Source organism: Balaenoptera acutorostrata, chromosome 4 (genome assembly GCF_949987535.1).
Source record: "Balaenoptera acutorostrata chromosome 4, mBalAcu1.1, whole genome shotgun sequence".
NCBI lineage: Eukaryota > Metazoa > Chordata > Mammalia > Artiodactyla > Balaenopteridae > Balaenoptera > Balaenoptera acutorostrata.
In genome coordinates, this window is record NC_080067.1 from 46,402,777 (window position 1) to 46,979,492 (window position 576,716).

A 576,716-nucleotide genomic window follows, 5' to 3' on the forward strand; every position below is an offset into this window, starting at 1 on the left:
CTAAAAATAAATAAATAAATAAACAGAGTCAGTGCTAAGCCCAACCTTAGAAGTGAAAGAGGAGCCCTATTCTAGGAACACATAAATTACCTACCAAAGGAGTTGCAGAACTTTGCTAATACAATCAGAAAAGAATGAGGGAAAAGATATGTGAGTGGATCTGGTGGGTGTTATTACCATGGGAATAGGGAGAAAAGGAATTCATTGACATGGAGATACTGATGACTCAGGACTTAATATCTGACAGAGACACTGGAATTGGTTTAAGTGTTTTTTCTGATGGCTCATTGAACCGTAGACATAATGAAAGCTTACAGTAAATGAAGTGGAGTTTCCAGAACTTCGTTGACATAGGAAATGTTAGAATAGATTTATCATGGAAGGCCTAAGGACTCTTAACCTGTGTTATCCAGGAGGGCCAGACATTCCCTTTACTAAGATAATAAGAAATGCATTGGTGAGAAGCCACTGACATTTACTCGAAAAGTTTGGTAATCACAGTTTTCTGCAAGTTGTGTAGTCACTGTCATGAAATGGAACTCGATATCAGTGGAGATGTCGGCATTCTATTAATAGAATGGTAGACGCTAGAAGATAGCACTTAAGTATCAGAGGCAAAATGGTGTAGCTACTGCAGCAAGGCCAGAGTGCTGCAGGGGGCCTTAGCCTACAATATCTACGGCAATGGCTGAAAGATGACGGTGTTCCTACGTGTGAGATGGATGAGTGTCCAAGTGAGGTGTTGCTTAATTTTGTGACATTAGCTTTATCATTTTTGTTAAAATGATACATATTAATTCTAAAAAAATACCATTTGAGAGACCGTTCATCCAGATCTCTCTGCTTTTGTTTTTAATTCTTCATGCATAGGATCTGGCTGTATGTGCTGTTCTGTAACCAACTTTTTTGGATCAATATTCTGTAGGCATCTTTCCTTATCAATGAACATAAACATGCATGAGAATTTTGATGATGTAAAGGCAGCATGACATGGTTTTAAGCACCTAGACATTGGACCAGACTGCCTGAGTTCAAGTGCTAGTTCCACAAATTTCTAGCTTTGTGAGAGTAAACTGAACTCTCTATACCTCGGTTTCCTCATCTCTAAAGCGGTATAATAACACTATCTACTTCTTAAGATTATTGTGAAGATTAAATGAGTTAATATATACTTAGATCAATGCTTGACAAGAGTTACCTATTATTAGCTATTGCTTTACAGTCTCCTAATAATAGACATTTACACTGTTGTTTTTTTTTAGCTTGTGTAATACTGCAGTAAACATCTTTTCCCCTATATTTTCTTATATCTGTGTGATTATTTTCTTAAGAAAGTTCTTAGAAATTGAATTTCTAGAGCAATTGTCATGACCCCTTTCCCGAATGATACTTTTTATATTTTCCAGAATTTACCTAAAGTTTCTAGCGTGAGACTTGTGTCCTCCCTGGACTATACTTATAAATACAGATGTCTCCTATTATCTCTTTTTAATTTTTAAATAGGAATTTAAACTTGGGGGAGAGGAAATTAGGAAACATGGGCTCAGATTACCATTTGGTGCTTTGTGACTTAAATTGCTTCTAATTCCATCATCTGTATGTTTTAGCATGAATACAGCAGCATTGGATCTCGACAAAGGGTCTCATTTTCAGAACAAGTGAGTTAGATCAGCGACCTTGTACGAGTGGCCAGGATCCTTTGGAAAGAGGTTTTTGCAACATGACCCAATAGTTTAATGGATGATATCTGAGTCTTAAGAAATATATTTCATTGATCATCCCACCTTGGCACCCAGATGTGGCATTTAGATGCTTCCATTTTTCCCATTCATAGCTTAACCGATCCTCCTGGCAATAGTTGCTGGCCGGCTACCAATCCCATGGCTCCTTGTCTCTGAGTCTCTGAACTGTTGATTTCCCTCTAGAGCAAAGGATCTTAATCCTTCCACTCTATTCCATCTCTGTTTTCTGCCCCTCTAAGGAAATCTCTACCTTTACTTTCTGCCCTTTTAAAAGTTAACTTATTCTTTTCTTGAATCTTTTTTCCTAACCTAAGCTCTGAGTGCCTTTCTCTAAACCACGTTTCTATGTAATAGCCCTGTTTTAGGGAGAAGCTCATCATTCCTTTTCTTTGCATGTGTTCTAGCAGATAGGAGTATGGGGAGGTGATGAAGTCAAGCATTCAGATTTGTTCAAACTGGTCTCAATTCATGTTTTCATGAACTCATTCTTCATTTATACGTCCATTCATGTTTTCACGTGGGTATCATTCATTTGCTTAGTCATTATGCACTTATTCCTGCATGAAATATTAATATATTCTACATGTCTGTAATCAGTTCTCACACACTCATCCCAGCACTCATTCATTCATTCATTCATGCCTTTATTCATTCAATTTTGAAGTCAGTCATTCATTTACCTAGAATTTATATACTCAAAAATTTATTTATTAATTTCTTTTATATCAGCCAGGGAAGCAGGAAACCAATGGCACATTCAAATCAGGATGATTTAAAGGGATTATTTACCAAGGCATGGGCAGAGTGTAGGAAAACCACAAGGATTAGTGCAGCCCTCTGGAGCTAACAACAGCTGGGCCCAGTTACCACCTCTGGGTCTGGAAGGCCAAGTGGGGGAGAGAAACTGAGACTTTTCATTGTGGGATCCCCTCCTGGATGGGAGAGAATCTGGGCATAAATACCATGATCTAATTCTTCTTCCTTTGGCAGATCTCTTGCCAATGTCTCCTTTCTACCAATATTCTCTGAACGGAACTCTAAGTGAGTATGTGAGAGAGGGGATGGAGGCAGTCCGCACTGGTCAGCCTTCTGGGGACAGAGCAGGATGGAGGTGGGTGGAGGACGTATCTGGAGAAGCAAAGGAAAGGTATTCCACATACTCTCTGAGGTTCTGAAGCTGGTCAGCATTGCATCTTCCCTCTTCTTTTTTTTAAAAAAAAAATTTTTTTTTATTTGTTTATTTAAATTTAAAAAATTCTTTTCCCATTTAGGTTATTACAGAATATTGAGCAGAGTTCCCTGTGCTATACAGTAGGTCCTTGTTGGTTATCTATTTTAAATATAGCAGTGTGTACATGTCAATCCCAAACTCCCAATCTCTCTTCTCCTTTCTTATTACTGGGAAAGAACCAGTAGGAACGGGCAAAAAATTCCTGCGTAGGAAATTACTCTCATAACAGAAAGCTACATAAAATAGAGTCAGCCTGGCTATGCATGCTGGCTATCTTGGATTATGCTTCTTTGGGAAAGTCTTTTGGGTTCCTCCACTTCCCCCACCCAAGAAGGGTGCTCTTTCCTGGGACAATATTTTAACAGTAAATTGTCCCTGGATGACTGCATTCTGCATTCTACATACCTTGATTATCTTATCAGCCAGGGCCTGGCAAAGAGTAAATGTCAAACGCAAGGGTGAACCAGCGCATGAGTGCTTGGAAGCATTGAGGGAGGTAACGATATCTTGAATTTCTTTCTCTGTCCCACAAGGTGGCAGCAATTACCATGGTCCCATTTTCTTACGCGTGGGACTCAGGCACACAACTTCATCGACTGACCTGTGAATAGAATAAATCTATTTTTAAAACCACTATATCAAGGAGAGAATAATACACTGATGGTAAGGAAGAGAAAAAGTACAATTACATATCTACTTTCACTAATATTATTAGATATGGCACTGTAAATTTTGCTTTAAAAAGCATTTGGAAAACATGTGTTTACTAAATTTCTGAAATAAATAAAATTTGCCCTCTATGCAAATGTTAGATTAAACAAATGAATTATCCCTGCCCCATATGGTGCCTAGCTATGTAATTTGTTCACCCAAAGTCACTCCGCTGGGCTTTTCCAGTACACCTGGCCCTGTGTCTTGCCCTCAAAAGTTAGAAAGTCACACAGGTTCTAGGTTCTCAGTGGCTTGCTTCTTTCCCATCTTCTCTCCAGCCACCTCTATCTGTGCAGAAACTATACATTGTGCTTCTTATACTGGCCTGTGGATGCTGGAATTCATCACTGTTTCTGGTCATATTAACTGTTGAAGAAGGGCACCATTTTTAGAAAATTGTTACTAAGTGTTCTTTAATATTGTTACTAAGTGTTCAAGCTCAGGGATGAAGGTGTCTCAGTGAGGTTAAGGGTAACTTACCTAGTTTTTTCAAAAGTACTTACATTTCCTGAGTGTCTTAGAAACCAAGAGCACTGTCCCTGCATTTTTTCTTCTCTTTTTTTTTTTTTAACTTACAGAAACCTTCCTTGGATTTCACGACTTTTGCACTGTGGCAAAGATTGCCAAGACTTGTCTAAAATTTACCAACAGTTCTGGATTTAGCATAAATTTTGCCCTGTAGCTTTAAATAAACTATGTCCAAGAGATTAAGAAAAAGAACGCTAAATAAAAGCAGATTTTTTATAATCAAGGGGTCCCTACAGAAGACTAATAAGAAGCCATAGGGCTGGGTGGCTGGACCATGAGTGAATTCCTGAGGTGGGGAAGCGGGAGCTCAGAGTAGGAGGAAGGAGTAATGTTTACAGATTTCAGCTTCTCAACAGAGAAGACTTAAGAACTTAAAAAATTCTCAGTTAAGGTGTCTGCCTTAATAAAAGACAAGAATAAGATGAGCAGGTAGGAGGAAATAAAGAAAAGAATGAGGCACATACACAATTGCATTGTTGTACACCAGTCCCTGGCATTGGAGAGAGTGCTTAAGAGGTTGCTTCTCCTGAATCTTCCAGGCTTTTCTAAGTTGCTAAGGGAGAGCTCACACTCATTCAACACCTGCTGTGTCCCAAGAACCATATTAATCTTTTCCATATTACACCATTTAGGCTTTATAATAGTTCTACGTGAAAGTACAATTCTCAAAAAGTTAAAAACATGATTTTCACACAAAAATATAATGAATGTATGTCAAAAATATATTCAACTAATTAATAAATGAAGGAACTAGTAAGATGGCAAAGTTGGTTTCCAAGAGCATTTGAGGAAGAGGGGATTATGTAGCATACCAGGAAAGGAATTTTTAAAAGATTGGTTTTTTTTGTTTGTTTTTTTTTTTTTTTTTATAGTTACTTTATTTATTTATTTATTTATTTATTTTGACTGTGTTGGGTCTTCGGTTTGTGCGAGGGCTTTCTCTAGTTGCGGCAAGTGGGGGCCACTCTTCATCGCGGTGCGGGGACCGCTCTTCATCGCGGTGCGCGGGCCTTTCACTATCGCGGCCCCTCCCGTTGCGGGGCACAGGCTCCAGACGCGCAGGCTCAGCAGTTGTGGCTCACGGGCCAAGTCGCTCCGCGGCATGTGGGATCTTCCCAGACCAGGGCTCGAACCCGTGTCCCCTGCATTAGCAGGCAGATTCTCAACCACTGCGCCACCAAGGAAGCCCTAAAAGATTGTTAATGTCTACAGACAATAAAATGGTAACCTTTGCTATTATTATTTTTTTACTGGACAGCAATCTACAAATTAATATGTAACTTCATAATTTGGGGCCTCTAATCAAATAGCAAATTGGAAAGTCAAACAAAGATACATTCTAGGGAATCAGTTATTGGGCAGCCTGATTAAATAATGACCAAGTATGACATTGAAAGGACATGAAGTCTTCCTCTTTATTTCTTATAATTTCTTGTTTAGCCTCCAGCCTTTACCTCTCTGGACCGAAAACTCCATGGAGTCAGGAGCTGGTGTGTCTTGTCTTTTTCACCATTGTAAAAATCATGCAAGCACATAATGTGCAATGACAGGCTTTAAGTATGCAGTGAGTAAATGTTTGGCTGAATTGAACTGAGTTTTAGAAAGGTTAGTAACTTGCATAAAACCAAATAGTAGGTGAGTGGCAGATTACCTGAGACTATAGTAACAAATCGTTACTATAGTAACAAATGATCACAAGCTGGGTACCTTAAAACAACAGAAACTTATTCTTTCCCAGTTCTGGAGGCTAGAAGACTGAAATCAAGGGGTTGGCAGGGCCATGATTCCTCTGAAGGCTCTAGGAAACAATCCTTCCTTGCCTCTTCCTAGTTTCTGGTGGTTGCCAACATCTATGGTGTTTCTTGGCTTTTAGCTGCAATTTCTGCCTGTCTTTACTTGGCTGTCTTCTCTCTATGTGTGTCTGTATCTCTGTGTCTCTTCTTATAAGGACACCAGAGATTGGATCAGGGCCCACCATAATCCAGTAGGATCTCATTTTAATTTATATCTTAATTGAATCTACAAAGACTATTCCCAAATAAGATCGCATTCACAGTTCCATGGGTTAGGACTTGAACATATCTTTATGGGGGACACAATCCAACCCATTACAGAAGGCCTTGGAGTCAGGAGGTCTTAGGTTTGAAGTCCTTTAGACCACTAAGTCAGACGGACATCTCTCAGAATTTTCTGTAGGCTTTCTGCTTTTCCAGTTGCTGGGGGAAAATCCTGTTCTTAACCAGGTGGCCTTTCAGGAGCCCCAGGCATTTATCATGACTATTTTGCATCAAGTCACCTTGATCTTTTATCTCTAGTCCTAATAATAAATCCCTTTCATGTTCTCTGAAATAAAGTCCTTGTCTTTAATTCATATTCTCATAAGTGGGTCCTTATCTTGACCCAGCCATGTCTGAGGTTTTGGTAACTGCCCAAGAGACCAGTTCTTCAGGGACCTAGTCCATGCCCTGCTTTTGCCTGGTACTGCACCAGCTGAGTTACTATAGAACAGGGAGGGAGCAGACGCTCCACTCTGATTGGCAAAGAGAAAAGAGGCTGGAGGTGGCCTGTTCCTTTTTGTGATTGGTCTGGTATTCTAGAGGGGTGATCAACAGGTATCTAATCTGAGGGGTGTTGGGACTTCCCTGTCTGTCCAGTGGTTGAGACTCTGCACTTCCACTGCAGGGAGTGTGGGTTCGATGCCTGGTCGGGGAGCTAAGATCCCACTTGCTGCGGGGCACGGCCAAAAAGAAAAAAAAAAAATTAATCTGAGTGAATGTCAATGGCATCCCATCGAGGTGCCTGTGTGAGAGAGGCCTTATGGGGAACAAAAGCAGTTCTTGGCATTTGTTGGCTGTAGAGAGCAGTAGTCTTTAAGTTTTTAGCTTAAAAAAACCTTCAAAATTAATTTTGAAAAACTATGAATCTCCTTACACATTTTTAAGTTAGCATCTAAAATTTTTCATCGCTAGTTTAAATAATTGCAAAAGATGTAATTTTGGACACTTTGTAGTATGTTAACATTTTAAAATAAAACTGTTCAATCACAGTGGAATCCAAATATTATAATGATTTGATATCCACTACCACGTCTTTACATATTCATGAACAAGTCCTTTTAAAATGGTTGGAAATTTGCACATTTCTTTTTTCTTCCTTGAACTCACATTTCCATTTTAATTATCTCACAGAATTTAACCCTCAACTAATACATTTTTAAGCATGAAAGTCTTATTGTTTGTCCTACTTTTCTGCAAAAAAAAAAATATATACATATATATAATTTTATATTGTCTCCTTGACAATAACTATAAGACTGAGTGTTAACAAATTTTTCTTTTGGCTTGAGTTATTATAACCATTATCAGTACATAATCAAAACAATATAAAGATAATAAATTTTGATAAATAATCAATAAATATAAAGTTTTGTTGGAAATCCAATTCTCAATGAAATAACTGGGTTTTTTCCTCCAATTAGTTCATGAATCTATGAATGATTATTACTTATTGCTGGAATGAGACAGAGTTTGTATTAATTCTATTACTCTTTTCCATTTTTTCAGAAAAATGTGCTAAGAAATATTGTTCTTATAAATAAGTAGCAAAAATGGAAGAAGTTATAACAATGCCACTCAATCCTTTGAGCTCCTTCTGAACTATGTGCCAAATAATAATAATAATAACTAATTATTTTACCTCATCTATTAACTGACAATTTAATTAGATCATCTTTCAAATTGGCAAAAGAAATGAACTGGAAACTACACAACTTGCAAAATGATTGTTGCCCAGCCATCAGAGGCATTCGGTTCCTCAACATTTCTGGGAATTATATTGAAAAGAATTTACCAAAACTTAACAAATGATTATTAATTATATTTGTTACTCTTTTACTTTGAGATAACTGGAAAAATTGAAATGTTGCTTATTTTCTATACCTTTGCCTATACAATATGTTTCATCTTATCACATCATTTAAACATACTTTCATCTAAATACTGGAGCTGAAAAATTTCTTTATTTGGATAGCAGAAGGGTTTTATTGGCAAACCAGTCATCTTTATTAGTCTCATCAGCCCCAATCAGATTACTGTCAATCAGAAAAATTCTGATCTCATTTTTCAGTTTAATTTATATGTTATACATTTGCAAAAATAGCATAAAAACCACTGGGAAAAGGTTATAGAACACATTTTATAAAATAGATTTCTAAGAGCAGTCAAGATTTAAACGATGTAGATCTAACAGTTAATTCATCAATGTTATAACAAGTTATAAAAGGTAGTAAATCAAAATGCTATTTCTCATTACGTAGTTTATAATGGTGAAGTGTAATTTGTAGCTTAAAATATTACTTATTTATGGATAGAGAGTATGATAAAAAGTATGCTCAGATGCTGGTATTCAGCTTCTAGGATTAACTAAATAAGAATCATATATAAAATTAGAACTAACTCCACTAATTTTGTTAGACATCATGATCAAGCTTTCCTATATATTTAAAGAAAAAGAAATATAAATAGTACTATTAAAAATAATCAGTCCATCAGCTTTTATTTTTTCAAAAAGAAAATACTAAACATTTTAAGATAAAATGCAATTGAAGTAAATATTTCATTGATTTGATAAAAATAGATTATAACTCCATATTGAAAATTTTCCAATTCTTTAAAAACTTTGTAAAGTTTTTTTTTTTTAACATCTTTATTGGAGTATAATTGCTTTACAATGGTGTGTTAGTTTCTGCTTTATAACAAAGTGAATCAGCTATACGTATACGTATATCCCCATATCTCCTCCCTATCCCACCCCTCTAGGTGGTCACAAAGCACTGAGCTGATCTCCCTGTGCTATGCAGCTGCTCCCCACTAGCTATCTATTTTACATTTGGTAGTGTATATATGTCCATGCCACTCTCTCACTTTGTCCCAGCTTACCCTTCCCCCTCCCCATGTCCTCAAGTCCATTCTCTAGTAGGTCTGTGTCTTTATTCCCATCCTGCCCCTAGGTTCTTCACGACCATTTTTTTTTAGATTTCATATATATGTGTTAGCATATGGTATTTGTTTTTCTCTTTCTGACTTACTTCACTCTGTATGACAGACTCTAGGTCCATCCACCTCACTACAAATAACTCAATTTCATTTCTTTTTATGGCTGAGTAATATTCCCTTGTATATACGTGCCACATATTCTTTATCCATTCATCTGTCGATGGACCCTTAGGTTGCTTCCATGTCCTGGCTATTGTAAATAGAGCTGCAATGAACATTGTGGTACATGACTCTTTTTGAATTATGGTTTTCTCAGGGTATATGCCCAGTAGTGGGATGGCTGGGTCATTTGGTAGTTCTACTTTTAGTTTTTTAAGGAACCTCCATACTGTTCTCCACAGTGGCTGTATCAATTTACATTCCCACCAACAGTGCAAGAGGGTTCCCTTTTCTCCACACCCTCTCCAGCATTTATTGTTTCTAGATTTTTTGATGATGGCCATTCTGACTGGTTGAGGTGATACCTCATTGTAGAAAAACTTTGTAAAGTTTTATGTGTAATTTTTATCCACTGAGTCTTTAAAATCTTGGTAGTTCAAGAAAACATTTTAGTCACATGAAGAGTCAGTTACTAACTGTGGTAGACAGTGTCTAAGGTGACTCCCCTATGATCCTTGTCATCTGGAATTCATGTGTAATCCCTTCCCTTTGGTTCTAACCAACAGAATATGGCAAAGGTGATGGGAAGTAATTCCTTGACTACGTAAAGTCATATATGACTCTGTGTTGCTAGGAAACACTCTGAGCCTCTCCTTGCTGGTTTGATGAAGGAATTGGTCATATTGAGGAAGATCATGTGGTGAGGAACTGTGGGTGGCTTCTAGAAGTTGACTGTGGTCTCAAGAAGCTGAGGACTGCTGCCAGCAGACAGCCAGAAAGAGGCTGAGGCCCTCAGTCCTACAACTGCAGGAAATGAGTTCTGCCAAGAACCTGAGTGAAACTGGAAGCGGATCCTTCTCCAGTAAAATCTCCAGATGAGAATGCAGCCCAACTAACACCTTGATTGCAACCCTGTGAGACCCCAAGCAGAAGACTCAGATGAACTCTTACCAGACCCCTGACCCACAGAAACTGTGAAATAATAAATGTGTATTGTTTTAGGCTGCTAAATTTGTGGTAATTTGTTGTGTAGCAATAGATAACTAATACATTAATCTATTCAGCTTTGGATGTTTTAAGGTGCTTTTCTTTGTAAATAATTACAAATCCTAGAAGACAATATTAGGATATCTGAAAAGAATGCTTTGTGTTTAAACATGGGGGCAGGGGAACCTTTCTCTTAAGCATTCACTACATCTCATTGTTTCTTTTTTTATAATTTTTTGTATTTATTTATTTTTATTTATTTATTTGGCTGTGTTGGGTCTTAGTTGTGGCACATGGGATCATCATTGCGGCATGTGGGATCCTTTTGTTGCAGTGCACGGGCTCTTCATTGCAGTGTGTGGGCTTCTCTAGTTGTGGCACACTTCTCTAGTTGTGACGCGTGGGCTTCTCTCTAGTTGTGGTGCATGGGCTCCAGAGCTCACGGGCTCAGTAGTTGCGGTGCACGGGCTCTCTACTTGTGGCGCGCAGGCTCTAGAGCGCATGGGCTCAGTAGTTGCGGCATGTGGGCTTAGTTGCCCCGTGGCATGTGGGATCTTAGTTCCCCGACCAGGGATCAAACCTGTGTCCCTTGCATTGGAAGGCGGATTCTTAACCACTGAACCACCAGGGAAGTCCCTCATTGTTTCTTTCTTTGCTTTATTTTCATGGACTGTTCCATAATAATGCTTATTTATTTATTTATTTGCAAGTAGACAGAAAATAGAAAAGGCAAAGTCCTTACATGAGAATTTTTCATATTCCCACTACCTTACTACTACATAGCAGAACCTAAGGCCAAAACTCTGTTTGTAACACAATGCTTTACTCTTAGCAAAAATATAAATAAAGCTGGGAAAGACAAGAAACTCTAAGGGTTTATTATGTCCTGATTAAAGGAGCCTACTCCTTTGTTTAGTCCCCTGGAGGTTTTTACTCTAAGAAATGCTCCACTGTAAGACTTGGGATGGGTGAGAGGTGTGCCTGTATTTAAAAAGTGCCTGAAGGGCTGATGTGAACAGAGGCACATTCTCTGGAACATCAGTTTTGGGAAAGAGTACCTCTGGAGGTTAAGGATCAGGAAATCAATATTCTTTACATTTTCCCTGCTTGCATATCCCTTGGAAAGTTTTAGGACCAGGCAATTAATCAAAGGCATCCCTAACAATTCAAAAACGCAGCCTCCTGATGCTGAGGCTTAGAGCCAGGTTTCAGTTCTCATGGGTAGGATAAAACTGAAGGGAAAAAAAAACCACTCTCCACCCTCTTGAAGCTTACTTTCTAGTGGAGTGAGACATACATTAAACAAAATAAATTATATAGTATGTTAGGAGATTAAGTGTTACAGAAGAAAAGAAAATAAAGGAGTGGGATAGAGATGATGTGAAGATTGCAATGTAAAGAGTTAGAGAATTCCTCACTGAGCTGGTTAAATTTAAACAAAAACTTGAAGGAAGAGAAGGCAGGTTCTATATTGATATCTGGGGGAGAGTTCCATGAAAGGCAAAGTGAATCGAATTGGTATTAGATTTCATATTGGGGGAGGAAAAGGGAACTTTAAAAGTATGCAAGAATTTATATCTCCCTTAAGAAAAGTGTACTTGAGGAAGTTGTTTCAGTCAAATTAGTGTGAGTCAGAGAAAATAATTCAAGGGGGAAAAAAAGGAAAGAAAGAACTGTGGTATACAAGAAATCATGAGCAATAAAACCAGTAAGAATTGTAATTAAATTGAAGTAATTGAATTGTGGTTGTAGAGTTATGTTGTAGTTAAAGAGGATTTTTGAAACAGAAGAAGAATAATGTAAAAGCTTAAAAATAACAGTCTGTAATTTTAGATTTTTAAAAAGAAAATGTGAGAAATGGCACGTTGTAGAAGTAGGGAGAAGCGTAGTAGAAAAGGGGCAAGTAAAAGCATTATAAAATTTTTGTGTTCTTGGGAGAAAGACACAGAAATTTTAAACTGGACTTTTTTTTTCAACATTTAAAGGTTAATACAATTGGGATAAAAATGGAATATAAAGCTTCGTCTTTATAGTGAAGGGCAAAAATGAGTGGTACGGATAAGATTATGGCTTTATCTTGAAGCTGTATTTCTCAATATCAGTAAGCAGTAGGAAGAAAAAAAAAAACTCTAAAAGGAAGAGAGGGAAAATGGAAGAGAATGTGAATACATATTTAAAACAAGGAGCCAACAGTAATGATGAACTAGGTAATAAACTTTGGTATAACCTTGATATAAACTTCTTCCTGAGAACAGCTAGAAAATCTCAATAGAATGTATATATATTCTCTCTCTCTCTCTCTTTCTTCCTCTCTGTTCTTTTGCAGAGGATAGATTAGATGCATAGAGAGAAATGTAAGCCCATTTGGGGCTGCTTTTTCCTGGTGACATCTATCAATTCTAGAAGGGGCAGTCAAAGGACAAGAAACTCAGCAGAACTTCTGAGAGAGTCCTGAGGTTAGAAGGACAAAATTATAGTTCAAATCCCATCAAGCAAGGAAGACTTCGTAAACACCCCAGTCTTTGGACTGTGACCTGGAAGGGCTACACCCTATGAGTAAACCTGAAATAGAGTGATTCTCTAGGGACTGAAGCCCAGCTTTAAATCATCTCAATAAGAATTAAAGGGATCTGGAATTCCTAGTGTCTCCAGCTACCAACCAGAAATAAATGTAAATTCTCCCTACAACTTTTCATATACACTATCTGGTGTTAGTAACAAGGACCTTTAGGATACAAGGCAACATGTTCAAAACCAAGAGAAAAAACACACAGTACAAATGGATTCATGGAGGATCTAGATAATGGAGTTATCACTTGTGGACTTTAGCTACATTAGTATGTTCAAGAAAATAATAGAAGAATGAAAATTTAAGCAGAGAACCGTAAAGTGCACACATGCATACAAAGCAAATGGAAATTCTAGAATTAAAATATATGATAATTGAAATTAGGAACTCATTTTTTAAAAGTCAGGTCAAATAATGCATAGATACTGGAATTGAAGTACATTGATCAGGTATTATCTACTGGTCCAAGTAGACATTGTTGATGGGGAGGTAACAGAATATGTATCACTAGATGGGGTAGGGGGTCAGGGTCCTGGGTCAACCAGGAGCCCAGGAGCAAAAGTGAGAATGTTCAAGGGAAAGGAAGAATGCTTCAATATTACGAAATCAATTATTACATGTCAACAAATTAAAGAAAAAATATTAAATAATTATCACTATATGTGAAAAAAATACATTTGATAAAATTAAATATTAAATTCTGACTCCTAAAATCAACTCTGGGAAATTCCCTGGCGGTTCAGTGGTTAGGACTCGGTACTTTCACTGCGGTGGCCTGAGTTCATTCCTCCGTCTCTGAGAACTAAGATCATGTAAGCAGCATGACATGGCCAAAAAAAAAAAAAGACAATAAAAGAAGCTTAAAATCAGCTCTGTAAACTAGGAGAAAACAACTACATTAATAACATCAAAATTATGTTCCAGAAGTTAACAACACACACTGTACTTGAGTGAAATACTAGACTATATTTATTTCTATTAAGTTTAGAAATTAGACAAAGGTATCTATCATTTTTGTTATTGTTAACATTCTCCTGAATGTTCTAGTCAATATTATAAGAAAAGTAAACAAAAAGCATGCTATCGGAAAGGAAAAGCAAAATTATTTTTTGCAGGGGATATAATCTGGGTATTTACCTAGGAATCAGGACAGTCAACTTAAAAACATATTAGACCTGAATTGCTAAAAGAACTTACAGTTAAAAAAAAAAAAATTAGACCAATAGAAAGATCAGATATCTAGATATGATATAAATATTTTTTTAAAACTCAGGACGTATAGCATGGCCAGATGGACTAAACAAGCATTACAGGTAGGCGAACAGTGATATACATATCTAGCACTAAAGGCTGCCGTAACATTAACCCAAAACTTGATAAAGTTTAGGATAATACCACAAACACACATACACACACACACACACACACACATGCGTGCACGCACAAACCAATATTAGTTATGCAAAAACATTTCATTAGCTATAATTCCTAAGAAACCATGGGAAAAAACCTCTATTCCCAGTAACAACCTATAAAATGTGTAGGAATAAACTTACCAAGGAATATCTAAGACACAAATATATTGAGTTTAAAAGAAGACAAGGGAATTCCCTGGTGGTCCAGTGGTTAGGACTTTACCCTTTCACTGCTGAGGGCTGCATAGCATGGCCAAAAAATAAAAAATAAAAATAATAAATAATTTGAGAAATATATCATATTCCCATATGAGGGGATTCAATATAACTATTCTCCCCAATAAATTCAGTGAAATCTTTGCCCAAACCTCAAAAAGAGTCTGGGGAGACATGAGAAGAGGGATGAAATATGCATTCTAAAATTCCAATGGGAAAATAAATTAATTAATTTATTACACCATGAATATTTTGAAAATAAAGATTAACGATGAGGGACTTGCCCTACACAATATCAAAACCTATTGTTATATTTTAAATTACAGTTATTAAACAGTGTGGTACCAATCCAGGAATCAATAAAGTGAATCCAGAAATTATATTCTAAATATAAGTCATATATATATAATATATACAAATAAATTAAGTATATGATGAAGATATTACATTTTCTATTTCTAGTCAATGGGAGAATACAGATTTTTCAATGTATAGTGCTGTGTAAATTGATTAGCCATTTGAAATATGTATAATATCCATAGAAATATATATATTCCTACTTCATATCATATATTAAATAATTATGAAGAACATGAAATTTTATATATAAAAGTAAAAACATTGAAGTAATAGGAGAAAATCTTAGAAAATATAATCTTTTTTTTTCCCCCCACGGGTTTTTAAAAGTAATTTATTTTTTTTGTTTGTTTGTTTTTGTTTTTTTGTTTTTTTTCACACACACACACTGTATTTTATTTTTACAAGAGATAAATAGACTGACACCAAGCATTGTACATGGATGCCCACAACAAAAGCAACAATGATTGCAATTACCAAACATGAAACACACTCATACTATGTCATAATATTGACATTCAGTCCAGTAATCCTCCACTGTAACAGCTCCTTTACTTTGCAGTGAAAATTGATTTGTATATTCTTTGCCTCTGAGTCCTTGTTGGATTTTTTTTTTTTTTAATTCAGACAGAAAGTCACAAAAATTATACTCATCCTCATCAGTTCACTCAGTCCCATGTAATTAATTTTTTTTTCATCTTGATCTTTTGTTAGCACTTTTATGAGTTCATCAGTTTTTCATTAGAGTTCTGAAAATGCTTATTCATTCAGTTCAGCAGTACAGTCAGTTACCAGAAACCTGTACTTGTCAGAGTCTTTTCCATGAATTTCTTGAAGATGAAACCCTTTTATAGGAACATATTTGCAAAAGCATCAGAGTACACACAGAACTGTCTGTAAATGACAAAAGACTTAAAAATGACCACAGTTAAAAATTTGATGAAAGTTCATAACAATGCAGTTGACAAGAAAATTAGTTATTTCTGAGATATACATTTTAAGGTAATAACTAGGATTATGACTTATAACATTATACCAGAACATATAAGATTTTTAGAAATTTCATGTAATGTCTGAAACATTTATATTAACATATTTCCATACAAATAACCCAATGAAAGTTTAGTATTAGTTGTTTTGTTTGTTTGTTTGTTTTATACTGCAGGTTCTTATTAGGCATCAATTTTATACACATCAGTGTATACATGTCAATCCCAATTGCCCAATTTAGCACACCACCAGAAAATATAATCTTTGAAGCAAAGTTTTTGTTAGCATGTACCGAAACCAGAAATCATAAGGAAAAGATTGACAATTCTGAGTGCATCAAAAGACACCAAAAGCAGCTAAAATGAAAAATTGGGGAAAAAAGTTAAGTTTATATGGCAGAAAAAAAAGTTAATATTCTTAATGCATAAAGAGCTTCTGCAAATAAATTATGAAAAAGGTAACCAACTTGATAGATAAATGAGCAAAGGACATGAAGAGGCAATTCAAAGAAATGCAAATGATCAATAAGCATTTGAAAAGGCCTCAGACTCAGGGAACAATCAAAGGAATGCAAATTAAAGTGAAATGTCTTTTTTTTATGTTAGACTGGGCAGTGTGAGGAAACAAACTTTGGTGGTGACAATGTAAATTTGTACAGCTTTTCTGAAGGTTAGTTAGGTTATATTTATTTAAACAAATTTTTTAGGTTATACAAATGAAAATTTATTTAGATAGAGGAAAAAATCTCAAATATGACAATATTTTAGGACTAAAAATACTATAAATATCATAAAAATCTAGGAAAATGGTATATTATGCATATTAACTAATTGCCTCACTCACCTCTAGGATAACTTTTTCCATATATGTTTTGGCTACAAACACTTTGATCTCCTCTTCACAAGACAACAGTTTTGCAATCATATTTTTCTCTTTCTTTTTTTTTAAATTTATTTTTTATTGAGGTGACATTTGTTTATAACAGTATATGTTTCATATGTACAACATTATATTTCTACTTCTATGTATGTTGCAGTGTGCTCACCACCAAAAATTTAGTTTTCATTTGTCACCATACAGTTGATCCCCTTTACCCATTTCATCTTCCCTCCATACCCCCAACCCACCCAGGCCCTTGCCCCATGGTAACAACTACTCTGTTCTCAGTATGTACATGTTTGTTTTTGTTTGGTTTGGTTTGTTCATTTATTTATTTTTGTTTGCTTTTTATATTGCACATATGAGTAAATCATACAGTATGTCTTTCTTTGTCTGACTTATTTTACTTAGTGTACTACCCTCGAGATCCATCCATGTTGTCACAAATGGCAAGACTTCATTTTTTTATGACTAACATTCCATTTTATGTACACACACACACACACACACACACACACACCCCACATCTTCTTTATCTATTCATCCATTGATGAGCAGTTAGGTTGTTTCCATATCTTGGCTATTATAAATAATACTGCAATGAGCATAAGGGGTGCACATATCTTTTCAAATTAGTGTTTTCATATTCTTTGGATAAACACCCCAAAGTGGGATAGCTGGATCATATGGTAGTTCTGTTTGTAATTTTTTGAGGAACTTCCATACTGTTTTCCATAGTGGCCAAACCAATTTACATTCCCACTAACAGTGTATGAGGGTTCCCTTTTCTCCACATCCTCACAAACACTCTTTTTTTTCTTGCCTTTTTGATAATAGCCATTTTAACAGGCATGAGGTGATATCTCATTGCGGTTTTGAATTGCATTTCCCTAATAATTAGTGATGTTAAACATCTTTTCAAGTCCTTGTTGGCCATCTGTATGTCTTCTTTGGAAAAAGTTGCATATTACCTAAAGCAATCAACAGATTCAATGTAATCCCTATCAAAATGCTGAGGCGATTTTTCTTTTTTGTTTGTTTTTTGCTTTGTTTGTTTGTTTGTTTTTACATGACCTAGCTCTTCTGTTGTTTACTTTTTGCTTTTTTTGAATTATTTTCCTAGATTTTTTTTCTTTTGCTTGTTCCCAGAGCAGTCTCCTTGCCTTTCTTAAATACACCAGGCGTTGACTTTATGGTGGCCAAGGCCATTTTTCACAGAAGTAAAACAAAAAACTCTAAAATCTATATGGTTTATAGACTGCAAAAGGCCCCAAACAGCCAAAGCAACCCTGAGAAAAAAGAACAAAGCTGGAGCTATCACACTCCCTGATTTCAAACTATATTACAAAGCTATGGGAATCAAAACAGCATGGGATTGGCAGAAAAACAGGTACACAGATCAATGGAACAGAATTGAGAGCCAAAAATAAATGCACACATATATGGACAGCTAATTTACAACAAAGGAGCAAAGAACATAAAATGGAGAAAGGGTAGTCTCTTCAATGAATGGTGTTGGGAAAACTGGACAGCCATATGCAAAAAAATGAAACTAGACCACAATCTCACACCACACACAAAAATCAACTCAAAATGGATTTAAAAACTTGAATGTAAACATAAAACTCCTAGAAGAAAATATAGGAAGTATGCTCTTCAGCATCAGTCTTAGCAATATCTTTGTGAGTATGTCTCTTCAGGCAAGGGAAACAAAAGCAAAAATAAACAAATGGGACTACATCAAACTAAGAAGTTTCTGCACAGCAAAATGAAAAGACAACGTACTGAATGGGAGAAGATATTTGCAAATTATATATCCAACAAGAGGTTAATACCAAAATATATAAAGAACTCATACAACTCAACATCAAAACAAAAACAAAAACAAAAAACAAGCAATCCAATTTAAAAACGGGCAGAAGACCTGAATATGAATAGACATTTTTCCAAAGAAGACATATGATGGCCAACAGACATATGAAAAGAAAACATCACTAACCATCAGGGAAATTCAAGTAAAAACCACAATGAGATATTACTTCCCACCTGTCAGAATGGCTATAATCAAAGAAGACAATAAATAACAAGTGTTGGCAAGGATGTGGAGAAAAGGGAATGTAGGGATGTAATCAGTGTAGCCACTATGGAAAACAGTATGGAGGTTTCTCAAAAAAATTAAAAATAGAACTAAATATGATCCAGCAATTCCACTTCTGGGTATTTTTCCAAAGAAAACAAAACCACTAATTTGAAAAATTATATACACGTCTATGTTCACTGCAGCATTATTTACAATGGCCAAGATATGAAAGCAATCTAAGTGTTCACTGATAGATGAATGGATAAAGAAGACGTGGTATATAAAGACAATGGAATATAAAAGAATGAAATCTTGCAATTTGCAACAACATGGATGGTCCTAGAGGATATTACGCTAAGTGAAAGAAGTCAGACAAAGAAAGATGAATACCATATGATTTCACTTACATGTGGAATCTAAAAAACAAAACAAATGAACAAACATAAAATAGAAACAGACTCATAGATACAGAGAACAAACAGGTGGTTGCCAGAAGGGAAGAAGGTTGAGGGATTATTGAAACAGGTGAGGGAAATTAAGAGGTACAAACTTCCAGTTGCAAAATAAATGAGTCATGGTCAAAGGGTACAGACTTCCAGTTATAAGATAAACAAGTACTGGAGATATAATGTACAATATGATTAATATAATGAACACTGCTGTATTTTATATATGAGAGTTGTTAAGAGAGGAAATCCTGAGAGTTCTCATGACAAGGGAAAATATTTTTTCTTTTATTTTGTATCTATATGAGTTGATGAATGTTCATTATATTTACTGTGGTGATCATTTCATGATGTATGTAAATAAAATCATATGCTGTACACCTTAAACTTATACAGTGCTGTATGTCAATTATATCTCCAAAAAACTGGAAGAAAAAATTTTTTTAAATTTAAATGCAAAAATGCTTGCACTGATATATTTCACTTTTCTAATTAACTATAAGATATATACAAGTCTATTCTTTGAAGCATTGCTTTTTTTAAAAAATAGACTTTATTTTTTAGAACCATTTTAGACTTACAGGTAAGTTGAGAAGATAGCATAGAGTTCCCATAACCCTCTCCCCCAGGCTCCCCTATTATTAACATCTTAACATTAGTATGGTACATTTGTTACAATTAATGCACTGATATTTTTACATTATTAGTAGCTAAAGAACATAATGTATTCAGATTAATTGGTTTTTTCCCCCAGTTATATTGAGAAATAATTGGCATGCATCACTGTAGAAGTTTAAGGTACACAGCATGATAGTTTGATTTACATATAGTATTGTGAAATGATTACCATAATAGGTTCAGCTAACATCCATCATCCTATATAGATAATTATTTTTCTTATTTTTTACTGAATGTGTTTTTTTTTTTTTTTTTAATTCTGGGATCCCATCCAAGATACCACATCACACATACTTATCATGTCTCCTTAGGCTCTTCCTGGCTGTGACAGTTTCTCAGACTTTCCTCGTTTTTGATTATTTGATAGTTTTGAGGAGTACTGGTCAAGTATTTTGTAGGATACTCCTGTACTGGAATTTGTCTGATGTTTTTCTCATGATCAGATTGGAGTCATGGGTTTTTGAAGGAAGACCGCAGAGGTAAAGTATCATTTTGAACATATTGTACCAAGTGTGCATACTGTGAACATGATTTATCACTGTTGATGCTGACCTTGATCACCTGGCTGTTGTAGTGGAGGCATTTTTTTTAAGTTGTAAAACACCAGAGTTAACCTAAGATGTCTATCTATGTCGGGGATAATTGTATTTGCATGCAGTGGTATATCATGCAGACATTAAGAATAAAGAGGTAAATCTATATATGATATTATTGCAAGATGAGTATAAAAAATGTTCAAATAGTATGATTCTATTAATGCAAAAAAGAACATACGCATAAACATTTGTAGCTGCAAAAAATTTTTTCTGAAATTATATAAAAAGATATCTTAAAAGATATTGCCTCTGGTGAGTGGAAATGTGAGGTTGGGGAGTACTTTTGCTTTTCAATGTATGTCCGTCTCTCCTGTTTGAATTTCTACCTGGAGGATGTGTTACTTTTATGGTGGAACTTTTAAAATCAAGTATGATCCTATTGTTTTAAAATAAACATGTTATCTGTGCTTTGAAAGAACAAATCTAGAAAGATAGATATCATTGTTATTAGTGGTTAATATCTTAGTGAATGGCAACTCCATTTTAACAGTTGCAAGGGCCAAAAACCTAAGAGTCATACTTGACTTTTCTCTCTCTCTCACTGCACATTTAATCCATCCACACACCCTGTGTGCTCTATCTTCAAACTATGTACAGAATCTGACTGCTTCTGTTACCACCATGGGTCAGTGGATTATTGCAATCCAGACCTCCTAACTGGCCTACTTGATTTCACCTTGTCCATCAGCTGTCCATTCTCAACACAAAAACCAGGAGATGAATCATTTACTCCCTTGCTCAGAGCCTTCCAATGGCTTCCATCTTATTCTGAGTAAAAGCCAAAGTACTTACGGTGGTTTTCAATACACTAAATGTCGTGTCCACATTCCCTTACTTTATTAGCATTCACCCTCCCTCCCCATCCCCCACTCATTCCTCTCCTTTCATACTGGCATCCCTGCTGTTTCTCCAATCTCTGTGCATCTTCCCTTCTCAGGGTCCATGCACCTGCTACTCCCTCTGCCTGGACACGATTCCCCTACTAGATTTCCCACCATCTACTTCACTTGCTCCCTCGCCTCCTCAGGCCTCTGCTCAAATGTTAGGAGCTCAGGGGCAGGAATGGGCAGTAGTAGGGGAACAGTGGATTTACTGGGAGGTCATGGCAATACTCCTGGCAAGGGATGAATGGTGGCTTATTTTGGTAACCATGGAAAGATAGAGAAGTGGATGGATTCAAGAAATATTTAGGAGTTGGCATTGGGGGTGGGTCAAGGAAGAATCCCCCAATGCAATAGGAAATCTTAGAGGAGAATCAGGCTTGGGGGAAGGAATGAAGAGCAGAATTGCAAGAGACTTGTACTTTTTATGTACTATATGTGATGGGTGTCCAAAGATACAGAACTTGAACTTTTTTTTTTTTTTTAAGCTAGGGAATTGGCATTCTTCAAGGGGTTCTTAACCATTTTTGTACAGTGGACATTTTAGACAATCTGGTAAAACCTATGGACACTTTCTCAGAATAACATTTTTAAGAGCATAAAATTAAAATATATACTTTCAAAGAAAACTAATTATAATGAAATAATCTGTGGGCCCCAGATTAGGAATTCCTCTATGGAGTAGCTCTTGTTTGGGTCTTTCCTCCCTGCCTGAATGGCCGTACTTTGTCCCTTGTGTGTCAGGTGAATGTGCACATTGCTGGGGAAGGATACAAGGACCCTGCGGACTTTGTCAAGAGTGTGGATCTTCAAGGGCAGCACACCACTACTCTCTCAGCCATCCTGGGTGGCAGCAACTCGAGAAAATCAGCCAAAAAGCGGTCGGCTATTCACTGGTGACAGTGTCCTGTTTGGAAGCAGCCTGAGTGAGCCCAGGGTTCTTGGACAAATGAGAAGAAGGAGAGGAAGCTTCAGTAAAGAGACACTGGGCTTCCTGCTTATAGGTGCATAGGGGGTGCGAGTGTTTATGGGAAAATGAAAGAGATGTTACTGTAGTTTGTACCTCAAACTGGTGAAGTGGGTCCTATCTATTTCATTCACTTCTGTATTGTTTGATTAAAAAAAAATTTTTTTTACAATAATTGAGAGGAAATTTTGTGACAGAAAAAAGCAGCCTATGTAGAACTTTCATTTCATTAATGATATTGTGTCATTAATGCTGACTGGATTCAAACATCTTAAGCCTTTAGGCAGGTGTTGTGGAATCTGAGAAAGGATTAGCAGACCATGAATCACCTAAACCTAGAGGACATCTCTGCCAAAAGAAAGGGACAGAAGAACTCCACAAATTCTTACCTTCTAGGATATTCCCATGACTCTGATAGTAGTAAATTGGTAATAAATGCTCAGGAGACTTTATTGTTATTGAGCCCTGAATTGAGGGATCAAGAAGAAAAATATGTCCAGAGACAAATGTCTTCACACTATGTGATCTCAGAAGAGTGGGGAGTTGGTGGAGCCCCCTTGGGAGCTGTAGGCAGTGGAGGGGTAAGTTTGGAGCAGGAATGGAGCTAGTTGCTTTATTTGGTTTTTACATGTTATCCTTTGAACAAAGGGATTGGGGCTAAAATAAGTATGAAAACAACAGCACTGAAACCTATTATTTATTAGAGAACTAGATTCAAATTGGGAGAAGTGAAGTTCTGGGTGAATGGAAGAGATGTTACTGACACTCTAACAAGCACACACAGGTCAAATTTGTGGCTGCTCAAAGTCCAGTCAAGCAGAGGGCCAGCAAGGAGCTTCCCAGGTGCCAGAGAACTCCCCAAGGTACTGGATTGTATATACATCTGTGAAAATGTAACACGATGATTTATGAAAACTTCTCTGGGGGAGAGGACTATAGGTAGTTGGAAAGCATTCATTCATTTATTCACTAAAATTCACTGCATGCTTTCTGTGTGCCTAGCATTGTCCTAGAGGCTGGGGATAAGAAGTGAACAAAAAGCCAGAGCCCCAGCTCTTGTGGAGACTACATTCTAGGTGGGGACATAGACAATATAAAATAGATACAGAAGAATTCAGGGAATGACAAGAGCTATGAACAAGAGTGAAGCAGATTAAGGGGATAGAGTGATGGGGAAGAGCATTTTACACAGGGTGGAGAGAGAAGAGTTTTCTGTTAGGGTGACTTTGAGCAGAGTTCTAAAGAGAGCAATGGGGAAGGACACAACAGAATGAGGAAACAAACACAAAGGCTACAAGGCAGGAACATGCAGGATTGTTTGAGGAACAGAAAAGAGGCCAGTGCGGCTGGGGTGGAGGAAGACGGGGAAGGAGATGTATCAGAGCACTTTAAGAAGGTGATGGGTGTGGGATATGAGACCTCCAAGGAGGCTTGCTCAAGGAGCAACAAATCACTGCTAAATTTCTTCTAAGATATGTAGGTCTGTATGGTTCATTTTGTGATGGGGCTTTTGTTTTGCTGAGTGGGTAAGGTGTGTGGATTTAGAGCCTGAGCTGAGCCTCTTCGAGCAGGGAACCTACGTCGAGCACTGACAGCAGGCACCACCCTTCTGGGACCTTCCTACACACAAATTTCAGCCTCTCTAAATACATGGTGAGTCAATCTTAAAAGGACAGAAGATTGAAGGAGTTTGAAATTATTAGCTTGGCTTGTGGCTCTGACTCTTTTGTCCTCCTGTTCCCCGTTTAAGCGCTCTTGTGATTACACTGGGCTCACCTGGATAATCTAGGATAGTCTCCTTATTTTATTTTAAGGTCAGTTAATCTAATTAGCAAATCTAATTCTATCTACAACCTTAATTTCCCACTGCCATGTAACATTACAAATTCACAGCCTCTAGGGATTAGGATGTGAACATCTTTGGGTGACCATTATCCGACCTACTACCATCACACTCCAAAAATGCAATGCACTCTCCCGCTTATGGTCTTGATTTTTTATTTCAATATTGATGTTATTGTATTTATGCTCCTTAATATAAGTGGCCTCAAGCCTGTTTTAAGAAAGAGGCAGTGAAAAATGGACTGTAATGTTGGATGGGCCAAAATGTTCGTTCAGTTTTTTCCATAAGGTGGCTTTAGTAGCACTTAGTTGTCTTTAACTTCATTCGAAACAATTTTGTTAGATTGTATGTGACAGCTGTCATATCAGCATGCATTTAAAAAAGGACTTATCAAAATTGGTGAATTTTTGTGTAGCCATCTTAATATTGGATGGAAGATGGAAGAAAAAAAGCAAGATTTTTGGCATATTATGCTTTATTATTTCAAGAAAGGTAAAAATGCAACTGAAACACACAAAAAGATTTGTGCAGTGTATGGAGAAGGTGCTGTGACTGATCAAACGTGTCAAAAGTAGTTAGCGAAGTTTCGTGCTGGAGATTTCTCGCTGGACAATGCTCCACGGTTGGGTAAACCAGTTGAAGTTGATAGCGATCAAATCGAGATATTAATTGAGAACAATCAACATTATACCACGTGGGAGAGAGCCGACATACTCAAAATATCCAAACCAAGCATTGAAAATCATTTGCACCAGCTTGGTTATGTTCATCACTTTGATGTTTGGGTTCCACATAAGTTAAGCAAAAAAAACCTTCTTGACCATATTTTCACATGTGATTCTCTACTGAAATAATGAAAACGTTCCATTTTTAAAACAAATTGTGACAAGCGATGAAAAGTGGATACTGCACTACAATATGGAACGGAAGAGATCGTGGGGCAAGCGAAATGAACCACCACCAATCACACCAAAGGCCGGTCTTCATCCAAAGAAGATGATGTGTATATGGTGGGATTGGAAGGACATCCTCTAATATGAACTCCTTCCGGAAAAGCAAACGATTAATTCCAACAAGTACTGCTCCCAATTAGACCAACTGAAAGCAGCACTTGCTGAAAAGCATCCAGAATTAGTCAACAGAAAACGCATAATCTTCCATCAGGACAACGCAAGACCTCATATTTCTTTGATGGCCAGGCGAAGACTGTTACAGCTTGGCTGGGAAGTTCTGATTCATCGCCGTATTCACCAGACATAGCACCTTCGGATTTCCATTAATTTCAGTCTTTACAAAATTCTCTCTCTTTTTTTCAAAATTATTTATTTATTTATTTATGGTTGGGTCTTCGTTTCTGTGCGAGGGCTTTCTCTAGTTGCGGCGAGCGGGGGCCACTCTTCATCGCGGTGCACGGGCCTCTCACTATCGCGGCCTCTCTTGTTGCGGAGCACAGGTTCCAGACGCGCAGGCTCAGCAACTGTGGCTCTCGGGCCCAGCTGCTCCACGGCACATGGGATCTTCCCAGACCAGGGCTCGAACCCGTGTCCCCTGCATTGGCAGGCAGATTCTCAACCACTGCGCCACCAGGGAAGCCCAACAAAATTCTCTTAATGAAAAAATTTCCATTCCCTGCAAGACTGTAAAAGGCACCTGGACCAGTTCTTTGCGCAAAAAGATAAAAAGTTTGGGGAAGATGGAATTATGAAGTTGCCTGAAAAAAGGCAAAAGGTAGTGGAACAAAAGTGTGAATATGTTGTTCAATAAAGTTCTTGGTGAAAACGAAGAATGTGTCTTTTATTTTTACTTAAAAAACTGAACGCACTTTTTGGCCCACCCAATACACTTAACAGACACTGATTATGGATGGACTGCAGGGTTGTGAAGTCAGACAGTTATCTTATAGTTTCCCTCCACCCCTAACTCTCCATTAAAATGAAGGGAGTGAGGCTATTTCAAAAAGTAAGTTGGTAATCTTGAACCACTCTCCTTTTTTCAGAGTTGATGGACCATTTCCCAGTATTCTCAATCCAGCCTTTGGGGTAGGTTTGGGAAGGACTGGATTGAACACTATATTAGTTACCTATTCCTGTTAACAAGTTTCCTCAGAACTTAGAGGCTGAAAACACCAAACGTTCATTATCACACATTTCTCTGGGTCAGATATCTGGGTGCAGTTTAGCAGGGTGGCTCTGGCTCAAGTTGCAGTCAGGGTGATATCTAAGGGCTTGATGGGGATAATCCACTTTCAAACTTTCTCATGTGGTCGGTGGCAGTATTCAGTTCCTCATGGGTTGTTGGACTGAGGTGTCTCCCTTACTTGCTGGCTGTGGGCAGGAGCCCTCCCTCAGTTCTTGGCTAAGTAGTCCTCTCCATTGGGTACTCACAACATGGCAGCTGGCTTTCCCAAGAGTCTTTTGTAACCCAGTTTCAGAAACGACATCCCATTACTTTTGCCATATCCTACTCATTAGAAGTGAGTCATTGGGTCCAGCCCACACTCAAAGGGAGGGACTGTACAAGTTCATGAATACCAGGAGGAAGGGATTATTAGGGGCTATTTTAGAAACTATCACAGCCACTACCTCAGATTTTTTCCAGTTGAAGCATCAATGTAAAATGCCATTGAAAAAATTCACCTAAGATTACTACAGCAACAGTTTTGGACCCATCCAGCAGATGTGGACCCTGAGAAATATGTCACAATTTAAGCCCCATCAAAGACAGATAAATGTAGAGGATGTGACACTAGAAGATGATGCATACCAGAAACAACAATTTGCAACATATTGTTATTAAACTTTTGATTAACAAATATAAACTGAATGATATCAAAGAGAAGTCTTAAAACAATTGTTATTACTACATACCATGAAAATTGTAGACAGAATTTCTCTATACTAGACCATTTTTTTCCCTACAGAGTTTGCAATTGACATTATAAACAATGAAACAGTAAAAAAGGCAAGATGTGTATTGAAATAAGTATGGCCTAAGAGCATGTTATTAGCAAAATGAAAGTATTAACTATTAAGCCAAAGTCAAATTCTCCATTACTAGAAACCATTCTGGGGTAGTAGGAAAACTACCATACTAATCAAAATAACAGAACTGATACATCAGAATATTCACAGAAACCAAGAGTATGTTTTTGATTTTTACTAGAGTAATTTAATGCAGAATAAATAAGGAGCCATGGCAAATGTAATTTCTATAATAAAAGATTGTTGGTATTAAAAAACTCAAATAAGTGTTACATGAATAACAGTATCTCTGAAAACATAGATATCACTTATATTTGGGTAAGTATACATAAGTTTTTATGGTAGACATATACAAATTTTGAAAAACAATTATTTTTATTGCTCCCCCTTCCCTATTTCCCTTTTTCTTTAGTTCAATTTCCTTTTCCTTCCCTATCTAATTTTTTCTATTTCTCCTAGTTGTCATTTCTTAAGTTATTGTTGGTTAAACTTTGCTTCAAGTCTTAAGACTACAACTAGGTTTTGCAATACTATATCTTGAATCACAAGTATATGAAACAGATATTTCAGTTACAGTCTGGCTCCCAACTTATTTTCCTTAAGAGAAGATATTGAGAGATATGAACTTCCACATCTGATACACCTTGCTTCCACAACAGGTTAATTCAGCATCCTCTTCTGTTTAATATCTTTGATGTTGAATTCACAAGACCCAGGGATTTTGGGATTAATATTAAAACATGGATCAGGCATGACAGTTATGATATCATTACTAATGATAACTTGAATACTTTAATGACAACTTTATTGTGGTATAATTGACATACAATAAAATGAACATAAAAATTTGAGAGAGGGCAGACAGCAGAAACAAGAAGAACTACAATCCTGCAGCCTGTGGAACAAAAACCACAATCACAGAAAGATAGAAATGTGAAAAGACAGAGAGCTATGTACCACATGAAGGAACAAGATAAAACCCCAGGAAAACAACTAAATGAAACAGATATAGGCAATCTTCCAGAAAAAAGAATTCAGAATAATGATAGTGAAGATGATCCAGGACCTCGGAAAAAGAATGGAGGCAAAGATCGAGAAGATGCAAGAAATATTTAACAAATATCTAGAAGAATTAAAGAACAAACAAACAGAGATGAACAATACAAAACTGAAATGAAAACTACACTAGAAGGAATCAATAGCAGAATAACTGAGGCAGAAGAACGGATAAGTGACCTGGAAGACAGAATGGTGGAATTCACTGCTGCAGAACAGAATAAAGAAAAAAGAATGCAAAGAAATGAAGACAGCCTAAGAGACCCCTGGGACAACATTAAATGCAACAACATTCGCGTTATAGGGGTCCCAGAAGGAGAAAAGAGAGAGAAAGGACCAGAGAAAATATTTGAAGAGATTATAGTCGAAAACTTCCCTAACATGGGAAAGGAAATAGCCACCCAAGTCCAGGAAGCGCAGTGAGTCCCATACAGGATAAACCCAAGGAGAAACACGCTGAGACACATAGTAAACAAATTGGCAAAAATTAAAGACAAAGAAAAATTACTGAAAGCAGCAAGGGAAAAATGACAACTAACATACAAGGGAACTCCCATAAGGTTAACAGCTGATTTCTCAACAGAAACTCTACAAGCCAGAAGGGAGTGGCATGGTATATTTAAAATGATGAATGAGAAGGACCTACAACCAAGATTACTCTACCCAGCAAGGATCTCATTCAGATTTGATGGAGAAATCAAAAGCTTTACAGACAAGTAAAAGCTAAGAGAATTCAGCACCACCAAACCAGCTCTACAACAAATGCTAAAGGAACTTCTCTAAGTGGGAAACACAAGAGAAGAAAAGGACCTACAAAAATAAACCCAAAACAATTAAGAAAATGGTCATAGGAACATACATATCAATAATTACCTTAAACGTGAATGGATTAAATGCTCCAACCAAAAGACACAGGCTTGCTGAATGGATACAAAAACAAGACCCATATATATGCTGTCTACAAGAGACCCACTTCAGACCTAGGGACACGTACGGACTGAAAGTGAGGGGATGGAAAAAGATATTCCATGCAAATGGAAATCTAAAGAAAGCTGAAGTAGCAATACTCATATCAGGTAAAATAGACTTTAAAATAAAGAATGTTGCAAGAGACAAGGAAGGACACTACATAATGATCAAGGGATCAATCCAAGAAGAAGATATAACAATTATAAATATATATGCTCCCAACATAGGAGCACCTCAATACATAAGGCAACTGCTAACAGCTATAAAAGAGGAAATCGACAGTAACACTATAACAATGGGGGACTTTAACACCTCACTTACACCAATAGACAGATCATCCAAACAGAAAATTAATAAGGAAACAGAAGCTTTAAATGACACAATAGACCAGATAGATTTAATTGATATTTATAGGACATTCCATCCAAAAACAGCAGATTACACTTTTTTCTCAAGTGCGCATGGAACATTCTCCAGGATAGATCACATCTTGGGTCACAAATCAAGCCTCAGTAAATTTAAGAAAATTGAAATCATATCAAGCATCTTTTCTGACCACTACGCTATGAGATTAGAAATGAATTACAGGGAAAGAACCATAAAAAACACAAACACATGGAGGTTAAACAATACGTAACTAAATAACCAAGAGATCACTGAAGAAATCAAAGAGGAAATCAAAAAATACTTAGAGACAAATGACAATGAAAACACGACGATCCAAAACCTATGGGATGCAGCAAAAGCAGTTCTAAGAGAAAAGTTTATAGCAATACAATGCTACCTCAAGAAACAACAAACACCTCAAATAAACAACCTAACCTTTCACCTAAAGGAACGAGAGAAAGAAGAACAAACAAAACCCAAAGACAGTAGAAGGAAAGAAATCATAAATATCAGAACAGAAATAAATGAAATGGATCAAAGAAAATAGCAAAGATCAATAAAACTAAAAGCTGGTTCTTTGAAAAGATAAACAAAATTGATAAACCATTAGCCAGACTCATCAAGAAAAAGAGGGAGAGGACTCAAATCAATAAAACTAGAAATGAAAAAGGAGAAGTTACAACAGACATTGCAGAAATACAAAGCATCCTAAGAGACTACTACAAGCAACTCTATGCCAATAAAATGGACAACCTGGAAGAAATGGACACATTCTTAGAAAGGTAGAACCTTCCAAGACTGAACCAGGAAGAAATAGAAAATATGAACAGACAAATTACAAGTAATGAAATTGAAACTGTGATTAAAAATCTTCCAACAAACAAAAGTTCAGGACCAGATGGCTTCACAGGTGAATTCAATCAAACAGAGACGAGCCAACATCCATCCTTCTCAAACTCTTCCAAAAAATTGCAGAGGAAGGAACACTCCCAAACTCATTCTATGAGGCCACCATCACCCTGATACCAAAACCAGACAAAGATACTACAAAAAAAGAAAATTACAGACCAATATCACTCATGAATATAGACGCAAAAATCCTCAAAAAAATACTAGCAAACAGAATCCAACAACACATTAAAAGGATCATACACCATGATCAAGTGCGATTTATCCCAGGGATGCAAGGATTCTTCAGTATACACAAATCAATCAGTGTGATACACCATATTAACAAGTTGAAGAAGAAAAACCAAATGATCATCTCAATAGATGCAGAAAAAGCTTTTGACAAAATTCAACACCCATTTATGATAAAAACTCTCCAGACAGTGGGCATAGAGGGAACCTACCTCAACATAATAAAGGCCATATATGACAAACCCACAGCAAACATCATTCTCAATGGTGAAAAACTGAAAGCATTTCCTCTAAGATCAGGAACAAGACAAGGATGTCCACTCTCAACACTATTATTCAACATAGTCTTGGAAGTCCTAGCCACGGCAATCAGAGAAGAAAAAGAAATAAAAGGAATACAAATTGGAAAAGAAGAAGTAAAACTGTCACTATTTTCAGATGACATGATACTCTACATAGAGAATCCTAAAAATGCCACCAGAAAACTACTAGAGCTAATAAATGAATTTAGTAAAGTTGCAGGATACAGAATTAATGCACAGAAATCTCTTCATTCCTATACACTAATATCTGAAAGAGAAATTAAGGAAACACTCCCATTTACCATTGCAACAAAAAGAATAAAATACCTAGGAATAAACCTACCTAGGGTGACTAAAGACCTGTATGCAGAAAACTATAAGACACTGATGAAAGAAATTAAAGATGATACCAACAGATGGAGAGATATACCATGTTCTTGGATTGGAAGAATCAATAATGTGAAAATGACTATACTACCCAAAGCAATCTACAGATTCAATGCAATCCCTATCAAATTACCAATGGCATTTTTTACAGAACTACAACAAAAAATCTTAAAATTTGTATGGAGACACAAAAGACCCCGAATAGCCAAAGCAGTCTTGAGGGAAAAAAACGGAGCTGGAGGAATCAGACTCCCTGACTTCAGACTATACTACAAAGCTACAGTACTCAAGACAATATGGTACTGGCACAAAAACAGAAACATAGATCAATGGAACAGGATAGAAAGCCCAGAGATAAACCCACCCACTTATGGTCAACTAGTCTATTACAAAGGAGGCAAGGATATACAATGGAGAAAAGACAGTCTCTTCAGTAAATAGTGCTGGGAAAACTGGACAGCTACATTTAAAAGAATGAAATTAGAACACTCCCTAACACCATACACAGAAATAAACTCAAAATGGATTCAAGACCTAAATGTAAGACCGGGCACTATAAAACTGTTAGAGGAAAACATAGGAAGAACACTCTTTGACATAAATCACAGCAATATCTTTTTTGATCTACCTCCTAGAGTAATGGAAATAAAAACAAAAATAAACAAATGGGGCCTAATGAAACTTCAACGCTTTTACACAGCAAAGGAAACCATAAACAAGATGAAAAGACAACCCTCGGAAATTGAGAAAATATTTGCAGACAAATCATCAGACAAAGGATTAATCTCCAAAATATATAAACAGCTCATGCAGCTCAATATTAAAAAAGAAACCCAATCCAAAAATGGGTAGAAGACCTAAATAGACATTTCTCCAAAGAAGTCATACATATGGCCAAGAAGCACATGAAAAACTGCTCAACATCACTAATTATTAGAGAAATGCAAATCAAAACCACAATGACGTATCACCTCACACCGGTTAGAATGGGCAACATCAGAAAATCTACAAACAACAAATGCTGGAGAGGGTGTGGAGAAAAGGGAACCCTCTTGCACTTTTGGTGGGAATGTAAATTGATACAGCCACTATAGAGAACAGTATGGAGGTTCCTTAAAAAACTAAAAATAGAATTACCATATGACCCAGCAATCCCACTACTGGGCATATATCCAGAGAAAACTGTAATTCAAAAAGACACATGCATCCCAATGTTCATTGCAACACTGTTTACAATAGCCAGGTCATGGAAACAACCTAAATGCCCATTGACAGACAAATGGATAAAGAAGATGTGGTACATATATACAGTGGAATGTTACTCAGCCATAAAACAGAACGAAATTGGGTCATTTGTAGAGACTTGGATGGATCTAGAGACTGTCATACAGAGTGAAGTAAGTCAGAAAGAGAAAAACAAATATCGTATATTAACGCATATATGAGGAACCTAGAAAATGGTACAGATGAACCGGTTTGCAGAGCAGAAATTGACACAGAAGTAGAGAACAAATGTATGGACACCAAGGGGGGAAGCGGCGGGGGAGGGGGATGGTGGTGTGATGATTTGGGTGATTGGGATTGACATGTATACACTGATGTGTATAAAATGGATGACTAATAAGAACCTGCTGTATAAAAAAATAAATTAAATTAAATTAAAAAAATTTGAATCTGAATGTCACTTTTCTTTTCACTGTATGAATGCACTTTGAACGTTCTGATAGAAAATTTTTTCTCTAGGTAGAACATAAACATGTTTGTAACACATATTCTGATCATATTCTTGGTGGATATGGCAAATACTTTTAGTTGCCAATGCGGCCTTTTAAGAACCCTAATTTCTTCTCAGATTATCAGCTGGCAATGTACACAGGGAAGGGTGGGATTCCTCCTGAGCCCCAAAATATAAACTATAATTTGCTCAATCTTTTTTATTTCTGTTTTTGTATAGGTTGGTGACCCAGTTCTGGTCAATGACATATGAGGCCAAGTCTGCAGCGCACTTCTGAGAGAAAGCTTTCCTCCTTGTCAGCTATCTTGGGATTATGAGGGACAGAGCCAACCCACTGAGGCTGCGGAATGGAAAGATGAAGGAATCTAGGTCTTTAATGATCTTGTTGAGGTGTTAAATTAATCGACCTTGCATCAGGCCTCCCTCTGAAGTTTTTGTTATGCGATATTGTTACCAAAAGTCGCTCAAAAGCCATTGCAGAGGCAAGGTTGGTGGAAAGGAAAGTTTGCTTTATTTTGGATGCTGGCAACTGGGTGGGGAGGGCGGACTCCTGTCCAAAGGCTGACTCCTCCCTGACAATCAGGGGGCAAGAGCTTTTATAGACAGAGGGAGGGGGGCTACATGCAGAAACAGCACAGTCAGCTCTGACAGACATCTTGAAATTGGTCATCGATGGTCTGACCAACGTCATCTTGATTGTTTTAAGTACAGTTAATCTTCAGTTCCAGGGTCAGTTTGTTTGCATTTCTTTGAGGCCAGTTCTCGGAATTGTGGCAGCTTATGTCATGGCTATGGTCCGGTCACCATGTAGTTACCTTCTTTCACCTGGTGGAGGTTTCAGTATCTTTTAGATGGCTCACAGGATATGGCTCAGAATATTATCTATAGCCCTTGAGGAGGAACTAAAGGTCCTTGAATTTGCTTCATGGCTCAACTATTATTATTTAGCCTTGTTGGACTGTTTTCCTTTGTTTCTGTATTTTCTCATTTCTCTGATTAAACTTATTCTTTGGCTAAAGTTTTTCCACAGACAAAAGGTAAGTGGAGGACCTGGCGGGGAGGATCAGAGGGTCCTGCTCTGTTTCAATATTATAAGTAGCCTTATCAGACTATTATGTTGCATAACTCCAGTGGGAACCATTCACATCGTATAACACCATGGTCCTGGATCTCATTGTTTAAGCCACTTTTAGATAGATTTTCTATGGTTGTAGCCAAAACCATCCTACTTCATAAACTGGGGAAGATAGGGTTCCAGTGTTAAGAAACTGCTTCTGTGTACCATTTTATGCCTTGCAAAAGACTATTTCTAAAAGTATTTTAAATGACAAGTAACAGAAGCCACAACTCACATCTAAATAAGAAAAAGAATTCATTGGCTCATATAAATGAGAAGTCTAGAAGTAGGGCAGGCTTCAGGGGCTTTGATCTAGAAGTTCCTGATGTTTTCAGTAACTTGGCTTTTTTTTGCCTGATGTTCTCAGCTCTGTCCTCCAATTAGTTGGTTTCTTCTTCAGGTTGGTTTTCTTCAAGGTAGCCAGACATCTGCAGTAGTTTCAGGCCTCACATTTCCACAGCCCACAAACTCTGGCTGAGGCATCTGATTGGCCAGAGGGTTGAAATGTTCTGATTGGCTTAGCCTAAGTCACATGCTCAATTTCAGGAGCTGAGGATGGAATCACATTTCCTAGAAGCTCATGGGTCCCTAAGTGGAAACTGGAGATTGGAAAGGAGAAATGAAATGCTGAGACCCAACGATGAAGTGTCCATTCCATGGACTGAGAATTATAATGCAAAGGAACTTTAAAAATGTGTTTGGAATTTATTTATACTCTACCAATAAAGCACAATAGTTGGTGAGCTCTTCGGGAATTTCTCTCAGTTTCTCTGAGAAACTCTGCTAATTTCTGGTTTGAACATTGGTGAGATAGGACTTCTGTTTATTTCCAAAACTAGATGTCAAGGCAAACAAATGTGATTTAAAACAGCTGCCTCAGGAGAAATGTCAAATTCTTTGCTCTTTAAAAATGTTAATGAAAAAATTTTAAATCTATGAACTCTTTTTAACACCTTCGCTTTTCTGAAATCCAAATTACTAGTGTAAAAAAAGAATGCAATGCAATTCAGTCAAATCCACAGACACTTACTAGCACAGCTGTCATTTGCACCAGAAAATGAAGCACAATTAGCAGGATACACAACTAGCTATTTGCAGACACTTGAAATCCACAGCCTAAGTTTGCAAGGGTTCCTGGCACATGATGCTCAGTGGTAAACCATGATCATCTGAGAGCCTGGCTTTACAGGATCATCACCCTGTAACCTTAACTTATTTCACACCTGCTTTTGAAACCTGGAAGTACTGCCAACTTGTTTTCTCAGATGGGTTTGGCAAAAATTCCAACCCACTGTACAAAATTATAGATCAGAGTAAATCTACTCAAATTCATTGGACATCTGGAATTAATTTTTTTTTGAAAAAAAGGGTGATACGTACCTCAGAAAGGAGCCCCATGGGCAGGACCTGATAAGAGGTCCTTATCACTTTGACCAGAGCTGCACAAACTAGAAATGGAGAAGCGGTGGTCTTGGGGTTGGTTTACCCCGGGTTCTACCCTCAGAAACATTCCTAGTCAGGTGAGGTTATTCATGCCTAAAGCTATAAAGACTTTGCTACTTCTTCTTAGAAAGCAATTCTACAAGCTAATTACTTTTATTATGGAAATGTATTCCTGGACTGAACTGCAATAATATTTTGAAAATTCAGTGTAGTGCAATGCGTATATAAATAAGCTGCTTATGATGGGGCGAAAAGAGGTAGCCAATGATAATTCTTTACTAATGCTTTGAGATTGTCTGTGGTTTGAGCAATTAACCTTTTATTTTTATTCGAATTTCTAGAGAAGACAATTTGGGCACTTTAAAAAACCACTGCAGTACTGTATTCTCACTGTAAGTAGGAAGTGCAAGTGATGGAAAACATTGATATTTCCCCAAACATAAACTCCAGCTTTCCTCTTTCATGTACCTAAAAGGCTGTATAAGGTAGTGGTTAAGAGCTTGGATCTAGACCAGACTGCTGAATCCTGGCTCTGCCTTTTGTTAACTGGATAATCTCAGATAGATTATAAACTTTATCTGTGCCTAGGCTTCTTTATCTGTAAAGTGGGGATAATAAGTACCTGTGTCATGGCTGTTAGAGGATTTAATGAACTAACATATATAGAGCATTTGAAGCAGTAAGCACTATTTAGCATTCGCTGTAATTATTTATGAATGTTCAGATACATTTACTGAAGGAAGTTTTATTGGAATCCCAAGATAACTAAATCAATATATACTTCCATACTATATAAATTTGTAGACAAAAGTATCTGCTTTGAAAAGTCATTTAACTATCTTATCAAAAGAGAGAGTGTAATATTCGTTAAAAGTAATTTAGAATGTTGTATTAGAAGTAGTCTTCGTTCTGTACAGACATTCCAAAATGTATATTATGTGAAGGTTCTACCATTTATTTATTTAAAAAATTTTTATTTATTTATTTTTGGCTGTGTTAGGTCTTTGTTGCTGCGCGCGGGCCTTCTCTAGTTGCGGTACGCGGGCTTCTCATTGCGGTGGCTTCTCTTGTTGTGGAGCACAGGCTCTAGGTGCGTGGGCTTCAGTAGTTGTGGCACGTGGGCTCAGTAGTTGTGGCTCGTGGGCTCTAGAGCACAGGCTCAGTAGTTGTGGTGCACGGGCTTAGTTGCTCCGCAGCATGTGGGATCTTCCCGGACCAGGGTTCAAACCCGTTTTCCCCTGCATTGGCAGGCGGATTCTTAACCACTGAGCCACCAGGGAAGTCCTGGTTCTACCATTTATTTAACAAATATTTACTGAGCACCAACCATGTGCAAGGCATTGTTCTAGCATTGGGTTGATGAGTGTGTGTGCGTGCACATGTGTGTGCACGGGTAAAATCCTTGCTTACATGGAGTTTATATCCTTTCAGGAGGACACAGACAGTAGATAAATAGATGATATGTTAGGTGGTGTTAAGTTCTATGAAGAAATATAAAGCAGAGTCAGGGTAGAGAGCGAGGGAGAGGAGGCTCCTCTCTATAAGGTCACATTTGAGAAATGAGTTAAAGAAGTAAGGGAATGAGCCATGGAAGTATTTGAGAGAAGAGGTGTCCAGGAAGAGGGTACAACAAGTGCGAAAGCCCTGATGTGGGAGAGTGCTTGGTATATTTAAGGAATGGCGGTGTGCAATTTAAACCCAGGAAGTCTGTCTCCAGGGCCTGTATTCCATATTCCCACATTATCTTCTGCACTCTCCTCTATAAACTCTGTGCTTCAGACAGGAAGATTTTGTGAAAAAATGATTATTACAGTTAAATTAAGTTATATAGACTTATACTTGTTGACTAACACACAGATTCCATGGAATTAGCGTGGGCAAGTTTGACTTTCTCTTTTCAAAAGCAGCTAAGACTAGGAAGCAAAAAATATTCGTTAAAGGCAGTAACTAGGGGCTTCCCTGGTGGTGCAGTGGTTGAGAATCTGCCTGCTCATGCAGGGGACACGGGTTTGAGCCCTGGTCTGGGAAGATCCCACATGCCGCGGAGCAACTAGGCCCGTGAGCCACAACTACTGAGCCTGCGCGTCTGGAGCCTGTGCTCCGCAACAAGAGAGGCCGCGATGGTGAGAGGCCCGCGCACCGCGATGAAGAGTGGCCCCCGCTCGCTGCAACTAGAGAAAGCCCTCGCACAGAAACGAAGACCCAACACAGCCATAAATTAATTAATTAATTTAAAAAAAGCAGTAACTAGGATATTCTGAAATGCCCCTTAGCCGAGAAAGACACTTAGCTTAGAGTTTTTGTGTAAAATTTTGCCTATGTACGTTTTCCTGGGGCAAGTACTGGATCCCTGAAGGGTCTCTAAACCCAGTAAAAACTGAGAAACACCGCATCAGCGAATAGTGTTTTAGAACCTAGGAGTATTCTTTGTTTTAAAATCTCGGTGAGCAAAAATGTAACAGAGAAAGAAATATGTTTTTGACTGTCTTACTTTTAAAAGGCAAGTGTAGAGGAAACCAAGTGCTTTTTTTCTTCTTTCAGTTTTTGTGACTATGGCACCATTTAGTGAATAATTATTAATCAGTTGAATTGAAGCTGGGGAGGTAAGTCTAGAAGGGCTTATTTTGAGGGCAACTTGTAAAGAGTAGCAGGTAACTTCATGGAAAACCAGCCACTTGGCTAGAGGAATATTCTGAAGAATTCACAACAGAGTATCATAAGCTTTCTATTTCTGAAGCAATGCGAGAAACTCTGGGTAAAGAGAATCTAAATCAGTGGTGATAAACTAGGAAAGTGTGTTATTTTGGGTCCTCCGTGAATCAGCCGCCAAAATGGGATTAGACGCGAAAGGATTTTATTAAGGGAAACATCTGTGTGAGAGAAAATGGGGAGGAAGGCAGATAAGCTGGGAGAGCTGTCAAACTGTGATGTAAGTCAGACTCTGAAGGATGCAGACTCTGAAGGATGCAGGGTAGGTGGAAATGTCCCAGATCACCTACGGTCTAAGGAAGGTTCAGCAAGGCTATCAGGGAATCCTGGAGCTGAAGTCACTGGCTAGGGAAGTCCCATGTCTCCCAGGGCAGGGCCTGTCTTGGTACTTAGTGTCCCTGTAGCACTCAGTCATGGGCTGGGAACAGCTCAAGGGAAGCCTGGCCTCCACACAAGCTCAGCCGTGGACCTCAGCGAGGGGCCCTTGGTCAATTACTGGGTGGTTGGCAGTTGGAGAGGTGTGGTCTCCTGGCCAGAGCGGATATCTGAATCACCTGGGGAGCCGTCTCTCTGCATCTTCCACCACCTCCAGCCCCAGCCCCTCCATCCCAACTCAAGATGCCATTAGCAGCTGTGGGGACCTGCTGCCCAGGGAAGAAGCGCTGCCCAGCTGCCAGAGGCTGGTGGGGTGTGTCGTGGCCCTCACTTGTTCTGAGGTGGGGGAAGGGGCTGAGGACCTGGGAAATAGAAAAATATCTTCTGTAGAAAAGTATCTTCTGTTTTGATGTTTATTTTAGGAGTGCCTTGTTGGGAATGATATTTTATAAATGGCTTACTAAAGATTTGTTACAGAGTTATTCAGTAGCTGATAAATTGCTATGTCTGTATCTGTAATTTGTCCTGAAAATTCAGGGACAAAGCTGTTTGGTAAACAGTTCCTATGGTCATATGGACAGACCCCAGTTCTTGTGGGCCCAAGACCATTTCGGCAAAAGACAAATTGAAATGCCTGCGGGTGAAGTGTAGCTCAATACACTCTGGCTAGCTACATTGCAGGGGGGTTCAGCAATACATCTCACCCCCACACACCTCAGTCACGGCCCCTCTGCTTTCCTCCTCATTGGACACTCTCCTCTCAGGCTGTTCCAGTGAGGCGCGTCCCACCTACAGCAGTGTACAAGGATGTCTCTTTCCATTATGGGATCTGACCTAGAGTAGAGCACTTGATTATATAAATAGGCATCTCCCTCTGAACACGAGTACTCCAATCCTGAAAATCAGATATTATACGCAGCAAACACTAACTGGGGTCCTATTTGCCATTATTTTAAATGGGAAAAACTGTAATGGCTATTGGTCAGTGCTTAAGCATTTCCTAAAATGAACCATTAACACACACCACTGGCTTTCCTCCTGCTTCTCCAGCTTGCAGATGGGAGACCGTGGGACTTCTCTGCCTCCATAACCATGTGAGCCAATTTTTATAACAAATCTCCTGTATATTGTCATATATTGGTTTTGTTAGTTCTATTTCTCTGGAGAACCCTGACTAAGACAGTAGCAGGCACTGTCTGTGATTGCCCATATCTCTCTGGTCTTTCCGGCAGCTAGCTGATTTCCAGCAGCCAGCTGATTTCCAGCAGCCAGCACCTGAGATTATTGCCTGAGGGCTTTCACAGGCTGCTCTAGCTCACTAGGACTTTGTCTTCCAATTAATGCCCTCTGGGAGCAGACCTCACCCAATGACTGATGGGAGTGGGTGGATAAAGACCACTTAATAACCCCCTTAATACACTCCCCCTCCCCCCAGAGTTACTCTGGGGCCTATGCTCTACACTGACTTCCTTACCGGTATTTCGCAGATCATTAGCCAAATAAAGTACCTGCACTTGAATCCTTGTCTTAGGTTTCTGCTTTTGAGGAACTTTTTACCATAAACCTTATGCACCATGGGTGACTATGATGTTTTGCTCCAGCAATATCTCAGCTGGACCTCCCATTCACTGACACTCAGCATGCTTTTCAGAATATCTATGTGTGATTCTGACATTTTACCAATTTTATTTAGAATATAAACCATTACTTTTCTCCTACATCATTTTGTTTAAAATGTTGTATTAAGTTTTGAGGACAGAAATATAAATTTTTCCTTTATAAACATTATTGAAAAACATTATTTCAAGAGATATGACATTGTATGGAGCTTGAGTGTTCAAATCAAGAAGTATCAAAAAGTGGATACAACCAAAATGTCCATCAGCATCGATGAATGGAGGTATACACAAACAATGGAATATTATTCAGTCATAAATAGGAAAGAAGCACTGATGCATGTTGAAACATGGATGGACCTTGAAAATCTGCTAAGTCAAAGAAGCCATTCATAAAAGGCCACATATTGTATAACTCCATTTATACGGAATGTCCACAGCAAGCAAATAAAGAGAGAGAAAATAAACTAGTTGTTGACAAGGGCCTGGAGGAAGGGCAAACGAGAGTGACTGCTAATGCCTGCAAGGTTTCTTTTGTGGTGATAAAAATGTTCTGGAATTAAATAGTGGTGATGGTTGCACAACCTTGTGAGTATAGTAAAGACCGCTGAAATCGAGAGGCATCCTGCTAGGAAAATGCTGACTGGGAAGATGCTTTGTGGCATATACCTATGCTGCCCTGCATTGATCTCTGTTTTCTAGTTGAGTGTGGACTAGACTTAGTTCATGAACCTTCCTAGATGGCTTCTTGCTCAATGCAACTGATGACCCGCTGGGAAGATCATCTGGCATGAAGCACATTCTTATAGGCTGCAAAGAGATTTCACAAAAGGAACTCACCTGGAAAGTTGTGTTGTGGCCTTTCACCAGGTTGGCAGCGGGGTTCTCTGTAGAAGTTCCTCCAGTCCCCTCTGCTCACAGCACAACTCACGAGCACCACACCTCACGCCTCACCCCTCACTCTTCTTATCTGCTCCCCTGGGGCCTCATTGTCACCATGAGGCACAACACGCTGCAGGACCTGCTTAGCCCCCATGACATGTTCTGGTTTGACCATACAACCTGTGAGGCTGTAGGTGGGCAGGCAGAGAGTGTTCCTGGTTCTTGCTGGCTCTCTTTTGCTCTATAACTCACTCAGAGGAAGCCGCCTCCGCTGACATAGGCTTTGGCATGTCCAGTAGCTGCCCAGAGGGCCAGGTAACAACTGGGAAGTAGGGGGGGAGTTCGTGCCCCTTGGGGTGAATTTTGACCAATAAGAAAGAGTAGACGTGAAGAAGCAGGCAAACAAATACTTCTCCATCGCTCCCCCATTCTGCCTGTGCACTGTTCTGAGATGCAGTGTTCCCATATAGTTTCTTGAGAGACGAGCACCCAGCTGTGTTTTGTGGTGTAGTTGTGGCCAGCTTGGTAATGTACCACGTTGTGTTTGCTTTCCCTCTTTTCTGGATTCATTTCCCTTTTCCCCTTGCTCTTGCTTCCTGGTATTGCACCTCCCAAATAAAGTGTTAGCACATCAGTTTTGCCTCAGGCTCTGTTTTCTAGGGGACCTAGGATAAGACAGTATATCATTTTCTCTTACAAAGAAGCGTAACCTGCTGGTGGCAGGGTCTAGCACACACTGGGGGCAAAGTGGAGGAAATGTTGGTGCCTAGTGTAGTAGGCTATCAAGACATCTTAATGGATGTCGTAAATAGATTTGGAGAAATAAGACTACCTAGTTCATGTCCTTGCCATTAGGCAAAGCCACCACTTTGTGGTATGCAAATTTACATTTTGCAAAGAAAATTAAAGCTATGCCACAGCCAGCTTGCTAACTTAAAACATCCTGTTGTAAATCGGCATGTTATCCTATGTGTACCGCAAGAGCACAAGCGATAAGCATAACGCAATAAAATAAAATTAGGCACACTAGCAAACTTTCAGCTAAATGAGTTTTGTCTTTAAAAACATTTACTTTTGGAGGCTAATCACTTCAAAATTTGTGCAGTTTTTTAAAACAGTTTCGGAACTAGTAGCCCCCATTTGGTGCGTGGGCACCTCATATCAGCAGTCACCAATCGCTCTCTTCCTTGTTTGGTGCTGCTAAAGACCCTTGGAACAAGAACTGAGTAGATCAGGGTTTCTCAGACTTTTAAGTCCCAACCCCCTATAGCTATTCTCCTCAGTGTCTGTCTCAGGCATGAATACTTTTATGACACCTGGAGATGAGAAATGCTGCATTTCTTTAATACCCTCAATTAAACCTGATTTGAGCTTTCTACTCAGCAAGGTTGATAATATATGGAATGTGGTCATCCTTCTAGCCCCTTCCCTTTTCCTAGGACACATCCAGGAATATTTTACCCATTAGACCATAGAGTCAGAGTGTTAGGACCCACAGGCTTTTCAGGGGCCTATTTAAGTACTGAAGATGAAAAACGATCACTCGTTTAAAAAAAAAAACTAGCCAAATATATACAGAAAAGATGAAAACTTTAATTCAAAAAGATGCATGCACCCCAACGTTCATAGCAGCACTATGTACAATAGCCAAGACATGGAAGCAACCTAAATGCCCATCAACAGATAAATGGATAAAGAACATGTGGTATGTATTTATACAATGGAATACTACTCAACCATAAAAAAGAATGAAATAATGCCATTTGCAGCAACATGGATGGACCTAGAGATTATCTACTAAGTCAGACAGAGAAAGACAAATATATGATATCACTTATATGTGGAATCTAAAAAAAAAATGATACAAAAGAATTTATTTTCAAAACAGAAATAGAGGGACTTCCCTGGTGGTCCAGTGGCTAAGACTCCATGCTCCCAATGCAGGGGGCTTGGGTTCGATCCCTGGTCAGGGAACTAGATCCCACATGCCACAACTAAGAGTTTGCACACCGCAACTAAAGATCCTGCATGCTGCAACGAAGATCCCACATGCCAAAACTAACACTCGGTGCAGTCAAATAAATAAATAAATAAATAAATATTAAAAAAAAAAGAAATAGACTCACAGACATAGAAAACAAACTTATGGTTACCAAAGGGGAAAGTGGGAGGAGGGATAAATTGGGAGTTTGGGATTAACAGATACACACTGCTATGTATAAAATAGATAAACAATAAGGATTTACTGTATAGCACAAGGAACAATATTCGATATCCTGTAATAACCTATAATGGAAAAGAATTTAGGGAGTTCCCTGGTGATCTAGTGGTTAGGATTTGGCGCTTTCACTGCCATGGCCTGGGTTCAAACTCTGGTTGGGAACTGAGATCCCACAAGCCGTAGCCAAAAAAAAAAAAAAAAAAAAATCTGACAAAGAATATATATAACTGAATCACTTTGTTGTACACCTGAAACTAACACAATATTGTAAATCAACTATACTTCAATAAAGATGTTAAATTTTAAAAAGCCAGCCAAATCAAAATGAATAAATGCTTACTTAAATTTTTGGAAAATGTTCTATTGTTCATATTTATTAATAAGTAAATTTAATATTAAGAAACTGTCACATTTGAAAACAGTTCAAAAAATTTTTTTTACAATATGTATAATATTTCCCTCAGAAATTAAAGCCAGGCATAAATTAAATGAAGTAGGCATACGAAAATAATCTCGGAAGCAAAACAATGAAAACTGAAAAACATTTTTTGGCCAAAGAAATTTCATTACATTTTATATGATGCAAGGTGGGGTCTCCAAAAGTAAGTGCTTGGGGATCATAACATTTGTAAAGCAGCCCCGTAGATCAGAGTCTCAGGGAATCCTGACTGGAAAGGAAGCCTCTCCTTGAAGCCATCCAGTCTTTGCCCATCTGAAGCAGGTCTCCCTGGCCTGGCTTTGTGTCCAGGTCAGCTCGCACCTGGCTGCCCCAGAGGCAGCAGGAGATCTCTCATGACGGCTTCCACTCCTTCTGTCTCAAGGTTGGGCCTCTGAGCCTGACCTGACTCCCAAGGTCATGAACCTGGTGCTCAGTCCTCAGGAGTTCACACAGGCCCCAAGGGTGCTTTGGCCCGGCCCCTTGGTGTTCCTCCTCTCCAGAAGCTCTCCCTCCCATTTCCAGTTCCAGGCTCCTTCTCTCTCACAGGCACAGACCTTCCACACCAACCTGGGTGGTCTGCTGGACAGCCGCCATACCTCTGACTAAGCTGTTAGCGCCTTCCCTGGGTAAGGGAGCCCAGATATCTAGAGCCTGAGGTCTGGAGGTTCTTCCTCACAGAGAGGAACACAGAAACTGCTTCCCCAATTTTTTTTTTTCCTCCCAAGGCAAAAAGAGGAAAACATAAAAAACAAAAAATTTAAAAAAAAAAGATTTCTTTTCAACCCACCCTGTTACATTTGTATTTCTTTAAAAAATAAAAAGGAAGCTTTAAAAATAGGATTTGTCAAACCACATCCTTCCTTCTCTCATCTGCTTGTTATATATGCTCTCTTCTCTCCTCCTCTCTGCTTACTCCCAATGAGAATCATCTGCGTGAATGATGAGGCTTAATTGTTCAGTAACTGTAAATCTTTGGGATGAATCCCAGATAAGAATGTGCTCCCCTCTTAAGCTCCCAAACCTCAGGATACTTCTATTGTCGGATTACAGATATTTCAAAATTAGATTCAAACATATAATCACAGCAATCAGGCCTTCTCTTTGACTTCTGACTGGGTCTCATCTAGCAAGCATGGATTCTTATCAAAAGACATTTTCACTGAGCAGTAAGTGTTTACAATCACAGTGGAGTGATATTTTATACTGACATTATGTCTGCTCACACCTTTCTCTTCCCAAAAGGGTAATCATGATTTCAACATCGATTCTAAATGAAGTCACTTCATGTTTGGATGCCACAACCTTTGAGGTCACTAATGTCTTTCTAGGTACTCTGGTGCTAAAGTCTCATTGGTTTGAGCTTGACTTTCATAGAATTGTAACTGTGGAGGCACTAAGTCCAGATGTGATCAGCCTGTTTTAAAGGAAGACTTTGCATAAAAGATGGACCTGACACCATTCGTACATAAATAAATGTTGATGAGGCTGACTCTTCTTTCAAAAAGGATTCCAAATCAGTTTTCTAGTGGGAAATGCTGAAGTCACCAGGAGCAAGGACTAAGTCTTTTTAAAATTATTGTTGAAAAACACATAACAAAGTTTACCACCTTAACTATTTTTAAGTGTACAGTTCAATAGGTTACGTATGTTCACATTTTTGTGCAACAAATCTCCAGAACTTTTCATCTTGCAAAACTGAAACTCTATACTCATTAAAAAGTAATTCCCCATTATCCACTCCCCACGACCCCTGGCAACCACCTTTCTACTTTATGTTTCTATGAATTTGACTACTCTGGATATCTCAAATAAGTGGAATCATACAGTATTTGTCTTTCTGTGACTGGATTATTTCACTAAGTAATGTCCTAAAGGTTCATCCACTGTGCAGCATTTAACAAAGACATCCTTCCTTCTTAAAGCTGAATAGTATTCCATTGTATGTATAGAACACATTTTATTTGTCCACTTATCCATCAATGGACATTTGGGTTGCTTCCACCTCTTGGCTATCCTGAATAGCGCTGCTCTGAAAATGGGTGTGCAAATGCAAGGTTTAAGTTTTGAGACATCTTTCCCTAATGTGATGATGAATTTGAGTGGATTTAATAATATTCTAGTAACCATAATTCTGATCTTGTTCCTCTTTCAAAAACTGCCAGCTTCTCTGTGTAGCCAATGAAATAATACAAACTTATTATTCAAAGCTCTTCAAAATACAGTGCCAAGTGATCAATGCTGCTTTATCTCCTGTTAGTCTTCTAAGCTTTCTTTTCTTTGAGACTATGTGAATAAACAGAGTGAGTGACATTTTTTCTTTCTGGAACTCTATCCTGCTTATCTTAACCCCCTTTTTCTGTATGTCCAAGTCCTTCTATCCCACATCCTCACATTCCCTCCTTCATGAAGCCTTCCTGATCCCTACTACCAGATATAATTTTGTTCTCCTGAAAATCCCCACAATGTCTTGTGTCAGATAGGGTCTTATCATACCCTGCTCTCTATTTGTAAGAGTTGCCTATAAACTTATTTCATCCCCTTCAACTAAGAATAATTCACATCTATTGGGTGCTTACTATGTGCCAGGCACTGCTCCAAGCATTTCGTGTATATTAGCTCCTATAATCCTTAAACTGACCTATGGAATAGGTATGATAATTATATCTATTTTTTCTGATGAGAAAATTGAGGTGTAAAGGGGTTAAATAACTTGCCCAGCCCCACAGTGTGTTTTTTTTTTTAAACATCTTTATTGAAGTATAATTGCTTTACAATGGTGTGTTAGTTTCTGCTTTATAACAAAGTGAATCAGTTATACATATACATATGTTCCCATATCTCTTCCCTCTTGCATCTCCCTCCCTCCCACCCTCCCCATCCCACCCTTCTAGGTGGTCACAAAGCACCGAGCTGATCTCCCTGTGCTATGCGGCTGCTTCCCACTAGCTATCTATTTTACATTTGGTAGTGTATATATGTCCATGACACTCTCTCACCCTGTCACATCTCACCCCTCCCCCTCCCCATATCCTCAAGTCCATTCTCTAGTAGGTCTGTGTCTTTATTCCCGTCTTGCCACTAGGTTCTTCATGGCCTTTTTTTTTTTCCCTTAGATTCCATATATATGTGTTAGCATACTGTATTTGTTTTTCTCTTTCTGACTTACTTCACTCTGTATGACAGACTCTAACTCCATCCACCTCATTACAAATACCTCCATTTCATTTCTTTTTATGGCTGAGTAATATTCCATTGTATATATGTGCCACATCTTCTTTATCCATTCATCTGTTGATGGACACTTAGGTTGCTTCCATGTCCTGGCTATTGTAAATAGAGCTGCAATGAACATTTTGGTACATGACTCTTTTTGAACTATGCTTTTCTCAGGGTATATGCCCAGTAGTGGGATTGCTGGGTTGTATGGTAGTTCTATTTTTAGTTTTTTAAGGAATCTCCATACTGTTCTCCATAGTGGCTGTATCAATTTACATTCCCACCAACAGTGCAAGAGTGTTCCCTTTCCTCCACACCCTCTCCAGCATTTATTGTTTGTAGATTTTTTGATGATGGCCATTCTGACCGGTGTGAGATGATATCTCATTGTAGTTTTGATTTGCATTTCTCTAATGATTAATGATGTTGAGCATTCTTTCATGTGTCTGTTGGCAATCTGTATATCTTCTTTGGAGAAATGTCTATTTAGGTCTTCTGCCCATTTTTGGATTGGGTTGTTCGTTTTTTTGTTATTGAGCTGCATGAGCTGCTTGTAAATCTTGGAGATTAATCCTTTGTCAGTTGCTTCATTTGCAAATATTTTCTCCCATTCTGATGGTTGTCTTTTGGTCTTGTTTATGGTTTCCTTTGCTGTGCAAAAGCTTTTAAGTTTCATTAGGTCCCATTTGTTTATTTGTATTCTTATTTCCATTTCTCGAGGAGCTGGGTCAAAAAGAATCTTGCTGTGATGTATGTCATAGAGTGTTCTGCCTATGTTTTCCTCTAAGAGTTTGATAGTGTCTGCCCTTACACTTAGGTCTTTAATCCATTTTGAGTTTATTTTCCACAGTGTGTTTTGAGTGGTGGAGATGAGCATGTGATTTGGCGGTGGAAGTGACAAGAGATCAACAAGGTGGAAGTAGTGAAAACCAGCTCAGGGAGAACCAATCCAAGAATGGCAATCTCTTCCATTACAGAAGGGTTGCCAGCTCTGTTGTCTGACTTTACAATTGGCAAGTTCACCACAGGAATTATATACTGCATTCTTATGCTTTTGTTAAGAAACATTTGTCCATCTGTAGTATATTTATGAATGATTGCATGTTAAAGAACTTCTCACGATAAGCTCCATGAAGATAGGAATTGTGTCAGTTTTGCCTAGTTCCTAGTACAGTGCTGAATAAATGATAAAGTTATAAATAGATGAATGAGTAAATGAGTGGTTATACTCTATACTGTCTTGTGGGTAGTAGGAAAAATAGCTGGAGAAATGTACCCTTAGTGCATTGCAGATTCTGGTGTTTATGGAGGAATAAAAAGTTTACTTGCCCATTCTAAGCATTATTTAAATGACACAAATTTTAAGGAAAAGATAAAATTGACTTTATAAAAATAAAATATAAGCTACAAAAACAAAAGTCAAATAAAGTTCTTTATATTTCAAAGCATCATAAACAACTGAAAAGGGCTTCCCTGGTGGCGCAGTGTTTAAGAATCTGCCTGCCAATGCAGGGGACACAGGTTCAAGCCCTGGTCCGGGAAGATCCCACATGCCGCGGAGCAACTAAGCCTGTGCGCCACAACTACTGAGCCTGCGCTCTAGAGCCTGTGAGCCACAACTACTGAGCCCGCGTGCCACAGCTACTGAAGCCTGCATGCCTAGAGCCCTTGCTCTGCAACAAGAGAAGCCACCGCAATGAGAAGCCAGCTTCATTCATGCACTGCAATGAAGAGTAGCCCCTGCTCGCGGCAACTAGAGAAAGCCCATGTGCAGCAGCGAAGGCCCAACACAGGCAAAAACAAACAAACAAATAAATAAATATTTTAAAAAATAAAATAAACAATGGAAAGACAAATGACAAGATGGGAAATATATTTACAACTTGAATGACATAAAAGATCAGCCTTATATATAAAAAACTTTCACACTTCAGAAAAAAAAGACAAATACCCTAGTAGAAAAATGGACAAAGGACATTCATTTTGTAAAGATATTTGTTCTTGCGAAGACTTTCCCTGTGTCTATAATGAAAGTATGATTTTAAGATAAGCAACAATGAAAAAAAAAGTAAAAAAATCTGAATGGGTTTTAATGTTTTCTATCTGTTAGTAAAGTCAGTTTTCAACTATCCATGGGTGAGTTAGTTTTTGACTTTTCTTTTTATTGCTGTCTAGGATTGAAAGGCACATTGATTAGTTTCACCTATTACCAGGGCTAGAATAATGATTTAAAATAACTACCTTTGTTCATTCAGGAACAAATATTTATAGTATGCCTACTGTGTGCCAGGGATCGCGTTAGGTGCTGGAGTTATAATGGAGAACAAAACACAACTCCTGCCCTTGTGGAGCATATAAATTACAATGAGAGTGGGGGGAAACAGACATAGATTTTTTAAAAATTTATTTTATTGAAGTATAGTTGATTTACAATGTTGTATTAATTCCTGCTGTATGGAAAAGTGATTCAGTTAGACATATATATATTCCTTTTCATATTCTTTTCCATTATGGTTTATCACAGGATATTGAATATAGTCTCCTGTGCTATACAGTAGGACCTTGTTGTTTATCCATCCTGTAGTTTGCATCTGCTAATCCCAAATTCCCAGTGTATCCCTCCCCTACCCCTCCCACCTTGGCAACCACATATCTGTTCTTTATGATAAAACAGATGTTAATTTTTAAAAATCACAAAAAATATATATTTACAACTTTGATGAACACTCTGAAGGTGCCATGAGAGTGGGGAAGAGGGACCTCACCTAGACCACAGAGTCGGGAAGGGCTCTTGAGAGAGTGATATATGAGCTGAGATCTGAGGGATAATAGTTAACTAGGAGGAGTGTGGGTGGGAGAGTGGGCTTGGGAAAAGCCAGCATTCCAGCTAAATGAAACTGCATGAATAAAGGACCCCAGTCAAGAGGGAGCTCCATGCTTTATAGGAATTGTAAGAAGGCAAATGTGCCTGAAGTGGATGGGCTGAGGCAGCAGGTGGCATAAGGCTGAGAAGGAGATAGTTAAGACTTTTTTGTCTTTATTCTAAGAGCAGTGAGAAGTCATTTAAGGGTTTTAAGCAGGATTATTCAACTATTCAAATATCTCGCATTTGAATTAGCTAGAGTGTTGATGTGTGCTAATTAGAATAAAAAAATTTAGGTAATGCTTTAGATTAACATTATAATTTAGGAAGCTTCTTTGAAAATTATCATAGAGAAGCCTAGGGCAATTAGATGAAGTATTCTTAGGATAAATGTGGTTTTTGTAAACAGACTTGGTGCAGTGGTACAAAACAAGTATTCAGGAAATAAGTATCCTTAATATATCTCTGTAATTAATACAAAAAATTGGGTTGTAGAAAAGGATGTTGTGCTTTTGGAGAACAGTGAAATAAAACGATATTACACATGACTGGTGTCTGTCACATTAGCTCCATTTGACAGAACACTTAAGGTTAAAATTATAAGTCCAGATTGACATATTATTATACTTATTTAAATGATGGATTTATTTTCTTTGTTGTACTTCTAAAACAGATTCATTTTGTAAAGAGCATTTAAATTTTGCATCTAGAAAGGTTGTTTGAGAAGCGCTGAATATTTAAAATGGTTAATAGTCATGATCATTGTTAACCATTTTCCAAAGGGACCAATCTTGAAAATCACTTTTAAGACAGAATTTATAGTAATGGTCCCTTATATTATATTAAGGAGATTTGATCACACTGTTGGTGGGAATGTGAATGGGAACAATGTATTTTCTTTCTTTCTTTTTTTAAAAAAAATTATTTATTTTATTTTTGGCTGTGTTGGGTCTTTGTTGCTGCACGCGGGGTTTCTCTAGTTGTGGCGAGCGGGGGCTACTCTTTGTTGCGGTGCGTGGGCTTCTCACTGCGGTGGCTTCTCTTGTTGCAGAGCACTGGCTCTAGGCGCGAGGGCTCTAGAGTGTAGGCTCAGTAGTTGTGGTGCACGGGCTTAGTTGCTCCGCGGCATGTGGGATCTTCCCAGACCAGGGCTCAAACCCATGTCCCCTGCATTGGCAGGCGGATTCTTAACCACTGTGCCACCAGGGAAGCCCGGGAACAATGTGTTTTCAAATACAGTTTGGCCCTAAATTGTAGAGTTGAACACTTTCATTCCCAACTATCCATTAATTTAATTCTTGGCTATATACCCTAGAGAAACTTTTGCATATATGCACCAAGAGATAGTATAAAAATAATTCATGAAATCATTGATCATAATAGCAAAAACCTGGAAACTCAAATGACCAGAGAAGATGAATACATAAGTTATAGATCAGTCACAAGGTGGAGTATTATATAGCAGTGAAGTGTTTGAACTATATGGAAGGATCTAGAAATATAACATTGAGTGAAAAAACAAGTACCAGAGGACCACATACAGTAGGATACCCTTTTATAAAGCTCAAAACCAAGCAAAACTAAAAAATATATTAATTATGGATGCAGACATATGTGATGATATTATTTTTAAAAAGACAAAGGGATGATAAAATGCAAAACTCAGGCTAGTAGCTACCTGTGGAGGACAGGTAGGGAGGCGGGATAGGGAAAGAACTCCTAGGTTAGTACAAAGATTGGTCACAGCCCAGTTTTAGGTCAGCTTTATGGGTGTAGTACTCATGGTTGTTGTGCTTCATAACAATACTTTCATGCACTCTTTTGTATGTCTAGCTTAAAAGGTTATACATATATGGATGTATATTGATAGAATAATAGTAAGAGTCCTACTTAATACTCAGTACATATTTATATACAGATGGCAGGAACAATTTAAGAATACAAATCAAACTGGTAATTGGGAAATTTTAAGATGTGCAGAGAATTTCTCTCTATATAAAAGATTCATTTAAAATTTATTTCAGGGAATTTTTATTACATTCATCATTCAGAGGCTCAGCTGACATATTTGATTTTTATAACTTTGCAACAGGTGGCAAAAACAAAAAGAAATGAGGACATCATGGATCAACATCACACTAGAACATAGATTTGTTATCAAACTGTGTTATAAAGATTTCTTAAACCTAAGAGCTACAACTCTGAAATTTTTTCTGAAAATACACCATAGTTTATGTTCTTTATATACTCGCAAGGTTGACATGAGTTAATTGCATAGTTGAAAATGGTAATTACCTGGTAACCATTTATCACTATTATTGTATCTCATGAAAGCCTAGGATTGCAATTAGCTCTCCGTTCATTACCATGTCACTTGTAACAGTAAAGTATTTGCATAATGTACATTCTATGGTACTCTTTTCTTCCCTCTGAAATTCAGATAGCATTTTACTTTAGCAACAAATCTTTTAGACTTCTACGTCAAGATGAAGGACAGTTTACTTGCACTTGTCTTTTGTCCCACAAATATCCTTGATGGGTGAGGTAAATACTCATAGTGCAGTGCTTATCCCAAAGGTTTAAGTCAGAATTGTGGAAAAGGAACCTGTGTATTCTTTTTGAGATTTCTATAACAGAGATCTACTGAAATGTTACTAGAGAAGTATAAAAATTAGACTAATCATCTCGGTGTCATTGAGCAATCAATGGATGTTAGGGTACTGAATTGGTGGTCAGAAGAACTGAGTTTGAGATTCCAACTTTATATTTGCTGAATTATGATAATCACTTAACATCTTTGTGCCTCACTTTCCTTGAATTTATAAACAGAGATAATAGCTCCTCTGTCTTCTTCATAGAATTGTTATTAGAATGGAAATAAGTTGATATACATGAAAAACCTTTACAATCCCTCCCAAGGAATATGCAAATGTTTGTCACTAGAGGAAGGTCTTTTTTATTTCTCATACATATTAAAATTCACAGGGGGAGGAATAAATTGGGAGATTGGGATTGACATATACACAGTACTATATGTAAAATAAGTAACCAATAAGGACCTACTGTATAGCACAGGGAACACTACTCAATACTCTGTAATGACCTATATGGGAAAAGAATCTAAAAAAGAGTGGATATATGTATATGTATAACTGATTCACTTTGCTGTACACCTGAAACTAATACAACATTGTAAATCAACTATACTCCAATAAAAATGAAAAAAAAAGACATAAGGTTAAAATAATAATTATTTCATAAAGGGTCTCAGTTCTGTCATACAGTAAACAATGGATTTATAAAGATTAAAAAAATTCACAGTAAACTATAACAAAAAGCTCATTTAGGGTGTTTAAGAAATCACTATGAAACTAGATTAATTTCTTAATAGAAATAAGAAAATGCCTATAGGGTCTGCTTGAAAAATCATTTTATTGATTTTCACACAAATGAACTATTTAGATGTAAATGTCAAAGCAAATCTCCACAGAATCTGCAGGATATCTAGATTTATTAATCAAGTCAAGCCCTCCTTTTGTTATTTAACCTCCAGAGACCAGTACGGTCCTTTCTCTTCTTTATTTAGGTATGGAAGAAACAGAAGTCATGCGTCTCATGAATATTCGCTGCTATTGTCAATGCAGTAATGTTGTGGACAGGCTGGATTGACCCCTAGGTTTGGAATTTTTCTACCCCAGGGCCTGGTTTCACTTGTAGTTTTGAGGTCTTGATCAGCTTATCTGCAAGTTGCCTTTGCCACAGAGAAACAGATTCATGTACAGAGAGACTGATAATGCACCCTAAATCCATTTGCTAATTTACAGTAAGAAATATCATAAACTTATCTTCATAATAACACTAATGCATCACTTTGCTTTATAGTTCCTAACCTTTGAATTCATTAGCTCATTTTGGAACCTCATCACTTAACGACTTTTGAACAGAATGATCTCATTTATTTTTTTGTTTTGTTTTTTGTTTTTAAACGAAGGGGCAATCTTTTTTTTTTAAATTCATTAATTAATTTTTGGCTGCATTGGGTCTTCGCTGCTGCGTGCTGGCTTTCTCTAGTTGCGGTGAGCGGGGGCTACTCTTCGTTGCGGTGCGCGGGCTTCTCATTGCAGTGGCTTCTCTTGTTGCAGAGCAAGGGCTCTAGGTGCGCGGGCTTCAGTAGTTGCGGCTTGCGGGCTCAGTAGTTGTGGCTCACTGGCTCTAGAGTGCAGGCTCAGTAGTTGTGGCTTAGTTAGCTTAGTTGTGGCTTAGCTGTTCCGCGGCATTGGAATCTTCCAGGACCAGGGGCTCGAACCCGTGTTCCCTGCATTGGCAGGCGGATTCTTAACCACTGCACCACCTGGAAAGTCCCGATCTCATTTATTTCTAAACTGCTTATTTTCTCTATTTATCAGGTGGAAAATACCAAAAAGTGCAAAGTAGAACAGGAGACCATATCTTAGTTGTCAAAAATAACACGCTGTTAACAATTCTTCACATTTCCTTCCTTTTCTATGCTTATGTATATAATTGAGATCATATTGTACATGCCATTTAAATGTCAAAGTTTCCTTTTTTTTCTGGTTAAGATGGCAATCTATGACTTGTAAAAACTTTGGAAAAGTTGTAGAAAACAGATAAAAGCTCAAATCAGAAAATGAAAACCACATACAGTTTATTACTGTAGTTAACCATCGTTAACATCTTCGTGTATTTCCTTCTAGTGTTTTACTCCTCTTAATTTAATTTTTTTTTTTTTTAAACTTAGTCGGGATCACTCCAAAGCACAATGTTTGGGGAGACAGCCTCTGGCTGGGCTGGGAATCAGGCAGCCTCTATTCTCGCTAGCTAACTGGAAGCTGCAGATCAGCACTCTTCTTCCTGGACAGGGGTAGCGAGAGTGAATATTTTCCTTTAAAGTTCACTTGTTTCCGTATTCTAAGCTGATTTATACATTCTTCTCTTTTCCCCCCAGCATCTTCAAGGCCACCGACACCTGCCCCATGCTTCAACAAGTTATCCTTGATGGCTTCTGGAAGCCCATTCACTTCTGCTTAACGAAAGACTCCTGCCCCCATTTCACCTTCTCCTGCGGTGACTGAGGAGGTGGTAGGAGGCCGCTAGTTCGGAGCTTCAAAGGGACCTGCAAACCTGAACAGCGGAGTCGGAGCCCTCGTCCCGCCGCAGGGTCAGGAGCGCCCGGGGGCTCCACTAGGAGGCTCCGTGTCTCTCTATGGAAGGGATGCGACCCGGGAAAGACTTCGTGGCTATGTCCCCGCTCCAGGGGCGTGTAGCTCGCAGAGAGGCCAGCCCAGCCTCATCGCTCCCGAGGTTATCATCAGAGCGCACTTCCACGTGGCTCTGAGTCCTCACATCCCACTGCTCTCGGGAGGTCTTTTCGCGTCGCGAGGTTTTTAGGCCCGACGCTCGCTCTCAGCCTCTCGGGAGATTCCTGCAGGCCTCTGTCCCAGAAAACCAAGGGTCCGAGCTCTCCGCCTCGCTTTGCGAGCCAGGAGAAGTGCGTCCCTTCTCGCTTGCCTTATGCCGGGCGAGGCGGGGACCGCACTACCGTGCCGCCAGCCGGAGGGGGGGACGCTCACGTGCGGCCCTCTGTTTTCCAGCCGGTAGCAGTGGATCCCGCGAAACCACCGTTCAGCCTACCAGGGTCAGTATTATATTGTCCTGAGAGTTCGCACAAGCGGCAGACAAGACCATCCACTCGAGCTCGGCTGCAGACGCGCCCCTTCCCTCCCCCCTCGGTTCGTCCAAACCGCCCGCTGTTGCAAGCGCGCCAGCCGCCGCCGATTTGCCTCGGCCTTTGACAGCTCGGCCCGAGCACCTCCAGGCCTCGAGTCCCGGCTCAAGGGGCGGGGCGAGGCGGGGCGAGCGAGCGCTGGGCGGGGCGAGCGCGAGCGGCGGCGCGAGGAGGGAGCGCCCGAGCCCAGCAGAGCCGAGCGGAGCGGAGCAGTGAGGTGCTGTGGACAGGCAGGCAGAGCCCGGCCGGCCGCCTGCGGCTCCGCGCCGATAGTGCTGCGTCCCCGGGCTCCGCGTACCCCCGCCTCTGCCCAGGCTCCCGCAAAACTTTTATTCTCTGGGGCCCTCTGGGTGTCTGAAGGACTCGGAGGGCTCGGCCCGCTCTGCGCTCCCCTGCGGCGGCGACCAAGGGGACGTGCATCCCTCGCCCGCGGGGCTCTAGCGCCTCGTGCCTCTTCACCTGCCGATCGCTCCCCGGAGCAGCGAGGGGGCACCCGCGGAGGGGCCGCGCGGGCGCCAGCGCCCCGGAACTCTCCCGCCCACCGCGGCAGACCCGCCCGGCGCAACTTTAACTTGATTTCTCTCGTCCAGCCCCGGCACCCGCGACTGCTGCTGCCACCGCCGGCGTCTCGGCAGCCGCCGCCTCACAAAGGGGCGTAGGGAGGGGAGGCGGCGCGGGCGGCGGGCTCAGACGTCGGTGTGCTGGGCGCGGGCCTCCGGGCCGCCGAGGCCGGGAGACAAAAGGGAAACTGCCTCTGTTCACCGTGCGGGCTCGGAGCTGCCTGCTCGTCCGTCTCCCGCCCGGCTCTGTGAGCCTCCTCCCCCTAACCCTCGGCTGCTGCTCCGCCTCCCTCCCCGCGGGCTGTCCCCGCAGTGCTCCGGGACCCGGCGAGCTTTCGGGGCGCGCGTCGCTGCTGGCGGTTGGGGCTCTAGCGATAATAAATGATAGAGGATACAATGACTTTGCTGTCTCTACTGGGTCGCATCATGCGCTACTTCTTGCTGAGACCTGAGACGCTCTTCCTGCTGTGCATCAGCTTGGCGCTGTGGAGTTACTTCTTCCACACGGACGAGGTGAAGACCATCGTCAAGTCCAGCCGGGACGCCGTCAAGATGGTGAAGGGCAAGGTGGCCGAGATCATGCAGAACGACCGACTGGGAGGGCTCGACGTGCTGGAGGCCGAGTTTTCCAAGACCTGGGAGTTCAAGAGCCACAATGTTGCCGTGTATTCCATCCAGGGCCGGAGAGACCACATGGAGGACCGCTTTGAAGTTCTTACGGACCTAGCCAATAAGACGCATCCGTCCATCTTCGGGATCTTCGACGGGCACGGGGGCGAGGTAGGAGTTCTCTGGGGCTTTGTTTGAGTGTGTGTGTGTGTGTTTGTGTATGTGTAAACAACAGGACGTGGTGTGCGTGTCGGGTAGCACCTGAGTGCGAGGGGCGTGGTGATGACCTGGTGTCGGACTGGACAAAGCCACTAGTTCCAAACGTGGCCAAGTTGCCAGAAACACCGCGGGATCCAGACCTCTTGTACTGAGGGTCCAGTGTGGGGGAGGAAGGGTCATCCATAACCTATTTCATGCCTCATAATTTATGAAGTTTCCCAAGGCCAGAGCCCAGCAAATGACTGTTAGTTTTGATGGGAGAGTTAATGGTTTCTACAGTGAACTTTGGCCCAGGGCCTCAGCGCCCCTGTTCTGGGGTTTGAGGCCGAGCTAGGCGCAAAGAAGGAAGAAATCTTTGATTCTCGTTAGGAAAAAGATAAAATCTGCAGAGCCAAATCAGTGAGGACTTAGTGAGGATGAAGGGAGCTCTGACTCCTTTCCAGCTCTTTCGCCCTGAGGAGGAACCCGAGGGGCAGCGCTGCGCTTCTTCCCAATTCCATTAACTTTGCAAGTGCAATCCGGCCACTTGACAGCAGCGCTTCGCTGGCCGCCTGCTTTTAGCTGGATCGAGGCGCGGGACCGAGATGCCTCTGGCCTTTGCAGAGGTGGCAATCCCCGCAGAGGTAGCGGTGCCCAGATCTCGCCCCTGCGCCCTGGCCGGCGTGGGACACAGACGTCTCCCTGCTTCTAAATTCCTTTATTTGGGGTTCATGTGGGAGCAAGAGATAAGGTTAGAGGCCGGTTCAAGTCCCTCTCCCGCATTTCTGCGGCACCCTGATTGCTTGTCGGGGCTCAGATTTCCTGGAGGTCGGGGCGAGAGTTGGCTTTGGTCCTTGGGCATCGGCCCAGGCGAAGTGAGTGGCAAATGTGGCTCCCGAGCGGTGCTCCAAAGAGTAGCAGGCCAGCCACCCCATCTCTCTAAACTTGGCAGTTTGGAAAAGAGTTTCATTGCTGCATACTTTTTTTTTTTTTTTAAAGCATACTTTCTTACTCCCCACACCCCCTCTTCACCACCCCTTCTTCATCATTTCCTCCTTCCCCCGCCCCCTCCTCCCATCCAACTTTCCCCCCTCAATTCTCTTGGCGCTTCTGATCTCTGGGTGGGCTGTAGGGGATATCATTCTCTTTCAAGCTTGTTCTTTGGCCTTTGTTTTGGGTGACCATTGAGAACGCTCTGAACTGGGTATCTTAACTGCATTCTCTCTTTGATACAAGGTCACTTCACCCACCACTCTGCTAATCTTTCCCACATACTGTATGTACCTACCTGGTAGAACCAACTTTGCCAGGAATGACAAACTTGATTGGAAAATTTATTTGGTAGAGCTGAAATCAGTTTTTGCTATCTTCCATCCACCCTAGCCCTTTCTATATTCTGTGTTTCAAAACGAAGGTTTCTCACTGATTGTAAATTTGTAGCCTCTTGTGTAGTATGGGGTTCTTTCCTTTCCCCTTGGGTAGGTGAAAGATGTGAGGTTAATTGAGGGAAGGGACACTGTGTATTTGGGTAAAAAACATATCTGAAAGATAAGGTTGCCAATATAATGGCTGATTTGTTTCCTGCTCTGAGAATGTCTATATTTTCATTTTATGTGCCTCGACAGTTGTAAACCATTTAATAAAGCTTATATTTATTATATACTTAACATTAAAATTGTTGGCAGATGATGATCTGATTCTTGTGTTAGAAAGTACAGTTTTATTCATAACTTAAATGTCTGGATGTGCTATTAATGTTGTGAAACTCTGGGTTGTGCTCGTCTGGGTGTGCTGTATTGGCCTGTTTTGAGCCTGCACATGTAAGTGAATGGGTATTTTTAAATTTTCTTCTAAGTTGATATTCTGAAAAGTGAATATTAAAGACTCCAACAGATTTCAGGTTGAAAAATTTCCAGTATTATCTTCTGGCAAATGTACCATTCAGAAAAGGGACATGCAAAATGCTTTTATTTAACTAGAAACATTTTACATGTATAGGGCTTTTCATTAAAGTTTTAAATAATAAAGGAGATCATCATTGTTAGCTAAACTATGAAATGAGTTTCATTGTGCCTTATATTAAAAAGCTTGCTGTTTGCAAAATAATTAATATTATCAGTACCCTGAAAAACAGAACAATTGTTCTGTCTATAACATCCTACAGTGCATAGCCAGTTCATTCATTTTGGCTTTGTTTTAGGGCAAAATAAGGAGTTATAAAAAAGAGCTATTTATTGCTATTGCGAATGTGATGATAAATAATCTTAGGTATTTCTCTCTTCCTTTTTCTTTCATTCAAAGAAAATCCGACCATCTAATTCTTGTCTTCTGTGTTGTGTAGCTTCTTTAATATTCACCAGAGGAGGGTGCCACTGTTTGATTTTGGTGTAGATGATAGTTATCACCTTTCAGAAAAGAGGAAGCTTTTTCTGAACTCTCTACATACACATATATGTTGTCCGTAGTGTGGTATGGAAGATGATGAGGAATTTAATTTTATTTCTAATAATTCAAACTAATAAGATAGGCTATTAAAAATCAGGACCCATGTACAATGGTAGTGCTTTTAGATACAGAAGGAACCTAAGCCACCTTTTATATCTATTTCATTCTGTTTTATAGATGAGATGTTTATTGATGGCAGGAGAAGTTGTGACCTTCCTTAGACTGCATGGCTTATTCAAGGCCTTCAGTTTGATAAGCTTTATATTAAACCAGTGGACAAATTAGTTTGCATATTTACCTAGGTAAATAGATAGCACACTAGGGATACAGAGGTGAATGAGACATGATTCCCATTCTCAGAAAGTTTCAGTGTGGTGAGAGAGATAGACCTGTATACCAGAAATTATAGTCATTGTGTGTTTAGTGTGTTATTGGAATACTGAAGACGGTCATTTAAATCAAATTGGAAGGTGCGAGGCCCTGGGAAAGACACCTTGAAGGCATCATTTACTGCAAGGTTAAAAGTGTAGGCTTTGAATCTGTGCTCTGCCTTAAACTAGCTGTGACCTTGCGCAAGTTGCTTAAGCAGCTTTATCTGGGAGTTTTTAATCTGAAAAATATGCATAATAATGCATGTGAGGTTCACCGTCATCAGTTGTGTTAATACCCTATCTAGAAAAATACTTGATGGAGAGAAGGATGTGGAAGAAGAAAGCTCAGAGACCAAGAAGTCTGCAGTGTTGGGGCAACAGTATCCAAGGGAAGGAAAGAGACTCTACACATGAAAGCCACAACTTTGATCACTAGAAAGGTGTATGTTGGATACAGATAATTCATTAGGTATCCACCGAACTCTCTATCACTGTTTGTTCTAACTTCCGGTGAACTGATTATTAATTTAGGATTCCAGGTATCCTAGCATTGGGGAAGTAGCATCCTGGCTTCAGGTGCAAATTTTCTGATTAGTGAAAAGGAATATTCTTTATGATTAATTAATGAATTGGTATTCTGACTTGTACTTCAGCCTCTTCTGAGTTGTTAACCTGAGTTAGTTCTCTTGAGTTTGTTCAACTGTGTATTTTTAACAAAGCTATGTCTCCAGACTTGTTATGCTGAGGACCAGACTCTGGATGGCTGTGACTTCCAGATGGATGATATCTTAATGAGCCATGTTTTTTTTTAGAGGTGCTATGGGCTAGCTTCCTTACTTGATTCCCTTGGGCCCTTGGTAACATTCTAACCGCCATACTATGGGTGGTTGGTTGAAAGTGTGTGTGTGTGTGTGTGTATGTGTGTGTGTGTGTGTGTCTAAAGCTATGACAGTGACTCTTTTGCTGTATAATGAAAATTAAAATAACAAAAAGGAAAAAAATAGATTGTATCAACTAATGTGGAAAGGTTATTTTTAAAATTACAAAATACTGTTTATCTAAGAAAATTGTTTTTGGTGCTTATCTATAATTTTTATCCACAGGCAAAATGTGTTTTTTGTTTTAAACTTTTTATATTAGCTAGAAGAAATATCACTGACTGTTTGAGGCACCTTTGTCAATGTTCATGGCTGAAACTTATATAGAAGAATGATTGTTATGTGTTCCATATGCTTATGGACATTACTGTATTAAAGGTCATATATCATTGTATCATAAAATTGATACACAACTTGGCCAACGGTTTAAGCTTAGAGTTCCACACTTCACATCAGAGAGAAGCTATACTTCCGGTGCTTGTCAGGGGCTATAGTCTTGAGGCTTAGCACTTCTCAGAAGCTCAGAAGAAAAACTGCTTATGGAGGGTTGCCTGAAGGATATATACAGTCTAGTTCTTTAGATGAGTGGTTCTTAACTTTTCTTGAGTCATGCTTCTCTTTGAGGATGTTATGAAACTACCGACATATCCCCCAGAAAAATGGACATTAGCATCAAGTTTTGTTTATAATTTCAAAGAGAATTAGATGCCTGAAGCCTCTGGATTTTAGGTTAGTCTAGATAGAATAAAATCTGTCTCTGATAAATCTAGACCTGCAGGGAGCTGTGTACCCGGACCCCACCTTGCCCTGATTGCCTTCATCTTCCTTCCTCTCTGTCATTTTGCATTTATTGACTTGTGTGCTGGCATTTGTTTGTGAGGATTGTTATGAGGGACGGTCTCCCAAAGCTCTCTGACACATCAGCTTTAGGGATGTCCCTGAGGACTTTATTTGTTACAGTATATAATATCCTCTTTATGAGGACCAAGGAAGAGAGAGTTCTCTAAGAGCTTTTTGTTTTTATCTTAAGGATGCTGAATCATGTAACTGATTGGATCATCCTGTGTTTGTTGGCTGCCAGAAGTGTTAGAGCCAAACCTCTGACCTACCTCTAGCAAGTGTGCAGAATTTTATTAATTTGGTACATGAACCTCACTCCCAGGACAGCTTATATTTCCTACATTTAGTTTTCCTTTGTCCCATTTTTCTCTTTCTCCTCTTAGATATGTCATTTTATCTTGTGGTATATGTATTTATGTAAGTTTCATTGGTTCCTCTCTGAAATAAGATGTGCTAGTTCCAAATAAATAAATTATGAGTGGCATAATGAATGATCTGCCTTCCAGACGTTACAACTGACGTTAATAAATGTTGGGCTCCCACATTACTGATGTACAAGAAGCCTGTAGATTTAGTGTGGACAAATGCCTTATGGTTTAAGAGAAAATTCAGGTTATTTTGGTTTAAAATGGCACATTAACATTTCTGCCCCAAAAGGGGGAGGCACTTTCCCTTTTTTTAAAAAATAAATTTATTTATTTTATTTTTATTTATTTTTGGCTGCGTTGGGTCTTTGTTGCTGTGCACAGGCTTTCTCTAGTTGAGATGAGTGGGGGCTACTCTTCACTGCAGTGCGCGGGCTTCTCATTGCGGCGGCTTCTCTTGTTGCGGAGCACGGGCTCTAGGCGCGGGCTTCAGTAGTTGTGGTGCACAGGCTTAGTTGCTCCGCGGCATGTGGGATCTTCCCGGACCAGGGGTCGAACTCGTGTCCCCTGCAGTGGCAGATGGATTCTTAACCACTGCGCCACCAGGGAAGCCCGGTGGTTTCCCTTTAATAACCCATCCCTGTCCTGTGCTTAGCAGCTGTTTGTAGGTGAATGTAGGAACCTGACTGCTGACCATGGTGCATCTTCTGAACAGATTGTTTAGAAATTCAGTTTAATTAAACCAACATTTTCTGTATAGTCTGTGGCATAACAGAGTTATGCTCTCTGTGATGCCCAGAGATGAATCAGTATATTCTCTGTCCTCAGGGAGCATTCCGTCTACTTGAAGAGATGAGTTTTTAAAAAATAGCAGAACTAGGGCTTCCCTGGTGGCGCAGTGGTTGAGAATCCGCCTGCCAAGGCAGGGGACACGGGTTCGAGCCCCGGTCTGGGAAGATCCCACATGCCGCGGAGCAACTAGGCCCGTGAGCCACAATTACTGAGCCTGCGCGTCTGGAGCCTGTGCTCCGCAACAAGAGAGGCCGCGATAGCGAGAGGCCTGCGCACCGCGATGAAGAGTGGCCCCCGCTCGCCAGAACTGGAGAAAGCCCTCGCACAGAAACGAAGACCCACAACAGCCATAAAAAAAAAAAATAGCAGAACTACAAGATGCAGTTGGACCACCTACAAGAGGGTGGTGGCCTGACTGAGGGAGCCTGGGGAGTCTTGGATAATTTTGAAGAGGAACTGACATTTGACTATATCCTAGCATTTCAGTAGACAGAGATTGGGTGGAGGGAGGATGAAAAGATGACATCACAGGTGGAAGAAAAAGTGTGAAAATGGATCAGAGGAAGTAAAATGCAGTCACAGCTGGAAGAAAGGCAGGTAGCTCTATTTGTTTAGAGCAGGCTTTCTCCATATGCTGTAATCTAGAAGCCCACTCATTTTCCTTCCATATTTAAGTACCTTCTGTTTTATGATATACTTCATATTGTTTTTTATTGATTTATTTTTATAAATTTATTTATTTATTCACTTTTGGCTGCGTTGGGTCTTCGTTGCTGCACGCAGGCTTTCTCTAGTTGCGGCGAGCGGGGGCTACTCTTCGTTGCAGTGCGCGGGCTTCTCATCACGGTGGCTTCTCATTGCTGAGCACGGGCTCTAGGTGCGTGGGCTTCAGTAGTTGTGGCACGTGGGCTCAGCAGCTGTGGCTTGCGGGCTCTAGAGCACAGGCTCAGCAGTTGTGGCGCACCGGTTTAGTTGCTCCGTGACATGTGGGATCTTCCCGGACCAGGGCTCGAACCTGTGTCTCCTGCATTGGCAGGCAGACTATCAACCACTGTGCCACCAGGGAAGTCCCATATTGTTTTTTAGATATCTGTTTTTTTAAAGTTAAGTATATTTGTTTAAAAAAGAAACTTCATATCAGCACTGTGAGTAGAAAGTCCATAAAATGAAATTCTTGGCCTCCAACTTGCTAATAATCTATCTCCATCTTGATGGAGTAGAGTGATTCTAAAAAAGTTCTTCTCCTTGTCTCTGGTTGCCTCTAGAGTCCTTCTGTCCCCCTCCCCTGGCTCTTCATGAGCAGAAAGGTGGCTTTTAAAATTTAATTGTTGACCAATTAAATTGAAGTGAGGCAGGTTGCTTGTTCCCTTCGCAGGTGGAAGGTGCCTCTGGTGATGCCACTCTTTGAGTAACCCTGGTTTGGAACAGCTTTCCACTGTGTGGACTCATGTGACAGATAAGATTTCATGTGCTACACACCTCCATGGGGAACCCAGAATGATAGGCAGTTCACAGTGTTCTAGCAGAAATTCCACCCCCATTTCTAACGCAGGTACATGAGAAGACATTATAGGCATAAACCTGAATCCTTTCTAGCTTAGTTTAAAAAGTAAATAATTCGGGCTTCCCTGGTGGCGCAGTGGTTGAGAATCTGCCTGCCAATGCAGGGGACACGGGTTTGAGCCCTGGTCTGGGAAGATCCCACATGCCGCGGAGCAACTGGGCCCGTGAGCCACAATTACTGAGCCTGCGCGTCTGGAGCCTGTGCTTCGCAACAAGAGAGGCCGCGATAGTGAGAGGCCCGCGCACCACGATGAAGAGTGGCCCCCGCTTGCCGCAACTAGAGAAAGCCCTCGCACAGAAACGAAGACCCAACACAGCCATAAATAAATAAATAAATAAATTCAAAAAAAAAAAAAAAGTAAATAATTCATAAGTTTTGGTACTTGAGCTATTATTGGTTACAAACTGTGACTACTTACAATGACAGGATACACAGTGACATGTGTGCTGGGACCCACAGTTGAGGAGGCTTAGCCTGGAGTTTACGGTATACCCAGGTGAGGAGTTGGAGATGCTGCTGGAACGTTTGTCAGCACTGACACTGAAAGCCACACTGAGGAGCCTGGGCCATGTGCTGTAGATATTGGAGAACCATTGGATATTTTTGAGCAAGGGAATGGCTTTTAAATCCATGCTTTAGTAATTCTGTTCCTCTAATGTATATAGAGGATTGATGTGAATGAACAAGATAGAAAGGGTGTGTGTGTGGGGGGTGTCAGTTGGGGAAGCCTGGGCCAGAGCAGTGAAGAGGAAACCCAGGGGTGTGGGCCATTGCTGAAAAGGGGGAAGGGATGAATTGGAGACCCTCTGAAGTAGTAAGACTGCTGTGGGGGTCCCCGGTGTGACAGCATCAACATGATAGAGGGCGGTTGACAGAAGAGCAAATTTGGGCAGTAGTGAGAATAGTGTGAGTTTGGCTGTAAACTTGTTTCCCTTTTTCCCTGTATATTTAGATGTTTGTTGGGATTCATAAAATGTTTGTTGACTGTCTAGCTCCCCAATTTGTAAAACATTATTTCTGTCATACCTTATCTAAATGGATACATTTTAAAACAATGAAAATATACATTATATGTAATATCTGATTTATTCAAATGGAAAGGCATTTATTACTATTTTACTTTGTTACCAGGAATAATTTAGGCTTTGTTACGAGGTATAGTTTTCCCAAGACTAAAAAACAGCACTATATCTTCATATCTCTTAAATGATTTCATTTCCTTGACACTGCTTTTAAAATAAAAAATATGTATATCATTCAGTCTCAGATGAAAATGTTCCCTGGGCTGTGTTCAGCTTAAATGTAAGCACATAATTCGTCAGGGACTCAGATTTTTAAAAAGTGATATTTCAATTTTGAACGTTAATACTTGAAGCATTTGTTTTATTCTTAATTTCTACTTTAATCTTGAACTACTTCAGTAATATAGTTTTGTGGTTTAACTTTTATTACCATTTTAATAATCCTATTTAATAAATATGAAAGTAAATCTGCAGCAAATTAAACATACTTTAAAATAAATTAATTTTAAAATTATAAGAGTAATATGACTACATGATAGATAATATAGAAAAGAAAAAAAATCACTCCAAATTTCATTATCCTGTCACATCCACTATTACGATTTTGGTGTATTACTTGCTCGTCTTTTTTTATATGCATTTAAAATATAATTTTACATTGTTATACATATAGCTTTAAATCTTAGCTTTTTTTCACTTTGTATAATCCTGTAAACCCTTAGTTATTTTGCTCCATAATTCTTTATTATATTTCTAATGTATTTTTTAGTGATGGAGTGATATTTTACTGAATGAATATTTGATAAATTACTCAATTGCTTCCTTATTGGTATACATTTAGGTTCCTCTAACTTTTCACCGTTATAAATAACATTGTAATATGTGTTTTTGTGCTTTTACTGTAGTTTGGATTATTTCTCCAGGGTGGATTTCCAGAAGTGGGATTTCTGGATCAGAAGAGAAGTAAAGAAACCACTATTATTGGTAGTAATGATATTAATAATGGTTGACAATTATTGAATATGTATAATATGCCAGGTAGTGTTTAAAGTACTTTACTTATGTTATCTAATTTTAATTATCATAACAATTTTTGAGGTAGGTACTGTGTTATCCACATTTTACATATGTAGAAATTAAAGCACTGAGAGGTTAAGTAATTTGCCCAAGGACTGTCCACAGTTCATAGATGGTGAAACTAGGATTTGAAACTGGGATTCAAAGTTAGAGCTATTTACCTCCAAAGCCTGTGCTATCAGTTTCTGGTTGGAGTTCTACAAATCTCATAATTTGGGCAATAAAGTGCAGATAGCATTGTTAGGTGGACCCTGCCTGGTCTTCTTGTGTTAGTCAGTAAGACTTGGTGTTTCTTCTTTGACAGTTGTGTCCCCGTGTCCCTGTGACATGTTGCTCTTGAAAACTCTACACTGGAACCTTGGTAGGTAGATCTTATAATTACCTGAGAAAGTCCTGAAGTTAAAAAAATTAGAGGTCAGAAGTCAGAGCAGGTGGTGACTCAACACTTAAACAGCCGTTCTCAGCCACTCCCCTTCTTTGCTGGCAGAATCTCTAACCCACTACAGAGAATCCCTGACGTTTTTGCCTCTTGACTCATGAAAGGCTTGCATAGACGTTATGGTGGCATTAACATAGCCATTCTCAATAAACAATAACGATTTATATTTTATTTTAAAGTACCAAGGGCTTGACTTTAGAATATGTAGGGGTGTGTGTATATTTGCGTAATTTCTCTTTATACTGAAGCACTGTTTCCCCCCCCCCCTTTTTTTTTTGAGGGCCAAAATAATTTCCTAATACATAAATGACTGTAAATTTAAAAGAGCAAAATATTATTGTTTCATTTGTTTATTTATTTATCTATTTATTTATTTATTATTTTTGGCTGTGTCGGATCTTAGTTGTGGCACACAGGATCTTTCGTTGTGGTGCGTGGGCTTCTCCCTAGTTGTGGCATGTGGGTTTTCTCTCTCTAGTTGAGGCACGCAGGCTCAGTAGTTGTGGCCCATGGCTTAGTTGCCCCGCGGCATGTGGGATCTTAATTCCCCGACCAGGGATCGAACCCGAGTCCCCTGCACTGGAAGGTGGATTCTTTACCATTGGACCACCAAGGAAGTCCCTTTTCATTTGTTTATAATACTGAGTTGGTATGTTTAGCTTGAGTAGATGCTACGTCTTGTGTTTCCATTGCAGAAGACTACTTAATACTTTGTTCTCTTAGTCAAGCCCAGTCTTTAGTGATGGCTAGTTATAATCTGTTTTTAATATAAATCTGCAAGTTAGGCATCTCTGGGCCTGTAATCACTTGGAAAGGGTGCCTTTTTATAATTTCTACAAAAGTGTAAGTAAATCACCATAGCAATAGGCTGTATTTCTTTTCTTTTTTTTTTTTTTTTTAAATTTTATTTATTTTTGGCTGCGTTGGGTCTTCCTTGCTGCACGCGGGCTTTCTCTAGTTGTGGTGAGCGGGGGCTACTCTTCACTGTGGTGCGTGGGTTTTTCATTGCGGTGGCTTCTTTTGTTGCAGAGCAAGGGCTCTAGGCGCGCAGGCTTCAGTAGTTGTGGATCACAGTCTCCAGAGCGCAGGCTCAGTAGCTGTGGCACATGGGCTTAGTCGCTCCGCGGCATGTAGGATCTTCCTGGACCAGGGCTTGAACCCATGTCCCCTGCATTGGCAGGTGGATTCTTAATCACTGCGCCACCAGGGAAGCCCAGGCTGTATTTCTGAGACTCACATTCTTTACTATACCATCCATCATTGTTGCCCTCCTTGTTCTGCTTCTGTGTGAGCAGCTGACAGATAATCTGTGTGTATTAGTTGCTAAGCCGAAGACCAGTTATCCACTGCACATTATGCAGCAAACCTTATGACTTCTCTAGAGAAGTCTAGAGAATACTTATTTGCATTTGCTTTTCAACATTGTTGGTCATTATAAATGTGAATGGGGGTTTAATGCCCTGTAGTAATAAATCTTAAATATTTGAAATGGTATTTTTAACAGTGTATATTCAGCACTACTCTTGGGCAGTAAAGTTTTAAACCTAAAAACATTACGAAATTTTTATTCTCTTAGTTATAGAATTGCCATAGGTCAGAAACTGTTTTATTCTGATAAGTATATACCATTTCCTTTTTAATCTAGTAAGTGCTTTCATTTCTCTTTTTAATTAAATAAATTAACTCTTAGTTAAATTAGTCACTGGACATTTTCTGGCCAATAAGCCTCTTAACTGACACTGTCAGGATTTTATAGAAATTGAGGCATAGATTTCGATCATACTGTTCACCTTTTTGATCCTTAGTATAATGAGATGAATTTGCTATAAGAACTGAGTTACACAGGTATGTGATAAATATAACTGTCCCAGAATTTGAGATTAAGAAGTTTTTACTTCGCTTTTAACACTTAGATGTTTTTCTAAATTTCTGTTTAGAAAGAAGATAAATTTTCTCTTTAGATAGGCCTGGCAGGGATCTTGAATTGTCATATAATCCAAATATAGTGCCTAAGGCTTCACAGCTACATGAATAATCTATTTTTAAAGACTTTCATCAAGGAGATTCCACATTGGTCCTGGAGAATTTTTTTCTCTATAATCCTCTCAGGAAAATCGTCTTTATATGTGAACTACATCCCTTTGGTTTAAGCCTATTTCTTTTAGTCTGGCCTCAACAGAGATAATTTAGGATTAAGTTGTTACCATTTGTAAATCAGTAAGATTATGGTAATCAAAAATCTCCTCCCCCCATATTAAATAGATACATCAAATTTATGGGAGAAGTACTCATCTCAGAAAAAGGAGATACAAGATAATTTCAACCGAAGACAGAATGATGTTTCCAGATAATCAATAATGCCTCCTTTTTGTAAAGAGCTAGTTTGGCAATAAAGGAAATGTCCTCTTCCAGTTTTACAGATTGACTGGTTTTGTCTTTTATGTCCATTGTCAGAGACTTAAACGCTTCAGCTGGAGTAAATTTGAGCTGCACATCTAGGTGGTGCATTATTTGAAAGTTTTTGGTTGCAAGTGACAGAATACTCAAGTGGAAGCAGCTTAAACTCTAGGGACATTTATTATCTCACATAACAAATGGCCTGGAAGTATGTGTTTCCAAGGTCGGTTAATTCAGCAGCTCAGTGACTTCAAGTCTTTATATAACTACATCCAGAGACATGAAAAAGAAACTGTACCTGTCCTGCGTTCTTAAAGCCTGAGGAAAACCTTCCTAGAAACTATCCCTCACATCTCCTAGGCCAGAATTGTGTCCGTGTCTAAACCAATGGCTTGGTCATGGGAATACCATCACCATGATGATGAACTCTGACCCAACATAATTCACCCCATGTCTGGGGAGGAGCCCAGCTGCCTCTGGAGGTCATGACAGCCTAGAAAGGTGAACGAAACTAGAGTTTTGTTATCTAGAAGAAAGGGACGTGGGAATGGTTGTTGGTTGGACCCCACAGGTGGGAAGGGGGTTCAGAGAAGGTAGCCTGGAACATTTCTTGTCTACACATTTGCAACCTCGTTGAAGAATGTTGCTGTAAAGTACATAACACTGACATGGTGGGGGGGGGGGGAAATTTAGAAGACTTTAGAAAAGGGTAAACCATCTTATTTTCGAATTGGCTTAGGGATGACTTTGCCTGGAAGCTGAGATATAAATTTGGTATTTTAGGGTTCCAGGAAGTCTTGAAAAACTATGAGGAGGTAGTTTTCTAAATAATTCAAGTTTTCTCTCTGTTCTCTGTAAAGACACAACAAGGAGGGACCTGGGTGTTTGGAGAGTAACAGGTGTTTTTTTTTTCTCTAATATATGACTGTGTGTTCAGTATAGTTAATGCTATTGATAAATGTGGAAGTATCACAGCAGGTTTTTTGTTGGCTATCCCTTTCTATTTTACCATCTTTCTGTTTCAGAAAACGAATTTGGTCAAATTCAGTAGGATTTTTGTCCCTTAATTATTAAATGTCATTAAGTTTTATTATTTTGTTTAAAAATATTTGAATCTACTCCAGGCCAAGGAGAGGAGATTCCTGAGAGGTTCAAAATTTTGTACGCATTTTGGAGCAGGGCATTCTGGCATTGGTCTAGGCTACAGGGAGAAAGGAGGGCATTAAAGTGTTCAGATTTTTCTGTAGGACAAATGAATGCACTTGGAATAAATTCTGTGTGTGCCTCTAGAGTACTCATCCTACTGCTCCTGCTATAAATTGATTACAAGGACATCTTTTTGTTGTTTTCCTGACTGATTATTGCTAGTCAGTAGAAGCACTTACTGACTAAACTTCCCATTTAATTTTAGTAGCTTTTCTGGTGATTCATTCACTACATTTTTTTCCCCCATAAAGATATGCAGTCATATTATCTACAAATAATGTACTTGTGTCTCCTACTTTCTAAATAGTTATACTTTTTGTTTTTGTTTCCTGCCTCAATGGACTAGTTAGAACAGAACAATGTTCTGTAATACTCATGATAATGGGTGTTTTCATGTTTTTGTATTTGAGATGATTTAAAAAGTTTGAGGTGAGGGGAATGTGAAATGGCTTCAGTTTATGGACAATAGGGCTAAAGTTTCTTTACTGATATAAAGAAAGATGAAAACCAATGGTAAAGTAAGAGCCAAAGAAGAAAGGATATTCCAGGGATAGTAATATAGAGAATGAGCAATCATAAGAAAGGACTAGAACTGAGTGTAGATATGATGCTGAAAACCAGAGTGCATTGATTACATGAAGCAAAGAACACTGTCTTTTCTTCTTTGGGGAAAAATTGTCATCACTAGGTCTGTCTCATGAAAATGTCCTAGGAAGCATTAGTAGTCTAAACAATAGGCATAGTATGTGACGTACAGGGTACTGATTCTGCAGGTTGTGGAAGACCTAGCAAGATGAGATGCACGTAGGAATCCCTCCTTCTGGTTCCAGAGGAGTGGAAGGTCTGGAGCCATCTTCCCCTGGCACCTCTGCCGGTTTTGGTGAAGGTTATCCTTTTTTTTCCCCTGGGACTTCAAGAAGATTCTTGCCCTAATTTCTACTACATGTCTTGTAAGAAAACGGCAGCTGATTGTGGAAGAGTCTCATACTGAGGGGGTTAGGTCCTACGTTGGTGTAAAAAAACAAGGTCATGTATAACCAAAATCTCCCTGGAATGTTCCCTCAAATTGACTGTAAAGAACAGTGTATGTGATGTTGTACCTCTTATTCTGTAGGGCAATATGTAGTTATAAATGTGTAATATCCCAAGTAACATATAGTATAGAATAAAATGCAGTATGTGCAGGTAAAATATAGTTTTAAGGTGTTTTAAATGATATAAAAGTATCTTGAATTTGTGTAAATTTGTAAATAGTACCATTTCACTGTACCTTCTGTAAGATAATAGAATAAGAAATTGAAGAATATTTTGAGATTTTTCAGGTGACAACAGGAACTTCTTTTAGAGCATGTTATATATTTCTGTGTGATCACTTTGAGAAAATTTAGTTTCTTAAAGTTTTAAAAGTACAAAGCAGAATAAACATGTGGCTTTTTGGAGTTAGGAGTAAGATTAATTTATCCTGATTATTTTGAAAGTTAATTTTAGAGAGATAATTATAATGCCATATTGAATACTTTATTTTTAATCTAAGTGCCAGCCATATCTTTGACGCTAGATGGGAATACAGAGATGGGCACTCAGCCTGGTAATTTGTATTCATAAATACATAGAAGTAGTTTATACTTGCTATTTCTTTCTTGCCTATGGCTTGAGACCCTGGGGGATTTTATTCTCCAGCGATTTCAGAAGAGAGACCAATCAGGAATTCTGACCTTTCCCACTTTCCTGGTGTCTCTCCTGAGTGTCTGATATGGTACCTCAGGCCTAAACTCTTTTGATAAATGTCTGGTCCTGGGTTTGTCTAAGAGTGAGACTTTTTGAGCAGTAAGGAATTCTTGGAAAGGAAGCTTGTATTTTAAGTATCTATGAGATCCAAGTGGCTGCTGATGAAGAAATCACACGAGTAAAGAACTGGGATCCTGACAGTGGCCAGAGAAGCTCTTTACATTTTCCTGTTAGAGCCATAGACCCTGCTCTGGTCCACAGAGCCACATAGCGATGGAAATTTTTTATCCCCAAAGGATTATGTAACACAAGCAGTTTTAGACATGAAAGAGTACAGGCAGGCATGTATTTTGGAAATATCGCATAAGAGGGAATTATTTGATGGAAAGGACAGCTACTTTTTTTTTTTTTCTCTCTCTCAAAAATAGGATAACAGTGGGAGTGCCCAAGTGATGTTTCCACTTTACCAGAGAGAAGCCCTCATCTCCAGGCTTCATGGTGACTGTCTGTTAATGGAGATTAGGATATCCACTTTCTTCATTTAAAAAAATTTAACATTGGTACGATATTATCTGATACACAGTCCTTATTCCAATTTTGCTGATTGTCCCAACTGTTCTTTTTAAAAACAGCTTTAGATATGATTGACATATAGTAAACTGCACATATTTAATATATACAATTTGATGAGTTTTATATATACCCGTGAAACCATCACCACCGTCAAGATAATGAACATATCCATCACCCTCAAAAGTTTCTTCATGTCCCTTTGTAATACCTTTCTTTCAATGTCCTCCAATCCCTCCATCACTGGGCAACCATTAATATGCTTTCTGTCACTATAGAGGTAGTTTGCATTTTGTAAATGGAATTTATATAAATGGGAATATACAGAATGTACTTCCTTTCCTCCTGGCTTCCCTCCCGGCCCCCCACCCCAGCATAATCATTGAAATTCATCTATGTTGTTGCATCTGTCAATAGTTAATTCATTTTTATTGCTTAGCATTCTGTTGTATGGATATACCAACATTTGAACATCCATTCACATGATGTTGGACAGTTGAATTGGTGCCAGTTTTTGCCTGTGAACATTCATGTACAAGTCTTTGTATTGACTTTTGCTTTCATTGCCCTTGGGTAAATACCTAGGAGTAGAATGGCTGGATCGTATGGTAGGTGTATATTAGCTTTCTTTTTTTAAAAAAAAAATATTTATTTATTTATTTATTTGGCTGTGCTGGGTCTTAGTTGCGGCACGTGGGATCTTTGTTGCGGCAGGCAGGATCTTTTTTTTTTTTTTTTTTTTTTAGTTGTGGCATGCAGGATCTAGTTCCCTGACCAGGGATTCAACCCGGGTCCCCTGCATTGGGAGCGTGGAGTCTTTGCCACGGGACCACCAGGGAAGTCCCGGTAGGTGTATATTTGCTTTTAAAAAAACTGCTAAACTGCTAGTCCAAAGTGGTTGTACTATCTTACAATTTCATCCTCCGTGTATGAGAGTTCTAGTTGCCCCGCATCCTTGCCAGTCTTTTAAATTTTAGTACTTCTAATAGTCATGAAGTGGTTGCTTAATGTGGTTTTAGTTAGCGTTTTCCTAATGACTAATGATGTGGAGTATCTTTTTAATGTACTTTTGGGAAGATGGTCTTCTTTTGAAAGCACAGAAGAGGATGGTTGTAAAATCTGACTTTTATCCTTGTCTCTATGTTGTGAGTGAAAAAAGAGAATAAGAAATGAAAGGGGTAGGAGTGATTAGACATGACTCTCTCTTACTGAGAGAGGCTAGGAGTATAGCCAAAAATAAGAGGCATTGAGAGGTTGCACAGGGTAACCAAGAAATCAGATGAAACAAGGAGAGTTCATGAGAAGACCAGGGCCTGAGACCACTAAGGACAGTTTGTATTATCAGATTCTTTCATGTTCTTAAAACCACATGTTCTTGTATTCCAAAGGAAAAATCTGAAATAGACTTCTCTTAAAAAAGTGCCTTTGAAAACAGAGACTGTAGACACTGCTTCTGCTTTCTTTCTACTTATTTATTTCCTATTATCATCTGACTCTTTTTCAAACCTGGTTTTTTTGCAGGTCTCCAGAGGCCTCATAACTGCCACGTGTGATGGCTTGTTTCCGGCCCTCATCTTCATAGATTTTTCTGTAGGATCTGGCTTTCTTGACCACCTTTGTCTTCTTAAGACTCATCTCCCCAGCCTTGGTGACACACTTATGTTTTTCTTTTCCTCCTCTGACTTCTGTTAGGTTTTCACTTCCTTATGAACCTGGGTTTTGAGGACGGCTATACTCAGTGTGCTGGTGCTATTTAGTTTCTTTGCACCAGAATCTTTGCAGCTTCCATGGATTCAGCCATCCTTTCTGAGCAGAGGGCTCTCCTTCCCATCTAGAGTCCACATCTTTGCATGCTGACTTATTGTTTCCTTTCTTGGTGTCACCTCCATAACAACCTGTCTGAAACCGAACTTGCCTCCTGTGTTCATAGATTAATTTCATCTCCAGACTTGTCTCTTTCTGTCATGGTGCTTTTTCTTAGTCTCCCACTCTTGAAACTAGCATGTCACCTTTGCTTCTTCCCTCTTCATTCAAGTCTGTGAGACTGTGTCATACCTGTCATCTCTGTCTCCATCTTTATAGTCACGCTGCCACCATCCTAATTCAGGCTTTTCATCACGTCCTGCTAGGATTGTGACAGTGGCTTCGTAACTGGTCACTTAGTCTCTGGTCACTCTCCCTTCCAATCCACTCACTGATGTCTCTGATAGATCATTCTTCTAAACTCACTGGGTGTACACTGTTTCTTTTAAAAAGTCTGTGATTTCTACCAACCATGATTTATTTCTCTGAAATTTGTTTGCAGAGTTCTCCTAATGGCATCCCTGACTACTTTACCTTACTCAACCTTATCTTCTGTTGCTCTCCTACACAAAGCTCTGCACTGCAGCAAAATTGGTCTCTTTATTATTTCCCGAATACCTGATGGGTACACATGCCCACTGCTGCTACTTGTTAAAAGCTCTATTCCATTCTCTGAGAGATTTCTCATTCCTCTTCCCCCATAGCTATGTCTTGTCCTTATTCCAAGGCTTCCCTCAATTTCCTGCTCTTCTACGAATTCTTGCTTGGTAAGTCAGCTTTAAGTAATCATTCCCTCCTTTGAACTTATGATCTGTGACAGACAATTGAACATTTTGTGTTATGACTCATTTTTAAGGTACTTTTTCTCTCCAGCCAGAGTTCAACTTCCTTGAGTTTCATGCCTCTGTGAAGTCTCTCCGGTGTGCCTGCACTGTTCCAGACGCTTGCATTCTGATAATAACAATGCCTTACAGTAATTCTAGAAATAATGATGCCTTGAAAATGGAAAGGAAACACCAAGTTGTATGACTGCGTTTGTTATCATGCTATCAGTTGGAAACTACAGGGCCCTGCTCATTCTGACTGTTGAGTGGCTGCAACCTGCCAGGTGCTTTCGCTGATGCTCTCTCACTGATTCCTCATGGGCCTTGGAGGCAGGTGTGGTTATCTTCATTTTACAGTTGGGGAAACTGAAGCTCAGACTACTGTGTGCCCAGGGTTACACAACTGCCAAGTGGCAGAGCTGGGATGAAAATATTTCCCTTGTCTGCCCCGATTCCAAAGCCCTCCTCTTCTCTGTGCCACACCGTCTTTATAGGCAAGGACAAGGTTTGGCAAAGCATTCACATGGGGGTTATTTCTGAGGTACTGTTAGCACTCAGTTTGTAACACTTTAGATTATTTGTAATAAATGTTTCAAGTACATGGGAATGGAATCAAGTTGAGGAGATAAAGTAATTTATTTACACCATTCACTTGTATTTACTCTTTGTTTTTCTCATCAACTCTCGTGGCTTGTGCAATGTATGGTCCATCCAGAAGCCCTTTAAATAATGACCAAAGAAAATGCAGATTAAATATATAGAATTCTGAAGATTAGCCTAGGCAAGTGGTTTTCATCAGTTTGACAGGTGACTCTGTTTCTGGTTGTAAGGCAGGAATTTTGGGAATTGAAGCTGGCTCTTCAGAGGAAACTAGGCAACAGTCTCTGCTTTAACTCAGTCTGCCCTTCCAAAGGCGGTTCAATTATTTGGTTGGGTTGTTATGGATTTTAGGGCATTAGGCATGCCTCAGTTTTCAAAGGTAAGTACAAAAGAACATCCTAGAGCTCAACTGAAAAAAAAGTTCAATCTATAACTTCCCTCCCAAAAGCATCATGCAAAATAAAATTATACGTAGTATTTAGTGAGTATCAAAGAGTAGGGAAATATAAATGAACAATTTCGGCTGCCTGGGGGTAGAAACGGTGATTCATAGACTTGAGATTTGGAACTCAAACATTCTTGGTTTGTACTCAAAGGAGAGACGTGTCAGATAAGTTGCATGACAGAACAGAAAATAGCTTACTGATAGTGTGGGAATACCTTAGAAAGGAATAAATGTCATCAACTTTATCTTATTCTACATAATGTCATCAAAATATATGTCTCCTCTATACTAATTATTGAGTAGAAGGAATGGCATTTTAGGAAACATCCAGCATGAGGAGTTTATAGACTTCTCATGTACAAAATGGACATTTTCTACTTTGGGGAGCTTTTTGAATCATGTTCAAAACCAAAGTAACTCAATTCTTAACAGGTAACTGTTAGCTACGTCCTTCTCAGCTCCTCCAACCATGGGGAAACAGAAGTTGCTTTGTGGTTCTTTTCACCCATGCAGTTATCACTAATCACCATTCCAGAGAAAGATGAGGTCTTAAAGGATGAAAACTTGATATTTCCTCAAGCAGTTGACTAAATTTCCCTTTGGCAGTGTTGAATTTGAGTTGAAAAACATTTTTACCTTGCTGAAATTGGGTAGAAGTTATGGCTGTGAATGTTTGGGTTAGCATTATGACTGTTTTTACCTTTTAGTTATTGTATGTCTCCTTTCAGATATACTGTACTACCTTGGTGCCTTATACAGAGTGGGTACCCCATAAATGTTTATCAGATTAATCTCATCAGGGAATCAGAGAAGATTAGCACTATGAAGGTTCTTTGGTTGCTTTTTTACTTCTTTTAGAATGAGAACTTAATCTAAATAATTTCTAAAATATTTTCTTTTCTTTAAAATATTTTAAAATTGTGATAAAATCATATAACATAAAATTTACCATCTGAAGAACCATTTTTAAGTGTACAGTTCAGTACTCTTAAGTATATTCACGTTGTTATGCAACAGATCTCCAGAACTTTTGCATCTTGAAAAACCGAAACTGTATCTGTTAAACAGTAATTCCCATTTTTGTCTACCTCAATCCTTTTATAACTACCATTCAACTTCCTGTTTCTATGAATGACTACTTTAGATAACGCAGATAAATAGAATCATTCAGTATTTGTCTTTTTGTGGCTGGCTTATTTTACTTAGCAAAATGTCCTCAAGATTCATCTATGTTGTAGAACGTGGATATTTGGGTTGCTTCCACCTCTTGACTATTGTGATAATGTGCCTATGTACATGGGTGTGTAAATATGTCTTTGAGATGCTGCTTTCAATTTTTTTGGATTATATACCTAGAAGTGCGAATGCTGGATCATATGGTAGTTCTGTTTTTAATTTTTTGAGCAACTGCCGTACTATTTTCCATAGTGGTTGCACCATTTTACACTCCTGCCAACAGTACACAAGGGTTCCAACTTCTCCACTTCCTCACCAACACTTCTACTTTTTTAAGTAGTAGCCATCCTAATGGGTGTGAGGTGATAGCTCATATTTTGATTTGCATTTCTCTAATGATTAGTGATCTTGAGTATCTTTTCATATACTTGTTGGCCATTTGTAAATCATCTTTAGAGAAATGTCTGTTCAAGTCTTTTGTCCGTTTTTAAATCAGGTTATATATTTTTGGTTGTTGTTGAGTTTTAGTAGTTCTTTATATTCTAGATATTAACCCCTTATCAGATAAATGATTTGAAATATTTTCTCCCATATTTCTAGTAATGTTTTTGTAACTTTTTATATTGACATAATTTCAAACTTACAGAAAAGTTGCAAGACTAGTACAAGGAACTCCTGCATACTCTTTTTTTTAAAATTTATTTTAAAAATTTATTTATTTATTTTTGGCTTCATTGGGTCTTTGTTGCTGCGCACGGGCTTTCTCCAGCTGCGGAGAGCAGGGGCTACTCGTTGCGGTGCGGGGGCTTCTCACTGCGGTGGCTTCTCTCGCTGCGGAGCATAGGCTCTAGGCACACGGGGTTCAGTAGTTGTGGCTCGCGGGCTCTAGAGCGCAGGCTCAGTAGTTGTGGTGCATGGGCCCAGCCGCTCGCTCCGTGGTAGGCGGGATCTTTCCGGACCAGGGTCCGAACCTGTGTCCCCTGCATTGGCAGGCGGATTCTCAACCACTGCACCACCAGGGGAGCCTCTGCATGCTCTTTATTCAGAATCACTGAGCACCTAGGTTTCTTGACATTTTTGTTGAGCCTTCTAAACAGAATGAATTACTTGTGGCTGTGGGAGATATAAAAATATAAACATGGCCCCTGTCTGAATATGGAAAACAAATAAGAATGTTTATAAAGCAGCAAGTACAGATGAGAATAATATAGATAAGAACACCAGTGAAAGGGGGCCAAAAGTGAGAATAACTTGAGTTATTAGAACTGGAGACCTGTCCCAGTGGTTTTCAACATGGGATGATTTTGTCCCCTTGGGGGCTTATGGCATGTTTAAAGACATGCTGGTTGTCATAACTGCAGGGGGCATGGGAAGAAGTTGTCCTACTGGTGTCTAGTGGGTAGAGACCAGGGATACTGCTAAACATCCTACAATGTTTAGGACAGCCCTACACTATTAAGAAGTATCCAGCCCCAAATGTTAATAGCGCCAAAAGGAGAGAAACCTTGCCCTATCCTCAGGAACCAGACTTTGCAGAAAACCTGTCTAGAGAACTTTAAAGGCTTTGGGCCCAGAGACTCTCTCAAACACATCCAAAGCACTTGGATAACACAGTGAAGCTTATGCTTGGTTAAAGAATAGGCATGAAAAAGAATATTTTCTTTTTTCTGTATAATGCCCAATAAGAGGACTTAGTTGGTCTGCTTACTATAAATTTTTTGCAGTAAACTGTCTAAAAATGCTTTTCCTGGTTTTATTTTGTATTGCAGTCACTTATAGCTCACATGTTCCTGTTACTGTGTTCTCTTTTCTTTGCCACTCTGTGCTGTAGAAAAGCTGTGTAAACTCAGAAAAAAGCAAACATTACTATACAAAAGGTCTTGAAGCTTAGAGGAAGAAAGCAGTGGTGTTGGGGAAAGATGTCTTAGATGGCTTTCTTACCATTCTCGTTCACGGCAGAGGAGCTGGGTGCCAGCTCTATTTTATCACTCGCTCCAGTAGGCTGGGAGGAGAATGGAAATATTGGGTTGGCCAAAAAGTTTGTTCAGGTTTTTTTCCATATCATCTTACGGAAAAGCCCAAACGAACTTTTTGGCCAACCCGATAGCATGAACGTTGACATCCTGTAGACCCGGATTTGATTCCAAGCCCATCCATTACTAGCTGTCTGACCTTGGGCAAATAAATTATATACTCTGAACTCAGTATTGTCTTCTCTGCCAGGGGGATAATATCTGCTTCACTGAGTGATGAGGGGCAGTGGAGTGCAGTGGTTAAGGCTGTGAGCCCGCACACTTAATTGCCTGCCTTCAGATCTTTGCTCTGCTGCTTCTCATTGTGTGTCCTTTGGTAAGTTCCTCAACCTTTCTACGCCTCAGTTTCCTCATTTGAAAAATGAGAAGAAATATAATAGTATTTACCTCATAGGGCTGTTATGACATTAAATGAATTAATACATGTAAAGCACTTAAAGTGGTGCCTGGCACATGGTAGGCACTCAGTAAGTGTTAGCTATTTTGGGGATTAATTTGAGATGAAGGATGTAAAGAACCCTGTAGTGTCTAACAAATAGAAGGTGCTTGAGGACTAGTTTTTAAACATTTAAATTTTAGTAGCAGTGTATTATAATATAATGCCATTATAACAAAATTTCATTAGCTCCTAAAGTTAAATGAGTGGGGATTTGATCTTAAGATGTTTTCAGGATGCAAAAAGGAAACTGGTCATTCTGTTGCTTCCTCCTTGTACCTGGCAAAGACTCCTTTGGATTCTTGTTAAAAAATGTGCTTAAAGAATTGCAGGCCTAGCCAGACTTCTGCCAAATTAGAAGAGGCCAGGATTCTGTGGAATTATAAGAGTGACTGAATGCATGGAGCAGTAAGGGAGGTTTGGATTGGAAACAGTTGTTTTTCTAGTCCAGCTTTCATGAAGTTACCCTCCGTGGAGAGGAAGCGGAGAAACAGCAGGAAGTTTAATTCTTTTCAAACTCTACGTGCATCGTTGGGGTGTGGATGTGTATCCGGGTGGGTGAAGGGGTCCTGTCCTTCTAGACAGTATAGGGGATTTAGACTTACTCAAAGGTAATTTACTGTGAAACAAACTATCGGGTTGTACCAGTTCCTGCCAGGTATTGTGTTTTAGACAGACATATTTATAGGTCATACATGGTGCAGCCCTTTCTTAAAATGCAAGAATATATTATTTCATTATAAGGGAAATTGTAGGTAAAGCGTTTAGCATAGTGCCTGGCATTATAGTGCTTTATTATGAGTTAGCTGAAGTTGTCATTACCATCATCATCATCATCATCGTTACTCTTAAATTTTATGGTTTGGTTTAGTTTAGAAAGGAAGTCTTTACTATTCATTCAGCAACTCGATTTCCCTTTTATTTATTTTATTTTTTATTTTTAACTTTTATGGACATACACACATTAAAAAAAGTGCAACTCATGATTCTATAGCTTGATGAATTTTCACAAACTGAACCCACTCATGCAATCAACACTTAACAGACTTTTACCAGTGCCCCACTCATGTTCCCTTCTGGCCATTATCCTTTAGTTTTTAGCAAAAAAAAAAAGTTTTTCCCTTATGGCTTTATGTAAACTCTTAATAGGTATGACTGACAGTTACAGCCTTAGGGATGGCCTTATTATATGCCTTTATTTTCTTTTGCTTTCAAGAGCACATCTCCTGGAAAGGGATTTCAGTCCTGTGGGTTGTTATATTTGGACATGGATAGACTGAGTGATCTTGTAGCTCTTCCTCTGCAGATAGGTGATGTGTTCTTTGCTTTTATTTGTCCATACTGTAAAAGTCCATTGAAACCAAAAAGGAGTCCATTGTACTAAAAGAAAAGGAGAATGGCTCAGCCACACGGACCTCTTAGATGTCCTCTCTAAAAGCATTCCACATTCAATAGAGCTCAGGGGACATGAAAGAAATCCTGTGATGGAGGAAGGCTGCACAATGCTGGGTGCACTTGTAGGCCCTCATCTCTTGCCATCGAACGACGTGATTAGGCTGAAGGACTGGCCACTTCTGGAAGTAATGGGCTGCAGTGTGTTTACCCTGCTTTTGTCTGGGCACATTCAGAAAACCAATGGTAGTTTTTCAGAAGGCAGCTTCTCAGAAGAAGAATAAAAATTCGGGGGTTGAGTTTGAGGCTCTTTATATATCTTCTTTTTGAAATCAAAGTACAGAACAGATTAACTTTGAAACCACCAGTGTGTTAGCCTTGCTTTGTGTGTCTTGTTTAACTTCCTGGGCCCAGCTAATGGCTCTGCTAAAATATTGTACATGCATTTCAGAACGTCTTTCCTCATATTTGGCTGGTATTTTATTTCTTGAGATTTATTTATTTAGTTAGTTTTCTTTTAAATTGAGATATAATTCACATACCATAAAATTCACCCCTTTAAAGTATACAGTTCAGCAGTTTTTAATATATTCATAAAAGTTGTGCAGCCATCACCCATCTAATTTTAGAGCATTTCTTTACCCCTAGAAGAAACCCTGTGGCCATGAGAAGCCTCATTCTATTTAGTTTTATCAGATAAATGCTGTGTTTATTATCTTTTTTTTTTTTTTTTTTGTATAAGTCTTTCTTCTACAGGGTGTCATGACAGTTGTGTGACATTTCACGTAGAGGTTTGCCCCATCCTAACTTCTGTTCTAAAGTTGATTTGGGACTTCCCTGGTGGTGCAGTGGTTAAAGATCCACCTGCCAGTGCAGGGGACACGGGTTCGAGCCTTGGCCCGGGAAGATCCCACATGCTGTGGAGCAACTAAGCCCGTGCGCCACAACTGCTGAGCCTGTGCTCTAGAGCCCGTGAGCCACAACTACTGAGCCTGTGTGCCACAGTTACTGAAGCCTGTGCGCCTAGAGCCTGTACTTCACGACAAGAGAAGCCACCGCAAGGAGAAGCCCGCGCACCGCAACGAAGAGTAGCCCCCGCTCGCCGCAACTAGAGAAAGCTCACCTGCAGCAACGAAGACCCAACGCGGCCAAAAATAAATAAATAAAATAAAGTTGATTTGGGGGTGCATTTTTCAGCACTACCACAAACAACGTGTTGACTGAAACTGTTATAGGACATAAAATGACTGTATGTTAGTCACAATCACTTATGAAAATTTCAGTGCGTATGAACAACAGAGTGGCTTCTACAAAACTAACTAGCGTGGTGAAGACTTCTGATAATCTGCCAAAGCTGGGCCTGTGCTTTAAGAGTTTAATGGATTGAGAAACCAATTCTTCTGGCCTCTGTGGAAAGGTTTAGGTTTATTTGTTTCTTAGACTAACGTTTTTTTTTGAAAAAAAAAAAAGCGTAAGATGTATTTGTATTAACTCTTAGTTGATTCCTGAAGGCTTAGAATAGACTTTCTAAATGAATGTGATTAACCTATTTTAAAAACCTCATTTAGATTAAAAGTTCTTTTTGAATCTGTATTTTTATGATTTCAAAAGTAATATGTTTTAGTTGAAAACATTTTTTTTTCATGTGTAGAGCTTAGAAGAGTTAAGTGAAAAAAGAGTTGTCATCCTCCCTCTCTATATATAGAGTTTATGCTTCAAGTATTTTTATGTCTAATCATATAACCTGTTTAATTTTTACTTAATTTTTTTTTGCTTTTCAATCATTAACATTTTTATTTTCAAAGATTTTTTCAATATTTTAAAAAATTGAAATATTCGATGTACAATATTATATTAGTTTCAGGTGTACTACATAGTGATTTGACATTTGCATATATTGTGAAATGATCACCACGATAAGTCTAGTAACCATCTGTCCCCATACAAGGTTATTACAATATTATTGATCATATTCCAGTTTTTTCTTAATTTTTAAATATACTGCAGAAGTGCAGTTGTTTATTGAATTGTGTTGTTCTATAATTTAACACTATTTTAAAGTTTCTGGAAGGTTTAAAACTTTTTTTTTTTTAAAGTGGTGATTGCTAAAAAACAAAACAAAACTCTAAGTAATCTTTCTTGAAAATTACTATGACTTGTTCATGGTCCAGTGGAACTTCTGAGCAACTATGGAAATGTACATACTTCCAAAGCTAGGTCTGTTTATCATCAAAGAAGGCTGCATGAGTCCAGAACTCTTAAAGAGGCCTCCTCTCTGAGAACAGCTTTTGTCCAAAGGCTTCAGGACCAAATGACTTCCAAATTCTCACTGCATCTTTTCAGGCACAGATATTTCATCATGGTGATGAAGTTGTACATGCACACGTTTTAGTAATTCTCAGAAAGATAATGGTATTTATCATATACTATGTATAGAAATTAAACAGTTGAGGTGTCAAAATTCCGCAGTTGACTGGATTCACTAGAAACCACCCCCCTCCCGATATTAAATGTCTCTCCTTTTTCACTCGTTTAAAAAAAATCTCTTACATATTTTATTGGACAAAACAGTACACATATTTTTATTGAAATGTTCACTTGAGCGTTTCTCTGTCATATTTCCTTTTTCACTCTTGAATCCTAGTGTTCTGCACTGTCTCCTAGAGTTTCCCAAAGACTGTGTGTAATTGTGTAGGGATGCTTGACTTTAGAACTTCGTTCTTGGGAATCAGGTATTGGACCCAAGAAATACCTTACAGGTAAAGAGATGGCTCTAGCAGTAAGCTTTTTTAAGTACCAAAAAAGGGATTTGGAAGAGAATCCTACACTTATTTTAGGTCAGAAGTATCTAGAAAGAATATATACTGTATGTGAACTACTACTTAAAATAAACAAGTTGGATTCAGCTATTGCCTGAGCAACTACCTAATAATGGATGTAGCATCTTCGAACTTGCAATGTTTTCATTCTACCAGGGTAACTTGTAGCAAATTAATTTTAGGATACTTAATGTATCTGTATCTTCACTGTAGTTTTAAAATAGTTTAATACTGTTTCCTCTGCCATACTGTTTCATTCATATATAGTATCATTTGCTGGAGTTATGTGGCTATTGGAACTTGATACTGATAATGGACTGGAAAAAGTTGTAAAGGGTTAAGCAAACCATCTTCTACTATATGAATGGTTAATCAGGTATAAAGAGTACCTTGCAGAAAAATCTGGAGCCTTAATGGATATTAGATAGCACTCACTACTGAAAGAGAAAATGGGAAAAACAAACACACAAAAAAACACCCACACAGTATAAATGAGGTCAGGTTACACATACTTTGTTTTCCCAATAAAACAGAGACGCGTGTGAAGGCTCTGAAGCTTGCCTTGTGTGTTTAACAGTTCACAAGAAGTTGAACTTAATACTTATTAAATAGTATTTTAAAACATTGTTTTTGTTCCCCCCCCCCCCCGCCCCCACATGCTCTCTCACCCAAAGGCAAATTCATTGCCTTGTGTAATCTCCCTTTCAATCATTAATGTATCTTAACAAATCCTTATTTGTGCTCCTACTATATAGTAAGCACTGAATTTTGGATAGATCAGTCGGTCAGCTGGGTTAGTTGAAAGGAAAGTACTTCTTTTATTTGTCCCAGATAAACCTTACCTAAGGGGAGGCTGAAGAAAAGATGTGCCGATCTTCGATAAGCTTGAGTGGAAAGACAAAAGTGGCAATTGCTTGGGAAAGAGTGTATCATCAAGAAACCACTCTGACCAGTATATCTGGCTCTGTGGTTGTTCTGAGGGTGACTGGAAACTCTCCAAGCCTTTGATATAATCAGAAAGTTACTGCTTATATTTGAAGACTAGTATTGGGGGGTATATTTTGTTTCATCTAGTTTATTTTTTCTTTATCACATCCAACAAGCATTTATAAAGTGTTTGCTTACTCTTTGTTAACTAGTGTGTTATGTATTCAAAACCAGTGGTTAACTCATTAGGATTATGCTTAAGGGTCTAAGGATCCACATTTTTAGAGGAAAGAATTTTAGAAGTTCAGTTTCTGGAACATTTTGAATGTTCTATATAATTTTAAGCTTTGTAAAGGAAATAGTAAATGATTATTTTATTTATTTAAAAAGAAAAAAATTACTGTACAGCAGAAAGTAACACAACATTGTAAATCAACTATACTCCAATAACATTTTTTTAAAAAATCAAAAAAAAGAAAAGTTTTATCTAAAAGCAACATTGGTGAGTGACTTGTAGTACTGTAAGTCTGAAAGTAAAATAAAAGTTATATTATTTTTTTAACTTAAAAATACCCAAGCTGAAACATTCAGTGTAAAAATGTGTTTAATAAAAAATTAAATTTCCTTCTATTCCTGATCTCTAAACTCCCTCCCCAGAAGCAACTATCATTATCAGTTTTTCTTGCATCTTTTGAGTAATATTTTAAGCATGTACAAACATATCTATGTGATTCCAGTCCCCTTTTCATACAAATGGGAGCATATTATATAAACTCTTCTGATCCTTGTGCTTTTCAGATCTACTGCATTTTTTTTAAACTGGCTGCTCAATAGTCTATTGTATGGGTGAACTGTTATTCATTATTTAATCATTCCTTGCTGGTGGACATTTAAGTTTTCCCCAGGTTTCTGCTCTAATAGACTATGCTACACTGGATTTTTTTTTTTTTTTTAAGATATCTCTTTCCCATGTGTGTATCTTTATACATTCCTATAAGTGAATTGTGAATTCTAGGTCAAAGAGTATGTAGCTCAAATTTTTTTTTTTTAAATATTTATTTATTTTTGGCTGCGTTGGGTCTTCGTTGCTGCATGCAGGCTTTCTGTAGTTGCGGTGAGCAGGGGCTACTCTGCATTGCGGTGCGTGGGCTTCTCTTGCTGCGGAGCACGGGCTCTAGGCGTGCAGGCTTCAGTAGTTGTGGCACACGGGCTCAGCAGTTGTGGCTCGCGGGCTCTAGAGCACAGGCTCAGTAGTTGTGGCGCATGGGCTTAGCTGCTCCGCGGCATGTGGGATCTTCCCAGACCAGGGCTCAAACCCATGTCCCCTGCGTTGGCAGGCGGATTCTTAACCACTGCGCCACCAGGGAAGTCCCTGTAGCTCTAATTTTGATATTTATTGTCAAAAGGAGCTCCCTGGGGGCTGACCAATGTATACTTCCATTAGTGCTAGGTAAGAGTTCCTGAATCCCCACGTTCTTACCAGAACAGTGTATTTTTAAACTTTTTGACCTTTGCCTGTTAGGTGAAAATGGTATATCATTATAATTTTCAGTTCTTTAACTATGACTAAAGTTGAGCATTTTTTGGATAAAAGCTGTTTGTTAGTATTTATATTTTGTGAACTTCTGGTTCATGTCCTTTGCCTTTTTACTACTGCATTATAGTCTTCTGACCAAGTTATAAGAGTTCTCTCTATATAAGAAAAATTGCCCTTTGTCATATGTGCTGCCATTATATTTTTGCAGTTTGTTGTTTGCGTTTTGACTCATGGCATTTTTTTCTTTATAGATTAAAACAAATTCTTATGCTGTCAAATTTAGCTATTTTCTTTTATAGTTTTGGAATTTTTGTGTTTCACTTAGAAAGCACATTTACGTTTAGAAGAGATAGAGATTATACATTGTTTTCTTTTTACCTTTGATCAATCAGAAATTGTTATGAGAAGTGACGTAGATAGAAATTTAGTTTTGTTTTCCCAGCCTACTAGAATAATCCATTTTTTTCTCTACTAGTTTGAAGTGCAATTTTATTGTATACTAAGTTTTTAATATACATTGGGTCTATTGCAGGACTTTTTTCTATTTCATTGCTCTTCATGCACCCAGTACAAATTATTTTAATTACTATAGCTTTATAATGTTTTAAAACCTAGAATTTACCCTGGCTACTTTAGTGTGTTTCATTTTACTATCTGACCTTCAGAATCAGCTTATCTGGTTGCAAACAACAATGACAAAAATTCTTCTGGTATTCTTATCAAGATTGCATTACCTTTACAATTTAAATTGAGATAAATCGATAATTTTACAATACCCAGGAACAGGATAATTCTTTATTTGAGACTTCTATTATGGCTTTTTTAGAGTCTTAAAGTTCTTCATATAGATCTTTTACATTTAAGAATAGGTTACTAAATTTATTCTTAGGGATTTTTTGTTTAGTTATTACTCTTATAAGTGAGATCTTTTATGGCATAATGTTTTCTAATTTTTTTCTTATATACAGAAAAGCCACTGTACTGAATTCTCTTATTCTTTGTTATAGTCTTTCTAGTTGATTTTTATAGGTCTTCTTGTTATTTAATTATATTAGCTGTAAATACTGATAATTTTGCTTCTTCCTTTGCTGTTTATAGCTCTCATTTTTTTCCTCTGTTCTAATTGCATTGACTTAGACTTCTAGAATAATGTTAAATAATAATGATGATAGTGTACATCTCTGTTTTGTTCCTGAGTTTAGTAGGATTGTTTCTAGAATTTAATCATTAATCATGATATAAGCTTTGGACTATGTCTATATTTACATATATACATATATAATCATGTTAAGGAACATATATATACTTTTTTGTTTTATTAAGAATTTTTGAAGCTAGGAATTTATGTTGAGTTTTATCAAACATGTTTTCATATTTATAAACATTATCATTTTTTTTTTCCTCCTTTGACCTGCTAATGAGGTAAATAAACTACACTGGTAGATCCCTAATATTGAACTATCTTTGTCTTACTGGTATGAACCTCACATGAGCATGCATGTATTATTCTTTTAAAGTATTGATGGATTCTGTTGATTCATTTTTCATCAGGATTTCTGTACTGATATTTTAATCTGAATAACAGTATGAATCATATGATATCCATAAGTGAGATGGCACTATGGTTTTTTTATCTTTTTTAAAACAGAGTCATTCTGGCATTATACAAAGAATTTGAAATCTCTTTACCTTTTACTTGCAAACATTGGAATTATCCTTTCCTTTGAAGATTTGGTAGAATTCATCTGTATAATTCTATGGGCCTGGTGCTTTGTGAGATAGAGCTTTGATAATATTTCTTAGTTACATGAACTGTTGTTAACCTATTTTGATGAAGTCTAACACTAATTAATGACATGATGTTTGTATATTTGACATTGGTTTGTTTTTGAGAGTTCAGATGATCATCTTTAGCATTTAAAGTTTTGCTAGTATTCTCATTCTTCTGTAGCACCTTAGAAATTAGGTATGCGTCTTGGGCTTCCCTGGTGGCGCAGTGGTTGAGAATCTGCCTGCTAATGCAGGGGACACGGGTTCGAGCCCTGGTCTGGGAAGATCCCACATGCCACGGAGCAGCTGGGCCCGTGAGCCACAATTGCTGAGCCTGCGCATCTGGAGCCTGTGCCCCGTGACGGGAGGGGCCGCGATAGAGAAAGGCCCGCGCACCGCGATGAAGAGCGGTCCCCGCACCGCGATGAAGAGTGGCCCCCGCTTGCCGCAACTGGAGAAAGCCCTCGCACGAACCGAAAGACCCAACACAGCCAAAAATAAACAAATAAATAAATAAATAAATAAATAAGAAAATCCAAAAAAAAAAAAAAAAAAAAGAAATTAGGTATGCTTCTTTAACTATAATGTTTACACATTATAAGAATTATAAGAATTTTTCAGGATAAAAACGTAATGCAGTTTTTTGCAAATATGTTATATGTAAATATATAATAAGATGAAGGTAAGCTGGGGAAGGCAAACTGGCCTGGCAGAGAAGCAGTGAATCCAGAGAGCTGAGTATCTTTTTTTGTGTAGGCTCTGCCTAGTGGAGAGGGTCCCATTTGGGAACATAGATTTTGGAAAGCAGAGGGACATGAGGGAGAGCCTGTGACATGGTGGAAATGCCCTGAGGACAAGATGTATTACTGTCATGAGATCTTGCTGAGGGTTACATTACTTGAGAATGCCCTGTGCAGTTGGATATTCTTTTGGGAGATGGAACAGAGTGACAGAGTCAAGCAAGCTGCAGGGAAATCACTGAGGGATGGCAGAGCCTGCCATAGGAGACCAGCCAAATCTGAGTCATTTAAGGGTTGGCATTTAGATTTACATATGTAACAACTTTTGTATTTTCTCATCCATGATAGTCAAAGTGTGTCTGTTTGACTTGGGAAGGAAATGATTAAGGATTAGGTTAGTCAGAGTGAAGCTGACCTGGTAGAGTTATTTTCAGATTGTACGGTGTTCGTAGAGCATTCTAGGCTCTAGGATGTCATCTTTCAGTTGAATTTGAGCTGAGTGTTTTGGCCAGGAGAGCAATTCAGAAGGTCTTTGACTTGTAAACACCTCACCGGCTCACGGTATTTTCATTTACTGTGCCCAGCTGGATTAGTGCTATTCCGTCTTCTGGTCTCACTCACTAGTTTTATCAGGCTTAAGGTCCCAGTCACTGCAATCAGCATTCCACTAGACTCCTAGTTGTCATGAGACCATTTTTAAAAGAGGGTCATAAAGTGAAGAATTGGGTTGGGTTTATACATTAAAGAATGGAAAGAGCACAGGCTTATCAGTCAGATGTGAAATCATGTCACTTTTGTCACTGAACTGCTTATTAGACTTTTCCTACCCTTCATCTGTGAATAGTAAATAGGGATAATATTACGTACTTTGTAAGATTTTGTAAATATTTAATGAGATAAGGTATCTGAAGAACCTGAAGCATAATTAGCATTTAATAAATTTATTTATTTAATAAAGTTCCTTTCTCTTGATAGCTTCTGATTTAGTTTTATTGCATGATTTTCTTTAAGTCTAGTTCCATTTCATTCATTTGTTCATTCTGAAAACATTCATTGAGAGCCTACTCTGTATCAGGCACTATTCTAGGGGCTGTGATTAGAGATAGATCAAGGTAGGCAAGGTCCCTGTTCTAATGAAACTTGCGTTCTAGGTAGGGAGAAAGAGATAAAAAAAACAAACTAGAAAATATCAGGTGGTGATTAGCAACATGATAAACAATATAAACAAGGAGAAATAGAAATAGTGTTAGAAGTGCTTCTTTAGATTGGATGGACAGGAAAGTCTTCTGAGATTAAGTGACATTTTACTGAGACCTGAATATCAAAAAGGAGCCAGCTATATTAAGATCTAGAGGAAGAACATTCCAGGCAGAGGGACAAGATAGTGCAAACGTGGCAGTGAACTTGTTATGCTCCAGGAAGAGAAGGATGGAGGTGTTCAGACAAGGGCCAGATCGTGAGGGACCTCACAGGCCAGCATCTGGAGTTCAGTGTGAGGGGAGTTCGCAGTTTCTTCTAAGCCTGAGATTGATGGATATGTGTTAATTTTCATGGCTGAACTGTTGTGGTGATAGTCAAATCTCAGCATGCACCCGGATAATATACATAATATTATCCTTTGGGGAGAATGAGAATGAGAGCCTTATCTTAATATAGTGAAGCAAGTGGATTAAAAATCAAAGTGAGGCCTAATACACGTAACTAATTTTTGTGTTAGCTAATGAGAGGTGATTAAAGTAATATGCTCATATAATTAACTTTTAATTATTTTTCTTACTGCCATTTAGTTTATAGTAATTCTTGAGATACTGTGGCATGATATAAAAAGTATGACCACTTAGGTAACAAATTTGTACTGAACATCACTTATATTTGATGGTAGCTTAGAATTAAGATAAAGGTATATTATTAAAAGTAAACTTTAAAGAATAGTTTTAGATTTGCAGAAAAGTTGCAAAGATAGTACAGAGGGTTTCCATATACTCCACATCCAGTTTCTGCTATTATTAACAGTCCTCCACAAGACTCTTCTCATTTCAGACACAGTTGCAAGCTCTGGGGTTTCCAGACCATCTGTGTTTCTGACCAACTAGCTATAAATCCAGGGGTTTCCACTAGATCCTCAGGTTCAATAATTCTCTAGAATGACTCAGAACTTAGGAGAGTGCTGTACCTATGATTACAGCTTTATTATAAAGGATGCAAATCAGGAGTAGCCAATGAAGAGAAGCAGGTCTCTAGGGCGAGGTTTGGGAGTGTCCCAAATGGGGGGCTTCCATAGCCCCAGGATGCATCAGCTTCCAGGCACACTGATAGATGATTACCAGCCAGGAAAACTCATTGTGGAATGTCCCTCCATCTGGGTTTGTCAGATGTTTTTCTCATGATTGATTAAATTGGGGTTATGGTTTTTTTGGGAAGAAGACCACAGAGTTAAAGTGCCATTCTTATCCTATTGTTGACTAAAGGAAAAATGCACAGTGTAAAAGTTGTGAGTTAAATTTTATTTCGGGACCTTACTGAGGACTGTAGCCTGGGAGACAGGCCCACAGATAGCTCTGAGGAACTGCTCTGAAGAGGTGAGGGAGGAGCCAGGGTGAATTTTTTTCTTTTTGCTGGAAAAAAACATATAGTCAAAGAACATCAAAAGATTACTGCTAATCACAAAGAATAGACGTCTCAAGTTAATGATCTTAGTGCTTTTCTATGTATGGGAAGATGCAAGAATCTGGGATCATTCAAACTGGCTAATGGCTTGATCCGTGTAGAACTGGAATGACAGGCAGTAGTTTTTTCTTTATAGTGGCCCTGTTGGTCATAAATTCTACCAATGTCTGGGAGGCATTTCATGACCAGTTTGTCCCACACCACTAGGAACGCTTATTCCCAGTCAGGCGAGGATCTTCCTCGGTGCTTTGTCTGGATTAGGCCCTCTTAATAACCTAAAATTCTCTGGATCATCTGTCTTACTAGTCTGTTATGATCCAGGGGAAATTTTTTCCTGTTGCTTCTTCCCATATCTAGAGTTGCACTATTACAGTTAATTTTATATAGTTATATATGTGATTGATTGCCTCAAGACGTTTAGCTATCATTAATTTTGTCGGAGGTCTGGTTACACATCAGGTAATACAAGAGAGAACAGTCTTATAAAATAGATAGGATATAAGTAATATAGCCAGTAACATTAATAAGGTCATAGTACAGCAGAGAGAGACACAAAGCGTAAGGAGTTTGAAAACAACAAAGAGAGAACAAATTAAACAATTGTTAGTATAGTTGCAGTCTGGATCTTGATAAGCCATCAAGTCTAGAGGGGAGCCAGCTGGAGAAGCCAAATTCTGGAGGGATCAGGTAGAGAGAAAAAGATAAATGTTTCATCTAAATTTACAAAGGTGTACTTTATCAACTTGCTGTAGGTCATAGCGTTAAGAGAAAAGGTTTTCTGGAAAACAAAGATTAAAAGCCAGTAATATTTCAGACAAAATTTATAAAATTATAAATCATATTTATCAGTTTATTCAGTCCCAGGTAATTAATTCTTGTTGATCTGAATGAAGTGAGCAGGTTTTCCAGTAGAGTTTTGTAATTTCTTACCCAGTTTAGTGGTATGATCTAAAAGTCATCAGAAACCTATATTTGTCAAAAAGTTCTTTGTATAAATCTTCTTGAAGATCTTCATTTTGCAAAAGCGTCAGAGAAAACAATGACTGGTCTATATGTGACAAAAGACTTAACACGACATGGTTAAAGATCAGCTTACAGTGCAATTAACAAGGAAATTTGGTTATTTCTATGATACACAACATTTTAAGATAATAACTAGAACTATGACTGATAACATTATACCAGAACATACAGGACACACCATATTTTTAGGAATTCCATATAATTTCTAGAATACCTATATTAATGACATTTACCCATACAATATACCCTAAGAAGGTTTATCACCACTTTGTTGACAATGTTTCCCATGTAATTCACATACCAAATAAATCTAATTAGTTTAATATCTCTCTTTGGGATGTTTCAGGGGCCCTCTGAAGCATCCCAGAGTTAGCTCGAGGTCAAAAGAACTTCATTTAGAATTTGACTTCGGGGAAGTTTGTCAAAGATATCAAAAAGTTTTAAAACACTTGGTCAAATAGGATCATAGGTCACTGTGAAACAATATTTATTTACTTAACCAAGGTGACAATAAAGATTTTTTTTTTTTTTTAAGGATTTTCTTTTTTTTTTTTTTAATTAATTAATTAATTTATTTTTGTCTGTATTCGGTCTTCGGTTCGTGCGAGGGCTTTCTCCAGTTGCAGCAAGCGGGGGCCACTCTTCATCGCGGTGCGGGGACCGCTCTTCATCGCGGTGCGCGGGCCTTTCTCCATCGCGGCCCCTCCCGTTGCGGGGCACAGGCTCCAGACGCGCAGGCTCAGCAGCTGTGGCTCACGGGCCCAGCTGCTCCGTGGCATGTGGGATCTTCCCAGACCAGGGCTCGAACCCGTGTCCCCTGCATTAGCAGGCAGATTCTCAACCACTGCGCCACCAGGGAAGCCCGACAATAAAGATTTTAAAGGCAAATACAGAAAGTTACAACAGATCACTTAAAAGGTAGAGTAACTTTCTAAAAGGTAGAGAAATTTTTTTTTTGTTGGTTATCAAAAGCAGGTCAATAGTCTAAGAAAACAGAGAGAAAACCAAACCCTACTTTTGTATCAGCTTACTTTTAATATTAAAATTTATTTACTCAATTAAGTTTTGTTCTAATCTTAGTGAGTCCTGACTGTGCACAAAACTCTTTTCTCAGAGTTCTTTTCCCACAGACCTTCTATAACTTCCTTTTTTTTTTTTTTTAAATAACTTCCTTTTTTTACCTTCAGGTTTTGCCCTATGCTTTCCCTTTCTTTATTTTATTTTTCTCCAGGACAAAATTACTTTCCTCTGTCTTAACAAAATGCATTTCCTTTCCTTATACTTTTTTGTTTCTTACATACAAAAATGTTTTCCTTACTAATTTAGTAGTTTTAATTACATATATTAATTAGAATTCTTAACCTTTAAAAACCTTAATTTCTGGGCTTCCCTGGTGGCGCAGTGGTTAAGAATCTGCCTGGCAATGTAGAGGACACGGGTTCGAGCCCTGGTCTGGGAAGATCTCACATGCCGCGGAGCAACTAGGCCCATGAGCCACAACTACTGAGCCTGCGCGTCTGGAGCCTGTGCTCCGCAACGGGAGAGGCCGCGATAGTGAGAGGCCCGCGCACCGCGATGAAGAGTGGTCCCCACTTGCCGCAACTAGAGAAAGCCCTCGCACAGAAACGAAGACCCAACACAGCCAAAAATAAAAAATATATAAATAAATAAATTAATTAAAGAAAGGTTAAAAAAAAAAACCTTAATTTCTAATGAAAACTAAAAAGTAAGCAATTATGAACCGTTTTTTACATTAGCATTTTGTAGATTGGTAAACTTATAAATACTATTTATGATTTCTAAAAACGTGTTTTTATTAGAACAATTTTCATTGTGGCACCAAACATATTTATTAATGTTAAACTAAATATCTTCAGTTTCTTTGTAAAAGGAAGCCTCTGTTCCTTAATTAATGTTTCAGTATCTCATTTTATTTGGAAATGATCTAGGTATTTAATAAACTTCCATCATTTAACTTAGCAAATTTCTAAAGTTTCAAGTTACTAAAACTCTGGAGAAACTATTTTTAAGTAGGCATACCATAAAACATAATTATTCTTAAAGAGTTCACCTAAAAGCTCTTACTCCATTTATACTTACTTAATTTACTTGTTCCCAACGATTATGTTTAGATTACCCATGAAAATTTCATGAGGCACTTGACCAAGTCATCATTCATCCCAAGCTATTTTTCTTGCTGGTAAATTTGATAACAGAGATAATATGACCTTATTTGACTTTTAGTAAACCTAGGTGCAGTAAAAGACGTCTGTATTAATTAAACCAACAAATTTAAACTTTAATATTGAATATTTCCCAGATCACATGAACTCAAAATTCATTTGGGTTAGTTTCTATTACATTTAGAAATATTTAATTTATAAGCACTTACCTTTTTTTTTTCAAACAGTTGTTGAATTATTCTTTATTTGGATAGATAGAAATTGAATTAGATCTTAAAGGAATAAACAATTTGAATAGTTTAGAATACATGATTAGGCAAGGACCAGCTGTACTTATTTTGAATAGTGCAAATTGAATGGCATATAATAATTTCAATACTTCCTTCAAGTATAAGCACTTACTTTTAAGTCAATTAAATAGAGCTCTTTTACAAGTTAATTTTGAGAATTACCATCTGGAGCTAGAGACATAATATTGGTATATCTCTAATGGACACACAAACATATAAACAGACATAACCAGAGATTGCATAGCTTCATTTTAAAACTTAGTCATGAGTCAGGTATTTTAATACAAAACTTACTAGTTTGTAAATAACAGCTGGAATAAGTTAAATTTATTTGCTCAAATGACTAAGGCTTTATTACTCTTTGCAGAAGAGACTTACGATTTGTATTTGTTCTTGATGAATCCTTAAGGAGGCTGTGAATTAGATTTTGGGTGAGGGAGCCTTTTCAACACTTTGAGTTTAAAAAGGCCTTTTCCCCCCTTCTTTTTTTTTTTTTTCTTTTTGGTTTCAGGTTCTACCTGATTGAACTAATTAAGCTCAGTCTCAGGTCATTGTGGACTGTATTTACATTTCTGACTTGTAGATAGTTGCAAGTTAAAGACAGGTGCTTTAAATTCCCCAAAGAACTGGGTTATTGCCCAAATGATATCAAAAGATTGATTTGTCTAACCACATTTAAAAAATTTTGTTTCTCTCTATCAGTGAGAAGATTTCCAACCAAACTGGAAATCAAAAGATTTTTATGTTCTAGAACTTCAGGGTTCAATGTATCATGCCTTCAAAAGTTTGTGCAAGGCATTCAACAAAGGCCCTCTTTTTGAGTGTACAAGTCAAACGCAGACCAATTTACCGTAGAGGTTAAAAAAAACCCTCCATTATTGCTCTTATTAGCCCCTGAATATTAGACCCCAGTTTTAACTTCATATTGTGTGGGCTTAGGTAACCCTATTGGTTTCCTTTAGTATGTCTAATACTGTCTGAGGGGCAGATTTATATGCCCTGTCTTATAACAGCAGGCAGGGGACGCATTCCCCAGTGAGATATGTCTGTCCCACAGTATAATCAGGCAAAAGAGACGTAACCATCTTACATAAAGTCCATTCAAATACACCAAGTTTTAATAAACTTTTATCTCAAGTCTATCAACTCTTACACCTTTAACTTTAGCCTCCATTAGGATCCCATCAGCAAGTCTTGGTCTTACAAGGAGTCCCAGAAACTTTCCTTTTATTCCCTGCCATTTTATCTGTTTGTATAAAAGGCTTTGGGGTCCCCAGTGAAGGGTTGAGCCAAGGTACCCAAGCCCTTTGGTCAATCTTTACCTTGATTAATGGTGCAAATCAATTGCGGGTCAGGTATCTCAGTGTAATTTTCTTTTAGCCTTAATAGCCTTAATTTTTTTTAAATAGAGTGAAAAGAGTGGGCTTGTTTGGGGCCCTTTAATGTTAGGAGGACCAACAGCGGGTTCCTGTGGCCCACCCAACCTTCAGTAATATTGTATTAAAACCTTTGTTTTAATGCCATCAACATCTGTTTTATATATCCTATTTCTTAATAAGCATGTAAAGATTTTCATCTTGCTGGGACTTCACCTTCTTGGGAGGAAGTCACTTGACTTTCCTCTCAGCTTCTTCCTGTTCCCTTGCTAACCTAATTAACATTAATTAATCTAATGTTTCAACTGGGGCACTTTGCCTTGGTGTCTTTCAACTGGGTATATCCTCCTCAGTGTCTCTCAACTAAGGAGTCAGTTACCTTTTATCCACCACCAAATAAAACTTAGGATCATCAGCTAATAATGGGAGATCCAAGACCCAGGAGAGGTTCACCCAATCGTCTGGACTCACTGAGGAGGCGGATGGGCACAAGTGGCCCTTGCTGTTAGCAAGGCTCTGGATCCTTGTAGAGTTCAGGTTAAGGAGAGATGTCTGCTCTGGGTCTCTTCGTGGTTGCCAAAACTGCAGACTGAAAGAAAAATGCACAACATAAAAGTTGTGAGTTAAGTTTTATTCAGGGACCTTACTGAGGACTCTAGCCCAGGAGATAGCCTCTCAGCTCTGAGGAACTGCTCCAAAGGAGCCAGGGGATATATATATAATTTTTTTTTTTTTGGCTGAATAAAAAAAGTAGTTGGACATCAAAAGATTACTGCTAATCACAAAGAACAGACATCTGAATTTAATGAATTTAGTGCTTTGCTATGTATGGGAAGGTGCAAGAATCTGGGGTCATTGACATTTTTCCTTAGATATGTATCTTAACTATCTAGGGGCTGGTATATCCAAAGCACAGAATGCATCCTGTTTTTCTTCATCCTATACTCCCCTCAGGGGACACTGTTGGTGGGCAGCTGCAGTGGCTAATGGTCTGATCCTTGTAGAACTGGAATGGCAGGCAACATTTTTTCCTTTGCACCATCATATCAAGGGATCCTGACCTTAATCATCAGGTGAGATAGTGTTTATCAGTTTTCTCCACTGTAATGTTATCCACCACTGCCCCCCCCAACCCCCCCGCCTTCATATTGTACTGTTTGGAAAGTAGTTACTATGTGTAGCCCACACTTAAGGAGTGGGGAGTTATGCTCTATCACCTTGAGTATGGAGTAAGATAATGGTATTTTTGATAGAGAGAAAGAAAAGATTTGAAATTTGTAAGTCTTTAAGAATCTGTTAATTTTTTCAAATGTTAGAAAAATGGAATCCTGGGAGCTGAATGGGATCTTTCTTAAGATAAGCAAACTTGGAGGGGCCATAGAGTTGGAGGCTGATAGATGATAGAGTTCACTGTTGGAGAGAGGGATTTTGATGATTCAAGTGCTGCATTTACAGGTTTCTGCCTGAGGTTGTTATATGTGGGGTGTGAGGTAACCTACGGTAACCCTGCCAAATAAAAAGCTGTCATCATCCCCCTCTTCCCCACCCCTCCCCCCAGCTTTCTCATGGGTTTTGTGATAGAAAATATGGTGAGAGCTGCTTCTTTCCATGTGTAAAGTTGTGTGCCTGTTATTTAATTTCAGCTGAGTAATGTGGTGTGCGCGTTTATGTTTGGGAGGAGATTTTCTTCTGCCTTTCTAGGTTCTTCTGGCTGATCTAAAACTTACATTGACATGAGACAGATTAATAGGAGAAAATTAAACAAAAGGTTAATAACATGTATAACATGGGAAAGACTCAGAAGAACTGAGTAACTCTCCAAAATGGCCAAAGCCCTGATGTAAATACCGTCCTCAGCTAAAGAGGAAAGAGGATGTTGAGGGTGAGGAGAGTGAGTTCTGGGAGGTCTCCAGGAAGAGCTTGGTAATCACAGGTAAGGTTGTGATGCAGATTTAAGTTGTTGCTTTTTCCACTGGTAAATTTCTAGAGATTTGGTCATCCTCCTCTTTATGGTACATTGAGGAAGACACCCTTACCGATGGAGATTTGCCTTACAAATGTAAACATTTCTTAGAAAAGGGTAACTCCTACTTCATTTTCAGAGTTTTCCCCATGTCTGCTGTTTCTTAGAAAAGAACCAGCTTAAAATAATTAATGCACCAAAGAAACACATTTTGAGATGGCAAATTCTGCTCCCCTACGTTTGTTTCCATGAAATTTAATTCTTCCTTGAAAGAACTCCATAGATGTTGAATTTGGAGATTTTTGTTTTTGTTGTTTTTTTCTGGGAAGATTCAACTTTTGGCTTATGGGAGGATTGTCTTAATGTTTTATATATGTTCAGGTTCTGTGGTTTGGCATGTCAAATTACTTGTAGAACTACTAAGAGAAAAGAGGAGCACTGTATTAAATCTGATAGTTGCAGAGTGGGGAAAAGTGCATTCTGAGTTGGCTGAGAGATTTGAGAACCCTACCGTGACTGGTGTCCTTCTGCAAACAGCTCTCCTCATGATAAAACTCTAGCTTTCAGCCGTATGCAAATCATATGAAATTTTAAGTCAGAATATTCACTGAAAAGCATTTGGTCTGGGGGTGGGAAGAGATGTTATTCACCTTGTAGTTTGATTTGCATCTTTTTATTATTTTTCCTTCAAGTGCTCCAAGCAGCGTCATTTGTAACATCTAAAAACACTTAGCCCCTTTTGTTTTCATTATAAAACATGACATTCTTTTTTTTTTTTAAATTTATTTATTTATGGCTGTGGTGGGTCTTCGTTTCTGTGCTAGGGCTTTCTCTAGTTGCGGCAAGTGGGGCCACTCTTCATCGCGGTACACAGACCTCTCATTATCGCGGCCTCTCTTGTTGCGGAGCACAGGCTTCAGACGCGCAGGCTCAGTAATTGTGGCTCACGGGCCCAGTCGCTCCGCGGCATGTGGGATCTTCCCAGACCAGGGCTCGAACCCGTGTCCCCTGCATTGGCAGGCAGACTCTCAACCACTGCGCCACCAGGGAAGCCCAAACATGACATTCTTAAGGGGCTGATTAATCCAAACAACACCCTCTGAAAGCAAGAGTGGTATTTTCACTTTATGGAAAGAAGAAACCCAGGGGATGATTGGTGAAATGATCTGATTTGAGGCAGTGGCTGCACCTGGGAGATTAGCATTGGTTGTCTTGACTGGGTCCATATCTAACTGAAAAGAAAAGCTGCTTCTGCTATAGCTGCTGAACCTCACCAAACTTGCAGGGAATAACACTTCTAGGGAGAAACATCACTTATGGACTGGAAAATGGGAAAGTACCATCTGGATAGCAGACTGTGTAATGTATGGCCATACCTTTCCTTCAAAATTCTGATCCATCAAGAAGTATTTTTTCCCCAGTAATTTTCCCAACTTTGCCTTTTTTTTCCCCCTCAAACAACAGATACTCCCCCTTTCTAATTAACTTTAGACCAGGATTCCTCCACTTGGACACTGTTGACATTTGGGGCTGGATAATCCTTTGCTGTTGTGGGGACTGTCTTGTGCATTGTAGGATGTTTAGCGGCATCCCTGGCTTCTGCTCAACCCTCATACCCCAAGTTGTGACAAACAGAATTGTTTGTGTTCATTGCCAAATATCCTCTGGGGAGCAGAATTGCCCCTAGGTGGGAACCACTGCTCTAAATTTAGAAAAACAGTCTTCAGTCCCCACTTTTGACCATGATGTGCAACTTGGCAGTGCCATGCATCACCACCAGTCTCCTTTCCTCCAGCTGCAAAATGAGAGATGTTACTTGTGCCCATTTGTGGTGTTTCTGGGTTTGGTTTAGAAGATAAAACACTAATGAATAACTTTGTATAGCAAATTTATCGTGACACAATGTTAAACAGTTTTAAAGTAATCCAAATCATATTTACAAGTACATATTTCCCCAGGTGAATTTAAACTGTCTTCAGTCACTGCTTAATTGTATTCTTGTTATCTTTTTACTTTTAGGAAAACTGCAGACTTTCCCCCAGTTACCTCTTTGCAGAGGCTCACAGGGCTCCCCCAGCAGTTTTTGTCTGCAGCTCTTTGATCTCACAGTGGCTTTGCTAACCAGTGCTAGTGATTTCAACTATATGCAAAACATTCCCTAGAGCAATAACTGGTGAGGTCGATCTCAGGGAAATCCCTTTACTACTTTCCCCTAAATCTGAACTTACAGCAGAGAGTGGGAATATTTTCTTTTCAATCAGGGAACCAACCAGCAACCAAAGACTTCCCCCTCTCAGCCTCCTCCTCATTCAAATCTGGGAGCTGAGGAAAATGCTGGTCTGGAAATACTAAAAGGAATAAATTTCTACTACTTTCGTTGAACAGCTTATGTACGTTGTAGACAAAGGTATATGGTGTTTGCATGGGTGCCCTTATGTAAAAATGGAGTAAAGCAAAAGAAAAGCTGTAAGCATCTCTTGCCTCCATCATCTTTTCCTTTTGGGTTTCCATATTTATAACTATCTTTCTGGGAGGTTGCATCTGCCAAGGGGATGGAGGTAGAGGTGGGGCCTGGGAAAGGGGAAGAATGAGCTGCCTAGACTCGGTGACAGGTATTTTTGGGCTGCAACTCTGTTACTTCGATTCCTAATTCATCCTTCATCCTCAGTTTTTGAAGACGTCAATTAGCATGTTATGTGCCTTGTTTTGTGTGATCTGAAGAAATAAACGCTGACAAGAATGTACACATAGAAGTATCGCATGGGTGTCAGCTGTGTAATTTTGCTTTTCCCTTTGTGGGACCTCAGTTAGTTTGAAGATTCTCCCTTTTACAGCTGATACCTTTGGCTGTCTAAAGGAAACAGAGAAGCATAATGATTAAGGACTTCAACTTTAGAGTTGGAAGGATCTGCATTTAAATTAGGTTCTGCCACTTACTAGCTGTCTCCTAACTTCTCTGTGCCTCATTTGTAACAACACCTGTAATAGGAGTGGGTTAAATGAGATAATGTCCTTTATCAGTCACTTAGTAGGAGCTCAATGAAATGTAGTTCCTGTCTTTTCACTCTCACTTCCTGCTTTTCTTACCCTTTACCTTCTGAAGCCAGTTAATTCTAAATGCTTTGGATAATCCAGAATAAACAAAAGGACATCTCCCATTACCACCCCCCCACCCCGTCACCATGCCTACCCTTTCTCTCAACACCCCAAGTATGTTCATGCCCCAGGGCCTTTGCTTCTGCTATTCCCTTTGCCTGGACTGTGCTTCCCAGATATCCACATGGCTTACTCCTTCACTTCCTTCAGGTCTCTATTCATATGTCACCTATCAGAAAAGCCTTCTCTGACCATTATATATAAAATAGGACTTGCCCTCTATTTCCTGGTATTTCCCATCCCCTTTACCCTGTTTATTTTTCTCCATGCCACTCAGCATCTATTGGCACATTTTTGTTTCTGTATTATCTGTCTCCCCCCATTAAAATAAACCTCCTAAGGACAGGGATTCATTGTTAATTGCTCTATGCTCAGTGCCTAGGACAATACTTGGCCTGGATTTGGTTCTCAATGAACATTTATTTATTCAAATTATTTATTGCATGAATAATTGAATATTATTTTTTATGCATGCTAATTTTCCTTCAGTTTTTCAAGAAAAAACATGTGTACTGATTTTAAAAATAGTTAAAATATTTAAATTGTCTCATTGTTATCACCTCAAAATATTATTCAATGTAGAGGTAACCATTTTTAGCCTTCACTGTTTTTATATTAAAATATGATTTCTTCTGAGGCTTTTTCCCTTCATACAGTATTAATTTTAGAGAACTTGTAATTGTATCATTAACATTCCTGTCTGTAGGTCACTGTTGTGTGGTGGATTGGGAAAACAGGGAGAGACCTATGTTCTACTTACATCAATTTTTTGTGACCTTCAGCTGATTGTCAAAATCCCAGTACTTTTTTCTTTTCTGAAAATACATGATCTATTGAGGCAGATTTTCTTAATAACCTAAAGCAGTATCAAGAGATTTTTTTGTGGCCAAAAACCAGTGGGCCATTGTGGGGAAAAAAATCTGCTGAATTAAAAAAAAAATTTTCTCTGTTTACTCCTGAAAGAATAGCATGCAATATTTAAACAACCAGAGTTGTGGTCATTTTTATTTTAGCAATTCTGCTGATAGTTTCACTTGCCAGACGTGTGTTTTGCCATGTATTACAACTCTCACCTAAGATGCTGTTTTATTTCCACCCTATTTGATGCTTCACCTCTGATTCTGCACCTAGACTCTTTTGGGTTAACAAAGTACTCTAAAGACAGGAATATCTTGTATCCTTATCAGTCTATGGCTTTCACATATTTTCTGTATTTTTATTTTGGGTAGGGAAGAGTGATTAGCAGTTTAAACAATTTTTAAAATAAACTTTGATAAGATAGATTTTTTTTAATGAGGTAGTTCACAAGTTCCGTTCTTTTTTTAAATAAGACTGCATACAGTTTTAATTTTCTGTTTATTCTGTGTATCAAGCCCATCCAGTGAGTGTTATACTTTGCTATAAGTCAGTTTTCACAATTTATTTGAGAAAACATGGACCTACAAATAAGTCTTTTCAATGTGGGATTGATGACATTTACTGAATGTTTAGTAATATTCATAAGGCACTTTCTTTTTCCCTTCTAGTAAAGATGAGAGAAAAGGCAAAAATATTTACCAGGTTACTTATCATACCTACCTAGATCATCTCAAACATCGGTGATTTTTATCTAGGAGGTTTATCCATTTTAGGGCCAAATAACCTTTTCTGAATATGAACGTAAAGCCTTTGCTTTGAAGGACATTTTGCACTTGGAGCAAAGCAAAATTTAAGTAAATAGATTTTATATCTTGCAGTGCTGGAGAAGTAATAATACTTAATTTCTGCAACCTGGGTGGAGAGCACCGTCCATTGAAGACTGTCGGTCCCTGGCCATTCGCATGAGGAGGAGTGCTTAAAGCAGAACCATCGACGTTTTCTAAGTTTCCTGTACATCAGCAAATGATCCCTGTGCCAAGGGCTTCTTGTGTTGATGTGATGACACTCGGCACAGCTCCAGCGCAGTGCCTGGCTCTTTGTGCTGAGGTAACTTGTATGCTCCTGCATTTACTCAGGTGACTTCTGCAGTGTTTTTTTGGTTTTTGTTTTTCCCTTCCAAGCGGTGTCCTCTGCCTCTAGTGCACTTCTCTTTTAGTGTTTTCCCTCTTCCACAGTGTCTCAGCCTGAGATAATTTAACTCTCTATAGTGTACAGGATCTTGGGGACTTCTGTGCAAATTAGAATATTATATAGATTCACATTGCTCACTTCTCATTGGCTCCGTGTCACACATGGTTTGAACTTATATAGTCACTTCCAGCTCCCCTTCCAGTTTCTTACTTTCCTCTACTGTCTAATCTGGGCTGGAGCTATTTCTATCCATTGCCTTGGTCACTGGGAAAGCAAGCTCTAGCTCCCCTCCCATCCTTAGCTTCAGAAGTGCTTTCCCTGTCCCTTCACAGAAGGCACCTTGGTGCCTCATCGTGGTCTGCCAGCATCCCCTCCGTAGACGTCCTGTCCTGGGAATTAAGACAGCAGCCTCTACTTAGATGGCACCCCCTAGGATGCCTTGTCCTCCTCCCTGAACTGATTCCGTACGTTGGAAAGGCTCATCTTTGTCTTTTTGGTTCTATAATGTTTTGGAAAGCTGTAGTTTTCTCACAACTCTGCCCTCATGGTTTTGCCCTACTTTCTCTTACCCTGGGTCCCCAAACTCACCCCAGGTGTTACAAACCCAGGCCCTTGGACCCTTTAATCAATAGAAATTGATAAGAGGCCAGGTGAGAAATCCAGATAAGGCTTTATCAGGGCTCATGCTGCAGCATGAGGGAGCGAGAACAAGAAACAGGTGCCCCTGCTTGCTCCCTGAGAGGGGGTGCTTGGGTCCTTAAACGGGGTAACAACAGAGGCCGCTCTATGGGTTGGGCAGGAGGCGTAGCTTAGGTGGTCTCCCCGCCCTCTTGGTGGTGCTGTGTGCAGGGATCATAAGCAGTACCCTGCTTTTGCTAGCAGCACCTCAGAAATGGCAGTTGGTTTGTGGCCTTTTTGCATCTTACTGTTCATAATTGCCCCAGCTGTCCCCGTGTGCAGTTATTTTTAGTCCCTTAAAGTTTCTTTGTATTCTGCTGCTTGAGAAGACATTTGTCCAGGTGCAGTCACTCTGGTAGAGGATCCCAGGTATCAGCCTATCTCACAGGTGTTCTCTGGGGTCTGTTGTAGTGCCTGGTGGTGTGATTAGGAGAGAAGGCTGTGGTGGTCGTGTGGCTAGGCTGTGGTATGCCGTCCGTCTAAGCAAGTGGCTAGAAATCTATGAGCCAGAGTTCAGAAATGAGGTTTAAAGATGCTGACGTGATTCTGTGCAGGTAAGCAATCTTTTTTTTTTTTTTTAATTTTATTTATTTATTTATTTATGGCTGTGTTGGGTCTTCATTTCTGTGCGAGGGCTTTCTCTAGTTGCGGCAAGCGGGGGCCACTCTTCATCGTGGTGCGCGGGCCTCTCACTGTCGCGGCCTCTCTTGTTGCGGAGCACAGGCTCCAGACGCGCAGGCTCAGTAATTGTGGCTCACGGGCCTAGTAGCTTCGCGGCATGTGGGATCGTCCCAGACCAGGGCTCGAACCCGTGTCCCCTGCATTGGCAGGCATATTCTCAACCACTGCGCCACCAGGGAAGCCCAGGGAAGCAGTCTTTCATTAGATTCTTTCATTTTAAAAGGTAGGTGACTAGGTCTTGGGAAGAGCATGAATGTTTATAGAGCCCTGTTCTCATTCAGCCCTCAGTATTCCTGTGGAGGAGCAAGTAAGTGGCAGATGTATTTAGGAAAACATGCATATGGATACAAATATATGCACACATTATTTATATTGTAAATTCTGAATATGCCTAATAAAGTCACACTAGAAGACAGTGTGGTATGATAGAAAGACAGTAATGGTATAATATGGGCTTTGGAAAGTCACAGAGACCTGAGTTTAAATCTCACTTTTGTCTAGGCAAAAGCAATAGTCCTCCTGGGGCAAAGCAGTTTTAGAAAGTTATGTTTTTTAAAGAAACAAATACAGAGTTTTGGTTAAAAAAAACATAATTGAAAAAATCTCTCTACTCATACCACTGGTGTGATTGTACAGGCCCTTTGGAGGTAGAACACTGACTCTATTAAAGAGAATGGCAAAATCCCCTCATGGATTAACTGCAAGATTCCTAGAGTTTTCAGTAAGCCCAAACAGGTGAAAATGGAAGAAACAGTGCTGGCCAGCTGGTCTGGCTGCAGCATTAAAGTGGTAACCCTTGAGTGTAAAATACGCAAAGGGGAAATTTAGGCTGCTCTCAAAAGCTAATCCAGTAGAAAGAGGTATGTTTGTTTGTATGTCCCCCTTCCATCCCCAATAGGCAGTCATATACTCATACAATCCATTTTCCTTCTTCCCTACGTGGTGTCATTAATCTAGGCCCCTCTCCTTGGAAGGACCATCCCTATTTCAGCATCTGATGCTTGGTTAATCAAAGTTACATCCTCTTTGAATAACAACTTCAGAAATTAAGGACTTGTGTCATATTTTAAAGAAACCACTGGTAAAACTTTGCACAAATATTAGTTTCTATATCAAGGAAAAAATTAAAATTGTATGTTGGATGTGTTTAGATAGGACTTAATGAAGTGTTCATGTTATTGATACATTCTAACATATAATACATTCTAATAAATGCTTTATGGGTTCACTAAGGTGACTATTTTCTTGCTGAAAAAAGAAACTCTTCTAATGATTTTACTGCTATGATTTCTTTATTTAGCTGTTTAATTGTGCATGACAATTGATGGATGGAGAACAATTTTCCCCCAAATTAAGTTTTGAGTCTTCATAGTTAAAGGTATTTCCCCTTCTCTGCCTTTAGAGGTCTTTTATGAGTTTATGTAACATTTAATCTTTAAAAAGTGCTTGAGAGACAGTGTAGAGATTGTTAAATGTAATTTAACTTTAAACAGCCTCTTCCTGTGAAAGAAAGGACCATTGTTTTTGCTGAATTATAAATGTTATTATGTAATTTCCAAGCTTTCAGAGAGTCTAATATCTCACAGCTCAGCAACTGCTCTTTGGAAGTCAGAATGCCTGAGAGAATCCCATTTCCATATCTAAAATTAGAAATGACATGCAGAGACTACAGGCATTTTACCAGACATGGTAATGATATGTTTTCTCTTTTTGTTAAAACCTGAAGGAAAAAAATCAAACAGCATTTTACTAGATAAACAGTCTGTCTTTCTTTGGACAGTACTTCTGTCCATTTATTTGATTTGAGAATCACTTGTAGCCATGTGTCTGTGATGTGTTCTTACCACTGCCCAGTTTTTGATTTAGGATTTTTTTTTCCTAAAAATCTATAAGGTCATACAAATGTTCTCACTTCCTAATTTTGTTTATAGACAACTATGTTTGTAAAATATACCTTTGGGACGTTTAAGCCAAGTGCCTTTTTATAGATTTTTTGAGAATCTTCTATGAGTGCTCTGTTTGCTTCGCATGGAGCTTTTGCCTTGTGACTTTAAATGGATACTAAGAGTGTGGAGAATTCCTGTTTGCATTTGGCCCTTACCGTATTTGACAACTGATCACCCTGTGTAAGGGATCTGCCTCTTCGCTTACATTTGCAAAATTGACTTTGGGGAGGAGGTCGAGGTGGTGCCCAAATGAAGGAAGCAAAGTCCTCTCTGGGGACTGGGTGACCTTCTCCTGGCATCTGGGTTTTCCACTCCCTCCTGTCAGGCTGTCCTGCTTGGACAGCTGGCTGTGTTCCCAGCCTACAGAGGATCCCTGCCCGGGACCTAGAGCCCTAGCCCAGTGTGGCAGATCATCTGTGATTTTCGATTACCACCTCTGTACTCCAGCTGCATATGTAATTCAGATCTGACTATAATTTACATTACCTTGAATCCTAATAAGTGTGGTCTTAATATTTACCAGATTTTTTCTCTCTACAGTGAAAAGTAAGAAGGTCCTGTATTGAATCTGAAAAATGAAAAAGTAGGGGGCCTAATTTCAGAACAGTGGCACCTTGACTAGCATTACTGTGGGGTGAAAGCTTTATGCGATTGGACTTATCAGATTGCTATCTGCAACACTGCAGTTCAATTTCACGTTTAAAAATGTATTTGAACCTAAATTGGATACTGCTGGCTTCACCCCTTTAAAATCCTTAAGTCATTTTCCATAATGTAGTGAAAAGGTGTGGCCCATACTTGCAGCTCTGTGAGCAGTATCTGGCCTGCAGACTTGTTTATTTCTCCTGCTCCATGTTTTAAAACCTGCAGATTTCACTTAAGGACCAGATTCTTGGCATCCCTTGAAAATCTGGAAGATGTGTCAATATTAAGCCTTTATTCTCACATTGACTGGAGCTAAGAAGCAGCAACCATTCCTCCCTGCATGCCCCCTTCCCCCCCACCTCCCTGCTCTGCCTTGGGTTGGGCCAGGTGCTACACTAACTGTTGCCTTACACTCAGACTACTTGGTCCATTCACATTACCAGTTGGGGGCCTCTTGGCACCTTGGAAAACCCCTCCGGCCTCATTTCCCTCTTGGTTTCACATCCACCCTCTGCCTCACCTGTAAAGAACCAAATGCAGAGCTCCAAGGAGAGCTTCCGGGTATTTGCACATTCTGGTCGTTCTTCCTGAGATGCCTTTCCACACTTTCTCCTCCTGGCCGACCCAGCCTGATGGTGGTGTTGGAGAAGCTGCCCCCTGACACCACTCCCTCTCTGCCTGGTTGGGTTAGATGCCCTGCTGCTGGGCTCCCTTCACTGCTCTCTGCTCCTTGGTCATAGCACTTAGCACACTCTGCGGTAACTGTTGAGTTACATGTCTTTTTCCCCCTTAAACTGGGGGTCTTGAGGGCAGGGTCTGTCCTACACTTTTCCTTTTACTCAGTAACTCACAATTCTTGGCATACAGTAAGCTTGTAATACATTATTTTTAATTGATATGTTTAATATTGTCTAAGGCAGTGGTTCTCTGCCTTACCCACATATTAGAATCACCTGGAGAGCTCTAAAAAATGTCAGACCAATTACATCAGAATCCCTGAGGGTGGGGCTCAGGCATGAGTAGTTTTTAAAGCTCCTCAGGTGATTCCAGCGTGCAGCCAAGGTTGAGAGAAACTGGTCTAATACATGTGACTAAGAAAAGCAATTTGCCATGATGTTTAGTTTTGGATCAGAACATCTCGTGATGATTTTAGGAAAGTCCACCTGCGATGAACATTTTTATTTAACTGTGGTAGCACATAGGTGTTTAAACAAATTGAGGCCTGTCTTCAAAAAATCAGTTTCTCCTGCAACAGTGAAATAATTCTGCAAGCTGTAATGGTGACAAACAGCTAAGCAGCAACGTTATTGCAGTACATTAACAGTTTTTATAATTTTGGTAGTTTATGTTGTGTAGTCATGTGCCATTTTCCAGCTTACTGCATTTTGATTTAAGATTCAAGTGGATTATTTTTCAGTCACTCTGTAAATTAGCTTAGGCGTTTGTTGAGTTTTCAACACCAACTGCTTCTCTTTTCTGCATATTCTTCCTTGTTTATATTGGGACATCTAGTTGGAAAATAGACAAAAACAAAACATTAACTGGTGTTGCATGGAAAACACACTTGAGATAAAAACCGTTTTAACTTGGTGAAAACTATCACCAGCTGTATTGTCTAATAATTAAATGATCAGTCCTGAGCTCATAATTAGTTTGGAGAGGGTTCAGGAAAAAAAGAAAGAAAGAAAGGAAATAGTGAAAGAATTGAGGAAACATTTATGAATTGGGATGTTTTTATTTTGGAGAAGAATAGACTGAGGTAAAGAAATTTCTGTATGGATACTTTTTTGTGGATAGTATCTTTTGTTTCCACTGAGAGTGAAGTAGTAGGCATTTGGTGTAAAGTTAAAGCAGTTTTAGAGATTTATGTCTAAAGAATCATTTCTTGTTTACAAAGGCTGTTAGATAGTGGTATTAACCTTGTGATTTCTTTTCTAGGAGAGCTTTATGAAGAAGATTGACTACTGCCTGTCTGACCAGATAACTTGTTGAGATTTCTTTTATCTCTATGATCAAAAAAAAAAAACTCTTCCAATTAATCTTTTGTATCTGAAGCAAGTGATCTTTTTCAAAGTGCCCATTTATCTCACTGAGAAAGTTGATTTATCTAGATTGAATCCAGCAATTGCACTTTATTGGTGTAGGATTTTAGATGTTCTAAAGATTTTCTGTTCAATTCTGTTTCCCTCTTTGGGCTGAGGGTAGAGGGGAGGGATCTGGTTGTTCCCCTCTCCCTTCGCTGGGGTTCTCCTCCTTGTGGGAGCAGTGAGTGGGGTGCTGGGCTTCTGGAGAGATGCAGGAATCTATTAGTGGGATAGAGTCAGGTTAGTGGGGCTGCCTGAGGACCTTTGACCTCACCTTCCAGCCCCACCCTTGACCCCGCCTGACTTATTCTCAGGCCTGTGACAGTGGTGTCACTTGACCTGGAGGGAGAGGCAGCCAGCCCAGAAGGGCCAGACCCGAAGCTCTGCCAGGCCTGGCTGTCACCTTCAGGTGCCTGAGGACACCTGGGATGTAATTACAAGTCTTGAGACAGTGGCTTCCGTCACAGAGCAGAGAAGGGGACTGATTAATCATCTAGTCAGCCCAGTGCACTCAGCTGGATCTCTCCTCAGTCATAGCCTAGTGAATCAGGGGTTGAATTTTGAAATCCTGCCCCTTCCTTCCCCCCTGTATTTGTAGAGTAGCTTCTTTCTGGAGAGAAGAGGAAGGTTATTTTACCTTCCTGGACACCTCCCCTTCTGTTCACCACCCCTGCTCCCAGCTTCCTTGCCTTCCACCTCCCACAATTCAGGACTGGCTTTATATGTTTGATTGGATGACTTGGGTAGGAAGTGTGGCAGTAGCCCGCAGAAGGGTGAGAGTGCTGGTAGCAAGGGCCGGGGGGAGGGGATGCTAGCTGCTGATGTTGGTGTGCCTGGCACCAGGGTTCCCTCGGAATCAGCTCCCGAGGCCCAGCTCTGCCAGCACGGGGCTGGTGTTGGGAAATATAAAATTCTGATGTAATTCTGGCAAAATACTTTTTGTTTTTTAGTTTGCTTAGATCATTATTCTGATTCCCTCTGTTTTTTTTTTTTTTTTTTTTTCTTTTTTTGGCTGCGCCGGGAGGCACGCGGGATCTTAGTTCCCCAGCCAGGGATCTAACCTGTGCCCCCTGCAGTGGAAGCGCGGAGTCTTAACCACTGGACCGCCAGGGAAGTCCCCTTCTGTTCTTTTTTTTTTTTTTTTTTTTATTTTATTTTTTTTTAATTTTTATTTATTTATTTATTTATGGCTGTGTTGGGTCTTCGTTTCTGTGTGAGGGCTTTCTCTAGTTGCAGCAAGTGGGGACCACTCTTCATCGCGGTGCGCGGGCCTCTCACTATCGTGGCCTCTCCCGTTGCGGAGCACAGGCTCCAGACGCGCAGGCTCAGCAATTGTGGCTCACGGGCTTAGTCACTCCGCGGCATGTGGGATCTTCCCAGACCAGGGCTCGAACCCGTGTCCCCTGCATTGGCAGGCAGATTCTCAACCACTGCGCCACCAGGGAAGCCCCCCTTCTGTTCTTTTGATTGCAGAGACTTGGCCTTCTGCGAAGGTCCTTGACGTGAAGAAATGAAAGGAAAGTTGATTGTATTTGCCATGGTCCTGAGTTAAAAATTGCCAGTCCTATGTCATAACCCCTGCCCTCTCCCTCTTCCTCTCCGTCTTGAGTTTCTCACCTGAAGGCTCAACGTTAGTTCCCGGACCAACCCGGAGCCAAGACAGACAGTATTTAAACAGCTTCAGCCTCTCGGTTGGTGGGGTCCATGTTACCTTTCCAGACAGGTGACTCCCATGGCGCTGAGTCCCAGCTCTCTGCACTTTCACCTTGGTTTCTAGCTTCATGTTGACAGTGCTGGGTGTTGGGAACTGACTTTGGGAAGACGATTGGTGCCAAGTATGACGTTGTTTGCAGCTATGGCCCTTGCATCCTGGCTTGCTTTTGCCATCTCTCCCATGGAATGGTAGAGTCCTGGCCTGAGCTTGGAGCGCTGCTGCTTACTAATACCACTTGTCTGTATAACTCCTGAATGTTCTCTATTCCATGCTCTGCTTTGTTATTTTTCCTGTGGGAGAACAAGCCTGATGAAATGAAAGGGTGAGTTTGATCCCAGACAGACCCAGTTTGAATCCCTGGCCTGGCCTTCTTACTTGTGTGATCTTGGCTGTGTTTCTTCCAGCCTCAGTTCTTCGTCTGTAAAATGGGGGTGCTATTTCCTATCTTACAAGTTAATGATGATTATACGATATACTGTATGTAAAATGCACACTTCCAAGCCCTTAGGTGCTGGGAGTCTTCATCATGAACGAGGTTGCCATGCGCTTTGTAGACAAGGAAGCACTTTCCTTGTTTCATTGCGCCTTGTAATTAATTGGCTTTTGCAGTTGGTCACTTTTTTCCAGTCTTGTTTTAATCTGTGTTAGTAGGTCTTGGGCCAGGTCTTTTTCCTGTCTGTCCTGGGTTTCATAAGAGGGTATTATGCAATTGGACAAAAGGGGCAAAATTCAAGAAGGGAGCTGCTTTTATTGCTCTCACTTCTGTCCTGGTTTGCTGGCTGTTCCTGTGATCAAAATCGGGCTGTATACATTTACCTGTAGGATAGGCTGTGTGGTTCTACATGCAGACTTATGAAATTAGGCCCTGGCCTTTGGAATCTGGAATCTTCTGGTTACCAACCTGTTTAGCTCAGCAGTGAAAATAACATTTGTTGCTATTGAATTGGTCTCTGGCGGCCATCTTCTGTTTCCACTCTGTAGCTACCAAGCAGCTGGGCATGAATCAGCAGAGTTGAAAATATTTTAACCAGAGACACTTGGACCTGGCACTAAAGTTGTATTGCCCAGACCAAGACAGAGGTCGGCCAGCCAACAACTGACAAGGCACATGGCTAGTGTATGCTTAAGGATGGTCTGAGAGCAAATCCTTGATGCAAGTTTTAGTATCTAACGAGAATATTAAGGAGGTCATAAATTGTAGATTATTTTTGCTTGCATAGTGAAATCTGAATGTCATTTAAAATGCATCTCATTATGTGCTCTAGTGTTGATGAACTGGATCCAGTTTGCAACATCTGTTAGGTTGACTTAATGATTATTGCAAGTTGCAGGGAGTGTTCAAACGCCTGTTTTACAAGTGTCATAAAGTGAATGGAAAATATTTTCTATAATTTCAAATAGCAGAACCCCAGAGAGGTCTTTGATCATACTGAAAGAGCCCATGGTCAACTCGAATCTCCCTAGGTTTCTGTTCATTATGTTATGGCCCTCTGAAATAGTCACTTTTTTTTTTTAAACATTTTTTTTTTAATGTGTTTTAACAAGGCTTCCAGGTGATCTTTTTTTTTTTTTAATTATTATTTATTTATTTTTGGCTGTGTTGGGTCTTCGTTTCTGTGCGAGGGCTTTCTCCAGTTGTGGCAAGCGGGGGCCACTCTTCATCGCGGTGCGTGGGCCTCTCACTATCGTGGCCTCTTTTGTTGCGGAGCACAGGCTCCAGACGCACAGGCTCAGCAGTTGTGGCTCATGGGCCTAGTCGCTCCGCGGCATGTGGGATCTTCCCAGACCAGGGCTCGAACCCGTGTCGCCTGCATCGGCAGGCAGATTCTCAACCACTGCACCACCAGGGAAGCCCCTGAAATAGTCACTTTTAATTAGGCTGCAGAAAGCATTGATTCTCAGTGACAGATTAATGCCTAAGTTGGAATATGCAAAAGCGTGGAAATAGAATGAGGAGATAAATGAAATGAATGCTGGATAGCTTCTAAAACCATTCTAATGAGGGAGTCTATATAAGAGACCGCTATTCCTTACACTTAATAATGGAATGTATAAGAAGTGACTAAATTGAGTACTGATCTTCTTCTAGGCTCCTCTTTTTCTCCCCATTCTGAAGTGAAAAGTGCCTAGGTAAATCAAGAGATTGAGTCAGTGATACAGTTCTCATCCATCAGAATCACTGAGCTTTGCCTGGACCATGTCTTCTAACCCAGGGGTTGGTAAACTGGGCCTATACCAAGTTTTGGCACAGCCTTATGAGCTAAGAATTTTTTTTCTTTTAATGTTTTTGAAGGGTTGTAAGAGAAAACAAAAGTGAGTTTTTTCTATTTGCCAACTCCTGTTTTAATATATCATGAATAAGATATTTCTCTTTATGAGCTTCAGTTGAACGTCCTAACCTGTGTCCTCTGTGAGGTCAGCACAGTGGAAGAGTGGAAAAGGTGTGGGCTTCAGAGCCGGGCAGACCTGGTTCTGAATCCTGGCTGTGTGACTTTCTACCTGAGAACCTCAGGAGAGTTACTTTACTCCTCTAAGCCTCAGCTTCCCCAGGGTGTTGTAACGCCACCCTTGCACTTAGTAGGATCATAGCAAACAGTAATTCTCGACCATCTGTAAAGCCCGTGAAGACCTGTAAAAAGAACGCAGCAGGCTTGTCTACAAATGGGCAAATTGGACGTTCCAGGCACTTGGCGTGGCACTGGGTGGGCATCACCTTATCCCTTCTATCCCAAAGCAGCTTCCCCTGGACTGTGGCATTGCTGTTGCTCCTCCTAAGCTGGTCCCTGCTTCAGACCTTGTGGAGGACACTTTTCTCTCAGCTCACTACTTTGGTGCCTTCCATGCCCTTCAGCTGCCCAGAGATGTTTGTGTCTTTGAGTCTAAGCATTGGGCACTTAGCCAAATACGTGTGAACATTTGAGCCTTTGATGGTGATTTGTGGCCAAGAACTGTTCTTTCTTCCTTCTTCTCTCCTCCTGCTTTTCCTTAAGGACAGTGTGTCCATTAATTGGGTCAAAAAGAATATGATCCTTAACTGTCCCTTTCCTAAGTTGTCACTGTGATTTCCAAGTGATTCCAGGCAGGGGACTCAAACTGTTGTTCCTTTTTCTTTCTTCGTAAAATGAAATAGATGACATCTCTGTTCTATACCAGGAAGACTCAGAAGCATTGCATTCTCGGAAGAGAGTGCCTGGGTACCTTTCCGTGGAGGCTGAAGTCATGGGTGTGGTTTTAGAAAAAGTCTTCTTTATGCTTGCTGTTTTGAAATGATAGGGGCCGAGAGGTTCTCTGATTGTGTAGTTATACATTGCTTGATTTTCCAAGGACAAGTTTAAAAGAATGATTCCTTTGGAGAACTGCACTTAATCTATGAGATTCTGAGCAGTGTAACCAAGAGGGTGTGCAAAGATAAGGCTGTTCTCCTTTTCCTGGAAGGGTGGGGCTGCTTGGCAAGTGTGGCCTTAGAGGTGTGCTTAGTGTGTGACGTCAGTGATGGGGCTGCTGGCCAGGATTTCTAACACTCTGGTTACAGGTAGCAAATGCTAAATTAGGGTTCTGCACCTGTAGGACACAGCTGTGTTTGGTAGGAAGTGAAGAAACGCGAATGTGAGAAAGTCCCTGCCAACCTTAGGAGAAAGTAGATCATGTTTATAATGCCTTTTATTTATGTAGCATTTTTCCTTCAAAGACAGAATGGCTTTATTAAGATGTTACTTAAATATTCTGTAAGGATATCCCTTTTATCCCCTTATGTAGTGTTAATAAATAGCGTTTTGCTGTTGTTTAAGGGCCAAATGGCTTTTTTTTCCTGAAACGGCTTGAGAAACCCAAGTTTTCTGGACATCAAAATCTATTTTATGTACTTAATGCCACTAAACTGTACACTTAAAAATGGTTAAGAGAGTAAATTTCTTGTTATGTGTATTGTACCATAATTTTAAAAGTCTGTTTTAAATTACCAGAATTCAGTTTTAAAGAAATTATTAAGTAGAAGTTATCTCTTGGTAGTTTTAATTTTCTTCTTTGGCTTTTTTACATTTCTAAGTTGTTGTTGCTTGTTTTTTTTTTTTTTTGAATGATAAACAGGCATTGCGTTTATAATCAGATAAAAACAATTTATTTTTGGCACAGTTCTACAAACACTAACAATACTCCCTACCCCCTCACACTTCTGTAGCAGCCCATTGGTTTAGCTTCATGCCTGCATTTAAGCACATATTTTTATTTTTAAATTCAAAAATATTATTCTCTAATGACCCTTGCCTTAGAGAGCCAGAAGTGAAGGGAGTGAGTTTGAGTCAATGGAGCAATCTGCACACACTGTACGTCTACTTTATTCTAGAAAGCAATAATTTTTGACAGCTTGCCATACAGCTCTCTACATCTGAAACAAATAAAACGGGGCAATAGTATAGTTTACACATTTGAGAAATTTTGTTTAGAGATACAAAGGAAAGTAAAGGTTTTTTATTCTCAAGGATTTTATATTTTAAAAACGAACTGGCAAGATATATTAACTTGCTTAGACCAAAAGAGAGTTAAAATAAGGAAATCTTTGGAAGGAGGTCGGGGAGGGATGAGAAGTAAACTCACAACCTTCCACCTTCACATTTCATTGCCTTCCCCTCCTCCTCAGAGCTGGGTCTTCATGCCTGTCTGGGCGTCTGGGGCCTGGTGGGCTCTGAGCAATAGACACTCCCTCAGCCTGGGGCGCGGGACAGGGCAGACTAGCTTCAGCCCAAGCGAAGTGGGTAGATGACCCAAAGGGAGTGACCAGAGGGGCACTGCTCAGGGCTTCCCCGCACTTGGCATCCTATTCCCATTTCTGCGCAGTCACATTTTACCCATCCTTCAGGACCTGGCTCACATGGTCCTCCATGAGGCTATTTCTAAATCTTCTACTCCAGTGTAGATGCTCTCTGTCGTCCCTGAATTCTCCAAGCACAACTTTTCCCAAACCATTTTGCAGAGCTGCAAATAGGTGCTCAATAAAAGTAGTGCTGGTCAGTAAGCCTGGGAGCCCCTGCGTGCCTGAACGGCCTCTTAAAGAGTCCCAGGTGTTCATTAGCATATTAAAGGTTCTGAGAAACCTGCTTAATCCAATGTTAAAAAAAAAAAAAACAACTTTTGATTACAGAACCTTTCTCTCCCAGGAACACTGATTGACATTTTGAGGAAGGTCCAAGTTGTCCATAATGGGTGCTTTTTTTTTTTTTAAATGAAGAGGTGCATAGTTGGAGGGGAGGTTACAGAGCTAAAGAGGCAGGGGTCATTATCAAGTTTTTGGCTTTTTTTTTTTTAATTTTTTTAAATTTTTGGCTGTGTTGGGTCTTCGTTTCTGTGCGAGGGCTTTCTCTAGTTGCGGCAAGCGGGGGCCACTCTTCATCGCGGCGCGCGGGCCTCTCACTATCGCGGCCTCTCTTGTTGCGGAGCACAGGCTCCAGACGCGCAGGCTCAGTAGTTGTGGCTCACGGGCCCAGTTGCTCCGCGGCGTGTGGGATCCTCCCAGACCAGGGCTCGAACCCACGTCCCCGGCGTTGGCAGGCGGACCCCCAACCACTGCACCACCAGGGAAGCCCCATAATGGGTGCTTAATAAACATTTGTTCAATGAATAACTGGCCTTATAACCTCATAATATAATATCTGCCATTTTACCATTAGAAATTATTCCCAGGACCTGTGCAGAAAGCACCAGATTTCTGGGAGATATAGTTATAATCAAAGAGAAAGGGAAGGATGAAGAATGCAGAAAAAAGACATTTGCTAAAACAAACCAAACATTTTACATTTTGCCCAGGGCTGGGCATACACTGAACCCTCTGGACAGATACTGGAGCCGTGAAAGGTTATAATTATTTTGGGCCCTTTTTCCCTAGCAAGGAGAGTGTGTTTAAGTTAAATGCCAAGAACTGAAAGGAAGAGAAATCCTAAATGTAAACACTCCTTTTCTGTTACCTGGACATCATCTTTCATTCCTCCTGTACTCTTTGCATTCTCACAGAAATATGCTGTTGGAATACAAATGACCTTCCCTTTTGCACAGAGCCCCCAGTTTTTCCTTCAGTGAAAGAAGAGACAGAGGAAGGGAGAAGTTTTAAAATACCTAGGTGTCAATGAACTGACTTCTCCTTCTTTAGAGTAAAAAGTATCAGGGACAAGGAGAAAGAATTGTGTGTATATGTGAGTATATCTGCAGTGAACAGCAATTTCATTTTTAGGTGAACCCACAGACTTTTGATTGGGACTTTAAATATTTGTGAGTACAGTGAGAATTGTTGTATTTCTCTTCTGTGAAAAACGGAGCATTTTATAAAGAGGGAAAGAAAATTCACTTTCCTTTGAAGATGTAAATTTGGCCTAAGAAAATGCAGTTAAAATTTGAGATTTAAGAAAGGCAGAGAAGGTATTTTTTTTAACCCAACCCCAACTAATTACAGGCTCTGTAAGGAAAAGATATCCTTGGTTTGATGGGAGAGAGGAAGATAGTATATACATTTCCCAAGATTCCTTAATTTTATATTGAGTTCTTTTCCATATGATATGTATCTATACCAGAGGAAAGCCCAGGGCTCTGTCTAGCTTCTGATGAGAGATAGGGGAAAATCTAGAAAACTATGAGAAGAATTCTGTTCATGCTACTCTGTATTCCTGAATAAAAGGGCAGCAAGCCATACCATTCATCCTCAAAGAGGCCTCCATTGTCAGATCTGAGAGCTTTATGGCCTCACTCCTGACTTTGTTTTAGAATTTCAGTGAGAACCTGGGGGACACAATTATTCCAGAGCTAAGATTTCCTTCCTTCCACTTTCCGTTCTGTTCTGAGTCTTTCTTATTAACTATTGATTAGAACAATTATTGATAATCTTTTTAGTTCTTAGCGTTCCTAGGGATTAGAAATTCCAGTTGGAGCCATCAGCATAGAGAAGGAGGTGAAAAAGAAATTAAGTACAAGACAGTGGTAGAAAAGAAAAGTTGCGAAGAGAAAAATAGGAGAGAAAGAAAATGAAAAGGAAGTTGTAGATGCGAGTTGAATCTACCAGTTATTTCTTGATCTCATACCTGCCTGAGAACTGTGAACTGTGAGGATATATCTGAAGTGGAAGAGCTCCCCGACCCCACCACCAGTAGGGGGATATACAGTTATATGCCAGACTGAGGAGCTTGAGGAGTCGTTGATGGTCTTCGGGTAAATGAATGGCATAATAAATATTAGGCACTGATTGATGCCAGAGGTTGTTGGGCAAAATGGATTGGAAGAGGGGCAAGACTTATTGAGATGGGAGGTCATGAAAGCCTGAACTAGAGCAGTGGCGTTGGTTAGTAATGAGGAAGAGATGGCTGTGAAGACAAGAATTGCTAAAATAGGGGTGACAGTCATTGGACGTGTATGATAACCATACATCGGGATTTTTACATAGCATGTACTTCAGATATTCTGTTCCTCAAGCTGTAGTAATTTGGGGGAAATCCCAATATTTTCATATTCACACTGTTTTTCTTTAATTGCTTTACTTCTGTGGTGGCACTTTTCTTTTTTCTTACTTTTGTAGATCATGTTCTAATTTTGGTTCTGTAAGTAAAGACTTCAGTACCTTAATGGACTGAAGTAGACATAGAGGCAGAGGTGACTCTAAATATCTGTGTCTTAGTAACAGAGAGAGCTGTGGTGCCATTGAGGAAGAAGGGAAGTTGAGAAAGGGAGTTGGTTTGAGTGAGGGAGGGGCATGGTTTGGAAGAGGGAGTTCAGCTTTAGACATAAGTATTTAGGTTGAGGAGACAGTTGGCCAGATGAGTGTCTCTTATTGGCTATAGCCTGGAATGGGTGGTAGAAACAGGAACTGGAACACGAGATTTGAGAACCAACTGTGTGGAGTTGTTGGTTAAAATCATGGAATGCAGTCTGTTCATCAAGGAATAGTCAGCAGATGGAAGGAAAAGGAATATTTAAAGAGAGATGGAATCGTAGTATGAGAAAACCAGAATGTACAAGTCAGGGAAGTTCAAGGAGGAAAGAGTTTGAAGAAAAAGTTTAACATTGCCAGATGCTGCAAAGATGGCAAAGCGAACTGGATTTGTTAGAGTTAGGAAATCTTCAAGAGTAATATGCAACACAAAGGAAAGGTTATGGAGCAAAGACAGATCTGCAGCTTAAGAACGGTTGGTGGTGAAGTTGAAACTATTAAGCTTAAGAAGAAGAATAATCCAGGATATGTTTTGTATAAAATTAGTGGTTCACGCAGACCGCTGGGACAGTATATTTATTTGAAAGCCTTTGTCTACCTACGTAAGCCTTTGCAACATAGGTCTAGTAAACTGAAATGCCTTTGATCTAATGTTCAACTGAGTTATTGAGCTCACTGCCCTACAATTCTTTCAACTCCTTATCCCATTTAGTAGTGTTTCTTGTACATCAAAATACTGACTAAAATAATCAATTGGTAGTTTTTTAAACTCTGAAAATTATAGCCCACAGAGAAATGCAACAGTTTTACTATTAAAAATCTGATTCTCTTTGCCTTTCAGCTTCCACTGGTCTTGTCAGACTGCTTTTCTTCTGCTCACATTTGATGGTATCTTCCGATATGTTTCAGGAGAAGCAAAAACAAGCCTTCCTTTGTCTTACTTATGCACAGTTATAACTTCTGTTCCCCTGTCTCTTTTGGTGAGCTGCCAGAAGTCTTGCCTTGATATTTAGAGTTTGGTCAAAAGTGATAGATATATTGGTGTTTAACAACCTTGGCAAAGTTGAACAGCAGCTGAAAAGAAATGTACCGTAGTATAAACTGAGTACCATAATTGTGGTAGATGGTAGCACTGAGTCTGAAATTATATTCTCTGAGTCCAAGATTCTAAACCAGTCTTTAATAGGTCTGATTTCAGACATATTGCTCAATTTCCATTGGTCTAAATTTATTCTTTTAAATTATAAGAATTTTTAAAAAATGGAACTTTCTAATGTACACTGAGATGTATGGTTTAGTGACATTATATAGAGTCATTTAATATAGCATAAGAAACTGAGTCATAAGACCCACTTGGTGGAGGTAGACTATAGACTTAAGTTTTCATTTGGATTCCAGCGTTGTTGAAGAATTTTGGGAGGGTACAAAATGAATTACGTATTCAATGTGCTTCTTTTAATGGTTACAGTATTGTTATTTATGGAGCCCTTACTAGGTGTCTGGTACTGCACAAAATATATTACCTATGTAATTTTATTTAATTCCCTTGATAGCTTTAGGAGTAAAGAGGCAAAGGTGGAATTAGAACTGCGGTCTTCTGGCTGCAAAGCCTGTATTCATCCCATAGTCTCTGGGCTTTTTTTTTGACATCTTTCTTGAAGTATAATTGCTTTACATTGTCGTGTTAGTTTCTGCTGTATAACAAAGTGAATCAGCCGTACGTATACATATATTCCCATATCCCCTCCCTCTTGCATCTCCCTCCCATCCTCCCTATCCCACTCCTCTAGGTGGTCAAAAAGCGAAAAGCTGATCTCCCTGTGCTGTGTGGCTGCTTCCCACTAGCTATCTGTTTTACTTTTGGTAGTGTATATATGTCCATGCCACTCTCTCACTTCGTCCCAGCTTACCCTTCCCCCTCCCCATGTCCTCAAGTCCATTCTCTACATCTGTGTCTTTATTCCTGTCCAGCCCCTAGGTTCTTCAGAACCATTTTTTTTTTTTTAGGTTCCGTATATATGTGTTAGCATACGGTATTTGTTTTTCTCTTTCTGACTTACTTCACTCTGTATGACAGTCTCTAGGTCCATCCACCTCACTACAAATAACTCAATTTCATTTCTTTTTATGGCTGAGTAATATTCCATTGTATATATGTGCCACATCTTCTTTATCCATTCATCTGTCGATGGACATTTAGGTTGCTTCCATGTCCTGGCTATTGTAAATACAGCTGCAGTGAACATGGTGGTACATGACTCTTTTTGAATTATGCTTTTCTCCGGGTATATACCCCGTAGTGGGATTGCTGGGTCATATGGTAGTTCTATTTTTAGTTTTTTAAGGAACCTCTATACTGTTCTCCTTAGTGGCTGTATCAATTTACATTCCCACCAACAGTGCAAGAGGGTTCCCTTTTCTCCACACCCTGTCCAGCATTTATTGTTTGTAGATTTTTTGACGATGGCCATTCTGACTGGTGTGAGGTGATACCTCATTGTAGCTTTGATTTGCATTTCTCTAATGATAGTGATGTTGAGCATCCTTTCATGTGTTTGTTGGCAATCTGTATATCTTCTTTGGAGAAATGTCTATTTAGGTCTTCTGCCCATTTTTGGATTGGGTTGTTTGTTTTCTTGATAATGAGCTGCATGAGCTGCTTGTATATTTTGGAGATTAATCCTTTGTCAGTTGCTTTGTTTGCAAATATTTTCTCTGATTCTGAGGGTTGTTTTTTCGTCTTGTTTATGTTTTCCTTTGCTGTGCAAAAGCTTTTAAGTTTCATTAGGTCCCATTTGTTTATTTTTGTTTTTATTTCCATTTCTCTAGGAGGTGGGTCAGAAAGGATCTTGCTGTGATTTATGTCATGTAGTGTTCCACCTATGTTTTCCTCTAAGAGTTTGATAGTGTCTGGCCTTACATTTAGGTCTTTAATCCATTTTGAGTTTATTTTTGTGTATGGTGTTAGGGAGTGTTCTAATTTCATTCTTTTACATGTAGTTGTCCAGTTTTCCCAGCACAACTTATTGAAGAGGCTGTCTTTTCTCCATGGTATATTCTTGCCTTCTTTATCAAAGATAAGGTGACCATATGTGCATGGGTTTATCTCTAGGCTTTCTATCCTATTCCATTGATCTATATTTCTGTTTTTGTGCCAGTACCATACTGTCTTGATTACTGTAGCTTTGTAATATAGTCTGAAGTCAGGGAGCCTGATTCCTCCAGCTCCGTTTTTCTTTCTCAAGATTGCTTTGGCTATTCGGGATCTTTTGTGTTTCCATACAAATTGTGAAATTTTTTGTTCTAGTTCTGTGACAAATGCCATTGGTAGTTTGATAGGGATTGCATTGAATCTGTAGATTGCTTTGGGTAGTAGAGTCATTTTCACAATGTTGATTCTTCCAATCCAAGAACATGGTATATCTCTCCATCTGTTTGTATCATCTTTAATTTCTTTCATCAGTGTCTTATAGTTTTCTGCATACAGGTCTTTGTCTCCTTTGGTAGGTTTATTCCTAGGTATTTTATTCTTTTTGTTGCAGTGGTAAATGGGAGTGTTTCCTTAATTTCTCTTTCAGATTTTTCATCATTAGTGTATAGGAATGCAAGAGATTCTGTGCATTAATTTTGTATCCTGCTACTTTACCAAATTCATTGATTAGCTTTAGTAGTTTTCTGGTAGCATCTTTAGGATTCTCTATGTGTAGTATCATGTCATCTGCAAACAGTTTTACTTTTAAAGAAAAGGCAGTTTTACTTCTTTTCTGATTTGTATCCCTTTTATTTCTTTTTCGTCTCTGATTGCCATGGCTAAAACTTCCAAAACTATGTTGAATAGTAGTGGTGAGAGTGGGCAACCTTGTCTTGTTCCTGATCTTAGTGGAAACGGTTTCAGTTTTTCTCCATTAAGAATGATGTTAGCTGTGGGTTTGTCATATATGGCTTTAAATGTTGAGGTAAGTTCCCTCTATGCCTACTTTCTGGAGAGTTTTTGTCATAAATTGGTGTTGAATTTTGTCGAAAGCTTTTTCTGCATCTATTGAGATGATCGTATGGTTTTTATCCTTCAGTCTGTTAATATGGTGTATCACATTGATTGATTTGCGTATATTGAAGAATCCTTGCATTCCTGGGATAAACCCCACTTGATCATGGTGTATGATCCTTTTAATGTGCTGTTGGATTCTGTTTGCTAGTATTTTGTTGAGGATTTTTGCATCTAGGTTCATCAGTGATATTGACCTGTAGTTTTCTTTTTTTGTGACATTTTTGTCTGGTTTTGGTATCAGAGTGATGGTGGCCTTGTAGAATGAGTTTGGGAGTGTTCCTCCCTCTGCTATATTTAGGAAGAGTTTGAGAAGGATAGGTGTTCGCTCTTCTCTAAATGTTTGATAGAATTTGCCTGTGAAGCCATCTGGTGGCGATTTTTAATCACAGTTTCAATTTCAGTGCTTGTGATTGGTCTGTTTATATTTTCTGTTTCTTCCTGGTTCAGTCTTGGAAGGTTGTGCTTTTCTAAGAATTTGTCCATTTCTTCCAGGTTGTCCATTTTATTGGCATATAGTTGCTTGTAGTAATCTCTCATGATCCTTTGTATTTCTGCAGTGACAGTTGTTACTTCTCCTTTTTCATTTCTAATTCTGTTGGTTTGAGACTTCTCCCTTTTTTTCTTGATGAGTCTGGCTAATGGTTTATCAATTTTTTTTATCTTCTCAAAGAACCAGCTTTTAGTTTTATTGATCTTTGCTATTGTTTCCTTTATTTCTTTTTCATTTATTTCTGATCTGATCTTTATGATTTCTTTCCTTCTGCTAACTTTGGGGTTTTTTTGTTCTTCTTTCTCTAATTGCTTTAGGTATAAGGTTAGGTTGTTTATTTGAGATTTTTCTTGTTTCTTGAGGTAGGATTGTATTGCTATAAACTTCCCTCTTAGAACTGCTTTTGCTGCATCCCATAGGTTTTGGGCTGTCATGTTTTCATTGTCATTTGTTTCTAGGTATTTTTTGATTTCCTCTTTGATTTTTTCAGTGATCTCTTGGTTATTTAATAGCATATTGTTTAGCCTCCATGTGTTTGTATTTTTTACAGTTTTTTTCTTTTAATTGATATCTAGTCTCATAGCGTTGTGGTTGGAAAAGATACTTGATACGGTTTCAATTTTCTTAAATTTACCAAGGCTTGATTTGTGACCCAAGATATGCCCTATCCTGGAGAATGTTGCATGAGCACTTGAGAAGAAAGTGTATTCTGTTGTTTTTGGATGGGATGTCCTATAAATATCAATTAAGTCCATCTTGTTTAATGTGTCATTTATAGCTTTTGTTTCCTTATTTATTTTCATTTTGGTTGATCTGTCCATTGATGCATGTGGGGTGTTAAAGTTCTGGGCTTTTTTTAAAAAAAATAAAATTTGAAAGAGATTCATAATATTGTGTGTATATGTTTATTTTTGTACTTTTTGGTAACTGTTAATTATAAGCTATCTAACATTAAGGAGAAATCACCCAACATAATTGTCATTCTTTTGAAATCTTTTAGCTTCTCTTTCTAAAAGCTGGCTTCTTTTAAATGAGATATTCTTTGTATAAAGAAATAAGTATTTTTTTTTATTGAAAATATGAAGTCATCCCTGGATTCTGGTTCTAAAGAAAGGACTCAAGAGCTCTATCATTTGAATAAACCAAAATATTTATCTTTTCTCATTTTTACTTCTTTAGTTATTGCCATTCCTTACAGGACACCTGCCATGATTATAGTCCTCAAAGGAAAAAATTCCTAAGGATATTTTATATGCATTAGAATATATATATATATGTAATTTATATATATATGCTTATATATTACAAGAGTGTTTCTAGGTCCAAAAAAAATTGGTTTGTGCATTTACTTTCTAATGTAACGCCATTATCTTTAGATTCTTTAAAAGTCTCTGTCTTTTAGAGTGGCCCCCGCTCGCTGCAACTAGAGAAAGCCCTCGCACAGAAACGAAGACCCAACACAGCCAAAAATAAATAAATAAAGAAAGAAAGAAAGACTGATATTATAAAAGAAAAAAAAAAGTCTCTGTCTTTTAAAAAAATTGCCTATTGATTCTCCATAATTAGACTTTCTTCCAAACTTTATTGAGCATCATGATAGTAATTATTCATGAGCAGTATAGATTGGAAAACCTATTTCAATTTGAAATGTTGTATAATTGACCTAGAAAATTGTGTTAGTTTCAGGTGCCTAACATAGTGATTTGATATTTTTGTGCATTACAAAATGATCACTATGGTAAGTCTAGTTACTATCTGTCACCATGCAAAATTATCACAAGATTAGTGACTGTATTCCCTCTGCTGTACCTTACATCCCCATGACATTTATTTTATAACTGGAAGCTTGTATCTTTTAATCCCCTCACCTATTTCACTTATCCCCCCCACCCACTCTCCTTTGGTAACCACCAGTTTGTTCACTGTGTCTATGAGTCTGTTTCCATTTTATTTTTGTTTTTTAGATTCCACATGTAAGTGAAATCATACAGTATTTGTTTTTATCTGACTTATTTCACTTGGCATAATACCCTCTAGGTCTATCTATGTTGTCACAAATGGCAAGATTTTATTCTTTTTTTTGGGCTGAGTAATAGTCCATTGTGTGTGTGTGTGTGTGTGTGTATGTATACATACCATATCCTGTTTACCCATTCATCTGTGGATGAACACTTAGGTTGCTTCCATATCTTGGCTGTTGTAAATAATGCTGCATTGAACATAGGGGTGCATATATCTTTTTGAATTAGTGTTTTTATTTTTTTGGAAAAATACCCAGAAGTGGAATTGCTGGATCATATGATAGTTCTATTTTTAAGTTTTGAGGAACCTCCATACTGTTTTCTGTAGTGGCTACACCAATTTACATTCCCACCAACAGTGCACAAAGCTTCCCTTTTCTCCACATCCTTGCCAACACTTGTTATTTGTTGTTGTTTTGATGATAGTCATTCTGATAGGTATGAGGTGGTATCTCATTGTGGCTTTGGTTTGTATTTTCTGATGATTAATGATGTTGAGCATCTTTTCACGTGGCTGTTGGCCACCTGTATGTCTTCTTTGGAAAAATGTCTACTCAGGTCCTCTGTCCATTTTTTAGTTGGGTTGTTTGTTTTTTTGCTGTTGAGTTATATGAGTTCTTTGTATATTTTGGATATTAAGATATTTGCAGATATCTTCTCCCATTCAGTAGGTGGCCTTTTTGTTTTGTTGATAGTTGCCTTTGCTCTGCAAAAGCTTTCGTTTGAGGTAGTTCCATTTGTTTATTTTTGCTTTTCTTTCCCTTGCCTGAGGAGGTGTATCCAAAAATATGTGGCTAAGACTGATGTCAAGGAGCATACTGCCTATGTTTTCTTCTAGGAGTTTCATGGTTTCAGGTCTTACGTTTAAGTCTTTAAAGCATTTTGAGTTTATTTTTGTATATGGTATGAAAGTAGTCCAGTTTGATTCTTTTGCATGTAGCTGTCCCCCAAATGGCATTTTTAATGGTTTAACCTAAAATGCAGGTAACAATAGCAGCTCACTTGTACTGATTACTTGTACTATATGCCTGGACTGCCCTAAGTGCTTTCATGCATTACTGCATCCTCCAACCCAGTGAAACAAGTATTATTTTTCCCCATTTCCCAGACAGAGGACTAGGTTAGAGAAGTTAAGTAACCTTTTCAAAGTCACTGAGAGCAGCACTCTTAGCTGTTTAACCCCCTCATTATTTTGGCTGGCAGTGCTGACTGAGTCAATAGAATTTGACAGGATGAGATGGAAGATGAGAATATCTGACTGTTAAAACAGCTTCGACACTTTTGAGCCAGAATCATTTTTGACGCTTTTTGAGCCATTGGTGTTTTGCAGTAATTTTATCATTAGTTGGAAGAGAAATGCATAAAGGCTCCTGGCTTCTTTTTAGCTCTGGTTGATATTTGTGAAACCTTAACACTCATACCCAGTAACTGCTATAAAACAGGGCAGGATGCAGCCAGCTTCTGCCGTATGAGCAGGGTTTATTATCACTTCTCATTCTGGTTGCTTTTGCCAACCTTTGAATATTCTAGGTGAGAGCTTGCCTTTCTGCTTAGACTTTTTTTTTTTTTTTAAGATTAATTTTATTTATTTTTGGCTGTGTTGGGTCTTCGTTGCTGTGTGTGGGCTTTCTCTAGTTGTGGTGAGCGGGGGTTACTGTTTGTTGCAGTGTGCGAGCTTCTCCTTGCAGTGGCTTCTCTTGTTGTGGAGCACGGGCTTTAGGTGTGCGGGCTTCAGTAGTTGTGGCATGTGGGCTCTAGAGCACAGGCTCAGTAGTTGTGGTGCGCGGGCTTAATTGCTCTGCGGCATGTGGGATCTTCCCGGACCAGGCATCGAACCCGTATCCGCTGCATTGGCAGGCGGACTCTCAATCACTGTGCCACCAGGGAAGTTCCTCTGCTTAGACTTCTGAAACCCAGCTGCTCCTAACTGCCTAGCTGATCTGCATGGATCTGATCACTTTCTGCCTAGTCTTGTGGAATCTGCTGGACCCTGTTCTGCAAGAGGATGCTTAGTGTTGGCCCTCCTGGTTAGCCTGGCTACCCATGCCTTGACTTGACTGTCAGGATTCGTTGTTTTCAGACAGGGTCTCACCATAGGTAAAAGTGTTAGTCTTGCTTCTGAGATGAGTCTTACGATGGACATAGGAGTGCACTGGCATTTAGGTGTTTTAACCTTAATTGTTGAAAGAGTTATGATGAACTGCAACTTGGGCTTTAACGTAGGTTTTGATCCATGGCTCAGAACATGGTTTGGGGCCTTTGTTAGACCCTGGCTTAGTGATACTATATGTTTTAATTTTTTCTTTATGACACTTTTTAATATCATTAGAGGCCATTAGGGCAATTGGTAAGTCAAATATAGTAAATGAAATAAAATGTTTTGTGTAACTAATGACTATGGAAATGTGTTAATAGGAACAACAAAAAAGTCACACTAGAGAACTGAGCATAGATGAGTTTCTTCGGCAGTTTTACATATTAATTGCTAAAAATATATCGGCACATTTTCTGTGATTATACTTACCAGGTATAGATGAATTACCTCCCTGATAGAATCACTTTTCAAAGTCTATTTAGATTTATTCTGTCTTTTTGTCTCTCAAAGTTAATTTTTTAAGATAATGTGATCTTGGAGCAAGGAGTGAAGGAAATTGTGGAAATGTCATCTCCTGATACTACTCAGCCTAGTTTTTCTTATTGGAAAGTACCATCTTTAAAAGAAAATGTATATTTATAACACTCATTGAAACAAATTTTTGGATAGTGGCAACAATCCTTGGGTCAAAAACAGCAATGCAAAATTTGACTTAGTTTTATCACTCTCAGGAATTTTCATTAGATTCTTTGTACAGAATTATCAGCTATAAATAGAGATCAGCTAATTTGATGAAGAGGCTCTAGCTCTACAGATAATTGAACAAATATATCATGGTTTAAAAAAACTCACATAAGATGACAGTTATAGTGAATAGGGCAGAGGAGAGAAAAGAAGGGGGAAAGAAAAGGAAAAGAAAATACAAAGGAACAGTGATGGATTTGTGCGCAACAAAATGCGGTTCCAATACTGACCTACTTAACACGCTTTCTCACCAGGAGGCCATTGTTCTTTCTCAGACTCTTTGCTTGGCTGCTTTCCTTCCCCATTTAGAACGGCGGACAGCCCCCCTCACTCCCCCTCTGGTCCTTTGACCAGAGACTAATGTGGCTAGGTTGTTGAGGAGGTAATGGAATTTTGCATCTGCAAATGTGGTCAGCCTCTGCAAGGGCTGGCCTCCAGCAGAATCCTCTTTTCCTCTGAGATTCTTTTTCACAGGCTGATTTTTTTTTTTCTTTTGAAAATCTTAATGTTTAAAGAGGCTTCGTTAGATGTAACAGGAATATTTCTTCTTGTTACACTCTTCCTTTCCCCCTTTTTAGGAGTATGCATGCCTTCATATACCGAATGCCTACTGGGGAAGAGTTTTGGTATAAGATGTGTGTGTGTGTTAAAATCCAAGGGTAGGAGTGGGAGAATTGGGGAAAATATCTGCATACTGTAGTATCCAGAAAGACTTCTACTTTTAAAGAAGACACTTGGAGAGGTAGCACAGAAAGTATAAATGTGGCCAAATCACAGTGGCTGACGAAGGGCTGGCTTTTAGACTGTGTTTTCAAACAGGCTTCTGCACCTTATCCAATTGACTAATGACTTAATGTGATTAATTAAGTGTAGATTAATGTGTGTAGAAACCATGTGGGTTAGTAGGTTAGTACTTCTTGATGCTATGTAAGGATGATACTTAAGTATCTACAAATAGCAGGTAATAAGATACTTTGAACTATGAATAGCAGATATTAAACTACTTTACCTATACATGTACATATTCCGTGTCTTGCTTGACCATAATTGCCAAACTCTAAATCATGACACATGATGTAAGTAAGGATATGTTTACAGGGACAGTGTGACAAAGTATTTAGAATTGGGGCTATCCCACAGAATTCATACATTCAGTGGGTACTTACTGAATGCCTCCTGTATGCCAGGCACTATTATGGGTGAGAAGGATGCAGTGGTGATAAAATAAAACAAAATCCCTCATCTTCTAAAGGGCGAAATAGACAATAAATAGATAAATAAGTTAAAAAAAAAAGGTAGGATAAGTTGGATAGTGATGGGTACTAGGGAGAAAACTAAGCATATAGAAAGGGGCCAGCAAATGTTGCTGGGGGTGTGTAGGAATTGTAATTTTTGGTAGGGAGTGAGCCATATTCATACCTGGGACACGTGATACCATCTCTGTGCTCTGCCCACCCATAGCTCTTGAGTCTCCTGCACTATTTCCGTAGATTCCATAACCTGCTCTGACCTCAAGAAAAGAAAACCTTTTATAATACAGAGTTAGGTAGAACCACTAAAAACTAAACCGAAGCACAACCCCAAACACCTTTTATTTATAGCCAAGTTGGCTAAAACAACTAAGTAATAAGTATCTAGATACCCTGAGAGAGTTGTGTAATTAAAAAAAAAAAAAGCTCTTAATTCAAGCATTTGAGTCTGAATATTTGTACCTCCAATAGCATTGCCATTCTTACCTTAACAAAGGAGACCAGTGATTAGAAGGAAGTGCCAATTCTAGGGCAGGGATATCACACAGTGAGAACATGGTACATGTTGTCATTTACTGGCCCAACGAAGAGCGAGTAGTAGAAGACTCTGGTCTCCTCAGTCTTCCAGAACATGCTCTGCACTTGCTGCCTACCTCTGCATATCTTTTTTTTCCCTACCAGTTAAGTGTTGCTGTTGTTTTTAAACTTGGAATGCTCTCCTTTCTTGTTTTTGTTTATGAAAACACCCATCTCTTGGAGGATAGGGACCCAGCTCTATTTACTTATGTATTTATTGGCCGCACCACGCAGCCTGTGGGATCTTAGTTCCCTGACCAGGGATTGAACCTGCTCCCCCTGCATTAGGAGCATGGAGTCTTACCCACTGGACCGCCAGGGAAGTCCCGGGACCCAGCTCTTTATCTCTGTGTCCTTGACAGCTTCTGTGGTATCTGGCATCAGTAAGTGGCCAATAAATGTGTGCTACATGAATGAGTGAATGGGATGAGAGAGGGGAGGCCACCTGGCATTTACCCACCTCACTTTCCAGTCCACAAATAGCTGGTAGAAGTGGCATTTCCAGGTTTTGTCCCACCTTTGACTCGTCTTAGACTCTCCTTCCTTTCACATTCCTCTAATTAAAACAAGGCAAGATAAATAAATAAATAAAAAACAACAACCAAAAAAACCCCAACCAAACAACACAAAAAAAAATTAAACAAGGTAAAGCTATGGTTAAGGAGGCTGCCAGACAACTAACTCAACTACCAGAGACGGAGGCTCCTTTGCTTTCATGTTTCTGAAGTGGACGTCAAATACAGTTTACTCTTTTCCATCTACCTTTTAAAAATGGCTTATTTTTCCCTTATTGGGGGCCTTCTGTTCCCTTCTTGCCTCACTAACTCCCTTCGCATCCTGCAGGTAGACAGACTGGAACAGGATTGCATTTGTAGCCTGTCAGCTCTACTCGTCAGCTGGCAGAGATATGGTTGAGCTTTAAGAGGAGTTTGGGAGGTAGAGTTATTACGGGAGCAGTAGCTTTGGTTTATCAGGGGGTGGGAGGTACAGAATGAATATACAGATATTTTCCAGTTCATTAATGAGGGCAGAAATCTCAAGCTTTGGGTCCATCATCTGCACACTTTTTCTGGTCTGTTCCTTAAACACGTTAGGGTGTCCTTTACACATGTTGCACCTCAGCCTGCAAAGGTGCAGCCTGACAGCTGCTTCTCAGCCCTGGGAAACTCAAGTGGATTGACCTGTCACATAAACAGGACTGAAATCCTTTGGGCAGTTGAGAAAACAGGAAGGAATTTCAAAAGCCTGGCGTGATGAATCTTGGCTTTGTGCACTTAGCTTCCTCTCTGTTAGGCGTTTCTCTGGGTACAGTGGTTTTTAGTTTAATTTAAAATGAAACTGAAAGATTTTCTTCTGTTCTCATCATCATTCTCATCCTTGTTATCTTTTTGGTCATTGTCATAAAAGCTGCTATTTATTGAATGTCAACTCTGAGACAGCTGTGGTCCTTATGATGTACATGGATTAGGTCATTTAATCCTTCTATAACCTTCCCAGGAAGGATTGACCCTGAGCTTTAAATCACAATCTGGTACTAGATCAGAAAGAAAAACCATATAGGGACTTCTCCGGTGGCGCAGTGGTTAAGAATCCACCTGCCAATGCAGGGGACACGGGTTTGATCCCTGGTCTGGGAAGATCCCACATGCCCGTGGAGCAACTAAGTCCGTGCGCCGCAACTACTCAGCCTGCGCTGTAGAGCCTGCGTGCTGCAACTGAGCCCGTGTGCTGCAACTACTGAGCCCGTGTGCTGCAACTACTGAAGCCCGCGCACCTAGAGCCTGTGCTCCGCAACAAGAGAAGCCACCACAACGAGAAGCCCATGCATCGCAACAAAGAGTAGCCACTGCTCACCACAACTAGAGAAAGCCCACGCGCAGCAACAAAGACCCAATGCAGCCAAAAAAAAAGAAAAACCATATAAATTTTCCTGTGGAGGCATGAGTTTGAGGTAGGGTAAAGCCACGAAGGGAGGTAATTTATAAACTTTTTCCTGGGAGTGAGAGGATTTTATAGTAATCCCATGCCACCCTGAAAGTTTAGTTTTTTGTTTTCTAAATGGATTAGAGGAGTTTGGACTCATACAGAAGAGAAATAAGTCAAATCATACTTATACTTTGTTGCTCTGGAAATTAGACTCTAAGGTCTTTGCATTTATCGATGAATTTTTTGACCTCAAGATCCATGTGAGATTGATAGGTCAGATTCTATCCTCAATCTACAGTTACACATTCTATAGTGGGGAAAATTAAGACCTAAAAACTATACTCCAGATTTTTTTCTGATGAGTCTTGATGTTATATTTTCTCACACAATTTAAAAACTAGTTTAAGTAGTTTAAAAATAGCCTTAAGTTTGCTACTTGTAAGCATGCTTAAGGTTACAGCAGTAGCAGACCTAAGAGTATTTAAGAACTATTTAAAGAAGCTTTCTAATTGCCCACTTTAGCACAGATTACAAATCAGTAAAACATTTTGCAAATTCCTGTTCCATGCCAGGAACTGTGTTAGGTGTTGGGGATGGAATTTAGTCAAACAGTATCAGCTATAGCCTGCACCTACCTTGGACAGTACCCAAGAGGGTTTAATATTAGATGCATTGGAATGCACTTGTTTAAACATGGTTCATGTGTTGCCAGGAAGAATCTGGGTTTTTCATTAGTGGCCACATGATTAAAAATCAACCTGTGTATGGTCTGAATTAACTTTTTAATAAAAATCAGTGGTGAGTTGGGGGCAAGGGAGTATTAGGTGTGGTTCAAATATGAGTTGATGGCAATGGAGGCTTTGTTTATATATGTTTTCTTTTTGCCAGCAGTCCTTTGGGATACCCCAGTATCGTGATCTAATTTGAGTGGAATTAAGCTTAAAGAGCTCAAAATTATGTAATAAGATGTTTTGTTTAAAATACTATTTCAAGTTAATCTAAGCAAGCTAGGATGACCCCTGCTACACAAAGCTGTGTACAGAAAAGATGAGGGCCAGGTGGCTAAGGCCCTCTGCATTGCTAGTTCATGGGAACTCTTTTGTTTTTTTCCACCAATAATCTGTTAGGCCACCTTCTAGGGTCAGACAGGCTGTTTGTGAGAAGCTTAGAATCTGTGAAGCAGTGAGCAGAGATATAAGAAATCTCAATTTGAGTCCCAGCTCCCTCTTACTTGCCACCTATGTTATCTTAATAAAGCTTAAGCTCTCTGAGGTTTGGTTTTCTTATCAGTAAAATGGATATAGTAGTACTTAAATCTATAGGTTGTTGTGAAGATTAAATCCAAAGCACCTAGCGCAGTGCCTGACATGTTCCAAGCCAGTGTTGGTAGTCTCTCCTTAACTCCTAGTGATCCCTGGCTGGGAAATGATAACCAGGGCTGGGAAGTCTAAGATCAAGGTGTCTGATTGCCAGCAGATTTTGTGTCTGATGAGGACTTTCTTCCTGATTTGCAGATGGCCACCTTCTTGCTGTGTCCTCATTTGGTAGTGAGAGAGAGAAAGATCCAGTCTCCTCCTCTTCCTCTTATAATGGCACTAATCCCATCATAGGGGCTCCACCTCATGACTTCATCTCTAAAACTACCTCCCAAAGGCTTCACCTCCAAATATCATCACATTGGAGGTTAGGGCTTCAGCACTGGAATTTTGGGGGGATACAAACATTCCCTCCGTAGCACTTAAGGTCACATGATTCACCCATGACAGGGCCAGCACTGGAAGTTTAGTGTCATTGTTGCATATAGGTGTCCCTGTAGCATCTGCCTTGTACATGACTAGTAGACTAGCTTAGTGGAGGTTGGACACCTGTGCTTTCTGAATGGACTCCTCTGGTCAGCCCAGCTTTAGTCAATGAAGCACTCTTGGTTATTACCATGTACATTCCAAGCATTTCTAAGGTCCTTAGACTGGTTGGTTTCTTTTTGACCTCTCTGTGGATTTTCACCAGTCTCATTTGATAAGGATTATGGAAACCTCAAATAATGTTCTCTAAATGCAAATTGGTATTCCACTGCTCTTAAGGAGATATCAGCTTCACTGGAGGAAGAAGACACAAATGCTCATTTTATCTTAAGAAACAGAGTTCTCTTGCCCTATAATCTAAGGCAGTATTTTCTACATTTAATTATTTGAGTCCCATCTTGATATTTTTTACTTTCTGAAAAGTATTTTACTTTTACTTTACTTTATTTTCATTAAATTGACTTTATTTTACTTAAATACACTAAAAAGTTTTAATAACTCTATTCACAGGTTGATTTCATTATATTGTTCATTATATTTGTTCAAATTGTTCATTACATATTTGTTTCATTATATTGTTTCCAATTCACTTTAAAGTCATTAACTACATATAAAAATAGGACCCTTATGTCATCTAAAAACATCTCGTGTGTATGTGCTGTGCTTTGGAAAACCTTATGTAAGACCATTTGGGTCTGTTGGTTGAATGGCAAAAGAAGGGAGGAATAAAAAAAGGTAAATAAAAATGATATTGTTATAAGTGTATAAATTATATAGGTGATAAATAAGAACAGAAACATGAGTTTATAAAAGACAAACAAATGAGTTTCCTTGACTTCAAGTCCCTGTTATTGTCAAGGTAAAATTGGGCATGTAAAGAAAGAAGTCTAAGAAAATGACATTTCATTTGGGCCTTAAATGCTTGCCCTCTTTTTTTTTTTTTTTAAATGACTCTTGCTTCATTGAATAGCACTGGGGTCACAGACCATGTGGATGTAAATGCTGTGCTGTACATCTTGTCAAGAAGGCCAGTCTTTTTGCCAGGGAAAGGAATTCTTGTCTTTGTTGCAGGAAGCAGAGTCAGAAGCAAATGAGGTCAGATTCAGATTGCCAAGCCAAGGGCAGGATCCTTGGAGGCCAGAAACAGATTGTAGAGCTTGGTTAGAAGAAAGGAAGAGAGTAGGGCTGGCTTCATGGGCATGTGACCTGTGTGGTTGCCCAGGTTCCCACATTTAGAAGAGCCCTGTACTTGGTTTAATGCTCAGCTGTCTCTATCTTGAAATTTTTAACAATTTGTGAAAAAGGGCCCTGAATTTTCCTTTTGCACTGGGCTCTGCAAATATAGCTAGTTCTTGGGGTAGAGTAGGGAGATATTTACAGAAAGCGTCATAATTTAGGTTCACGGGGTAGAAATGGAAGAGTGAAAACTAGAAATGAGTTGCAAGAAGGAGGTTTCGGGTAGGGACCTACCTACCTACCTGGTAGGTCCCTTCTGATTGACCTTAGCTGATAGATTAAAGGATCCAACACTGGATTCCAGGATTCGTTTTGCCTTAAACTCCTAGGCAGACTGGTTGCCTTTCTGCCTTCCTGCCTTCCTTTCGTGGTTATAGAGTAACAGAGGGAATGGCAAATTATATAAGGAAAACTTGAGCAATGCAGTGAACCCACCCTTAAGAACTTGAAAACATTGTGCAGTAAGATTGGGCTCTGTGAATTAAATTGTGAAATCAACCCATGCTGGATCAAGCAGGCGCTGGCAAGTGTAGATATCCACCAAGAGTGACTGTAAGGCAGCAGGGAGTGGTGGGCAATCAGGCTGAGCACCAGAGGAAGCATGACCCATGTAAAGGAAAAGCTGTGTTCTGCTTCAGCTTGTTGTATTTAGCCGCATCCTTGTCCAATTTGGCTAAAGTCTCCAGGTTTTTTAGGAGGAGAGTTGAAGTCAGAAGCCAGAAGTCTTGATTTGTTCTTGACTGTGACATTTTCCAATTAAAGAAAAATACTGTGTGGACTAAAACATGTCAAATTCATTTGAATCCTTAAATAGACATTAAAAAAAACCCTTGGAATTCCCCGGTGGCTCAGTGGTTAAGAATCTGCCTGCCAATGCAGGGGACACGGGTTCGAACCCTGGTCCAGGAAGATCCCACATGCCGTGGAGCAACTAAGCCCGCGAGCCACAACTACTGAGCCTGTGTGCCACAACTTCCGAAGCCCGTGCGCCTAGAGCCCATACTCCACAACAAGAGAAGCCACCTCAATAAGATGTCCACGCACCACAACGAAGAGTAACACCCGCTTGCCGCAACTAGAGAAAGCCCGTGCAGCCAAAAAAAAAAAAAAAAACCCAAAAACCTTGTTTTCTAAAGGTAAACATGGGAAGTGACCAAATTACTGTTTTAGGGGAGGCAGCCATAGTAATGGACCTAACTTTAATATCTTTGATGAGGCCATCCCTAGTAAGGAGATGGAGTTAGGGCCAGAGTTGCCAATGGATGTTGAGGATTATGATACAGAAGGAGTTCCAGATTTTCTATATTGGAGGGGCTTCGGGGTTAAAAGGGGGCTTGGTTTTAGGAGACCTATTTTGGATCTGTGTTTGCATAGTAAACTCACTGTTTTTACTCAAATTGTATGGCATAGATCATAATTAATTCAGCTTTCTAATGTTTTTCCCTACGCTTTAGAGAAGATTGAAAAGGCAGCAACCGCCCATCTGCAGGAATGGACAGAAGAGCTTTAGGGCTGCTAGAGATTAAGGAGGAGTAAAAGCTTCTTACCCCCAGACCAATCTTTTGCTCATTGCTGTTATGGTTTATTGTTAAAACAAGACATTATGAGATGGGCACATCAGGCTCGCTTTCTTAGTCTGATGCCATTAAAAATGCAGTTCATCTAACCACTTTTTTCCCCTGTTTGTGTGCTCACCATTTTTTTATGACTTGGCTTCCCAAGTGAATCTAACAGAGGGAGGGGATGCATGGGTTCTGCAGGTTAGAATGTAGGTGTTTCTGTGAGTACTTATTGTTAATTGTAATTTAATAAATTGACATTCTAGTTTTGTACTTACGACTGTGGTTACCGTGGATCTGCCAGTGAAGTCTGGAATCTCTGGTGTGCTGATGCATTCAGTTTTGAATTTGCATGGACTCTATACTATGGCAAATTTGCCAAAGTAATGAATGTCACTTTGGGAGGCGCCTTGGCACGCCTTTCCCTAAGTGACACCAAAAATATAACTTGGGACTTGAGGACACGGAGAGGGGGAAGGGGAAGCTGGATAAAGTGAGAGAGTGGCATGGACTTATATACACTACCAAATGTAAAACAGATAGCTAGTGGGAAGCAGCTGCATAGCACAGGGAGATCAGCTCGGTGCTTAGTGACCACCTAGAGGGATGGGATAGGGAGGGTGGGAGGGAGACGCAAGAGGGAGGGCATATGGGGATATATGTATACGTATAGCTGATTCACTTTGTTATACAGCAGAAACTAACACACCATTGTAAAGCAGTTATACTCCAATAAAGATGTTAAAATATATATATATAACTTGAATGTATGCATCTTTCCTATTTGAATTTCTTTAGTAGTAGAGATGAGACATATAGTGCATAAAACCCATGGGGTGAAGCGGGATAGCCCCAGAGAAATATTAGTAGGATTTCAGATAAGCTGGGGAAATGCTGGCTTAAGTGAAGGTAAATTGTTTTCTTTTAAGAGGATTTTTCCCAGAGCATTTCATCTTCTTTGTTTAAAAAATTATTTATTTATTTATTATTGAAGTTTAGTTGGTTTACAATGTTTTGTTAGTTTCAGGTGCACAGCAAAGTGATTCAGAGAGATACATATATTTATTTATTTATTCTTTTTCAGATTCTTCTCCCTTATAGGTTATTACAAAATATGGAGTAGAGTTCTGGTGCTATACAGTATGTCCTTGTTGGTTATCTATTTTATATACAGTAGTGTGTATATGTTAATCCCACACTCCTCATTTACCCACCCCCACCCCCACCCCCCCCGCCCCCCGCCTTTGGTAACTATAAGTTTGCTTTCTATGTCTGTGGGTCTCTTTCTATTTTGTAAATAAGTTCATTTGTATCATTTTTTTTTCGATTCCACATACCATCTTCCTACGAGTGGTCTCCAGTAGGAACATCAACTTCATTTGCTAATGGTACCTTTAAAATGTTTCCTTTGGCAGCGCCTTTGGAAAACACCATGAAATATTTACAAAACATGGTCTTAAGAATGCACTGATATTGAGGTATTTCTGGAATCCTCTTGGGGGGAAAATGTGTGTCTACTCATCTTGGGGACTTTTTGTTGAATCCCAGTTTGCATCGGGTTCCGTAAGGTCTACCTGAGTATTCTGGAATCCATAGGAAGGCCTAGTGTGACCATTTGCTTACAAGGTCTTTGAACCTTATCCCAGTGTGGACCCCGGGCAGAAATGGAATTTGGCAATCTGGTCTTGGGAATTTGGATCTACACTTGTGGGTCAGCGTGGAATTCCCAGAGTCCAAGACTTCCTTTATCTGTATATTTCTTCTCCTGATAGCATACTTCTTAAAAGGGAGCTTGGGAGGTTGCTTATTAAGGCCTATCCCAGAACTCAGCCGTATTCTCACAGGGAGGACTCAGTGAACACGGTGGTTTAACTATTGAGATTATTTTCAGAGGATCAGAGGTCATATTATAAAGTACTGTGGTTTTATAGACACTCATATCATTTTCTTTGATTCTAGAATAAAGAAAATGAATGCAGAACTCTATTTCCATATATGAAATGGTGATTGCAGGTACAACTCAATTGTGTATTCTCAGTGTGTAATGACAACATTGGGAGGAAAATTGATTAGTATTTTTAAAACAGCAGAAAAATTATTTCCTGCCCAAACATTGATTAATCTTTGAATAGGCTCTCTTGTAATCCTTTTCTTCCATAGACTGCAGGGTGCAGCACAGTCATATTTTATGTGGAGTCAAGCAGAGAAACCTACTTGCTGCGATTAAACTTATTGCTGCTTTTTTCAGCTGGTGCAAATAGCTTTGTCTGCAGTAGTTACCCTTTCCTGGCTTGATAACACACTAGGACTTCTTTAGTTTTAGTTTGATTAAAGAAACTATTGTCTTATATTATGAAATGTGGAAACAATGAAATATTGAAATTTTCGGATGATATATATTCCCCTCTTTGGCTTACAAATAACAGTTTGCTTAGCATCCTTGCGTGAATGCTTTAAAATCCTGTTAGCTGGAGCTCATGTAACATTAATTTGTTCCTGGTTAGAGGTAATATAAAATATAGTGATAAAGAAGACTAAAGTTCTTTCCCTCAGGGAACTTAATATCTATTTGAGGAATTAAAACATAGAAATAAGATAAAGAAATATTAGTATGAGAGAGTTTATGATGAGTCCCAAACGAGTGGTTTAGAATATTGCATAACTGGCATAGGATTTCAGAGGGAGAGAGACTTTTTATGCATCCTGGGGTGGCTGGGGATGACTCGTGCAGGAGCTGGACCTTGAGCTGGTCCCTGAGGATGGGAAGGATTCAGCCAGGTGGGGAAGTGTAGGAGGGATGCTGGTGGCATTACCAAAGGCGGCTGGGCTGGAATGTGCCTGCCTTTTCAACAGTGAGTAGACCTGTTTGGCTCTAATAGGGAACTCATGAAGGAGAATAATGGGAAATAAACCTGGAAAGGTAGGTTGAATTCAAGTCAGAAAGGGTTTGAATGCCAGACAAAGGAATTTGGACTTTATTCGGTAGAAAATGTATAAATAGTGAAGGTCGTTGGACAAGAATAAGTAGAAAATGCAAGAAATGGCTTTGTAGTTAGAGCAGCGACAGCACACAGCTAGGAACTGAGGTGTCTTATGATGAAGACAGGGGTGAAAATGTGAGCAAGCTCTGGCTTCGCTGCTGATGGGGATGTAGGTTGGGTTGGCTGCTTAATTGTCATTCTTCTCTCTATTTTTCCTGTTCTCATTTAAGGCTTGTATAAAACGCTTTTTGCAGGCTTAAAATACAGTAATTCAAATTTGACCTTCCTTACTGTATGATAGTTTGAATGCCCAGAGCTATTTTCAGTTGTTCCAGATTGTCATGAGTTTGATGTCCAGGTGCCAACTGGAAGGGCCAGAAGTGGCCTGTGGAGGATTGTTTTTAAAATCCGATTCTAAATTAAGCACTTTGGGACATCAAAATGAGATGTGGCCTAGTTATAACTCACCAGTTAACTAAAAGTATATGTTTTATTCCTTCTCTGCTTAAATATTTGTCTGGCTCTTTCAGACTCAAAAGGCATATAACTCAGAGCCAAGAATATTTAGATTCCTCCGCACTCCATTTTTTTTCCTAGAGTAGTCTTTGACTTCCACTATACTTAAAAAGGTATACTTATAAAAAGCATTTCTCCAAATATTAGGTAACAATTCTTTAAAAAAATTTTATTCCTGGCCCTCCTATTTCATATCTCACAAATTATAGGAATGGAATTTTTTTTGAAGTGTGAGGCATTGATGGAAGTTAGACTTTTAAACATCTAAGTTCTAAAGGACAGTGTCAGTATTAGCAGCAGGAGTTGTGGTGTGGGTATAAGTAGATCATAGTGCAAGCTTTGGAGCCAGAAAAATCCGGTTTCTAATCCTCCCTCTGCCACTCACTGCCTGGGTGACCTGAGCGTATTACTACTACGACACAGCGTTTTTTGAGTTCCATGGGTAGAACGTAAAGCAGGTTCTTTTCTCTCTGTATAAGTGGAATTTATTCCGAGAATCACAGTGGCAGAGTATGGATAAAAACACAAACAGACTTTTAAGGGCGTCTCGGCCTACAATCCTTCTGAGACCTGTTGGGATACAGACTCGAGGAGGTGGAGAGAGTCTCTGGGTAAAAAGGGGGGTTAAGGGTTATGTCTCTTCAGACTCCAAGCCCTTGTTGTCTCTGAGCCTCAGCTTCTTCATCTTTAAAATGGAGAATAATACTTACCTTATAGGGTTATTATGGAGATAAAAATAGATAATTTCGTACAATGCTACGTCTGTTCAGGGCACTCTGTAAAATAGTAGCTGTTATTATAGTGGTTGGTGGGATTTGGGTGGGTTTAATTAATTTTTGATTTTTTAGCTGTGCCACTCTTTTTCCTGTATTTTATTTCCTTTCCTACTACCCTGTAGGATGTGGATGTGTTCAGAGCCTAGGATCTTGAGCTAGAAGAGAGAAAAAACAAACAAAAAGCCTTAGGGATCAGAGTTGTCTTTTAAGGGAGGTGCCAGGAAACTACCACATAATGCACTTCCATCCCATTGGCCAGAACTTCGTCCCGTGGTCATGCCTGGCTGCAGTGGAAGCTGGGAAATGTAGTCTCCTCCCTGCGTAGCCATTACCATGGAAGAGGGAAGATCAGGTTTTGATGGACAGCCAACAGCCTCTGCCAGGGCATTCAATATGCTCCTGTGTCTTAGGCCGGTGTCCCCATGGAAACAGAACCAACTGTGATATTTTTCTCATGGACGTATAATCATCTTAAATATTCTATAAATGTGTTTTCATTTCACTGATATTCTTATGTAGAATATTTTACCCTTAGTTTTTAATCTACTATAAAGCATTTTCACTTTGCAATTAAAGAGATTAAGATTTTGTTTGTAATCATTCAATCTAATATTACCATGATTTCTTTTTACAGTAGTGAAGTCTTAGAATTTGGGGTATGATCTCAACAGCGCCTCACCTCACAGCCTCAACTGACATACACTTAGTGCTAGTTTCTGCTTTGCCATCACGAATACCTGTCCTGGTCATCACCTCTAGAATTCCGAGGGTCAGACCCAGTAAAATATATGCTACATCACAGTAACAACAAATATGTAAAAATGATCACACATCTGAAAATATTCTTTCGTGTACTAAAACGTGCTATTGCAAAAACTCTTGGATTTTTTCTGTTTTTCACCATCCATTTAGGTTTTTCAACTGAATTTTTAAAAGATTTTTATTTCGAGATATTTGTAGATTCACAAGCAGTTGTAGGAAACAATACAGAGATATGCCCTATACTCTTCACCCATTTTCTCCCAAAAGTAACATCTTGAATAACTATAGTATAGTATCACAAAATGTGGAAATTGACTATAATACAATCTACAGTGCTTATTCAGATTTCACTGGCTTTACATGTACCCATTTGTAAGTGAGTGAGTGTGTGTGTATGCATGTGTAATTCTATGCAGTTTTATCACATGTATATGTGATCACACCACTGTTAGGATACAGGACAGTTCCGTCAACACAAGACTGCTTCGTGTTACCCTTTTTAGCCACAGTTACTTCTTTCCTTTCCTCTTCCCTAACTCCTGGCAACCACTTATCTGATCTCCATATTTGCCATTTCAAGAATATTATATAAATTGAACCATGCAGTATGTTATCTTTTTTTTTTTTGGTAAACACTCTGGGCCTAGGAACCTCTTTAAGTCTTAGTCATTCACCACAGAGAGAAGGACAAAGAACAGCTAATCCTCCAGGCTCTAGAGAGCTTCTCTACCTCACAGAGATGTTCATGAAAATACGTAAATCTGGGACTTCCCTGGCGGTCCAGTGGTTAAGACTTCGCTTTCCAATACAGGGGGCTGTGCGGGTTCGATCCCTGGTCGGGGAGCTAAGATCCCACGTGCCTCGCAACCAAAAAACCAAAATATAGAACAGAAGCAATATTGTAACAAATTCAATAATGGCTTTAAAAATGGTCCACATCAAAACAATCTTGAAAAAAAGAAAATACATAAATCTGATATGCATGAATTTTTTATTAATTGCAATTTTTATTGTGATAATTGTATATGTAAGCTTTTGAGACTGACTTTTTTCACTGAGTATAATTCTTTTGAGATACATCCAAGTTGTGTGTATCAATAGTTCATTCCTTTTTATTGCTGAGTAGTATTCCACAGTATGAATATACTGTAGTTTGTTTAGCCAGTCACCCTTTGGAAGGACATTTGGATTGTTTTCAGTTTGTGGCTAATACAAATAAAGCTGGTATGAACATTTGTGTACAGGTTTTTGTGTGAACATAAGTTTCCTTTTCAGTGGGATAAATGTCCAAGATTGTAATTGCTAGGTAGTGTAAGAAGTGTATGTTTACTTTTATAAGAAATTGCCATACTCTTTTCCAGAGTGGCTGTAGCATTTTACATTCCTATAAGCAAAGTAAGACCAGGTTCTTTGCATTCTCTGAGTCCTCACCAGAATTAGTATTTCACTTTTTTTTTTTTTTTAACTTTAGCTAATCTCATGTGTGTAGTGATATCTCATTGAGATATATTTAGATTAACGTTTCCCTAATGAGAATCCCTCTCTCCCTACCCACGCTCCCTGACCCCGATATATATATATATCTCCAATAAGCACATGAAAAGAATATGGTGTCTCTTCTTTGAAGAAATGTCTTTTTAGTTTGTTTGCCCATCTTTTTTTTGAATTTTTGAATTTTATTTTATTTTATTTTGACACAGCAGGTTCTTATTAGTTATCTATTTTATACATATTAGTGTATATATGTCAGTCCCAATTTCCCAATTCATCACACCCCACCCCCCCGCCACTTTCCCCCCTTGGTGTCCATACGTTTGTTCTCTACATCTGTGTCTCTATTTCTGCCCTGCACACTGGTTCATCTGTACCATTTTTTCTAGGTTCCACGTATATGCGTTAATATACGATATTTGTTTTTCTCTTTCTGACTTACTTCACTCTGTATGACAGTCCCTCGGTCCATCCACGTCTCTACAAACGACCCAGTTTTGTTCCTTGTTATGCCTTTGCCCATTTTTAAATTGAGTTATTTATCTTTTTATTGTTGAGTTGCAAGAGTTCCTTATATATTCTGGGTATAATTCTCTTATCAGATATATGATTTGCAAATATTTTCTACCATTCTTTGGGTTGTCTTTCTTTTCACTTTTTGATGGTATCATTTGTAGCACAAAGGTTTTTAATTTCAGTCAAGTCCATTGGGAAAATATATATTTATATATTTGTCTCTTATGTGCTTTTGTTGTTATGTCTAAGATTGCATTGCTTGAGCCAAGTCACAAATTTACGCCAATGTTCTCTCTCTCCTCTTTTTAAAGTAAATTTATTTATTTGTTTATTTATTTTTGGCTGCATTGGGTCTTTGTTGCTGCGCGCGGACTTTCTCTAGTTGTGGTGAGCAGGGCTACTCCTCGTTGTGGTGTGTGGTCTTCTCATTGCAGTGGCTTCTCTTGTTGCAGAGCATGGGCTGTGGCGCGCAGGCTTCAGTAGTTGTGGCATGCAGGCTCAGTAGTTATGGCATGCAGCCTCAGTAGTTGTGGCTCGTGGACTCTAGAGCGCACGCTCAGTAGTTGTGGCACATGGGCTTAGTTGCTCTGCGGCATTTGGGATCTTCCCGGACCAGGGCTCAAACCCGTGTCCCCTGCGTTGGCAGGCAGATTCTTAACCACTGTGCCACCAGGGAAGTCCCTGTGTTCTCTTTTAAGAGTCATATTTTTAACTCTTACATTTAGATTTAGGTTTGTGGTCCATTTTCAATTAGATTTGGGCATGGTATAAATATTTCTAACACTTAAAATTTTTTTCCAGCTTTATTGAGATATAATTGACGTATAACATCGTATAAGTTGAAAGTATACAACATGATGATCTGATATACATATATATTGTGAAATGATTACTGCAGTAAGGTTGGTTAACACCTGTCACCTCACATAATTATCATTTTCCTTTGTAGTGACATTTAAGATATACTCTCTTAGCAACTTTCAAGTAATACAATATTGGTAGCTGTGGTCACCATGCTGTGCATTAGATGCTCAGAATTTACTCATTGTATTTCTTATGCTTTTTATAAAAGTTTTATAAGTTTACATTTTACATTTAAGTCTGTGATCCATTTGAGTTAATTTTTGTAGGTGTGTCCAGTTGTGTCAGGACCATTTGTTGAACTCAAATACAATTCTTAGGTTAAAATTTAACTGCCTCATCTGATAAGATTATCTACCAGTAAAGAAAATGGAAAGGAAGTTTCTCCTTGAAGATGAAACACATATATTATTTTAAAAGTTCTAAAGTCTTCAAGCTAAAATAATGAACCACAATAAAAAAGACTTGGCTTTTCGTATTTCAAGTCTTTTTGTCTGGAACTTTGTTCGTCCATGGCTTTAATTAGGTGGTTTGTGAACAGCTGGTGGACATATGGTGAAGTTACACCTTATTAATAGAATATAAATTTTCCATGTGGTTTTGTTGCCTCTTTCTTTGCAGTTATTTTGCTTTAAGACAAACTTCTGTTATATAAAAGTCTGGCCTTTTTGTCTTGGGAAATCTCTGCAGATACTTTATATTTGTTTTATATTATTCATTGTCTCTTAAGTTTTACAGTCGTGCATTAGATACTTTATACCTCATCCGGTTCCTTTAAAAGTTTGTATCGTTGGGTTGCTCAGTTTGAAAGATATGTTTCAAAAAATGATTATGACATATAAGATAAGCTTTTAAAGGTACAACAACCTCCTGTTAGCTAGGATAGCTGAATAACTGAGAATTACCATATAACTGTATGTGGATTATGAGTGAAATCAGTTGGTTAGTTATAAAGTATATTTGACATTAACTGTGTGCATAGTGCTTTTGCTGTGCTCTTTTTAAAATATTTTATTTATTGGCATATAATTTTATAATTCACATACCATAAAATTTACCCTTTTAAAATGTATCATTTAGTGGTTTTTAGTGTATCCACAAAGTTGTGCAACCATCAGTAGTATCTAATTCTAGAACATCATGATGTTGATTATTTGCCAGTCTCATATGACTTATTTTTTTGCTAATTTTATATGCCTAGTTTACTTCAAAATAGATTTGAGGTGGTTTACAATAACAGACTTATTATAACAGGGTCAGTATGATATAAGAGATCAAAAACATTAGTGGGGAGGGAGGAATAAATAAACCAGAAACTCAGACTGAAGCTAATGTAATGTTGAGCAAAGTATGTAAATTTAAAACTCCTAACCTGAGAGTGTTTCATATTCTATCATGGATCCAGAATTATATTCGTGAAAAGTCACATCACAGTGCTTTCCTCTTTAAAACTCCCTCTTGATTCCCACAGTCAAAAGTCATGTTTGAAGTTAATATATGAGACTCATTCAGGGTCATGTATATTGAAACTGGTGGGTGGGTAGGGGTATGTATGTGAGGGGCGTAAATATGGTGCATCTGCTGTGGCATCAATTTTACCTAAAAATTTTAGAGGAAAACCAATATTTTATATTAATTTAAAAACATTGCTTAATATAGAAAACGAATATGGGGTAGAATGCAGAATTTGCATGAAATACAACGTAAGACTTCAAATAAGCATTGTTCTTGATCTCAGTTATAGGGGGTCTGACCTAGGAACCCTTCTACCCTTCCTAGTACATGTTCTCTCTTTGCCACTGGTGTTTCTGCTTTGGAAATAATGGTGAAGTTCTGGCATACCAAACCAAACAAACACATACAGAAACAAAACAACTCAACAAACCCCAAAATCCTACCCCCAAATTCTTGGGTTGGTATAAAATCCCTTCATGATATGCTAAGTATCTCCCAGATCTGGGCCAATATTCAGTCCTTTCCAGATCCTTTCTGCCTGGAATGCCCCCACTGTCAACCCCACATGACCCTTCCTATTTCCCCCCATCCCCACCCCTTCCTCCATTCCAAGTACATGTGTAACTTCTGTCCTGGTGTCCCCTGTTGCTATGTTCTCCAGGTACTTTCTTCCTGCTCTGTTGCTGTAATTAGCTCTATGTATTGTCATGGAGTCTAGGGCAGTGTGGTTAAGTTGAAAGAGGTGATAATGGATGTGTGTCTCTGTAACTGTAGTCTCCTCAAAGGCGGGGCTCATCTTTTATTCATCTGTATATCCTGGTGCATCATATGGGTTCTGACACATAGTAGATATTTACTAAATGTTTTCTTGAATTAATGAATGAATTCTGGGTGACAGTGATTTGTGGAGTACAGATAATTCTGTTTTGGGGGGCTTGGTAGATTTTTTTTTTTTTTTTTAATTTCAGGATAAATGGAGTTTTTGTACATTTATTCCCTCTTCAGTGCGCTGTCGTTAGGCTTCTAGCACACAACAGAGTACTGAAATTGCTCTTGCCAGGTCAACAGTGACCCACTTTCCAAATCTGGTGTACCTTTCCCCCCCCATTTTATTTTTCTAGAGCTGTCTGCTGCATTTGACACTATTATAACTTCTCCACTTTTGAAGCTCTTAACTCTCTTCTTTCTGGAACAGTGTGTTCTCCCACGTCTCCTGATGTCAACCATCACATCCCCACAGGCTCCTCTTCCTCTGACTGCATCTTAAATTTTTGTTGGTGTCCTCAGGTTATGTCTTGGGCTCCCGCCCTTTTGTGTACACAGAGGGGCATCTCAACCACTCCCTTTGTTTCTGTTCTCTGACCATAATCCCCAGATCGAGGTCTTGAGTGAGCATGCTTCTAATCTTGCCACCTGTCTCCTTGGTACTGCCACCAGGATAGCCCAAAGCTTCACAGATTCTACATGTGTAAAATGAAATTCTCATTCTTTCCTGCTGAATAAATTTTTCTTCTATATCCTCCCCCCCTCATTTGTCGAAACCACCATCTACTCAAGTACTGAAGCTAGAAACCTAGCTGTTCTCCAAGATCCTTCGTCCTCAGTTATCCCCTTCAAATTACCCATGAGGACCTGTCAATTTTATTCCCAGACATTTTACAAATTAATTTCATTATTCCAAAACTACTGCCTTCTCTCTCCAGTACTTCTGCAGAGTGGAGAGTGCATCTGGGGAGTGGAGAAATTGACACCCTACAGCCCAGTGACTTCATTTTTTATGTCAAGTTAGTAATAAAGGACTTATCAGTTATGTGGGCAGTTATTAAGCATAAATATTTGTGCCGTTTTCTGGCCCTAACATTTCTGGAATCACTCTATATTTTTTTTCCTCACCTCTCCATGTACTATTTCTTAATTTCCTGGCTGGCCTGGACTGCCCTAGAATTCTCTGGGCTGCCCTAGACCTAGAAAGTCTCGAGTCTTTTCCAGAGCCGCATGGCATGTCCAGTAGGGAATATTCTCCAAACCTTCTCTCACATTCGGCATTACCCTGTATTTGAGTGGCAGGCAGAGGCCTCTGGTCCAGGAGACCTGCAATTTCTTTTTTTTAAAGATTTAATCTTATTTATTTTTGGCTGCGTTGGGTCTTCGTTGCTATGCGCGGGCTTCCTCTAGTTGCAGCGAGCGGGGGCTACTCTTCTTTGCGGTGTGCGTGCTTCTCATTGCGGTAGCTTCTCTTGTGGAGCATGGGCTCTAGGCCCGCGGGCTTCAGTAGTTGTGGCATGCAGGCTCAGTAGCTGTGGCTCGTGGGCTCTAGAGTGCAGGCTCAGTAGTTGTGGCCACGGGCTTAGTTGCTCCATGGCATGTGGGATCTTCCTGGACCAGGGCTCGAACCCGTGTCCCCTGCACTGGCAGGCGGATTCTTATCCACTGCACCAACAGGGAAGTCCCAACCTGCAATTTCTAGGTTGTCCCAGAGCCTGGGCTGGAATTGGAGACAGCTTCAGTTTTCTCTGGGCTGTGCAGGGAACAGGGCTGCTTAGCCGGCCCTCAGTCTGTAGCTCCATGTCAAGGCTTCACTGCTGAATCCACCAGAGGCGGGAGCTTACTGCACTTTAAGGAAGGTTGCTTTTTTGTCATCATCCTTTCTCTGTCCTTCCCCATACTTGTCAGAGAGTAATTTCTTTCCTAATCATTCCTGCAAGTGTTTCTATATCCCTTCAGTCCCCATTCCTAAGGAGACATCCTTGTAAATATGTTATTTTGCACATTATTTTTATTCTCCTCCTTCTGTCACAAAGGATTTGAAATATTACACAGCTGTAAGTCCTGAGAGATGTTAAATTTCACTTATCTTGTAGGCAGGATTTTTTTTTTTTAAATAGGAGAATGGGATAATGGGATCTTGTTTAGAAAATCAGATGTGTAGCCCCTTCCATCAGAGATGATTAAAAATTAAAGACAGCCAGCCCAGCAATCCCACTACTGAGCATATACCCTGAGAAAACCATAATTCAAAAAGACTCATGTACCACAATGTTCATTGCAGCTCTATTTACAATAGCCAGAACATGGAAGCAACCTAAGTGTCCATCGACAGACGAATGGATAAAGATGTGGCACACATATACAATGGAATATTACTCAGCCATAAAAAGAAGTGAAATTGAGTTATTTGTAGTGAGGTGGATGGACCTAGAGTCTGTCATACAGAGTGAAGTAAGTCAGAAAAAGAAAAACAAATACTGTATGCTAACACATATGTATGGAATCTAAAAAAAAAAAAAGGTTCTGAAGAACCTAAGGGCAGGACAGGAATAAAGATGCCGACGTGGAGAGTGGATTTGAGGACATGGGGAGGGGGAGGGGTGGGCTGGGACGAGGTGAGAGAGTGGCATGGACATATATACACTACCAAATGTAAAATAGATAGCTAGTGGGAAGCAACCGCATAGCATAGGGAGACCAGCTCGGTGCTTTGTGACCACCTAGAGTGGTCAGATAGGGAGGGTGGGAGGGAGACGCAAGAGGGAGGGGATATGTGTATACATATGGCTGATTCACTTTGTTATACAGCAGAAGCTAACACACCATTGTAGAGCAATTATACTCCAATAAAGATGTGGGAAAAAAAAATTAAAGACAGTACCTGCTTCTGATGAATCTGTATTTACCTAAGTAGATGCGTTTTTGATTGTCTATCACCTAGGGTTAAAAAAAGGCATCAAAGCAGTGACTCTTCTTTTCTTCGAAAAGCTTAGGGCTATGTCCAAAGGTAAGCCCAAACTATGTGAAAATCGGCAATTCAAATGCCGTTTTTTTAAAAAAAAATAGAAATAAATTACCTCTGCCAGTGGATTCCATGGCTGCTTGGCAGGGGTAATTTGCTCCAGTCCAGTGCTTTCTAAGTTGAGGTTAATTATTCCTTTTAGGAAGTTAGATATTCCTGGAAGAGGTACATTATCTTTGAGAAAAATAGCTTATTAAAATCATGAAAGCATTTGTTGAACATCTAATATAAAGCTTTTTTAAAACCTTTTTTTATTGAAGTATAGTTGATTTACACTATTGTGTTGGTTTCAGGTGTGCAGCCTACTGATTCAGTTATTTTTTTCTGATTATATTCCATTATAGGTATTATAAGATACTGAGTATAATTCCCTGTGCTATACAGTAAATCCTTGTTGCTTATCTATTTTAGGTATAGTAGTTTGTATCTGTTAATCCCATTCTGCTAATTTGTCCCTCTTCCACTCCCCTTTAGTAACCATAAGTTTGTTTCCTATGTCTGTGAATCAGTTTCTGTTTTGTATATAAATTCATTTGTAGTATATTTTAGATTCCACATGTAAGTGATATCATATGTATTTGTCTTTCTCTGTCTGATTTACTTCACTAAGCATAATATTCTCTAGGTCCATAACATGAAGCTTTGATGGGGGAGGAAAAGAGATAAATTTTAGAGAACAGGACATTTTATAAAGCAGATATCTTGGGTAAAGTGTTTAGTAGGACATTAGTTAGCTAGAGGGAAAGATCAGATATTCGGGGAATGGAGAGAGAGGAAGCCAGGAAAGGGGCAGGAGGGTGGGAAGGACATTATACCATTATTCCTTAGAGTGAGGCTTGCTGGAGCCTGTATTCTCTGAGACAAGACCTTCTGTTCTCTTACAAGTATAAACCCTGGGTTTGTTCTTCATAGAAAGCAATGAGTTCATTGTTGTTTTGACATCATGTCGATTTCTCCCCCTCAAGGGATGGATCATTAGAACTCTCTGATGAAGAAAAGGTCCTATAATCTGTTTTATAGATAATCATTTTCTGAACCATCAAGTGAAATTCAAGCGTTAATCTTGAGGGCAAATAGATAATCATTTTCTGAACCATCAAGTGAAATTCAGCTTTAATCTTCAGGGCAAATGAAGATTAGTTAGGATGTATTAAACTCTGTGAGTTTAATGTTCATGACAAGTGTTTCATAAAGGAAGATGCTGTCTATTATCGCTCCTCAGAAGGAAATTGTTGATAAGAAACCATTTTGAGAAGTAAGATTTATGGCAACATCAGAAGCTAGAGAAGCTGGGGCATCTGAGCATCTAGGACAATCAAGGGCAAATGGGACAACTACATTTTTCTTGTGCAGTCTTCTGTCTTACAAAAAAACCAAACAAACATGTATTTGTATAGTCTTCTTCCGCAAAGCAATTAAGGAAAGTATTTACTCTTTAAAAGCCTACTCTATTTTAATGAAGCATGTTAATTCCTGAAGGAGATAGATCAATGACAAGGGATACCAGTGGGAGAGCTTCCCCCAATTGTTGTCTTATTATTTTTCCCCTCAAATAAAATCTTTACATTTGAGTAATCTATTGATTCAGGATTCAGTGGGTTGGTAATTTTATCTTGACCTTATTCATCCAATGAAGCATGTGACCCAAATGCACAAAGTCAGACCCTTATGCTGCAAAAATCAGCTCATCTCCTTTGAACAAACTAGTTGGAAGGGTCCCAGCTTTTCACTGTCAGTCAGTCAGCAACTATGCTGACTGTACTTAATATTGTACTTTTCCAGTTGTATCCTATGGATACTTAGGTAGGCACTTCAGGTGGTTTATTATAGAATTTATGTTTATAATACAATAGTATCTATTTTCTTTGGGGCTCACCAAAACCAGTGTGTTATTCCCCCAATGAACTAAAAACATATTCTTTAGGGTGTTATATTAGTTTCCTGTGGCTGCTGTTACCAAATTACCATAAAGTTGGTGGCTTAAAACAATGGGAATTCATTCTCTCACAGTTCTGGAGGCCAGATGTCTGAAATAAAGGTGTTGGCAAGGCGGTGCTCCCTGTGAAGGCTCCGGAGGTGCATGCTTTCCTTGCCTTTTCAGCAAGCTCCTGGCATTCCTTGGATTGTGGCCACATCGGTCCAGTCTCTGCCTCCATGGTCATATTGCCTCCTCTGAAAATCCCCTCTGATTGCTTTTAGGGCTCACCCTGATAATCCAAGGTAAACCCCTCTTCTTAAAATCCTTAATCACACCGTTTGCATATACGATAAAAGTCACATGTTCCCAGGTTTAAGACGTGGACGTATCTTTTGGGGGGCCATCATTCAGACAAAGAAAGTACTTTGTTCTTTCTTATTTATTGGTCTGTAAGACTTGGAATGTTCAATCTACCTATTCTACCTACGTTAGGAATATACCATCATAATCTTTCTAAATTTTGAATAGATTTAAATAGAGATGAAAATATGAACTTTTTACCTTTCCCAGTAATCAACCTAGATTTAATTTTTCATGCTATAGGTCACACTAGTGAAATTAAAAATAGAAAATATGAAAAGGAAGATAATCCTAGTACCATTTATATTTGATCTTGGTTAACTATACAAGTATAAAAATACTAAAATCATTAAAATATAAAAAATCATTTTTACCATAATTTATACACCTGGAAAGTATTGAGTGATAACGGGTACATTTGGGTTATGCTGACTAGGTGTTGAAAATAATTTATTTGGGATTGAAATTTTGTCAATGAAATAATCCACAAGGTGCATACATAATGAGCAAGCTAGCAGGAGTATTTTGATACAAAGTATTTGTGAAAGTAAAGGTAGTTTACACTGGATTTGTTTACAGTTTAATTCATTTTTGACAGATGCCAACAAAACGTTTCTCCTTTTCATAGTACTAAGAAAGAAGAGAGCACGTAATGTCAAACCTTTATTAACCTCTCTCTGCCTATACCTGGACTTTCCCTATGCATACAGGTATTTATAATTATGAATCCACATACATCAGTTGCTGACAGCAGTGTCAAGTTAGTGTGTGCCCAACTAGTAAGGTTTACTGAATTTTCAGGTGGTCTTGGCATGCTAGGCAGGCAGTACCAAGTTGTTTAGAGAGACCTCTCTTTCAGACTGTAGAAATATCTGAGACATGTAAACCAGATAGATAGCTTGACCCCCATCATGTGGTTCAGTTAATTTAAAAATGAAGACTGGGGGCTTCCCTGGTGGCGCAGTGGTTAAGAATCCGTCTGTCAATGCAGGGGACACGGGTTTGAGCCCTGGTCCGGGAAGATCCCACATGCCACGGAGCACCTAAGCCCGTGCGCCACAACTACTGAACCTGCGCTCTAGAGCCCGCCAGCCATGACTACTGAAGCCCGCATGCCTAGAGCCCATGCTCCACAGCAAGAGAAGCCACTGCAATGAGAAGCCCGCACACAGCAACGAAGAGTAGCCCCCGCTCGCTGCAACTAGAGGAAGCCCGCGAGCAGCAGCAAAGACCCAACGCAGCCATAAATAAATAAATAAATAAATAAATAAATAAATAAATAAATAAATATTAAATTAAATTAAATTAAATTAAATTAAATTAAAAAAAAATGAAGACTGAGTTCTGGGGAAGAATTGCCCTGTTGCCCATATTTACCTGAAATGCAGGAACTCATTTGAAGGAGCCAGAGCCAGTTGGTATATCTCTGGGGTCTGATCTTAGACTCTTGTTGTCTGGGTGGTGTTTTCCCATTCCTTGTGTATGGGGGTAAATGTACAGGGTAAGGTGTTTTTAGAGTATAGTACCTGTCTGGCTGCCACAGGAGGCATTTGTAGGGAACAGTGAAAGTTAAGGGTGGAACCATTCTTTGAATCCTAATCATGGAAAGCCTTGAATACCGGGCTTAGAAATGTGGATTTTCTTCTTTTTCTGATCCTCTACCTCTTCATGTAATCTATTTCTCCCTATTTATTTCCTCTTAGATAATAGTGGATTTACTTAGATTGTAGTTGCTTTTTCAGTAGTATTTTCCTTTCTATAATTTTAAACAAATTTCTGAAACTCCTTTCCAAAAGTGTATTTTGATGCTTGATTCTAAATATCCAACCTTTTTCTTTTTGCCAAAAGTAACAAAGAAACCCTGAACTTTGAGAGTTTCTACCACTTGAAAAGAAAGAAAGCAAGAAAGAAAGAGGTCAGTATTCTTGATGTTATACTTCTTTTTAAAAAATGCCTTTTGTTTCCAGACAAAATATGGAAATTTTGCTTCCAAAAGGTCATGGTTTCTTCTTTCTAATTACATTCTTTAAAATTCTGACCATGTGGGCCCTGAAAATTGTACTATCATAACTCTTAAATGTACTTTTCATAAAATTCAACACATTTGATCTTTCGCCTTAACAGTCCTTAGGTCTTAAACCATCATTCAGAAAAATCACAAGTTTTGAATTAAAACAAAACAGAACTCCAACTTTGATATATAGCTAACATTGTTTTGGTTCTGTTTCTGGTTGGATCATCAAGGGTAGACTCTGTGAGTGAGTCGTGTAATTAAAGTGCTGCCTTAAAAATGTAATGCCAACACCCAGTCATCTCTTGTCTTTTGTCTTACAACTGAGACCATATTGTTTTCTGTACTTCATATGTATAACAGTCCTTTTTTGTGTGGACTCCATTCATTTATATTCTGTTTATTCATTCATTCTTTCATATTGAGTATCTTTTCTGTGCCAGTCCTGTGAATACAGAAATGCAAGGCATGATCCTTGTTCTTAAAGAGGTTACAGGCTTGTGGGAGAGGCAAGCATATAAACAAATAATTACAGCCTAAAATAATAAATGCTGTTATAGTGGTAAGACAAAGTCCTCCTTGTGGCTTAAACTCTCTAGCCCCCATTCCCCAACTGATTATTTTCTTCTGTGGATCTTTTCTCCTGTCTCTCAGCCCTTTTTTCGGATACACACATATAGATATTGCTTGCTTATTCTTTTCTGCTCCAGGTTTCCTCATTTTAGGTGTGAAAGCCTTTTCCTGTGTCTTCTCCCTTTCCTGACTCTTTAGGTAGCTCTCTCTAATATCCCAGCTTTGCCTTTAAGTGTTAACAGAGAGAAAAATAATGTGTCTCATTATTTTTGAAGCATTTAGGGTATCACAGTTGATATGAAAAATGGCAGAGCCTAGGGTCCTAAAAGGAAAATTATCCATATTATATAATGTGAGCTATTTATAGAATATGGAACCAGATATATATGTAAGTTCACACACACACGTATATGCAGTTAAGTAAAACAGTGCCTCCATTTTAGGACAAATAGCTTTCAAAGCAGCGTTAAGTGTAATGATTCATAGTAGAGTCTTAGCTCTTTATTTTTATGTTTGTTTTTTAAAATGAAAGGGAATAAATTACCCTTAAAGGGAAGTCTCTCCCTTTATTTATATTAGTTATATTTTGAGTAAAAATACAGGCTTAAGAGAGTGTTTGTTAAACAATGCAGAACAGGTAAATAAAATCCAAGATTGTCAGTGTAGGTGGTATTAATTTATCTCTTTAAATTCTGAATGAATTACTGAGTGAAGGATAGTCCTAACCCTCTGACCTTGGGCGCTTCAGTTTCTCCATCTTTAATAAGGGGTCGGTGTGGTAAACATTTGTTTTTTCTGCTCAGCTTCCATTCCTCACTATTCTTAGGGAGTTGCTGCTTTCCCAGATTTGGTCCTCATTGTTCAGATGGTTCCAACCTGGTCCAGTCCCTCTTATCCAGAGATGTGCATGTGACCCAGCCCAGCCAATTAATTGCTACCTCCTCTTCCGCTCACTGTGGATGGGTAGAATCAATAGGCAACCCAGGCTGGATGAATCAGAAGTCAACTTCTGGGCTTTGTCTGGAACTGTTGAGAAGAAACTTACTTTTCAATAAGGTTCCTAAGTTAAGTAGAATGGAATTGTGGAGAAACCTCCACACGAGCAGCAGTAGAGATGGAACCTCTATGGAGGAAAGCAGATCCAGTAGATACCTGGATCTGCTACTGCCTTTTCAGATATTTGACCAATAAAGTCTTTTTGTTGTTGTTTTTTTAAAGTCAGTTTGAGTTGTGCTCTCTTCTGTCACATGCAAATGGCAAGGTCCAGGCTAATTCAGTTGGGTTCGTTAACCACCATAGCCTTTCCATGTCCACATTCTGTGATTCTCTGCCTTCCTGTATCACATGCAAGTTAGATTACTTTGATCGATTGAGGTTAGACAAGTAACAACTGTCTAACAGGAGAAGTAATTTCTCCATCTGAGAAATATCAGTGGAAGGTCAAGAGTAGTTGTTCTACATTTTGATCTCATTTATCTTTATTTTATAGCATACTTCACCTTCTGTGACTCTTATCCACCCTTGGTCCAGTTGTACTCTCTAGGGCCTCTGAAATAAAACAAACAAAAAAGAAAAGCAAAACTCTGCTTGATGTGAGAAATCATCCCTTTCTGAATCACATACACAAATGATCCCTTTCTGAGTCACCCCACCCCTAGCTTAATATGAGCATTTTGGGAAGATGTCTTTTTAAGAATACTGCATGAGAATGGAGAAAAAGAGAACACCTGAAGGATGCGTGAAAAATTATAAGCATTTGTGAGAGGGTTCATGAGGTGGTGAAGTGGAAGAGGGAGAACATGGATGCAGAAGCCCAGGTAATCTTGATCAAGTCTTGTAAACTTCCCTCATCTTTCAGATGTTTGGGTTGTTGTGAGGATGATGTGGTATAATGTGTGTGGAAGCAGTTTGCATATAAAACCTGATGATGGATGAAATCATTTAGGAATGAATGTACCTAGTTTATTCAGTGAGTTTCACTGATGAATTGTGCCACAAGCAACAGATTGGGAAATATAAGGAACTTTATTGAAAAGTAAGCTTCTTCTCAACAGTTCCAGACAAAGCCCAGAAGTTGACTTCTGATTCATCCAGCCTGGGTTGCCTGTCAACTCTAACCAACCACAGTGGCCAGAGGAGGTAGTGCACTGGGTCATATGCACATCTCTGGATAAAAGACACTGGACTGGGTTGGAACCATCGGAACAGTGAAGACCAAATCTGGGAAATATCTAATAAGATTAGATATAAAGTTACTTTCAGATTTTGAAATCCAGCCTGAGGAGTTTAAACTTGTTTAAAGAAGTGAGTGTCAGTTACCACTTCCAGGTATCTTCCCCCAGATCATTTCTTGAACTTTGTTCTTTTCTCTTCATTCCCACAACCAGTACAAACTCCTGACCTACCTTGTGGATGCCAGTCTATTCCATATCCAAATTCCTGTTGCCATATTTATCTTCCTGAAAATAACATACCCTAATTACATGAAGAAGGCAGCTGAATGTGGTGACTGATAGAATACAGGGAATGAAAGATAGGTAAAAATATAGAGTAAAAATATATCTGAGAGACTTGGGACAGTGGTGGTATTATTAACAGGAGGCAGATTGATAAGGGACCCATGATGGGTGATAAGACACCCATCTGGAATCATTGCATCGGAAGTTGCAGATTTAGGCATAGCACTTAGTGGAAGGAATGGAGTCCCTGTGTAGATCTAGAAGTTATGAAGTCATTGAACTTTGTATCTCAAAGCATCTTGTCTTATTCAGTTTGGGCTGCTGTAACAAAATAACCACAGACTTGGATGGCTCAAGCAGTAAACATTTATTTCTCACAGTTCAGGAGGATGGGAAGTCCTGGTGGATTTGATGCTTGATGAGGGCCCTCTTCCTGAAGATAGCTGCCTTCTTGCTGTGGCTTCCCATGGCAGAAAGAGAGAAGAAGCAGGCTGTCTCATGACCCTTTTGAAGGCTCTCATCCCATTCAGGAGACTCCATGCTCATGACCTAATTATCTCGCAAAGGCCCTACCTCCAGATAACATCACAATGGGTATTAGGGCTTCAACATATGAATTTGGGTGGGGGAGCGGTGGACACAAATATTCAGTCAATAGCAGGTCCTTAAGACATCATTTGGCTTTGATTTTTTTCAGATAAGAGGTTGAATCAAAGTGGAAGGTTACATAGTATATTGTCAGTAGCACAGCTAGGAGTAGAATGTTTATTTGCTGACTCCAAGGCCAGTGTTCTTTCTTCTCCATTACAGCCTTCTTGTGCCATCAACCCAAAGATAACAGTGGAAGCTTTAATGATAGAGTAAGGATTTTAACGAGGACCAACTATGTACTAGGCAGAATATAGTGTAATTCCCTACTATTGGATGGATACAACTCTGAAGATACTGGTAGCTTTGACACGGAAAAGCCAAGATGTTGGACCATTTAGATAGGGTAGGTAGTCACCTACCTAAGCTGGCTCATCAAGTGCTTAGTGGCTGATATAAAGAAATGCTAAATCATTCTTTTCTTCATGCCAGCTGGTCTTATAGGCATTATAGTGTAATTATATATGTAGAAGGCGAATTTTGATGCCAAACAGTTCTGTATTCAATTCCTGGCTGTGGTACTTGCTGTCTGAGGTGCCTTTGAGCTTCAGTTTCCTCATCTGTAAAGTGGGGATAATAACACCTACCTTATAGGGTTGATGTACCTATTGATTACATTAGTTTCCTGCTAGTGAAGGAAATTACCAAAATTGTAGTGACTTAAGACCATATAAGTTTATTATTCTAGTTCTGGGGGTCACACTTCTGAAAATGGATCTTATGGGGCTAATAGGTGTTAGCAAGGCTGTATTCCTTTAGAGGCTTTAAGGGGAAATTTGCTTCTTGCCTTTTCCAGCTGCTAAAGACTACCCACATTCCTTCGCTCATGGCCCCCTTCCAGCAGTGGCGTCACTTCAGTTTTTGCTTCTGTCATTAAATTTCCTCTGACTCTGACATTCCTGCTTCCTTCTTAGAAGGACCTTGTGATTATCTTGGGCCCAGTCAGAAGATCCAGGATAATCTTCCCATCTCAAGACCCTTAACATCATCACATCTGCAGAGTCCCATTTGCCATGTGAAGTAACATGCACAGGTGTCAGGGATTAGGATTTAGACATCTTTGGGGACCATTATTCTGCCTACCACACTGATTATGATGATACTAATGAAACTGATGAGGAATAATAGTTACTACTATTAATATTTCAACTGCTCCCAAAATTACTTCTAGTATTTCATCGAAGAAAATAAGCTCTTCTATCCCAAAACATGTAAGAAGAGCACGGATGGCCTGATAAGGGGATTGAACTTCTGATTTGATAAAAGTGTCTTTACCCTGCAGTCAAAAATGTCTTCCTTTACTGGGTTGCCTGGAAACCCATGGAATGTTTACATTAGTCATCCTTTTGATTCAGGCATTGAAAGGCCAGCAAAGTACAATTATGTTTTCTGGAAAGAAACCAACTATCAGTCTAGCACAAGTGACTATTAGGAAAATCAAGTGAGGTGCTGAGGAGATGTGAAACAGGACAGGTGGGTTTTGATTTAGAATGAGATAAAATAATTGTTCATAGCAGAGGGTCAATAATTATATTTGAAATATTGAAATGAGGGGACAGTCTTACACAGAAGATGCACAGAAAGTTTTAGTCTCTATCCTTGTTTCTACACACACACACACACACACACACACACACACACGCGCACGCACGCACAGAATTCTGAAACTGTAATACTGTCAAATTTCCACATGAGTCTTAGTTTTCAGGGAAAACTATGGATAAAAACGAAGAGGTTATATTCGGGAAAGTAGTTAAAAAAAAAAAGCTCGAGTGAAGTGGCAATAGAATAAAATTGATGATTAGCTTTTTAAAAACACTAGTGTAAAGAATACCTCTTGCTTTAATTTTCCTTCTATTTTATTTTAAATTATAGTTCTGCTAAGGAGAAAAATAAAGAACAGACTGTCATTTCCTTTAAAAACACAAATCAGACAAATTGTTATACAGCAGGAGGATACTCTACTAATTTTGACAGTCATTCAATGTGTTCATTTACTAGCCTTTCTCAGACACAGTACCTGCATGGCTTTTATTTTGCCAGACGCTTCCACTAATACATTTTCACATATTGGGTATTTTTGTCAATTTATGACAAGTATAAATTAAAATTTTTTTAACTTCAAATAAAAGACTGCATATTAAAATAGTGATTTTAAGATGAAGTGTGTAGCATTTTACAAATGCAGACTTGGAGAGGAGACCACGTTCAGAGCACTCTATAGCAAACCAGAGGTCCTCAGGTATCTGGTTCTACCTTAGCCTTCCAGCCTTCTTTCTCAGCTCCTGGGATATCCAGTGCTGTCTGCCAGTCAGCTAATTCACTCTTTTCTGCTTGGCACTTGTATATTCCCCTTGCCCTCACTAACCGCCTTTTATTATTAAATTATAGTTTCCTACAGAAATTTAACATCATCCATCATTATTGCCATCTGGAGAAAGCTTTGCTCTCATCAGGCAGTGGTGAAACAGGTTAACATTTCTTCTTAAAGCTCCAACCCCTGGTCCTAGACCTGATTGAGGTCATGTGCTATTGTGAAAAGTGTCCAGTACCTGCATCAAGTGTGACTCTGAAGTTATTAGATTGGGAGGGGCACCGTATAGGTTGGACAGCTATCAAGTATGTTGCTGCAGTTTGAACCTTAACAGTTTATAATCAGTAGTTGGCTTCTTGATCACACAAGCCCTATTCTTCAAGTAAGCGGTTCTTCCTTTTGCCTGAAACCTTATGTCCCCCGGTTCCCCTTGAAAACTCGTCTCTTCCAGGTGTCGAGGGTGCAGTTCTAGGGATTTCATAGTTCCCTGAAAGCTCCTGTGGAGAACTCAGGGTGAGAATGTTCATTCTGTGAGGAAGTTAACTAATCTAATTGGAATATTTGAGTTGGAAAAAGCAGCTGGATGGATGTGAGGAGACGAAGGAAGCCTGAGAAGGTGAGGAAGCTGATTGCAGCAGTGCCTGAAAGTTACCTGACAGACCATCTCAGAGTCTCTACCTCCCTCTCTCAGAATTCTATGAGATTTGCTACCACCCTATATTGAACTATAGCGGTCCAACTGACTCTTTTTTAAAAAAATCATGTTCCAAGGAGATCTTAGAACCTCATTTCCACCCCTGTCTTTCTTGACCCCCATTTGCTACTGCCCCAGAAGGTAGGTGTCAAAGGATATATAAATAAAAATCAGAATTCCAGAATAATCCATTTATTTACACTTCATCATAGTTGATTTCAAATCTTGATCAATTCTTTTAGCAACTGCTGTTGAGCAACTACTATTCGCTGGTGCTGGGCATAAGTGGATCAATAAGACGTGAGTCTTATCCTCCTGGAAACCATCACCACAGACATGGTGCCATTTCCAGAAAAGACCCTTCCTGTCTCCAGGGAAAGGCCTGAGGAAGGCTGCGTCTTCATCAGGGAAACTAGAGCAATTTATTCTCAACAGGAAATTAAAGGTAGCAGATTGCAGAAATTTCTGGATAAACTATTCACCAAGATTGTGTAGGAAGTTTATATCTTATGAGTGGGTAGAAAAATTGGTCATGAATTCAGAGTTGCAAGTTTAAAGAAATGCATATACTGAAAAATCCAAAAAGATGGACTTTAACCTGTCAAGTGTCTAAGCTTCAGGTAAAAGTCTAGCACTTTAATCTACTGTGTGTTGTCTGTAGATGAAGATGACCCATGGTAGATTTATACAGGCTAGTAAAAACCAGCCAAAGAAGGGATTTTGAAAAAAAGAGGAAAAATTTTAAAATTCTAGTATTTTTGTCTTAGCCATGATTTGTTTCTAATGTATCCAGTTCTGATGCCAAATATCGTAAAGCATAGAGCTGAGGTGTTCTGGAAAAGTCAGTAATTGAGGCTTTAAAGTAGCTTCAGTATAATGACTAACCAAGAAGACTGACTTTCCAGAAAGACGAAGTCCCAGAGGAGACATGATCCAGGTTTACAAAATCATGAAGTACGTGAATAGGGCAAATAACAAACTTTCTCCTCAAATCATGAAAACATTTTAAACCTTTGAAAAAGTAATTTTAGGGTCGATGAAAAGTCATGGGGATTGTATTTTTATTGTTGGCTTTAAAGTCTAAGCTGTAAGATTGCCTAAGATGAAACCATTTTAGGATAAATATCTTTTGCTATTGTGGTAATTAGCCCCCCTTGGATTAGTTTCAAAATTGTTCTGCCTTTTTCTGAATTTAATTATAAGGTAAATGGGTCTTTTAGCAGAATTTAAGATACAACTAGGAAATTCTTTATTCCAATGAGTGTGATACGGACTTCTTAAATGAATATCCATTAAGTAGTGGATGGTAGATTCATAGTGGATTATTAAAGAAATAGACAATGTTACATGTGTGTCTCTTAGCATCAGAAGTTGTCATGGAAAGCCAATGTATTTTTTCTTAAAATGCGTTTTTTTGTTTGTTTGTTTGTTTATCTTTATTGGACTATAATTGCTTTACAATGGTGTGTTAGTTTCTGCTTTATAACAAAGTAAATCAGTTATACATACACATATGTTCCCATATCTCTTCCCTCTTGCGTCTCCCTCCCTCCCACCCTCCCTATCCCACCCCTCTAGGTGGTCACAAAGCACAGAGCTGATCTCCCTGTGCTATGCGGCTGCTTCCCACTAGCTATCTATTTTACGTTGCCGACCAGCACTTTAAAATGCATTTTGATATTTCTGTCAGAGACCAAATACCAAGTTGACATTAGTCTCATTCAGTAAGGCATCTCTTATGTTATCCTGAACAATTACAGTTGCTGTGGCTTTTTTCCTCCCCCCATCAGACATAGTCAGGGAATTCTCTCCATGCCCAGAAAGGTACTTGGCTAAAGCTCTTCTGAATATCAAGAGAGTAAAGCCTTCTGTTTACAAAATACCTGCTTTGTATTTAGTGCTATGCAGAATGGTCATGCAGACACACTCTTTGGGATTTTAATATTAATGGGATGATTTAACTTTATTAGTTTTATAAATTACAGAGGCCAGTGGAGTTGTTTGCTAGATTTTATCATAGGCTCAAGCTACTGAAGCCTTAGTTCATATTGTAGATGATGATGTGCTCCTGATGAGAATATTAATACTGAAATAATGATATATATCACCACATAATATAAGCATTGAATGTCTTTAAGATTTTCAGCTTAAAACCACTTTAATAGATCTGTCTTAAAAGTTGGAGGTGATATTCATGGTAAACCATCTGTCCCCAAAGAACTCATTCCCCCTTGTATTTTAGGTGCCTTAGTTTTATTCATCAGGTATTTTGAGCAACTAATAAGACATCTGATTACGTCTCTTTTTCTCATTCATAATCTCTCAGACTAATTTTTAGACTCAAACAAAAGCTTTTTCTCATTGTCTTTTTAGACTCTTAGAATCCATTTATTTTGCAGCTTTTAAAAGAACTGAGAGAAAAGATGATCAGCAAATAATATATTGTTACTGGAAATTACCTGACTGTTCTTGAATTTTTCATGAACTTTTAAAAGTACCTGTTGCCTTAATTGTTTTAGTAGGAATCTGAAAATAAGACTCCTATTTACGTTTTGGCCTAAAATCAGTTCCATATTCTATTTCTTACCGGAGGGCAAACAGGCTCGTTAAGCTGTTTGCATTTCTATCCTTTTATTTCAGATTTTGAGGACATGTATCTAAGCATTACCCTAGGTTCTCTGTCTTCACCCCTCCCTCCCCCAACACACACTTTGCACTGTTATGATGTAACTAGAATTATATTAGTTTCCTTGACACCTCATATTTCCTGGCCTTCTTCCCTCCACTCCCTTTTCCTTAGATGTTTAAATCTAGAAGAAACCTTTGTCCTGCATAAAATATTTTTTAGTCAGTATTGCAAACAGACAATTGTAAGTTACATCTCTGTAGATGAAGTAGTTGAAAATAGGATTCATTTTCTCCTTTGTTATGATGGTTAAAAAATAATGATACTGTTTTGGGACTTCCCTGGTGGCACAGTGGTTAAGAATCTGCCTGCCAGTGCAGGGGACATGAGTTTGGTCCCCAGTCCGGGAAGATCCCACGTGCCGTGGAGCAACTAAGCCCGTGCACCACAACTACTGAGCCTGCGCTCTAGAGCCCGCATGCCACAACTACTGAGCCCGTGCGCCTAGAGCCTGTGCTCCACAACAAGAGAAACCACCTCAAAGAGAAGTCCACGCACTGTAGCAAAGAATACCCCCTGTCACTGCAACTAGAGAAAGCCCGTGCCCGGCAAAGAAGACACAATGCAGCCAAAAATAAATAAATAAATTTATTTTTTAAAAAATAATGATACTGTTTTGATGAATGGATGGTGAAATGTGGCTGACAGTGCAGTTGGTGGCATGCCATCAGTCTAAAGGTTAAGCAGCTGGGCTGAAAAGAGTCATTTTGGTTTATTTGTTTTAACTGGCCACTTTTTTGGAGGCTGAGTTCCAGGACAGAATGTCTATGACACTTTAACATATTTAACATATTCTCAAAAATGATCAGAATTCAGGCTAAATACCCTAAACTATTTGATTTCCTACTGGATTACATTTTGGTTGTCCAGAAAAAAACAGAGTTGGTTTTTAAAGGAGCATGCTGGTCTACAAAAAGGCTATGGAGAAATACCAATCTTTAATGGAAGTTGAGAAGTATTATATAAGCCTTAGGCTGATATTGTAGAATGGCTTCTAAGACTGAGGGAGTGGAGGCATTCTGTTTTAATCCTCTGTAATCCAGTCACATGCATCAAACTGAGCACCCTTAATACCTGATATTTTTTAAAAGGGTAGGAGGCCTATTTTTCTGTGTATAGTGGACAGATTCGCAAGTGACACCTCCTGCCTGTCTCCTCTGTTCTCCTAACTCTGGACTCAGAAGGAAGGTTCTGTCATTTTTCACCTGGCGAGAGAGGTGGCTGGCAGCAGATGCCATATTGGTGACTTCCTGGACCATGGCTTGTCTTCAAGGCACCCTCCTAAGACAAGTGCGGGGGCAGTTGGAGCATTAGGGTCAAGCTTCAGGCCTCACCTGTGCCACATGGCCACAACAGTCACTCGAGGAGTCCTGGCCTGTTTCAGCCCATTCACTAACACTCCTTCCCTCCTGGACACCAGAGCAGGACCTAATTGTCACTGCCCCTCTTCCTTGAATGTGTGTCAATAAAAGTATGTTTTTTTCCCCCCATTGGCTTATTTCCATCTAAAACTAAATGTGAGGAATAGGGATCTAGTAACTGCAACTGCTTTATCTTAACTGATGTGGACAAAGTTTAGTGACACTTAAGAATTGTTTTGTGTTTTTCAAGTCATGGTTTCACTCTTAGTACAAAGTTATCTATATTTTAAATCAAACACACAATCTTTGAATCTAAACATAGTTAGTATGACAATTTCTCCTTTTCTAAAGTGAGAAAATTGCAAACAGGACTTTAAGAAATCTCCTATGTAGCTGGATACGAACATTTCAGATTCATGAAACTTGATGCCTTTGGCCTTAAGTTAGTGCTTTGGGTTTAAAACTCTGAGGTCCAGCCCCTTGTTCTCAGGGTGGGGGAATCGTTTGTCGGAATAGGATTTCTAGAGTTGTGCTGTGAGCAGAAGCTGTATCAGAGCTCTGAACTTGGAATCTGGGCTTTACCACACTTGCTTGGAGAATTTGCTTAAATCATTCAGCTTCTCTAATGCTAGATTTCCTCATCTGTACAATGATATCTAGCTCCCCAGGGTGTTGTGAGGTTTTCATGAACTCATGTTCATGAAGTGTAGTAGTACAGTGCTTGGGACAGAGAAGGTGCTTTCTTTTTTCCCTTTTCTCCAGCTCACATTAATAACTGGATTTTTAGGAGCATTAGGGTGGAGGTAGGGCTTTAAAATGATCTTAACAGTAACACAACTATATATTTAGACATAAAATTTTCTGCCTCTTCTTTTGTGAATTTCCTGTTCATATCCTTTGCCCAATTCCCTGTTGTTTGCTCATCTTTGGTTTGATTTGTAAAAGCTCCTGTGTATTAAGGATATAAACCTTATGTTAGGCATCTTGTAAATATTTTTTCTGTTTTGCTTTTAACGGTATATATGGTGTTTTCTTCCATGTAGAAACTTAAACTTGTGTTTTCATTTCATGAGGTCTGTTGTTTTTCTTCAGATATGAGAACCATGATTATATGACATATATTGCTTTTAGAGATGTGAAAATGTGAAAAAACCAAGTCATATTCAATAAAATAAAATATGAATCTTTTCTTTTATAGTTCCTGCCTTTGGTGTCGGGTGTGTGTGTTTGTGTATACAGATGTTTGTATGGATGTAAATTGGGCTTATTTTCAGTACTCAAAAGAAGGATATTGCGGACATCATTGGGTATGTGAATGTTCTCTCTAGTCAAGAAAATTCTAGAAAGAATGTAGTTGCATAGAGCTCAGAAGCCCTGCATGTACTTCAGGTCTTGCTGTGGGATGCTTTAGTCTTGCCTTGTCCATTGTTGCCAGAATCACATGCTCTTCTTGTCCAGCTGTCGCTGTAACTCGGTCCCTCCTGATAGCTATCTTTGTAGTAGCAACAATTGAGAATCTGCCCCTGAGGATTGGATTAGTATTTCTTGCCAGCTCCTGCCCTGAAGTATAGGAGAAAGAGGGGGAGGAGGGTGACGAACCCTTTAAATCAGGCCACAAAGTAGAAGGCTCAAATACCAGGTAAAGACTCTCAGGGCGGAGTGCTGTAACTACCCCTTCATCACGGTAAGAAGTTGTCCTGCCCTCCTCGCCAAAACTGAGTCAAGCTTGGTCAAAGGCCAACAAGCAACCGTCCTCCTAAAGTAACCCAAGAATATAAGAATATAATACAAGATTGTTTTTTGGGGAGTCAAGATACCACAAGTGTCTAAATAGTTTAAATTCATCATACATTTAAAAAATCATGCCACTGTAATAATTAAGAGCCACAGGCTCTGGTGCAGGGCATAGTAATCACCAGCAAATCATTAGCTGATGACATCACAGTGGCCTAAGGCCCACAATACAGACCAGGTGGTGGACATGCACAGAACACTGGAGTGTCTCCATGGTAACTCATGAACTGTGACGGTTCTTTGTCATTTCTGTATTTGGGCAGGTAATGGTGGCTTTACAGCCATTGATTCTTAAGGCTTAAGATTGTAATTTGTTGTCTGAAGCTGGTAATTAGACTTCCTAAGGTCCTCCCACATAAGATAGGCATTTACACATAGTTTATGAAAACAGAATAATAGAGAATGATTTAAATTTATATTTGTAATATTTCATTTAAAAAGTGTTGTAGCATGGTTTTAGCTCTTGGCAAATTCTGTAATAATAATAATAATAACAATAATAAAAGAGTGAAGGCAGCTGTGTGAAAGAGTAGTTATTTTTAAATCTCGGTAGATGAGTGGGACCCGCCCACTCATGTATTGAGCACACCTTTGTAATTTCTCAGAAATTAAATAGCATTACCCTTTGATTGAATCCAGAGCTGGAAATTTAAATAGATAACTTCAGAGTAATTGGTTTGAAATCCAAGGATCTATTCTGGGATGCTTTAGAAATTTTATTCCTGTTTTACCCCAGCTTTAAAATATATATTTAAAAATATATTGATATATAAATGTCAAGGCTTGAGTTTCAAAGTCTGCTGCTACACTTGTCTAAACTATTTTCTTATAATTGGACTGTTCTAATCCTTTTTGGATTTGAACTTGAGTGGGAAGAGAAGATGGTTTGGAAGAATCAAGAAGTATTTAGCAGTGGGATCTAAAAACCAAAACAAAAAGAGGTTGAAGGGACAGATCTGATTTATTCCAGAGAAGGGAGAGTAGAAAGGTGATATGTTATCGTAAAAGTCTTCATACACATGAAGTGTCTTGATTTTAGCCTTTGGGGATTAGTTGTTCTTCATCTCTGCTAAGGGCAAAATAAAAGGAAATGATTTTAAGACTGAGACATGAAGAGATTAAGCTTAGACAAGGAAATCATTTAGAAATACTTGCTTATTAAATGAAGTACCTCAACCATCTAAAGAAGACTAAGAATACCAATAATTCTACCCTATTAAACTGACTAGGTTGTAGAATATTGAATCTCCCTGGATAGTATTTAAACTGACATGGGATGGTCAGATATGTCTCAAGCTTATCTCTAATCCTAAAATTTAGTGATTTATTTTATTTCAGCAGGCTCTGTAGCTAAATTATGTGCTTATTTCCTTCCCTTCATTCCTCCCCCCACCCCTTTCTTATTCTGTATAATACTGAACAGTATTTTACCTTTAGGTGTCATTTTAAAAATTCATGTTAAAGTGTCCCTTTTTACTATGGTTCATGGGGTATATTTAGATACCATAATTGGAATATTTTTATTGAGCAGGAAATGTCCACTTTTGTGTTCTAATTAAAGCATCCTCTTTTTTTTTTTTTTTTTTTTTTACTGTCTGAAACATTTATATTAACATATTTCCATACATATTTCCATACAAATACAAATATAAGATTTTTAGAAATTTCATGTAATGTCTGAAACATTTATATTAACATATTTCCATACAAATAACCCAATGAAAGTTTAGTATTAGTTGTTTTGTTTGTTTTTTTATACTGCAGGTTCTTATTAGGCATCAGTTTTATACACATCCGTGTATACATGTCAATCCCAATCGCCCAATTCAGCACATCACCATCCCCACCTCATCGCAGTTTTCCCCCCTTGGTGTCCATATGTCCATTCTCTACATCTGTGTCTCAACTTCTGCCCTGCAAACTGGCTCATCTGTACCATTTTTCTACGTTCCACATACATGCATTAACATACGATATTTGTTTTTCTCTTTCTGACTTACTTCACTCTGTATGACAGTCTCTAGATCCATCCACTTCTCAACAAATGACTCAATTTCGTTCCTTTTTATGGCTGAATAATATTCCATCGTATATATGTACCACAACTTCTTTATCCATTCGTCTGTTGATGGGCATTTAGGTTGCTTCCATGACCTGGCTATTGTAAATAGTGCTGCAATGAACATTCGGGTGCACGTGTCTTTTTGAATTACGGTTTTCTCTGGGTATATGCCCAGTAGTGGGATTGCTGGGTCATATGGTAATTCTATTTTTAGTTTTTTAAGGAACCTCCATATTGTTCTCCATAGTGGGTGTATCAATTTACATTCCCACCAACAGTGCAAGAGGGTTCCCTTTTCTCCACACCCTCTCCAGCATTTGTTGTTTGTAGATTTTCTGATGATGCCCATTCTAACAGGAGTGAGGTGATACCTCATTGTAGTTTTGATTTGCATTTCTCTAATAATTAGTGATGTTGAGCATCTTTTCATGTGCTTCGTGGCCGTCTGTATGTCTTCTTTGGAGAAATGTCTATTTAGGTCTTCTGCCCATTTTTGGATTGGGGTGTTTGTTTCTTTGATATTGAGCTGAATGAGCTGTTTATATATTTTGGAGATTAATCCTTTGTCCGTTGATTCATTTGCAAATATTTTCTCCCATTCTGAGGGTTGTCTTTTCGTCTTGTTTATGGTTTCCTTTGCTGTGCAAAAGCTTTGAAGTTTCATTAGGTCCCACTTGTTTATTTTTGTTTTTATTTCCATTACTCTAGGAGGTGGATCGAAAAAGATCTTGCTGTGATTTATGTCAAAGAGTGTTCTTCCTATGTTTTCCTCTAAGAGTTTTATAGTGTCCAGTCTTATATTTAGGTCTCTAATCCATTTTGAGTTTATTTTTGTGTATGGTGTTAGGGAGTATTCTAATTTCATTCTTTTACATGTGGCTGTCCAGTTTTCCCAGCACCACTTATTGAAGAGACTGTCTTTTCTCCATTGTATATCTTTGCCTCCTTTGTCATAGATTAGTTGACCATAGGTGCGTGGGTTAATCTCTGGGCTTTCTATCTTGTTCCATTGATCTATGTTTCTGTTTTTGTGCCAGTACCATATTGTCTTGATTACTGTAGCTTTGTAGTATAGTCTGAAGTCAGGGAGTCTGATTCCTCCAGCTCCATTTTTTTGCCTCAAGACTGCTTTGGCTATTCGGGGTCTTTTGTGTCTCCATACAAATTTTAAGATGATTTGTTCTAGCTCCGTAAAAAATGCCCTTGGTAATTTGATAGGGATTGCATTGAATCTGTAGATTGCTTTGGGTAGTATACTCATTTTCACAATGTTGATTCTTCCAATCCAAGAACATGGTATATCTCTCCATCTGTTGGTATCATCTTTAATTTCTTTCATCAGTGTCTTATAGTTTTCTGCATACAGGTCTTTTGTCTCCCTAGGTAGGTTTATTCCTAGGTATTTTATTCTTTTTGTTGCAATGGTAAATGGGAGTGTTTCCATAATTTCTCTTTCAGATTTTTCATCATTAGTGTATAGGAATGCAAGAGATTTCTGTGCATTAATTTTGTAACCTGCAACTTTACCATATTCATTAATTAGCTCTAGCAGTTTTCTGGTGGCAGTTTTAGGATTCTCTATGTATAGTATCATGTCATCCGCAAACAGTGACAGTTTTACTTCTTCTTTTCCAATTTGTATTCCTTTTATTTCTTTTTCTTCTCTGATTGCCGTGGCTAGGACTTCCAGAACTATGTTGAATAATAGTGGTGAGAGTGGACATCCTTGTCTCGTTCCTGATCTTAGAGGAAATGCTTTCAGTTTTTCACCATTGAGAATGATGTTTGCTGTGGGTTTGTCATATATGGCCTTTATTATGTTGAGGTAGGTTCCCTCTATGCCCACTTTCTGGAGAGTTTTTATCATAAATGGGTGTTGAATTTTGTCAAAAGCTTTTTCTGCATCTATTGAGATGATCATATGGTTTTTATTCTTCAATTTGTTAATATGGTGTATCACATTGATTGATTTGCGTATATTGAAGAATCCTTGCATCCCTGGGATAAATCCCACTTGATCGTGGTGTATGATCCTTTTAATGTGTTGTTGGATTCTGTTTGCTAGTATTTTGTTGAGGATTTTTGCATCTATATTCATCAGTGTTATTGGTCTGTAATTTTCTTTTTTTGTAGTGTCTTTGTCTGGTTTTGGTATCAGGGTGATGGTGGCCTCATAGAATGAGTTTGGGAGAGTTCCTTCCTCTGCAATTTTTTGGAAGAGTTTGAGAAGGATGGGTGTTAGCTCTTCTCTAAATGTTTGATAGAATTCACCTGTGAAGCCATCTGGTCCTGGACTTTTGTTTGTTGGAAGATTTTTAATCACAGTTTCAATTTCATTACTTGTGATTGGTCTGTTGATATTTTCTGTTTCTTCCTGGTTCAGTCTTGGAAGGTTATACCTTTCTAAGAATTTGTCCATTTCTTCCAGGTTGTCCATTTTTTTTTTTTTTTTTTTTTTTTTTTTTTTTTTTTTTTTTTAAAAATTTATTTATTTATTTATTTATGGCTGTGTTGGGTCTTCGTTTCTGTGCAAGGGCTTTCTCTAGTTGCGGCAAGCGGGGACCACTCTTCATCGCGGTGCGCGGGCCTCTCACTATCGTGGCCTCCCTTGTTGCGGGGCACAGGCTCCAGATGCGCAGGCTCAGTAATTGTGGCTCACGGGCCCAGTTGCTCCGCGGCATGTGGGATCTTCCCGGACCAGGGCTCGAACCCGTGTCCCCTGCACTGGCAGGCAGATTCTCAACCACTGCGCCACCAGGGAAGCCCCAGGTTGTCCATTTTATTGGCATAAAGTTGCTTGTAGTAGTCTCTTAGGATGTTTTGTATTTCTGCGGTGTCTGTTGTAACTTCTCCTTTTTCATTTCTGATTTTATTGATTTGAGTCCTCTCCCTCTTTTTCTTGATGAGTCTGGCTAATGGCTTATCAATTTTGTTTATCTTCTCAAAGAACCAACTTTTAGTTTTATTGATCTTTGCTATTGTTTTCTTTGTTTCTATTTCATTTATTTCTGCTCTGATCTTTATGATTTCTTTCCTTCTGCTAACTTTGGGTTTTGTTTGTTCTTCTTTCTCTAGTTTCTTTAGGTGTAAAGTTAGATTGTTTACTTGAGATTTTTCTTGTTTCTTTTTTTTTTTTTTTTTTTTTTTTTTTTTTTTTTTTTTTTTTTTTTTTATTGATTAGTTGATTGATTGCTATGTTGGGTCTTCGTTTCTGTGCTAGGGCTCTCCCCAGTCGTGGCAAGCGGGGGCCACTCTTCATCGCGGTGCGCGGGCCTCTCACCATCGCGGCCTCTCTTGTTGCGGAGCACAGGCTCCAGACGCGCAGGCTCAGTAATTGTGGCTCACGGGCCTAGTTGCTCCGCGGCATGTGGGATCTTCCCAGACCAGGGCTCGAACCCGTGTCCCCTGCATTAGCAGGCAGATTCTCAACCACTGCGCCACCAAGGAAGCCCTCTTGTTTCTTTAGGTAGGCTTGTATAGCTATAAACTTCCCTCTTAGAACCGCTTTTGCTGCATCCCATAGGTTTTGGGTCGTCGTGTTTTCATTGTCATTTGTCTCTAGGTATTTTTTTATTTCCTGTTTGATTTCTTCAGTGATCTCTTGGTTATTTAGTAACGTATTGTTTAGCCTCCATGTGTTTGTCTTTTTTACGTTTTTTTCCCTGTAATTCATTTCTAATCTCATAGCGTTGTGGTCAGAAAAGATGCTTGATATGATTTCAATTTTCTTAAATTTACTGAGGCTTGATTTGTGACCCAAGATGTGATCTATCCTGGAGAATGTTCCGTGTGCACTTGAGAAGAACGTGTAATCTGCCGTTTTTGGATGGAATGTCCTATATATATCAATTAAATCTATCTGGTCTATTGTGTCATTTAAAGCTTCTGTTTCCTTATTTATTTTCATTTTGGATGATCTGTCCATTGGTGTAAGTGAGGTGTTAAAGTCCCCCACTATTATTGTGTTACTGTCGATTTCCTCTTTTATAGCTGTTAGCAGTTGCCTTATGTATTGAGGTGCTCCTATGTTGGGTGCATATATATTTATAATTGTTATATCTTCTTCTTGGATTGATCCCTGGATCATTATGTAGTGTCCTTCCTTGTCTCTTGTAACATTCTTTATTTTAAAGTCTATTTTATCTGATATGAGTATAGCTACTCCAGCTTTCTTTTGATTTCCATTTGCATGGAATATCTTTTTCCATCCCCTCACTTTCAGTCTGTATGTGTCCCTAGGTCTGAAGTGGGTCTCTTGTAGACAGCATATATATGGGTCTTGTTTTTGTATCCATTCAGCCAGTCTATGTCTTTTGGTTGGGGCATTTAATCCATTCACGTTTAAGGTAATTATCGATATGTATGTTCCTATGACCATTTTCTTAATTGTTTGGGGTTTGTTTTTGTAGGTCCTTTTCTTCTCTTGTGTTTCCCACTTAGAGAAGTTCCTTTAGCATTTGTTGTAGAGCTGGTTTGGTGGTGCTGAATTCTCTTAGCTTTTGCTTGTCTGTAAAGCTTTTGATTTCTCCATCAAATCTAAATGAGATCCTTGCTGGGTAGAGTAATCTTGGTTGTAGGTTCTTCCCTTTCATCACTTTAAGTATTTCATGCCACTCCCTTCTGGCTTGCAGAGTTTCTGCTGAGAAATCAGCTGTTAACCTTATGGGGGTTCCCTTGTATGTTATTTGTCGTTTTTCCCTTGCTGCTTTCAATAATTTTTCTTTGTCTTTAATTTTTGCCACTTTGATTACTATGTGTCTCGGCGTGTTTCTCCTTGGGTTTATTCTGTATGGGACTCTCTGCGCTTCCTGGACTTGGGTGGCTATTTCCTTTCCCATGTTAGGGAAGTTTTCGATTATAATCTCTTCAAATATTTTCTCTGGTCCTTTCTCTCTCTCTTCTCCTTCTGGGACCCCTATAATGCGAATGTTGTTGCGTTTAATGTTGTCCCAGAGGTCTCTTAGGCTGTCTTCATTTCTTTTTATTCTTTTTTCTTTAGTCTGTTCCGCAGCAGTGAATTCCACCATTCTGTCTTCCAGGTCACTTATCCGTTTTTCTGCCTCAGTTATTCTGCTATTGATTCCTTCTAGTGTAGTTTTCATTTCAGTTATTGTATTGGTCATCTCTGTTTGTTTGTTCTTTAATTCTTCTAGGTCTTTGTTAATCATTTCTTGCATCTTCTCAATCTTTGCCTCCATTCTTATTCCGAGGTCCTGGATCATCTTCACTATCATTATTCTGAATTCTTTTTCTGGAAGGTTGCCTATCTCCACTTCATTTAGTTGTTTTTCTGGGGTTTTTTCTTGTTCCTTCATCTGGTACATAGCCCTCTGCCTTTTCATCTTCTCTGTCTTTCTGTAACTGTGGTTTTTGGTCCACAGGCTGCAGGATTGTAGTTTTTCTTGCTTCTGTTGTCTGCCCTCTGGTGGTTGAGGCTATCTAAGAGGCTTGATGGGAGGCTCTGGTGGTGGGTAGAGCTGACTGTTGCTGTGGCGGTCAGAGCTCAGTAAAACCTTAATCCAAAGCATCCTCTTAATCTATTATTTATTTTTTCAAGCAGTCCCTGAACACTAAAGTTATGTTATATGTAACACAGATCTTTTCTCCATCTTACTCAGAACAATTTCCAGAGAAATAAGTCTTTACCCAAAGTGAGAATTCCTGTAGTATTGAAAGGCTATACGGGCTTTTAGTATGCACTGAAGCTAACAGCTGGCAGTCACTCGGGTTTAAGAAGTATATGTTGGTCATTTTCTGTCCTTTTGGGGGGCAAAGAGATGAGGCATCTGAATTTTGGAGGAGAATAGTTTAGGGCGTTGTTTATTGCATCCACCTGTCCAGAAGAAATGAATGAACAATCCTTACAGACGATATTGTTGGCCTGAATATCTTTAAAAAAATAATCCATTATTATTATTTCTTCTTTTTTCTGTTATCCTCTCTCTCTTCCATCTCTTTAAAGCTGCAACAACAACTCGGTATTTATTGAGTCCCGCCATATGCTGCATATTAGGAACTGGGCACATAGCAGTGAACAGGACAGACAGGTCAGGTCCTTACCCTCATAGAGGTGATGTTTTCTCCATTATTTTGTGCTCACTTATAGGACAAGGAATAACTAGAATTAGTGCCTGAGACATAGCACACAGTAAATATTTCGACTGTGTTTTAATATAAGAAAACACTAAATATACTACTAGTTTTACATATTCAATAAAGATATTAGCTATAAGTTGTCACTCCAGGTTCCAGGACCCCCACGGATACCAAAATCTGTGGGTGCTGAAGTTCCTTATATAAAATGGCATGGTACAGTTGGCCCTCTGTATCCACAGGTTCCGCAACCGTGGATTCAGAAATTCAGTCCACGGTTGACTGAAACCACGGATGCGGACCCACCGACACAGAGGGTCGACGGTACTGTTTAGGGTTTGGGAGAATCCATTATTTATCAACATTTGCATTCAAAAGTTATTAAGGCTTTCGATAGCTCCTTTATCTTAATATTTAGGTGGTGTTTAACATGATTTTTAAAAAAATCAATGTGCGAAATTTCCTTCCAAAGGAACAGTCACCTTGGCATGGAAAATCTTTTTGTCCTACCATAACAGGGTACGTCCTTTCCTGCTGTTAGTAAAGACGAGGCAAGGAGAGTCTTTCTGTTGCCAAGACTAAGGCAAGGGTGTTCAAGCATGTGGGCATCCCTCCCATGTACAAGCCATGTTCTAAATACTGCTTACATTTTGTAGACAATATTACTGGCTCTAGTCAGCTGCAGACATTTTTAGACTAATTAGATGCTTATGTACCAACCTGGAAATTTAATCATTGTTTGGAAAATTTTGCTTTAAATTCAGAACAGCTGACCTATAGGTAGACTTTGAAATATTACCCACTCTTGCACTGAGTATGTACAAGCCTATCCTCTATGAAGAGAACAGGCACATTTCTATGTGTAGGATATCCATGGTGTTAGAATTCAACCTTGCTCCAGTAGAATTATGATTTTAGTTAACTTAATACAGTTCACTGTGAGGAATTTTCTTATCCTCGTGGATTGCATTGTGGATTGAGGATTTGGCCTTTATTCCAGGTTGAAACCTGGTTATTAACCAGGCTCCATTCTTATTCTTTACTGCCAGAAAATGGCATGATCTCTCAATGCAACGTTTTTTTTTTTCTTTTCTTTTGGCTGTGCCACATAGCTTGTGGGATCTTAGCTCCCCGACCAGGAATTGAACCCTGGCTCTTGGCAGTGAAAGTGTGGAGTCCTAACCACTGGACCACCAGGGAATTCCCTCAATTCAAAGCTGTAGAGGACTGTTAATTTTCTGTGTGTATCAGACATCTGTTGGGATTTTGGCTACCGAACGTCTCTTCTTATTTGGGATGAATTCTTTACTGTACGGGCCCTTGTGGGAGGCAGGATTCCTCCTCCAGAACCAGATCCTCCTTGTGCCTGATGCCAGGTCTCAGGCACGTGACTTAGGCTAAGCCAATCAGAATCACTCAGAATTTTGAATCTTGAGGGTGTGATTCAAAGAATCATAGACAGTTTATTCTTGTTAGTGGTTGTGGTGTTGAGAGCTCACCAACATCACTGTTCAGTCAAGACTGGTGGTGGGAAAGGTGTCTTAGCTGAATTCTTCTGTGGCTCAGACTCCTGTTTCCCAGCCTCCCTTCAGCCTTGCTTGATTCTGACTCATTTCCAGGCCAGGCTTCCAGCTTTTCCTTCAAGTCTTAGAATTCTCAATACCCTTCAGATCAACTCTTCTTTTCTTCTTGAAGTCTGCTAAACTTGGTTTCTGTTGCTTGTAACCAACTACCCTGACTGATTCATTGTGTGAAAGCTAACTGTGGCTGATTACATTTTCCAAAAATGGTCCCACTAATATATATCCTATCCTGTATGCTCTTCTTACAGGAAAGAGCTTACAGAAATACTGTCGTTTCACAGTCCTCCAGTGAGAGGTGGGGGATCTTTGTTCCCACTCCTTAAACCTGGGTGGATCAATAGAATGTGGTGGAATTACTGATGGGTGACTTCCAAGGTGAGGCCATAAGAGATAATACAGTTTTCTCCTGGTTCTCCTCCTTTCTTGTGACCTGTGCCTTGTGATTCCTGAGTCCAGGGTCCCTGAATCTGCCCTGTAGGGGAGATCACATGGAAGACTACACAGAGTTAGAGGGGGAAATGCCAGAGGAGCCCCAGCTGTTCCAGCTCCTAGCTGATTGAGTTTTCCCAGTTTAGTACAGGCATATAAGTGAGTAAGCTTTTCAGAGGATTTCAGCCCCCAGTCTTTGAGCTGGCCCAGCAGATGCTGAGTGGAGCAGAAATAAACTGTCTCTGTTAAGCACTGTACAGATTGCAGATTCATGAACAAAATAAACATTGCTATTGTCTGAAGCCGCTTTGGGTGTATTATACAGCATTATATATCCAGAACTATGGCTATTATAAATATTCAAACTAGAACACCTGAGTTGCAACTCTTAGCATAGAATCATGCTTTCAGGTTCTTAAAAGACAGAGTTATTGATATGGAATGAATTTTTTGATCTAGTTTCCCCCTTTTGCATTTTATAGATTAAGAGAGTGGTACTTGGTTGGTCTTTTGTAGAATTACTTGGCTGGAATAACATTATAGAGCTTTATAAAATATCAAGGCTATCTGCAATATTGAGATGTTAAAAATATTAGTTTTCTGGATATTTGTAGCAGCTTTACATCTGATTCCATTGTGGTCATGATAAAATGTTGCTTGGCAGTGCCCTGCGTATATGTCTCTAAATGTCAATTCATTCCCCCTATTAAGATTCTAACACACCTTTCAAGAAGTAAGATGAAAACTCTTCTTTTGGGTTGGATGCCCACTTAACAGAAGAGGATTTGGAGGGAGTTTTAGAAATTGAATGAAAAGAGGCAAAAGTTACTGAGGATTTACTGTGTGCCAGGCACTATGCTCAGTGCTTCCAGGTCTTCTCACTTAATCATTACAACAATCTTATGAGGTAGATTTTATTCCTCTCACTCCATTTTATAAGTGAGAAAGCACATTTAGGATAAGGAAAACTTGCCCAGGTCATGGAACTAGCAGCTGGAATTTGAACCCAGGGCTGTGTGTATCTCCAGGATCAGTGTATTTGTAACCATCATGCTGTACAGCTAGAATGGCTATGAGTGATGCTTCAGTATCTTAGTTCATTTCTTCCTCTTCCTCTTCCTCGTCCTGGATTACCTTTAAGACCCCTATATTCAATGTCTACACACACAAACTTTAGCCCTTTTTGCGCATTTCCCTTTCAGAATCAAAGATACACTTTTTACACCTTCTCCCATTTGCTCTAAGCCCTGGTCTTGATGTGCTTTAAGAGGCTCCCCGTTTTTAGGAAAAGTGTGAGAACATAAGTTTTATGAGGATCTTGACGACCTCTGTGGCACCTGTGTCCAGCAATTCTCTGAATCAAGTCTGCTTCTTGTAGAAAGTGTACAAGTTGTATACAAATCATGCAAAATAATTTACCCTTCATGATGACACTAATTGTTAAGTATTTCCAGTAGAAGATTTCTACCTCTGATACTTCAAATTTCAGTGACTTGTGACAGTAATTCAAGGGTTTGAAGGCTTCTGAGGGAAGGACGTGGAGACTATTGTTTTGTATGTCTTGCGTGTGTGTGCACTCTCCCTGCCACGCTTGTTACCTGAAATGATGTCAGCAAACTATGCTGACATAGAGTCGAAGGAGAACAAGGAAAATTATATTGATATTGAATGAGATCCTGATTACTTTAGTGTTTTTTTTAATATGTACATCCTGCCTAGCTTCCTCAGCATAGATGATTTATGGGAGAAAATTGGCAAACAAGATGTTAGAAGAAATTCATCTCTGTGCTCCTCACCAAAGCCCAAATCTCCTCTCTGAAATGCTCCTGTATATTACTGCAGACACTATGCTATTACGTATGTCAGCCCCAGTGAATTTTATACTTAGAGGAATTGATTTACTAGCAAACAACAAGCCCCTGGAAGCTCAGTACTTCTAAATACTTAGAATCGAGTTACCAGAAGTCCTTTTAATACAGAGGTTTTGTGAGGGCGTAACTACAGTGGTCGAAGTTGCCTTATTGGGAGATGGGCGTGTCCCATTTTCCCTAATGACAGAGAAGGGAATGAAAAAAGACTTCATGTTGTTTTTGTCTTGCACACAGCAACCTGGACCTAGCATGTGACAAAAAGCTCTTGCTCTTTTTATATTCTTTGAGAATGACTTCTGCACCTAGGTAACCAATCATAGGCTGAAGACCCCTAACTAGAGAGGAAAAGGAAAGTTCTACTAAGTAGCCAAAGAGAAAGGGACATTGCCACATTCTAGAGCATCTAGGTTTGCAAGAATCCAGCCAAGGACAAAGCTTTGCATTACTTTTAAAGTCTAATATTTGCTCTGGTGTTTCACTGCAGAGACCTAGATTTGACATGAATACTCCTCTAAGGGGGCTATTTATTATGAGCCATGTGTGTCATGGGTATAAATCTGTCTTCAAACTCAGGTCAGTTAGACATATTCACCCTTTAAAAATTCTTTTTGGATAGCTTAATTTTCAGCAGAGTACCTTCCCCATTTCCACCAGGGTGGAGAGAAATTTGATCTTTGTCAGTTTTAGAGTTCTTCCCAACTCCAAGTTCCTGGCAAGCTGAGGATGGCAGTCGTTTCTGCTGAGACACCTCTTGCCTCAGTGTACACTTCCTCTTCAGTCTGGCAGCTCTCTGTTGCTTCTGATTATGCCTGACTCATGGAAATTATTTTGTTTTTTGAGTCTAGGCACCCAGTGCCTACCGTCTCCTCTCCAGAGGTCACTGCTCACATTGGTCCAGCTGGACTGCATGCAGATGAGTCAGCTCACACATGCACTGGCATATGCAAACAAAAGGTTTTCCTATCTTTACTAAGGATTTGGGACCAGAGGTCTAGCGAGAAGCCATGAAAGGGAAGTTCACGGTTGGGGTCTATATTAGTCTGCTCAGGATGCTGTAACAGAATACAATGCACTGGGTAGCTTAAACCACAAATATTTATTTCTCACAGTGCTGGGCAGTCCACGATCAAGGTGCTAGCAGATTTGGTTCCCGGTGAAAGCCCTCTTCCGGGTATATAGACAGCTGCCTTCTTGCTTTGTCCTCGCATGGTGGAGGGAGAGAGAGCTTATGTGTGAGTAAACTCTCTGATGTCTTATGGGCACTAATCCCATCAGGAGGGCCCCACCCTCAAGACCTCATCTAAACCTAATTACCTCCCAAAGTCCCCACCTCCAAATACCATGGGGGTTAGAGTTTCAACATGTAAATTTTCAGGGCACACAAACATTTAGTCCAAAAGAGGATACCTACAGATGTATTAATTTGAGAAGTGGAAGAACCTAGGAGAAGCCTTACTTTTAAGTGTGCAGACACTTCTTAAAAATATCAGGTCCATGCTATATAGCACAGGGAACTATATTCAACATCTTGTAATAACCTATAATGGAAAAGAATCTGAAAAAGAATATAAATAAATATAAAAATATATATATATATATATGTAACTGAACCTCTTTGCTGTACACTTGAAACTAACACTATAAATCAACTATACTTCAGTTACAAAAAAAAAGTTGTACAAATCCCCACCCCCACCCCCCAAGAAAAAAAATCAGATCCAGGACAGGGGAGGCACAGGTGATCCTTTCTATCATAATGTGGAACATCTCTGCACATTCAGTTTAATAGGATACATGCTCAAATCTAACAAACACATCTGAACAAATTTCATTTATTCATGTTAGGTGGAGGAATTCCCATGTGGTTAAAGCCTCCCCAGGAACCACCACTAAGCTCCCAATATTTATTAAACTCAGAACCTGAATCATTAGCAAATGAGCCACTAGTTCCACTTTGCTTAGGGATAGCGAGGGTACCCTGTGTGTGAGGGGAACTAATCACCTTTTATGTTTTGGACATATCAAAGAAAGAGCAGGCAAACAGAATAGCATTTTCATATTAAAAGAGTTTGGAAGGTTATATCTAGCCGCAGGGGTAACTAATGAACATTCCCATGTATGTGACCCCTACTGTGTGCTTCTGAAAAAGAAGTGCTACCTCTTCTTTCTTCCCTCGGTATTCAGGGTTGCCAAGCCTTTGGGGGAAATATTTTGTGCAACTTTTAATTTGTTTTTCAGTTGGATTACCCAAATTCTGAGGCTGAGCAGTTCTATCTGTAGAATGAATGAATCCTCTCTAGACTGTATATTGGAGAACTGGGTCCTTTTATTCCTAGATCATAGTTAAGAGAAATAGATCTATCTCAGGTAGATGGGAGTATCATATTCAAAAAGAGAGCTCTCCCCAAGGACCTCTCCCCCGTTCCTGTCATTATGAATGTTCATTATGTTTCCTTTTGCTTACTGGCTCTATGTAAGGTACTGATGGGCGAGGGAAAGCAAAGGGGACAAGGGGAGAGAGACAATTTTTGCCCCAAGGATCGTATAAATTAGTTGGAGAATGTATACACATGAAAATGTTTAGTAACAATTCCAGTCACTTGTGATTAAAAGCCAGAATAAATTGGAAGATAGTAAGTTTCTGTAGGACGTGGTTAATCAAGTCAGAATCCCATGGAATGCTTGTTGAAACAGACTCCTTTGTCCTACCCCCAGAGTTCTGATTCTGTAGGTCTAGGGTGGGGCCCCATAACTTGGATTTCCAATAAGTTCCCAGCTGGTGCTGATGCTGCTGATCTGGAGACCGTGATTGCTAACTGCTGCTCTAGGAGATCAGGGAACAGAGCGGTGATGCCAAAGGTATGATTGATGTGTACTGAGATGGCGCTTCCTGCCCCAAGTGCTGCAGTACCCACGCTTCTCTTTTCTGGCCCCATTTTAAGAGGACAGCTTGTAGCACTCTAAAATATCCACTTTTGATATCATGAGCAGAGAGCCTGCTTTTTCCTATAATTAGGTACTTCTCCACAAGGAGAGGAAATTTATACCGTCTTCTTGGCAACAGTAGAAGGAGAGAAACAGTATTCTTGGTTTTGTTTAGCCATTATTATTTTCTCTTTTACCATTCTCTTACTTCCAGCATTCACCCCTACATTCCCTAAAGTACATTAAGAATTTTTTTCTGCAGCCAAATGCAAATAGGAAACACCGTGTTTTGGGATTCATACCCAATTAAGTTAAAATTAGGAAAATGGAGAGGAGAAAAATTCAGAAGTTATGTAGGGTAAAGAGTTCAGACAACAAGCTTCCTTGCAAGGGCTTATTTGGTGCTTTTGAGAAGAACACTTGCTGATTGTGTCTATACATTCCTGGAGAAGACATGCAATAACAGTTTCCCATCCTCTAGAAGGGGGTTTGCCGTAATGTTTTACTGCAGTGAAGTGGTGGGAGGTTTCATTGCTGTTAAGTTAGTAGCAATTCAAACGATTCTATTCCCAAATATGTATTGCTACTACTTTGTATTACTTGGGAAACAGCATTCTGCAGTTTCTTTCTTCTTCTTTTTTTTTTTTTAAAGCAAGGAATCTTTACTTAAATGCATTTGATGCCTTACTTAAATGCATCTGAAGTTTCTATCAAATACCACTACAAGCAGAATAAAAAGTTTTCCTACAGTATCTCTGTCCTCTGCTAAAACCAGCTCTTAATCTGCCAATAACTTAAGGTTGATCTAATGAAGTTGGTTCTGGGCATTTTGAGCAGGAACACGTTACCACTAGTCCTTGTAGGGTCAGGCCACTCAAGATGGCTGTTCTCTGGCTCTCTACGTCCCCTGCACGACCAGTGTCTGCTTCATGGATACCCTACGCACAAGACTGACTTTGCTATGGACTTGCCCCAGGCCCCAGGTAGTGATCATTCTTATCAAAGGGGCGGTGAGGGGCGTGCCCCTCTACTGGTTCCCCTGGTAACCAATGAGCCCACCTGACGTCAGTTCCCCTATAACTGGTAATTCCTCCTTACCCCTGGGAGTGGGAGCGAAGACTGCTACCATGTCCTGCCCGCCGTTAGCCTCACATGGTGGGGTGTTGCTCCAGGACCTTGCTTCAGATGTGTAAGCTCCCCCATCCGTTAAACCATTGATGTCTCTGTTGCTGACTCCGGGCTCTTTCTTCAGTTTTGAAGCTGGGCAAGCATAGGCCTTGTAGGCCTGCGGGGTGCAGCCCAACAGTCCTACTCACCTCCAACCCAGATTCTGCAGCTTTATCCCTTTCCTCCATTCTCTTCCAGTGATGCACATTCAACTCCCCAAATATAGTGATATTAGGATTTGGGGATATAGTGAAACTTGGTGTGTATTTCATAGGACAGTAGTTCTTTGTTTTCCTTTATGGTAATTTTTCAAATGCCTGCTTGCATGTGATTCTTAATATAGAGAGCAGCTTGTTATTTTTTTTCCTACTTTTTCAGCAGCATTTAAAAAATACCACTCTCTCTCTAAGGTAATGTTATTCTATCTTGAAGCATACCAACGTGTACAAATAATCAGGCCCTAAGGAGGACTGTACTATTTTTTTGCAAAGGTTTTCACTACAGGACAGTAATCTTCTGGATGTGAAGATGCATGTTACATGATGTCCATTACTTTTGCTGTATTTTTACTTCTAAGAAGGTTGAGGACCTGGTTCCAAGAAAGGGCACCATTTCTTTTAAATGTTTTCTTCCAATGTTTTTTTCATGATGAGGAAACGACTGAATTATACTGTCAATTTCTGGAAACTGAGTTACCAATTTTTTCTTAATTTGGCAAGAGCATAGGAACAGAGGGTAGGGGAGGACAGTTGAGCCTGATTTGTACATAATTCTGTTCTTGACCTGTATCTTTTCAGAATAATTTTAAGATGTTCCTCCCCTTCTTTCTTAAGGTAGTAGAATCCTCCAACGTCATATGACTCATTCATCTCCAGTTTTCATTCTCTTAACACTAGAGTTTTAGTGATTTCAGAGTCTGCTTCCATTTTCAACTACTCTCTTGAGTGGTTTTTTGTTTTGTTTTGTTTTTAATATTTATTCTTCCTTTTTCAGAGTTCTTGATAGAGTTTCCATGCCAGGGTACATATCCAATGACCTCACTCTCTTGTAATTTTTGTCTTATCTCCCAAGATGCTTCTTGAACCAGTCAAGTAAATAATATATATTTGATATCATTAATCTTTGAACAGAGGGAAAGAGAAATAGAATCCGTCTCATATACATGGTTGAATAGCACTTGAAAATTTGATCTTAATCTTAATTCCCCAAGATACATGAATAATGCTTTTACTACTAGTTGATATATTTCCTCTATGATTATTTTTAAGAGTAGACATCATCCTAAAGGACAGGACGTATCTGATTTCTGAATTCTCTAGAACCTTTCCCAGGTTACCACATCTGGCCTAAAGTAAGCACTTAGTTGAAGTTTGAGTGAATGAATGAACAAACAACGGAACATCAAAAGCTTTGAGGAAAAGTATGCATATGTTAGTCATGGGTTCAAGATGGTTACTAAACTATAATATCACAAAGGGTAGAACTTTTGGCTTCTTAATAATTAAAACAATTTTTTATTAGACTTTATTTTTTAGAGCAGTTTTACATTTACAGCAGAATTGAGTGGAAAGTACAGAGATTTTCCATATACTCCCTGCTTCTGCATATGCATGGCCTCCCCCATTATCAACACCCCCCCGCTAGAATGGTACATTTGTTACAACTAATGAACCGACCCTGACACATCATCACTCAGAGTCCATAGTTTGCATTAGGGTTTACTCCTCAATGTTGTATATTCTGTGGGTTTGGACAAATGTATAATGACATGCATCCACCATAGTAGTATCATACAAAGCAGTTTCACTGCCCTAAAACCCCTCTGAGCTCTGCCTATTCATCCCTCCCTCCACCCTAACCCCTGACAACCACTGATCTTTTTGCTGTCTTCATAGTTTTACCCTTTCCAGAATGTCATGTGGTTGGAATCATACAGTATATAACTTTTCCAGAATGGCTTCTTTCACTTAATAATATACATTTAAGGTTCCTCTGTGGCTTTTCATGGCTTGATAGCTCATCTCTTTTTAGTGCTGAATAGTATTCCACTGTCTGGATGTACCACAGTTTATTTATTTATTTACCTACTGAAGGACATCCTGGTTGCTTCCAAGTTTTGGTGATTGTGAATAAAGCAACTATAGATATCCACGTGCAGATTTTTGTCTGGACATAATTTTCAACTCCTTTGAGTAAATACAAAGTAGCACGATTGTTGGACTGTGTGGTAAGAGTACATTTAGTTTTGTAAGAAATTGCCTGTCTTCCAACGTGACTGTATGATTTTGCATTCCCACCAGCAATGAAAGAGTTCCTGTTGCTTCACGTCCTCACCAGCATTTATCTGGTGTTGTCAGTGTCCCAGATTATGGCCATTCTAATAGGTGTATAGTGGTATCTCGTTGTTGTTGTTGTTTTTTGTTTCCAAGTTTTTTTTTGTTTTTTTTTTGTTTTTTTAATAGATCTTTATTGGAGTATAATTGCTTCACAATACTGTGTTAGTTTCTGTTGTACAACAAAGTAAATCAGCCATATGCATGCATATGTCCCCATATCCCCTCCCTCTTGAGCCTCCCTCCCACCCTCCCTATTTGCATTTCCCTGAGGACGTATGATGTGGGGCATGTTTTTATATACTTATTTGCCATCTCTATATCTTCTTTGGTGAAGTATCTATTAAGGTCTTTAGCCCGTTTTTAGTAGGATTGTCTATTTTCTTATTGTTCAGTTTTAAGAGTTCTTTGTATATTTTAGTTAAGTCCTTTATCAGGTATATCTTTTGCTATTCTGGCAGTCTGTGGCTTGTGTTTTCATTCCCTTGAGCTTACTTTATCTTAATTTGACTAATTTTTGAATACATGGTATTGTCACTTTGTGTAAAATTTAAAAGGTATTGTATTAGTTTCTTAAGGTTGCCATACAGAGTACCACAAACTGTGGGTGGCTTTAAACAACAGAAATTTATTCTCTCACAGTTATGGAGGCTACCAGTCTGAAATCAAGATGTTGGCAGGGCCTGGTCTCTCTGAAAGCTCTAGGAAAGAATTCTTCCTTGCCCCTTCTAGCTTCTGCTGGTTAGGTGATATCTTTGGTGTTCTTTGGCTTAAAACTGTATCACCTCAGTCTCTGCTTTTGTCATCACATGGGGTTCTCCCTGTGCACCCCTCTGTGTCTGTATCCAATTTTCTCTCTTCTTATAAAGACATTAGTCATTGGATTAGGGCCCACCTGAATCCACTGTGACCTCACTTTCACAGATATCGGGGATATTAATACTTGAACATCTCTCTTTTGGGGGGATACAGTTCTATCCGTACAGATGTAAAAGTGTATAAATGAAAAGTTTCCCTCTCTTGCTGTCCCCAGGTCACCCAGTTGCCCTCCTCAGAGGTTACCAATGTTATTTTAGTTTATTTTAAATAGATGCATCTAGTCTAAAAATGATAACGGGGGAGAAGTCTCATTTGCTCCTTGAAGAGTCAGTCTTTTTCTCATCTGTTACATTCATCAAAACTTCCTGATTTTAGTCATCACATTTGTCCCATGTCCTCGGCTGGGTTCAGCGATGGGGAAGAAAAGATGAAATGTTCAAGTACAAACTAAATACTGTGAGCTTATATTAATCATTGAGTGAAACATATTCTATATCCATGTGACTCCCTCATTAAATGTCAGACATTGTGTGGGTAGCACTTAATCACTCACTTGCTGGCACAAAGTAGATTGTTGCTAGTTTTAAATACTAGTAACATTAAATCCTACAGTATTTGGTTGTGAGATTTCTTATTAAAATATGTTATTAAATGGTTTTGAAATGAATTTGTTGCTATGTATTGTATTTATGTATTGTGAAAATGATGCTGTTAAAATAAGTCACAGCTATATTGAATTAGATGAAATTTATGAAGGATAGTTTTGTTCATTGATACAAAACAAAATATGTGTTAATATCCTGTACCTTCTAAAAATATAAAATATATATACAAAAACTGTGTATATTGCTGCATAGTAGCATATTAAATGATCTGCAGAGTCCTGTAGTAAGCAACCAACATGTCTAACTTTGTTTAGCCTACAGTTTCCCATAAAGCTATTTTTAAAAAAAAAAACCAATTATACCTCTCATTACTATTATTTTCCAGAATATGCTTGGAGAAATAAAGGTTTAAAAGCAGAAGGTAGAGTTAAAACATTGAGTCAGAAGCCAGGCAATGAATTAGGGCAGAAAGGTAGAACTTTTATGCTGCCTGTGTCCAATAGGAGGAGACTTATGTTCTTTTTGTTGCCATAGGAACCACTGCCTTGCTGTCTAAGAGGTGGTAAGGCGACTGGAGGATAGGAGAAAGAGCCTGGATTTTAGGATTAGACAGATCTGGTGTGAATCCCAACACTGCCATGTACTAGTTATGTGACCTTAGACAAATGGCTACATTTTTCTTTACCTATATAGGGGAAAGATGTAGTTCCTATCTCTGAAGAATTTACCATCTAATTCGAGGATGAGATTAGAAGAACTATGGTCATGTAACAAGACTATGATTATTGCTTTAAGAGATATACACAGTGGTTGGGGTTATATTTTAAAGGAGGTAGAAGCCAGCCAGTTGTGGACAATCTGGAAAGGCTTCATGGAGGAGCTAGCATTTAGACAGGCAGGTCTACATGAGTTAGTAAGACTGACATTTGGAGACCTAATAGTGGGGAGCATATTCCAAGCAGAGTAAAAAGCAAGAGCAAAGGTATGGAGATGGGAAAGAAAAGACATTTAAGGAATAGCAAGTGGCCTTAGTTCTCCAGAGTAGCAATTAAGCAGCCATTTTGCTTTGTGGCCTGTGTGTTGTAAGGGACCCAGTGGCACAGATAGTTTTAGCAATGCTGTCGATGGCTTCTGAGTAGACTAATGCGTTTAGTAATCACTGTGGCACCATTACCAAGTAAATAACCTTGTACTTGAATAAAATTTAGTTTTTGCTGGATGTTCTTAAAAATGTGGTCACTCTACTAAAGTGCCCATACACATAATAGAATCTGGCACAGAGCCCCCATACAATGGAATTGGGCCATTTTCATAAATATTTCAGGGTTTCTAAATTATCTTCCCTAATTAGTGTTGAGGGAAAGCTTAATAGATGAATACAGTTTTAACACCACTTAATAAGGTAAAACAGATTTCTTTACTCTTAACCTTGGAAAGTTTACTGCGCCAATATGCAGAGTCCTGTGGAGGGAGATTTAATCTGTAGCATTCCCTGAGCTTATAGGGCCTCAGAACCCTTTGTTCTCCAAGTTTATATTAACATCTCCCCAAGATGTTCTCTTCCAGTCATCAGGGTCAGTATTCTTATTACCTGTGGAGCTTTGTCAAAAGCAGATGCTCTACTTATCCTTTCCCTTACCTGTATCCCCTTCCAGCACATCAGACTTTTGGCAGGGCAGGGGTGAGACAGGCACTCAGAAGGTTAGGAGCATGTGGGCTCTGGCAGTCCTGCTATCTCTGGTCCACGCCTCCAGCCTCCCACTGCCTGTCTCCACCCCTTCTCTGACCAGACCTAAGGTATCATAAATCATTCTGTCAGTTGCATGAACAGTTAAGGCTCACTCTCCTCATCCCTAATTGCTAAACTTTTATAAGAAAAACCTTAGTAAAAAGTTGTGGAGGGACTTCCCTGGTGGCGCAGTGGTTAAGAATCCACCTGCCAATGCAGGGGACACGGGTTCGAGCCCTGGTCCGGGAAGATCCCACATGCCATGGAGCAACTAAGCCCGTGCGCCACAGCTACTGAGCCCAAGCGCCACAACTACTGAACCCCATGTGCCTAGAGCCCGTGCTCCACAACAAGAGAAGCCACGGCAATGAGAAGCCTGTGCACCGCAATGAAGAGTAGCCCCCGCTTGCCGCAACTAGAGAAAGCCTGCGTGCAGCAACGAAGACCCAACACAGCCATAAATAAATAAATAAATAAATTTATTTATTTTTTATAAAAAGTTGTGGGGAATTCCCTGGTGGTCCAGTGGTTAGGATTCGGCACTTTCACTGCCAGGGCCTGGGTTCAATCCCTGGTCGGGGAACTAAGATCCCACAAGCCGCGTGTCCTGCCCACCCACCCACCAAAAAAAAAGTTGTGAAGAAAAATATAAATATAAACATGTAAGCAAAGGCCAAGTAGGTTATTGACCACCTCTAGAATAGCAGCAGATCATTGGAATAGACTGTAACATGCCTGGACTATTATCATGTGAAGGAAATATATTTTAGAATTTACAAGTTTATTTCTAAGCCTAATTAACTTCCCTATGAATATTTTAAACTCACATTAATGTATCTTCAAACCAAACAATGCAAAGTGTAGAAAACTTTCTGCTGCAGATTGAGGTTTGATATTCTGAAATGAATGTCGGTAAAACGAATTTATAATTTGGCTTAGAATTATCAAGGATCTGCTCAACAACTAATATTACTTCTCTTTGAATGTTTCTTTTGTTTCTTAAGTTCTTAGCACTTTTTTTTTTTAATAGGTTTTATTTCTTTATTTATTTATTTATTTTTGGCTGTGTTGGGTCTTCGTTGCTGCACGTGAGCTTTCTCTAGTTGCGGCAAGCGGGGGCTACTCTTTGTTGCAGTGTGCGGATTTCTCATTGTGGTGGCTTCTCTCGTTGTGGAGCACGGGCTCTAGGCACGCGGGCTTCACTAGTTGTAGCACACAGGCTCAGTAGTTGTGGCTCATGGGCTCTAGAGCACAGTCTCAGTAGTTGTGGCGCACGAGCTTAGTTGCTCCTCAGCATGTGGGATCTTCCCAGACCAGGGATTGAACCTGTGTCCCCTGTATTGGCAGGTGAATTCTCAACAACTGCGCCACCAGGGAAGCCCCAAGTTCTTAGCACTTTTTAAAGAGATCAGAAAGAAGACAGAATTCAAGTTTTTACCACATGTCATCATTTCTGGAAGCAGGGGAGATTACAATTAATCATTAGATTCCTAGAATTTATTGATAATAGGATAATAGGTATCAGTCATTTCAGTAGAAATCACTATTCTTTTGGCTGTATAACTGTATTTCTTTTTTAAATCTAAGTGTGTGGTATTTTGAAAAAGATCCCCATGGTAATTTTTCTTAATAGTTTTCAGGTAAAATTGTATAATATACATATAATTTATACATATATAATGTGTAAAACTATAAAAATGTATACATATACATTATGTATATATATAATCAATGCATGTTAAATGTAGTATCACAGAGCAGACCAAAGAAGGCTGTCTTCAGTAATTCTCAGAAGCGAGATATCTTCACTTCCTGACTGAGTACCTCGAAATATACTGAACTTGCTTTCTTATCATCATCAAAATGCATATATTGATACTTTTTGTTGGAAATTATAACATCTCTCCTTTTTGTTATGGATAAAAATTTTCTCTATGTAGAAGGCAGGGAACCAACATAGGGAAATGCCTAAAGGAATGTGTATAAGTTCCCAAAATGTATACTTCCTGGGATGTTTCTAAAAGCATCATAAATAGCATGTAGTGAATGCCTTCCCTCTAGCTGAGGTATTGAAATAGCTCACTCAACATTTTTGTTAAATAAGATCCCTGGGACATGAACCAAATAGCATTTCCTGTTCAGTCTCATCTGTCATTTTCCTGATTCCACAAACCGGTCTCCAGATGTCAAAATATGAAGGTGAAAGTGAATGAAATTGTTTTTATTTACAGAGCTTCCTAAATCAAACCAATAGACCAAGATTATACCCTGCCCTCCATGCCCCAATAGATTGGTCAGTGATCCCAAAGTAAAGGCTTGACCCTATGAGTTTCTAAGTCATCTATAACCTTCATTGTTGTTTAAGACAATATACCATACTTGGAGGACATTTTAGCTGAGTTATGTAACTTGTTTCATAAATTTTGCCAAAGTAAAATTATTATAGGCCTTGGATAATCATTGTAGCAAATACTTCTAGCACCTGTACAAACATTACACTGAAACTCTATTGCCATTTTAATATCTCCAGCATTGCAAGAAAGAGTTAGATTGCTTTCTGTTTCTGTTCCAAGTACTTATAATATGAGTGTGTCTTCAAGGTGTGGGAGGTACATGAAAATGTACTTTGAAACAGCAAAGTTCTATATAAGTATTGGGTGTTATATTGGTTTCATGGAGCTTGACTTACCTGTTCTGTGTGCATTTTAGGTTTTTGCATGTACAAGTTTTATAATATTCTGTTAAGGGAAAATGGCTCATGTAGTCTTTTGAATTCCTTGACATATGTCCAAACGCTTGGTAATTAATAGACTCAATTAGAGAAGAAAGACCCATAAATATCCAGTTGAATCACTTCATTTTTCAGATCAGAAACAAAGACCTAGAGAGGTGAGGTACCTTGCCCAAGATTACAAAGCCAGTTAGTTAGTGGTGGAGCTGAGATAGGAACCATCTAATCCCCAGATCCCTGGCTTATTATTCATTCTTCAGTCCAGTAGATGTGGAATCTTATTTAGCAACAAGGCGAACAACCACAAAGCATGTTGGCTTTGCCCATTTTGTCAGTATACCTTTCTTTTTCCTTTTCTTTCTTTCTTTCTTCTTTTTTTTTTTTTTGCATAAAAAATATACTCAACGAATAACAAATCTGCCTTCAGGAGATTTGCTTTTCCCATAATCAAGCATCATGATCAATTTAGAAGTGTGGATCTAATGATTTTGAAAGTCTAGATTAGTATGGTATTGTAATTCACTTCATAAAACCTTGTTAACTTATTATTTTCTTTTTTAATTCTTTTTGCTAAACTACATGTTTTCAATTTTTTTCTCCTATGTCTTTTATTATACTGTGCCTTGGGGAGGAAAAGGCAATTTTCATAGCTTCTATCTGATGTTACATTCACATTATTGCTTAAGAACAGGGGTTAGATGTATCTTGGGACCTTACTGTGTACAGCCTCACTCTGAACTTTGTCCTCACTTTGGTGAGCCTGGTGGGAAAAGCTCTTTATTCGTCATTTCTGAAGACCTGTCCGAGTTCCTGAAGTGCTACTCTTCACCTCTGGTTTTCATTTGGGTCCTCACTGTGCCTGCTGAATCTGTTTTGTGAAAGACCAATGGGAATAATAGTTATCCATTCTGTATCTCAGAATGGGACACTCATAGCTTTTCTGAGAAATTTATAAAAGAGTGCCTTGTTTTGTTTGGGGCTCTTCATCCTTTGGGTATGTTGTCTTAGTAGGGACATCAAGAGTGTCACCCAACCCCCCAATATCTGTTAAGGAAGAAGAGGGGGAGAAAATGCTTTATATAAATTGACAGTGTAAAGTGGTCTAATATTGTTAGTACGACACCCCTACCCCCCAACCAAAGTTTTTTTTTTTTTTTTAATTTATTTATTTATTTATTTATTTATGGCTGTGTTGGGTCTTCGTTTCTGTGCGAGGGCTTTCTCTAGTTGCAGAGCGGGGGCCACTCTTCATCGCGGTGTGCGGGCCTTTCACTATCGCGGCCTTTCTTGTTGCGGAGCACAGGCTCCAGATGCGCAGGCTCAGTAATTGTGGCTCACGGGCCCAGTTGTTCCGCGGCATGTGGGATCTTCCCAGACCAGGGCTCGAACCCGTGCCCCCTGCATTGGCAGGCAGATTCTCAACCACTGTGCCACCAGGGAAGCCCCCAACCAAAGTTTTTAAATTGCTATGTTAGGACCAAGACATTGCTTCATTCTGCTCTTTGCTGCCCTCTCTTATCTGTCAACATCTTGCCCTCCCCTGAAGTCCCCTCTCCAATGCTGCTGTTTCTTTAAGCTTCTCTGATTCACCTCTCCCCTCCCACATTAGGTTGAGTATCATAGTTATTATTATTATTATTATTTTTAATTTAGTCCAGAACTAGACTGAAAATTCCTTCAGGGACTGATTTCATGAAACATCTAGGAGAAAGTTGCTCAGTCATATTTGTTAGATTGATCTTGGGGGAAAATGCATTTTTTAGCATTGTTTCTGAATCCCTTCCGTATAATGTTACTTTGAATTATTTACCTAGAGTTAAGCAATAGTGTGGGGAAAAATATCTTTAACTTCCAGTGCCTTTCAGTATATTAACTGGAAGTTCAGAGGTTGAAAAAAAAAAGGTGGTATTTTAGAGGATTATAGTTTATTTTATAAATCAATTCAGCTGTACTTTTTAAATTAAAAGCTTAAATTTTTAATCTTATTTTTCCTTCATGGTTTTCTTTTTTCGCTAGTGATCATATTTAAGTTTTCAAAGACATATTTGAATCTTGGGCAAATAATTCCTCAAAAATTATATTTATTTTTTAAAAGGAAGTTTACTTCCATTTACTCATAGGAAATCAATTCTTAGGATAAAAATGTGTTATCCTGAAGATTGATGACATGTTCAAGATGGTAACCTTCCTACCCCCTTTAAAAAGTAAGTATAGGAGCCATTGTGAGCAATGATGCTTCACATTTCATTTTCCACTACCAGAGTGTTTTAAAATGACAAAAATCATTCTTTACAATATTATGGTCAAAAAGAAAAGATATTTATTGGCTGAGAGCCTTGTGTTTCTGATAGCTTTGTCTGGAGTTATAAAGGAAATTTTGACAGAATCATAACTCAAGTCGACATTAATGGGAATCACTTCATTATGGTCTTGTCCAGCCTTATTAGAAGGTCATTTCGAAATTTTAGATAATCAGATGGCTCCATGACCAAGTAGAAATAGTGCTTTATTTTTTGTGTTTTAACCGTTGGGTGCTCACAATGAGTGTAGCTTTATATGCACCCTTTCTTTGACTGTTAACGCCTCTTATACCTGTGATGATTACTAGTCTAGTCACAGTGAATGGCTGACGTTTCTATTTTTATTGACTTTTGTAGAGATTCATTATCAGATGATGCCTCTGAAGTCTCTGACTAGATAGTCCCTTTTTGCTTTTCTTAGTCTTCTGCAATGACCCCACCATGCACCTCTGGAGTGGAGGTAGTCTTTACCTTCATCCTAATGTAAAGGAACGTGGAATAGAGCAAAGAGACCAAGAGAGCTCAATGCTGGCATTGGCTCTGACAGCTAATGAGCTTTAAAGCTTTGAGCAAATGACTTCTCCTCTCCAGACATCATTTTCCTGATTTGGAATATGTGGGTTATATTAGGTGATCTCAAAGATCCCTCTGACTCTAAGATTCTATAATTCATCAAAATACATCTGCTAGAATGGCACTGTGATAATTAGATAGACTGACAGCTGGGTACAGGGAAATGGCAGAGCTAAAAGCTCCAGTCTGCACTATCCCTGGTGAACATTCATCTTTGCATATTTTAATAACAATATTCTCAGCATTCCACCTCCACCCAATCACTCACTTAGCAAGAACCTTTCTCCCCCTTAACATTTTACAACTGTGTAATTTAATGAAATCCATTAGTACCAACAAAACGGAGTAACAATGATATTTTAATACCTTTAATATTTCTAGGATTTGGGAAACCAAGTGAAAGATTTTTTAGCTTTGACTTTTAAGGAAGAAAAAAAATCACCTGTCTTTACTTAATGGAGGAAAAAAGATCTCCAATAAAGAAAATGCCTCAGAATTGTCATTCCCTTCATGCTTGCTCCTCTCTTGGCATGCAGGACCTCAAGTGTAAGCATAATAGGAAGGTGACACATTAAATGAAGAGTCATTCTAGAAAACAAAGTGTAGACAAAATTGCTTTACTCTCAGGGATAGTGGTGAAGTAAAAACCAAAATAATAGCTTATTCATAGCTAATATTTGGAGATATTTCTTAAGTCCAGAAAGGTCAGAGGGAAATCCAGCAAAATGTCAACACTGTTTGTCAGGTGGGAAGACTCAGTGTCTCCTGAGGAATTTAATTTATATTAATGAGGAGTGAGACCTGCCTAGGGCTCTCTCAGAGATTGCTCTGGTGCCAATTTTAATGATCTAACTTCATGAAAAGGATTCCTAACAAATTATTCAGCAAGACAACCTCATCTGAGATTGTTTTTTAATCCTGAGGCCCCAGTTACTCTGACCCCTGTTGAACCACAGTCACATACTGGGGCAGAGTTTTGAGGACTTGCCTCACTAAATTGATAGCTTGCTCTCATTTCTCGTCCTTGTTGGGTTATCAGGGGACCAGGCTAACCCAAGTGAGATTCTGACAGTACAGTTCTAATTCAATTCATCAGACATTGATGAAGACCTATAATTGAGGCAATATGGGAGTGATGACAAGAGCTACTATTTATGTGCACATAATATATGCCAGACTCCTTACTAAGTGTCTTGTATTTCCAGTTTCTAATCTTTACAACAACCGTACAGAATTAGAGATGTGCGGAAGGAGACTCAGAGATGTTAAGTAACTGGCCGAACCAGATTTGATAGGTGTGTTTGGCTCCAGTAGCCATGCTTTTCCACTATTTATCTATCCCTTAGGTTTTTCCTTTATTCATCTAACTTCTCTGTTCCCCGTAGCTTCCCTTTATCTAGCACTGGCTATGTTTCAGATATTGTGCTTGGTGTTTTATTCTGTAAACCTGCTAAATAGATGATACTAGTTCCACTTACTAATGAGAAAAGAGGCCTAGAGGGTTAAGCATGTTGCCCAAGTCATACAGCTAGAAAACAGCAGGGCTAGGATTCTAACCTAGGTCTACCTGACCTTCCAAACCTATGCTCTTGCCATTAGAGACAGTGACTCCAACTGTGCAGTGCCCTGAGTTGGTAGAAGTATGATAAGAGCATGGTCCCTATACTGTAGTAGCAGGAAGTCCACTGGGTTGAGGTGGACATGAACTCAAGTGTCTGTAAAGCCAAGCAGAATGATGTAAATGTGAAATTAAGTGATTTTTTAAAAGGTGCTTGAGAAGTACAGAGTTAGGAAAATTAACGTCAAATAGAAAGTCTAGAACTGTTTTGCTGCTAAACTGGAGGCATTTAATGAATTGGATTTCAAACTACAAAGAATGAAAGGAGACACATTTCAGACCAAGGAATTAGCTTCCCCTTGAGTATAGCTTTGGCTGCTTTCCTTAGATTTGAGAGTATAATGTTTTTATTATTAATTTCAAATAGTTTGAATTAAATCTTTCTCAGTGGCTCATGACTTATTTTCTAGTGTCAAAATCTCTAATTGGTTAGAATTTTTGTTATCTGTTTAGCAGTTTTGATTTGTATTGTCTTTGGGTCAGAGAACATCATTGAATCATTCTTAGTTTAGGAATTTATTAAAGTTTTCTATGTGGCTTATTAAATTATCAACTTTTGGAAATATTCCATGGATATTTGAAAAGAATATTCAAATGTAGATGAATTTTCTAAGGAGTCAAAAGTACAAACTTGTTTATTAATCAGGTTTATTAATTGGATTACTCTGATCCTCACATATTTTTTCTTTGAGGAGCTAACAAATTCTGAGACAAGAATCTCCCATTGGTATTTTGGATTCATGAGATTCTTCTCATATTTCTCAGTTTTTACTTAATATAATTTGATGCTCTGTATTTTGGTATATAAAAGTTTGTGATTATTATATCTTCTTGGATTATACCTGTTATCAAAGTAAAATATCTATCTTTGCTCCACTTAATTTTTTTTTTGCTTTAAATTTACAGTATTATGAATATTGTCATAGTTAATCTGTTTGTATACCAGATACATTGTGGCCACCCTTTTGTGTTATTTGGTTTTAGGGTTGTCTTTTATATTAACAGCTCTCTACTCAGTCAGATGGTCTTTTAAAAAATTTAACCAATTAACATTTGTTTTGATCACTGATATGATAGGTCTAATGCCTGCCATTTTATTTGTGTTTTCTAATACTTTTTTGGTGTGCTTTATTTTAGCTTCCTTTTCTCTTTGACTTTATTAATTTCTTATAAAATGCTTGAAAATTATATATTCTTTTACTTTTCTACTAGTGGTGGGCTTTTAATCAATACATATATACTTTATAAATATCAAAATAAAAAAAGTCTGTAACCTCTAAATGAACATATATTTAGTATGCTTTAATTTATCCTTTCTTCTTGCCCCCTTCCTGCAAAACTTCAAATATTTTATAGAAATAATCTAAAATTTTATTTCCACATCACTACACATACAGGTGTATTTAACCTATATATCTATATGTTTTTTCTTATTTAAAAATATTTTCTTATTTTAAATTATATAAACATTTACAGCTACAGTATAATAATTACATATATTTAACTTTGAGCTTTATTGGATTCATTGCTCACAACTATTTCATACCTGTTATAACATCCATTTCTTGAGTTTTATTTTAAAAAATTAATTAATTAATTAATTAATTTTTGGCTGTGTTGGGTCTTCGTTGCTATGCGTGGGCTTTCTCTAGATGCGGCGAGCGGGGGCTACTCTTCATTGCAGTGCACGGGCTTCTCATTGCGATGGCTTCTCTTGTTGCGGAGCACGGGCTCTAAGCGCAAGGGCTTCAGTAGTTGTGGCACGCGGGCTCAGTAGTTGAGGCTCACAGGCTCTAGAGCGCAGAATCAGTAGTTGTGGCGCACGGGCTTAGTTGCTCCGCGGCATGTGGGATCTTCCCGGACCAGGGCTCAAACCCATGTCCCCAGCATTGGCAGGCAGATTCTTAACCACTGTGCCACCAAGGAAGGCCTCTTGAGTTTTAAATTTGGATTAATTTGTCATTTGGCTGAAGCATTCCCTCAAGTAATTTTTCCAGAAGTGATAAACGAGTAGACAGTATCATTGGTATCACCAGTGACTTTGCTATCGCTATACCTTGCAATTAATTCTTTTTGTGCAGCTTACTTAAGCTCTCTGTAGCAATTGACAAATGATCGCTTTCTCTTGTTTCATTTGGCTTCTAAGATGCATGCCCCTTTCTTTTGATTCTCCTTTGAGCTTACTGGATATTACTTCTTTGCTAGTTTATCTTCATCTCCCCAGTCTCTTTATACTGAGATATATCCCAGGGCTCACTCCTCAACTCTCGTTTTTCTGTTTACTCTCATTCCATAGGTGATCTCATACAGGTTCATGGCTTTCAGTGCCATCCATATAAACCCAAAGTTTACCTCTTTAGCTCAGCCTCTCCTGTGAATGCCCTTCTCCCATTGTATACTTGATATCTCAAACATAACATGCCCCCACACTGAAAACCTGAACTTTCCTAGGTATTACTCATTTTATGAAGTGGCAAATCTAACATTCCAGTGCTCGAGCCAAAAAACATTCGAGTTATCCAGTTCATCAGGCAAAATAAAACCTGAGGTTTTACATTTAGGTCTTTAATCCATTTTGAGTTTATTTTGGTGTATGGTGTTAGGGAGTGTTGTAATTTCATTCTTTTACATGTAGCTGTCCAGTTTTCCCAGCACCACTTATTGAAGACGCTGTCTTTTCTCCATGGTATATTCTTGCCTTCTTTATCAAAGATAAGGTGACCATATGTGCGTGGGTTTGTCTCTGGGCTTTCTATCCTGTTCCATTGATCTATATTTCTGTTTTTGTGCCAGTACCATACTGTCTTGATTACTGTAGCTTTTAGTATAGTCTGAAGTCCGGGAGCCTGATTCCTCCAGCTCCGTTTTTCTTTCTCAAGATAGCTTTGGCTATTCGGGGTCTTTTGTGTTTCCATACAAATTGTGAAATTTTTTGTTCTAGTTCTGTGATAAATGCCATTGGTAGTTTGATAGGGATTGCATTGAATCTGTAGATGGCTCTGGGTAGTATAGTCATTTTCACAATGTTGATTCTTCCAATCCAAGAACATGGTATAAGGCCAGACACTATAAAACTCTTAGAGGAAAACATAGGCAGAACACTCTATGACATAAATCACAGCAAGATCCTTTTTGACTCACCTCCTAGAGAAATGGAAATAAAAACAAAAATAAACAAATGGGACCTAATTAAACTTAAAAGCTTTTGCACAGCAAAGGATACCATAAACAAAATGAAAAGACAACCCTCAGAATGGGAGAAAATATTTGCAAATGAAGCAACGGACAAAGGATTAATCTCCAAGATTTACAAGCAGCTCATGCAGCTCAGTATCAAAAAACCAAACAACCCAACCAAAAATGGGCAGAAGACCTAAATAGACATTTCTCCAAAGAAGACATACAGATTGCCAAAAAACACATGAAAGAATGCTCAGCATCACTAATCATTAGAGAAATGCAAATCAAAACTGCAATGAGGTATCACCTCACACCAGTCAGAATGGCCATTGTCAAAAAATCTACAAACAGTAAATGCTAGAGAGGGTGTGGAGAAAAGGGAACCCTCTTGCACTGTTGGTGGGAATGTAAACTGATACAGCCACTATGGAGAACAGTATGGAGGTTCCTTAGAAAACTAAAAATACAACTACCATACGACCCAGCAATTACACTACTGGGCATATACCCTGAGAAACCATAATTCAAAAAGAGTTATGTACCACAATGTTCATTGCAGCTCTATTTACAATAGCCAGGACATGGAAGCAACCTAAGTGTCCATCGACAGATGAATGGATAAAGAAGATGTGGCACATATATACAGTGGAATATTACTGAGCCATAAAAAAAACGAAATTGAGTTATTTGTAGTGAGGTAGATGGACCTAGAGACTGTCATACAGAGTGAAGTAAGTCAGAAAGAGAAAAACAAATACCGTGTGCTAACACATATATATGGAATCTAAAACAAAAAAAAAATGGTTCTGAAGAACCTAGGAGCAGGACAGGTATAAAGACGCAGATGTAGAGAATGGACTTGAGGACACGAGGAGGGGGAAGGGTAAGCTGGGACGAAGTGAGAGAGTGGCATGGACATATATACAGTACCAAATGTAAAGTAGATAGCTAGTGGGAAGCAGCCGCATAGCACAGGGAGATCAGCTCAGTGCTTTGTGTCTACCTGGAGGAGTGGGATAGGGAGGATGGGAGGGAGATGCAAGAGGGAGTAGATATGGGGATATATGTATATGTATAGCTGATTCACTTTGTTATAAAGCAGAAACTGACACACCATTGTAAAGCAATTATCTCCAATAAAGATATTAAAAAAAAAACCAAAAACCTTGAGGTTATCAAATTCATTGGAAAGTCTTGTAGGCTCTACCTTCCAAAATATATCTATAGTTAGACACCTCCTTGATTACACCGCCTAGTCTAAGCCACTACCATCTATTGCTATTTTTGCATAGCCTCCTAGCTGTTTCTCTTCTTCCGCCTTTGGCCCTCTACAGCCCGTTCTCCACAGCAGCCAGTCAGCATCCATTTCCACTAAAAGTCCACATCCTTGTAATGGACTACAAGATCTGTACCTACCCTACTCTAAACTCATCTTCCCCTAAAAGTCTCCTCCTCACGCAATCTTCTCTAGCCACATTGATCTCCTTGTTCTTCTTTCGCAGCAAGCATATATCAATATTTATTCTCAGGCCTTTGCACTTGCTCTTCCTTCCGCCTGAGTGCTTTCCCCCGGATTTCACTTCCTTCTGGTCTCTGCTCATAGGTCACCTTATTTCCAGTGCTTGGACCGTGTCTCATGAGTTGTAGTTCCTTAATACATATTGCGGATGTCTGTGCATCATTGAAAAGTGATTTTTATCATGACTGGTGTAAAATTTTATGTCCTTTTTTTTCTTAGAACTTTGATCAGACCAATTTTTAAGAATCTTTTGGGGAAAAGTGGTCATCTTATTTCATAGGGTGTGAGGAAACTCTTCTGTGCTTGTTTTGGATAAGTTTGATCTCATTTACTCATATCTTCCAAAAATTTCCTCAGAATTGATTTTTAAATGCTATATTTATGCTTACAATTATTATTTGTCTTATTTTCATAGGATTTCTTAGAAGGATGGGAGGTAAATGTGTAGCTCAATTCTGAATCTTTAAAACAGAAATACATAAAATGAGTTTGGATTTAACCAATTCCAAACATATCTATCCATTTGAAAAATTAAATATTTCTCAGAGTGTGTATGTTTGTTTTAATTTGTTAAGTGTAATGACAATGCTTGGTGGTGTGCATGGATTTTCACAACCTTTTGCAGTAATTCCACAGCCCTGGTATTTGAAACCATTGCTATGAATATATAGCAGAAACACAGTTGTTAGGAATGGTGGAAACATAGTTCCTAGGTGGTATCTCTTAGGAGTAGAGTATTTTAATCTTCTTGTTTCATACTCCAAAACCATCTTAGGTATTTCCCCGATAATATCTTAGAAAATTCAGGGTAAGGAACACAGGTACAGGAAAAAAGAAGGATAGGCAGCTCTTCAAAAATGTTATAAAGATAACATTTTCCTTCATTTTCTGGAGACTATAGAAAAAAATGGTTGATAAGAGAGCTTGAAAGGCACTGTTAGAACAGTTCACATAGTATGTGAACTGTACCTATTTATGACACCTATTTTACTTTTCCATCTTTGTTGTTATTGTGTGTGTGTATATGTGTATGTGTGTATAGATATATATATATGTATATGTATGTATGTGTTTGTGTGTGTGTGTGTATATATATATATATAGCCAGTGTTCTGCATTGGCTAGATTTCTGGAGACAGTTCACATTCAAACCATTTTGTGATGCTGAGAATTTAAATAGTAATTTTTTGCATGCTTTGTGATTTTTCTGAAGATGGAATTAGCATGTCCTAAAAATGAAGTTTGGAAGGAGACAGCTCTTTTTTTTAAAAAAGAATTTTATTGATTTACTTTCTTACACATTTAGTTTCTTTTCCAACATTTTTAGATTCAGTCATCAAACGCAGAAGACATTTTTGTATTTGTGTGGATAACCTTGAGTTGCATCTCTCCTGTGTTACTTGTTGATGCTCCTTCCTCTTCTGCCCTTCGTGTATATGCCATTTAAGGCTTTTATGTCGCTAGGCTAACACTGAATACCAGAGTCTGCAAAGTTAAAGAACTGAGGGGCTTTAGATAACATTTCACTTGCTCTGAAAAGAGAGAAAGCATGAAAGAAGGGCATGGATTCTGGAATCAGATAACTGGAGTTTGGACTCATCCCTGCTACCTGTGAACTCGCTTGTCGGACATTGGACGAGTTAATTAACCTTTCTAAGTCTTACACATCTGTAAAAAGGTGAATAATATACCCACCTTGTTAGACTGTTGTGAAGACTGGAGACAATGTATATGAGATTCATTGCCTAAGGTAAGGTACGAAATAGTAGGCGTGTTGGGTTCTCTAGAGAAACAGAATCAATAGGAGAGTGTGTGTGTGTGTGTGTGTGTGTGTGTGTGTGTGTGTATGTGTGTGTGTATTGAGACTAATTTTAAGGAACTGACTCGTGATTATGGGGGCTGGAAAGTCCAAAATCTGTAGAACAGGCCAGCAGCCTGGAAACTTAAGCAGGATTTCTATGTTGTCTTGGGAAAGAATTCCTTCTTCTCTGGGGAAATTGTTTATGCTCTTTAGGCCTTCAACTGATTAGATGAGGCCCACCACATTATTGAGAGTAATTTTCTTCACTTAAAGTCAACTGATTGTGATGTTAATCACATCTACAAAATATTTTCACAGTGGCATCTAGACTAGCGTTTGACCAGACAACTGAGCACCATAACCTAGTCAAGTTGGCATATAAAATTTAACCATCTTAGTAGATATTTAATAAATGGTAGCTATTTTTTTTTTAATAAATAAATTTATTTATTTATTTTTGGCTGCATTGGGTCTTTGTTGCTGTGCACGGGCTTTTCTCTAGTTGCAGTGGGTGGGGGCTACTCTTTGTTGCGGTGCGCGGGCTTCTCATTGCAGTGGCTTCTCTTGTTGCAGAGCACAGGCTCTAGGCACGTGGGCTTCAGTAGTTGTGGCTCACAGGCTCTAGAGTGCAGGCTCAGTAGTTGTGGTGCATGGGCTTAGTTGCTCTGTGGCATGTGGGATCTTCCCGGACCAGGGCTTGAACCTGTGTCCCTGGCACTGGCAGGTGGATTCTCAACCACTGTGCCACCAGGGAAGCTCCGTAGCTATTGTTTTTAAGGGTGATATTTTCTATTACTTTGATTATCATTTTTTAATTCACTAAACATTTATTAAGCATTTACCATATATCAGGCGCGTGTTAGATATATGGTGGGGGAGGATAAATAAGGATAGGATATGCCACTTGTTCTGTAGGAGTTTATATTTTAATGGGAGAGACAGCAAGTCAAAGAGAAATTATAATATACTAGGAATTATGGATAGATATATAACACTATAAAATATATATGTATGCTATTGGTATATATTTGTATTTATACCTATACTTATGTTTATCTTTATCAAATTCTATATATCCATCCATCCACTCATCCATTCATCCATTTAATTAGCCAGGCCTTGTTTCCATCTTTGCCCTGTTTTGGAGGGAAGAAAAAACTTGTCTTGGATGACCCTACTGTGGATAAGCAATGGTCGATGTCAGTGCAAAAATGAACTCCAACCTTTATTATAGTGTGTCAGGCAGCTATGTGGTTTACAAAGGTATTGCAAAGACCCTCTTCAAAAGCAATGCATGAATAAAACACTTTTCCTGTGTGTACCAAGGCTAAAGCGCTACTTCTCTATGGGTTTTATTGTGTATGGTTAAATTATGGCTCATCCGTATGATAAAATATTACAAAGTTATTAAGTCATTCTAAAAGAATATTTAAAATTCTTACTATTTGTTAGGTAGGCAAAAATTAATATAAAATGTTATTTATATGCATTGAAAATGCCTGGAAGGGAATATATCAAAAAGTTCACAGTAGCTATTTTCAGGTGGAGGGATTATAGTTGGTTTTGACTGACTGTTTTATATGTTTTTGTGTTTCTTAAATTTTTTAATATGAATGTCTATTACTTTATTCCCTTTTCTAAAAAATTGTAGTAAAATCCCTTGTATGTGATAACTTGCTTCTCTCTTGCTTCTTTCAAGATTCTCCTCTTGTCTTTGTCTTACTGAAGTTTGATTAAAATGTGTTTCAGTGTGTGTCTCTTTGATTTCATCTTACTTGGAGTTTCTTGGGTTCCTTGGCTGAGTATATTCATGTCTTTCATCAAATTTGGGAAAATTTGAGCTATTATTTCTTCAAATATTCTCTCTGCCCCTCTTTCTCTCTCTGTTCTACTTCTGAAACTCCCATGATGCATATGTTGTTCCACTTGATGGTATCCTACAGGTCCCTTAGGCTCTGTTCACTTTTCTGTAATCTTTTTTCTTTCTGTTCCTCAGTCTAAATAATTTTCATTGTTCTGTCATCAGGATCAGTAATTCTTTTCTCTGCTTGCTCAAACCTGCCTTTTGAATCCCTCTAGTGAATTTTTCATTTTGATTGTTGTACTTTTTAGCTACTGAATTTCTTTTTGGTTTCTTTTTAGGTTTTCTGTCTCTTTATCAATATTTCCATTTTATTCACACATCCTTTTCTTGACTTTCTTCACATCTTCCTTTAGTTCTTTAAGCATATTTAAGACAGCTGTTTTCAAGTCTTTATCTAGTATATCTTCCATTAGGTCTCTTTCAAGTTCAGTTTCTATTGATTTGTTATTATTTTTTTCCTTTAAATGGGCCATATTTTCCTATTTATTTGAATGCCTTGTGATTTTTGTTGTTTGTTGTTGTTGTTGAACACTGGACATTTGAAACTAATAATGTGGTAACTCAAATCAGATTCTCCCCTTTCCCAAGAGTTTGCTGTTTTTTGTTATTGTTTTCTTTGATAGTTGTAGGCTGTCTCTTTGCCAAGTATCATCAGGAGATATAAACGTAATGTCTTCTTAGGTCTTTTCTGAGCCTCTCCCTGGGCATGTGCAGTCACTTTCTAATTTTCCCTGTGTTTTTTAATGCCCTAGTTCTTAATGTCTGGCTTCCAAAAGAGGAAAAAGTTAAAAATGAAGGGGGGAAAAGGTTGCTAGCCCTTTAAATCCCCCCAAAAGTCACTTCTGCTGGAGGGGGAGTGGCTTACAAGAATGGGGAGAGATGCAACAACAATGGCTGCCCAACTTTTTGTCTGCACCTCTGTGATCTCAAGCAGCAATCAGCAATCAGTCCACAGATCCCCAATATTTGGAAGACAAGGTTCTTTTTTCTCACCCTAACTCCCACAAGCTGTGTGTAAGCTGTTTCAGGAACAGGGGTACAGCTGCCTGCCATGTGACTGGGGTTGAGAGATGGGCAAGTGTTCTATGTTAAGAGCTGATATTGATTCTGCAAGTCTTCCTCTAGAAATTACAATCCTTCAACAGAGTCTAGAGTTCCAAAATAGTTATTATATTAGACAGATTCTGCTGGTGCAATTATTGTCTAGGTGAAGAGACCGATTCCAGTGCTCCCTACTCTGCCATTTTATCAGAATTCTCTCCTATTATATATCAGGAAAAAAAATATGGAATTGAAGGGGAGCAGTTAAGTTTCTTTGATATAATATATGGTTAAGCAAAATACACAAGTTTGTATAAAATAACGTGAAAACTACCCATATTTACAAATTGTCTTGGTATTTAAGTATTGCAGCATTTGGCATTACTAAATTCAGAAAAGGAAAGATAGGCACCATGTATAAATTTTCGTGAGATTTTTGAATTGACAGTAATGGATAAAAGAGAGGCTGCCTACCAAAAGCTAATGAGCTTTATTAGGAAACTTGTTGCTTAGAGTGTATAGGAAAGATGGATAATGAAAGGCTCTATCTTTCACTTTATAATGAAAGGATCTCTCGGGTATTATAAGATTGTTTTGTAGTGAATGAATGAAAGCCAGAGGGAAAGATAACTGGGTATTATGTGAATGGATTAGAATTTGTTTGGTTGTTGGTTATCTACCCCAACTCTCCTGGGTAGGGCGACAGTGGGGATAGTGGATGTGGCTTACCATCCCGAATTCTGAAACAGTGTTTTCAAAGTGTGGTCCCCTGACTAGACACATCAGCATCACCTGGAAATTGTTAGGAGGCAAATTTAACTTGGGGAGGGAGTCTTCCTCCTTCAAGAAGTCCTCCAGGTGATTCTGATGCATGCTAAAATTTGAGAACCACTATTCTGTAGGAAGTGGTCCTTAACCTGAAATTTAATATCTGTAGTATTCCTCTCTGTTTTTTGCTCTGTTTGAAAGTCTTTACTATATATGTATTATAGGAAGGGGATATTTTGTATCTTTTTACTCTGTCTGATTGATCAGAGGTTCAAAGGAATGTGAGGCATAAAACTTAAATAAATGTTTAAAGGCTATGAAGGTAGTGTCAGAAGTAGAATCAGGTCTTCTAGATTCAGAACTCTATCTGCAGGAACAATACGTGCTCAGATTTTCCTGTCAACAAACTGACAAATTGTAAAAATTACTCATGGAAGACTTTTGTTGATGTTTTTGTTCTGTTTTCCTTTTAATTATCCAAAGGTTATTAATATTAATTAGTTAAAATTGTTAATTAGTTAAAAATTGTCTTGTGGTTATTTTGCTCTTTTGTTTATCACACTCCATTGCTATTTATTCTTAGTTCTAGGTACCCTGTACTGGCAAATAAAACCTTTTTGGGGGGCCTTAGAATCAGACTAGGGAACCAAGGTCCTCTAGCAATTACTTTTTACTGAGCCCTGTCTTACCTTCAAAGGTAAGACAAATCAAGATAAGTGTTTAAGACATTTATTTGATTTCATCTTTATTTTCCTTTGAAGTCATATTTATTTTCCAATAGCTGTGGCGAAGTGAAAGTCAACAACAGCAACAAAAATCAAGAACGTGGCGTTTGAGGACAAAAATCCATTGAGATTTAGGGCAGCACAAGCTGTGGATAAAATATACTGAAATACAATGCTACTTAGATGAAATAGTAAGAACAGTGGAAACTCAGAATGTTCCAGAAACTGATATGAATGGAAAACTTATCAGCTAAAGCAATTTATCAGGCAAATGAATCCATTTTCTTATACAAACTGGATATATAGTACATACCATGTAAGAGCAGGGTTTTCTTAGGTTAATATCTATTAGAAGAACAGGCTTTAAAAAAAACTATTCATTTCAATGTCACTAAGTTACATTTTTTGAATTTGAAGTAGTTCTGTGTTTTGGGATTAAATTTCTCTTTGATGGACAGAAGCTAACTAAAATAGACACGCTAATTATGGTTTTTAAAAATCATAATACCTTTTAAATAATTTGTTTTTAATTAACTCTCTTGTATGGCATGTAAATTCTTGTCCTCAACCTTTCTATTAGCAGAATTTTAATTCTAGGTATTTCACCTCTTTTTTCCTCTCCCTTTTAAAATATACCTTTTAAACTTAAGAAAAGAAAAATTGATAAGAGGGGTATGTGTGATTGTTATAGCAGAATAAAATCCCAGATAACCTTCTTTGACTTTTTCTCATACATGCAAATAATCTCAGTTTTAAACAGGTTTTCTACTTCCATTTAAGCACAGACCACTATCCATATTTTGGAAGCCTATCCTAGACTATGAAGCCAGAATAGACATGATACCTTGGACAGGATTTGATTTGGAGAGCTTTGTGGATTGGCACAAGGAGCTAATGAAGCAAGGGTGTTGGTTTGATATCCTAGGAATCACTTGCTTCCCATTCTCCTGTTCTTTAGGTAAGGCCTGGGGCATCATTTTAACCAGACATTTAATACATTTTTATTCCAGTAACAACATCATCATCAATAATAACATTTATTTAGAGTTTACAAGACACTGTAGTAGGTGATTTATATATATTTTCTGGTTTGTCTTCATAGCAATCCTATTGCAAAAGGGATATTATTGTCCCCATTTTAGAAGGGGAAACAGAAGCTCAGAGAGGTTAGCAACCGTGCCCACTGCCACAGTTAGAAAGTGACAGCACTGGGATTTGAACCCAGATTTAAATATTTATTTATTTACTTACTTACTTTTGGCTGTGTTGGGTCCTCGCCTCCGTGCGAGGGCCCTCTCCAGTTGCGGCGAGTGGGGGCCACTCCTCATCGCAGTGCGCGGGCCTCTCACTGTCGCGGCCTCTCCTGTTGCGGAGCACAGGCTCCAGACGCGCAGGCTCAGCAGTTGTGGCTCACGGGCCCAGCCGCTCCGCGGCATGCGGGATCCTCCCAGACCAGGGCTCGAACCCGCGTCCCCTGCATCGGCAGGCAGACCCTCAACCACTGCGCCACCAGGGAAGCCCAGAACCCAGATTTATTGGACTTCAGAGCCCAAGCTCTTAAGCATTAGGCTGTAACACTTCACAAGAGATTCATTATGTACTAGGAAAAAAAAAAAAGATTTCAAAACGTGATATATGGGAAATAAAGACATAATCCAGAGCTGAAAATTACCTTAGAGAGATTATTGTCTAGGATAATATACTTATGTTTCTAAAAAGAGAAAGCTGAGACCAAGAAAAGTCTTGGGACATGTTCCTGTTCACACAACTAGTGTAGGATAGAACCAATCTAGAGCCCAGGTCTCTTGACTTTTAGAGCAGTGTTGATTCCATCCCCTTGGTGTGTCTATCCTCTGCTGTAGGGTACTTAGTATAATCCTAGTGTAGAAGAGGGAAAGATGATAAGGGGAAGACTATGGTCTATTGCATTGGGAAGGTGAGCTCGAGTCATTGGGCCAAAGTCTTAACTGACCTTATCTTTTAAAAGTATCAGTGCTGCATTGCTATCAGCTGCCATTATAACTAGATCTTTTCCACCATGTTCAACTGCAGTAGCTTATTGTCATGTGCACGTGATATTATGGGAGTGGAGAGAGACAGGAAGAAAGGGAGAGAAGGAAATGGAGGGAGGGAGAGGAGAGAGAGAGAGATTGAGATAGAGACAGGAGAGAGAGAGACAGACAGATATCATCTTTCATGATACGAGAGATTCCCCTGTGCTATTCCTGGAGTGCACCTGTGATGTGAGATGTGACCCTGCTGTTCCTTAGTCATCTTGCTTGCCTAATGCCTATTAAGTTGTGAGCCTCTTGCTGTGATGGGTGTGATTTTGGTGTTGAAAGATATGTGATTTTGTGCAACATGCTCCAACTTCTTCATCTTGTTCACAGCAGAAAAATAAAGGTCTGTTCCAGGGCTAGAGGAAAGACTGGCTGAGTTAGACTCACAGAGATGTTACTGTCTGTATTTCCATGACCCTTTCTAAGGATCTTCAGGATAATTTTGACTGTGTGATTTGCTAATCTAACTTCATATAAGGTTACTCTACTGAATTTCTTTTTGCATTTTCCTTCTAGTTCTAATATACAACAATGTCTTTCTGAATAAGTGTTCTCATTGTGGCCCTACCACTCCAACTATAAAGAGCATGACCTGTCTATCGGTCCTTCTCAATCTCATTACACTCCAAACTGAATCCTGTTCACCTTGGACCATTATGTTCTTACAGGCTGACACTGATTCACTGATAAATGTGGAATATTGACCTTCCAGTCACTTGAGTGCCCATTTAATAGTTCCAAGAACTCTATTTTATTTTCCTAGTTTTTTGTGACTCCTCCCCCTTCCCCCATCATTGAAATTAAACTTACAAATCAGTAACTTCTATGATTACCTTCTTTTAATAGTCATACTCAAAACCACAGTCATATTTATAATTTATATACATTACAGATACTTTGTTTTAAACAGTTATGACAAGTGGTCATCAAGAGACTTATGTACCTTCTTTTAGTATCCTAAGAGCAAGTCATCAAATCTACAGATTGGAATCTGTGTAGCTTTTTGTATTATCTTTCATTCTTTCTCTTTCTTAGACCTGGTTCCCTTTAAGAACAGCTTTCTGTTCTTAATATTCTAGTATTGGTTAACCCTATTCCCATTGCTTTTTGATGGGAAAAACAGAACTAGAGAAAACATATTTTTAAATCTTCTTAAACTATCACATTATTTGTAAGACAATTTTCTCTTTATTTGTGTGCTTTACATTTTAATTTCTCATTTAAGCCTTTTAAAATCTTAGTTCTAGTTTTCCTTTATCAATCAGTTTTAGCCTCTCATTTCTCAGGGGGTTCCTATTGGGCTTCTATTCATTGAATAATCCCTAATTTTAGCTAGATTTCTTTCTGTTTCCTGCTGCTTCTTAATATTAATTTTAAGGAAAGACCATATGTTCTGACGTTTTAAAATTTTATATCTTTCCCTTGGTGCTATTAGTTTCTGCAGATTGTATGTCTATAGCGCTATCAATTCAAAAAACAAAAAAGAACTGACTTACATATCTGGTGATATATGTGTATTAGTATTGTGTTATTGCTGCATAACAAATTACCCTAGAAGTTTATAGCTTAACCATTTATAACCATTTATTTTCTCACAGTTTTGGTGGCTTAGGAATCCAGGCACCACTTACCTGGGTGCTTCTGATTTAAGATCTCTCATGTGGTTACAGTCAGAGTGTTGGCTGATGTTGAAGCCTCACCTGAAAGCTTGTCTGGGGGAGGATCCACTTCCAAGCTCACTATGTGGTTGTTGGCAGAATTTAACTCCTTGTGGACTGTTGGACTGAAGGCCTCAGTTACTCACTGCCTGTTGCCTGGAGGCTTCTCACAATTCCTTGCCGTATGGGCCTTCATAGCGCAGATTACAACATGGCACTGGCTTCTTTCAGAGCAAGCAAGCGAGAGAGCAAGACAGAGTACCCAAGATAGACATCATAGTGTTTTTATAACTCCAGAAGCATCACTTTTGCCATATTCTATTCGTTTGAAACAAGTCACTTGGTCCAGCCCACATTCAAGGGGAGGGATTATACAAGGGCATAAATACCAGGAGGCAGAGATTACTGGGAGCACTCTTTGGGGCCACATACGACTCTATGTATGTTGGGAACATAACATAATACATAGTTGGATGCAACAAAAGCATAGCTTCCATAGAACAGAGATGGAAGACAGGTTTGAGATAATATCTTGGGTTACAACACTAGAACAGTAGCAGGGCTTTGTAAAAATATACGTAATGAGAAATAAGTAGTTTAGGATGAAAATTAAAGAAAACTTTCTTATCAACATTAATTCCAGTCTACTTAGAAAAAAATCACATCAAAACTAAGAATAATTAAGCAATAATATTTAGGAGGTTGTCATATCATATATCATATATGTGATATATGAAGTTCTTATAACAGTGTTCTTATAACATAGTAGATACTAAATACGAATGCTTTTATCTTGTCTGTCCCGTAAGGATTAATATGAATATAGAAAAGCTTGTTTGACATTTAGTTTCATTTGATTCATTACAAAAGAATAGACTGAAGTAGTGATTCAGCCAGCGCAGCAGTGATCTGTAATATAGAACTAAGCTAACTGGAACTTAACTTTTCTTTGGCAAGTTTTAATTTTCTCTGTTAACTTTATTAAGTGATAGAATTTAAGAAAATATCTCTTAATGTTATTTAGCAAAAACTTTGAAGATACTGGTTTTAATATTTTTCCCCAAATCTTTTAAATTAATGTAGTGAGCTACAGGGAAGACGAATACTTTGAGAACATAATTCAAAACTTGAAGTTCAGCCAAAATAAACAGCTAAAGAAGCTTCGAGAAAAGGTGGACAAGGATGAGTATGTATATTCCAGTTTTCTAACATGTTCATTCAGAAGAGGGCCTTTGTTGGATTATCATGAAAAGATTTTTTATGATATGAGGTTATCATAAAAATTTTAAAAGTATCTGCATGCTTTCTTCTTTTTCTCTCAAGTTTATAGTTTCATTTGTTCTGTGCTTCTTCATTTTTCTGAGTTGGCAGTGTGGTGTTTTTGCTCTTAGGTATGTGTGTATTATATTTTGTTTTATTGTATTTATTGCTAAGATGCGATTATCTTCTTCGTCATAAACTATCTTGCCAAATTCCTTTCCAAGTATTGTCACTATGTTTAATGGAAGGATCATTTACAAAAGTGTGACAGAGTTAAGAGAAATCAAAAAGGGATGGTGAAGGACTTCTGGGCTAGCGACTGTGGGAGGCTGTTACTACCCCTAAGCCTTAAGGGGAAGAGGTATCATGTTCCTGGAAACCAGCAAGAGCTGAAGATATGAGAGGGGGACTGTTCAACAGGAGCAGGAACAGAGCCACTGCCAGTCTGTGGTCTGGCAGGGGGGTGTCCAAGGAGATAAATGTCTCAACCTAACTGTCCTCTCACCCTCTGATCTCCTACTTCCCATTAGTCAAACTCAGTGAGAGGCCAGGAGGCAGGGAGTCCAGTTGACACTGGCTGTACAGATCAGCATTTCAGGGCAGAGCACTGTAGAAGTTGGAGGATGATTCTGGAGGGGCAAAAGGAGAATATTCAGCAAAGAAGGAAAATCTTTTTATTTCTTTATATTGTCCTTGTTTGAAATATGAACCTATTTGAATGTATCCACTGTTTACCTTAAAAAGTTTTGACTTTTTGCTAGTCTTTAAACTTGAATAACCCTTAATGGTTACAGTCAACTCAAGAAACTTGGGAGAAGCAAGAAAAACTACAATCCTGCAGCCTGTGGACCAAAAACCACAGTTACAGAAAGACAGAGAAGATGAAAAGGCAGAGGGCTATGTACCAGATGAAGGAACAAGAAAAAACCCCAGAAAAACAACTAAATGAAGTGGAGATAGGCAACCTTCCAGAAAAAGAATTCAGAATAATGATAGTGAAGATGATCCAGGACCTCGGAATAAGAATGGAGGCAAAGATTGAGAAGATGCAAGAAATGATTAACAAAGACCTAGAAGAATTAAAGAACAAACAAACAGAGATGACCAATACAATAACTGAAATGAAAACTACACTAGAAGGAATCAATAGCAGAATAACTGAGGCAGAAGAACGGATAAGTGACCTGGAAGACAGAATGGTGGAATTCACTGCTGCGGAACAGACTAAAGAAAAAAGAATAAAAAGAAATGAAGACAGCCTAAGAGACCTCTGGGACAACATTAAACGCAACAACATTCGCATTATAGGGGTCCCAGAAGGAGAAGAGAGAGAGAAAGGACCAGAGAAAATATTTGAAGAGATTATAATCGAAAACTTCCCTAACATGGGAAAGGAAATAGCCACCCAAGTCCAGGAAGCGCAGAGAGTCCCATACAGAATAAACCCAAGGAGAAACACGCCGAGACACATAGTAATCAAAGTGGCAAAAATTAAAGACAAAGAAAAATTATTGAAAGCAGCAAGGGAAAAACGACAAATAACATACAAGGGAACCCCCATAAGGTTAACAGCTGATTTCTCAGCAGAAACTCTGCAAGCCAGAAGGGAGTGGCATGAAATACTTAAAGTGATGAAAGGGAAGAACCTACAACCAAGATTACTCTACCCAGCAAGGATCTCATTTAGATTTGATGGAGAAATCAAAAGCTTTACAGACAAGCAAAAGCTAAGAGAATTCAGCACCACCAAACCAGCTCTACAACAAATGCTAAAGGAACTTCTCTAAGTGGGAAACACAAGAGAAGAAAAGGACCTACAAAAACAAACCCCAAACAATTAAGAAAATGGTCATAGGAACATACATATCGATAATTACCTTAAACGTGAATGGATTAAATGCCCCAACCAAAAGACATAGACTGGCTGAATGGATACAAAAACAAGACCCATATATATGCTGTCTACAAGAGACCCACTTCAGACCTAGGGACACATACAGACTGAAAGTGAGGGGATGGAAAAAGATATTCCATGCAAATGGAAATCAAAAGAAAGCTGGAGTAGCTATACTCATATCAGATAAAATAGACTTTAAAATAAAGAATGTTACAAGAGACAAGGAAGGACACTACATAATGATCCAGGGATCAATCCAAGAAGAAGATATAACAATTATAAATATATATGCACCCAACATAGGAGCACCTCAATACATAAGGCAACTGCTAACAGCTATAAAAGAGGAAATCGACAGTAACACAATAATAGTGGGGGACTTTAACACCTCACTTACACCAATGGACAGATCATCCAAAATGAAAATAAATAAGGAAACAGAAGCTTTAAATGACACAATAGACCAGATAGATTTAATTGATATATATAGGACATTCCATCCAAAAACGGCAGATTACACGTTCTTCTCAAGTGCACACGGAACATTCTCCAGGATAGATCACATCTTGGGTCACAAATCAAGCCTCAGTAAATTTAAGAAAATTGAAATCATATCAAGCATCTTTTCTGACCACAACGCTATGAGATTAGAAATGAATTACAGGGAAAAAAACGTAAAAAAGACAAACACATGGAGGCTAAACAATACGTTACTAAATAACCAAGAGATCACTGAAGAAATCAAACAGGAAATAAAAAAATACCTAGAGACAAATGACAATGAAAACACGACGACCCAAAACCTATGGGATGCAGCAAAAGCGGTTCTAAGAGGGAAGTTTATAGCTATACAAGCCTACCTAAAGAAACAAGAAAAATCTCAAGTAAACAATCTAACTTTACACCTAAAGAAACTAGAGAAAGAAGAACAAACAAAACCCAAAGTTAGCAGAAGGAAAGAAATCATAAAGATCAGAGCAGAAATAAATGAAATAGAAACAAAGAAAACAATAGCAAAGATCAATAAAACTAAAAGTTGGTTCTTTGAGAAGATAAACAAAATTGATAAGCCATTAGCCAGACTCATCAAGAAAAAGAGGGAGAGGACTCAAATCAATAAAATCAGAAATGAAAAAGGAGAAGTTACAACAGACACCGCAGAAATACAAAACATCCTAAGAGACTACTACAAGCAACTTTATGCCAATAAAATGGACAACCTGGAAGAAATGGACAAATTCTTAGAAAGGTATAACCTTCCAAGACTGAACCAGGAAGAAACAGAAAATATCAACAGACCAATCACAAGTAATGAAATTGAAACTGTGATTAAAAATCTTCCAACAAACAAAAGTCCAGGACCAGATGGCTTCACAGGTGAATTCTATCAAACATTTAGAGAAGAGCTAACACCCATCCTTCTCAAACTCTTCCAAAAAATTGCAGAGGAAGGAACTCTCCCAAACTCATTCTATGAGGCCACCATCACCCTGATACCAAAACCAGACAAAGACACTACAAAAAAAGAAAATTACAGACCAATAACACTGATGAATATAGATGCAAAAATCCTCAACAAAATACTAGCAAACAGAATCCAACAACACATTAAAAGGATCATACACCACGATCAAGTGGGATTTATCCCAGGGATGCAAGGATTCTTCAATATACGCAAATCAATCAATGTGATACACCATATTAACAAATTGAAGAATAAAAACCATATGATCATCTCAATAGATGCAGAAAAAGCTTTTGACAAAATTCAACACCCATTTATGATAAAAACTCTCCAGAAAGTGGGCATAGAGGGAACCTACCTCAACATAATAAAGGCCATATATGACAAACCCACAGCAAACATCATTCTCAATGGTGAAAAACTGAAAGCATTTCCTCTAAGATCAGGAACGAGACAAGGATGTCCACTCTCACCACTATTATTCAACATAGTTCTGGAAGTCCTAGCCACGGCAATCAGAGAAGAAAAAGAAATAAAAGGAATACAAATTGGAAAAGAAGAAGTAAAACTGTCACTGTTTGCGGATGACATGATACTATACATAGAGAATCCTAAAACTGCCACCAGAAAACTGCTAGAGCTAATTAATGAATATGGTAAAGTTGCAGGTTACAAAATTAATGCACAGAAATCTCTTGCATTCCTATACACTAATGATGAAAAATCTGAAAGAGAAATTATGGAAACACTCCCATTTACCATTGCAACAAAAAGAATAAAATACCTAGGAATAAACCTACCTAGGGAGACAAAAGACCTGTATGCAGAAAACTATAAGACACTGATGAAAGAAATTAAAGATGATACCAACAGATGGAGAGATATACCATGTTCTTGGATTGGAAGAATCAACATTGTGAAAATGAGTATACTACCCAAAGCAATCTACAGATTCAATGCAATCCCTATCAAATTACCAAGGGCATTTTTTACGGAGCTAGAACAAATCATCTTAAAATTTGTATGGAGACACAAAAGACCCCGAATAGCCAAAGCAGTCTTGAGGCAAAAAAATGGAGCTGGAGGAATCAGACTCCCTGACTTCAGACTATACTACAAAGCTACAGTAATCAAGACAATATGGTACTGGCACAAAAACAGAAACATAGATCAATGGAACAAGATAGAAAGCCCAGAGATTAACCCACGCACCTATGGTCAACTAATCTATGACAAAGGAGGCAAAGATATACAATGGAGAAAAGACAGTCTCTTCAATAAGTGGTGCTGGGAAAACTGGACAGCCACATGTAAAAGAATGAAATTAGAATACTCCCTAACACCATACACAAAAATAAACTCAAAATGGATTAGAGACCTAAATATAAGACTGGACACTATAAAACTCTTAGAGGAAAACATAGGAAGAACACTCTTTGACATAAATCACAGCAAGATCTTTTTCGATCCACCTCCTAGAGTAATGGAAATAAAAACAAAAATAAACAAGTGGGACCTAATGAAACTTCAAAGCTTTTGCACAGCAAAGGAAACCATAAACAAGACGAAAAGACAACCCTCAGAATGGGAGAAAATATTTGCAAATGAATCAACGGACAAAGGATTAATCTCCAAAATATATAAACAGCTCATTCAGCTCAATATCAAAGAAACAAACACCCCAATCCAAAAATGGGCAGAAGACCTAAATAGACATTTCTCCAAAGAAGACATACAGACGGCCACGAAGCACATGAAAAGATGCTCAACATCACTAATTATTAGAGAAATGCAAATCAAAACTACAATGAGGTATCACCTCACTCCTGTTAGAATGGGCATCATCAGAAAATCTACAAACAACAAATGCTGGAGAGGGTGTGGAGAAAAGGGAACCCTCTTGCACTGTTGGTGGGAATGTAAATTGATACAGCCACTATGGAGAACAATATGGAGGTTCCTTAAAAAACTAAAAATAGAATTACCATATGACCCAGCAATCCCACTACTGGGCATATACCCAGAGAAAACCGTAATTCAAAAAGACGCGTGCACCCGAATGTTCATTGCAGCACTATTTACAATAGCCAGGTCATGGAAGCAACCTAAATGCCCATCAACAGACGAATGGATAAAGAAGTTGTGGTACATATATACGATGGAATATTATTCAGCCATAAAAAGGAACGAAATTGAGTCATTTGTTGAGAAGTGGATGGATCTAGAGACTGTCATACAGAGTGAAGTAAGTCAGAAAGAGAAAAACAAATATCGTATGTTAATGCATGTATGTGGAACGTAGAAAAATGGTACAGATGAGCCAGTTTGCAGGGCAGAAGTTGAGACACAGATGTAGAGAATGGACATATGGACACCAAGGGGGGAAAACTGCGATGAGGTGGGGATGGTGATGTGCTGAATTGGGCGATTGGGATTGACATGTATACACTGATGTGTATAAAACTGATGCCTAATAAGAACCTGCAGTATAAAAAAACAAACAAAACAACTAATACTAAACTTTCATTGGGTTATTTGTATGGAAATATGTTAATATAAATGTTTCAGACATTACATGAAATTTCTAAAAATCTTATATTTGTATTTGTATGGAAATATGTATGGAAATATGTTAATATAAATGTTTCAGACATTACATGAAATTTCTAAAAATCTTATATTTGTATTTGTATGGAAATATGTATGGAAATATGTTAATATAAATGTTTCAGACATTACATGAAATTTCTAAAAATCTTATATTTGTATTTGTATGGAAATATGTATGGAAATATGTTAATATAAATGTTTCAGACATTACATGAAATTTCTAAAAATCTTATATTTGTATTTGTATGGAAATATGTATGGAAATATGTTAATATAAATCTTTCAGACATTACATGAAATTTCTAAAAATCTTATATTTGTATTTGTATGGAAATATGTATGGAAATATGTTAATATAAATGTTTCAGACATTACATGAAATTTCTAAAAATCTTATATTTGTATTTGTATGGAAATATGTATGGAAATATGTTAATATAAATCTTTCAGACATTACATGAAATTTCTAAAAATCTTATATTTGTATTTGTATGGAAATATGTATGGAAATATGTTAATATAAATGTTTCAGACATTAAAAAAAAAAAAAAAAGAAACTTGGCCTTAGCTTTTCTTTTCTAAGTATTAGATCATGTTTATATTAGGGTCTATTTATGGTGAAAGTCATGACCTAAGAATTGCTTTTACTGTGGACGTTTGACCTTAAAATGACTTACAAAGAAGAAGTATGGATCCTTGTTACTCTTGCTCTTATTGGAGCAATAAGAAATGGAAGTCATGTTTATACAAACAAATAATTTTTGTTGGATAGTTGTTTATCAGTTTCTTTGAGCGCTATTTTGTAAACACCCATAAACTTGGGGAAGAAAGTCTGCTCGACAGAAGTTGAGACTATATGTAATCCACTTACCACTACTTTCCTTTTTAAAAAGCATACCTTATATTTAGAAACCATAATCATAACAGAGAAGCAAAGAGGATTGATGAAATTTACTCACCAAATATTTATGGAGGCCTGCCTACGTAATGTGAATGCACGGAGATAGTGTAGGAATATGATGATTACCAAGACAGAGTCCTTGCTCTCAAACAGTTCACCACCAAGTAAGGCAGTTAAATGCATGAACAATTAACTGTAGTGATGGGCAGAGTCCCATAAGTACTCTGTTAGAGGTATAGGCTCTCTGCTTTCCTTTACAAGAGTTCAGAGAGTGATCACAAAGGTGTTGGTATTTGAGCTGGGGCTTGAACAGTGAATATGATGTTACAGTGAGGAGAGGGACTTCCTTGTGGGCTCAGGGGATGGCATGAAGGAGGCACAAATGAATAAAAATATAAATGTGAAGGTGGGTGAACCCCTATATGTACAAACAATGACAAGAGTAAAGGGTGCTCAGAAACATTTGATAAAAGATTAGTCTAGCAAGAGCGAATAAGGCTGGATTGTTAAGGTCCTTGAGTGCTTTGCTAAGAACTTTAAATTTTCTAAATAGCCTCTAAGGACTTTTTTTTTTTTTTTGAAAAGGGAGATAAATAGCGGTAAAGTTAAGGGATCAACTTGAGATGTAAGAGAATGGTGCAGAGAGGCTGTTGTTGGCAACAGTGCAGGAAGGATGAGGAGGGATTTGCATGTAGGCCATGGCATGGGAACCACAGATATGACACATCATAGGTGCTGATAATAGATGTGGGGAGGGCTTCTTAATTTTCATTTGAGATGATTGCTATCACCTAACAGGCAATAGAGGACAAAGACCTGGCCCTGGAAGGAAGTTAAGTTCAGTTTTAGACTTCTTGAGTTTGAGGTGTTGGAGCATTGATCTCATATAGATATTCATTAGACCGATTGGAGTTAGGAGCTCAGGAGTTGCCTGGGCTCAGGATAGAAATCTGGGAACATCAGCTTGAAGGTGATTTTTTAAACCATGAGAATAAATGAGTTCTCTCCCATGGAGAGAGTTCAGGGTGAAGAAATGGCTAAAGAGAGAACTGTTTAAAGAGAGGTTGGACCAAAGGCCATAAAGAAGACAGAGAAGGAGAAATTAAAGAGTTCGGAGGAAAATCAGAGAGCTGCAGTTGTCATAGAAGCCAAGGGGAGGGAGTGCTAGAAGTCAACAATGCAACATTAAGAGCTTCGTTTATAACAATTTGCAAATCAGCTCTTTTTTCCCAGGAGCTCTAAATTCTGCCCATAGAGGTAGGTGAGGGGATCTTCAGCATCTGCAGGAGTTTTTAGAGAACCAGTGGTTCTCTAAAAACCATGAAGGGATCCCTGTAGCTGAGGTGGTGCTCTGGCCTAGTTAATACCCCTTAGTCCTGGGAAGAAAGAAGGGCGTGTGGCTGAAGAATCCATTTCTTGTCATGATAGGTCCCATCACGTGGTGTCAAATCTTGTCATGGAAATTAACTATTTTCCCCTTCAAGCCACAAGTAAAAGAAGAATCTGGCTGTTTTGTTAAAACTTTGAACATGTAGGAAGAACAATAATGTTCTCTATTATGGATTCCCAATCTCAAAATATAATCAAAACTTGAAACTTTCCAAGCGTCTTTCAGTTTAATTCCATGGCTTTTCTATCTTTATTTTTTTTAAACTCAGTTGTTTCCTAAATCTAATTTAATTTTTTTATGTATGTGTGTTTAAAAGTTTTCTTAACAACTGCGTGTGCTAAGTGAGCTCTTATGATGTGTTTCTTTTGGTTTTCGTGCTTCTGTTTTTGTTTTTTCAAAGGCATTGAAATAACATTATTTAATGTTGCATCTTGGTTGCAGGCTGCAGCAGGTAACCAAGATGATATACACTATGGTGAGCCATTTCTTATGGTACTCAAAAGGCATTTTTTGAACTCAGGGATTCAGGAGCTGAAATTTGAACTTACTCTATAAAGTGCTTCAACATTATGGTATTTTTATAGAGTTTGAAGGTTAAAGAGATCGACCAAACAGGATAGATTAGCATCCAATCATTTATAATGAGGAAAAAAAAATAGCTGTCATGTGTGATGGTTGAGTATCAGAGTTGTACATCTGTAGCTTCATGGACGACGAGGGTTCTTATTGGTATTTTCCTACCATGACTGTACTGTTCTAATACAAATAACCTCACCCTTTCCCTCTCTGTTAGGTTTGGCAGAATACAAGTAAGGGATCTGAATAAAGATGAATGTCGTTGAGCGTGTTATTAGTAGGAGTATACCTCACTATTAAGGTGATGACATTTAGAGGAAGGTTGTATTGTATGTTTCCAATGGAGAGAGTTGGAGGGGTGGCCAGGAAGGACCCCAGCTGTCAACCCCAGCCATCTAGTACTACCGTCGGTTCTGCAGGGAGCTCTGCAGTGCTGCCCTTCCTAGCAAATGCACATTGTTCATTATTGGTGGGCTTTGATCCCAAAGCCCTCTGTGGAAGGCCTGCCTCTGGTGGGTTGGCCTCTACCGCTTGTGAGTACTCATTTTATCCGTCTCATCTATGACTTCGACTAAAAGAAGGCTCCCTGGGCTCCACTCCTTTCACTAGGTCCAATCCTCTACTTTTTATCCTAGGTTCTTGCCCTGTGGTATGGGAAAACAAACCCCAGGGAAGAGAAAGAAGAGTGCACTAGCATTACTTTCTAGTCTAGGCCTTCACAGGGCAGGGGTCCTACCAAGCAAGAGGCAGCCTTATTACACATGGGAGGAGGCATTTCAAAGGCGGATCGGCAACCTCTATAGACTCTATCTAACAGAAGGATCCAAAAGGGGCATGCAGAGTGGACCAAGAGCTATGATCTGTCCCACTTCCTAACATGCGGACCATTTGGCTTTTTATTTTTTTTATTTTATAGCTACTTTATTTATTTATTAATTATTTATTTTTGGCTGTGTTGGGTCTTCGGTTCGTGCGAGGGCTTTCTCTAGTTGCGGCAAGCAGGGGCCACTCTTCATCGCGGTGCGCGGGCCTTTCACTATCGCGGCCCCTCCCCTTGCGGGGCACAGGCTCCAGACGCGCAGGCTCAGTAGTTGTGGCTCACGGGCCCAGCTGCTCCGTGGCATGTGGGATCTTCCCAGACCAGGGCTCGAACCCGTGTGCCCTGCATTAACAGGCAGATTCTCAACCACTGCGCCATCAGGGAAGCCCGGACCATTTGGCTTTAATCCCATCGCAATACCGATTCTGCTGCTTGTGATGATGGAGGGGGTGTCTAGAACCCCTGAGGGTTGTTTGTATCTCTACATTCAGGAAGGAAAGCAGAGAAGCTGGTAGAAAAGACTTCTCAGTTTATGAGATTAATCTGTGTTAAATCAGGGGCAGTAGTGAGAAGGGATAGTTGGGATTTAAAAAGCTTGGGAAGACCTGGATAATGATGTGTGCAAAGCCATAAGATGTGTGGTTTTATTAAGGCTAGAATCACACACCCTGAAAGTTGAGTGAAATTTAGAGATCACCTGGGGTATCTAGTCTTCAAGCCCCCTCCTGGGCCAAGGACAAACCTCACTTAAGCTTTTCCTAAAGTAGTGCTTCAGTCAGGCAAATTATTATGCAAGGTAGGATCTATTTGCCATTTCTGAGCAAATCCATGCCTCCTCACCTCTTACTTGTTAGGCAATAATCCTTTATAATTGTTGGTATTGCATTTTCAAAGAGCTTTCTCTTATCTTAACTTTTAAGCCTACCCATTAATCACAGAGGGAGAAATTGAGGCACTTAGAGCAAAGCCTTGTTCAGGGTTGGTGCTCTTTATACCACCTCGGAGCTGCCTTCTGTTAACAGGATTCTGCACTAGGAGAACAAACTCTTAAAAGTAGGGAAAAAGATACTAAGAGGCACTTGTCTGCGGGATTGTGAAGGCATTCCCTTTCCTCTACTAAGACCTGAAATTTCACTGATTCTACCAATTTACTTCTCTGAGTCTCCTGTGACCTTCTATAACAATGTGACTATCCATGCTGGAGAGTTATTTGCTCAGATTGAAGTGTGTCAGAAATTGTTGAAGAAGTGTTAATTATAGCAGATTGTTTGATAGCTTGATGTACTAATTGATGCAACAAACAGTTATTAAGAATTTGTGAACTTCAGGGCACTGCTCTAGGTACTGTGAGGGATAAAGTGCAAAATAATAAATGATTCCTTCCCAAAAGATTTTATAATGTAGTATAGGACCCTCCGGTAGAGAGAGGGTGATTTGGAAACAGAATGGCTGTGGGAAATGAAGAATAGTGAGATAGATAACTCTTTCCTTTTGTAAAAGTTGGATTTGATAACCATTTTGAGATGTGTATTTGGCAGCATTATATGCTGTGATGGGGTAACTTGAATATGAGACAGGTTTTCAGGGGACAGATGAGATGTTTAGTGGGATGTCCTGTAGCTAAAATGTTCTGTGGATAACATATGAATATTCCATGCAAACGACTTATGAATTTTTCAAAATAGATGAGATATACCTGGGCTATGTTTAAGAGGAAGAAGATCAGAGGTTCAAATAAGAGTACACAGAGTTCTTGGCCTCTCAACAGCTAGTACAGTTGGATTAATGAGTTTTGAAGGAGGTAATGTACAAAAAGTGAAATTATGAGGTTGCAAAATAGATAAATTCTATATTCCAGGTAAGTGTAGGGACCTAGGCTATCTAGAAGTAGACAGGGAACTGTATTGTGAGAGGTTGAAGAAAATATGATTTCAGTAATACTTTTTAGTTTTGTTAGCATGAAACATATTAAAATCAGCTTTACTGAGGTGCAATTTACCTACAATAAAACAAACCCATTTTAAGTATATTTCAGTGATTTTTGATAAATTTATATAGCTGTGTAATCACCACGACAATCAAGATACAGAACATTTCATCACTCCAAAAAGTTCTGTTGTACCCCTTCTCAGTTATTTCCTACCTTGATTCTTGGCCCCAGGCAACTGCTGATACTTTCTGTCACTGTAGATTAGATTTGTCTTTTCTAGAATTTCATCTGAGTGGAGTTGTACAATGTGTACTCTTTTATGCCTGGCTTGTTTTTGCTCAGCATGTTTCTGAGATTCAGCCATGTTGTTCTGTATATTAGCAATTCATTCCTTTTCATTGCTGCGTAGTATGTATCCATTCAGCTGTTCATGGATATTTGGGTTGTTTCCAATGTTTGACTACCATTAATAAAGCTACTATGGACATACATGTACAAATTTTTTTTATTGAAGTATAGTTGATTTACAATATTGTGTTAGTTTCAGGTGTACAGCAAACTGATTTGGTATATCTATATTCTTTTTTTTTTTTCAATTCTTTTCCATTGTTGTTTATTATAAGATACTGAATATAACTCCCTGTGCTATACAGTAAATCCTGTTGTTTATCTATGTTATATATGGTAGTATGTCTCTGTTAATCCCATACTCCCAATTTATCCCTCTCTCCCCATCCTCTGGTAACCATAAGTTTGTTTTCTATGTCTGTGAGTCTGTTTCTATTTTGTAAATAAGTTCATTTGTCTATTTTTTAGATTCCACAGGTAAGTGATATCATGTCATATTTGTCTTTGTCTGACTTACTTCACTTGTATGATAATCTCTAGGTCCATACATGTTGCTGTAAATGGCATTATTTCATTCTTTTTTATGGCTGAGTAATACTCCATTATATATATATATATATATATATATATATATATATATATATATATATATATATCACATCTTCTTTATCCATTCATCTGTTGATGGACACTTAGGTTGCTTACATGTACAAATGTTTGATCAGAAATATGTTTTCATTTTTCTTGGGTGAATACCTAGTAGTGGAATTACTAGGTTGTATATTTAGTATATGTCTACTTTTATAGGAAACTGACAAACTGCTTTCCAAGATGGTTGTACCATTTTTCATTCTAGCAGTGAATGAGAATTCAAGTTCCTCCACATCTATGCCAACACTTGGCATGGTGATTCTTTTAAAATTTTACCCAGTCTAATAGTTGTGTAGTGGTATATCATTGTGGTTTTAATTTGTATTTCCCTGATGACTAATGATGTGCTTGTTGGCTATTTATATATATCTTTTGTGAAGTGCCCAAGTCTTCGGTCAGTTTTTTTTTTTTTTTATTGTGTTATTTGCCTTCTTCTTATTGAATTGTAATGGTTCTTTATATATTCTGGATATAAATTCTTTATCAGATACCAAGAATACTGAAACTAATTTTTGGCTACTAGAAATTACTGAAAATCTTGCCACAGTAGTGGTTTCAATGCATAATCGAAATAAAAATATTGGTCTGGATGCTAAAGTGTAGCACATTTGCTGTGTTGTAGCTCATTTGAGTATAATAGAAAAATATAGATTAAAAATACTTTTTGTCATCCTCAACTTTCATGATCTCAGATTTCAAACAAGATGTCTGCCTGCGTGTCTCTTTTCAGTACATTCTGGAATCCACCTTTTTTTAAAAAGTATATTTTAGACAGCTGCCAGTTGAGTTCTAATTTCACATTCCAGTTTTTTTCTGGCAACACCTTTGAAAAACATATGCTTCCAACTTCAGCTACTGCTTTTTGCTCCATATGCTTCTTGTTCCATTTCTAGGTATCAGAAAGGCATTTGGGCTGGTTATGTGCATGATTAAGTTCATGGAGCTTATTGGAGGAAGCAGGCCCTCCATATAGGAGGGAAAAGTGAACTTGCCCACTACCAGTTTTTAAAAAGTGACTTAGAAACATAATGCGCCATACCTCTTTCTTTGTGACTTTAATTTTTAAGCTATAGGGACACTTGCTCATCAGCTGTTTCTTGTGCCATCTCTGTGCATGGGTCTAAGCTTAACTTAATGGTGGACAACACAGACATAATTCCCAAGAGTACTTAGAGAACAGATGCTGAGGACAAGAGAAGGAATTAGGATTCTTGAATGCTTCTAATGCCATTCGTTTCTGTTCCTTCTGCAACTTATCCTCATCTGCTCTCGTTGACTTAGAGGCTTACATGACAGTATTTGGTTCAGTGACATTGAGTAGGCATTCTGCAAGTGCATTAGTGGGACACATTTGGTCTCACAGGCCCACAGTTGCTGAAAGGTATTAAAGAAACCTCCCAGTCTACTGACATTATAAATAGTCTGTTCTAGCTGGATTCATCTAAACTTAACATTGTTATGTAAACTATAAAGTGACAGATCAGTGAAAGTGTCTCTTCTTTTAGAAATTGTTGACCTTTCTAGAACTTGCATTTCTGGCCTTGATTACTTTGAATATAAGTAATCAATGGACAGTAAGCAAAGTGATCCCTGGATGACTAAAATAGATATCATTAAAGTCCTTTCCAGCTTCACTCAGAGTTTATGTTTTCTATTAAACATGATTTTCATAAGTCTGGTTCTCTGGTTTCCATGTCCACAGATATTAAAAGCAAAAAGGAAGGTGGGGTGGTGAGGGACTCCTACATTCAGAAACAGTGACAGCAGATCAGAGGAAGAGACCACCATATGAAAAAAGGATTTCAAAGCCAATTTGGGACCCTATAGTATAGGTGTAGCAAGTCCCAACGAACCCCAAGGACATCCCTGTGATATAAGGCATACCAACAACGTGATGGCCCTGAGTTATAAAGAATATATTAAATTATCATCCTTTTGTTCTTTGTAATAAAATTCCAGGTAGATTTCAAACCAAAATCATTAAGTAAAAGTTGTTATACATCAAGATTTAAGGCCTTTGACCCTCAGGTAAACTTTCCCCTGCTCCCTGTCCTAATGCTTCTCTGCCCTCCCTCTGATCCCCTGCACACACACACGCATGCACACTAACTCCTTCTTACCCTCACCTGCTAAGGGCATTTTCCCTAGGAAAAATTGGTTTGCTGCCCCTCCTTTGAGTACCCTATTCTTGTATGTATCCTTATGACATTCACAACACCATATGGTAATTGCCTGTTTACTTGCTCATCTTTCCCACCAGACCAAAAGCTATTCACTGATGTATACGCCCAGCACTTAGCACAGTAGTACCGGCACAGAATAGATGCTTAACAAATAGTTCCTGAATAAATGAATGGCTGAACAGATGTGAATGAGTCCAGAATAACTTCTGGGTAGCCAAGATTTGTCTGTATGGTATCTTGGAAAACCAGCATGCTCAAACCTTTTGAAAATGTGTGTTCTAATCTGTTTGCAAAGCATCACAGCAGATAAGAATTCAGATTAGGGGACTTCCCTGGTGGTCCAGTGGTAGAGAATCTGCCTTACAATGCAGGGGACGCGGGTTCGATCCCTGGTCCAAGAACTAAGATCGCACATGCCGTGGAGCAACTAAGCCTGCATGCCACAGCTACTGAGCTCGCATGCCTCAACTAAAGAGCCTGCATGCTGCAAACTACAGAGCCCATGTGCTCTGGAGCCCATGCCACAACTAGAGAAGAAAAAACCCACACGCCGCAGCTAGAGAGAAGCGATCTAAAAAAAAAAAAAAAAGAATTCAGAGTAGGATCAGGGATGTCTTTCAGATGTGAAAAACAAAACTGAATATAAAAAGCGGTACCATGCGTAAATATTCTAACATAATAGAAAAATTATAGATTAAATGTATCTTTCCTTAACAGTTTTTGTTTGATATTAAAAATGTCCACATCAAAACACACAATTGGATAGATTATATTTCTATAATTAAAAAATATTTTGGAAAATGATACTTTAGGGACTATGAATAGTTCACCATTGACTTGGCTGAAAGAGAATAATAAGAAATATGTTATTTCATAGATCTAGTAACTAATAAACTACTGTTGTTTGGAATAATTTGAATCCAGAAAAGAGACAAAACTTATTCCTAACAAGTTTGCTAATGATCAGAAATTGGATGGCCATAGATAACATTAGGCAATAAGCATTAAATTTCAAAATGCCGTGTTCAAGTCGTTAGACCTGGAAGCACAAAGATACATACCAATGAAGAGGAGACAGGTTTAAAGTACAGTGCCAGGAATAAAACAGAGATTATGGAGAAGGGTTATTATACCCTGGATGGTTAATGAAAAAGATTGTGAAATCTTCTCAGACTAGGATAATGGCTTTGAAATTCCCTTTTTTTGTATGCGTGAGAATCATAACCACTATTCTGTTTAGTTTTAGAATAAAATTGGTGAAACCCACTAAATACAGGAAGAGTTGGATTAGACGGGTTATTTTTAGGGCCAGCTCTGTACACCCTTTGATTCAGCAGGAGGACAGACTGAGAAGCCTTTTCCAAGGGCTTCTTTTCCTCCTTTCTTTTCCCCTCCATCTGGCCTGTGACCACTGTGTTCTTCTGCATTTTCATTTATCTGAGGTTACAATTGAGGCCACTTAAGAACTGGGCTTTCTTCCTAAATAGGATGTTTGGTTGTGACCATTTTGACAGTGTTGTCTTAAAGATAAAAAAATAACCAATGGATATAATAGGTACATCCGGGCTGTATTCTCATGCCGCCTACAGTATGTACCCTCCTAGGCTCAGGCATAGAGAAGGCTCTTAGAAAGGGAGAGGGTGTCTTATACATATTGTTTTACTTGTTATACAAAAGCTAAAAGTTTAATAGTTTGTTTTCAGACTGAAGAAAAATTTTTCCCCTGTCAGAAATAGCTGCAATCCAAATGTCATATGTCTGCTTTTTCCTGTTTTGTGTTAGAAGGTTAATAAGTGAGTAGCTGGTGTGAATTGCTCTATGAAACTTGGGCTCAAGAAAACATTACTTGTCTTTTTTATCATTCAAATTAAATTGAGTTTTGAGCCCTTCTTGTTAGGGTTGTGGAAGAATCTGATGTCAGTTGTTATTGGCGTTCTCCCCCACTCACTGCTGCGTACGGGCACACACACCCATGCACACACACTATATCGTCCAGGGTTTAAATGGTCCTGGGAACACAAGGAGAGGTCTGGCCCTGAGCTGTCGTCATGGTCACCATGGCTTCTTCTGTCTACTTTGCCAAGGCGGAAGTGGCGCTCCACTGCTTGCGTCTCTCACTGTGAGGGTCTCTCTGAAGTGCCTGCCCACGGTCCTTGTCCCTGCAGCCAGGCTCCATGGTGCCAGCCAAGGGCAGCATGTTCCAGAGCCAGAATGCTCATTATGGTCACCCTGCTAAGAGGTCTGAAGGCTTTATGGAAATAAGGGCCAGACCCCGCCCAGACTCGACTTGAGGGACCCACTGCACCCCCCAGCCTGCCCCTCCCCCTTCCCAGGCTCCTGGTACCTCCACTCTGGAAGGACTTTCCTTGGCCTTTTCTTTCACAATGAGGTTTATGACCCATCTGGAAGCTCTAAATGGATAAAACTCTAGGACCACAAAAGCCCATTTACTTTCCGGTACATAAGAAGGTCTTAGTTTTTAGGAATGCAGTATGTGGTCTCCCATCCCCCAAGGATGAACTGCATATTTTGTTGAGACAGCTGAAACCCAGCAGTTGCATTTATGCATTTAGTTTTCATATCCTGCCACATTAAATCCTCAGTCACCCACATCCCACCCGCCCCCGCCCCACCCAAGTTTCTGCAAGGCTAATCATGCATGCTCTACAGCTTAAGAATTTAGGGTCTTATATGCCTTGCAAGTGTGTGACTGTCACATAGTCTTAAAAAAAAGACTGGTGTGCCATTCTCTCTCACACACACACACACACACACACACTCACATACACACAATTTTTAAAGACTGAGAATATTAGTTTTGGACAATCTCTTTTAGCAATCAAAGGGTGGTGGTGAGGGAATCTTTGTCTTGGAATGCTAATCTTATAAACTTATTTTACTCATCCCCCAGACTTTCTTCATACATTAGAAACTGACTATAACACAATCCAAAAGCCTCCATCATCCACCAGGTTCATGGCTTGCATCTTTTTGGTTCCTGTTATGTAAGTGGCTCTTCCGTCTAAGTCTAACGAACTAGATGGGATCTTATATTCTTTCCTATTCTTAGGACCATACAACGCTGACAATACTTAAATGATATAGATTGAATTTGGATATCTCAGTATCTACCTTGAAGTCACCTCTTACGTAGTCATTCCCACAGCAGTAAAAACTGAAAGAATTTATGCATTTTGGGTATTTTCAGATAAGCAAACTTAGATGGTTCTTAAAAAATAAAAGTTATATAGTTTGCTTATATGTCAGGCTCTGTGCTAGGCAAAAGGAATACAATCATAGTTAAGACAGTTGTGGATTCTCTCCTCATAAAGCATGTGATAAAGTGAGGTGGACCATATCCTAGTAGTGAAATTTGGGTAATATAAGGACAGGTATTTGTATATTGGGCCTGATTTGCCAGTAATAAACTGATTGCCAATAAATCGCCAATGAATAAACTACTAAAGGTACTAATTTACCCCTTCTCTGAAGTGAAATTAATGCCTGTCCAACTGGAGTTGCTATAAAATTAACTTTTATATTTATTTATTTATTTTTACTAGCAAAGTAACTACAATTTGTGTCTGGTTATATCCAGAGTAACCTCATGGAACAAAGGAGAAAGTTCACTTCTAAAAGCAATCGATGTATTCCCTATTCACTGATGAGCTTTATTTGAAAATGAAGTCTCTCTGCCTTTTAAGATCTCACTTTAGATGTCACAATAAAGCTTGATCATAAGGAGTTTGGGCAGCTTGCCTTGAAGTCAGTCAGGAAATTGAAATGAGTCACACATTACAGAGGCCAGTTACGCTGATTCCTGCCTTATTTCCACTTGAAGATATTTTTTTGAATGAATACTTTATCGTTCTGGAAGAGCTTCATGAGAACCATGTTGTATTTCCTGATTCTTAAGAAAGGGCTTTAGAAGTTAGTCAGTCAAGATGACTTAGAAAACGTGGCCTTATTTTCGCAAGTTTTAGGTCATTGCATAGTATATGCAACTGGTTTATTAAGTGGGTTTAACTCATGACAACACTTGGGAAATAGCTTTGTTGTCTCACCACTGCTCTCAAATCATGTGACATCAAAGAATATTGACCTGGGTGCTAGAATATTAAATAGAAAACTAGTTAACTGTACTTCAAGAAAAAAAGAAAAGTAGTTAGCCATAAGGAAATATCAGTTTCCTCTTCAGTCATCCTCACTTTTAATTGAATATTGAGGCTGAGTTAGAAATTCAGGCAGTGTAGGGGCTTACCCTTGTTTGATATGATCTAAGAATGATTCTCTGCTGCACAAAATAGTCTTTTTCAACAAAGCTTGTAGGGGTGCATTTGAACCTTTGAGCATGATAAAGTCTCAGGACAATCTTCGTGGATTCTGGGACTCCTGACACCTTCAGAAGATGATTTTTTTTTCTTCTCAGGAGAAGTGGGTGGAATTATCAAACTCTGTTATTCTTAGGCAAGTTAAACCACAATCTGTGTGTCCCTTTCCCAGAGGATGAGCTACTTTAGCAAAGAAGGTATAAATTTTTCTGCAAATGCCTTGTTAAAAGTCTCTCTTTAGAAATTAGATTCACTGTTTCTGTTTATTTTAGAAAAGAAATTAGTTAAGGTTTAACCTCTCTCCTAAATGACAAAAGAGGATGTGATTGGGTGTTGCCATTGAGCCATGATTTCTGCCCTAGGGAAAATCATGATCCTCTTTGGAACAGTCAATTGATGACTCCCACAGTGCTTGGCTATGAGCTATGAGAAAAACCCAGCCATATCAGCTTGAAGCCTAGAAGTTCTGGATACATTGAAGAATCCAATCTTCTGCAGAGGGTTAAAGCAGTGTGGGAAATAGTTAAATATTGTATTTGAGAGGAACATTAAAAACTTTTGGCTGTTCCTCATCTCTTTATATTCTAAAACTTCTAGAATTAAAGGAAGGTCTAGCCCAGAGAGGAAATCATCCTTAGTTTTGGCAAGTTCTATCCTAGGGAGAGAGAGAGAATCAAGTCTAACCAGCCAAATCTACCCTTATAATGAATGGGGCAACTTCTAGATGTGGAAGTCAGTACCTACCTATACATTGTTCTCAAGGACAGAATAAAACAGTTTAATAAGCCATGGGGCTTAAGTGTTAGAAAAATACAGCATCCTCAGCATAGTTGGTGCCTGGAAAACATTTGCTATTTCAAGGCTTGATAGAGGTACTGGCATATGCCCGCCACAATCTAACTGTAATATATAGCACCTTGTGGCATACCGTAAAGCACAGAGCAGTCATATAATAGTTAGGCTGACTTCTCCATATGGGACCAAGATAGGTCAGTTATGACATTTTTTGCAAGGTGACAAGCTAAATTCTGACTCATGTCTGATGCTACGAAATAATTCACATTTAGATTTTCTTTCAGGTCTGCTATCCTCTGTCAGCTGTTTATTGACATAAAACTTCATTGTAGAAGTGCTGGAAGTCCATTTTGACCTGGTTCAGCAAAAGTAGGAAAAATGACTATCTCCTCTTGTTTGTTTTATATTCCCTTTAAGCATAAACTGCATCTGTCCAAACAAACTCAACTTGTAAAATTCAGAAAATCAGGAAGCTACTTCTAATCATTGAAATCAGCTTAGAATTCTCAATGTAGAAACCACACGTTGTTATCAAACAAGGAACATCATGGCCATTTGCAACAGCTGCTGTTCTGCAGATCTGATTTACCAGTTCACTAAAACCCCTATTTGTAAGTGTCACATTTGCATGCATAAAATTGAGTTTCTCATTCCAATTCATGCTGCCAGTGAGTTTTGGAAATAGGAATCATGACATTTTTGAGAGGTTTTTAATTTATTTAGTATGTGTATATTATAGAGCACACAGATGGAAATGCAATACAGTTTTACTTTAAGCTATCCATTTGGTGATCAAAGCAACAATTCAGATGAGTTGGGCATATTATTCGAATTTAGTCATTGTTAACAAAATTTGTGGTCTTCAACTTTTACAGCAATTGTAAAGTGTTTTAGTAAGTGAGTCCTTGTGTTCTCAGGAGACTGTTTTGCTGTAAACTAGTCCGCTGTTACTGGAAGTAAGAATACCAAACTCTTTTACTAATTCATCATCTCAATAAGTCCTCACATCTGTACCATTAATAATAAGGAAAAAATATAACTCCCTTAAGTTTTTAGAGAACCTTAAGGTTTAGTCCTGTCTATCATGTCATGTAGGTTCCTCAAATGAAAGTGGAGATATAACTAAAGCAGATATTCTGAAGGAGGGAATTGAAGTCTAGAGAGGTTAAGTGACTGGTGGTCCAGGGTTGAAGAGTTAGTTAAGCGTAGGGCCAGAGAAGACAGAAATCCCACCTTCTAGTTCTACTCTTCCCACTCTTACAGGGAGCTAGCATTCTTTACAGGATGCTCTTGCCAGGGTTGATGGTCGTAGACGATTAAGCCTACTCAAGCTGTAAGGCAAGCTAACCTCACAGCCATAAACCTCTGGATTCACAAACCTAGCAGCCAGGAATACTATTGATAGCAAAGTGGAGACAGAGGTGAGGGAAGCAGGATGAGAGAGAGAGAGCCTTTGAGACAAGGGTCCTGACTAAGGGTCTCCTTCAGGGACCTAATGCAGATGAAGCCAGAAAGGCTGGCTCTGTAACTAGTGCCCCTTTGCCCTGTTCGTCTGGTTTCTTTTTCTCTGCTAATTCATATCATAACTCAGATGAATCCCTCTCTTTCTAGAGGGCTGCAGTGGCACCTCCCTTTATGACTTCTGAACCGTGATAGGTTGTACCATGCATTTTGATGCTTGATTAGAGTTCTAGAATTTGGGAACTGAAGTTTACAGACCATCTGGCCAGACCCTTTGTTCAAAGGTGAGTGGAGTGAGGAAACTGACATGTTTGACATGAGACAACTAATAAATAGTAGGCCTGGAACCAGAGCTATTTTATATCTCTTTCCACCACATGATTGCTCTCTGTAGTTTCATTTCAATAAGGCCGACTCCACACCAAGAATTTAAGGTCTTTGAGGACAAGGACTTCTTAGATCTCCCCAAGATAGCTACACAAGTGCTGAAAAATTCCAGTCATGGAAGTGCATACTGAGTTGACTTTGGAGCAGAAGAATTCTGCTAGCTGTGCTGGCTGTGGCTTCCTTCAACCAAGTAGGGGGATATTTGTTTCAGTTTGAGAACGCTCTTTTCTGGCTCTGCTATGAATTTGCTGTGGCAATGGTGGCTGTAGGTGATGGGTTAAAAAATCAAATACTATTGTCACAGGCCTGCACTCTGACCCAAATAGATGGGCTTCGTGACGACATTCTCCTGAGCCCTCCTGACTTGTTTTGAATATTGCATGGGTAGAGCATGAACTGATAGAGGCACTTCTTTAAGAGGCGAGTCACTTGTGCTTGTTTTATTTCAAGTATATTCCAAGGAGCTTGTTATAGCCCTATAAATAATCATTGATCCTCCCAGGATGCCTCACAGCAAGTATTTCTGTTCTGCAGGTGAATCAAGAAAGCCAGAGTTGTTAGGTTTCCTACCTGAGGCAAATGGGTTGGTGTCGTGCAAATAGATGCTCTGAAAGATGATGGACCAGGAGGCCTTTTTCTGCATCTTTGCCTTTGCCAGATGTGTGTATAAGGAACGTCCCATGCCTAAAAGTAAAGCTAAAAAAACCCTAACCTGTGTCACTTTAATAAACCAACCTCAGTAAAGGCCCAGAATCAAAGCCAGGCTGTGTTATCTCTTCTAACCAGAAGCTCTCCGGAAAGTACAGTTGGAAAAGCAGAATAACTTCCAGTTGTGTCTTTGAAGATGTCTGGTGTGATATCATAGGTATTTAATACATACTGTGGATATTTTTAAAATAGGGAGAATTATACAGTGATACATAGAGGAACTGTTTGAACAACCACATTTAAGGCCTTAAAAAATAACCTACCTAAAATTTTGTTTTCAGCCTTTACTTTGTAGTTGTGTCTGTGTTCTGATGCTGATGAATTTTCTTTTTAAGTGGGAGACTTACACATGCTGGTGGCAAAACTGTTACACTTTATGTGATTTTTATAGGCTGGTAACAAAGTACCACATACTAGGTGGCTTAAACAGCAGAAACTTGTTTTCTCACAATTCCAGCGACTACAAAGTCAAAATCAAGGTGTTGATAGGACTAGTTTCTTCTGAGGCCTCTCCCCTTGGCTTGCAGATGGCTGGCTGTCTTCTCCCTGTGTCTAAACAGGGTCTTTCTTCTGTGTGAATCTGTGTCCTAATCTCTTCTTATAAGGACCCCAGTCATACTGGATTAGTGCCCACCTTAATGACCTAATTTTAACTTCATTACCTCTTTAAAGGCCTTGTCTCTGAATACAGTCACATTTCTGATGCACTGAGGGTTAGGATTTCAACATACGAGTTTTAGGGGATACAACTGAGTCCATGACAGATATTTTGTTGGGTTTCGGATATGACTTGCTACTGAAAAAGTTTCAGTTAGTCTAGTAACCACAAACAAGGTTCATGGGATCTAATCAGAAAGCATCTTGATTTTTGTTTCTCACTGTCCAATTAGAATGTATTCAGGAGAGGAAGTTCTTCCCCTACCCCAGGATGAAAGCTCGGGCAGTCCTATGACTTTCTGACGATTTGTAAGTAATATACCTGATTACGGGGACTTTTAAGTTGCAAATACAGGCTCAGATCAGAGGGTAAAATGGCCAGTTTGATGAAGTAATTACAACTTCAAACTTGATTTGAAAGTAAATCTTCTTCCTGCTTCCCTCCCCCAGGTAAGACCTTTGCAGTTGGGAACTCTACCTTAAGTTTCTGATCTTGCCAAGGTCTAAGCTGGAAAAGGGAGGAAAAGAAAGAGAGGGGCAGGAAAGTGCTCTTGACTGATGGTGACACAAAATGGCTTCACCCTTTCAGTGCTTCCTCTTTCTCTCCTGGCCACTTTTGTGAATTTTTCAGCCACTCCCCTGCCCCCTACATTTTACTTAGTCGTGCTGTAAGCAGTGCCTTTTCCTTACCTCCTGGTTCTCAGCAATCCATTCCATACAGACTCTGTCTGGAGTCCTTTCACCCCTCCAGGCCATCCTCCAGGGACATATCCAGTGGCTTCTCTGTCACACCAGCCCTCTCCCCGTGTGGCCCACATCTGTCCACAGGAAGTACTCAAGGGGGATCCTGGGGCGCACAAGTGCCGGGGCGCAGGCTCGTCCAGCATGGTCACCTTGTCCTCCCACCTCTCCTTCAGCTCTTGTGCTCTTAGCTCTCCCAGGTGGAAGCCAGTTTGGAGTTCATCCCCTGAACTCCAAACTGAGGGACACATGCTAGGCCTTCCGAATGGTCCTTTTGAAGCCCCTCTTTCCTGACATGAAGTGAAGGGAGATGAATCCACCACCTGCACCCTGCCCTCTGTGTTACGTGTGGGAAGGGACACACAAAACAGCACTCTCCCAAGAAATCTTCCTCGGAAACCCTTAATTGTCATTCTCTTGACCCTTTCATTTTTTTTTTTTTTTTTTGACCCTTTCATTTTGAACCTGGGTTAGGTCTATTTAGAATGGCAAGCGGGTTGTTAAATGTTTCTTTTACAAATTTGCCTGTGGGCCTGGAACTTCAAGTGGGAATTTCACGACCATGGTATCTCAGTTGAAACTTTCAATTTAGCAGACCTTAAAAAAAAGTACTTTGTAAACCATGAAGTGCTATACAAGTGTAGGGAATTGACTCCCTTTGCTCTGAAGAGGTACAGGGACTGAATGAGCCAGAGCAGAGAATAAACTGTCCTTGAAGAGGCAAACATTTCCAACAGATTTATATAGGTTGTTCCGGGGGACTTTGTTTTGTGTCTAGTTAATGCATGCTTTATTATTTAGTTAAGGTGGAATTGTTAATAATACATAGCTTCCAATTTGTGTTGCTCTCCTAACTAAATGTATAAATGGCAGTAATCAAGACAGTGGGGGACAAACATTTAAAATGAAAAATGAGAGTCACCCAGGGAGACAGCATTTCTCTCCCTTTTAATTTCAGCAGCCTGCAGTCTGTACTAATACATGCCATGTCCACACCCTCGGCGTAGGCTTTTGTGGTTGTGGTACTTTGCCAAGGTGCACAGTCTGATTGACCAACCTATATACCTCACTCAGAGAAGAACCTTCTTCATTCAAGGGTTGGAAAAATTGTTATAGAAAAGTAGAGATCCGGTGGGAAGCTGCACTTGCCCCTTGGAATTCACAAGTCCTCCTTCATCTATTAAGTTTATTCAGCAATTATTTTTTTTTTTTTTAATTTTATTTATTTATTTATTTATTTATTTATTTATTTATTTATTTATTTATTTTTGGCTGTGCTGGGTCTTCGGTTCGTGCGAGGGCTTTCTCTAGTTGCGGCAAGTGGGGGCCACTCTTCATCGCGGTGCGGGGACCGCTCTTCATCGCGGTGCGCGGGCCTTTCACTATCGCGGCCCCTCCCGTTGCGGGGCACAGGCTCCAGACGCGCAGGCTCAGCAGCTGTGGCTCACGGGCCCAGCTGCTCCGTGGCATGTGGGATCTTCCCAGACCAGGGCTCGAACCCGTGTCCCCTGCATTAGCAGGCAGATTCTCAACCACTGCGCCACCAGGGAAGCCCTATTCAGCAATTATTTACTGAACACCTACTGTTTTCCCCAGGCACTTACATCAGCCACTAGGTCTATAGGGGTGAGCTAAACAGACAGAGCTTACAATCTAGTAGTGGAAACAAACATCAAACACTTAAGTGTACAATTGCAAATAGGATAAGAAAAATGATAGGATGGGGTTGGGGGAGGCAGGATCACCTACCTTAGTTCGGGGTTGGGGAGGCATTCTTGGCAGAGGGAGTATGAAGGGTAGGTATCACTATTTGTCCAAGTTTGCAGTTCACATGTATCCCTAATTAAATAGCAGTAGTCACTAATGCTAAATGAAGTATTACATTTGGTTAGGACGTAGTGTTTTACAGGAGCACGACTCAAGCCTGTTCTTCCAAAATGTTGTCATCTTCTTCAGATGGTGCTTGACTGTTTTCCCAAGTAGAGCTTAGAATTTGTTTAACAAGACTACTTTGGGAATCATCCATGTTTACTGGAATAGAAGTTTGTGTATAATATTTTCTCTATGTGGTCAGTTCTGCCCTCTCAGAGCTTCTAGTTATCAGAAACCTAAAGAGCTCTCACAGAGGAGTCATTCTTTTGTTTTCTGCTTTCTCATCCTCAGCAGTTAATCCCTCTGTTTATTTATTCTACTTCAAAGCAGGGATCCCAGAGAAATGGAGAGGGTCAGTAGGATGAGTGAGGAAAGCCTTTTTGGCTATGAATAGTTTACTAATAACAATGTTTTCTCCAAGACAAATTACCTGAGGTTTTCTTCAAGAAAGAAAGAAAATGAATATGGTAATGAGTATATTGTGACATAGAACAATTTGGCTAGACAGAAATGGGATGAATTGAGAAACTCCACTGTATTTCCACTGCGATGCAATATCTGCTTAAAGTGTGGACTACTGAGAACGCTTGACACCTGTTCAGGCTATCGGTTGTCAGTTTCATTTTGATAGAAACCATTTCCTGAATGCTGGATGACATAGGAGAAGTAGCGCTGGACACCACATTAAGAAACTTGGTTTCTGGCTTCTGTTTTGCCCCTGACTAATGGTCATTCTTGGGTAGTCACTTGGTGCCCTATTCCTCAGTGTCCCTAGCTACAAGAAGGAGGGTAGCGCTAGTACCTGCCTCACTGCCTCTCAGGAGTGTTGTGGGGATAGGTAAAGAAGCCTTAAAATGTTCTTTGATAATAAAAACCTTCACATTTGATAAATTATTATCATTGCCATTTGTCTGTTTTTGAGTTTTGTGCTTATGACTGATCTTAGCCTAAATTTTCTTCCCAAGTTCATTTATCCTGAGGCCAGAATTCATGACATCTTGCCCGTGTACCTGACTGGGTAAACGTTTTCTGACACGGCTGCTCCTAACGCGGGTGTTCCTGAGGGTCATGTGTGTTAGAAAAGTCTGTCTTTCCAAGCAGAAAAGAACTGGGTGTGAATTTCAACCCCAGCTGTCACTGCTGAATGACCCTAGGGGAATTTACTCTGCCTGTGCTTCAGTTTCATTTGTGAAATGGATTTGAGCATTAAGTGATAAAAATGATGAAAGCACCTAACCCACTGCTGGTTATGATAGGCTTTTAATAAGTGCTAGTGTTCTTCCCCTTAAAAGCAAAACAAAACAAAACAGTATGGATCCCAGTATTTGCAAAACAGATTTTTTTTTCTATAAAAGCATTCATGAGGGGTTATGATAACGCAAATTCAGTGTCATTTAAAATTTTGCAGCAGCTGAGAAAGTGAGGCACATCTGCACTTGTTTTCTTTTTTTAATTAATTATTTTTGGCTGAGTTGGGTCTTCGTTGCAGTGTGTGGGCTTTCTCTACTTGCGGCGAGTGGGGGCTAGCCTTCATTGCGGTGTGCAGGCTTCTCATTGCAGTGGCTTCTCTCATAGCGGAGCACCGGCTCTAGGTGCGCGGGCCTCGGTAGTTGTGGCACATGGGCTCAGCAGTTGTGGCTCGTGGGCTCTAAAGCACAGGCTCAATAGTTGTGGCGCACGGGCTCAGTTGCTCTGCGGCATGTGGGATCTTCCTGGACCAGGGCTCAAACCCATGTCCCCTGCATTGGCAGGCAGATTCCTAACCACTGCGCCACCAGGGAAGTCCTATCTATTTTATATATAGTAGTGTGTATATGTTAATTCCAGCCTCCTAATTTATCCCTCCCCCAACCCCCCTTTCCCCTTTGGTAACCATAAGTTTGTTTTCTGTGTCTGTGAGTCTCTTTCTGTTTTGGAAATAAGTTCACTTGTATCTTTTTTTCTTTCAGATTCCACATATAAGTGATATCATAATGATATGATATTTATCTTTCTCTGTCTGGCTTACTTAGTATGATGTCTGGCTTACTTAGTATGATAATCTCTAGGTCCATCCATGTTGCTGCAAATGGCATTATTTCATTCTTTTTTTATGGCCAAGTAATGTTCCATTGTGTGTATGTGTATATATATATATAAATATATATATATATATATATATATATATACACACACACACACACACACACATACCATATCTTCTTTATCCATTCATCTGTCGACGGACTTTAGGTTGCGTCCATGTCTTGGCTATTGTAAATAGTGCTGCTGTGAACATTGGAGTGCAAGTATCTTTTCAAATTATGGTTTTGTCCTGATATATGCCCAGGAGTGGGATTACTGGATCATATGGTAATTCTGTTTTTAGTTTTTTGAGGAACCTCCATACTGTTTTACATAGTGGCTGCACCAACTTACATTCCCACCAACAGTGTAGGAGGGTTCCCTTTTCTCCACACCCTCTCCAGCATTTATTATTTGTAGACTTTTTAATGATGACCATTCTTACCCTTGTGAGGTGGTACCTCATTATAGTTTTGATTTGCATTTCTCTGATAATTTGTGGTGTTGAGCATCTTTTCATGTGCCTATTAGCCATCTGTATGTCTTCTTTGAGAAATGTCTATTTGGGTCTTTTGTCCATTTTTTGCTTGGGTTGTTTGGTTTTTTTGTTATTGAGTTGTATGAGCTGTTTTATATATTTTGGAAATTAAGCCCTTGTCAGTGGCATCATTTGCAAATATTTTCTCCCAGTCCATAAGTTGTCTTTTTGTTTTGTTTATGTTTTCCTTTTCTGTGCAAAAGCTTATAAGTTTGATTAGGTACCAGTTGTTTATTTTTGTTTTTATTTCTATTGCCTTGGGAGACTGACCTTAGAAAACATTGGTACAATTTATGTCAGAGAATGTTTTGCCTGTGTTCTCTTCTAGGAGTTTTATGGTGTCATGTCTTATGTTTAAGTCTTTAAGCTATTTTGAGTTTATTTTTGTGTATGGTGTGAGGGTGTGTCTAATTTCATTGATTTATCTGTGGCTGTCCAGCTTTCCCAACACCATCTGTTGAAGAGACTGCCTTTTCTCCATACTTTTCTGTGTATTCTTGCCTTCTTAGGTGAAGATTAATTGACCGTAGGTGTGTGGGTTCATTTCTGGGCTCTCTACTTTTTTGGCGGGGGGGCTCTCTATTCTGTTCCGTTGATCCATATGTCTGTTTTTGTTCCTGTACCATGCTGTTTTGATTACTGTAGCTTTGTAGTATTGTCTGAAGTCTGGGAGGGTTATGCCTCCAGCGTTGTTCTTTTTCTTCAGGATTGCTTTGGCAATTCTGGGTCTTTTGTGATTCCCTATAGATTTTAGGATTATTTGTTTAGTTCTGTGAAAAATGTCATGGGTAATTTGATAGGGATCACATTAAATCTGTAGATTGCTTTGGGTAATTTGGCCACTTTAACAATATTAATTTTTCCAATCCGAGGGCATGGGATATCTTTCCATTTCTTTGAATCATTTTCAGTTTCCTTTATCAGCATTTTATAGTTCTCAATATATGTCTTTCACCTCCTCGATCAGGTTTATTCCTAAGTATTTTATTTTATTTTTTGATAGAATTTTAAAAGGGATTCTAATAACATCATATTTTAAAACATTGTAGTCTTTGTATTGTATACTGATTATGAACTGAGTAGAGCTGTTGGATAGAAATATTATAGGAAGCAACTTATTTTTATCTTATTACCATTTGAAATGTTATAACCTGAATAAATGATTTTTATTGTTTATGTGGGGTTTATATCTTACCTATTTTAAGACAAGTTTTAAAATGGTTTACAAAATTAAGTCCAATAGAAAACAAAGCAATTAAAAATGAAGTTGGAACAAAAATAAGAAAAGCAGATAGGTAAATAAATAAATGAAATAAATTTTAAAAAAAGAATAAATTAATTTTAACTATTAGAAAACCAAAAGAAAAGGAGTTAGGTATTTTCAGAAACCTGATGATACGTGGTGCAAAGTACCTCCGAAAGAGGAGAGCAAGGGCTCTACTGTGTTGCATTTCTTGTCATTCGACCATCAGTTTTCCTTGTCCCTCTTTGAGTGTCCTTCCCTCCCTCCCTGCGCAGGCCACTCATCATTTGCAGGAATGGGAGACTCGGGAGCCTGGGAGGTGGTGGCAAATGACCCACAGCTGACCAAGAATTCATAGCACACAGAAAGTGTACCTTCTTTTTGTTGCCTTGACAATTTTTCCTGAATTCAGAGCTTCAGATATTGCATCTGCAAGTCTCTTGCCTGGGCTGTAACCTAACTTTCTCTCTTTATCTGAAATGTTTCTGGGCCAGGAATGGTGGAACAAATGACTTCTGACAATCTGATCACAGAAGAAAAGATTTTGACGCAAAGCCTTCTGTTTATGAATTTAAAATGGCTGAATTTCTCTTTAATAAAAGTGCCTCTTGAGAAATGTGTTTAATGAAGGTTTATGTTGTTATGGATATTTCAACCTAATGGTGTAATTACCATATGTCATTAATCCTATTCCTACAGGGAATTTCTTTTTTTTTTTTCTTCTGAAGCTAGTGGGTAAGAAGAGTAAGTGTTTTCAACTTTAGCACATTATTCATTTTAAATGTAAGTTGGCAAATTGAGGATATGAAAAATAAGAGATCTAGATGATCAATTTTTTAAAAAGCAGAAACCATTAAGCTATGTTCAAAATGCATGCCTCATGGCATTCCCCCTCTGTGCTGTTATACAGTGTACAAGGACTTCTTGCTGCCTCTTCTATTTTTAGACCTTGATTTTCTGTTGGTTACATCTGTGCCTGCTCTGCTTTTCCCCACCCCAAATGCTTTTTTGGTAGGTTTCCTGCTGAGACCAGAGTCAAATGATTGGAAAGGAGGGAAGGTTAACATTTAAGGGGTAAATTTAAGATGTTGCACATTTAGTGTTCCCTTGCTTACTCTTCTCTGGGAGAAAGAGATGGTACCACCTATCCACCTATTGTTTTTTCTTCCTTCTTCCCTTCTTTTCATCCAAGATTTTTTGTTACAAAATTAATATGTATTCATTGTAGAAATCCTTAAAAATACAAAAAACTTAAGGAAGAAAAAAAATCACATGTAATTCCTCCACCAGAGAGAACCACTGTTGATAGTAGTTCTGTGTAGTGATGTACATCCTTATTTTATGTGTGTGTGAGTTCACACCAGAGCGACAATTTGGTAAACTTTTTGTTTTTTCAGTGAGCAATACTGTAAATTTTTCACATTATTAAAACTTCTTTTACATCATCATTTTTGTTGGTTGTATGGTGTTCTCTCTATCATATAAATGTATCCAGACAGGGACAAAATATTTCTTTGAAGACAAAAGCTTCACACCCCAAATCCTGATGGTAAGTCACAATCCGTGTAAGGATCCACGCACAGTCCATGCACCTGTGCGGACCTGGGTGTAGCTCACTGAAGACCAGGCTGCTGGGACGTGCAGGGAACTGAAATGGTAGGACTTTGAGGAAAGTCTGGACTATTCCACCTCTGCTTTTTCATGCCTGGTGCCTTGCTTCCTTGGTGGCTAAAAAAAAAAAAAAAGCCTTGGGAGAGGATTTCTCAGCTATCATTGCTCGAAGTGTACAAGATAACTTATATACAATTTTTTTTTCTTTAAAGTCATGAGAACATGTAGTCTGCAGGACTGTTCAACTCCTTTTAATTATAAATAATGACTCCTATGAACTTTATATTGACAATCACTTAATTCTCTCATCCTGCAGGATGTAGTTTAGATTCTAATCTATTAATCTCATCTCTCCTCAAGCTCCGTCTTTGAATAATGGTGTGATTTGCAACAGCTGGGGTAACCTTTCTGGCAGGGAGGAGGCTAGTGAGTGACTGGCCGCAGACATCTGTATATGCATATAAATGCGTCTTTCTTGTGTTTGGTGTTTCGTGTGTTCGAAAGAATAGCGATCCGTCAGTTACAGTTTGGCCGGCCAGGAATGCTGCACTGCAGCAGAGACGTTGGGAAATGTGCAGATAGTGTATGCTTAGGCAGAGCTGAGGTAGTGTTGCATAAACAGTAGAAGCTGCTGCTCCCCTTTGCTTTTCCCAGCTACTCGTCCTGAGCTCTGCACCTCAGGAACCCCAGCGAAGAAGGAGCCTCAGTGAAGGAGTCTTAATTGCACCAAATCAAAGTTCATTGAGTCAGCCAGGTCATTAACCCCTTGATATTTAATTACTAGCTGCACCACTGCTGTAAAATGTCATCAGACCCTTGTGCTAAATCAGCCCTTAAAGAATGCATTTTCCCTTTGAATGGCTCATGTTTTATTGCCCAGTAGAAAGATCAGAGAAACATGTTAGTAAATGTTTAGTAAACCTGGAGGTGCCAGCTGTTGTGCCCTAGGCCACCGTTGCTCTCCAAGTGCTCGCACCACTGCCAGCAAGGCCTGTAGAAGAAACATATTCGAAGGTTCAGCAATAACCTGAGACTCATCTGGGTCAAATTTGAGGTGGATCCTTGACCTAGGTGTTTTGTTTATCTGTTTCTTTCTCTCCTCTGTTACAACTGTCATGTGTGGGGAATTGAGGGAGAATCTTTCATTGAATTTTTTGACATTGTTTTAATGGCTCAAGATTCATTCAACCCTAAGTATCGTTCTAACAACACGTGAAGAACTTACGCAGTGTCTTCTCTAAACAGCTGTAAGTGAATAGAATTTCTCAGATGTTTAGTATTCCCAATGGTGTGTTTTGTCTTGTGTTTTGAAATATGGTGGCAGCGTTAACAGAATTGTTTCTTTTTTCTTAATAGATTTTATTTATTTATTTATTTATTTATTGGCTGCGTTGAGTCTTCCGTTGCTGTGCGTGGGCTTTCTCTAGTTGCGGCGAGCGGGGGCTACTCTTCGTTGTGGTGCAAGGGCTTCTCATTGTGGTGGCTTCTCTTGTTGTGGACCACAAACTCTAGCCGCGCAGGCTTCAGTAGTTGTGACTCGCGGGCTCTAGAGCACAGGCTCAGTAGTTGTGGAGTACGGGCTTAGTTGCTCTGCGGCATGTGGGATCTTCTCGGATCAGGGGCTTGAACCCATGTCCCCTGCATTGGCAGGCAGATTCTTAACCACTGCACCAACAGGGAAGCCCCAACAGAATTGTTTCTTAACATACAAGGTACTTTGAGCTAATGACAGGTCCATTATAATGCAAAACAACCTAAAATATGAAGCATTAGAAATAGTTTGAGATTTATGTTTCCCAAATGGACTTAATAAGTCCTGCCTAATATTATTTTATTTCCCTTTTAGGAGAATTTAATTTATTGGTCACCATAATTATTTTATTGATCATGACCTTTTAAATTACTTATTTTTTTTATTATTTCACATAGGTGCAATAATATTACTCCCATATGGAGTAATAATTATGCAGTGTTTGATAAAATAACTCTGAAGTGGAATGATTTCACTCAAGAAAGCCAATCTAGTGTAATTTTGGGGCTGGCCAAGTGGATTTTATTTCTTCCCAATTTTTATTTACTTTCATTGTGGGAATACATGTATGGTTCTTAGCTCAGTGCCTGGCCCATAGTAAACGCTCAATAAATGTTTGCGCTTGTGAACATTTTCATTCTGTTTTCCAGAATATTTCAGTTCATTTTTTTAAATCTCTAATAGCAGCTCATATGTTTTTGTTTGAAATAATTAAATCTCCAAGTATTTACAGAGTCTCACAGAATTAAAAGTAAACTCTGAATAAATTTTAATAAAATGTGTTTCCCAGGAGCTAGTAAAATAATTTAAATTCATTTCATAGTCATCTCTGAATTAAAACTCATCTCATTTATCATCCATTTCACTTAATGATAAAAGAATGCAAAACCACATGAGGGAAATATTTGACACAACAGGAATAAAATGCTTATTGTCTGTTTAAAGCACTTCAACACTTTGTACTATTTTTAAAATTCTAGATTCATCCAAATGTTTTATGCTCCAAAGGGCAATGAATTAGCATAAAGAGTCATTGAACTGTAGAAACTGTTATGTCACAAGTTCAGGATACCTTCTGTGTGTATTTCAATATTTAAATTATTGTTGAATATTATTTTTACAGGTATAGATCTACATAAAATAAAGAGTGTGTGGTTTAAGTCTGACGATGTGTCAATCTTTTTTTTTTTTTAAACTGGCATCAAGGGTGCTTGCCCTAAAGTGTTGTGTTTTTAAAATTCTTAACACGTGTTTTCCTACTTGATTCTTAACTCATGACTGCTTATTAACACCATACTCTTGTAGTGTTGAAAATCAGTCACACTAGGTCTCGTTTTTGCTGCCTTCGTTAAGACTCAACAAGAGAATTGCTGTTATTTAATAAATGGATTTGTTCATTGTTGCTAATGTGACAGCAGGAATTTGAAGCCATCTGATTTCTGAGTTGGTTCTGTTAATTCAGTAATGGCTTCACACTGCCAACTGATGGCTGCTAAGTCACTGAAGTTAACATAGAGGTTTTGGAGAAACTTCTGTTCCAGTGATACATGAAAATATAAGCATATTTTTAACCATCTGGATAATCAGTATGCCTTCTGTTCATTAGGCTTATGCAATTTCACTTTGAGAGATTACTACTTAGCATGATACCTGCAAAACAGAAAGTTTGCAAAACAGATATAAGCAACTTGTGAACTATTATTTTTTTCTCTGTGATTAGTCTATCAAGTTATAGTTAATTCTCAGGCTCTACACTTACACAGGTTTTATAGATTTTTTTTGTATCCTGCCTTAAATTACTCATTAGCACCTCCAAAGTAGGATGGTGTGACAGAGGGAAATATTAAATACATACAAACATACAGACAGTTTAAAAATTCATGGAATAAAATTTAAGACAGAAAGGGATTTTTGAAGATCCTCCAACCCAGTATTTTCCTTTCAGCCCACTCCCCTGTCTTACAGATGAGGAGACTGAAGGTCAAGAGGTTAAGGAGTGTGTGCAGGAGCACATAGCCAACAGAGGCGGCAAATTGCAGTGTGACCTGGAACGCATATTTCCTAGTCCTGTTGGGGACTCCTTCCAGAAGAAGCTAGAACAATGGAAAACTTTATTGTCCCACAGTTTACTATGGCATAGAATGACTTGCCCAAGGAAAGCATGCCTAGCCATTTCCAAAGGTTTTGAAAGTAGGTGGGTGGTAGGAGAAACTGTTATTAGAGCCGGTCCACCGTGGGAACCTAAGGACAGACCAATGGCAATGCTCCAACACATTGTTTAGAATGCTGGGAATTAGCTGGGAGATTTATTTTTTAAAGTAACATCTATAAATTGGTTCAGCTGTTCTTTTAAAGTCATAGAGAAAATAACTGCATTTCTTCATACATTCTCAAACTTAGATCCATCTATCACATTTGCTTCACAAATCCATGAGATAGCTCAACAAGAAGGTTATATTTCTTCCTTCTTCCACCAAGTGTATTAGAAAAGTAAATTATAATATAGGTCATTTTATGTCATCCCTTCCCTGATTATTGCCTACTTAAAGAACAATTGAATTATATAGTTGAAATTTGCTAAGAGAGTAGAACTTAAATGTTCCCACCCCCACAAAAGAGGAAGAAGGAGGAGGAGGAGGAGGGGGATAATGAGAAAGAGGAGGAAAACATGAGGTGATGGATGTGTTAATTAACTAGATGGGGGGAATCCTTTCACACTGTAAACGTATGTCAAATCACCATGATATACACTTTAAATATCTTACAAATTTATATGTCTGTTATACCTCAATTAAGCTGAAGAAAAGAACAACTGACACTTGACTCAATCATACCTTGGAATTTCTCTAAGAAATATTTCGTTTATAAGGCCCCAAATTGGCATAGTTAACCTTGCAGCCTAGAAATTGTATATTAAAAAAAATTTTTTTATTTCAACATGATAAAGTCAGTTTAAGGCCTTATTAGGCAATTGTGTTTGAAAATAATTTATCTGTTTCCATCTGATTTAATATGATGAACTTAGTATGTATATCTACCTCAGATCTCCTTCTTGCTGAACTTTTCCTGTATCATTGCATTGTCCACACTGCTGCCCCATTTGCTGTTTTAAATCACAAACCTGGTGGTCCATTCTTTTGTTTAAAACACTTTAGGGATTTGTTTGTATTGTAGACTCTACAAGAAGTTTCTTTTCAAGCTACGGATTTAATAATTTGGTCATAGAATCAAATAGTGACTTGGGGTTGAAATTCCAGCTCTACCATTTACTAAGCTAAGCAAGTTAAGTAATATTTTTGGCCTTATCTGAAAAATGTGTATAAAAGTAGTACATATTTTTGAGTGTCATAATGAGAAGTAAATAAAACTACATTTGAGCGTTTAGCCTAGTGTTCAGCATATAAAAAATTTCAATAAGTATTAGCTATCACTATTTTTTATTATCATAGAAATAAAATTCTAAGTATACATACATGGTTCCAGCCTGCTGTTAGTTCTGCATCTTCCATTTCCTCCATTTTTTTCCTCCCCCCTTGAAACACACGTACACACTCTTCATTCTAGCCTTACAACCCAATTTTAGCCTGAAACATACCAGGCGTTTTCATGCCTCTGTCTTTATATGGGCTATGCTGGCTGCCTGGATTGCTACCCAGCCCATTGTTCTTCTCATTCCTTACATCTCTCAAGATTCAGCTCATGTATCTCTTGTGACGTGGTGTTTCCAAGGCTTCTCACTTACAGAATTTATTGTACTCATTGGTAGTTATCTCTTTACCACGCATCTGCTTCCTGAAGTCATAAGCTCTTTGAAGGCAAGGACTTTTATTTTTGCTCTCTATATTCAGCACAACGCTAGGAGCATTGTTAACACTCAGTAATTATGTTGAAGGAATGAATACTTGAATGAATTATTAAGGTTGCTTTGCAGCCCAGTACAGGCAGCTATCCGCTTTTCATAACTGAATTTTAGCAATTGCTCGTCTAGTCTACACGAGGACAACCATCCCTCCACGACATTTTTAGTTTCCCTCTTGAGTATCATGAAAGTTATTTCACTTGATTCATGGTTGCCATCTGGTGGAAGAATAGGGTAACTACAGGTTCATGGTTACCTAAAACCATACAGAAGATGATTACTGTTCCTTAATATGAGATTTCCACTGTTTCATGTTGGTTTCCAGAAAAAGAGTCAAGAAAAACTCCCTGGTATTGTTCTTTCGTTCTTGTACATTTGTTTTCTTAATATTTTAAGAAGTTGGTCAATCACAAATAATATTTTCAAACATTAATTGGGCAAATAAGATGTATGGAACTAAATATTATTTATATGTTCCAGTATGTAATAGAATAAAACTGGAAAGTTTTATAATGCTTGTTTATAAAAATATTTAAACTATGACTTTAGGAACTTTCCAGACTCTAACTGCTTTTCTAATTGCTTTAGCTCATGTAGAGAATAGTGAAAACTAGTAGCACAGATACTAGAGCAAATGGTCCATCCAGTGTATACAGCTCTAACTTCTGAGATTGCATACGATTTTTTTTCTTATAAAATGGAGAAAGATATAGTTAGTAATTTAAGTGATTTAAAGTAAACTGATTACCTAAAATTTGGATATTGAATTTTTAAAATGTTTCTGTGACACTGAAGTCTTTTGATTCATTTATTCACCAAGCATTTGAGTGCCTACCTAATGCCTGATATTGTACAAAATGCTAAAGAACCAGAGATGAAAGATGTATTTTCAATTTTGGCTCAATTAATGAATATTTGGGTAAGAATGTAAAGCTATATAAGTTTTCATAAGACAAATCATACCAACACCATTTAGATTTTCATAAGAGTCCCTTAGGTTGGTTGACCCATCCATGTGCATTATAAACATCACAGATGTAAAGATACCAGTTTTGGGGACTTCACTGGTGGCGCAGTGGTTAAGAATCCGCCTGCCAATGCAGGGGACATGGGTTCGATCCCTGGTCCGGGGAGATCCCACATGCTGCGGAGCAACTAAGCCCGTGTGCCACAACTACTGAGCCTGTGCTCTAGAGCCTGTGAGCCACAACTGCTGAGCCAGTGAGCCACAACTACTGAAGCCCATGTGCCTAGAGCCCGTGGTTCGCAACAAGAGAATCTACCACAGTGAGAAGCCTGTGCACCGCAACAAAGAGTAGCCCCCGCTCGCTGCAAATGGAGAATGCCCCCGCACAGCAGTGAAGACCCAACGCAGCCTAAATAAATAAATAAATAGATAGATAAAATAAATTTATATAAAAAAAAGATACCAGTTTTATTCATGCCGTTTTGATGGGTTTTCTTGGAGTATATGAATCTAGAGGGAAGTTCTTTATGATTTCTAATAAAAAGTATAGATATGCATTCAATATTCACATTGCTGACTTTTTATATTCCACTTATCTGATGGATAGACCTTATTTTTCCATTTCAGCTATCTGGAGCACTATAATGGACCAGGAGGTTAACAAAAAAGTACTAAGGGGAAACATCATAAAGCCCACGCACCTTTCTCCAATAAGAAAGTTAAACATTTTCCAAGTCTTTAGGGTAGATAATTGTGCCTAAAGTAGCCACTTAGAAGCAGCATTATCTGCCTATGGAAGGAGAACCCAGAGCTTCTTACAGTAACCAGGGTGATTTGGTGTGGGAATCAACTTCATATGCAGGAGACATGTACATTACAACCCTCCCTCCATGTTCCAAAAATGGCCTTAAATCAACCCCCCAAATGCTGAATTTTCTTCCATGCATTCTCTTTGAAAAACTGCAGAAGTATGTGTTTCAATTTAGAAACATTTCCATCAAAAGAGGTTAAAATAATTTTTCATCATTTAGAGTAGTAAAGTTGAGTTAAATGGGACATTCATTTATGTGGAACTCTTCATTCCCTGATGGTACTTGTTAAATGAGGTATTACGAAATTGAGCTATCATTTATAGAACTTTCATTTGAAAAATTACATAGGACACACACATATATATCCAAATTTAATTTTCTCTTTAACTGAAGAACCAAAAAAGGGCCCTGAGAATTTATCTAGTTCTTTGGAAGGGTACCATTAAAGTGTTAAGTTAAAATGTGTTATATATAAAATTTTGTTTCATACATCTCTCGAAAGAATGATTTCAGAGCTGGCAACTCAATTTATAAATAGCTATCCAAAGCAAAAATGGCCAGCCACCTGTCTTCTAACATTCTGTTAACCTTCACTATTTAATTGCCTGAATGTGGCCATACGATTTGTGTTAGAAAAGAAAGCTTGGTTTGTTGAGTGGGTGTCATAAGTCATGTTGACTTATTTAATGACTTCTTTATCCTAGGGCATTCAGATCAATATGTTTTGAAGAAGAATCACAGGTACTACCTTGGGGAATAAAAGGAAATTAATAATTGAGTATTGTGAACGGCAAAGTTTATATTTTTTCCTGTGTAACAATTTCCATACTGATTTATGACATTTGGAAATTGCTTGTTGCAACAGTAAATCTCGAGGTGGGTCTCCCTTGGATATCGACTGTCTGGATATAGGACCTAAAGACAGGACACTGTTCCATAGCAGATGGCTTTTGCTTGCCATTTCAGAGACAGCAGCCCTCACTAAGCAACTCATTATTTTCTAAGGTTGAAGCAGCTGTGGGTTACTATAATTCTGAATTTATTATGTCCCTGCCAATCTACTGTGAATCCTAATTCAAACTTCACATGTCTCTTTGGAACCTTATTCATTTTCTCTTGATTATGTGGTTCCTGACAAACGACAGTTTGGAGAATCCAAAGTTGCTAAAGTTAGTTTTTTTATGGGGCATCACCAGTTACCCATTGTTTTTAGAATGCCTAATGACCTTTTCATTTTTAATGTTACATCAAGCTCAAGCAGCCACTCTTTATACTGTCTGGCTACATTTTTATCCACTCATTTCTTCTGAGGATTGCCACAGGACTGCCATGTCCAAGACTCTCCCTGACTTTTTAGGTTGTGTGGTCAAGTGGAAAGCAATAGAATGCTTAAGAAATCTCTCTGGGGTGTTAGAGTTTTCAATCACTTTGTTGGGTTTACATAGCGAATTGTATGTACTTATGTTTTAGAACTGATCAAATTGTTTTGTGATTATCTGTTTAGTCATTTCTGTAGCTAGATTGTGAGCTCTTTCAAGGTGACAACTCTGTACAACTGATTTTAGTACACCTGAAACCCAACATAGTGCTCAATACATGGGGGCAAATAATAAATGCAAGCTAAACAACGTCAATTGTATACACACACACATACACGTCTGCTAATTTTGCTTTAGTTTGGCAATTCATCTGTACCAGGGTTTGGTAAACTTTGTCTGTAAGGAGCCATACGGTAAATATTTTAGGCTTTGTGTACCATACAGACTCTATCTCATTGCTCAATGCTTCCGTTGAAGTTCAGAAGCAACCATAGACAATATGTGAACAATTGGGTGGGGTCATGTCCAAATAAAACTTTATTCACAAAAACAGGTGTTTTTACTGTAGTTGGCCACCCTGGATTTAGACCAAGGCTCATGAACAGGTTTCATCTCCTACGCTAACTTTGGTTGATTGGTTGCTGCCTGGAATACTGTATTGAGAAGGATTCTCAGGGTGGGTCTGGGCTTAATGGCCCATGAGGGCAGAGACATGTTGACTTGTGCCCACCATTTATTCCTAGCGGCTAGCACAGTGCCTGACACATAGTAGACACTCAAGTATTAATTGAAAGGATTAGTTCTAGCCCATGACTGCACGCCTGCTCATACTGCTGTCGTCTTTTGGAGGTGAAGCAGGACTTGGGAAAGGGTATATTTTTCTCTGAACTATTTGCCCATTCAGATTTTAAAATGTGTCGTTTTATATTTACACAAGCAGGTGCATTCACTGCTGAAATTATAGCTTTTCCACACAATTGGGTATCCCATTTTTCTCTTGCTAAAATAAGATACCCTTTCAAACTCTGTATGCAAAGTTATGCAACACTGCTGGGAATGCTGATTTGCTTTCCTCTCTGCTGCATTTTGCTTCTCTTATCCAGGCTTCACAATTCCATTGGCCGTCCCCGGCAGAGGTCAGCTTAGTGCTCTGATCATGCCCGGGCTTGGTCAAGAGGAAATCACTGTGTTTTCAAGGTGCTTTGCTACAGGTCATCCTGTGGCCTATTTCACACAGCTTGCTGAGATTTGCTTGATTGCCCACAAGCTGTTGGAAAAGGGTTCCAGGTCCTCCTGGTATCAGAAGTACTCAAGGTCAGTTAGGTTGCTTTAGGGAGGGCTCACCCTTTCAGAGGCTGAGCAGATTGGCAATTTGATGCCGTAAAAAATGCCCATGGCACTGAGGGTAGACAGGCTGTGTGGGAATGTCGCTGCACACAGTCAAGGTTGTTACAAGAATTAAAGATGTTTATTTGCCAAACTGAGTCCTGGGGGATGCAGAGGGCTGTTATTGTGGAGAGTCTGGTACAACTCTGGATGTACATCAGAATTTGTTGTCTAGCTTTGTAAGAACACATGTGCCTAGATGTTATAAAATCAGAACTCTAAGGGGTAGAAACCGTGGGTTTCACCCTTCAGTGAGCTTGTTGAAATGTAGCACAAGTTTAAAAAGCAGATTCTAGGGTCCTACCTGAAAAATTGTGATTTACTAACTATGGAGCAGGACCCATATTCTGCATTTTTAAGACACCCCTCCCCCCTGCCAGGTGCTTTGGAAGCAGTTGGTTGGAGTACCACCCTTGAGAAATAGTGATCAAGTCTAACCACATCATTTTGTAGGAAAAACTACAGCCCTGTACCTAGTGCCCTCTTCATGCTTGGATCTAATAAGACTTCAGGGTGAGCCGGTTCATGGACTTCATACCTGGGTTCCTAAAATGGGACACTAGATACTTTGTGTGTGTTTCTGGGAAGAGGATCCATTGCTCTCATCAGATTTTCATTTAGGTTCGAAATTATACATAAATTACAAGAAACACTTTCTTGGTTTGAGATAAAACAAACTCTGGCTCTGCCTAAACCAGCCATCCTGTTTCTGTGGTATTAAACAAGATTTGGTGCCCAAGAAATATAAAATAGTGTGACATCTGTATGCCTTATGGCAAATGTCAGAGTGATAGAAAGAATCACAGGGGGGCCTGGTCCTTTTCTCTTTTATGTTTGTGGCTATATAGAATTATCACTCACAGGGTTTTAAGCCTAGTTTTAAAGCACCCCCTCCCCATCATTTTCTTCCAGCATGCCTGCACTGGGCTGGATACTAGGGAAACCGTCGTATGTGAAAAAACTTTTGTCCTACCTGCTAGTTGCTCATAAATTAGTGAGGAGGCAAATAGATGACTAGATGGAGACACTAAGAATTAAGTGGTAGAGAGCTGTAGTAGAGGTCTGATGAAGGGCAGTGCTGTGGCAGCTCTGGTGAGGCAACAATAGCTTTTGTTCTGGAAGATACGTTTGCAACATAAGCAATGACTCCTATCCATACAGGAGTAGTTTTAAAACAATGTGCCACTGAGATTGGTCATGTTGTTTGACTTCATTCATTCATTTATATAAAAAACATATATTGTGCGCCTTTAACATAAAAGGCACTGTGAAGGCTCCTTAAGATGTAATATTTAGAATATATTAAAGTTACTCCATCTTTAGTTTCAATGTTATAAATTAATTAACATAGAAAGTACCGTGTTATGATCAGTTGCCTCATATCCTGTCTGGAAAGGGGTAAAATATAAATTTAGTACGTGAAAAAAAAGAAAAACAATGTACGGTAGATGGCTACCGAATGCATTCTTTATTGACCTATGTGTGAAATGCAACAAATTACGTTTTCCTTCTCAGGTTAACCTCAAAATAGTTTTGATGGTTGGTCTTGCGGGTAGAGCCAGTGGTGGTGAAGACTAAATAAAATTTTCAGGCAGTACAGATTTTTGTGTTTTCCTCTATACAGGGTTAAATTTCAGAGTAGACAACATTTGTCTTTCCTGACCTTTACTTGCCAGCTTTACACCTTATTCCCAGGGATTTCTCTGGGTGCTTTCCTGCTTCTCATTCCCCCTCACTGTGTGTAAAAATCTGATCAACATGTCCACACTAAGACTGACCATTTCTTGGTGTATTACTCTTCCTTAAAATATTTGCCTTTTGAGAAGGGGAAGAACTGGCATAAACCAGAGATTGCAAGCTGTAATGTTAGAATTTTAGGGCTCAAAGCCAAAAGGTAAAATGATTTGGGGGCAGGGATCCTTTTCGGGTTCTCTGTTAGACCAGATTCCTGGACAGAAAGATGAACCCTTTTCCAGCCCCCCACTGCACATACAAGGAGCCTAAATCTCATACTGGTTTTGAAGGCACTTCTTCTTTTTTTTTTAAAATTAATTAATTAATTAATTAATTTATGGCTGTGTTGGGTCTTCGTTGCTGTGCGTGGGCTTTCTCTAGTTGCCGCGAGCGGGGGCTACTCTTCATTGTGGTGCGTGGGCTTCTCGTTGCGGTGGCTTCTCTTGTTGCGGAGCACGGGCTCTAGGCGCACGGGCTTCAGTACTTGTGGCACACGTGCTCAGTAGTTGTGGCACACGTGCTCAGTAGTTGTGGCTCGCGGGTTCTAGAGCACAGGCTCAGTAGTTGTGGCACACGGGCTCAGTAGTTGTGGCTCACGGGCTCAGTAGTTGTGGCACACGTGCTCAGTAGTTGTGGCTCGCGGGTTCTAGAGCACAGGCTCAGTAGTTGTGGCACACGGGCTCAGTTGCTCCGTGGCATGTGGGATCTTCCTGGACCAACTGAGGACCAAAGAATTTATTAATCATCACTTTAGTAGTAGTAGTAGCGAAATAACCTCAACTTTTCTTTAGACTGTAAAAAGATAAATTTTTAATCCCTTAGAGTTTGAATGTAGATTTCACCAAGATAATAAGATTAGGAAAATGGACCACATGGCTAAACAGTATTTGATACCGCCGTACTGTGAGAGATATATATATATAAAGCCTCCATCTGCTGTCAGGGAAGTCATCAGTCAAGAAGTGGAGTTTTAATTATATTTTCATGCTAGAGCATGCTTGGTGCTACCATGTGAATATGCCTCAGATTACATGTGGATCAGATGACTGACAGAGTTATTAAAGTTTTGTCCCTTGAGGAATCCCGGAGGAATTGTCCTGAACCTATAACTTAGCAGTCGTCATCTTAGTGTTTAAGCTAAATGAAAACTTCACTCTCCATATTAAGTAGGTTAGGTTATATGGCTCTGAGTCCCTAGCATGCTGAGTGTTATGCCCTCTGTGGTGGTCATTTTGCCACACAACTGACCAGCATTTGCACGTCCACAGCTTTGGTTCTCCAGAGCAATCTCAAATCTCCATAATAAGCATAGGATAGCATTGACACACTTCAGGTTTAAGTCTAAGACTTTTTCCTGATGCCGTGTGTCTTGAAGGAATCAAATCTGCCTTCTTGAGGCAGAATTATGAATTCAGGAGTGCAAAATGGTCCTCTCAAAGAGGTTTTTCTTATTTAAATAACCCCTCCAGGTTAGAAGTGGCAAAGACTAAAAATGGAAAGAAATGACACTCTTGGCAGGCGAGAGAAAAGAACAACTCCCTTGCCTCTGCCCTCTTGCTGGTGGGCAAGGGCGCTCACTCTGACTTTGTTTTTGAAGTGCCTGGAGCCAAAGAGCCGTTGTCAGAAGTTAATGATATGTTACCCTAAGAAAGATGGATGCCAAGGTGGACCTAAGTAAACGCACATGCCTTCCATGCTGGCTGCTGTCAACTCAGCACACGTGCATTCACCTCCCTTCAAGGGCAGGGCAACCTTGTCTGCAATAAAAATATTACTCCCTTCTCTCTTCTGTCGTCCTGTGGCACGAATTTTGAATGATCTCTTTTATGATCTCTCTTTTATCTCCTGAATACCTAGCGATCATCCCTGAGGTACTGTTTCCTAAAATTCAGCTCTTTTCTACTCAGCATTTGCAGAATTGATTTCCCACCTAACCTCCCTTGTGTGTCTTCCTCAGTGTCAAAATCTGCTTCTCAGAGGGTCACTGATCAGATGCCCTCAGAGCCAGATATAGCACCTTATTGTGTGTGGCATCAATGTTAACTTTAGCCTTAGCATGGGTCCCAGGATCAGCCCCTTTGCTTTAGTCTCCTTTTGATCCAGTCTTAGAAGCCTGTGTCCATTCATAATCGACACTCATATCAGAAGCAGCAGCACTGTGTGTTCCAAGCCAGGCATATATTGTGTAAATATAAACTGAAAGGCGCTGCCGTCAATTATTCGTCCCATTCATTTCAGTGGAGCTTGGGGATGTCTCTCTGCCAAATTACTGTGTGTGTGTGTGTGTTTGTGTGTGTGTGTGTGTGTGTGCACATTAAGTAAAATGAAGGGGGAAGGGTAATTTATAAAATCAGATAATTGGAAAGATATTAAAATCCTGAAACTTCTTATCTTGGCAAAGCACAGCCTGTACCATCCTTGAGGCAAAAGTGATATTTCTTCTTGAGATGAATTTTCCAGGTTTGTAATCTTAGAATCTCATCTGTAGGTTTTTCAAATTTGCTTTGAAATTGGGTCTTTACATCAGGATCAACATTTATAACAACTCATTACAAACTTAATGATAAAATCCATTCCTTGATTTTAAAAATATCTTCTAAGTAAGAATTTATTGAGTGTAGGGGAAGCTTTCTTTCCTTTGGATATCATACCTAATTTTTTAAAATATAAAATTGTATACTGTATACTAGGTCTTAGACTTGGTAATAAAACAGAACATTTGATTGAAAAGAAGGGGGCAAAAAAACCTCCCACAACTATGAAATATGCAGTACTAAATAAAAATTGTAAGGCATGTTTTCATAGCGAAGGACATCAGAAGCCTATTTTTATTTTAAATCTATTAAAGTTAAAATGAATAGTAACTTACCCTTTGCAAAGTCCTAGAGAAAAATACTAAAAGTGATTTGAACATAGTTCTAATTTACTCCTGATCTTTCTCTAATGGAGGCTCTATTAGAATTTAATTTAATATCATTTAATATCTTTTCTTGGAAATAGCTTTTGCCTCCCTGGAACTTGTAACCAAAATCATTAGTATGATATTTTTCTTTGGAGTTCTATAAAATAATACTTTTTCCTCCTAGAGGTTTTTCTTTTTTTAAGGGGTGGTGGCTATTCCATAAAATACAGAGAGGTGGATGGTTTTCAGGCTTACAGTTAAGTGTTCAAAGTAAATTTAGTATGTTTCACTGTACTCTGTTTTCCCATCATTTTCAATAGCATCTCCATCATCTTTAGCTTCCAGTTTTGCAACACTGAAGCCATTTTATGGGTTTTGCTTTTCCATCTGTCACCAAGCTTTGCTCATGTGCTCTTTTATTCTCTTCTCAACGGCTTTATCCTAGTCTGGGGCTGCTTTACCCTACAAAAGAAGGGACCACAGTAGGCATTGCCTTCTTTTTAAAATACAAAAATTTTTTTCTTTTCTGGTTCAAAAGCATTTGGTGATTCCTGCTCCAATCCACGACTCACTGCGTAACCAAGGATAAATTACTTAACCTCTCTGAGTCTGTTTCCTCATCTGTGAAAACCAATAAGTGTTTTCGTGAGGGTGAAATAAGCGTACACATGTGAAGCATTCAGCACAGTGCTTGGCACATAGAAAGTGGTCAATCATTTTTCTATTTTTTTTATTTTAGAAAATTTGGAAAATGAAGAAAACCGCATAGAGAAAAAATATCACCCAAACTCTTACTAGTCTGAGATAACTAATGATGCATATTAACGTAATTCAACCATTTTCCCCTCATATGTGTCGTAAACAAACTGCTTTGTAATCTGCTCTTTATTATGAACGTTTTCCTACATTATTAGTATTCTTTCATAACATGATTTTTAATAACTGCATTGTATTCCATTTCTTGGCTATCCCATGATGTAATCAACCAATTTGTAGACAAACTTTCATTATCTTGAATAATACTTTGATAAACATGTTTGCTACACAAGTCTTTATGCTCATCTTTAACTTTTTCTTAAAATAAATTCCTGGAAAGACAATTACTAGGTTAAAAGTGTAAATTACTTTAAGTTTTTGTTACTTTTTTTCATTTGCTGTCCCAAAAGTGTCCGATTTATATTCCAATCACAGTGTAGAAGGCCATTTTCCTTTCCTTCAGACTTTTTACTTGTCTCCCTGCTTTAATCTTTTTCTTTCAGTGTATTTTAAGCTCAACTCCAAGCACATTCTTACTCAGACAAGATTTGATAATTTATTCACTCTTTTTGATGTTTCAGTTGTTTCCTGTTACTGCTACAAATCAAAGCTCCCTGGTTTAACAAGGAGTTAAAGCTTCGCCACCTGCCAGCTCTCTCAGACTCCTAGTTTCATCACCTTCTTTTATGATTTCTCCCCGTGAACTCACATTCACTACTTTCTAGATTGCTTTTCTTTCCTCCAGCAAGAACTTCTTACCTCGAAACTGATCCTTAAACTCTGCCGAAATGATGTCCTGATTCTTTTTCTTGTGCCCTCTTTAATTTCTCTCCCTAGAGGCCGCTCAGCACTCACAGTAGCTAATATGTTAAACAAAATTCACCTCAAGATTCATGTCTGTTTTTGTATTGGTTTGTAAAATGTGTTTTTCCAGTGTTTCACCTGTGTGTGCTGTTTGCATGTGAAAACTGCAGGTTGATGGCAGAGGTCTGTTCTCCCAACAGTGTCAAATCTAATGTGCTTCACTCAGCAGACGCTCAATAAATTAGAATTGGCTGGCTGACAGGTTTTCTTTTTAAGATGAACTGTGAAGCGTTTAGCAGCTTTTGAAATGCACTTTTTTCTTTTGCACTCTCCCTCCCTGTCCCCCATCAAACTCTTTCATATACATTGGTTATTTCTTAAAGAACATTCAACTGTTATAGTAAATAGCGTTTTAGCATAATGACCTACTAGGTCAGCATTCTATCCACTAGGTTCCCAGAATTTAGATCCTCAATCATTCTGCTTCTTTTATCTTTTTCATCCATTGAGTCCTTTTACAGGGTTTATACTCTAGCCCTTTTCTGTCTTCCAGACTGAAGTTGGCATGGGTAATATGAATGTATGCACATTCTGTAAGAAGGTGCTTTGGGCACCTTTTGTGCCCTACCTCAAGCTTTTAGCTCATCTTTTTATTCTAGCTGTTCACCATCTTCCCAGGTGTAACCGGAAGAACTGACGAACCTGTGTCTTCCCCTTTCTGTCCTGAGGCTTCTCTGCCACCACCTGGGGTATGTTTGGGAACCTACTCAGCAGTTCAGACAAGCAAAACCTGAATGCCCAGGAGGAGTTGACACCCCTCAAGGCAACCCTTCACTCGGACACAATTCTGAGGCATTCTGCATGACTGCTCAGAGAGTCCCTAGCAGAACTGAGTTCATTGCCAAATGAAGAAATAAAGGCAAGAATGGAAAAGATCAAACAATTATGGAGAGGAAGTCGTTAAATAAAGCTTCATATACAGCTTTGTATATGAAGTACATAATTTACCATGTTGGCGTGTGAATGATGATTTGGGTTTCAGCCATTTACTTCCTAAAATAATGGCTCCAATAATGATTGAAGACCAGGTGTAGTTCCATTTGCCAGTAGAAAACCAGATTTGTATGCTGTTTCTAGAATCATGAAAGGAAGTTCTGATTGCAGGCAAAGAATTATGAACTGTCCAAAGGTTTTCTCTAAAAGCTATCTCAAAGTCCCTGATTCTTGGATACAGTGAAGACATTAAGCTTCTATGGTAGAAACTACTGAACTGGGTGCTGGGAGAACACAAGATGTTTAAGATACAGTCTTTATATCAGCCAGACTGGGGAGCTAAAATACCTGTACCTCTATAAATACTTGAAAGACTGTTGGTTGCTATTAGGTGGGTTCACTAACAGAGTTTATAGCATTTGAGCCTACTTTGAAGGATGTGAAGGATTGGCCAAATCCATAATTTGCCTACTTTCACTCAAAGTTATTTTGAAGATACAGAATGATAACAGCATAAATTGCTCAGAAAAGTATAAAGTACCGCACAAGACAAGACACTGAAAATGGTAACAAAGTACTGTTTCTGGAATAGTTAGGTTATAAGAATATGCAATTTAGGACTTAAACTTCTAGTAGCACTTATCATTGATTAAAGAATAGATAAGTAATCCTATATTTTAATTTTGTTTTTCACTTCATTTTTAGAATTCTAGTGAAGTTTTAAAATTTAAATTGCTATTTGTATTATCTATCACTTGTGCAATAATTCCAATCTCAGTTAATAATATGACAGCCTGTTTTTTATTGAGATATGATTGACATATTAGTTTCAGGTGTACAGCATAATGATTCAATATTTGTATATGTTGCAAAATGATCACCACAGTAAGGTCTAGTTAACCACACATAGTTATGCATTTTTTTCCGGTGATGAAAACGTTTAAAATCTGTTCTCTTATAACTTTCAACTAAGCAATACAGCCTTATTAACTGTAGTCACCATGCTGTACATTATATCCCCAGGACTTATTATTTTTTTTATAAGTGGAAGTTTGATATCTTTTAACCACTTTCACCCATTTTGCTCACCTCTGGCACCCACCAGTCTATTCTCTGTATCTATGAGTTTGGTTTTTGTGTTTTGGTTTTGGTTTTATTTTCCACATGTAAGTGAGATCATAAGGTATTTGTATGACATCCTGTTTTTTGGCATAGGTTTATGCTTGAACATAAGGTTTTGACTGACATTTGAATACATTTAGAGAATCACCTCAGTATAAAGGTGATTTCTTGAAATATCTTGATAGAAGCTAGTATTTTGCTAGAGTTGTTTCTTTCTATTCCTCTTAAAAATCTTTCCCAGAGGAAAGACCTCTATACAGTAGTCCCTCAGTATCCACAGAGGATTGGTTCCAGGACCCTCTTGGATACCAAAATATGAGTCGCTCAAGTTGCATATTAAATGGTGTAATATTTACATATAACCTATGCATATACTTTAAATCATCTCTAGATCATTTATAATACCTAATACAATGTAAATGCTATGTAAATAGTTGCTGGCATGACAAATTCACTTTTTGCTTTTGGGAACTCTGGTATTTTTTTGGAATTTAAAAAAATTGAAGTATAGTTGACGTACAGTATTATGTTAGTTTCAGGTGTACAACATAGTTATTTGACAATCAAATACGTTACAAAATGATCACTACAGTAAGTCCAGTAACCGTCTGTCACCATACAAAATTATTACAGTATTATCGACTACAATCATACCTCTGAGATATTGTGGGTTTGGTTCCAGACCGCCGCAATAAAGCAAATATTGCAATAAAGTGAGTCACGAATTTTTTGGTTTCCGATTGAGTGTAAAAGTTATTTTTACATTATAGTCTATTAAGTGTGCAATAGCATTATGTCTTAAAAAACCAATGTAATGTAACTCAATTTAAAAATACTTTATTTTTTTTCATCCGCTGAGTCCACTTAGTAAGATAGTTAGGGAGTTTGCCATTGACATGTACACACTGCTATATTTAAAATAGCTAACCAAATGATGCTTCTTTTATCTTTTTCATCCATTGAGTCCTTTTACAGGGTTTATAGCAAGGACCTACTGTATAGCACAAGGAACTCTGCTCAATATTATGTAAGAACCTAAATGAGAAAACAATTTGAAAAAGAATAGATACATGTATATGTATAACTGAATCACTTTGCTGTACACCTGAAACTAACACAATATTGTTAATCAACTATACTCCAATATGAAATAAAAAGTTAAAAAAAAAAGATTTGCAGAAACAATTTCATGGCTTAAAATGAAGACTTTCTGAAAAAAAATACTTTATTACTAAAAAATGCTAACCATTATCTTACAATGTGGGGTTGCCACAAACCTTCAATTCTTAAAAACAAACAAACAAAAACAAAAGCAATAAATTGAAGCACAATAAAATAAGGGATGCCTATATACTCCTTATGCTGTGTATTACATCTCCATGATTTATTTATTTTATAACTCGAAGTTCGCACCTCTTAATCCCCTTCACCTATTTCACCCAACCTCCCACTCCCTCTCCTCTGGCAACCACCAGTTTGTTCTCTATATCCATAAGTCTGTTTCTGTGTTCTTTGGTTTGTTCGTTTGTTTTTTAGATTCCACATATAAATGAGATCACATAGTGTTTGTCTTTCTCTGCCTAATTTATTTCACTTAGCATAATACCATTTTGTTGCAAATGGCAAGATTTCATTCTTTTTTATAGATGAGTTATATTCCTTTGTACATATATATACCATATCTTCTTTTATCCATTCATCTATTACTGGACTTTTAGGTTGCTTGCATATCTTGGCTATAGTAAATAGTGCTACAGTGAACATAGGGGTATATATATCTTTTTGAATTAGTGGGGTTTTTTCCCTTGGGTAAATACTCAGAAGTGGAATTGCTAGATCGTTTGGTAGTTCTATTTTTAATTTTTTGAGGAACCTTCATACTGTTTTCCATAGTGGCAGAACCAATTTACATTCCCACCAACAGTGCACAAGGGTTCCCTTTTCTCCACATCCTTACCAACACGTTATTTGTGGTCTTTTTGATGACAGCCATTCTGACAGGTGTGAGGTGATAGCTCATTGTGATTTTGATTTGCATTTCCCTGATGATTAATGACGTTGAGCATCTTTTCATGTGTCTGTTGGCCATCTGTATGTCTTCTTTGGAGAAATGTCTATTCAGGTTCTCTGCCCATTTTTTAAATGGATTTTAAAAATTTAATTGTATGACTTCTTTATATACTTTGGATAATAACCCCTTATCAGATACACCATTTGCAAATAGCTTCTCCTGTTCATTAGGTTGCCTTTTTGTTTTGTTGATGGTTTCCTTTGCTGTGCAAAAGCTTTTTAGTTTCATGTAGTTCCATTTGTTTATTTTTGCTTTTGTTTCCTTTGCCTGAGGGGACAGAACCAAAAAAAATATTGCTAAGATCAGTGTCAAAGAGCATACTGACTGTGTTTTCTTCTAGGAGTTTAATGGTTTCAGGCCTTAAAGTCTTTAATCCATTTTGAGTTTATTTTTGTATATGGTGTAAGAAAATGGTCCTCTTACTGAGGCCACACTGGTGTGCAGGGCTGGCCCCCAGTGCAGCTGGCTGTAAGGACTGGCTACAACTGTTGCAGGTGTTCTGGTGTGCAGGGCTGATCCCTGGGGCGGGAGCCGCTTTGGGGGGATGCCAGTGCCTGCCAAGGGTGCCCGATGGGATGGGCAAGGCTGAGGACCACGTTGGAGAAGCTCTGGTTCTGGCTGAGGGCACCTACCTGGGCTGGTGGGGCAGGGTTTCTTTCCAAATATTTTCTGTCTGCAGCTGGTTGAATCCACAGATGTGGAACCCGCAGATACAGAGGGCTGACTATACATGAAGTTATACTGTTTTAGAAATGAAATGCCAAAATTTAACTCCACTGTAGTAAAAAAATATAGGCCCGGTTCCAAGACCTCCACCATGATTTGAATTAAAAGAGTAAATCAGTGAACACAATAGGAAGGAAATGTGTGGTATGCTTTCAGTTATACTGAATACACCAATATTTGTTAAACGTGCATTATGGAATTATTTCCTGTACTGCATAGATATTTCCAAGGAAAAAAATTAAAGACACGTGTTACACTGAATAGCAAGGTAGTGTGAATTTTAAAATAGTTATTCTGCAGTATGTCTCTTCATTTTCCATTGTCAAGAGAAAATTGTTGTTAAACTCTAGAATTAAATATGTTGTGCTAATGTGCTGAGTCCATTTACATTCTATGGAATAATTTTATTTGTTCTGCACTAGCTGGCTGGCAGAGAAAATGAACAGTGTTATTTCACTGTTGATATACTGGTGATATTTTAAAGTTGTAATTTCATCAGCAACCGACTTAGGGGATCCAAATATAAATCTGGAAATGAAGTGTTGTGTGCTATATTTGGCTACTCTGAAGACTGAAATATAACTTTTTCCACCACTTCCCAGTGAGTTTTTCCTGAGAAGTCAGTTGTCATTGTTCTGGCAAGTTTCTTTTCATCCTAAACTGTGCTAACATTTAGAAGGAAAACTACGAAGGTTCTTTACCAAAAGAACATATTTTAAAGATAATTTTTTTTAATTACAGGAATTTTTAAAAAATATTAAACTATGTAGATGTGTCTTCACCTTATTCTGGGCCCATACCCCAGAGACAATCCTGTTTAACAGTTTCTCTTATTTTAGTTTTCTACTGATTGTGAGTATAACTTTAAACAATAGATGTATGCCTTCATTTATTTATCAACTTTAGACCCTATACATATGATGGAGGACCGCAGTGTAAGAAGATGCCAAAACTCTTGGCATTCTCAAGAGATATGTTTTAAGAATTTCAATTCTCCTGAGTCATACATGCTGCCGTATTACTTAATTTCTCCCTTAAAGTTCTGTTTAACTTTAACTGTGATTCTTAACTGGAAGGGAAAAGAGTGTGCTATGACCCCAGTCCACCAGAAGAATGTATCAGAATCCTGGGGAAGGTCTTTTTCAAAGTACAGATGTCTTCCTTCCTACCTCCAAGGGAAGCTTGCTTACCTGGTTGAAAGTCACTGTGTGTAATTTCAGATGTTACTACTTGGGAGTAAACTGTGCAGATAATGTAGAAGCAGGGGAAAAAAAAGTTAAGAATAATATACATAAAGGCCAAGATATTTAAGTGGTGAACAGTTCTTTTCAGGTTGAGGCATCTTTGTTTTAGGTCTCTTCGTTTTCTGTTTCTCCTATGATTCCGTTATCAGCCCTAGCAGAGGGCTTTCCTGTTTATTTACTTCACAAGAGTTCCTGCATAAGCATTAATGAGCAGAGAACAACAAAGCAAAGCAGAGGTTTGGATGCCACAGCATAGGAGGGCTTACTGCTGAGATGAGTTACTAGCTTATGCATTCTAGATTAGGGCGAGTCAGATTTATATCCAGTAAAATCACTATCACAGGGCCCTCTGGGTTCAGTGGAATAGCTGAAACTCTGAGTTCAACTCCATGAATGCCAATCCATCATCTTTTGTACCTTTAAACCTGATAGAAAACTCTTAGAGGTCTGTAATTCTGTGTATTTGAAGATCAGCCTTACTTGGTACAGTGGAGTCTAAAAATGACAAGTGACAAGGATGTGATTGTCTAAAGGGCTGGTTCCACAGTACTTTGAGTTCTCACTACAGCACCTGAGGGGAAGTGAAAAGCCTAAGATGAGAAATACTAATGGGGTTCTCTACTTGTTTTATCTGCAGACGGCAGCTGAATATGTAAAATCTCGACTCCCAGAGGCCCTTAAACAGCATCTTCAAGACTACGAGAAAGACAAAGAAAATAGTGTATTGTCTTACCAGACCATCCTTGAACAGCAGATTCTATCAATTGACCGAGAAATGCTAGAAAAATTGACTGTATCCTATGATGAAGCAGGTATGTTGGTCTTTAATAGACACACACACACACACACACACATACACACACAATGTTTTTTCCCTGAAAAAATTTCTTTTTAGATTTTGGTTAAATTAGGTCCTTTTCTTTGATAGAAGATGAAGGGCAGACTGGATTCAAAGTTCTATAACATGGATTAACAGTAAGTTTCTTCTCTGCAGTTTTAGTATCCAAGATTTCATCAGGAGATTTCTAAAAATGGCTCTTAAATATCAAATCCCTTTAAAATTTTGGCTTTTTTTTAAATGGAATTGTTCTGCCCTTTTATCAACCATGTACTCCTGTTGATTTAATCGTTTAAAGTGTCACTTCAATTTTGGATACCAGCTGAAAACTTTTACATCCAATAATCCAAGAACCGTTAGTTGCTTCAAGTGTTATTTTTTAATTTCAGAGATCTTCTTTTCTAAAGAGGTACCATTTTTTTCCTGAAGTTTCAAGCTGAACTTGACTTTCTTTTCCTTAAGCTCCTCAGATGAATCCTAGCCCCTAACACCACACTGGACACTTCGGTTCACTGCCTTCCATAAGTTCATATTATCCGAAGGAGCTTATTAATGAAGGCCTGGATAGACCTCCTTACACCATTTTATCTATTACATGGTTTGTCGGCTAAAACCTAATTTTAATGAAACCAGTACAGTATTACTTGGAATTATTAAAATCTTTAATAAAATTAAACTAATTCAGGAAAAATATCTTGATTAAAATTGTCATACCACCCCTGCCCGCCCATCCCCCAGAAATGGATAAAAAAGTATGGGAAAATAGGTTTCTAATGGTCAAACATTGGTAGTATTAATTTCCTTTTTAATACCAGGAGCTTCTGTTTTTATTTCTACAAGGAAGTTGTTATTTTACATCTTATTTTCTTTCACATGATCTAAACAGTCTCAATGCTGACATTCTTAACATTTGATTTCAAGCTTGAATAGCAAACAGAAGAGCAGATTTTTAAAAAAATGCTGCACATGCCTAACCAGTGATGCAGTTTTTCTAGTTATTAAGCTGTCCACATTTTCATTCAACCTTTTAACCTCTTTACATCCACATGATACATACCCATTTCTAGCCTCACCCAGGACATCTCTACTCTCTCTGATTCTCCTTTGCTTTATTATGTTTTCCAGACACAATGGCTCTCTTCTGCCTGTTGGATATTTATTTATTTGGTCTCCGTATTTGTCTTGTGTTTAACAATCTTCTCTTTGGAATTCTCATTCATCTCCTCTCTCATCCCCAGTGGAGTAAAGTAAGGCTATGATCAGCCCAATCAAAATAATATTTAAATTTTCATAGCATCTCAGAGATCATAGAAGTCAAATAGTCCATCTACTTCCTGACCCCATAATCACTTTTTAAATTTTATTGAAGTATAGTTGATTTACAATGTTGTGTTAATATCTGCTGTACAGCAAAGTGATTCAGTTATATATATATATTCTTTTTCATATTCTTTTCCATTATGGTTTATCACAGGATATTGAATATAGTTCCCAGTGCTATACAGTAGGACCCTGTTGTTTATCCATCCTATGTATAATAGTTAGCATCTGCTAATCCCAAACTCCCACTCCTTCCCTCCCCCACCCCACTTCCCCCTTGGCAACCACAAGTCTGTTCTCTATGTCTGTGAGTCTGTTTCTGTTTCATAGATATGTTCATTTGTGTTGTAGTTTAGATTCCACATATAAGTGATATCATATGGTATTTGTCTTTCTCTTTCTGACTTACTTCACTTAGTATGATAATCTCTAGGTCCATCCATGTTACTGCAAATGGCATTATTTCGTTCTTTTTTATGGCTGAGTAATATTCCATTGTATCTATGTACCACATCTTCTTTATCCATTCATCTGTCAGTGGACATTTAAGTTGCTTCCATGTCTTGGCTATTGTAAATAGTGCTGCTATGAATGTAGGGGTGCATGTCTCTTTTCAAATTATAGTTTTGTCTGGGTATATGCCCAGGAGTGGGCTTGCTGGATCATATGACAACTCTATTTTTAGTTTTTTGAGGAACTTCCATACTGTTTTCCACAGTGGCTGCACCAATTTACATTCCTACCAACACTGTAGGAGGGTTCCTTTTTCTTCACACCCTCTCCAGCATTTATTATTTGTAGATTTTTTTAATAATAGCCATTCTTACTGGAGTGAGGTGGTGATACCTCATCGTAGTTTTGATTTACATTTCTCTAATAATTAGTGATGATGAGCATCTTTTCATGTGCCTGTTAGCCATCTGTATGTCTTCTTTGGAGAAACCTCTATTTAGGTCTTCTGCCCATTTTTCGATTGGGTTGTTTTTGTTGTTATTGAATTGTGTGAGCTGTTTGTATAGTTTGGAAATTAATCCCTTATTGGTTGCATCATTTGCAAATATTTTCTTCCAGTCCGTAGGTTGTCTTTTCATTTTGTTTATGGTTTCCTTTACTGTGCAAAAGCTTATAAGTTTGATTAAGTTCCATTTGTTTATTTTTGCTTTTACTTCTATTGCCTTGGGAGACTGACCTAAGGAAACGTTGGTATGATTTATGTCAGAGAATATTTTGTCTATGTTCTCTCCTAGAAGTTTTATGGTGTCATGTCTTATGTTTAAGTTTTTAAGCCATTTTGAGTTTATTTTTTGTGTAGGGTGTGAGGGAGTGTTCTAACTTCATTGATTTACATGTGGCTGTCCAACTTCCCCAATACCACTTGCTGAAGAGACCATCTTTTCCCCATTGTATATTCTTGCCTCCTTTGTCAAAGATTAATTGACTATAGGTGTGTGGGTTTATTTCTGGGCTCTCTATTCTGTTCCATTGATCCATATGTCTGTTTTTGTGCCAATACCACAGTGTTTTGATTATTGTAGCTTTGTAGTATTGTCTGAAATCTGGGAGGGTTATGCTTCCTCCTTTGTTTTTCTTTCCCTCAGGATTGCTTTGGCAATTCTGGATCTTTTATGGTTCCATATAAATATTAGGATTACCCATAACCATTTTATAATGAGAAAACTGAGACCCACAGATTTGCCTGAAGTAACACAGTTACTTAGTTGTAGAGCTGGGACTCCAACCTCCTCATTGCTAATCAAGCTGGGCTTTCACCATATTAATGCAGGTTCTCATTCACTCAGTAGTCATTTGTTGAATGCATAGCAATATGCTAGGCAGTTGGAAGAAAGGGGTATGAGTATAGAAAAGGAAAGCAGACCTTCCTTAATGAAGTCTAGGTGGGTGCTGAAACATAGATATATGACTTCTGAAGAAAAATTCCTGAGGATTTTGAAAGAAGTATGCTCTGTAATATGCACAAGCTATTTAAGTTAAGCTGAGGGGATGTGGCATAAAGGAATAATGAAAGTGGCTCAAGTTTTCAATGGAATTCTTTAGGGGAGGCATTTGCCTAAACCCTGAGGGACAAACAATGAACATGGGTTTGTGAGGAGAAGAGAGATGCAGTCCATGTGATGAAGGGTCCCAAGGGGACGCCAAGATGGGAATCAACATCAGCTGCAACCTCCCACCACTCAACTTTTCCTTCCTCAGGAATAATTTTCCACTCATCTGCACTGTTGTTGAGCAATGATTAATCTAATCTGCAGAGGTACATTTGTACGTGACCCTTAGGAACAAATACTTTGCCATGGAATTAATCTATCAATAAACTCTACAGCATGAAATAGTGGAAATAACTACAGGATTGAGAGTTAGAGGATCTAAATGCCCAGCCTTTCCTCTAGCTTAATACTGGTATGATTAATGCCTAGAGCCTCTGTTTCTTCATGTATAAAGTTGGGCTAATAAAATCTCACAGGGTTATTATGATAGTAAAATATATTATATTTGAGGAAGTCCTTAGTCCTTCATATTGCAAATGCCACTAGTGCTGAATGAGAACAGATTTGGATCTTGTCTACCACTGAGACCAGTTTAAAGTGCCAGTTGAGTTTTTTCTTGACATGCAGTGTTTGGGGAGACAGAGGCAAATTCTTAAAAATATCTTCAGAAGCTCTGAGAAGTCAGGCAACAACTACCTTTAAATCACCCGCTCCAGGCTCCGTTTGCCCTTGGTCATTCCTGCATGAGGTGACACATGAATGTCACTGTGAGTTGTGAAATCAAAACACTGCCTTCTCCTCCACTACCCATATATGAACATATGAATGATTTTATTCCAAAAAAGAGGAGAAAATATCAGAAGTTATTACTATCTAACAGAAAACAATTTCATCATGATACAAAGGAATCAGGACAGAAAATTGGTAATAATATCTAATACCTTCAGATACAAACATCTTACACTAAGCCACTCATTTGTTTTAAACTGCTTAGCTTCTTTCCATGTTTTCCCAGCTTTACTTTCTTGCATTCTTAATTCAGCTCTCCGAGTTTTAGGAAGTAGTTAATTGTTAATTAGACAATATCCTGGTCTCTTGAGAGGTTAATTTGTCTTTAATGCTCATCCACTGATAAATCAGCCTGAGTGACTTAATGACAGTTACCACCATCTGTGGCTTCTAAACTTCTAAAAGAAGTTAATGAAAAAAAAATCCCTAGATGCTTGTCTAAAAGCATTGGCTCAGGACCTTTTCTCCCTCCTTTCTCTTTCTCTCTCAGTATCCTCTCGCCCCCTTTAAATACATATATATCTTAATGCTTTACTCATTCACAATTCAACTCTCCAGCAACCTGACATACTTGAAATCCAGCAAAAAACGGGAAGAAAGCTAAAGCCACATGCAACCATACCATGTCACAGGGGCTATAGATTCTCACCTAGGATTTATATATTATTATTTTATATAGTTCTGACCAGTTAGGTTATATTTTCCAATGTGACATTTTCTTTTTAAAAATTCTTTTTCTGAATTTGAGTGTTACACTTTTATTGCAGAAATAAATAGAAATAAGTAGAAGGGTATAATAAGAGACTAATAATTATCTGTAATCCTACCATTGTAAACATTTTGGGTATATTTCCCTCACTCTAAGCATTTTTGAGATTTGAGATCTTGAGCATTTTTCATGTCTTGCAGTTTTATATCCTGCTTTTTTCACTTAACATTATTAGCTAAGCACTTCATTTTATTAAAACCTCTTCATGTGAAGGTAATTTTAATGGCTGCATAGTATCTGTTCTTTGAAAGTACTACTCACTAAACATTTCTTATGTTGGACAATTATGGTTTTTGGTTTTGTTTTTGCTACTATGTGTAATGCTGCAATGAATATATACATTTGTCTGCATTTCATGTGACTCTAGGGAACAGACTTTAGAAAACGTGGGTTTAGAATTAGAATTAGAAGGTGAGGGAAGGGGATGATACTTAGAGCAGACAGAGCAGCAAGGTATAAGAGCAAAGAGCAAATCCATAGACATCCATAAAAAGTAGTCATCGTATCCCCAGCATTGCACTACACTCTAAGTCAAATCAGCATTCACAGACTCTGTATTACAGACTTGACATCATTGATCTCCATAACGGTGGCCTTCATTCACAGAGAAACGGTTCAATAATGTTAATTATATTCTGTATATAAAAATAGGGATTGTATAAACCAGTTTATAAAGATTTTCATCCAAATGGTTTATTTTTAAGTTTGACTGTTAATAGGAATAAAGATGTTTTGTAATATAATTGAAAGAGGTCTTGGAGCCAAAAGACCCAGATTCTATTCCTAGCTCTGCTGCCAACCAGATATATGACCTTGAATGAGTCACCAAACCTCCCTAAAGCCTATTTCCCTATAAATCGAACGTATGAACAGGATCTCATTGATGTCTTCCATTTCTAAAACTATGATTCTGGTATCTTGACAGTGGAAAACTCAGGTAGCCATAGTTTCTGCAAGGTTGCACTTAGCTTCTTCTTGAATCTTCTGCTTTCTCTGTTGCTTTTCTCCTCTCTCCCCAGACAGCCCATGTAATTTGTTTATAATATCTGACTAAAAGAAGACCACCGCTTAGCTATCCTGGAATCTGCACATGAATTTGCCCAGGCATGCTTTTGTTGGTGGGATGGGCAGTGAGACTGTATGAGTGAAGCAAAACTAGATTTTGGAAGGAAAGGTTCTGAGCCATCGTTCATGGATTCTTGTTAAGATTGCTTAGATATTTTTATTAGCACTTACTAATGCTAAGCAAAATCTAGCGTGAGGAGATATGGTTTGCATTTGATCCATTAATGTTTTTATTTGAATGGGAGCACAAGTTCATACACAATTCAATAGACTGGGTTTAGCAGAGAGAAATTTCCAAGGAAAACAGTTGCATGACTTGAAGAGATCAAAATAGCATTTCACACTGTCTCAGAGAGCATCATGAACCTAAATATTTATAATTTGTCATAGTGGGCAAAAGTTGAAGGGTTGAAATAGCCTGAGAGGGAATCTTTTCTCTCATTATTTATTTTTATGCTTGTACATTATTCATATTTCTCTAAGCAGTCTCAAATCGTTTATAATTTTTTCTTAAGTTTGGGCATAAATAATCTACACATTCCCTTGTTAAAGTAGTGTGATTTGTAATGCCTTGTGTTTGAGGGAATTGTGAGGAGAGTAGGCCCATTTATTTGACAGTGATACTCTCTGTTGCACAATCAAGAACCCTAAGGCGGGCTTCCCTGGTGGTGCAGTGGTTGAGAATCCGCCTGCCAATGCAGGGGACACGGGTTCGAGCCCTGGTCTGGGAGGATCCCACATGCCGCGGAGCAACTAGGCCCGTGAGCCACAACTACTGAGCCTGCGCGTCTGGAGCCTGTGCTCCGCAACAAGAGAGGCCGCAATAGTGAGAGGCCCGCGCACCGCAATGAAGAGTGGCCCCCGCTTGCTGCAACTAGAGAAAGCCCTCGCACAGAAACGAAGACCCAACACAGCCATAAATAAATAATAAATAAATTTTAAAAAAAAAAAAAAAAAAAAAAAAAAAAAAAAAAAAAAAAAAAAAAGAACCCTAAGGCATGGGAAACGGAAGTAGAAAGCGCCTCCTTCTCCCTTTGGGAAGAGCTGGCTATGCCTGTAAGAGGGTGGACAGTCCAGCGGTGGTATCTTGCTTCGAGTCTCAGGACAGTTGCCTAAGTTGCTGCTTTGATCTCCTTCTCAGAGTTAAACCTAAGACCAGCAAAGGTTTTATTTGTTCTTACAGTTCACTAGAAACCCAGACAGCTTTCCAATGAGCACATGTTTCTACCACGTAGAAAGAACACTTACGAGTAGAAAGCAGACCAGACAGTGCAGATGAGGGAGAAAACTCAGCCAAATGTTTATTGTGTTCATTTGGGCATCAGTTAAAGTTGGGGGCCTGCACATCCATTGACAGGTGTCAGGCAATCTTGTAGGATTTTCCTAGAGGAGGTGAGGAAGGAGGAGTAGCATTAATTTGTTAGCCTGTGCTTGGTGATTGCCTGATGCAGCCTGACATTAGAAATGCATGAGAACTGAGCCCAAGCAAAGCTACCTGCCATGAAGAGACACCAAGTACTGTACTGTACTTTTTGGAGAAATAGCTTTTTAAAAGGGTGGCAAATGTGCTGTAAGCAATTTAGGAAGTAACTGGAGGGTTCCCTCCTACTGAGCTTATTTTATTCTTCTTAATATAGATGGTACCTAAAAGTTACACCTCTGATTTAATTGAGCCATTAGTGTCAGAGTAATCAGTGATCTCAAAAGGAAAACCATTTACTGTCATGGAGAAAAAATTGAACACACATCGAGAAACCAAACCCAGGAAAGACACTGTAAATTATTTAGGGCCCTTTCAGGTTTTCTAAGAACATAAAAAATTCAGTAAAAGGCCTTTGCAGGAAGTTCTTCACTCTAACAAACATAGTGAATTTCTCAGTCTGTTTCTCAAACAGGTCCTAAGGGAAGAGGTGGCTTTAGGTTTCCTTAATTTATATCTTCAATCAGGACCTTATTTCTGGGCTCAAAAGATGTTCTCACCAGAGGCTTTCTGTCAGGATTTGGAAGGAAGAGAAAAACAGGGAAACATAAGAAAAACATCATAAAGGGAAATTTAATATTGGTTGTGTAACCTCTGACAGCAACTTCTGAATTTCTGTAAAAAGTTAAATCTGTTTTATTTTTCCATTATGAGAGTAATTTAAATACGTTTTAGAACATTTTTAAAATATGGAAAAATAGAAAAGGAAAAGAGAATCTCTAATTCCACCACCAAAATATAACCACCATCTTTTAGTATATTTACTTCTAGTCATTTTTCTCTGCTGGGTTTTAATAATTTGTGCCCCATTTTATACCTTTTTTCTTTTCATTTAACACTGAAATATAATCATATTTCTCAATGCTCTTACAAGCTACTCAAAAGTAATTCGTAATGACTGCATAGTATGTTACTGAATGGATATGCCACAGTTATTGTTCCCATAACCTTTTAACATTTTCAGCATGGCCCCTCTCGTTTATTCGTGTTTCATTTCTTGTCACCATATAGAATCCCTGAATTTGGAGGTCTGTTTCTTATCTGTGAAAAGATGAGAATGGTGGTATGATTAACAAAAACATAATGAAGACTTCTGTAATGCAGCCAATTATTAGTCATGTAGCAGTGGGAGCAGAGGACTAAAAGAGGTAGTGAAAATCCACTTATAAACTGATAACTTCTTTCTGGCCAGTAATACCAATCTTTTTAACCAAACTGATTTGAGTTTCAGTTATAATTCTTATATTTCCCCCTTTATATCATAGATTTAAAAAGTCAAAAGATAAAGGGGGGGGGGAGTAGCAACTAAACAGAGTGACTCTGCCATCTACAAACTAGAAAAGTATCCACCACAGCTGTTTGAAGGTACCCAAATATGTGATTCACCAGCCCTGGGGTTGGTTTCTATGTCTGTGGCGAGACATTACGCCTCTCTTTGCTTGGTTTCATCGACTGTAAAAAAGGACATTGGATTAGATATTTTCCGAAGTCTTTCCCAGCTTTAACAATGTGTGTGATTTTGTGCTCAGTTCATTTAACACTCACTGGTGCATTCAGTTATTTACTCTGTAAACATTGACCGAGTGCCTAGGAGCCAGGCACGGTGCCTGCCACTGGGAATGCCCAGATGCCCACGTGGCCCTTCACTCCAGGTGTGTGTACGCACATGCATACGTGCATGTGCAGGTCTGTGTGGGAGTGGGAGGACGGAGAGACAGTGGTAGAAACAGATAACTAGAGTGCAGTGGAATTAGTGCTACAGGGTGTGTGTTCAGAGGACAGTGAATGGACAGAGGAGGAAAGAATTAGGTTTGGGATTGAGAAAGAGTTCTTAAATAAATCAGAAAATCATAAGAGAACCCGTAAATCTTTTGAGCTGTTTGTCTTGAATGTCAGTTGCATGTTTAAAGGCAGGTTTATTGTGAGTGATGCTTTTTTTCTTCTTTGCTCAGCAACTGTGGTAATGTGCCTTATACAGACCTATTTTTTTTTAATTTTTTAAATTGAAGCATAGTTGATTTACAATGTTGTATTAATTTCCGCTGTACAGCAAAATGATTGTTTTTTATATATATGTATATATATTCTTTTTCATGTTCCTTTCCACTATGGTTTATTATAAGATACTGAATATACTTCCCTGTGCTATACAGTAGGACCTTATTGTTTATCTATCTTATATATAGTACTTTGTATCCACTAATCACAAGCTCCTAACTTATCCCTCTCCCATCCTTCTCCTTTGGTAACCATAAGTTTGTTTTCTATGTCTGTGAGTCTGCTTCTGTTTTGTAAATAAGTTCATTTGTAGCATATTTTAGATTCCACATATAAGTGATATCATATTATATTTGTCTTTGTCTGATTTACTTCACTTAGTATGATCATCTGTAGATCCATCCAAGTTGCTGCAAATGGCATTATTTCATTCTTTTTTTATGGCTGAGTAGTATTCCATTGTATATATATATACACCACATCTTCTTTATCCATTCATCTGTCAGTGGATGTTTAGGTTGCTTCCGTGTCTTGGATATTATACATAGTGCTGCTATGAACGTTGGGGTGCATGCACCTTTTCAAATTAGCTTTCTCTGGATATATGCGCAGGAGTGGGATTGATGGATCATATGGCAACTCTATCTTTATTTTTTTGAGGAACCTCCATACTGTTTTCCATAGTGGCTGCACCAGTTTACATTCCCAGCAACAGTGCAGGAGGGTTCCCTTTTCTCCATACCCTCTCCAGCATTTATTATTTGTAGACTTTCAGTGATGGCCACTCTGACTGATGTAAGGTGATACCTCACTGTAGTTTTGATTTGCATTTCTCTGATAATTAATGGTGTTGAGCATCTTTTCATGTGTCTGTTGGCCATCTATACAAACCTATTCTTTTTTTTAAATAAATTTATTTTTATTTATTATTTTTGGCTGTGTTGGGTCTTCGTTGCTGCACGCGGGCTTTCTCTAGTTGCGGCGAGCAGGGGCTACTCTTCGTTGCGGTGTGCGGGCTTCTCATTGCGGTGGCTTCTCTTGTTGCAGAGCAGGGGCTCTAGGCGCGTAGGCTTCAGTAGTCGTGGCTCGCAGGCTCTAGAGCACAGGCTCAGTAGTTATGGGTCACGGGCTTAGTTGCTCCGCGGCATGTGGGATCTTCCCGGACCAGGTATCGAACCCATGTCCCCTGCATTGGCAGGTGGATTCTTAACCACTGTGCCACCAGGGAAGCCCTACAAACCTATTCTTAACCTCTGCTGTAACATCACCTTCCACATTCTAAGTGTCGCTGTCCAACTAATTTTAGTTTACATCAATCAGCTTATGCTTATCAGCATCACCTGTTTTCTTATGAGATCTCTCCCGCCGCAGAAAAAAGAAATGATAATGCAGACTGAATTTTGTAAAAGTGATATGATGGGGAGTTATTTTTTAAAAAATCACATTTTCCAACTTCAAGTTATCTTTTTAATAGAAGGCCTCATATGCACTCTGAGAATAAATTGATCCAAGTTTTGCAGTGTGCAAATAAAATTTTAAATTGTAAAGAACTTTGCTGAGAATACTGGAAACTGCTGGCTAACACTGAGGTTTAGAATAGGGAGGAGCTGCCTCTGGTGATTAAAACATTTGACTGGAGCTGTGTTTATCTTTCTAATCAAGTTGTCATTGTTTGCCACAAGGGAAGTAATGTTACTACCTGCTCTAAAGTAGTATTTGATTACAAGGCCTGGAGAAAATGTGTACACTTCAAAGAAAATAATTGTACCAGGTGGTCACAATTTAGACTGCATCGGCCAGCCAGAGACAGGATGCCGCTGCCATCTGTATCTCTTCCTTTCTGTAGGATGGGAATTTTGTAACCAAGTTTCCATAGATCTTGTTGGAATGCTTGTAATAAATCTTAATGAGATCCAAGTTAATGGTAAGACCTTCAGTCTGTAGGGAAAAATCGGATAGTTTTTGAAGTGCCAGAATTTCTAATGTACTGTGACTGTCCATTTGTAGTGGTGAGATGTAAGCAAAATGCAGCCTCTGGCTGACTTTCAGACTCCGAAGATCTGTAATCATAGGCAGCTGGACTGCTGTTTAATGTCATTTTGCAAGAATGTGAAATTCAGTCTTCGCGAGCTACTAGGTATTCCAGTCTCATCTGGTAAATTGCCTCCTGAAAGGCATTGTTTTTAAGCCACCTTCTATTGCCCAGAGGAATTCTCTTTGTGTTTCTTTCTTTACTTAATGTCCTTGTCCCAAGGCTGTGTGGCTTAGGCTATTTCTGATGCTGGTTTGATGGAGTTTCTGCAGTATATACTCTAAGGAGGCACCTGAATGTGCTCTTGTAGTTCCGTAATCAGTCCAAGGGAACTGTAAATCAGCTACGTAGAAATCACTAGGACAAACACTGTTCATTCAACACAAACATTTACTGTGTGCCGGGTTCTGGCTAGGTGCTGAGAGTCTAAGAAATGGGGAAGGACAGTCAAGTCAGAGGTCTTTTCCCTTTGAATTTATTGCTAATCTTGACTACTGTCTCTATAAATCCGTTCTCTAAGAGGTGCTTCAAAATGACGCCTTAGCTGGCTTCTTCCTTACCTGAGCCAGGGCCTTCCATTCCTCTGATCTCAGTTCTTCTCCTTCAAGGAGGCAACACAAATTACACGTTTGTTATTTATATCCTACTTGCTTCCTGAAAGTTCGATTTGCTATACATTCAGTAATAATGTTAAAATAGAAACAGAAAATCAAAGCCAAAACGGTGGAAGGAAACAAGTGCACTAACCATAAAGAACAGACAAAATGAAACAGTTATTCATTGGAGACAACTTCTAATACTAAAGTTGATGGAGACTTTTTCACAAGGTACCTTGTACTTTGGACATTGAGCAACATTATCTCAGCTTGAGTTTCCCAAAAGCAGAGGCTGAAACAAAAGGCTTGAGTGCAGGCAGTTAATCTAGGAATGCAGCTGAAGGAGCAGGAGTGAGGGGCCTTGGGAGTGAACCAAGAAGGAGGGAAAAGAGAAACAAGAGGAAGCTGCCATGAGGACACAGAATGGAGCTGGCCCCCCCGAGGGTGACTGCTGCTTAACCCGACTAAGGGAGCTTGCGAGTAGCATCCCAGAACCGTCGCCAGGAGGTGAAGGGGGAAGCATTTAGCAGCTAGTCTCATCCCCTCGTTTGTCAAGGGTAGCTCCGCAGACATTAGCTTCCCCGCACTTACGTATGCCTGAGTGCCGAGTGGGTTCTGGGGGCATCCCACACCTTGGCATCAGGGAAGCTCCAGGGAAGGGAGCAAGTGATGAAGGGTTCAGGCCAAGGTGTTCCCGGTGAATTTGAGGTTTTTGATGTCTTGTCGTGGAAAGGATTCAGTGAGAGACAAAGTGATAGATAAGAAGTGGATTTATTTAGAGAGAAACGCACTGCACAGACAGAGCGTGGGCCATCTCAGAAGGCGAGAGGGCCCCGAAATATGACGTGGCTAGTTTTTTATGGGCTGGGTAATTTCATAGGTTAATGAGTGGGAGGATTATTCCAAGTATTTCAGGGAAGGGGTAGAGATTTCCAGAAAATGGGCCACCACCCACTTTTTGGCCTTTTATGGCTAGCCTCAGAACTGTCATGGCACTGGTGGTGTGTCATTTAGCTAATGTATTACATGAGTATGTAATGAGGCTCAAGGTCTACTGGAAATTGAATCTTCTGCCATCTTGGACGTAGTTGGTTCTAACCAATTTTTGTAATGTCCTATGGCTATGTCATTCTTTTAAAGGTTGTGTACTGCCCCCTTCCCTCTTGTTTCAAAGGCTGCTTCTGGCTGAGCTGGTCCCCGTACCAGTGGCTGGGACTGAGAGAGTATGAAATGCTATGCAGGAGATTTCTCATACAAGCACAACAAATGAAATCTTAAAACAGCTTTATAGGAAATACATGTGAGTTCATCTTATAGTCATTTCGTGTGTGACAACCATCTATAAAAGCATGATTATTCATGTTTTTCAAAGCTCCTGTATAGCATGTGGCAATGCAGAGTGTTCAAAAGCATTTAGAGAAAAATCTTACATGTAGTAGAAGACGTATGTAAGAAAAGGAGAGGGTGCTTTGTTTGATGTGACAGTTGGCAGCTTTCCAGCTCAAACCAAAATAATTAACTAATCCTCATTTTTATAACTAATGAATTCAAGTACCTAGGCCCTTCAACCTGAGTGGCACAGTAAAATTCAGCTTTTCATATGTGTAAAAAATAATTATCTTCCATAGATAACGTACAGCAGTCGTTAGTCTGGAGAGGAGAAGCTGGGAAAGGAGACTTACTTTTTCGCTGAACCTTCATATTGTATTGTTTGAATTTTTAACTTTGTCCATGTATTGTCTAATTTTAAAAATTTATGAAAAATAAATAAAAATAAACAAAGCCTTCCTAGTACATTTCCTCTTATCTTCAGTACTGGAAATGGAATATAATAAGGCACAAAGCCAGTCTTCTTGTTTTCAGTAAAGCTTTTTACCTCTAAGTTATGTATATCCAAGGAATAAGTCAAGAAAGGAATCAGCGATAAGGCCAGCCATCATGGAACTGCAATGCCAAGGTCAGAGTAGGTCAGCTGTGAGACCAACTCAGTACTGTGCCAGTGAGCACCTGGGTTCTTGGTAGTCTTCATGCCCTGAGCCAGAACTGATCCCAGAGTCCAGGGAGGGGGCTGACCTTATTGCAGGGAAAAAAAAAAGTTCATCTGAAAGAGAACAGGATTCATGGGCAGCAAGCTGTTGGGAATTCAGCAGATTCTGATCTCACTTCCTGTTAGTTGCCTCTGCTTCACCCTGAGCTTGGTCTTCCTGTGGCTGACAAGTTACCTGACTTGATGCTTTAATTGGCCTTTTACTCAGATCCTCTTTTTCCTTAACTACAGCCAAACCTCTACTGATTTTTTTTTTTTTTTGCAGGGAAGTGTAGTACAGTGGAAAGAGCCCAGTCTTGAAGCCAGACTGGCTCCATGATAATTCCTTATGCTATACCTTATGGGGCTTTTTATGAGGATTAAAGATAACATACGGAAAATGATGGACATTTGGTGGACACTCTAACAACGATAGCCTCTCTCTTATCTGTTGTTACTTGGCGTATACTCAGCTTGGTATATAGGTGTATTTTTCCAATTGCTTTCATGGTAGAGAGGATTAACTATCATGCACTTTGCATAGATTACCTTCTTTTTTTACCCAGGACATAACAGAAACCAGCAAAATTCTGACCCCATCAACCTCCTTTACATTTCTTGCCCTGACCTGGATAAAAAAGCAGTTCCTTGAGTTTAGTGTATTTGTAGTATGTTTTTATATGTTTATTTGTTTTTACTTTTTCTAATGCTGTATGTTAGTTATCTCTTGCCACATAACAAATTAGTTAGTAGTTTAAAACAATAAATGTTTATTATCTCATACAGCTTCTGAGTATCCAGAATGCTGGTTGGTTTTCTCGTGAGGTTGCAGTCAAGTTGTCAGCTAGTCTTTAAAGACGGGCTGGAAGTGTGACGTCCAAGCTTACTCATGTGGCTCTTGGCCGGAGGCTTCAGTTCCTTTCCATATGGGCTTTTCCACAGCCTGTTTGCTACCTGGCTTCCCTCGGTGTAAGTGACCTAAGAGAGAGAGCCCAGGAGAACCCAAGATGGAAGCTGCAGTCTTTTATAAACTGATACCGAAAGTGAGATACCATAATTTCTGCCATATACTATATATTTTTTTCTTTTTTTTTGTTTTTGGCTGCGTCGGGTCTTGGTTGCTGCTCATAGGCTTTCTCTAGTTGTGGCGAGCGGGGGCTACTCTTCGCTGCGGTGCGCGGGCTTCTCACTGCGGTGGCTTCTCTTATTGTGGAGCACGGGCTCTAGGCACGTGGGCTTCAGTAGTTGCAGCATGCGGGCCCTAGAGCATGTGGGCTTCAGTAGTCGGGGCACGTGGGCTCAGTAGTTGAGGCACGTGGGCTCTAGGGTGCAGGCCCAGTAGTTGTGGTGCACAGGCCTAGTTGCTCCATGACATGTGGGGTCTTCCCGGACCAGGGATCGACCTGTGTCCCCTGCATTGGCAGGTGGATTCTTAACCACTGCACCACCAGGGAAGTCCCTCTGCCATATACTATTGGTTACACAGACCAACACTAATTCATTGTGGGAGGGGTCTACACAAAAGTATGAATGCCAGGAGGTGGTGATCTTGGGGGCATCTTGGAGGCTGGCTACTACAGTCTGCATTGTAAACATACCTACTTTGACTCTGCCAGCTCCTCTATCTCCTCTCTCTAGTATCATCATCTTTTCCTCTGATTTCCTAATCACTACCTACGTCCTGCTTCCCTAAACCCAAAGCTGGAATGTTGAGCCCTGCACTCAGTACTAAGTAGCCTTAGGGTATTTACACCCAGCATCCTTTCCCACAACTGCAGCTTCATTTCATTTGACCAGAGGCAGTGCCCTCAATGTATCAGTTATTAAATGTTTTGAATATCATTTCTGACTTCTCTAACTCATGAGAATATTTCCTTCTAGAGCATCTTAACACAGTGTCCAGTGTTGTAGTCTGTTCAGGCTGCTATAACATAATATAGACAGTCCCCAACTTACGATGGTTCGGCTTATGATTTTTCGACTTTATGATCGTGCAAAAGTGATACATATTCAGAAGAAACTGTACTTTGAATTTTGAGTTTTGCTCATTTCCCAGGCTAGAGGTACGCAGTAGGATTCTCTCTCATGATGCTGGGCAGGGGCAGCGAGCCACACCGCCCAGTCAGCCACACGATCACGAGGGTGAACAACCGATTCTGACAACCATTATGTTTTTCACTTTCAGTACAGTATTCAATCAATGACATGAGACATTCAGCACTTTATTATAAAATAGGCTTTGTGTTAGATGATTTTGCCAACTGTAGGCTAATGAAAGTGTTCTGAGCACACTTAGGGTAGGCTAGGCTAAGCTATGATGTTCAGTAGATATATTCAATGCATTTTCGATTTTTCAATTTACGAGGGTGATTTATCAGGATGTAACCCCATCGTAAGTCAAGGAACATCTGTACCATAAACTAGGTGGTTTATAAACAACAGAAATTTATTTCACATGGTTTTTAAAGGCTGAAAGTCCAAGATCAGGGTGCCTTCATGGTCGGGTGAGGGCCCTCTTCTGACTTCCTGTGTGCTCACGTGGTGGAAGGGCTCTGGAGCTTTCTCAGGCCTCTTTTATAAGAGTACTAATCCATTTATGAGGGCTCTGCCCTCATGACCTTATCACCCTCCCAAAGCCCCATCTCTTAATACCATCATATGGGACATTAGAATTTCAACATGAGAATTTGTGGGAGGCACAGACATTCAGACCATAGCACTCAGTACCTCAACAGTTGGGAAACTGCAGTTTAGTTTTCACAGCAGTATCCTGAATACTTCAAAATTCAGGCATTTCCCTCTAGATGGTAATAGTTTCTCTCTCCATCTGTCTCCTTCTCTCTCTCATCCTTCTACAATCCCTCACTCCCCACCCCTCATCTTATTTTTCTCTTTGTTTCTTTTATTTAACTGGCTATGTTCTAAAATTTATTACATTTTTAATTTTTATATTTATTAAAAATTTTGATGACTTGTTCTGTTAGTTTTTAAAATGGATGGGTATAATAACTGGATAAATTGTTTTTATATTTAACTCAGCTGTTATCTTCAGTAAAAAAAAGTTTCCTGTTCTTTCTTTATTGCTTCTTGGTTGTCTCTTCTATTGTGTAGGAAAAAAGTAAAGAAGTGAAAATGAGGAAGTCACTGAAGATCTTGTCCGTCTCTTCCACTTTTTACAATGCCATAATTTCCCTTATTTGTGGTCTTCTACTTTTCTACCAAATCCCCATCTCAAATTCTTTGTTCTTAAAGAAAACAGCAGTGAACAAGTGAGTCTCTCATTGTGTCAGCATTTGTGGAAGAAAACAGTGGATAGAACTAACAAGTAACTATCCCCTCATTTCCTAGGGACTGTTTCTTTGTGGCTAGATTTGTTTAAAATGTTTTGAGAAAAACATTACTTTTGAGAAAACTCATTATGTTTTTAACCTACCAGTCTTCAAATGCTTTCTGATCTACAGGAAAATCAATCTGAGATTAAGGAACTAGGAAAAATGAAAATGCCGTCACGGAATTAGAGATGCATTTGATTTTTGCACTCAAGATTCAGCTTTTGAAAAGTATTGGCCCATATAAATAGAAAGAAATAAACAGCCAAATTTGCCTACTTGTCTGAAGACCTGCATGTGTTTTAAAATCATACCTGAAAGTGTTATGGGCCTGGTGTAATTGCATTTGCAAATAAAATGTAGGAAGCTCAGAGTACAATTAGGTGGGTTAATTTTCCCTTTCTGTTGTAATGTCAGTAACTTCAAACCTCTTTAGTTGACTGTTCTTCCTTGTAAACCTTCCCCTGTAGGGGAAATCAGTATTTCAGAGCCACCAAAGAAAATGAGCTTGTCTAAAAATAGTTGCCTGTTGACAAGACTTTAGCAGATTTTTTTTTTCTGGTAATACGAAAGCTTTACAAAATGGAATGAGGTCAAATACGACAGATGTGGTCAAATCCACTTCTAATCTGTAAATCCCTGCAGTTGTGCTAATTTTTAAATGGATATTTTGAAGTTTTACTGAATTTATGACATTCTCAGCATTTCCCCGTATCTCTAAGCATTTGGGGGTACTCGGTTGCATTCTGTGCTTTGTTGATCAGTGCCCTGTTCGCTGGTACCCACCGGGTCCTGCTTACTAAAGCCTCAAATGAGGTTCTTTTTTCTGATATTTTCTTTTTTATTTATTTGTTTTTTATTTATTTTTTTATACAGCAGGTTCTTATTAGTTATCCATTTTATACATATTAGTGTATACATGTCAATCCCAATCTCCCAGTTCATCACATCACCACCAACCCCCTCGCTGCTTTTCCCCCTTGGTGAGGTTCTCTTTTGCTCTGCTTTTATTTGTCAGGAATTGTTTTCTACCAGCCCCAGATAATCAAATCAGTTTACTATAATACTCTTTACAGCTGTGGTTCTCAACTGGGGGCGATTTCCAACCTGCCTCTACCTCTTCACCCCAACGTTTGGCAACGTCTAGAGGCCTTTTTTTGTTGTCCCAACTGAGGAAGGGGAGTGGGAGTGAGGGCTAGTGTTATCTAGTGGGTAGAAGTCTAGGATGCCGCTAAACATGCTCACAGGCCAGCCCTTGCAGTGAAGAATTATCTGGCCCAAGATGTTGATAGTGCTGAGGTGGAGAAACTTAGAGCAATAGTTCTCAATTTTTGTAGCATATAGAATCACCTTGGGGGGCTTCTGTCCAGACTCACCCAGACCAATTAAATCAGAGTATCTGAGCAGTAGGGCCCAAGCCTCGGTGTCTTCTAAATCTTCCCGGGTGATCCAAGTACACAGCCAAGGTTGAGAACTGCTACTTTAGAGCAAACATTTTTAGAGGGCGAGACTAGCTTAGGCATCATCCCAGATGCTTTGCTTACTAAAGTACCTGAAAGGGCATCATTAAAGTGTGCTTTGACGTATTGGGCAATGTCCCATTATAGTATGATAGTGAGGTTCAAATGAAATTTTTTTTTAAAGGATTTTCTTATTTATTTATTTATTTATTTATTTATTTATTTTTTGGCTGTGTTGGGTCTTCGGTTCGTGCGAGGGCTTTCTCCAGTTGCGGCAAGCGGGGGCCACTCTTCATCGCGGTGCGGGGACCGCTCTTCATCGCGGTGCGCGGGCCTTTCTCTATCGCAGCCCCTCCCGTCGCGGGGCACAGGCTCCAGACGCGCAGGCTCAGCAATTGTGGCTCACGGGCCCAGCTGCTCCGCGGCATGTGGGATCTTCCCAGACCAGGGCTCGAACCCGTGTCCCCTGCATTAGCAGGCAGACTCTCAACCACTGCGCCACCAGGGAAGCCCCTCAAATGAATTTTTAACAACGTTTTATATTCTCTAAACCCAGTACTTATAACTTGAGGGACTGCTATTCTCATTATCATATTGGAAGTTTGTTTCCCTTGGCTCTTTCTACCCTTCTAGTAAGTGGAGATTGCAAGTATTTACTGGTAGCTTTAATGGATAAAGTTCTCTCAGATAACATTTGGGGCATGTTTGGAACATTGTTGATTTGTTTCCCTTAAAGTTTTCACATGTATCTTTTTTTACTGGATGAACAAGTTTCATCATTTGTATCTACCCGAATGGATGTGCTGTGCAAAGTATAGGATATGAAGTATCCTCTCTAAGAATATTTTATACGAATTTTTGCCCTAGCCTTCCATTCTTCACCATTTTCTCTCACCAAAAACTAAATCTTAAAATGCATGGACAGCCACCCTAAATAAATAAATATTCTCCAAGTATTATTAACGTAGAGCTTTTTATTTTATTTCAGATGCCTGTGTTGATGATGCAGGTTTTCAGGAAACCCCCAAAACCGTAAATGCCTTTCAAGGCTTTTGACAGTCAGGGTAAATTGAACAATTCTCAGTGATGTATTATATAGTAAAAACCATTCCGTTTATAAAAACCAGCACACACCTGCCTAGTAAACAGTAAAACTGTCCTCTTCCACATTTGTCTCAAAGCCTTAGTGGAAATCAGGTTGTGGAACTCTGGAAAACACCCAGCTTCTTTGAAGAAACAGAGTGTGGTGTTACTCATGGAGAGCCTTCTGATATTTGGGTCACTAACCCGCTCTGCCGCCTGTGCTCCCCGCGTCTGTCGGTGGATGCTGGGGGGTAATCAGAAGGAATGGGAGGGAGGAAGGGGGTGGTGGTGACTGCAGAGCCCAGAGGCTGCTCATGTTCTAGAGGTCAGTCACGTACCTCAGGCAGGATGGGGACAAGCCCAGGTTTTCTGGGGACTGAGGTTTCCACAATTTGCGGAATCGTCTTTAGGAAAAAAGAATAAACATTAGGTGTAAAATGAAGATTTATTTAGCATGAGAAAAGAAACCACAACAAATTATAATTTAAAGAGCTAACAAATACCCAAATATCAGAGAACCTAGAAAAATAACAAAATATAAAATGGGGCCAATAAACAATGGTACCTACAGTATAGGATTGCTGTTAAGATTAAATGACATAATACGTGTAATGCAGCGTGCAGGGGTTACATGCATGGGATTTTAAAAAATTTATTATTTTACTTTTGGCTAAGGGATGGAGAAGTGGATCTTTTTTTTTTTAAATGGCTTCCTAATATATGGGATGGATGTGCACCTGAGGACAAAGGAGAGGTGGTGATACTGTCATGCCAGGGTTGCTGTCTCAGTTACCACCTGGCATGTACCAGAATTTAAGACAAGTTTCTCAGTATCACAAAGCATGGAGTAATAGCGAGGCTTCACTAGGGAAGGAAAGAACTTCTAAGGCCAATATTAGCAAGAGACGGTCTAGGTTCCCCATACTCCAGCACTCCACAGAGAGGTATGTCCATGGCCAGGACTCTCTACTGGACACATCATGGTGTCTATATAATGTAGAGAAACCATATCTTCACACCCCTACATTACTTTCCTTTTTCTATAAGCAAGTGTGAGAGCATTCTTCTCAGTGATGGAACACATTAACTTCTCAGACTATATAGATTTAGTTGCCAGCTTTTTACAGTTGTTAGCTGGGAATACCCGCTTCCCAGCCCCTGAAGTCCTTGGGCCACAAGAAGTTGTAGCCCCTCAGTCTAGAGGAGGAAACTCCAGATACCATGGAAAGCTGAGTTTGGGTCATCCCTCCCGCTGGGAGATTCCTTAGTCCTTAATTAGCTCATCATCCAGGCGGTTACAGCCAGCCCTCAGTGTCACTTTTGGACCGTGCTGTTCCTTCAGTCACAGATATCGTCTGTTCTCTGCTTAACTCCTAGTCTAGATCTGAGCCCCAATGGGAACAGGGATTTGGGTAAGAAATTTAAAGGAATTTAAAGTCCCCATTGTGGGAGACTCTGGGCATACTTAGTGCTGCTGTAGGACCGAGGGGTCAAGGTGCAGTAGAGGACCAGTTTCACACCACTGCTTGGGAACGCCCTGACACCCATTAGGTTCCTCGAGAATGGGCGGCTTTGGTTGCATCGGGAGATGGCACCTTTGTCCTGGACAATTTGTGATGGACATACCCTTACAGCATGTTGGCTAATAAGGAAGAAATCTGTTTAAATTATCTCAAGAAAAAAGGTTTATTAGAAGAACAGAATCTTTTGGAATTTAAGGAAGAGCTGAATAGTCATATAACCAGGGCAGCTCTAGAAACCCTCATAGGATTGTATGGAGCTTCATTCTGGGGCACTGTCATTCACGCGATTAGTTGTTTCAGTTACTACTGCTTTGTAATATACCACCCCAAACTCTGGCAAAAAAAGAACAAGCATTTTCTTATGCTCATGGATTCTAGGGGTCAAGGTATAAGGGGAATGGCGTATTTTTGCCACCTGATGTGTGGGCCTCAGCTGGGAGACTCAAATGGCTGGGGCTGGGGAAGCCACTTCCAACATAGCTTCTTCACGCATACTTTTGGCACCTTGGTAACAACTGCTAAAAGGTTGGGCTTCCCTTGGCACTGTTGGCCTGAGTGCCTACACATGGGCTCATTAATACGGGGGCCAAAAGTTAGACTTTTTAATTAGGCAGTGCAGCGTTTTGAGAGGGAGTGTCCTAGGAGGGAAGGTCCAAGAAATAATCATTCCAAAAGATCCGGGTAGAAGTTGCATGCCTTTTTTGTTTGTTTGTTTGTTTGTTTTAAGGGGAAATCATTTTATTTGAATGAACAAGATAAGTCAAAATGCATATTGAGTATTGTGTACATATTTAAAAATGTGTACCAAAATAGATAATTCTTAATAAATTATAGCAATTTATGCTTATGCAAAATTGAAAAATATATTTCTATTTTCTTAATGAAGGACATTGTGATAAGTAATATTTCCTCCTCTATGTCTCAACCATCTTGTTTGGTTTTTTTTTTTCAACATCCTTACTGGAGTATGATTGCTTTATGGTGGTGCGTGCCTTACTTACCTAGCCTGGGAGTCACTTCTGACAAATTCTCTTGGTCGAAGCAGTCAAAGGCCTGCCCAGGCTCCCGTGGAAGGAACAGAGACTCCATCTCTTTGGGGGGGAGGAGTATCAAAGCATTTGTGGCCATTTTAAAAAATTGTTACACTGGACCACCATCTTGACTTTGTTTCTTGGTTTAGATTCTTGACCTAGGGAAACTGATTGGCTCAGCTCATTATATAGATCAATTCCTCTGGTCCTGTCAGCTGTGGCAAATGGTGCAGGCTTTCATATTTAGTAGAACTTCTCTTCCTTGGCTCTGGAATAGGCAGGTTATCTAAAAAGAGTTTGTGGTTGAGGAAGAAATAATGGGATCTCTAATGTAGACACTGCCAAGAATGGCAACCATATTACCGCCTTCCATAAGCACTCTGGTGAATAGAGGGAACCTGGGCAAGAGAGAAGAAATAGGGAAAACTCTGTAGGGTGAATGAAGCCCATGGAACACATAGGTTCTATCAAGAGCATGGCATTTGAGTTATTTATGTTTATATGACATCACAAGAAAGTGAGGTCTGGAAGCATTTAGGTTAAGTGGTAAGTGAAAGATAGGAGGAGATCAACCTTGTTCTTGAAATGAGAAGAGATTCTACCTTGAGCAAAATCAAAAACAATAGAACCACTTCACAGCTGCTGTAGATTTCCGACTTTTAGAAGCAGATGTTAAATATCAGATTTTCTTGGCTTTTATCAATAATTAGCAACACTGAATGAAATATCTTTCCTCTGAGATTCTCAAGCTGCTTAAACTGATCAGTTAAGTTTAGCTGAGCATCCTGGGGTAGTAAGCAAAGGGAAACGTGGTTCTTATTTTGGTGTGTATGCTATAAGAGCAGGCACTAAAAAAGAAAAGAATGTTTTCTAATCTTCCTTTCTGCGTGGGAGAACAAACTTGGGAGGTTAAGTAAATTTTTTCAGGATCTCAGAACAATTGAGTAGAATAGAATAGCCAGTCTTTAACTACCAAAACTTTACTGGGAGCCAACATTTAAGCACTACTAACCTGCTTCATATAGAATTTGTAGTGGTAGTGCAGTTAGCCAAAGATGTCTGTACTATTCTTTATGCTTGAGAAGAGGCTAGAGAATGTCTGTGACTTTGTAAACTAGTTCGGTGGATCTCATGAGCAGCAGATTTTAAGGGTAATCAGACCTTTACTAGAAAAAGATATTTGCTATGGAAAGGGAGAAGGCATGATTCTTTTGTAGAATGTATTGATTGAAGTGAATGTTGTACTCACTGGTTTTTTTTTTTTTGAGGGTTAACTGATTTACTTTCTGAAGAGTTTGAAAAAGTATATCTTATTTTTTTTAGTACAGCAGGTTTTTATTATCTATTTTGTACATATTAGTGTATGTATGTCAATCCCAATCTGTACTCACTTCTTATGTCAAGGGAAAGAAAGGAGAAAATAGACTGAAACAAAATGAACAATTCCTTAGGAAAATCTGACATCTGAAGAGTATAAGGACTTCAGTGTCTCATGTTGAAGTCAGCTTTTCCTAACAATATTTCTTAATCTGTTTACTTACCTGTCCGGTTTTCCTTTTTTTTTCTTTAATATTTATTACACCAAGTCCTGTAAAATCAACATGATGATTACCCTGTAATAAGTTCCTCTGCAGTGGGAAGTCTTAGAGAGAAACAATTTGAGTATTTCTTTCCACTCTGTTAATACCTAAAACAGTAATTCTTACCCTTACAAACCAGCACTTTCTTTTTATAACAAATACTTTTTAGCACTCTATTTACCATCCTGAAATGAAATCCATAGATAATATAATCTACCTACATGCATAATGTTTTAAAAGTTCAGTGAAATGCCCTAATACAAAGGGAAAAACAAAGGAAAAGTAATGTATAGTAAAATTGCATGTATTTCATGTATTTCAATATATAAATATTCAGGCCACAATACATTAAAAGTCATAATGGAGTTGTCAGATGCCTGCGCTTAATGCTGGCGATACCTCCATAAGTACAGCAGCTACAGATGCAGGCTGACAGTTGAATTATTTTGACAACTCAAATACAGTGAATGGTGCTGTTGTTGGTGAAGTGATTTTCCAAGATGGGACTAACTCGTCATAAAGTTTGAAGCAAAACAGAGTGCAAGTTCCTCTTAATTTGCACAGTAGTTGCATTCCTGGAAAATTCAGTGTATAATAAAGCCATTCCAAAGACACTTTTTGTTTATACATAAAACAGAAGGTCTAGGCTCATGTAATTATAAACAGGTTTTTCACCTCTGTTATTGGAAAGCTGCGTGGGATGTGGGAAAGTGTTTTGCAGGACTGTGTATCATGTTGCAGAAGCTCTAGTGTCCCTGACCCTTGCATCTGTGTGTGTGTGTGTGTGTGTGTAACCCACAGTCATTGTGACAACCAAAAATGCTCCCCTAAATATTCAAAATGCCCCCATTCAGAGCCAGTGCTCTAGATAATCTGGAACAAAGGTGAAGAATTAAGTTTAGGTGAGAGATGAGTCTTCCTGAGAACATTTTGAATGTTTCTGATTCATTTTCTTTGGTTTTGAGATGTTGAGAGCCACTGTTCCATTTTCAAATATTGGAACCTTCAGACCATAAGATCTTCTCAGGAAAAAAGAAAGGTGGTGTGATGGTTTAGATACAGTGCATTAAATTTATAGCTTTCACAAAACCATTTGAGTTTCATTAGAATCCCTAGGATTTGGTTAGGCAAAGAAGACGCCCAATTGCAGATACTGGTTCAAGCCTAATCACCATTTTAAGGAACCCAGAAAATGGGGTCAGTTATATCTTGGGCAATTGTGTAACTATTTTATGAAATTAAGTATATATATAATATATATACATTTTACATACATTTTATATTACATTATATATATACATATATATATATACATATATACATACATATATATATATATATATATGTCTTTCTAGGAGTTATCGAGATCCACTGTGTGTCTATTAGAATCTCCTGAAGGTCACACTGTCTCATTTTCTGTGGAATTCTTGGAACCTGGGCATTAACTGTAGTCCCAAGAGCTATGGCCTATGGGAAAGACCCACAAGAGGAACCTGAAACCATTTATGTACTAATGAGAACCCAAAGTGCTTAACTAGAAAGTGACCAGTCTAATTTCTAAAATGTATACCATTCATCTCATTATGTTGCCGTCAGTATAAACATTTATACGTATGTATATGTACATGCATTTATAGTAAATTTATGAAGAGAGTGCCATCTCTGGGTTCCCCTGGGTAATATAATAACCAATAATGACAACAATTATTGACCACTTCTATGTGCTAGACACTGTTCCAAGCACTTCACATGTTCAATTCTCTCAACAGCCCTAAGAGATAAGTATTATTATTTTACATGGGGAATTTTTACATAGGGAAACTGAGGCAAAAAGTGGTTAAGTAACTTGCCTAAGGTTCTGTAACTAGTAAGTAGCAAAGCCAGAATTTGAATCCAGGCAGTCTGTGTTTCTGGAACCCAAGCTCTTAACCATTATACTATGCATGTTTAAGAAATAACAAGACTGAAGGTATGGGTTGGGTTGGCAATTCATAATACACAAAGAGGCACCTCTTTTTTATTATTATTTATTTGTTGTTTTTTAATTTTTGGCCACGCCATGTGGCATGAGAGATCTTAGTTCCCCGACCAGGGGTTGAACCCGTGCCCCCTGCATTGGGAACACAGAGTCTTAACCACTGGATCACCAGAGAAATCCCAAAGAGGCACCTCTTAACTACATCCTGCTCCCAAGTCTGATCAAGCTAAATGTTTGGAGGTGATAATGGTTGAGAAAACTGTTACAGCTTTATTCCTTAAGTGTCTACAGGGAACTCCCAGTGTTAATTTCAGTGTAACCAGAAGCACATGAACAGCACTGTCTGTAAAACTGGGAAAATGGCAAATGTCACCTTCATTCAATTCATCAAAACTGGGGCCCAGGACTTTCCAACCTACAGAAATTCAATTCTGACTCATTTAAGCAAAGGAAAAAAAAAAATAGAATGTGAAATTTATTGGTTCCATAAGTGAAAAAGTCCAGGGGATACACTTGATTTATAAATGGTTTGACTGAAGTCTCAAATGATATCAAAGCTCTTATCTCTCCCTCTCTGAGCTCTGCTTCTCTTTGCATGTTAACCTTATTCTTGTCCCTTGCAAATAGTTTCCTCCTTGGAGCCACAAAGAATACTCACAGCTTGTGATTCCAGAGTTAGAAGGAGCCTCTCTTTTCTGTTATCCGCGGGGGAGACTTTGGCCATTGTGGGTCACATGCTCATCTTTGAAACCAAGAGCTGTGCCAAGGAGAAAGAACTCTGATTGGCCAGCCTGAGTCATGTGCTCATCTACCTCAGCCCTCCGTGGGAGGGTAGGCAGACACCGTGGACCTCATGGCTTAGAAGACAGGTGGTGCCCCAGGGGAAAGCAGCGCTGCACAGGTTAAAACAACAGGTGACTGCTTCCAGGACATAAGCTAAGCCAGAACCTGACTGCTACTACTTCTGTATTTCCAGGCTGTTTCGTCTCCAACTTGGAACTGAATTGTTGACCCAGGTACAGTGTTCACTTTTGTCATGATGAGGTTTTTTTTTTTTCCTCTGTTTTGTTTTATACATGAGGATATAGAATTATAAACAGTGCCTGGCATAGGGTAGTTGTTAGCTGATATTATTCTATGCTTAAAAGTAAAAATGATATTTCTGATATTGCCTCAATAATGAATGTCAAGCAAAAAACTTATTATAGAGTATTCCGGTCTCCGGTGATGCCTAGCAACAATATCCCAAGGCTTGTCAGCAATTAGATGAATTAGGGAGCAGGATTTCCTAATCTCTGTTACTCTAGAGTTTGATAAATTATCTGATTCGCTACAGCAGAGTTGGGTAGGGGAAAAGGAAGTCGGATAAGAAAATATGGGAGCTGAACTACAACCTTTCATACTAAAGAGGGTTAGAATAGTGGAGAAAAAGTTGCCTCTTGCCTGCCGCAGGTCTGCCAGTTGGAAAGTATTGTTCTGGTAATGATTCTAAAGCACCATTGGCAGTCTGCCTGCCTTGGGTGGCTGGGGGAGCTTTGTAAAACTATAGCTCACAGACCTCAACCCTGGAGACCTATTTGGTAAGTGGGGAGGGGCCCAGATTCCCAGGATAAGTGATGTGCAGCTAGACATGAGAACTACAATAATCAACCTCTGTGATTTATAGAGGAGCAGATGCCATAGTAAGAACACAGAGCAGCAGTTCAGGCACCCCCAAGCCATAAAAACAACCTTCAAATGGTATCTCCAGACATAGAGGGGTTCACACCTGTCCCTCGTTTCGAAGACAGAGCCATTCCGGACTCTTTTATTAGCTCATTTTTCTCCCATCAGGGACTGACACGCAAAGACTGCTTTTTCCTGCCCCATGCCAATCCCCCTTCCATTTCCCCCTTTTTCTTTCACAGTTCAGTTAATTTCACTTTGAACATTTTCTTTCTCATGCACATGAGCAAATTCATCCAGACACCTTTTCTGGTCTCTTTTGCAAATCTTACTCAAGATTGGTTTTGGAGGGAAAATATTCTGTTTATTCATGAATAAAAGTAACCTTAAATATATTGATAAATTTTACTCATTCATTCAAAAAATAGTTATTTGGCACTTAGTGTGTGCTAGGCATAGTTCTAGGTTCTAGAAATTCAACAGTGAGCAAGCCAGACAAGTTCCCTACCCTCATGGAGCTTACAGTGTAGTGGAGACAACATGATGATGAACTGATAGCACACAGAATGTAGGTAAGTGCTGTGGAGAAAAATAAAGCGGGACAGAGCACCAGAGCTTGGTGGGTGGGACCCAGGAGAGGCCGAGGGGAGCAGGCAAGGAAAGCCCCTGAACATAGGCCCGATGGGCTGAAGTGAAGCCCTTCTCAGACCGGCAGGAAGAGCGCTCCAAGCCCAGGGACCAGCAAATGCAAGGACCCTGAAGCAAGAGTAAGTTTGGTCTGTTCAAGAAATGACAGAATGAGCAAGGCAGAGGATGGTAGGATGTAAGTTTGCAGGGATGAGGAAAGTCGTGAGGCTTATTTCAGATACTCTTTAGTGGTGGTATAAGGTGAAAAACAAAGGTTGACAATTGGGTTTGGGCAGATACAGTTTGTCAGTTCCTCCATAGGACCAGTTTTGGTGAGAACAAAAACCTCTTTGAAGTGGTTTAAGGGGAAATTGTGGAAGGTGAGAAAGTGGAAATTTTAAGTAAAGATGAGTTTTTCTTTCAATGTGCCATAGGGGTGAGCAAAGAGATGTACCAGTAGCTAGAGGGTTAGGTGTTTAGGTAGAGATCTTTTTTTGAAGATGATAGAAATAACAACATACTGATATGCTAATGAATGACCCTCTAGAACGGGAGAAATCGGCGATGCAGGAGAGAGAATAATAATTGCAAGATGAGAGCTCTTGAGTAGGTGAGAGAGATGGGAACAGGGAGGAAGGCAGACAAGGGTTTTTTGGTTCTGTGGGTTAATAAATTGATTGTGGGAGAATATCTTCATTTTCTCTGATCGCATCTCTTTTAGTAAAATAGGTGAGGTCATGAGCTGAGAGTGAGAACAAGGAAAGTGGTTTTGGAAATTTAAGAAAAGAGGGAAATATATGAAATAGTCCACTCAGAGACTGAGACTGAATTAACTAGGAGAATATAGTAAAAATTCAGCGATGAGTGTCCTGAGATTTATGATCATAAATTCAAGGTGAGACAGCCAGGAAGACTGCATTTATAGAGTATACACATGAAGTCAAAAGAGGGTTGGATTTTACCAGATTTGGAGATTTTCCAGGCAAGGCAACAGAGGGAAGAACAAGGGAAGAATTTCTGTGTTGGGCAGGGTAAGAGGGATATGAGGACTTAAGCGGGAGTGAGGGACACTGAAAAAGTGATGGAGTTAATGGATCAGAACTTTGGTGGGCTGAAGAAATTTTGGGAGTCCAAGTGCCAGTGAGAATGATCTAGAAAGTTAGGAGGTGGTGGTTGGAGAAAAAGATGCTTCAAGTCAAGGTTTCTGAAGTGGTTCAAGGTTCACTACGTGGCAGGGCTTCAAATGGATGCTCTGTGTGGATGGTGACGATGGCAGTGGCAGAGAAGGTGATAGAAGGAGAAGTGCTCATCCTCATGTCCACCAGGAGGACAGTAGTAAATGATCGCAACATACAGCAGGGGGTCGGATAGTCTACCTGCAGGTGCTTCCAAGGAGCTGGATGTTTGCAGCAAGGGAAGTGGTGTGGAAGCAGCACTGAGGGAAGAGAAAAAGAAGAGCTCGGCCCTGCCCTTTGATCCTTTGGTGTTAGGGGTGTGAGAGAAGACGGAGCCAGGCTTCAGCTGGAACAAGGAGATGAAGGGAATGGTCAAAAAAGAGTTCTGAGCATCAGGAGATTTTGCTGGTGAGAAGTTCCAGTGGACATAGTAGAAAGGTTAGAAAGGGGATAGCAAAGGGGAGAAATAGGAGATGGGGGGCAGCTTAGGGGATGTCTAGAGGCAAATTGGGATGAGTCCTGACAGTGAGGCTTAGACTTTTCATGATGACAGGGAAAACAGGACGTACAAAATGGTGAATGATGATTTTTTTCTTTTTTTTTGAATTGAAGTATAGTTGATTTACAATGTTGTGTTAATTTCTGCTGTACAGAAAAGTGATTCAGTTATACATATATGTATATGTGTATGTTTATATAGATAGATATATATTCTTTTTCATGTTCTTTCCCATTATGGTTTGTCTCAGGATACTGAATATAGTTATAGTTCCCTGTGCTATACAGTAGGACCTTGCTGTTTATCCATTCTATATGCAATAGTTTGCATCTGTGAACCGCCAACTCCCACTCCATCCCTCCCTCACCCCCAGCAACCACAAGTCTGTTCTCTATGAGTCTGTGTGTGTTTCGTAGATAGTCATTTGTAAATGAGGAGGGGCCCAGATTCCCAGGATAAGTGATGTTGCAGCTAGACATGAGAACTACAATAATCAACCTCTGTGATTTATAGAGGAGCAGATGCCATAGTAAGAACACAGAGCAGCAGTTCAGGCACACCCAAGCCATAAAAACAACCTTCACATGGTATCTCCAGACATAGAGGGGTTCACACCTGTCCCTCGTTTCAAAGACAGAGCTATTTCGGACTCTTTTATTAGCTCATTTTTCTCCCATCAGGGACTGACATGCAAAGACTGCTTTTTTCTGCCCCATGCCAATCCCCCCTCCATTTCCTCCTTTTTCTTTCACAGTTCAGTTAATTTCACTTTGAACATTTTCTTTCTCATGCATATGAGCAAATTCATTTGTGTCATATTTTATTTTTATTTTATTATTTTATTATTGATAATTTATTATTTATAATTTTATTACTTTATAATTTTTATTTTATATTGGAGTATAGTTGATTTACAATACTTTGTTAGTTTCAGGTGTACAGCAAAGTGATTCAGTTATACATATACGTATATCCATTCTTTTTCGTATTCTTTTCCTGTATAGGTTATTACAGAATATTGAATAGAGTTCCCTGTGCTACAGAGTAGGTCCTTGTTGATTATGTATTTTATATATAGTAGTGTGTGTATGTTAATCCCAAACTCCTAATTTATCCCCGCCTCACCTTTCCCGTTTGGTAACCATAAATTTGTTTTCGAAGTCTGTGACTCTGTTTCTTTTTTGTAAATAAACTCATTTGTATCGTTTTTGTAGATTTCATGTGTAAGTGATAACATATGTTTGTCTTTCTTTGACTTACTTTGCTTAGTATGATAATCTCTAGGTCTGTCCATGTTGCTGCAAATGTCATTATTTTGTTCTTTTTTATGTCTGAGTAGTATTCCATTGTATATATGTTCCATATCTTCTTTATCCATTCATCTGTCAGGTTGTTTCCATGTCTTGGCTATTGTAAACAACACTGCCATAAACATTGGGGTGCATGTATCTTTTTGAATTATAGTTTTCTCTGGATATATGCCCAGGAGTGGGATTGCTTTATCATACAGTAATTCTATTTTTAGTTTTTTGAGGAACCTCCACACTGTTTTCCATAGTGGCTACACCAACTTACATTCCCACCAACGGTGTAATAGGGTTCCCTTTTCTCTACACCCTCTCCAGCATTTGTTATTTGTAGACTTTCTAATGATGGCCCTTCTGACTCATGTGAAGTGGTACCTCATTGTGGTTTTGATTTGCATTTCTCTAATGATTAGCGATGTTGGGCATCTTTTCATATGCCTACTGGCTGTCTGTATGACTTCTTTGGAGAAATGTCTATTTAGATCTTCTGCCCATTTTTCGATTGGGTTGTGTGTTTTTTTGTTGTTGAGTTGTGTGAGCTGTTTATGTATTTTGGAAATTAAGCCCTTGTTTGTCTCATTGTTTGCAAATATTTTCTCCCATTCCATAGATTGCCTTTTCGTTTTGTTTATGGTTTCCTTTACTGTGCAAAAGCTTATAAGTTTGATTAGGTTCCATTTGTTTGTTTTTGTTTTTATTTCTATTCCTTTGGGAGACTGACCTAAGAAAACATTGGTATGATTTATGTAAGAGAATGTTTTGCTTATGTTCTCTTCTAGGAGTTTTATGATGTCATGTCTTATATTTAAGTCTTTAAGCCATTTTGAGTTTATTTTTGTGTATGGTATGAGAGTGTGTTCTAACTTCATTGATTTACATGCAGTTGTTCAACTTTCCCAACACACTTGCTGAAGAGACTGTCTTTTCTCCATTGTATATTCATGCCTCCTTTGTTGAAGATTAATTGACCGTAGGTGTGTGGGTTTATTTCTGGGCTTGCTGTTCTGTTACATTGATCCATATGTCTGTTTTTGTGCCAATACCACACTGTTTTGATTACTGTAGCTTTGTAGTATTGTCTGAAGTCTGGGAGGGTTATGCCTCCTGCTTTGTTCTTTTTCCTCAGGATTGCTTTGGCAATTCTGGGTCTTTTATGGGTCCATGTAAATTTTAGGATTATTTGTTCTAGTTCTGTAAAAAATGTCATGGGTAATTTGATAGGGATCACATTAAATCTGTAGATTGCTTTGGGTAGTATGGCCATTTTAACAATATTAATTCTTCCAATCCAAGAACATGGGATATCTTTTCATTTCTTTGAATCAGCTTCAACTTTCTTTATCAATGTCTTATAGTTCTCAGTATATAAGTCTTTCACCTCCTTGGTCAGGTTTATTCCTAAGTTTTTTTCTTTTTTGATGCAAAGGGATTTTCTTTAAAGGGATTTTTTAAAGGGATTTTTTTAGAACTTTCCCTTTCTGATATTTCATTGTTGGTGTAAAGAAATGCAACACATTTCTGTATGGTAATTTTGTATCCTGCTACCATACTGAGTTTATCAGTTCTAGTAGTTTTTGTGTGGAGTCTTTAGGGTTGTCTATATATGGTATCATGTCATCTATGTATAATGACAGTTTTACCTCTTCCTTCCCAATTTGGATACCTTTTGTGTCTTTTTCTTGTCTGATGGATGTGGCTAGGACTTCCAATACTATGTTTAATAGAAGTGGTGAGAGTGGGCATCCTTGTCTTCTTCCAGATTTTAGTGAGAAGGCTTTTAGCTTTTCACTGTTGAGTATTATGTTGGCTGTGGGTTTGTCATAAATTGCTTTTATTATGTTGAGATATGTTCCCTCTGTACCGACTTTTTTTTTTAATTTATTTATTTTTATTTTATTTTTGGGTGTGTTGGATCTCCGTTTCTGTGTGAAGGCTTTCTCTAGTTGCGGCAAGCGGGGGCCACTCTTCATCGCGGTGCGCGGGCCTCTCTTGTTGCGGATCACAGGCTCCAGACACGCAGGCTCAGTAGTTGTGGCTCACAGGCCTAGTTGCTACGCAGCATGTGGGATCCTCCCAGGCCAGGGCTCGAACCCGTGTCCCCTGCATTGGCAGGCAGATTCTCAACCACTGCGCCACCAGGGAAGCCCTGTACCCATGTTGGTAAGAGTTTTTATCGTGAATGGATGTTGAATTTTGTCAAATGCTTTTTCTGCATCTATTGAGATGATTATGTGACCTTTGTCTTTTCTTTTGTTCATGTGGTGCATTGCACTGATTGATTTGCATATGTTGAACCATCCTTGGGAACTTGGGATGAATCCCACTTAGTCATGGTGTATGATCTTTTTTTTATGTGTTATTGGATTTGGTTTTGCTAATATTTTGTTGAGAATTTTTGCATCTATATTCATCAAAGATACTGGCCTGTAATTTTCTTTTTTGGTGGTATCTTTATCTGGTTTTGGTGGCTTCATAGAATGTCTTTGGGAGTGTTCCGTCCTCTTCAGTCTTTTGGAAGAGTTTGAGAAGTATTGGTAAAAGTTCTTCTTGGTATGTTTGGTAGAATTTGCCTGTGAATCCATCTGGTCCTGGACTTTTGTTTGTGGGGAGTTTTTTTTTGTTTTTTTACAGATTCTATTTCACTTCTAGTGATTGGTCTGTTCAAATTATTTATTTCTTCTTGATTCACTTTTGGTGGGCTGTATGTTTCTAGAAACGTGTCCATTTCTTCTAGGTTGTCGAATTTGTTGGCATATAATTGTTCATAGTATTCCCTTATGGTTTTTTGTGTTTCTGTGGTATTGGTTGATATTTCTCCTTTTTCATTTCTTATTTTGTTTATTAGGGTTCTCTCTCCTCTTGGTGAGCCTGGCCAGAGGTTTGTCAATTCTGTTTACCCTTTCAAAGAACCAGCTCTTGGTATTATTGATTTTTTTCTATTGTTTTTTAATCTCTATTTATTTTCTCTCTGATCTTTATTATTTCCTTCCTTCTGATGACTTTAGATTTTGTTTGTTCTTCTTTTTCTAATTCTTTTAGGTGGTAGGTTAGGTTGTTTGAGATTTTTCTAAGGCCTGTATTGTTATGAACTTCCCTCTAAGAACTGCATCCCCCAGATTTTGTATGGCTGTGTTTTCATTGTCATTTACCTCAAGGTATCTTTTAATTTCCTTTTTGATTTCCTTGTTGACCCATTGGTTTTTTGGTAGCATGTTGTTTAGTCTCCATGTAATCATTTCTCTTTTTTTTTTCCTGTGGTTGATTTCTACTTTCATGCTGTGAATGATGATCTTTTAGGGGAACTTGAGTGTAACCTCCTTTTAGGGATTGTTTTCTGGGCTAGGGATTGCTGGCTGCCCACCCTCATATCTTAGAACCTCTGATTTTTATTTGGGCACAATGCTGTCTAGAATAAAAACTATATTTGCCAGCCTTCCTTGCAGCCACATGGGGCCTTGTGGGACTTTGTATGACTGCTTGGGATTTGGAGTCTAGGGCAGGTTTGCCTGATTTCCTGGTTTGGACCATGTGCTGGTTGCAGCTGTCAAGGAAGGCTGAGAAAGGGAGTATCTGGGCTGCATGCAATAGCATCAAGTCAAACAATCTATATGCCCAACAGTAGGGAAGAATTGTAGTAAGCTAAAGGTTCAAAATAACCTGTAATAACCTAAAAACCCACCCACTGATGATTAGTCAGAACAACTTCAGTGCTTCAAATTAAGGGATTAGAAGGAAAAATGAAAAAAAATCTGTCTAAAAATCAGAATGAGCTAAATGTACTTCAGCCTTATACATAAAAATTGAAAATTGAACAAATAAGGGCAAGAAAACATAATTGCCTTAAAATGAATTAGAACATTTAAAATAGAAAACATACCACAAATCCCCTATAAGCTCAGATTTGGCAGAAGGGGTGTGGTTTATTTTTTAATGTTTATCTTATGTATATAAAAGCAATAGAGGTTTGTTCTAGTGAAATCAGAAAGTACAGACAACCAAAAGTAGATTTAAAAATCCATAATTCTATTTAGAGACAAATACTGCTTCTACCATCATATATATTTTTTGCCAGAATCCTTTTTGTATACATACGTAATCATATATTATTATTTTCTATAGAATTGGAATTATTCTGTACATGCTGTTTTATAACTTTACTATCATTTATTTAAGCCACCCACTAATTTGGGGTATTTCGGTTATTCCAACAAGTCCCTGTAATGGCCTTTAATTTGTTATGACTAGTCATTCATTTACTATTAGACATTCAGGTTGTTTTTACTTTTCGCTGTTGACAACAGTAGGAATAATTGGTCAAACATGAATTAGGAATTATATGAGAGATCAGAAATAAATAAGCCAATATTTAAAAAATTAAGTTTATTTAGGAGGTTCTTCTAACCAACCTGCACTTAATTGACTTGTGAGGTTAACTAAGTGTTCCTGGCCCCCATGTAAAACATGCCGATGGACATCCATGGGAAGCTGGACCCCCACGAAGACAGCTGCTCTCTGGAACATACTTTGCTGGAATGCCAGTTCCACTGGGGCTAGCTAGGAGTTGTATTTTTTTCTTTTACATTCTTTTTTAAAATATTCTTTTCCATTATGGATTATCACATCATACTGAATATAGTTCCCTGTGCTATATTAGGACCTTGTTGTTTGTCCATTCTAAATGTAATAGTTTGCACCTACCAACCCCAAATTCCCTGTCCATCCCTCTCCCTCTCCCCCTTCCCCTTGGCAACCACAAGTCTGTTCTCTATGTCTATGAGCCTGTTTCTGTTTTGTAGATAGGTTCATTTGTGCCATATTTTAGATTCCACATATAAGTGATATCATTTGATATTTGTCTTTGTCTGACTTACTTCACTCAGTATGATAATCTCTAGGTCCATCCATGTTGCTGCAAATGGCATTATTTCATTCTTTTTGTGGCTAAGTAATATTCTATTGTGTATACGTACCACATCTTCTTGATCCATTCATCTGTCGATGGACGTTTAGGTTGTTTCCATTTCTTGGCTATTGTGAACAGTGCTGCTATGAACATAGGAGTGCATGTATCTTTTTGAATTATGATTTTGTCTGGATATATTCCCAGCAGTGGGATTGCTGGATCATATGGCAATTCTATTATTTGTAGTTTTCTAAGGAACCTCCACACTGTTCTCATAGTGGTTGTACCAACTTACTTACATTCCCACCAACAGTGCAGGAGGGTTCCCTTTTCTCCACACCTTCTGCTAGGAGTTTTCTGTGTCTAATTTAACTTAAATACTGAGTGCTTTAGAACATGTGTGGCATTTATTGAATGACTGACTGAATGAATAAATAGGGAGAAATATATAAAAAATCAAGAAGTATTCTGCACGTAGATTGTTTTCTGCACTTGTCTTTAAATGGATGACATTTTACTCTGCTTAGAGAACCTGAAACGGGATCGTCAAGATCAGTGGTTCTCAAACTTCAGTCAGGATCATCTGGAGAACTAGGCACCACCTTGGGGTTTGATTCAGTGAGTCTGGAGTGGGCCCTGAAAATTTGTATTTCTGTTAAGTTCCCAGGTGTTACTGACTCTGCTGGTCCAGGGAACACATTTTGAAAGGAACTGTTCCAGATAATACCTGATGGATGTGGTTTATGTGAAAAGACAATCTGGAACTTGGATATCAGGCAACCACCAGTCTCAAATGTGCTGGCTAATGGAGTTTTTATTGTCCTTAGAGACCCGGGAAAACTGAGTCACAATGGCTGAAGCCTTCACCTTAGGTACCATCTTCAGCTAAAGACAAAAGAGGATGTTGGGGTAGTGGTTTGGAACCTCAAAGTGGAGGAAGGCAATTCACATGGGGATGGAAAAGCAAATGTTTGGTAAACAAATGTTTGTTGGGTCATACAGAGACAAGGGGACACAAAATGGATTCTATTTCTCAGCCTTGCTGTTTCCCCCACCATACCTGGCCCATGTGCTTTGCAGATATCTCTAGTGATGGCTCTATTCCAGGAACAGGCCCTCTATCTAAATTCTTTCAGGCAGTTAGGGAGAAGGTCGAAGTTTCTTCCTGAGTCTTTTGGGTCTTGATTGTTTTCAGCTCCAAATAATTTGCATGTCAAAGAGATATTTTGGGGTGGCAAATTTTGTTCCCTGACATTTTGTTCCCTGTCAAGGGAGGCTGTGAAACTGAGTATCTGGGCTTTTCAGTGTCTGTAGCAGGAGGTAGACTCTGCCTCCGACCCATTATTGAAGTGATGAAGATATCTCTGTATCTGTTAAGTATCCGCTGGAGATGACTTTTGAGTTTTTGACCTTGAGTGAAAGGGAGAATGATAATGCTGTTGGCAGAAGTTAGGATGCTGTCAGGGGAAACCAGTTTGGGAAACTATTTGCTGTATTCTTTTACGTGTGTCGTTTATGGCTATTTAAGTATGGCATAGGATAATCTAGGCAGTTCCAAGCAGTCATATTGTCAGATGCCAAGTGGTCTGGTTTAATGACTAACTTGTCATCTTAAGGAAAACCTTAGATCAGTCTGGAACAAGACTGAGTAATTCCAGGTCTTGGTAGCTGGTTTTATTCTGGCTCTAAAATTCTCTTGATGGGATTAAAGGGGGAAAAAAAAAATCAGTTGGACAAGTAGGAAGCAAACAAGCAGATATATTTTGCAGTTTTGCTTTTCTAGTATTATAAATTACTTCTTCTCTTCTAGATTAAATAATAAAAACCTATTACTAACAATCTCAAAATAAAATTATTCATGTCCTGAAGAACGTACCAGGATTTAGAATGGCTCAGGACCACAGGAAGCAGGATCCCAGTCTCATACACAAGGAAACAGTTTTGATGAAAAAATTCAGAAGAGAATATCATAGAGCCTATTTGGAAAATATAATAGAAGACTATAATAGAAAATATAATAGAAGGAAAGTGATATGTAACTAAAGGCTCTTATTTTACAAATTACTTTGAATATGTAAGTAAGTAGCTTTTGCATTCAAGACAAATAACACTACTGAAAAAATTTCTATGTGTTGGAAGACATTTCTACAATCCAGTTTGCACATTAAAAACAACGTAATGAAAGTGCCTCACATTGTATTTGAAATGACCACAAATGCCATACTTATGCACGACAGGATTGATTTTCACCTGGGACTCACTGTTCTAGTTGTTTACAGCCAGCATCTGTTCTAATTGTTCAGCATCTGTGCCTTGCTGGTTGTTAATGTTTTTATTATCATCCCTGCTAGAGCATGTATTTATTTGCCAAATAGCAAAAAGTATGTACAAATTAATATAACAGGAACAAAACACATAAAATATTATTTAATCTGATGTAGTTCTTACTGTTATTCTTGTACTTCACTCTCTCTTCCCTCCCCTTTTTTTTCTTTCACAGCAAATCATAAAGGTGACTTTGTTGTCACCTTCATTAGAGTCACAGGATTCAAAAGGACTTTTTTGAGGGAGATTTTTGACAGGCATCTTTGAAGAGATGTCTGGGGAGACTTGGAGCGCCTAGATGACACTTTAGGAAATTGAGCAAGAATGAATAAACTCATTGGCAGTGTTAGCAAGACTATTAGAAACCTTTTCTTTAGTGTACATTTTTATGAAGAATAAATATTGACCATTAATTTATATCACTGTAATACAGGGATAATTCGTAAAGCATTGTGGGTAGAAAGTGATATGATCCCAGTAAGCCCAGAACTGATGGGGTTGACCTGAAAGTTATTTCATACTTGCACTTATTAATAATGAGTTACAAAGGTACATGGCTTTTTAATAAAGACCTTGCCCTCTAAGAGAATTGATTTTAGTTTTTATGACTCTATTGAAATTTTAAAAAGCTGCTTGTGAACGGAGCCACGCTTTCTCAGTAAATGCCACTCAAAATATGACATGATTGCTACTTCTTGGCAAAACAAACACAATTATGGTGCAATGAGGGGTACAATGCAAATATACTAATAATAGTTTAGATTTTTTAGTACATTCTATGTGCCTGCACTCTTTTATGCATTCTAGATGTAGTAATTCATTTAGTCTTCACAAACACCCTATGAGGAAGGAATAATTAATATGTTCATTTTTATAGATGAAGAGACGGCAGCACAGAAAGGTAGAGTAACTTGCTCTAGACCACACACATGTAAGTGGCCACACTGGGCTTCTACTGCTAATAGTCTGGCTCCAGAGCCTATAGTCTAGTAAAGCTCTGTGTCGTATTGTGTTACACTTAGTAAGCCATATTTCACTGCCCTAATCTGCTTATGACTCATAATATTCATTTTGAATCCAGATTATTGTACCAACAAGACAGAGGGAAATAAGAATCTCTCAAAACCCAGCTGTTGCTTCCTAGGGTATCACTTCACATGTGCTCAGAGTCTTCTTTCCAGCCTTCTCACCTTGCCGCTATGATTTCTGTATAGGGAGCAAAATTTGCTACCCCAAAGTATGTCTCTTTGGCATAAAGATTAATTTAAGTTGATTATTTTTGAAAAAACAAAAGACTCAGGAAGTCCTTGTTACCTGTCCCATAACTGCCTAAAAGAATTTAGATGAAGGGCTGTTCTTGGAATAGAGCCATCACCAGAGATATCTGCAAAGAACATAGGTCAGGTGTAGTGGGGGAAACTCATCAGGGTCCATTTTGTGTCCCATTGTCTCTGCAGGCCAGCAAACATTTGTTTACCAAACATTTGCTTTTCCATCTCTATGTGAATTGCCTTCCTGCCCTTTGAAGTCCCCAGCCACTACCTCAACATCTTCTTTTGTTTTTAGCTTGAAGATGGCATTCAAGGTAGGGGTTTCAGCCATTGTTACTCAGTTTTCCTGGCTCTCTTCCATGCATACATGTTATTAAACTTTTGTTTGATTTTCTCTTGTTGATCTGTCGCATGTCAATTTAATTCTTTGACCAGCCAGAAGAACTTAGAAGGTAGAGGAAAATTTCTTCCTCCCTCACATCTGCTGTACTCTTAGGAGATTGCTGCTGTGCCAGGCATCATTATGTATTGGATGCAGCCAGCTTAATCCCCCAACTTGGACCTCAGGAATGACTGACATAGCTTCCTGTAGTTCCTCAGAGTTCACCTAGTAACTTTCAAAGTTCTGTTCACCTGCCCAGTTTATGATACCAGTGTCTTGACCCGAAGCTTCTATAATTTGGGTCATTTTGCTTGTTCAGGACTTCACCAAAAACAAAGCTCAGGTTCTTACATTTGTCTTACCAAAAATCTCCTTCCCAGAATCAAGAGAGGATGTACAGCCAAAGTCTAATTGTAACCCTTAAAATGGCAGTTTTATGGATTCAACATCTTTTGTGTATTTGTATTCTAAGTACTAATTTAGGTATTTTTCCTTCCCAAGACTGAGGTACTCCAGGGAGGGATCTTGGTGCTCACCTTGGCAGCCACATAATCTAGCACATAGTAGACATTTAGTAAATGTTTGTTATATGAACAGATGATTAAATAAACAGGTCATGGAAAGGAACAGCTCCTTGATACAGCAAGTTGATAATGAAAGAAAACATGTGTTCTTTAAGTAATTAGAGGTTAGAGGTCAGAAATTAGATAAGAGGTCAGAACTACACATACAGACACTCACATTTCTAATAAAGAGTTTGAAGTTGAAGCTGTAATTCAAAATATGTCTTAAAGAGAAAAGCAGTGAAGGATGGGGAAGCAAAGAGTGAACCTTGAAGAAAGCACACAAAGTATAGGAGAAGGTGGTGTAGCAAAGGAACTAGTGAAGCAGCATTCAGAGAGGTTAGAAGCAGTTCAAGAACATGCATCTATCAGAAGCTAAGAAAGAAATGAGTTTCAAAAAGTGAGCAATACAGTCTCCCAAGGCAACAGAAGTAAGAACAAAAATAAACAAATGGGACCTAATCAAACTTACATGCCTTTGCACAGCAAAGGAAACCATAAACAACATGAAAAGACAACCTACAGGATGGGAGAAAATACTTGTAAATGATGTGACTGACAAGGGCTTAGTTTCCAAAATATACAAAAAACACGTACAACTCAACAACGAAAAAACAAACAACCCTATCCAAAAATGGGCAGAAGACCTAAGTAGACATTTCTCCAAAGAAGACATACAGATGGCCAATAGGCACATGAAAAGATGCTCAACATCGCTAATTATTAGAGAAATGTAAATCAAAACTACAGTGAGGTACTACCTCACATGAATCAGAAGAGCCATCATTAAAAAGTCTACAAATAACAAATGCAGGAGAGGGTGTGAAGAAAACAGACCCTCCTACACTGTTGGTGGGAATGTAAGTTGGTGCAGCCACTGTAGAAAACAGTATGGAAGTTCCTCAGAAAACTAAAAATAGAATTACCATATGATCCAGCAATCCCACTCCTGGGCATATATACAGAGAAAACTGTAATTCAAAAAGATACATGCACTCCTATGTTCATAGCAGCACTGTTCACAATAGCCAAGAAATGGAAACAACCTAAATGTCCATTGACAGATGAATGGATAAAGAAGATGTGGTACATATATAATACAATACTACTCAGCCATAAGAAAGAATGAAATAATGTCATTTGCAGCAACATGGATGGACCTAGAGATTATCATACTATGTGAAGTCAGAAAGAGAAAGACAAATACCATATAATATCACTTATATGTGCAATCTAAAATGTGACAGAAATGAACCTATCTATGAAACAGAAACAGAATCACGGACATAGAGAACAGACTTCTGGTTGCCAAGGGGGAGGGGGTTGAGGGAAGGATGGAATAGGAGAGTGGGGTTAGCAGATGTAAGCTTTTATATATAGAATGGATAAACAACAAGGTCCTACTATATAGCACAGAGAACTATATTCAATATCCTATGATAAACCGTAATGGAAAAGAATATTTTTAAAAAAGAATATATATCTATGTATAATGGAATTACTTTGCTGTACAACAGAAATTAACACATTGTAAATCAACTATACTTCAATTTAAAAAAAAAATTATAGGGGGCTCCCCTGGTGGCGCAGCGGTTGAGAATCTGCCTGCCAATGCAGGGGACACAGGTTCGAGCCCTGGTCTGGGAGGATCCCACATGCCGCGGAGCAACTAGGCCCGTGAGCCACAACTACTGAGCCTGCACGTCTGGAGCCTGTGCTCCACAACAAGAGAGGCCGCGATAGTGAGAGTCCCACGCACCGCGATGAAGAGTGGCCCCCACTTGCCACAACTAGAGAAAGCTCTCGCACAGAAACGAAGACCCAATACAGCCATAAATAAATAAATTTAAAAAAATAAAAAATAATAAAAAATAAAAAAAAATTATTAAAAAAAATCACACACAAAAAAAGTGACCAGGAAAAACCCACAAACACATGACCAGTAAGTAGGGTCAGATATATGAGGCAAATCAAGAAAAATGAGGGCAAGAAGGCCAGTGAATTTGGCAGCAGCAACAACAAAATGTTATTAGAAGCCTTTAAAAGTACATTTCCAGTGGAGTAGTTTGTTTTTCACATTTCTGATTTATTTACATTGATTGCATTGATTTCTAACAAAAACTATTTCCCAGTATGTAGCCTTTTGCCATTTTTATAAGACTTGCTAGAGAAATTTACCAGTTAGAAATAATCATTTTAGGAATTTCTCCTCAGTAGCACTGTGTGGAATACATTCTTAAACAAATCATTTGATTTTTTTTTTTCTTTCTGTCAACACTTTACACAGCTCAAAGATACATCTGACTTTAATCCATCAATGACCATGTTAAAGGCTATGCTGGGTGCTTTCTTTCAGGGAATGATAAGAATACCACATCATTTCTCACTTATATGAGGAATCCAAAAAAAACCCCAAAACCAAAAACAAGCTCATAGAAACAGAAAACAGACTGGTGGCTGTAGAGGTAGGGGTATGTACAGCATGACAACTATAGTTAATAATACTGTATTGCATACCTGAAAGTTGCTAAGAGAGAAAATCTTAAAAATCCTCACAAGAAAAAAAAATCTGTAGCTGTGTGGCAATGGACTTATTGTGGTGATCATTTTGCAATATATTCAAATATTGAATCATTATGTTCTACACCTGAAACTAATACAGTGCTGTATGTCAATTATACCTCAATTGAAAAAAAATTCCAGATCACTGAAGAATTAGTTTTACTTCCTAAAAGCCAGGTGTATTATAAACTCTTCCTAGGAATTTAATTTCAGTAACATGGCTCGAGTCTACTTCAAACTATTAAGATTTACGATCTTCTATAAATAATTGTAATTTCTGATTGTCTAATAACAATAATTGTTTCTTCCTTTCACTTGTTATTCTTCTAAGAATCACAGGCTAATTATTGTTTGGCCAATTCTCTGAGTATGCTATAGACTAGATTGCAGAAAACACCCTAGGAACTAAAACCCTATAGTTTTAAAGCAAACAAAACCAGCTATTCCCAATGATAGGAAAAATATATAAAACTCTATACTATATATTTGTATATCAGGCCCAGCTATAAAACTATCTATCTCTCTAGCTAGCTAGCTAGCTAGCTATATATATATATATTAAAAATAATTTAAGATGCCTCCAGGCCTTCTTTTTTCCTCCTATCAAAACATCGCTAGCTATCAGTGCCCTCAAGCTCCCTTTCTTCTCTCTCCTATTTAGTATTGGAAAGGATCTTTTATCAACCATTCATAACTTAATGTGAATTTAATATGAATCCTCCTAAGGTATTTACATTTTAGGCATTTTTCTAATTTATGTATTTATTCACCCAATAAATACGTATTGAGCCTTCTGCATAACACTAGTTTCTGTGAGAAATATCAGGTGAACTAGATATGAAAGCTACTACTTTTTAAAGTAGCATTAAACATATGCAACTAACCATGAGCTAAGATTTTAAAAAGTGAGGAGTACAGGTTTTCTAGAGTTTAGGGAAAGGATAGGTCCAGCTCAAGCTCGGTGTGGGAAAGTGTTATGGAAAGAATGGTAGTTGAGAGGGTAGCACAGCATAATGATTAAAAATCTGATCTTCAACCAGCCTTACCTGGGTTTAAATCCTAACTGTCACTTACTGAATGACTTTGGGCAAGTTACTCAGTAAGCTGTCTGTGACTCAGTTTCCTTATCTATGAAATGAAAATAGTAGTGTTTATCTTATGGATCTCTTCTGAGTATTAAATGTGTTATGACATGTAAAGTACTTAGAACATAATATAAGTCCTCCACAAAGGATTAACTATTATTCTTTAGACTGGGCCTTGAAAGATAGGATAGATAGGATTTAGACAAGCAAAAATGAGACAGGCTGAAATAAATTTCAGAAGGAGCAAAGATTATAAAGTATAAAAACTTAAACCTTAGAAGAAATCTGAATAAGTTTTATAATCTCAGGGTAGGAAAGGCCTTCCTAGGTTTGACCTCAGATCCAGAAGCTGTAAATGAAAGGGTTGATGAATTTACCATTAAAAAACCCAAAAAACTGCATTAAAAATACCATAAGTAGGCGTACTCCTGGAGGGCTCATGCCAAAGAGTACTTCCCAGAACTTCTGCTGCTGGTTTCCTTGTCCCCACGGTGAGCCACAGCCACCCCCCACCCCCCGCCGCCTCTTCAGGAGACCCTCCAACGCTAGCAGATGAAGTAAAAGAGTACATTGAACAGCTCATAAAGTCAATATCAAAAACAAACCAACAACCCAATCATAAATGGGCAGAAGACTTGAATAGATATTTCTCCAAAGACAACATGCAGCTGGCCAACAGGCACATGAAAAGATGCTCAACATCTCTAATTATTAGAGAAATGCAAATCAAAACCACAATGAGATATCATCTCACACCTGTCAGAATGACTATCATCAAAAAGTCTACAAGTAACAAATGTTGCTCATAGGGAAACATTCTGACCCTGCCCACCTGTGAATGGCTGCAAGAAAGAAGAAATTAACACACCCCCTCCCCGAGGCTGGCCAAATCAGGAGATGTTTTGCAAGACTTATGGCCTTTTTACTTTACTTCCTCACCTCCTCCCCCTCTCTGTTCTATAAAAGAAACTAGCATCCAGAGCCCAATAAGATAGTACTCTAGGACATTAATTAGTCCACCATCTTCTCGGACGCCCGGCTTTCCAAATAAACTCACTATTCCTTGCCTCAAAAAAAAAAAAAAAAAATACCATAAGTACCACTAAAATTTGCAGAATTTAATAAAGATCAAAAAATATGAACTTAATAATTAACTGCTTATGTGATTATTTTTAAAAAGTAAACTTTGAGCATAAAACAATAAAATTCCTAGAAGAAAACATAGGGGGAAAGCTTCATGATATTGTGTTTTGTAATTGTATTTTGTAAACAATTGTATTTTGGCAATAATTTGGATATGACACCAAAAGCACAGGCAGCAAACACAAAAATAGACAAATGGGACTACATCAAACTTTAAAACTTCTGGGGCTTCCCAAACTTCTGGGGCTTCCCTGGTGGTGCAGTGGTTGAGAATCTGCCTGTCAATGCAGGGGACACGGGTTCGAGCCCTGGTCTGGGAAGATCCCACATGCCGTGGAGCAACTAGGCCCGTGAGCCACAACTACTGAGCCTGTGCGTCTGGAGCCTGTGCTCTGCAACAAGAGAGGCCGCGATAGTGAGAGGCCCGCACACTGCGATTAAGAGTGGCCCCTGCTTGCTGCAATTAGAGAATGCCCTCGCACAGAAATGAAGACCCAACACAGCCAAAAATAAAAATTAATTAATTAATTAATTTTTTAAAAAATTAAAAAAAAAAACTTTAAAACTTCTGCACATCAAAGGAAACAATCAACAGAATGGAAAGGCAACCTATACAATGGGAGAAAACAATTGCAAATCATACATCTATTAAGGGATTAATACCCACAATATACAAAGGACTTTTTCAACTCAACAACAATAAAACCTTATTTAAAAATGTGCAAAAGACCTTAATAGACACTTCTCCAAAGAAGATTATATAAATGGTCAACATGTATATGAAAAGATGCAACATTACTACTCATTAGAGAAGTACAGATCAAAACCATAGTGAGATATCACCTCATACCCATTAGGATGGCCACTATCAAAAAATAAAACAAAGAAAGAAAACAGGAAATAACAAGTGTTGGTGAGGCTATGGAAAAATTGGGATCCTGTACACTGCTGGTGGGAATGTAAAATTGTGTAGCCACTGTGGAAAATGGTATGGAGGTTCCACAAAAAACTAAAAATATAATTACCATATGATCCAGCAATTCCTCTTTTGGTAATATATCCAAAATGATTCAAAGCAGGATCTTGAATAGGTATTGGCACAACCATGTTCATTGCAGCTTTATTCACAATAGCCAGGTAGTAGAAATAGCTCAGATGTTCATCAGCAGATGAATGGATAAAAAAGATGTGGTATGTACATACAGTGGAATATTATTCAACCTTTAAACAGAAGGAAATCTTACCACATGCTACAATATAGATCAACCTGAGGACATTATGCTGAGTGAAATAAGCTAAATAGTGGATGATGGCACTTATGAGATATCCAGAGTAGTTAAATCTATGGAAACACAAAGTAGAATGGTGCTTGCTAGGGGCGGGGGAAATGGGAACTTGTTCGATTGGTATAGAGTTTCCATTTTACAAGATGAAAAAGTTCTACTTATACAACAATGTTAATATAGTTAATACAACTGAAAAGTATACCTAAAAATAGTTAAGGGCAGGGTGGGGGGGTGACTGATCAAGATGGTGAAGTAAGAGGACATGGAGCTCACCTTCCCCCACAAAGATATCAAAAATACATCTATATGTGGAGCAATTCTCACAGAAAACTAACTGGAAACTGGCAGACGATCTCTTATACAACTAAACCTGCAAGAAAGATCCTCACATAATTGGGTGGGATAGGGAAAAAAAAGGCATCATGGGAGGGACCTGTGAAGGAGGGAGTGTCTGCACAGGCACACCCTTACTCTGGGAAGCCCCTCACATGCTGGGAGGTCCACTGGCACAGAAAGAGGGGCTGGAGGAGCCTGGATTTTGATGCCAAGGAGTGCACACATGCTGGCTTGCTAGCAATCAGTGCCAAAAGAGACCAGTGCGCTGCCACCTGCCACCTCACTGCACTTCCCAGCTCAACATGTGTGCCAAGCAGAGCTGCCAGTACGCACAGCAGCTAGGTGCTGAAACTTGGGCAGACAGGCCCTGAGAGAGGACTCAGTCTAGCTGCCCAGAGAAACCCAGAGTGCCTGGGGTGTGATCCAAGCTGAACCTTGGAGCCCATTGTCTGCTCTCACATGGCAGGGAATAGGGTTGGGGGGGGGGTGTCTGGCAATGGCAGACTTTGTTGACACATATACCAGGTGGCATCACAGAATTGTGTGTCTTCAGCAGACAGCCTCTGGGGAGGAATACTCAGCAGCTCCTTTCCTGGCGGGAGCTGTCCACTTCCACCCACCTCACACCACAACTTGGAGCTGGATCTGGTGGGAGGCAGGGGGGTTAGGTTCTAGAATAGCCCTCTCAGAGGCAGCCCAGGTCCCAGGCGGCAGCACAATCACCTCAATTCCTGCAGCCACAATGCCCCAGTCCCCAGCACCAGCCTAACACTAGGTGTGGGACAAACACAACATAGAAAGGGATGCGACCTTGGACTCCTTCTGGGTAGAACTGCAGACACCTACACAAGCAACACATAGATTCGCTGTGACCGCAGGGGCCTCACATGCTTCAGCACTCCTTTGAGACAAAGCATTGCTCCTTTGGGCAATGGAGGCTTATAAAATCTGACCCCAGGGTTTCTACTGCAACAACTGGGGAGCAGACCCCACCCTGATGGGGCTGTGGCAGCCACAGAGCAAAGAGGAGGTCCTGCCCAAAATCCAGTTCAGGCTCCGGATACCACAATACCAATCACACCCATTATTAAGGGGATAATGGCCAGCACACTCTGAGGAAAGACATGGCTGGCACCCATACCAAAAACATCCCTCACACCAAAAATATTGGACTCACACAGTCTATACAGGGATGGTCCCACTTAAAAATACCCCTTTGAGACCACAGTAGATAACTGTTTCTCCTAGATTCATAGAGACAGAGAAAGTTAAGTTAAATAAAAAAGCAGAGGAACTACTCCCAATTAAAAAAACAAGAGAAATCCCCTGAAAAAATAAATAATGAAACAGACCTCACTAGTCTACTACACTCCAAGTCAAAAAGGAGGTAATAAAAATCCTAAAGGAACTAAGAAAGATTATTGTTAGAAAGGCATATCACCGTAACAAGGAAGTAGAAACTGTAAAGAGGAACCGATCAAAATTAAACAACTCAATTGCTGAGATAAAAACCAATCTAGAAGCAATGAATAGCAGAATAAATGATGAAAAAGAACAAGTAAGTGATCTGGCAGATAGAATAATGGAATTTATCCAATCAGAACAGCAGACAGAAAGACAAATAAAAAAACAAATGAAAGCAACACACAAGATCTGTAAGATAATATAAAGCATGCCAACCTATGCATAATAGGAGTTCCAGAAGGAGAAGAGAGGGGGGTGGGATCGAAAATGTATTTGAAGAAATTATGGCTGAAAACTTCGCAGACCTAAAGAAGAAAATAGGTATCCAGGTATAGGAAGTACAGAGGGTCCCAAACAAGATGAACCCAAACAGACTCACACCAGGACATTTCATAGTTACACTGACAAAAGTTGAAGATAAAGAGGATTCTAAAGGCAGCAAGAGAAAAACAAAGAGTCAGTTACAAGGGAATCCCCATAAGGCTGTCAGCTGAGTTCTCTGCAGAAACTTTGCAGACCAAAAGGGAGTAGCATAATATATTCAAAGTCCTAAAAAGAAAGAACATGCAACCTAAGATACTCTACCCAGCAAGATTATCATTTAAAATAGAAGGAGAAATAAAGAACTTCTCAGACAAAAACAAACAAACAACAACAAAGAAAAACTAAAAGAATACAACAACACTAAACCTAACCTAAAAGAACTATTGAAAGGTCTTCTCTGAATAGAAGAGAAGCAAGAATCTATAGGAAAGGGAAAAATCACAATAAGAAAGGCAAATATATGAAAGGATTGAAGATCACTTAAATAAGTAAGTACGTAGGTTAAAAACAAACAAAAAAAATTTGTAATAATGATTATAACTACAAAGAACAACAAAAGGATAAACATGAGGATGTAAAATAGGATATCAAAAATCACAAAATGTGGGGAAAGGGAGTAAAAAAATGTAGATCTTTTGGATGTGTTTGAACTTAAGACTAAAGTCATAAGTTAGATCAGTCTAAAGTAAGTAGATATAGTTATGTGTCAACATACTTGAAAACTAGGGTAACCACAAATCGAAAACATACAGTAAATTCAGAAAAACCAAAAAGAAAGGGACTCAAGCATAATACAAAAGAAAACCACCAAACCACAAAAGGAAAAAAAGAGAGAGAGAGAAATGAACAAAGAACAACTACAAAATCAACTGGAAAACAAGGTTTAAAATGTCAGTAAGTACATACCTATCAATAATTACTTTAAATGTCAATGGCCTGAATGCACTGATCAAACAGTGGCAGATTGGATAAAAAACAAGAACCTACAATATGCTGCTTACAAGAAACTCACTTTAGGGCAAAAGACACATATGGATTGAAAGTGAGAGGATGTAAAAAGATATTTCATGCAAGTGGAAACAACAAGAAAGCAGGGGAAGCAATACTTCTATTGGACAAAATAGACTTTAAAACAAAGACCATAAAGAAAGACAAAGAAGGACACTATATAATGATAAAAGAATCAATACCAGAAGAGGATATTACACTCATTAACATATATCACCCAATATAGGAGCACCTAAATGTATAAAACAAATACTAACAGACATAAAGGGAGAAATTTACAGAAATGCAATAATAGGAGACTTTAACACCCCACTGACATCAATGGACAGATCTTCCAGGCAGAAAATCAACAAGGCAACAGAGGTCCTAAATGACACAATAGACCAGGTGGACTTAATTGATATCTACAGGCCACTACCTCAAAAACAAAACAAAAAACAAACAATACACATTCAAGTATGCATGGAACATTCTCTAGGATGGACCATGTACTAGGTCACAAAATAAGCCTCAACAAATTTGAGAGGATAGAAATTATTTCAAGCATTTTTTTCTGACCACAATGGTATGAAACTAGAAATCAACCACAGGGGGAAAAAAAAGATCACATGGAGACTAAACCAAATGCTATTGAAAAGCCAACGCATCAAGGATAAAATCGAAGGGGAAATCAATAAATAGTTCAAGACAAACGAAAATGAAAACACAACCTTACAAAATCAATGGAATGCAGCAAAAGCAGTTCTAAGAGGGAGGTTCATAGTGATACAGGCCTTCTTCAAGAAACAAGAAAAATTAACAACCTAACCTACCACCTAAAAAAAATTAGAAAAACAATAAACAAAACCCAAAGTCAGCAGAAGGAAGGAAATAATAAAGATCAGAGGAAATATATAGAGATCAATAAAACAATAGAAAAGATCAATAGAACCAAGAGCTGCTTTTTGAAAGGATAAACAGCATCGACAAACCTCTAGCCAGGCTCACCTAGAAGAAAAGAGAGAGGACCCAAGTAAACAAAATAAGAAATGAAAGAGGAGAAATAACAAACAATACTGCAGAAATACAAAAAATCATAGGAGAATAGTATGAGTAGTTATATGCCAACAATTTGTACAACGTAGAAGACATGAACAAGTTTCTAGAAACATACAGCCTGCCAAAACTGAGTCAAGAAGAAACATAATTTGAACAGACCAATCACTGGAAGTGAAATAGAATCTGTAAAAAAAAAAAAAAAAAAAAAAAAAAGTAATAATAATAATCTCCCTGCAAGCAAAAGTCCAGGACTGGGCAGCTTCACTAGGGAATTCTACCAAACACACAAGGAAGAACTTACACCTATCCTTCTCAAACTATTCCCAAAGACTGAAGAGGAGTGAACACTCCCAAATTAATTCTATGAAACCACCATCACCCTGGTACCAAAACCAGACAAGGACACTACAAAAAGGGAAAATCACAGGCCAGTGTCTTTGATGAATATAGATGCAAAAATCTTCAAAGTATTAGCAAACCAAATCCAACAATACATAAAAAGGATCACACACCATAATCAAGTTGGATTCATTCCAGGGTCCCAAGGATGGTTCAACATATGCAAATCAATCAGTGTGATTATACCACATTAACAAAAGACAAGACAAAAAACACATGATTGTCTCAATAGACACAAAAAAGCACTTGACAGAATTCAACCTTCATTCATGATAAAAACTCTAACCAAAGTGGGCATAGAGGGAACATATTTCAACATAATAAAAGCCATTTATGACAAACCCACTGCCAACATAATACTCAATGGTGAAAAGCTGAAAGCCTTCCCTCTGAATTTTGGAACAAGATAAGGATGCCTACTCTCACCACTTCCATTCAGCATAGTATTAGAAGTCCTAGACACAGCAATCAGAAGAAAAAGAAATAAAATGTATCCAAATTGGAAGAGAAGAGGTAAAATTGTAACTATTCGCAGATGACATGATACTCTATATAGAGAACCCTAAAGACTCTGTACAAAAACTATTAGAATAAATGAGTTCAGCAAGGTAGCAGGATACAAGATTAATATACAGAAATCTGTTGCATTTCTTTATACTAACAATGAAATAGCAGAAAGAGAAAGTTAAAAAAAAATCCCATTTAAAATCATGTCAAAAAAATAAAATACCTAGGCATAAACTTAACCAAGGAGGTGAAAGACCTATACACTGAAAAGTATAAGATATTGATAAAGGAAACTGAAAATGATTCAAAGAAATGGAAAGATATCCCATGCTCTTGGATTGGAAGAATTAATATTGTTAAAATGGCCAGACTACCCAAAGCAATCTACAGATTTAATGCCATCCCTATCAAAATACCCATGACATTTTTCACAGAACTAGAACAAATAATCTTAAAATTTTTGTAGAACCACAAAAGACCCAGAATTGGCAAAGAAATCCTGAGGAAAAAGAACAAAGCTGGATGCATAACCCTTCCACACTTCAGTCAATTCTACAAAACTACAATAACGAAAACAGCATGGTATTATATTGACACAAAACCAGACATATAGATCAACGGAACAGAATAGAAAGCCCAGAAACAAACCCATTAACCTATGGTCAATTAATCTAAGACAAGGGAGGTAAGAATATACAATGGAGAAAAGAGTCTCTTTAGCAAGTGGTATTGAGAAAGCTAGACAGCTACATGTAAAAGATTGTGATTAGAACACTCCCTCACACCATATACAAAAATAAACTCAAAATGGTTAGAGACCTAAATATAAGACATGACATCATGAAACTCCTAGAAAGGAACATAGAGAAAACTCTTGGCCATAAATTGCATCAATATTTTCTTAGGTCAGTCTCCCATGGCAAAAGAAATAAAAACAAAAATAAACAAATGGGACCTAATCAAACTTACAAGCTTTTGCACAGCAAAGGAAACCATCAGCAGAACAAAAAGCTAACCTACGGAATGGGAGAAAAGATTAACAAACAATGCGACCAAGAATGGGTTAACATCCAAAATATACAAACAGCTCATGCAACTCAATATCAGAAAAACAAACAAACCCAAGCAAAAAAATGGGCAGAAGACCTAAATAGACATCTCTCCAAAAAAGACTTACAGATGGCCAACAGGCACATGAAAAAATGCTCAACATTGCTAATTATTAGAGAAGTGCAAATCAAAACCACAGTGAGGTATCACCTCAAACCTGTCAGAATGGCTGTCATCAAAAAGTCTACAAATAATAAACGCTGGAGAGGGTGTGGAGAAAAGGGAACCCTCTTGCACTGTTGGTGGGAATATAAGTTGGTGCAGCCACTATGGAAAACAGTATGGAGGTTCCTTAAAAAAACTAAAAATAGAGCTACCATATGATCCAGCAATCCCTCTCCTGGGTATATATTCGAAAAAACTGTAGCTTGAAAATATACATGCACCTCAGTGTTCATAGCAGCACTATTTACAAGCTGGGGGCAGAGCATTCATGGGCCATTATATGGACCTTGTTTTCACTGTGATCAGATGGGAGCCATTGGAGAATGCTGAGCAAGATGGTCTCTCTGGCAGCAGATAATAGACTGTAGGAGGGAGAAGAGGGAAGCAGGGAGGCAAGTCAGGAGCGAAATGAAGGTGGCTGAGACCAAATGGTAGCAAGGAGGTGTGAGATCTGGGTACCTTGTGAAGGTGGAGCCAGTGGGGATTCTAATGGATTGGATGTGAGGTGAGAGAGAAGAGTGTAGGATGACTCCAAGTGTTTTGGCCCAAGCTGCTATCGGGATGGAGTTACTGTACTGAGGCAGGAAATACTGCAAGAGGAACACACTTGCTGGGATTATATCAGGATATTAGTTTTGGACATGTTAAGTCTGAGATGCTAAGTTAGGTCAAGCAGGTAATTGAATATATGAGTCTGAAGCTCAGTGGAAAGATCAGGGCTGGAAATAAAAGTTTGGAAATCATCTGCAGATAGATGATATTTAAAACCATTAGACTGGATGAGACCAGCTAGGGAGTAAATGTAATTGAGGAAGAGTTCTGTGGACTTGAGCCCTAGGGTGCCCACATCAACATGGGGAAATAAGCAACTGCAGGGCCTGAGGAGCAGCCAGTGAAGGGGGAGAAATGTCTCAAAAAATATCCCTTTGCAAGTGACTTTTTGATTAGTCAATGCTAATAGGAATTTCTGCAGTGTTTTATCAGTTGGCGGGTACTTGGGTAGTGTTGATGAATTGTAAAACGAAGTGTGCTGGTTAGTTTGCCCACAGTGTTGTCCCCATAGGTGGTTTCAATTTTTCCCCTCTTTTTAGAATGAAACATTTATTATTATGTAAGCTTACATATGGAAAGCTAAGATAAATTTACTCAGAAATTAAAAAAACATGTGACCACGTAGTACCCATAACAGTTAGAGATGCAGTGTTTGTTTTTTTTTTTTAAATCAGATGCAGATCGACCTTCTACATCATCTCAATGAAAATGTTTTGACATCTCAGTCTGACCAGATTTGTTACCTAACCCCTCTTCTCATTCATCTCTCACCCTCTGAAGTCAATACCGCCTTTCTGCAGCCTCTTAAAAAGCAGCGTAAGAACCTATTGATTTCACTCATTGCACCTTCCTCCCTTGCCTCTGACCACAAATTAGTCTGAGTCAGAAAAGGTGGTGAGATAAAAAGACTGTATATAGACTGTCCTTTCCTATTCTTTCCCAAAGCTTTTTTTTTTTTAAACTAGAAAGTCACAAGAGCAAAGCTCAAAACCAGCTGCAAGCTATATGTCCTACTGAATCCGTTGTACTTTAAAAGCAAACATTTTGGATTGCTACACCCTCTTAGTTACACGCAGGAAGAAGTGCTTGCCAGGATTTATCTTTCCCTAAAATTCTATTACACAGGATATTCACATTCAGTGTGTCACTTAACAGAATTGTTTCTCACATCAACCCCCAAATGTTAAATATCCATGTTGTTTTTATGCTCCAGATTCTCAAATTTAGGGAATTGATGCCATTGGCTCACAAAGCCAAACAATAACACTTCCTTTTTCCAAGTCAAGATTTTTAATAGTAGTAGAAAGTAGATTAGTAGGATAAACACTAACTTTTCAGATTATCTCTGTCTTTGCCTTCATCTTCTGGCTGGGGATGTGTGGGGAGGTGTAATATACCACCTCCAAGCAATTGAATCCAACCAGGCTTGGAGCAAAATAAGTACGCCTGAGTTTCCCCAGTGCTGTGTGCTGGCAATGCCACTTCCATATATAAGGAGCTGGCATAGGAGAGAGTTGCTCCCTGGAGAGAGGTCACAGTTGTAAATTAAGGAGCAATAAGTCTAGGTGTGTGTGGTGTGTGGAAGGTAGTTGGTAGAGAGAAGAGCAAAGGGGGAGTGAATGGGGAAAATCGTTAGTGGATTCTCTACCCCCCCCATACACATACACACCAAAAGCATTATAATGTAATCATGCACTATATTGAGTCTACTTTCCAGGTTTTAGCAGTTTGAGCCTAGAATCCCCCTGCAGAGCCGGTCTCATTTTCGAGATAATGCTGGTGATCCTTCTTTCAGTTCAGTGCTTCCAGACTCACTGGAAAACTAAGTAGGTATTTACAGGGTACCTCAGTGAAGCCAGCAGTGGACTGAAATATGGTTGTGCTACTGATATGTGCAAGTTCTTCATAAAACCTCTGTGCCAGGGCCTGGAGATAATGCAGTTATAGTAAAAGCAATTTGTTAAATGTGATCTGAAACCCTAAAGGGGATTTTCCAGCAGATGTGTTCTACTAATGCTGGCGCTGACTGATCAGAAGACGCCAGCCACATATCTAAACTGGTCATTATTTATATCCTTCAACTGCATTCACTAATTAAATCTTCTGAGTTAGCTCCAACACCTACCACCTGGGACCTGTCTTCAGAAGAAGGCTTTCTTGTGACATGCAGCTGAGCCTGGTCTGGGCCCTTCTGTTTCATGTCAGAGTAAATATTTTAGCTCTAATTCTTTTTGTCCAACTGGATTCAGTGATTCTCTTATTGGTTTGCTGTATTTCTTCAGCAAGAGTCAGTTTACCAAGCTAGCTGTTATTTGGAGTGGCTAATTAAAACCTGCTCAATTTTGCCTTTAGAAAGAAAGCAAAGCGGGACTTCCCTGCCCATCCAGTGGTTAAGACTCTGCGCTTCCACTGCAGGGGGTGCGGGTTTGATCCCTGGTTGGGGAACTAAGATCCCACATGCTGCGCCACAAGGCCAAAAAAAAAGAAAAGAAGGCAAAGCAACAAATAATCAGTTAATTAACAAAGTATTTAGAAGATAGTGATCTCTGCCTAGATATCACTTCTCTCTACCACTCAGGTATGGAGTGATGCCCCTGTGCATAAAAAGTTCCCTTTACAACATATATCTTAGCACTTAACACACTGCATTTTAATTAGCTGCCCTCCCCACTACACACATACCTCAATATGAAATCTGTGACAAGCTATGTTAGCCTATCTTATTAAAATCATAGACTGTGACAAAGTATATGATTTATCTTAAGTAATAAACATTTGCTGAATGAAAAAAAAAACCAAAAACCCTGCTCTGTGTGTGTGCAGGCAGCCTCCAAGCCAAATACTGCCCTTCACAGAACTTGAGTACCCTTTTTATTCATTAGAACAGGTGGGTATTGTGAGTTACCCCCAGCCAATCTGAATGCAGTGTATGCCTTTTATTGCATGCCCTTGTGAAAGTATATCCCCACTTGGAAAAAGGAGGGCCCAGAATTTCCAGTCTTGGAATCTTATGGAAAGGATTGTCCTGGTTTTAACTTCATGGTTGGCCAGGTCAACAAGAAATATGGCTATATCACCTATGACATCTGGCTTCCTGAGATGCTTTGGAATTAGCCGTTTATACTCATTTATCAAAGTTTCATGCAAAATGGATACCCAGTTATGGAAGCTTTCCCAACTCTGTAATTCCTTTGGGAGCATTCTAGCAGCTAATTTAAAAAAAAAATTTATATATATATATATATATATATATATATATATATATATATGCAGTTAACTGCGTTTGACTATGATCTCTGTCAACATCAAACATGTATTAGGCAGTATTGTGTGGTGCTGTATTCTGGGAGAGACTCATCATATTCCCCTAAAGAACTAACGGTCTTTTCATCTTTTCCGGAAAACTCTAATTTGAAAAGATACATGCACCCCAGTGTTCCTAGCAGCACTATTTACAGTAGCCAAGACATGGAAGCAACCTAAGTGTCCACTGACAGATGAATGGATAAAGAAGAAGTGGTGTATATATATACGATGGCAGCAACAGGGATGGACCTAGAGATTATCATATTAAGTGAAGTAAGTCAGACAGAAAAAGGCAAATATTACATGATATCACTTATATATGGAATCTAAAAAATAGCAGAAATGAACTTATTTACAAAAACAGAAACAGACTCACAGACATAGAAAACAAACTTACGGTTACCAAAGGGGAAGTGGGGGAGAGGGATAAATTGGGAGTATGGGATTAACAGATACATACTACTATATATAAAATAAACAACAAGGGTTTACTGTATAGCATAGGGAACTATATTCAATATCTTGTAATAAACTATAATGGAAAAGAATTGAAAAAAAGAATATATATATATATATATATATATATATATATATATATATATATATATATATATATAAAAGCAAATCACTTTGCTGTGCACCTGAAACTAACAAAATGTTGTAAATCAACTATACTTCAATAAAAAGAATGATAAATATGTATATTTTACCACAATAAAAATAGAACAGTCTGTGGATGAAACAGCTATGCAAACAAATAATTCTACTACAATGTGATAAATTGTCTCTCAGATTTCTAAATGAGGCAAATGAGTGAATGATGATGCCCTAACCAAGATATAGAACGCTGAAGTAGCAACAGGTTGCAGGAGGGGGAGAGAGGGAGAAAGATGTTAATTTGGGTTTCAGGTGCTCAGAGGGCATCCAGGTTGTACTGTCTAGTGGGCAGTTCTAAATAGGGCTTAGAAAACACATGAGGAACTGCCTTTTTGCAGGAAACTATTATTTCATCATGTCCCTGTCAGAGAAGTAAGGCATAGTACAAATAGGTTTTGGTAGGAGAGAAAAAGGGTTGAGCATGAAGGACACAGTGATAGGACACCAGATTAGGGAACGGGAAGCTTGTCGAGAGCAGCTTTACTAATTCTCAATTTTCTTTAGACTGGGCCCTGATTAGAATGATATGTCCATGATTTGGAAACTTTCTGAAGGGTTAACCGGTGAATGAATCTTTAAGAGTATAGCACATGCCCGTGGATTAAGTATTCATTTGGAGGAGAAGAGTCTATCTCCCAGTTTCTTAGAAGATGATGTTTGGAATGTTGTCTGAACCAAACACAATTCACTTTCTTCTTTTTATGCTTATCTTGCCAGATCATGAAAGAACTAGTTTAAAATATTTCAGCTGGTATTTCTATCTGGAAATGAATAGATTTATGGGATATGTCATTATTTTTAAAGTAGAACTATGAATAGAGGTGATTCATAGCTTTCGTTTTTGCATGTGACGCCTTCGAAAGAGGGAGTTGAGAGTGTGTCTCCAGCTAGCTCAGGGAACATGGTAAAACTCTCGCCCAAATGAGTTCCAGTTAAAGAACATTTGAATCAATGCCATGGTGAAAATTAAAGAGAAAAGGGAATGTCACAGAAGACAGTAAACAGCAAATTGTTGGAACGCTAAGGAGTTTGAGGGAGATTAGATATAGAGCAGGGTTACAATTTTCTTTTCAGCCCAACTATGGAGTCTGAGCATCTTGACGCAACTTATTACGCGGATTGGCTCTTCAGCAGCATTTTCATTTCTTCACCAATTTTCCTATTCGCCAAAGACCCTCAGGGTTCTAGCACATAGTGTAACGAACTGCCTACATTTGAGTGTTTTATTGAAAGTCCACTGGGTTCCATCTTCATAAGTATATGCCAACCTCAGATGTAAAGTGCCCATTATGCCTACTGTGTTATAATTTTACTAAGCTCAGAATTGTCATGGGAAGTTGAAAACATTTCAGTGGTCAAAGAGAGAGGGTAATTAGCTCGTTTAAATCCTCTGCCATGTCCCATTTTGTCCTTGGTGCAAAGGTGCCAGCCTGTCTTTATAAGAATGAATGGGGTCTATATCCTGGCATTATTTAATTCAGGTATCAATCTTAAAAGAAACTGAGCAGATAATAAACCAAATTAAATTTGCATGTAGACTGTGTGTGAATGTGTTTGCTTCTGCATAGATTAAATGCTGTCAAGCCTGTTCTCTGCAGCAGGAAGGACCGTCTTTATGGAAGAATGCTCCATGGCAAATCACAAATACAGGATTTGCCTTTACACGTAAAAGACCGTGATGAGTCAATTTTAAAAAGCACTCTTTTCATTTTACAAGTAAATTGGCTCTAAACAGGAATTTTTCAAGTAGAAATTTTCAAATGTATTTTGTTTCTTCAACAGTAATAATATCAAGTGGCTTTCATAGTTTGTCATTTTTCTATTAACATGAAAGATGGCATAGATATTTTTATAAATGAAATTCCAATGTTATTGCTTTAGGGTTTTTTTTATTATTTGGATTTAAGATACCGTATTATGTAAAATGTCAAACTACACTTGATGACAAAGAATAATTAGTTTAGGATTAGATTTAATTAGCATTTTAATGAACTTGAATCATACCTTTTTAAAAAAGAAGTGTGTAGAATTTCAGGAATGTGACTATTTTTCTTGTAGTGTAAATATTTATTACATACTGCCTATTATAAAACTGATATAAAATTTAAATCCAAGAATAATATTTCTTAAAAAATACAACTTAATGGTCAGAAAAAAATTTAACAAAGAATCTTATTATTATAGGAAGCTGATGACAAGAGAATCAAAGCAGAGCTGCACATTTTTCAATGTATGTACCTTGGGACCCAGGTATTCTAGAAAACCATTTGGGGTATGTTGTATAACCATGTTTCTACTTGGGATCCACCATTTGACAGTACATTAAAGGCTATATAAAGACTGAGAGTTTAACTGTTTTAACTTGATAACCTGGTTTTCCCAAACTTACTAAAGCCTGAACCCTTTTAGTGAATAACCTCTATTTATGTAAAGCTGAATTGGTACTGCATGGAAACCACTTTGGGAAACACTGGAGTGTAGGATAAGGCTATTTGCTGAATTTAGTTGATTATCAACTTTAGATAATACTATATATGATGCTGAAAATCTCAATCCAAATTCAGACATTTTTGGTAATTCTGAGTTTTTTTTTAAACTAGGAGGATATATTCTGGATACTTTTTTGGTGAGGTCAGTAGCTGATTTTTAAATATTACAAACCTGGAAATTCATTCAGAAGTAAAACAGAATCAAAGCACTATTTATTAGAAAGAGTTTTGTATATAGAATGAATTCACAAATAAATTTGAGTAGTTTGTATTATTTGCCATACTGTATCATCAGTCAATCTCATATTTGCTGAGCGTCTATTGCACGATGTATGTCCACTAGGATCACAATAACACATTAATGAGACAATATGTCATAAGGCAAGTTGGCCTTAACTTCTAAAATCTTAAGTCAAGCTAACTGTAAAATGTTGTGGTCAACCTAGAAAAGACAAGATACCGCATAACTGAAGTTTATACTCTGAAGTATTCTAGTGCTTCAAACTATTTGAACATGTACTTAAGTCCTGAAATCTTATGTAGTCAAATTTGTTCATTATTCTTTTTATTCAAACAGAAAGTCAAAAAATTATAATCATCCTCATCAGTTCACTCAGTCCCGTGTAACTAATTTTTTTTTCATCTTGATCTTTTGTTAGCACTTTTATGAATTCATCAGTTTTCCATTAGAGTTCTGAAAATGCTTATTCATTCAGTTCAGCAGTATAGTCAGTTACCAGAAACCTGTACTTGTCAGAGTCTTTTCCATGAATTCCTTGAAGATGAAACCCTTTTATAGGAACATTTTTGCAAAAGCATCAGACTACACCCAGAACTGTCTGTAAATGACAAAAGACTTAAAAATGACCATGGTTAAAGATTTGATGAAAGTTCATAATAATGCAATTGACAAGGAAATTTAGTTATTTCTGAGATGTACATTTTAAAATAATAACTAGAATTATGACTTATAACATTATACCAGAACATATAAGATTTTTAGGAATTTCATGTAATGTCTGAAACACTTATATTAACATATTTCCGTACAAATAACCGAAAGAAAGTTTAGTATTAGGGGGTTTTTTTTATTTTTAAATTTTATTTTATTTATTTTTTTATACAACATGTTCTTATTGTCATCAATTTTATACACATCAGTGTATACATGTCAATCCCAATCACCCAATTCATCACACCACCATCCCCACCCCCCCGCGGCTTTCCCCCACTTGGTGTCCATACGTTTATTCTCTACATCTGTGTCTCAACTTCTGCCCTGCAAACCAGTTCATCTGTACCATTTTTCTAGGTTCCACATACATGCATTAATATATTTGTTTTTCTCTTTCTGACTTAACTTCACTCTGTATGACAGTCTCTAGATCCATCCATGTCTCAACAAATGACCCAATTTTGTTCCTTTTTATGGCTGAGTAATATGCCATTGTATATATGTACCACAACTTCTTTATCCATTCATCTGTCAATGGGCATTTAGGTTGCTTCCATGACCTGGCAATTGTAAACAGTGCTGCAGTGAACATTGGGGTGCATGTGTCTTTTTGAATTATGGTTTTCTCTGCGTATATGCCCACTAGTGGGATTCCTGGATCATATAGTAATTCAATTTTTAGTTTTATAAGGGACCTCCATACTGTTCTCCATAGTGGCTGTATCAATTTACATTCCCACCAACAGTGCAAGAGGGTTTCCTTTTCTCCACACCCTGTCCAGCATTTGTTGTTTGTGGATTTTCTGATGATGCCTATTCTGACTGGTGTGAGGTGATACCTCATTGTAGTATTGATTTGCATTTCTCTAATAATTAGTGACGTTGAGCAGCTTTTCATGTGCTTCTTGGCCATCTGTATGTCTTCTTTGGAGAAATGTCTATTTAGGTCTTCTGCCCATTTTTGGATTGGGTTGTTTCTTTCTTTAATATTGAGCTGCATGAGCTGTTTATATATTTTGGAGATTAATCCTTTGTCTGTTGACTCATTTGCAAATATTTTCTCCCATTCTGAGGGTTGTCTTTTCATCTTGTTTATGGTTTCCTTTAATGTGCAAAAGCTTTGAAGTTTCATTAGGTCCCATTTGTTTATTTTTCTTTTTATTTCCATTTCTCTAGGCAGTGGATCAAAAAAGATCTTGCTGTGATTTATGTCAAAGAGTGTTCTTCCTATGTTTTCCTCTAAGAGTTAGATAGTGTCCCATCTTACATTTAGGTCTCGAATCCATTTTGAGTTTATTTTTGTGTATAGTGTTAAGGAGTGTTCTAATTTCATTCTTTTACATGTAGCTGTCCAGTTTGCCCAGCACCACTTATTGAAGAGACTGTCTTTCCTCCATTATATATCCTTGTCTCCTTTGTCATAGATTAGTTGACCATAGGTGTGTGGGTTTATCTCTGGGCTTTCTATCTTGTTCCATTGATCTATGTTTCTGTTTTTGTGCCAGTACCATATTGTGTTGATTACTGTAGCTTTGTAGTATAGTCTGAAGTCAGGGAGTCTGATTCCTCCAGCTCCGTTTTTTTCCCTCAAGACTGCTTTGGCTATTCGGGGTCTTTTGTGTCTCCATACAAATTTTAAGATTTTTTGTTCTAGTTCCGTAAAAAATGCCATTGGTAATTTGATAGGGATTGCATTGAATCTGTAGATTGCTTTGGGTAGTATAGTCATTTTCACAATATTGATTCTTCCAATCCAAGAACATGGTATATCTCTCCATCTGTTGGTATCATCTTTAATTTCTTTCATCAGTGTCTTAAAGTTTTCTGCATACGGGTCTTTTGTCTCTCTAGGTAGGTTTATTCCTAGGTATTTTATTCTTTTTGTTGCAATGGTAAGTGGGAGTGTTTCCATAATTTCTCTTTCAGATTTTTCATCATTAGTGTATAGGAATGCAAGAGATTTCTGTGCATGAATTTTGTATCCTGCAACTTTTCCAAATTCATTGATTAGCTCTAGTAGTTCTCTGGTGGCATTTTTAGGATTCTCTATGTATAGTATCATGCCATCTGCAAACAGTGACAGTTTTACTTCTTCTTTTCCAATTTGTATTCCTTTTATTTCTTTTTCTTCTCTGATTGCCGTGGCTAGGACTCCGAAAACTATGTTAAATAATAGTGGTGAGAGTGGACATCCTTGTCTTGTTCCTGATCTCAGAGGAAATGCTTTCAGTTTTTCACCATTGAGAATGATGTTTGCTGTGGATTTGTCGTATATGGCCTTTATTATGTTGAGGTAGGTTCCCTCTATGCCCACTTTCTGGCGAGTTTTTATCATAAATGGGTGTTGAATTTTGTCAAAACCTTTTTCTGCATCTATTGAGATGATCATATGGTTTTTCTTCTTCAGTTTGTTAATATGGTGTATCACATTGATTGATTTGCATACATTGAAGAAACCTTGCATCCCTGGGATAAATCCCACTTGATCATGGTGTATAATCCTTTTAATGTGTTGTTGGATTCTGTTTGCTAGTGTTTTGTTGAGGATTTTTGCATCTATATTCATCAGTGATATTGGTCTATAATTTTCTTTTTTTGTAGTATCTTTGTCTGGTTTTGGTATCAGGGTGATGGTGGCCTCATAAAATGAGTTTGGGAGTATTCCTTCCTCTGCAATTTTTTGGAAGAGTTTGAGAAGGATGGGTGTTGGCTCCTCTCTAAATGTTTGATAGAATTCACCTGTGAAGCCATCTGGTCCTAGACTTTTGTTTGTTGGAAGATTTTTAATCACAGTTTCATTACTTGTGATTGGTCTGTTCATATTTTCTATTTCTTCCTGGTTCAGTCTTGGAAGGTTATACCTTTCTAAGAATGTGTCCATTTCTTCCAGGTTGTCCATTTTATTGGCATAGAGTTGCTTGTAGTAGTCTCTTAGGATGCTGTGTATTTCTGCAGTGTCTGTTGTAACTTCTCCTTTTTCATTTCTAATTTTATTGATTTGAGGCCTCTCCCTCTTTTTCTTGATGAGTCTGGCTAATGGTTTATCAATTTTGTTTATCTTCTCAAAGAACCAGCTTTTAGTTTTATTGATCTTTGCTATTGTTTTCTTTGTTTCTATTTCATTTATTTCTGTTCTGATCTTTATGATTTCTTTCCTTCTGCTAACTTTGGGTTTTGTTTGTTCTTCTTTCTCTAGTTCCTTTAGGTGTAAGGTTAGATTGTTTGAGATTTTTCTTGTTTCTTGAGGCAGGCTTGTATACCTATAAACTTCCCTCTTAGAACCGCTTTTGCTGTATCCCATAGGTTTTGGATTGTCATGTTGTCATTGTCATTTGTCTCTAGGTATTTTTTCATTTCCTCATTGATTTCTTCAGTGATCTCTTGGTTATTTAGTTACGTATTGTTTAGCCTCCATGTGTTTGTGTTTTTTACGTTTTTTTCCCTGTAATTCATTTCTAATCTCATAGCGTTGTGGTCAGAAAAGATGCTTGATATGATTTCAATTTTCTTAAATTTACTGAGGCTTGATTTGTGACCCAAGATGTGATCTATCCTGCAGAATGTTCCGTGCCCACTTGAGAAGAAAGTGTAATCTGCTGTTTTTGGATGGAATGTCTTATAAATATCAATTAAATCTATCTGGTCTATTGTGTCATTTAAAGCTTCTGTTTCCTTATTAATTTTCTGTTTGGATGATCTGTCCATTGGTGTAAGTGAGGTGTTAAAGTCCCCCACTATTATTGTGTTACTGTCGATTTCCTCTTTTATAGCTGTTAGCAGTTGCCTTATGTATTGAGGTGCTCCTATGTTGGGTGCATATGTATTTATAATTGTTATATCTTCTTCTTGGATTGATCCCTTGATCATTATGTAGTGTCCTTCCTTGTCTCTTGTAACATTCTTTATTTTAAAGTCTATTTTATCTGATATGAGTATAGCTACTCCAGCTTTGTTTTGATTTCCATTTGCATGGAATATCTTTTTCCATCCCCTCACTTTCAGTCTGTATGTGTCCCTAGGTCTGAAGTGGGTCTCTTGTAGACAGCATATATATGGGTCTTGTTTTTGTATGCATTCAGCAAGCCTGTGTCTTTTGGTTGGAGCATTTAATCCACTCACATTAAGGTAATTATCGATATGTATGTTCCTATGACCATTTTCTTAATTGTTTTGGGTTTGTTTTTGTAGGTCCTTTTCTTCTCTTGTGTTTCCCACTTAGAGAAGTTCCTTTAGCATTTGTTATAGAGCTGGTTTGGTGGTGCTGAGTTCTCTTAGCTTTTGCTTGTCTGTAAAGCTCTTGATTTCTCCATCGAATCTGAATGAGATCCTTGCCGGGTAAAGTAATCTTGGTTGTAGGTTCTTCCCATTCATCTCTTTAAGTATATCATGCCACTCCCTTCTGGCTTGTAGAGTTTCTGCTGAGAAATCAGCTGTTAACCTTATGGGAGTTCCCTTGTATGTTATTTGTCTTTTTTCCCTTGCTGCTTTCAATAATTTTTCTTTGTCTTTAATTTTTGCCAATTTGATTACTATGTGTCTCAGTCTGTTTCTCCTTGGGTTTATCCTGTATGGGACTCACTGTGCTTCCTAGACTTGGGTGGCTATTTCTTTCCGATGTTAGGGAAATTTTTGACTATAATCTCTTCAAATATTTTCTCTGGTCCTTTCTCTCTCTCTTCTCCTTCTGGGACCCCTATAACATGAATGTTGTTGTGTTTAATGTTGTCCCAGAGGTCTCTTAGGCTGTCTTCATTTCTTTGCATTCTTTTTTCTTTATTCTGTTCCGCAGCAGTGAATTCCACCATTCTGTCTTCCAGGTCACTTGTCCGTTCTTCTGCCTCAGTTATTCTGCTATTGATTCCTTCTAGTGTAGTTTTGATTTCAGTTATTGTATTGTTCATCTCTGTTTGTTCTTTAATTCTTCTAGGTCTTTGTTAAACATTTCTTGCATTTTCTCTGTCTTTGCCTCCATTCTTTTTCCGAGGTCCTGGATCATCTTCACTATCATTATTCTGAATTCTTTTTCTGGAAGGTTGCCTATCTCTACTTCATTTAGTTGTTTTTCTGGGGTTTTCTTGTTCTGGGGGTTTCTTGTTCCTTTATCTGGTACATAGCCCTCTGCCTTTTCATCTTGTCTTTCTTTCTGTGAATGTGGTTTTTGTTCCACAGGCTGCAGGATTGTAGTTCTTCTTGCTTCTGCTGTCTGCCTTCTGGTGGATGAGGCTGTCTAAGAGGCTTGTGTAAGTTTCCTGATGGGAGGGACTGGTGGTGGGTAGAGCTGACTGTTGCTATGGTAGGCAGAGCTCAGTAAAACTTTAATCCATTTGACTGCTGATGGGGCTGGGTTCCCTCCCTGTTGGTTGTTTGGCCTGAGGCACCCCAACACTGGAGACTACCTGGGCTCTTTGGTGGGGCTAATGACAGACTCTGGGAGGGCTCACGCCAAGGAGTACTTCCCAGAAATTCTGCTGCCAGTGTACTTGTCCGCACGGTGAGCCACAGCCACCCCCCACCTCTGCAGGAGACCCTCCAACATTAGCAGGTAGGTCTGGTTCAGTCTCCTCTGGGGTCACTGCTCCTTCCCCTGGGTCCCAATGCGCATAATACTTTGTGTGTGCCCTCCAAGAATGGAGTCTCTATTTCCCCCAGTCCTGTCAAAGTCCTTCAATCAAATCCCACTAGGCTTCAAAGTCTGATTCTCTAGGAATTCCTCTTCCCGTTGCCAGACCCCCAGGTTGGGAAGCCTGACGTGGGGCTGAGAACCTTCACTCCAGTGGGTGGACTTCTGTGGTATAAGTGTTCTTCAGTCTGTGAGTCACCCACCCAGCAGTTATGGGATTTGATTTTTCTGTGATTGCGCCCTTCCTACCGTCTCACTGTGGCTTCTCCTCTGTCCTTGGACGTGGGGTATCTTTTTTGGTGAGTTCCAGTGTCTTCCTGTCGATGATTGTCCAGCAGCTAGTTGTGATTCTGGTGTTCTCACAAGAGGGAGTGAGAGCATGTCCTTCTACTCTGCCATCTTGGTTCCTGGTCCTGTTCATTATTTAATTTCTTCAGTGGGACACAATACTTTTTTCCTTCTTAACTTTATAAGCAATTGAGAAATAAAACAAAGGAGACAATCAAGTAGCAATCAAAGTAACAGCTTCATTTTGATAAAGCTGATTGAGGAACCTGATTTTAACATGACCAGGCATTTCAGGGAAGAGGAAATAGAAATATCTCTTTAAAAGCTGCTCAACCTCATTACTGATCAAGCAAATGCAAATTAAAACCACCATGAGACACCATTTTATCTATATCAGATTAGCAAAAATTAAAAAGCTGGCAATATAAAGTGTTGCTAAAGATGTGGAGCAACAAGAGTTCTGCAGTTGAGCATGTGATTTGGTAGAAGCATTTTGAAAAATAATTTGGCACTGTTTAGCAAAGTTGAAAATGTGCACATGCCATGACCCAACAGACCCATCTTCTGGGTTTTTTTCTTAGAGAAATATGTATATTTGTATCAGAAGACATGTGCAAGAATATTTGTAGTCACTTGCTTATAATTAGAAAAGAAAAACTGGAAGCAAAAGTACTTATCACCGGGAAAATGGATAAATAAATATGGTATGTACAATTAAAGGAATACAATAAATCAGTGAAAATGAACAGATTACAGCTACATATGTCAACATAGGTAAATCTCAAGAACATAATATTAGATGAAAAAAGCAAGTTGAAGAAGAATATATAAAGAAGGGTTCTATTTTTGAAAAGTTAAAACATGACTAAACTAAACAATATATTCCTTAGAGAGCCATCCTTATGTGATTAAACTGTAATGAAAAGCAAGGGAATTGGAAAGACCAACTTCAGGGTGGGAGGGAGCAGGAGGAGGTCAGGGAAGGGCATGCTAAAGTCTTCCCAGTCACTCTGGCGGTGCAGCCTTAGCGCACTGCACTGGTTTTGTAGGATATTTAGATTGCCTTTGGCTGTTGTGGTGCTTAATTGACGTTTTCGTTAGGTCTGAGTATCCTTGATAAGAAAAAGAAAAGGATCTTCTTTTGTTGGTGTGGAGAGAGGAGTTTCAAGCTCCACAACCTCCAGGCAACTGCCCAGACTCCCATCACTCTGGTATCTCATTTACCTATAATTCTTCCATAAATAAGTTTGTGGATTCCTGGCCCACAATAAGGGAAATATCTTTTAATGACTAACAAACAATAAAAATCTGAAACACAAGGGAAAGTCTATACCTTTTTCTATTAAGTGATGAATGAGTTGGCCCTCCTTTGGCACTTGTCAGAACCTCCTGTGGTAGTCAGAACTCTAAGATGGTCCCAAGATTCCAGCACCCTGGTGTACACACCCTGTATAATTCCCTCCCCTTGAGTGTGGGAGGGACGTGCAAATATGCTGGGCTAGTGGCTCCCTTTTTGGGCTATTTCATATGAGCAAGGTGATGGGGCAGTCATCGCCTACTACTCCTGCTGGCTTTGAAGCTACCACGTTGTAAGAGGCCCGTGTGACCAGGAACTAAGGGTGACCTCTAGGAGTTGACAGGGACCCCACCCCCACCCCGCCAACAGCCAACAATAAAATGAGAGCCTCAGTCCTATAACTTCAAGGAACTGAATTCTGCCATCAGCTTGAATGAGCTTGGAGAGGACACCAAGGTCCAGATGAGAACCACAGTTCTGTTGATACCTTGGCTGCACCCTTGGGAGACTCTTGAGCAGAGGACCCAGTAGAGCTATGCCCAGACTCCTGGGACCTAAATAAATTGTGCAGTAATAAATGTGTGTTGTTTTAAGCTGCTGAATTTGCAATAAATTGTTACACAGCAAGGGAAAATGACTACACCCCCTATTATTGTGTCTAACTGCTGCAAAGCCTAGGCTGCCAACCTGTTTTGGCCCTCCTTTCTTTCCTTTCCTCACATTTCCATAAAGTTATCAGTTTCTCGGTCCAAGCCAGAATTGATATCCTCTTTGATCATGACAAAGAAAAAAGAATGCCACAGTTTAAAGCCTGTACTCCAGACATCCTGCCTCCGCCTCTCCCCAAGAAACACCCTCATCGTGTGCCAGAGACAGGCTGCCGACACTAGCACTGCTCACTAGGCAAGACAAGTCAAATGTCCTTCCTTTTCTCCTACCTTTCCCTTTCTTCCCTTCCTTCAGGAACATTTTTTGAGCAGAAGCTCTGCTATGTCCCATGCTTGCAGAGATAAAGACAATGCAGTCTTTTTAAGGAGCTCACTATTTAATGGTGGAGACAAATTACCACATGGTAATTTCTGTGCTCTTCGACTAGCAGCTCAAGAGTGGGAGAGAGAAGAAGGTAATTATGCTGGAATCTCTTCCTTTCCCTGTGGTCACACATCCACTCTCTCCATTTTCTCATGCACACTCATTAGCATCCTATAAAAATAAAATCTTTGGGTTCAGTAGAGGTTGATTCTCTGTTTGAATCACTAAATTGCTGTTCAGAAGTGACGAGGTTCTTTTAAACTGATTTATGAATCATTGCGTAGCAGGAGAGCAGGTTGTGGAGGAAGCAGATTTGGTGTTTAGGCCTGCATTTCCCTGTAAGTTTGAGCCAGGCCATTGATGATATCTTGTGTGCTTTCCAAGGGTGGAGTTTGTTTATCCTAAGTCAGTTGAATGTGATTTCGGAAACACCATCCTGAAACATTAAAAGTGGCAGGAGTACAAAACAATCATTTGTCACTAATGCCTGCAGCTGCTACTGTGGCTGATGCTTCTAGTTTTATAATTAGAGTTTTTTACGCTCGCAGCGCGTCTTAAATACAGAAATGCCGCGTTCAACAGGAAGTCACTCATCAGCTCTTCTGACAATTACGTATTCTAGATTGCAGCAGCATATCTGGGCAATTTCAACCAAAGGTAGATGAATGTGAGGAAAATAAGTTGCTGCCATCCGAAGGAATTTGTTTACAAGTACTTAGAATTTCAAGTTAAAATGGGGTCCTTTCAAAGTCCCTGGATCACAGTTGAGGAAAAGCAAGCACAGAACTAAGCAAACCCAAACATTTCTTCTACTCTTTTAAACCTCAAACCTATGTCCAGTTACTTAGAGGTGGCATTTCTAAAAAAAAAAAGAAACCCCCAAAAACAAAAACACAATATAAAAACAGTGATAGAAAAGAGCTTAATATTGGCCTTTGGCTCAAGGACTGGTTTTATTGCTGTCCTCTTAGCAATGTTCTGAAATAAATTGCTTGATGCCTCTGTGGAGGGAACATTCAGAAGGTGAAGAGGCCCCCAGAGGCATTCTGTTGTTTAGGATTGAGCTTTCCTGACTGTGCTCCGTAAGATATTACATAAAAGTCCACTTAGGTCGATCCTTTCATTTCGCTTCACAGTGATCATTTTGCTATCCAAGCTTCAACTACAGACACCGTTACTGATGTTGCAACCCTCTGCATCTCCGTCTGCATTTGACTTCAGTTGGATAAATGTGGCCATGTGCTACCATACATGCAGAAACTAGAATGAAGGGGGAAGAGAGAGGCAGCCTCTGTACAACACATACAGTCCAGATTGAGGGGGACCATGTAAACAGCTGCAGAAAGGGCGAGACAATGAAAGGAAACATCACAGACTCCCAGCTGGGGTGCTTAGCTTCTAGCTGACAATTACATTACTTCTACCAGATTTAGTTTTCTAGAGGAACAGATTTGGTGTCTGACACCACATTTTGCTTCTTAGCAAAGATTATTAAGGATCTCAGGAGATGCCAGAGTAAAAGCATATATAAAATATATGCTTTTGGAGTGTCCAAGTCAGTGGTTCGTGGTATATTCACAGACCACTCTTCAATTTTAGAATATTTTCATCACCCTCAAAAGAAACCCTGTACCCTTTAGTAGCCATTCCCTGTTCTTCCACCTCCGTACCCTCCAGCCCTAGGCAACCACTAAACTACTTTCTATCTTTGTAAGTTTGCCTGTTTTGGACATTTCATATACATGGAATCAATTTGAGATCTCTCGTGGCTGGTTTCTCTCATTTAGCACAATGATGTTTTCAAAGTTCATCTGTGTTATAGCATCTAACAGTCCTCCATTCCTTCTTATAGCTTAATAATATTCCATTGTATGGATATCCACATCTTGTTTATCCATTCATCAATTGATGGACAATTAGGTTGTTTCCACTGTTGAGATATTATGAATACCCAGTATGTAAACTATGTACAAGTTTTTGTGTGGACATATTTTCATTTCTCTTAGGTGTATACCTAGGAGTGCAATTGCTGGGTCTCATGATAACTCCATGTTTAACTTTTTCAGAAACTACTAAACTGTTTTCCAAAGTGGTTGCATCATTTCATATTCCTACCAGAAATGTATGAGGGTTCCAATTTCTCCGCATCCTTGCCAACAGATGTTATTGTCTATTTAATTTTACCTGTCATAGTAGGTATGAAGAGGTATCTTACTGTGGATTTCCATTTCCCTAATGTTGAGCATCTTTCTATGTGTCTATTGGCCATTTGTACATCTTCTTTGGAGAAAAGTTTGCCCACTTTAAAATTGGATTGTCTTTTTATTGTTGAGTTGTAAAAGTTTTTTATGTATTCTAGATACAAATTCCTTGTCAGATATATGCTTTGCAAATATTTTCTCCCATTCTGTGGGTTGTCTTTCCCTTATTTGTTGATGTCCTTTGAAGCCAAAGGTTTTTAATTTTGAAGTCCAATTTATCTATCCACTTGTGTTTTGCTGTTACATCTAAGAAACCATTGCCTAATACAAGGTTACAAAGGTTTATCTCTATGTTTTCTTCTGAGAGTTTCATAGTTTTAATTCTTATATTTAGATCTATGACCCATTTTAAGTTAATTTTTGTAGATAGTGTGAGGTAAGGATCCACATGGATCCATCTTATTTGTAGCACATGTGGTTATCCAGTTGTCCCACCACTTGAAGAAACTACTTTTTCCCCATTGAATTATCTTGGGGCTCTTGTCAAAAATCAATTGACCATAAGAATAAGGGTTTATTTTTGACACTCAATTATATTCCATTGATTTGTATGTCCATCTTTTTTTTTTTTTTTAAATATATATATATATATATAATTTTATTTATTTATTTATTTTTGGCTGTGTTGGGTCTTCGTTTCTGCGCGAGGGCTTTCTCTAGCTGCGGCAAGCAGGGGCCACTCTTCATCACGGTGTGTATGTCCATCTTTATGTCAATATCACACTTTTTTTTTAAACGTTTCTTTAATTAATTTATTTTATTTATATTTATTTTTTGGCTGTGTTGGGTCTTCATTTCTGTGCAAGGGCTTTCTCCAGTTGCGGCGAGCGGGGGCCACTCTTCATCGCGGTGTGCGGGCCTCTCACTGTCGCGGCCTCTCCAGTTGCGGAGCACAGGCTCCAGACGCGCAGGCTCAGTAGTTGTGGCTCACGGGCTTAGTTGCTCCGCGGCATGTGGGATCTTCCCAGACCAGGGCTCGAACCCGTGTCCCCTGCATTGGCAGGCAGACTCTCAACCACTGCACCACCAGGGAAGCCCAATATCTCACTTTGATTACTGTAGCTTTGTAGTAAGTTGTGAAGTTGAGAAGTCTGAGTCCTCCAACTTGTTCATTTTTTAACATGGCTATTCTGGGTCCTTTGTACTACCATATCAATTTTAGAAGCAGCTTGCCAATTTCTGGCCCCCAAAAAACAGCTGTATGTAAATCAGTGAAATTATTACGCTCCCTCACACCATACACAAAGATAAACTCAAAATGGCTTGAAGACCTAAATATAAGACATGACACCATAGAACTCCTAGAAGAGAACATAGGCAAAACATTCTCAGACATAAATCGTAGCAATATTTTCTTAGGTCAGTCTCCCTAGGCAAAAGAAATAAAAGCAAAAATTAACAAGTAGGACCTAATCGATCTTAAAAGCTTTTGCACAGCAAAGGAAACCATCAACAAAAAGACAACCTACTGAATGAGAGAAATTATTTGCAAATGGTGACTGACAAGGGCTTAATATCCAAAATACAACTCATACAACTCAATATCAAAAAAAAAAAAAGCCAATCAAAAAATGGGCAGAAGACCTAAGCAGACACCTCTCCAAACAAGACATACAGGTGACCAACAGGCACATGAAAAGCTGCTCAATGTTGCTAATTATTAGAAAAATGCAAATCAAAACTATAATGAGGTATCACCTCACACCGGTCAGAATGGCCATCATTAAAAAGTCTACAAATAATAAATGCTGGGAAGGGTGTGGAGAAAAGGCAACCCTCCTACACTGTTGGTGAGAATGTAAATTGGTGTAGCCACTATGGAAAACAGTATGGAAGTTCCTTAAAAATCTAAAATAGAGCTACTTTATGATCCAGCAATCCCACTCCTGGGCATATATCCAGAAAAGAGGCAAATTAATTTGAAAAGACACATGCACCCCAGTGTTCATAGCAGCACTGTTTACAATAGCCAGGACATGGAAACAACCCAAGTCCCAGCAACAGACAATTGGTTAAGAAGATGTGGTGTATACACACACACACACACACACACACACAAAATGGAATATTAGCCATAAAAAAGAAGGAAATATTGTCATTTGGAGCAACATGGATAGACCTAGAGAATATCATATTAAGTGAAGTAAGTCAGAGAAAGACAAATATAATATCACTTGTATGTGGAATCTAAAAAATAATACAGATGAATCTATATACAAAACAGGAACAGACTCACAGACATAGAAAACCAACTTATGATTACCGAAAGGGGTGGGGGAGGGACAATTTAGGTGTGTAGGACTAACAAACTACTATACATAAAATAGATAAGCAACAAGTATTTACTGTATAGCACAGAGAAGTATATTCAGTATCTTGTAATAAATCTATAATGGAAATTCATCTGAAAAATATATAACTGAATCACTTTGCTGTATACCTGAAACTAACACAATATTGTTAATCTACTATATTTCAATTTAAAAAAAACCAAACAAATGCTGCATGGTAGGTATATGGATATTTGTTACATTTTATGTTTTATCCTTGAGGGAAATACTCAACAATAAACATAAATAAAATCTTTTTTAAAGAAATGTCATCAAGACTGGTTTTCACAAAAGCCTGAAGGAGCCCAAAGAAGGAACCCACTGAGGAATTAAGAGAAGAGAGCCTGAAAGTGCCATTGGATGTAATTTACATTCACTCATTAACAGATGATATTTAACTGCCTTCTGGGTGCACTGACAAGAGTCTGCCCTGCCCTGAACTGGGTGCTCACTCTTTGGTCAAGGGTCCAACAAGTAAGCAGGTGTGTGTGGAATAGCTTCAAGAGAGCTAAGTGCTAGGGGAACTTTCACAAAAGAAGGGCTTTTAATCCACAGTTGGTGGGGAAGAGCTGGGAAGACTTCTCAAAGAAGGTACTATCTTAGCTGAGCTTTATAAAGAATGAATAGGACTTGGTAGGGAGGTGTTTCATGCGGGGGTAAAGTGTACTTGACAAACCAGTTTGTAACCAGTCTAGAGGTCAGGGAACAATGTAGTGAGTGGTGCAAAAGGACACTTGGAGGTCACATAGGCCATGCAAAGGGATGGATTTAAATCCCATAGATTTGTTTTTTGGAGGATCTTAAGATGAGGAAATGACAGGGCAGAAAGGCAGTGATTATAACGTTTAAGATTCTGGCCTCTGGAGCCAAGGGCTGGAGTCTGGTATCAAATTCTGTCTCTGAAACTTACTACCTGTGTCACCTTAGACAGGTTCCTTAAGTTCTCTGTGCTTCGGTTTCCTCATCTGTAGAATGGAAATATGTATCTCACAAGCTGTTCTCAGCTTTAAATAAGTTCATTCATGTCAAGCACTTACTTAGAAGTGTGTCTGACCACAGAAAAAGTGCTTAGCAATTGCTAGGAAGTTCAAGCAATTTTTATGTAAAGATGAGATAACGTTTTAAAAAGATGGCTGTGTATGGGGTGGAGGTGGGTCTGGGAGTGGGAAGGTTGCAGGCCAAGAGGCCTTTCTTTAGTCAAGGTGTGGGCCTAGGAGCAGTGGTGTCAGCGTCGCCTGGGAATTTGTTAGGAATGCAGATTTTCTGGAATAGGGCCTAGCAATGTAGGGTTCAGCAAGCCCTCCAGGTGAATCTTATGTGCACCCAAGTCAAAGCACTGGTGTAACTGAGATGAGAAACTGATTAAAACATAAATATGTGGAGGGCTCCTTGTGGCCTACATACCAAACACTCACTTGTTTAAGCAACGAATCAGATGTTATCTGTATTTTACAGATGAAGAAACCAAGGCTCAGAAAGGCTAAGGTCCTTACTCATAACCACACAGCTATTTAGTAGAAACGCTAGGAATCAGACCCCAAACTGATGCTTTTAGCCACTATGTTCTTCTTCTCCTAATCAGAGAGTGCCAAGAGGAAAGGGGGAATTTCAAAGATAGTAAAGTGATAGAATTAACAAGACTTGCTGGGTAATTAGCTCTGGGCACAGAGGGAGGTGTCAATGTTGACTCCTAGGTCTCTGAATTTGGATTAATGTTGATGCCATTCTCTGATTCTGGCTAAATCAATAGGGAGCAAGGGTAAAGCAAAGACATTTTAAAATTAATTTTTAAATGTTTAAAATAAACTTCTGAGGTCTCTGTAGGAAAACAGAGTGCAGAGTCCTGATAGGTTGGATATTCGAGCTGGAAATACAGATTTGGCAGACAGAAGGATACCGGCGGGTGTGGCTGCAGGTGGGGATGTGGCTGGGACCATCCTAGGCAAGTACAGAAGAAGACAGGAAAGGGGACCAAGGACAGGATGCTGGGAAACCAGTGGAGGAAGAAACTCTGCAAAGTAGACTGTAAAAGGACGCTGAGCAGAGATAAAGGAGGAAAGGGAAAGAGGAGGGGCCCAGAAATCCAGGAGAAAATCAGCTCCAGGTTGGCACAAAGAGGGGCTAGATTAGCATCAGCTGTTACTAAGAATCCCAGCTATACTGCAAAGCAGAATCTGATAACCATCCCTTTTCCTACCGTCCTTCCCCTGTGAGTAAACTAGGGTACATGACACCAAAGACAGAAAGGCTCCCCCAGATGGCAGAATGTTAGGAGAGGGTGCCCTAAGCCTGAGGCGGTCATTAATAAAAAATTATCAGCGTGCTGACAGAATGTCAGTGCGCATGCCCTACAAAATTTTAACTGGTGGGATTGTACTCCTTAACATGCGACTCCACGTAATAGCAGTAATCTGGATGGACTCTGGTCAGTGTGGATTCAGGGAGGTCATCTGTACTAATAGAAGTCTAATTTATCACATTCAATGGACTTGTGGTTTTATATTACACTCACAGTGCCATTAAGCATTTATAGTGATCATTTGCTTATTGTTTACTCATCTCAATTCTAGCCTCAGAGCCAGCACACAGAAAGCAAAACACCTAATTATACAGTCTAACGGCAGTTCACATGTGAAAGGGCGGATATGGATTTTAAGTCTCACACAAAGGGAAATAGCACTTATTGAGTGTTCCTCATGGCCAGCATTTTACAGAAGTTATCTCATTGTGTCCTGTGAAGCACCCTCTCAGGCAGTTATGCGAAAGAGCCAGATTTAGTGAGCAAATGAGGAAGTTGAGTTTCAGAGGGCTAATAACTTGCCAAGGCCAGGGTCATACAACTAGTAAATAAGAAGCTAAGATTTGAAACTCCTGCCCATCTCACGCCAAAGCTTAATTATTTCCACTAATGATGCCAAAATGGAATCATATGAAATCAACCTGCACGCCTTAGAATGATGTCGTAACATTCAAATAAATAAGGTACGTGAAAGCACTTAGACAAGAAAGCTATATGCAAGCAGGATATTTTTAATTTCCACTATTAACATCAAAAGTAGTATCTGAAAGCATAAAAGACACTTCACAATAATCTCTAAAAGTACAGTCTTGATGGCCCCCCAAGAAAAGAATTTTAATGTATTACCATTTTCTCTTGACTTTGCTGTTTATCACTACCCCCAGAGCTCATTTTTATACATACCATTTTGTGGAAACCATCTCCCCACTCTACTATCACACACACACCCCATAGCATTTCTCCCTTCCTGGCTATTCTGCTAGGATAGAGGGCAGTACTGGTGAAGAGAAACCAGAAGAGAGTGAGCCTTTAACCTCTCTGCCTCAGCAACTATTTAATAAAAGGATGTGACTTGATTATATTCCTGGTATCAGTATCCCACGCCACCTCCCACCCTGTGGCCTCCCTGGGGTCCTGGGAAACCATGGAGAAAAGACTGGGCCCAAGCTGGCCCGTGGAAGCTTGGGAAGCTTTCCTGAGCCCCTGCCCGCTGATACCATGAGAGCACACCATGAGCTGTTTCAGGCCTATCTCAGACGAAACCTTCCAAACTCCTGTTTTGCATTTTACGATGACCTCTCCATCATTTCCCAATCAGCAGCCTCCTCCTGTCACCATTACAGTCATATCTATTAGCAGGAGATACAGAAGTAGGAATTTAGGTATTTAGAGAACCACCAGTTAGAGTCAGACTTGTAGATGGGCCCAAGCTTCCAACAATTTTGCTTCCAAATGTGTTTTTCAAAGCTATATATGTCCTGCCCCATAAACAGAATCCATATATCAAAATCCTAAGTTACATGAAATGAAAGAAAGGTGGTCCCTAATGTACTTACTATATTGTAGTCACAACACAGGTTATAGAAACAGCCCCCCACCTTGAACCAGAAAGGAAGGTTTCCAGAGGTCATTCATTTGGTGTAATCCATCAGACCTCAGAAAAGGAATAGGATGTCAAACAAGACTTCCGAGTAAAAGAACAGGAGAAAGAAATCTTAGGCAAGTAGACTCGTCCGTAAAGACTATACCCCAGTCTCCCTCCTGAAATGGGGACCCAAAATGATTCACCCCCCATTCTGTTTCTTTACCTTCATAAGCTGCAACCGCTGAGGTCCCTTCCAGCAGAAATTCAGGCAGGTGAGAGGCTTGTGTTTCTGAGAAGTACTAAGGAAGAATCAGATGCCCTTTATCTGTCTAATTAGGCAAGAGGTCAGGTGTAGTTAAGGCAGAAAGTTCAGGAAGATACCACAGGTGCAAGCTGGCAGTAAAGGTGACCTTGTAGTGATGTGGAAAGGAAGCCACAGGGAGCAAACAACCACTGAGCAACGACTACGTGCCAGATAATTTCTCAGGCCTTGCTTTGTGTTACTGAAACCAAGAGAGCTTGGTTCACTTGCCTGAGGGCATTTAGCTAGACTGTGAGGCCAGGCTGTCCGATCCAAAGCTCGTGTTCCTTCCATGACACTCTTCCCTGTTTTTGTTGATGGCAGCCATGTGTTCTGCATCCTGAAGCAGCAACAGCAACGCTCTGTGATAAGGGTTCAGCCTATTTAGCTCACCTGCTTCTGGTGCCGTCACATCCGAAACAGCTTTTCTGTCAAGGGGCCGTGGAGTGTGAAATTGGGCAACAAGGGTGCTTCAGTAGCATCTTTCTCTGCCTGGGGGAAAAAGGGGAAGAGACAGCAAAGTCTAACAGAGCTGGCCTTTTCTCCTTTTGTCTCTCTCCCACCTCTAATTTTCCCCCAGCCCGTTTTATTTTAGGGCTTGAACACAAGAGGCCAATTTTTAAAGTACTTTCTTGTAGTAGTGTCAGTAGATTTAACCAAATGGGTAAAGTGGAGCCCGTCCCTTTGCCCATAAGTGGAAGCAATGAAATTGCCTCCATTCCATCCTGTTGGGTTGGGTATCCCAGTATTTTAAAGAGAGTTCCGGGCTTCCCTGGTGGCGCAGTGGTTGAGAATCTGCCTGCCAATGCAGGGGACACGGGTTCGAGCCCTGGTCTGGGAAGATCCCACATGCCGCGGAGCAACTGGGCCCGTGAGCCACAATTACTGAGCCTGCGCGTCTGGAGCCTGTGCTCCTCAACAAGAGAGGCCGCGATAGTGAGAGGCCCGTGCACCACGATGAGGAGTGGCCCCCGCTTGCCACAACTAGAGAAAGCCCTCGCACAGAAACGAAGACCCAACACAGCCATAAATAAATAAAATAAATAAAATTTTAAAAAAAGAGAGAGTTCCTACTCTCGCTTTGGTTCGTTGTCCATCAGTCAACAGGTCATCCCTGAGCAATTTGTGAACACCCAAAGTGACTCACAATTTTATTACAAGGACTGTCCTTAGACATAAATGGAGTTAGTCATCACCTACCTGATACACTTTGAAAAACACAAGAAAGATTCCCTTACTCAAATACATAGATCCTACTGGTATATGACAATCCCTGAAATCCTACCATTGCAGATTCCTAACCTTGTGTTGGTAGATCAAGTTTCTATTATTCAATGTTCACCTAACACCTAGGATCTTCAAACCAAGGTAATAGAAATCCTAAGGCGGACGGGGGTGGGCGGTGGAGCGGATGGTGGAAAGGGAAGGGGTAGAAAAGTGGGAGATTTTGGAGGCTTGGAGCATTGTTGCATTCCGTGTGCAAACAGACCCGAGTAGAGTGGCTCAGTAGACAGAAAAGCCTTAAAGTGTTGGGTGCTGGGGAATGGGGCTAAGGTCCCACACCCAACCCCACTGTCACCCCCAAGGAGGAGAGAGAGTATGAGATCCTCTGAGACAAAATGAGGCCATCTCACGGTTTTGCTTGAGCATGCTTCTCCTTATTGAATAGGTAAGGAACCTAAACTAAAAGAAGTGGCAGGCAATGCAGGAAGCTCTCAAACTTGATGTAACACATGTGGAGTTTTCATGGTTTACATGGTACAGGCCCCCTTGGCCAAAAGGGGAAAGAGGTAATTCTGAGAGAAGTAACTATTGCTTTCAAGTCTCTAGCAAGTTGTTTTGACTGTCTTCACAAGTGCAGAGGGCTTGTTGTGTCTCATCATATAAAGGCAAGATACTTACAGCTTCTCTTTGTTGTTGATAGAGAAATACTTGCTGAAAGAATGAATCAAAAGAATAGGAGATGCAGGATTCTCATGACATGAATAGGAGAAGTACAAGGCTAAAACTTACCTCATCTCAGAATGATTGGTGTATTTCTCAACTGAATAAGATCATGTCTTGGATGGATGTAAATGGCGATTCTTGCTAGGAATACCAGAGTTAAAGTGACTACACAGATCGTTCCATTTTCCTAGTTCCAGGACATCCTAAAGGATGATTTTGCCATCTTCAGGACATCCTTCAGGTTTGAACACGTTAGTCTCTTTTGCAGTGCTTTTTGATTTATAGTCTCACACACTCTGAAAGGGTTGTGGCAGTCCAGCCAGCTGATTTCAACATTTCTTGGTTGTCTCCAGTTAATAGGCTGTACATGTGATGTTCTCTTTTATTTTCATCACCAGAAACCACAGAAATAGAAGGGAAATGGTATTTCAGGAAGTCTGAATCAAGCTGAGTCAGATTTCCTAAGGAAGAGAAGATCAGAATCTACTTTGACCTGTTCTATCTTAAATACAGAACTACTTTTGGGACAACATTAATTATTTAAGTCAGTGAGGGGGTATAGAGATATTCCGTGATCATCCTCTTTATGCGATATACTTACTGACTTGACATATCTTTATTGATAAGTTGTTCACCTCTGGGGATGGCTGGTTATGAGTGCATATATGGAGTAGTAATATAGGGAGAAACTGGAACTTAAAGATTTGGATTTAAGTACAGAAGACCAGACCCCGTAGAAGTTAATATCGTGGACCTCCGATCCAGGGTACCTGAGTGCAAGTCCCATCTTCTCTCTTTAATACCTGTGTAACCATGGGCAAATTCCTTAACCTCTCTGTGTCAGTTCCTCCATCTGTAAGGTGGGGATAATGAGAGTATTAGTAGTTGAGTTGCTGTGAGGACTATGGGAATTAATATGTTTAAAGTACTTAGAACAATGTTTGGTACAGAGTAGATGCTCAATAAACATGAGCTGTTATTATTATCTTTCAGTAAATGGTGAATTTTACCTAGATAGTCATAGAGTTTGGTTAAGTCAAGCCTGTCTCCTGCTGGTTAAGACATTGCAGAGCTTGGGGGAATTTTTGATGCAGAGTATGGATTCCTTCTTGTTTATCTTTTTTTTTTTTTTTCTCCTTTTTCATGTTTCCTTCAGTCCCTTTGCCTAGTTATTATCAACCTGTGGTCACCAGTCAGGGCATTCTACATGCATTTAATACTGGAAATTCAAAGGGCTTTCAGAGCAGAGATCCATGGTTTTAAGGGATTTCTGTTAAAGCTAGAAAGATACTTGACAAGTCCATTTTTCCTGCCGAGAATATAAGTGGCTAACACTTATATTCTTGTGTCCATTTCTTCAGCAAGAGGCTAAGTCACATCACCTCACATAAATTTATAGCAGAGAGCTAGTTTTAGGTTGCATATAACAGTTAGTATAGTTGAGAGTTTTATTTTTCTTTTAAAAAGCAAAGTTGATTACATCCTAACACCTTTTCATTCTTTACTGTAAGCACATCTCCTTGGTGTGTATTATAATCCAGTTTCTCCTCTTCAGTAATTAGTCTGAAAATCATGTGAAAAGTCTTCCATTTTCTTCAGTGGTTCTGCCTCTTATCAATTAAGAGACAGCCTTGAGGACTCTCCTGGGAAAATGATCCAGGTTCTTGGTGCTCTGCCCTCTTAGAAAGCAGACTGACTGAGTGGGGAAGCCGTAAGGAGGAGGCATGGATTTTTTTTCATTTGAAGCTATTTTAGCATTGGAACTTCCAAGGTTCAATTTCTCTTGGAATTTTATGAGGCTCATACCTCACTGTATTTTAAATTTCTACGATTTGGTAAATTTAGGTAGAAAGCATTGAACAAAACTGCTTGCCATCTGCTGAGCAAAATGGGGCCTGAATTAAATAAATTTCTCCAATATAAATGCTAAAATCTGATTTCTGCAAGCCTTTGGATCTTTAAACGTTGACTTCCAGAAAGTTGGTCCTGGATCTCAAGCAACATCTACTCCCTTTGGAAACTGGGTATGAACCTACCAGGCTTGGGTCTAAGATGGGTTATTCCCCTTGTGGACCCTCTCTAGGGCGACAAGGATGTGCCGGAGTTCATGATCATACTTTGAAGACTTAGCTGGCCAGTGGCTTGGTGCTTAGTGAAGTACATTCTTTTACCTCTGGGTAACCCTTTACTTTCTTCTTTACATTAAGATATTTCTTTCAAGGAGTGACAGTTGAGCAGTTGTTAATCAAAATTTTGGTGTACAATACATAGTTTTAAAATTGTTTCTAAATCATAGCCTGAGAGATTTAATTAGTAAGTAGTGCTTAAACACTCCTCCTTCTTTTTCAAAACTCCTCAGCTGGATGTCTTCCAGCCATCATAACAAAGGACTGATATAGCATGTGCTCTTAATTTAAGTTTTTCAAGGCTGGGAATTTCCCATTACACATGACATTTGCAAGCGAGTAAGAGCACGTGTTCCCTAACTCTCTATAAGATTAAACATATGAACTGAAAATAGACCAAAATTAAATAAGTACAGTAATTGACTAACTACAGTGCTGAAATGGGGCAGTATAGCATATGGTGGAAATCTTTACTATTAATTAAGTAATCACAGAAAATTCCCTATGGATGATTTGTGAACATTCTAAAGTCAAGTTGGGAATGCTTTATGTTTTCTTTCTAAACATAATTTTCTTAAATAGCATGTGGGTCTATATAATCATATTTGCAGCTTGACAATGTTTGAGAGCTTTGACATTTCTTAATGTCACTAATTTCCATATTGAGATTTGACATATTTGGACTTATGTTAAATCAGATGTCCTAGTCATCATCATAATAAAAGAATATTTTAAAAATCCTTCTCAAGTATAGAAGAGAAAAAAATCCCCTTTCATTCATTTATTTATTCAACTCCCCCCACCCCATACACACACATGCACAGACACATAGAGCATCCATACATACACGTAATCCAAGCCTTCCTCCCGACCAACTTTGTCTGGCTAACTCCTGTTCATCAGTCAAAACTCAGCTCATGGGCTTCCCTGGTGGCGCAGTGGTTGAGAATCTGCCTGCCAATGCAGGGGACACGGGTTCGAGTCCTGGTCTGGGAGGATCCCACATGCCGCGGAGCAACTAAGCCCGTGAGCCACAACTACTGAGCCTGCGCGTCTGGAGCCTGTGCTCCGCAACAAGAGGGGCCGCGACAGTGAGAGGCCCGCGCACCGCGATGAAGAGTGGCCCGTGCTTGCCGCAACTAGAGAAAGCCCTCGCACAGAAACGAAGACCCAACACAGCCAAAAATAAATAAATAAATTTTTAAAAATTAAAATAAATAAATAAATATAAATTAAAAATGGTGTCCAAGAACATCAGATGATGCATCTATATTTTAACTTTGGTGAAGTATGAAAATTTAATGAATTCTCCATCAGATTCTAAAAGCTTGAATTATGACCTCTTCCCCCCATCTCCCATCACCTCATAAAATAGATTGTTTGTCTTATTTAGGGTGGCACACTTCATTTGTGGAAAAGACCTTTCTGACACTTGTACACGGTTTCTTATTTCTTCTAGTCATTTTATTAATTACTGTATGTTTGCTGAGGAAGAGCCCAAGTAGACCTAGATCTGGAATTAGACTCCTAGTACTAGGGTTTAAAATAATAGAGTTTGTCATCAAGTTGATTGCCTCACATTCAGCCAGTGTCCAACTCAATGGCTGATTTTTTTGCTTATGTAAAAATCTCAGAGAGGAGAAGAAAATTACAATTTGTAATAGACCTTTTTCTCACAAAATGTTACTCCTGCCACTCTACGCTCCAGCATGTGACGAAGGGAAGCTGAGGCAGCTTCAGTTGCAAAGGAAGACCCAAAGGGGTCCCATTTATGGTGGGGGGCTTCTTTCTGGGCCCGGTCTGGGGGCCTCACATGAGCCTCCCTCCCTATATGGTATGTCCTATCACTGCTTCCTCTATTTGGAAACCCGCAAAGATAGTTTGCCATCCTACTAGGTCTTGGTGGAAGAAGGCCTTAATGTGTTCTCAGGAACACTCAGATGTGGCCTCAGATGTGTTGCTATCAGTATGTCATTGCAGCTCTATTTACAATAGCCGGGACATGGAGGCAACCTAAGTGTCCATCATCGGATGAATGGATAAAGAAGACGTGGCACATATATACAATGGAATGTTACTCAGCCATAAAAAGAAACGAAATGGAGGTATTTGTAGTGAGGTGGATGGACATAGAGTCTGTCATACAGAGTGAAGTAAGTCAGAAAGAGAAAAACAAATACCATATGCTAACACATATATATGGAATCTAAAGAAAAACAAAAAGGTACTGATGAACCTAGTGGCTAGGCAGGTAGACATAGAGAGTGGACTTGAGGACATGGAGGGGAGGGGGAAGCTGGGGCGAAGTGAGGGTAGCATAGACATATACACACTACCAAATGTAAAATAGTTAGTGGGAAGCAGCCGCATAGCACAGGGAGATCAGCTCGGTGCTTTGTGTCCACCTAGAGGGGTGGGATAGAGAGGGTGGGAGGGAGGCTCACGAGGGAGGGGATATGGGGATATATGTATGCATATGGCTGATTCACTTTGGTGTACAACAGAAACTAACACAGCATTGTGAAGCAATTATACTCCAATAATGATGTATTAAAAAAAAAAAAAGTATTTCACTCTTCCAGTTTGGGCTCTAGGGCTGCTGCCAGTCTCTGTGTGAAGTAGACAACCTCTCATGTGCTGTCCTGCAGAAATTACTCATTGAGTGACCCTCTCCTCTGGTCTCTTCCCTCCGGGGCTGGGAGTGGGGTGGCGGGGGCAGGGTATAGCCCAGGAGCAGGGCTGCCTACATCACTGTACATGTTTGACTACACGGCTCTAGGAGGCGCCGTTCACACTGTCGTCAACTTGAACATGCGTTACGGCCCTTATATGGAGATGCTAGTAAAGTGTCTTGAGGAAGAGATGCCTTTTTCTGGCTTGCCCAGAAACAGTAACTGTGGACTAGCTGCAGCCTGCTTCAAGGTTGAAAGTAACACTCTGACAACACACTGGGTAAGTTCTGTCCCTCACTAGCCACATGACCTTGGGCTGATCCCTTAATCTCAGTTTTGTCATCTGTAAAATGGGAATAATAGTACCTCATAGACTGTTAGGGTTAAAGAAATTGCCTGTGCCAAGGACTGAGCACGGAGCCTGGCATGGGGTGAATGGACGGTGTCTGGCCGCTCCCACAATTTGGCCCGCACGTGTCTCTCTGCACACATAGATTTCTTTCCAGTCACTTTCCATTCATGGCTCTCATAGCATAAAATAACTTTCAAACTCTCACTATAAGACTCATCACAGTGGAGCTACTGACTTAATAGTATGAATTGTTAGTTGGTATTATTTCAGTAGCCTCCTTCCTGCACGGAGTTAGACAATTGTGTCCGGTGACTCTCCGGCCCCAGCCATGCACGTTAATATAATTCTAAAGAGGGCCCGCCTCCAAGAGAATGTAGAGCAGGGAAGTGTAAGGATTCAGGCAATAGATGAGAGAAAAGGCATAAAGAAGGAAAGATTAGAGCTTACTCTTTAGTTTTCCAGAGGTTGGATCATCCCAGCCAGGTCTGTCTCTGCCATGACATTATTACAAGACTGGTGAACAGACTCTGAGCAGGTCAAACTGTGGCAGACTTAGAGATTGTGCAGACAGGGGATGGGGCCAGGGAGTCAGTCTTATCTGCCAGCTGCCTGGTACTTTATCTGTGTTTCAGGGCTCATCACAGCTTTGGCTGTGGGAGATCAGTGTCGGCTGGAAGCCCTGCCGGCACTGATCTTATCATTCCCCATGGTGCTTTCATTAATGACTGGCTTTGCCTGCTCTCTTTCCAATATGTTGCACACCAGTATAATTTCTGTCAGTTTCCAGGCCTTGATGTCATCTAGGCCCTGGAATTGTGTTATTGAACTAACATTCATTGTCAAATCTTTTCAAGATAAACCTATTTTTCCTTATCATATAAATGTGTTGAATCTCCTTTGCTGGGTATAATGAATGGCTTTTAGGCCGTTGTAACACCTTCACTGAAATATTCATTCATTCTCTCTGTCTGTCTGTCTCTCTTTCTCTCTGTTTCTTTGTGTGTGTGTCCCCTTCCCTTCCTTTCCCCTCGTCACCTCTTCTCCACCCACCCCCAATTTCTTTCTTTCTTTCCTGAAGAAAAAAATGGCAATTTCCTTTATTCTCTTACAAAAGAGTTTCTGTCACTGAGGGGAATCACTATTAGCATGAGTGAGTGGCATTCATTGTTTGGGAGAGAGTCCACTTGCTTTGTGAAGCAGGACTCCTAAGCCATGTTAACTGCACTCGGCTTTCTCTGCTCTGCCCAGCCTCCCATCCCCACCCCAGAAAAAGTGAAACTGCGGTGTCAGTCACGTAAGAAAATGTTGCAGTAAGCTGAACTTTCATAAAATAAGGATTCTCATGACTCCAACTTTTAAATCATAGCTGTGTGCATACAGGAAGGGGGGAGGGAAATGCAAGGGGTTGAGGGTAATGTGCTTTGACTGGCACTCAGGGCAGGTTGTTCTTTGTAGATGGCACTGCTCAGAGGTGAGGTAAGGCTGTGCAGGGGGAACCTGAAGGCAGCTGAGGCTCACATGTCTGTCACGGAGTCACTGATGGATAGTCACTGGTGGGCGAACGTGAATCTGAACTTAACGATCTGTCAACAGTGGTGCTGTCATCATTGTCACTGCCTTATTCCTCTGGGCCTTTTTTTTACCTGTACCATTCTACTACCATGATTGTCAATTCTGCATTTTCTGTTTTATGTCTTGAATACTTTGCTTTTTGCAGTGGATATGCTCCTGAACCGTTGTGGTTTTAAGTAATGTTAAATTCATCTCAATACAGAAAAGCATAAAGAAGAAAACAAAGTCGTCTAACATCCCCTCACCTAGATAACCCTGTTAATATTTTTCAAAAAATAAGAGTATATATATTTACATAGTATGAAGGTGTGAATTGTACAAATACTACAATTAGTACAAGTTGTACAAAAGCACCTCCACTTTCCTCACCACCACCTCAGTCCTTAGCGCCCCTCCCAGCATTAAGGGTCTGTGCAAGGTACAAAGCACTATGATAAGAATACAGCAATGAATAAGGCATCCCCCTGGTCCTAAAAGAAGCTGCTAGTCTAATGGGTCAAAGAATCATTTGACCTACAGTTGCCTTTTGTTTGGCTTGCATTGTTTTTTTAAATAAAAGTTGTCAACATTGAAAAGTCAGGAGAGTTCACATAAAAATGGCTTCCCTTGAAAAATCTGAGTAACCGGTTACAGTGGGCCTGCATTCCCACATGGCAACCATCTTCATTGCTGAGGATACGCTGCCCCCTTAGCAAGTGTTCTCTAGTTTGCCACAAGCCACACCACTCCCTGTTGTGGACCCAACACTGAAACCTGATGTCAGTTGTCCCTTATCATCATGCTTGCCCATTCTTAGAGTAGAAAAACATCTTCAGAACCCATGTTTCTGTCAAAAGTAGAGGGATAAAGCTACTCCAAGAGGGTCATAAGCTTTTTCTTATACCTGGCCTACTTACCCGAAGGCGTCGGAGTTTACAATTCCTGTTCAAAACCAGCAAAATAGTCAAGGTGAAAAGGACTTGACACTAATCCAAGTCACTTGTTTTTTTTACTTGCAGAGGTTCACGTGCTTTCTGATTGATTATTATGGAGAATTTGAAATGTACCAGCTTTGTTTAAGTTAATCCAGAATCACAATTATATTAAAGGAAATTCACATCACACTGATCAAATTTTATCCTGGTTTACAAACTTCTCTGTGACATGCGCCAGTTTATACTACAAAAGGGGGGGAGTTGATGGGGACTATTCAAAACACAGAAATGTAGAAACTGGTCACAGAAATCATTCCTTCTGGGGGTAGGAAGAGAACAGTTTAAAGCAAGAAGGAGTGTCGATTATCAAAGGTTTGGCCCAGTGGAATCAGTCAGTCCGTGTGTGTGACCTGGGCAGGTTGCTATACTGTCTGAGACCTGGTTTCCCCATCTGTAAAATGGGGATAATTATGCCTTCTCACAGGTAGTGCAGATTAAGTTATGTAATGTAAATAAAATGTTTCGCATTATAGTAAAATGCTTAAGCAGTGGGTCTATCATTATTATTATTACTAAAGTAATAATTCTGGATTCCCAGGGTTTTTAGTCATTTGGTCATTCAGTACATACACATTGAGCAGTGTAATCATGAGTATGACACGAAGTCGCTGAGTCCCATTTTTCTCATCTGTTTAAAGGGAAGAATAATACCTGCCTCTCCCCCACCCTAAGGTGTCAGGAAATCAACTGCAAGTGTGTTTGTTAGCCACTTCGTGGCGTTTGTAGCATTGAACAAATTGTTATTACTACTTTGTTATTAACTGAACTGGGAAAGTTTTTAGCTAGAGTTTTAAAAGATGGCTGAGATATCCCAAACTACTTAATCCTCATTAGGATTTACATTTCTCTCAAGCTCAACTCATCCAATGAATTCATTGCCTAATATTATCCAATGAAAATACTTAGAGAAGTCCAGAATAGGTTTTCTTGTGTACCTTTACTTTGTCTGCATCCTAGAAATTAAATCAAGAGAGAGAAGGCTGGTTTAGAGGAATAGACTGATGAATAATTGGCATTCGTGTGTTTTCCCTAAGGAGAACAAGAATTAATAGAACAACACAAAAACGTGCCTGCTTTGTACAAGTACAAATTGAGGTCAGACGTAGACAGAGATTGTTCATGTAATGACCACCATGATGCACTTTTATTGCTTCCTGAGGTGCCACGGCTTTAGAAGCTGGTGAGGATGGATGCCCTGCTCATGTTTCATTAACATTGTTCCAGGAGCCTGGATTGGAGGAAAGAGCTAGGGACAGGCCTGGGCTGGAACTTCTCTTCACTTACTAACAGTGTGCCTGTGAGCATGGTTATACATGTACAGGAGGGTCCTTATGTTTTGATCAATGTGTAAAATGTATTTTGCTACAGTTGGCTATCTCCCTGCTGTGGCATTATCTAGAAGATGTGGTACAGTGTGGTATTGAACTGGGTTGACATACTCAGAGCAAGACAGCGGGAGCTTAGCATAATGTCAGATCAGGACCAAGGAAGAGAGTGTGTGATTGTTTATCACTCCTCTATTAATTTGTTTCTTCAGCAAATATGAGGTCTGTGATGTTCTAGACCTCAGCATTATAGGAAGAAAAACAAGCAGATGATATTCTTACCCTTGTGAAGTTGACATCGTACAGGGGAAGACTGGCATTAAATAAATTGTTTAAAGAAATACCCAAGATATTTACATAATTGTGTGTTGGGAGGGCAATAAAGGACATAAAGAGGAAATGAGATCCCCCATCAGAGAAGGCCTCTGAAGATGTCACACTTGAACCGAGACATCACCACGTGCATGTCAGCCAGTGCCAAGGACTAGGAGCTATGCTAGGCAGAGGGAACACTGCGTACAGAGGCCCACGGGCAACAAAAAGCTTGGCATGTTTGGGCAACAGAAGGGAGGCCTTGAGCAAGGGGAGGGTGGTATGCCGTAACATTGGACAGGTTGGGCAGGGGCAGATCATGCAGGACCCGGAGAACTGAAATAGCCTGCTGGCTGAGATGGTGGGTGGCCTGCACTACAGTCAGCGCGATGAGAACAAGAGAAGGGAAGGGGTTTAAGATGTGTTTGAGGGTACGAGTGACAGAACCTAACGATGGATTGAATGTCAGGAATGAGGAAGAGAGAAAAACTAAGGATGTTTCCTAGCTTGAGCAACTAAGTGGATGGTGGTACCATTTTCTGAAGCTTAAAAGTTAAATAACTTGCCAGGCCTCACTCAGCTAGGATTTTGAAGTCTATTCTGTGTGAATTTACAGTTTGTTTTTTTTTTTTATCTAAGTCAGACCATTAGGTTAAAGCTCCAGAATATTGTCCAGATTTGCAATTAAGGTATCACCTAGATTAAATTATTAATATAGACAATCCTGAGGTTCAGGGTTAAGTGATATTGTCAGACCCTGGTATTTCTGATCAATAGTACTATGATGGCTAAGTTTATCTCAAAACTAATAACCAGAGTCTTGGCAGTGTTTTTTCTCATACGTACAAAAGAAAAAGTGATTTTCTCCTTTCCTCTTGGGCATAATGTTTTTCTGGAGTTTTCCTCAGCCACAAGGTAGTTTCTGCTGTAATGTAAGATTAGATTATAAATTGTCTCTTGCAATCCTGAGCTAAGACCGCAACGCCCAAACAATAAGTTGTTTACAGTGTTTTCGGTCATGCTTGGGCCTCCACCCAGGACACAGGCAGGTTCTATGGAGCGGGAATAGTGACATTTCAGTGATCCTAAACACAGCCTGCAGCTCTCCTTCTGCCACCTGGGGCTCACCCATTTCGGCCCGGTCTAAGAGTCTATTGTTGACACAGGCAATTACCACTTTCTCCAAGCAGTACATTCCTGAAATCCACATCAGGAGGTAGATTTTATAGACCCGTAGAAACAATGGGATCGTGTTCTTGACAGAGGAATCAACAGGCCATGAATCTTCACATGTGAGTGAAGCAAAGCAGTCACCCTCTAAATCTCTCATCCAGAAGCCCCTTATTGAACTGTAAGCCCCTGAACCACTTAGGATACCACAAGGAACAACAACAATAAAAAATCCAGCGTAAAAAGCCTTAAGTAGTCAAGTCATTTAGTGTCTTGCAGAACAAGAGCAGGACGGGTCCAGGCTGGTTCAGCAGTTCTGTGATGTCTCAGGGACTCGGGTTCCTCACCTCTCTGCTCCTCCTTCTGGACACAAAGCCTTGACTCTGAGCCATAGCCCCTCATGGTGCAAGATGGCTGCCACAGCCCCGGGAAACACAGGAGCCACAGGAGGCCAAAGAAATGGGTCGTGTTCTGCATCATGTCTCTTTCAGTGAGAAAGCCTTTCCCAAAAGCCCAAGCTGACATCTCCTTAAGTGCTTGTCCATGGCGCACCCAGTGCCCCCCTTTTAGACGCCAGGACATTATCCTAGACCTCCCCCTCTCCTTTATTTCCTTATTCTCTATGACCTATCCATTCTGCTCTTAAGTAATCTGTCCCCGACCCTCAATCCCTGTGTTTCCTACATTAATTCAGATCCTCATGAACTCTCCCTGTTCCCCCTGCTTCCAGTTTATCTTCCACAAAGCCACTGACGTGATCTTCTAAAACACAGATCTCGTCATGTCACTCTCCTGCTTAAAACCCTTCAGTGGTTCTTAATCACATATACAATTAAGCTTCAAAGGTTTTTTTTTTAGCTATGGAAATTACCTCTTCCCTCTTTAAAAAAAAAACAAGACAGACAGAAAGAACATGCAGCAGTTCAATGAAGCTAACAGTGGATGTAGCGCTGCTGTGGCTGAAATGGGGGTGGGGAAACGGCTTATAGCTCATCCAGGTGGATCCCTTCACCCCCCTCACATGGAGACCCCAAAGCCTCTTCTGGATCCCGTGTTGTACGTGCAAATGGAAATGCCTAGCAGGCAGTTGATATGGACCTCAGGAGTGTCAGCCAGGCTAGCGGTGTAGGTGAGATGGTGGTGGAAGCAAAGGTCAGGGCCATGATCTCTCGAAGTGCACAGAGCGAGAAGGGAAGAGGGCCTCTGAGAGACACAACTCCAAGAGTTGAACTGATATAACGCCCCCAAGCCATGTAACATCCAATAACGCGGTGTCTCCATTTCACCTTTCAAACTCCAAGAGTGTGCCTTATGGAGAATCTGTGCTTTCATCGTGATAAGACAGGTTAACACAATCAGATGCTTGAGGACAAAGTGAGGATGCTTGAAGACCAAAATGCAACTAATATCAAAAACTGAGAATAATGATTTCTAATCATATGAATTGTCCGTCTTGTGCTTACATTTTCATTCTTACAGCTCTTTTTAAGGTGAAAGATTTGCTGTTTGCTTTGATAATCCTGAGATTAGTCTTTTCTCCTTTCACAAGGCTTTTCACATCAGACATCCTGAGTTAACCAACATTTCATGTGTTTCCATTTCTGATCAAGGCACTTTTGAGTTAACCAGGCTTTAGAATGGAGTTTCCAATAGGACTATAATAGCTGAAAATGCTAATTACTCTCCCCGCTCTTGATATCAATCTGTGTTTATTCTTTATGTCTATTTAAGAATTCAGTCTTTTTTGTCATTCTGTGCAGATAAAAAGCAGTTTGCATTCTGTTATTGAATATGACCTTCTTAATGAGGAGGTTAAATATTAATGAAGACTAATTGATGAATAATTTTAACAAGGAAAGGCATTATCGGTTTGAAGCCAGAGCTGAATGGGTTGTGTGTTTCAGCAGGTATTTGCATACTCAGTGACACTGTCAGAAAGGGGGAGAGGAGAAAGGAGAGGGGCTGGACAGAGGGCCCCGGGCAGGTAATAAGGGCGGCCTCAAACTAGACCTGACTGTGCAGCTCTCCTTGCTTTTATCCATTCTCATTGCATGAGGAGTCTGAGGAGAGAGAGCTCGTCCTTTTGTGTCTTGTGTGGGCTCCAGGCAAAGAGCTCTTCCCTCTTGCTTCCCTCCTGACTCTGACCACCCCAATCCCCCACTGCCTGTCAACATAGACCTCATTTCTGTCCTCACATTGGGTTTTCCTGCCTCTGCCTTTACAGTCCGCCCCCATCACACCCTGGCGCCGACCTGTTTCTGGCCGCTGGTCTTTGCTGTCAGACTTCATATAGGCTAGCTTGTATAGGCTGCTCCCCACCGCTCCCCATGGCTCCACAGGACCTGGTTGTTGACATCTGTCATTTACTGGCCCTTCCAGGCCCTCCTGCTTGAAGAGCCCACCCGACCCCCATCCTTCCCACTTTCAACAGGGATTTCACAGAAACTCAGCACCAAAAAGCAGCAGAAAATAAATATCAATTGTCTGAAGCTTCAAGCTGATTCTGATTCTCTCCGAATCCTTTTAAGTGTGATATGCATTTAAATCAAGAGTAGCAGAGACAACAATGATTTGGGAAAATGATAATGTTATCCTAGCCTATTTCAGTGAGACTCCAACATCGTTAAGAAAATTGACCGTCAGATCTGATCAGTGTTGTTGAAGTGAACAGCTGTCATTCTCGGAGTGGCTGGAGTCAAATCGTCACCCAGCAGGAGCAGTTTTAATGACTGAAGAACCAGTAACCACGAGAAGCAGCCTAACCTCAAAGCACCACTGACCTCCTGTATTGCCTCTCTCTCCTGTTTTGCAGGCACAACGTGTTTGATTGCTCTGTTGTCAGATAAAGACCTCACCGTGGCCAATGTGGGTGACTCGCGTGGGGTCCTGTGTGACAAGGACGGGAATGCCATTCCTTTGTCTCATGATCACAAGCCTTACCAGCTGAAGGAAAGGAAGAGGATAAAGAGAGCCGGTGAGTTTGTGAATGCCCCCAAGGACTTTGTGCTGTCTTGTTCAAGTGGACACGGTGGCTTGCTGGGAGAGCCCCTGGGAATGAAGATGTTCCTTTACCCAGTGATGAGTAGATCAGTACAGACGCTGCTGCTGAGGCAGCTGGGACTGGACTTTGTAACATTTCCTATCAAATGAGTGGCTACTGAATTTGCCCTTCTTTGTGGCCACAGATTCCAAAAGAGCCCAAAAAAAGCCTTTAGTTTAAAGGCTAATGAGATCTTTGGGCCCCTGCTTGCCATACCCCGCTTCTCTCCAACCGTGCCAAACTACTAACCACCAAATGAACCATGGAGCTGATAACTCTGTGCCTTTGCAAGTGTTGTCCCCACCGTCTAGTGGGTAACAACGACCTTGTCCTTTAAGACTTGGTTTAAGGGTGTCCTTTTGGCAGCCTTCCCCGTCACCCCCTTCAGTCTTTCCCCGGCATCCTGTGTGGACCTCTTGGGTCACCTTTCACAATGTGTGGACATACCTGGCCCTCTTGTCTGTCTTGCCTTCCTGACCATGAGTTCTTTGAGGCAGGAACTTGGTCTGTTCCTCTCTATACTCCCAACACTGAGCTCAGCGCCTAATATAAGTACATATTTCAGTTCGGGGAGGGGGAGAATCCCTTTTTCACTTTTTCAACATCTAGGGGCTGGGGGTACAAACTTACATCTTGGAATTGAGAAACAGGTAGGGAATGTAGTAGACAGACAGACATTAACAATAAATAAGTAAAAACAGGTAAATTATCTAGTATATTACAAGGTGATAACTGCTATGGAGAGACACAAAGCAGGTTAGGGAATGGGGAGTGTCACGGGGTGGTCAGCATAGGCCTAACTAAGGTGACACTGGGACGAAGACTTGAAGGAAGATTATCAGTTGATGATTACATTTTCATAGTCAATTTTGGGGGGGATTCTTTTCTACCCGTGCAGGGGAGGAGCCCTTCCCTCCCCAGACTGACAACCACAGCATGTAGCCTCTGTGTCACATGCTAAGCCGCAGGCCCAGCTGCCGAGGGAGCTCAGGTACCCTGGGTTTCAGCCCAAGAAGGGCCCCTGCTGCCTGGGGGAATCTACAGGCTGACCCTCGATGTCTACACATCAGCTTCTGCCCAGAACCTAATCAACATTTGAGTTTTCACAGTTGGAAGCTATACTGTTGAGTCCAAAAGCGTTGAATTTTATTACAACCTCCTGCTTCAGTGACTGCTTGAGATGCAGAATAATTTTTAATGAAAGCTTTGGTCAGGTTTTCTGTTGATGGGATGGAACAGTGTTTTAAGAGCATCTCTCGAGCTTTGATGAGCTTCCCTCCTTACGAAGAGAGCGTCTCCGTCCACTGTGACCCCGGACTTAGGATACAGTCAGCCTGCTCTTGAGGAAGCACAGGCAGGGATGTGTATACGGTACAGGTGGAGATGCCACCTTAGCCTTAGCATCCAGCCCTCTCTTCTGAAATGTCAACCCATTTTATCCTCTCTCCTCTTCCCTGCCGTACCCATCCACCCTCCCCCGCCCCCACAGTGATTATAGTAGCAAATTCTGACAGCATCTCCAAGGACGTTAATCTCGCCTGTTGTGTCAAGGGTGTATTTTACATCAGGGCTTAATGGACAACGATTGGTTTTCTTATCTTTATGTGTGTTTTCTCTGACCTCAGCCTTCCCTTCTGGACATCTCTCCCCCTCCTGTTTTGTGTGACAGTACGCTGCAACCAGTTTAGGTCAAATACACATTGGTCTTTCTGTCTCCATTCCTTAAGCTGTTTCCACAACAACAGTGATGTCAGCTGCCATTTACTGTGTGCTCGCTCTGTGCTGGGAGCTAAGCTGAGCGCTTTACATATACTTTCTCTTTCCCTACCTTACGAGGTTGATAATGTTATCCTCATTTTACAACCAAGAAGTGGAGCCTCAGAGAGGCTCGTGTGCCCAAGGACACACAGCTAGTGAATGGTGAGACCAGAACTGAGACCCAGGACAGTGACTCCAGAGCCCATGCTCTTGCCCAGGAGACCACGCTTCCTGGAATGTTCTCGTACATCCCTGCCCATGGAAGTCCTACCCATCGTTCAAAGCCCAGCTTTAACGCTCACTCCTCCCTGATTATCACAACCAGAAATCTTCGCTCCCTCCTCCCCATCTGCCTACAGCATTTAGCAGGTGCTAGTCTCTCCCTGAAGTAATACTGCTTTGTGCTTGTAACTGTTGATACAGGTGGCTTTTCCCTCCTGCCAGGCTGTCTACTTCTTTATAGAAAGGTCTGGATCTTGTCTAACTTTATAGCCTGCAAATTGCCCTGCATGGAATATATATTTAATAAATATCTGACAAATAATATGCGAATGGACAAAGTTCTAGCTCCCTTAAAGAAAAAATAATAATAGATAATACTGAATGCATGTTACATGCAGGCACTGTGCCAGGTGATTAATACGGAATAACCAACTCCTTTATTTCTCACAACTCCTCAGTGGAATAGGTACTGATATTGTCCCAATTTTGGAACCAAGGAAACCAAGGATCAGAAAGAGTTTCTCATCCAAAGTCACACAAAGCTAAAAGTAACAGAGCCAGGAATCAAATCCAAGCAGTCTCCTCCGAGAGCCTGAGCCTTTAACAACTGTGCTAAAATACACCATTCTTTAATCCTGATTCTATCTGGGGAGGTGTTTTGAGATGTCAGCACACCCAAGGGCAGCCTCAAGCTAATGATGGATCCCAGTGGTTTTCTCTGGTACCATCCACCTGCCTTTCAGTGCTGTTTTGCTGCTGTCCCTGGATCCCCACCCTACGGCTCCCTACTGTCAGTCACCGAGCTGCCAAGGTGTCCTTAAGTTAAAACTGATGCCCTCACCCATACCTCCTACCCTCAATATTCTTATTAATTTGGTCTTGAAGGCTTTTAAGATACCAAGGATGAGGGCCTGAGGATCTACCCGTAGAGCGTCAAACCTCAAGCCATGCAGAGGAACGCTGTTCCCTCCTGGTAGCGCCAAGGTGGGGTGAGGGGAGCACACAGGTCACATGCAGTAGGTCAGCCCTTTGCAGATGCACGCGGACCGCACGCGGGGTGAGAGAGAGCAGCTGGTCAAGCTAATGGGCTCATTCTATCTTTCCAGGTGGTTTCATCAGTTTCAATGGCTCCTGGAGGGTCCAGGGAATCCTGGCCATGTCTCGATCCCTGGGGGATTATCCGCTGAAAAATCTCAACGTGGTCATCCCAGACCCAGATATCCTGACCTTTGACCTGGACAAGCTCCAGCCCGAGTTCATGATCTTGGCATCAGATGGCCTCTGGGATGCTTTCAGCAACGAAGAAGCTGTTCGATTCATCAAGGACCGCTTGGATGAACCTCACTTTGGGGCCAAGAGCATAGTTTTACAGTCATTTTACAGAGGCTGCCCTGACAACATAACAGTCATGGTGGTGAAGTTCAGGAATAGCAGCAAAACAGAAGAGCAGTGAACCCTTTGGGGTTGCAGCTGCCTTAGACTAAAGGACTTTCAACACACTGGTCTCTTTTAATGTAGTGAAAGGTGTGGGAGTTAACAGTTAGGATTATCCATCCCAGACACGGGGTTCCCCATCCCCGGCCGTCTTAGGTCTATGTGCCGTGATGAACAGAGGGCGCCCTTGGCCAGTGTAGTTGAGAGGCTGGAAAATGGTTTCTTCGTGTTTTCCCGACTCTTTCATCCAATGTTCAAGATATGGAAATATATAGCTGTAGAGTCACATGTGTGAAGTGAATGGCATACGTGCCATACATTCTCCTTCTACGATTGTTTTCAAGATCCCTTACAGGGCCCTCCAGGCGTCAGACTTTGCGTCCTCTCGTTGGAGCAGTGAGTCAGGGCCGATGTGGTCACACCCTTTGCTGAGAGGGGCAGAGCTGTCCCGAGAATGCTTTGCCCTCCTGAGCCCAGGTTTTCGGCCCTGCAGCAGCCCTGCAGAAACAGATTCGGAAATGGTTCATTATTCCGCGGCTGCTCTTGGAGGCTGAGGGACGTGGGGAGGATGAGAGCCGCCTGCACGGCAGAAGTAACCTTCTTCCCTCGCTTTCTTTATTAGTTAAATAGACTTTGTGTACCACCTGACCAGTCTTTGTGTGTTTATCCTGATCATGCATGACCTTAATCTTTGGCCTACACCTTACCTAATGTAACAGGCAGCTGTTAAACTTTACCACCAGACACCACGATTTTCTTGCATTACCAAGTGAAAAAAGCAAATCACAGTACCATAATTCCTTCCACCTTTAAGGGTAGATAGAGGAAGGCATGGCCGAATAAGTCACAGCGCCCTTTGGGAGGTCTGCTATTTGCATTCAGAGAGAACGCTGGTGAGGTTGCCATCTCGAATCGAGCTCCAGCTGCCCAGTTTTGTGCATTTTTTCCTCTCCTGTTCTAGTAGCCTTCAGGTGTCTCTGAAGCAGCGTTCTGAGAAGCAGCGGTGTAGAACTGCACATGTGCTCCCTGAAGCCGAGTACAGAGTTCGCAGACAAGTTCTGGAATTTGGTGGTAAACTACTGGGATGTGCTCCTGCTAGACAGCGGAAAGGCGGCAGTCTTTAACATTTGGTTGCAAACCACTGAGTTATTTTTGCGGCCAGACTTGCCGCTTTTCATTTCTTATCACCAAAGTCACATTTCCAATCTCAGTATTTTATAAGTTAATTACAGAAAATGCTGGGTCCTCCTGTTTCCCTGGCCGAGGGGCTCAAACAGCCAAACAAGATTTTCATTGCATCCCCACCCCTCTGTGTCTGAAACGCCAGGGCGTCCACCTGGTTTTGTCCTTCCAGAGTGAGCATTTGCCTTTATAGCTTCTCAAAGGCCCCATTCACTGGCCACCTCCTGCCCACGATGCCGCTTCCCTGCCTTCTTCAGCTGTGGAGCTTTCCTGAAGCGGGTTCTAGGAGTGAACTCAGGAGGATGAAAAGATTCCCTTGTGGCTGCCAAGGACTGTAATCTGTCTGGATTCCTCTAAGCACTTAACCTTTCTTTGACTGAAAGAATTAATAGTGGTTTCCCAAGAGACGTGCTTACTTTGGTAAACTATAACATTAGAATTTACAGTATGAGAATTAGAACCTCGTTTGTTTTTCCTTCTTTTTTTAAGCCATAGAATGTTCTAGTACAAAATACCTGCCACCATGTTAGATTGGAGTATCTGCCTATTGAGAGACACTGAACATTTGGATGTGTGTATTTGAGGCGGGGGTTGGGAAGGGAATGTGGGAAACATGCAGGTTGTGATCAGTGATGGGACAGTCAGGCCAGGTGGCCTGAGTTTTCTTGGTGATTTTAGGACGTTCTGATTCTGGAGAGTTACCAAAGCCCACCCTCTAACCGGAGTCCAGGAATAAGCAGTGTCAGCGTATTACGGTATGCAGTTAATTTTCCTTTTTTATTTTTAACTTAACCCCAAATTCATAATAACGATGGAAAGACATTTTAAAATTCTATGATCATTGTGATTGTCTAAAATGAAAACGGTACTACTGTTTTGGTGACAATGAAGGAGAAAAGCGACTAAGTTAGTAAATTAGTGTTTATTTGCCCTGCAAAATGTCTTACTAGATGGTGCTGAGTGCAGGAGTGCATGGCTTTCCCTCTGAGGTTCACAAGGCATCTTCTAAACTTTGCTTTGTAGAATTAATTCATTTCTGACTTTAATCAAGTAGTGCGTGTATTTTTTACTCCCTTTCTGCCTCTTTTTCTCCCGCTTTGGCTTGTAGATTCTTGAAAAACAGAAGTTCTAGGCAAAATAGTAGCAGTTTGATTAATAGTTATGTCTCAAATCAGGCTACTTTGTTCCCTTCCCCATCCTCCTGGAGCTCTCTCTCCCTGAGCCGCCTCCAGCTGTCGGGGGTCTGCAGACATCACCCGCCATGCCCTGTAGCTCACCAGCCAGCCACTCCCATTTTCCAGGGACAGGGAAGGTTGAGTCTAGTTAGGGAAATTGATTTGAGAAGTTTGCATGTGAAGCTTCCCTAAACAGCACTGCCAAAGCTTTGGAATTGTCACCCAGACCCCCTAGCCTGAGTTCGCATTGCCAATAGCCCCCACGGTGCCAAATTTTGGAATGGTTTTATAGTCTTTTAGAAATGAAGCTGGGAACCAATGATCATGTGCTTATGAGCCCCCAGCAAGATGCCAAGCCCAGGTCTTCATTAATGCACTGCTCTCCCGCTGCTCAACTGGCAATTTGTACTCTTAAAATGGGTTGTGATTGGGGGGTGGGGGGAGAGACAGGGAAACTTTTTTTTTAATTCACTGTATTTGCAATTCTCTAATAAAAGGAATAAATAATACTTATATGGAAAACTCCAAAGCTAGTTCCCAAGACCGGCATTTATTTCACACGACCAACTTGCCCAAGGCACTTAACTCTGAGGTCGCTGTTCTAATGCAACATGACTGTACATCTTACTGGTAACCAGTGGCTACATTGTATTCCTTGCCTTGGACTGAAGGCATTGGGCTCTAGAATCTTGTCTATGTGGTAAGAGTATTACAGAGTGTTTTATAGAGTGATGGAGCATATGTGATCTGGATAATTTAAAACAGGTCTTATTTCATACAGCTGTGATGATTTCAAGTCCATGAACATTTTGTGCAAACAGGATTGCATGAGTGATGGCATCATCAACACTATTTGAAGTGATCCTAGGAAGTTGATTACACAATTGAATTGGATCGCTAGGATATCTGGGAATACATGAGGGATTCACAAAGGGAGTGATCGCTTTTTCCTTTGCCAGGTATATTTGATTTTCCTCACATTTCCCACCCCCCACCCCCGAGTTGTTGCCAGATCTAACTCTCTTGCAACTGGGAACACAAAAACTTTAGAAAGGACAACATTTCACTGTACACTTGTAAGTATAGGAATTCATACTCTGGATAAGGTTTTATTTTCCAATGACCTCAGAAAATTGTTTCCTCCTTTTGACCCATTATTAGACTGATCTTCTCTTAATTTTCCCCCCAAATTGCCTTAGCTCATTCACACCAGCATTCCTAACCCAGCTCTGCAGAAATGACATGACCATAAGATACCATGCTGGGTCCTATTTAATTGACTCTGGATTAAATCCTTCACATCTAGACTTCTAAGCTAATTAGTTGAACACTGCAGGAGTAATGAGATACAGTGTTCCCCAAAGTGTGCTCCACAGGACACAAGTTCCAAAGATACTGTTCCAAACACGGGGCTCTAGGGTCAAATGAGTTTGGGAAACATACTATCCTAGAAAGTTAGTACATATAAGCACATCAAAGGTTCTAATTTAAATATCCTCCAGGGGAAGTAAATAAACACCACAAATGTAATTCCAGTGTTTTCCAGATTAATCTGACCACGCAAACTTTTTTGAGTAACACCTAGTAACACTCCAAGGAGCTCATGTTCCACAGCACCCACTTCGGGAAATTCTGCTATATGGAAATATTACTGTTTTCTCATTCACTATGACTCTTAGCAGTTGCAGTATAGTTTGCAATTTAGCAGCACTAATTCTTTCACGGAAGAGACTGATTTGTTAGTGAAAGCAGTATTAAGAAATAGTATGATTTAATCTAATTTTATTGATAGCAGAAGCCCAACAATCCTGCTTGAAACTCTAAACATGGGGTCCCTTCTTTTTATGTGAATAATAAGCAAGAGCCTTGCCATAGCTAGGGATTTCTCAAATTTGTTGCAAGGGCTTTCAGTTGCTTTTTTGAAGTTATCTTTGCTTTCCAGATGGAATCAAAATAAATATTTTTACATTTTATCACTATGTGAGAGTAAAAAAAAATATTTAAAATAATAGAAAAGGGGGAATGGCATATTTGGTATTAATTCATTTTTAAAATTCTAACTAGATTTTTAAAAATTATGTATCCATTGTATAATAACGGAAATGTAAACTATTTACACTTACTCTCTTTTCTTATTCTTTCTGAAATCCCTGTCCCATGTTGTCCCACCTTTCACATTTTATATATATATAATTAAGTTTGGCAAGTTATTTGGAGAGAGAATCCCCAAATCACAGAGGAAGCAAATCTAGTCAAAAATATGGTACAAAGTGAATTTAGGATAAAGTCATTATCTTAAAATTATATCCAATATTTAGGAATACACCCTCCCTCTGGTTGTTATCCAGAATAGTATAAAACAGAAAGTGAAATCACTTAGACTAGGTGGCAGATTGCAAAGGGCAAGTGACAGTTGACACTATAAGGCTTCCGTTAGATACGCGACTCTAAACTTGTTTTCTAGTATGTAAATTTATTTTCTAATTCTTAATAATGTTGATGCCTTGTCCATTATTTTTTATTTTTCCTACTGTTAAGCTGCAAACTGTTTAACCAAGGGTTGATTAGGATCATGTTTATGTGTTTAGTAGTAACCACACCGTCATTTGTACAATCATTTCAGTAAGTACAAGTTAAGGACTTAGAAGAAAACATGGCGCTTCCCTGGTGGCGCAGTGGTTGAGAATCTGCCTGCTAATGCAGGGGACACGGGTTCGAGCCCTGGTCTGGGAAGATCCCACATGCCGCGGAGCAACTAGGCCCGTGAGCCACAATTACTGAGCCTGCGCGTCTGGGGCCTGTGCTCCGCAACAAGAGAGGCCGCAATAGTGAGAGGCCCGCGCACCGCGATGAAGAGTGGCCCCAGCTCGCCGCAACTAGAGAAAGCCCTCACACAGAAACGAAGACCCAACACAGCCAAAAATAAATAAATAAATAAAAATGCTGGCTTGCTTAACTCCTAGAGAGTTTCATTTTAAAAAAAAAATTAATTAATTAATTAATTAATGTAAAAAATAAAGTATACAAGACAAAAATCGAAGAATAATATAAAATATTTTAAATTAAGAAGACATTTTATTACATCGTGAATCATGCTTTCTGATATTTGTGCTCTTTCTGAAGTTGAGATAACACTGAAGTAAGAATGAATTCTGAGTTATTTGTAAAGTTAGTAAAATTACAATCCCTATTCCATTCTTTCCGAGTGAAAATAGATACATGTGGTCTTATTTACTGTTCTCCTAAACCACTTTTACTGTCCTAGGTACTGTTTACTTTCCAAATGCTAGACATCGTTTTACCCTGAATCCTTGGAATTTGTGCATTTTCAAGGAGGGAATACCCCTTTTTAGTAAGAGAGACTAAATGATAGACCTTCCATTTTAGAGTGCCCCAATAAAACTAAAGTCAGATAAACACAGTCAGAGCTACATCTGGGAGCGAGTTTTAAAACTGGTAATTTTCCAAATGCCAACATGAATACCAGTGAGTATTCAATTTAAAACAGACGATTTCACAAAGACAAAAAAAGCACAGGGTTATTTAATGTTCCTGCTTCCTAGAGAGTTTTCCATATAATGAAAAGGGTCATGTTTGCTCATCTAATTTTTTTTTTAATCCTGTAGAAATGTTGTATTAGACATCTCTAACTGAAGAGAATGATGTCTCTTGTGCACGTTTTATATCCCCATCTGTCTCAGTATATGCAGAGACAAACAGTGACTGCTTAGTGTAATAATGAAAAGATATAAATCTGGCTACATGGGAAAAAACTATAACCATGGGATATTAAGCAAGAATACTCCCCCTATTTAGGCTCCAAGACTACAACCAGTCTATGTATTTTTCGTCTTGATTTCCCTTTATCTCAGGCATATATTCAGAAAAATGGAGTAATAAATACAGAATTGGAGAAGATCCAATAACTTTTGCTCCTATTTTAGAAAGCAGTGTTTGCCTTTTTTAAATTTTGTCAGAAATACATGTTCACATTGAAACACTGACATCTACAGCATTGTTTTTGGTTTACTCTGTCAGTTACTAAAGCCAGTGGCTTTGATTTATAGCACTCACATAATTTCAGTTCAGATTATAAAGGGTTGAAATCTATTTTGCAATGCCTCCTTGGTCAGCCGGGAAAAAGAAAACAAAAGCAAAAAACGATGACATTTTAGAGTTAAGAGGAATGATTATTCTAACAAGCCTGAAAAACAGTAATGAAACAGTTCATTCCAAAACACCCCAGTGTGAACTATGTTCATATACATAATTCCTATATACCAAATATACAAGTTTAAAAAAAAAAAGCATCATTGGATTCATAAAACATTGATCTACGTTATGAACAGATTTAATTGAGAAAGCCACTATTTTTTTGTAAACTTCTTTACACTATTTTTGCTATAAGTAAATCGGCTTGTATATTCTTTCCATTATTATTATTATTGTTATTATTACTTTTTTGAGCACCGACCATATGCCAAGTGCAGGTCACCTAAGGGAGTGTATCTAGAGGTGAGCACTCGGGCACCATCCCTGCCTTGGCACTTACAGCCCAGTGGAGGCTTCACAGATATCGTAATGCTCAGTATTGGCTGAATGCGATAAAAATGGGCATCTTTCATGATTTTCTCCAATGGGTTTAGATGTGTAAAGACAGGGCAGAATTAGAGTCATTCTCTCCTACACTTAAAAGACAGTGAATGGTAACAGATTCGGAATATCTTGCCCACACGCAAGCAAACTGCATCAGATAATTATTCCACGTTAGGTCGTCTAGTTTCCCAAGGATGGAGTGGGGAGGTGAGACAGGGAGCCTCTGGGTACCAGGGCAGGGGTAGGGCTGTCCCAGCGAGGAACCACCACTGGGACAGCAGCCATGCAAGGGCTCAGCAGTGGTATGATTCAAGCCAGGGTATCTCTCTCTACAAGGTCCTCTGGAGGAAGGAGAGAATTACAGCAAAGGCAAACAGGGAACACTGAGAACATCTCTCCATGGCTTGTTTTTATTTTTGTTCCCAAGAGGCTATGTACCAACTTCATGTCCCAAAGGAGAACCCAGCACTGAGAGTTTTTATCATCAGTGTTCCTTGATTATGTAAATTAGCAAATTTATTATATAGAAAATGAACATATTTCAGGAATACAATTATTTCTTGATCTTAATTGTGAAGACTAAATGCCAGATTTTTTTAAAAGCATAAATTTGGTATCCATAGTTACTTTAGACTTTCCAGGTTCTAGGCGTGGAATTTAAGCTTTATATTTTGAACAAGAATAGCAACATCTATTTTCTGCATAGCAAAGCAAAACTAAATGCCAGACTTTTATTTTTAACCACAGAAGCCATCACTTCTTTCTAAAATCTTTGGCTGGTCATCTTCCCTAGACATCTCTTTCTGTTTATGCCAATTGCTTCTTTATCCAAGTAATATTAGCTTTTGCCAAATTATATTAGAATTCTATTGAATTAGAATAACAGAGAGTGAATAAGAGATTGGGAATATCTTATTGTGGTCAGCAGTGGAATTTTTGTTGTTTTGTTTTTAATCACGAGAACATACAACGAGAAATGCAAATTAAGTCAAGCCAGTTTCTGATTTGTTAAGATTAAAACCATAGGAGGAGTCCAGTTATTAAGGAAGGAAAGGTGGGTTGGAGGGAGTAAGAGAAAAAACCCCACATAACCGAGAAGTATTTTTCATGAATGGTATATCTCAAAAGCTCTGCTCTTGTTCCCTGCTGAATTTTGAAACAGTGACTTTGTATATGCATTTACTATACCTATTTTAACATCATGAAAAATTTTCCATCAGCATTTTCTTGCTATTTTAAAAATCATAAGATGTTATTTGTTTATAAAAAGATAGCAGGATCCATAAGATATTAGACAATGCTTTCTTTTAGGAATCTCCCAATTGTATTTAATAATTAAACCATGGGTCAGAATGACTGCTCAAATCAATCAGACTGTCTGGTAAGTTAGTCCCTGAAAACTATCCATAAAATACAACAAAACCTTGGCAAAACCTCATTACTCTTGGTACTCTTCAGAGGTTTTTATACCTACTAGTCTATATTTGTCTCTAAGAGACATTTGAAAAAAAGTTAAAATGTCAATTTGATGTTGAGCTCAGAGTATATGGCAGCGCACGGTCATTCAAGATGCATGGCGCATGTCTCAGGTCCCTTGGATGTGTGCTAGGGGTAGATTCAGCGTTGTAGAGACTAGTGTGTTCATGCTATCACTGATTCTGTGTTGTATACAAAATGAACAGCTAAAAATTCACCCTTGATGACAAGATTAAAGCAAAAATAAACACATTAAAGCTACTGGACTTTTTTTTTTTTTTTTTAAAGCTATTGGACTTTATACATAGAGCTGCTGCTATTCTTTTTCTTTTGGTTAAACTCATCTTACATTCTAATGTCTGTGCTGGAATTTTCTAATTTTTCAATGCTTTTGCGTTGGAGTGGCTGTTAAGTTGGGATTCCACATAGAAAGCAGAAAAACAGTTCATGGCCTGAGGATAAGACAAAAGCGTAACAGAAACAAGAGATATGGGAGATATCGAGACTTAAGGTGCTCTCATTCGGAACAGGAATAAGCCTGGCTCCGATTCAAAGCAAGATAAATTTGTATATTTTGGGGACTTCCCTGGTGGCGCAGTGGTTAAGAATCCACCTGCTAGTGCAGGGCAGACGGTTTTGAGCCCTGGTGCAGGAAGATCCCACATGCCGCGGAGCGATTAAGCCAGTGCACCACAACTACTGGGCCCGCGCTCTGCAACAAGAGAAGCCACCACAGTGAGAAGCCTGCACACTGCATCGTTGCCCCCGCCCCCTGCAACTAGGGAAAACCCGCGTGCAGCAACGAAGACCCAACGCAGCCAAAAATAAATAAACTTATTTTTTTAAAAAAGTATACAAATGTATGCAGTAAAAATTGTTTAGTGTTAACGCAACCTTTATCCCAGCTTTATACCACAGCAACAAAGTTTATATAGTGTAACCAGTATTAGGTGATAACTAGCTATACACACATGTAAACTCCAGCAACATGACATGACACACCTCTGAGAAAAGTGTTCAGAAGAGAATATCCATCTGCAAAGGTTTTCACAAGATTCAGGAAGGAAGAGTGTGGAATTTAGAGACAGAGGGAAATATATACACACACACATGTACACATGTAATACTATTTTTAAGTATTCTAAAGATGAAATGCTTAGATGTGAACAGCACTTGGAACTTAGAAGAAGAACAATAAAAGTTAATCACCAGATTGCTGAATTTGGAATTGGGTGTAACACAGCAGAAAAATGAGGCCTTGGATTATTTTTCTCCTTCTCATTAAGAATAATATTTGATAGCCAGAGTAGAATGTGCAGTCTGCAAATTCTGGTCTTCCACTCCTTTCTCTGGATAGAAAATTTCTAACATAAAATGAAGGATGTGATTAGAGATTTCAGGATGAATATTTGTTATCTGGATTAGAGTAAGAATTATGGACGTTTCCAACACCAACCACAGATCCAGAGAAATAGGAAGCAAGAGCCACAAACACCCTACCTTCACTTCAGTGATGGGTGATATTCTCTCTCTTTCCCTCCTCCTGTTTTATTTTAGAAATACACTAGTGACAATCTATTTGTTTTTTTTACGGTAACAACAACAGAAAAGGGACTTTAATATAAGGATTTTAGTGGTGCCTCATGGAATCCAAAGGCAATAAGTATTTAAGTGGGGCCTCGGGAACAATTCACACCTAAAGACTCAAAAACTCTCAAGGAGTCTACAGGGGCTTCCTCTTCCAGCTTTCCCAGATTAACCGGTATTGCACTAGGGCCATCCACCATAAACAAGTATAAAACTGGATAAACTGTGCTAAGCAACTGTTTTCAGGCATTGGACAACTTGGACAACAGGCAGTGTAAGATAGCATCTTTGAGAGAAGGGATCACAAGCTGCCCCGCGATCACCTCAGCTCTCTGTGAGGCGACACTTTTCTGGTTGTGGCACAGCAAGCTGGAGTCCAAGCAGAGCTAGATTGAAGCGAAGATACGGAATGTGGCTGGAGTCTGTGGAGAGCTGTAACAGAGGGGGAGGCTCGGAAGTCTACGTGTGGGCCCCTCATGAGTCCTTAGCCGAGGGCTCACTGCACGTGCGCAGGGTCCAGCACTGAGGCTCAACTGAACGTGGCTGCTATGGGATTGAGAGTGGAATAAAAACACTAGAGACTGAGTATTGCTGGGGAATATCAAGTTCTGGCCCAAGCAGAGTAGAGAGACATCCAGTGGAGACACTTAGGTTGTGCATTAAGAATAAGGACCACTCCCTAAATGAAGGCCCACTTCAGATCTAACCTAACTGAGCCTAAAACCAAGTGCGGACAAGATCCGTAAGAGAGACAGAGTAGGGAAGTTGAGTTGCATCAAATTGAAGGGGCTTGGGAACACCTTAAGCTTTTACAGATTTGCTGAGACAAACCATAACACATTCCCCGTGACTCCCCCTGCAAAAAAAAAAAAAAAAAGAAAAAAGAAAAAAAAATAATCAAGGTAGTTAGCTAATAACTGAACTACTTTACTTATGAGAACAAAAAACAAATATCAAAACTCTTCAGAGAAAGGTAATAGAATCCAGAATATTTACAGGTTTTTAACATATCACTCATATTGTCCAGTACAATATAAAATTGAGAAATTACCAGACATGTAAAGAAACAGGAAAAGTTGACCAATAGTCAAGAAAAAACAGCAGTCAATAGTAGTCAACTCCAAGAGGCCTAGATATTAATCTTAGCAGATTTACAGCAGCTATAATAAATACATTCAAGGAATTGAAGGCAACTATGGTCTTAGTGAGAAAATAGATAAGGAATCTCAACAGAGAAATGGAAAATTAAAGATAAAAATTCTAGAAGAGAAAAATAAAAAAAAACTGGAATGAAAATTCACTGGATTGGCTTAAAAGAACTTGGAGATGACAAAAGAAGAAGTGAGTAAACTTGATCAATACAAATTACCTAGTCTGAAGAAAAGACAAGAATAAAGATTGAAGGAAAATTAATTGAACATGTTCTACAAAGACATGTAGGACACTATAAAGCAGTGTAAGTTATATGTTACTCAAATACCAGAAAGAGACAAGAGTGAGAATGGGGCAGAAAAATAATTGAAGAAATAGATAGATAAATCATAAATTTCTCAAATTTTATGAAAAACATCAGTGTGTAAAACCAGGAAGATCAGCAGACCACAATGAAGCAAAATACAAAGAAAGCATACCCCACAAAGAATTATCTGACTCAAAATGTCAATAGTACAAAGGCTGAGAAGCTCTGCTCTAAAGCAATCAATTAAAAAACATAGGGCTTCCCTGGTGGCGCAGTGGTTGAGAATCTGCCTGCCAATGCAGGGGACACGGGTTCGAGCCCTGGTCTGGGAAGATCCCACATGCCACAGAGCAACTGGGCCCGTGAGCCACAATTACTGAGCCTGCGCGTCTGGAGCCTGTGCTCCACAACAAGAGAGGCCAAGACAGTGAGAGGCCCGCGCACCGCGATGAAGAATGGCTCCTGATTGCCACAACTAGAGAAAGCCCTCGCACAGAAACGAAGACCCAACACAGCCATAAATAAAAATAAATAAATAAAAAAAAAAAAATAAAAATAAAAAAAAAAATAAAAAACATAATTTCAGGGACTTCCCTGGGGGTCCAGTGGTAAAGAATCTGTCTTCCAATGCAGGGGTTGCGGGTTCAATCCCTGGTCGGGGGACTATAATTCCACATTCTGCAGGACAACTAAGCCCACGTGCCGCAACTGCTGAGCTCGCACACCTCAACGAGAGAGCCCACGTGCTACAAACTACAGGGCCCATGTGCCCTGGAGTCCGTGCACCACAACTAGAGAGAGATAAATCCACACACCGCAACTAGAGAGAAGCCCACCTGCTGCAACAAAGAGCCTGTGCGCTGCAATGAAGAGCCTGCGTGCCGCAACAAAAGATCTCACATGCCTCAAAGAAGATCCCATGTGCCACAACTAAGATGCAACACAGCCAAAAAACATATATATATATATAATAATAATAATTTCAAAAACAAGAGCAATAGCTAAGAAGGCAATTGAGGAAATTAAATGGAATGCTAGTGACTACTCAGTTAACTCAAAAGAAGGCAAGGAAGGGGCCACAGTGGTGCAAAATGAAAAGTAAGTAACAGGATGGTACATTTAAATCCAATTATATAAAAATTACATTAAATATAAATGGACTAAACACTCCCTCGTGAGGAAAGTCTTTTTTTTTTTTTTTAATGCTGCTGAGACAACTAGATATTTACATGAAAGAGAATGAATTTCAAATGCTTTCTCACTCTGAATAAAAATTTAAATTGGAGGGGCTTCCCTGGTGGCGCAGTGGTTGAGAGTCTGCCTGCCAATGCAGGGGACACGGGTTCGAGCCCTGGTCCGGGAAGATCCCACATGCCGCGGAGCGGCTGGGCCCATGAGCCACAATTACTGAGCCTGCGCATCTGGAGCCTGTGCTCCGCAACAGGAGAGGCCGCGATGGTGAGAGGCCCACGCACCGTGATGAAGAGAGGCCCCCACTTGCCACAACTAGAGAAAGCCCTCGCACAGAAACGAAGACCCAACACAGCCATAAATAAATAAATAAATAAATAAATAAATAAATAAATAATTTTAAAAAAATTTAAATTGGAGATGGATCATAGACCTTAATGTAAAACCTAAAACCATAAAGCTTCTAGAAGAAAATATAGGAGAAAATCTCCCCCACCTTGGTGTAGGTAAAGATTTCTTGGGTGGGGCACAAAAAGTATAAGCCGTAAAAGAGAAACTGGGTAGGAATGTACAATGGTACAAACACTTTTGAGAACTGTTTGGCATTTCATAGTAAACACACACCTACCCTATGGCCCAGCAGTTCCATTCCTAGGTGTTTACAGAGAGAAATGAAAACATAAATACACACAACTCATACAAGGATCTTTATAGCAGTCTTATTCGTGATAGCCTCAAACTAGAAACAACCCAAATGGATAAACAAATTGCTGTTTACTCATATAATGGAATAATACCCAGCAATAAAAAGGAATTTCTGACACACAAAACAACATGGATTAATGTAAAGTACATTATGTTCAATCAGAGAAGCAAGACTCAAAATGATACCTACTGCATGAATACATTTACATGAAATCCCAAACCGGCAAGACTAAATCTACAGTGATAGAGACCAGGCAGTGGTTGCTCTGTAATGGTGGTGGGGTAGGAGTAGGGATTGATTGGAAAACGGCATTAAGAACCTTCGTGGGATGATGGAAGTGTTCTCTATCTTGTTTTAGGTGATGTTTGTACAGATGTATAAAACTGCCCCAAATCACTGAACTGAGCACTTAAGTTTGTGCATTTTACTGTATGTTAATTATACCTCTATAAAAAAAATCTCATTGACAATAGCATCAAAAAATACAAAATAATTAGGAATAAATCTAATGAAATATATGCAAGATTGTTACCTTTTTATAAAGTTCAGAATATTGCTGAGAGAAATTAAAGAAAATCTAAATAAATGGAGAGGTAGACCATTCATAAATCAGTAGACTCGATATTGTAAAAACAGCCTTTCCCCCCAGTTTCTATATTTAATGCAATTCTAATCAAAAGCCTAGAAGACTCTTTTATAGAAATTGAAAAGCTGATTCCAAACTTTTCTTGAAAATTCAAAGGTCATGTAATAGTCAAAACAACATTGCAAAAGAATAAAGTTGGAAGACCTATATCATCAGATTTTAAGACTTAGTATAAGGCCAGAGTAATCAAGATAGTATGGCAGTGATGGTAAGGCAGACTTACAGAGCAATGGAACAGAATTAGAGAGTTCAGGGGAAAAAAAAAATCAATACACTTATTGTCCCTTCATTTTTTCCCTTGTTCCTCTTCTTATAATATACTACTTGCTTCCAGTCTGTCTTCCTGCTGGCGGCCTTTCCAGACTCTGGCCCTGGGGGCAGCAGGAATATCCTCCCCATTGTGCCCTCCACTGTTTACAACCATCCTTTAGGACCAAATGGTGATTTAATGAAATTTCCCAGGTACTGAGCACCTACTTCCTGTGGGGTCCTCCCATCTCCTATTTCAACAAATTCTTGCAAAAGCACTACAAGCCAGACACTCTTATTACCTTCCTGCCATGTGTAAGGCAAATGAGGTTCAGAGAGAAGGGTAATCCAGCTAGTAGGAGGTGGCACTAAGACTTGAACTCAGATCTGTGTGACTCCAAAGCTAATGCTAGTACTTCTCTCAGAGCTAGACTTTTCAAGTCCAGGTCCTGTTAATTCTCCACTCCCAGCATCTTTACCAAAGGATTCTCCAGCTTCTTTTACCTCCTTTAAGGTTGGGAATTTGTTATTTCCTGAAGCATCCTGCTCTATCTCTGGATTTCTCTGATCCTATACTAAAATCTCTCTCCCTGTCACTCCTCCCACTATCTTGGTCCTGCCTTCCAGAGTCACTCTGGTCAAGACCGTTTTCTCTGCCACAAGGCTTCCTCTTCTCCAGGCTGATGGCCCCAGCATCTTTAAATCATCATCTGACTCTGAAGAGAATGAGAATTACTAACCCTCTTCATAGATGAGGAAATGGAGATCCAGAAAAAGCAAAGTACACTCCAGGTAAAGAGCTGAGATGAAGGCAGCTAGGCCAGCATGGGCCTGGGGTGCCTGAGAAACAAAGGGCAGAGTGGAGAAGGCTGGTATGCAAGGCATGGGGCAGAGGTTGAGGGGTGCTGGGCTTCATTTGCAATGTGAAATCATACTCCTGAAGCTACTGGATCCCCCAAATGTCAATCTTACTCCTTTACCCTCCAGGCTCACCTGGTACAGAGGTCAGCCTAGGGTTGGCATCCATAGGAATCCTTGCTGCTTCCTGTGAGGTCTGGTGGAAGGGAAGCCTGCAGAGCCTCAGGCCCACCAGCCTGGCCCTAGGCCGCCATGAAGAAGGGGAACTGGCCCTGGCGAAGGGCTTATCTGAACGTGGGCCTTTTCTGTTTCTGTAAAGTACTTCCCTTCCGTGAGCCCAAGACTCCAGCTCTGAAGCTTTCCTCAGGGATTACAGTCTTACCCTCATCGACAATCCACCAAAAGTCCAGTGTAAACTGTGGGCTTTCGGTGATAACGATGTGTCACTGTGGTGACAAGCCAGTGTAATAAATGTCCTGTCCTGATGGGGAATGTTGATGGTGGGGGGAGGGAGTGTGTACATGGGGGGCAGAGAGTATATGGGAAATCTCTGTTCTTTCCTTTCAATTTTGCTGTGAACCTAAAACTGCTCTAAAAAATGAAATGTATTTTTTAAAAAAACATCTAATATCAAAATTTCTGAAATTTATATCTCCTAGGCGGGGAAAACGCTCAGACTGAGACTGCTTAGCCTTAATTCTAAATTCTTTGAGAGGAACTGCAATTGCCCAGTAGTGTCAAGTGGACCAGGTGACTGTCGCCAGGGAACTGGGATCTTAAGACGGGGAGAATCCTCATGGCTTGGGTCACACTGTACTAACCACGCAGAAGGAGTTAGTGGATAAGACATTTCTCAAAAGTAGAAGTTTCTCAAGAAGGAGGTTGTTCAGCAGGCAAAATAATAACTGCCTGTCTACTTGCTTTCAAATTTAAGGCTGAGAAATACAAAATGTAATTTCTTCTTATATAATACTTTTAAAAATTTTACTGTTTTTATGTTGAGGTTCACTAAAGGAGAGAGAAACAATGTGCAAAATTTTTTAGAGATTCATATAAAAAGAGGTTCAGTAACAAAGGTGAGGTTGTTACTTTCCTCCTCCTCATGTTCATTGAGCTAAGAGACAGGCTTGATGATCACTTGACCTTTGAACACCAAATTAGTCATTTATGGCTTTTCAACAGTTTTTGTCCTGAAGCCTTGAGACACTTCATTTTTAATAAAGTAATTATAGCAGCCTCGGGGCACGGAAGAACAGCAAGACCTGGGTGCTCTCCGGTCATTTCATTGTGAATTTACCAAAATCCAGAGATTTTCCAGCTTCTCATTTACAAAGAGGGCAGAGTGAACGGTGTTACCATCAGACTCTGAAACTACTTTGTGCCAAGTTCGTAACACAAACCTTCTCGGATGATAGGCAGGCAGTAAACCATGAAAGGCAAAGAGATGTGGCCCTGGCCTCTCTTCTCCCAAATGAGAAGACCCGGCTCCGCAGGTGAGACAGGTACTGACTGCTCAGGGCTCCCTCCCACGGCCTTCTGTTCCCCGCTCTGCCCCCCCGCGGGTGCAACTGCAGACCCGCTACACGACACGGATGGCGGGCACCGACCAGAGAGGAGTGTCCACCGCGTCCCTGTGGGCTGCTCGCAGGCGGGGCACCATCCCCCAGCGGGATCCAAGCCAGAGCCTCAGAGCTCCCGGGTCACGAACCAGCTGTTTTCTCTCTGCCCTGGAGGAGAGTTTGATTCATCTCCTCACATCTCCCCACTCACCATGGGCACAACGGCTCCGGTCAGGGAAACTGTTCTTACGTCCCTGGAGTTAGGTTCCCCCAGCTGTGAGGAACTGACCACCGGACCCACGACATCCAAATGTGTGTGGTTACTTAACACCCAAAGGGTCTAGAAGAATGTGGGCCCAGGCTCACCGCCTCGGCCCACTGCCTTGGCCTTTAGGCTCATGGGATCACCATGCTAGCTGCAGATTCCAGCAGTGTAGGCAGAACATCTTATCAAGGAAAAGGAGGCTTTCTCCTTTTTTTCTTAATGAGGGAGGAACACAGGAGGCCACAGGCAGACATCCCCTGTGAAACAGGAAGGAAGGGGCCAGGGCACAACCTTTAAAAGAATGACAAGAGCCTTTGAAGATATGACATAAACTGTTTAAAACCGACTAGGTCCGAGATGGCGGAAGATCTGACTCCCAGCAGACCTTGAGCCTCATTATGCACTCATTGTAATACACTAGCATACGCTAAATGACACGCCATGACATCTGACGCTGATCATCAAAGGCCAAAAAGTGGGCGGTGGCCCCAATCCTGGAAATCTCCGCCACTTCCCCAAAATAGTTGGAATAATCCCCCCACTGTAGTCAGCCTATGAAATTACACGGCCCACAAAAACTAACCTCGGGGCGCTCTCACCTTCTGAGACAGTCCGCATTCTGTCTATGGAGTGTATTTCTCCCATGGCTGCTCTCCCTTTCTGAGTCGACCCCATGCCCTGGGGTTGCTCTCAAGCCTTTTGAGACGGACCACGTTCTGCCTATGGAATGTGCTCTCTCTCTAAATAAATCCACCTCTTACCTTTCACTTTGTCTCTGAATTCTTTCTGCGATGAGACACAAAGAACCTGAGCTTCAGCAAGTCCTGACACGAAGTGAGCAATTTTAACTAACAGTGGTTCAAGTCCCAATCAGAGTTGTGTGGTTTCACTTGGGGTCCCACCGGCAGGGACTGGTTCACAAGAGTCTGCTGCGGGAAAAAGCGGGAGGGCGCAGAAGGGGCTAGCAGCTCAGCAGCGAGTCAGCCTTTGACCCTGTCCCCCGCCAGCCTTTTCCCACAACACCTTCTGACTCTGCTTTTTACCTTTACCTAAATTTGTTCACACAGTTAAAACATTTATGTTATAAAAGCAATTCATCCTTGTTGTTGAGAATGAAGTAATAAAAGGTACCTTAAAGGGAGCAAAGTCATTGAGAGGCAACTCCTGTTAACATTTTGGTATTTTTCTCCTCCTGCTTGTTTCTGTACGGTTTCTACAGGGAGAAAGGGGGAAGAAGGGGGAGAAGGGGGAAGAGTGTTATTTAAAACCTTCACTGCAGCTGCTGCAGCCTTTTAAGAGAATGATGTTAACTCACCACGAGGGGCCTTGATTTTTTATCTGGGAAATGTCTCAAAGGGAGTTAAGGGGGAAACGTAAGTAGTGCTAACCTCCACCCTCCCTCCCATGTTTTACTCTAAGGGGTGAGAGTAAAACATAAAAAGGGCTAAGTTGGCAGACATTTTAGACATTATTCATTGAAACCTAAAGGAAGGGTAAGGCTTGCAAATGCGAAGAAAGGGTCACATGTGAGGAGAGACTATCTAAGCGCAAGTTTTGTGCTTCCATCACTTACCTTAAATACAGAGCAACGGTATCCATCCTTGTTGGGCCCTCCTTTGACTTTACAAGACCCATGAGTCGGCTCTTCCCTTGGGCACAAATTCTGCCAAGGGACTGCCCACTCAAACTGCCTCTTGGCTTTCGGGGCCCATTTCCCACTCTTGCTTCCATCTCCTACCAACACATCCATCAACACATGTCACCTGTTTTGACTCCTTAAAGGTTTAGTCCTATATTAACTACACGTGGGATAATCAAGCAGCTGATGGAGACTGTGAGAGGGTTCTAATAGCTCACACAAAATCCAGAGGAGCTGGCTTAATATAAAGATTAATTCCCAGTGGATTAAAAGAACCCCAAAGACGTCAGATGGGCCTGCCACATTTCTCATACTCACCCTTCCCCTCTCCCTCCATCCTGCAATAATTGCCTACCAGACGCCAAGAGAAAAGAGCTTTATCCCCAACCTCACACTTCAGAAATACTGTTATAAATAGCTCAGCTCTGGCCGCTCTTCATCTGGCGAGTCGATGGGAACATGATAATGCCAAGACCATTTAGCATAGAGCTAGGGAAAGATTAAGGAGGGTGAAAGGGCAGCCCTCTCAGGGAAGGGCTCAAAGCACCAGCTCCAAGTGAGCCAGAAAACCTCTGATGCACTGGGGCCAGACTCAGAATCCAGGTCCCTGAGCCCCTTCTCCCTTTCATGCACTAGGTGTGGCAGTTACTGTACCCAACTATTCCTTCCCCACCCTGTAAAAGAACAAAATATTCCTGGCTGCCAAAAAATGACTTGCACTACTTCCTGTGAGACCAAATCCCTGCCCCACCCCGCCACGGACACTGGGCTTGGCATGGGCTTTGCTTTGGTCAGTGGATATAGATGCTAGTGTTTCCACCAGCTCTTTTTCCTCTCCCTCTACAAGAATGGCATGTTCCAAACGGGCGTTGCCCTTCAGCTGGGACCCTGAGGTGAGAAGATACACACAGTAGCCAAGGCGGGTAGCCAGCGGCATGCGGTGTGGATGAAAAGAACACACGGCTGTTGTCAGCCTCTGAGATCTGGGAGCTGTTCTTGCGGCATAATCTGGCAAAGGCTAACATGCTGGGGTCACAGACTCGATGCTTACAGGCAAGCAAAGTAAATGAGTGAGGCAGAGAGCAGGGAAGGCCATGGGGATGTGGCAGGGCTGTGGATGGCAGAAAAGCAGCAGCCTAAGGTTAGGCTCTGTATTAAACTCTGTTACCAGTTAAAATAAAAGGTGCTATTGATGTGGTTAAACATCAGAGGCCAAGATTTTAATAACACAGTTGACTAATACTACTTGAAAGCAAACATGAAGTTAAAAACAAAAAAATATAACGACCCAACCTCAATGTTTTCCATAATCATTTAACTCTTTAGAGATCTCTTAAGCACCAATCTGTAGTTGAAAAGGAACAATCTTCTAAAACTGGCAATTATTACTCACAATTTACTGCTTTTTTTGGTCTCATCTTAAAGTGAGGGGAAGTTCTTTTATTTTAAAAGTTCTCCCTCTGTAAATTCTTTGACTTAGCTTCCCAAACACCAATATAAAGTTATGCAAATTTGATCAAATCTAATCCTACCACAAAAATACCCACCATCTGTGTCTTAAAGTGACTCCCGGGGGGTGGTGGTGGTGGTGGGATGAATTGGGAGACTGGGACTGACACGTATACACTAATATGTATAAAATAGATAATAAGAACCTGCTGTATAAAAATAAATAAAATTCAAAAACAAAAAAAAGAAAGTAACTCCCTTATGGATCGGAATTAGCAAGGGCATAGATTGATTCCACAGAGTATTTCATTTAATTGATTTTATTGTAACTGGATCAGGTCTGAGAGGAGGGAAATGGAAATAGCCTTGTTATAAAGAATCAAACATTATAATGGTTCCAATTGAAATTAAGCTTTTCTTATAGGAGAATTATAAATATATGAGTATTACAAGAGCTGACTATATATTTTCAAGTTCATATTTTCTGCCAACAGATTTGATCTTTCGCCATCATGTAATCCAGAAAAAAGGAATCACTTGTCCCATATCAGGCATAATGGGAAATTGCACAATCCCAAGAATATGGGGGGGGGGCAAGGAGTGCTCCTCTTGGACCAACTAGCAGGTCAAAGCTGACCTACATCACCACTCCTATGAAAAAACGTGCTTCTCCATGACATGGAAATCAGACTTGATTTTAGACCACATAATAGGGCTTTCCTCTTGATGTGAAACTAATAACAATAGCAGCAGTGTTTTTTTTTTTTCCTTTTTATTCTCAAACTGATTGTTAATGAGAAAAAAACACGGAGCAGTTAACAATGCAACTTGAATCTTTAGTCTTCTCTTTCCAGCTCAAGCACTGAAATATGACACTCCTTTCATAATATTCTGGCCATCACGTTCTCTCTTTTCTTTTTGGCTTCAGAGTCCTTTCCAAAAGGAAACATGCTGCCTGGCATTCTACATTACTCCTAATTTCCAGGTGGAACAATGAGACAGATGAAGTGACATCTAAAAACACCAGGGATTATATTTTTAAAAACAAGACAATAATTCAGATCTTCTTGCTTTAATTCTTCTCTATATTACCACGACGAAATATTTATCAAAGTTCAAGAGATTACTGATATGCAATAATGACCAATATCTACACATTAATGGAGCTATTCATAATAAACTCATCAGTGAACTGGAAAAGAAGTTTAAATATAAAGAATGATTTTTCACTATTCTGTTTATACAATACTGAAACAACCATAACATTCAAACACCCATAAAAGTGCAAAACTTTAAGTAATATTAAATAATAATTGATAACTGAAATACTGCAACATCCTGAAGTACCTTCCGAATGACCAAAAAGAGATGAAATTTTGTTCAGTATAACTTCAGTTGTTTTACACAGAACTGTATATTTAAAAAAACTGTAATCCATGTAAGATATACACAAAACCCTGAACTGACTAGATTGTTCAATGAATAATACTCCACACTGCTTTGTTGTTATGGACAAACGAGTTTATAATTCAATGAAACCCATTTAAGAAGTTTTAATCTACAGAATGACACGTTCAAATTGTTTGGTCCTATGAGTTTTATTAATAACAAAAACCTCCCATTCCTTTATAAGATGTTTAATTCCTCTGAATATCATCTTTAAAAGGCCTGACTTGATTGTTGTCACAATAAACCACAGGTCAAGTACAACCCTCCAGTCTCCAGCCTATAGCCTCTTCATGAGTTTCAGTTCCGTGTAAGCCACACAGTGACCTTCCCATGAGTTTTCCATTGGAGATTTCATAGTCTAACTTTAACGTTTTCCACAAAGTATCCCTCCCTTCTCTAGGCTTTGGGTAGAATGTCAAATTAATAATGGCATGTGGTGTTCCTTAGCATAACCTGCCAAAATGTGATAATTTCCTTGGAAGAAAAGCCATGGGCTGCAATCACGCGTCTGAGTTGACAGACATCCAAATGGATCCTATATAAAAAGAAAAGGTTGGTGTCTTCCGGAATATGAATGTCCACTTTTAATAAATTCAAACAGATCCCAACATAAACATCTTCAAACTTGATGGGTTTTACGTGACTCATCATTTCATAGATTCTTGGCACCAAATCTCTGGACATTATATAACCCAACCCACTGCAGTAGGGAGGAAACACCTTGAAGGGATACTCCTGGTATGAAATATGGGTTTTTTGGTAAAATCCTCTATAAGAATAATTATCAATTAGAGGATAACCTGTGAAAAACTTCTCTGAGTGGTTTAAATTTAAAAGATACTTCACTAAATTGCCAGTATTGATGAAAACATCAGTGTCTGTCTTCATGATGTACCTGGCGTTGGGGCAAAACTCAGTTACCCACCTAAATGCCATAATTGTTTTCAAGGTCAGGTTATTGTACGTGTCTAAAAAATCTTGTCGTATTATGTCGCCATAAAGGAGGTGTTCATCCTCTAAGGATAATGCTAACACTTTGTCTTCCCTTTCAGCCTGTTGGCCTAATAAGAAAAATGTAAGAACCTCATATCCCCACCAAGACTTCTTTTCACCCCAAGTAACTCTAATGGCCTGTCTGGCTTTCACATCGGAGGGGTGTGAGGTCACCAGGATGACCAGAAATGGGTTTTGATGAGAGCAGTTCGAATGCTCTCGAAGTGTGAAGCGGAAGTCTTGTCTGTAAATGGGCTCATACTCATAGAAGTACATCAAGTTCACGCGTTCTACCACATTGTAGTGGGGAAGACTGAGGTACCACATCACCAGGAAGCTCAGGACCGACAGCAGCAGGAGGCTCCACTTCAGGGATCTCAGTGACATCCTACCCGGAAGGGTGGTCAGGAGTGCCGGGGCCATTCACAGCAACTCAGGAGCACGCGAGCCTCGGGTTCTGGAAGAGTTATCAAAGACCTGCTTAGTATGCCACCACCCAAAACACATTTTCAGATGATACCTGATCATCTACTTAAGGAAAAAGAGTTGGGAGAACAAAAGCTCCAAAGCAAAACCAAAAATCCTGACCTGAATCTACTTAACTTCATTTAACTAGAAGCAAACGGATACCAACAACCAAAAGTATATTTCAGCTTTTTACATCAAGACCAATGTTAAAAACATACCCTTAATTATTTGAGGAAAATTAATACTTCTTGTTTGACATAACTGTTGAAATAATTCTTTACTTCTTTTTCATAATGGTAAAGAAGAGAAGCAGTTTGCTTTATTTTTTACTGTAGATTTATTTTGTAACTCCCCCATTTATTTTGTAACTCCCCTTTTTCTGTCCCTCTGGATATCCAGAATAAAATCATTAATGCAAAGAGATATTATCGGCAACAAAATCATTAATGCAAAGAGATATTATCAGCAAATAATATCCATGTCCAAATAAACCAAGGGTCTTTCTCAGCTGTGTGATCTGATGTGAATTATAGCAAATCAGGAGTAAGAAAAAAACCCAATAGCTACAATTATTCATGGTGACCTGCTTGATATGGGATGAGATAAAGGTGGAGATGCTTCCCCCGAAAGGTGAGGCCTCTAAACACAAGAACGATAACCATCTCTGGAGTTTTCAAATGCACAAGACTATGAAACAGCTTTTACCTGCCCAAAATACCACCCCAGCCCCCTTTCTACCTCACTAGCTGAACTCAATGCTCAGTTTGGACAGCAAGTGCTTAAATTAAAGGCCTGCCCATAGTATGAGTTTTTGTGTGTTTCCCATTCTAATCCCACTCCAATCTAATCTAATCTAACTTCCCTGTTCAGAAATCCTGCACCAGATCAGAATCATGGGATGGAACCTCCTAGAACACTTGCTTTTACACGGAACTTCTAGCTGAGACATGAAAACTGAGCTAGGAGACACAGCGCATTCACAGTCGCAGCCTCGGCTCTGCTTTGGATCCCAAGGATAAGGCTGGTTTACAATTCGGGATCCCACAGGGCTTTCCCGGTGCCATGATCATGGGCCTCAGTCCAAAGACATTCACGTACTAAGTGTTTTCTAGAACTTCAACATCCACAGACTGCACCAGGCACTAAGGAGGCCAAAGGAAGAAGGAAATGGGAGGAGTACAAATCCCAAGGCAACAAGTAAACATGTCACAGCAATGTAGTACAGACTGTTCACGTCAAATGCTAAGGAACTTCAGAATGAGGGACAGATCAACAACATGAGGGGCAGGCTGAGGAAGCTTCTGACCGTGCCCTTTCACCCACAATCAACTGGGGGAGAGATCCTGGGAACCCAGAATTTGCTATGGAGGGCGCACATTAATGTCATTATATGGAAAGGCTGGTCTACCAAGGGTTCTACCTTGGGGCAATCTCAGGTCTTTGGACACACAGTTCTTCTGCCTCTTAATACATATAAAAATGACAGGATCTCAAGACTCTTTGTCCTTTCCCTCTGGCCATATCTTACCTGCCCTGATTACTTCTTGCTACAATATCCTTTCCTACCTCTAATGTTTTTTATATTTTAAGTCACATAGTACAATGTTTCGGCAAACTCTCTAGTTCAGTTTCATGTATATGTGTCTTGCCTTTCCACTTATACTCTATGACCTTGTCGGAAAGAACATTTTTCTTTTGACAAGAGTCAAAGTACAAGACAGAGACCTACAGCAAGAGTGCAATGAACACTGACCTGTCTGATATGCTATTTCTATTTGTATAAACATAAAATGTAGGTCTACCCATCCCACCCCCATCCTCCTTTCTCCCCCTTGCTAGCCTTACACAGCTAGCTCCCAGAAAAACCTGAAACAGAATAGACCTAGAACGAGAATTATGGAAGGAATTAATATCTTCTTACACTTTCTCCTCACCTGGCTACTAGACACAGCACAACCCTACGGAGCTCCATCTAATCTCAGCCATCGATGACCTGTGCATTTATTACAGCTGTTATCAAATGGCAGTTTTACGTCTCATTCTAACAAATCGGCACATTATAACAAATTTCGGACAAATGGAAGGAAAGCATCCTGAGTAAGGGGCTTCATGTATAACTGCACACAGGCAATGGAGGCCTGGCTACTCTTCAATAATGGGAAGAACTCAAAAACAGCAAATCTTATTATAAAAGTTATCCTATATGCATTCTACAAGCCACAGTTCATAAATGTGAAATTGCGTCTGCAGTTATGATGTCTACTGCTTACGGGCCTATGAAGAAAATAAAGTAGCAGCAAAAAGAAGAGGAACTATCTATTCCAAAAGTGGGGGAAGGTCTTTCAAGGATTGGCTGGAACAGACTTCAGGTTACCCACAACACAGGTGGCTCCAAAGGCAGAGACCAGAGCCCATACCTAGCTCTATCCTTTGCCAACCAGGGAGAGCTATGGGTATGTTATTTACCTCTGGAAGCCTCAGTTTCCTCATCTCTACAGAATGAAGATGTTAATACAGTGTGAATTAGTGACAGCGTGTGTAAAGCACAGATGGCCCGTGTCAGGTACGCAACAAACAAGGCTGTCATCATGAGCCGTGTTCCACCCTTTGCAGCTATTCCATCCTGTTTATGTTCACTAAATTGATTTTTATTGTCAAAAGGGATTATCCTAAAGAAATAATCTTGATGAATTCTTCTTACTTGATGAATGTTTCAAAGTGTAAACAGATTTTATTTCTTACCTTTTTGATTTATTTCTTCTGAGTGAAAGACCTTCAATTTCATCAACTGAACATTCAGTAGCAAGTAGTAGTCAAAAATAGTGCTTGAAATTTCTGTAAGATATATAAGAAATTTAATAGCATCTACTTATGGGTCAGGAAATTAGATGTCAAAGAGGGGAAGGGAACCCCCTTCCCCATTCCAATTTCTTTCTGAACATGTGCTGAAATAAAATGTTAAAAAAAGCCCACGAATCTACAGAATTCAGAAAGTTCATGGGTTCATCATGGAAGAAGAGCACTTGGTATTCAAGACGTAAAACCTCTAAGTTCTCACGGCAGATGGTGTCTTATGACATCCTACCACAGTTCCACTTGCCTGGATAAAGAACTCAGGGTCACTAAAAGAAGTGAAACATGAAACTTCTAAGAGACACTCTGCTGGTATCCTCTCTTTAATTCTCTGTTTCACACACATACACAGAAGGCAACCCTGACATGAGACTGTCAACTACCACTTCCCAATCCACTCCCTCCCCTGTGAACCTCTAGCTCTACTTACAAATACCCAAGACACATTAGTAAACTGAAAACTATGCAGCATATCTCAATTCCTGCCACGCTTTAGGATGCTCATATATTGATTTTCATCAGTCAAATTTAAAAACCAGAATAGGATGTGACAAACAGGAAGGCACTGATATGTATCACTCCTTATACCAAAAACACTCCAAATGGATTAAAGATTCAAATGGGAGAAAAATAAACTGCTAGGAGCACAGACACACAAAAAATACAAATGAACATTTAACAATTTTGAAGTGGGGAAGAACTTTTAGTTATCCCAACTAAGGAAACAACCCAGAACTCATAAAGGAAATTTTGATCAAATAAAAATTTCAGAAAGTTCTTGAACAAGGTTGAAAAGCAAAAAAACAACGTGATAAAAAGCACAAACAAGGTTAAAAGATTAAAAAAAAAAAACAGGGAAAAAATACCTAAGATATTTATAATAATTTATAAGCCAAATAAGAGTTCATACAGCTTAATAAGAAATAGATGAATGCAAAAAGAGAATAAACAGCCAAAGGGGAAGTTCTCAAAAGAATTACAAATGATCGATAAAACAAGAAAAGATATTCAAACTCACAAGTAAGCAGAGATATTGACAAAAATCTCAAACTGGAAAATTAAGGGGGTAAAATGACAATACTTAGTTTTTGTGAGGAAGAGGCATTCTTGTGCACTCTCTGGAGAGATTTATTAAACATGTATCAAAAACTTGAATGTGCACACTATTTGACCAATATCACTGCTAGCAATTTATCTTAAAGAAATAATCAGGCAACTGTGCATAATTTATAATATAAAAAATTATTTTAAAGTCTCCCAATAGGGAATTGGTTAAACAAAATTATGATACATCCATACAACAGTGTACATTTATCATTATATGCAATGATGCTTAGCTATATTCTCTTGATAATTACTTAGTGAAAGATGCAGTAGCAAGACTGCATATGTAGTATGATTCCTTTTGAAAGATGAAAAGACAAGTCTCCATAAATCCACATAGCCACACATGCAGAGCAAGATGTCTGGAAGGATGTGTCCCAATATGTCAATGGTTTCAATTCTGTGGACTTCCTGGAAGATTTCTTTCTTTTTTTTATCATTCGGATTTTCCACACTATTTGTGTATTGTCTTTGTGAATAGATAAAAACAAATTAAAAAAATTGGACTTCATGCTTGCATATCTCAAAGTTCCACTGAATGGTAGTAACCCTAAGCTAGCAGTTAGGATCCCAAGTTTCACCTTATCTCAGCTCTTCTCCCAAGGTGTGAGCATGTACAATTCATGACATCTCTAGTAGGTATTATTCTCTTTTGTCTCAGTAAATATTAACTAAATACAGTATGCAATGATTTTTAAAATCCATTTAAAACACTGTAATTCTAATATAACTCTAATAGGATGTATATTAGCTAATAATAATAGCATTATGTACACACACAAAACCGTTTATAAAGTGTTACAACAAATATTATTAGTTCCCCCCAATAACCCTATATTGTGGGCCAACTGGTTTTACTGTACATATTTTACAGGTGAATTTTAGAGTTCAAGTAAAATGAAGGTGAAATAAAAACACTCTGGGGCTTCCCTGGTGGTGCAGTGGTTGAGAGTCTGCCTGCTAATGCAGGGGACGCGGGTTCAAGCCCTGGTCTGGGAAGATCCCACATGCCGCAGAGCAATTAGGCCCGTGAGCCACAACTGCTGAGCCTGCGCGTCTGGAGCCTGCGCTCCGCAACAAGGGAGGCCGCGATAGTGAGAGGCCTGCGCATCGCGATGAAGAGTGGCCCCCGCTTGCCGCAGCTGGAGAAAGCCCTCGCACAGAAACAAAGACCCAACACAGCCAAAAATAAATAATAAATAAATAATAAATTAAAAGAAAAAAAAATTAAAACCTTTAAAAAAAACAAAAAACAAAACAAAACAAAAAAACACTCTGAAATGGACTAGGACTTATAAAGTGCACAAACTCTAGCTAAAAGAAGAACCAAGGGAATGTATTTTAGTATGAAGAAAAATGAACTCAGGAGGAAGGAATGGAATTCAAGAAACAAAGGTAAGTCAAGAGATTATTGAAAGATAATGAAAACTAGTAAATATACATAGTGAAAGAGAGAGAGCGAAGAATAAGCACAAAAACAGTATTTTTTGGTGTGGTTAAAAAAGTGAAACCAAAATACTATATAAAAATGATGTGGTTGCTGTAAAAAGAGTTTCATTTAATAATGTGTATTAACCTTTAGAGTGACGACCCTGAAAGAACAGACACTGAACATATACATTCCACACAGATTAAGAAATAAAAGAAACAAAGCAAGCTATCAACTCAACAGAGGGCAGGAGAAAAGGAAAAAAGCAGAGAAAATGCATGGCAAATGGAAAACCACAGAAGGAGGTGGCAAAAGTAAATTTAAATGCATCTGATATCAGAGTAAATATAAACGTAAACTCACCTACTGAAAAATAGACTCTCAGACTTGCTTAAAACTCTGCCATATACTACTTATAAGATGCATGCCTAAAACAAAACAACACAAAAAGTTTAAAAATTAGGAAATTTTTTAAAAATCAGGAAAATGCCAATCAGAAATCTGCTCTAGTTATTTATTAACATCATGTATTTAAATGAACAGCATTTAAAAGGGACAAGGAGATTTTGTTACTAATAAAAGGAAACAACATATACATTCCACACAGATCAAGATAAGTTAACAATCATGAAGCTATATAAACATAGAAACATAGTCTCAAAATACAGAAAGCCAACTCTGAAAAGTATGAGTACAAATGGGAAAATCTATAATCCTAATAGGAGATTTTTAACAAATCTCTCTAAATAACTAAATACATCAAGCAGAAAAAAATAAGGATGTGAGTGTTTCAAATAAAATTATTAATATTATTAATAGTCTTGATTTAGTACCTTTCATTCAATTAAAAAGAACAGGAATATTCTTTTCAAGACCACATGAAACATTTACTAAAAAACTGATCATGGACTTCCCTGGTGGTCCAGTGGTTAAGAATCCACCTGCCAATGCAGGGGAAACGGGTTTGATCCTTGGTCCGGGAAGATCCCACATGCCGTGGGGTAACTAAGGCCGTGCGCCACAACTGCTGAGCCTGCATGCCACAACTACCGAAGCCCGCATGCTCTGGGGCCTGCATGCCACAACTACTGAGCCCGCGTGCTGCAACTACTGAAGCCTGCATGCCTAGAGCCCATGCTCCTTAACAAGAGAAGCCACCGCTTGCCGCAACTAGAGAAAGCCCGTGTGCAGCAACGAAGACCCAGTGCAGCCAAAAAAAATAAATATAAATAAAATGATTATACTAAAAAAAAAAAACTGATCATATTAGGTTACATAAGCTGTCTCCAAAATTCAAAACTTAATTTAACACAGGCCCCATTATCTGACCACAGTATTATTTCAGCTTAACTACCAAAACATATCTTGAAAACCACATAAACAAACACACAAAAAATCCTGTCAGGAAACTCAAAACCCTTACACACCCAACTTTTGTTTAATCCATAAACTTAAAGAGAACACCACAATGGTAATCATAAAATACATGCAACTGAATACCAGCAATGTATAACATTTCAATGAGGAAGATATTATACCAATCCCTTACTTGAAAATTACTGGGGGAGAAGACAAGTCAATTTTTTTCTCTTGTTGTTTTGTTTTAAAGAGTGATTTGTAGTTCAGGGAAGACAAATAGCTCCAAGTGAAGAGGAGAAGCTCTTCTTTATAGAAAACTGCCAATTATGAATGTAGATAGAATGACAGAATAAGAAAACTATCATGTTGCAAACTTTCATGAAATTACTGATTCAGGCAATGATTATCAATCAGTGTTTTAATCATCAAATGAAAGATTGATGCGGAATTAGACATTGTATGGTACCAAAGTAACACCACAAAGATTACTTTTTACTTGTAAGGACTGAAAAAAAATATAAAATTCACAGTGAAGGAATGCTACCACTCTCATCCAATCATCAATCTCAGCATTATAAATAATGGAACAAACACATATTATGTGTCTCCAAATGAGATACAATGTTAAGTGTACATCCTAGCCAAAATGTTTAACTGGAATCTAATCACGTTTTATATGAAATACAGAGAGTAGAAGAACAAGCTAAGAACTCCACAAGGAAACACTCCAACAAACCCAGGAGGTGGGGTGTTCTATGGGACAACAAGCATGGTGTCTACAGCTAGTCAATTCCGTAAAGCAAGGGATGGCTCGATTAAAAGAGATTAAGAGACATACACAATTGCAGTGTATGATCCCAGACTGGATCCTGGAGAAACTGAAGACAATGTTGATATTAGGTGATGTGAAAAGGATTATTTATTTTGGGGCTTCCCTGGTGGCGCAGTGGTTGAGAATCTGCCTGCCAATGCAGGGGACACGGGTTCGAGCCCTGGTCTGGGAAGATCCCACATGCTGCGGAGCAACTAGGCCCGTGAGCCACAACTACTGAGCCTGCGCGTCTGGAGCCTGTGCCCCGCAACAAGAGAGGCCACGACAGTGAGAGGTCCGCACACCACGATGAAGAGTGGCCCCCACTTGCCGCAACTGGAGAAAGCCCTCGCACAGAAACGAAGACCCAACACAGCCAATAAATAAATTAAAAAAAAAAAAAAAAAGGATTATTTATTTTGTTAGGTGTGATGATGTTACCTGAAAATGTTCCTGGGTAAATAAATGTGCTATATCCATACAATGGAATACTATTCAGCTATAAAAAGAAACAAAGTACTGATACAGGCTATAACATTTTATTTAAGAATTCAGAACATGGGGATGGCTTCACTGGGGAATTTACCAAACATACAAAGAAGAACTTATACCAATCATTCTCAAACTCTTCCAAAAGACTGAAGAGGAGGGAACACACCCAAAGTCATTCTATGAAGCCACTATCACCCTGATACCAAAATCAGACAAAGATACCACCAAAAAAGAAAATTACAGGCCAATATCTTTAATGAATATAGATGCAAAAATTCTCAACAAAATACTAGCAAACCGAATTCAAGAACACAAAAAAAAGGTCATACAACGTGATCAAATTGGATTCATTTATCCCAGGGTCACAAGGATGGTTCAACGTATGCAAATCAATCAATGTGATACACCACATCAACGAAAGAAAAGACAAAACCACATGATCATTTCAACAGATGCAGAAAAAGGATCTGATAAAATTCAACATACATTCATGTTAAAAACTCTTATCAAAGTGAGTATAGAGGGAACATATCTCAACATAATAAAAGCTATTTTTGACAAAGCCACAGCCAACATAATACTTGGTAAAAAGCTAAAAACCTTATCACTAAAATCTAGAAGAAGACAAGGATGCCCACTCTCACCACTTCTATTCAACGTAGTATTGGAAGTCCTAGCCACGGCAATCAGAGAAGAAAAAGAAATAAAACGTATCCAAATTGGAAAGGAAAATGTAAAAATTGTCATTATATGTAGATGACATGATACCATATATAGAAAACTCCACACAAAAACTACTAGAACTGATAAACAAACTCAGTACGTTAGCAAGATACAAAATCACCATACAGAAATCTGTTGCATTTATTTACACTAATAATGAAATGTAGAAAGGGAAAGTTTTTAAAAAATCCCTTTTAAAATTGCATCAAAAAAGAAAAATACTTAGGAATAAACCTCACCAAGGAGGAGAAAGACTTATATATTGAGAACTATAAGACATTGATAAAGGAAACTGAAGCTGATTCAAAGATATACCATGTTATTGGATTAGAAGAATTAATATTGTTAAAATGGCCATACTACCCAAAACAATCTACAGATTTAATGCGATCCCTATCAAATTACACGAGATTTTTCACAGAACCAGAACAAATAATCCTAAAATTTATATGGAATCACAAAAGACCCAGAATTACCAAAGCAATCCTGAGAAAAAAGATCAAAGCTGGAGGCATAACCCTCCTAGACTTCAGACAATACTACAAAGCTACAGTAATCAAAACAGCATGGTACTGGCACAAAAACAGACATATGGATCAATGGAACAGAACAGAAAGCCCCAAAATAAACCTATACACCTACAGTCAATTAATCTTTGAAAGGAGACAAGAATATACAATGGAGAAAAGACAGTCTCTTCAGCAAGTGGTGTTGGGAAAGCTGGACAGCCGCATGTAAACCAATGAAGTTAGAACACTCCCTCACACTATACACAAAAATAAACTCAAAATGGCTTAAAGACTTTGTATATAAGACTTGACACCATAAAACTCCTAAAAGAGAACATAGGCAAAACATTCTCTGACATAAATTGTAGCAATGTTTTCTTAGGTCAGTCTCCCAAGGCAATAGAAATAAAAGCAAAAATAAACAAATGGGATATAATTAAACTTACAGGCTTCTGCAAAGCAAAAGAAACTATAAACAAAATGAAAAGACAAATTACAGACTGGGAAAAATATTTGAAAACGATGTAACTGACAAGGGCTTAATTTCCAAAATATACAAAAAGCTCATACAACTCAGTTACAAAAAAACAAACAACCCAATAAAAAAATGGGCAGAAGACCTAAACAGACGTATCTCCAAAGAAAACAAATAGATGGCCAATAGGCACATGAAAAGATGCTCAACTTCACTAATTATTAGAGAACTGCAAATCAAAACTACAATGAGGTATGACCTCACACTGGTCAGAATGGTCATCTTCAAAAAGTCTACAAATAATAAATGCTGGAGAGGGAGTGGAGAAAAGGGAACCCTTCTACACTGTTGGTGAGAATGCAAACTGTTGCAGCCACTATGAAAAGCAGTATGGAAGTTCCTTAAAAAACTAAAACTAGAGATACCATATGATCCAGCAAACCCGCTCCTCCGCATATATCCAGAAAAAAACTCTAATTTGAAAAGATACATGCACCCCAACGTTCACAGCAGCACTATTTACAATAGCCAAGACATGGAAGCAACCCTAAATTTCCATTGACAGACGAATGGATAAAGAAAATGTGGAATACAATGGACTGCTACTCAGCCATAGAAAAGAGTGAAATAATGCCATTTGCAGCAACATGGATGGACCTAGAGATTATCACATTAAATGAAGTCAGACAGAGAAAGGCAAATATCATATGGCATCATCTATATGTGGAATCTAAAATATGATACGAATGAACTTATTTACAAAACAGAAACAGACTCACCGACATAGAAAACAAACTTATAGTTACCAAAGGGGAAGGGGCATGTGGGATAAATTAGGAGTCTGGGATTAGCAGATACAAACTACTATATATAAAGTAAATAAACAAGTTCCTACTGTATAGCACGAGGAACTATATTCAATATCCTGTAATAAACCATAATGAAAAAGAATATTTATGTGTGTGTGTGTGTATATATATATGTGTGTGTATGTATACACACACACACACATACACATACACATATATATATAAAACTGAATCACTTTGCTGTACACTGGAAACTAACACAACATTGTAAATTAACTACACTTCAAGAAAAAAAAAAAAAAAGAATTCAGAAAATGGGTGAACCAAAAAAACATGATGCTAAGTAAAAGAAACCCAACACAAAAGACCATATATTATATGAAATGCCCAGGACAGACAAATCTATAGGCAGTAGGTTAGTGGTTACCTGGGGGTGGGATCAGTGACTGACTGCAAATGGACATAAAGGATCTTTTTAGGGTAATGGAAATATTTAAAAATTTGAGGGGCTTCCCTGGTGGCGCAGTGGTTGAGAATCTGCCTGCCAATGCAGGGGACACGGGTTCAAGCCCTGGTCTGGGAGGATCCCACATGCCACGGAGCAACTAGGCCTGTGAGCCACAATTACTGAGCCTGCGCATCTGGAGCCTGTGCTCCGCAACGAGAGGCCGTGATAATGAGAGGCCTGCGCACCGCGATGAAGAGTGGCCCCCACTTGCCACAACTAGAGAAAGCCCTCACACAGAAACGACCCAACACAGCCATAAATAAATAAATAAATAAAAATTAAACTTAAAAAAAAAAATTTGATTGTGGTAATGGTTGCAGAACCCTGTAAATTCAGTAAAAATCATTCAATTGTATAATTAAAATGAAATAACTGTATGGTATGTAAGTCATACCTCAATAAAGCTGTTAAATTTTTTTTTAATTTAAAAAATATTTTCCTATTTTTAAGAGTCATATGCTGATATATTTAGGAGTAGAATGTCACAATATCTATATTTAATTTAAAATATTTCAGTAATAAAAACTAAAGAGAGGGCTTCCCTGGTGGCGCAGTGGTTGAGAATCTGCCTGCCAATGCAGGGGATACAGGTTCGAGCCCCGGTCTGGGAAGATCCCACATGCCACGGAGCAACTGGGCCTGTGAGCCACAATTACTGAGCCTGTGCGTCTGGAGCCTGTGCTCCGCAACAAGAGAGGCCGCGATAGTGAGAGGCCCGCGCACCGTGAGGAAGAGTGGCCCCCACTTGCCACAGCTAGAGAAAGCCCTCGCACAGAAACGAAGACCCAACACAGCCATAAATAAAATAAATAAATAAATAAATAAATAAAAACAAAACTAAAGAGAGTTAAGAAAAGAAAAAAATTCCCTCTCTCATGTATTTCTGGTGGAGTAAAAAGTGGTAACACCTCTATGGAGGGCAGTTTGGAAATACATACTTATACAAATTACAAATACATTTATTATTTTATCAGTAATTTTGTTCCTGAAGTTTATTTCAGATACAGGTGCATATGTCCAAAATGATGCACGTATATAAGGTTACTGGCTGCAAAATTGTTTGTAACAGTAAATAATTAAAAATAAGCCAAGGGATCACAATGAGAGATTTCTTATATAAACCATGATACATCCACCCAATAGAAAACTTTACAGCAGTTAAAAAAAAAAAGAATAAGGATGTTCTCTAAGTACTGACATGGAAAGATTTCTAGAATACATCAAGTGAAGAAGTAAGATATAGAACGATGTTTATGTTAACTTTTGTGTTAGAAAGGAATACGAAATAAAACCAGTATTTGTATGTACATATGAAAAACAGTGGAAAGACACACATAGTAGACAGAGAGGAATGTGGTGGATAAGAAAGAAAGGTGAGAGCACTCCTTTTTATATTACTTTGTTATACTACTTGGCATCACTTTGTTATATTACTTAGTAATATCACTTTGTTATATTAGTTACTTATATATATTTTAAATATTATTTTGACTCTTGTACTTGAATACATTAAAATTCAAAACAATGAAAACAAAAATTTTCCCTCCTCATTTAAAAAAGTGCTACATATGAAAATGCACTGGGTATTACTAAAACAATCTTTACAGAAAATTAACTTTTAAAAATAATGTACTTTTTTAGGACTTCCCTGGTGGAACAGTGGTTAAGAATCCGCGTGCCAATGCAGGAGACACGGGTTCGATCCCTGGTCCGGGAAGATCCCACATGCTGCAGAGCAACTAAGCCCGTGCACCACACCTACTGAGCCTGTGCTCTAGAGCCCGTGAGCCACAACTACTGAGCCTGCGTGCCACAACTACTGAAGCCCACATGCCTAGAGCCCGTGCTCCGCAACAAGAGAAGCCACCGCAATGAGAAGCATGCACATCGCAACAAAGAGTAGTCCCCACTTGCTGCAACTAGAGAAAGCCCGTGCACAGCAATGAAGACCCAGTGCAGCCAAAAATAAATAAATTTATAAAAAAAGAAAAAAGAAAACATAAAAATAATGTACCTTTTTAAAAAAGTAGAATTACTTTATATATTTTTTGTATCCATGTGATATATTTTTTGTATCCATGTGATATATTTTTTTACTGGCTTATAATTTACATACAGTAAAATTCATCCTTTTTGTTGTACTGTTCTGTAAGTTTTGACGCTATGTAACCACCAGCACAATCAAGATATGAACAGTTCCATCACAACAAACATTCTACTGGTGTCCCTCTGTAATCAATTCTTCCCCCAACACCCAGGCAACCACTGATGTTTTTCATCCCTATATTTTTGCCTTTACCAGAATGTCACATAAATGAAATGTTATGCAGACTTTTTAGTCTGTCTTCTTTCATCAGCATTAACAGATAACATATTTTAAAAAACAGATTGAAAATAAATGATCTGAATATAAGAAATTTAAAAAATTCCTATGTTATTACTAAGAAAATAAAAGGAATAATAAAGATAAAACAGAAAATAATGAAAAACAAAAAACCAATACAGATGATTATTAAAAAAAACAAACATTAGGAACAGATAGGAAGTTCCTTAACCTGTTGAAGAAACCATAGCAAACTTAATGATGAAACTTCAGAAGTATTTCCATTAAAGTCAGGAAAAAGACAAGGATGCCCACTATCACCTCTACTATTCAGTGTTTTTCTAGTGAGCCTTACTATCCCCTAAACAAGAAGAGGAAATAAGATATAAAAATCGTCAAGGAAGGGAAAAAACTGCCCTTATTTTCATATTATATAATCATCTACATAGAAAACTCAAGGGGAAAAAGATAACATAAAAGAACTAACAGGTTTACCAAGATGCTGGATATGAGCTTACATACAAATCAGAAACATTAAAACAATAAATAAAATTAAAATCTAACACGAAAAACACAATAGCAACAAAAACTACAGTGTCAAATAAAGGTAACAAAAGATGTGCTGAGCCCTGATGTAGAAAACTAAAAAACTTTTCTGAAGAGTATAAAAAAGATGTGAATAAACAACAGAGATAACATGTTCGGGGATAACATGTTCGGGGATAAGAAAACTCCAGTGTAAGATTCCACTTCCCCAAACTGATCAATAAATTCATAGGATTATGAAAGGAACTTAATGATCTAGGAATAACCAACAAAATTTTGAGAACAAAGAATGAAGTTGGGGTTCTGGTGGATTTGGTGTTATCAAATATTTTGCAGAGCTCAGTAATTAAACCAGAGGAATAGAACAACGTATTAAACAGCTGGATAACAGGACCAGAAATAGACCCACCCATCCATAGGGACTTGAAAAATGGCAGAGGTGGCTCTGCAAACCAATGGGGAAAGTATTCAATAAACTGTTTTGGAATAAATGTGGAAAAAGTAAAATTATATTCATATTTCTAAAATAAAATACCGAGTCGATAAAAGAATTAAATGTAAAAAAAGCAAAACTAATACCACGATAAGAAATACAGAATAGATTTGTGACCTTAGCATGGGGGAAGTCTTTGTAAACAAGTCACAAAAAGCATATCCCATAAAAGAGAGGCGAAACAGATTGGGTCACAACAAGATATCAAACTACTTATAAGACAAGACACCATAAACACAGTTAAAAGATGAGCCACATGGGACTTCCCTGGTGGTCCAGGGGTTAAGACTCCATGCTTCCACTGCAGGGGGCGTGGGTTCGATCCCTGCTCAGGGAACTAAGATCCTGCATGTCACGTGGTGCCACCAAAAATAATAAAATAAAATAAAATATTAAAAAAAAAAATACATGAGCCTCAGGCTCAGAGAAGATATTTACAACAAGTAAAAACAAAGGACTGGTATACAGAATCTCTTCTGGATATATATTCGTTATATAATATATATTTGTAATAATCTGCTGTCATTATTTTCTGTTTATATAAAGTTTATATAAAACTTACAAATCAAAAGGAAAATGAGTGACATGAACAAGAAGTTCACAGAAGAGGAAAGAAAGAGTGGCCAACGGACATGAAAAGAGGGTTGATCTCAATAGTAATCAGGGAAATGCAAATTAAAGTCAGATACAAAATTTTTAAACCATTGAAAAATCTCCAAGTTTAATATTAATCAGGTACTGGAGTAAATGCTATTTGTCACACACCGTGAAGCACAAACTGTTGCAGCCCCTCTGGTAAGCAATAGGGCTGCATCTAGCAAAACTGAAAACCAGCCACTCCTCTTGTGGGAACACACCCTAGAAAAACTCTCATACGTGTACCCATGTGGAGACATGTACAAGCATGCTCATTTAGGGGGACTACGAAAGTGGAAAATTCGAGGTAACCTAATTGTCTATCCATAAGATAATAGATAAATAAAACCTGGTCTGTCTTCCAGTGGAATCCTACAAGATAGTTACTGGATTTGTACATAGTATATCAATTTGAAAATAAAAAGTTGAGTAAAAAAATACAAGTTGAATGACTACACATATATAAAATACACCATTTAGATAAACAGTTTTAAACCACACACAAGAAACAGTAAGCTTTCAGAAGCAGCTATAAAACTATTTTTTAAAGGGACCGCAGGAACACCTTCCATGCTAAGCAGTGTGGGTGTCACTGTGAAAGAATGAAGGGGGTGTGTGGGGAAAACATGAGAAAATAGATTAGACACAAATACTATAAAATATTAGCAGTTGTTAATTCAGGGTGATAGAAAAATAGGCCTTCTCTTATAGTTTTCTTTGTAATTTAAATTTATCAAAACAGGAAAAAAAGCATAATAAAAATGCACGTAGATGGCTCACCCTCAATCTTGTCTGCAACACTTAATGGCTGTGTGACCTTGGAGAAGTTAACTTCTCAAAAGTGTCTCCTTCCAGATATACATCATCAATACCAATTTAGTTACTGTGAGGTTTATGTGGAGAACATGAATTAACCAGTCAGCACTACGGCACTCTGTAGTTTCTGAAGTTAAACGACATTCAGCCATGCAGATAAATGCACACACTATGAGGTCACAGAAGTCAAGCTGGCCTGGCCTGAGATCTGGGATTGGCTCATTCCCTGACAGTGGGAGCACAGGTCTTCTTAGGAAGGCTGAGCAGTGGGCTTTGTGAACCCTGACACTGTTCTAAATCCCATGTCCCAGGGGAGGGACAGAAAGAAAAACCTAAAACATCAATGCATAGAAAAATATAAAAAGGCCCAACAAGGACACTATTATTTTACTACTGACTTCTTAAATAATAATGTCACATAGCACCGTCAACAAATTATATTTATAATTTAAAAATAATTTTCATTTTATAAAAAATAAACTTGTGATTGTATTAACTGCACATGCATTCACCAACCAGACTCTAAATAATTTACATTAAGCAAACCATCTTCTCTATCTTACAAGTGTAGCACAACACTGGGTGCACAGCAGGCCACCAGTAATTACTGTTGATTTGGTGGCTGATCAACAACAGCTGAAGAAACATCTCAAATAATAGAAAAGCCCAGAAAACCTACAGAGACAGAACAGTTGTCAGCTTCCAGATTATTAAGCATGCAAATGCTTTAACCATCAAATGAAACCACTGTCCTCAGAGAAGGAACCAACATCTCAGTTATTAAGCACAGAACTTTATGGCAGCCAAAGACAGCTGCATCTGTGTCTTATCTACAGGTGTTACAGAGCCTCAAAAGGGCTGTGGACCAAAAAGCTGGACATCATTCAAACTATTATTTTTTAATGGAGGGCTTTTCAGAGTTTTTAATATGTTGATGTACGTTCTCTGAGAAGAGGATATATTACGCAATGTTTCTCAAACTTATCTGAACAAAGAACCCATTTTAAGTTTCAGAGCCTCTGGCAGGACTAGAATTCCGCACTTTGGGAAATGCTATCCTAGAACATCTTTGTATTCACTGAATCATGAAACTAATTTTGATGATTTAATAAATAAATATTTAAGTAGTAGTTTGAAGTAAAAAAGGAAACCCAAAAAACTAAACAAACTGGTTTAACTACTTTGGAAAATTTTTTAGTGTTATTCACTAAGATATAACATACATGTACCCAATGACACGGCTACTACACCCTCAGGCAGAACACTCAACAACGTATATGTCCATAAGGACACCAAAAAAATGTTCACTAAAGTTTTTAATAGCACACTATTCATGAGAGTCCCAACCTGGAAACAACCCACAGTAGAAGAAAGAAATTTAGAGAATAGCACATTATACAAAATGAAAACGAACAAACTACATCTCCACATGACATCACGGAGAATCTCTCAACCATAAGGTTGAGCTACAGAAGCCAGGTACATAAAGAACAGACACTACAATGAGATTTACACAAAGTTGAAAAGCAGGCAGAAGTAATCTAAAGCATTAGAATTCAGGACACTGGTGACTTCTGGGGAGAAGGAGGAAATATAATTGGGAGAGACCGGAGGGGACCTTCTGGGGTGTTGGCCATGTGCTGTTTCTGTACCTAGATGGTAGCTACAGGTGTGTTCACTCTGATAATTTATCTTCTAACTTGCACACTTTTCTTTTTGCATGCCATACTTCAATAGAAATGTACAAAAGAGCTTGGCAGTCCAATCAATTATCTGTTTACTCAGATACTATGTGCATTCAGTGTAGGCAGGTGTCCACACGATGTGCTGGCCCTGGATTCCCCAGCTATGGGAAGAGCACAGGCACTAAGCCATGTCATCTTCAAGAGAGCCCACAAATTAAGGAGCTTTAAAGACCTTTACTGTTCACCTTTCACAGGTGAGGAAACTAAGGCTTAGAGAGAGTCAGTAACTTGCCCAAAGTCACAGGCTATAAGTGGTAGAGACAAAAATCAAACAGGACTCCAAACCTCACGTTCTTGGCCACTGCCCTTCCTATCCTGGGGAGTCTGCCGCAGCCCTCTTGACCAGAGCTGCTCTGAGTGGGTTTTAACTTCTTGGAACCATTGAACCTTGGGAGAAACAGTAAAGCAGCATCACAGCCTTACCATCTTTACACAGAAACACTCAAGATTCACATTCTCAAAATCTGAAATATGAGTTACTAACAACAGTAATGAATAGTAACTAACAATTCATGCAGGTATGGACCTTTTATTTTGCATCAAAAACATGCTAGGCACAAGAAAATAAACTGGGGGGTGGGGTGGGCGGAGGGATCAGCTCAAATGCAAGGGCTCTAGAGAAATGGAAAAGAGAGTTACAGCAATGGTACAATGATTTAAGCAAAAATAACCTGATATTCTTTCCTGGGGTGCAAAAATGTTGGTTATTTTCTACAAAGTGAAAGTAAATTTAATTATTTAAAAAATATATAAAATGTTTCTAATTGCAAATGTAATACATGTTCATCAGAGAACTGTGAATGCAAAAACAAAGCACAAAGACAATAAAAGCTGAAAGATAATGTTAACATTTTTTTTTTTTTTTTGGCTGCACCATGCGGCATGCAGGATCTTAGTTCCCAGACCAGGGATCAAATCCGTGCCCCAATTTTTTTCCTTTTTATGGCTGAGTAATATTGCATTGTATATATGTACCACATCTTCTTTATCCATTCCTCTGTTGATGGACATTTAGGTTGTTTCCATGTCCTGGCTATTGTAAATAGTGCTGCAATGAACATTGGGGTGCATGTGTCTTTTTGAATTATGGTTTTCTCTGGGTATATGCCCACTAGTGGGATTGCTGGGTCACATGGCAGTTCCATTTTCAGTTTTTTAAGGAACCTCCATACTGTTCTCCATAGCAGCTGTATCAATTTACATTCCCACCAACAGTGTAAGAGGGTTCCCTTTTCTCCACACCCTAATGACTGTCATACAGAGTGAAGTCAGAAAGAGAAAAACAAATATCGTATGTTAACACATATACGTGGAATCTGAAAAAATTGGTATAGATGATCTTATTTACAAAGCAGAAATAGAGCCACAGACGTAGAGAACAAATGCATGGATACCAAGGGGGAAAGGAGGGGGTGGGATGAATTGGGAGATTGGGATTGACATATATACACTACTATGTATAAGATAGATAACTAATGAGAACCTACTGTACAGCACAGGGAACTCTACTCAGTGCTCTGTGGTAACCTAAATGGGAAGGAAATCCAAAAAAGAGGGGATATATGAAATCCAAAAAAGAGGAGATATATGTATACGTATAGCTGATTCACTTTGCTGTACAGTATAAACTAACACAATATTGTAAAGCAACTATACTCCAATAAAAATTAAAAAAAAAAAAACATAAGGATCTCTTACAACTCAACAGCAAAAAAAAAAAAAAAAAAGTCCAATTAAAACATGGGCAAAAGACTTGAATAGACATTTTTCCAAAGAAGATTTACAAATTTACAAAAGGCCAACATGTATATGAAAAGGTGTTCAGTATCACTAATCATCAGGGAAATGCAAATCAAAACCACAATGAGATATCACCTCACACCTGTTAGAATGGCTACCATGAAAAACACACAAGAGATAACAAGTGTAGGTGAGTATATGCAGAAAAGGGATCCCTTGGGCACTGTTGGTAAGAATGTAAATTGGTTCAGCCGCTATGGAAAACAGAATGGAGTTTCCTCAAAAACTTAAAAATGGAACTACCATATGATCCAACAATCCCACTTCTGAGTATATATCCAAAGAAGACGAAATTATCAAACCTCAGAGATACCTGCACCACCATGTTCACTGCAGCATTATTCACAATAGCCAAGATATGGAAGCAACCTAAATGCATACTGATGGATGAATGGATAAAGAAAATATGGCATACACACACACACACACACACACACACACAGAGGAATATTATTCAACCATAAAAAAGAAAACATCCTGCCATTTGTAACAACATGGATGGACCTTGAGATCACTGGGCTAAGGGAAATAAGTCAGAGAAAGACAAATACTGCATGGTCTCACTTATATGTGGAATCTAGAAACATTTAATTCATAGAAACAGTAGAATGGTGGTTGCCAGGAACTAGGGGGTCAGAGAAATGGGGAGATGTTGGTCAAAGGGCACAAACTTCCAGTTATAAGAATGTGTTCTGGGCTTCCCTGGTGGCGCAGCGGTTGGGAGTCTGCCTGCCAATGCAGGGGACACGGGTTCGAGCCCTGGTCTGGGAAGATCCCACATGCCGCGGAGCAACTGGGCCCGTGAGCCACAACTGCTGAGCCTGCGCGTCTGGAGCCTGTGCTCCGCAACGGGAGGGGCCGCGATCGTGAGAGGCCCGCGCACCGCGATGAGGAGCGGCCCCCGCTCGCCGCAACTGGAGAAAGCCCTCGCACAGAAACGAAGATCCAACACAGCCATAAATAATAAATAAAATTAAAAAAAAAAAAAAATCAGTGGGAAGGTTCAGTAAAGATTACTAGAATGGGCTGCTCCTCACCAACAGAAATCTTCAAGCAGCTGGCAGGAATGTTACGAAGGTTAATTCCTCACTGAGTTTTAAGTTATTTTAGATAACTTCTAAGGTCCCTTCCAACTCCAAGATTCCATGACTTTGTTATTCATGTCTAAAATGTAGTATACAGAAAAGGGTTGGGACTCCCCTGGTGGTCCAGTGGTTAAGAATCCGCCTTCCAATGCAGGGAACGCCGGTTCGATCCCTGGTCGGGGAACTAAGACCCCACATGCCACGGGGCAGCTAAGCCCGTGCGCTCTAGAGCCCACGCACCACACCTAGAGAGGAGCCTGAGTGCTGCAACAAAGATCCTGCAACTAAGACTCAATGCAGCCAAATAAATATATTTTTTAAAAACCTTTAAAAAGAAAAGGTTTCATTTTGCATAAAATTTTAAAACTGTTCCATTTTTAAGAATGAATCTGAAGTACTCAATGAGTCTAAGAAAACCCCCCATATGAAGCATAACTCTGTGGTTGTTACACAGTTTTAGGTAGACAGTGAGTATAAATACCTAATGCTCCATTATTTCCCCATTCTGCCCTTGCATCCCCTGCTGGCTGCAGTGATACCACCTTCAGATATTCTGAGATGTATGGGAGAATGCCCTTCATTCTAGCCTCATTAAAATGGAAACCTCCAGCCTCTTGCATGTTGAGGTAGAAGACACCTGGGTTTTTAAAAACATATTTTAAAAACACATATCATATACCGTTTGTAAACAAAGTATTTTATTGTAGGAATAACAATATATGGGAACACAGTGCTCTGCAACCACGGGCTCCACTAACTCTGAATGAAAAATATTCCAAAAAAAAAATCCCAGAACGTTCCAAAATGCAAAACTTCAATTTGCCATGTGTGCTGGCAACTATTTACATATCATTTACATTGTATTTACAACTAACATAACTAAACGTTATGTTTTACATAACATTTACATTACATTAGGTATTATAAGTAACCTAGAGATGAGTTAAAGTATATGAAGGATGTGCATGGATTATATGTAAATACCATGCCACTTTAGGGACTTGAGATGGATTTTGGTATCTTGAGGGAGTCCTAGAACCAATCCCCTGCAGATACTGAGGACAACTGTATTTTACAGATTTCTGGGCTTGTGGCATGAGAAAGGCTGAGAAAGATGAGGAGCAGCCCAAAGTAGTAGAACCTGACAAGGAAAATTCACTCAAGATTTTCTCTTTGCTTCTGCCTTATCTGCACTTGTATCCAACACACACAAAAAAGGTACTCCTTGTAATTTGCAATACCTTAGAATTTTAAGCAGGGTTTTTTTTTTTTTTTTTAAGGTTAAGTGGACTCTTGGGCTTAAGTCTGTATCACTTCTACAGCAATTTACAAAGCACATTTCACAACATGGTAAAACAGGTATCACTATCTCATTTTTCAGAGACTGGTGCAGCCCAGATAACAAGCAGACCTGGAACCCAAACTTAGGTTCAACTCCAAATGCTGTGCTCCTTCTCCAGAGCACAGTGCCTGTAGAAGAGCCCAACCTCACACCCAATCCCATAGCCTCTTGAGATTCCTGGGTAGGGAGCAAAGAGTACAACAAAAGTGGACACACTCTGCCCTGAGTCGTAGGCAGTCTGAGGGAGCCATGTGACAGAGCAGCCTGTGGGAAGAGGCAACAGGATAACCAGGTTCAGAGAAGCTGGGAAAACTGGAGCAGAGCAAAGATGACACAAGTCAGGCAGAGTAGCGCCAAGACTGCCTTGAGAGCTGAGCTGCCTGTCTCTGTTTTGCTACAAACAGCTTTACTCATTGGAGGAAGAGGACAGTGCAAGCTGCTCTAGGTTACACTTCTTCCCATTGTTGCCCTAGGTGAGGAGTATTACAGATCTTTGTCATTCTTGTCTGTCAAGCTAAGTTACTGTTTCCCTTGTCCTTAGCTATTTGAATGTATTTCATTCATTCATTCGATATGCCGGACCCGTGTTACAGGCTAGGCTGCCTGGCCCTCAAGTTGCTGACACTATGCAGAGCATGGAGGAAGGTTCATGACTCCAAGTTTTAGACTGAACATTATGAGCAAAGCCCACCTGGAGAAGATGGAGGGACACCCCCCCTACCCCAGCTCAAATGTCTCCAAACCTGTGGCCACCATTCAGACAAGGTACTGAGTTTGCACCCTCAGAACGTGTAGACGCCCCCCAAAAGTGCAACAAATTATACAAATTGTATCAGTTTAGAGAATGAAACTATTTAATACTGAGATAAGAGTTGATTATAATTTTTTCTCTCAGCAAGTGGGTAACTGCATTCTTGAAAACAAATTCTGTTACTGAAATAATAGCCAAATATAGCCCCAGATAAGAGACATGGTTGGAGCCCTCACTGTCATGCTGGTAGTAGGTGGTTGCAGACTTGTGAAATGTTTAACAGGAACAGTACTTCCTTAATTCAAACTTAAAAGAGCCTACTTAAAGTGCACTGCTTTGGAGGTTAGCAGAAATCTGTGTTCTAGGAGTGGGCAAACTTTTTAAAAATAAAAGGCCAAATGACAAATATTTTCTCTGTGGGCCACATGGTCCCTATCCCAGCTACCTGATTCTGCCTTTGTAGCAAAAATGGAGCCGTAGATATTATTAAACATATAGGTGTGACTGTGCTCCAATAAAACTATTTTCAAAATAGGCTGCTGGTCTGAAAGTGTTTGTCTAGCCCTATGAAATGGCGTCTCAGAACAGCAACAAAACCTCCTAAGATCTCTCTTCTGTTTCCTCATTACCCCAGAAGGCTATGTTACTGAAAAGGGGATCCTAGTGCTCGTAACATGTTCCCTACATGAAATGGTTCCTGGAGGGTAGAAGGGCTGAGAAGTATTAAACTAGGCTGTGAATGCTATAAGGGGACAACAAAAGGCCTTGGCTTCCTGACTAACTACCTGTGTCAGGGTCAGATCCACACAGAATTGGAAACAATCTACTCTAGCTCTGTTTTTTGTTCCTTAATTTCTCAGTTTCAAGGGGTGCAAGTTACACCCCTGGCCAAATCTTCTATCCTGTAGCCTCTCAGGGTCCCACACTACAGACTGTTCTGTGGCTTCATCTCCTCCTCATCTAGACATGCCCCTACAAGTTGCTTCTAACTTATACCATCGCCTTCCCTTCTCTTCTAATTCACAATGTATCAAAAGCTCCGGTTGCAAAAGCAAATCGATATTTATAATATGCAACTTTTTACTAAAACAAAATCATTGCTCATAGTCCAAAAAAAGATATCTGCCAAAGAACCTGCTGTTAAATGAACTGCAACTTTTGAATTTACCTGTTGTGCCAGGTCTTTTAAGAGCATCCTGTTTGACCCTCCAGTTTTGACCTCATTCATGAAGCTGTAGTGTGTTTATCTACTACACAGTGAGCAGGGATGAGCAATGATAGCTGTTTTCTGATGCAACAGAAAAGCGTATTTGGCCTGGACATTTTATGGTTGCAGAAGGAATAAAGGCATTTCCTAAAATGGGATTCTACCTGTATCATCCAATGGTGGACAGAACAGAGCTGGAGACTGGGCACAGAGACAAGGCAAATCATTTGAAAGGGAAGGAAAAGAGAGAAAAGTAACCACTGGAGTATTTTCTTAGGGATAAAGAGATTTGAGTCTGATCTTGAGTTGAATATGACCACTAAAATAAGTTTATATAGTTAAGTTTTCCTGAGATACCACGGTATTTTAATAATGATTCAATTAAAATATATATATATAATATATATAATATATATATATTATATAATAATTATAATTATTATAATTATAATATAATTATAATAGGTTATAATATGATATATATAACCTAAAATGGTTTAATTGAGCTTAACTCTTCCAACTCCTCAAATCCTTTAGAGAAAGAAATATACTAGAATATACAACAAAACTTGTAGCTGCATAAATGATCCTTAAAATCTTATAAAGGAGACTATTATGGTCAATCTTAACCGATAAGGATAATTTCTCAACTAAAATAAGAGGAACTTACCTGTAGCATTTCAGATGAGACTAAAGCACTAGCTGAAGTTTTTTGTTTTCCGTATTCCATGCTTTAATTAAAAGATTTGCCGTGCACTACTGAACAGAAGAACAGAAAAAGAATATATCTCAGTCATAACAACATTGGGCATGAGATATCTAAAATTAATGTTCTATATCTAGCAAGCTGCTATAGGAGCAAACCATTATATATCAACATTCTTTTCATTTTCGGAAAAACTGTGATCCTCTCTTCTTCCTCCTTGCTCTCAAATCACTTCATTCATCTCATGTGGAATTATACTTGGCTACTGTCTTGGTAACAGGCTTTATTTTCAGGACTGGAATTACCCAACAACCATTCATTTGAATGAACTTTCTAGTCAGGAGAAAAAAAAAAAGTCTTAAACTCTTATTTCTAAATAGTAAATAGTTCCCTTCTCTACACTGAGAAGGTACACTACAGGTTCAATGTATGCTTTTATCAGGCATCAACACATTCTGAGAGCACAAAATCAGCTCCCTACCTCTGTCTAAGCCGCCTGGGGAAAGCTAAAACACAAAGCTGTTCCCAGTTGAAGACTGCAAACTCAAATCTTCCTTACCTCTGAAAACAGAAAAAAAGACATGGTTTGGTAATTTGTCCCCTACTGATAGCTTTACCTGACAAAGCAGTCATCTCCTAAACGCTGGTACTATGTGCAAAACACATGAAGGAAAGAAAACCATCTCTGCTTTGCACATTCTCCTTCCTAGAACACTGGAAGAGAGAGAAGGAACACGGAATGCCACTCGTGCTTGTGCTGGCATCATTCCCTATTGCTTGAAAAGTGAGGCTCCACTGCACCTTAAAAGATTTCCTTTAAAATGCCTGTATGCTTGCTAAGACCCCTTTTAAAAATCATGTAGCCCTAGCCTCTTCGGGTGTCCTCCTCTCTCTGCCCAATTCGCCCATTCTCCTCCTTAGGTCCATATTCCTCCCAACCCCTCCCCAGGAGGAACAAGCCTCCCACAGTTCGGCTGCTGGGCCCTTCCCTAACTCCTCGTCAATGCTTCACTCCAGGCCTGCCTGGGGAATCCGACACCGAATCACCGTCCCCGTCCGCTCCCCCGCCGACCCGGCCAACTTGCTTCGTGCTGCTCCCCGAGGCGACGGGAAGGAGGTGGGCTGCGCGCTGGGATACAGCAGGGCGGACAGCGTGCTCCTCGCAGCCTCGGCCTGGCCCTACCACGCACCCCGGCGCTCCTCGGTGTCGCCCGCGGCCCCACCTCCCGCGCTCACCCGGTGGGGGAGCGGATAGTTGCGGAGGCCCAAGCCCCTGGGCGCGGCCGCTCGCGGCTCAACCCCGGCCGCGCCCGGGAGAGGGCCGGAGGAGTGGGCGGCACCGCCCTGCCCGCCTCCCGGCCCAGCCGCCCGGGCCTCGGTGTCCCGGAGGAGCGCGCGTCGCGAGCGGAGCAGGTCCCAGCGCCACGCCCGCCACCCAGGCCGGGGGCCTCCGAGGGTTCCGCGCCGCCCCAGCACCCACCCCTGACCACACTCACCTCCCGCGCGGCGCGTACCGTGCTCCGACGCGGTCGGATGGCCGAAGCTCCCGCCCCGCGCGCACACGCAACCTTCCCGCAGCCGCACGCGCGGCCGGGCGCGCGCAGACCACGCGCCGGGCCCAGAGCTCCTTACTCGTCCTCTCGCTCGCACGCACGCACGCGCGGGCTCTGAGCCCCCTGGAGGGCGGCGTCGCGCGGCCCCCAGGCCTCCGCGCTGATCCGGGCACGACCTCTGGATTCTCGGCGTCACCTTGCATTCCATGCACCGCGGTGCTAGGTAGGCATTTTACATTTGAGCCTGGCAGCGGTTAGTCGATGGGCTGACCCCGGGAAGGATTTCTGTTTAAGACTTGCTTCTCTTTGCCCGGCTTGCCCTGTTTTCAAGTTGCGTAAGTGCTCGGCCTCGAGGCAGTCCGGAAGGGATTTACTTTTTAAAATCCGCACAGAGCTATGAAGGGAAGAAGACACCTTGGGAAGTTCTTTGCTCTCGCAGAAGAAATGCGCGTACTCCTTGTAGAATCAATAGAAAAAGAAGGTTGGGGATAGTCAGGGTTACAGTGGTCTGGGGTGTGAACAGGAGTCCCGGGAGTCGCATGCTCTCGAGAAATGCCTCTCGAAACTCTCCTTTGGTCTGGAGAATTCAAAGGTCTGTCCCACCCTGAGTTGTCACTAACTGTTGCTTCTTGGGAGGAATGGAGAAGCTTTGAGGCGCGGGAGCTGAGTGTGCTGTATGGGCTCTGGTTGTACCGGCCTCTGGGTGGAGGTTGTTGAATTAATTCAGAGATAGTATTTACTCTCCTCTCTCGGCAACCCTGACACAGTGCCATCCGAAAACAGTTCCCCATTCTGGCCACTTGTCTGTGGCACAGTGAACAGGTCGGCTGCGGCATCAGGGTGTGAAAAGTCGAAAGAATAGTTAAGTGAACAACCATGTACATTCCTCCGAGAATGAATAACTCAACATTTTGCGGTAACTGCTTTCTTTTTCTCTCGCCCAAGTAAAGACAAAGACATTCTCCTATGCAACCACATAAGAAACTAAATTACATCTAAGAAACTTAATAATTAGACATCACCTAATATCCAGCCCATATGCAAATTTCTCCAGTTAGCAAAAAAAGTCATATATAGGTTTTGTAGAAAGATAGTCCCATGGCGTCCAGTTCTTATTTAAGGGATGCAATATCTTCTCTTACCAAATGGATAATAAGACAAATTTCAGGACTTTCTCTTTTGAGTTTCCTCTGTTTCCTGAATTGTCTATTTAATCTTTTTTTTTATTGTTTTAAGCTCTTTCAAGTTAAAGACTTTTTTTCAAATTTGTGTGGATCTCTGCCTGACATTTACATTAAAGACTGCTGCTAGTCAAAAGAAAAAAAAAAAGAAAGAATCCTGTGAAGATTCATGCATTGTATTTGTTGTTACGGTGGTCTCTTTTAATGCGGAGCAGTCCTCCACCTGTTTTGTTTTTGTGGTATTAACTTTTTGAAGAGTCTAGGCCAGTTATTTGGCAGAGGGTTCTACTTTCACAATTTGTCTGACCTTGTTTTCCTCCTGATGTCATTGAATTTTTTTCTCTAGATCCCATATTTCCTGTAAGCTCAAAGGAAGGTTGAGAGGTCTGATTGGATGTTAAGAATCCTTCTAAGATGGCACACTTTATGAGGTGCTCTTATTGTTTTCCATCAGCAAGAACATAATAATAAATATTAAACCCCTGTTATTTTTATATGCATAATATTAGGTTGTCCCAGTATCAATGGTCACTGAAATCTGAAGTGTTCTCCAGATTTCTCTATTAAACTCCATTTTCTCTTTTGTGGTTAATAGGTAATCTGTGGGGTGGGGACTTTGGGTCTGTTTGGCGGAGAAAGTCTTAGATCCCTGCAAGGAGGACATGGGTTACAAATCCATTCACCTAGGTGGATAGAGTAATCATCTGGATCATTCTGGTACCTAGTGTTAGGTGCTTCATTGAATTAGGTACTAGCTTCATTCAAAGAACAGTAAAACTCTGGACTCTGTGGAGTTTGGGCCACTTTAGGGTTCCTGTGGATAATTCTGGTAAAAGCAGTGATACTTTCTACAAGGTCTTGTGATGTATGTTTTAAGAAGGCTTGAGAAAATCCAGGAGGAGTTTCCTATATTTAACTGGGCATACCTGAACTAAATTCCCAGTTCCATTCTAACAACAGAAACAAATCAAGAATATGTAATACTGTGTGTAAACTCTGTCTGTGATCACCTGGTCTCTGGCTCATATCAAACATCTGGGGGTGTGAGCTCATCCATTTAAGCTTATAAGCTCCACTGGGTGAGATCTACGTCAAGTTTACTCTGTATAACAGTGACCACTTCAACTCCCACAAGAGAACTCTCAAAGGGCATCTTCTATTCCACAGACAAATGTAGGGTTCTAAACAGAGCCTGTATCTCCACTTTTACAATTTTTAGTGAGTCAGAGTCAGTGGATCATATCAATGGTTTTTGTTTGCATCAGCAAATTAGTGTCTGCTCATGCCTCTGCCAGTTGATCTGAATTTCATCAGCGTCAGCTTTCTAAAAGTCCAAGGCAGAAGCTGCAAGGCAAAAGCTAGACTTGAAAGTTATGTTGCATCATTTTTGTGACATTTTATTGGTCAATAGCAAGCATAGGACTGTTCAAGATTCAAGGGGAGGGGATCAGACAAGGCATGAACACCAGGAGATGAGGCTCACTGTGGAGTGGAGAGGGAACATATTTGGAAAGGAGCTACCACACTGCTCTAAGCCAAATGCAAACTTAGATGTGTAGTATTGATCGTAGTGGTGCTTTGCTCAAAATCAGGTGGGTCTGGATCATCTATTTAACTTCAAGCCTCGTCATAATCACCCATCCCCAATTGTGATCTACAGATTTACATCAAGACTATAAATATGGGCCCCCATTCCTTTTTTTAAAAATTTAATTAATTAATTATTTAAGTTTGGCTGCGTTGGGTCTTCGTTGCTATGCACGGGCTTTCTCTAGTTGCGTCAAGTGGGGGCTACTCTTCATTGCGGTGTGTGGGCTTCTCATTGCGGTGGCTTCTCTTGTTGCGGAGCACGGGCTCTAGAGCGCAGGCTCAGTAGTTGTGGCGCACGGGCTTAGTTGCTCTGCAGCATGTGGGACCTTCCCGGACCAGGGCTCGAACCTTTGTCCCCTGCATTGGCAGGCGGATTCTTAACCACTGCGCCACCTGGGAAGTACCCTCCCCCATTTCATTTTTTTTTTTTTTTTTAATTTTATAGCTACTTTATTTATTTATTTATTTATTTATGGCTGTGTTGGGTCTTCGGTTTGTGCGAGGGCTTTCTCTGGTTACGGCAAGTGGGGGCCACTCTTCATCGCGGTGCGGGGACCGCTCTTCATCGCGGTGCGCGGGCCTCTCACTATCGCGGCCCCTCCCGTTGTGGGGCACAGGCTCCAGACGCGCAGGCTCAGTAGTTGTGGCTCACGGGCCCAGCTGCTCCGTGGCATGTGGGATCTTCCCAGACCAGGGCTCGAACCCGTGTCCCCTGCATTAGCAGGCAGATTCTCAACCACTGCGCCACCAGGGAAGCCCCCCCATTTCATTTTGTTTACAGATTTCTTGGTTCAACTGCTTCTCCCTTAAAAATGCGTTGTTTTTTTGTTTTTTTTTCCCCCTACAGGAAGGAGAAAGAATAGGGGCGTGAAATGTACATTTTAAAATTATTTATGGTAATTTGGAGGTTCTCTGAAAATAATAGAGGTGGAAATAGGAGTTAAAATGGGTGTACAACAAAACTATTTTTGGATAGTAGCAGTGTAAGTCTAGGCACTGGACTTCTTTGACACTGTGTAAATATCCAGATCTGAATCCCTGCTTGTGATTCTTTTTCTGGCTCCAGCCCTGGCAGGTAGCTGTGCCCTTTGCAAAGGGTAAAGTGATTGCTACCTGCTGATGCCTTTATCACAACCATGCTTCACCTCACCTTGGCTGACAGTTCACCTCACTAAGTAAAGGAAATCCGTTGGTAACAAAACTAGGAAGGCTCCATTGCAAATAGAGTAATATATGGGAAAAAATAGACCTCTGTATTTGGAAGGATGCTTTAGGACACTGATAGTATATCTTACAAATTCTGTATTTTTATTTTGAAAAGTTATATTCCAATACCTGTTTTTAAAATGTTTTGAATGTCCCATGAATAATGAGTGGATATATGTGCTCATAGATGGCAAAACCTCCCTAGGATGCAAAACAGAGCCATGGACAGCAGACTAGGGGGAAGAAATCCTCTCAAGTGAAATGATTGAGAAGAAAAGGTCCAAAACCTTCAAGAGCTTATTTCCTTTGAGGCAGTTTCCTTGTTCCCTGTGTAGCATTTATTCAGCTTGTGATTCAGTTATCTATTGCATCTCATATATTAAAAATATCCATTTAATACTTCTCACGATTCTGAGGGTTGGTTGGGTGACTCCTCTGTGGTTTCGTGTGGGTTTACTCACACAGTTATATTCACCTATAACAGGGGCTGGTAAAAGTTTCTGTAAGGGGTGGTAGATCGTGCATATTTTAGGTTTTGTGTCTGTCGCATATTCTTCTTTGTTATTTATTGATTTTTTTTTTTTACAAACCTTTAAAAAGCAAAAGCTATTCTTAGCTCAAGGGCCCTACAAAGAAACAGGCTGAGGGCCAGATCCAGATTTGGTCCGCAGGCTGTGGTTTGCCAACCTCTGAACTGGAAAGTCAGCTAAGCTGAAGGTCAAAGGTGACCTCAGTTACATGTCTGGCACTTGGCGATGCCGTCCACTGAAGGCCATGATTCTCCTTCTGGAGAATCTTCAGGGCTTCTCGTCCTCCAGGGGCTCCATTGTCAGTCTGTGGGCAGCACCCAAGACAGTGGAGGTGGAAGCTGTCAGACTTGTTAAGGCATAGCTGGGGAATCACACAGGGTCACATATGCCACATTCTGTGGATCAGAGGAGACCACGAGGCCAACCCAGATTGAAGGGATGGACAAGAGACTCCCTGTCCGTGGGAGGAGCTGCCGATATCCTGGCCACAGCCAGCTTAACTAAGTGGAGGACTTCTGCTGTCTGCATCACCCAGGGAGATGGAGGGCTGATGCTGACCTTGATATTAGATTGGCTCTCAGAGCCTTATTCAGATAACTTCAAAAACTATGGATTTATGATCTCTGATGGCAGCCACTGTTCTTACTCTCCTTTTTGACCATATCACCCCAGACTGTTTCGAATTCTGTGAGCACTCACTCATTTCCCTCAGTACTAGTTTATAGGTGTCTCTGCTAAGAGATATCAGCTCCTTGAAGGAAGGGCCATGCCCTACCATGCTGCCCTGCTGTGATATATCTTCAATAGATAGGTACAGAATTTAATTAAATAGCCTAACTGAGGTTTAACATCAGGTTATTTGCTTACTTCACAAGAGCAAAACTAATTTAAGAATCTTGCACATTACCTCCAAATTCTGGAAGAACAGCATGCGTCAAAGAGTTACGTTTCACACCCAAATACTGTCTAATCAATCAGATAGTTAAACTTCCTAGCAGTTTTCCAAACATATAATCAAACGTTAGGAAGCAGTATGCTTAATGACAAGTTTGAACTAGCAATCAGCTTTAAGGACATATTACATTTTAACTTTAAATGTGTCTGCAGATGAAAATCAAAACGTAACAGCACAGGGAGCTCAGCTTGTTGCTCTGTGATGGCCTAGTTGGGTGGGATGGGGGTGCAGGCGGGGAGGTCCCAGAGGGAGGGGATGTGTATGCGTATGACTGATTCACTTCGCTGTGCGGCAGAAACTAACACAACATTGTAAAGCAATTATACTCCAATAAAAAAAATTAATAAGTGGAGGAGGGGAGAATGTTAAAAATCCAAACCCATTAAGAGTGAGGTTAAGGGGAGAAAAACAAATCCAATAAATATATGCTATCAAGTGAAAAAAAAAAAAAAAAGTAACAGCGGTTTGGAATATATGCTGTGTATGTTCCAAGGCAGAAGTAATTCTGGAGAGGGTTTCTAATCTACAGTAAATGCTGCTACTAATTGCTTAGTTGAATTTTTTAATATGTGTTTTCTCCCAGATCTCATTGTAACTCCGTCTTCTTCCACTTGATGGAAAGCTTTGACAATTTATTATGTTTAGAAGCAGCTAGGGTGTATTTCTAATTGATGATTTGTTATCCTGTATTTCTTACTTGACTATCCACATTTTTCATTCTCTTCAGCATTTTCCTCCAGCATCTCCTGTCTCACTGAACTAGATGGATGGTGCTCCTTTTGTGCAAATACAGACAGTATTTCAGTCCCTCCGCTGCTTCTTCCTTCCATCAGACCTCAGATACATACAGGACTGATGCTAGATAACATGTATATGGGACTTAAACATTAACAAAGTGTATTCACATATCTGTATCAGTTGATTATTAATACATCAGTCCTGTGGGACAGATGCTACCACTACCTTCATTTAGCAGGTAGGGAGACTGGTGAACAACTGTCCCAGAATACCTCAAGAATGTGTCCAAGCCAACTTCAGTACCTTCCCATAAAATCTGTTTATTCTTCTGGATTCTGGATTTGGTTAAAGCAGCCCCATTTATCAGTCGCCCAAGTCTGACCCTCAATTCTTCCCTCTCCATTACTCCACATGTCCAGACAGTCACCAAGACCCTGTGGATTTTCTCTCTCTGAGACCCTGACCTTCTGATCCTCCGCTCCCCCAAAAGCCTCACTTCTCACTTGGGTTTGTGTCAGAGCTTTCTGTCTGCTCCCCTGACTTCTGAGTTGCCTATCTAGTCCTTCACATTACCACGAGGGCTGTCTTCCTCAAACCCAGATCTTTCCATGCACTTCTGGTTTTAAATGGGTCAGTGGTTCCCCACAGGGCACAGTCTAAAGGGTTACAAAGCTCATGAGACTGAGGAACTGAATTTTTAATTTTACTTAATTTAAATTAATGTAACCGCTATATTGAACAATAAGGCTAAGTGGCCGCCATATTGAACAATGCAGATCTATATGAATCCCTTTTTGTCTGTCAGAACTCAGTTCAAACATGGCTCAGCCTAAGGACCAGCTACACAATTTGTGGAGCCCAGTGCAAAATGAAAATGCAGGGCCCCTTGTAAGAAATTATTAAGAATTTCAAAACAGTACCAGCAGAGCATTAAACAAAGCACAAGGCCCTTCTAAGTGCAGGGCCCTGTGTGGCTACACAGTTCCCATGCTCATGCAAATGGGCAGTAGAAAAATTCACAAAGGGTATGAAGAAGCAATTTACAGAAGAGGAAATCTGCATGGCCAGTAAATATCTGAAAAGATGCACATTTTCATAGGAATCAAGGAAATGCAAATTAAAGCCACAGTGAGATACAGTTTTATACCTACTCATTGCCAGAAATTTTAAAGTCCAATAATATTAAGTTGTCAGGTAGTAATCACTGCTGATGATTGTATAAATCACTTATCTAATAAAATTGAAGATGTGCATATCCTGTAAACCAGCAGTTCCACTCTTAGATGTCTTCCCTGGAGAAACATGCACATGTGCACAGGAAGGTGTGTACAACAATGTTTATGACAGCTTTCTTTTAACTGAGAGGCATCTGAAACAAACTAATATGCACAAATGGGAGAATTGATAAATAAATGCAGCATGTTTTAGGAAGAATTTCATGTAATAGTTAAAATGGATCGATTAGAGCCATACCTCTCCGCTTGGATACATTTCAAAAATATAATGTTGATCAAAGAAAGCAAGTTCCAGAAAGGTGTTATTTATGAATATGTTTTACAAATGTGAAAAACATAATTATGTTATTGTTTGTAAATATATATATGTATTATAAATTTATATATGCATTATAAGTATATATGTCATATATAGTAAACATATATAACCAAAGCACGGGAGTGATTACCTCTAGTGAGGGGTAAGGGGACAGAGACTAGGGTGGCACAGGGCACTTCACTGAAGCTACAGTGATTTATTTCTTAAAAAATAATCACTTAACTGAAATACACACAGACACACAAAGAAAATAATGCAAGTAGTAGAAGAAAGTGTGAATGAATTGCTATATAACGTAAGAAAGGGAAAACCCCACAAAATATGACTCAAAATGAAGAAGCAATAAAAGATTCATAAATGCATTTATACATAAGCTTTTAAAAGAACACTTTTCATGAGGAAAAACTATAAGTGAGGAAAAACTATAAGCAAGTAAAAAATCCTGACAACTTGGAGAAAATATTTGTAATGTCTATAATTAGAGGGCTAATATTTTCCCCAATGTTTCATTATGAACATTTTAAAACATGTAGCAAATTTGAAAAAATTTTGTAGAGAACATGCACCCTCTAGATCCTACCATCAACATTTTACTGTATTGATACTTGCTTTATCATGTATGTAATTTATCTCTATCCATCCGTCAATCTATATTATTTTTTGTTGCGTTTCAAAATAAATTGCAAACCGGTATATTGATGCATGTATATTATTAACCAGAATTCAGTATTTGTTTAAGGTGTTTCTTCTGATATAAAATTTAAATAGAATGAAATACACAAATCTTAGTTGTACATTCACTGATTTTTGACAAATACGTATACCTCTGTGACTTAAACCTTGACCCAGAAGGCTAATATTAGTAATATATAAAGAGCTCCTAAAAATTGAGAGAAAAATGCCAACAGTATAATAGAAAAATGAGTAAAAAATATGAACAGACAATTCCACAGAAAAAGAAATACAAATGGCCTTTAAACACACGAAAAGGTGCTCAGCCTGCCCATCGTAAGAGAAATATTTTACAGTGAACAATCTGAAAAGGAAATTAAGAAAACAATTCCATTTGTAATAGCATCAAAAAGAATAAAAATACTTGGGAATTAACTTAACCAAGTAAGTGAAAGACTTGTATACTGAAAACTATAAAACATCGCACAGAGAAATGAAAGAAGACAAAAATAAATGCAAAAAACATCGTGTGTTCATGGAATGAAAGATTTAATATTGTTAAGATTTCAGTACCACCCAAAGTGATCTACAGATTGAATGCAATCCCTATCAGAATCCTAACATTTTTTGCAGAAAAATACATCTTAAAATACATGTGGACTCTCATGGGACCCCAAATAACAAAAACAATCTTGAAAAAGAAGAAAAATGTTGTAGGTCTCACACTTCCTGATTTCAAAACTTATTACAAAGTTACAGTAATTAAAACACTGTGGAACTGGCATAAAGACAAACATATAGACCAATGGAATAGAATAGAGAGCCTAGAAATAACCCCTCATATATATGGTCAGACGATTTTCAACAAGGGTGCCAATACCATTCATGGTGAAAGGACTTTTTCAACAAGTGGTGCTGGGAAAACTGGATATCCATTTCCAAAATAATGAAGTTGGACCCTCATCCAACATCATATATAAAAATTAACTCAAAACTGGGAATTCAGTGGTGGTCCAGTGTTTAGGACTCTGTGCTTTCACTTCAAGGGCCCGAGTTCAGTCCCTGGTCGGGGAACTAAGATCCCACAAGCTCTGTGTTGTGGTCAAAAATAAATAAATACATAAATAAATAAACTCTAAATGGATTGAAGACCTATACATAAAAGCTAAAACTATAAAAACTCAGATGAAAACAGAGGACAATCTTCATGACATCAGATTTGGCAATAATTTCTTTGATATGGTACCAACAGCATAAGTAACAAAAGAAAAAAAAGACAAATTGGACTTCATCAAAATTAAAAACTTATGTATGCTAAAGGACACTATCAACGGAGTAAAACGGCAGTTCACAGAATGAGAAAAAATATTTGCAAATCATATATCTGATAAGGATTAATATCCAGAATATATAAAGAACTCCTAAAAGTCAACAACACACACACACACACACACACGCACACACACAACTCTAGTTCAAAAATGGGCAAAGGACTTGAAAAGACAATTCTCCAAAGGAGATATACAGATGACCAATAAGCACATGAAAAGATGTTCAACATCACTAATAATGAGGGAAATGCAGATCAAAACCACAATGAAATACCACTTCAGACCCATTAGAATTGTTATTATCAAAAAAACCAGAAGACAAGTGTTGACAAAAATGTGGAAAAATTGGATCCCTTGGGTGTTGCTGGTGGCAATGTGAAGTCATGCAGCTGCTGTGAAAAAAAATATGACAGTTCCTCAAAAAATTAAACATAGAATTACCATATGATCCAACAATTCCACTTCTGGGTATATATACAAAAGAATTGAAAGCAGGGATTTGAACAGATGCTTGTAAACTAATATTCATAGCAGCATTATTCACAATAGCCAAAAGATGGAAACAACCCCAGTGTCTATCAGTGGATGAATAAATAAACAAGATGGAGCATATACGTACTATGGAATATTATTTAGCCTTAAAAAGGAGTGAAATTCTAATACATGCTGCAGCATGGATGAACCTTGAGGATATACTGTTAAGTGAAATACGCCAGACACAAATATACAAATATTGTAAGATTCCAGTTAACATGAGGTACCTAGAATACTTAGATACATAGAGACAGAAGGTAGAACACAGGTTACCAGGGGATGAGGGGAAGGAGGAGTGGGGAGTTATTGTTTAATAGGTATAGAGTTTCAGCTTAGGATGATGAAAGTTCTCTAGATGGACAGTGACGATAGTCAATGTGAACATACTTAATGCCACTGAACTGTCCACTTAAAAGTGGTTAAAAAGTTAAAACTTATGTGTATTTTACTACAATGAAAAACATTTTAAAAAGTAAAAAATAAAACAAAGAAATGCTAATTAACACTGCACTGAGATGCCATTTCTCACCTATCAGATTGACAAAAATCTAAAACTTTGACTATGTGAGGCTGTGAGGAAACAAGTCTTCTCATTGCTAGTGGCAAGGCAAAAAAATGTAGTATAACCACTATGGTGAGGAGTTTGGCAATGTCTAGAAAAATTACATGAGCATTTACCCTTTGACCCAACATCCACTCATTCCAGGAAAGTCTCCTGGAGACATACTTGCAAAAATATGAAATTGTTATGACATATAGCAATTTATGTTTATGTCATAACATAAATTGTTATTACATAAAAATTATTATAATAAGCATAAAGCTACTTACGGTGGCATTGTTTGCTATAGTCAAAACAAAACAAAACAAAACAAAAACAAAACTGGAAACAACCCAAATGTTCAGTGATAGGGAAGTGATCTAGTAAACTATGGGGCATCCAAGCAATGGAGAACTATGCAACTATAAAAAGGAATGAGGAAGGCCTCTATATATTGGTATGGAACTATCACTAGGCGATTGTTAAATGAGATAAAGCAAGATGCAGGACGATGTTTATGTTGTGCTACGTTTTGTGTGAGAAACAGTGGGTAAATAAATCATAGACATATTTGTGATATTTTTCAAAAGGTAACAATGAAATGACACATCAAAAACTAATGAGAATGGTTTCCTAGATTGGAAGAGAGGGTGCAAGATGAAGGGGCAAGGACAGAAGAAAAAGTTCTGTGGGTGCATTTTTGGCTTTGGAACCATATAAATGTTTATATAATTCAAAAATGGGAAAAAACAAATCCCTAAAATTGAACACAAATGGAAACAAATGAACTTAACCGTATATCAATTTGATGCCATAGCGGCATAGAGAAAATAATTCCTTATTTAAAAATATAGGATACCCTTAGTGGCATATAGTCTAAAGAAATAAAGAACCACAAAGAAATTTTATATTGCATTCTTTTTGTAACACTAATAGTGACATGATGTAGGAAAAAAAACAAGCAAGTAAATAGTTGTGTTAATGCTATTAGAAACTTAGATTTTCACAGCAAGAGAAAAGAGATACAAGTGTAAAATTTTAAAAGTTAAGTAAAAACAGGATAATGACTGCAACGGATTGAAACATCAAATATATATAAATCTGAATTCATGATGCTGCTTTAAAAACACACTGGTTACCATTGGAGGTTGCTAGATTACTAAGTCACTACTCTAAACATTGATGAATAAAGGGAAAAACATCAAGGATCCTACCTTTCCCATATAAATGAAATAATTAATGAGGAAGAGTCCTTTTTTATAGATGAATTTCAGCTAACGAATAAAGAAGCAGTGATAGAATAGCCCTCCACCATTTTGCAACCTCTAATGAAATAAAGGCTATCTAGCTACCAAAAATATTAGGTAAAATGTTGATAGGGAATGTTAAAGTGGAGAAAATTGGCTGACACCACCAGAACCTGAAGACCTTTAGCAACAATAAAACTAGAACAGCTGGTAATGTGTGCCTCATGGTAAAATGTAATTTGAAGCACACAACACCATTAGTGAAGTATTCTTGGATAAAAATCTAATCAGGCTTCCAGATCTAAGTCTACTTTATAGGAAATATAGGGGTTAGAGGAAGAATTAACAGTTAAAGCAGTGACAGGAGGAAAATCAATAGCCTAAAATTATATTATCAGTAAAAATGGAAGATTGAAAAATAAATGAACTAAAATTTCAATTCCAAACCTAGCAAGAGAAGAGTAAAATAAACCAAAAGAAAACAGGGAGAAGAAAATAATAAAGATTAGAAAGCAGAAATTAATTATTACAATAGGAAAAATAAATAAATCAATCAATCTTTGGGAAAAATAATCTAAATTGTTCATTGAAAAAACAATTAAATAGACAAACCACCAACTAACCTAATCGTGAAAAGAAAAAAAGGGAGAAAATATACAAAACAAGAAATGACAAGGGATATGTAAACATTGAAAGAGAAGAAAATGTTAAACATTTAAGACACCACTCTGCACAACTTCATGCAAATACATTTGAAATAAATAATTCCCTTGGAAAATAAAAATTTCCAAAATTGTCACTAAAGTTTAAACAAATCAATTTTCAGAAGAAATAGAGAACTACCTAAAATGCCCATCTATGTAAGATTAGTTGAATAAATGATGGTATATCCAAACAATGGAATACTATGCAGCAAAGATTTCTATGTACTGATATGGAGTGTTTTCAAAGAATATTTTGTTAAACGAAAAAAAGCAAGGTATAAAAGAATATATTTAATGTAAACATATGAAAAGGAGAGACATAAGACTACATATATATTTGCTTATAATTTTTAAAAATATAGGAAGGATAAAGCAGCAACTAACAAAAATGTTGAAAATGAAATGCAACTTCTTTGAGCTTAGTGCTTTATATAGTTTTCACTTTTGAACCATGTAAATGTTTTGCATATTAAATCAACAAAAATTTAAAAGGCAAGTCCTAATATTGAACACAAACAGCCACAAATTAACCTAATTAATGAAACTATCAAATTGATACCATGGCCATTCAGAAAAAAGAATTAATTCAACTGACTTTTGAGCAGTGTACTCCCTAAATAAAATGTATTTTAAGTACAAAAAGAATTACAGAGAAATACTGATCTTTTCTTAGGTTTGTTTTTTATAATGATATCAGTGAAGAAATTTTGAAAATATTTTGTATCTATTATAGGTTAGAGAAAATTGTTGGAAACCAGGTTTTTTCTCACTATGGCAGAAGGGAGATACCAGTTGCAATAGGAGAAGGTTAGGAAGAATCATTTTTTTAAAAATTTGATTTGATTTGCATTGGAGTTATCAATATTAACTCATGGTTTAATATTTTCTAGCTCTGAAATTTTTATTTTCTAGGCTCCTGAAAAGCCTAGAAGCAATAATATTTCAATAACATTGGGCATACCTAGTATGCAGATGCTGATTTCTAAATATTGTTCTCCACTGAAAGGAACTCAGGTTCTTTGGAGAAATGGCTGATTCCAAGTCTGGGATACAGAAAGTACACAGTAAGTTGGAGACATCTGGTGCACAAATGTGAGGAAGTGCTCACAATTAATGGGGACATGTCAGAGGATACAGAAACTAGCTTAAAGTTGTTCCCGCTGGCCAAGTTTGTGACAAGTTGACCATCAAAAAAGAATAATGATGGTAATGGTTATATTATCTTGAGTTAGAAAAGAACCCATGATTCCAAAGTGACTCAGAAAACTAAAAATAGAACTACTATATGACCCAGCAATTCTACTTCTGGGTATATACCCCAAAAAAACTAAAACACTAATTTGAAAAGATACATGCACTCCAATGTTCATAGCAGCATTATTTACGATTGTCAATATGTGGAAACAACCTCAGTGTCCATCAACAGATGAATGTATAAAGAAGATGTGGTACATATATATAATGGAATACTACTTAGCCATAAAAAAGAATGAAATAATGCCATTTGCAGGATTATTGAGCAATAGGATATTCACACGTTATCATGTATCACCCACAGTTACTTATTAATTACAATATAACACACACACACACACACACACCTGGAATGTGTTGAGACTAGTACGCTGATCTTTATAAACCTTCAGTAGCCTGGAAATGGGAGGAGCTCTTTTATGAGTTCTTCAACAGTAATCTTCATTGGAAGAAGAGACTTCTGTTTGTCTTTGGGTATGTTGTTTTGGAATGCTCCTACCTCTAGAGACACAAAAATATTGTTACTGAGGGAGACTGAGGCTATTGGAGTAGAGATGTTCAGAAGCTAAACCAAGTGCTTTATTTTGTAACGTTAATCCGGTGTGTCTTGCCCCAAAGGGGTGTTTTAGCAAAGCCAAGACCTTGCAGAATTGTGTCTTCCACAGGAGAAAGGATTCTTTTCCATATTTGGATTTAGACTGTGCTCTGTTTGGTTATTATCGCTGGAGATGTGTATAAGTTCTTCTTTGTGGAGTAATGCACAGAGAATCAGGAGCAGGACCTCTAAAGCTGCAGGAGAGATATGCACACCTCATCTTCCTCTGGGACTTTGAAGTGAGCTGGACTAGGTCCAGTTTAGCACAGAGTGGATTGTGGATACACCCACTGAGATTCCATAATCCAGATTGTGCTGATACTAGGTTTTATGTTGTAATTGTCCTGAGGGGTGAGAGGGGGTGGAGCTCAGGATAACCAAAGCCCTGAGGGTTAGGGTGGGAATTCTTTTGAAGGGAAACATAATTCCACTGGCAGTCATCCACCTAAATAATGGAGTGTGTACCCATTATTCATTGGCTGTCTGCCCTTCTTATAATAGGTCCACAATTATAAATTACTGGGGTGTAAAACTTCAGCATGGAAGAGGGGCAGGAACTAGAGAGGAAGGAGAACTTTTCCCCTGGTTTGGGTCCTTGTTGAGAGTTTGGTGTGGACCTTGAGACATCAAGATATTTGGGAGCCCAACTGGGAGGCAGTCAAGGCAGGGCCCACTGGGGGTGGCATCTCTGAGAGAAGCCACTTCTAAGAGCATCTGGAAGGACGTGACTGCCTGTGCTAAACTTCCCTGACAGCCTGTCTCAGCTGTGCTGAGGTGATTAAGGGAAAGACCTGCCCCAGCTAGGGGGACGGTGGTAAAGGGCAAAACACTACCTCTCCCCTGGAGCCAAAGGGGAGATAGCAGAGATGTTGCCAGTTAGCAAAGATACAAACATATTTTCCAAAGGATAGAGGTCGTCAGGCATAAATTCTATGTGCCTGTTAATTAATGGAGTATGTACCCACTACTCATTGGTTGTCTCTCCCTTATAATAGGTCCACAATCTCCTATCAGTAATTCTGAAATCCCAATGATTTTGAAAAAAATATTTTTTTTCATAAGTTTGCAACTGTCTCATCTGGTGGCAAAACTTGACTGGAACTTATGTGAGATTATTTATACTCTTTATTTATCTCACTTGGTTTCTGAATATTTATATGCTTTGCTACAGAAAAATTGATGTGTTTGTTAATAGGGTACTGCCTCGGAGTTCTCTGGGCATGCTCCATGGCAGGGGCCCCATAAATCTGAAAAATTAAAAATCTGAAAACTGCTGAATTCCAAAACCTGTCTGGCCACAAGGGATGAGGATTTAGACCTAGATATGGGATTGTAGCTGTATTAACCTTCCTTTAAGCTGGGGATCTGCTTCAGGACCCTTAGGGAAGCAGGGCCTGTTTCTTTTGATCCTTGGATATAAACTCCACCCCACCCCGGCTCCTGCTCTAAGATAGGACCTGTGCCTAGTCCGCACAGGTTTAAAATATCTGAATGTGTTGCCAACAGTAAAAACTCAGGAGGTTACACATAAACGTCTAGATTTCTAGTGTCTGTTGGGAAGTTGGAAAGCTAGCAGTATTGACTTTGCATTCTGACAGATCAGAAATTTGCTGGGACTGAAAAGCAGCTGCTCTGTTTGCTGGGAAAATTGTCTATTTGCCACAGTTTCCACCACTCTCAACTATGATATGAGACTCAAATTAGTCACAACCTAGAAATCCATCTTCCTTTAAGTTGGTAGTTATTATTATTAATATATATGTATATTTTTGAGAGGGATGGACAGGGGTGGTGGGGCAAAGGCTTCTAGTCACCCTGCTCACATCATTTATTTGTATTATGCCTCCAGCTACTGAAGGCATTTCAGTTTTCCATCCCTACTGTACCCCAGAGTCAAAGCTTTTTCCTCAAAGTCCCTGGACTCCACCTGGGTTACCATCCTAGCTGTAGCTCTGACCCACCAATGACCTTAAGTTGACAGAGCCCACGGCGTTTTCCATAAGGGGCTTGCGCCCCCGGACCCACTCCTTGTCTGTTCCTTTCTCCAGGCCTGGGATATCTTCCCAAGAACTGGCTGTCTTCACTGAAGCCCTTTCCAGTAAGTGCATTTCTTTCCACCTGCCCGGTAGATGCCCTGTAGCTTTTCAGCCTGTGCCAGCTGGTGCCGTTCTCACTCTTTTACACTGTGGTCCTGGCCCTGGTGGCAAGGCGTGCTGCAGAGTGAGTGACCCTCTCCTGCATTTCTGGCTTTGATGAGGTGCTCTCATTCTGATCCTAAATGGTTTCCTGTTCTTTGTGTTTCCAACCCCCGCTTGGTCACTTTATTATTATTTCCCCTCCAGCGGGCACTTTTGTTAACCCCACTGCATATCTCAGCCAGAAGGACCCAAGGCCTTCATCCTGACACATGATGGAAAAAGAGCACTCAGCCAGGAGCCAGGAGCCAGGAGATCTGGCCTCTCCTCCCAGCTACACCCTTGTTGGTAGAAAGTCCATGAACAAATCACTTTCCTCTCTGGCCCTTGGATTTCTCAATTGTAAAATGAGGCAATTTTGCTGTAGATGTACTCAATATCCTTTTAATCCTGCGTACTGGGCATCCCCTCACAGTGGATAGAACATGTTTGATTTACTGGTGTGCGGCCCCCTTTTTTCCTGTTGGTCTTGGTTGGAGGAAGAAAACATTGTTCTTGATAGTAGAAAACATTCATCTCCTTATTTAGTGCCTGAGGAATCTCTCACATAATAGTATACCGTATGTACTCCAGAACTGGCCTCTCTCCTGGGTGCTGACATAGGGCCTGAGTAAAACCAGATCCACCATCTGGGAGGGGCTGGGCCCCAGGCCTTAAGATCAAGTCCTGGACATATATACACTACCAAATGTAAAATAGATAGCTAGTGGGAAGCAGCCGCATAGCACAGGGAGATCAGCTCGGTGCTTTGTGACCACCTAGAGGGGTGGGATAGGGAGGGTGGGAGGGAGGGAGACGCAAGAGGGAAGAGATATGGGAACATGTGTATGTGTATGTATAACTGATTCACTTTGTTATAAAGCAGAAACTAACACACCATTGTAAAGCAATTATACGCCAATAAAGATGTTAAAAAAAAAAGATCAAGTCCTGGGCAGGCAAGTGCTCTGGAGCAGCGGTCCCCACCTTTTTGGCACCAGGGACCGGTTTCGTGGAAGACAATTTTTCCACGGATGGGGGCGGGTGGGGGGTGATGGTTTCGGGATGATTCAAGCGCATTACATTTATTGTGCACTTTATTTCTATTATTATTACATTGCAATATGTAATAAAATAATTATACAACTCACCATAATGCAAAATCAGTGGGAGCCCTGAGCTTGTTTTCACTTGCCACTCACTGATAGGGTTTTGCTGTGAGTCTGCAAGCAATTGATTTATTATGGTCTCTGTGCAGTCACACCTCTCTGCTAATGATAATCTGTATTTGCAGCCACTCCCCAGCGCTAGCATCACCGCCTCAGCTCCACCTCAGATCATCAGGCATTAGATCCTCATAAGGAGCGTGCAACCTAGATCTCTCGCACATGCAGTTCACAGTAGGTTTCGGGCTCCTATGAGAATCTAATGCCGCTGCTGATCTGACAGAGGCGGAGCTCAGGCGGTAATGTGAGCGATGGGGAGTGGCTGTAAATACAGATGAAGCTTCACTCACTCACCCACCACTCACCTCCTGCTGTGTGGCCTGGTTCCTAACAGGCCACGGACTGGTGCTGGTCTGTGGCCTGAGGGTTGGGGACCCCTGCTCTGGAGAGCAACAGGTGGAAAGAGGTGTAATTTAATTTCATCATCACTTTACATTTCCTGCCAGGTAGTCTGCTCCTGTTCTTGAGGTCAGAGATAGGCCTCATTTCTCATGGAGAAGGGCAAGAGCAAGGATCTCTGTTTGGATCACGGCTTAACCACTTACTGCTGTGTGACCTTGAGCCATTTACTTCACCTCTCCTAGTCTGAAAAAGAGGGCAATTACAATGCCTTCTGCATAGGAATGTTAGGATTAAATGGGATAATGTATGTAAGGCTCTTAGCACAGAGCCTGGCACATATTAAGTATCCGAAAGGTGTTATATAGCTTAATCATTGTTAGCACACTTTATTTCCCAAGAGCCTCTAGGTCTATCAGGGAAAAATTGTATTCCATCTCAGAAGTATGCAAAAAAAAAAAATCATTCTCAAAAATTAGCTTATGAAGAAGTCTCTCCCATTTAACTCTTGCCCTTTTGCCCTACTGGTTCCCACTGACAACCTGAGTAGATACTTTTAGCTGTATTTAATCAGAGAACAATTAAAAGCCACTACCAGAGCTCCATTCAACCTAGAAAAATCAATTCCAAACTAAAAACCCACTGTTTTATTGTACCTTTGCATGTAGCTCATAATGTAAGCTACAGATATTCTTAAAGCTCTTCTTTCAATATAAGAACATTTAGTGATCATGACATTTCATTCCTTTAAAAGAATTTTTTTTCCTTGAACAATGAACAGGAATGTTTTATTGAATTCAGTGAGGATTTTTCTGGATTTGTATTTATTTTCAATTACACACGTAACACTTTAATATATTCTGGTAAAACAATTCAAACAATGCAAATGAAAAGAAAGTGTGAAAGTCCTTCTTCACACCATCCCCGTTAGAAGTGGCTTCCCTACCCCAGTGGTAGCAGTCTCTTCACCCCTATCTGAGGGGATTAACCCTGACTTGTCTGAGGAAACTGTAATGGCCTCCCCTGAGGCAATTGCTAAAAAGGCAATGCTGGTTCTCCTTATAACCCACCCCCACTACCCCTCTCTGCTTCTAGACCTATAAGTAGACTCAAGTCCCAGCAGCCCTAAAAGTGAGATACAAAGTGTAACCCATGAGGAGGTGTGCTATACTCCAAAAGAACTAAGTTAAGTTTTATAATTTGTACAGAAAGAAATCTGGAGAATATGTGTGGGAATGGATATTAAGGTGTGGGATAGTGGTAGAAGGAACATAAAGTTGGATCGGGCCAAATGTGTTGATACGGTCTCTCTAAGCAGAAATTCTGCATTTAATATTGCAGCTTGAAGTGTTAGGAAGAGCTCTAGCAGTTTGCTTGCTTTGTTGGCTGAAACATGGATCAAAAAGTGGCCCATGATGACCAAATTAGAAATGGTAGACATGCCTTGGTTTAATGTAAAGGGAGGGATTCAAAGGCTTAGGGAGTTTGGAATATTAGATTGGATTTGCCATTTAAGACCTACTTACCCACACTGGAGGGTCCAGAAGATATACCAGTCATCACTACTGCGAGAAATAAATTTGAGAGAGGAGCCCCAGCATTCTTAAAGAGTTCTGTGACTGGTCTTTGTACACCAGACCTTACAGTGGGGACTGTAGTCACTGAATTGGGAAACCTAAGGGCAGTAGGATCTGTGGATGGCAAGGGCCAAATTGCTACATTCAACCCTCCCTGTGGACAGAACTTTGAGCATTGCACTAAGTTGTTCACTTTGCTTGGAAGGAGATATGGCCTGACATGTGATTATATACTGGTTCATGGCTGTGGCCAGTGGTTTTCCTGGATAGTCAGGGGCTTGGAAAGAACATGATTAGAAATTTGGTGACAAGGAAATCTAGGGAAGAGGGATATAGATAGATGTCTCTGAATAGACAAAAACATGAAGATATTTGAGTCCCATATGAATGCTCACCAAAGGGTGACCTAAGCAGAGGAGGATATTAATGATTAAGTAGATAGGATGACCCTTTCTATGGAAACCAGTCAGCCTCTTTCCCAGTCACCCCTGTTATCTCAACGGGCTTATGAGCAAAGTGGCCATGGTGGCAGGGGTGAAAGTTATACATGGGCTCAGCAACATGAACTTCAACTCAACAAGGCTGACCTGGCTATGGCCACTGCTGAGTGCCCAATCTGCCAGCAACAGAGACCAGCAATGAGTCCTAGATATGGCACTGTTCCCCAGGGTGCTGATCCATTCTCTGGATACAGATTTGCTTTCTTGGCACACAATGCTTCTGTCAGAACTACCATCTTACTTACAGAATATCATATTTACCATCGTGGTAGTCTACACAGCATTGTTTCTGATCAAGGAACTCACCTCACAGCAAAAGAAGTGTGGCAATGTCCCCGTGCTCATGGAATTCACTGGCCGTACCTGTTCCCCACTATCCTGAAGCAGCTGGCTTGATTGAATGGTGGGATGGCCTTTTGAAGACTTGGTTACAGCATCCACTAGATGGCAATACGTTGCAGGACTGGGCCGAGTTTCTCCAGAAGGCTGTGAATGCTCTGAATCAGTGTCCAACATATGTCACTATGTCTCCTAAAGCTAAGATTCATGAGTCAAGGGGCTTCCCTGGTGGTGCAGTGGTTGAGAGTCCGCCTGCCAATGCAGGCAACAGGGGTTCGGGCCCTCGTCCGGGAGGTTCCCACATGCCGCGGAGCAACTGGGCCCGTGCACCACGACTACTGAGCCTGCGCTCTAGAGCCCGCGAGCCACAACTGCTGAGCCCACGTGCCACAACTACTGAAGCCTGCGCACCTGGAGCCCGTGCTCTGTAACAAGAGAGGCCACTGCGGTGAGAAGCCCGCGCACCGCGGCGGGGAGTGGCCCCCGCTCACCGCAACTAGAGAGGGGCCGCATGCAGCAACAAAGACCCAATGCAGACAAATAAATAAATTAATTAAAAAAAAAAAAAGATTCATGCGTCAAGGGGTGGAAATGGGAGCGGCTCTACTCACTATTATCCCTAGTGACCTGCTAGCAAAATTTTTGCTTCTTGTTCCCATGACCTAATGCCCTATTGGCTTAGAGAGCTTAGGCCAAAGAGAAAAATGCTTCCGCCAGGAGACACAATAATGATTCCATTGAACTGAAAGTTAAAATTGCTGTCTGGCCACTTTGGACTCCTCATGCCTCTGACTCAGCAGGCAAAGTAGTGAGTTACTGTGCTGGCTGGGACAATTGATCCTGACTACCAAGAGGAAACTGTACTTCCGCTCCACGACAGAGATATGGAAGAGTATGTCTGGAATGCAGGAGATCCCTTAAGAAGGCTCTTAGTATTACCATTCCTCGAGATTAAGGTCAGCAGAAGACAACAACAACCCAATCCAGGCAGGACTACTAATGGCCCAGATCCTTCGGGAATGAAGGTTTGTATCACTTCAGTGTGTAAAGAACCACAACCAGCTGAGGTGTTTACTGAAGGCAAAGGGAATATAGTATGGGTAGTGGAGGAAGGTAGTTATAAATACCAGCTATGACCATGTGACCAGTTACAGATATGGGGACCGTAACTGTCACGAGTATTCCTCCTTATTTTGTTATGAATGTGTGTGTGTGTGTGTATTTTAAAACAAATATCATTGTTTTCTTCCCTCTCTTATTCCCTAATTGTGTAACATAAGATGTACTGACTTTATATCATAGTATTTAAGTTATAGGATATCAAGGAGAAGAGTAAACATCACTCAAGGACATTATATTACCTCTTCTGGGTAAGGGATTAGTACGTTTCTGGTTATACACAGAACAGTTGTATCATGTTAGGTGGAATTATGATCTTATTAATGTGTTTTTTGGAGATTAAGTATAGTTTAAGAAGGTGCATATGAGTGCCAAGTTGACAAGGAGTGGACTTGTGATGATTAATTTTGTGTGTCAACAATACATAAGGGGACTTCCCTAGTGGCTCAGTGGTTAAGAATCCACCTGCCAGTGCAGGGGGCACAAGTTTGAGCCTTGGTCCGGGACGATCCCACATGCTGCGGAGCAACGAAGCCCATGTACCACAACTGCTGAGCCTGTGCTCTAGAGCCCGCAAGCCACAACTACTAAGCCCACATGCCACAACTACTGAAGCCCACGCGCCTAGAGCCCATGCCCCGCAACCAGAGAAGCCACTGCAATGAGAAGCCTGTGCATTGCAATGAAGAGCAGCCCCCGCTCACTGCAACTAGAGAAAGCCTGTGCGCAGCAACGAAGACCCAACGCAGCCAAAAATAAATAAATAAATAAGTAAATTAATTAATTTTTAAAAACCCACAAAACGATACACAGGGTGCCCAGATATTTGGTTAAACGTTATTTCTGGATGAGATTAACATCTGAAACAGTAAACTGAGTAAGGCAGATTGCTCTTCCCAATGTGAGTGAGCTTCATCCAATCCACTGAAGGCCTGTATAGAATAAAAAGCTGAGTACGAAAGAATTCTTTCTCTCTGCCTGACTATTTTCAAGCTGGAACATCAGTCTTCTTCTGCCTTTGAACTCTTGGACTTTGAACTTACGCCATCAGCTCTCTGGGGTTTTAGGCCTTTGGACTTGGACTGGAACTTACACTGTAGGCGCTCTCGAGTCTACAGCTTGCCAACTGCAGATGTTGGACTTCTCAGCCTCCATGATTGCGTGAGCCAATTCCTTAAAATAAATCTCTCTCTCGCCATGTGTAGATGATATAGATACAGATACAGATATAGATGTATAGAGGTATGTATCTATTTATGTATTTAGAGAATATATATTTATTGATTGTGTTTCTCTGGAGAACCCAGACTATATACTAGATAACCAATGCACTCCTTCTTTCATAAAATACTTGGTCAGGGAGAGCTTTCCTGTCATACATTTACAACAGCCTCATTCTTTGTAACTGCTGCATGATATCCCTAGTTCTATGGTATTTTTAACCATTTCCTTTTTAATGGGTACTTAAGTTCTTTCGGTGCTCTATTCTCAGAATAACTGCTCACAGCATCATAGCAGAGTGGGTTGCTTCCATGATAGACTGAACTTTGCTGAGTCAGCCCTGGCCACAAGGTGGAACACACATGAGAGGAAAATGGAAGTATCTTCCCCAGAGAGTTTTTGTTCATCCTGTACCTTAGGAAAACAGCTCCCATCCTTGTGGCTTTGTGACCTTGTTTTGCCAATGTCAAAGGACATTATTAAAAAAGCAAAATAAAACAAAAAGCTTTCTACTTGTTACCATCATAATTTTTTTAAAAAGCTATTCTAACATAAAAGCACAAAGACAACCTTAGAATAATGGATGGTCAAATTGGATAAATTCAATCTTATTCAAAATTCACTGCACTGCCATTTTTCTCTCTTTGTGTCAGCAGGTGAAAACGCTCTCACTCGCCTGTTTCACTTTCCATCTGCATTAGAAGGAACTACCTTAATATTTTTCTGACTTCTAAATTAACAAAGAATTGGGAAGAAAGCTAAAGTGAGAACTTCTTGCTCTCTTTTTTTTTTAACTTTTTATTTTATATTGGAGTATAGCCGATTAACAATGTTGTGATAATTTCAGGTGCACAGCAAAGGGACTCAGCCATACATATACATGTATCCATTCTCCCCCAAACTCCCCTCCCATCCAGGCTGCCACATAACATTGAGCGGAGGTCCCTGTGCTATACAGTAGGTCCTTGTTGGTTATTCATTTTAAATACATCAGTGTGTACACGTTGATCCCAAACTCCCTAACTATCCCTTCCCCCCATCCTCCCCCACCTGCCCCCCAGTAACCATAAGTTCGGAGAACTTCTTGCTTTCTAAGAGGGAGATCACAGTCTAGTAAATGAGGGTTAAAGATATTTCCTTGGACTCAGGCCTAGGAAGTGATTCTAGGATGAGTTGGAAAGAATTCAAACCTTGGTTCTTGAGACCTTAACCGAAAGGAGGCCTGGCATGAAAAGATGAGCATGATGTGGGTGTGGGGTTGTGTGAAGAGATTGCAAACCCATTGGAGATGAATGGTGGTGCAGTCCACAATGGAAATCAAAGAGCTGTCGTAAAACAATTAAAGGTACTAGAATGACCTATTTAGAGAATAACATCTGAATCTATTAAATCATCTCTATTCTGCTTTCTTTAACACATTTCCCTTCTCTGGCATGGAAAAACTGTGAGGAGAGACTTTCCTGGTGGTCCAGTGGTTAAGACTCCACACTCCCAATGCAGGGGGCCCAGATTCAATCCCTGGTCAGGGAACTAGAGTCCACATGCTGCAACTAAAAGATCCTGAATGCTTCAACTAAGACTCAGCGCAGCCAAATAAATAAATAAATAAAGTGTATTTTGAAAAAAAACTGAGGAAAAAAAATTATATATTTTTTATAGCTTATGTGAAGTGAAAAAATTGGTGGTTGCTTTTTGAAATAAAATAGCCAGTTTTTTTTTTTTTTTTTTTTTTTTTAATTTTATTTATTTATTTATGGCTGTGTTGGGTCTTCGTTTCTGTGCGAGGGCTTTCTCTAGTTGTGGCGAGCAGGGGCCACTCTTCATCGCAGTGCGCGGGCCTCTCACTGTCGCGGCCTCTCTTGTTGCGGAGCACAGGCTCCAGACGCGCAGGCTCAGTAATTGTGGCTCACGGGCCTAGTTGCTCCGCGGCATGTGGGATCTTCCCAGACCAGGGCTCGAACCCGTGTCCCCTGCATTGGCAGGCAGACTCTCAACCACTGCGCCACCAGGGAAGCCCCAAAATAGCCAGTTTTATTGGTTGTAGCAACTGTTCTGTTTTAAACATAAGGAGAGGAAGGGGAAGAAATGCTAGCCCTGCAGATGGACAGGTGCTTTCTGTGGTTAGAAAAGTCCCTGGAGCATTTAAAGCCTGGAGCATCAGTTCAGCCAGAGCTGTGGTTTTCCCCACTCTAATCACACCCGAGGTATCGGGATGCAGGGTGAGACCCCAGCTGAACATCTGTGATTTTCAGTCAATTCTGCCACCCTCAGAACCAGCTGTTCTGTCTCACTGATCCTTCATTCACTCCTCTAAAAAAAATTGGGGTAATAAGATTGCCTTATGTGACGAGAGAACACAGTAAAATCCCTCTGAAAGTTATGAAGTGTTATACAAACAAATTATAATATTTACAAAACCCAGAAAGCAGGGGGTGGGACGAGGAGTGGGCCAAAGCTAGGTCATATGATGACTTTGTGCAAATTAGAAAAAGATGCCCCTTTGGTGGACACAGCCCAGTGCCAGGACACACAGCTGGCTTAGTGGAACTTGGGCTGGATTTCAGCCCTAACTTATACCCTCGGTGGCATGCCAATGTGCAGTGAACTGTTTGCAGAACTTCATGTGGCAGACCCAGAGGTCAGGGCCATTTGTTCTGGGCCTCAAGTTCAAGGGAGTCTCAAATTGTGACTTCCATTCTGTAGAATTATGTGCAAGGGATTAAGATAAAGCTGCACCACAAATGATGATTTGATTTGATTTTTATTTTTGGCTGTGTTGGGTCTTTGCTGCTGTGTGTGGGCTTTCTCTAGTTGTGGTGAGCGGGGGTTACTCTTCATTGTGGTGTGCGGGCTTCTCATTGCTGTGGCTTCTCTTGTTGTGGAGCACGGGCTCTAGGTGCACGGGCTTCGGTAGTTGTGGCACATGGGCTCAGTAGTTGCAGCATGCAGGCCCTAGAGCATGCAGGCTTCAGTAGTTGTGGCACGTGGGCTCAGTAGTTGCAGTGCGCAGGCTCTAGGGTGCACGGGCTTCAGTAGTTGTGGCATGTGGGCTCAGTAGTTGTGGCTTGCGGGCTCTAGAGTACAGGCTCAGTAGTTGTGGCGCCCTGGCTTAGTTGCTCCGCCCAGGGATCGAACCCATGTCCCCTGCATTGGCAGGTGGATTCTTAACCACTGCACTACCAGGGAAGTCCCCAAATGATGATTTTAAATGATATCCATCTAACTAAATCCAAGGGGTGAGTGGTCTCACATTTTAAAGCTGCTTGGGCCTCCCCGAGGTTTTGTAAAGCCTAATTATTTAGTAAACTTAAAAAAATAAGGTGATATTCAGCTTCAGTAATGCTCATTGGTTAAGTAGCTGCCTCAGCAATTTTTAGACATAGGACGAATGAAATAATTGCATATAGACACACATCTAATATGTGGTGTTCACCCTTGGACATCATCTCATTTTGCCATATTTGAAACCAGCCTCAGTACTGGACTCAGCACTTTGTTTCATCTGGCCCCTACCCTCCTCACTTCTGGCTCATTTTGCCCCAGTCATGCTGCCCTTGTTTCCTTCTGTTAAACATCCTACCTCTGGACATTTCCATTTGCTGTCCCCTTTGCCTAGAATGCTTTTCTCCCAGATTTCTGCATGGCTCAGTTCTTTCTAACATTCACCTTTCTCTTGAAAGATGACTTCAGAGATACACCTGAAATAATTATGCTGCTTCTAAGCTGCACTTTTATTTTATTTTTTAAAAACATTTTTTTTAAAAACCTTTTAAAAAAACATTTTATTTTTTAAAAACCTCTCTGAACCTGAGATGCATTTAACAACTGCTAGCATCTTATGATTGTGATTAACGAAGCAGCAGGCATGACTGCTGCAGTTGTCATTGCTTGTGTGCAAAATCAGATGTTATTCCTGGTGGACCTACTGGCCACCTGCCTCACCTTGACAATTCAGTCAACAGATCTGGGACACCAGATACTGGAACTTGCATATCCAGGAAAGAACACTCAAGTGATAGTTTAAAGATCCAGATCTACTTCAGGATGATTCTTTTCTTTTTTTTTTTTTAAGACTTTATTTTTTAGAGCAGTTTTAAGTTCACAGCAAAACTGAGAGTCAGGTACAGAGATTTCCAGTATACTCCCTGCCTCCACCCATGTACAGCCTCCCCTATTATCAGCATCTCCCACCAGAGTAGTACATTTGCAGGAAGATTCTTTGTCTTTGAAAATGGTGAAGCAGATGCCAACTTTCCTCACCATGAATGAAAAAACCCACTCATTCTCTGGAAGGATTCTCCTATGATAGAAAGCCCACCTCAGGTATAACTATGTAACTTTTTATACAGTGTAAATTCATACATGTATTTTAAACTTCAAATCTGTTTTTATTTATTTATTTTATTTATTTATTTATGGCTGTGCTGGGTCTTCGTTTCTGTGCGAGGGCTTTCTCTAGTTGTGGCAAGTGGGGACCACTCTTCGTCGCGGTGCGCGGGCCTCTCACTATCGCGGCCTCTCTTGTTGCGGAGCACAGGCTCCAGACGCGCAGGCTCAGTAGTTGTGGCTCACGGGCCCAGCCGCTCCGCAGCATGTGGGATGCTCCCAGACCAGGGCTCGAACCCGTGTCCCCTGCATTGGCAGGCAGACTCTCAACCATTGCGCCACCAGGGAAGCCCAGAATCTGTTTTTAAAAATTATGTACCATAGGGACTTACCTGTTGGCACAGTGGTTAAGAATCCGCCTGCCAATGCAGAGGACACGGGTTCGATCCCTGGGCTGGGAAGATCCTACATGCCGCGGAGCAACTAAGCCTGTGCACCACAACTACTGAGCCTGCGCTCTAGAGCCCACAAGTCACAACTACTGAGCCCACGTGCTACAACTACTGAAGCCCGCATGCCTAGAGCCTGTGCTCCGCAACAAGAGAAGCCACCACAATGAGAAGCCCGTGCACTGCAATGAAGAGTAGCCCCTCCTGGCCACAACTAGAGAAAGCCTATGTGCAGCAATGAAGACCCAACCCAGCCAAAAACAAATAAATTTATTTTAAAAAAATTTATGTACCAGAGATATTTACACATATGAATGATATGTATCTTCCTCAAGAAGACTTTATCAAGGATATGACAGCAGAATTGAGATTTTTATCTTCAAATCATTTGCTTTCCAAAGTCTAAGAGGATTTATTGTTCTGTTCATCTGAAACTGAAAAAAAAAAGGTAAAACAATAAATAATAAATCTAAGTGACAGCTGACAGTAAATTGATTCTAGGATCTGAAACTTGTATTCCTCTGAAAATGCATCTTTTGAGGATTCAAACTTTCTCACTGTTGCTGCCAGTTACGCTGTCACTGATCACAGTTACTTCAAATAGCTAACCTTTCTCAAGTGGAGCCAGTAGCTTAGCTTGTAAAGTATATGCTTCCAAAATATGAATTTTACTCTATTTTGCTTATATTAAGCTCAGTAGCTAACCTCTCTGTGTTCATTTAAACAAAATATTTCGGAAGCTCATATGACTTTTACATCTTCATTTTACTGGAGGGTCTAAATTTGCTTCTGAAAAGTTAGCAAAATAGTGCTCAGCAAACCTATCTTCCTTAAAACTCAACATTCAGTTTGGATATTCTGTTTTATGTTTGTGTTGCTTCTAACCTCCCAGGCAGCAATTTTACATCTCACAGTCTTGATGTTGTTTAAAAAAATAATGTTGGAGATGGAGTAGAAAAGATCTCCTAGTTCTTACTCATTCTCCTAGTTTTTGAACCAGTTTTTTTTTTTTAACCCCTGACTCTTTATAGGCATATATCATGTGTACAATACACATGTCTAATATTAATGAAAATAGAAATCTGGATTTCATTCTCATTTTGTCTGTTTGGCTCCCTCTTTGCCTTCTTTCCACTTGCCCTGCCCCTCCCCCGTCGCATCATTATGCTCCATCCGTGCCATCGTTTCCTCACAGTGGGAACACTCCTCTCCTAACAACTTGGCCCCACTCTCTTGGCCACAGAGATACACTCAGGACCAATCAGAATCCCTCTGCAGGCGTTTAGAACCTATCTACTTATCTATCTGTTTATTTATTTGGCCATACCAAGCAGCTTGCGGGATTAGTTCCCCAACCAGGGATTGAACCCAGGCCCCCTGCAGTGGAAGCATGGAGTCCTAACCACTGGACCGCCAAGGAATTCCCAGCATTTAGAATTCAGACTAAGAAATTCTAGACTTATTCTGCTGGGTTTTGGAACAAAGGAGATGGAAACTCAGAAGATGTCAGTGGATATTTCCACCTTGTGAACCAGGATGTAGGCCAAGACAGTGTGTAGTAAGAGAGGAGGAAAAAGTAGAGGCAGAGATTAAAGCTGAATTGAAAGCTGGGGTAGGAAGACTTCTTGGCCTGGTTGCATCCTACCCTCAGGTGATCAGCTCTTCTTCCTTAGGATAAATTAAATTCGTTTGTTTCAGCTAATTTGAGGTGGTTTCTATTACTTTTAAGAAAAATGTTAAACAATATGGTGTTTTCTGCATGAAATTTTGGGGAATTCTCTTTTTAAGTTATTTATTATTTTTTAAATAAATAAATATTTATTTGTTTATTTGGTTGTGCTGGGTCTTAGTTGCGGCAGGCAGGCTGCTTAGTTGTGGCATGCAAACTCTTAGTTGCGGCATGCATCTTACTTTTTAAGTTATTTTTGTTAGTTTTGTAATAGCCAGGAAAGGACTTTGCTCAGAGAACTTTTCTTCCCGTTTTTTTCTACCTCAGATGTACATTTTTAGTATCTTAACTTCCCTTTATTTTTTTTCTTGCTAAAGTCAATATTACATGTTTTTCTGTGAGGGGAGTGCAAGGGTTTGTAGCAGAATCTGAAAAGGCTGGTCAGGGCCACATACCTCTTCTAAGTTAAATTCCGTTCCAGAACAAAACTCCTCAAAGAGGAGAAACATCTGGGAATAAAATCTAAATTTAGCAGGACACAGATAGAAAAGGCCAAAGAAAAAGAACATCCAGATTAATATTGGGGTTGGGGCAGGAGAGAACTGTCAGGAGATTTCAAAATGTAACCTGACATGTTCTTGAATGCTTTGAAAAAACATCACTGCAAGAGAACTCAGAAGTATAAAAGTTAGCTATAAAGTTATCAAAGTTTAGATAGAAAGTTAAGCTTAAAAAGTTATCCAGAACAACATCTTCCTTCTAAAAGCTTAGGAGCTTTCTAAATTACTTTGACATAAAAATTAAGCAACAGAAAAGATGGAAATCAAATTCCATCAAAATTAAGGAAAAAGAGAATAATACTCCTACAGATGATGAAATCATGTCCAAAAGACATTCCCATAAAGCAGAGTAAAAATTATAATCTAATATTTCAAAACAAGCTAGTAGACACAAAGAAAACAACATAACAAATGAAAGAACAAATAAATCAGAATTTATCTGAGGTGACAGAACTCAGAAAATAATTAAAACAAAATTATTAAGAAATGGAAACTAAAATAAAAGCAAAGCTAGAATGAATACAAGATAATGCCTCAATGGAAGATAAAAAGAAGGGAAATTTTATAAACTACAATGGAAGAACAGAGAGATGAAAAGGATTAAAGGAACAATAAGACAGGAAGAGAAGATCATATATATGTATATATCATATGTATATATGTATATATATATATGGAATATCTGCAGAAAACCCTGACAAAGAAAAAAAAATCCCTGAAATCTGTAATATAAGAAACAAATAAAATGTGAATTGAAATGAAATATTGAGAGGGCACTTGGCTTATCTGATAATATTGACCTAGAATGACCATCACTGAGATATAGTCTAGTGAAATTACTGGACTTTAAAGGAAAGGAAATAAAAATCCTTTAGGCACTGAGAGAAAAAGCCCAAGTCACTTAGGGAAGAAAGTAATATTGTCTTTAAACTTTTGAACATCAACACTTTATGCTTGAAGAAAATTTAGTAACATATTTATAATATTCAAAGAAAGAAAATACAAGGCAAGGATTTTATATCTAAACAAGCTGTCATCAACATGTAAGAACTCAGGGAATAGTATTTGTTATGAATCTACTGGAGAAGGGGATTGAACAAGCAAAATACTTAAGAGACAGGACAAAATGACTGAAGATGAGCATATAATTTCTATGTATAACTAAGACTAAATGAGAGATATAAGGAAGAGTCTGTAGTATGTAGTAGCTGAGTGCTCTGGCAGTGTAGGTACAGCACAACTGCAAAAAATTGGGGTGAGAATGGGGAGAGCATATGCAAAAGAATTTGTAACTCTTTCCAATAATCACATTGGTGGTATTGTTATTGGCTCCTACTGACTAAAGATGGAAGAACTTGAGTATGGGGACTTCCCTGGTGGCACAGTGGTTAAGAATCTGCCTGCCAATGCAGGGGACATGGGTTCGAGCCCTGGTCAGGGAAGATCCCACATGCGGTGGAGCAACTAAGCCCATGCGCTGCAACTACTGAGCCCGTGTGCTGCAACTACTGAAGCCCACATACCTAGAGCCTATGCTCCACAACAACAGCAGCCCCCGCTCGCCACAACTAGAGAAAGCCTGCGTGCAGCAATGAAGACCCAATGCAGCCAAAAATAAATAAATAAAAATTAAAGAGGAGGGGACTTCCCTGGTGGCATAGTGGTTAAGAATCCGCCTGCCAATGCAGGGAACACGGGTTCGAGCCCTGGTCCAGGAAGATCCCACATGCCGCAGAGCAAATAAGCCTGTGCGCCACAACTACTGAGCCTGTGCTCTAGAGCCCGTGAGCCACAACCACTGAGCCCATGTGCCACAACTACTGAAGACCGTGCACCTGGAGCCCGTGCTCTGCAACAAGAGAAGCCACTGCAATGAGAAGCCTGCACACTGCAACGAAGAGTGGCCCCCGCTCGCCACAACTACGGAAAGCCCACGTGCAGCAACGAAGACCCAACGCAGCCAAAAATAAATAAAAAAAAAAAAAGAGGAGGAGCTTCAAGATGGTGGAGGATTAAGACTTGGAGATCACCTTCCTCCCCACAAACACATCAGAAATACATCTACATGTGGAACAACTCCTACAGAACTCCTACTGAACACTGGCAGAAGACCTCAGACCTCCCAAAAGGCAAGAAATTCCCCATATACCTGGGTAGGGCAAAAGAAAAAAGAAAAAACAGAGACAAAAGAATAGGGACGGGACCTGCACCAGTGAGAGGGAGCTGTGAAGGAGGAAAGGTTTCCACACACTAGGAAGCCCCTTTGCGGGCGGAGACTGTGGGTGGCGGAGGGGGGAAGCTTCGGAGCCACGGAGGAGAGCGCAGCAACAGGGGTGAGGAGGGCAAAGCGGAGAGATTCCCCCACAGAGGATCGATGCCAACCAGCACTCACCAGCCCTAGAGGCTTGTCTGCTCACCAGCCGGGACGGGTGGGGGCTGGGAGCTGAGGCTCGGGCTTCGGAGGTTGGATCCCAGGGAGAGGACTGGGGTTGGCTGCGTGAACACAGCCTGAAGGGGCTAGTGCACCACAGCTAGCTGGGAGGGAGTCCGGGAAAAAGCCTGGAGCTGCCGAAGAGGCAAGAGACTTTTTCTTGCCTCTTTGTTTCCTGGTGTGCGAGGAGAGGGGATTAAGAGCGCCACTTCAAGGAGCTCCAGAGATGGGCATGAGCCACGGCTATCAGCGCGGACTCAAGAGATGGGCATGAGACGCTAAGGCTGCTGCTGCAGCCACCAAGAAGCCTGTGTGCAAGCACAGGTCACTATCCACACTTCCCCTCCTGGGAGCCTGTGCAGCCCACCACTGCCAGGGTCCTGTGATCCAGGGACAACTTCCCCAGGAGAACACAAGGCATGCCTCAGGCTGGTGCAACGTCATGCTGGGCTCTGCTGCCGCAGGCTCGCCCCCCATCCGTAGCCCTCCCTCCCTCCGGCCTGAGTGAGCCAGAGCCCCCGAATCAACTGCTACTTTAACCCTGTCCTGTCTGAGTGAAGAACAGATGCCCTCTGGAGACGTACATGCAGAGGCGGGGCCAGATCCAAAGCTGAACCCCAGGAGCTGTGTGAACAAAGAAAAGAAAGGGAAATTTCTCCCAGCAGCCTCAGGAGCAGTGGATTAAATCTCCACAATCAACTTGATGTACCCTGCAACTGTGGAATACCTGAATAGACAACGAATCATCTCAAATTGAGGAGGTGCACTTTGGGAGCAACGATATATATATATATATTTCCCTTTTCCGCTTTTTGTGAGTGTGTATGTGTATGCTTCTGTGTGTGATTTTGTCTGTATAACTTTGCTTTTACCATTTGTCCTAGGGTTCTGTCTGTCCTTTTTTTTTTTTTTTTTTCTTTTTTTAGTATAGTTTTTAGCCCTTGTTATCACTGGTGGACTTGTTTTTTGGTTTGGTTTCTCCTTTTTTTTTTTAATTACTTAATAAATTTTTAAAAATAATTATTTTTTATTTCAATAACTTTTAAATTTTATTTTATTTTATCTTCTTCTTTCTTTCTTTCTCTTTTCTTTCTCCCTTTTATTCTGAGCCGTGTGGATGACAGGCTCTTGGTGCTCCAGCCAGGCGTCAGGGCTGTGCCTCTGAGGTGGGAGAGCCAAGTTCAGGACATTGGTCCACAAGAGACCTCCCAGCTGCATGTGATATCAAATGGTGAAAATCTCCCAGAGGTCTCCATCTCAAGGCCAAGACCCACCTCCACTCAACGACGAGCAAGCTACAGTGCTGGACACCCTATGCCAAACAACTAGCAAGACAGGAACACAACCCCACCCATTAACAGGGAGGCTGCCTAAAATCATAATAAGGCCACAGACACCGTAAAACACACCACCAGACATGGACCTGCCCACCAGAAAGACAAGATCCAGCCTCATCCACCAGAACACAGGCACTAGTCCCCTCCACCACGAAGCCTACACAACCCACTGAACCAAGCTTAGCCACTGGGGGCAGACACCAAAAAAAACGGGAACTATTAACCTGCAGCCTGCGAAAAGGAGACCCCAAACACAGTAAGCTAAGCAAAATGAGAAGACAGAGAAACACACAGCAGATGAAGGAGCAAGGTAAAAACCCACCAGACCTAACAAATGAAGAGGAAATAGGCAGTCTACCTGAAAAAGAATTCAGAATAATGATAGTAAAGATGATCCAAAATCTTGGAAATAGAATGGAGAAAATACAAGAAACGTTTAACAAGGACCTAGAAGAACTAAAGAGCAAACAAACAATGATGAACAACACAATAAATGAAATTAAAAATTCTCTAGAAAGGATCAATAGCTGAGGCAGAAGAATGGATAAGTGACCTGGAAGATAAAATAGTGGAAATACCTACTGCAGAGCAGAATAAAGAAAAAAGAATGAAAAGAATTGAGGACAGTCTAAGAGACCTCTGGGACAACATTAAATGCAACAACATTCGAATTATAGGGGTCCCAGAACAAAAAGAGAAAAAGAAAGGGACTGAGAAAATACTTGAAGAGATTATAGTTGAAAACTTCCCTAATATGGGAAAGGAAATAGTTAATCAAGTCCAGGAAGCACAGAAAGTCCCATACAGGATAAATCCAGGGAGAAACACGCCAAGACACATATTAAACAAACTATCAAAAAGTAAATACAAAGAAAAAATATTAAAAGCACCAAGGGAAAAACAACAAATAGCACACAAGGGAATCCCCATAAGGTTAACAGCGATCTTTCAGCAGAAACTCTGCAAGCCAGAAGGGAGTGACAGGACATGTTTAAAGTGATGAAACGGAAAAACCTACAACCAAGATTACTGTACCCAGCAAGGATCTCATTCAGATTTGATGGAGAAATTAAAACCTTTACAGACAAGCAAAAGCTAAGAGAATTCAGCACCGCCAAACCAGCTTTACAACAAATGCTAAAGGAACTTCTCTAGGCAGGAAACACAAGAGGAGGAAAAGACCTACAATAACAAACTCAAAACAATTTACAAAATGGTAATAGGACATACATATCAATAATTACCTTAAATGTAAATGGATTAAATGCTCCAACCAAAAGACATAGACTGGCTGAATGGATACAAAAACAAGACCTGTATATATGCTGTCTACAAGAGATCCACTTCAGACCTAGGGACACATACAGACTGAAAGTGAGGGGATGGAAAAAGATATTCCAGGCAAATGGAAATCAAAAGAAAGCTGGAGTAGCAATTCTCATATCGGACAAAATGGATTTTAAAATAAAGACTATTATAAGAGACAAAGAAGGACACTACATAATGATGAAGGGATCAATCCAAGAAGAAGATATAACAATTGTAAATATTTATGCACCCAACATAGGAGCACCTCAATACATAAGGCAAATGCTAACAGCCATAAAAGGGGAAATCGACAGTAACACAATCATGGTAGGGGATTTTAACACCCCACTTTCCCCAATGGACAGATCATCAAAAATGAAAATAAATAAGGAAATACAAGCTTTAAATGCTACATTAAACAAAATGGACTTAATTGATATTTATAGGACAGTCCATCCAAAAACAACAGAACACACTTTCTTCTCAAGTGCTCATAGAACATTCTCCAGGATAGATCATATCGTGGGTCACAAATCAAGCCTTGGTAAATTTAAGAAAATTGAAATCGTATCAAGTATATTTTCCGACCACAACACTATGAGACTAGATACCAATTACAGGAAAAAAATCTGTAAAAAATGCAAACACATGGAGGCTAAACAATACACTACTTAATAACCAAGAGATCACTGAAGAAATCAAAGAGGAAATCAAAAAATACCTAGAAACAAATGACAATGAAAACACGACCACCCAAAACCTATGGAATGCAGCAAAAGCAGTTCTAAGAGGGAAGTTTATAGCAATACAATCCTACCTTAAGAAACAAGAAACGTCACAAATAAATAACCTAACCGGGCTTCCCTGGTGGTGCAGTGGTTGAGAATCTGCCTGCCAATGCAGGGGACACGGGTTCGAGCCCTGGTCTGGGAAGATCCCACATGCCGCGGAGCGACTGGGCCTGTGAGCCACAATTGCTGAGCCTGCGCGTCTGGAGCCTGTGCTCTGCAACAAGACAGGCCGCGATAGTGGGAGGCCCACACACCGTGATGAAGAGTGGCCCCCACTTGCCGCAACTAGAGAAAGCCCTCGCACAGAAAACGAAGATCCAACACAGCCATAAATAAATAAATAAAATGAACAACCTAACCTTACACCTAAAGCAATTAGAGAAAGAAGAACAAAAAAACCCCAAAGTTAGCAGAAGGAAAGAAATCATAAAGATCAGATCAGAAATAAATGAAAAAGAAATGAAGGAAACGATTAAAAAGATCAATAAAACTAAAGGCTGGTTCTTTGCGAAGATAAACAAAATTGATAAACCATTAGCCAGACTCATCAAGAAAAAAAGGGAGAAGACTCAGATCAATAGAATTAGAAACGAAAAAGGAGAAGTAACAGCTGACACTGCAGAAATACAATGGATCATGAGAGATTACTACAGGCAACTATATGCCAATAAAATGGACAACCTGAAAGAAATGGACAAATTCTTAGAAATGCACAACCTGCCGAGACTGAACCATGAAGAAATAGAAAATATGAACAGACCAATCACAGGCACTGAAATTGAAACTGTGATTAAAAATCTTCCAACAAACAAAAGCCCAGGACCAGATGGCTTCACAGGTGAATTCTATCAAACATTTAGAGAAGAGCTAAAACCTATCCTTCTCAAACTCTTCCAAAATATACCAGAGGGAGGAACAGTCCCAAACTCATTCTACGAGGCCACCATCACCCTGATACTAAAACCAGACAAAGATGTCACAAAGAAAGAAAACTACAGGCCAATATCACTGATGAACATAGATGCAAAAATCCTCAACAAAATACTAGCAAACAGAATCCAACAGCACATTAAAAGGATCATGCACCATGAACAAGTGGTGCTTATCCCAGGAATGCAAGGATTCTTCAATATACGCAAATCAATGTGATACACCATATTAACAAACTGGGGAGAAAAACCGTATGATCATCTCAATACATGCAGAGAAAGCTTTCGACAAAATTCAACACCCATTTATGATAAAAGCCCTGCAGAAAGTAGGCATAGAGGGAACTTACCTCAACATAATAAAGGCCATATATGACAAACCCACAGCCAACATCGTCCTCAATGGTGAAGAACTGAAAGCATTTCCACTAAGATAAGGAAGAAGACAAGGTTGCCCACTCTCACCACTATTATTCAACATAGTTTTGGACGTTTTAGCCACAGCAATCAGAGAAGAAAAAGAAATAAAAGGAATCCAAATCAGAAAAGAAGAAATAAAGCTGTCACTGTTTGCAGATAACATGGTACTATATGTAGAGAATCCTAAAGATGCTACCAGAAAACTACTAGAGCTAATCAATGAATTTGGTAAAGTAGCAGGATACAAAATTAATGCACAGAAATCTCTTGCATTTCTATACACTAATGATGAAAAATCTGAAAGTGAATTTAAGAAAACACTCCCATTTACCCTTGCAACAAAAAGAATAAAATATCTAGGAATAAACCTACCTAAGGAGACAAAAGACCTGTATGCAGAAAATTATAAGACACTGATGAAAGAAATTAAAGATGATACAAACGGATGGAGAGATATACCATGTTCTTGGATTGGAAGAATCAACATTGTGAAAATTACTATACTACCCAAAGCAATCTACAGATTCAATGTAATCCCTATCAAACTACCACTGGCATTTTTCACAGAACTAGAACAAAAAATTTCACAATTTGTATGGAAACACAAAAGACCCCGAATAGCCAAAGCAATCTTGAGAAAGAAAAACGGAGCTGGAGTAATCAGGCTCCCTGACTTCAGACTGTACTACAAAGCTATAGTAATCAAGACAGTATGGTACTGGCACAAAAACAGAAATATAGATCAATGGAACAGGATAGAAAGCCCAGAGATAAACCCACGCACATATGGTCAGCTTATTTTTGATAAAGCAGGCAAGAATATACAGTGGAGAAAAGACAGCCTCTTCAATAAGTGGTGCTGGGAAAATTGGACAGGTACATGTAAAAGTATGAAATTAGAACACTCCCTGACACCATACACAAAAATAAACTCAAAATGGATTAAAGACCTAAGTGTAAGGCCAGACATTATCAAACTCTTAGAGGAAAACATAGGCAGAACACTCTATGACATAAATCACAGCAAGATCCTTTTTGACCCAACTCCTAGAGAAATGGAAATAAAAACACAAATAAACAAATGGGACCTAATGAAACTTAAAAGCTTTTGCACAGCAAAGGAAACCATAAAAAAGACCAAAAGACAACCCTCAGAATGGGAGAAAATATTTGCAAACGAAGCAACTAACAAAGGATTAATCTCCAAAATATACAAGCAGCTCGTGCAGCTCAATATCAAGAAAACAAACAACCCAATCCAAAAATGGGCAGAAGACCTAAATAGACATTTCTCCAAAGAAGATATACAGATTGCCAACAAACACATGAAAGAATGCTCAACATTATTAATCATTAGAGAAATGCAAATCAAAACTACAATGAGATGTCATCTCACACCCGTCAGAATGGCCATCGTCAAAAAATCTACAAACAATAAATGCTGGAGAGGGTGTGGAGAAAAGGGAACCCTCTCGCACTGTTGGTGGGAATGTAAATTGATACAGCCACTATGGAGAACAGTATGGAGGTTCCTTAAAAAACTAAAAATAGAACTACCATATGATGCAGCAATCCCACTACTGGGCATATACCCTGAGAAAACCATAATTCAAAAGAGTCCTGTACCACAATGTTCATTGCAGCACTATTTACAATAGCCAGGACGTAGAAGCAACGTAAGTGTCCATCAGCAGAGGAATGGGGCTTCCCTGGTGGCGCAGTGGTTGAGAGTCTGCCTGCCAGTGCACGGGACACAGGTTCGAGCCCTGGTCTGGGAAGATCCCACATGCCGCGGAGCAACTGGACCCGTGAGCCACAACTACTGAGTCTGCGCGTCTGGAGCCTGTGCTCCGCAACAAGAGAGGCCGCGACAGTGAGAGGCCCGGGCACCGTGATGAAGAGTGGCCCCCACTTGCCGCAACTAGAGAAAGGCCTCGCACAGAAACGAAGACCCAACACAGCCAAAAATAATAAATAAATAAATAAATAAATAAATAAATATTTAAAAAAAACAAAGAACAAAAACCAGATGAATGGATAAAGAAGATGTGGCACATATATACAATGGAATATTACTCAGCTAAAAAAATAAACGAAATTGAGTTATTTGTAGTGAGGTGGATGTACCTAGAGTCTGTCATACAGAGTGAAGTAAGTCAGAAAGAGAAACACAAATACCATATGCAAACAGATATATATGGAATCTAAAACAAATAAAAAATGTTCATGAAGAATGTAGGGGCAAAATGGGAATAAAGACGCAGACCTACTAGAGAATGGACTTGAGGATATGGGGACGGGGAAGGGTAAGCTGGCACAAAGTGAGAGAGTGGCATGGACATATATACACTACCAAATGTAAAATAGATAGCTAGTGGGAAGCAGCCGCGTAGTACAGGGAGATCAGCTCGGTGCTTTGTGACCACCTAGAGGGGTGGGATAGGGAAGGTGGGAGGGAGGCAGATGCAAGAGGGAAGAGATATGGGGATATATGTATATGTATAACTGATTCACTTTGTTATAAAGCAGAAACTAACACACCATTGTAAAGCAATTATACTCCAATAAAGATGTTAAAAAATTTTTTAAAAAACATTTTGAGTTTCAGTGAAAATAATAGCTTCAGTGGATCGAAACACATCAAATATATTTAAAACCATGATTTCATCCTATTGCAAAAAAGTGGTCATCACTGGAGGATGCTAAGGAAATAACTTTTTTTTTTTTTTTTTTTTGGCCGTACTTCTCAGCTTGCAGGATCTTAGTTCCCCAACAAGGGATTGAACCCGAGCCCTAGCAGTGAAAGCGCCAAGTCCTAGCTACTTGACTACCAGGGAATTCCCTCTCTTTATTTTGAAAACTGGTAAATAAAAGAAAACAATCAAGCATTTATCCTGCCTTTCCTATATAAACTGTAACACTAGGTAACCAAATAGTAGATGATGTGAGGTTGGTCTTTATGGAAGTGGTCAATCAAATAAACTAAAGAAGAAAGAATTGAATTTGAATATCAGCATTTTTTGACAGTCTCTAATGAATTATTGACTCTAAGCATTGAACCCCAATGGCTGTTATTTTCAGAAAAAGACAGGTAAACAGATATTTTGTGCCTGGAAGAACACACCACTACCTATAAAATAATATTCCTCCCCCCCTTAATAGTAATAATCAAACGTGAATGTAACTCAGCCTGGAGATACAGGAAGTGCTTTTTGTTGCAGCCTGCAATCCAAGTCCTGACCACTCTGTTTTGGAGCTTGAAAAAGCCAACTGCTTCTATGTCCCACACTAGAGCTGTTTTAAATATTTGGTGACTGTAAAGCAGTAGCCTTACTGAAGTCTGTGCCTCAACCCTTTTCCAGTAACATCTCCCCAGAATCTTCATCTAGAAAATAGAAACAAACTTATTAGCAAAGCTCAAAGTAAGAGTGCTATCTTCCAAATGGTCTGAAGCTACCTATGGATGAGAGGGATGCAGAATGGAGAGGCCAGTAAGTAACTGATAAGCATGTACATTAAAATTATGCCTGGATAAATTTTTGGCTGTGGTTTTCACAGTACACCAGAAGTCTACTAAGTTTTGGAGTAATCACAAGCCAAAAAATTTTAAAGCAACAGCTTATGAACTTCAATCCTTAAAATAATCACAGCCCCAAATCTGCACTCAGCATTGTCAGCTCCAAAAGTTGTACATTCCCAGGAAAGGCTTCCTCCCAAATCATAACTTGAATGAAATCTTGGAAGAAAACATGCCAGGAAAATCCTCTTGGTATAACTTATGGAATTTTTTTCATTGAGATAGTTGATCTATCTTAAGTTTATTTTGGGAAAAGGAATGAGATTGTCTCAACTCCATCTATTGAACAATTCTTTCCTCCACTAATTTTTGAAATACAACTTTTATAATATTTTCATATTAATGTTGTCATATGATATCATATCAAATTCAATATATGTGGGTCTATTTCTGGATTCCATTCTGTTTCATTGATCTACTTATTTATGTAGTACTACCAAATTTTAAAAATGGTACTATGATGATGCTATAATATAGCATGAAATATAAGGAACTACTAAAAACCTAAGCCTCTGGAATGTCAGAAATCAGGAAGCTTCAAGGAATAGTTCTTCTTTCTAGAATTCTGCCATTAAAGTAACTCAGCTCTAAAATTCAGGTTCTGGGTGACTTGTAGTCCAAAATTTCTAATTCCTTGGAAAATCTGATTGGCTTAGCTTAGGTTGAGTATTAGTCCCCAAATCAATTATCTATTCTTGGGGGGGGCAGAAATCCATGTATTACAGACATGACTGCTGGGTGTTCAACCCTGTATATCAGTGGAAGTTTGCAAAGAAACAAAGTGTTGTGAGCTGAACACTACTCTAGAAACTGTCTACTCCATTATGCCCACCTGCCCATCTCATACATCTGAAGCTTTCCTATCTCTGCATGATACATCTCTCCCACACACAATTGCAGCCACCACTTTCCAATAAGAGATGATGCAAACTCCTGTCCCTGTATTGATCTAGAGGCAATGTCATAGGGTCATACAGCTGCAAGTCAAGGATTTCCTAGAGCATGCTCAATCCTCCAGTTCTGTCAAAATACCCTTACATATTCTATTGGGTTGGCCAAAAAGTTCGTTCAGTTTTTTTCTGTTAAGATGGCTCTAGTAGCGCTTAGTTGTCTTTAACTTCATTTGAAACAATTTTGTTAGGTTGTATTGTGACAGCTGTCATATTAGCATGCATTTTTTAAAAAAGTTATCAAAACTGGTGAATGTTGAATATGGAATAAAAAAAAGCAACATTTTTGGCATGTTACGCTTTATTATTTCAAGAAAGGTAAAATGCAACTGAAACGCAAAAAAAGATTTGTGCAGTGCACGGAGAAAGTGCTGTGACTGATCAGAGGTGTCAGAAGTGGTTTGTGAAATTTCGTGCTGGAGATTTCTTGCTGAACAATGCTCCACGGTCAGGTAGACCAGTTGAAGTAGATAGTAATCAAATCAAGACATTAATTGAGAACAATCAATGTTATACCACATGGGAGATAACCAGCATACTCAAAATATCCAAAGCAAGCGTTGAAAATCATTTGCACCAGCTTGGTTATGTTCATTGCTTTGATGTTTGGGTTCCACATAAGTTCAGTGAAAAAAACCTTCTTGACAGTATCTCCTCATGCGATTCTCTACTTAAACCTCACGAGAATGTTCCATTTTAAAACAAATTGTGATGGGCAATGAAAAGTGGATACTGTACAATAATGTGGAATGGAAGAGATCATGGGGCAAGCGAAATGAACCACCACCAACCACACTAAAGGCTGGTCTTCATCCAAAGAAGGTGATGTTGTGTATATGGTAGGATTGGAAGGGAGTCCTCTATTATGAGCTCCTTCCGGAAAACCAAACAATTAAGTCCAACAAATACTGCTCCCAATTAGACCAACTGAAAGCAGCACTCAATGAAAAGTGTCCAGAATTAATCAACAGAAAACGCATAGTCTTCTATCGGGCTAACGCAAGACTGCATGTTTCTTTGATGACCAGGCAAAAACTGTTACAGCTTGGCTGGGAAGTTCTGATTCATCCACCGTATTCACCAGACATTGCAGCTTCGGATTTCCATTTATTTTGGTCTTTACAAAATTCTCTTAATGGAAAAAATGTCAATTCCCTGGAAGACTATAAAAGGCTCCTGGACCAGTTCTTTGCTCAAAAAGATAAAAAGTTTTGGGAAGATGGAATTATGAAGCTGCCTGAAAAATGGCAGAAGATAGTGGAACAAAACAGTGAATACGTTGTTCAATAAAGTTCTTGGTGAAAATGAAAGATGTGTCTTTTATTTTTACTTACAAACTGAAGAAACTTTTTGGCTAACCCAATACAACACATCAATTAGCTGGAAAATTTAATCATCACTAACACATCCTAAATTACAGTGGTTTTTCAAACTGGGGTACAAGTAAATTTAGAGGTACATAAAAACGTTCCAAGAGGTACTCCGGCATTGAAAGTTTTGAGGGAATCAATGTTCAGACTCTCAGCTTCTTTCCTACAACTGATCTGTCTGAAATGTGTTTTTTTTTTTTTAACTTTGGGTTTATTTATTTATTTATTTATTTATTTATTTATTTATGGCTGTGTTGGGTCTTTGTTTCTGTGCGAGGGCTTTCTCTAGTTGCAGCAAGTGACCCTCTGTGCTTCTTGTACCTGGATATCTGTTTTTTTATTTAGGTTTGGGAAGTTTTCATACATAATTTCTTTAAATATATTTTCAATCCTCCTCTCTCTTCTCTTTCTGGAATCCCTATTATACATAGGTTGGCATATGTTTTATATTATCACATAGATCTCATATGTTGCTTTCATTTTTTAAAATTTGTCTTTCTGTCTGCTGTTCTGACTGGGTGATTTCCATTATTCTATCTTCCATATCATTTATTCATTCTTCTTTGTCAGTTAGTCTGCTATTCTTTGATTCTAGATACATTTTTATATCAGCAATTGAATTGTCTGTTTTTGATTGGTTCAGTTTTATAGTTTCTAGTTCCTTGTTATAGTGATCTGCATTTCTATCAGTAATCTTTCATAATTCAGTTGGCACATTTATTACCACTTTTTTGAACTTGGGATTTAGTAGATCGGTGAGCTCTGTTTCATTATTTGTTCTTTCAGGGGATTCCTCTTGTTCTTTTAATTTGGAGCTGTTTCTCTGCCTTTTCATTTTACTTAACTTCTTCTGTCTTTATGAGTTTAGGAGGAACAGTTATTTACTGTGCTCATTAAGGGGTGTTTTTATGAGGGAGCGTCCCTGTGTAGGCCGTGTGTATCCAGTGTTTTTGGTATGAGGGCTGATTTTGGTATGGATGCCAGCCATGTCTTTCCTCAGGGTGTGCTGGCTGTTATCACCTTGATAGGGGATGTGGTTGGTGTTGTGGTGTCCAGAGCCTGCACTGGATATTTTGTGGGGCCTCCTCTCTGCTCCATAGCTGATGCCACCCTGTCAGGGTGGGGTGTGCTCCCCAGTTGTTGGATTAGAAACCCTGAGGGTCAGGTTTGATCAGACTCCATTGCCTTTGAGTGCATGCCCTGCCACAAAGGAGGTGATTGTTGAAGCAAGTGAGGCCCGTGCGATCATGGAGGACCTATGCACCACCTGTGTAAGTGTCCTCAGTTCCACTCAGAAGCAGCCCAAGGTTGCATCCATTTCTCTGTTGTGTTTGTCCCAGATCTAGTGCAAGGTTGTGGTGTGGAGGAGGCTGGGGTTGCAGATCAGGTTATTGTGGCTGCAGGAACTGAGGTGGCTGCACTGCTGCCTGAGACCTGGGCTGCCTCTGTGGCGGTCTCCTCCCAGGACCCGTCTGCCTCAGAGCTAGCACTAAGCTGTAGTGTGGAGTGGGCAGAGCTGGGGCCCTCTCACTGGGCGGTGAAACATTACTCCTAAGTGTGCTGACAGCAGCCATCACCGCCACACCCACACCACACCCCAAGCCCTCCAGGCTGTCCCTGTGTAGCTAGATGAGTCCTCTCCCAGGGCCTGTCTGCCCAAGATTCAGCACTTAGCCACTGAGCACACTTGTGATGCCACCTCATGCATGTGTTGACAATGGCTTCTGAGGCTCCATCTGGATTACACCCTAGGCACCCCACTCTGTCTCTCTGTAGCTAGTCATTTCCCAGGGCTCAGTTGTCCCAGATCTCACACCAGGCTGTGGTGTAGAGTGAGCAGGATTGGGGTGTTCCCCTCTTCAGATTGGGAAATGTGGCAGGGCAGCAGCTGCCAGTGTACGGCTCTCTCTACCCTGAATATTGGCAAGCCAGCATGTGCACACTCCTCCCAAGTAGAGTTTAGGCTTCTCCAGTCCTTCTGTCTGTCTCAGCAGATTTCCCAGCAGGTAAGAGGGCTTGCCTCCTCCACACAGGACTCCAAGACTGGGACACCCAGATTGTGGCTCGACCTGCCCACTCCCCAGGGCGAGGGTCTGTCCGTGTGAACTTTCTCTTCCTTACAGATCCCTCCCAGGGCACAGGTCCTGACCCAATACCTTTTTTTCTGTTCTAATTCCTTTATAAGTCAAGTGGTTTCTAATTCTTTGCTAGCAATAAAATTGAAGGAGAACCTAATTGTGTTGTAAGGTATTAGATTCTTAAAAATATTTTTGATGTTAGATACCATATGGTTTTCTTCTTTTTTTTAAAAATTTATTTTATGGTTTTTACAAAACAACTCAGAAGGAATTCAAAGAACCAAATGATACCATTAGACTGAAACTCCTTTTATTCCCAACTACTTATTTGTATGAATAAGATTTATCAGAAATAAAATCTATAAAAATTTAAAAATTGGAATATAATTAATTATTCACCCATAAATCCATGTTATATATTTTAAAAAGCTCCATTTAATTCAGAAAGTGACAAATGTCTAATAAGTTTTTTATTTTTATATTTATTTTCTGTGATCAAAATATTTTTATATGTAAATTGTATTGGTCATTTGTGTTTACAGAATAATTGTATGATTGATCCAATCTAGAAGACATTTAAAAAAAATCTTAGAGTCTTAAATTCACAGAAAATCTAAAAACAGTAATTTAATATATATGCATATTTTTGCTACACAGAGTATGAGAGAATGGTCACTAAAAGACACTCAAGCATAGAAATATAATAAATTAGGGTGAAATTTTGTGAAGGAAGTAGAATGCAAATATGAGTTTAAGGAGAAAAAATGATGTAAAACTTTTGACTGTTAAAAAAGAGCTTGTTCTTCTAATTTTAAATGAATGCTGGTCATTTTTATATTGCTATATTGTTAAGTTTCTATTGAATTTATTTGAAAGAATGGTGTATTTTATTTTAAAATGTCAATATTTATAATATACTCCACATTATAACCACTTAAACTTATGCTGAAAAACTGTAGCTAACTTAAAATCATGCAACAAAGTTTTTAAAAAAATTCTTCTGAGGAATTACTGGCAAAGAAATTTGCAGACTATTGCTGTAAACAACAACAGGGAAAAAGGAAGAGTAAAGAGGTGAAAGATTTTTGTTCAAATTATGCTATATCTTAAAAAGAACAGGAAGAAGGGGTGATGATTCAAGCTTCTTGCAATACAGTCACATACCAGGCAGAAATCTGAAGTCTGAAGAAGGGAACATGAAAACTACTACCTTCCCTTTAGAGGCACAACCTAGAAGTTGAATCCATCACTTTATTTAACTTCTATAAACCTTAGTTCATAGTCACAGACAGCTGCAAGGGAGGCTGGAAAATGCAAATCTTATTCTGATGGCCAGGTACCCAATTAAGAAAATACAGTAGAGGTTTTGTTCTCATTTTTACAACTGGTCATGCAGCTTTAGTTTGGCATTAATGATTTCCCTTCTCCTTTATTCATTCCATTTTTCTGCTTTTAAGGCCAAAGTCCATGATAAGAACAGGTGGAGCATTATACCACTGCTTCACATTTTTTTGCCATTAAAAAAATTCCTGTTTGGAGGCAACATTGACTAGGAAAGCATGGTGGTGTATAGGATATTCAATAAATATACAGATATTAGTGCTGGCAGAAGAATGATGGGTAGGGGAAGCCAAGTAAATGCAGAATTAAGCATCTATTCTTATGGTCTACATGATGAAAGGGGTCAAATAAAATCAGCCTGGCAACAGGTAGCTAGTTGTCAGGACTCTAGAGGTATTTTGGTGCTAGGGTTTGCTACCATACTGGAAAATTAAGTACTCAACAGTGGCAGTGTGGGCCTTTAGGAGGGAAAATCCCTTAACAGTGGCAGAGTGGGCCTTTGGGAGGGAAAATCCCTTAACAGTGGCAGGGTGGGCCTTTGGGAGGGAAAATCCCTTAACAGTGGCAGGGTGGGCCTTTGGGAGGGAAAATCCCTTATTGAGTCCGTGTGTATGCCATCTCTGCAAGTGACTGTTGGTACTTTGTTCATTAGATAATTAGAGACACACCCAGCAGGTTGAGGAAGAAGGATGACTAACATCCATGGGAACAGTTCTCCTGTGTGTATGGTTATTTAAAGCCTCCTCCCTCCCTCCATCGTAGGCTTGTGTGATGAGTTAAATGGGATATGTATTAGTCAGAGAATCTGTTTTCTTTGTAGTAAGATCCAACTTAACGGTGGCTTAAAGTAAGATAGAAGCACACGTAACTCTCCCATAATAGTTTAAACATAAGCAGTCTGGGGTTGATACGGTATTGAGGATCCAGGTTCATTCTATCTTGTTGCTCTGTCATCTGTAGAATATTGCTTACATGCATATGGTGGGAAAGACTCATCGCTGCGTTCACACAGGCAGAAATCTGAAGTCTGAAGAAGGGAGAGTGAAAGATAACTCCCTTCCCTTTAGAGGCAAGACCCAAAAGTTGAGCCCATCACTTCCTTCTACTTCCTATGCACTAAATCTTAGTTCATAGCTGTAGATAGCTGGAAGACGGGCTGGACAATTCAGTTCCTCCATTATTTCAAGGGCTTACTCATCACATGTGGCTCACAGCTGCTCTATTGGACAGCACAGACAGAAAATCTTCATCCCTTGTAGGAAGTGACATTGAGCAGAGCTGCTTTGGATCAAACTACCCGTTTATAGGAAGTATGAAATCTAGAAGGATAAATTAAATGATGCCATGAGGAAACAACCAGCCAAGTCATTCTATGGGACAAATGACTTACTTTTTTCAAAAACTAAATGATATTTTTAAAAGGCTTTAGGATACATAACAATTAACTGTGATGAGTAATTTTGAATCCCAATTTGAACAAACTAAGTATAAAGAGACAATTTTTAGATAGGAAAATATGAATGTAGACTGTATATTAGATGTTATTAAGGAATTATTGCTAATTTTAGAGATACAAGAATGTCATAGTGGTTATGTAAAAAATAAAATCTTTTTCAGTTACAAAGCCATACTAAAATGTCTGGAATTTGCTTTAAAATATTTAAGCAAATGGGACTTCCCTGCGGTCCAGTGGTTAAGACTCTGTGCTTCCACTGCAGGGGGCGTGGGTTCGATCCTTGGTCGGGGAACTAAGATCCCACATGCCGTGTGGCCAAAAAAAAAAGCAAAAAGCAAACAAAAGAACAGAGAAGGATAGGTAAAATGAGATTGGCAAAACTATAATAATTGCTGAAGTTATGTGAAAGGTACAAGAGGATTCATTATAATATTCATGATGAAAATTAGAAAAAGAAATAAAGGTGGCAGCTCCCAATAAGCCCAAGCTGATTGCTACACAGGAACAAAGCCTCAAGTTACCAAATCTATACATTTTTCAAAAGAAGAAAAAATTTCAGATTTAGAAAAAGTAAAACCTCTTAATTTCATAAAACAAAAACGATGTGGTCAAACAAAACACATCTGTGGACTGGAATTTGTCCTTGGGCCATCTGTTTCTGGTCTAGGAAAAGCCTGTTTTGTTAATGAGGTGTTTTCCCCCAAACTTAGAGTATGCTCAAGCTTTCAAATAACTTCTGGAAACCAGTGGTAATGGCTCAGTGCCTGGGGACACAGAGATGAGTGAGACATTGCTACCACCCAGAAGGAGCTCTGAGTCTCATGAGGGGATGGGCATGTGGGCAGAGGCACAGAGCACAGCATAATGGCGCACGCGGGGAAGATCAGGCAGGAATGTGGTGTTAGCCCGGCCATGGGCTGAACTGTGTCCCCACACCCACAGTTCATATGTCGAAGTCCTAACCCCAGTACCTCAGAATGTGACTGTACTTGGAGACAGGGACTTTAAAGAGGTAATTAGGTTGAAATGAGGTCATTAGGGTGGGCTCTAATCCAGTATGACTGGTGTCCTTATCAGAAGAGGAGATTAGGACACAGACATGCACAGAGAGATGCCCATGTAAAGACACAGTGAGAATATGGCCATCTGCAATCAAGAAGAGAGGCTTTCAGAAGAAACCAAACCTGCCAACACCTTGATCTTGGGCTTTTAGTCTCCAGAATTGTGAAAAAATAAATTTTTGTTGCTTAAGCCACCCAGTCTGTGGTATTTTGTTATGGCATCCCTTCCAAACTAATACACATGGGAAGCCTTAATTTTGCCTAGGGAAGTCTGTGAAGAAGTCTTTGAAGTCTTTCATAAAGAAAGTGCTACCCATGTATTTGCAGTAAAAGTCCTGATTTCCATGTGTCATTTGAGGAAATTCTTAGGTTCAAGTGTCTGCGTCTCTCTAAGAAAGGTCATCTCTTCCATAACTTTAATTGCTTTCTTTTTGTTTATGACTTTAAAATTTGTCCCTTAATCCTCTTTTTTTCCTCTACACGTGACCATTCTACTGGTCACTAGACATGTTCGCCTAGATCCCCCAAAAATTCTAAATGGGGAATTCCCTCCTCTTCTACCCACTCTCCAAACACTCCTTCTCTTGTCTTCTCACTTACTAGTCATCATTTGTAGAATAGAGAAATCCGGGACTCAGCCTACACTTTTCTCTCTCCTTTACCTCCACGTCTAATCTGTCACTAGTTCTACCTCACCTCACCTCCTAATGATCCTGAAAGAGGAGGGAAGGGGCCAGGGCACAACCTTTGAAAGAATGACATAGCCCGAGGACATGACTTAAACTGATTAGAACCAAATGGGTCCAAGATGGCGGACAAGTCGACTTCCACTAGACCTTGAGCCTCAGTATATGCTCACATCAGCAAGCTAAATGACACACCCACAGGTGCCATGACAGTTCCAAGGCCGACCATAAGGATTAAAAAGTGGGCGGTGGCCTAATTCCTGGAAATCCCTGACCCTTCCCGAAATAGCTGGAATACTCCTCCCACTCATTAACCTATGAAATTACCCACCCCTATAAAAACTGACAACCCCAAACCCTGGTGCCCTTCTCACCTTCTGAGATGGCCCACACTCTGTCTGTGGAGTGTGTTTCTCTTTAAATAAATCCACTTCTGACCTATCACTTTGTCTCTCACTGAATTCTTTCCGCGATGAGTGAGACATCAAGTGGCATGCAAACACAATCACTATAAATATTTTTATTATATATATTTCCTTCCAGTGTTTTTTCTATGAGTAGATTTTCATTACATAGTCAAAATCATACTATGTATGTAGCTTTTTTCTTTTTTATTTATTATTATATCAAAGAACTTTGTCTCTATACATATAATTCAAATAAGTGTATATTATTCCATTAATATTCCATTGCATAATATCTCAGAGTTTACCTAATTCATCTTTTGATACTGTATTATATTCCTTAAAGAAGAAAAAGTCAAAAATATGTCTATCATGAAATGTACATAAAAAGAACAAAATAATTTTAGTTACTTCTTAACCTATCCAGATCCTTTCACTGAACTACATCTTGGTTTATAATGAATCAAGTTGAAATATTGGTCCAAAGACCTAATAAGCTCTAAAAGTGAAGTGTCACATGCTTCAGCAATGTAGAACTTGTCATATGACTGGTTTGACAAGGTCAGATCAAATGGGCAGGGGAGAGTTAGCTGATAAATGTGGGCAGTGTCTATTCCCAGCTCACACCACCCTGGACTGTTCCGCTAATTCTTCGACTCAGCAACTTAGTGGACTGGATACCAGCTCTGCTTTGCTTTTATAAAACTGGCCAGGTCTGCACTATAAACTTCCAGACTAACAGGCTCACAGAAAGGGTTTGGAAAGACAGAAGAATGCGGGAGCACTGTCATTTTATTTTTTCTTTTTCATTTTAAAGCACATACAATCTACCCAAATTGCTTTCCATGAATGAATTCCATAAGGAGATTATATATGTATAGTTTCAATGTGAGTAGCATTGCTTAATGTCTTGCTCAACAGCACCTCCTTCAGTCTGCACCAGCATTGAATTTCTTGGTGAACTCCTTTTTACTGCCAGAGGTGAAACCAAGTGGAGAAAACAGTTAACATTTTCCATTTCTTTGGCCCCAGCGACCTGGATCTTGCATTTCACTCTGCTTTGCATAACTAGCTACACACATGTGCATATAAAAAATAAAATTGAATGAGGAAAGGAAAGGAACATATAAAACACTCTCTTTTATTTGATGAGGAAATCAAGCTACTCTCTATTTCTCACTGTTGTAAAAAGCATACCTTATGGTACAGGTATTGTGTTACATTTCTGGTCACATATGTATGCTTAACTGCACACATGGAAAAGGTAATAGTTATGAAGTACAACATGTAAAATCTGTTCTTAACATTTGTTTGTAGCAACATAGCCTCTAGGTTGTATGCAAGCTAAATTTCATGTTTAAAGTATTTCTTGCTTTAGAGCTGACTAATATATAATTTATTTATTCCAATTCAGGAAGGGGTTTCAGAATAGAAATGTCTAAATAATGGTCAAATTTTCCTATAGGTCAATTCTGATGCAGGATGCAGGGTTTAATTATAATGGGAACTGTCCTTTGGCCCTCATGTTAAGGTCAGCAAAGATGGAATTCTATATATCTTAATCAAATCTCCTGTGACTAAATCAGTCCATAGGATGGTGCTTGTAAGGATTTTATATGTAGCTTCCAGTAATAGTGCTCATTCTATCAATCAACGTCAAATTAACCCCACGATTACTGAAAATCTAGAATAAAATATAAAATATTGAATCATTCATTTTTAATAGCATAGGTAATCAATGTGTGTTCTCTGGAGAGATGACTCATGATTTTTTAATGTAAAATTTATGAGACAGTTTGGGAGAGTGGAGAAAGTCCTACCCTCTCTCCTCCATGTTGGAGTATCGGCTCAGTGGGAACAACCAGCAAACATCATGCATGGCACGTTGGTCCACTTGTGTCTTGTATTCCTGAGGCTGTCCAGTCCCCATTCAACTTAAGGAAATTCTATTCAATGTAATGTTGTTCAACACTTCAATTTTTTAAAAAAATTATTTATTTTTATTTTTGGCTGCGTTGGGTCTTCGTTGCTGCACGCAGGCTTTCTCTAGTTACGGTGAGCAGGGGTATTCTTCATTGCAGTGTGCGGGCTTCGCATTGTGGTGGCTTCTCTTGTTGCGGAGCACGGGCTCTAGGTTCGTGGGCTTCAGTAGTTGTGGCACGTGGGCTCAGTAGTTGTGGCTCACGGGCTCTGGAGCACAGGCTCAGTAGTTGTGGTACACGGGCTTAGTTGCTCTGCGGTATGTGGGATCTTCCCGGACCAGGGCTCGAACTCATGTCCCCTGCATTGGCAGGCAGATTCTTAACCACTGGGCCACCAGGGAAGCCCCAACACTTCAATTTAATAGACATTTAATGAGCAAAGCACAATGCTAGGTTGTATTAATAAGGGATCCCTTAGTCATAAGGAAAGACAGTTCTAACTCAGATTTGTTTGTATGAAGGGTAAGGGTGCAGAGAAGCCTCTGCTAGGAAGACAGTCAGGCCTCACTGGAACTAGAAAGCTGCCAGACATCTTTTGCCTTCCCTTCCCCTTATCCACACACCCTCTTTGGTTCTGTCTTCTGTAAAAAATTAATACAAAGAAACCTCAATTAAATAGAGTTGGGAGGGAATTCCCTGGTGGTCCAGTGGTTAGGACTCTGTGCTTTCACAGCCAAGGGCGCGGGTGACCAGAGTGGGGAGCTCTCATGCCCTGCAAGATAGCAGAGCCCTGAACAGGAAGAAGAAAGACTGCTTCTTTCCTGGGAAGGATTCAGCCGATGAAAAGCCATGGACTCTTTGTACTCTAGCCCTCCCCACCTCCTTTCCTCTCTATAAAAGCATTCTCCTTCCCTTGCCTGCGGGAACTTGCACAAGGCTCGCCATGATTGCAGACCCCGAACTGCAATTCTCTGCTGGTCCTGAATAAGCCCATTTTTTTGCTGGAGAAATATCTGGCAGTCTATTTGTTTTTGGTCAACACTTCTGTTTCCTTTTTCTCGTTTACTGCATGGCGTCCTACCCTTGCAATATTTCTGCTTCATTCTGCTTTCTGTAAGCCTCTTCTCTGCTCTCTGACCTGCTTGTAGATGACCCATCAGGACTACCCCAAATTAGAGCTTCAGACCCTAAACCTACATGACCTTCCTAGATTTTGTGTGTGTAAGTGAGTTTGTGTGTATTCTAGTTCCAAATTCAGAAGGATCTGACTGGCCTAGCCTACGTCAAGTATCCATCCAGCCCCATCCAGTCAGCTTTTGCCACAGGAAGGAGGGTTCCAAGATCATGTATAATTAGTGATGTTGCTTTAACACTGTGGACCGCACAGGTAAATTACCCAAGAAGAAATGGGAGTGAGGAGGATGAGTGAAATACCAGTTCTGGTCCCTGGGTCTCAATCTTATAGGAGAGGCCAATACATATATCATTTCAGCACAAGGCAGATTGTGAAAGAGGTTCAAAAAGCTCTTGGAGTATGGAGGAGGGGAAGATTGAGACAACAAGGGTCTAGGAAAACTTCTATGGTTAGGGGACACTCAGTATATCAGGAATACCTTGAACGACAGACGGAGACAAGGTGTGTGGAATGAAGCCCAAGGCGATGTGGTGCTGCAGAGGTAGGCATGACTGAGACGCAGCTGGTGTTTGCTTTTCTGCAACAGGAAATCATCAAGGGTGTTTTGATCGGGAGAGTCGCATGATCAGGTCTGTGTCTCACGAAGATGTCTTAGGACATGGTAGTTAGATAAACTGGATGTGACGTAGGGCCTGGAGGGCCTGTCCTCCTCCAGGAGCTAGGCAGATCAGTGAATCTGCATGAGGTGTATTAATGGTCTGAATTAGGAGAAAAGGCATGGAAGAGAGTGCTCATGAATATTCATATTGAACAAAGATGACGTAACTGCCGTGGAATGTATGAATCATAACTAGAGTTTGAAATACTGGCAAGGTGTTAAATATTCCTAGTAAAACCTGGCATGATTTTTAAATAGTTAATGTTTAAGTGCAGGAAAGAAGAAGAAGATGAAAAAGGAAAACTGTTAAGCTGGTTGTTTTTAGTTTAAAAAAAAAAAAAAAAGCTTTCTATCATCCCTGGAGGACTGCTGGCCCAAAGGCCAGTGGTTAGGGTGGATTCCCCTGCTTAGTCCACGCCTGGCGTGATGGGATGCCATGACTGGTGTCTCACCGGGGACAGGGAGCAACACAGCTGGTGACAGAGTTGGTGTGAGGAAGAGTGTGCGGCCACCAGTGTGGGAGAGACGAGTCTTAAATCCTAGATTCAAATGCTGACAAGGAAAGAGGTCCCAAGGGCTAGAGGTCGGAGAGTTCTATAAAGCAGTAGGATCCCAATTCTCTGGAAGATGGTAAAGATGGAGAAATTGGACTCAAGGGATGCTGAGAGAGGATTATGAGATAGAGAAAGCCAGGCTTATAAATATGGCATCTTATAAATCTTGTACAAATATCTCCTGGGACGAATAGGTTGGGGCCATCAGCCCTATTCTCAGTCGTGCAGTATGTTCTTAGTGAGCACTTAGCAAATGCAAAGCACCGTACAGGCACCAAGGGGCCTACAAAGCCAGTGGGGCAGAAGGGGCTAACATTTTTTGCGGACCTACGTTACTGGAGGCTTATGCAGATGGTATTTAATTTCATTTTTTTTAAACTTCTAGACCTTTAAAATCGTTATTGCAGTTAGTAGGTCTTTTTCTCTGTCCACTCGCCTTGCTTTCTTTGTGCCATGCTCTAGAAACAATTACTTTTCTCCCAAACACACAAGGTTGCAGGGAACTACTTCCCTCCGGAAGTTAGTGTTTGAGATGAGGAACTTGCCTTGTCCCCAGGTCATCTGGATTTCACCCAGCTCAGGCTTCTGACTCATCCTTCACACCCTCAGTACCTTGTCATCCTGTCGGCTCTGGGCTCTGGCCCTTCCCCAGGGCGCTCAGGCTCATCCAGAGCTGCTGCTGTTTCTTCTCAGGCAGCTGCTTTCTTCTAACCAGAGCCCACAATCTGTTTGGGGAGCATCACCTTCTGAAACCTTTCTTCTAATGCCTGGAAAGCACTCTTCATCAGAAAGACAATTTTTAAAAATACAAAAAAATCCTGAATCACCTTCTCTCAAATACAGAGTTTTGGAAAACCAAAAAAAAGCTCACTGAGAAGATAATACCTTGCACTATTTATTCTCTCAGATCTCACTGCTTTGTATGTCGTCTCTTTATTTGTTTATGCAAATGAGAAAAACCTTTGCATTAATTCTTCTCTGTAATAATTGGTTTCCAGTTTACAAAGTAGAAAGTCATTTGAGATTAGAGGTAAGTAAAACATGTACACAGAAGGATAAGGACTAGAAAGGCAGGAATGTTTTAAAATTAAAAACAGTCATAGAATAATTGAAGGTAAGTTTTTTTTGTTTTCAAGCTTTGATTTACAAATAATTTTTTTAGAGTAATTTGAATATAAAGCGCAAATCTGGAGGTTTTTTTTTTTTCAGTTACACTGGTGCAGGATTCTCTCCAGCTCTTAGCTTATTGTAAACATTGTATCTTGAACATAGTGAATTATGTTGCATAAGAAATCTATTTTAACAGTTTGGGTCATTTTAGCAATTCATTTTTTTAATGAAAACTATACACAATTACATACAATTATATTAGAAATACTTTCCATCTATTTAGATATTTTAAATCAGTCAGACTATTTTCTCTATCTGGAATGTCCTCCCTTCACTTATTGTATACATGGATTCTTCCTAAATTAAACACACACACACATACACATGCAGAGAAATATATATAGAATATATCTTTTCTCCCTTAATGTAAAAAAATTCTGATTATGTTTGGGGTAACAGTGTGACAACTGAAAAGCTAGGTTTCCCAGGCTTCCTTGCAGCCACATGTGGCCACGTGACATAGCTTTGGCTAATGAGATATAACTTTAAGTCTATTGGGAAAGACTTCTGGGAAAGCTGGTTTTTTCCCCTGAGAAAAAGAGGTAAACTCATCTGGCACACATCTTTTTCTATCTTTCCATCTTCTTCCTGACTGGAATTTGTAGGCAATGCCTAGAGCTGGAGTAACAATCCCTTAACTGTGATTGCGGAAGACACACCCAAAAGATGGTGGGACCAAAGCTAGAAAGAGCCTAGAACTTTGAGGTTCCCCCCACCCCTACCCGAGACAGCCTACCTCTGGACTTATGTGAGCAAAAATACCCCCCTTTCTTGTTTACGTCAGTGTTCTAGGCAGTTGTGTATGACATACTTCCAATACCCAATTCCAGCCCGAACCCCAGAGATAAACAATCTTAATATTTAGTATGTATCTTTTGGGACCCACCTATATTCATACCACATTAAATTTTTATCCAAAAATGGGATAATACTATATTTATTATTCTGAAACTCCTTGACTTAATAATATGGTCTAGACATATTTCCATGTCAGTACAAGAAAAGTTACCCTCTAAAAAATATTATTTTAAAGAAGAGATTTTTTTCTCTAAAAAGTGACACTTGCTTATTCAAGCAATAGAGCAAGATTTAAAGTAAAAAGCAGCAAACGTCCCTGAATCCTACTATCTTGAAATAACCAGTATTATTGTTGGTGAGCATTATTCCTGTCAACTCTCTTTGAAAATACTGCGAGTCTTTCTCTCCCACTACCACCTGCATGTTTGTGTGTACATACACATGGCACACACACAAAAGTACATACAAATACATCCAGATACACACACAAACACACAGCATACAATCACACACACACACACACACACACATACAAATACACACAACTACTCACATGGGTAAATTGAAGTAAATGGAAGCCAGTCTTGAAAAGGTCATCTGTCAGTTGGCCAACTCTTTCACCATCATAAGGGTCAGGAAAGCTGGGATTCTATCACAGTCACTTCAGTTATGTCAGCAATTCAGAGGATCCAAAATAACTGTGCTCTATTTTAACCCTTACTCTTTTCACTTTCACAAGGTTTATCACTACAGTGCACGTAAAATCTGAGTCTGTTGTCCTGAATCATAATCTCAGGAATATTATAAATGCATAATTACATAGCAGGAGAAACTTTTGGAATTGTTGGAAAATGAGGGAAGATGACATCTTTAGCCTCTTGCAGATTGGTTCACATTCCGTTATTTCTGTCCTATGTATTGTTTTTCTTACAGCTACTATTTTGGACCCTATTGATTTCTGCCTATTGAAAAAAGTAATATAGAATACTTTGTTTTTCTGATAGTCTGTTGGGTCAAATTTATTGCATTCTAAATTTTGACGTGGAATATACTCTTTCCCAATTAAAACTGCAAAGAGAATGGCTCCATTAATTGTATACATTACTCATTGTATGAATTTTATTTTAACAACTTATGAAGTGCCCATACTTTCCCAGACTGCTATTGATTATAAAATGTTGAGCAAGACCCTAAATTAGTCAAGTCAATCCAAGTGGAAGTCAAATGATCACTAACAATATTTCCTTTTATATATAAGAATGAAAAATCAATAGTTTTATCTGTTTAAAATATTAAGACAGTGGACATTTTTCTTTATTTAAAAAATGAAGGCATTTAATATTAGCAGTTCTTCAAAGAATTGGGATATTTTGTAAAAGGCAAGATTAAGCAGTCTCTACAGAGATTCTAATTCTCTTCATACTATTTATTCTGTAAGGTTGAATACCTAAAAATGATGAGTCCAGTGTCATATTTCTTTTGCCTTCTGAAAGAGAATTGTGACGTAAGTGTGATGTAGCTTCTGCCCTCCTGCATATGACAACCATAAAGTCTGGGCAAAAATAAACAATTCCCTGAAGGCATCAGAGACTAAAAACAGGTAGAAATTGGGTCTGCGATTGGAAAAGGAAAAATGAACTGGGTGAGTTTCCCTATTTTTAAAGACTTTTAGCTTGAGGACAAGCCCTAGGAGGGGAGCTAAACCCCTGTGCACAGAAATACACAAATTTACTGGCTTAAAGTACCAGGGATAGAGGTCAGAGGGACCACAACAGCAGGAAAATAAAGGGGAACATCCTGGAAAGGAGTCAGAGAGGGGCACCCCAAATTCTGCACATAAACTCTGCCTAAACCTCTGGTTGAACTCTAAAGCACACGTGCATGGGGAAGGCTCTAAACAACCCAGTTAAGGATAAAAGAACCGCATAGTGATAGTGATTTCAGATGTACACCCACCACAGGGAAGACAAAGTTTGGGGTTTGGTTCCACCCAAGTAAACTGCCTAGTAAAACAATAACAACAAAAATCAATACTTTTCAGAGGAATGGGTCCAGAATGGGGTCACGTGCCCATGTCCTAAGTGCAGCTGAGCTAGGGAGGTAATAGTTTGCCATTTTCAGTTTCTTTAGTAGGAAACAAATTCTGCCAGGAAGGAAGAAGAGGGTTGCAAAGTAGGTAGGCAACCTAGAGAGCCTGTAACTTTAGAAAAATTGATAAAGCCTAGTTGGGGCAACAGAAGCATGTCTGTTGAAATGGAGTAGGAGCTAAATTTTAACTCCCTGTCTGGTAATCATTCCTGCTATATATTTTAAAACTTGTTATTGTGAAAACGTCAAACATAAACAAAAACTGGTACTGTGAATCCCCGCATATCCATTACTTGCCTTCAACAATTATCAACATTTTGCCAATATTGTTTTCCTCTGTATTTTAAATTTTATTTCCCTTCAACTTTTAATTTGAATAATTTCAAATGTACATAAAGATGGAAAGGATAGTACAGTGAATATTCACATACCTTTCACCTAGATTTAATAATTGCTAATATGTTGACATATTTGCTTTACCTTTCTCAAATATATATTTTTATAGATATTTGTATGTATATGTGTGTGTGTGTGTATATATACATATATATATATATATATATATATATATATATATATATATATATATATACTTTTTTTCTGAAACATTTGAAAGTAAGTTGCAAACATCATTATACTTTACCACTGTATCAGTTTAACTTTTGCTAGGGAACAAATTACCTAGTATTTTTAAATAATCATTTATTTGTTTATGATTCTGTGGTTGGAACTTTGAGTAGGGCCTGGCTGTAGTGATTTTCCTCTGCTCCATGTGGGTTTGTCTGGGCTCCGTCATACCTTTGTGCTCAGTTGGCAGGTTGGCTGAGAAATAGCTGGTTCTCGATCGCCTCATTCACATGTCTGGCAGCTGACTGGGGCCTCAGTTCTCCATGTGGCCTCTCAGTCTTCAGCAGGTCATACCAGGCCTCTTCCATGGTAGTGTCAGGGCAGGGTTCCAAGAGGATAAGAGCAGAAGCTGCAACATCTTTTGAGGCTGAGGCTCAGAAATCACACAGCATCACTTCTACCATACTGTATTGGTCAAAACAAGCTAAAGACTAGCTGAGAGTCAAGAAGTGAGTCGGTTTGCCCTAGAGAATCCCTGAAGGAGTCACATATTGGAGATACCACGGGTTAAGGTATGGTATTGAAAACAGGAGGATCTTCTCAAGTCGGTATTCAGAGAGGCTAGACCCCCAGTTCCCCTCCTGTGTGCCTAGTGACTATCCCCAGGCAGCAATCACAAGCTTATATCTTGGAGAAACTGAACCAGAGGAGTAGGTCTCAGGCACACCATGTGTGGTAGAGGGTGGAAGTGGAGGACAGAGCTCTGAAACCCCTTGCAATTTCCTGAGTGATAGGAGTATCTTTGTTATTCATAATGAGCACCTTTAGATACACCTGAATTTATACTAATGAGATGACTTTGGGTGGGGGTCCTAGATAGCCTCAGGAGGGGCTGGTCACCAGAAAGACCAAGTGATTAGAGGGTTGGAACTTTTAGTCCTACCCATCAACCTCCAGGGATAGAAGCTGGGTCTGGAGAGTTAAGTCTATAAAAACTCTTGAATGATGAGATTTAATGAGCTTCTTGGGTTGGTGAACATATGAAGTGCTGGGAGGGAGGCAAGTCAGGAGAAAGCATGGAAGTTCCATGCCTGCCCCAACCCTGGACCTTGCCCTACACATCTCTTCCATTTGACTATCCTGAGTTACATCCTTTATAATAAACTGATAAATGTAAGTAAAGTGTTTCCCTGAGTTCTGTGAGCCATTCTAGCAAATTAGCAAACTTTAGAAGGGGATCATGGGAACCCACAATTTATAGCAGTAGGTTAGAAGTATGGGTGGCCAGACTTGGGACTGGCATCTGAAGTGGGGGTAATCTTATGGAGGACTGAGTCCTAAACCTGTGGGATCTATGCTAATTCCGAGTATTAGAATTAGTATTTCACATCAAAATTGAATTATAGGATACCCAGTTGGTGTCCAGAGAATCAGAGAATTGGCTGTTGGTGTTGGAAGACACTCCAGACATGCATACACATCTTTTCTCTATATACTGATTACTAATATCTTATTAATTCAGACTGATTCTTACATTTTTCCCCTCCTTGAAATAATTAGAATATTAAGTAGAACTTCAGAAAGATTTTCAGTTTTCTTTTCAGTTGGTTTACTGGCAGGAACTTTTGGCAAATGTGTCTGTTTTTCTGCATCAAAACGATAATCAGCAATGGTATTCTCCTTGCTGATATGTCAGCAGTTTATATTTTTCCTAATTAATAGATTTTGGGGAGCTAGTCATATTTTTTCTGTTTCTTTTTTCACAAGCTAGTTTTATTAATTTTTATTTTTTTAATAAATTTATTTATTTATTATTTATTTATTTATTTATTTATTTATTTATTTATTTATTTATTATGGCTGCATTGGGTCTTTGTTGCTGCGTGCGGACTTTCTTTAGTTGCAGCAGGCAGAGGCTACTCTTCGTTGTGGTGAGCGGGCTTCTCATTGTGGTGACTTCTCTTGTTGTCAAGCATGGGCTCTAGGCACATGGGCTTCAGTAGTTGTGGCACGTGGGCTCAGTAGTTGTGGCTCACGGGCTTAGTTGCTCCGCAGCATGTGGGATCTTCCTGGACCAGGGCTCGAACCCGTGTCGCCTGCATTGGCAGGCGCATTCTTAACCACTGTGCCACCAGGGAAGCCCTATTAATTTTTAAAATTAATATTATTTCAGAATGTCTTCATTCATTCAAAGTGAATTCAGAAAGAGTATAACAAAGAAATCAGAAATCTATAGAAAATAATTATAAAGCTCCATAAGTAAACATATTTTCTAAAATTTCATTTATTACCTAAGCTTTTTTTTTCAGTTTCCAAAGATTTATTTTCCTCTTTACATCTTTTTAAAGTTTCCAACAATGTTCTACACATAGAATATTTTAATCACACACACAAAAATCATTTAAAAATTGTTTTATAATGATGGAGTAGGGAAGAAATAAAACAGAAAAAGAAAGGAGATTGAAAGGAGGTAAATAAAATTTTTAATCATGGTTTTCTCAGCTAACTAGGAGGAATACCAATTAAGCCTGACATGTACCATCTATCCTTTCACTCGCTCAGATGACATTTATTACCATCATATTGTTACCTCCTGTTAAATACCTGGACAACTCCAAAGATGTCACTGTCTAAAGGGCAATGACTTAGAGATAGTGAGATCCCAGGCCCTGGAAGTATCTGAGTAGAAAACAGAATGTTATTTGTTAGGGATAATATATGAGGGACTCAAGTATGATGGACAGTAGGACTGGACAACTTCTCAAGAGTCTTCTAAATTTTGAGAACTGACTCCCTGAAAATACCACCAAAATAATCTGTTGATACGTGATACATCATATTAACAAATTGAAGGAGAAAAACCATATGATCATCTCAATAGATGCAGAGAAAGCTTTCAACAAAAGTCAACACCCATTTATGATAAAAGCCCTGAAGAAAGTAGGCATAGAGGGAACTTTCCTCAACATAATAAAGGCCATATATGACAAACCCACAGCCAACATTGTCCTCAATGGTGAAAAACTGAAACCATTTCCACTAAGATCAGGAACAAGACAAGGTTGCCCACTCTCACCACTATTATTCAACATAGTTTTGGAAGTGTTAGCCACAGCAATCAGAGAAGAAAAAGAAATAAAAGGAATCCAAATCAGAAAAGAAGAAGTAAAGCTGTCGCTGTTTGCAGATGACATGATACTATATGTAGAGAATCCTAAAGATGCTACCAGAAAACTACTAGAGCTAGTCAATGAATTTGGTAAAGTAGCAGGATACAAAATTAATGCACAGAAGTCTCTTGCATTCCTATACACTAATGATGAAAAATCTGAAAGTGAAATTAAGAAAACACTCCCGTTTACCATTGCAACAAATAGAATAAAATGTCTAGGAATAAACCTACCTAAGGAGACAAAAGACCTGTATGCAGAAAATTATAAGACACTGATGAAAGAAATTAAAGATGATACAAATAGATGGAGAGATATACCATGTTCTAGGATTGGAAGAATCAACATTGTGAAAATGACTCTACTACCCAAAGCAATCTACAGATTCAATGCAATCCCTATCAAACTACCACTGGCATTTTTCACAGAACTAGAACAAAAAATTTCACAATTTGTATGGAAACACAAAAGACCCCAAATAGCCAAAGCAATCTTGAGAACGAAAAATGGAGCTGGAGGAATCAGGCTCCCTGACTTCAGACTATATTACAAAGCTACAGTAGTCAAGACAGTTTGGTACTGGCACAAAAACAGAAACATAGATCAATGGAACAGGATAGAAAGCCCAGAGATAAACCCACGCACATATGGTCACCTTATCTTTGATAAAGGAGGCAAGCATATACAGTGGAGAAAAGACAGCCTCTTCAATAAGTGGTGCTGGGAAAGCTGGACAGGTACATGTAAAAGTATGAAATTAGAACACTCCCTAACACCATACACAAATATAAACTCAAAATGGATTAAAGACCTAAATGTAAGGCCAGACGCTATCAAACTCTTAGAGGAAAACATAGGCAGAACACTCTATGACATAAATCACAGCAAGATCCTTTTTGACCCACCTCCTAGAGAAATGGAAATAAAAACACAAACAAATGGGACCTAATGAAACTTAAAAGCTTTTGCACAGCAAAGGAAACCATAAACAAGACGAAAAGACAACCCTCAGAATGGGAGAAAATATTTGCAAATGAAGCAACTGACAAAGGATTAATCTCCAAGATTTACAAGCAGCTCATGCAGCTCAATAACAAAAAAACAAACAACCCAATCCAAAAATGGGCAGAAGACCTAAATAGACATTTCTCCAAAGAAGATATACAGATTGCCAACAGACACATGAAAGAATGCTCAACATCATTAATCATTAGAGAAATGCAAATCAAAACTACAATGAGGTATCACCTCACACTGGTCAGAATGGCCATCATCAAAAAATCTAGAAAAAAAAAAATCTAGAAACAATAAATGCTGGAGTGGGTGTAGAGAAAAGGGAACACTCTTGCACTGTTGGTGGGAATGTAAATTGATACAGCCACTATGGAGAACAGTATGGATGTTCCTTAAAAAACTAAAAATAGAACTACCATACGACCCAGCAATCCCACTACTGGGCATATCCCCTGAGAAAACCATAATTCAAAAAGAGTCATGTACCAAAATGTTCATTGCAGCTCTATTTACAATAGCCAGGACATGGAAGCAACCTAAGTGTCCATCATCGGATGAATGGATAAAGAAGATGTGGCACATATATACAATGGAATATTACTCAGCCATAAAAAGAAACGAAATGGAGGTATTTTTAGTGAGGTGGATGGAGTTAGAGTCTGTCATACAGAGTGAAGTAAGTCAGAAAGAGAAAAACAAATACAGTATGCTAACACATATATATGGAATGTAAGGAAAAAAAAAAAAAGGTCATGAAGAACCTAGTGGCAAGACGGGAATAAAGACACAGACCTACTAGAGAATGGACTTGGGGATATGGCGAGGGGGAAGGATAAGATGTGACAGGGTGAGAGAGTTGGATGGACACATATACACTACTAAATGTAAAATAGATAGCTAGTGGGAAGCAGTCGCATAGCACAGGGAGATCAGCTCGGTGCTTTGTGACCACCTAGAGGGGTGGGATAGGGAGGGTGGGAGGGAGGGAGATGCAAGAGGGAAGAGATATGGGAACATATGTATATGTATAACTGATTCACTTTGTTATAAAGCAGAAACTAACACACCATTTTAAAGCAATTATACTCCAATAAAGATGTTAAAAAAATATCTGTTGATAAAACAAAGCTGAGTTTGTTTATTTATTGCGCACAATGGTAAAGGAGAAGGCTACCTTGAAAGGTCTTAGTGTTTCAGAGTGCGGAGGGCAAAGGCAGGATTTTTATGAGGTTTTCTAACATATGGTTTAAGGTGGGCCTTGCCATGCATTTGAAGATAGGGCCTTTAAAGAGGTGATTAAGTTAAACGGGGATAGAGTGAAGACCCTAATCCAATATGACTGGTGTCCTTTTGAAGAGGACATTTGGACACATAGAGAGACACCAGAGGTGAACACACACAGAATAAAGACCATTTGAGGACAAGGCAAGATGGCAACCATCTGCAACTAAGTTTAGAGGCCATAGGAGATATCAAACGTGCCAATGCCTTGATCTTGGACTTCCAGCCTCCAGAACTGGGAGAAAATAAATTTCTGTTGTTTAAGCCACCCAGTCTGTGGTATTTTGTTATGGCAGCCTGAGCAGACTAATACAATGTTATATGCCTAATTACCGCTTTTCAGTATTGCAATGGAAATCCGAGTCCAGGACTTTACCACATTTTGAATATGAAGATTCCCTGCAGATCATCATAGAGACATGATCATGTCCAGAACGTGCTCCTGATTGTGAGTTCTCTAGCAACCTTTAGGCAAACAGTTGCAGACAGTTCTGTTTTGAGGCTTATCAAGGAATTTCAGCGTTTTGATTGTTACCTATTTGGCTAAACTTTTAGGTTTTATTGCGTTCCTGAATGAATTGTATTTTGAAGGAAGATAAATAGCTTCTCCTAAAAGTCAGAAGAAGGCTTTTGACAAGTTGATGGTCAATATCTTACTGAGAGTCTTTGAAGCATTGATCAGTCACATCAACTTCTCCTAGCCTTGAGCATTGTGTGATCTATTTCAAAAGCTCTGATAATTTCTCCAGCCTTTGACAACATTTCCTGGCATGTGACAGGCAGTCATTTTGCACTTGTATTAGTAACAGTAAGAAAGACAGATTTATCTATCTGTGGTCATTCCTCAGTGGCTAATATTTACTTCACAAGGTGTATACTTTCTGTAGCTCTATCTCTGCATACTTTGGGTGCACAATTTTTGAAGAAAATTTAAGAACATTAGGACACCAAACTTAGGTTAAAACTGAACCTTGAATATGATTTTCAATGCCAACTTACTACTCAGCTTGCTACTGACAATATATTTTTAACTCCTCTGATCCTACAAAACCAAAAATCTTTACTAATTTTATACATAAAAGTGGTATCTTATCACTTGATGGCATATATATAAGATATATCTCAATTTTTAGATGACATGAATAGAAACAGATATCTTAGAGCAAAGAAATTTGAAAAATCAGAGGAAAATAATAATTTAAAACTAAACCTGAGTATAGCTGTTGCTGCCTTCTGAGGGGGGTATCGAGGAGAAGGATGGCATAATTCATATCAGCAGTTGGGCAACACATCTCTACTTCTCTCTTCCTTCCCTTCAAACACTGGTGGGAAAAAAGAAGGGAAAAGACTGAAGTTGCAAAGCCTCTGCCCATTTTCCTCTGCAGATAAGGAGTGGGATCTGGAGTTGATGCCTGAGTTGTTAAAGCATTGGGGAATAGAAATGTCTTTGATCCTCCAGAGACTAGTAGTGGATGGAAAACAAAATTGCTCTGCATAATAATACAAGGGAAATAGAGTTTCATGGGGAAACCTAGGGGAGGAAGGAGCCTGTAGAGGGAGAAGCAGGGAATATGGAGTCAGAAAGGGAATAAGAAAACATGGCAGGAGGCCAGAGTCTGCTGAGATAGAGGTGCTCCAGGCAAAATTCCAGTAACTGTGGCTGCCAGAAGGCTAACAACCAGGATATATAAATAAAAAGCTCAACTTTCAGTTGTTTGCCAGTTGTCGCTATCATGTAGTCCCACCCTTCATACACAGCATCCCAAACGTCCAAAAAGCTGCTGCCCATGTGTGAGTATAAATAAAAATGATTTTTCTCTGCTTGTAAAGGAGAAGAAGAACGTTCTCTCTTCCTTCGCTTTTGAAAGGGTCTCTTTAGAAACAGAATAGTCCTTGAGTCCCTACTTTAACTTTTTGGAATGTGGGCAGATTTCTCCAGGGCTAAATAAATAAGCCCCATATCCTGTCTCCTTATGCAGAATTGTCTCCAAGGTCTGGGCTTCATACCCCCTAGAAATGTCCACACACAATTCTCGAGTTAACCTAGCAGGCTGTTTTGAGTAACTACTTATCTCTCAAGGAGACAAGAGAAGTTTAAATATTCTTTCTTCTGCTCTACTCAATTGTGTGAAACTTCATGCTGACTTCATAGTTACTCACAGGCTACCTATGTACGTGTACTACTCTGTTGTGCATGCTCAGTACTGATGCCGAAAGCTCAGCTTCTCTGTACACTGGTGCTGAATCAAATCTTGGAGACAGAGTTTTGGGTGAAGCAGAAAAGGATAGCTTTATTACTTTGCCAGGCAAAGGGGGGCATAGCAGTCTCCTGCCTTGAAAAACTATGTGTCCCAACTTGGAGAAGATAGTGAGAAGTTTTATAGTAATTGTTCAAAGAGGGCGTGATCAGCTCATGGACATTCTTCTGATGAGTTGGTGGTGAGGTAAGTAGGAGTCAGCATCACCAACCTTCAGGTCCAGCTGGTCTGAGGTCTACATGCTTGTTGGCAGCATACCATTGGTCAATCCGTTAACTTCTCCTGTCTGGAGGGGGTTTCAGTATCTGCAAAATAGCTCAAAGATACTGTGTATATCCATTGATGGGGAAACAGAACCTTGCCCCAAGGCTGCTCTTGACTGTTTGTTTCCCCCAGTCTCATATCCCCTCCCTTCCCTAATTAACAACTGCTTGAATCTGCCTATTGGAACTCAGGGAAGGTCATGGAGGCTGAATGAAGGCTGTTTCCTATAATCAAAGAAATGGCGGTCACAGAAAGGCTTTGTGCCCAGGAGCCCCATAGGGCCCTGTGCAGTATCAGTACTAAATTAGGTTCCTGGACCCAATTCTAACATGTGTATGTTTGCGGGGAGGGTTTCCCACATAACACCAAGCAATTCTCAGATACCAGTAGGGTGTGCGAGAATTCAACTCACTTCTGACACTATCTACCCAGATAGAGCATCAGATTCCACAGCTTAAGGGTTCATTCTGTTAATAAAAGAAACAGGCCAAAAATGAGATCACTTGTGCTAAGATTCACATCACCAAACCAAGACTTAACCCCTAACCTAACTGCAGTTTCAGCCTCTCCCAGGAATGTGACTTTAACCAATCTGGAATTATAGGCATACCCTATTTTACTGTGCTTCGCTTTATTGTGCTTCACAGATATTGAATTTTTTATAAATTGAAGATTAGTGGCAACCCTGCATTGAGCAAGTCTATAGGCACCTTTTTTCCAACAGCATTTGCTCCCTTGGTGTCTGTCACATTCTGTTAGTTCTCCCAATACTTCAAACCCTCATCCAGCAAACATGTTAAGACTCACTGAAGGCTCAGATGATGATTAGTGTTTTTTTTTAGTAGTAAAGTACTTTTTAATTAAGGTATTGAAACTGAGCAAGACCCTGTGGGGCTCCTGGGCACAGAAGCCGTTCTGTCCCCCATTTCTTGTTGGTAGGGAATAGACTCCAGTCTCCATGACCCTCCCTGAGTTCCAAAGGGCAGGTTCAAACAGTTGGTAATCAGGGAGGGGAGAGGATGCAGAGACAAGGGAGGAGCAGTCATGAAACAATAGTGCAGCCTTGGGGCAGGGTCCTGGCTCCACCTCAAGGGATACACATATCAATATCTTTGAGCTCTTCTGCAGAACTAAAACCCTCAACAAATGGAAGATGTTAACTACTTGATGAAGCATTCTTCATTCCAGAGAGACGTCACAGTTTATAACCTCAAGAACCAGATTAAAGGAATGCAGACCCTGATCCTTATTAGCAACCGCACCCTTGAACCACTACTGTAAAACGCACCAAACCCCCCTGGGTGGGGACACAGTTTTGTTTTTTGGTTTTAAAAAAAATTTTTTTTTTTTTTGGCCGCACCGTGCAGCATGTGGGATCTTAGTTCCCCAGCCAGGAATTGAACCTGTTCCCCCTGCAGTGGAAATGCGGAGTCTTAACCACTGGACCACCAGGGAAGTCCCAGGACACACAGTTTTTGAGGGCATGAGCCCACTGTGTCCCCCTTTGCCTGGCAAAGCAATAAAGCTATTCTTTTCTACTTCACCCAAAACTCTGTCTCTGAGATTCGATTCGGCACCGGTGCACGGTGGCCAAGTTTCATTGTCAGTATGTATACTGTTTTTTTAGACATAATGCTGTCGCACACTTAATAGATTACAGTATAGTGTAAACATAACTTTTATGTGTACTGGGAGACCAGAAAACTTGTGTGACTCCCTTTATTGCAGTGGTCTGGAACGAAATTGTAATCTCTGAGGTATGCCTGTACCTGGACAGCACTAGTGAGGTAATCTGCCTGATAGACCCCACCTTCCCACAAAGGAAGGTGACCTTGCCTGAAATAATCCACTCTTTGCTGGAAACTTCCGCTTCCAGTCCCCTGCTGCCTATAAAAGCCTCACATTTTGTACAGCTCTTTGGAGCTCCTTTCTATCTGCTAGATGGGATGCTGCATGATGCATGAATCATTGAATACAGCCAATTAAATCTTTAAATTTACTCCGTTGAATTTTGTGTTTTAACAAGTTCTACAAGACAGTCCATCCTCACCCCACCCCACCCTTCCCCAGACACACACACTTCAGATGCCAGTCACAAGCCCAGGCTGGTACCTGAGCTTCTGACCAACTGGCTATAAATCAGCGGTTTCCACAACATCCTTCTTGGGTTCAATTAATTTGCTAGAGTAGCTCACAGAACTCAGAGAGACATTTTACTTACTAGATTACTGGTTTGTTAGAAAAGGATATAACTCAGGAACAGCCAGATGGAAGAGATGCATAGGGCACAGTATGGGGAAAGTGCTCAGAGGTTCCATGCCCTCTCCAGACTCACCACTCTCCCCAATCTCCATGTGCTCATCAACCTGGAAGCTCTCCAAACCCCATCCTTTTGGGTTCATATGGAGGCTTCATTACATGGGCATGATTGATTAAATCACTGTTCATTGGTCACTGATTCAACCTCCAGCCCTTCTTCCCTCCCTGGAGGTCAGGGGGTGGGATTAAAAGTTCCAACACTCTAATCTCATGGTTGGCTCCATTGTCACCTCATTAACATAAAAGACACATTTTCACTTTCCACACTGATGAAATTCTAAGGGTTTTGGGAGCTGTGAGTCAGGAACTGTGGATGAAGACCAAATAGGTATGATAAATATATTTTGGTCATCTGAATGACCAAATATATATTTATTATAAATCACAATATCTCAAGTACTAAACCAGTTTTCTTTTCTGCATTGATGTGGAGGGGTCTCTGTTTATTGGTAGGACTTTTACTTCCCCAATACATGCAAATGACTTATTTTATGCTTTAGAAGCAAGTCAAGAAAAAGGAGATGTGACCTATATTGGGCACCATGCTCTAGAGAATAGAGATGGGATCCTTACACAGAAATAAGTTCTCAGGAGCAGAAGTTTGGAGCCAGAGAAGATAAGGAGAAATGTAGTACTGCTCCTCTACTTTCCCTCCCTGCTCCTCGCCCCCCAAACATATCTTAACTCCTAGAGCTGTTCAGAGTAACTCTGGGTTTCCAGTTATGAAGTTGGAATCAATTTTATTAGGCTCTTCTTACTTTAACATCTGTGATAAATACATAAACCATTTAATGTTTGACCTAATTGGGATCATCCTGTATAGATTTTTTTCATTTCTACCTTTTTTTTTTTTAAAGGAATATATATGTAACATTCTCCCATGTAAAGGAACATTTTTTTAAAACATCAGTTTTGATGACAACATTGAATGGATCCATAAAAATTTACTTAATAATTTTTCTCTTTCCTTTTTTTGCTATTATAGATAATTTTTCAATGAATACCTCTATTTTTTGGTTTTTTAAAACTTTTTTTGGATATGATTTCAAACTCACAGAAAATTTGCAAGAATAGTACAAAGAAAACCCATATACCCTCCACCAGATTCACCTATTATTTAGAACTTGCCTCATTTGCTTTGTTTGCTCTTTGTTGGGAGAAAAACTGTTCCTCTACCACCTCAAAGTAGGGTGGTAGAGGCCTGTGAATTAACTGACAATAGCCAGATTCACAGGAGGAAAGACAAGGCTTATTTACAAACATGTGGGACCACTCATAACAGTTTGTAGAGCAGCTTAATAGAGGAAAAGGTTGGGGGTGGTTAAGGGCTTCAGTGGGAAAGTACGAAAGGTTCCACTGGGCTTTTTCATCCTGGTGCTAATGGGCAGCCTCCTTCCTGGCTGGAAACTCCCCTGGAGGGGAATTTATGGCAGCTGAATTCTCACCTCCTGCTGCTAGGATTCCATTTTCTCCCAAACATGCAGCTCCTTTGGAGGGGTGTTAATGGTGGCTGTATTTGGGGGTTGGGGGGCTCTGCTTTAGTCAGATAAGGGCAGTTCAGATAAGATTTCTTTATGCATCTTTTGCTCAAATGTTTCTCATTTAAGGTTATCTTTATGCCATTCTGGTGGGTTATTAGTCCCTTCATCTCTCTATATCTGTATCTTTATATCAATATCGATATAGATACATTGATATAAACTCATCAAATGTGTATATTTTCTGAACCAATTTTTTCCACTGCATTTACCCCTAATACTTCAGTTTGTATGAACTATTTATTTATTTATTTATTTATTTATTTAATTTTTGGCTGTGTTGAGTCTTCGTTGCTGCACGCTCGCTTTCTCTAGTTGTGGTGAGCAGGGGCTACTCTTCGTTGCGGTGTGTGGGCTTCTCATTGCGGTGGCTTCTCTTGTTGCAGAACACAGGCTCTAGGCACACGGGCTTCAGTAGTTGTGGCATGCGGCCTTCAGTAGTTGTGGCACGAGGGCTCAGTAGTTGTGGCTCACAGGCTCTAGAGCACAGGCTCAGTAGTTGTGGTGCACAGGCTTAGTTGCTCCACGGCATGTGGGATCTTTCTGGACCAGGGCTCGAACCTGTGTCCCCTGCATTGGCAGGCAGATTCTCAACCACTCTGCCACCAGGGAAGCCCTGTATGAACTATTAAAGGACAAACTGAGGCATATTAAAAATTTTAAGAGATTATTTGAGCAAAAATCTATTCCAGTCTATTTATGCAGCACCAAACCGGAAGTGGTAAGGAGCTTTCCACCAACAGGAGCTCAGGGAAAGCTTTTATAGAGAAAAGGCAGAAACAAAGCAAGGAAATTATTTGATTGGCTAGAACTTAAGTTTGCCTTATTTGGAAAAGCCTACTTTGCTTTGGTGACTGGTTGTCCTTTGGTTTTGATTTCTTCACCTTGAAGCATTTACAGGCTTAGGTTTTGGTTTGCTTATGCAGGCAAACCCCTTCAGTGTAATGGCTTCCTTGTTTAATTAATTTAACTTTACAAAGAACAGGGGTATCCCTCTTACATAACCACAGTACTGTTATCAACTTTAGTACACTTAACACTGATATAGTTATATTTCCTAAATCTACCATTCACATTCCAACTTTGTTAATTGACCCAATAATGTATTTATAGCAATTTTATCCTTTCCAGCAGAGGATCCAATCTAGGATCAGGTATCATATAGCAGACCCTTGAGTAACATGGGTTTGAACTGCATGGGTCCACTTATACAGGGATTTCTTTCACTGAATACATATACAGCAACGGTCCCCAGTCTTTTTGGCACCAGAGACTGGTTTCATGGAAGACAATTTTTCCACAGACAGGAGGGCGGGGGATGGTTTCGGGATGATTCAAGTGCATTACATTTATTGTGCACTTTATTTCTATCATTATTACATTGTAATATATAATGAAATAATTATACAACTCACCATAATGCAAAATCAGTGGGAGCCCTGAGCTTGTTTTCACTCACTGATAGGGTTTTGATATGAGTCTGCAAGCAATTGATTTATTATGGTCTCTGTGCAGTCAAACCTCTCTGCTAATGATGATCTGTATTTGCAGCCACTCCCCAGCGCTAGCATTACCGCCTTAGCTCCACCTCAGATCATCAGGCATTAGATTCTCATAAGGAGCGCGCAACCTAGATCTCTTGCACACGCAGTTCACAGTAGGGTTCACCCTCCTATGAGAATCTAATGCCGCCGCTGATCTGACAGGAGGTGGAGCTCAGGCGGTAATGTGAGTGATGGGGAGTGGCTGTAAATACAGATGAAGCTTCAATCACTCACCCGCCGCTCACTTCCTGCTATGTGGCCCGATTCCTAACAGGCCATGGATGGGTACCAGTCTGTGTGGGGGCCGGGGGTCGGGGACCCCTGTAGTACAGTACTACGTGATCCGCAGTTGGTTGAATCCGAGGATACTGAACTGCGGATATGCACGGCCCACTGTACAGTTATACACAGATCTTCGACTGCGGGGAACGTTGTGCCCCTAACTCCCTCGTTGTTCAAGGATCAACTGTACTTAGTTGTCTCTTTAGTCTCCTTTCATATGGAACATTTCCTTGGCTTTTCATTGTCTTTTATGACATTGACATTTTGGGAAAATATAGTCCGTTTTTAAAAAACAAGTAGAATATGTCTTATTTTGAGCTTGTCTAATATTATCTCATCATTAGTTTCAGATTATGCATCCTGGCTAGAATAGTACCTTAGTGGCGTTGCATCCTCAGGAGACCACACCTGGAGGCAAGCAATGTGTGTGCCATGTGACCCTCATTTGTGGTGTTAGTTTTCATCTTCTGGTCAAGGTGTTGTTCACATAGTTAGCCATTATTTTGTTTTTTTCTCTTGTTACCAATAAGCAACCTGTGAGAAGAATTATGTGCAGTAGCACACCTTTGGTGGATATCAGAATCTAGTCCTGTTAATTGTCTTTGAGGTTTTGTTATATACCTGTAAACTGGGCTGTATCCTGAATTCTTCTAATTTCCTCAAGTATCTGGCTACAGCGCTCCAAACTAACTTCTAATTTCTTCCATCCTTCTGACTTGAAGTCACTAAGAACAAAGGCTTCCCTTTTCTCTGCAAACTGAAGCTGGACAACTTGATATAAACTTCAGAGAAATCACTGCAACAGCTCATGTGTGGACAACCTTTATGCCTACTGCTGTGTGGGCCATGCATAAAGTTCCCTGGAACACCTGATAACATCACCAGAGAGATTCAAACCACAAAATATTCTGCAAGCCCAACATCTTGAAATCACTGGCTGTCCTCAGAACTCAGAAACTGGACTCACAGTCTGCTCTAATCATTAACCTTTGTTTTTATTTTGTTTCCATAGAAATACCTCATTAAATACCTGATTGCTTGAACCATATAAGCCTAACTTTGGGAGCCCACCTGTATCACTGCTATAGGGGTTCAGAATTTGTCACCCCAAAATATGCCATGTTAGTATATTGATTATTTTGAACTAACGTTGCTTGAGAAACAACTGGTACAAGAAGGACACTCTGACCCTCCTTTGTCCCCCTAAAAGTAGGAGATAAGTCTCCCATGAAAGGTACCCTCCCTGTACCAGGAGGGTAGAAGGCATTCTTATCAACAGAGATAGGGAATTCAGGGCCAAGAAGGCTGTGTAAACAAACGTTGCTACTTCATCATTTTACTAACCCAAGCCCAAACCCTCTTGTCTTGTCAATCTTCACAAATTTATTGTTTCTTTGTCTAAAATGTATAAAACCATCCTGCTTTGTTTACTTCTTTGTGGGGCTCCCATATAATTACATTTGTTTATCTCCTATTAATCTTTTTATTACAGGTGGGTCTCAGCCAAGAACCTCGAAGGGTAGAGGAGAAGTTATTTTTCCTGCCTTACACCGCCTCCTGAAATGAGACACAACTCTTTAACCAAACTGACCTATTCTCAGTACTAAGAGACTGGTTCAGTAAGATGGAGGAATCTACCAACTTCACAAGGGCTGTGAAAGTTAGCGGGGAAGTTTCAAAGGCAGGAATGAAAAATAGCAGAATATGCCACACTAAAATATACCTCTTTGGCATAAGGTTTATTTTGAGCTGATTATTTTTTGAAAAAAAGCAGACACAGGAGAAGCTCCAAAAACAGAGTTGAATTTACCCTTTTTTAAGAGATATCTCCATTGGTTAGGATGTCTCCCTCTCTGTACCAGGAAGCAAAGAATGACTCTAAATCACAAAAGACTCATCCATGAAGAAGGTGCTGGCTTAAATCTGCATAACAACCTTACCCTGTTTACTGTGTCTTTCCTGATAACCTCCCATAACTGCCCCCTCTACTCCCCAATACCTTTCTTTTGTCTTTAGCTGAAGATAGTATTTAAAGTGATGGCTTGGGCCATTTTGGGGCTTTTTACTCAGTTTTCCTGGATATCTCCCCTGTATACATGAGGTATATGTGTTAATAAACTTCTGTGTGTTTTTCGCTTATTAATCTGTCTTTTATTACAGGGGGTCTTATCACAGAACCTAGAAGGGTAGAGGGAAATTTGTTTGAAAAGGGCTTTTTTTGTGGAAAAGAGGAGGAAAAAGAAGAATGACAATTAGTTCCAAAGATAATTTCATAATAGTAACAGTTATTAATGCTAGAACTGTTAATGAAAAAGATAGTGTGCGTGTTTCTAAGAGTTCTTTTAATATGAGGATCATTCACAACTTTCTCTTTAGGGTCGGGAGTAGTTAAAAGGTAATATGACAACATTAAGCAAAATATTAGTTGCTGTTGTTTATTTTTACAAAAGACCAAATGGAGTAAAGACACCCTCTAGTGGAAGGTTAGGTCCTTTCTACAATCAAACTGAAAGAACAGAAAATCTGTCCACAGTTACATTGCAATTGCGATGTGGAGATTTTGCTTTCTTTCTGAACAATAGAATCAATAACAGAATTAAGAAATTAATTCCCTTATGTAAGAAATTAATTCTCATTCATACTGAAATACAATGGTGGAAAGATGGTCTTTTCAACGAATGGTTCTGGGCCTATTGGATAGCCATCTGGACAAAAAAAATGAATCTTAGCTTCTACCTTACACCATAAAGAAAAATCAATTCCAAGTGGATTGCAGATCTAAATGTGAAAGGTAAAACAGCAAAGCTTCTAGAAGAAAACACAGGCACCTTAGGGACAGCAAATATTTCTCAAACTGGACATGAACAGCACTAACCACAAAGGAAAAGGTTGATAGGTTGTACTAACTGAAAATTAAGTACTTCTCTACATAGGGCTTCCCTGGTGAGGCAGTGGTAAGAATCTGCCTGCCAAGGCAGGGGACATGGGTTCGAGCCCTGTTCCAGGAAGATCCCACATGCCACAGAGCAACGAAGCCCATGCGCCACAACTACTGAGCCTGCGCTCTAGAGCCCGCGAGCCACAACTACTGAGCCCACGTGCCACAACTACTGAAGTCCACGTGCCTAGAGCTCATGCTCCGCAACAAGAGAAGCCACCGCAATGAAAAGCCCGCACACCGCAACATAGAGTAGCTCCTGCTCGCGGCAACTAGAGGAAGCCCGTGCGCAGCGACAAAGACCCAATGCAGCCAAAAATAAATAAATAAAATAAATAAATTAAAAAAATAACTTCTCTACATAAAAGACGCCACTAGAAGACATTTGCAATACATATAGTCAATAAGGGACTTTTATCAAGAATACGTAAAGAAGGGACTTCCCTGGTGGCGCAGTGGTTAAGACTCTGCGCTCCCAATGCAGGGGGCCCGGGTTTGATCCCTGGTCAGGGAACTAGATCGCACATGCATGCCGCAACTAAGACCCAGCGCAACCAAATAAATAAATAAATAAATATTTAAAAAAAAGAATACATAAAGAATTCCTACAAATCAATAAGAAAATGAACACAGTAGAAAAATGACCAAAAGACTTAATAGGGACTTTATAAAAAAAAGACATTCTATTGATTGATAAACTTATGAAAATGTGTTCAACTTTCTTAGTCATCAGGGAAAGAAAACTTAAATCACAGTGTGACAGCACTATAACTAACGGTATCCTGGTAAATATTCGACAATTGGCTTTCCAGAGTGTCAAAAAAGTGTGTATGTGTGTGTATCACAAATTGACAAATAATAAAATATACAACATAATATATACTCTTTATTGTAAATTCCATATAGCCAATTAATTCTAACAGAATGCTTCTGTTGATTTTTGGTGAACTTCTGTATCCTTATCTACAGTTGTAATTCAACTATGCTTTGATAATTTTTTTTAGCTATTCACAAGATATCAACTACAAACATGACACTTTTAAGTTTAATCTGCATTATTAACATTTCCCCCATCCCTATCTTAAGTCTATATAAATCATCAGAACAATAAATCAAGCTCTGATTAGTAGCACTTCCCAGTTTCCATAGTGTAAATACTTCACTGTGGTCAATTTCAAACTACCTAGAGGATATCGCTGAAGAGATGCATATAGTATTATGCACTATATAGTATTTCAACCATACAGATACAATTACTGTAAATAACAGCATAGATGATAGTCAAATGTAGTAAAATAATTAAGAGGTGGTGAATTTTGAATACTTATTATTTTTGTTTTAATATAACATTTATATTTATGTAAGTTAATTTTTTAATAATGGTTGTGTTTAATAACGAGCTCTCAAAATTACTACAGATTTAACCTTTGGCCCCTGAGAGCCAATCTGAGCCAACTCCAAAAAAGGTGAACACAATGTAGATTCACCTTTGAACCTACCAGAATGAAAAGATAGCCAATACCACATGAGGCCCTATGACCTGGCAATTCCTAGATATATCCCCAACAGAAATGAACACATATGTTCACCAAAGACATGTACAAGAATGTTCACAGCAGTACTATTCATAGTAGCCCTGAACAAAAAGCAACCCCAAAGTGCATCAACAGTAGTGCAGATAAGTAAATCATACTATATTCAATGAGAATGAACAGACTATTGTTACATGTGCCAGCATGGATGAATTTCATAAATGTAATGTTGAGTGAAATAAGCCAGACCCAAAGGTATACATGCTGTTTGTTTCCATTTATATAAAGTTCAAAAACAGACAAAAGTAGTCTACAGTGTCAAATCAGGAGAGTGGCTACCTCTTGGGGTCAGGGCACAAGGGGGACAACCGGGGTTCTGGTTATGTTCTTTTTCTCAGCTGGCACTGTTTCCACAGGTGTGTCCGGTTTGTGAAAATTCATTAAACTGTACAGCTTAAGATCTGTGTGATTTTCTCTGGATGTTGCATTTCAGAGTTTAAAACATTTTTTAAAACCCTCTCCCTAGATTTAAAAAAGTAAAACTGACCTAACTGATAATTCCAAGGTAAAATTAAGTTGGCTAATTTAATTATCCATAACTGAAGGAGTAGGGGAGTAGAAACCAGAAGGTTAAGTCATGGAGTCCCACTGTCTCACCATGAGACCCTGTGAAAGGATTTTTATTCCTTTTGTGACGCAATCCTTTCTACTACAAAACAGCAGTGGATTACAAAACCCAGAAAATTACTGAAAGACAGTTTACCAAATCTCTATACTAACCTTAAAAATAGCTAAACTCTTTATGAAGCTGGATTATGTCAGAGAGTAATATATCCGAAAAAAGTCTACATTGTCCTTAAAAATATGACTCTAATGTTGAGAGTGATATAGCCTTTTAAAGGGTTTTCAAAGACATAATAACCCTGTTCATTTTTTTCCTTTGGCCTGGATCCACAGAGAGAAAACAGCTGCAATCTAATAAAATAAAAAAGAAAGGAGTACTTCCCAGTAAAAGATACGGGTAAATGGTTAAATGAATATTGGAAATGGAGTGAGGGCTCCTTCAGCCATAGACCCAGTGGAAGGCAAGGAGCAGCTCTCTGCTGAGTACAAGTTAATTTAACATTATATGTTGCAGATAAATATGTTTGCCAGAGATTATTAATCCCTATAGATCTATACCTAGATCTTCAAATTATTATCAAATTACTTTTGAAGGTTTTCTCCTTCCATATATAGTGTATCAAAATATTACATACAAAAAGACATTGCACTCTGTTGCTACATAAAGACCCTCCTTCTAGAAGTTTTACTGCTATAGCACATTTCACATTTCATAAATTTTCATGCCTGTTTTGCCCTAGACTTTCCTTTCTATGTGAGTTACTTAGCAGAATTTAGTTTAAGAATATGTGATATGTCTAAAAGAGTAATCATTTTAGATGGATGTGATAGAAAGAGATCCTTTCTTGAAGGTTCGTTCCTGTGAGCCTTACACTTTGTTCAAGGATAAGAACCATCACTAGAGCATCAGTTTCACCATAAATTACCCATCTCCTTTGAAAAGAGTCTATAATCAGCAATAAAAGATCTTAGAATTATTCTAGACATTTGGCTCTGCACACACACCGACTTGACAAATGTGAATAATAGGCTCAGACTGACTGGACAACCAGAAGAAGACAACATTTGGGTAAATCAAACAAGGTTTACATATTTAAAGGTGCAGCATGAAGTCAGAGCAGGTAGGCCGTGCAGTAGATAGATCAGCTCTCATTTCCTATTAATGGACAGAAGTCCTTTCACTTGAGGACCCCTCAAAGGGGCCACACCAGCAGATACACAGTTGGGGGTGGTAAGTTTGAGCAAATGAGGCTCACATCAGACCTTGCAAAGATCAGCTGCCTCCTTCAGACCTAGTCTTGCATACATGTTGCTAAAGCAGTCCAAGATGTGGTCTTGGTCTTGCCTGTGTACACACTGGAGACAACTGCACCCTGGCCAGGTGTACTGCATCTATCAGGGAGTCATAGTACACACCCCAGGTTTGCAGGAGTACATAGGGCTCCATTGGGCTGGATATAATCCTGAATTCCATGCCATGGAGCTAGAGTAAGGACCTGTCACCCATATGGCCCTGGGAGTCATGCTAATGTACCCTTGGGCCAGTTTTAGGATCTAATCTACAAGTCCAGACTTATGGTGACAAGGAATCATGAGATTGAAGAAGGAAAAAAAGACTGCAAAATATATGCCCCAACCATAGACGGTCCAATTATGTAGTCATTAAGCATTGTAAGACAACTCTTCTACATCATAATATTTTACATGTGTTTTTATTTTGCTTATTTGTTTTTGCCTTCTAAACCTACGCATTGAGATATGAGAAGGTTTCTATCTAGCCATCCTTCATCATCTGGGGGCATCCTTTCAACAGGTGAAACACCCTTTTGCTTTGGGTGGTGTCCTTCCTTTCAACTCAGTTTTGAATGATAGGATGCCAAATTGCAGCGTCGCAATGAAATCCCTGCAATCTGGGCTTAATCCATGACATTTTAATTAGGGAAGAATTACTAGATGTTACATGTCTCTGCCTAAAGCTTAATCTACCTTAACTGCTCCTTCATGCTGAAACCCTTACTCACCCTGGATCATTCTGCTGAGGCAGAGAGCTGATTTAGATCAGGAGCCAGGCTCAAACCCTGGCTTTACCATCTACTGGGCTTGTGATCTTCAGTAAGTCCCATAGACCTCGAGCTTTGCTTTCCTCATCAGTGAAGTGGGATTTAATCTACCTCATGAGTTTGTAGCGACAGTTCAGAGAATGTTTGTAACCTTGCCTTGAACGGTGCTTGACAGTCTGTGCTCAATAAATATAAATTGAGTCTAAATCTGACAGTTCAGTATTTGAAATATCTCACGTGTAAAAATTCTTTATTGTCTATAATTTTTACTGACATGCATGGGTTTTACTGAAAAGTCTGTAATTTCAGCAATAAAATAATTGCTAGGATTTTAGAGGATGAGTTTGTTGTGCTCTGAACAGACATTAAAGTGCTTGCAGCTAAAAGCATTTCCTTGTATGTGAACTTCAGGCTTGCGACTACATGCCAAGCAACTCACGAATCAATATCATATTCTGGGCCACCACTTACCCTCTTGGAAGCTTTTTCAGAAAATTAGTAAGTGTAACCAAGAATTTGTTGAACTCAAGTAAATTTTCACTGAGCTGTTTGATTGCTCAGTCTTTTAGACGGATTAAAGGTTATTAGAGAGGGGCCGTGCTTGACAGTGCTGCTGATGGACGAGGAAGCAATAAGCCTGCACAGTAATGAAAAGAAGGAAAATCATGCCATAGGGGGATTAAGATTTTAATTGGTTTCTCAAGGCACTTGCAGACTCTATTCAGGAGCTAATTCTGAATTTTAAAAGAATATTGAAAGAGTGCAATCATGACCATTTAGGGCTTTCTGTTTTACATTTATAAATATTAATTGAATGCATCACCACTGTCTAAAAATAGCCCAATAAACATTTACCAAGAACATCTGGCTATTAGACTTTTTAATGCATCCAGCTATGTTAATTTTGGCAATGAATGTGCAAATTGCTAAGCTTGTTTAGGGATTCTAAACTTGGAAGGGGCAAAGGTTGGGGAGCAGGAGATAGTTCTTTGAAAATTAGCAAGAAAGGGACTGGACTGTAGTGGTCAGTGGCTCAAACTCTGACTCAACCTCTGGTTACTGCCCCATCTCCTTCATCTGCCCACATGATCTAGGCTCTGCTGATTACAGGTGCCAGCTCTGAACTTCTGAGTTAATGATGCAAAGAATCAGGACTGCAGGAAGCCTTATGGTAGCCACACAGAGTTCCTAGGGAAGCAGGGACTGAGGTTCTAGCAGCAGTAGCTGTGTCTGCAGGGCAGGCTGCAGTGTGTATCCTGTGGGAGTGATGTCTGTGTGGTTTTGACTGGATGAGTTGGCTCTGCTGTGTGATTTTGGGTGGTGTTCCTGGCTGCATGACTCTGAGTCTTGTCCTCCACCTTCCTTTGGATTCTGAGGCCTACCAAGAGCATGTCACAAATTCCTTTCTGCTAACTAAGCCACAGTCAGTTTCTCATGCTTGTATTTAAGAATATTATACGATAAAGCAATTCATTCAATTTTTTAAAAGCCAATGTTAGACATTGTCAAAAATTCCCCTGCACTGGAATTTCTGTAGTACACCACTTTGAGTCCTCCCTTATAAATTATAAGCTCCTGGGAATTCCCAGGCGGTCCAGTGGTTTGGACTCTGCTCTGTCACTGCCATGGCCCGGGTTCAATCCCTGGTCAGGGAACTAAGATCCCACAAGCCACACGGTATGGCCAAATAAATAAATAAATTGTAAGCTTCTTCATAAATAAAGTGGGAGAAGAGAAAATATGAACAGAATTCATACAAGTTGGGTTTCTTCATTTTTCCCCTCATTGTCAAAGTAATACATCATCCTATCTTTTTAAAACGGTATTTTTAACAGAGTAATAATTATAAAGGAATACTTTAACAAACTTATAGGATCAAAGAAGAGGCAAAGGTCAGGGGGAAAATGGCTGGGTCATAGGGCACATCTAGTTTGCCTGAGTCCTTGACATACCATGCTGACAGGAAAATGCATATTCCATAATGTTTAGAACAATGGGGTAGCCTGGTGAGAAACACAAAGGAGGCTTTTCCCTTTCCTTCTTTTAACACATGCCAATTAGTAAATGTTGTTTACTTTGGGCAAAACATTGTGCTAGCAATCTGAAGAAACTCAAAGAAGTATGAATCACCTGACTGCCCTTCAAGGAAACTCATTCATTCACTCATTCATTCATTCATCTTTCAAATGTTTATTAGACTCTCCTGTATTAGACCTGATGGATATAAAGGCCTACAAGGTATAGTCCTTGTCTATTGAGGCTTATGGTTAATAGGTATAATCATCCACATGACTAGAGACCTGTGTGGCCTTGTGACACACAGGCACCTATTAGATATATTTATATATATATATATATATTTAGCTTATTTATTTTTGGTTAACATTTTAAGCATGTACAACCAATTACCGTAACCTGTGGTGTTTTTTTGAAATTGATATTCATTGCGTATCTTGAGTTTACAGGTTTAAGCAGTATATAATCAGAAAATTTATAAATAAACTTGGATTATACAGGCAAAGGTACGTTCCCAAAGGTGACACGTACATTATTAAAAGCAGGCATCTAAAATTGTGACCGAGCTCTTTTTAAAATGCAGAAATGTAATGTTACACTTTTTTTTTTAAATGAAGAGATTATCTATACACTTTAAATATCAAATGTGGCTTATATCAGAGGATGACAGCTATAGGATGGCACTCATCAAAGCCGATTACCTAAGATTTTTCTTGTTACCTAAACAATAGCAATGGCGTTAGAAGAAAATTACACCTGCATTTTAATTGCCAATCTAGCATTAAGCTAGTTCTGCAAAAAGGTAATGCAACCGAAAGACTTCCAAACTCCAAATTAAAAATCTGTTAGGCTCAGATTAAATTATGGAATGTTGCAGATGAAAAATAAAGATACAATTGGATTACTGAATGGAATAAAAAATTGCTGACATTTCTCTGAACCTTGGAACTACTAAATTTCATTTTTTAAAATATTTCCATTATTTTTTCTTAGTGATGTGAGTTATCTCAAATCGCTTACAAAGTTATTCTCTACAAAGCAGTTTTGTTTGCTGCTGTTCAGATAGAACAAAAACTATTCTGCATTAGCTTAACAATATATTTATATTTGTTACAAGATTTTATCATGATGGATATCTAATAGTTTTTCCATTAAAACAAAACAGTAAAATATTTTTGTTCCATTAGCACTGCATCTTAAAAATGTTAACATTAAATACAAAGAACCATTATCTTATTTGGTTATTAGAAATTGAGTTGGAAAAACCTACAGTTCTGTGTTTCTCCTTTACTCTCACACTACTGCCACACTCATAACACTTCTGACACTTCCGGTCACCAAATGTTTGCGTTTTTTTCCCCCACACCAAGCAATTCTCCAGGAAACCAGCTGGGTTTATGATTTAATTGAATTCTGGCACTGTCTACCTGGAGATAGAGTCAGATTCCACATGTTAAGGGTTCAATCCCACAAAACTGCTCCCGTCCCACTTCAGATGTCAGTTTCAAGTACTAGGTCCCTAGGTTACCGACGTCCATCTGACTTGGCTACAAATAGGAGGTTCTCACAGCTCCCTCTTTGGGTATTATTAATTTGCAAAAGTGGCTCACAGAACTCAAGGAAACACGTTTACCAGTTTATTAAAGCTATAATAGAGGATATATGTGAACAGCCAGATGAAGATACATAGGGTGAAACCTGGGAGGGTCCTGAGCACAGGAGCTTCTGTCCCCATGACGTGGGGTGTGTCAACCTCCCGGTATGGTATGTGGGTGTTCACCCACCTGGAAGCTCTGTGAACCCCTAACTATCGGGATTTTATGGAGGCTTCCTCACATAGGGATGGTCAATTATTAACTCCATTTCCAGTCCCTCTCCCTTCTCTGGAGGATGGGTGGTGAGGCTGAAAATTCCAAAATGCTAATCATGGCTTGGTCTTTCAGATGACCACCCTTCACGCAGGAGCCAGCCAGAAGCCTCCCCAGAGTCTCCTGAATGGAATGAAAGATGCTCCCAGTGTCTTACCACGTAGGAATTTACAAGGGTTTTAGAAGCCCTGGGTCAGGGATTGGAGATGAAGACCAAACATATATTTCTTATTATAAATCAGGAATTTACAAGGGTTTTAGAAGCCCTGGGTCAGGGATTGGAGATGAAGACCAAACATATATTTCTTATTATAAATCAGGAATTTACAAGGGTTTTAGAAGCCCTGGGTCAGGGATTGGAGATGAAGACCAAACATATATTTCTTATTATAAATCAGGAATTTACAAGGGTTTTAGAAGCCCTGGGTCAGGAATTGGAGATGAAGACCAAATATACATTTCTTATTATAAATCACAATATCACAGATATATTTTAAATCTCTTACTAGAGAGAAAGCCTATGAAGAAAATGCAGAATTTCTTGAAGTTTAAAGGTTGAAGAACCCCCCAAAGGCAAAATCCAATCAAGTGGTTTAGCAGCCTAGAAGGAGGTTAAAGACACTTAAATATCTTAAGACCTGAGTCAGAATGGGCTTCCTCTCTTTCTAGGTATTGTACTGATGACAAATTGAAATTATAGTGGAGGGATCACAGTTCAGGTATACAAAAATGGGGTTGGGTGGCCATGGAGGTTCTGGTCTCAGACATGTCCCTGAACCACTGAGAAATGAACATTCTTTAAACTGTGCCAGATCCAAGGACACAACCAGCTGTATTCAGAACAATACCTACCAAGTGCAACTTTATGTTCTCAAGGTCTCCCCTTATAACTATGAAACCATTTCAGACCCCAACCATTCCTTACTTAACAATCACCCTTACTTCTTGCCAGCTCCAATTATAATTCTTGATAAACAACTCATGTAATTAACTGTAACCTTGTGGGTTTTGCCTTTATAAGCCTCTCCCATTTTGTAGACTGGTGGAACACAATTCAAGTGCTTCTTGGATCTGTGTCTCGTGGGATGCAGTCCTAACAAACCCCAAATGAACACCTTTTTATTTCAATCAGGTCTCCATTTCATAGGATTGTTGTGAAAATTAAACAGTGAGTGTCAGGTGTCTGGCTTATAGGAGGTAACTTAAATACTTACTCATTTTTCTTTTCTCTAGGAGCTTAAGATCTAGTTGGGATGATAAGCTGTAAACCCCTGAAGAGGTAAAGAAAAATCCAAGATTTAAGCCACATTTCACATGCAGTGAGGTGGCTGGAGAAGATGATTTTTAATGTCATGTCCAGCTCTGAACATCGATTATTCTATGACAGCTGTATGAGAAGTGTCATGGGGCAGTGCATGATGAATTGGCAGTTGGGAGGTGCAGACAGTAAGTGCTATGAGGTCAAAGAAGGGAGCAACTGCCTTGGGCTGGGAGGGTTTAGGAAGACTATTAAAAAATTCTGAGCTGTCTGAGCTAGAACAAAAGTCCAATTCAATTAGGAGAGTGACTGGCAAGGGTCTGTTTATAATACAAATTTAGCCCAAGCTGAGGAGAATAAGAAACAAAATATTGTAGAGAAAGAAGAAAGGAAAAGGCAGTATCAGCAATTTGGTTTCTGAAACACACAGAGAATATAAAGCAGCTATCCTGTTTTTCATCCTTATAATAGTCTTATAATAGGTGAGGTGTATCAGCCCTGCTGAGAATCTCCTGAGTGAGGAATCTGTTAGAAGTGCGTTTGGTTACAAATAATAGAAAACCTGGCCAATGGTGGCTTACACAAATAAAGTGTTTTTGTTTTTGTTTTTTTTCTCCTTCAAGAGAAAGAACTCCAGGGTTGGTGCCACCACATAATAACACAGCCAAGACACAGGCTCTTTCTAGCTCTCTTCTGCCTCACCATACTCTGCTTGATAGCATTTGCCCTTATTGCTCTTTGCCTTATGGTCAGGAGATGGCTGCTGTGCCTCCAGGCATCACATTTGCATTCCAGACAAGAGGCAGACAAAAGGGCAAAGGAGCAAAGAGTGAGGGCAAAATGGCTTACCCACTGAGTCTGTGCCTTTTTATTAAGAAAGCTAAAGTTTTCTGGAAGATTGCCCAATAGATTTCTCCTTGTAACCTGCTGGCCAAAACTGTGTCTTGTGGTTGCTCCTAGTGGTAAAGAGACTGGGGAGAAGGGGAATGTGGATGGGGTTAAGTCAGCCAACTGACGATGAAGAAAAAAGTGTTGAAGGCTTGTGAAAAAAATTACTACAAATTCAATTTTCTTAGTAGTTATCAGGTTATTCAAACTATCTACCTCATTTTGTGTGAGTTGTGGTAGTTTGTGCTTTTTGAGGAACTGGTCTATTACACCTAAGTTTTCAAATTTTTGCGTGGAAATTTTTTAGTAGTATTCCCTTATCAATATCCAACTATTTCCCAGATGTCTAACTCTTCAGGATATTGAGAAACATTGTATATGTCATCTATTTTTAGTTGCTTGTAGAGATCTCTCTCAGAGCCATCTGATTGCTCCAATCCAGATGAAGCTCCCTTTGTGTAGCATATAACTATCCCCTTGGGATTTTGCTTAACTTTTCTCATGTTTCCTGAGTCCTGTGTCTTCCTTTTTCTTGGTTTACATCTGTCAGTAACTTCCTCAGAAGGGTGAAACTAAGAATATCTTTATTCAATCCTCACACTTTATTGACAGTTTGGTCTAGGATAAAATTCAAGGTTGGAAATAATTTTTCTTCAAAATTTTCTAAGTATTTCTTCATTGCCTTCTTGTTTCTGGTGTTGCTGTTGAGAAGTCTGAAGGTATTCTGATCTTGATCCTCTGTATGTGACCTGTTTTTTTCTACTTGGAAACTTCAAGGATCTTTTCATCACTAGTGTTCTAAGCCTCATGACAATGATCTCTGGTGTGTACCAGTTTTTTCCATTTTGATGAGAATATGGTGGATTCTTTCAATCTGTACATTCTTGTCCTTATGTTCTGCAAAAATATTTCTTGTATTATTTCTTCAATAATAATAATTTTTATAGTAATTTGGGAAGTTTATTAGGAGGTCATGGTTCAACTAACTGAAAAGTATCCTAAAGTAAATCAGCTACAGAGCCAGACATTTTAGAAAGTGCTTTTTTCTGACATCCAAATTTGCTTACCTACACTCCCTGTACATCCTTGGCAACTCCCCTGAAACTCAACTTCAGATGTTATAAAATGCCGACATAGGCAAAGTAAGTTTATTTCTAAACAGTTTTGGCAGGAAAATTCTCCCCATCACGTCCAGACAAGTACAGTTTTGTGTGTCTTTTCCATTCTTGCTACAGGAGTGAAATAGAAAACAGAGCACAAGCATCTTTGAGATCATCTGAGAGGAAGAGGTGAGCAGGCTTTTAGGACCAATGAGACACCGACATGGTAGCAATTACTGAAAAGAAGGATCAGAGCAAAAATGTCAGTGTCATATCCCCCAATTCTTAGTTCATTGGGACCCAGTGCATATTTTTATTTTTTATTTTTTAATTTTTATTGGAGTATAGTTGATTTACAATGTTGTGTTACTTTCTGCTGTACAGCAAAGTGAATCAGTTATACATATGCATATATCAACTCTTTTTTAGATTCTTTTCCATATAGGTCATTATAGAGTACTGAACTGTACTGTGCTATTCAGTAGTCCTTATTAGTTATCTATTTTATATATAGTAGTTTTATTGTTGAAAGTTATTTTGGTGCATCTAAATTTGTTCATGTTTTTTTCTTTGTTCATCTTCTCTTTTATAATACCTATAAAATTTATTTTTGTAAAATATTTCCTCATCTACTATTATAGTAGTTCTCTCCCATCACTAACATCTAAAGCGAGAAGTCAGTGATTACATCTTTGAAAAACTACAGTAGAACATTACAAATTTAATCTCCGATATTTTGCAATTTGCAAAAGTGGGGAAATTTCTCAAGTACTATTATAGTAATTTTATTATTTTATTTTTTCTGTTTTATTTACTGGGATTCTATGTGAGAGTTTATTTGTATTTTTAAAACTTTTTGTTAAGTATAATACACATGCAGACACATGCACGGATGTTATAGGTGAATGAATTTCACAAAATGAACACTCAAATTTTATTTTGTTTATAATTTCTTTATCTGTAAATTAAGAGTGAAGCAAGATCACAAGTGTGATGTTTCAAATTCTATACATTGGATGTATCAAATACTAACCATTCCTTGCCATTTAACTCAATTGCTGTTAAGGAGCTTCACCTGAGAATAACATAACTCTGTCCATAACAGCTTTTTATAGTTTACTAAGCACTTCTTTTTGCAGCTTACTAACATTTCTACATACCTTATCTCAGTCATTTCTCACTACTTTATGAGGGACAGATTATCACATAGTTTTAGAAAGAAGGAACTAACAAGGGCCTACTGTATAGCACAGGGAACTATACTCAATATCTTGTAATAATCTATAATGGAAAAGAATCTGAAAAAGAATATATATATATGTTTATATATGAATAACTGAATCACTTTGCTGTCCACCTGAAACTAACACAAAATTGTACATCAACTACAATATATTTCAATAAAAATTAAAAAAAAAAAAAAAGAAGGAAACTAAGGCTCAGAGAGGTGAAGCAACCCCTTGGGGGCAGAGGGTCTATAAGTCACAAGTCATGGACATGAAGCAAGGCCCTGAGAGTCCAGGTCTAGTATCAATTCTATAGATGAACTGCTTTTGCATGGTGCATCCCAGATCCCCTTTCAGGAATGAAGGACTTATTCCTCTGAATGACTTATTCCTTATTCCTGCTGCTGGCAGAAAGCTCTGAGTCTCAACCACTTCTGGGACTGTCTTGGCTGAAGAGGGAAACCTGACCTGAGGTTACGCCTCCTTCCTTGAGTGGTCACATCCAATGACTCATCAATGAACAACTGCCCAGCCCCCTCAAGAAAACTCTCAAGTCATCTCAGCTTCAGAACTTCCGGCATTACGGTTGCTGAGGCCTCCATCAGACTGCAAGGCACCTCAGCTTCTCCCTCTACCCACTTGTGGTTCCCTTCCTTCCTTTGCACAGGTGTTGATTCTAAGTGTACTCCCTAATAAACCTCTCCTGCGCTAATCTCCAAACAATGAGATCTTGATATCCCACACGTGCTATCACATTTGATGGTGTGAAAAAAACCACACTCTGCATCTTTAAGTTCTGTGTAGAATTTCAGTGATTAACAGATATGAATGGAGCATTTACTACTTGCTAGGTATTGAAGATATATAAAATTAATAAAACTCTACTTTTAAAACACTTATTCAGTCTGTCTCCAAGAAAGTTATGTTGTAATCTAAAACAAAACAGATGAAAATCAATATTTATATTTACCTTAATTGCTTGAGAAAGAGATTTTATGGATTCTGATCTAAACTTTTTTTTTTTAATGAGTTTGTGGATGATGAATCTGGTGAACCTGTAACTTCCTAGGAGGTCTGAATTTAAGTCTGTAAAAACAAATGAAAGCTAAGATTCGAATAAGGACAAATATCCTGAATGTACGGACTATGGTACAAGAGAACACATTTTTTTCAAGGTGAGATTTGAGGATTAAATAAAAAGTGCAAAATGAGTTTCTCTCAGGTGTAATTTGCCTATATTATTCCACTGTGAAACCAGTCCTAGGAAGGTCATCCTGGTTTGTGGCAGACATTTAATAGCAAGCACTTACTTCTCACATCTGGAGATCTTAGTACTGAGGGGTGGGAAGTGGGAGGAGAGATGTAGGTACGTATTTCATTTATCAAAAGCCTGTGAATCAACTATACTCCAAAAAGGAAAAAAAAGCCTGTGGCCTTCTGCATTAACCAGAGAGGGGTCCATATGGCGGCATTAGTCTGGGCTCCCCCTTGTAACTTACAGGGAAAATTTCACAATAACCGGAGCCCTTGATGTCCTGCAGATGAAGGAAGAGGATGTCCTCAAATCCCTCACAGCAGAGCCCACTTAGGTGGCACCAACCTGACTTCCAAATGGAACAAAGGAAAAGTGATGGCGTTACCTTACAAATCTGAAGAGAACCCGGGAGAAGCTTCTGCCAGCAGCTCGTGCCATTGTCGACACTGAAAACCCAGCAGATGCCAGTGTCATGCCCTCCAGGAATGCGGGTCAGCGATCTGTGCTGAAGTTTGCTGCTGCCACGGGAGCCTCTCTATTGCAGATGCTCCAACCACTCCTGGCAGCTTCACTAACCGGATCCAGGCAGCCTTCCGCTGTGTGTTGTGCGGTTATCACGGTGACCACCAGCCTCACAGAGGCGTCTTATGGTAACCCGCCTGCCGTTGCTCCACGTCACACAGACTCTCCCCCTGCGCTGTGTGGACACTGCCATCCCTGCAGCGCGAGGGGCGCTCCCGGCAGGTCTGATGTGGTGATGCTGGCCTGGGGATTGTGCGCCTGCGCGGCTCCGTCTCAGGTGCGTGCTCGTGGGAGGTCAGGTCCCGTCTCTGCTTCTACAGGGATCCTGAAGAGACTGAAAAGGAAAGCAGGCGGCTGCTGAAAAGGCTGAGACCCCGGAGGAATTTCGGGGTGAATGAGCCGCTCCAGGTCCCGAGCTTATTGCTACTCAACCCGAAGTTGCAAACGGGTCTGAAGGCGCAGGTGGCCTCAGCACCTTCCAGCAGCATCTCCTGAAGGACCGCGGCGCGCAGCCAGCCTCTGAAGGCCGGTCTGCAGCTGCCGCTGCTCAGACCACTAAATGGGGAGAAACAACCAGAGTGGTCTCAAAGCTGCTCTTCCACAGACTCCTAAACAGAAGATGGAAATAAGGTCGATGGAAAATAAAGTTTCTTTAAAAAAAACGAAAAAAACCCCACGAATAGGAATAGCTGACCTGAGCCTCAGAAGGGCTGGCAGCCTGGTATGGGGGTGCATGTACACAGAGTTAGACAAACTGTTGTTCAGGTCCTGGTTCTGCCACTTACTTGCTACAGAACTCTCAGCAAATTACCTAGTTTTTTGGAACATCAGCCTCATCTGTAAAACATAAGCTCCATTAAGGGCAGGGACCATGTCTGTGTTGATCCAGTGCCTAATAAGACTGGCACTGTGGCACTTGGTGCCAAATCAAACAGGGTATGGAAGGAGTGTATTGAGAAAGAAAAAAGGAACAGCCCCTGACATTCAGAAGCTGGCCTGTACTCACAGGTAGGCCAGCAAAGGAAGATTAGTTCCTGCAGGACCTGCCAGTTGGTTTGAAAGGCTGTGTGTTTAGGAATGTGACAGGTTATGTCAGGGTCAGATCCTGAAGGGTCTTTTTTCTATGCAGAGAAACTGGAAATAATCCAGAGTGGAGACCACTGAAGGATTAAAAGCAGGGGAGAGTAACAAAATCAAATTTGCATTTTAGAAGGATGGATTGGAGTGTGGAAATAAGGAGAAGGAATGGGAGACTACTTAAGTACCCTACGCAAGAAATGGGAGGCCTTCTTTAATGACATTCTATAAGGCGACCTTGCTTATTCCTTGAAATTTGGGGCGAGAAGACAGAAAAAGAATATGGTTGCACTCTTCAAATATTTGAAATTCTGTCATAAAAAAGAGTGATTAGACTTTCTGAGCTGCTCTAGGATCAAGGTATAAAGTCATAAGAAAATATTAAGTGCACTATGGGGAAGCACATTCTAATAATTAGAGTGGTCTGAAAATAACATAGACTTCTTCACAAATAGTTATTTCTTACATTTCTTTCTTTCATCTATTCGACAAATATTCCTTGCAGCAGTTAGGATGTGGCAGGCATTAGGCATATAACGGTGAACAAAATAGACAAAGGCACTGCCCTAGATGGAGGTTACTCTAATTTTTGCCCAATGTGGTACCGTTTATAGATAACTTTTATATAATCATTTAACCAAGAAGCAAGCTCCCAATAGGGGTATCTGAGAAGTGGCTCTGAGTGAACTCTGGCCAAGAAGATCGGGAAGGACGATAACCAAATAGAAGTGTGTGAGTCTCAGGCGCCATAGGACGAGAGAGCCAGAGAGCCCGCTGCCTTCTGTCCCTGATCTTTTCCACCAGCCTGGCCTCCGCCCCGCCCCGCCCTCCTCTCGCCAGCACCCTCCCCTTTCTCGGTCCCCCACTCGCCGCTGTGATTCGCGCTGTCGGCCCGCGAGATTACGAGCTCTTCTCTCGCGATATCTTCAGAGTACTGGAATCAGCTGTGGTGGCCACTAACTGGGCGGTAGGAGCTCGTCCTGCTGCAGTTTTTCGGCACCTCCGGATCTGGCCCAGAGGCGCCAAGTAGGTTCTGGGGGCCGAGACCCGGCTTGCAGTCGTGCGGGGTCCCTAAGGAGAGAGGGGGACGGACTCCCTGGGCTCGGGGCGACCTCGGGCCGCGTGCGCGCAGCGTGTGTGCCGCCGGCGGGAGCCCGCGTGAGGTCTCACCCGCGCGGTGCGGGGTCGGGGTGGGGTGGGTGGGTGGCCCACAGGTGCGGTGACACCGCCCGCGGACTCTTACAGTGAGGTTCGAGGCACGCCCGCGGCAGGGGTGAGGGCGTGGGGTGTCCGGTGCGGCCCCGGCCCCCTCTGGCCCCTCCTTGGGTTCGCCGGGGTTGGCGCCCAGGTGCCGCCTGAGGTCAGCGCGCAGTTTAGTGGCTCGAGGGTCTTGCAGACGGGAACCTCCGGAATTCGCTTCGTTCTGTTATTAAAGAAATTACTTTTTCCAAAGGTTCCAGGTGGAATTGGTTTTTCTTATTTGCGGCTTTACGAGGCTTGGCTGCCTTATTCAGAGAGGCAGACGGAAGATGAGTAAGAGACAAATGTCTTAAATCTTACTATTCTCTCTCTTTTTAAAATCAGGATATGCAGAAATATGGAGTATATGACAGAACCCGTGAAGCACACGCCTGGACACATGTGAGTCGCGTCCTTTTTCCCCCATCCCCCTTAAGTTTAAAAATGTTAAAGTGACTCTTTGAAACTTGCTGTGGGGAAAGCTTTTCATTGCGGGGTGGGGTCGGGGGGATTCTTTTGTCTTAAGTGGAAAAAATGAAAAGCCTTGTTTCCTGAGAAAAACGAGTTCATTTTTCGCTGGGAAGTTTGTGGTAGTAAATACTGGTTTAAGAGTGTTAAAATATTCACTGTACAGTCTTCTAGGTTGGCATCAGCCATTGACTTTTAAATTTAAGGTAATTAAAATGTAATAAAATAAAATTAAGTATTCAGTTGTTCCGTCTACTACCCAGATTTCAAGTCCTCAGTAGTCACATGTGCCTGGTGGTTACCATAGTGGACATCAGAGGTTATAGGACTTTCACTTTGGGTAACGTCAATGATTCTTAAACACTGTGTTCCCAGTACACCTAGGGTTATGACACTCCCATCATAGTGAGTCACTAGACATGATACTCTTTTCATACTCTAAAAATTTTTCTCCTCTGGGTAAATGTTTACATTTTGGCAGTCCCTGTGCTATACTGAGGCTTAAAAAAAATTTGCCTTTGGACTATAAAGCTGTCTGATGATTACTACTAGCAGTTATTTTCCCTCTCTAGACCTTTTGTACATCGGCCATATTTTGAGGCTTTTTGGAATTGCGGCCATCCTTGGGTTTTTTTCACCTCAATAATCCAAGGTTTTTTAATCTACTGCATCTTTGAAGTCAGTTTTTAAAAAAGGGCAGAGATATTATGGCCTAACTTGAAGGCTTTGGTTTGTTTGTTTTTTATTTTTTTATTATTATTTTTTGTTGACGTATAGTTAATTTTTCAATGTTGTGTTAGTTTCTGGTGTACAGCGATGTGATTCAGTTTTATATATATATATTTTTTCATATTCTTTTCCATTATTGTTTATTACAAGATATTGAATATAGTTACTTGTGCTATACAGTGGGACCTTGTTGTTTATCTATTTTATATATAGTATTATAGTTTGTATCTGCTACTCCCTGTTTGATAGTTTTTTAATTTAACCTGTGCACTTATGAAATCTAATTTGAAAAACGTATGCTTTGTTTATTTAAGCTTGTGCTGCGATTGCGGTGTCCCGATCAGTCCAAATCCTGCCAATATTTGTGTGGCTTGTCTGCGAAGTAAAGTAGATATCAGCCAAGGCATTCCGAAACAAGTCTCTGTATCTTTCTGCAAACAGTGCCAAAGGTACGGTGTGGTACTATTTTATCCTGCTTAAAGTTGAGATTTGTATGTGGGAGAGCCACCAGGATATACTGACAATATTTTAAGAGTGTTAAGATATTCACTGTACATTCTTCTAGATTGGCATCAGCCATTGGCCATATGTGGCTTTTTAAGTTTAAAGTAATTAAAATGTAATAAAATTAAGTATTCAGTCTGTCTGCTACCCACATTTCAAGTCCTCAGTAGTCACGTGTGCCTGGTGGTTACCATAGTGGACATCAGAGATTATAGAACTTTCATTTTGGATAACGGCAATGATTCTTAAACATTTTGTGTTCCCAGTACACCTAGGGTTATGATACTCCCATCATAATGAATCACTAGACATGATACTCTTTCCATCCTTTAAAAATACATGCAATAAGCTGCATGTAATAAAGATAAGATACATGTAATAAAGTGCATGTAATTGAGATTTAAGTGTTATTTATGTTGGCCTAGCTAGAGATTTTAGAATTTGCAATTTTGTAGTGTTCTTTTCTAGTTTTCTCTGCTAATTTGGTAAAGTTAGTGCAAAGGTATTTGAATCTGTTCTTTTTCTGTTAAGGGATTAATAGGTTTGATGTATACAATTAATAGATACAAGTTGGGGCTTCCCTGGTAGCGCAGTGGTTGAGAATCTGCCTGCCAATGCAGGGGACACGGGTTCGAGCCCTGGTCTGGGAAGATCCCACATGCCGCGGAGCAACTAGGCCCGTGAGCCACAATTGCTGAGCCTGCGCGTCTGGAGCCTGTGCTACGCAACGAGAGAGGCCTCGATAGTGAGAGGCCCGCGCACCACGATGAAGAGTGGCCCCCACTTGCCGCAACTGGAGAAAGCCCTCGCGCAGAAACGAAGACCCAACACAGCCATAAATAAATAAATAAATAAATAAAAATTTTTAAAAAAGAAAAATGTTTAAAAAAAAAATAGATACAAGTTGATGTTTTTAAGAGTGAGAGCAGATTTTAAAGACATATTACTATTAATTACCATGAAGCTTTTGTTTTCTGCTTCAATCACTAGAAGCCATGTATGATAAAAAGCACCTTATTTTTTAAGTAATTTACTGGTGTGTTTTAAATTAAAAATCATATGTATTAATGTTCCCATGCAACTAAAATGACTATAGCTGATGGAAAAACAGCTCAGTATATCATATCTAGGATGGTCTGAAATGAAGACTGAATTTTAAGGCAGACTTCTGAAAGTTAATGTTTTATTCCTTTTGTATTTTCTTTAGTTGCTGGCATAAACAGCTTATGTCTAGGAGACCACTGAGTAATACAGAACTACCCATAAAATTATATGCCTGTGATTTCCCAAATGGGTTAGGACTGTAGTGACTTTTAACTTTTTTGGGAGGGAGGGGTTCATAAATCCCTTTAAGAATTTAAAAACTGCATCTTCCCAGAAAAATACATAAAACAAAGACATGAAACTTGTGTTCTGTTTCAGGGAGTTTATAGTTTGTAAGCTTGGCAGGTGTGAGGCTTAATCTATAATAAATATTCGCTATTCTTAAGAATGTCGGTGGAGTGAAAAAAACACTGGACAAAGAATCAGGAGACCCAGTTTATCTTGGATTTCTTACAAACTAGCTCTTTTTTTTTTTTTTTAAAGGAATTCCTTTATTTTTATTTTTATTTATTTTTTTAATTTTATTTTTGGCTGTGTTGGGTCTTCATTTCTGTGCGAGGGCTTTCTCTACTTGCTGCGAGCGGGGGCCACTCCTCATCGCGATGCGTGGGCCTCTCACTATTGCGGCCTCTTGTTGCGGAGCACAGGCTCCAGACGCGCAGGCTCAGTAGTTGTGGAGCACGGGCTTAGTTGCTCCGCGGCATGTGGGATCCTCCCAGACCAGGGCTCAAACCCGTGTACCCCGCATCGGCAGGCAGATTCTCAACCACTGCGCCACCAGGGAAGCCCCAAACTAGCTCTTTGATACTCTTGGCCACTTCACCTCTCTAAGCCTTAATTTCCTCATCAGAATGAAGGGACTTTATTAGATGATATATGAAGCCCTTTTTAACTCCAAAAACATTATTATAACAAAGGGACCTATATGAATAATTTTTTTCAGTGAAACTTTAAAAGTGAAAATCAGAATATTTACTTAACAAGTAAGGAAAAAAAAAGCATTCACATAATACATTTAGAAGTATTATGTATTTAACAAACATTTATTGAGCATTTACTGTATGCTAGGCACTGTCCTAAGTCCTGAGCTGACTGGGCTAAAAAACTTAAAGTACATACATAAGAGATTTAAATTTTAATTTAGTCAGGTTTTATATAAGATTTTAAATTTTACAATTTAAAATTTGAAAAGGGACTTTGAAGTAGATAAATAGTCTGAGCTATTATTGATATTAGGTACTAATTTACCTTTTTTGTGTGTGAGAAATAAGCAGTTCTTAAGCATTTTAGATGTACATTATAAACCATTTTAATGCTATTTGGAGGTGATTTTTTTACCTGTGTTTCAAAGTTTAGCTTCAAGGAACACTGGGGCATTTTGTCATCCTCACTGGAATGCTTATTGGTGCTTGAAGTAATAAGACCTTTTAATAAGTTATTTCAGATTGACTTTCTCAAATACTCAGAATTTTATCTTTTTAACTACTTGTCTAACTGAAAGTTTTCTGCAACTTTTAAAATATATTTGGGTTAAGTGCCTCAGATCAACCTTGGGTATTATTATATTTGATTAATAATCATTGTTATGTCTGCATGTTCACATGGAAATTTTTTTTTCTGAGAGATCCTGAGTTTCAATATATTTTCTCTCAGATATTTCCAGCCACCAGGAACTTGGGTACAATGTGCATTAGAATCTAGGGAACTTCTTGCTTTGTGTTTGAAAAAAATCAAAGCCCCTCTGAGTAAGGTAGGTCAAATAGCTAAAATCAGTTTTTGTGGGGGGGGTGTGTGTGTGTGTGTGTTTAATCTCTCATTTTCAGATAATCCTTGTTTGAGTAGATTTTCCAAAATAACTATTAAATGCTACTGTTGGTAAGCACACTACTACAAATGCTGTTTTCATTTTTAAAGTTGTATACATTCTTTTTTAATGGAAATGAAAATCTTTCTGCTTTAAAAGATTTAGTATAGAATCAAATTTTTTTCATTCATTATTTGAGAACCTCTTATGTGCAATAATCTTTTCTGAAAATGTTTATATAAAGCCATTGCTAAACATAATTTGGAGGCTATAGTATTAGGACTGTGGTATTCGGTTTTAAAAAAATTGTCATTACTGCTCTGGAAAGAAAATATTTGTGCCTGTTACTTAAAGTCAGTGTATAAACATCTTCAAAAAACAAATAGGGTTTGTTAGTGTAGTTAGCCTCTCTACATAACACTTTCAGTTTTCTTTATGCTAAACTTTATGACTTATTTCCACCAGATATGTTTTTAATTGAAATGGGCTCTTTTGGTTTGAAGAGCTTCAGATTCTCTTAAAACTCTGATAAAATTTCGTGTAAGAGTTCTTTGAAGTTTCTCCCTTTATTTTCCTTGTTTTTTCTCCCTGGAATTTGTATCAGTCAAATGTTGACCCTACTAGCTGAAAACTTTGCCTTTTTGCCCTTGTATTGTTTTTAATCTTTTTTTTCCTGTGTTCCTGACAGTTTCCTTTATCTTCCAATTTTTGTATTAATTTTCTTTCAGTAGTAGTATTTTGAGTTTAGAGTTTTTAATGTTCTTGATACAGTCTGTTGAATATTTCTGAAGGTTTAATAATATGCTGTTACCATTTTTTACTTTCCTTCTGTTCGCTGAGTTGTCTTAGTTTTTTTTTTTTTTCTGGAGTCAGTTTTTGTGTAACTTGGTCTTTTGTTTTCATACTTCAGGCTTTTGTCAGATGTTCATTAATAATTCATTAGCATTCAACAGATGTTTATTAACTGTCAACTCTGTGCCAATCTACTTTTGGTGTTAGGGATGTGGAAGTGAATGAGAGAGACAAAATCCCTGTCTTAGAGAGCTTTTATTTTAGTTGAAGGGGAGGGTGTGGAGTAGTCAATGAACAAAATAAATAGGTATATTAAAAGGTATAAATTCTGTGGAGGATAAAGCCAGAACTGTGCAGGGAAGAGTTGCAATTTAAAATAGAATGGTTAGGGGAGGCCTCATTGATAAGGTGGTACTTGAATAAACATTAAAGGCAGTAGGGGAGGGAGCCACAGTCTGGAGGAGAAGAGCATTATGGGTAGACAAAACAAGTGTAGAGGCCAAAGGCAGGAGAATACCTGTGTGGTTAGAGTGGAGTGGGGAGGGAAAAGTAATTGGGGATGAAGCCAGGGAAGGCATGGGAAGTCAGTAGGTCAGGCCTTGTAGGCCCTTTTGAGCACTGGTTTTTACTCTGAGTATAGTGGGTATAGAGCAAGGGTCCCCAGCCCTCACGTCGCGGACAGGACAGGTACTGGTCGGTGGCCTGTTAGGAACTGAGCCGCACAGCGGGAGGTGAGCAGCGGGGGTGGGTGAGCGAGCAAAGCTTCATCTGCTGCTCCCCGTTGCTCCCCATCGCTTGCATTACCGCCTGAACACCCCCCCCCCACCCCCGTCTGTGGAAAAATTGCCTTCCGCGAAACCGGTGCCTGGTGCCAAAAAGGTTGGAAGGTTGGGGACCGCTGGTATACAGGGTATAGGGCAGAATAGTGAGATGAATGATTTACAGTTTATCAGGTTCCCTCTGGCTGCGTTTAGAATAGATGTGAGGGGCATGGGCACCTTTAGGAAGCGATTGTAGTAATCATGAGAAATGATATTTGGATCAGTAGTAGAGGAAGTGAGAAGTGGACAGATTCTGGCTGTATTTTGAAGGTAGTCAGTAGGATCTGCTGATGAAGCTGGATGTACGTTTATGAGTTGGAATAGTCAAGGGTGACTTCCATGGTTCTTGACTTGATCAACCAGAGGAGGGAGTTACTGATAGTGAAGTAGGAAAGGCTTTAAGAGGAGCAGGCCAGGGGACTTCCCTGGTGGTCCAGTGGGTAAGACTCCTTGCTCCCAATGCAAGGGGCCCACGTTTGATCCCTGGTCGGGGAACTAGGTCCCGCATGCGTGCGGCAACTAAGAGTCCGCATGCCACAACTAAGACCTGGCACAGCCAAAATAAATAATAAATAAATAGATAAAATTAAAAAAAAAAAGGAGCAGGTCAGGTGGGAGAGATCAAAGCTCATCTCAAAGTAGTACTTAGATGTCCATTAGACATGGAAGTAGAAATAGTGGGGAGCTGGATAAATGAGCAAGGGAGTGGTCCAGACCAGAGATAATAAATTTGGGGTGTGATGGTATTTAAAGCTGTAAGATTAGATGAGATTTCCTAGAGAGTTTAGAGAAAGAGAGAAATTTCAGGACTGAATCCTGGGATCCTTTAATGATAAAAGTTTGAGAAGATGAGAAAAAAAATCAGTCATTACTTCTAATTAGAGGCAGGGAGAGCAATACATATAATCAGGAGATCTAGAAGGTGAAGGGAATGTTCAGGAAAGAGATGAGGATTTTGGAGGTTTTGTTGTTAGTGAATGTTGAATTCCAGAGGCCAGTAAAAGGTTTTCAGGTTTTGGGGAGGAGTGTTAGATGGGATAGAAAAGGGCATATGTGGAACCATATGGAGATCGGAGTGTGGGAGATGAGGGAGTGACTGAGGTAATGGTAAAGAAGGATTAAAGGGCTCCATGAGGTGGATTAGTCCTGGTTGTCTGAGGACAGATGGTGTGGTGAGGCTGAGGAATGGGGAATGCAGATGGAGGCTGAGGGAATAAGAAGCTCTCTGTCACCCTCTGTACCTGGTGTGGCTTGTTGACTACTAGGCTTTGCTTTAGGGAAGCCAGTCGAATGAGGAGGGTTTTACTCTGGACTGCTGTACCTATGCTAGCTTATCAAGTTCTCACCAGACAGGTCTTGATAAAATTATCTGCCTGCTCATGTCTCCCAAATCTGTTATCTACAGCTCAGATTTCTCCATAGAGCTCCAGACCAAATATATATATCTCACTATCCACTGAACAGCTTCACTTGGACATCTTAGATAAATCCTCTTAAACTTAAATGTCTGAAACCAAATATAGCGCATTCGTCCCCATTTAAGCTGTTTTTTATTTGTGTCAGAAAAATAGTGTTACCTAGATGCCCAAGCTGGATACTTGACCATCATTCTAGAATCTTCTTTTCTTCCTTCCCATATCCAGTTGTTATTAAATCCTATAGATCTTATCTCCTACATAGCTCTTGGCTTGGATCTTTCTGCTGCTGTTATTTCCAGCCCCTCAGTTCAGGTCACCTACAACTCCTGCCCAAATTATTGAAACAACCTCCATTTTTGTTCTCCCACCCCCTTCCTCAAAACACCCATTTTAGCCATATTGAGCTACATTCAGTTTGTCACATGTGGCAAACTGTTTCTGGCCTCTGCTGATATAGAAGTGAGTTACCATTGTGGATTCAGTATTCAGTGCATGAGACTCCCTGTAATGAATGTTCATTCTTTTTTTTTTTTAAGCCACATACATATTATAGTGAGAACAATAAAAGTAGAAACCTTTGTTCTTGAGATTTCTAGTAGATGATGAAGTCATCAGGTCTTTGTTTTCTTCTAAAAAGTGTAATTTCCATTCAAAAAACTGTATGCTGTTTTTAGGGGAAAGGAGTTTTTTTCTATGCAAGTATTTTAATTTTTGCTTGAATTATACCAGTTTCATTAATATAGTCATTAGATTTTCCCTTTATTTGCTGTTTTTGTTGCCATACCTCTGATGATAAATCTTTTTCTTTTTTTAAACTGGTGATGTTGGGTAGATTAATCATGGATTCCTTAAGCATCTATGAAATCTGTTTATTAATGAGTTATTCTCTCATCTCTTTTCTCCTCAGATGGGAACTTATGTTTCTTTTTGTTTGTGTTTTGTTGAAGGTACGGCTTGTAGATGCAAGCTTTGTTTGGACTGAGCCCCATTCTAAGAGACTTAAAGTTAAACTAACTATTCAGAAAGAGGTAAGCTATACATAATTTTCTCAGCATGGTTTAAAGTATAGGTAGGAAAATGAGGGGCTATTGGTAAATTATATTATGACTTGAACAGCTTAAAAGGAAACAAATGCACTCTTAATTTTAACCCTTTGTTTTCTTTTGGATCATCTGCACAGATGATCAGGTCGATAGTAAGAGCAGCCATTGTTCATGATTAGTGGACTTAGTTAATCTTCTCAAAGTCATTTTTATTTGGAATAAGATTGAAGTAAAAACATGAACTAAGGCAGTGCTTCTCAAACTTGGCTGATCATTTGACTCACAGTGACTGAATCAAACTGGATTCAACTGGATGTAAGATCCAGGAATCTATTAAAGCTTCCCAGGTGATTTCTGATGATTGCCTATTTTTGGGGACAATTAAATTAAGGAATGTCTTCTTTTTTGAGAGTTTTCTTTGTCTCCTAAGGAAGAACTTTATACACACACACGCATATACATGTATATATAGCTATAAAAATTCTTCAAAGAATATCCTTACAACACTTCAACTAAAGGTAAATTTGAAATGTTAATCTAATAAATCCTATGAATTAAACCTATATATCTTTCTTGAAATAGTATGACTTAGGATTTTAAATGTAACTCATTTGTTGTTGATTTCCTCAAAGCATTCATGGAAGAAGATTTTAAGTTAAATATTGAAGGATCTTTTAAGAAAACTATTTGTTATTAAACAGAAAGGAAAGAATGAAGGAGTGTCATTGTTTTCTTCGTCAGGTGATGAATGGTGCTATCCTTCAGCAAGTGTTTGTGGTGGATTATGTTGTTCAGCCCCAGATGTGTGGAGATTGCCATAGAGTGGAAGCTAAGGATTTCTGGAAGGCTGTGGTTCAAGTTAGGCAAAAGGTAATGAGAGAAAGATGATGTGTGAATCCTCCATCTTGTATTTCATCTTTGTTGGTTATAAATAGTGAGTAAAACCTTCTCCTTTCCCTTCTTTCCAAATCGTTCAGGCACTAGGGACATTCCAGGTCTCTGGGGCATTCACCTTTAGAAAGAGATCACTGCCACGTTTTAGATAATCTTTAAAGATTGTTTCTGTTTAAAAATCAGTGTTCTATATCTGTAGATGGCTTTTTTTTTTTTGCATTTCATTTATTAATCTTAATAATGCATTTATGTTTAGACTTTGCACAAAAAAACTTTCTACTATCTGGAACAGTTGATTTTGAAATACGGCATGCACCAGAATACACTTCGTATCAAAGACATTCATGGTGAGTTAAAATTTAAAGCATTTGAAATGATGTCAGAATTTTATTTCAACTATCCTAAGGAGTCTTTTATCTTTACTGATAATATCTAGAATAGTACTGTCCAAAAGAAATTCCTGTTAGGAAGAAACAAATCTTAGCTCTTTATCTGCACTGTCCAACCAGTATGGTAGCCTCTAGCCATATGTAGCTATTGAATATTTGAAATGTGGTTAGTGCATCTGGGGAGCTGAATTTTTAATTTTTTTCTATTTTAATTGAAATTTACACTAAATAGCTACCAGATGAGTAAACCAATAACTACATTAATAGAATGTAAAGTGGTATGATAGAAATTCATCAAAAACTTATTTTATGTAGAGGTCAGTTTCTGATTGAAAGAAAATTATTTTTGAGATCTGTAAGTTGTAATATTTTTGTTTTTCATATGCCTAGCGGCATTTGTGCTGGATACATTAAATCAAAAGGCTAAACTCAGTAATAATAAATAGTGATATACAAATGATATACTTAGATTTCTTGAAGATGGAATTTAAAAATGTTTGTGTAATTTCATAATGGCTCCTCAGAGCGTGTCCTGTCTTAGCACTTACTATTGATGTAGCATACTTTTATATACTAGTTGATGGATGAATATTTCTTTAATAATAGAAAAAATAAATATTCGTTAGCAAACTCTTAAGTCTCTTGCTAAAAGTTAATATTTTTAGTTGTAGGACGTGTATAATTTTCCTGGTTGTTAAAGTACAGGTTTAGAGATGGCTATTCTTGAAGGAATGACCAAATTCTTGCACTACTTATTTTAAAAGTGTAAGTTCCTCTGTTACTTACTGATCTGTTAGTCATTTATCTCATATGTCTTGAGGAAAGTAATTAGAAGTGTGATTTTGGGTCCTTAAATGGGAAGAAATGAATATCAGTTATGGCACCTGGAGAAAATCTTTTAAGCTTTGTATCTGATTTGAGTGCATTACCAGTATAAGGTTAACAGTCTAAATCTGTAAAACATAGTTTACTGAATACTTATTGTGGGGAAGGTACTTTGCAGCCTGTTTAACATGGTGCTTGGCTATTTGTGGCTAGTCATCAGGCAGAAATACACCTTTGTTCTGAGTAACTGTTGGGGATTAGGGGATCCTAATATTCTAGCAAAGGAAGCAGAAAACTCTGATGATCATTCATCACCAGGGCAGAAATGTCCTTACACAGAATTTTTTGTAGCAGAAGACTTGGATACATTCTGGTACATACCTTTGCAGTCACTTTAAAAATCAAAAATGCTGGAAGTTTAACAATCCTTTTTTTCATCCAGAAGAATTAATCTATTTTTTTTTCCCCCTACTGGCTCTTGGTTTGATGTAAATGAATCTTTTGTTTGTTTGCTTGTTTGTTTGCAACTTTGTTTTTAAAATCATAACAGAAGTATATATGAATAAAGGACCTCTGTCCCATTTATCCACTTGTTATTCCCAGATGTAGCCCCTTAAAACAAGATATTACAATATGTATTCTGTATATAATTGTGATAGAATTGGTTTCCCCTCATATATGAGACTGTTCTGTAATATTCTGTGACTTGCCATCTTAATATATTTAGAAACCTTTCCACATCATTGCATATAATCCTATTTTATTATTTTTAACCACTGTGGTTGTGTATTTGTTAATCAGTATGTTTTAAATTATTTAGTTGTTTCCTATTAACTGGTTTACAAGATGCTCTAGTTTTTTTGCTGCTACAAACAGTACTGTAATAAACATCCTTATGTTTGTGCGTAGTGGTTTTTCTGTGGGACCGAGTTCAGGAATTGAAATTACTAGACAAGAGTATGCAAATGTTAAATTTTTATATGTGCTGCTAGATTGTTTTCCAAAATAGTGCCAGCTTACAGTCCAATCACTTGTGAGAATTTCTGTTTTTCCAAACACTTGCCAACACTGCATAAGATTGTATTGGACTTTCTAATTTTTGCTGTTCTGATGAAGAGAATAAAGGCATCTTGTTTTTATTTTCATTTCCTTGATTACTAATGAGGGTTAACATTTTCATATGTACTGGCCATTTATGTTTATCTAATGTGAATTGTCTGTTCTGCATATATCTGTTTTTTCCTTATTTATTTTGTGTCTGTTATTCAGGATATCAATCTCATTATGTATGTGTATTATTATATATATAGAGAGAGGAGCACACGGAGCATGTGTTTGAGTGTGAGCCTGAGAGAGCAGATACTTTCTTACGATGTCTCATGTCTTTTATCACCTAAATTTTTCATTTTTTAGTTTTATATAGCTATGGCTTATGACTTTCTGTCTTACATAGGAAAGTTTTTTATACTCCAAAGATTATTTTTAGAAGGTAAATTTTTGTTTTACTTTTGGATCTTTAATCTTACCTGGTAAGAGTTTTTCCCAGAAAGTTAACTTGCATTGTCTCAATACTTACCTACCAAGTAGTCTGTCCTTTCCCCACTGATTTGAAATATCTCCTCTCTTGTATATACTAAATTCCTTTGTACACATGGCTGAGTTCTGGTTTATTTTGTCCCACTGCTTTTATTACAGTATGTAAATTATACTTTATAGTTATGTGCCTTTTTATTAATTCTTTTGTAAACCTTGGTTGATAGTGAGTAAGAGCATGGATTTTGGAACCAGATGTTGTGAATTTGAATCTCTGTCCCACGAGTTTTTTGCTGTGTGACCTTAGGCAAGTTATTTAACGTCTCTGAGCCTCAGTTTTCCCATTAATACAATAGAGAGGACGATAATAACAGTACCTCATAGGATTATAGTGAGGATTAAATAATTTATGTAAAGCACTTAGAACTGTACCTGGTGCATAATCATGTTTATTTAGTTCTTTTCTGTATTTCAGTGATGTGTTATTGTTTTCCTCGTCAAGATTTTGAATGTTTCTTGTTTTTTTGGACTATTCTATGCTTTTTGTTATTGTGGATGGCAACTTTTTTCATTATATTTTCTAAGTGATTATTGCTAGTATTTTGGAAAACTGTTGATTTTGTATGTTGATCTTTCTGAAATTTCTTTTTTTACAAACACTTTTTTTTTTTTTTTTAAAGGATTTTCTTATTTATTTATTTATTTATTTTATTATTATTTATTTTTGGCTGTGTTGGGTCTTCGGTTCGTGCGAGGGCTTTCTCCAGTTGCGGCAAGCGGGGGCCACTCCCCATCGCGGTGCGGGGACCGCTCTTCATCGCGGTGCGCGGGCCCCTCTCCACCGCGGCCCCTCCCGTCGCGGGGCACAGGCTACAGACGCGCAGGCTCAGCAATTGTGGCTCACGGGCCCAGCCGCTCCGCGGCATGTGGGATCCTCCCAGACCAGGGCCCGAACCCGCGTCCCCTGCACTAGCAGGCAGACTCTCAACCACTGCGCCACCAGGGAAGCCCCTGAAATTTCTTAATCACTAATAGTTTACATTATATTCTTGTGTCATATACATGATAATTTACTAGGTAAATTATTATCTGTACACAATGATAGTTTTATTTCTTCCTTTGCAGTATTATTCCCTCTTTTTTTCCCCTTTGGCTGGGAGTGGAGAATAGCATTGAGTGGTTATGTATCAGGCATTACCATCTTTCTGTGTTTCACCCCTAAATAGAATATTTGTTGAGATTTCTATCTGATACATATGCATACATAGTTATATTTAAACTGTTCTGTCCATCATGTTATCAGTTATATTAGTGACATTGAAACAATTGGAGTTTTTCCCTCTTTCTGCGTAGTGTTAATCAACATGTTGAAGTTTTGTAAGAACCTGCCCATTAAGCCATCCAGTTTGGTATGAGGAAAGGGGGTAAAGGCTTTTCAACTCCTTTTATTAGGGCGTTAGTCTCTTTCAGGTATTATACTGCTTCTTGAATCAATTTTAATAGCATTTTCCAAGGAAATTCACCATTTCGTCTAGCTTTTCACATACTTGGCATAAAATTGAACATGGTATGTATATCATAGTGTTAAATCTCATCCATAACTATCGTTGTGTCTTCTTTATTGTTGCTAATGTTGTTTGTCTTTTTTTTCATCTCCCTTCACTTCCTCTCTCCCTGTTCCCATCAGATTTGCCAAAGTTTTGTCTATTATGCTAGTTTTTTTCAAAGAGTTAGCTTTAGTTTTATCAAAAAAGTCTTACTTTTTCTTAATTTTTGCTTTTGTTACTAATCCTTCTATTAAAAATTTTTTTTAATTGAGATAGAATTGTAGAATTGACATAAAACATTATATTAGTTTCAGGTATACAACATATTGATTGAATATTTGTGTATATTGCTGAATGATCACCCTATTAAGTCTAGTGAACATACATCACCATACATAGTTATACAATTTTTTTCCCTTCTACTTTCTTTAGTTTTTTGTTTGAATTAATTGAAAGCTTATTTTCAATTTGTAATATGTAGACTTAACAAATTTTCTTCTGAGTATCATATTGGCTCTGTAGCTGGTACTTAAAGCTGTCTTTTTCCACTACCCATTGCATATTTCTTTTTTTTTCTCAGCAAGTATCTCAGCTATTTGATTCTCTTGAGTACATACCTAGGTGTAGAATTGCTGAGTCATATGGAAAATTAAATTTATCTTTTTAAGAAACTTCCAAAGTGGCTGTATCATTTTATATTCCCATCAGCAGTGTTTGAGGGTTCTAGTTTCTACATATCCTCATCAACACTTGCTATTGTTTCTTTTTATAAATAGCCGTTCTAGAGGATAATATGAAGTGGTATCTCATTGTGGTTTTAATTTGCATTTCCCAAATGACTAATGATGTTGATTATCTTTTCATGAGCTTATTAGCCATTTCTGTATCTTTTTTGGTGAAATAGCTGTTTAAGTGTTTTGCCCAGTTTTTGATTGGGTTGTCTGAAGTTGTTAGAGTTATTAAAATATACACTGGATACAAGCCCCTTATCACATATGATTTGTAAATATTTTCTCCTAGTTTTTCTTTTCATTTTCTTAATGGGGTCTTTTTTTAAAATTGTGATAAGAACACTTAACATGAAATCTACCCTCTTAAATTTTTAAGTGTATAATACATTATAGTTGACTGTAAGTACAGTGTTATACAGCATATCTCTAGAGCTTAATCTCTTGCTTAACTGAAACTTTATGCCCATTAACTAATCACTCCTCATTTCCCCCTCCTCTCTGGCAACCATCATTCCACTGTTTAATTCAATGAATTTGACTATTTTAGCTGCCTCATATAAGTAGAATCATGAAGTATTTGTCTTTCTGTGACTGGCTTATTTCACTTTGCATAAGGTCCTCAAGGTTAGTCCATGTTTTTGTACATTGTAGAATTTCCTTCCTTTTTAAGGCTGAATAATGTTCCATTGGAGGTATATATCACATTTTAACCATTCATCTGTTGTGGAAACAACCTAAATGTCCATCATCTTGGCTGTAGTGAATAGTGCTGCAATAAACATGGGAGATCTTGATTTTGCTTCTTTTGGATAAATACCTAGAAATAGGATTACTGGATTATATGGTAGTTCTATTTTTAATTTTTTGAAGAACATCTGGACTGTCTTCCATAGTGGCTGCACAGTTTTATATTCTCCATAGTAGTGTACAAGGGTTCCAGTATCTCCATGTTCTCGCCAGTACTTATTGTCTTGGGTGGTTTTTTTTGATAATAGCCATCCTGACAGGTGTGAACTGTAAACTCATTGTGGTTTGGACTTACATTTCCCTGACGATTAACAACATTGAGCTTTTTTCATATACCTATTTGCCATTTGCACATCTTCTTTGGAGAAACGTCTTGTTCCTCTGCCTGTTGCTTACTTGGGTTATTAGTTTTTTTTGCTGTTGAGCTGTAGGAATTCCTAATAGATTTTGGAGATTAACCCTTTTTCAGATACATGGTCTGCAAATATTTTCTCCAATTCTGTAGGTTGCTCTTTCACTGTGGTGATTGTTTCTTTTGCTGTCTGGAAGCTTTTTGAGTTTGATGTAGTCTCAGTTGTTTATTTTTGTTTTAGTTTTGGTGTCATCCGTGAAATCATTGCCAAGACCAGTGTCATGAAGCTTCTTTTGTATGTTTTCTTGTAGAAGTTCTATAGTTTCAGGTCTTACATTTGAGTCTTTTTAATCTGTCTTGAGTTAATTCTTGTAAGACGAGTTCAATTTCATTCTTTTGCATGTGGATATCCAGTTTTCCCAATGCCGTTTGTTGAAGAGACTATCATTTCCCCACCATGTATTCGTGGCACACTTGTTGAAGATCAGTTAACTGTGTATGTGTGGATTGATTCTATAGACTTGTCTTTTTGTCGATACCATACTGTTTTGATTACTGTAACTTTGTAATATATTTTGAAATTAGGATGTGTGATGCCTGCGTGAAATGGTGTCTTTTGAATTGTGAAACTTTTAAATTTTGAAGTCTATTTATCATTTTTTAAATAGCATGCTTTTGGAGTCATGTTTAAGAACTCTTGTCTAATCTTTATCTGTTTCTTTCCAATGTTTTATAATTTTAGCTCTTTTATTTAAGTCTAATCCTTTTGAGTTAATATTTGTGCATGGTGTAAGGGTCTAAATTCATCTTTTCCCATGTGGGTAGCCTGTTTTCCTAGTGAAAAGACTATTCTTTTCCTAATGAATTGTCTTGGACCCTCTGTCAAAGATCTATTGACTATAAATGTAAGGGTTTATTTCTGGATTCTCCAGTCTTCCGTAGATCTATATAATCTATCCTTCATATACTAGTACCTCACTGTCTTGACTACCTAAAGTTATTGAGTTTTGAAATTGGGAAGTGTAAATTCCTGACAACTTTGGTCACCTTCAAAATTGCTTTGGCTATTCTAAGTTATTTTAGTCTTCTAGTTAGCTGAGTTGTTTGGAAGAATATCTCTAAACATTTCTTAGCAGGTAGTTTGCTTTTAGTAATACTACTGCATTGTGATCAGAAAACATTGTAGTAATTTCTGCTGTTTGGAATTTATTGAATTTTTTTTATTCTTAGTATGTGATTATTTTATGAATATTCTATGAATTTTTGAAAATAATAGTCTTTCTTGGGACCATGTTCTACACTGTCAATTAAAGCAGCCTTGATACTTGGTTTTTCAAGTTCTATGTATCCTTCCTATTTTTGGTCAGTTTGGTCATTTTGGTTTTTATAGTCTTATACTGGTCTCCCACAGTGATTGCACATGTGTTAACATTTGTTAATTTTATTCTTTTTAATAGTTTTTGTTTTCTGCATCTCAGTGCTGTGTTATTAGATGAATTCCTATTGTCTTTTTGGTAGATTGTTCCATTTATTACATAAAATATCCTTCTTCTGTTTAATAGTTTTCTTCCCTTTTAACCTTGATTTTATTTTGTCTGAAATTTAAATTGGGCATCTTGTTTTGTTTTGTTAGCATTTATCGGATTTGTTTATCCTTTTGTCAAACAAGCCTTCAAGTGATAACGGCATTCCTACTGTGCTATGGCTAGAATATTATAATTAAATTGTTTAATATGCATTTAATTTTTGGTATAGTCATGTTAGTAGAGGAAAATCTTACTTTGCGGTATTATTTTAACATGGCTTTTTTCTTTAAAAGATGGTCTGGATTTCTATTATTCCTCAAAACAACATGCTCAGAAGATGGTAGAATTTCTTCAGTGTACGGTTCCCACTAGGTATGTTTTGAATGTACATGTGATTAAATCCAGGGAACTGGGAATGAACTTAGGTCATGTCCATTCTTCAGGCTTTGGCATCCTATCTTAAAATATTTAAGTTATAGTAGGAATACTTACACAGTTAGTAAGCATTTATTGGATTAGCCACTTTAAGGGAAGTATTAGCCAAAGAGCATTAACAATCTCTTTGGGGAGCTAGACCTCACCCCACAATAGTAAGCACTGTAGTACTGAACCACTGGTTGAATGTGTTTAAATAAGTGAGAAGAAAAATGGGGGTAGAGGACTTTGGGGAGAAGCTTCATGGAAGAGGAAGAACTTAAGCTCATAAAATGGGGAAATTTTCAAAAGCAGAGTTTGTATTGAAAAGTGAGATTAGTGTGAACAGTGACTTGGGGCAGGCATTAGTATGGCTTTTAATGGATGCTATATGTAAACTAGATTGGTCTAAGCCAAGGGCATGTTTTGGAGGTTTTCAGTAGGTAAAGTTGAAAATAGGTAGGGTGCAGTCAGGTTGGTGAAGGTTTTTAAATGAAGTGGACGTAATGAGGGTTCACCATAGCAGGCGTCAGGAAGCTGTTTCAGACCTTGGATAGTAATGATTTGATTTGATGAAAATTTATATTCTCAAGACTATACAAGTAAGGACCTTTGTTTTTTTTATTACGATTAACTTTTTCTCTTAACAGATACAAAGCCTCACAGAGACTGATCTCTCAGGATGTCCATAGTAACACATACAATTACAAAAGCACTTTTTCTGTGGAAATTGTTCCAATATGCAAGGTACTTTTTCTCATTTAATTAATCCATGTCCTTCTTAATTGGTTTATATGTAATTATTAGGTCCTGGTTTCCTTCTGGGATTGGTTAAACATTTAGAAAACTTCCTTCTTAATGATTTCTGACACATTTCAGCCGTGTTAAAAAGATGTTTAAAAGTAATCATGCTTAAAATTATAAAGTTTTGGTGTACTAATTAAAAGGCCTGGTTGCAGTTTTTATGGTGCAAATTCCTTAAACTTTGCGATCCTAGTGGACACTTGACAGTTCTGTGAAACTTTGAATACAGGAAATTACTTTAAAATAATTATCAGTGAACTACTTTGTGGAATATATGCAAACTGGATTTTGGCATGATAAAATTAAACAGTATTGTGGAAAGGAGATCATAGAATTGTTTTTGTGATTTTTTTTTTGTTGTTGTTTTTTGTGGAAGTGTGGAGTCCCAACCACTGGACCACCAGGGAATTTCCCTAGCTGGACATTTTCTTGATCCATCGTGTCCAGGGGTCAGATATCTCTAATTTAGTAAACTAATAATAATAATAAGTACCCCAAGGCCATCACAAGATGCAGCTGTGTAGAGGAGTCCCCTAGACCTGGGTTCAAATCCCAAGACAGGACACTGTGTGATCTGGGGGAGCAACACCCCTTGCTAAGCAGGGGGTGGGGAGTGGGGGTGGGAATGGGGGTTGAGACCCTCCCCCTTGAAAGGGAGACGCACGTCTGGGACAGCTAAGCTGAAGTTCCTGAAACTGAACACAAAAGTAGGCTTTTCTGTATACCAGGAGCGAACCACAGTGTGCACCAGATAGTCACAAGGCTCCATGACCCCAAAGAAGCCACCAGGTCACCCTGAGTCCCTTGTCACCATTCTGAGTGCAAAGGCAGTGCTGACAACCAGGGGCCTGCTCACTGCCCCACGAAGGCCTGGACAATGTGCCTACCTCCAATCCCCTGGAATTTTCCAGTGCCAACTCTCGGCTCACAAACAATCCCTGCTCAGTGATTCTGGGCTTTTCCCAGACCCCAGAAGCTCAGGGACAAACAGGTCAACCCAGCCTGGTGGTAGCCCCAACCTTCCCATGGTCAGGACAGTCAGCAGAAAATCGGGACTGAGAAACAGGACGACTTACAGAGATGGTAAACAGGGAGTTATCGAAGGACATGTCTGCAACAGAAAGAGAAGACCAGGATGGGGGCCGGTTCAGATTTCCTGCTCACCGCCCTCCCCAGGCCCTCCCCACAAGCCCACAGGCCCCAAGCCAACCATGAGGAAGGGCGTAAGGTCCATCACCCCTCATCCTCTTTGCCCCCTTCCAGCCCATTCTACAGGGTGAACTGCACACAGCTACAAATTGAACTGTGTCCCTCTACGGCTTAGAACCCTCCCTCAGGGACCTCTGGCTGCCCTCCGGGAAAATGGTGCCTCATCTCCACTCCCACTTTCCAGAACACCTATTTTTGTGATTTTTAAAAAAATTTATTTATTTATTTTTGGCTGTGTTGGGTCTCCGTTGCTGCACATGGGCTTTCTCTAGTTGCGGCGAGCTGGGGGCTGCTCTTCGTTGTGGTGTGCGAGCTTCTCATGGCGGTGGCTTCTCTTGTTGAGGAGCATGGACTCTGGGCGTGGGCTTCAGTAGTTGTGGCGTGCAGGCTTAGTTGCTCCGTGGCATGTGGGACCTTTGCGGACTAGGGGTCGAACCCGTGTCCCCTGCATTGGCAGGTGGATTCTTAACCACTGCGCCACCAGGGAAGTCCCTGAAATTAATTTTTATAGAGATTAAATGAAGTCACAAATGGATTAGAAAATCACTCTCCTTCTGGTGTTTATAATACTTTGCTTGGAATGTACACTGTATTAACATGGAGTAAAAAGCAGGCATTCGCACTTCAATAAAATTGAAACAAACTTAATAGTTTGGTGACTAGGATCTGGAAAATATTTTTTAAAGCATTTTTATTAAGACAGATATTCCCATCTTAAGAAGGTGTAGCTTATTTTCTGTTTCTTTAAGGTCTGGTTCTTTTTTTTAGGCCCTTTGTTGATACATAGAATTAAAAATGACATTTTGGTTTGGGCAAATGCACTTGGATCAGCTTTACATTGATGAGTGTTTATTGGAGACTGTTACTGAGGATTTCCTTCACACTAAATGTTGGTTCTTATGCCTAGGATAATGTTGTTTGTCTGTCTCCAAAACTGGCACAAAGCCTGGGAAACATGAACCAGATTTGTGTGTGTATTCGAGTAACCAGCGTCATCCATCTCATAGATCCAAATACCCTACAAGGTAAGTTTTCGAAACTATTTGCCTTGACGGTTCTGTCCAGCAAGCAGTAATAATTTGTTAATGTTGTTAATTTTATCAAGCATTCTTAGTAACATTGTTTTAAAAAACTACTGTACAGTGGTTAAAATTTTTACCGTACAGCGTTTTTAAAATACTGGAATTTTTAAAGCTTTTAATAAGTTATCCTTCTATTTTTTTGTTTGAAGGAAGATTTCTGGGAACTTTTAAATTTTTATTAGTTGTATTCCATTTAGAGTATAATTGCTTTACAATGGTGTGTTAGTTTCTGCTTTATAACAAAGTGAATCAGCTATACATACACATATATCCCCATGTCTCCTCCCTCTTGCGTCTCCCTCACACCCTCCTTATCCCACCCCTCTGTGTGGTCACAAAGCACCGAGCTGATCTCCCTGTGCTATGCAGCTGCTTCCCACTAGCTATCTCTTTTACATTTGGTAGTGTATATATGTCCATGCCACTCTCTCATTTCGTCCCAGCTTACCCTTCCCCCTCCCCGTGTCCTCAAGTCCATTCTCTATGTCTGCATCTTTATTCCTGTCCTGCTCCTAGGTTCTTCAGGACCATTTTTTTTTTTTTTGATTCCATATATATGTGTTAGCATACGGTGTTTGTTTTTCTCTTTCTGACTTACTTCACTCTGTATGACAGTCTAGGTCCATCTACCTCACTACAAATAACTCAATTTTGGTTTTTTTTATGGCTGAGTAATATTCCATTGTATATATGTGCCACATCTTCTTTATCCATTCATCTGTCGATGGACACTAAGGTTGCTTCCATGTCCTGGCTATTGTAAATAGAGCTGCAGTGAACATTGTGGTACATGACTCTTTCTGAATTATGGTTTTCTCAGGGTATATGCCCAGTAGTGGGATTGCTCGGTCGTATGGTAGTTGTATTTTTAATTTTTTAAGGAACCTCCATACTGTTCTCCATAGTGGCTATGTCAATTTACATTCCCACCAACAGTGCAAGAGGGTTCCCTTTTCTCCACACCCTCTCCAGCATTTATTGTTGGTTCTTATGCCTACGATAATAGATTTTTTGTTGATGGCCATTCTGACCGGTGTGAGGTGATACCTCATTGTAGTTTTGATTAGCATTTCTCTAATGATTAGTGATGTTGAGCATCCTTTCATGTGTTTGTTGGCAATCTGTATATCTTCTTTGGAGAAATGTCTGTTTAGGTCTTCTGCCCATTTTTGGATTGGGTTGTTTGTTTTTTTTGATATTGAGCTGCATGAGCTGCTTGTATATTTTGGAGATTCATCCTTTGTCAGTTGCTTCGTTGGCAAATACTTTCTCCCATTCTGAGGGTTGTCTTTTTCCTTTGCTGTGCAAAAGCTTTTAAGTTTCATTAGGTCCCATTTGTTCATTTTTATTTTTATTTCCATTTCTCTAGGAGGTGAGTCAAAAAGGATCTTGCTATGATTAATGTCATAGAATGTTCTGCCTGTGTTTTCCTCTAAGTTTTATAGTGTCTGGCCTTACATTTAGGTCTTTAATCCATTTTGAGTTTATTTTTGTGTATGGTGTTAGGGAGCATTCTAATTTCCTTCTTTTACATGTAGCTGTCCAGTTTTCCCAGCACCACTTATTGAAGAGGCTGTCTTTTCTCCATTGTATATTCTTGCCTCCTTTATCAAAGATAAGGTGACCATATATGTGTGGGTTTATCTCTGGGCTTTCTATCCTGTTCCATTGATCTATATTTCTGTTTTTCTGCCAGTACCACACTGTCTTGATTACTGTATCTGTGTAGTATAGTCTGAAGTCCAGGAGCCGTATTCCTCCAGTTCCGTTTTTCTTTCTCAAGATTGCTTTGGCTATTCAGGGTCTTTTGTGTTTCCATACAAATTGTGAAATTTTTTGTTCTAGTTCTGTGAAAAATGCCATTGGTAGTTTGATAGGGATTGCATTGAATCTGTAGATTGCTTTGGGTAGTAGAGTCATTTTCACAGTGTTGTGTCTTCCAGTCCAAGAACATGGTATAACTCTCCATCTGTTTGTATCATCTTTAATTGCTTTCATCAGTGTCTTACAGTTTGCTGCATACAGGTCTTTTGTCTCCTTAGTAGATTTATTCCTAGGTATTTTATCCTTTTTGTTGCAGTGATAAATGGGAGTGTTTCCTTAGTTTGTCTTTCAGATTTTTCACCATTAGTGTATAGGAATGCAAGAGATTTCTGTGCATTAATTTTATATCCTGCTACTTTACCAAATTCATTGATTAGCTCTAGTACTTTCCTGGTAGCATCTTTAGGATTCTCTATGTATAGTATCATGTCATCTGCAAACAGTGACAGTTTTACTTGTTCTTTTCCGATTTGGATTCCTTTTATTTCTTTTTCTTCTCTGATTGCTGTGGCTAACACTTCCAAAACTATGTTGAATAATAGTGGTAAGAGTGGGCAACCTTGTCTTGTTCCTGATCTTAGTGTAAATGGTTTCAGTTTTTCACCGTTGAGAACGATGTTGGCTGTGGGTTTGTCATATACGGCCTTTGTTACATTCGGGTAAGTTCCCTCTATGCCTACTTTCTGGAGAGTTTTTATCATAAATGGGTGTTGAATTTCGTCAAAAGCCATTTCTGCATCTATTGAGATGATCATATGGTTTTTATCCTTCAGTTTGTTAATATGGTATATCACATTGATTGATTTGTGTATATTGAAGAATCCTTGCATTCCTGGGATAAACCCCACTTGATCATGGTGTATGATCCTTTTAAGTGCTGTTGGATTCTGTTTGCTAGTATTTTGTTCAGGATTTTTGCATCTATGTTTATCAGTGATATTGGCCTGTAGTTTTCTTTTTTTGTGATATCTTTCTCTGGTTTTGGTATCGGTGATGGTGGCCTCATAGAATGAGTTTGGGAGTGTTCCTCCCTCTGCAATATTTTGGAAGAGTTTGAGAAGGATAGGTGTTAGGTCTTCTCTAAATGTCTGATAGAATTCGCCTATGAAGCCATGTGGTCCTGGGCTTTTGTTTGTTGGAAGATTTTTAATCACAGTTTCAATTTCAGTGCTTGTGATTGGTCTGTTTATATTTTCTATTTCTTCCTGGTTCAGTCTTGGAAGGTTGTGCTTTTCTAAGAATTTGTCCATTTCTTCCAGGTTGTCCATTTTATTGGCATATAGTTGCTTATAGTAATCTCTCATGATCCTTTGTATTTCTGCAGTGTCAGTTGTTACTTCTCCTTTTTCATTTCTAGTTCTATTGATTTGAGTCTTCTCTCTTTTTTTCTTGATGAGTCTGGCTAATGGTTTATCAATTTTGTTTATCTTCTCAAAGAACCAGCTTTTAGTTTCATTGATGTTTGCTATCGTTTCCTTCATTTCTTTTTCATTTATTTCTGATCTGATCTTTATGATTTCTTTCCTTCTAACATGGGATTTTTTTTGTTCTTCTTTCTCTAATTGCTTTAGGTGTAAGGTTAGGTTGTTTATTTGAGATGTTTCTTTCTTAAGGTAGGATTGTATTACTGTAAACTTCCGTCTTAGAACTGCTTTTGCTGCATCCCATAGGTTTTGGGTGGTCGTGTCTTCATTGTCATTTGTTTCTAGGTATTTTTTCATTTCCTCTTTGATTTCTTCAGTGATCTCTTGGTTATTAAGTAGTGTATTGTTTAGCCTCCATGTGTTTCTATTTTTTACAGATTTTTTCCTGTAATTGACATCTAGTCTCATAACGTTGTGGTTGGAAAAGATACTTGATATGATTTCAATTTTCTTAAATTTACCAAGGCTTGGTTTGTGACCCAAGATATGATCTATCCTGGAGAATGTTCCATGAACACTTGAGAAGAAAGTGTATTCTGTTGTTTTTGGATGGAATGTCCTATAAATATCAATTAAGTCCATCCTGTTTAATGTATCATTTAAAGCTTGTGTTTCCTTATTTATTTTCATTTTGGATGATCTGTCCATTGGTGAAAGTGAGGTGTTAAAGTCCCCTACCATGATTGTGTTACTGTCAGTTTCCCCTTTTATGGCTGTTAACATTTGCCTTATGTATTGAGGTGCTCCTATGTTGGGTGCATAAATATTTACAATTGTTATATCTTCTTCTTGGATCGATCCCTTGATCATTATGTAGTGTCCTTCTTTGTCTCTTGTAATAGTGTTTATTTTGCAGTCTATTTTGTCTGATATGAGAATTGCTACTCCAGCTTTCTTTTGATTTCCATTTGCATGGAATATCTTTTTTCATCCCCTCACTTTCAGTCTGTATGTGTCCCTAGGTCTGAAGTGGGTCTCTTGTAGACAGCATATATACGGGTCTTGTTTTTGTATCCATTCAGCCGGTGTATGTCTTTTGGTTGGAGCATTTAATCCGTTTACATTTAAGGTAATTATTGATATGTATGTTCCTATTCCCATTTTCTTAATTGTTTCGGGTTTGTTATTGTAGGTCTTTTCCTTCTCTTGTGTTTCCTGTGCAGAGAAGTTCCGTAGCATTTGTTGTAAAGCTGGTTTGGTGGTGCTGAATTCTCTTTTAGCTTTTGCTTGTCTGTAAAGGTTTTAATTTCTCCATCAAATCTGAGATCCTTGCTGGGTATAGTAATCTTGGTTGTAGGTTTTTCCGTTTCATCACTTTAAATATGTCCTGCCACTCCCTTCTGGCTTGCAGAGTTTCTGCTGAAAGATCAGCTATTTACCTTATGAGGATTCTGTATGTTATTTGTTGTTTTTCCCTTGGTGCTTTTAATATTTTTTCTTTGTATTTAATTTTTGATAGTTTGATTAATATGTGTCTTGGAGTCTCTCTCCTTGGATTTATCCTGTATGGGACCCTCCTTGGATTTGTCCTGTATGGGACCTTCCTGGACTGGGTTGACTATTTCTTTTCCCATATTAGGGAAGTTTTCAACTATAATCTCTTCAAATATTTTCTCAGTCCCTTTCTTTTTCTCTTCTTCTTCTGGGACCCCTATAATTCGAATGTTGGTGCATTTAATGTTGTCTCAGAGGTCTCTGAGCCTGTCCTCAATTCTTTTCATTCTTTTTTCTTTATTCTACTCTGCAGTAGTTATTTCCACTGTTTTATCTTCCAGGTCACTTATCTGTTCTTATGCCTCAGTTTTTCTGCTATTGATTCCTTCGAGAGAATTTTTAATTTCATTTATTGTGTTGTTCATCATTGTTTGTTTGCTCTTTAGTTCTTCTAGGTCTGTGTTAAACATTTCTTGTATTTTCTCCATTCTCTTTCCAAGATTTTGGATCATCTTTACTATCATTACTCTAAACTTTTTTTTCAGGTAGACTGCCTATTTCCTCTTCATTTGTTAGGTCTGGTGGGTTTTTACCTTGCTCCTTCATCTGCTGTGTGTTACTCTGTCTTCTCGTTTTGCTAACTTACTGTGTTTGGGGTCTCCTTTTCGCAAGCTGCAGGTTCGTAGTTCCCGTTGTTTTTGGTGTCTTCCCCCAGTGGCTAAGGTTGGTCCAGTGGGTTGTGTAGGCTTCCTGGTGGAGGGCACTGGTGCCTGTGTTCTGGCGGATGAAGCTGGATATTGTCCAGGGCAGTACTGCGTCTGGGATGTGTTTTGGGGTGCCTGTTACCTTATTACGATTTTAGGCAGCCTCTCTGCTAATGGGTGGGGTTGTGTTCCTGTCTTGCTAGTTGTTTGGCATAGGGTGTCCAGCACTGTAGCTTGCTGGTCGTTGAGTCGAGCTGGGTCTTAGCGTTGAGATGGAGATCTCTGGGAGAGTTTTCGCTGTTTGATATCACGTGGAGTCGGGAGGTTTCTGGTGGACCAATGTCCTGAACTTGGCTCTCCCACCTCAGAGTCATAGACCTGACACCCGGCCGGGGCACCAATACCCTGTCAGCCACGTGGCTTCTGGGGCCGCCAGTGTAGGTGAAAGTATAGGTGGAGTCTGAGTATCTGAAATCCACCTCATGGGTTGCTGCTGCTGAAACCCTGGAAGCGGGCTCGGACACTCTGGGCATTCACCTGGGACTGCATTTGATGGCTTTTGAAATACTTCAGTTCTTTTGTTCTTTAATGCTCTTTGTGTATTCTTAGTTGCAGATATTGATGGCAACACTTTTTGGAGTCATCCTTTCAATAGTTTATGCCATCCCAAACAGCTAGAGGAGTTTATTGTTATGGAATGCAGCATAGTCCGAGATCTAAAACGCAATGCAGGTGCTGGAATGATATCAAAAAAGGTAAGTTCCATCCTGCTTACCTCTCCCTAGCCCCCAACTTATTGTTTTAGTGTCCCTCTCTCTTTTTTTTGTTTCTTTGTTTTTTAAATTTGTTTGTAATTCCAAAATGTGGTTCCAAAGAAGCTAACAGCACATTCAGTTAAAAATGCATTCTGTGTTTGTATGCCATTTGCTTTTAACGTGTGGTCATTGTGGTGAAAACTATCAGACTTACACTATCTAGTAAGTTAACTTTTTCTCTTTAATATTGGAAAAATTAAAAAAATACTATTATGTAAAAGCATTTCCTTTCCTTTTGTACAGAAGGACCAAATGACAAGCTTAACCCTCTCTTGCTTTTTAAAAAATTTCAAACATTTTGAATTAAATATATATATCATCAGTAAATACTGAATACTTCAATAATCATCTCTAAAACATAGAAACATTTTCTGTATAATCAAAGTACTATCATACATATAAACTGCATAGTTTGCCAGATTTCCTTATTTGTCCAAAAGTGCCTTTTATGGTTTGTTCAAACCAGTGTCTAGTTGGGGACTGTATATTGAATGTGAATATTGTACCTCTTAAATATTTAATAACAGCCCCCCCCCCCTTTTTTCTTCTAATTCATTTTTTTATGATACCAACTTCCTAATGCAACTAAAGCATTTATTTATCTTGTGGATCTAGTCTTATTGTTTCCTCATGATGTCATTTAACTTGCTTTGTAATCTCTTATAGTTCCTTTAAACTGGAAAATGGATCTAAAGTCTTATTTAAGTTTAGGTTAATTTTTTTTTTTTGGCAGAACATTTCAGAGGTGATGCTATGTACCTTTTATGATATATCAAGAGGCAAGTAATGTTTGACTGTTTATCTGATAGCCAGGTCTCTCCATTGTAATTTATGAATTTTGCTACTACCCTGCCTCCCTTCTTCCTTCCTCCCTCCCTTCCTCCCTCCCTCCCTCCCTCCCTCTCTCTCAGATCGCCTCAAATGTAGCCAGTAGGAGCCCCTTCAGAATAGTTTCTATTTCCTTCAAAAAAATTTTTTTTAATGACTTACTTTTTTTAGAGCACTTTTAGGTTCACAGCAAAATTAAGAGGAGGTAAAAGATTTCCTGTATACTCCTTGCCTCCACACATGCATAGCCTCTGCCATTATCAAATGCCCTTCTCCTGCCAAAAGAGTGGTACATTTGTTACAATTGACGAATCTACATCGACACAGTGTAATCACCCAATGTCCATATTGTACATTAGGATTCCCTCTTGGTATTGTACTTTCTATGGGTTTGGACAAATGTATAGTGACATGTATCCATCACTGTGGTATCATGCCGGATATTTTCACTGCCCTTAAAATCCTCCGTGCTCTGCCTGTTCATCCTTCCCTCACTCCTAACCCCTGGCAATCACTGATTTTTTTTTTTTTTTTTGATACCGTCTGTATAGTTTTGCTTTTTCCAGAGTGTCATATAATTGGACTCATACAGTCTTTTCATATTGGCTTCTTTCACTTAGTAACGTGCATTTAAATTTTCTCCATGTATTTTCACAGCTTAATAGCTCTTTTTTTTTAAGTGCCAAATAACATTGTTTTGATGTGCCACAGTTTACTCATTCACCGACTGAAGAACATATTGGCTGCTTCCAAGTTTTGGCAGTTATCAATAAAGTTGCTATAAACATTCTTTTGCATGTTTTTGTGTGGACATGGGTTTTCAGCTTCTTTGTGTAAATACCAAGCAGCATGTTTGTTGGATCATTTGGTAAGAGTATGTTCAGTTTTGTAAGAAACTGCCAAACTGTCTTCCATAGTGGTGGCATCATCTTGCATTCCCACCAATAATGTGTGAGAGTTCCTGTTGCTCCACATCCTCACCAACATTTGATGTCAGGATTTTGGATTTGTCAGTGTTTAGGGCCTTCCTAATAGGTATATAGTAGTATCTCATTGTCATTTTAATTTGTATTTCCCTGATGACACATGATGAGGAGTATTTTCTCATGCTTATTTGCCATCTGTATGTCTGTTTCGGTGAGGTGTCTGTTAAGGTCTTTGCCCCATTTTTTAATCAGGTTGTTTTCTTATTTTTGAGTTTTAAGAGTTATTTGTATATTTTGGTTAAAAGTCGTTTGTCAGATATGTTTTTTGCAAATATTTTCTCCCAGTGTGGTTTATCATCTTATTCTCTTGACATTGTCTTTCATAGAGCAGAAGTTTCTAATTTTAATGAAGTCCAGGTTATCAACTGTTCTTTCATGGATCCTGCCTTTGTTACTGTATTGAAAAAGTCATTGCCAAACCCACGTTCAGCTAGATTTTCTCCTTTGTTATCTTCTAGGAGTTTTATAGTTGTGTGTTGTACACTTAGGTCTATGATCCATTTTGAGTTAATTTTTGTGAAGGGTGTGAGGTTTGTGTCCAGATTGACTTTTTTTGTGTGTGTGTGTGTCAATGTCCAGTTATTCTAGCACCATTAGTTGAAAAGACTGTCTTTGTTCCATTGTATTGCCTTTGCTCCCTTGTCAAAGATCAGTTGACTGTATTTATTTGGGTATATTTCTGGGCTCTCTTATTTTGTTCCATTGATGTATAATATTTGTTTATTCTTTTGTCAGTACCACACTGTCATGATTACTGTAGCATTATAGTAAGTCTTCAAGTTGGGTAGTGTCAGTCCTACAACTTTGTTCTTCTCCTTCAAAATTGTGTTGACTGTTCAGAATCTCTTGTCTCGGTATAACTTTAAAAGCAGTTGTCGATAGGCACAGACTATCTTATTGGAATTTTTTTTTAATTGAAACATAGTTGACATACAACTGTATGTTATTTTCAGGTGTACTACACAAGTGATTTGATATTTTCATGCATTATGAAATGATCACCCTGATAAGTCTAGTTACCATCTGTCCCCATACAAAGTTATTACAGTATTACTGACCATATTCCTTATGCTGTAATTATGCCTCTGTGGCTAAACTTGTTGGGATTTTGATTGGAATTGCATGAATCTGTAGGTCAGGTTGGGCAGAACTTACATCTTGACAATATTGAGTTTTCCTGTCTGTGAACATGGAACATCTCTCTGTTTTAGTTCTTTGATTTTGTTCATCAGAGTTTTGTAGTTTTCCTCATACAGATCTTATACATATTTGGTTAGATTTACACCTAAGTATTTCATTTTTGTAGGGGTGCTAATGTAAACGGTACTTTTAAAATTCAAATTCCACTTTTTTATGTTGGTATATAGGAAAGTGACTTTCGTTTATAACCTTGTATCCTATAACCTTGCTATATTCTGGGAGCTCTTTGGTCCGTTTAAATTTTCTATGTAGATGACCATGTCATCTGCAAAGATAAGTTTATTTTTTCCTTTCCAATTTATTTACCTTTCATTTCCTTTTCTTATCTTTTGTATTAGCTAGGGTTTCCAGTAGGATATTGAAAATGAGTAGTGAGAGGGGACATTCTTGCCTTGTACCTGATCTTAGTGGGAAAGCTGCAAGTTTCTCACCATTAAGTATAATGTTAGGTTTAAGGTTTTTTTTTTTTTAATAGATATTCTTTATCAGGTGGAGAAGTTCCCCTCTATTTCTAGTTTACTGAGAGGCTTTTTTTTTTTTTTTATCATGAATGGGTGTTGGATTTTGTCAAATGCTTTTTCTTTATTGATATCATCATGTGATTTTTTTTCCTTTTTAACCTGTTGATATGATTGATGGGCTACATTAATTTGATTTTCACATGTTGAACCAGCCTTGCATACATGGGTTAAATCCCACTTGGTAATGGTGTACAGTTCTTTTATGTTTTGTTGAGGATTTTTGAATCTGTGTTCATGAGAGATTGGTCTGTAGATTACTTTCCTTGTAATGTCTTTGTCTGGTATTGGTTTTAAGGTAATGTTGACCTTGTAAATGAGTTAGGAAGTATTCCCTCTGTTTCTGCCTTCTGGAAAAGATTCTAGAGGACTGGTATAATTTCTACCTTAAATGTTTGTTAGAATTCACCAGTGAATCCATCAGGGCCTGGTGCTTTCTATTTTACTAATTATTGACTCAATTTCCTTAATAGATATAGGTCTATTCCTTTGTCCTTTTGACATGACTTTCCTAGTCTTTGAAAGCATCCTTACTTTGTGGGACAACACCACAACATTTAGGTGTTCCAAAATCACATTGTGTAATTCCTACCCCATATCTGAAATCAGGTGTTTCTTCAAGGATGTAAGTCTGATTTCTTCTACTATAAAATAGTATTTAGAGGCCCCCCCAAACTGTATACTAACAGTGCTCATTTCTATTGAGGTAATATTGTGTCTTGAGACAAAAAAAACTTCCGATAACTTGAGAAAATCAATGGGAATGGAAGAATTACTTTTCATATTTTTCTTTAAAATAGAAAATTTAATAATATGATTAAGAAAAAACGTTTAGGGCTTCCGTGGTGGTGCAGTGGTTAAGAATCCGCCTGCCAATGCAGGGGACACGGGTTCGAGCCCTGGCCTGGGAAGATCCCACATGCTGTGGAGCAACTGAGCCTGCGATCTAGAGCCTGTGCTCTGCAACAAGAGAAGCCAAGACAATGAGAAGCCCGCGCACCGCAACGAAGAGTAGCCCCCGCTTGCCTCAACTAGAGAAAGCCCATGAGCAGCAACAAAGACTCAATACAGCCAAAAATAAAAACAAATTAATAAATAAATTTATTTAAAAAAAAAAAAGAACAAACATTTATTATTTAAGCACCACCACTTCCCCTCAGGCATATATAAAACTTTCTTTGCTTTCAAAATATGCATTTAGCTAGAATTTAGTGTTTCCCTGGTAATTCGATTTTTTTTTCCAGTTTTTTCCTAAATCTGGCACCTGTCTGTTATTTCAGTTTCTTCCTCTCTCTCTACCTCTTCTTTTCACCTCTTTGAGATTCCTTAATTCTATCTATAATTCTTAGTATTTTGCTCTTGATCCCATTTTACTTGGTTCTGTTTTTGTTAGTAAAAGGTATTGGCATGTGCTATACTTCATTCAGCCGGGAAGTTTGAAATGTCAGTTAAAATTGCTTGTAAAATTCCATGTTGGAAAGGGACTTTAATGGTTTTCTGCTTTAAAAGTTCAAACTTGAGATGATGTTTCCATGGTAAATAGTTTAAAAAAAAGTTACACGTCAAAATAGTAGACATTCAAAAAACTGATGAAGATTTGGGTTCTGTTGTGGTAGTGGTGCTGCTGGGATTGCTAGATTATTTTCTCTGAAGCCTGTTTTTTTTTAACCTTATGTGTAAAACAAGGGGTTGCTTAAGATATTTTCTGGATTTAAGACTCCCCTACTTTTTTAGTTATTCTTTTTGCTCAGTCTGTGTTGGCCCATCTCCCTGTGAGAACATTTCTTTTGAAAATTCTACATATGTGTCTGTTTTTAGGTGACAATGTTAATGTTTTATAAAAGCCTTGAATAAAATCGTAACAAAAATATTTATTTTATGAATTACTTATGAGTCTTTTTCTGTACTCATAATTTAGTAATTTGTTAATTTTGACAGTGTTTCAGAGATCTGGAAAATAAAACAATTTCTGTCTTTAAAATGAAAATCGGAAAACCAAAATCAACATTGTATCTAACTTTTCTATGAGATGCTTTTTAAGTTATGCCTAGATTATTGAAGAGTTCATTTTCTTTCCTGTTAAGCATACCCTCGGGGAAGTCTGGGTACAGAAAACATCTGAAATGAATACAGATAAACAGTATTTTTGTCGCACTCATTTGGGACATCTTCTAAATCCTGGAGACCTGGTGTTGGGGTTTGTATTATTTTATAGTATTTTAAACTGCCGACTAGCGTTGCAGAGTTTCTCTGGGAGCCAGCAAAGCTATCTAAAATAAAGTTGTTTATCCTAAAAAGAATTTAAGAGTTCTTAGGAGCCATATAGCTCACTTTATTATTGATAACTAAATGAAATTATTGATTGGACAGAAGCCCATAGTTATTCCATTTTGGCCATCATCTTAGAGTCATTTATTACAAGATTTTGAGTAATTGAGCCCTGAAGTAGTATGATCAGATTATGTTTGTAGTTCTTTGAGGGAACAGGTAGTTTTTTATTATGCATATGCTGTTGTTAAAATATTTCACTTTTAAAATATGGCAGCTATACATGTAAGGGGTCTTTTTAGCCATAGGATAGTCCATTCTGATGCAGAGCTTATAAGCATGCCTTAAACATTATTTTTGCTCTTAGGGTTTCAGTTCCTTTTACTAGAGAATGAGGGGTGTTTTGTTTTTGTTGTCTATAAACTGAATGGAACCATGTAACTGAATCCTAATGTTAGACTGATATATAAGTCTGTTTTGCTTCTTTTACAAGAGTATAGTAAGGTGGACAATAATGGATGACATGTGAAACTGAGAGATAGAGTGCATTATTTTCTTTACCAGGATCTGTAGAAGCCTGTTCACTGTATAGTACACTGCAAAACTTCTAAAGTGGGAAAGCGTATTAAATGTTTTATCTTAGGAGGAACTGTTAGGTGATCATCTATAAAATAAAAAGTTACATGGAAAGAGTAAGTGTTTAGTCATTAAGTGTTTCATTGTTTTCATTTCAGGTTTGATTTGGCCAACTGTAACTTAAATGATGAGCATGCCAACAAAATGAAATCAGATAGAGTCCCAGATGTGGTAAGGCTTTAGATTTTCCTCTTTTTCATGTGTTGGAGACGATTGATGTAACTCTTATGGGTAAGATGCATGAGTTCACATTTTTGAAAGTAATCAATTTAGAGGTTTCTTTTGAAATTGCAGTTAAGGTATAATAGCAAAACCTTCATTTAAGATAATTCTTAGTGGATAATATCCAAGATTTATTGAGTTTTTTGGTTGCTCTTATAATCAAATTTTCATTCTGTCAGAATGCTTGATAGTATCTGTAGAGTAAAAATAAATTTGCAGCTAAAAATGATGACCTTTAGAATTTATTCCTGTTCATTCTTTTAGGCTCAGCTTATTTCATGTGTTGTTAAGAAGGCATTTAGAGTTAAAACCATCATTCAGGTTTGAATATAATTGTAGTTGAAAGTAATCTTCACAGTGTTAAGTCTTAGAGAAAGAATGTTACTTCTGAAAAAAATCTGTTAAATTCTAACATGAGTTTATCAGAATCCTGAGCAACAGTGAATGTGAAATGTGAAAAGACCCTATCTCCTGTTTCCTTAACTTAATCTTTTAAAATAAACATTGATCTCTTTAGCTGTGGGCAAAAATAAAGTCATGGTATAAGAAGGGCTCCCCTCCTCACCACCCAGTTGTGCTTTTATTAATTAATAAATTAGGAAATAGAAGCATGGTTTCAGTGTAAGTCTAAATAGGTATTTTTCAAAAAGGTCATAAGAGAAGATCAAAATGGTCTTACATAGATTTTATATTATAAAGTTATTTTCATTTATTCCACACTTTATTAAATTGTTCTAGGATATACAGTTGTGAAAATATATATATAATTCTATAAGTGCTTATTAGTAGGAATGAAAGGGAGAAAACATGTCTGCCTGTGATAATGTTTCAGAATGATTTATGTGAATGGTAGCTGAAAACTGAACTTTGGTATAAAGGAAGAAAAAAAACCACCAGAAACATGAAATTTTTGGTATAAAAAATTTTAATTTTCAGTCACTGGAAAATTTCAGTTAGTGAATTTTAACAGTTATACAAATAATGGCTAAATGCATTCTCATAAAATATTAAGTACATTAATAAAAATGTTAAAAGTTCTCTTGACACCACTTCTTGATCCCTACTCCTTTCCCTTAAGGTATAACCACTGTCATTAGTTTGGTGTCTTCCTGGCATTCCCATAAGCTTTCATTTTAAAAATTTTGTTGGATTTTGAGGTCCTGTTACCTAGTTCCCATTTTTTTGTAACTTTGCAAATATTTCTCTTACTTTTAGGTGTTAATCAAGAAGAGCTATGACCGTACCAAACGTCAGCGTCGTAGAAACTGGAAACTGAAAGAGCTTGCAAGAGATAGAGAAAACATGGATACAGATGATGAAAGGTCCCACTTTCTTTATATTTTATATGTTGTCTCAAAGGAAATCCTTATGATAAATCTTTATGGTTTTTTTTATCATAAAGAAATAGTCACCACACACTTGCTCCTTGCACTCAATATTAATTTTCTGTTCTTATCAATATGTTGTTTGGATCAGTATGAACAGATGTAATGACATTTAACACAGATTTAGTTATTATTTCCTGGGTTATGACCTGACAATTGCAGTGTTATTGATGATTCATTTGAAAATATAATGAGCAGTTACCTTGTGGATGTCAGAAATAGCAAATGAGTACTTATGATTTAGTATAAAAAGAAAATAGCACATTGATATCAAATATGCTGTTTTTCAAACGACTTAAGGAGAAATGAAGATACTGTGTTCTAGAAAAGTTTATTGGATGATTGGAAAAGTGGCTTTAATGATGACATTAATGACACTGATGTATAAAAAAATGAAAAGTTTAAATAAAGTTGTGTCATGAAATGTGAGTGGGAAACAGCAATATTTCTAAAATATAGTCTCATAATTTAAAATACGTATATATAAGTATATAATGTTAAATAGATATTGTAAGTACATATTTGACTATTTCATCTATAGTCTTAAAGTGTGTGTATTGCAACTTGGCCATACATTTTTTTGGGGGGAGGGTAAAGTATGAAGGGGTCTTCTTACTGTCTTACATTTAATGTCACCTATATTCAGGTGTGTATTTTTTTTAATAATGTGATTTTGAAAGAAAAGAATTTTTAAAAACCTGTCAGTATTTAATTAACATCCATATTTGACCTTCATTTACTATTTTTAAAGATTTTAATACTTGGAACACACTTACAATGCTGAAAATGAAGAAAACATTAACTTCATACTTTCTTGGTAAAGGTGAAATACCTTAAATGTTTCTTTACCCTTCTATAGGCAATACCAAGATTTCCTTGAAGATCTTGAAGAAGATGAGGCAATTAGAAAAAATGTGAACATTTATAGAGGTTGGTGAATTAGGAGTATTTGATTTAAGTTGTAGCTTCTGTAAATAAATATATTAACCCAGTATGAGTATTTTGGTATCTTAAACTCTGATTCCATAAATGACTTTTTTTTTTGTTTTTTTTTTTTTGTTTTTTTTTTTTAAAGTTTTTTTTTTTTTTTTTAAAGGATTTTCTTTTATTTATTTATTTATTTATTTGTTTATTATTTTTGTCTGTATTGGGTCTTCGGTTCGTGCGAGGGCTTTCTCCAGTTGCGGCAAGCGGGGGCCACTCTTCATCGCGGTGCGGGGACCGCTCTTCATCGCGGTGCGCGGGCCTTTCTCTATCGCGGCCCCTCCCGTTGCGGGGCACAGGCTCCAGACGCGCAGGCTCAGCAATTGTGGCTCACGGGCCCAGTTGCTCCGTGGCATGTGGGATCTTCCCAGACCAGGGCTCGAACCCGTGTCCCCTGCATTAGCAGGCAGATTCTCAACCACTGCGCCACCAGGGAAGCCCCCATAAATGACTTTTATCATGTGTTTTTAAAACTACTCTAAACATTTACCCACCCACCCCCAAAAAAATCCCAAACTTGCACAACAGTAAAACTTATTAAAATGTTGTTTACTGTACCACATTTGATACCATTTGCATCCTAGCATGATCCCTCAATGTGCTGACCCCTATACAAGTGGATAGTTATTCATACATTTATGCAAGTTCAGTCATTCAATGCATATTTAAATGCCTGCTCTAGATACGATATAAGTGCTGTGGATATAATATGGTTAAATAATAGTAATGCTGCTGGGCGCAGGTATTTGCATATTTCCATAGTTGTATTTATTTGAAACCCTCTTTGTATTTTTTCTTAGATTCAACCATTCCTGTGGCAGGTGACACAGATGATGAAGGAGCACCTCGAATTAGTCTGGCTGAGATGCTTGAAGACCTTCACATTTCCCCAGATGCTACTGGTGAAGAAGGTGAATCGATGATGACATAATGAGATCATGTTGTAGGTGGTTTCCACATCCGTAGGCTCAGGATGTTGGACAAAATAATTTTTACTGTCTATTCTGTCTGTGCCTTCATATTGAGAGAAGAGAAATTTAGTCTTAAACCTGAATAAATATGACTATTTTGATTGTTCACTTGAAGCACTGATAAAGGTTGATGGCTTTGAAGTTTTAGATTAAAAAATGCAGAATGTAATTATTACTGATATTTAGGCCATTTTAACGTATGGAATTTTATTGGCTTGCTTTTTTATCAGACACTAGTATTTTCACATACTATAGCTCTGGGTTTAAAAGCTCACAAGTTGTGATTCCTTGGAGGTTACCTAAATCCTCAAGCAGAAAACAAGCTTTCACATCCTTTTTATATTGATTGCTTTAGTAGAAGAGCATATGAAGAATCATTTTTAATAAGAACTTGCCACGCACTTAGTCCACTTTAGATCATTTTTATGTCCTTGGGATAGAAAACTTGGGGTTCAGTTTATCGTTGGACATTCAGTAGGAAAGCTGTCTTTTTTATTTGTAATATTTACATCTTCAAAAGCTGTTAAGCTGGGGATTATCTTAATTTTCATTGCAGAAGAAAGTATATTTAAAATATTTGTAGATTTGTAGCAAACAGTATTTAAAGGTTAAATAACAATTTGTACCTTTGTTGTTTTGGCTTGTGCCAGCAACTTAGTGAAGTAGCTGCTTATGTCATAAAAATGTCTTCCTATCACTTCATGGATTTTGCTTTTAAAATTTTGGTTTACAAATTGAGAAGGAATTCCCTCTTTATAAGTTTCTATCACTGAACACATCACTTTCAAAAAGAGTATTAGAATCCAGCATATAGTTGATGAAATAATGAAAATGATCTTCATGCTTTATAAAAGCACGAATCAGATTTGAATGAGGAATGCCTTCCACATCCTTGAAGGAAAAGCATTGGCTTGGGTTTTAAAGTGTTCTGAAAATGAAGTATTAAGATCCTACTTCTATAAGCAAGATCAGACTTACTAAGCGCTAATTCATAAATTCTATATATACCACTATATAAGGAAATTGAGTAAGTGCTAAATGGAACATTTTCCTTTTTTTAAGATCAGACTCCATAATTCTGAAGTTTTGAATAAAGGCCTGTGCTTTCTAAAGTGGCTTCTGTCTGCATATTTAAAGTTTTTACCTGTGGTCTGTGTTACCTCCTCTATGTCAAGACTTTAAAAAGCATGAAAATAAAAACGTTTTCCCCCTTTTTTGTGTCCTTGAAGTGATTATGTGGGTGTCATATTTAAATTTCATGCAGGTTTCTGAAGTAGAATTAATGTTATTTAAGTACTTGTCATATGACTTTCCCACTGAAAAATGTAATTTCTCACTCACCTTATTTAGTCTTACCTGTTTTCATGTTGTGTCTTTATGAGTAATGAAATCTGTTGGTTGAAAGAAGGCTGTGACAAGATGAGGGAATATAGCTAAAAGAAAAGCTGTTAGCCAAGAGTGCGCACAGTTATATAGCCTTGATAAATCTACCATTTTAGAGGATAATTTCCAGGCTTATGTCCCAGAGTTGATACAACTTGAGAATGCTGGTATTAATCAAAATAACAGGAACCTGATTTATAACCCAATTTATAAATATTCTAAGTCAGTATGATTGATCATTTTTTTGTGGCCAAATCTGCACTTGAAGCTGCTGTTTTTTTGGCAAGAGGCACTTGAGCAAGGAAACAGTTGAGGGGAGAGAGTTGCTTGTGTGGTTAGATGTTTAACAGCATCAAGCTAATTCCTTGCTGCAGTGGAACCCAGAATTCCAGACTTTGTGCTAGAACACACTTCTCTGATCAGTTCTGAGTAAGTGCCAGGAATTTTCCCATGACTCTTAAAATTTTAGTAAATGTGTTCATGTTGAGTCCCATCCTTTATTTTTTTTTTAATAAGTTTATTTATTTATTTTACTTATTTATTTTTGGCTGCGTTGGGTTCATTGCTGCACGCGGGCTTTCTCTAGTGGCAGCGAGCGGGGGCTGCTCTTCGTTGCGGTGCGTGGGCTTCTCATTGCGATGGCTTCTCTTGTTGTGGAGCACGGGCTCTAGATGCACGGGCTCAGTAATTGTGGCTTATGGGCGCTAGAGCTCAGGCTCAGTAGTTGTGGCGCACGGGCTTAGCTGCTCCGTGACGTGTGGGATCTTCCCGGACCAGGGATCGAACCTGTGTCCCCTTCATTGGCAGGTGGATTCTTAACCACTGTGCCACCAGGGAAGTCCGATTCCCATCCTTTAGATAACTTGATCTGGTATTTTTAGCCCAGAGTACGTTTACTATTAAAAATAATTTATTTTTAATTTTGACCTAATTTCAGACAAAAGTTGCAAAATAGTACAGAGAATTCCTTGATACCCTTCACTCGGATTTGCCAAACGTGAACATAACCTTATTTTCTTTCTTTCTCTTTTTAATTTTTTTTTTCCTGAGCCATTTAAGAGTAACCCCCTAAGTATTTGGTTTTTCCCCTCCAAAACAAGGAATTTTCTTACATAATCACAGTGCAATGATCAAAATCAGAAAATTAACATTGACACAATACTGTTATCCAATTGATGGACCACATTGAGATTTTGTCAGTTATCCCAACCATAAAGTCTTTTATGGAAAAAATAAATATCTAAGGTTGTATGTTCCATTGGGTTCTCTTATGTCTTTAGACTTCTTTCACCTGGATCCATTCCTGAGTTTTTTTAAAATGTAATTGACATTTTTGAAGAGTCCAAACCGGTTGTTTTGTAGAGTGACCTCAGCTTAGGCTTGTCTGACTTTCCTCATGATTAAATTTATGTTAAGCCCTTTTAGCAGGACTTCCCCAGATGTAATGCTAAATTCTCAATGCATTGCATCAGGAGACGTATGCTGTCGATTAGTCCAGATGTTCCTAAATGTTCTTGGGTTACATTAGTTGGTTTTCTGTTTGAAGGGATTAAAGGATTTAATCCTTTGCAATTGTTATTTTAACTTGATTTTTCTTTTTAAATTCATTAACTTACAGATGGTGAAGCTTATGCTTTGATTTACAGTTCTTTGAATTTTAACGTGTAGATTCGTGTAATCGCCACTGCAATTAAAATACAAAAAAATTCTATCATTCTCCCCAATCCCCCAAATTCCCTTTGCTACCCCTTTGTTTTCAAACCCTTCACCCATCCTTAACTCCTGCCAACTTCCAATCTGTTTTCTGACCTTATGGTTTGCTTTTTCCAAAATATGTAAATGCAGTCATACGGTATGTGACCATTTGAGTCTGGTTTTTTTCACTTAGCGTGGTACACTTGAGATTCATCTAAGGTGTGGTATATATATCAAGAGTTTGTTACTTTTTATTTTGAATAATATTGCATTGTATGGATGTACCACAGTTTATTCATTCCTCTGGTGAGGCACATTTGAACTTCCAGGTTTTGATGATTAGGGGTAAAGCTGCTTTGAATATTTGTATACAGGTTTCATTTTACTTGGATAAATAACTAGGGATGCGATTGTTGGATCCTTATAGTATATGTATATTTAACTGTTTTCCAAGTGGTTCGTGCCTTTTTGCTTTCCCACCAGCAGTGTATCAACATCTCAGTAACTGTGCATCCTCACCACCACTTGATGTTGTCATTTTTTTAAAACCATCCTAATAGGTGGTTGGTTGTGTTCTTTGTGGTTTTAATTTACATTTCCCTAATGGCTTATCATGTTGAGCATCTTTTCATATGCTTATTTGTTATCCGTATATCTTCACTGGTAAAATGGCCGTTCAAAACCTTTGCCTACTTTTAAAAATCAGATTGTTTGTTTTCTTTCTGTTAATCTTTTCTTTTGTTGCTCACATTATCCCAGAATTGGCTAGTGGGTGACCCATCAGTGTGGCTCCTGTGTCCTTTTGCCAGGTTCTTCTCCATATATTTGAGTTTATTCACGGATGCTGATAATGTAACTCTTTGAGTAGGTTTTGGATTTCCCTTGTTCAGGACCTGTGTGCAGTCTCCTCTTGGCTTATTTTCATGATGGGACCAATTTTCCTAAAAATAGACCAATTTTATTAAAAATAAGCCAGCCTTAGTTGAGTCATCCTGTGAATTAAGGAATCATGAAATAGCATCGTAAGAAACACAGATACAGGCTATTCATTCTCAGTTTATTAATTCTGTCACATGTTAAAATAGCTTGAGCAGTAGGGTGGTGAGCCTTGATGAAGGCAAGAAATCAGTCTCAATATCTCTTTGAACTTAACAATAGTGTAAGGAGAATAATCGATTTGATACATTTTGCAAGAACCGCCTTATTGCCTAGGAAAGAAGCATGCTTGAGGATGCCTCCTGGTAGAACAAGATCTAAATATTTAAAAGTTATTAGAAGTAGGTTTGGCATTCACTGTGTTTGTGTAGCAATGCTGCTTGTACAGATGCTCACTGACTTACGATAGTTCAGCTTAGGATTTTTCACCTTTACCATGGTGTGAAAGTGACATGCATTCAATAGAAATCATACTTTGAATTTTTATCTTTTTTTTCTCTCTCTTTTTTTTCCTCTTTCTTTTTTTCCTCCTTTGGCTGCGCCACGTGGCATGCAGGATCTTAGTTCCCCGATCAGGGATTGAACCCGCACTCCCTGCAGTGGAAACACGGGGCTTAACCACTGGACCACCAGGGCAGTCCTTGAATTTTGATCTTTTCCCAGGCTAGGAATATGCAGTATGATACTCTCTTGTGACGTTGGTCAGCGGCAGAGAGCATAGCTCCCAGTGCCATGAGGGAGTAAACAATCAATGTACTTACGGTCATTCTGTACACATATAACTGTTCTGTTTTTCACTTTCAGTACAGTCTTCATTAAATTACATGAGATGTTCAACACTTTATTATAAAATAGGCTTTGTGTTAGATGATTTTGTCCACTGTAGGCTAATTAAGTATTATGAGCATTAAGGTAGGCTAGGCTAATCTGTGATGTTCGATAGGTTAGGTGTATTTAAATGCATTTTAAACTTAATGATATTTTCAATTTATGATGGGTTTATCAGGACTTAAACCCATCGTTTTATCTGATGGAGGTTTTGTTTTGTCTTTGGTGGAGTTGACACTGCAATGGTGCCTGTCACATTTTTCTTCTAACATAGTTTCGCATAAATACGGTTATTTAAAACTCACTTCATAGTGTTGTTGCGAAGTACTTTAAGATAGTATATGGCACTAGTGAACGAGTAATTCTAGGGAAGCTATATTATCTAAGAATAAAAGCATGTTTGAAGTCAGCTTATCTGCCATCTGTTAGCTCTGTGGCCTAAAATTTCTGAACCTCTAGTTCCGTATCTTTTAAAAAGGCATAGTGGTGTTCTTTTACAAAGGAATAATAGTGTTCACAGAGTACTGTTAAAATTCTTAGCACAATCAGTATGCAACAAGTTGTAATTATTCAATAAATAGTATCTGCTTTTAAAATTTATAATCACAGTTCTGGTGTTTAGTATTTAAGTTGAGCAAACAAATCTTGTATGCTTATACGTTTTAGAGCAACATGGAGCTTATTCTAGAAAATGTGTATGGCACAGAGAACTGTAAAGACAAATCATAAATTGCCCATATTTCCAATAGAGAGAGATTTATCATTTAACACTTGGCTGTTTTTTCTTTTTTAATAGACTTTAATTTTTAATAGTTTCAGATCTTCAGAAAAAGTGAGAAGATAATACTGAGTATATCACACCCAGCTTCTCCTGTTTTTAACATTTTACATTTTAACATTTTATATACTTTGTTACGCTTAATAAGCCAATATTGATATATTGTTATTAGCTAAGTCCATAGTTGATTTGATTTCCTTAGTTCTTATGTAATGTACTTGTTCTTTTCTGAAATCCTATCCAGGATACCACATTACATTTGGTTGTCCTGTTTCCTTAGGCTCCTCTTGGCAGGGGCAATTTCTCTGAATTCCTTTTTTTTGATGACCTGAACAGTTTTGAGGAGTACTGGGCACAGATTTTGTAGGATGCCCCACTATTGAGGTTTGTCTAATGTTTTTCTCATGATATGAATGGGGTTATGGGTTATTGGGAGAAAGACCACATGCAAAGTGCTATTTCCATGACATTATATCAAGGGTATATACTGTTTGCATGATTTATCACTGTTGATGTTGGTCATGGTCACCTGACTGAGATAGTGTTTGTCAGGTTTCTCCACTGTAGAGTTACTCTTATTTTTCCCCTTTCCATAATGTACACTTTGGAAGGAAGTCACTATGCACACTCCACACCTACGAAGTAGTGAGTCATGCTGCTTTTTCTTGAGGGTGGGATATCTACATAAATTATTTTGAATTCCTCTATATGGGAGATTTGTCTCTTTTTTCCCATTTGCAGTCATCCCCCCATATCTTTGGGTTCTGCATCCACTGATTTAACCACCCTCAGATTAAAAATATTTGGGGAAAAAAAGAATGTATATACGTGTATAATTGAATCAGTTGCTGTACAACAGAAATTAACAACATTGTAAATCAACTATACTTCAATTAAAAAAAGGTATTTGGGACAAAAGTTCCAGTAAGTTCCAAAAAAGCAAAACTTGAATTTGCCAAATGCCAGCAACTATTTACATTGTATTTGCAACTATTTACATAGCGTTTACATTATATTAGGTATTTTAAGTAATCTAGAGATGATTTGAAGTATATAGCAGGATGTGTCCAATATGCAAATACTGTGCCCTTTTATATAAGGGGCTTTGAGCATCCTCAGATTTTGTACCTATGGGGGGTCCTGGAACTAATCCCCTGCAGACTCTGAGGGACAACTGTACTAGTTTGTTCAATCATTTATTTAAAGCAACTTGGACTCATGAGTACTTATTTTATATTTTGGGTTATTAGCTAATACTATTTTACTTTGCTCTTTGAATTATTCTAGCTTTGGTCATTTGGAGCTCTTTTGGTTGGCTCCTGTGCTCCTTTGATATAACCCTATTGGGCTTGTGTATGTAGATTTTCTGTTTTCTTTTCCTCCCCTTCCTCTTCTTCCTCCTCCTCCTTCCCTCTCCTCTCTTACCCTTCCCTCTTTCCTACACCCCTCCTGTCCCCTTGTGTCCCTCTCCCTTCACATTCACCGTTGCATTTCCTTATTCTCTGCCACCATAATTATGGCACTACAGAGTCATTTTGTATATTTACTACCTTAGAATCAGCCATTATGCCAAGAAATTCTGCTTCCATTTATTAGAGAATGGTTTTAGAAACCAATATCTAGGCACAAGGAATGCTTGTTGCTCCTGGGTGTCATTTCTTTTAGGCCCTCTTAGCTGACAGGCTGAAAAAAATGCTTTTATACTAACCTATGTATTTACACATATTTATAAGTATTTCTATATGTAACCATCTCTATCTACATTAAGCTAAACATGAGTTCATACTGTCTCTAACTCTTAATTCATTACATCATGGATCAGTTTAACTTCCCTCGTTTATCTGTAAACTCCCACTCCAATAGTAAAAAGAAAAAAACAACAAAAAAATAAAAACCCTGGTCCCCGTCATCTGCCATTCATTTACTTAATTATTCAATTCTGGTATACATGTATAGCTGTATCAGAATTGTTAACCTCTGCCCATTACAACATTATTTATTACAGTAAGTGCTTATGTGCAGTTCCTTTTGCCTTTAGTCTTACAGACTGCAGTCATTTCCAGAGTTATTTAGTGACCTAAATAACCCCCCCCCACCTCCTTCAGTGAGGTGTTTTTTTTTTTTTTTTTGAAACCCTTTTATAGGAACATATTTGCAAAATCATCAGAGTACACCCAGAACTGTCTGTAAATGACAAAAGACTTAAAAATGACCATGGTTAAAGATTTGATGAAAGTTCATAATAATGCAGTTGACAAGAAAATTAGTTATTTCTGAGATATACATTTTAAAGTAATAACTAGGATTATTACTTATAACATTATACCAGAACATATAAGATTTTTAGAAGTTTCCTGTAATGTCTGAAACATTTATATTAACATATTTCCATACATATTTCCATACAAATACAAATATAAGATTTTTAGAAATTTCATGTAATGTCTGAAACATTTATATTAACATATTTCCATACATATTTCCATACAAATACAAATATAAGATTTTTAGAAATTTCATGTAATGTCTGAAACATTTATATTAACATATTTCCATACATATTTCCATACAAATACAAATATAAGATTTTTAGAAATTTCATGTAATGTCTGAAACATTTATATTAACATATTTCCATACAAATAACCCAATGAAAGTTTAGTATTAGTTGTTTTGTTTGTTTTTTTATACTGCAGGTTCTTATTAGGCATCAGTTTTATACACATCAGTGTATACATGTCAATCCCAATCGCCCAATTCAGCACACCACCATCCCCACCTCATCGCAGTTTTCCCCCCTTGGTGTCCATATGTCCATTCTCTACATCTGCGTCTCAACTTCTGCCCTGCAAACTGGCTCATCTGTACCATTTTTCTAGGTTCCACATACATGCATTAATATACGATATTTGTTTTTCTCTTTCTGACTTACTTCACTCTGTATGACAGTCTCTAGATCCATCCACTTCTCAACAAATGACTCAATTTCGTTCCTTTTTATGGCTGAGTAATATTCCATTGTATATATGTACCACAACTTCTTTATCCATTCGTCTGTTGATGGGCATTTAGGTTGCTTCCATGACCTGGCTATTGTAAATAGTGCTGCAATGAACATTCGGGTGCACGTGTCTTTTTGAATTACGGTTTTCTCTGGGTATATGCCCAGTAGTGGGATTGCTGGGTCATATGGTAATTCTATTTTTAGTTTTTTAAGGAACCTCCATATTGTTCTCCATAGTGGCTGTATCAATTTACATTCCCACCAACAGTGCAAGAGGGTTCCCTTTTCTCCACACCCTCTCCAGCATTTGTTGTTTGTAGATTTTCTGATGATGCCCATTCTAACAGGAGTGAGGTGATACCTCATTGTAGTTTTGATTTGCATTTCTCTAATAATTAGTGATGTTGAGCATCTTTTCATGTGCTTCGTGGCCGTCTGTATGTCTTCTTTGGAGAAATGTCTATTTAGGTCTTCTGCCCATTTTTGGATTGGGGTGTTTGTTTCTTTGATATTGAGCTGAATGAGCTGTTTATATATTTTGGAGATTAATCCTTTGTCCGTTGATTCATTTGCAAATATTTTCTCCCATTCTGAGGGTTGTCTTTTCGTCTTGTTTATGGTTTCCTTTGCTGTGCAAAAGCTTTGAAGTTTCATTAGGTCCCACTTGTTTATTTTTGTTTTTATTTCCATTACTCTAGGAGGTGGATCGAAAAAGATCTTGCTGTGATTTATGTCAAAGAGTGTTCTTCCTATGTTTTCCTCTAAGAGTTTTATAGTGTCCAGTCTTATATTTAGGTCTCTAATCCATTTTGAGTTTATTTTTGTGTATGGTGTTAGGGAGTATTCTAATTTCATTCTTTTACATGTGGCTGTCCAGTTTTCCCAGCACCACTTATTGAAGAGACTGTCTTTTCTCCATTGTATATCTTTGCCTCCTTTGTCATAGATTAGTTGACCATAGGTGCGTGGGTTAATCTCTGGGCTTTCTATCTTGTTCCATTGATCTATGTTTCTGTTTTTGTGCCAGTACCATATTGTCTTGATTACTGTAGCTTTGTAGTATAGTCTGAAGTCAGGGAGTCTGATTCCTCCAGCTCCATTTTTTTGCCTCAAGACTGCTTTGGTTATTCGGGGTCTTTTGTGTCTCCATACAAATTTTAAGATGATTTGTTCTAGCTCCGTAAAAAATGCCATTGGTAATTTGATAGGGATTGCATTGAATCTGTAGATTGCTTTGGGTAGTATACTCATTTTCACAATGTTGATTCTTCCAATCCAAGAACATGGTATATCTCTCCATCTGTTGGTATCATCTTTAATTTCTTTCATCAGTGTCTTATAGTTTTCTGCATACAGGTCTTTTGTCTCCCTAGGTAGGTTTATTCCTAGGTATTTTATTCTTTTTGTTGCAATGGTAAATGGGAGTGTTTCCATAATTTCTCTTTCAGATTTTTCATCATTAGTGTATAGGAATGCAAGAGATTTCTGTGCATTAATTTTGTAACCTGCAACTTTACCATATTCATTAATTAGCTCTAGCAGTTTTCTGGTGGCAGTTTTAGGATTCTCTATGTATAGTATCATGTCATCCGCAAACAGTGACAGTTTTACTTCTTCTTTTCCAATTTGTATTCCTTTTATTTCTTTTTCTTCTCTGATTGCCGTGGCTAGGACTTCCAGAACTATGTTGAATAATAGTGGTGAGAGTGGACATCCTTGTCTCGTTCCTGATCTTAGAGGAAATGCGTTCAGTTTTTCACCATTGAGAATGATGTTTGCTGTGGGTTTGTCATATACGGCCTTTATTATGTTGAGGTAGGTTCCCTCTATGCCCACTTTCTGGAGACTTTTTATCAGAAATGGGTGTTGAATTTTGTCAAAAGCTTTTTCTGCATCTATTGAGATGATCATATGGTTTTTATTCTTCAATTTGTTAATATGGTGTATCACATTGATTGATTTGCGTATATTGAAGAATCCTTGCATCCCTGGGATAAATCCCACTTGATCGTGGTGTATGATCCTTTTAATGTGTTGTTGGATTCTGTTTGCTAGTATTTTGTTGAGGATTTTTGCATCTATATTCATCAGTGATATTGGTCTGTAATTTTCTTTTTTTGTAGTGTCTTTGTCTGGTTTTGGTATCAGGGTGATGGTGGCCTCATAGAATGAGTTTGGGAGAGTTCCTTCCTCTGCAATTTTTTGGAAGAGTTTGAGAAGGATGGGTGTTAGCTCTTCTCTAAATGTTTGATAGAATTCACCTGTGAAGCCATCTGGTCCTGGACTTTTGTTTGTTGGAAGATTTTTAATCACAGTTTCAATTTCATTACTTGTGATTGGTCTGTTGATATTTTCTGTTTCTTCCTGATTCAGTCTTGGAAGGTTATACCTTTCTAAGAATTTGTCCATTTCTTCCAGGTTGTCCATTTTATTGGCATAAAGTTGCTTGTAGTAGTCTCTTAGGATGTTTTGTATTTCTGCGGTGTCTGTTGTAACTTCTGCTTTTTCATTTCTGATTTTATTGATTTGAGCCCTCTCCCTCTTTTTCTTGATGAGTCTGGCTAATGGCTTATCAATTTTGTTTATCTTCTCAAAGAACCAGCTTTTAGTTTTATTGATCTTTGCTATTGTTTTCTTTGTTTCTATTTCATTTATTTCTGCTCTGATCTTTATGATTTCTTTCCTTCTGCTAACTTTGGGTTTTGTTTGTTCTTCTTTCTCTAGTTTCTTTAGGTGTAATGTTAGATTGTTTACTTGAGATTTTTCTTGTTTCTTTAGGTAGGCTTGTATAGCTATAAACTTCCCTCTTAGAACCGCTTTTGCTGCATCCCATAGGTTTTGGGTCGTCGTGTTTTCATTGTCATTTGTCTCTAGGTATTTTTTTATTTCCTGTTTGATTTCTTCAGTGATCTCTTGGTTATTTAGTAACGTATTGTTTAGCCTCCATGTGTTTGTCTTTTTTACGTTTTTTTCCCTGTAATTCATTTCTAATCTCATAGCGTTGTGGTCAGAAAAGATGCTTGATATGATTTCAATTTTCTTAAATTTACTGAGGCTTGATTTGTGACCCAAGATGTGATCTATCCTGGAGAATGTTCCGTGTGCACTTGAGAAGAACGTGTAATCTGCCGTTTTTGGATGGAATGTCCTATAAATATCAATGAAATCTAACTGGTCTATTGTGTCATTTAAAGCTTCTGTTTCCTTATTTATTTTCATTTTGGATGATCTGTCCATTGGTGTAAGTGAGGTGTTAAAGTCCCCCACTATTATTGTGTTACTGTCGATTTCCTCTTTTAGAGCTGTTAGCAGTTGCCTTATGTATTGAGGTGCTCCTATGTTGGGTGCATATATATTTATAATTGTTATATCTTCTTCTTGGATTGATCCCTGGATCATTATGTAGTGTCCTTCCTTGTCTCTTGTAACATTCTTTATTTTAAAGTCTATTTTATCTGATATGAGTATAGCTACTCCAGCTTTCTTTTGATTTCCATTTGCATGGAATATCTTTTTCCATCCCCTCACTTTCAGTCTGTATGTGTCCCTAGGTCTGAAGTGGGTCTCTTGTAGACAGCATATATATGGGTCTTGTTTTTGTATCCATTCAGCCAGTCTATGTCTTTTGGTTGGGGCATTTAATCCATTCACGTTTAAGGTAATTATCGATATGTATGTTCCTATGACCATTTTCTTAATTGTTTTGGGTTTGTTTTTGTAGGTCCTTTTCTTCTCTTGTGTTTCCCACTTAGAGAAGTTCCTTTAGCATTTGTTGTAGAACTGGTTTGGTGGTGCTGAATTCTCTTAGCTTTTGCTTGTCTGTAAAGCTTTTGATTTCTCCATCAAATCTAAATGAGATCCTTGCTGGGTAGAGTAATCTTGGTTGTAGGTTCTTCCCTTTCATCACTTTAAGTATTTCATGCCACTCCCTTCTGGCTTGCAGAGTTTCTGCTGAGAAATCAGCTGTTAACCTTATGGGAGTTCCCTTGTATGTTATTTGTCGTTTTTCCCTTGTTGCTTTCAGTAATTTTTCTTTGTCTTTAATTTTTGCCACTTTGATTACTATGTGTCTCGGCGTGTTTCTCCTTGGGTTTATTCTGTATGGGACTCTGCGCTTCCTGGACTTGGGTGGCTATTTCCTTTTCCATGTTAGGGAAGTTTTCGACTATAATCTCTTCAAATATTTTCTCTGGTCCTTTCTCTCTCTCTTCTCCTTCTGGGACCCCTATAATGCGAATGTTGTTGCGTTTAATGTTGTCCCAGAGGTCTCTTAGGCTGTCTTCATTTCTTTTTATTCTTTTTTCTTTAGTCTGTTCCGCAGCAGTGAATTCCACCATTCTGTCTTCCAGGTCACTTATCCGTTCTTCTGCCTCAGTTATTCTGCTATTGATTCCTTCTAGTGTAATTTTCATTTCAGTTATTGTATTGATCATCTCTGTTTGTTTGTTCTTTAATTCTTCTAGGTCTTTGTTAATCATTTCTTGCATCTTCTCAATCTTTGCCTCCATTCTTATTCCGAGGTCCTGGATCATCTTCACTATCATTATTCTGAATTCTTTTTCTGGAAGGTTGCCTATCTCCACTTCATTTAGTTGTTTTTCTGGGGTTTTTTCTTGTTCCTTCATCTGGTACATAGCCCTCTGCCTTTTCATCTTCTCTGTCTTTCTGTAACTGTGGTTTTTGGTCCACAGGCTGCAGGATTGTAGTTTTTCTTGCTTCTGTTGTCTGCCCTCTGGTGGTTGAGGCTATCTAAGAGGCTTGATGGGAGGCTCTGGTGGTGGGTAGAGCTGACTGTTGCTGCTCAGTGAGGTTGTTTTTATATATTTGTAATACAGTTACAATCTCTTGTCACAGTCTGCATTTAATCCCCTAACCTCCTAAATGATTTTTTTTAATTTTCATGGATTAGGTTAAGGTTCATTTTGTGCTGTAAAGTTATATGGGTTTTGACAAATGCATCATGTCTTGTATTCACCATTACAGTATCATACAGAATAGTTTTACTGTCCTAAAAGTCCCCTGTACTTCACCTATTCATCATGAACCCCATACCCTTGGCAACCACTAATCATTTTACTATCTCTATAGTTTAGTCTTTTCCAGAGTGTCATACATGGGATATACATATCATATATACATATATACATATCATATATACATATCATATGATATGTAACCTTTCATACTGCCTTCTTTCACTTAGCAATATGCCTTTAATGTTATTTTATCTTTTTTTTTTTTAATACTTTATTTATTTATTTTATTTATTTATTTATGACTGTGTTGGGTCTCTTAGTTTTCGTGTGAGGGCTTTCTCCAGCTGCGGCAAGTGGGGGCCACTCTTCATCGCGGTGCGGGGGCCGCTCTTCATCGCGGTGCGCGGGCCTTTCACTATCGCGGCCCCTCCCGTTGCGGGGCACAGGCTCCAGACGCACAGGCTCAGCAGTTGTGGCTCACGGGCCCAGTTGCTCCGCGGCATGTGGGATCCTCCCAGACCAGGGCTCGAACCCGTGTCCCCTGCATTGGCAGGCAGACTCTCAGCCACTGCGCCACCAGGGAAGCCCTATTTTATCTTTTTTTAAAATTAATTAATTTATTTTTATTTTTGGCTGTGTTGGGTCTTCGTTTCTGTGCGAGGGCTTTCTCTAGTTGCGGCAAGCGGGGGCCACTCCTCATCGCACTGCGCGGGCCTCTCACTATCGCGGCCTCTCTTGTGGCGGAGCGCAGGCTCCAGACGCGCAGGCTCAGTAGTTGTGGCTCACAGGCCTAGTTGCTCCGCGGCATGTGGGATCTTCCCAGACCAGGGCTCGAACCTGTGTCCCCTGCATTAGCAGGCAGATTCTCAACCACTGCGCCATCAGGGAAGCCCCTGTTATTCTATCTTTTGTGGCTTGTTAGTGCATTTATTTTTATTGTTGAGTAATATTCCATAGTATAGGCGTACCATACTTTATTCGTTCACGTGTCAAAACATATCTTGGTTATTTCCAGCTTTTGGTGATGATTAATAAATCTGTTATAAACTTCCATATGCAGGTTTTTGTGTTGATAAAGGTTTTCACATCAATTGGTTGAATACCTAGGGGCATATTGCTGGCTCTTATGGTAACACTATGTTTAGCTTTGGAAGAGACTACCAGATTCTTCCAAAGTGGCTGTGCCATTCTACATTCCCACCAGCAATGTGTAAGAGTTCCTGATGGTTTGCATCCTTGCCAGCATTTGGTATTGTTAGCTTTTTTGATTTTAGCTATTCTAATAGCTGTGTAGTGGTATTTCATTGTTGTAATTTGCAGTTGCCTGTTGACAAAGGATGATTAGCATCTTTTCATATACTTAATTGCCATCTGTATATGTTCTATAATGAGGTGTCTGTTCAGATCTTTGGCCCTTTTTTTTTTTAATGAAGTATAGTTGATTTACAATGTTGTGTTAGTTTCAGGTGTACAGCAAAGTGATTCAGTTACACATACACATATACCTATTTTTTTCAGATTCTTTTCCCTTATAGGTTATTACAAAATATTGAGTATAGTTGCCTGTGCTATACAGTAGATCCTTGTTGGTTATCTATTTTATATATAGTAGTGTGTGTATATGTTAATCACAAACTCCTAATTTATGCCCTCCCCTTCCCCTTTGTTAACCATGTTTGTTTTCTATGTCTGTGGGTCTATTTCTGTTTTGTATATAAGTTCACTTGTATCATTTTTGTTTTGGATTCTACATATAAAGGATATCATATGATATTTGTCTTTGACAGCCCATTTTTATTTTTTTTATTATCATTTTTAAATTAATTAATTATTTATTTTTGGCTGCATTGGGTCTTTGTTGCTGTCCGCGGCTTTCTCTAGTTGCGGCGAGTGGGGGCTACTCTACGTTGCAGTGCGTGGGCTTCTCATTGCGGTGGCTTCTCTTGTTGCAGAGCTTGGGTTCTAGGCACGCGGGCTTCAGTAGTTGTGGCTCGTGGGCTCTAGAGCGCAGGCTCAGTAGTTGTGGCGCACGGGCTTAATTACTCCACAGCATGTGGGATCTTCCTGGACCAGGGCTCGAACCCATGTCCCATGCATTGGCAGGTGGATTCTTAACCACTGCACCACCAGGGAAGCCCTGGTGGCCCATTTTTAAATTGAGGTTTTTTTCGTCCAGTTTTACTGAGATATAATTGACATGCAGCACCATATATGTTTAAGGTATACAACATAATGATATACATCATGAAATGATTATCACAATAAGTTTATTGAACACCGATTATCTCATATAGATACAGAATTAGAGAAATAGAAAAAAAATATTTTTCCTTGTGATGAGAACTCTTAGGATTTACTCTGTTAACAACTTTCATATATAACGTACAGCAGTGTTAATTATATTCTTATTGAGTTTTAAGAGTTCTTTGTGTATTTTGGATACAGGTCCTTTATCAGATAGATACCTGTTTTGAAAATATATTCTTTATTTGTGGCTTACCTTTAAAAATATATATGAAAATAATATATGTATATGAATTATTTATATGTAATATATGTAATTTACTTATATATGATTATGTAGAGGTGAGATCATACTGCCTGTTTATTTTTGTACCTTCTTTTCTCTTTAACATTATTTTATAAACCTCTAAACCGTTAAATTTTTTAAAACATACTTAATAATAAAACAATATTCCACTGGTAGATTGCAGGAATAGCCCCAATTCTTTACTCTTCACTGTGTCCATTCCCTTTACTGTAATTTTACGATAAGACTAAATAATAAACATTTAAGGATTTTCAGGTCATATGGTCTCTGTCACAACTATTCTGCTGTTGTAGCCTGAAAGATCCATAGAAAATATGTAAATGAAAGGAAGTGTCTATATTCTAATAAAACTTTATTTAAAAAAAACAGACAGTAGGTCACATTTTGCCTGTAGCCTATAGTTTGTTGACCCCGGATGTAACTTTGTAGTGCCCTTATACTCTTCTCTGGGTTTTGGTGATTAGAATGAGGTGGAAGTTCTGAGTTTAGGGCTCAGGAGGGCTTGCACCTCTGTCTTAACTGTGAAAACGTGCCTGGTTGAGTGTTGGAGGAAGAGATACAGGTGGCACAGACCAAGTTGCCCCGTTGCCCTGTATGAAGCCAGCCAACCCTCAGACATTGAGCAAGCCCAGCGAAGATCAGCAGAACCGCTGAGCTGACCCCTGACTAACCCCAGACACGTGAGCAGTAACCTTATATGGCCCTGCAGGTTTGTGTTCAGTGCATAGCATTGTTGTGGCTAGACAGCTGGTAGACTGATGTGCCAGCATTTAATTGTCCCATCTCTAAAGCTGGTCGTTGCCAGGTTGTTTTCATGTTTTCCTTTTCTTATAAAAATCTGTCCATTCTGCTCATTATTTTCTTAGGAGTGAAATTACTGTCAAAGAGCATGTGTGAATCTCAGGACACATTACAAAAATCCTTCCCAGAAAGATGCTTTCCATGTGGTAGAATTTTTACGAGTGCCTCTTTTACAATCTTACTATTCTTGATGATTGACATGTTTCTCTTTTCACTTAATATTTTCTGGGCTTAAGTAGGTGAGACCCAGTCCACAGTGATCTATTTGCTGAACTTCTGTAGCAGTTACTGTCTGTTCTACTTGGTTAGTTTTTATATGCCTCCTGAGTTATTACTGTTTTTATGTGTATTTGTCTTTCTCTCTAACTAGACTGCATTTCCTTAAGGCAACACAAATATAATGCATAAGTCCTCAAATATATAGTTAGTAGTATGATTTGATTGAAGTCAATATTTTGAAAAATGGGTATAGTTTTGTTTTAAATACTTCCTTACAAGTCTGGCCATGAAATAAGAAATCAAGCAGATCTTACTGGCGTTAGAGAGGCAGTAAGTGGGATTTGTAGGGAGAGTTGTTCATGTTGGTCAAGACTTCATTTTACTTAATAGAAACAAAACCTGCATCTAATTCTAAGCTTGGTAAATTTTATGTGAGTAGTGCTAATTATAATTAATTAACCACAGAAGTCTTATGTTGTAGTATTAACACAAACTGTTCAGTGTAACACACAGTAAATAGTTTTCTTACATTAGGGTACTTTGTTGTATATAATAGCACAAATGGTGTTTGTAAATGATCATGTGGACAGAGAAGTACAAATGACCTATGCAGAGAAGGTAGCTTTTAATCAGAAGGATAAACTCTTGGGCAGTATTCAAGAAGTATCAAATATGTCTCGTAGTTTTCCTGTGTTTATGCATTTGGATCAGAATAATGTTGATGTGCTGACTACTTGACAGAGGCTGAGATAAATCAATGTTCATTTGGGTTCTAGAGTGTCAGCATAAACAAATGCTGTAGAAGTCTCCGCGGAGTGTTGCGAGACAGATTCCTGGGTTGGTGACACTCTGAATAGTCTGGAATGTGGAATTCTGTGTTTCCGAGAGGATCTTAAAAATATCTGTGTTCTGATTGTAGAGTTCCATTTTGGCATTTTGCCTTTTTATTTTTATTGGAGAATAGTTGGTTTACAATGCTGTGTTAGTTTCTGCTGTACAGCAAAGTGAATCAGTTATACATATACACATATGCACTCTTTTTTAGATTCTTTTCCCATATATATATAGGCCATTACAAAGTCTTGAGTAGAGTTCCCTGTGCTATACAGTAGGTCCTTATTAGTTATCTGTTTTATATATAGTAGTGTGTATATGTCAGTCCCAATTTCCCAATTTATCGCCCCCCACACCCAGCCTTCCCCCCTGGTAACCATAAGTTTGTTTTCTACATCTGTGACTATTTCTGTGGCATTTTGCCTTTTATTTTGTGAGAATACGTAGACTCTGATCCTAGGTAAATTTGTAATTTGCAGAAAGTTTGTTTGGGGTTGTTCCCCCAGTCCCCTACTCTGCCTTCCCTAGTCATGTTTGCCTTTTCTTCTTTTCATAGGAAATGATATTCATAGTAAGGGATAGAATAAATAGTTATGGAGTAAAGTGTTACTCCTGGGAGTATTTTCATTTTTGTTAGGGACTTAAGCAAAGGCACATTCAAATGGAGGAAATATATTTTGGGAGATAGCAAATCTTCTGAGTGTGGTAGATTGAATTGTTGGTCACAATTCTTATTCCTCTGTAAGTAATCAATAGCCTTATATTGCCCCAGTCCTTATGGTGGTGGAGTGTATTTCTTTGTCCCTTAACTTTGGATTTGGCTGTATGACTTGCTTTGGCAGTGGGGTGTTAGTGGATATGGTAAGAAGATTAAAATGCCTTTGCTTATTTGCACTTGTGTTCCTGTCTTTCTGCCTTCACCACGAGAAGAAATGCCCTGGATAAGCCTTTGAGTTTTGGGGTGGTTTCTTATGTAGTATTATTGGCAATGGCTAACTGACAGTCTCTTCATCTTTAAAATTCATTTCATTAAGTAGTTGTCAATGGATACCTTCTCTGATTGTAGAAATAGCCAATCTCCCTTCCCCCATTCATTGGATAGGGTTAAAGTTAAGATAATAGTGGATATACTCTTGTAGAGTCCCTTAAAGCAGCCTGGCTTTTACTGCTGCTTTCACTGTTGTGAACAAGTACAAAAATTTTATTGGGTTCATTCCCATGCATTCTCCTTTCTGCCTGTATTATAGGCTTTACTGGTTTAAATAGTGGTACCTTGGGCAGATGGGGGAGGCCAAGAAGACCTAGCTCCAGTTGTTCCCAGCTCTGCTTATGGCAAGCAGCTTCACTTTTATTTAGATATTTGGTTTTCATGTAAGATTTTGTTAGGAAAAAAAGGTATTTTTTAGAAAATCTAAAAATTGCTTATAAACAAACTTGTACATTCATACCATGGGATATTATTCATCAATTAAAAGGAATGAACTGTTGATACACACAACTTGGATGAATCTCAAGGGAATTACGCTGAGTGAAAAGAGTCAATCTCAAAAGGTTATATATTGTGTCATTCCATTTATATAACATTCTTGAAACAAATTTATAGATAGAGAATGGCTTAGTGATTGCCAGGGTTTAGGGATGGGTGTGTGTGTGGAGGTTGGGTGTGGCTATAACAGGGTATAGCACAAGGGAGGTTTTTGAGGATGGAACAGTTCTGAGGTTTGACTGTGGTGATGATCACATGAAACTACACAGGTGATAAAATTGCACAGACAGGCAGACAGATACACATACACATGCTTTTAAAACTAATAAGATCTGAATAAGCTCTGTGGATTGTCTCAGTGTCAGTTTCCTGGTTTTGGTCCTGTATTCTAGTTATGCAAGATGGTACCCTGGTGGGAGGATAGGTGGAGAATGCACAGGACCTCCCTGTACATTTTTATTTGTTATTTCTTGTGAGTATATGATTATTTCAGAATTAAAAGGGGAATTAAAGGCATTGCCATGTGTAAGAGCTAATATTAGAGGAAAAGAAATAATTTTTCCTTTAATCAAATAATCATAATAAATAATAAATAAATCAAATGATTTATTTGAAAGAAATTTAAGTGAATATCGATACATTTTATTGGCAAGTTATTCATTTCTGATAATCTAAGATGTTCCTTAGAGAAAAGTTAATGTGACAGAAGAGAGGGTGCATGTGTGTATGTGTGTGTGTTTATTCAGTTCTGTCAAGTGGAATTTATAGGAGTCCCACAAAAGGACCCATTGTTATTGCTGATATTAGCAAAAGGAAAGAGGAGGATATTAAGTAAGGGAAAAGAGAAGAGAGGGTCTACATTTTATGAGGCAGAAGGCAACTAACAGAGGACTAGCAATTTTCAGTTCTGGCAATCCAGGGAGACCTTTGTGTTAGGAAACTAAAAGCAGTTTTCTATCCATTAGGAATGTTCAAAGCTGTAAATGTTCACAGTAACATGCTCCCTTGCTGTCACGTATTTGGGAATAAACTGAAGTTCACAGGAGTTGGGTTGAGGCTTACTGGTTTGAGAATAAAATCATCTAACAGCCCCTAGCTTTGGACTCTAATCTAATTCAGTGATGTTAACACCACCAGTGTCCTATACAAATTTCCCCATTGTTCTGTGATTTGAGAATTTCCAGTTCAAGCAAAAAAATAGAAATGCTTTTTTTAAAAAAGAATTTTAAAGATTGTGATATGATTTGTCTTAGTACTTCTTTTAGTTATTTAAAAAAAAAAGTTTATGATGCAAAACAATCTAACATGGGTTATGGGTCTGATAATATGTTTACCCAATCTGGTGCTTCCCACTGACTAAACCATGGAAAGTTGAGCATCAGACCTGTAGTATGAAATATGGAACCATATTTACCTCAAGCATATGAATGAATCTATCAAGAAGGAAGGGAGGTCAGTCATATCCTTTATTGTATAACTGCTTTTTCATATTTTCCTTTTTCTAAGGTATGAGGATACAAAATAAAAGGCGCACAGGTGGTACTCAGCTGTCTTTACCGTACAGTCACATTTTCTTTTTTTATATGGCATCATATGGTAATACAGTTTTACTCTACTTATATGTGTGCGAAAGGAAGTGCAGCATATAGTTAAGTGCATAGGCTCAAGAGCCAAATGTCCTGAGTTCAGATCCCAGCTGTGATCCTCAGGCAAGTACTTCCCTTCTTTGACTCAATCTACTTATCTGTAAAATGGGAATTCAGTTGTTTAAAATTGTGGTGTCCCATTATTGTGAGGGTAATAGAAATGCAGTATCTTTCAGATGGTCTGTACTGTCTCTACTCACATAAAGGGGCTGGAAGTGCAAAAAGGAAAACAAGTGGGCCTGGAGCAGTAAAAAGGAAGATGAAGGGGTGATACCCAGAGATAGAAGTGCAGATGCTGCCGCCCTTGAGTTGACCTGCTGCTGTACTCTTGAAGGCACAGAGGCAGGCCTGGATCTGCTGAAGAGGTGTCACTTAACCAAAGGCTGCTGCTTCTGCCCTGACTGCTCATCTGGAATCCATTTCCATAGCAGCAAGAGTGTCTGCCAGCAACTGTCACACATTGGGAGCCAGGGCCTTTCTCTTTCTTCAGCTTCCTCAGTTCCCTTCAATGCCTAACAGGAAGCTACCTGGCAAGAGAGCTTAGAAATATAGTTTGATGTTTCCCAGCCCCAGATGTTCAGAGTAGCATATAGAAGGGTAAGTGGGGTGAAAAATAACAGGTAACTAACCTGTGCAAAGACTATGTATATGCACATATCTTCTATAATCAGTAACTGTGTCTCTAGGAAGGAGAACTTGGGGGCTTGAGCACAGCAGTGGAGGGATGCATTCATTTTATTCCTTGTCTTTGGGGCTTTGTTTTTAATGCCTTTAGATCCACAGAATTAAGTTGATTTTATTCATTTCATAGCATGTTGATTTTTGTTCATGCAATGCATCATGCCATTCCTTTTTCCCATTGTCACTTATGCCATGTATGTCTACCTCCCATACTTTTATATAGATGTATTGAAATTCTTGAAAGAGATTGGGTTGGTGAAAAGGTTCATTAGGTTTTTTCTGTAAGATGGCTCTAGTAGCACTTAGTTGTCTTTAACTTCATTCAAAACAATTTTGTTAGATTGTATGCGACAGCTGTCATTAGCGTGCCCTTAAAAAAAGACTACCAAAATTGGTGAATTTTTGTGTAGCTATTTTAATACTGAAGATGGAAGGAAGAAAGCAACATTTTTGGCATATTATGCTTTATTATTTCAAGAAAGGTAAAAGTGCAGCTGAAACGCAAAAAAAGATTTCTGCAGTGTACGGAGACGGTGCTGTGACTGATTGAACATGTCAAAAGTGGTTTGCCAAGTTTCATGCTGGAGATTTCCCGCTGGATGATGCTCCACTGTCGGGTAGACCAGTTGAAGTTGATAGCGATCAAATCGAGATATTAATTGAGAACAATCAGTGTTATACCACGCGGGAGAGAGCCGACATACTCAAAATATCCAAATCAAGGGTTGAAAATCATTTGCACCAGCTTGGTTATGTTCATCACTTTGATGTTTGAGTTCCACGTAAGTTAAGTGAAAAAAACCTTCTTGACTATATTTCTGCATGTGGTTCTCTACTTAAACGTAATGAAAACATTCTGCTTTTAAAATAAATTGTGACGGGTGATGAAAAGTGGATACTGTACAATAATGTGGAACGGAAGAGATTGTGGGGCAAGCGAAATGAACCACCACCAACCACACCAAAGGCCAATCTTCATCCAAAGAAGGTGATGTTGTGTATATGGTAGGATTGGAAGGGAGTCCACTATTACGAGCTCCTTCCAGAAAATCAATTAATTCCAACAAGTACTGCTCCCAATTAGACCAACTGAAAGCAGCACTCAATGAAAAGCGTCCGGAATTAGTCAACAGGAACCGCATAATCTTCCATCAAGAGAACGCAAGACCACATGTTTCTTTGATGACCAGGCAAAAACTGTTACAGCTTGGCTGGGAAGTTCTGATTCATCCGCCGTATTCACCAGACATTGCACCTTCGGATTTCCATTTATTTCGGTCTTTACAAAATTCTCTTAATGGAAAGAATGTCAATTCCCTGGAAGACTGTAAAAGGCACCTGTAACAGTTCTTTGCTCAAAAAGATAAAAAGTTTTGGGAAGATGGAATTATGAAGTTGCCTGAAAAATGGCAGAAGGTAGTGGAACAAAAGGGTGAATACGTTGTTCAATAAAGTTCTTGGTGAAAATGAGAAATGTGTCTTTTATTTTTAGTTAAAAACCAAAGGCACTTTTTGGCCAACCCAATATGTAATGTTATTCATGGGTTAAATTTAAATAAATGCTGTTGTGCTAAAAATTTTATTCTTTATTACTTTTTTACACTTAGCATTAGGTTTCTGAAATGGATCCATGTTGCTGTGTAGAAATTTGGTTCACTATTTTTTGTTGCATGATATTCTGCCATATGCATTTATCACCCTTTCTCTTCTCATATGTTTTCCCATAGATGGGCATTTAAGTTGCCTGCAGTTATCTTGCATACAATACTGCAATGAGCAGCTTCATCCCTGTTTTATTTACTTTATATTGATCTGTTGAGAGTTTCTGAGATATATATCCAGTGTGGCAGGCAGCCTCAAAAATAGCTCCCAATGATCCCTGCCTCCTAATATTCACACCTTGTTTAATCTCCTCCCCTTTCATGTGGACTGACCCTAGCGATTCTCTTCTAGTGAATAGTATCTGGCAATTGTGATGAGATGTCACTTCCAAGATTAGATTTTTAAAGATCTGTGACTTCTGTCTTACTTGCCATTTCTCATTCTCTCTTCTTTGGGGGAAGCAAGTTGCTATGTTATGAACCACCCTGTGGAGAGGTCCATGTAGCAGGGAACTTAAGTGTCTGACCAACAGCCAACAAGGCTCTGAGATCTGGCAACAGCTTTGTGAGTGAGCTTGGAAGCAGATGCTTCCCAAGTTACCCTTGAGGTAACTGCGGCCCCAGCTGACTCTTGATTGCAACCTTTTGAGAGACCCTACTCAGAGGCACCCGACTAAACCACATCTGGATTCCTGACCCACAGAAACTTTGAGTTAATAATCTTGGGTAATTTGTTGCACAGCAATAGGTAACTAATATACCCAGAAATGTGGTTGATGGGCTGTGGGATATATGCATACTTAAGTACTGCCAGATTTCTTTCTTGTCAGCAAGACTTGAGGCTTTTGTTTCCTCACGCTTTTCACTAGCACTTGCTAGTATCAGATGTTTCTAAATAATTTTTTGCAAACCTGATAGGTGTAAAGTGATATCTCATTTTAATTATATTTATTTGATAACATGCTGAATATCTGTTCATATCCCTTTTGGTCAGTGCTTATTTATATTCTTTGCTCGTCTTTGATTTTTCTGTCTTGTGTTGATTTGATGAAATGTCTTACAATAGCCCTTACTGGTTTCAGAAATTGCAGGTATCTTCACTCATTTTATTAGTTGTTAAATTTGCAAATAATGTCCTTCGTTAAACAGAAGTATTTAACTTTGATGTAGTTATAACAAGAAATTCTTTCTCCTTAAGGTTTGTGCTTCTCTGGATCTTGTTCAAGCAAGACCACTGATATCTATAATTTAGATTTTCTGAATAAATAAAAGTCTTCTCACTAAAAACTGTTGGATGAATTGAAGCAGGTTTAAAAATATGGACAAACACTATGCTCTGTTGTTGCCCATTTCATTTGAATTTGCTTTGCAACACCACTGCAAGTACTTATCTTACATATAATGTGGTAACTTAACCCATTCATAAATCTGGGTAAAGATGAGATGTGGCCGTGTTGCAAGTGACCTGAGTTAGGTTAATAGAACCTCGTGGGAGTGAATTAATGCATTGGTCCCCAAGTTATAGAAACTATAAGATAAAATATGTTGCAAAATAATAAAAGGTATTTTTCTTTTTTTTTTTTTTTTTTTTTGTAAATCCTTTTTTTTTATAGCTACTTTATTTATTTATTTTTGGCTGTGTTGGGTCTTCGGTTCGTGCGAGGGCTTTCTCTGGTTACGGCAAGTGGGGGCCACTCTTCATCGCGGTGCGGGGACCGCTCTTCATCGCGGTGCGCCGGCCTTTCACTATCGCGGCCCCTCCCGTTGCGGGGCACAGGCTCCAGACGCGCAGGCTCAGTAGTTGTGGCTCACGGGCCCAGCTGCTCCGTGGCATGTGGGATCTTCCCAGACCAGGGCTCGAACCCGTGTCCCCTGCATTAGCAGGCAGATTCTCAACCACTGCGCCACCAGGGAAGCCCCAAAAGGTATTTTTCTACTTTCTTTTTATTTAAGTTAGAGGAGAAAGCCCCAAACTCTTTTAAATAATAATTTTAGCTTTAGTTTAAAAATGTCCACCAGATGGCACCAGTGCGTGATAAGTACTTAATGAACATCAGAAGCATTATTCTCACACTTATCTTAAAATCGGTTGAAATAAGAATGTATTGACAGTGTAATTATGGAGATAATTTTGGCTTCCTATTAATTAGTCTTCAAGAAACCCTTTCTGAGGCTCCAGGTTGGGTGAGGTATCTTTCTTCGGTAATTATTTACTAGAGTCTATTTCTTTCACTTGAGGTAGAGATCAGGACATTTTTAGCCTCACTAGGCCATGAATAGTGGGACTTTTATTTATTTTTCTGGTAATCATTAGGTTATGAGTTAAAGCCAGGTTTGGGAGAAGTGAAACCTTAAATGTAGACTTTCTAATTTAAACATATCTTTCAACGTGTATAAAACCTGCAGGTTGGGAAAATCATGGAAATAAACATTGCATTGCTTTAATTTTATATAGTGAATTGATAATGAAAAAAATAGGCAAGATTATCCACCTCATTCACTGGACTGATCTACAAATACCATTTCCTTTTGGGAAGTAAGCATAGAGAAATTTGTAGACTTTGAAAAATAAATATTAATATATCCAAGGACCATAAGAGTAACTTCCAAGCAACAATCTGTACTCCAAGTACAAAACTTTCATACCATTTATTCTGAATGGTACTGATGACTCAGGCTCTGTGTCTGGGTCCAAATATCCTAGAAAAGTTTCTATGAGCTCCCTCTCTCTTGTCCTTTGGAGACATGATATCTTTTCTATATTACTGATACATTGAGAGGCCCAGCCAAGCATCAGGCTTTCCATCCCTGATATCTCCAGAACCTTCTTACTGCTGTTCACTTGCAGCAGGTACTCAGTATGTTTTCACTGTTGAATTCACTTTTAAAAAATGATCAATGCCAATATTTCCCGAAGTGTGATTAGTGAAACGATAATCTTTCCAGAAGCTACTTGGAAAGTGTTCTGTGGTTAAGCAAACTTTTTTCTCAGCACCGCTCACATTATCACGTTAAAGATTCTCTGAAGCCTTTTAGCCATGATTCTCAGTAGAGTGGTACTGCCCCCTAGGAGACATTTTATAAATTATAAATTTGTGGGAGCGTTCTTGTCACACTAGTTGGCCCAGATGTCATGGACAGTAGCTAGTGTGCAGTGCACAGTCTGTCCTGTAAAAACAAGAGTTGTCCCTCGCCCCCTGGGACTTACTTTTGTCCTTGTAGCTTTAAAATCTGTTTATAATTAAGCTTAGGACCTAACTCTGTTTTGCAGATAAACACATACCAGTTGTGATTTTATAATAGTAGACAGTGAATGTCTTAGGAATACAATGACCATGTAAATTAAGGGAAGGTTGTATTTTGTTTTATTTGGAGCTTTACCAAGAATTGTTTACTATTTCATAAAAGGACATCAAAAGCAAACAACACTGGTTGTATTTGAGTCTGATACAGCACAGCTCTGTTGCCTATGTTTGTAGTTGTTATATTTTCCATGATTTTCTATGTCTTTTGGTTTAGTCATTCCCAAGATTTACGTATTAAAATACACATTATGTTATTGTTGGTCTTCTTGGAAATTACGTTTATGTAGGACATACCTATGAATTTTGTTTCAGGATGGTAAAGGAGGTGTTACAAAGATACATGTTTACAACAAGGGCATATTGGATCTGAAAGGGTGCAGAACCACTATCCCAAGTGGAGAAATCTGGAGAATCTTCCTAACCCTGCATTTAGTAAATTAAATTTAATAATAGAACCTTTATTTTGTGTAACATCTGTTAACTTTAGGGAAGGCTATACTAATGCTATACTAACTCTGTCATTAGTGAAACTTTTCATAGTACTTTATACTTCTCAAAATGCCTTCACATGCCTTATTTCAACTAATTTTCACATCTTATGAGGTGCATAGGATAGGCATTCTCATTCTGTAGATGAAACAGAAGAAGAAAGAATTCAGGTGACTCATCGTAGGTCACTCAGAGGCCCGTGCCAGAGCTAGGATGAGAGGCCTGATTCCCAGATCCATGCCCTTTCTTCTGTATCTTACAGCTCTGGAAGTTTGCCAATCCTAGCACAGACTTCTCTCCATTCCTCCGTGCTTCTATAACCAGGGAGTAAGTAGGCAGGGAAGAGGTTGAACCCTGCGACAGAGCAGCGTTGGGGTGGTGAAGCATTCCCCCAGTAAGGGGCTGTCTGTCCAGTCTGAAATGCACCAGTTTCTTATTTCCCTGTTCCTACTTCTTGTTGCTTGCCTTTCAAGTTCATCACCCTTCTTATATCTCTAGATCAAAAGGGTAATCAAGGGAAGGGAAAGAAAATGAAATCGCAGCTCACTAGTTAAAACCACCAGATGGAGTGTGGAATCTGTGATTTAGCACTGCTTTGTATTACTTTGTTTTCCCATTATCTTTTGTTCTTCCTGGGGCTTGTGGTTGGCATTTGCATAACCAATTCTAGTTGTGATTAGAGACCTATAGGATGTCTTTATTCTTAGGAAGAAATAATAATAGCAAACAGTGTGTACTACAAGTCAGACATTGTTCTAAGTGCCTTATGTAAATACATTAATTCATGTAATCCTTACAGAAACTTTATGAGGTAGGTAATAGTGTTATCTTTATTCAGATGAGGAAACTGAGGCAAAAGAGGGTTAAATTGTGTACTCAAGGTTACACAGCTAGTAAGTGGTGGAGAAGGGACAGTATTTTGCCCCAAGCCATACAGTGGCAGAACCCAGATTTGAACCTGGGGAGTCTGGCTTCAGAGAAAAGCTTATAGATTACCAAAGAGAAACAGGCTAGGGTATACTCAGAACAAGACAGGTGGAATCTTGTGGTTCTCTTTTAGGATGAGTATTGCAAGAACTTTTATTGAAGACTTAGTTGACTGAAGAAAAACATACAACCCAAAAGTTGCGACTTATGTTTTATTCAGGGAGCTTACTGAGGACTGTAGCCCTGGAGACAGCCCTCAGATAGCTCTGAGGAACTATTCCGAAGAGGTAAGGGAGGAGCCAGGATATAGAGGAGTTTTTGCTGGGGAAAAGAAAAAGTGTAGTCAAACATCAAAAGATGACTGCTAATCACAAAAAACAGACGTCTCAAGTTAATGGTTTTAGTGCTTTCCTATGTATGGGAAGGTGCAAGAGTCTGGGCTCACTGAAGTTATTCCTTAGATATGCATCTTATCTAGGACGTGTGTCCTGTTTTTCTCCATCCTGAATTCCCCCTCAGGGGACACCAGTGGGGGTGGCTGCTGTGGCTGAGGGCTTGATGGCGGGCAGTATTTACGGGAATGGCAGGCAACGTTTCTTGTCTGCAGCTCATTACCAAGTTTGAGCTTTGTTTTGAAATCTAAAAGGGTGTCATGGTATAAGAAGTCTTAGAAGGAACTTCCTACCTCTAAATCTCTCTGTTCAGGTGTCATAGTCTCTTAAATTCTATCCATAAAGTGTCAGACCTTTGAGTTTTCTTTGGGTTCAACTGTTAGAAAGATATATTCTTAAAAGAGTAACATATTAAACTAATTGACAGACAAGTATCAATTACTTAGTAGTTTTGAGCAAAGCTGCAAAGAGGTGAGGCTAGAGCCCCCTGTCCAGCTTTCTTCTTTCTTTCTTTCTTGCTTTCCTTCCTTCCTTCCTTCCCTATTTCCTTCCTCTGTCCTTTGGCTTTGTTTATAGCTGCAATCTGAGTAATATCAACAGCAAATATCAGCAAAAACAGATTTAAAATGAGGAGCAGGACATTTTTATTTGATGCTTGCTGTCAGGTTTTATTAAGCTTTTTTACTGGACTGTCTATGTGTCCCTCTGTGAGTTTGGTGTAAATGTATTACCCATCCAACATGTGGGCCAATGCTCTTTTTCAAGCTTGTGCTAATTAATAATAGAGACCAGAGCTGGAACTCAGACAAGGCAAATCTACAAGTGGAACACTGGATGGGGAAGCAGGTGCATATCCTGTCTTGAGGTGGTGGTGAGCATGTGGGTGACTAGAGGTGAGGTGCAGTGGGACCAGCCTGGGAAAGACCGGGGACCAGTAGGCGTGCACCAAGGGAGTGCCTGCTTACTCAGGGTTGGGCCCTGGGCACTTGCCATACAATGGCAAACAGGTAAAAGACTTCACTGGCATCCTTCCTGGTTCCTGAATTCAGAGTTTAAAATAAGGGAGGGGCTTCCCTGGTGGCGCAGTGGTTAAGAATCCACCTGCCAATGCAGGGGACATGGATTCGAGCCCTGGTCCGGGAAGATCCCACATGCCGGGGAGCAACAAAGCCTGTGCGCCACAACTACTGAGCCTGTGCTCTGGAGCCTGCGAGCCACAACTACTGAAGCCCACATGCCTAGAACCCATGCTCCGCAACAAGAGAAGCTACTACAATGAGAAGCCCGTGCACCACAACGAAGAGTAACTCCTGCTCGCCGCGACTAGAGAAAGCCTGCACACAGCAACGAAGACCCGATGCAGCCATAAATAAATAAATTAATTAAAAACAAAATAAAGGGAATATGTGGAGACTTTAGATAGTCTCAGTTGTGATGAAATTTTCCTCAGAACTCCTTAGCAGCACATCTTATCTACCTTAAAATAGTTATCCAAATTGTGATTTTAGATATTTAAAAGCCTGATATAAAGCTAGTTTTACATTCCTTTTACTACATGCCAAAGGTAACATGCATCATAAAGAAAAGATAGATGAGAATGATTTTGTTTCAAACACTACTATGAACCCTTTTCATAAAGTATGTAATAGGTATTAAGAACTAAGGTGCTTTGAATGCTGAACAGTCAGCTACAGAGCAATTCGTCACCAGAGCAACTCACATGGAAAGCATCTGACAGATGAAATCTGGAAATGGCTAAATAAAATGAGTGGATCACAGTGGTATTCCTGGTGGCCATATTTGGCCAGGATTAGGAAACCACAGGATTGGAAATTAGCCTTCTTGGGCTTGCCTCCTGTTTTACTGTGAAACCATGGGAGGTGCAGTTAACCTCTCTGTTAGTGTCTTACCTGCCTACTTCATCAGGGATTATTAGCACCATATACAACGATATATGGGAAAGTATCTTAAAAACTGAAACTTCTGTACCAATTAAGATATTGTCATTACTTGTTAATCCTAGTTCATAATGCAAATAATTTAAATGAGGCTCATTTTTCCTTAGCAAATGGATTCCTTTCTGTTATAATATTCTATTGATAACACTTATTTAAGTAACAGAAACATCAGGCAAACAGTAAGTAGCAGTGCTGCAGCTGGAGCCCTGATGACGTTTGGGGGGAATATATGAATATCCTGATTCATCCTGGGGTGTTTCTTTAGGGTCTTTAGGTCACCTGCATTCAGTGCTGCTGGGGGTCTCACTTCCTCTAATTTTGTATAACTAGTTTCTTGCTCAGTGAAGTTGCTATTTTGTCTTCTAAAAGTCAAGAGAGACAAACTTCTGGTTTTAATACATCCCCACATCATTTTTTACGGATCATGGACTTTTTCTTCCCACATGGGCTTCAGTATCTGGGCTCCAGCCTATTTCCCATAGTTGACTGCAGGTAAAAGGGTATCCCCCATTTTATGTCTACACCCATATGTGCAGACTAGTCTGAGTCTCCAGGGAGGCTCTGTTTTTTGGTGACCTCAGGAGCTGGGGAAATTGCACAGGAGATTCCTGCTTGGGGTGAGCACAGAAAGCTAGCTATACTCTTAGAGGCTCGAGTGGTTCCAGGCCATCTCTGAGTCCCAGACTTCTCCATCTTGGCTCTGACCCACCTCGTCAGACTTGGATCTGCAGGGCCTGCCCAGAAGAACCCAGAAACCCTCTGAGGGAGCCTTAGAACTGACCGGAGTCCTGAGGCATCTTCCAGGCTGAGCTGCATGGACCACTGGCTGATCTTGGTAGAGAGATGTGGTTGTCATAAGCCTTCTGTTCCCAATATATGTCCTCAGCGTTCTTCTAGGGCATCTCCAGTTCGTCCTAGGCTTCCTGTGATAGGGACTGCTGTCAACAGTTAGCTCTGTCTGCCAGAGGGGCACTAGCAGCCCTGAACTCACTCTGCTCTCAGGCTGGGCTGTTCTTCACAGAGTCCTCACTGTGTGGTCAATTTCATTCTTGTCATTATAAGTTCCCCTGAGATACTGCTTCCTATTTCAAGGCCCAGCTCAAATGTCACTTTTTTTTTCCCCATAGGCTTCCAACTTTAACAGAATAAATTACTCCGTAAAGTGCTATCTCTGCTCATAGTTATTTATCTGTAACTCTAGTGAAACAACACACAGGCGTCTAAAATGTGTCTGCCTTTATGCTTAAAGGGAGCTGTAAACTTCTTGAGAGAAAAGATTACATGTAACTCATTTCATCTGTTCATATATTTGCAAGACCTTGCACCATGATTGGAACAATACATGTTTATTGACTTAAATTCCTTTAAAGGACAATAAGATGGAGATCAAAGACAGTACCACTCTTTTCCTAATTAATTATTTCAACAAATTTGTTGAGAACCTACTCACATATTAGACACTGGCATGCCCTGAAGAGGCAATTATGAATAAGACACACATAATTCTTACCTCTAGGGAGCTCATAGTCTTCTCTACTTTCATGCCTTGGTCTCTCAGTTTAGTGATAAATCAATTATTGCTTCTGGTGGTGGTGAGCTGAGCCAGACCACTCCTTCTCACACACCCAGGACATGGACAAGTGCTGCTGCTCGTGGCGGTAGAAGCAGCAGACAGCATGGCAGAATTGTGCCCTCCTGACTGTACTCATGATTATTGTAGCATGTCCAACCATCATGTACTGTTTCCCACTTCTTCCCAAGCAGATGCCGGATAAGCATCTGGATAATGACTAGTTTGGTCTGGGAGCCTAGGCTTGATCTCCTGGAGTAGATACTCAGGATGGATGAGCCAGGAAATAAGGAGGGGGTCAAATCAGAGAAGCCAAGTCCATTTCAGATCCAAAGGACAAGCATGGGATGGACAGTGGGGGACAGTGTTCAAAGTTTAGAGGCAATATTGGACAGGAATAAAGCTGGGAATTATAGGAATGGAGCTGGAGGTTAAGAGTTAGGTAGTTGATGGAGCCAAGAATTTTGTGGTAAAGAAAGCTGAGATGTCCACATTTTTCCATTCTTTAATTTCTCAGCTTGCTGAAAGATAACAGGGCTGAGCTGTTTGGGGAGCGATGTCAGCCATATGGCTGAATAAGACATCACTCATTTGTGGCCTTCCCCCAACAACAATTTGGCATCCATCCAGGGACAAAAGTGCCTTTGTGAAAGCTGTGGGATCCAGCCCCATAGGCCAAGGGGTCCAGGAAGGGTCTTGCCCACTCATGTGTCAGATAATAGGCAACTGGACCTTGGTCCTGGCTCTGGACCCTGCAATGACCTGTGAACTGGCTCCAGTCCCTCTTGGCTACAGTCCAGGAGCCCCTGGAAAACACTGTCTTAGTCATCCATGAGCAAGAGAGCCTTTGTGGAATTCAAAGTTTCCAGTGGAGAAATCCTAGCACACCACTGAAACAAAAACATATGAGTTTGGATGCAATGGAGTGGGTAAGAGGAACAGTTTGACTTTACTTGCATCACCCCATCCCCAAGACGACACTGCTTAGGGCCAAGACAGATCTTCTCAGCCTGTGATTTCTCCTGTGGGGGAAATGAGAGAGTGTGTGAATGAGCACCTGGATTCCGCATTGTGTGGGACACTCTCAAAGAGGCTCATTTCTCTCACCCGTCCAGGGTACTGAGTTGTGAGCTGCATGACTGGGCAGGTGCAGGGGAAGACTGGGAGGGCACCAGATTGGACTGTTGGAGGGCATCAAAGGGACACAGATCCTCCTGTGTCACAGACTCCATCAAGAAGCTTGCCCATGAGCTGCTGGGGGCACCTTGCCAGCAGATCCCCCCAACTGGCCCATGGGCACCCCCAGTGTTCTGTGCGCTTCATCCCCCGCCCCCCGCCTACTGTGGTGGCTCTCTGTGCATGCTCCCACTGGCGGCAGCAAGAGTGAGCTTTGGCAAATGGCTAGTGAGCATGTACAGAAAATCGACCTGAATCTGCGGACCAGGGAGAACCTACAAACTTGAGTTTCAGGGCTACTTTTGTAAAAACAAAAAGGAGGCCATCAGTGCTCAGCCTGGTTTGTTGCCAAATCAAGAGAAGGTATACAGGCATATCTTTTTTTTTAAACATCTTTATTGGCGTATAATTGCTTTACCATGGTGTGTTAGTTTCTGCTGTATAACAAAGTGAGTCAGCTATACATATACACATATCCCCATATCTCCTCCCTCTTGCGTCTCCCTCCCACCCTCCCTACCCCACCCCTCTAGGTGGACACAAAGCACTGAGCTGATCTCCCCGTGCGATGCGGCGGCTTCCCACTAGCTAGCTATTTTACGTTTGGTAGTGTATATATATCTTATTTTATTGTGCATTGCTTTACTGCACTTTGCAGGTTATTGTGTTCTTTACAAACTGAAGGTTTGTGGCAACCCTGTGTTGAGCAAGTCTATTGGTGCCATTTTTCCAACAACATTTGCTCACTTTGTGTCTCTGTGTCACATTTTGGTAATTCTCACAATATTTCAAACTTTTTCATTATAATTATATTTGTCATGGTGATCTGTGATCAGTGATCTTTGATGTTACTATTGTAATTGTTTTGGGGTGCCACAAACTGTGCCCATATAAGATAGTGAACTTAATCGATTGTTGAAATGACAACAAAGGATTTAGAATATTACATATATTACATAAACTTAGTTGATAAAGCAACGGCAGGGTTTGAGAGGATTGATTCCAACTTTAAAAGAAGTTCTATTGTGGGTAAAATGCTATCAAACAGCACTGTGTGCTACAGAGAATCATTTGTAAAAGCAGGAATCGATGTGGCAAACTTCATTGCTGTCTTATTTTAGGAAATCGCCACAGCCACCCCACCCTTCAGCAACCACCCCCCTGACAAGTCAGCAGCCATCAACATCGAGGCAAGATCCTCCACCAGCAAAGAAAATTGCAACTTGCTGAAGTCTCAGATGATGGTTAGTATTTTTTGACAATAAAGTATTTTTTAATTAAGATATGTACATTTTTTTAGACATAATGCTATTGGACACTTACTAGACTACAGTATAGTGTAGACATAACTTTTATATGCACTGGGAAACCAAACACTTCATGTGACTTTCTTTATTGCGATATGCACTTTATTTTGGTGGTTTGGAACTGAACCTGCGATATCTTCAAGGTATGCCTATAAATTAGGAATTCTTCCACAAGAGGGAGCAAGAAGCATGGAGCAGGTATACCCATAGAAAGCCTCAGAATCACGAGCAGGGCTGGTGGAAGGTATTTCTTTCTCAAAGGAGGTTAATAAAGACTAAAGGAAGAGACTGTTACTTCAAATGAGAAGACGGCAACACAAAACTTCAAGGACATGAAAAAATCAAGGAAACAGGACATCACCAAAGGATTATAATTATTTTCCAGTAACTGATCTCAAAGACATGAAAATCTGTACTTTACATGATAAAAATTTCAAAATAGTTGTTTTAAGGAAACTTAATGAGCTACAAGAA

The 576,716-nt window shown here is 39.1% G+C and overlaps 3 protein-coding genes across 15 annotated transcripts; 2 read left to right on the top strand and 1 right to left on the bottom strand.

Moving 5' to 3' along the window:
• Window positions 1-56,038: 56,038 nt before the first annotated feature.
• PPM1L (protein phosphatase, Mg2+/Mn2+ dependent 1L) lies at window positions 56,039-363,955 on the top strand. The gene is made up of 4 exons (XM_007187086.3): window positions 56,039-57,193; window positions 266,025-266,199; window positions 359,666-359,827; window positions 362,980-363,955. Exons 1-4 carry the CDS (start codon window positions 56,795-56,797, stop codon window positions 363,324-363,326), a joined length of 1,083 nt encoding a protein of 360 aa, XP_007187148.3. The 5' UTR covers window positions 56,039-56,794; the 3' UTR covers window positions 363,327-363,955.
• Window positions 363,956-383,648: 19,693 nt separating this feature from the next.
• On the bottom strand, window positions 383,649-412,486 carry B3GALNT1 (beta-1,3-N-acetylgalactosaminyltransferase 1 (globoside blood group)). 11 transcript variants are annotated; one of them, XM_057545256.1, is made up of 7 exons: window positions 412,273-412,408; window positions 411,258-411,337; window positions 410,741-410,829; window positions 404,171-404,272; window positions 392,004-392,068; window positions 388,997-389,089; window positions 383,649-386,243 (listed from the first exon to the last, which is right to left on the bottom strand). In XM_057545256.1, exon 7 carries the CDS (start codon window positions 386,207-386,209, stop codon window positions 385,214-385,216), a length of 996 nt encoding a protein of 331 aa, XP_057401239.1. In that variant the 5' UTR covers window positions 386,210-386,243; window positions 388,997-389,089; window positions 392,004-392,068; window positions 404,171-404,272; window positions 410,741-410,829; window positions 411,258-411,337; window positions 412,273-412,408; the 3' UTR covers window positions 383,649-385,213. The 11 variants fall into 11 exon arrangements, with proteins under 11 accessions (XP_057401239.1, XP_007187150.1, XP_057401241.1 ...); XM_007187088.3 differs by lacking the exons at window positions 404,171-404,272; window positions 412,273-412,408 and adding an exon at window positions 412,409-412,486; XM_057545258.1 differs by lacking the exon at window positions 404,171-404,272 and having other exon boundaries at window positions 410,741-410,826; window positions 412,291-412,425.
• On the top strand, window positions 412,416-542,912 carry NMD3 (NMD3 ribosome export adaptor). Of its 3 annotated transcripts, none has more exons than XM_057545248.1 (16): window positions 412,416-412,552; window positions 505,110-505,166; window positions 506,276-506,410; window positions 509,223-509,319; window positions 513,352-513,432; window positions 514,189-514,317; window positions 514,598-514,688; window positions 522,285-522,363; window positions 523,056-523,152; window positions 525,326-525,443; window positions 531,496-531,641; window positions 537,318-537,430; window positions 538,236-538,308; window positions 539,575-539,681; window positions 540,604-540,674; window positions 541,529-542,912. In XM_057545248.1, the coding sequence occupies exons 1-16, from the start codon at window positions 412,536-412,538 to the stop codon at window positions 541,657-541,659; spliced, it is 1,542 nt and encodes a 513-aa protein (XP_057401231.1). In that variant the 5' UTR covers window positions 412,416-412,535; the 3' UTR covers window positions 541,660-542,912. The 3 variants fall into 3 exon arrangements, with proteins under 3 accessions (XP_057401231.1, XP_057401233.1, XP_057401232.1); XM_057545249.1 differs by lacking the exon at window positions 412,416-412,552 and adding an exon at window positions 504,436-504,551; XM_057545250.1 differs by lacking the exons at window positions 505,110-505,166; window positions 506,276-506,410; window positions 509,223-509,319; ... (10 more) ...; window positions 540,604-540,674; window positions 541,529-542,912 and adding an exon at window positions 446,001-452,091 and having other exon boundaries at window positions 412,418-412,552.
• Window positions 542,913-576,716: the final 33,804 nt, after the last annotated feature.

What these genes read in the sequence shown, in the direction of transcription:
- NMD3 (XM_057545248.1), top strand. An exon ending in TCAAAGCCCCTCTGAGTAAG is followed by an intron (nt 509,320 to 513,351) that starts GTAGGTCAAATA and finishes GTTTTGTTGAAG; the next exon opens with GTACGGCTTGTAGATGCAAG. An exon ending in AAATTGTTCCAATATGCAAG is followed by an intron (nt 523,153 to 525,325) that starts GTACTTTTTCTC and finishes TCTTATGCCTAG; the next exon opens with GATAATGTTGTTTGTCTGTC.
- PPM1L (XM_007187086.3), top strand. Translation starts at nt 56,795, where the DNA reads ATGATAGAGGATACAATGACTTTGCTGTCTCTACTGGGTCGCATCATG. An exon ending in TCGACGGGCACGGGGGCGAG is followed by an intron (nt 57,194 to 266,024) that starts GTAGGAGTTCTC and finishes TTTTATCTGCAG; the next exon opens with ACGGCAGCTGAATATGTAAA. An exon ending in GAAGAGGATAAAGAGAGCCG is followed by an intron (nt 359,828 to 362,979) that starts GTGAGTTTGTGA and finishes CTATCTTTCCAG; the next exon opens with GTGGTTTCATCAGTTTCAAT.
- B3GALNT1 (XM_007187088.3), bottom strand. Translation starts at nt 386,209, where the DNA reads ATGGCCCCGGCACTCCTGACCACCCTTCCGGGTAGGATGTCACTGAGA.